This window comes from Equus asinus, chromosome 30 (genome assembly GCF_041296235.1).
Source record: "Equus asinus isolate D_3611 breed Donkey chromosome 30, EquAss-T2T_v2, whole genome shotgun sequence".
Classification (NCBI taxonomy): domain Eukaryota; kingdom Metazoa; phylum Chordata; class Mammalia; order Perissodactyla; family Equidae; genus Equus; species Equus asinus.
In genome coordinates, this window is record NC_091819.1 from 25,003,922 (window position 1) to 25,541,615 (window position 537,694).

The window sequence follows — 537,694 nt, forward strand, 5'->3', positions numbered from 1 at the left end:
AAATTTAGACTTCGCTGCATAGTGCTTGGCTGGCATTTCCAACCATGATGTATAAATAAATTATAAAACACAAGCGACACTAGAAAACAACATCCTGAGTTGACAAATAAATGATAATTTCTTCATAAATTGAATATGACAGTGTGGGATGTTGGTTAGCAGGACGGGGAAGGAAGCAATGAGCCTTTCTAGTTTTGAAGGTAATTCTGATGTCTACATCAAATAGATGTGTGAGTGCCAGAATTCAGTCCTCACCCCTCACACATGTGGACACGGGGACAGCTATACTTAGGGAATGTTAATTATCTGCAGTGAAGGCTCCATACCACCTTGGGCACCACTCTATGTCCAATATCATGACAGCACCTCCGGTTCTGAGTAGGGCCACCCAAAAGCAGAATGTGTGTGTAAAGGGTAAACTAGCTTCTAAGAATTTTCAAAAGACTTTGAGAACATGAGTTTGAGTTACAAGAGCTTCTCCTGGATTGGAATTATGCTTTTATCTGGAAATAATGAACACTCTGTCATAAAAAATAATATGTATTTTTGTCAGAAAGATTACTAAGTGACACAATTTGTGAGTTTTTACCCACAAATGTTGGCAGATATTTGCTGGAGGAGGAGAAAGAGATCTTATCCAAAGGAACACTATATTTCTACCACTTGTCTGCCCTCCCCCCAAAAAATGGTACTGGCAGTGACATTTGGGCCAGAGAAGAGTGGGCTGCACTGGCCTTTCTCGGGGCAGTCAAGTCTCACGTGTGCAGCACTGAAGACAGTCCCTCTGTCGTGGACAGCTGGGCCGCACTGCCCAGGCCGCAGGGACCGAGGGAGCGGATGGTTTATTCAGCATCAGCTGGTCGTGCACAGGACTCTCAATGTGTTTCTGACAGGCGTGGTTTCAGGGTTTAAAATACATGCCCTGAAAAGTGAGGCAACCTTTCAGTCTATGCTCAAAGAGGGGACTAATGTTCCAGCAGGAAAGAACAAGGAGTAAATCTATGAATTCTGCCGGTTTCAATTTTGAAATCACCTCATCTTTTGTCATTTTATTACAGCCTGAAATCATTTTTTGGAATAAGGAACTTAAAAACATCCACTCCATTGTTAGTTTGGAAGCCTCAATTACAGATCAGTAGTGGCTGATGACTAGGCCAGTGTGTGTAGGACCAGGTGGACAAATGTGTGCGCTCTTGTCTTCAATCTCAAGAAGCCCAGGTCAGACAGCTGCTTTCATAGCCTAGCAACTGGGATAAAGGCTTATGGATTAACTAAAATGCAGCATCAGCATTAGAATCTAAAGCCCGAAGAAGGGCTTCTTGCTCAACACAAACGGAAATCCAAGAACCAGCACAAGAGGCATGTGTGTGCATCACTCTTTGAACCAACATCCTGGATGGTATTTGTGGCTACAGTGAAGTCATTGCCACCTTCCAGGAACACAGACTTCAAGCTTAAGGCTAATTTATGACAAAATGGACCGGATTCCTGCCTGCCGAGTTCCCCACTCTGAGCTGCATGACTGTTTATTCCAGCTTCTATCCCGTCCGCAGCCTGGGGTCCCTTGTCCGATCCCCAGCTGTGTCAACACGGAACCAACCTCTGGATTTGCATATCAAGTCCCCCATGTTCAGAATGGCAATTGGACATAAAACAACAGACGAGGTATGCTGACTTCAAATCTGGAAGAGATGAAAGTTAGTGACAGCTTCCCCAGGACGGAGAGGGGAATTCAAGGACAGGAAGATCAAAGGTGGCAGCTCTCAGGTGGGGATTGAAAGCCCAAGATAAAGCAAACTATTGCTCCGTCGCAGCAGGGAAACACCATCATGAAATGCAATATGGATGTGCTCCCGGGGAAACAATATCACTATTTCCCTTTTTTGGATCTGAGTTTTGTTCTGCGTTTGGAGAGGGAGCAGATTTCAGATGAGGAATTAAGGCTTCTATGTCTAAACGTTAATTTCAAATCAACATTCTTCTTGTCTTTTCATTTGTGGATAATAAAATGGAAATGGGTTCTTTGACATTTCCTTTACCTTCTTGGGTTATATCGCTAACACCAAAAGGAGACCTGGAACGACCTCCCATCTGGTCACTGAATGAGGCATTCTTCAGTTATGGAGCAGCTTCAGAACGGCTTACCAGACCTGCTTTCCTCTTTCCCTAAAGACCATCAACTGAGAGTCGACTCTTAGGTGGAACCAGGAACAAGCACATCATGGCATAAAATTCATGATTTCTCCAAATGGTTAATCAATACTAGGTACATTAAGATGTTGTCAGCTTTCTGAGGATAAAAAAAAAAATAGGAGAAGCCAGAATGGACAACCTCATGCAAAGTTGTTCTCTAACCCCATGGCGGAGAGGACCCTCTGAGATGTTCCAGGGTGTGGCATCTGGGGAAGCCAATCTGACTTGGTCAGATAGCTCTTGGTTTCATGTAACCCTTTTGCTATCTCATAAAGTTGCTACAAATGGATAAATGCAGGTTTAGGCAGGAGGCAAGCTGAAGGCAATGCCCCTAGGAAAGAGTCCACCATGGATGGAGCTGTCAAATCTCTGTAGATGTTTCCACTTGATGTCACTGCAGGAAAGGCACCGGGCCCCATCACTGGCCTGCTAGGGAAGTCAGCCCAGTGTGGTGACCTCGGGGCTGGGGAGGGTGTGTTAGGGGCAAAAGCTAAGTCCACTTCTTACTAGACAAGTGAATTTGTTCCAACAAAGACCAGAATACTCACCTTTGACAGTCCCCTTGAAGTGGTATATTTCAACCCAGCAACCAAAAGGGATCCCAAATGGAAAACTCAAACAAACTCAAAAGATTGGCATCCCTTGGGGTCCAAAAGCTTCCATAACGTTGCTATTAAACACACCCGTTCACACAAGCGCTGTGGGACCAGAGATGTGTTCAGGGCCCTGGACTGCCCTGAAGACTGAGGGCTGAGGAGCAGGGGGTGCCTGGCTTCCCCAGGTGATCACACGTGTTAAACCAGAGAGGGAAACGGTCCCTTCCAGAGTCCCCTCCGCCACGTCAGCCCGTTCAGGTCTCAGATTTGAGCATATCTTCTCTGAGCACCTCTGCAGAGGAGCAGACTCATAGGATGCAAAGCTGGGCTTGTCATCCACGGAGCCGGCTTCCAGTCTGCGGGGCTGACTTCCCAAACAGAGCAGGTGGGCCCACCTGTGCCCCCTTTGACCAGTAAAGGATTGGGTACTGTGACGCTCAGGTTCCCGTTTACTGAATTCGGCTGAGCGTCTTTGGCTGTTTGGCCATCTGTGCTGGGTTACATGGGCCAGAGGAGCACTGACAAAGAGATGCAAGGGTTCTTTTTCCTTGGGGAGCAGCTGGGGCTGAGCACTTGGTTAGTGGGGACTGCCTCACCTGGAAATAGGCTCATGAAGATATGCTGCATGTGAGGGCAAAAACGAACAGAACTCTGTAAAACCCTGAGCACCTCCCTCACTGGGCAGGCTGCAGGGGTCCTGGGAGAGGGCCCTGTGCCAGAAGGCAGAGGACGCCCCCGCTGCTCCACAGCTGTCCTCAGACAGTCCCTTGCCCGCTTTGGGCCTCGCGTTTCCATAACTACAGTGGGTCCCTACGGGAGTTGTAGCAGGGATGGACATCTTAATGTGAGAGTGAGGTCCGAAGGTCCTGGGAGCCAAGACCTGTACATCCACGTGCATGAGACTCTGTGCTCTGCCTCGCCAGGGGTGTGTGGTGTATGACTGGAAACCTCTCTCTGCCTTCAGGTGCCAAGGTTGAGGGGACAAGCCTGGTCCTTTGTTGGGATGGACGCTTTGGGACATGGGAGGACTGAAACTTCTGACATTTACGTAGCTGTCTGGACAGCAGAAGAGTTGTGCAATCCCAACATGCCTTCTTGGTCTAGAGCAATCCTATGGCAGTCTCAGCACCTACTAGCCTGAGAAGGTCTCTCAACCCGCAAAATCTCCTGCACTAGTCAACTCGCAAAACTAGAGAGCAAAAACATATGGCTCTGTCGAATGGATTCAAGCTTTCTATCCAGAGTCTTTGGAATAAAAAACAAATATGGAAAATGTTTTGAGGGTCATGAAAACCCTGGATTTGTGAGTAAAGGAACCAGTATGTGCGTCACGACTTGGAGGGGGAAGCCGTATCCAGAACATACATCCCAGCCAGAGGATGAGGCGGCCCAGGTCAGAGGGCTCCTGTCCCCTTCAAGAGGCAGCCCCTCCCCTCCGCTCTCTCGAGCTCAGATGCACCTGCTCCATGATCGACTTTCCCCGCCAATGGCATCTGGCGTCCCCTGCTGCCAACCTTCTTTGGAACACACTGGCTGTGCCCCTGAAGTCTCTGTGCTGTTTGAGTGGCGTCACCAGAAGAACCGTGAAAGACGGTTAACATTTATTCGTATGCAATACTGACCAGGAAAGAGCTCTACAAACACAACTTACTCAGAAACAGCAAGTCAGAAAGAGGCTAAAACACCGAGAGAAAACGAGCTGTAAATACATCTCAAAAATGGGTTTGATTTTCTTTTTTGTCGGTTTTGTTGTTTTCATCTTGACTAGCACCATCTGTACACAAGAAAGTATGAACATAAACGTTTGGATAATACTAAAGATTTGCAAGGCACTTAATCAGTCATTCTGGTAATTTTTTGTTGTTTCGTTTTCACTTTCAACAGCAACCCTGCGTCCGCCCTCGCCCTTTCTCACGAAACCAGGAGAGTGAGGGCTCTTTCGCCAGCAGTTCTTATGTACAAACAGTTCTTTAAAGTTCCTCAAAGTGCTTTTCCAGTCTCTCGGGGCTTCCACATCCCTTGGCTTCCCATCCTCTCCTCCTCCCATGCGTGTCTGGTGTTTGCACCTTTCCTACAGAAAACAAAAGAAAAATCGCCTTCCGCTCAACGCTCACTCCAGACTTGCCACCGACCTTCATCCTCATTCTGTCGTCTCTGAGCGCCGCCAGCACCGAGGGCCTGGGGAGTGCGACCGGCCGTGAGTCCCGGGGGCCAGGGGCCGGGCCGGCGTCTTCACCGGCACCTGGAGGTGATGTCAAAGCAGGTGATCATCATGAGGTGGGCCTTGCAGAAGTTGACACGGTTCTCTAGGCGCTCCGTCACACACTCCAGCGCTTCCAGATACTCCAGGGAGTCCAGCTCCAACACCTGCTCCAGGTCAACTGCGGAGAGGGAGAAGCGGATGGGGGAAGATGATCTGCCTGCTCAGTGCTGGGCGGCAGGGCTGGGCAGCGCTGCGTGCTCCTGCCGACACTGCCTCTCCCAGGCTGTGGACGGAACGCTGTTTACTACTTGAAATTATACCTGGGCCTTTCGTTCTAATTATAATTTTAGGTCCCTAACACTTTACTGAGACTATACTGAGGCATAAAGTGACATTCCAGCTCTACCCACCTCCGCCCATCTCCATCACAGGATTTGAGGAAGACTCTGCCAGCATCGTGATTCTTTATTAATGAAAAATAAAGCCTCAAGCTGAGATGGGGGGATCCCTTCCTTTCTGGGGTCTCACCTGAGCAACGTTTACCCCTCTGCTTACTTGTCTTAAGTGTGTCCCTCTCTGGTTCGTCCTTCCCACAGCTGTATGCAGCTGCCTCTCAAGCAGGCTGAGAGCTTGACCCTGTCTCCTGGCACTTCCTGTACAATTTCACATGCTCACTGGTCCTTCGAGAAATATGACGATGATGAAATAAATCTATATTAACAATTAAGATTCCTTGCACTCAGAAGACAAGCTGAGACTTAGGACCCAGATGCTGTCCCTAACATTCAGGCCTGCACGGAATGCAAAGCCTGGTGCCTTCAGTTCCTAAAGAGTAGTTATTGGGGGTCATCCCGTCCTGGCCCTGGGCCTCTACTCTGTCCCATAGTGACAAAGTGGCAGGGGGTGGGGCTGCCTGGCCCCAGCTCCAGGGCTACTGCAGGGGAGCCAGCGTGGGGAGGACAGGCGTGGACGGCAGCCATGGTGCAGGGATGGCCCTGGAACCCAAGGCAGGAGACTTGCATTTGACTCCTAGGTGGGCAACACTCAACCTCTGCTGGCCCAGGCTCCTTAAAAGGAAAATGAGAGCCTACCCTGCCTGACTGGAGTAGCCACAAAGGATGAAATGAAATGAGATGATGACGGTGAGCGTGGTCTGAGAACGATCACATGGTATGGAAACATAAGGGCTTGTGATGGAGGCCGACTGCTTTTGACATGTGAGTTAACTGAGGTCCAGGCAGTGGGGCTCCTTGCTCAGGGTTACACAGTCAACAGGGACCAGAGCTGGAAATGAGACTGAGGGCTCCTGAAGCCCAGTCTAATACTTAAAAACAAAAAACAAAAAACACGCCACCCATCACCACATCAGGCTACAGTACCAGACACCTCAAAAGTGCATCAGAATTAATAAATGTAGATAAAAATGGATCCAAGCACATAAATTTCTACACCAGTACCCCACCTCCTACCCACACCCAGGGAAAAGTGAGCGTGCGCCTCATTGGTTTTTTGGGTTCTTGTTTCAGTCTGTCTTAAAGAACCATCTGCACTTCTCCTTTCAGGGGGGCTTCTGTTCCTCCCTTTCTCAGCACCACAGACCACTGGCTCCTGACACGTACAAGGGCGAGAGGGGAGTGTGTTTCCTGGCGGCATCTACACATACGTACTCATGCTGAAGCTTGCTCCCATCCCGGGAGAAAATGTGACTTTGTACAATGATGGTAATTTTCAAGCCTGCCTTAGGCATAAACAGCTCTCCAAAAATAAAATTTTAATGAAAATAGTAAAAATGAAGGGCAGCTGCCTGAATGGTCACCCCTGGGATCTTGAAGTGCCTGGAGACTCATGAAGGACAGGAAAGGAGAGAAACGAGCGCTGGGCTTCCCGTGCATGCTGTCGGCAGACGTCAACCCCTGTCTGCCCCATTGGGGCCTCAGATGGAAACACCCTTGCGAGCAGGCGTTGACGTCCTTGTCCAGACAGCTGAGGAGGCCCAGCCCCAAGGCAGCGGGTGAGCAGGCTCTCAGGAAATGTCTCCTGTCAAGGACAACCACCTAGTTGAACTTTGGGGTAATAATAATGACTCCCAGCTACTGAGCCCTCATCATGGGCCGAGCAGTGTAATGAGCACTTGACTGACAGGACCTCGTCCACTTCTCACAACAGCTCTAGGAAGGAGGCACCATTATGTTTCCCATTTTACAGTTAAGGAAATCAAGGCTGAGAGAGGTTAAGCGTCTCACTCAAGGTCCCACAGCTAGTATGTGGGAAAGCCAGCATCCAAAATGGGTTTGCGCAACTGTGATCATCGCCACCAATGGCAGAACTTAGCACGGCGGGATGCTTCATAGATGGGTCACAGTGGGCTGTCCTCCAGTTATTTCATCTGTCCTCACAAGAACCCAGTGAGGTGCTCAGGGGAGATGTGATTACCTCATTCTCATGGAAAAGGATCCGCGAGCGGACACACTAGTCTAAGGGCAGGGCGCAGCTAGGAGGCTGGCAAATTCTGTCGCTTTCTTCTTCACCCAGTATCATTTCACCCAATATTTCTTAGACCTAAGCCTCCAGACTCTGCCTGCTATGCTCCCTTCACTGCCAGGGACCCTGGGGAGTGGGGGCGATGTGACACATGGGACAATCATGAGGAGAGGGAGGCACAGGGAGGCTGAGGGGCTGGAGGGAGGCCCGACGAGTGCCGGACAGGAATGGGAGGGAAAGGAATTTTAATGGCAGTAACACATTTTAGTTCACATACTACGTCTTCCAGCTCTGGGTCCCCTATCAGTGTAATAGTTGGAACTAGATCTGGGCTTTATTTGGTGGTCATTGGAATGATTAGGAACAAATAAATGAGACAATTGAATCGTCTTTCAAAGAGTGAAATTGTTCTGAATTGTTATGAACGGTTACTGTCATCCTGGAATTCTATTAAATGGAAATAACACTGTGAATGTTATTTTTTTCACTCAAAAGTGTTTTTCCTGCTGTCTGGGTCCTTTGTGAGGTTCTTCTAGGACTGTACATTCCAGCCTACTAAGAGCTCTATAAATTCCTGTCTATTTCAGGCTGGATGTGCAGTGTGAGTTTGTGGCCTGGGAGCAGATCTGTAATGCAGCCTTCATGTCTGGGCGATCTTCTGCCACAGGCAGGGGAAAAATCTCATTTTCAGGTGCTTTGGACTGAGACATGTGAGAAATAATCCTGCAAGAGCAATACTCACCTCCCCTCTGCTCCCCAACCCCCACCGTTTGACCCCCGAGAGAGGGACTGCACGCTCTGAGCGACCGTCTCCAGTCAAGGGGCACCGAAGGCCCTGGATCAGACTCCCGCCTGCGCGCACCTCGGCCCGCGATGTGGCCGGCCTGCTCGGCTGGGGAACCTGGTGGCTGCCAGGATGGCAGTGACCCACGGGCCTTACATTCGCTGAGCCATTTGTTGGGATCCAGCATCAGATACTGTTTGGTCATCTCCAGCTCCTTCATCAGCCACTCGTACTTGGCTCGGACCTCGGCGATTCTCTGCTGGCGGTGCTCCAGGATTTTCAGTTTCGCATTGAAGCACGTGACTTCCTAGTACACAGAGGAGAAGGAGCCGGGGTGGTGGAGAGAAGCAGAAAAGGCCCTTCCGCTCCGATGCAGCCCGCGCAACCTCCCCCAGAAGGGACCGCTTCTGTGCACAGTCATCAAAAAGGGCAAGCCTGGAGGGACCTGGCCATTCCAGCCGGACTCCTGCCTCCACAGTCAGCTCAGACAACCCAACTAGGGAGGGCTAGTGAAATGTAGAGGGCAGCTGGCGTTCCGGGCTGGAGCCAGACAGACCCCAAGAGCACCGGCTCCCCAGCCCTGGAGCCGCTCCAGCGCGTCAGGCAGGCAGGGCACACGGAGCTCGCCCGAGTCCTGGAGAAGGCCCTGCTGGGACAGAGCCATTGCCCCAACCCACCCTGGAAGCCTGGGCCCCTCCTCAGGACCCTGCCCCAGCGCCGTCCTCGGGACCTGCCCGGGGCTGCCACCGTGGGGGGAGGCGGGGGCTCACCTTGCTGCTGCCCCCTCGTCGCCGCTGCAGCCGCTCCACGTCATCGATTTCATAGACTTTAATCTCGAAAGGTTCCCCGAGGCCCCTCTGCGTGCTGCGCAAGGGGCCGTCCACCCAGCGGACCCCGGCGCCGCCGGCGGGTTTCCTCACGGGGGAGGGGGTGTCGAGGGACAGCGCCGGGATGAGCCTCCGTCTCTGAGAACCTAGCAGGGTATGAAGCCCAAAGTTCATCTTTCTGAATTTCTGGTTTGAAATACACTTTTTCGATGGGAGGCACGGGGCCCTACCAGGCCCCCCCAGGATCTGCGGCAGAGCTGGGTCTGAAACGCTCCAGCCTCCGCCAGCGCTCCACATTGCCTCCCTTCCCTGGCACCAAGGTTGTACCTCCAGAAGCTCAGGAAGTCCCTGCCTGACCTTCGGAGCCACCTGCAGTCTTCGCCTGTGAAACACACACACGCACACGCACATGCATGCACACGCACACACCAAAACACGGAGTCTAGAACTGTGAGCCCACTGGCCACAGCCTCAGCATGGATATGGGTTATGGTGAAATTAGAGAGATGTTCGCGTCAGGGAAAAAAGGTCCCAGCGATTGATGTAGTGATAGGAGTTGCAGAAAACACTGTTTATTTGCTTATAACAGCAATGCTACAGTAAGAGCCCATGAGGTACCAGGCCCCACTCAACATGCTTTCCTCAGGGTGGCAGACTGCTAGCTGCCCAGTTCCTGTTCTCTTCCTTCTCTGCAAAAGAGACCAGGATGAAGGCTGCGTCCCCATGTGGTACATGCGTAAGCTCCCCCCGTGCGATATAAGCAGAAATGCTGTGTGCAACTGCCAGAAAGTGTCCTTAAAGGCTGGGGGGGGGTGGGGGGGGGGGTCTGTCCTCCTCCTCCTGTCTCCTTTGTCCTGGATCAAGGATGGACTGATGCCTGGTCCATGAGAGGGAGACCAGAAACAGAAGAACAGGACAGAGGAACCTGGATTCCTGGTGCCCTGGACTCTCAGGTGACCCCCTACACAGGCTCTTTCTTTTTCTTAGACTTAAGTTTCCTAGAGCAGGTTTAGGTTCACAGCTAAACTGAGATGAAGGCACAGAGATTTCCACAGAGCCCCTGCCCGCCACAGCCTCCCCTACTGTCAGTCTCCCCCACCAGAGGGTACATTTGTCACAAGTGATGAACCCACGCTGACACATCTTCAGCACCCAGCGTCCGCAGCTGACATGAGGGTTCCCTCTTGGTGATGGACATTCTGTGGGTTTGGACAGAGGCATAATGACACGTACCCACCATTATACTGTCATGCAGAGTAGTGTCACTGCCTTATGAAGTCCCTACACAGACTTTTACATGAGAAAATTAGTCTCTATGTTCTGGGGGGTTTTCTCTCACAGACAAAGCTGGCATCTCATTTCATTCTCACAGAAGAGGAAACTAAGGTGCAAAGAACTCCAGTGACGTGCCCAAGGTCTCAGTATTTCCTTGCCGAAAAAAAGTCCATTGCCCACATTCTCTACCAAAATAAAAATTAAAATATTGGGGCCGGCCCGCTGGCGTAGTGGTTAAGTTGACGTGCTCCATTTAGGAGGCCCAGGGTTCACAGGTTCAGTCAGATCCCGGGCATGAACCTATACACCACTCATCAAGCCAGGCTGTGGTGGCATCCCAAGGACAAAAACAGAGGAAGACTGGCACAGATGTTAGCTCAGGGACAATCTTCCTCACCAAAATTTAAAAAAAAAAATCAGAAAATAAATGATTTCCCCAAAGGATGTGTTGGGATTAAATGCCACAGAACTTAGCCCATAGTAGGTGCTTACTGGACATTAATATCTTTTTGATAGCCTTTCTTCATAATCTACTTGGGGAGATGAAAGGCATACAGCAGTCACAGAGAGAGATGACATGCTGATTTGTGCCCTGAGAAGCAGAGGATTATGACAAGTGACCACCAGCAGGGCAGGGGCCCCACTGCACCAACCACCCCCTTTCTTGTGACCTGGGCGTGAGTGAGTGACACCACGACTGGCCTCTGAGCCCTGGGCCTGATCACTTCACCCACATCTGACATGGCACTAGCTCTGGCTGTGGGCGACCATTGTGTTTGTTCCACTCGGTCCGGCCCCTCTCCCAGTGGGAAGTCATGGGCTTTTCCAGACCTGGCCCCGTGGGAGGGAAGCTGGGCCTCTGAAAGATGGGGCGTGGTACCACCTCAAGCAGCGGCCACCTCCTGAGACACATGCTCCTGGCCACCCTCACCCTGCTCCGACGCCAATGGGCACTGGGGAGGAGGATGGGGGCCAGTGACGCCATCACAGTAGGTTTCTCCTGAAGCTGACGGGAGCCTGATGTCATTTGACTCAGAATTGCCACACGCTCCTCTCCTGAGTTTGAGGAAAGAAGGCGGAGGTGTCGGAAGCCTTGGCTAGCTGCACTTGGAGTCTGGGCTTTCTCTGACTCTGCCTTTAGGTGGAATGGCAGACTCCATCCAAAGTCAGAGCTGAGTGAGAATGACGGTGAGCAGGGGAGAGCTTGCGCCCCATGACAAGGCGCCCTGGGCATACGAAGGCCACACAGCCTGCTGTCCCTCCAGAGGACTGGGGGCACCTTGCACGGATGGGCTGATGTCGCTCATGGCCCCGTTCGCCTTGGTGGTCAGGGAATCTGTGTTAGTGCCTTCTCTGCTCACTCTCCCTCCCTCCATCCTCCTCCCCCTCCTCCCCCTAATTCCAGAGGGTTCTGCCTGCTGAGTGCTCAGCCGGTGTGGCCTGATGACCCTTCTAGAAAAAAAAAGACATTGTACTTTTCTCCAAATTCCATAGATCCACTGCCTGCTAAGGAGAGCTTACAGTAGCACAGGCTCAGGGAGAAAAAGAGCCAGAATCCTTCCATATCGAACAAGGGGGCTGCCTTCTCACTAACTATTCGAGGGAGTTAGGGATGTGAAAAGCCACCATCTTTCCGGAGGCGGTGGCAGTCGGGGCAGCGTGTGGCTGTTCAGGGCATGGGTGGTCTTTCCTCCAGGGGACAATGATGGACGCTAAGTGCAGAGTTAATTTTCCCTACAAAGCTTACTCTGTCCTCTAGGCCCCCCGGTCTCATATCAAATCTCATGTTTACAGCCCAGATCTTTATCTTGCGCGCACACACACACACACACACACACACACACAGAGTGAATCATGAAACCAGGAAACATCGACCACTGGAGCAAAGTAAATGTCTGTCTCTTTAGCGTCCAAGACATTTCCAATAGAAATGAAACAGCCAACAGTTTTGTTTTGTCTTAAATCGGTCTGATCAAGCTAGCCGACTCTGAGCAAACTGCCCTGGCTTTGTGGGCACAGCTCCAGCCTCTGTCAGATGGGGTTGCTACAGAGCTTCTAGGCAGGCCAAGTGACGGCGAGCATCAGAGAGTGTGTTCAGCTCTCTGGCTGGCAAAGGGGGTGCGGGAAGCAGAGAGAGTCTGCGCATCTCTCGGGTGAAGCTGGGGCCTTGGCCGCCAGGCAGCCCTCATTCTTCTTGGCTACAAACACTTGTGAGGTGGCTCCTGTTATGTCCTTTTCTCTCAGGTGGATAATGTGTACTCAGACCCTAGAGAGGGTGACTGGCCCTCCCCTTCACGTCCTCTGACCCCAAGGACAGGTCAGGAAGCAACCCTCTAAAAGTGCAGTCAGTAACGTAACGGGCATCTCCGTGTTTGAGCCCCACTGGGCGCACATGTTCAGGCATCTCTGAGATGAATCTTCTGGGGCTCTGCTTGCATGAGAAATAGGGGAGGAACGGAGGAGGGTCATGGGATGGGTGATGGATTGGTTATCTATTGTGCAACAGATTGCCCCCACACCTAGCAGCCAAACAAAAAATGTTGATTCTCTCACACATTCCTGTGGGTTGGGAATCTGGGAGTAGCTTAGCTGGGGGCTTCTGGTTCAGGGTCTGCCCTGAGCTGCAGTCAAGCTGTCAGATGGGGCTGCCATCATCTGAAGGCTTGACTGGGGCTGGAGCACCCAATTCTAAGCTAACTCACATGGCTGTTGGCAGGACGCTTCAGGTCATTTCCCCATGGGCCTCTCCTCAGGGCTATTTATGGCATGGCAGCTGGCTCCCCTGAGTGAGAGAGGACACCCCAAATAGAAGCTACAGTGACTTTTGTAACCTAATATTGAAAGTGACACACCATCACTTCTGCCTTATTCTACTGGACACAGAGACCAACCCTGGCGCTGTATGGGAGGGAACTCTACAAGGGTGTGGATACTAGGAGGCAGGGACCATTGGGGGCCACCTTGGAGTCTGGTTACCACAGATGGGATGTGATCAGATGGGAGAATATCTGGAACAAGGGCCACTCTCTCTCTGCCTCCAAAACCCACTCCAGGGCCTCATCTGAGATGGCATAGCCATCACCCTGATCAGGGAGAGAGAAAAGGAAACAAGCCCGACTGGAGAATATGACACTGGGCTACAACAGTTTAACAGAAATACTCCAAAGGCTACCTAAGCCCCGTTGCCTTCCTTCCATGCTATCTAGCAGCCTCCTCAACTTCCTCACCATGTCATCTCTGTCGGGGGGAAGCGAGCACCTAATCGACTGAGATGTCGTCTAGGGGCCAGGCCGGCTTCTCCCGCCTGCTAGTGAACGGGTATCGTGGATCTCCTGAGAGTTCTGAGTTTGGTTACCAGTAAATCAGTTCCATGGATGAACTGATATCATCCAGTTCTTGTGCCTACTCTCGCCAGAAGCACACCGTGAGCCTTATTTAGGGTATGGTGGGAAAAGGTGAGGGCTGGGGCGGGGGACTGGGATCAGACTGGAGGAGTGGAGTTTAATGCTGTGGAGGAAGATTCAGAGGCAGAGACGGTGCCCTCCGATTGCTCAAAAGGGCACAGGAAGCAATGGTGGTGACGAAGTGCGTGGGAGAGGACTGACCACCGGGCCTGGGTCTGGGTCCCCACGTGATATGATTTCCTAGTTTTTCTGCAGGCTCCGCCATCTCCACCTCTCAAGCACGTGCTTCCAGCTTTCTGCTGAGCCAGTCTCTGCAGTGACACTTCCTTCCAGGTTGCTGGAAGGCCAGGACAGCATCGGCTGGAAGGGAGCCGTGGGGGAAGCGCATCGGCTGGGCGATGCTGCCATGGGGCCCCGTTGGATGCGGCCTGTCTGCTTTGGGATCACACATCCTGAACCAGCCTCCTCCTAATGTCAGGGGGTCAGGATTCCTCCTCCATCACTCCCTGCCCATCAGCCTAGCACTCCGTCTGGGCACAGAGAAGTCAAGTGTGTTAAAAACCACTAAGCTGGTAACTGCCAACAGAGTTTTGCTGCAACGAAATGGCCTAGATTTGACCTGAAAAACTCAACCCTGGTATTTTAAGGAAAATTCCAACCAGGCCTCTCCCCCTCAACAGAGGCTGAGCCCACTTTCTCCCCTCCCCAGTCCAGGCTGGGCCACCAGCTGTGCGCATTAAGAGGGGCCATGGACCCGGCCTAGCCCGTCTCACTCCATCCTCTGCAGCACTGACAGCCCCAGTGAGAAGCTGACGCTGAACCTTCTGTTTTAACATCACTGAGTCCAGACAGAAGAGCCTACGCTGAGTCTGAAGATGCTGCTTCTTAGGTCAAATGTCGGAAAACATGGGGTTCTGAGTGCTGAGGACTCACAACATCCCTCAGGGAATGTGCTTCTGTCCATTCCCAAACTCCTGCCCCTAAGAACCCACCATCATTAGCTTTCCCTCCGTCCTCATTCTGACTCAAAGCATGGGTGCTGGGAAGACAAGGGTCAAAAGCATCAAGAGCTTATGTTGAAGAGAACCATAGACATCAGAGGTGAGGAGGGAGGGAGGGAACGTGGCAATGGGTGTGATTTTACTGACCAACAAGAGCAGCTCCATGGCCTCCTGGACGAATGAGGACGCTGGCTGTACGGCCTGCTGGAGAGTTAACTGAAGAGTGAACTCATCCCAAGCTGGAGGTGAGATGGGCAGCTGCCCCAGGGCCACAGAGCTCTCCTCGAGGCAGAGCGGGGCCCGTCCCACGCTCTGGGATTCCTAGGCACATACTCCCTCCTCTAAGGGGCTTCCTTGGTGTCTTAGGGAGTTGATTATGTTTCTATTTTTTTTTGCCAACTGTACAGTCAAAAAACCCTTTCTCATCTGTCTCTAGGTGGAGTCCCTTAGGAACACTCTGGAAATTTTACATCTGCCAGCAAGCTGCTTGCCTTCCTCCTGTTTTCGTTAAGCCAGTGCCCACCGTGTTACTTGAATTCATTAAAACAAAATGAGATCACCTGAGAATGAAATGAACAGCAGAGAGTGGGCAGAGCAAATCGTGGTGCTCTCAGATCCTTGTGAGGAGTAACTAGTTGCGATTTTTGTGCAGCAGCTCTTCGAACTGAACCTGCTACCCCATCAGTTAGTAACGTTTACTTAGCACCCAGAGAAGGGCAGGCACGGTGTTGCATGCTTAGAGTGGCAAGGGAAATGGAAGATGGGCTCAACATTGACAGCCCCATCACCAGCAGGGCGAGATATAAGAAGTACATAGAAAAGAACTCTGGGCTAATTTGTAGGACCACCCTGCCAGCCAACCAACCAGCCAACAAGCTAACCAACCAGCCAACCAACGAATCCATCAGTCCTGTCCAATTCATTCATGGTAACCTGCCCTGGCTCTGTGGTGGGTACCCAGCAGAGTCAAGTGCAGAACAGGCCTTGCAGGAACTCATGTCCAGGCAGGTCAAACACTGGGTACGTCCCAGAACCGACATGTTCCCTGGGTTGGCTTCTCTTCAAAGACCCTCCCTCTTTCCTAGGCTTTCTGGATGTGGGGTCACACTTCACCCGGGCCTGCTGCAGCGGGAACCAACTCATTCAGAGCAATGTGCTGATCTAACTTTCAGATTTCCCCAGCCAGTCCGAGAGAAGGAAAGAGAGAGAAAGAAGCCAAGGGGGTAACACACCAGGTGTGTGGCATGTCTGGGATTGAGGAAGAAGATAGAGTCTCCGGGGAGAGGTCACATGACAAGTGATTTGTGACGTGAGAGAGCTGTCGGTGTGAGGACTGGGGCTCGGGGCGGGGCCAGGCTGATGCAGCCACAGCATAAACTGCCTATCCCCGATTTACATCCTCTTAGCAATTTAATGCCCTCTGGCTGGGACAGACATGTGCTCTCCACCCGGGCTGGTTGTCATCACTCTAATTCATGGCTAATGAGTATATACAAGTTCCTGTCACTGACCGCAGAGGGGCAGGCAAGGAACTGTGTCTGGATCAATGAAAATCCATCGATAAAGAGAACACACAACTTCTCCTTATGACACTCCCGGTCAAGAACCTATGATGACTCTCCATTGCCAACTACAACAATTCTTATATAGTTGCCAGATATTCAAGGTATAATTTGATCTGGGCTTACATTTTTCCATCTGTCATTAAAAATATCCCATAATATATACAAATATCAAATCATTATGTCATACACTTGAATATAATGTCAATTATACCTCAATACAATTTTTAAAAAGTAATACATTTTTAAAAAAAACGAATATCCCCCTTGTTGAGTTAATCTTACTCTTGCCGTCCCACACTTGCGCTCCCATTACTGCCTCAGCCTACAACGCCCTCCAGCCTCTGCCTGAGCATCCTTCAAGGCCCAGCTCAACCCCCAGGTTCCAGGCAGCCTTCTTCTGTTGCTCCGAACCCTCCCTTCGTCTAGGTGCTCCCTACACCACTTGGACTCGGCAGAGCGCCTCAGATCACTGATCTCTGTTCCACACTTTTAGTCCTTTCTCTCCAGTTAGATCACAGACTTCTTACAGTGGCCTTGTCTTCTATGCTGCCTGCCCCTCCCCCACCACACTTGACACTTCCATGCCACCAAGCTCTAACAGCCCAGAGAGGCTTGATCAGTACTTAACAGCTGAAAATAAATCCCACTGACCATGGGTGGTCTAATGGAAAGGAAGTCATATTGCCACCTATATTCTTGATATTATTTGCATCGTCCCATACAATGTGAGCGTTGGAGAAACCATAGTGGTTCTCTACAAGTCCCGCAGTTTGCTTTTATGTGAGAAAATTGAAGCCCAGAGAGGACAGTTACTCCCTAAAGGTCACACAGCCTAAGACTTCAAGTCTCCTGCTTTCTAGCTCAGTCTTCTCCCTGCACCACGCTGTGGCCAACAGAACCAGCCCCATTCCGTGCACTCTCCGCCAACATGGATCTCCAGGATGGGACTGGAAAGTGGACCGTCATGATGTTTGGTTGTTTCTATAGCTACATCCACCACAAAGCGCTCAGAGAGCTTAGGTTATCTTCCCAGTAATATATTTCTCCATGTATTTCTAGTTCATTTTTACTGAGGAGATAATCAAAGCATTTAAATTTTCCAAATTCGAAACCATTTCTGATAAAAGATAACTGCCCGTCTCCTCTGTGGTTCAAACACCTCTAGTAGTTGTAAAATCCAGCCATCAAGCAGTTTCCTTTGAGGAGTTTTATGGCTTCTCTTAAAGAAGCTGCTTCTGATTTATGCTGATCGTGCCTGACAGCCAGCATTTCCCTTAATACTAATCATAAATAAGCGAGACAAGGTCACCTAACCTGAACGGAGCGCATCTCCACTGCCATCTCCGTTACAGAGCCCCGGATAGCCGGCAGCTGCTCACCGAGGTCCAGCGCCCTCGGCTCTCTACTAAATCCCTTCGCTGGCACCCAGCCTCGTGCATCGATTTTACGCCGTTTTCCTCCAAAAGCTCAACATGACCAGGGCCCCTCAGAGGACAGCATTTATGACAGGAGGCAGCACCAAGCGAGGGCACGTGCAGAGCCTGCTGGCCACTCTCCCAGCTGTTACTTCGCTTGGTTTTTCTTCTTCTTTACTCCAGTGTAACAGCCAAACCGAAAACCCGAGTCTTAAAGAAAGAGTAAAAGAGATTGAAAGAAGAAAATGGATTGGTAGACTGAAGGCGCTAAATTAGAGCATGTGAAAGCTCCATGACACTCAAATCCACGGGAGCACATGGCGAGTGCCACACAACCATCTGGACTTTGACGACTAACACTGGATAGCCTGGATTAATAAGGTTTATCAACCAAGGACTGGGAAGGCCAGCAGATTTTTTTTTCTGCAAAAAATTTTTTTCTGGCTTAGATAAACTTTCTTGTTATTTTTAATAACTAACATCAATACATTTTAATGTCCGTGACCCTGAAAATAGGACACAGCAGCTGTCGTGTTATACTGAGTGCTTTTTCTTTCTCCACTTGTCTTCTATGGGGTTCTGCTCCCAAGTCTGCTGCTGAGACTCTGAGGGCCGAGGGCCTGGAGTGGAGCATCGTCAAAGTGGGTCAAAGCCTGAAGTACGCACCACCTGGGAAATAAAGACGTCAAGGTTCTGACAGCCAGGATGACTCCTGAATGTGCTCAGAGTGTAACGTCCTCATAAGGTTCCGTGATCTGTGATGGGTGGGCGATGGGACAATCTACATCATAAGTTAGAATTATGACATGACATCACTGTCTAGAATGATGACATGAGATCACTGTCTAGAATTATGACATGATTGCATAGTCTCTTGAGGTTGGTTTCCTTGATTGAGGCATTGACCACAGCCCTTACATTTGGTTGGAATGTTCCAGAGCTTGTGCTGGCCTGTGGTGGGAGAACAGGAAAAAGCAACCCAGTGGTTGAGAGGAAAAGCCTGTGGCAGTTGCTGGAGCAGCTGCAGGAAGGTGGAGGCCCCACTTCTGGGCCTCACCCCATCTTCCCATTCAGTATATGCTGGTGGCACCAATACGGCAATGGCTCCTGAGAGCTCTCGGAGAACCTCGGCTTCCACAGAAGGAACACAGGACAGCAAAGGACAGGCAAGGAAGGCAGGACCCATGCCAACCTCACTTCGACCAGTTGCAGAGCTGCACGTGGGCTCTGCATAAGACTGCTTCCTTACAAATGAGTCCTCTGCTAAAGAAGGAGGCGGCGTAATTTCTTTGGAAGCCATTTAAAAGCAAAGATGAATCAGCAAAATTCTCAAGTAGCTTAAGTTGTCCCTCATTCCTTTTGCTTTCTGTCTCTCTGTCCGTCTCTCACTGACCTTTCACCTCCCAGTGCCACCAGCTCTGACCAGGTTCTCTTCTCCTTGCCCATCATTACTTACTGTCACATGTCACCCAAAACTCCAATTAACGAGGCAGTGGGAGTTTCACATTAGTTGCTCCTGAGTATTTGGATAGGAGATTCCTGGAGATGGCAAAGACTTCCTCAAAAAACATGCATTTCGGGCACCCTGGTGTGCGTGTGCTGTGCTGGTGCATTGCGTGTGTCTGGATGTGTATGGGGGCTGGGCACATTTCAGGCCCCATGGTGGGTGTGCATAGTGACTGTGCGTGAGTGTGTTTGGGGTGGAGGAAGGGCCTCTCCCACTGCACTTTCAATGAGTCAGAGAGGCTGCCATGGTCTTGGGGGCCACCACTCCCGCATTTGGGCTTCTGCGGCCACTAGGCCGGGAGGGTGTCTACCCTGACCAGATCCCTCAGTGGCCCTAAGCAGCAGTGTCCTTGGTCCTTGAGCACATAAACCCAGGCCTCCCAGCGTGGGGTGAGGGGAAACAACGGGAGGACCCTGCAGCTTCACCCCCACAGCTGGAGTGTGGAGCCGGTGCTCCTGGTGGCCCCCAGCGCTCCGCCTTTTCTCTGTGCTGAGGACCGAGGGGCATTCACAGCCTTAAGACGCAATGATGCCCAAACAGTAGGTCACTTTTTTACTGTGAAACCCACCGTGGCTATGTCCCAGCTGAGACCTGCAGGGCGACAGACTTGGGGGAAGGCGACACCGGGTGTCAAGTCCACGCGGCCTGGAGGCCCCCCACGATCCGCACACGACAGGGCAGCAGGGGGTTCGGGTGACTCGCCCTGCCCTCTGCCCCCCGTGCCCCCGCGCCCGGGTGCCCACCTGCGTTGGAGCGTTTCTTCGGGGTCTTGAGGCTCCGGCACCTGCCGCTGAGCGAGCTGCTGTTCTCGCTCATGGAGTCCTGGGCGGAGGACGCGCTGCCGGTGGCCTCGCTGTCCCTCATCATGCTCTCGTAGCCGCTGCTGCCGCCGCTGTGGTAGAAGAGCGCTGTCTTCCCCATGGCCGGCGGGAGCTCCCCGCTCAGCACGCTGCTGTTGTCGCTGCCGTGGCCGCTGCTGCAGCGGTGGGGCTTCCGCGGCGGGGTCACCTTGCTGTAGGGCGACGGCAGCAGGGGCGCGGCGGCCGGCTTGTCGTCGCCAGGCCCCGCACGCTCCTCGGCCTCGGGCCCAGCGCGCAGCGGGGAGCCCCGGCCCGCGCCGCCCTGCAGCAGCTCCGAGATGCGCCCGTTGACGGCGCGCAGCGGCAGCTTGGCGGCCAGGCCCGAGCCACGGCTCCTGCTGAGCGACTGCGTGGACCAGGACATGTGCTTCCCGCTCGGCGGCAGGCTGGCGCTCTGGCCCACCGCCTGCGGCAGGGACTTGGTGGAGAAGCTGAGGGTCTTGGTGGTGGAGGTGGCCAGGCTGCGCGCTTTGGGACTGGCCAGGAGCAGCTTGCTCACGGCCGAGATCTTGGACTGGCTGGCCTTGGGCGAGGCCCCCGCAGCCGCGCTGGGGCCCGGGGTGGTGGGCGAGGCCCCAGCGCTGCGGCCCGGGCTGCGCCCCGCGCGGGGCATGGTGCTGTCCTTGCCCGCGTGCATCCGAGAGCTCATGGAGGACAGGCTCTCGGCCCTCTCCAGTGAGAGGCATTCGTAGTGGCTGACTGTTGTCCTGCCGAGAGAGTTGGTCCTGCTGGCCAGCTGCTCCAGTTTGGCGCTGAAGAGCTTGCTGCTGCTGCTGGCGTCCTTCATTTTGCCGCTGGGCTCATCCGGGAAGCTGGCCAAGAAGGGTGCTGGCTGGTTCAGGGGGCTGCTGGTGGTGCTGCTGCAGGCACTGTGCTGGGGGCTGGCCCGGTTCTTCTGGTCCAAGCTGGACTTTCGGACAGGGGGCAGAGGGGGTGTCCCTTTGGGTCGAGCCAGGACACAATGCTTGGGTGACGCCACCTTTCTCTCCAGGGTGGCCTTGGAGGGCTGGGTGCCGGAAGCTGTGCCAATCCCGTTGGTCTCCGCGGCACAGTGGTAGAAGAGGCTGTCCAGCTCCTCCTGTCTGCTGGCTTTCTGAAAAGCCCTAGGAAGGCTGCTTGACTTCAGGCTTTTGTTGGGATGCACCGGGCTTTGGGCAGCCAAACTGGGCAGGGCCATCTCACAGCCATCCACAACCCTCCTGAAGTTGTCGGTCACGGGCGAGGCAGACACCTCACCGCTGCTGCCGCTCGGCCTGTCGCCGGGGCTGTCCGTCCTGTCCTGTTGCCGCTCTGCTCTGGCCTCAGACTTTGGAGGGCCCGTCGCAGTCTCAAGCCTAAGCCCTTCTTCGCTGGGATGAGCATTCTCCTTTTTTACCTCCTCTTCTCGTTTAAGCCAGGGGTCCTCAAATGTCATCTCTTTCTTTGCATTGGGTTCCCTGCTCTCCTGGGACTGGGCTGCTTTGGTGACTGAGCTGACAGCAGCAAGGGGTGTCTCAGGCTCTTGGACGTTCCGGGGGCTCATGGCAATGCAGGGGTAAACTGTGATGTTGGTCTTCATGGGGATGTACCCTTCACAGCTGCTCAGATTTGCCGTATTGGAGATGGTGACCATGGCCTTGCCCAGTGTGGATATCTTGCAGCCTTTGATGGGGGTTGCTTTGTTGAACGTGTCTTCCCCCATTTCAGACAAGATGAGCAAATTGTCGGGGCTGGCCTTGGGCTTCTCTCGGCACACCACAGCGGTGTTCTGGATGCTGCTGACAAACTCCGAGGCTGGAGGATCTGCCATTGCTTCCCCGTGCCCAAAACACGTCTGCGCTATGAAACTGTGGCACGACTGCTCACCGTCACTGCCCGTGCTCATCTCGCTCAGCCAGGAGCTGATGGAGGAACGCCTGCTCCCTGCCTCCCGGCCCTTCTCGTCCAGGCTCAGCTTCGGGAGGGGCAAGAACTGTGTGATGCTGACTTCAGAGACAGGAGCCACGCTGGAGTAGCATTCCAGGTCCTCGCTGACACTTCCGATGATGCTGACGGGCCGGGAGCCTGAGGCCAAGGCCTGCACGGAGCAGTCGCTGTTGAAGCTGATGATGCTGGTGGGGCGGCCACTGTCCAGGACCCCACTGATGGTCAACTCCTCCACCAGCGTGAACACCAGCTCGTCCTCACCGTTCAGCTCCAGGGGCTGCTGCACTGTCACCATCGTGGTGCTCACTATCTCCTTCTTGGTATCTGGAGAAGTTGCTGCCTGATGCTCGTCATCGATGGGGGTTTCGGGGAACCCTTCACTCCCAGCAGACATGGATTTCTTCAGAACCTGGGGGCTCATTCCAACCGGGGGTGTCCGAACCTCAGGCTGCAGCAGGGACTCGCTAGACGCCATGCCGGAATCCTTGCTCGAGGTTGGCAGCGGGGCGGGAGAAGGCAGGACACCCTTTTGAGTGTACACTTTGCATCTCTGTGAAGGAGAGCTGGCCGGCTTGTACTCTGAGGTCTTGGACAGGCTGGCGATGCCCAGCCGGGGGGAGCCCATCGGCCTGGGCTTGCCTTCCACAAAGCCACAGGAGTTCAGGCTTTCTCGGCTGCTCTGGAGGCTGGGGCTCTGCACCAGCTGGGAGGAACTGTGCTGGCCACTGCTGCCCGGGATGCTCCTGGGCGAGGCAGGGGCGGGGCTGTTGGTGAGCACTGCAACAGGGACAGGTGAGTGATTCCTCTGCATCTTGGAGGCCGGGGGGTCAGTGCCTTCCCTATCGGGCAGCTGGCCGTCTGACCCATTATCTTCCTTATCAGACTCACAGAACAGGCTCGCCCCAGCTGCTTGGCTTAATGGGGGACACTTGCTTGCCTGCTCTGCCCCAAACTGGGCAGGCAGCTCTTCGAAAGGAAACTTACTCGGCTCTTCACTGCCGTCGATGCAATCCAGCCTCTCCTGCAGCTCAGCAAACGTGTTGCATTTCAAGCAGTCCCTCTCTGATTTGCTGGCTGCAGCCTCTCCGGCCTCTGTGGGCCGGCTGTCGCCCCTGGTCTTCTGCAGGGCCGGCACGATAGGGACAAAGTCTGGGGGCCCCTCGTTGTCGGTGAGCTCCTTGTCGGAGAGGGCCGTGCCATTCGGCCCAATGTAGATGACCGTGTCGCAGGACTGCTCGCTGCTGGAGGAGTAGTCGGGGTCGCTGGGCAGGTGAGGGATCGGGAAGTCCGAGTCCCCTGCAGCCCTGGCGTGGAAGGGTCTCAGCTGGGTGGGCCTGCGCATTCTGCCTTCTTCACAGGAGCTCTCTCCCCCGGAGGAGCTTGACGTGTACTGGGAGTGAGAGGAGAACAGTTAGTGTGGGTGGCTCTTCCAAGACTGCCCTCCCAGCCAGCCCAATAGCCGGACAGCTGCTGACTTGATACAGGCTCTCCAGGCCGCCCTGCATACGGGCCTCCGCCTGGGGTGTGGCAGGCCAGTGCACCCCAGCTTTCCACATCCTGGCCTCACAGGTGAAGGATAACCCCTATATGACACACTGGGGAAACAGAGGCTGCCCATGAAAGGAGGTGACCAGCCCAGGCCCCGTCTGACTTCCTAAGGGCTGAGGGGTCACCAGTGTGGCACGCCCAAGCCATGTGTGACACCTTGGGCACAGAAGCACTGGTTGGAAAGACCTGTTTTCAACAGATGCAAAAAGGAGGGGAACAAAAGCCCCACGCATCACCAGCTGGCCCTAGATCAGAGTGACCACAATCACAGATTAATTTCTCAAATATTCTTGTCACCTACCACCTCCTGGCTTTGCCTCTGTGTGAGAAAACAAGCCCAGTGGTTTCTAGCAGACTGTTGGCATCAATCAGAAACCATTGAATTAACATGGCAAACCCAGCAGCCTGAAAATGCTTCCTGGAAATGCAGGGAAGTAGGACCACATGAGCAAGGGGTTAACAACCCTCTTTGGGGTCAACCAGTTGAAGGACAGGGTCCTGATCTACATAGGACCAAAGCAGATGAGAGAAACTGAATATTCCTGTCCCTCTAAAATTTTCCATCTCAAAGAAGCAATCATTTGAACTATCTAGAGTGGACCAGGCGTTCCCTGTGAGGGGTCCAGGCTGGATGAGTGGGGACAGCATCAGCTGTGGGGAGGAGAAGTGCTGTTCTTCTCTATTGGCCCAAAGGTCTTCCTGCCCCGAGGTGGACACGGAGCCACATGTTGGCAGCCACCCTCAACCACGCCCCTGGTGCTGGGCATTAGAAATACTGATTCAGCTCTTTCGGCTTCAGGTCCAGGGCAAGCCTCCGAAAGCTCCTTCATCCAGCGCGCCCCCTGCGAGCTCCTTACCTTTGTTTTCTTTTTCTTCATCCTCAAGACTCTCGAGGCGATCTGGATGGTGGACAGGGTCTCTGCGTAGCTCCCGGCCGCGGCCGAGATGTGAGCGATCATGGTGGTGCGACAGTTCACATTCCCCAGGGACTCCCGCAGCAGCATGGTGAGCTTGCTTTCTCTGCCAACAAAGTGAATTAGGGCTGCATTAGCAGGCCGTGCTTCGCTGGGGCTGTCAGGGTGGGACTTCGGGCCTCTACAGGGCTTTTTCGTTGTGGGCGGTGCGGGTTTTTTTTCCTTTTTTTTTTTTTAATGGCATACTAATTAACATCATTTTCTAGCACAGGGCTATTTGTAGTTGGCAGCTGAGCAAGTGCTTCTAACCCCAAGGATGGAATTCATGCAAAACACCTCCCTTGGCACTGCCGTCCTGGCTGTGATGGGGTATTCCTGTGTGTCTGTGTGTGTGCATGTGACACTGCACATAACGAGACCTGGGAATAGAAACGAGAGGAAGGGATCAAGAGCGTGGCTTTGTGACGGGTGATTCAACATGCAATCTGCCACATGGCCCTTCCCTGCGCGTTTCTGTAGTTCTGAGCCATGAGCCTGTACTGAAGATCTAGGTGTTTGTAATACATGCAAAGTTTCTTTTGCAAAAGAGTTGCAACCACTTCATTGCCGTTGTCTGTTAACTCTCACATTTGCACACTAGTAATGAAGGTATTCATATTCCTGATTATAAGTGCAGAACCACAGGCATACGCCCACACACTCACTCAGCAACAGAAAGCAGCACTTTCTAGAAAGACCTCCTCTGGGGACTCTGCAGGTGCTGTGAGGGGTCAGCACCCTGAGTGGTGATAAGGAGGCCCAGGAGTTTACAGACTGTGTTTCTAGACTCTTTAAAAGCTGACCTGGAGGAATGGCTCATGTTTTTCCATTCCCGTACTTGTCCCAACATTCTTCCTGCCTTGCTTTTAAGAGGCTCTGCTGACGTCACCATCAGCATGTGTCCTCTCAACTCCTGCCAAATGTCACTGCGTCTCTGGAGCCGGCCCTGATCCTGGCGGCTGAGGTAGCTGCTTTGTTTCCTGTGCCCCATGCTCCCATCTCTGTGTTGTGTTTATAACACCAGGTGAGAGGGTCTGTCCTCACGTCGGTGTCCCCACCAGGCTGTCAGTCAGCCACCCCCTGCAGAGCTCCCTGGAGGGGGACCGTCCAGCTCGGCAGATGTGGTGTGAGACCCAGGCTGCTGTCAGCAGAGAAGAGACCATGGAAAGGGGGAAACCATTTCACACGTGACCTGTATCAGCCCTTCAGGGAGCAAAGGCGGTGGTGTGAGACCAATTGTTTTTCCTTTCCATCTGGGACCAATTAAGGTGTCAGTTCAGGGACGCCGGGCCCACCATGGCTCGGTTCCAGGGCAATTTAAAAATATTTCAGGGTTTTTCTTCCAGCAAAACAATCAGTGATAGAAGTGATGGAAGGAGAGTGGTATGGACCGGATGTCTATGTCTTTCCCAAATTCATGTCAAAACCTAACGTCCAATGTGATGATATCAGGGGGTGGGGCCTTTGGGAGGTGATTGGGTCATGGGGGTGGAGCCCTTATGAAAGGGACCCCAGAGAGCTCCCTCGCCCCTCCCCCCATGTGAGTTTATATCAGCAAGATGGCGTCTGCGGACCAGGAAGTAGGTCCTCCCCAGACACAGAATCTGCCAGCGCCTTGATCCTGGACTTCCTGGACTGCAGAACGTGAGAAATCGATGTCTGTTGTTTAAGCCCCCCGGTCTGTGATGTTTTGTCACAGCAGCCCAAACTAAGACAGAAAGGTGGGGGCCATGGAAGAGGAGCGAGGCCTGGCTGTAAACATTTAACTCCGTTCAAAATGTATCCAGCAGGGATGTCCCAGATACCACTAGAGCTGGCAACCACACGGGAAGTCAAGTCCCATTCCTGGCAGACGATCTTAGTGGAGACAGTGCACCTGGATGAGTCTTGGGCTTTGTCTTCCACATGGGAAGTGGAAGATAGATGCCACTAGGGTTAAGCTGAGATCACACACAGTCACTTCTTATTATTTGTGGTGGTTACGTTCTATTAAATCTCCACGAACACTGAATTAGTGAATACTGAGCCACTGTCCCCAGGGGAAATAGAGGGTTAGGTTCCTGAGGGCTTCTGGTCACAACGTTTCGTCAGTTGATCAATATATAACCTTGTTTCATGTGTGTTTCAGTTTAAAGACACCTTATTTAATATATTTTTCTTACAAATGAGAATTATATGCACTATTTCGTTATAATAAAATACTAGCTTAGGAGGGTTTAACCTTCTCCTGACCCTGGATAACATGACCATCAATTCTTTGGCTCTCAGCTTCACAATACTGTCCACTACGCTTTTTTTTTTTTTAATCAGTCATCTCGTGAATCCACAAATATAGCCACTTGTCCCTGGCTTCATCATGCATTTTAGACATTACATTAGCCCTCTCCAGGGCAGCTTGATGTATAGATCAGTGAATTTCTTCCTCCTTTTTCTGGATGTATCATATTGTTGATTCATTAACATTGAACTCACGCCAACAGCACTATATTCACGCCTGAAGGGAGCTCATCTAACACACATTTCCTCCATAAGGCATATCCAGCCTTCTTGCAGGAAGGAACACCAGACGGCACTTCAGCGCTATGCTTGGGGAGCTAAATTTTAAACAGTGAAATCACCAACAAAAAGCATACAAATGCAAAAAATGCGGCACTAAATAGACTGTAAAAAGGACACTCGTTTACAGGAAGAGACGTGAAACAAGAAGGGAGAGCATGGTCCTGTTCAGCTTCAGCTGGGAACATGTGCATTGGGCCACTCCAAGTTTTCGCTACTGCGCATGTCTGTGAATGACGAACGTCAGTGAAAGCGCCATGGGTTTTGATTTGGGGGGTTACAAATAAATTTCAGCGAGTAGGCCAATTCACAAAATATGGAATCTGCAGACGATGAGGATTGACTGTACTATGAAGTTCTTAATGGGAAGGCTTGTTAATCAAGTGCACTCTGCTGAAGGCGCACCCCACTTATGTCTCCATGTGACCCCATGGAAGTCCCTATAAGGAGAAAAATAGTGAAGACAGAAAAAACGGATATAACATAGCTACATCAAACTGTTTGCCCTGTGTATTTCCACATGATTCCCCATTCATGAGTCAATAAGAGGACAAATTTCTTTTTAAGTCCACATTGTTGGAAGAAGCCAGGGCATGTGTGTTGCTTGGCAACCAGCATTTTAGCTCTCCTTATGGAAAGCCAGTAAAACTGCTAGCAAGACTCTTTCGCATGGGCCTTTCTAGACTCCAGAACACATCCTTATGGGAGAGAAAATTGGTGGCTTTGTTTTTTTCCACCTCATGATGATCCTTTAACTCAGAACAAAGACACTGAGGTTGGGGAGGGAAGGTGAAAGAAGGGCAGGGTCCTGAGGGCTGCAAACTGCACTTTAACTGTGGCTTTGGTGGGAAAATAGAAAAGTTCAAAGAGATGCGAGGGCAGCGGTCAGCGCAAACTCAGTCCGCACCTCTGCGTCAAGACTGAAGAGAAGAGCCAGGTGCAGAGCTGCCGGCCACCCGAGCCCCACGGCCAGGCTGGCCAGGGATTTAGAAGCTCCGGGGCTATGTGGGTGGGGCTGGACAGCTTGGGCAGGAGCAGGAGGGGCTGGTGACAGAGCAGAGCTGACTGGGGTCTGGGGGAGGACCGTGCCACCCTTTCAAGTAGCCATGTTTTGTTTTGTGTTTTTTCCAGTTTTACTAAAAAATAATCGACACATCACTGTATAATTTTAAGGCACACAGCTTGATGGCTTGGTTTACATATATTGTGAAATGATTACCACAATAGGTTCAGCTAACATCCATCTTCTCAAATAGATACAATGAAAAGAAAAGAAAGAAAAAAGAAAACAATCTCTCCTTGTGATGAGAACTCTTAGGATCTACTCTCTTAACAACTTTCCTATATAACATACAACAGTGTTAACTACAGTCACCATGCTGTACGTTACATCCCAGGACTTCCCTATCTTATAACTAGAAGTTCCTACCTTTTGACCCCCTTCCTCCAGTCCCCTCCCCCAACCCTCTGCCTCTGGTAACCACAGGCTGATCTCCTTTTCTATGAGTTTGTTTGTTTGTTTTAGATTCCACATATAAGTGAGATCATACAGTATTTGTCTTTCTCGTCTGACTTATTTGACAGCATAATGCCCTGAAGGTCCATCCATGTTGCCACAGATGGTAGAATTTCCTCATTCTACCATCTACCATCTACCTTATAGTAGCCATGTTTTATCCACACATATTCACCTCTCTCCCACCCCAACCACACACATCTTTTAAAGCGGTTTTTGGAAAAATGTCTTGCTTTTTAAGCAAGTCAGCTTTTTATTAGACATAACAGGAGAACACAAAAAGAACAGGATAATGAACAAATTTTAGTTAATAATAATTTTAAAAGAACATGAAAGACCAATTAGTACTTTCGAACAGGGGCTGACAAACTAGGGCCCACAGGCCAAATCCGGCCCACTGCCTGTTTTTGTTAATAAAGTTTTATTGGAACACAGCCACATCTATTTGTTAACGTATTGTCTCTGGTTGCTTTTGTACCACAACAGTGGAGCTGAGTAGTTGTGACAGAGCCCATATGACCTGCAAAGCCACAAATATTTCCTATCTGGTCCTTTACAGAAGAAGTTTGTTGACCCGTGCTCCAGAGTAATGACACCATGTGGTCTCATATCAGACACAGTGCCAAAGAACCACCAACCAGAGCATGAAGGTGTGTCTTAATTTCCTTCCTATACAGTGATCTCTTTCTGATTGGATGCTTGTTGCCTGTGTTGTCTCTCTCTCCGTTCAGATGTTTCATGGAGAGAGAGCTAAAGTCAGTACCATGGAAACAGGCAGAGGGACAAATGCTGGGCTTTAGAAATCACTCGAGCACCAGGAACAGCTATGGGCAACTGCCCAGATCATTTCCTAGTTCATGCAGAAGCAGAGCCTGTCCTTCCAAAGGGCTGCAAGGCAGTTCACACTCATTCACCTCATTAACTCATTCGTGTCTGCTACAGCTCGTTCAAGAAGCATTTGTGAGCACTGACCCTAAGTCAGGCCCCCGTGGGTGCTGAGAAAGTGCGGGAAAGATGGACTAGACCGGGCTCAAGGAGCCAGTGAAGGAGACACACCTGTAAACACACATTGTGACACCATTTGTTGAAGGTAATGACAGAAGAACAAATCTAAAACAGCACATGATCAGGAAAGACCCCCCCCGAGGCTGAGGGGTGTCCCCACTGTCACCATAACGTCCTGACTGCTAGAGAACACCCAGACCGCGAAAGTCACAGTATGGCTCTGTCTCCATGGCTGCAATTTTCCTACATGGAAGGTGTCCGAGGAGGTACAAAGAACACTTTATTTGCTTGGGGACCCCCAAACACCCAATGAAACTCTGAATTCCTTTCTGAAAGGACAGTCTGGAATCCACCCTCAGAAGAGGAAACTCTCCCCACCGGTAAGTTGGTACAGGGCTGCTGATGAAATAAGATGTCCAAAGTCACACTCTCATGTTGGCCAGGTATTGGCACAAGAAAAAGGCCATTCCTTTCATGACCAGTGTGAAATATGCTTCTTCTCCCAGAAAGGAGGTGAAGAACTCTGGTGGCAGAAAGAAGGGCATCTGCTGACCATGTTCTTCTGAAGGAGAAGAAAGTGATGAGCTCTGAATGGGCAACCCAACTACAGCAGCAGGGGCGGCCCTTCTTCCAAGTCCTGCTTCTGGGGAGAGAGCTGTGGATGTCCAATTATAATGGGCATGGCTCTACTTGCAAAAATGTGCTGCCTTCAATACAAACACAATAAGGGCACGAAAAAAGCAAGATGAGGCTGCACCGCTTCATTTATGTCAATTATTAAGAAAATGTTGAAAGAAAGGAGCTTAGTTAATCCAGAAAACTGATTAAGCTCCAGAATAATTTACAAGAGAAAGATTCCCGTGGGCAGCAAGAACCAAAGCAGACATATAAATCATCAACGTGCACACACATGCGCCAACCCCAGCACGCACACAGGAATGCTGTTTTCTAGCAAAGGGAGACACTGTGTGTTTCTTCTTTTAAGTAATACACCATCAGTATTCAAACCACACATACAGAATTCTTATAGGTGTCAGCTATTCAGAGAGAGATAACAACTAATATTTAAATGCCAACAAAATATTGGTATACCTTACATTCTTAAGGATGTCACCCTGGAACTACATTGCATTCAGAAATTATCCTATCTTCTACCCACTGTACCTGTAAATGCCAAAGTATGTTGTATGGCCCCAAACAGAGAGCCTGTGATGCTGGGCAGGAGTTGCCAGGTATCAAGCCAGCACCAAGGGTTCTGAGCTCCCTGCCCTAGCCCCCAAGCCCCAGGCCCCTGCATCCACCACTGAACACCAGGAGGAGAGAGGAGAGTGAAAAGGGAGAAGGAACGCAAAAGAAAAGAAGACAAGAGAAAGAATAAAATCATGAACTTGGCCTAGTTTTTGGCTACTCCACTGGTACCCTACACCATCTCTCCCACTGTCCTATTCGCATCCTAGCGGTTTGCGAAGATCCTTTTCTACTGTTGACTGAAGGGTCACCAGCGACATCCTGAGGTCAGCCCAAGATATCAGGGACCAGGGTTCTGAGACAGCAGCATCCAAGGTTCAATGCTTCTCGCCAAGGTGGGCAGCATTTGTGCAGCTGTTTATCCCTCATTAGAAAGACATTTGTGTAGAGGACAAATTGAGTCACCAGTCCCACTGGGTGACAGCAATTCTTGTGCCTCTGTCTGTCTTCCAGGTCCCAAGAAAGTGCCTTTATTTGTGACACTGTTGAGTTGGGACAGAATGAAATACATACGTCCACAGCGGAGAAAATCATTTCCCTTGAGTTTATTTATTTGTAAGGGACTTGATGATCCCCTGTTCGTGATTGCTTCTTGGATGTCATACCCTTGGGAGAAGACTTTATATGCCTTCCCCCTGGGGAAGCCATTTGAGATGCAGGAGTGGTCTTTTCTCAGCAAAGTACCCCTCAAGGAGGCCAACATTTTAGGGCATGAGTTACTTGGTTTCTGGTACTAGAGAAGTACCAAAAACTTGCCACAGGCCAAGCTATTCTAATGGCATTTGTAAAAGGAGCTACATGAAAGTGCTTGCTGCTCAGTTCAGATATTACTCCATTTGTACCACAGATGGCGGAGGCAGGTCTCTTCCATGGGATGCTGGGAAGGAGAGTGCCTCATATGGCAAGCTCGACAGAGAAACACAGTTCTCAGGTCTCCCAGTGAGAGTGGCTCTGGCTTGTATAATAAGGCATTGGCAAAAAGAGTGCCCTGTGTCCAGCATACGTGTTAGCAGTGTGGGAGGTGATGAGCGCTCTTATCAGGGGAGAGCTTAGAAGAGGATCCTGCAAGGAACCACCACTCCCAGCTGAAGAACCGGCCTTTGTGATCCAACAATATGCCACCTGGTATGAGTTCATGCCTTGCTTAACGTAAGACCACCTGTTGGTGGAGAGCCTGAAGCTAACCACTATGAGTAGACAAGGTTAATCTAATTGTGCTCTCATAGAGCTCTTTATTAAACCCCGTGGAACCCTGAGGCACAAGGAGCACCATGTTAGGATGCCTCTGACGCAGGGTAATATGCAGGAGAGATGCATTCTTCCCCACGCCATCCTGGCATCTAGGGCTGGCACCATGGTGGCTCTAGAACTCTGGTGGCAGTGCCCCGTGAGATGCAGGAGAAAAGAGATGGTGGCCAGCATGGGCCTGCTATTCTAGGCAAGCGGTAGTTGTCCTCAGCAGGACGAGGCCCGTGATGGGCATTCATGAGAGCTCCCGGAGGGACCTCGCATAGTATCTGGATGGGAAGACAGTTTACACAAGCCAGAGGTTTTGAGTGGAAGGTATGGGTTGGGGCCAATGAAATCTGAGTTATGACTTTAATCGTTTACCACTGAACACACAGGAAGATGCAGCCTAAGGAAATCTGGACTGCATGAATCCATTTGATCCTGGATATCAGTGTTTCATTTATCTGAATAAGATAAAATTCACATTAATTTATCCTCCTTCACGAGAAACACCAGCTGTAAACTGTGAATAGTCTCAATGGAACATTTTACGAGAACTATATGATGTAACTTGAATTTATAGCCAACAGAAGATTTCAAGTTAAAATCCTAACTACTCTGCTTGGATTTCATTTAACAAGACACACTTGCAATGACTCAAGTGGTTATAAAACACGGATTCACTTATACAAATTAAATGTGTTCCATGAAGCCATTTTTTACATTATTCATTTGCTTAACAGCTCATTCCTTCTTAGCTAGAGCAAGGCTGTTGACTACTCAGAATTAGTAGAATCTGAATCACTCTAGATATTCTAAAGCTAAGTTCTGCTCGGGGAAATGTATATGCCTCTGAAGACTGTAGCACCCAGGTAGGACATACGACATTTCAAAGGTAATTCATCTAATACGAATCACAATATAGAAAGTCCACTGATTCTAGGATACAATTCTTAGTCAAGGTTGAAAAGTAGGTAAAACTTCCAGTTATAGAATAAGTCCTGTGGGTGCAATGGACAGCATGGTGACCATAGTTAACAATACTCTCGTGCATATTTGAAAGTTTCTAAGAGAGTAGATCTTAAAAGTTCTCACACAAGAGAGAAAAGCATTTTGAAACTGTGATGGTGATAGATGTTAACTAGACTTACTGTGGTGATCATTTCGCCAACATATACAAATATCGAATCATGATGTTGTACACCTGAAACTAGTATAAAGTTATATGTCGATTATACCTCAATAAAAAATGCTTAATTGAGAATGAAAAAAATATATATATTTTTAATTCGTCTTTTTTTCTTTTCTTTTTTTTTTTTTGCTGAGGAAGGTTGGCTCTGAGCTAACACCTGTGGCCAATCTTCCCCCTTTTGCTTAAGGAAGAGTGGCCCTGAGCTAACGTCTGTGCCAATCTTTCTCTATTTTGTAGGTGGGATACCTCCACAGCATGGCTTGTTGAGTGGCGTGTAGGTCTGCACCCAAGATCCGAACCTGCAAACCCTGGGCTGCTGAAGTGGGGTGCATGAACTTAATCACTATGCCACCAGGCTGGCCCTAGAAAAATATTTTTTAAACCACAGAGTATTAGAGTCAAAAGGCTTCTTAGGGGTCATTGCATTTCCTATTAAAAGAACTGCCACCGTAACAGGTGAGTTGCTTTCTGCCAGAATATTTTTAATGACTGAGAACTCACCAACTCCCAAGGCAGCCTGTGTAATATTTTTGCATAGACTCAGTTATTAGAAAGCTCTTTCTTATATTGAACTTAAATCTTCTTTACATTTCTAACCCATGGGGGCTCATTCTGTTTTCTAGGGGCCCCCAGGGTAAGAATAATCCTTTTGCACACACTGGACCTTTGCATTTTAAAAGACATTTATCTGTCCTCCTTAAATGTTTTCTTGCTTAGGAATATGCCACGTTGTTTCTATTGCTCTTCAAATATCTGCTTGGTCATCCAAGCTCACTCTAAGCCCCCATCCACCTACCACATAATGTAGCACTTCCTCTCTGCTCAGATTTGTCTCGACTCTTGTGTAGTAAAGAATATGGCCTAGCTCAAAGAGAGGCCTAACCTTTGCCCTCAGCTTTTGGGAGCTAATCTGTGTTGTACCTGTTAGAAATGTCTTTGTTTAGGGTGGAGACTGGTTACACACCAGATCTTAGGGCCACACCTGATGGTCTGAGGGTGGGGGCTGGCCACACCAGAAAGACCAACGGTGTGATTTGGGGCAGGGGCTTTGGGTCATGCTGTATCAGTCAACCTGGAGACCAAGTTCAACCAGGTGGGAAATCAATCAATCCATTATGCCTATTTAATGAAGCCCCAATAACATCTCTGCACTGAAGCTCCGCATCGGTCCCTGGTTGGCAACGCTCAGTGCATGTTGTCACACACAGACGCAGGGAGGGGAACACATTCTGACTCCACAGGAGGGGAAAATGGAAGCTTTGTGTTGGAACCTCCTTGAGTCTACCCTCTGCATTCCTTCTTTTGGCCGACTTTAATCGGTATCCTTTCTCTGTAATAAACTGGAGCTGTGAGTCCTGCCAGGAAACTAACAAACCGGAGGGTGGTTTTGGGGATACTCCTAACTTGCAGTTGGTGCTGGAAGTGAGAGTAGTCTTGTGTGGACTCTTCCCTCTGATTCTGTAGTTGGACTCTAATTCCTTGCAGCTGGTGTCAGAAATCCCGAGCAGACGTGTCAGTCCGAGGCCTGTGCCCTCAAACCTCACAGTTTGGTTAATTCCAGGTAGCTCTTTTCCACAAGATCCTAAGAACCTTGAGGGCAGGAGCTGTGCTTTTATTTTGATCTTCCTTTGTCTTTTGACCTTTCTTATAGCAACTTGGATAATGTTTGGTTTATGATTTACTAGCTCTAAGACAGAAGGGAAAAGATCCTATATTTATTTTTACTTAGTTTAGCATAATCAGGAGCTAGGAATGTCATCACTTTGATGAAAAACAAAACAGAAAAACAAGAACAAAAACTTAGAAGGCAAATTAGTAGACCTTACAGACAAATAGAAAATAATAGGTCCACGGGTTTCCCCTGAATTAATAGACTGCCAAAAATTGCATATGCTAATGAAGCTTGAGATGCTAGAAAGGGGCGCCTAAAGATTCGATAACAAGACCCCGTGCACGCATGTACTGAACATGCAGACTCGTCGGTCACAGCTGCACGCTCGCTATTTGATCCACCTGCAGGGCCGGACTAGGAGTGAGAATAATGTTTACGTTGTTACTGCAGTTTAGAATATAAATACTGCTCTGACATTTTTCACATTATCTGAAGTTTCACTTCCTTTTTAAAATCTATTTGGCCCCAGCCATTATCATTAATAATTGGTGCTTTGCAGTAGAACTTTCTATAGCCCTGTCACTTTTTATAGAGCCTTTGCAGAGGCTTATGATGGCTTTACTGGGGAGGGATAAGGAAACATCTCAATTATGTTGCATTATAACCATTACACATCTTTTCAGTAAAGATGAGCTCATTGTCCTATTTAGAAACTTTGCAATTCTTCAACTTCAAATCATCCTCAGGTTTAGGAGCATGTGTTAATCCCAATGCCAGAGATCTCTGCAGTGATCCAAAAGGGAGTCAGGCACTGACAGGTGATAGAGATGAAGTCAAGAGTCATTTTGTCGGGGCCGACCATGTGGCCGAGTGGTTAAGTTCACGTTCTCCGCTTTGGTGGCCCAGGGTTTCACCACTTCAGATCCTGGGTGCAGACATGGCACTGCTCATCAAGCCATGCTGAGGCAGTGTCCCACATAGCACAACCAGAAGGACCTACAACTAGAATATACAACTATGTATTGGGGTCTTTGGGGAGAAGATGAAAGAAAGAGAAACAAAGATTGGCAACAGATGTTAGTTCAGGGCCAATCTTAGGAAAAGAAAAAAAACGAGATGTTGTCATGGTAACCAAGAGCCTCTCCCCCGATTTCTGTTCACCCTGTCCTTCTCTTTGATGTCAAAGAATTTTTAAAGAATTCTCAAGAAGAAAGGAAATGAGGGTTATAAGTGGAATTCTTTTTTTTTCCCGAAAGATTGGCACCTGAGCTAATATCTGTTGCCAATCTTTTTTTTTCTCCCCAAAGCCCCCCTGTACATAGTTGTACATTCGAGTGATACATCCTTCTGGTTGTGGCACGTGGGATGCTGCCTCAGCATGGCCTAACGAGCGCTGCCACATCTGTGCCCAGGATCCAAACTGGTGAAACCCTGGGCCGCTGAAGCGGAGTGTGCGAACTCAACCAGTGGGCCACAGTGCCAGCCCCTGGAATTCTTGATATAAGGAAATCCTATTCTTTCCTAGTGCCTTCTCTCAAATCTGTCCCACTGCCTTCCCACCATACCATCCTCCAACCTCTTATGTCACCTTAGTGATAAACTTACATGTTTTAGAACATTCCTATGCTTTTCCATGAGTTTTAATGTTTGTTTCAGGAAAGAAACACAAATGAAGCTTATGTTGGATGTGGCATTTTTATGGTGCCTCTTTCTATAGCTCAGTCTGTGATCGTCCTTTGTGGTTGACATTAAAACTGTGTAGAATCTGGGCTTTGAAAATCTGCAAGTGTATTTAGAATTCTTTCAAAAGAAATATGTTTACCAAAAAAAAGCAGGGAAACACCTGGAAGGGTCTCATCTACTGTTTCCCCTACTCTCTAAACCAAACTGTAATAGAGCAACGTGGTTACTGGGTGAATTACAGGGCTTTTATTTTCCAGTTCTGGAAACCCAGGTGAGTTCCACTTCCGCCACATTCCTCAGAAAGGCTAAAAAGAGGTTAAATAGCAGTCTAGACTTGATGATTACATCGGACTATAATCATGACTATTTTCAGTCTCCAGAGTTCAATCTATCAATTCCATGCTTTCTCTCTATCAAAATAAAATAAACAGAGAAAATGCAAATATGAGCCCTGAGTAGTCATTTCATTGCATTCACTTGACTGTGTTCTGATCTTGTGCCCACAAAGGACAGGGAAGTCTAATCTCCCTCTGCTCGATCACACTGCATATCAGTGGGCACCCCTTGTGTTGTCAGATAACCTTCCAAGAGAGATGACATAAGCTGGCTCATTATACAAGGCCGGTGGTACAGAATCTCACCTGTCAGGAAGGATTTGGACCAGTTCTTGGGAGGATGGATTAGATGATTAAATGTATTCCTTCCTGTGATCTCAAGCTTATATCTCTCTCTGTGCAATGATTGTTCTTTGAAGTCAGCAGCATGAAGCTTAAAACAGGATTCTGATTGTCAAGGTCAGGATGAGCCATTCGTGCCCTCTCCTTCCACTCTGGCCCCCTGCTCCTAACCAGTGGCTGTTCTAAGACTCACTTGGAGATACTGAAAGTGGTTCTAAGAGGAAGAGTGGAGCACCATTGCCATAAAGTCCATTATTCACTGAGATGGGGGCCTCAGGTGCTGGCCCAATGGGCTGCTGACCAGCATGGCCATAGTTCTGATCCACTGTTGCTTCCTTGACTGACAGTCTGGGAGGCCTCTTCCTTATCGTGTAAAGGGTGACAGCAAGATGATTTGGTGACTTTGGAGCTGGAGCTGAGCAGCCCAGTGAGGAGGAGGCTACAGAACATCCTAAGAGGGCTCCCCACACCATGGACTCTGGCTGTACTACTCTACTCACGACTGCTTGGGCAAGTGTGGACCCTCATGCCTCTCCTGCATCTGTGTTCGTCCCAGGTTTTCAGCCCAGAATGCCCTTTCCTTTAATCTCTGTCTACGGAAATTCTCCCATGTCCCACTCAAGCCACTAACCCACTAATTATTCAGAAAAAAAAAAGGAGAAGTCTAACAGTGCTAGCAACTCCCAGGGACTTGTATCCGTTGAAATCACCTGCCTTTCCTTTCCTTTTCCTGTTTTTAATGTGGTAAAATACACATAACATAAAACTTACTATTTTAACAATTTTTAAGTCTCTGGTTCAGTTGAACAATATTCCATTGTATGGCTAGACCACATTTTGTTTTCCACTCATTTACTGATGGACACTTGCACTGTTTTCACCTGTTGGCTACTGTGATGCTGTACAAGTATGTGTTCAAGCTGCTGCCTTCAGTTCTTTTGAGTATATACCTAGGAGTGGAATTGTTGGATAATATGGCAATTCTGTGTTTAACACTTTAAGGAACTGCCAAATATTTTACACAGCAGCTGTACTATTTTACATTCTCACTAGCAATGTGAAAGGGTTCCAATTTCTTCACATCCTTGCCAATACTTGTTTTTGGTAATACCCTTCCTAACAGATTCGAAGTAGTATCTCATTGTGGTTTTATTTGCACTTCTCTAATGACTAATGACGTAGAACACCTTTTTGTATACTTATTGGCCATTTGTATATCTTCTTTGGAGAAATGTCTATTCAAGTCCTTTGCTCATTTTTGAATTGAATTTAATTTTTGTTGCTGTTGAATTGTAGGAGCTCTTTATATATTCTGGATATTAATCCTATATTAGATATATGATTTGCAAATATTTTATTCCACTCTACGAGTTGTTTTTCAATCTCTTGATAGTGTCCTTTGATGCACAAAAGTGCCATTTCATTTTTTAGCAAGACTTTATCAGTCTTAGATTAAACTGACATTTTTTGGCATCTGTGGTTCAAAAGCCTTCCAATATTTGTTTTTCCCATGATAAGTCTGCCAGTAAGAGTGACCAAAGATTGCCTATCGTATTTTGTGCTGAAAATACTTGTCCAATATGGTCCTTGTTACTTGCAGACCACTAACCAGTCACCACCTGGGGAAAACTTGGAAGACTCTTGTTAAGCACATGTGCCATGGACTGCTCAGGGGTACTTTTCTTTTGAAACCAAGTATAACCAACTGTAAGTAGGGTGATGAGGGCAACTCTGTTTGAATGCCTTCTGGGTATCATGTGTTGTTTAAAAAAACATGATCCCGCAGTCTTCACAAAATGTACCAACTGGATTGGTTCTTGGCACAAAGACCAGTGCTTAGCAATTGGAAGGAATTAAAAGGAAATTAAGTTTAAGAATGGTTTCCATTACTGGTGCAAGTCTGAGAAAAGATGTTACACAGAGGCCACAATTCATACAGCTAATAACTTAAGAGAGAGTCCATAACAGTTTAAGGGGGAATGACATGAAGGAATTATATATTTCTTGAAAAAAAAAATTAAGAAAGATTAGAGTTTTCCAGTGATTGTTTGAAAAAAGATAGGCTATTGTTACACAGTTTTTGCACGTTTTAAGTTGAGAAGTTCGATCACAAAGAGCTATTCATTTTTACATGGGATAAATGTGGTTTGAGTTCACACACCGTTATCCCTGCAAGATCCTGAACGGGGCAGTTTCTGAAGGTCTGGCCTGTGCAAGAGGCTTGCAAATCAGGAATGAATCACATCTTCCTTATGCCACTGCTTTGGTGCCCTCCCCTCCCTTTTCAAAAATTTTCAAAACATCTCAGTGCTTTTCTAAAGTGCCATGAAAGGCTTTCAGTGGGTTAGATGGCTGGTCCAAGGACCACTAACGAGGCTTCCTTCTTGGAGAACTGCAAACCTCAGGCAGAGATCACTTCTTTCCCTTCTCTACTTCCAGGACCTAACACAGCGTCCAGCACAGAGCTGCCTTTCTACAAATATTTACATAAATATCTAATGGGTTCATCTCCATCAAAAGAAGTCTCCCCTCCAGTTTCCTAACCCCTTAACTTCTAAAGCATTCCCTTTTATTTTTTCTCATAGGAGCCTTGGTCAGAATAAAACCAAGGCAGATGCCATGGCCCGGGGCTAGAACGAGTGCCGAGTATAAGGCTCACAGTCTCACCTACGCTGTGGCAGAGACTCTTCCAGCCTCCCAAAGTGTTCTAGAGGACAAGCCATGGCCTACTGGGGTGTGCAGAGCTCACAGTCTGCAAGGAGCGATCGCAGGAGAGACATTTCCGCCCAGGTTCCTGTTAGGCCCCCTTGAGGAATGTGTGCAACACCGTTCCCCAAAGAGGTGCGCTCAGAACACCAATATGCCCTCCATTTGAGTCAAGACTCTGGCCAAGTCAAGTCAGGTCAGTCTGTCAACTGCATCTGTGTTACAAGCCCAGGGCTCTCCTTAGATTGATACTGCCCAGCACAAGGTTCTCAAGAGCAAAAACGTTGGGTCTCAGCAGGGTGTATGGGTCAAAACGGCTGATGAAGCCAATTTGTAGAGGCAAGTTTCATACCTTTGGCATGTAGAAAAGATGTTCCAAAATAGCAACAAGCGGTCATCTGCTTGCGGTTAAGTCTCAGTGGAGGAAGCAGCCCTCTACGTGGTGGATTTGGAGGGTCTTATTACGAAGCCTGAATGGCCCCATCCTCATTCCCTTGCGCTAACACAGAGAAAGTCTTATTCAAGCAAATACGCTATTTGGGGGGAGTTCACCCAACAAGCATGTACTAAGAACCTCAACTGTAGGCAGGCCCTCTGCGAGCCCTGGAACTGCAAATGCAGATGAGACAGGGGCCCTGCTCTGCAGGGCTTTAAGGAGGCTGAGGTCCTGGTTTGCCCAGAAAAGTCTCAGTTGAGGCCTATCATCCTGCATCCCGTCTGGTTTATTTGGTAGTGGATTTTTCATTTTTTCAAACAAAGTATTACTACTAAGACTTTAAAAAAAGAGATGGGAAGGGTTGGGCAGACCGTCACTCTCTACTTCCATGGTTTCATCTAGCAACATACGCAATATATGCAGAGGACAGAGCTCACACTTTTAGACATAATGTCCCTGCTACATGGAGACACTTGTGCTGAAATGCACTTGCCAGTGGTTATTGCACACACCTCATTCCTAACTGTGCTCAAACACAGTTCTACTTCCACCCAGGGAAATACATGGTGTAGTTGTCAAAATTTGCAAAATTTACTTATATAGAGTTAGAGTAACTGAACTACAAAAATTTTGTGATGAAGCTTATGTTAAATAAAAAACAATTTCCTCAGGACAGTGAGCTGTTCTCTCTCTGCTGCCCGTCATCAGTTGGATTAGAAAAATGTTTGTTTGAAACTTTAAAAGAACTAGCTTAAATGATATAAACTTGCTGACATTAGACAGGTTTTAACTTCAAAACATACCTTATGAATCTACCTAGCTGTTCTACAAGAAAATATTGGAGTTTTGGAAATAGGTCTTCTAAATTTTGATTGCACTTTATTCAAAATAAGGGGTAAGTCCGTAGTCAAGTGTTCAACAAATGAAACACAAAACCTCAGTCTCTGAAGCTTGTACTGAATTGCAATTATTAAGTAAAACAAAACTTGCAAAGAGGGAGGACCCTGAAATATATTTCTGCAGAAGCAAAGAAGGAACTAAGTGAATATTAGATGACAAGAGCTCAAACAGTATAAAAGGTTAAATTCTGAAATTCTAGGTTTTGGTTTTTTTTTTAGGAGGATTAGCCCTGAGCTAACTACTGCCAATCCTCCTCTTTTTGCTGAGGAAGACCGGCCCTGAGCTAACATCCGTGCCCATCTCCCTCTACTTTACACGTGGGACGCCTATCTCAGCATGGCATTTGCCAAGTGGTGCCATGTCTGCACCCGGGATCCTAACTGGCGAACCCGGGGCCACAGAGAAGTGGAACGTGCACACTTAACTGCTGCACCACTGGGCCGGCCCCCTGAAATTCTGTAATTGTTATCTGGAAATTAACTTGGGGGAAGATCTTCTGAAACTTTAACACACAAAATTCTTACTGCATTGAGAAACTCATTCCACCAAAATGAAGTTTGAGTTGTTGTGGCGCACACAAATTCATAGTTATTTTCAACCAGACTATGATATTCTACCAAGAGAAATAGAAGCTGTAGTTATTGAAATGTACAAATAGTTTTATATGTTAACACACATGCACACACGTGTACATAAAATATATAGGTAGAGGTTAGGTAACTAAAGAAGAAAAATGCTGTGGCTGTAAGATATCTTAGAAAAAAATGCAGTCTTAACAAAAATACCATTGACAAAGATATTAGACACAGACATATTCAAGATGATTAAAATATGTGAAGATGTATCAAGAATAATTATTCTGCTTATTTTATTTTAATATTCAGATGTTTAGATAAAAAAATAAAGAAATTTCTAATTTTTTTTTTTTTTGGTGAGGAAGATTTGGCATGAACTAACATCTGTGCCAATCTTCCTCTATTTTGTATGTGGGATGCCTCCACAGCATGGCTGATGAGTGGAGTAGGTCCACATCTGAGAGCCAAACTTGTGAACCTGGGCTGCCAAAGTGGAGTGCATGGTTAAAACCACTTGGTTGGGGGCCAGCCCCCAAATTTTTAATTTTTTACTTTGCTGTACATTATTTTTTTCTAAGAAAATATTTTTGAAAGTGTCTATTGAATAGAACTATTTTAAAGTTTCACCAATATAAATGGCTTTGTCAGAAAATATTTCAGAAAACTAATTAAGCACCCCTTTTCATTCCCAAAAGTGTCCCACTTTGGATAGTAAGTTATTGATTCTCTTACTTATAATTTAGAACAGTGAAAGATCTATAAAGAAAAGCACAGAAAAGCAGCAAAAGATCAATATAGTAGTCTAGTTACCTAAAAAGACCTTCTTATCAAGTACAATTAAACATTGTGGATAAGATATTTTCACAAATCTTATTAAATGCATCGCTGACCTTGTAAAAGAAAAGGGAATTTTTAGGCCAAAAAAAAAGTTGAGAACTCAAGAGAAGTAAGCAGAACACTGGCGCTTACTTTTACCCTGAAGACATTTGCCAAACCAGGTAATATTCAGCTTAGTTTATATGGCCTCAAAAGGCATGGAAAATTATTCCAGGGATGCAAGTATGCTTCAACATCTGCAAATCAATCAACATGATATGCTGTATTAACAAAATGAAGGATAAAAATAATATGACTATCTATCTCGACAGATACAGAAAAGCATTTGACAAAATTCAACATCCATTTATGATAAAAACTCTCAACAAAGTGGGTATAGAAGGAACATACCTCAACATAATAAAGGCCATGTATAACAAGCCCACAGCTAACATCATACTCAACAGTGAAAAGCTGAAAGCTTTTTCTCTAAGATTAGGAACAAGACAAGGATGCTTATTCTTGCCACTTTTATTCAACATAGTATTGGAAGTCCTAGTCACAGCAATTAGGCAAGAAAAAGAGATAAAAGTCATCCAAATTAGAAAGGAAGAAGTGAAACTGTCACTATTTGCATATGATGTGATGTATATAGAAAACTCTAAAGACTCCATCAAAAAACTATTAGAATTAATAAATGAATTCAGTAAAGTTGCAGGATACAAAATTAATATACAGAAATCAGTTGCATTCCTATGCACTAATAACAAGTAATCAGAAAGAGAAATTAAGAAAAAAAATTTTTAAATAGCATCAAAAGAATAAAATACCTAGGAGTAAATTTAACCAGGGAGGTGAAAGACCCATACTCTGAAAACTGTAAGACACTGATGAAAGAAATTAAAGGCAACAAAAATAAATGTAAAGATATACCATGCTCATAGATTGGAAGAATTAATAGTGTTAAAATGTCCATACTACACAAAGCAATCTACAGATTCAATGCAATACCCATCAAAATACCAATGGCATTTATCACAGAACTAGAACAAAGAACCTTATAATTTGTATGGAACCACAAAAGATCTCAAACAGCCAAAGCCATCTTGAAAAGAAGAACAAAGCTGGAGATATCATGCTCCCTGATTTCAAACTCTACTACGAGCTATACTAATCAAAACTGAATGGTACTGGTATGAAAACAGACATATAGATCAATGGAATAGAATAGAAATCCTAGAAATAAACCCACACATTTATGGTCAGTTAAACCATGACAAAGGAGGCAAGAATATAAAATGGGGGAAAAGACAGTCTCTTCAATAAATGGTGTTGGGAAAACTGGACAGCTACATGCAAAAGAATGAAACTTGACCACTATCTTACACCATACACAAAAATAAATTAAAAATGGATTAAAGACTTGAATGTAAGACCTGAAACCATAAAACCTCTAGAAGAAAGCATAGGCAGTCAGCTCTCTGACATCAGTCTTAGAGATATTTTTCTGGACCAGTCTCCTCAGGCAAGGGCCACAAAGCAAAAATAAACAAATAGGTTTACATCAAACTAAAAAGCTTTTGCACAGCGAAGGAAACCATCAACAAACGAAAAGGCAACCTACTGAATGGGACTTCTGATGTATGTATGGGACTTATCAGATGTATGATACTTCCAAATCATACATCTGATAAGGGGTTAATATCAAAGTATACATACTTTATAGAGAACTTACACAACTTAATATCCAGCAAAACAAACAACCCAATAAAAAAAATGGGCAGAGGAGCTGAATAGACATTTTTCCAAAGAAGACATACAGACAGCCAACAGGCACACAGAAAGATGCTCAACATCACTAATCATGAGCCCTCATACACTGTTAGTGGGAAGGTAAATTGGTGCAGCCACTATGGAAAATAGTAAGGAAGTTCACCAAAAAAATTAAAAATAGAACTGCTATACAATCCAGAAATTCCACTTCTGTGTATTTATCCAGAGAAAACGAAAACATTAATTTGAAGAGATATATGCACCCCCATGTTCATTGCAGCATTCTTTACAATAGCCAAGATATGGAAACAACCTAAGTGTCCATCAATAGATGAACGGATGAAGAAGATGTGGTATACTGATACAATGGAATGTTATTTAGCCATAAAAAAGAATGAAATCTTGCCATTTGCAACAACATGAATGGACCTAGAGGGTATTACGCTGAGTGAAATAAGTCAGACAGAGAAAGAGAAATGCTGTATGATTTCACTTACATGTGGAATCTAAAAAACAAAACAAATGAACAAATAAAACAAAACAGAAACAGACTAATAGATATAAGAAACAAACTGGTGGTTACCAGAGGGGGAGGAATTGGTAGGGTGGGTGAAATAGGTCAAGGGGATTCAGAGGTACAAACGTCCAGTTATAAAACAAATAAGTCATGGGGATGTCATGCACAGCATAGGGAATACAGTCAATAATACCGTAATAACTTTGTATGGTGACAGATGGTAACCAGACTTATTTTGGTGATCATTTCATAATGAATATAAATCTAGACTCACTATGATGTAGAATAAGATATCATATGTCAGTTATACTTCAAGAAAAATAAATATAGGCTGCAATTTCTGAAGAAAATTAAATAAATTATAATTTAGCAAAAAGAAAACAGAAGACAAAGCCCAAAGCCTGTCCGACACGGAGATCTTAATAGGAAAATCCCCCTCGACTACACCTGCCCCAGCATGTATACAAGAAATACAGTATTGAGCAGAGAAGAAACCGTCCTAGGAATTTGGAACCACAGGCTGGATTAACGCAGGTTTGCAGTGTTAATTCTCAATATCTGGGTGGTCTAAAATATTTCAAGCTGAGAATATAATATAGAGTACCCTCAGCCGGTAGTGATCCCAAGCACCAAGGAGCAGTAAATCCAAGTGCTAAACTAAACCATCTTTATCCCAGGGTCTCAAAGAATTCTCACAAATAAAATGCCAACGAAAATGAGTCGTCCCAGGCAGAAATAAACACGCAGAGAAACAAGGCACCATGAGAAAGCGCCAGCAGAAACAACAGATGGCAGGATGAGATGTTCAGACACAGATTACAAATAAACCACAAAAAGTTGATTAACGTGTTTACGGAAATTAAGATGGTTAAAGAAATAAACAAAAAAGTTATCAGGAATGACCAATTTCTGCTTTTGGCCATGTTGGATAAACAGGAACTGGATTTACCCCCAACCCTTAAACAACTAGAAAACCAAATAACATGATAGAAAAAATGGGTTTTTAACACTAGGCAACAGCAGCAGAGAAAAGCAGTGTTTGAGAGAAGAGAAGCAACAAGGTGAGCCCTACATGGGCCCCAGCTCACTGCTTAGAGAGGGCGTCCAGGCCACAGAACAGAGAGGGTCCCAAACCCAGCCAGGTGGGCACCTTGCTGAGATGAGGCGACAAAGTTCAGAATTTGGGGAGGCCAAGGCAGCTGAAATTTGCAGGGCAAAAATAGCGGAAAGGAAGAAAGGAGAAAACTGGAGAGAGGAAGGGAGCTGGAGAGAGAGAGAAGGAGGGAGGGAGAGAGATCCTCCCACGGGACTGGGAATAATTTGTGTTTAAGCAGACAGAGTGGAAAGACCTGCTGATACATGTGGCATTGGACAGAGTCCTCAAAAGGGGCTAATAATAATAATGCTAGCGTCCCCTAACAGTGGGGTTGAATTAGCCCTAGGTGCTGTCTATGCGCCTAGCACAGCTTACAAGCAAGCCTCAGACGGAGCAAACTGATCCCAAATAACCTAACTCTGGACATCAGCAAAGACTTCTAAATAACCCATGGATCAAAAACGTAATTATAATGGAAAATAGAAAATATTTTGAAGTAATGATAGTGAAAATGTCATTATCAAAACTTGAGGATATAGACAAAGCAGTGCTTAGCGGGTAATGCTTAGAATTAAGTGTTTATATGATAGAACAAGCAAGAATGAAAATTATTAAGCTAAGTAGCCATCTTTTTTTTTTGCTTGAGGAAGACTAGCCCTGAGCTAACATCTGTACCAATCTTCCTCTTTTTTGTATATGGGTCGCCACCCCAGCATGGCTGATGAGTGGTGTAGATCTATGCTCAGGGTTCTGAACCTGCAAACCCAGGTTGCTGAAGCTGAGCACACTGAATTTAACCACTATGGCCTGCGTAGCCATCTTAAGATGAAAGATAAAGAACAGCAAAGTAAACCAAAAGAAAGTAGAAGGAAAGAAATAGTAAACAGCAGAAATTAATACAATGGAAAACGAACATACAATAAGGAAAATTAACAAAGCCCAAAGTAATTAAAACAGTCCGGTACTGGCACAGGAATAGAGAGCCAGAGGTAGACCCATACACATATGAACATTTGTTATACGACCGAAGGAACACTGCAGATCAGTGGGGATGCGATAAATGATACTAGGAGAAAATACGTGGAAAAGAGTAGAATCCAGAGTTTACAAAGAATTCCTATGAGTCAATAAACAAAAAAAATAAGCAACTCTATAGAAAAATAGGTAAAAGATATGAATGGGAGCTATACAAAAAGAGAGTAATAACCAACAAACATGAGACAATATGGAACCTTATTAGTAATCACGGAGATGCAAATTAAAATTACAATAATATACCATTAAATACCTACTTGATGGCCAAAAATGATAAAAATCAGATAATATAAGTATTGACAAGGTTAGGAAGAATGGGAACTCTCACCTATTGTTAGACCTTTATTACATATTACCATTCTAATTGGATCTAAGAGAGCACATTATCCTACCACACAGCAGGCTGTGAGGGGAGAGGCCACAGGAAAGATGAGTTTTCACATAGGTATGCAGTTAAATGAGGCCTGGGCACCGGGGGCTCTCAACAGTGATACAACCAAGAAGATGGGGGTGGAGAGTGACAGGCGCTAGGCATTCTTGGACAGCACAAAGGTACAGGGTACGTGTGGAGTGGAGAGGGCCTCACTCATCGGGAGGAAGAGGCACCAGCATTGAGTAGAGAGGTGGTAGGGAGGCCCAGGAGTTGAACTTGGCTGGTTTATAATTTTGTCACTTCCTAGCTCCAATAACAGTGGTAAGTCAGGTGTGGCTACAGAGATCTCTGTTACCTGCTTCTGCATGCTCCAGAAATTAGGAACAAAGGAAATTAGGAATAAATCTCCATTGGCTGATTTCTAGTACTGACCCCATGGGGCTGTCATGGAGAGGAAATGAGTTTACATACATATATATATATCTAAAGAACTGAGTATAGGGAGTGGCACATAGGAAACAGGAGGCAGCATATGATGATGATGACGATGATGATGATGATGATGATGATGATGACGACCATGATGTAGTGAGTGGTTTCTGGGCATAGTTCGGTACTGAGCAGTAATGTAGATATGAAGGACTATGAGAAAAAAGAAAAATCCTTACAATAAGTGACACCACTACCACCAAAACCAAAAATATCCTGAAAGCATGAGAGTCTGACTTCTAGGCACCTGAACAAACACTATTGACAAGCTGGATTATTTGTCACAAAAAGCTCATCTCGCTGCCCTCACACCTGAGTGCTTGGGAAAAATGAACAAATCAGTCATATCAACACAACTGTGGAGGTTTCTAAGTTCTCTCTCTAAGGACTAAAACCTCAAAAATATAGATCCCTTTGGAGAACTGGTTGGGATAGGCATACTCGTTGCCTTCTTGGCCAACCAACATTATGTAGGAATTTATTTTCTGGATCCTATGCTTGGGAGCCTCTCTTTTGACTCATGTTCTACTCAATTCTGTATAGCAATAAGGTTTGGCATGATAGGATTCCGCTATATTCACTCAAAAATTTATACACTGAAATGTACTAGAAACCTCTTTCTTATTATGGATCATGGATGGCCACGTGCTTAATCATGTGTTTCCTCTGGATTCTACAGTGATACACTCGACCCTCTGTCTGGACTCAGGCTCTAGCACACTGAGAGATGTTTCACCAACATCTCTAATGGGTTTGCATCTGGAGGAACAAGACAGAGGACAGTGAGTTTAATGTGGGGATGGACCAAGAAACAAGTCCAGCTACCCGTGGATAGTGTACACACAGAATATATTTTCAGTGTATCAGAGGATGCGGGCTACAGTCATGAGAACCCAAGAAATAAGAGGCCAATAGGAAGTTCTGGCTCACACACTTGGATTCATTGGTACCATATTTTAAGCATCTGAGCTGTGAGGTCACAGTCAAATTCTAAATATGAATTCCTTATGTGTTGGGGTCTCTGCTAGACTACCAAAGACCATATAGATTCTGGAAGAGACTTGAGAGATCATTATCATCATCATTCTTGTAGCATGTCACTGAGCACCAAACGCCTTCCCACACCTTATTCCATTCATTCCTTATGATAGCCCTGCAACCTCTGCATTTTACATATGGAGCCTGAAGATTCTCAGGTCACAGGCAGCAAGAGAGGAGCTGGGGCTTGACCCCAGGTGCTCCTTGTCTGAGTCTATGCTTCCACGTCACTGCATCCCAGGGGATAACATGGCATTGAAAGGGCAGGTTCTGGAGCCCAACCATCTGAGGTCCACTCCTAGCTTACCAGTTACTGTACGTGTGACAGCAGGCGATTTGCTTGACCTTTCTTTCTCAGTATCCTCATCTATAAAATTGGGGGAAACAATAGCATCTACCTCTAAGGTTGCTGTGAAGATCAAAAGAGAATATTTGTATTGTATAGCCTGGGCTTGCATAGAAAACACTCAAAAAGTGGTAGCTTTGCTATTCTTATTGCTTTTGCACAATACCCACAGTTCCAAGACCATGTGAAATGGGTCCTTCAACGGGTCCTTGAGCAGAGGACTTAATGCCGAAAGGGTGATTCTGACTCCATCCAAAAGACTTTTAGGGGAATAATTACTTGGTTCTTTTCATTTACAAATTATAGGCTCAAATGAATGACTTTGGTGAGGAAAAGCCTTCGGCTTTTGGAAAGGTCAAATTATATGGTTTTTTTAAAGGTGGCTATTCTCCTTTGCCAAAGGCAATTGTCAAGCAGGAGCTGAGATGGGCCGAGATGAGTTTCATTATTCTAGCAAGAAATCAAGCGGGGGAGATTTGCTTTTTCAGAATTCATTGTCAAGAAGGCCACAGTAGGGAGGGCTCTGGGCTGTGGACGTGTTCATTTCCTAGAGTAGGTGGAGGCCGAATTAACCAGAAGGAGGAATGCTTGCAGGCATTTTCCTGGGCTTTCAACAGGAGAGACTATCACCTCACTTCTTGCAAAAAGTGAACGGCAAGAGCTGATGCAGCCGCGTGCACACGCAGCCTAACTCTCCTTCTTGGCACCAGGCTGCATGGTCTTCTAGATGTAGCTCAAAATTTATATTATTGTCAAAAGATGGGCTGCCGTCCCCAAATCTGGGGGCATTAACTAGTCATGACTTTCCTTAGAATTCTGCTGCAATCCTGGAACTTCTTCATGCTTAGATCCTTAGAGCACCAACTCAAAAGCCTTGCAATAAATGACTATCATAAAGAGGTAGTTTGAGTAACTAAACCTCTTGGATGAACTCTAAGACATATTTGCCTCCACCAAATTCTAGACATTTTGAGAGTTGTAGTAGTAAATAGGAATCTATAATGTATCTTATATTTACTACCGTTATTGTTATTTATTACTGCCATAGAAAACATATTCACAGACAACTTCCTGGAACTTCTTACCTCTCCCTTGAATCTACTTTATAATGAGACCTTTAATTGCTTTCATATGCCTTCCACTCTAATTTGTGTACTGTTTTCTTCTGTCCAACTGGTCTGTAAGCTCCGGGCATCAGCCCTAATGCTTAGTACAGTACTGTATACATCATAGATGCTTGACGAATTATCAGAATCACCTGGTAGCGTGAATACATTTTTGCTGTGTGTCTGATTCAGGAAGAAGGGCTATAGCTTCAGTGCCTCTCTGGTCCTAAACAGTGACATTACCGCAAAAAGATACACTTTGTACTATTTGTTGCACCATTTGTTGAGAATGGGGCTCTGATGGCCACAAAGCCAGTTTGTTGACCCAAAGGTGTCCTCCAGGTAGTGAGGCGGGCCACCAAAAAGTTGAAGGCTGATGTCTCACTCATACCTGCTACTAAAGAAGAAGGGTTTAGATCAGGTTGATTTAATTCAAATTAGTGAAAAAATAATAAAGAACCAGAAGAAAAAGACTCTATCATTATCTTGATGAGCTCATATGAAAGTACGGTTAAGTATGTGTAAAAGATGATGTTGAGTGGAGCCAGATCAAAATAGCGCCCGAGCAGCCATTTCAGAGGAATTGCCTTGCACGTCTTGTTTTCTTTATCTTCCAAACTGGACCAAACCACTGACATTCCAAGAAGTCAGTAAGGACAAGAATATCCTGTTTGTAAGGACTGAAGAAACTGGACTTCGCTGATGACCACATCACTAACCAATCAACGAAGTACAAGTCTAGCTTTTTGTGATGACCAAATCTCAAGCTAATCTATGAAGCACACAGCTAGCTTTACCTTATCTCGCACCAATGAACTCTTCCTTAATACAAGTCACCTCAACTTCCCTTTGTCCGATAAAAACCCTGAGCCCCTCTCCTATAATGGGGACACTATTTGAGTGTCTACCTCAACTGTGCTCCCCGAATTGCAAATCTTTGATCCCAAATAAACTGGTTTCTGTTTTTGTAGATTGACATATGTAAACAAATAATTAAAATATAACATCAGTGCCTACAGTGCAATTCCTACAGAACGCCATGATGGGTTGGGGAAGGAAACAACTTTCCTGGAGCAAAGAATTGAGAGGGAAGAAGAGAGATCCGAGAAGGCTTCAAAAAGGGGATAATATTTGAGATAAGCCTTGAAGAATAAGCAGAAAGGAATGCTAGGATTTTTAGTATTAGAAAATTGATTAATGTAATTTACCATATTACAGGATTAAAGGAGGAAAACCACATGATCATCTCATTAGATGTAGAAATGGGTTAGACAAAATTCAACAATCAATTTTTAAAAATCTCTTAGAAATCCATCAACAGAAGAACAAATACTCTGTGATATCCTCCTACAATGGGAAAATCATACATCAATGAAAATGAATAAGCTATAGCTATGACATCAATGTGGATGTCAAAAACGAAATAGTGATAGAAAAAAGCCAGTTATCAGAGGGCTGGGGAGAGAGTATGATTCCATTTATGTAAAGTTGAAAAACAGACAAAACTAAACAATATATTTTTTAGGGACACAAATTGAGGTGGTAAAATTGTAGGAAGCAAGGGGATTGTAAACACAAAATTCAGCCCAGCAGTGGCCTCTGGGCAAGGCAGGAGGACAGCCATCACAGAAGAACACACAGCGGTCTTCAGTGGCATAGAAATGTTCCAATTCCTAACCTGGGTGGTGGGCAGACGGGTATTTGATTTGTTATTTTATAGACTGGGCAGATGTGTTTCTACATCTGTATATATGACATATTTCACAATTAAAACATAAAAGAGAAATAAGCTGAAAGTCACTAAATGGAGGAGATTCAAGACCATCTTGGAATATAGCATGTTCTCGATAACTATTCATTGAATGAAGGAATGAATGAGGTCATTGTAAGCAGGAGAAATAGCATCTACAAAGCATGAGGGCATGAGAGGGCAGGGAGCATTCAGGAGACTGTACATAATTTCTAGAATCAGAAAGGTGGGTGTGGCCCAAATTATGAAGTGCTTCATAGGCCATAAAAGGATTTGAACTCTATCCCTAGCCACAAGAAGCCATTGAAGTATTTACAGAAGGGGGTGACACCAGATTTGCATTTTAAAAGGGCATTCTGGCAGCTGTGTGGAGCATAGATAACTAACATCTTCTCTGCTTTCACCAAAAAGAATCCTCAAAGGGAAACAGTATATGGCATTTTCCCTTAGGGAAGGGAGGGGTGTAGTGAAGTGTGTTCAGGAAACTACATAAAAATACTCTCGATACAAGCAACAATTGCAATTAGTCCTTAGTGTGAGATGTCATGCTGCCCCCAAATCTTTACTGGTTTCACTGGTGCAAAGTAGAATAAAAAAGAGTGGTAAGAGCAAACAAAAATAAATAGCAATTGCGGTTGTTGCCCCACAGGACTGAATATTGTAACATCTCTTAAAGTCTACTATTTTTCAAGCTAGTAACAAATTTACCATAACCATCTCTATTTCTTCAGTTTTCTCTTTATTATATCAAAATGAAATCCAGCTCCGTCTTAGTTAAAGAATTATTAGGTATATTAGACAATTTGGTACAACTTAACTGTTCCATGAATATAACTATTTGAAAATTATTCAATTACACATGAAATGAATTATCACCTCATTTGCATGAACAAAAAAAATCTATGAATGCTCAATTGAGCCTGAACCAGTTGTGAAACAGGTGAGAATTTATGGTTGGGTACTCTGATTGAAGCTCTATTAATGTGCAAGACAGTTTTTTAATGAATTAAGCCCCAACTCATTTGTACACTCCATCCCTTGGACAGCCTAATTGTGCCTAACTCACGATATCCCCGACTAATCATGGAGCCCTGTGGGGGCCCTAGGGCATCTTGGGCTCTCTGTGCGCTGGCCCCGAACTGACCCAAAGCCCTCCCCCCTTGGCTGTTTTCTTCTGGTAGCAACATGACTTGTGTGATGATGATTAGTTATCATTAAAGATAACAATTAGCTGTGGATTCAGAATCTTGCATTTGGCCCTGTAGTTTATCATGATTTGTGTCAGGCAATACCTACATCATTACAGCGAAAGACAGGACAGCTGTGAGTGGCTCCGGCGTTTAAATGATGGACTGTGGGAAGCTTTGGAAAACATAGACGAGCGAGGATAGAGAAAGGGTCAGAGTAGATGAGGAGAGGGCTTCAGAATCATCACCTCTGTCCAGACAGCCTTCACTGCGATCCTTTTGATTTCCCTCAACCTTACTTGGGCCCTTCTTCCCATGGTAGTGGTTAAGCACTGGGGTTCACATATTACGAGGTATTGGACTTGGTTGTGTATGTCTGTGTCTCCTCCAGACCGCAAATTGTCCAACAGCGGAGATCATCTGTGTTATTGTTATACCCCAGTGCCATGTATATCGTAGGGGTCTAATAAATATTTTTGAATGAATGAGTGAATGAATGACAATGGATGAAAGAACTTATCATAGATATTCTGTGATGTATTTCTCAAATTATTTCCTGTATATGTTTGGTAGCCTTCATCAGACTTGTAACAAAATCAGTCCCTCATACTCCTCAGCTCTGGGTCAGAATCCACCTTGCTGATTAGAACAGCACTGAACTCCATCACTAAGGGCATTAAACTCAAGGTATCACTCGGGATCTAAAGTGTAAGGTGAAATTTAAATCATCAAGGTCAGCCTTGAAAAGCTCTTTGGAAGAAAACCCTTCTTTCACAAAACCTAGCATAGTCAAGTTTCACTTCAGCTTTGGAACACATCACTGTCTCTGGCTGAGCACCACAAGTACTTGGCTTGTATTTAAAGGCCATATTATATGAAAAATGTGTATCTTTAAATATTTGAATTGCGCCCTAGTCAGTGAGATACACAGAAACAACTAAGGATGCAGCAGCATCTGACTGCCAAACTCTGCTGGCTCTCAGGCCCGGGGAACTCACTGAGGGAAGTGGGGGGTGGAGTCATTCGCTTCTTTAATCTGTTACTTCTCTCTCTGTGCAAAGTACTTAGAGTCAGATTCTCCTAAATTACATGTCTGTATCAGGCAGCAACCCTATATATATATTGGTCATAGAAACTCTTGTTGAATAAATGCATGAGGCTTCTATTTTAACAAACGGTAATTACAATCCACTTGGCCAAAAGAGGTACACAGTTTTTTTTTTGTTTTTTTTTTAAAGATTTTATTTTTTTCCTTTTTCTCCCCAAACCCCCCAGTACATAGTGGTATATTCTTTGTTGTGGGTCCTTCTAGTTGTGGCATGTGGGACGCCGCCTCAGCATGGTTTGATGAGCAGTGCCATGTCCGCGCCCAGGATTTGAACCAACAAAACACTGGGCCACCTGCAGCGGAGCGCGCGAACTTAACCACTCGGCCACAGGGCCAGCCCTGAGGTACACAGTTTTTAAATCAAGTAATGGATAAAAAGGTATGATAGTACCAAGTGTCCATCAGAATATGAATGGATAAAGAAAATGTGCTATATTTACATATATAATGGAATATTATTCAGCCACGAAAAAAGGACATCCTGCCATTTGCGACAACAATGGATGGAACTTGAAGGCATTATGCTAAGAGAAATAAGGCAGACAGAGAAAGACAAATACCATACGATCTTCCTTATATGTAGAATTTAAAAACCCAAACTCAGATACATAGAACAGATTGGTGGTTGCCAGAGGCGGGGGAGTGGTGGAGAAATGGGTGAAGCGGGTCAAAAGATACAAACTTCCAGTTATAAAATAATAAGCCGTGGGGATGTAATGTACAGCATGGCGATGACAGTTAACAATACTGTACTGTATATCTGAAAGTTGCTAAGAGAGCAGATCTTAGAAGTTCTCACCATAAGGAGAAAAATGTGCAACTATGAGGCGATGGATGTTAACTAGATTTCTTGTGGTAATCATTTTGCAATATATACATATATCAAATCATTATGCTGTATACCTTAAACGAATACAATGCTATATATCAAATTATATCTCAATAAAACCAGGGGGAAAAGATATCAGTGGCAGTTAATTTGGGTTATAAAATTTTGAAATATATTAAAACAATTATATTTTTGCCTTTGAAGCACTTTTTAAAGGGGCGATGACAGACATTGTCCTGATGGTACCTACAATGTTCCTCAGGCAGAGAAGAAGGAAGGATTCTTCTGACTTAGCAGAGTGAGAAATGAAAAGCTCAGGAAGAGGCTGAGCGGATGGAGGTCAGCAGTGGGACCTGCGTGAGGACCCACGCCTCCCTGGCCTCGGCTCAGCGTTAGCTCCCCGGGCCCAGGTTGCAATCCATCTCTGTCAGAAACCACAGGTCTTTGACTACACAGCCTTCTTTGGGATCCCAGCCTGAAGAAACTTCACAAATTCCAGTTGATAGACCGACTATCTTATCTGCCAATTGTGGAACTCCCAAAGCTTCTATTATCAGCCAGATGTTTGAGGAAGCTCATTATCTCACGCTGTGACAGCCCTGCCATCATTCTCACCTCTTGTCTATCCCTCCCTCACCTTTCCTGTACTTAGCAAAACTCCAAGACGCAGACTGGGTGATAACCTCTCCTCTCCTGACAGGACTCTCTCACTCAGGAATGTCTCGACACGCCCACTAGACACGGCCTCCAGGGAGGAGAGAGCCGTGACCTCTGTCTTATCGGACACTGTGCCCGACGTGCAGTCTTCCAGCGTGGGAAATGGTCACACTTCTCACGTCGAGCCCACCCCGGCAGGCAGGAGGGCTGCCTGGTGGCCCGCAGCCTGAGAAAGCATCGTGACATTTTGCAGTTTTCCCCTGAACGGGTGTGTAAAATGGCTCCACCAACTTTCAGGCTCTTACATGAGAAAGATTACAGAAACGAAGAAGGAAAAAAGACTCGTGAAACAGTCTGAGATTTGCTAAGATCATCCACTGAGGGTGCCCAGAAGATGGGATTCAGACTGTTGGGCTCCACCGGAGAGCCGTTTAGTGAGCTGCCCAGTCCTGCTTCCCAGCCTGCTCCCTCACGCCCTGCACACGGGTTCTGAGCGGAGAGTCTCAGTAATATTAACACTTATTTGGTATTTCTGATTCTGCCTCAGTAAGTGGCTTAGGTTCTGAAAGAGAGATTTCTTCCCCTTCTTCTTCCTTACCTCTCTTTCCTCACAGCCCAAGTCCAGCAGTCAGTTCTGGCTTAGCCATCACAGAACAGGTGGGACCAGGAGACTGACCCTGAATGGACAACTGGCCACAGCTGGTCCCACCCCCTGCACCTACTCTTCCACTTACAACCAATGACACATATTTAAGCTTTACAGGTACTTTTGACCCACTGTCTTACCTCACAGTTATTTCAACAAATATTGATTGAGCACCAAAGCATTCCAGACACTGTGTTAGGAAGTGGTGATATACTGGGAGGTAGTGAGGTGGCTCTGTCACCTACCAGCTGTATAAATGTGGACAAGTTACTCACTTCTTTTGTCTCAGTTTCTCCATCTGTAATATGAGTCTGACCATAATAGATCCTATGTCATAAGGCTGTTGGCAGAATTAAATACCCTAGACCATTTAGAACAGTTCCTGATGTGGAGTAAGAGACCAATGACTAGGAGTTATTGTTGTTACGCTCACATGGTGAAATAACCCTTATTCGGAGCCCAGTCATGCACCATGCTAACTACCTGGAAAGTAGCTGAAAAAACAAAATAAGTATTGGAAACAATTTTCTCCATCTCCCAATGACCCAGCGAGTCTGTAAACTGGGAACCTGTATCCCCTTGGAAAGATCCAGAAAAAACTTCCCACTTTTCCTTGTGCCCTTTTTTTTTTTACTTCTTCTCATAGCAGATAAAAGGTCTGACTGGTGTGGCTGGTAAATGTGACTCTGGGCACATACAATTCAACGCTGTCTGTCTGTCTGTCTCCCTTCAAGTCGCACACATTCTCTCCTCCACTGGAGCTACGTGGCTAATTGGGTAAGTGACTGCTCTGCTGACCTGATTCTGCCCATTCTTGAGTCCTGGGGTCTGTGTTTGTGGGGGGACAGGAGGAGACCTCCTTGCACTCTGCTAGGATTAAGCAGATGCAGGGTTTTAATTCCCAGTCACACTCTTATACCTATTTGCCAACGGGTTCAGAATCTGGAGAGAAGAGTGTTTCATCAGTAGTCTCAGAAATTGAGCATAAAGGAAGACACACCTCTCCAAAAGCCAAAAGAAAAATCAAGACGCTTCCCCTATTTCTACCCAGTCCTCAGACCACATGGCCCCTTATCTAGGAAGGACTAAGCATGGTGGACAAGGAAAAATAGATGCTGTGGCTTTGCTGCCAATAGATGACAATTGAGTTGGGGGCGCAACAATCTGCTCCCAATTCAGGGAGGCTCTGCTAGGAGACAGAGAAAGGTCCTTTTGAGAACAAAAAGGACAACGTGTGGAGTTCCTGGGTCAAACCAGTGGCAGAATGACCAGTGCTTGAACTCAGTGCTTGTGACTCCGACTGATTCCCAGATGCCTCATTTCTCCCTGAGGGACTGGCATGGTTCTGGGTAAAGCTGGCAGAGTTCATTTACTGGGAGCTGCTGCCTCATCTCTTAAGAAAATGATATCAATCTCTAGAAATTTCCATAATTAAATATGAAGATACCACTGGCCAGGGAAGCAAACAGGCCCAGGAGGGAGGAATAAAAGAAAGATGCTAAAATCTCATCAGAAAGGGACTTATATGTCCCAGTGATTTTCTGAACTCACTTTGCATCCTAACAGTCAATAAAATGTATGAAAATGAATATTTTTAAAACAGCAATACTAAGAATTATCATTGCTGTGGTTGCCTGGCAACCTGAGACTTTGGTTATTTTATTTCTAAACAGGGAATGCTACAAACTGGTATCCGGAGTTTGTGCAAATAGTTCTAAATTGATGTTCTCTCTGTAAATCAGGAGGAGATAATATAGCACGAATGTACATTTAAAGGTTGTTAAATATGCATACGTGTGTGCGTATGTCACACACACACACACATGAAGGTTCTTATACAGAGCTTTTTTCTATTATATGCTATCTCAAGTAAATCTTGAGAATTGATATTCCTTTGCATTTTTCCTGGAAAATATCTATTAAATTTCATTTTAAGTGTAAATAAGATATTCAAGTCCAGAGGAACAAATTTTCATCTCCTATGTGAACCAGAAAAACTGAATATCATAGCTCAGATCAATCATTAGCTCCTTTCTCGAGCTTCCCAGACAGTGAGTGGGTGTCCAGATCTGAAAAAGCAGACACTAACCAATATCCAAATGGCTACTAGACGAAACTATCTCTCAAAGCGAGGAGGACGAAGGCCTGCCTTCTTCAGAGATGCCAGTCCTGGAAGGGCCTTATGAATTTTGGGCCTGCTGTTACGGGTACCACCTGGGGGTACCGCCTGCAGGTCACAGCATCACACCCCCTCACGGATGAGAAGAGGTGTCAATATTTTTAAAACGCCGCCTCTATTTATAAAATGTCATTTCTCCACAAGTCACTGACTCGAATTGAGTTTCTAGTGCTGCTTGCTGGTGTGAATGAATGGCTGTGCTCTGATGCTGTTACGTTCTTAAAAATGACCTTGGTTCCTGACTCCTCGCCAGGGCCTTAGGAGGACAAGTGCGCCCATTGCAGACCCTTGTGGCCTGCTCCTTATCACTTTTGCGGAACGGGCTTCAGGAGAGGCTTCTGCAGTGGTGTTTGCTTGCAGTCAGAAGCTCTCCAGGACAGCCGGCCTCAGGCTCCACCTGCTTCTCCCGGGAGATTTAGCACGGAGAGGAGGGCCGATGAAGTCAGCCCGGCTGCCTGGGCCCCAGAGCACATCATGACTGATTCCAACAGGGACTAGGCCTTGACCACAGACCAACCCCCCTCCCCGCCCCCGCCAAGAAAGGCCCGGAGCCTCACTTCAGTCACAGGATTGTTACGCAGAACCAAGTTTCCAGCTAACTTGGGAAGAGTCTCAGACACAACATGAGGGGGTCACTGAATGATTTTCCATGACCTCCTGTTAAGTGGAAGCCGAGACACTATAAAATATCTGTTGTTTAGAAGCAGAGTACAACATCTTGTTGGCAAATAAGCAAATAGATCGTTTGACCTATTAAAGTAATTATTCCTCCCAACGGAGTAACAGTTGCAAAGGAAAGCAAATGCTTCGGGGGCCTGAAGCATCACCGCGTGAAGGGTGCACTTCCTGAGGGTTTGCACCCCTTATGAGACAATGTCTGAAAGGGGCCAACAATTCTATTTTGAGAGAACTGGGTGGCGGTTAGAATTTCCACGTGTCTGGAAAGACTGTAGGCCTGCAGATCAGCTGGGGCATGACAGCACTTCAGCTAAAGCTAAGTGCACACTGACAGGTCCTGTGGTGGCCCCTTTGGGGGCCAACTCCCGTGGTGTGTGCCTGCAACACTGATTTTTGGCATGGGAATTCACTTCAATGCCTCTGTCTATTTTTTCTTACCTATCAAATGGGAAGACTTCTTTTACCTTGGAGCCCAAGAAGTGGCAAGGAATAGCAAATGGCTATAATGAGCGACGGAAGAAAATTTGCAAATGCCCTGTCAAAATGCTCAGGAGGATGGCAGATTTCCCTAGACCAGAGGCTCCCCAAAGTTGGAGAGTAATTTGTGCAGCCTGTCAGTGCAGAATTGAGTAGGGGGGTGAAGCCCTTGGTGGTCTCCTTGCCTTCCCTGCATGCTTTTCTGAATGGTGTTGCCATTTAGGATGGATTGATGGCACCTGGATTGGCCGGCGAGCCTGCACTGTGTGATGGCTGAGGTTGGGAGCCCGTTCTGCGCCTGCGTCTGTCATCTACAGAGGCAATATCATTTGCAAAGTCAAAACCATTCCGGGCACACCTAGGGTGCCCATGGGAGCGCCTGGGATGGGTAATGAATCCATACTCACTTTCCAGCTCGCTCCCATGACAAATAGTCTGGAACAATGATGAAGAGAAATGAGGACGGGCTACATCCCCTCTGTGCACATTCCAGTTAATTTCCCAGAAGCCAATACGAGTAATGCAGGTTCCAAGCACACCATTGTCTAGGGTGACAAATGAAGAGGGAGTGGGTTTTTTTATGTTTTGGAGAGGTGGGGGAGGGTAACAAATGTGGAGTTTGATTTTCTATTTTTTCCTGTAAGTGAGCAGGAACAAGAGGAAAGTGTGAGGGCAGGAAACGTCCCGCTCTAAGGAAGGACTGCAAAGACCAGGTTTGACACTGTGAAAGGTGTTTAGTATGCTAACAAAATGCAGCATAATGTGGCTCTAAAGCGCTGACTGAATTGATAAAAGAAATCTGGGCTACCCCGCTGTGCTGAATACCCCATGCTGTGCAGAGCAAAGGCAGCCAATATACTGCGGAGCTTGATGAGGTGGGGGAGTGGATTGGCACCCTGGGCTCAGAACTGTCGAGGTCTCGGAGGCTGTGAAAGGGATGCAGTTTGATCCTGCCGCCAACTGGCTGGGTGACTTGAGCAAATCTCCGCCTTATCTCCCTGTACCTCGAAAAAGGATAGTTTCTAGTTGATTAATCACTTTGCAAATGTGATCTGCAGATACCACATATCGAATAGATGCTGCGGCTGAGAATCTGAGACCGTATTACAGCAAGTGTCGTTTAAAGCTTAGACACAATGACGGGGATCAAGGACTGAGGATGACAGAACTAGGCTGCACAAATGCCTTGGAAAATGAATATTTTGGGGAGGACAGAGCTGGCCGGAGGGGCAGGCCACCGTGTTTCCTGGCACTGAGGAATGGGTGGCCACACACGATCTCCAGGAGACACATTAGCGCAGAGCAGGGGCAGCTGATGGACGTCTGTACCCAAGCCTCCAGTGGCTAAACCAGGTCAGGGTCCTGATGGTGGGGGACAACTCTGTGCATTGCGCAGACAGAGCATTTACATTATGCCTACTTCAGACACAGAAACACTTCCTTCATCACACCCTCAGAGCCAGAACGGAAGGAAGGGAACGCAGACAGATGTCTGTAGGGAATGGGGACTGGAGGTTTCACACCTTGTCAGTCCCCTCAAGGGGGCAGAGGGCTGGTTGTTATGGCTCGCTGATACTAACTATGTTGAATTCAACAAGAGACCTTGAATTATTAATTTTAAAAAATCTTAACATTTCCTTATATGTTTATAATAAAACTCAACTCTAACGGAAAGGAAGTTACTTTATCCAAAGTAAAAGTAATTTCATACGCTTACATTCATCCATCCTTTCCATCATCAACTCCACAAATATTTATTAAAATCATAAAAGCATATCACTCTACAGAAACAAAGTGAGACATATGAAAGTAAAGTGTAAAATCAGTGACCTCATCAGGTGGCATTTTGAATTTTATGTGCAGCATAATCTAGTAAATTATCACATTAATAGACGCGATTCTCTTTTTACGGAAAGGGAAGCCCATCGTGCCAATAACTCTTCACTTTTTTTCTAAGGCCTCCATCCCTGACAGTACCACTCCAGAACTTTCTCCCTCTCTCCCTCTCTCCTTCCTTTCGTTTTTTTGTAATGACAAGTTGAATTTATTCAACTGCAGAAATGATACTGAATGAACCTTTATAAACTTTCAACTTAAAATTTTTTCTCGTAGAAAAGGGACCTCACAAGGGTTGGGAAAACCATTTCTGGGTTTATCCAACAAGGATTGCAAATTTCAAGAATTGAGACAAACAGGATTATAATCGCCATTTAAGCTCCTCAAGTCAGTCTGGTAATGAATGGCCCTCCTGGTGGAGAATAAAATCAGTGTTGGCATCAACTCAGGCCAGAGGCGAGGAGAACTCAAGGACTTGCCCTGAATCTTAGTTATTGTAGGACGAGCTGCCTGACTTATCTTTTTCCTCCCATACAATAGTAATTTACATTTTATAGGATTTTACATGTTAAAAAAAATGATTCCATGATATTTGCTTAATCCTCATGGCAACTCTGTAAGGTAGGTGTTATTTCCATTTACATAGATGAGGATAGGCTCAACCAGATTGTCTTTTTTGGTTGACTATAGCGTTCTAAATTTTATAGAAAACTTTGACACATATTATATCATCCTGAGTCTTATATCCCTGTGTTGTAGATAAGATATATGGCTATAGCTCTCAGTTCATGAGGAGTGAAGGCTCAGATTGTTAGCAAGAGGTGCAGCTGGATCTTGGCAGGGGCCTGAACAAGCAGAGGAGTACCCACCCCGCATCACCACCTTGTGCAATGTGAAGCTGAGTCAGTGTGATGGTGGTGAGGGGGCGCTCCAGGGCTGAGTCACTCGTGGGCATAGAGGATATGGCAAGTGTTTGGCTCTTCCAGACATAGGAGCAGCTCTAATTTCATCTTCTTGGAGCAGTAATGGAAAGAGGGAAAGGATCTTGGAAGTGGAATAAACATTTGCATGGAATGGTGAGTGGTAAGTCCTCAAGCTTCACAAGCTCTCCTAAGTGGGGTTGCCAGACAAACTAAGGATGCGCATAGATCCCATACAATTTTGGGGGCACACTTACACTAAAAAATTATTTGCTGTTTATCTGAAATTCAAATGTAACTGGGTATCCTGTTTTTTTATTGGTCAAATCTGGCAGCTCTACTCCTAAGGGAAGGGTAAGCCAATCTTCTGCCCCTTGCTCTCGTCACTATGAAGCATCTGTACAATGGTGACAATAATCTACCAATGGCAATTGTGGTTGAAGACCTCAACTGAGATAACTTCCTATTATTTTTGACTTGAGCAACCTAAGGTCAAAATTGGGCTAAATCTAAGTATTTCCATAGCTTTTGAATTTGGAAGATCAAGCTTTACACAATTGTTAGTGGAGGCTGTCTTCTGGCACTGAACTAACAATGTGGTCCAGACTGTCCCTCTGTAACACACCTCTCCTCAGACGTCACTGGACTGAGAGTCCCACACCCAGCCCTGGGTTCATGCCTCCCCATCCCATTCTTTGAATAGAAGAGCCACTTACTTGTATGGGATGTGCTTGCTGCCATTGACAAGAGCCAGGATGACATTGCCCAGAGCAGACAGGGAGAGGCACAGCCCTGAGCCTCCTTCCCGATTTTTGCTGAGAGCTTTCACACAACTGCCAAGATCAATGAGGTGCAGGCGGCTGCGGCCTCCAGACACTGCCACAGAGAAGACAAGAGGAGAGAGAAGTGGTCAAGTTCTGGCAAACACTAGTCTGTGCTTCATGTGGCTCCTAGGAAATCTGAAGGAAAAAAAGGGAGGAAGTAAAAGGTTAAAGTTCATGACCCAGTAGGAAACCCCAACAAAATCATGCTGGGGTGACAAATAGCATGGTCCTCTTAAATTCTGTCCACCACATACCACTGACCTTCTAAAACCTGCTGACATTCATCCTATAAATAAATGAATAATTCTTGTAGGTTAAATTGGATGAGATTTCAGAGAAGGTAAATGTCTAATAAAAGGAGGATAAGGTTTGTACCCACATGTCCTTTGGATAGCAGAATTCTGAAACTGCTCAGGTTAAATCTGAATGGCCTGTGAGTGATTATCTGCTTTGGTTGATCATCATAGAGACCCTGACCTAAAGATCAGCCAGGAATAAGGTTGATAACTCAATATAAAATCAGGAAGAAGTAACATCCAGGTGCAGAGAAAGGAAAAGACCCAAGTATTTGCTGAGTATCTGCCAAGTACCAGGTACTGCACAAACACCAGTCTCATTCACTTTCCACAGTAAAATCATAAGCTAAATACTCTTGTCCTTTTTTTATAGATAAGAAAATACAAGTTTGGAAAAGTTAAGAAACTTGCCCACGAGTACTTCTGCTTCTGACCTAGATGAAGTAAGAAACAGGGACTAGATCAATCCTCTTACAACCAAAAAATGAACAAAATGTATAAAACAACTGTTTGCAAGATACTAGGCATCAGGCAGTAAATGATAGTGATCCCTGAGAGGTGGAAAACAAGTAAGGTGAACACTACCTATATCCCAGTAAGTTTCCAGGCCATGGCTCAGGGAGGGGAATTCAGGTGGACTCTCTGAACTGAGGAGATAGAGCAGAGAGTCCAGGGAGACTAAGGTTGCAATGGTTCACAGAACAGAGTTCTGGAGATTTGCAGAAGGTCTCCTTGAGTATTCAACTGAGCACTGATCAACACAGACATGTGAGAAAACTACCCAAGGCTGGGGAATTAGACACCTGAAAAGATTAGGGCGAATAGTGCACAGCACTCACATAAGGCCAGGAATAGTGCTTCTTCCCAACAGCCAGACTGGAAAACTTCAAGATTCCGAGGGCACTGGTTAGGGTACCCAGAAGGGTGTTGCCCTGGACTGAACACTGACCAGGTCCCACCTACAAATCTGAAAGGCAAGACCAGAAGGGACCAAACTGTTTCCAAATAACTACATCCCCAAACAAAGCTTAAGAATATTTACAAAATACAAAAATGTCCAGCACCCAATCAAAAATAACCAGGCATGCAAAGAAGCAAGCAAGAAAATGAGACCCATAATGAAGAGATCGTTGAAACCCATGCAGAACTGACATAGATGTTAGAATTGACAGAGAAGGACATTAAAACAGTCATGACAGTATTTCAAGTGTTCAAAAAGTTAAGACATGGAATATATAAAAAAGACATAAATTGTATCTATACAGAGATGAAAACTACAATGTGTGAGTTGAAAAATACACTCGATGAGATTAATGGCAGATTAGATATTGCGGAAGAAAAGATTGGTGAATTTGAAGATATAGCAATTGAAACTATCCAAAATGAAATAAAGAAAGAAACTTTAAAAATAAAAAACAAAAAAGAAAAAAAGAACCGTAGGACAACTTCAAGTGTCCTAATATGTGTGTTGTTGGAATCCCTGAAGAAGATACATCGTGGTATAGATAAAATATTTGAAGAAATAATGGCCAAAACATTCCCAAATTTGATGAAAACTGTAACCCACAGATCCAAGAAGCTCAATGAGCCCCAAGTACAAGAAACGTGAAGAAAATTAGACTAAGGCACATCATAATCAAACTGCTTAAAACCAGGGATGATGAGGAAAATCTTAAAAATAGCCAGAGGAAGAAAACATGTTACATATAAAGAAAGAAAGATAAGGAGGATGGCAGATTTCTTGTTGGAAATAATACAAGTGAGAAAATAGTGGAGGGACATTTTTAAAGTACAGAACACTGTCAACCTAGAATTATACACCCAACTAAAGTATCATTCTCAGACAAAAGGGAAATAAAGACTCAGACTTACAAAAAGCTGAAAGAATTTAGCATAAGCAGATCCACAAAGGGATGAAGAACTTTGGAAATGATAACTAGGTCAACAATATGTTTTTCCCTATTATTTAAATCACTTTAAAAGATAACTGACTGTTAAAAATAATAACACTGAATATGTGGATTATAATATATGCAAAATTAAAATGTTTCACAACAATAGCACAAAGGTTAGGAGTGGAGAAATGGAAGTACTGTATTGTAAGGTTCTTCTTCTATACACAAAGTGATATAATATCACTTGAAAGTAGACTGTAATACCTCAGAGGGGTATACTAGAAATCCTAAAGCAATCACTATATAATATAATGAAAGGTTATAGCTAATAAGCCAACAAGGGATATAAAGTGGAATTTTTTAAATGTTCAATAAATCCAAAAGAAGGCAGATAAAAAAGAAAAGGAAAACAAAGAACAGATGGGTCAAATAAAAAACATATAGAAAAATAATAATTTAGACCAAATCATATCAATGATCACATTAAATATATATAGTTTGAATACCCTCATGTAAAAGGAAGAAATTGTCAGACTGGATAAAAAAGTGAGACCTTACCATATGCTCCCTATGAGAAACGCATTTGAAATATAAAGAAACAGTAGATTGAAAGTGTAAATGTGGAAAAGTCTATATTATACAAACGGTGGCCATAAGGGAGCTGGAATGGCTATATCAATATCAGACAAAAGAAATTTAAGACAAAAAATGTTAAGAGAGGCAAAGAGGGACATTTTATAATGATAAAGGGGATGATTCATCCAGAGGTCATAACAATCAAAAATGTTTACGCACCTAATAAAAGAAGTTCAAATACATGAAGCAAAATATGACAGAACTGCGTGAAGATATAGGCAAGTCCTTAATTATAATTGGGAATTTCAAATACCCCTTCTCAATAATTGCTATAACAAGTAGACAGAAAGCCAGTAAGGATGGAGAAGATTTGAGCAACACTATCAACCAGCTTGTGCTACTTGACATTTATACTTGACATTGCTGTTGACTCAAGCCAACAACAGTAGAATATACATTCTTTTGAAGTGCACACAAAACATTTACATGACAGACCCACATGTTGGCCCATAAAACAAGTCTAAATAAATTTTAAAGGATTTACATCATTCAAAGTATGTTCTCTGACACAATGGAATTAAATTAGAAGTCAATATAGAAAGATATCTGGACAATCCCTGAATATTTTGAAATTCAACAACACAGCTCCAAAGAACTTATGGTCAAAGAAGAAATCAAAATGGAAATTAGAAAGTGTTTTTAAGTGACTGAAAATGAAAACACAACACATCCAAATTTATGCAATGCCCCTAAAGAAGTACTTAGGAGGAAATTTACAGCATTAAATGTCTATATTAGGAAACAACAGAGATCTCAAATCAATGACCTTAGCTTCCACCTTAAGAAATTAGAAAAAGATGAGCCAATTAAAGACTAAATAGCAGGAAGGCAATAATTAACATAAAAGCAGAAATCAATGGAATAGAAAACTAAAATCTAAAATAGAGAAAATCAATGAAACCAAAAGCTGGTTCTTTGAGAAGATCAATAAAATTGATAAGTCTCTAGCACCGGTGATCAGGAAAGGAGAGAGGACAAAAATGATCAATGTCAGGGATGAGAGGAGTGGTTTCACTACAGTTTCTACAGATATCAAAAGGATAATAAGGAAACATTATACCAGTAAATTAGATCACTTGGAAGAATGGACAAATTTCTTGGAAGATATAAAGTGCTAAAGCTCATTCAAGAAGTAATAGATAGTGTGAATAGTTCTATATCCTTTAAAGAAATAGAATCTGTAGTTAACTACCTTTCCTCAGGGAAAGCTCCAGGGCCAGATGGCTGCACCAGTGAATTCTACCAAATGTTTAAGTAATGAATAATGCCAATTCTACACAAATTCTTTCTAAAAATTATTTGAGAGAATACTTTCCAATTCACTCTGTGAGGCCAAGATTACCCTGATACCAAAAACAGACAAAGAAATTACAAGAAAAGAAAACTAAAGACCAACATCCCTCATGAATACTGAGGCAAAGCTCCTAAACAAAATAATAGAGAACCATATTGGAAAACTGTATCCAGGAACATATAAAAAGGATTTTACACCATAAGAAAGTGGGGTTTATGCCAGGAATGCAAGGTTGGTTAACAAAAATTAATCAATATAATTTACCATATTAACAAACAAAAAAGAAAAACTATATGATTCTCTCAGGAGATGGAGACAAAGCATTGAACAAAATTCAACATCCATTTCTGATAAAAAATTCTCAGCAAAATATAAATAGAAGGCAATATCTTCAGTTTAATAAAAAGTGTCTATGAAAAACCTACTGCTAACATCATACTTAATGGGAAAAGACTAAACGTCTTCCCTCTAAGATCAGGAACAAGGCAAGGATGTTCACTCTCACTATTTGCATTCAACATTGTACTGAAGGTTGTAGCCAGTACAATAAGGCAAGAAAAAGAAATAAAAGGTATCTAGGTTGGAAAGAAAGAAGTCAAACTGTCTTTATTTGCAGACTATGTGATCATCTATGTAGAAAATCTAACAGAATCTACAAAAAAAACAAGTAGAGGGGTTGGCCCGATGTCCGAGTGGTTCAGCAGCCTGGGTTCATGGGTTCGGATCCTGGGTGTAGACATACACCATTTGTCAAGCCACGCTGTGGCAGCATCCTACATACAAAATAGAGGAAGACTGGCACAGATGTTAGCAAGGGGCTAACCTTCCTCAGCAAAACATTAAAAAAGCAGCTAGAACTAAGTGAGTTTAGTGAGGGTGCAGGATACAAGATCAACAGACAAAAGAGCGTGCCAAACTTAACCACCAGGCCATCAGGGCTGGCTCCAAATAATTTTTGACAAAGGTGCAAAGGTAATTTAGTAGAGAGAAGATAGTTTTTACAACAAACGATACTGGAACAATTACATATATATAATTGTTATATATACCTTTAATCCATATATACCCTTAATCCACACATTGCACAATTTATAAAAATTAATTAAAAGTGGATCAAAGACCTAAATATAAAGCCTAAAATTATAAAACTTCTACAAGAAAGTATACTATAAAACCTTTTTGATATTGAGTTAGGCAAAGATTTCTTAGACATGACACGAAAAACATGATTTATAAAAAAAGACATAGATAAAATAGACTTCATCAAAATTGAGTATTTCTGCTCTTCAAAATACATAGTTAAGAGAATAAAAAGGTAAGACACAGACTGGGAAAAAATATTTGCAAAACACATTTCTGATAAAGGACTTGTATCCAGATTATATAAAGAACTCTCAAAACTTAACTATAAGACAAAGACAATATTTAAAAGGGCAAAAGATACTTCACCAAAGAAGATGTATGGATGCCAAATGAGTACATGAAAAGATACTAAACATCACTTGTCACTAGTGAAATGCAAATTAAAATCACAGTGAGATATACTATGTATCTATTATATAAAAAGGCTAAAATTAAGAAGACTGACAATACCAAGTGTTGGTGAGGATGTGGAGGAGCTGAAATGCTCATATACTGCTGGTGGAGATATAAAATGGTACAATCACTTTGGGAAACAGTTGGCAGTTTCTTAAAAAATTATACAAACATCTATCATATGGTCCAGCCATTCCACTTCTAGGCATTTACCCAAAAGAAAAGGAAATGTATTTCCAAACAAAGATTTGTACACGAATGTTCACAGTACTTTTATTTGTGATAGCCCAAAACCAGAAACAACACAAATGTCCATCAGCTGGTGAATGGATAGGCATTTATTATTTAGAAATAAAAATAAATGCACTTTGTTGCATGTATCATGAATCTCAAAATAATTATGCTAAAGAAGCCACTCAAATGAGTACAGACTGTATGAAATGATTCCATTTATACAAAATTCTAGGAAATACAAACTAATGTATAGGAACTGAAGCCAATCAGTGTTTGCCTGGGTATAGGGAGGGGAAGGCAGAGGAGCTGGAGGGAGCGATTTCAAAGGGTTCCAGGGAAACCTTCTGGGGGTGATGGATATGTTTATCTTAATTGCAGTGATGTTTTCATGGGTATATATATATATATATATGACAAAACTTATCAAATTACATACTTTATGTGCAAATTATTATGTCTCAAGTATATCTCATTAAAGCATTTTTTTTTTTCAAAAAAGGAAACCTGCCTGTGCTCATGCTGTCAGTGGTCGAGGAGGATTCACACCTTCAAGACCTGTGCTCTTCATCCTACACCGCGTGGTCTCAGCCAGTTCCTGAGGCAGCAGGAGCTACAAGGCTGCCTTTCTCTCCCAGGCCCCACTCTCCCAGGTTAGTGTGGCCCTCAGCACAGCACCCCAGCTCCTGGGTCATCTCCCTTCGTCCCCCTCGCTCCCCAGGCAGCAGCAGACTCCTGCTCCTCAGGCCTCTGGATTCCTGCCTTTCCAGGGTGGCCCAGCTCACACCATCAGACCGGGCCCACCTCCTGTTGCTTCTAGGACAGCTGCTATTCCCTCTGCCTTCCCCTACTCTGGGTGGAAGGAGGGTCGCAAAGGTAGAAATGGAAACTTGCCGTTGTGGAACCTCAGTTCATTTGGGGCAAGTGGAAGAGCAGCGGGTTGAGAAAGTGGATGCAGGGTAGGATGTGGGTGTGTCTGGGTCCTGGTGGCTGTGTGAGGAGCATGTGGGCAGTGTCTGGGCGCCCACACATCTGCAGGCAGAGCCCACATGACAGCGCAGATGTGGGAGGGCGAGGTGCTGCTCACACTGTAGGATGAAAACATCCGGGAACCACTGTCCTAACCCGAATCTTGTCTCTACCCCATCCCACGGTCAATTTCGACATCTAGTGCTGAGAAAAATGGTGATGAATTTACAGAAAGCACAACAGCTCAAGTCAGGCTCTCCAGTTACTATGGCCAAGAACGTTTCACATCAAGGACATGATATTTTGTTTACCTTACACTATCCCCAGTAAAAACCCTTAAAAGGGAAGATATGTTATTTCTCTTCTATGCCATTTTCTATGGTGCAAGATCAGGTCATGGCAATGTGCTGCGGAAATAGTTATTTTTAAAGCAAAATATCATCTGTTTTGCAACCTAATTATATAGACAGGAGAAGCTCAGATATTCCACGTGCACCGCAGATTAAAGAGCAAAGGCAGGGACCAGTTTGGACTTTCAGACTCTAATAGTCCATTTGATGTAATGGAATAAAATGCATAATGTTCATGTAGTAAAACAGAGCACAGAGAACAAAAGGCGTAGTTTAGACTGTGCTGAAGAATAGCATTATAAAATACCTATAATTATAACTGCATGACTCAAAGTGAGAGTCACATTCAGACAATGGAAAATCAACTCTGCTCTACGCCCACTGGAGTGTCAGTCGTCAGAACTCTGAATTTCACCCATGGTGCTTACTCTAGAATGGTACAAGGGGAGTGAGCACAGCCCATTTGCTGTTACCAAGAATTTACATGGGGCCGGCCCTGTGGCCGAGTGGTTAAGATCTCGCACTCCACTGCGGCAGCCTAGGGTTTCGCTGGTTCGGATCCTGGGCGCAGACATGGCACTGCTTGTCGGGCCACGTTGAGGTGGCGTCCCACGTGCCACAGCTAGAAGGACCTGCAACTAGGATGTACAACTACGTACCGAGGGGGATTTGGGGAGAAAAAGCAGAAAAAGAAAAAAAAAAAGGTTGGCAGCAGTTGTTAGCTCAGGTGCCAATCTTAAAAAAAAAAGAATTTACATGACTACAGGTGGTCAGAAAGAAAGCAGTTCTATAATCAATTCAATGAATGAAACGTGATAATTAATAGCAGATAGGAACAGGCTCCTCACCGACATCTCAGATTTCTGAGATCACAGCTGCAGGGATAAAGGAACACAACTCAGTCTGCCTCGAGGAATCCTTTATTTATATTCTAATATGTATATTTTAAGTCTAGAGCTTGACCAAACCAAATTACCCACATGCCTTACTCTCCCTACAGGAAGCAATTTGCTAATTTTACCCCACTCCTGAGCCACTCTCCCAGCTCAGTTTATTGAGCACCTAGGAGGTGCCAGGAAATGCTAAATTCTTCTAATATCACTTAATTCCTACAATGATCCTGTATTGCAAGAATTGGCTCCATTTTATAGATGAGGGAAATGAGGTTCACAGATGTTAAATAAATTGCCCAAAACCTCATAGAAAATTAATGCTGAGTCTAAGATGAAAATCCAGAGCTAATTATAAAGCACATAGGCATTCTTTTAACTCACCTTTCCATAACTTCGTGGTTCCCAAACTCTGCTGCAAGGTGTCAGAATCACCTTGGAATCTAAAAAAAGATAGATGCCTGGCTCCCACTCTCAGGCTTTCTAATTTAATTGGCCTGGAGTGTGACATGGTCACTGAGATTCACTGAAAAGCTCTCTGGGTGACTCTAATGTGCAGCAAAGTGGAACCACTGCCTTGCCACCTGGCCAGTTAACCAATGCTCTCCATCCCCTGTGTGAGGCAGGCTGGCTGATGCCCACGGCTCACTGAACACTTGTGGCCAGTGCTGGCCGCCCGCTACTTTGTCTACACACTCTTATACTTGTCAGTATAGATAAAAACATAATTTAATATTATATACACCAATAAAACATGATTGTGTAAAGAAAGTTAATGTTTCTTTAAAAACTAAACCCAATGCTTTGGAAAGATGTGATAAAAATGAGTTGTTTTTTTTTTAAGATGCTGAATTAGGTGTGAATGAGAAATTATAAAGTGGAAAAAATGTTCACAGTCTAGAAAAGTCTATATCCAGTTGGCTGCACAAGTGTCTTTTAAGTTCTTGAATCACTTAGAAGAAATTTAAAGCAAAAACCAGACTATTAATCTGAGTGGCTTTTATAAAAACCAGAACCTTAAGTTGAAAACTCATCTCAAAGAGGAAGCCACGGCCCTGTTTGAGGAGATTGATGAATAAATACTCATTTGGATGTTTTAAGTTGAAATAAAATATTTATGGTGTGAATGTATCATTTTATATGAATCCTCTTTCCAACTCACTTTCTCAATTGACCAGCTCCTTCTGACTGTGTTACATAAGAGGGCTTCACTGAACTCACACCATCTGTTTACATGAAGGGTAACCGGATGGTCTTTCTCTTTCTGAAACACAGCTAAACTAGATAATAGAGAAATCATAAAACGACAGCACGCGTTCTATTTGATTGAACACATAGGGACCGAGCACTGATGTGCCAGGCACACTAGTAACACTGTGGAGGACAGACAGATGGATAATGGGCTTGTCCTCAGGGAACCTGAAGTCTAATGGGGTTAGACAAGCCCACAGATGATTGAAATATAAGGTGGAGTAAGGCAACGGCTTACCACTCCCCAAACTGTCATGGGTCTTAAAGGGGAAACATTACACAAAGGGAGAATCTGAAAGGCTTGATGGACGAGGCAGCTCAAGGGGGAAGTAGGGTCCAGATAAGGATTTTTTAAATTGTTGATGTCATTGCCCTCCTCTTCCCTTCCTTCCACCTAGCTCTGGCTTGGGTGGTAGGAGTGATTGAAAATAAAAGCATGAAAAGATGACTGACGGTCCCAATTGGTGAGGTCCCAGAAGAGACAGAAGGGGACGGGATAAAGAAGGCAAGGAGAAGGAGGAAGCACACCTGTGGGAGAGAAGCAGGGGGACCCAGGTGCAGGAACAAGGAGATTTTGAAGCTAAGAGGAGAGAGGCTGAGGCAATACACCAGGTTAACTCTATCTTCGCCTTAAATAGGCTGCTGATTATCTGCTGAGAGTGGCAGAGTGGGGATCAGGCTTCAGAGGTCTGGAAGTGCTGCTGAGACGGCGGTGACGGGAAGACCATGAGAGATTACTATGGGAATTCCAGACTGCGCTGTTTAGAATATTGTCTCCTGGCCAAAGATTTTAAAAATCATATTACAAAAATCGAGAAATAGAAAACTGTCACTTCATAATGACCAAGGGGGAGACGAGAGACCAGAAGTACCCCCCGGCCATGTGTGGCTGTCCTCCCTACACAGAGCTTTGTATGAAGGACAGCTGAGGCCCCTCTCTGCCTCCTTTAGAAACAATGTTCTTTCCTAGATCCCTTTTCCCCCATCTACCACCCAAATAATGGGCCTCTAGAGTCATATAGACCACACAGCCCTGGATAGGGCGTCAGGTGATTCAAGCTGTTCCAAGACACATAAAGAAAGAGTGGTTGGTTGTCAAAAGAAAACTGAGGTTAAGGAAACAGTCTGTTCAGACGTGTAAACAGATGAGTGCAGGCACAGCCAGATGCCCATAAGCATGCACACTCGTCCGTGTGCGCACACACAGCCAGCCCAGCCCACGCTTGGCCTCTAGGTTCCTCTAGTGGTAATAAAGTGAAAGAACAAATCAGAGACCCAGTGTCATTCTAGATCCTGGGCAACAGCTGTTTGAAAACTCAGGTTACTCATCAAAGTGATGCTTTTAAAAACCACCTTTATCAACAGGACTTGTAAAATGTCAGTATCATGAGTGTATTACCCTGGAGTATCACTAGTCTCATCCTGCTCTAGACACTCATCCGTGCAAGTACGAGGAGCAGCTCCTGACCATCGGGGCTTTAGGCTCTCTTCTCCAATGCTGGAATTCCCAAGGGGGTCCTCAAGCCTTTCCAGGTTTAGCCTAGAAAGCAGGAGAAGGCTCCGTGATGGGTGAAGGACGGGTCCCGCTGATGCTCCAAAAACTTTTGAAACCAGGGAAATACTTTCAGCTTAACCTAGTGTTATCTGAAAAACAGTGATACACCAGAAGTTTCTTTTCTATCTTGACGTGTTTAAAACATTTTTGCTGTCTACTTATATGTGCATATGTGCGTGTATAGGACGCATATATGTGTGTAAGATTCAGGTGCATATATACACACGGTGTGTTTAGTTCTTGCAGCAGAGGCCTCTTTGAATCCATCATCTAAGTATCTAATGGCCAGTTAAGAGCAGCACGCTCTGCTGTCTGCTTCCTGCAGGGTGACTAATTAATAAACTTTTCCTTAATTGAGTTCTGGCTGCCAGGCCCACAGGGATTATTACTTATATATAAGTAAACAAAATTTCCATTTTAAACAACACTCAAAATCTCCTAATTATATTTTAAACAGATATAAATTCACTGAAGTCAAGCAAGCTGTGAGCGGGAGCTGTGTGCATTCTGGCCTGGATTCCCTTCCTTGAGAGAAGCTGGGTGCTGTGGCTGGCAGGTGACATCTCCGGATCCTTGGGGGCTCACCCCCATATCAGCCCCTTCACTCCCGCCCCTTCTTTGTTCTCATCTACAGACACATGAGAAAGTACCTAAAGAAGTTCTGGAAGCCACTAATGGTATCTGCCTTTTCCTTTAACCTGAATTTATTATTTAAAAGCAATTCACTTTCAGAATTTATAAATAGGAAGAAGATGAGTTTGATGTTAAATATTTAATACATGTTCGGGATCCATTAAGTACTGACCTTGGGTGGATTATTGGGTTTAGGAATGTCCTAGTCTACACCTTCATGGAAGCTGAATTTTAAGTTCTTACAATTGAAGTAACTTAATTAACTGTTTGTTTTCAAGATTTCTCTCTACTTTCCGATTCCAAATTGAGAAAATCATGAAAAAAAGTGAAAAACCAAAACCAGAGTTGTAGCTTGTGTTGAAAGCTAGAAGGAGGAGGAGATGATCCCAACACTGAGTTTTTCTTCTCAGTGTCATTTGGAAACCCTTGGCTCAAGATTCAGACCTTTTGCGCGTCACCTTTTGCTAAAAGGACAAGAATCCACTGTAAGGTCCAATTATTATTATTATTGACAGCTTAAAAGAATAAGATAAACATGTTTTAGACTCTCACATTCACGCTGCTAAGATGTAACTGAGAAAAAACAGGGAGGGCAGGATTTAAAGCCAGCCCCCAGATTGTTAGGAGAAACATGGATAAAATTCTGTTACGGATTAAAGGTCTGGCTCTTCTCATCCCTCTCCTAATGCCTTCGTTTCTTCTTTAAGAAAGTTATTCCAAGTGGAAGTGCTATACATGGCGTGAGCCTTTCCTTGAGAAACAACCTCTTTTGAAAGATTCCCATTCAAGATATTTTGCTCATCCCCAGTCAGACCTTCAACACCATTGCTGGTTTCAATAGAGATCTAGCTGCTGATGGTACCTCTGCCTGGTCGCCCAGTGCCTTGCAAGTGAGGGCCGGTATCTCTAGATTCCTGGGCAGCAGCCAGGGCAGGGCGCCAAGGCTGATGGTCAGAGCCATGAAGGCTAGCCTGGATTAGTGGAACTCCAGCCCAAGTCCCGGGGTAGAGATAGGGGGCAAGTCTCTAGGCCCAGTCAAAACCAAAGGAGCAGGAGGCAAGAAAAATAAGTGAATGACTGGTATGCAACACATGGAGGAATCTCAAATGCATTATGCTAAATGAAAGAAGCCAGACACAAAGGGCCACATATGGATCATGTGATTCCATTTTTATGATCTTCTGGATAAAAGCAAAACTATAAGGACAAAAATCAGATCAGTGGTTGTCAGAGCTAGGGAGGGAACTGACTACTAGGGGCAAGAGAGACATTTCTGTGGCTATAGTTTTGTTCTATATCTTGATAGTGGTCGTAGTTATATGACTATAGATTTGTCAAAACGCATCTAATGACATATAAAAAGGGTAAGTTTTACTGAATGTAAATTATACCCCATTAAACCTGAGTTAAACAACAACAATTAAGGAGTAGGAATAATGGCAGGAAACTGGGCCAAGAGAGGCGATGAGATGGGAGAAAGAGAGAGCTTCCACTTGGGGCAACAGAAGCCCCCAAGAGCTATCTCCAGGAGTAGTGGTTTCCAAGTCTTTGGGCAACAAGGAGACCTGGGGAGAAACTGGGGAGCCCATCCACAGATCCCAGTTGGATGTCTTAATTCTAGGCTCCACCTAGAATTACGTTAGTTGATTGCCTCTGCATTAGCCAATTAGCTTCTCAGTTTCTAGGCACCAAGTTTAAGTCTCCTGACTCAGGACTTTTGTTTGTTTTTCTGGCATCCAGCATCCTCGAGACATCATTCAGAGAGCTCTGGGGGCCAACTGCCTGTTTTGAAAGCCCTGTAGAAGTGGACATCGAGAGATTATGGAAGCTGTAGCCTGGCCAGCCCAGCCCTGTGGCCTGCACTTGCCTTAGAAAGCCCAGTGAGGTCAAGGGACTACTCTGCCCACAGTGCAAGATCCCACCTGAGATACTGAGCTGAGCGCTGGTACTCAGCCACTGAGCATAGAGTCTACGCTACTCAGCAGACAAGGGATGAACATGCACCAACGTCAGTGCTGGCTTTGAAAAAACAGCCAAGAGAGAACTGTCTAACCATCGAGTTGGGTTCCTGGCAGTGTAACTCCCTCACAGAGCAGGGCATGGGCCAGGGTTTCTACAGGGAAATGTCACTGATGGGCATTACCTGAGGGAGGGAGGCAGCCAGAGTCTGCTTAGGTATTCAAGTCTGATTTATAGACTCTTTAAAAACATGACTTTGGTTCTTTTGGGTCCATATAGTGGACTCAAGGTCACGATGAATAACACTGGTGGGAGGGCTGGGGGATACAGATCCGTCTTTCATGATCAGCACCTTTAAGGTTTGTGAACAAAAAGATACTATGAAGCAGTTTTCTTAAGTTGGTTCTCTCACATTCCCAAGGCAATTACCTTCATAAATTATCTTTACCAAAGCAAAGCCTTTTCCCCTGGATGTTCAAAAGTAAACTGCAGCCCAGACCCTATCGTTATCTTGAGTTCCAAATCACGAACTCCATGCTGGTGAAATTGAACTACATTAAGAAAAGGTGATGGTTGCCCTCAACGAGGGGTTTCTCACTAGTCTGAGAGTAGAGACAGGTCAACTTACTTCCTCCTTTCCCGCTCTTCTCCATCCGGTACTGGTAGATGTGCAGGGTGAAGAGCATGTGGGAGTTGCGGTGGTCTTCTTCATCGCAGTCCTGCTGGTTGCCCCGGCGGGAGGCGATGGCGGCGTCCAGGAAGAAGGCAGCCTTCTCTGCGGTGGGCGCCCGCAGCTCGCTCTGGTTCTGCAGCTGGAAGACACAAGCTCAGAGCTGAAGCTGCAGGCTGAGGAGGGCTCGCCAGCCGCTCATGCCTGGCCATCCATTCTGCAGAGTAAAGCTACATGCCTCTCAAAGGCCAAAAGTCCTTCTGGAACAAGGTCCTGTTCTCATGTGCAATTCTCAGCTTAATTCACTTCTGAAAATCAATATTGAGCACACATTGGATGGAACATATTTTTACCCATTTTACAATATAAGTAGAATCTGTAAATAGCAGATGTGAAGAGCAAATGTATCCAAGTGATCAGGGGGAGCAGGGGCCCATTCTGCTCTCTGCAGAGGACACCAAACTGACATCCTGGGCCGTCCATTCACCTGAGAAAACATGAAGGACACGACCGCATCTTGATTTCAAAGATTAGACTGTTTGGAGACAGGTAGGTTGTAAAACATGATTTTAGTCCAGACAGCACTGATATTCCAAAGAAGTGAAAAGACTTGGTTGGCTTTAACTGAACTCAATTTATCCAGCTCTTTAACCAAAGCCAAATTTAGGCCACTTTTCCTAGTATAGTTATAAATAAGAAGTAAATGTAAAAGACACATGAAAACACCCAAGATGCCTGAGTGTCTCATCCGTATTATTTACAGGATATCAATTTTTATCTTCAGTTCCTAATTCATGTTCATGGCATACTCATTAACTGACTAAAGAAAGTGTCATGGGCAATGTGTCTGGATCCTATGAGACCCCTTGGCAATTACAGTCAAGCCTAATCAGACCAATGCTATCAGAGTCTGACCAGCACTCGTCTTTTTCGCGAGAAAAGGAAACTCATATTTCTGATTTATTCAAAGAAATGATTCAAATAGGGTCGGTATATATTCTGACAGTTTTCTACTCTAACTATACTTATAATTCTGAACTGTGAGAGCCAATATTTGGAACCCAAGACCATCAAAAGCCTCAAATTTCAAAGAGAGATTCTGTTGTGTTCACTGTTTTGTACTTACTATGGCAGAAAAATAAACCAAAGACTTTTTAAGATTTTTCAACAAGAAAAGTTAAAATAAAGACGATGTTGGTCTCTTCCTCTTCTTCTTAGCTTTCACTTAGCCAGATCTTTCACCTAAGTGGAACTTCATTAATGCAGCTACAAAAGTGAGTGGAGGTTCTAGCATATTTGAATGTCCAGGTGATGCTCAGAGTGGGAGCGGTGGGTAGGGTGACACTGATTTCCATCACAGGTGCTGTGTAGATACCGTCTGAGCAAGTCTTATGCTTCAGAACAGTGGTTCTCAAAGTGCGGCCCCCGGACCAGCAGCACCAGCATCACCTGGGAACAGACTAGAACTACACATCTTAGGGCTCTCTCCCAGGCCTACTGAATCAGAAATTCTAGATGGGGAGCCCAGCAACCTGTGTTTTAACAAGTCCTCCAAGTGAGTCTGATGAAGACTAACGCTTCAGAACCACCAGATTAAGGTTTTCATGACCAATTAGTTTGCATTCTAATTAGATTCCACATCCAAATAGTATCTAATGCATCTGTTAAAACTATGAGCAGCCAATTTTAATCAGACATGGTACCCACCCTTTGAGAGTTGCAGAGAACTAACTAGGCAATCACAACTGACAATCAGAAGAAACATCCAAGATGGCTTCCTGGAAGAAGTGACATCTAGCTGATACCCAAAGAACAAGGAGTTAGCCAGATGAAGAGCAAGAGGGAAGGGAAGTGTTCCATGCACAGAGAACAGAATGTGCAAAGGCCCAGAGGTAAGGCAGAGGATGGTGAGTGCCTTAGAGCCTTGCTACTATGTCAATCATTGGGAAGCTTGTTAGAAATGCACAATCAGGGGTTCCACCCCAGACCTACTGAACGAGAATCTGCATTTTAACAAGATCCCCAGTGATTCATACACACGCTGAAGTTGGAGGGGCACTGCTTTCTTTGGGGACCCAGATGCAATTGAAGGGGAGTGGGAAGTAGGCAGGGGACAGGTCACGCAGGGCCTTGCGATTGGTGAGGAGCTTTGGAACGGAGGATTCACAGTGGGAATGGAAGGATCAGAGATGCTGTGAGCAGGGAAGAGCATGGTAACAGAGGGGGTCCTCACCTATGAACACACTCACACTCGGGATGAGGCAGGTGCTTATCAAAATGAACACCCATCTAAAAAATAAAAGTAAAAATAAAGCCTCCTGCCAGAGACTGGAAGAATTAATTATTCTGGATTATTACCCAGAATATTATTATCCAGATTATTCTGGATATGAGCTCCCGAGTCAGCCCTCCATCTACTGTCAAAGAGCAAGGGAGAAACGCTCGTAACAGGCATGACATCCTGAAAATGCGAACTGGAGCTTCTCTTGGCTTCCATAGTTCTAGCAATTATATCATGGTTCTAATTAGAAAGTGGTTATTAGTTTTTTCCTACAGCACTACTAATCTGGCCGCAAGCCAGTGCCAGAAACACAGTTTATAGAGCCATAAACAGCCCCGAGAATGGCTGTAGCTATTTGTGCGGAGCAGTAAATATTTTGGCTTATTGTTAAACAAAAGAAAGGTTGTACTTTTTTTTGGAAAGGGGCATAAAGAAAGTGAATTCGATTTCCCCCAAATACTACAACAATTGTGGTTCCTGCTCATTGTCAATTAGAGTCAAGGTACAAATATTTAGGTTGGGTGAGCAGATGGCCCCACAGCTGCAGGCCATAAAGTTCCAGGTCACTTCAAAGTAAACACTTGTGAGCCTCCCCAGTTTACATGTGGAGTGAGTCACAGGGGGATGTGCCCCAGCCTCCGAGGTGGGGAAGAGCCACCTTGGAGCCAGCCAAGCTCCAGAACCAATCACCTGTGTGCCACAGATGGGGTCCTCGCACAGGTACACGCCGGGGGACTGGCCATCCTGCAGGCTGCCCGTGGCCACCTCGGACAGCAGGTCCCGCAGGTTCTCTTCCTTGCCCCACACTTCCACGGCTGAGATGCGCACTGAGAAACGGGCTCCGGTCTTCTCTTTCCGTTCATTTATGAGCTTGAAGAGCCAAGAGATAGCACAGGGGATGATGCCAAGGTTCTGCATGGAATCGTCCCTCCCGATCATGGTGTAGGATTTTCCTGCGGGGGCCAGGGAAGAAAGAAAAGTAGACTGAGTGTCGGGAATCATTCTCCAGTGTCTCAAGAACAGATGCCAAGGATGCAGAAGAAAGGAAATAAAAAGGTGAGAGAAATATTGAGAATTTGACAACAACAACAAGAAGCATTTCCGAGTCCTGCTGATTAAGCGGCTGTAATAAAGATGCAAGAGCACAGACTAATGACAAGATTAAACCACACTTTACCTGGAGGAGGATCCCAAGTACCACCAGCTCTCAGTTTCCTCGTCGTTTTACGTGTAGCAGAAGGCAGGGATCTTTCATCGCCATCACGGTTCTTTTTATCATCACCCCACAGATTAAGTGCACAGACTTACACTTTACAGCGCCTCTCAAGTTAAACGCTGTGTATATTTTTATAGTATGAGCGAATTCCATTAAAATCTGGATTACTGCTTTGATCAGAAATCAAGACGAGCGAAGCAGGAGCAAGATGAAATGGGCCTTCTGTCCTGGCACAGAATTGCCTCCATCATGTGTAAGGGGGCTCTGCTGGAATCTCTGCCAAGGGACACTCTTTGGAGCTCCCCAAATTACTAACTTATCAAGCACGGAAGGTAAGACCTGGTGAGCAGATGGCCACAGGTCAGGGTTAGGAAGGCACTTTAGGGGGGATTCGATCCTCCAAACCCTTGTCGGGGTGTTCTGCTGCCTCCCTTCCCAGGTGCTTAGGCACAGCATATTCCAGATAGCAGGATGTTGGGAAGCGCGGTGGTTGTCAGCCTGATTTCCCCAGACGCGTCCTAACAGGGTCCTGGGTTTGCCTGGGAGACCGCTCCTCTGGCTCTTACGTTGGCTCCATCCACCAACATGAGGCCTCTGGAGGGGTCCAGGGGCCCTCGCTGCTTCCCACAGCCCCTGCCAGGAAATGTACATTTTCATGCGGGCTTTCTGGGCGTGACCCTGACCAGGACCACAGGGTAACAACTCTGCTCCTCCTTTGTCCATCTCTTGGACTCCAGGGCTTTCCTGGATGATTGGGTATGCTCCCAGGATGAACATCTCCATTTCAAAAGCAGAAATAGTTATTCATGATTATTCAATTCAGCGCCTAAGGGAAACGACCTTTCCTTTCATCTGAGGACTCTGGGGCCAATACAGAAGATTGGAGAGGGTAAAATGAGAATCCAAAGAGGAGCAGGAAAAAATGAAGCTCTCACTGACCTAGCTTGGCGTGGCCGAAACAGAACACGCAGCCGTCTGCCCCGTTGACCACAGACTGGATCACCTCTGCCACGGTCCCAGCACACACTTCAGCCTGGCAGACACAAGAGGAGACACAAGCAGAGAGTGGACCATGAACAAGGGGAATTCCACCCTGCTTTCCTGGGGCTCAGATCCCAGAGTCATCGTATTCCCAGATGGGTCAGCCTCTAACCGAGTTCTGGGGGTGCTCAGAACCCTCCGGTATCCCCCACCCCTTGCAAGACTGAGTGCTACCGATGTTAACTGCAAACCAGCCTTCTGCTCATCTGTGGTCCACTTCAGCTGCTGTCTCTGCAGACCAGGCGGGAATAGGCTGGAACGGGAACACAGGGTGCTTCCATGGACCTCACGCCCTTCCCTGATCTGCCCTACTGGCCTCCCAGACAAGGCATTTAAACTTTCCACTTGCCCTCTGCTAACCAGATCCTTCCTTCACACACACACACACACACACACGTGCGTGCGCACACACATACATGCAGTGCTCATGAAATGAGCCAGGCTTAGTAGAGGGATAAAGATGATATGCCATTTCAGGAAATGACCTTGAGAAACATTGTAGTTCTAACATAAGCAGGAGGTTTGTGATCTATGTCTGCCTTCTCTCCCAGTTTCCTTCCTCCTTCTCAATCCACCTCTTTTCAAAACCAGCCTTTTCTTTCTTTCTCTGCAGATACATTCAACGTATACAGTATCAATCGCCATTTGTCACCATGTCATAATGGGTGGTCTTCAGCTTGTGTGTGTCTCCTCTCCAACTTGACTATTAAATCCTTAGACAGGGATCAGGTTCTTGATGGCTTTTGGTTTTTCCCCATCAACACCCAATAATGCAGCACTCTGCCAACAATAAGAACTCTGTAAATTTTGTGGACCAACTTGAAGATCTGGGAAATCTCTCTCTGGTTAGCATCTGAGATTTTCACAGCAGCGGGAGGACAAAATGATTCACTGTGTGCCGTTCCTGTCTCAGATCTCCTGGAAGCATCCAGAAGCCGTGCAAATGCTGCAGTTCTGCAGCTGTCAGAGCAACAGGCCTCCCGTGGGACTCCGCGACCCGCAGCCTCGGCAATGAGTGCCGTTATTCACTCCAGGCTGCAGCAGCACAACGAACCTAAGTATTCGGATATTTCTCTCCCAAACCAACACTGAAAAACCGCATCCCCAACAATTGTCAGTTGTTCCGGTGGTCACCTCAGCAACTCTACTAGGGGCTCCTCCTGGGAGAAGGGAATGGCAGGACAAGGCTGCTGTGGGGACCACAGATCTGTCGCACCCCCAGGGCCTAGGCAGTGAGAGCCTGGTGCTAAACCCTGAGACTGAGGCAGTACCGTGATGGCAAAGTCTTGATGGAATTTGCCAGAGGCACCTCTGCAGAGCGGAAGAAATTATTGCTCAATGAGCTCTGCCCTCTTTGGACATAAAGTGAGATGGGTTTGGGAGGCTGAGAGCCTGTCCTGAGCCATCCACAAAATAAATAGTGTTAGGTTCAAGATCAGCAGGGGGATAACTGGTTGTGTGTGGACCAACCTGCCATCACCAAATCGCCTGTGCAAAGGTCGGATGACAGAGGAGACACAGCAGAGGCCTCACAGGGCAGAGTGCCTGTTCAGTGTCCACGGAGAAGAGAGTGGTCAGCGGCCCGTCCATCTGCTGTTTGTCAGGAGCTGACAGTGGCCCCTTGCTGCCTTTCCCCTTGGACCTAGAGAAGCAGGCAGCGGCAGATCCCGTGGGCAGGGCTAGGTCGGCAGGAAGCCTCTGCTTACCCCCAGGTCTGAGTCTTCCCCACCACCCTTACTGGGAACAACTGAATGTTTGTGTCCCCCCCAAATTCATGTGTTGAAACCTAACATCCAAAGTCATGGGACTCGAGGTGGGGCCTTGGGAGGTGAGTAGGTCATGAGAGTGGAGCCTTCATGATGGGATTAGTGCTCATATAAAAGAGGCTCCAGAGGGGCCTGCCCGGTGGTGCAGCAATTAAGTGTGCACGTTTCGCTTCAGTGGCCTGGGGTTTGCTGGTTCAGATCCTGGGTGTGGACATGGCACTGCTTGGCACGCCATGCTGTGGTAGGTGTCCCACATATAAAGTAGAGGAAGATGGGCACGGATGTTAGCTCAGGGCCAGTCTTCCTCAGCAAAACGAGGAGGATTGGCAGCAGATGTTAGCTCAGGGCTAATCTTCCTCGAAAAAAAAAAGAGGCTCCAGAGAGTGCTCTTGCCCCTTTCACCAGATGAAGACACAGTGAGAAGACAGCTGTCTGTAACCAGCAGGAGGGCTCCCACCAGACACCAACTCTGCCAGCACCTTGATCTTGCACTTCCCAGCCTTCAACACTGTGAGAAATAAATTTCCGTTGTTTGTAAGCCATGCAGTCTGTGCTGTTTTGTTATGACAGTCCAATCGGACTAAGATACCTGCCCAAGGCCAGACTGAGAGGTCTGCTCCAGCAGCGGGCAGCTGATGACTGCCAAGGCCACTCAAAGCGACTGAGGATGGCTCACAGAGGCAGCGAGGAGCAGGGGCTGTTCCCGTCATTGCTTAGCTTCAGGAAGCTGATGTCCTTCGAGACTGAGAAAAAGCAAAATTTGTAACTGCCTGGGGTCCCTGTGGTGGCTGCTGCTCCACAGGCCACAGCAAGGCCCTGAGAGCAGAGGCCCACTCTGCACACTTTCCTGCTTTGGGGGCTCAAAGGGTACTTACCCCGTGGGCACTGAGGCTGTCCATGGCCAGCAGCATGATATTACTATCGACAATGATGATGCAATAGTAAAAACCACTCCCATTTATTGAGTGCTCACTATGCTCTGGCTCTATTCTAAGCACCTCACGCATATCATCAACTCAGTGAACCACAACAGCTGATAAGGTACATTTTGGTCCTGTCTTCGTTTTACAGATGAAGACACTGGGGCCCAGAGAGGTAGAGTGACTTGCCCAAGGACACATTGCTGGTAAACAATGGATAAAATGGCAAAAGGCCAAAGATGCAATACGACACTGAGCAGGACACAGGGAGGCAAGGGGAAGAACCCAGGAAGGATGTCTGCTCAGGAAAAGGACTATGAACAAAAGACTTAATCTCTGAGTCTCAGTTTCCTTGTCTGGAATGGGAAAATAGCAATACCTACCTTTCCTACACCACAGAATTCTAGGAAGAGTCATATGGGTTAATGTATATAAAATTTTTTGAAAACTACAAATTTATATAAAAACAATTTATTATAATATTGGGAGTTTTAACAAAAGAAAAGGACTCTGAAGCAAGTGCAACTGTAATACTAAGCATATGAGCTCTAGAACCTAGAGTGAAATGTAAGCAAAGACTAGCAATAAAAATAGCTCCTTTTTCTGGAATAAATCTAAAACTCATTAATACTCCATGCTTAATTTAGAGTTTGCTTTGGAATTCTCACAACTTAGGGAGATTTGCTTTTGAAAAGTTTTAACTGTGCTAATTAAGTTATTTGTAGGCAATTTATTAGACCCAATGTCAGGTTTAGATTTGTGAGCCCATTGGATGGTACAACACACAACGAATGAGAGAAACCATAGAACTTATTCATAAAGTACTTGGTCTTCCCATGGTAAGACTGTTTGGGGAAACCATAGGCTCAGGTTGTTAATGAATGGAGCCTATGTATATACGCTGTGCCTAGGGTGTAATACAGGAGCCTGAGTGACCATCACTGCTTCCTACACCCAGATGCAATGTGGAGGAAATTAACAGGAGCTACAAATTAGCTATCAGCACTCTTGTCCTCAGGTTCTGCCATAGGCTATCAGATAGCCCACACTGTTTTGTCTAAAACACTTATTAGGAGGTGCAGGAAATTAGTCAGGAAAGTGCAGATGTCTGATGCCAAAATGCAGGCAACTGTGTCCCTATAACCTGGATTATAGATGTCTCCTAGAAGACTCAGTTGCACCCATTCATTGCAGACTCTGCCAGATGCTGCAACTGAATCTTCTAGGAGACATCTGCTCTTACTGGGATTGACTCAGCAGCTTTGGTCCAGGAATCTTGGCAACATGGGCTCCCAAGAAGCCTCCAAATTATACTGATAGCCCCCCCACCCCCCACCGCCCTGTGTGCGTGCCCCTTGCAATGTGACTTTGCTGTTCCTCCAGTCAAGAGGCAGAGTCTCTTCCCACCCCTCAAGTCTGGGCCAACAGAACACAGCAGAAGGGATGTTGTGTCATTCCATGCCTAGGCCTCAAGAGGCTGCATGCTTGGGTGCTTACCACTGCGATGAAAGCAAGCCCAAGCCAGCCTGCTGGGCGATGAGAGACAGTGTGCAAGAGAAACCAGGTGACCCGGCCACGGCCACTCTACACTAGCTGGCCAACGCCTAAACATGTGACAGCATCCAGCCAAGATTGGCAGAGCTACCTGCCCAACCCAGAGCTGACCACAGAGACAGGAGTGAGCCAAGCTAGGAGCAGAAGTATGCTCAGCTGACCCATAGACTCGGGAGCAATAATAAATGCTTATTGGTTTAAGCCACTAAATTTTAGGATGGTTTGTAATGCAGCAACAGCTCCCTCTCTTCCTCCCCCCTCCACTCCACTGATCCAGGCCACAGGACTGCATGTCAGTTTCCCTGCCTAGCACTCCAGCTCCTCGCTAGGCCTACAGACCTGCCCTCCGGCTCAGTGTGCTTTTATAGGGCCCCAGGGTCTGGCCTAATTCTACTCCAGCTCCCTGAAACATCTCCCGTCTTACACACTCACATCCAGGAGCCCAGGCAGCAGTGGGGTCCTAATGGACCAGTCACCAGCACCTCGATGAGCAGTCCTGAAACTTCCAATTCTGCCTGCTATCTTCTTGTTTCTGTATGCCATCCCCTGACTGGCTTGCTCTTCTTTCTCCTAAGGACACATTTTCTTGAAATCCTGGCACAATGATCCTGCCCAGGGGATGGCACCAGTAACTCAAAAGGGCTGAACTATTTAATGGAGCTCAAATTGGCTTCTAAAAGTTGTGTAGGTGGAGGAACTGGTCCATCAGAGGGCTCTGGAAGACACCCGCCCAGCTCCTAGGTCCTGGTGAATGAGAAAAACTTCTCGAAACGAATCAGCACCATCTGGGCCCGAGGGGGGTTTCTACCCACCTGAGAAGCATCTTGGGGAAAAACTGCATCGAAGGCAAACATCTTAGGAGGCACCTGGTTGCCTCTCTTTTGGAAGGCATTTTGACCTCCACACGTAAGGGGGTCATACAAGGTGATCTGCTTCTTCCTGGGGTCCACCTTTAAGAAAGAGCTGGATTCCGATGTATCGCGAGCCAGCGTGGAACAAATGCGAAGCATGACTTTTACCTGTTAAGAAACAGAGGCAGGAAAGGACGTGGATTAAGACAGTCGGATACCCTATGATGGAGCACCCTCCTGCACTCTGGAGATCTAAGTGTACGTGGCAATCTGGAACCTTCTCTTGATAAATTAGGATGAAAAACACAATGAATGAGCAACATACTCCTCAATGGATCTTGGGAAAACTGATATATTTATAATTATCAGGTAGAATATTTTGATACGTTCATGACTTCATTACAGAAATGGCACATCATGTTCTTTGTCTTCCTATTAATATAAATTAAAAATTAATGGTACCCTGGTGGCCCAATTACACAGATGAAAAGGTAATCTGGACTGCCAAGCTTTTGGGGCTGGTGTAGTTCCCTTGAAGCTCACAGATCAATAAACCGTGGACATAAAAGTTAGCTCTGTAATTTACTCCTCGCTTCTGCTCATCAAGACTCTTGGAGACAAAAATCCACAGTTATTAGTGTCATCATTAAAGTCCTGCGAAGTGGTCTGTTTTTAATGGCCAGCATTTGAAGTGTGTTCCAAAGGGCAACAGTGATAAAAGATTTGTTTGAAACATGTTATTTGGGATCCCATTAAGTGAGTGCATAGAAGTTGTCGTTTCAGGGAATGAAAGCGCATCTCGGTGGGAAACAGGAGGCAGCGCCTCCCCAGTCCACCTCCTGAGTAATTGGACATGGACATTTCTAGTGCTCAGAGCCAGCCAAGCTCCACCCATATGGCTGAGTCGGGTACTTATGGAAACAGACTGTCTGCCCCGGGGTCCTAAGGTGAGAGGAAGTCAAGCTGAAGCCACACACAGCTCTGCAGACTCAAGTCCTGGGGAAATGGACAGCCTTTGCTCCCTTACCAGCTCTGTGTTAGTATGTTGCTAGTTCAGTCCAAGTGGACCAGGCACTGGGGATACAAAGATGGTACTACATAAAGTAGCAGGGAAGACAGACCCAGAGACATATAATTTTTGTAATATAATGTGGCAAATTCTGAAGCTATGCATAGGGTTATTTTTAAACTCTTTTCTGTGTCTTGCCCTCTTCATCTCATCAATTGTCAGGTCTGATGAAATCTCAGTCATGTAATTTTGGAGACAGGGGTTGTAAATTTTTAAATAAAATATTTCAAACCTACAGAAATGCTCAAAGAATCATCTACATTGTGCACCATGGAGTGAAGTCGTCCTCCTGCCTACCGGCCCTGTCTGCTGAGCGTGGAGGAACTAATTTGCAATGTACAGAGCTGAAATGTAAAGAATCCCTAGGGTGCTGTGCTCATCAGATGTCCTGTGCTGTGTCTGGCTGTGCTTGTTCTCATCACTTAAGAACGGTACTCAGGGGTGGAGCCAGAGGCTGGGGGCCACGGAGGGAGCATGAGGTTGGGATGAGGTGGACCACTCGGGGTCCAGATCTCATTCTCCCACTGTGAGGTCATACAACAGCACTTGCCATTTCCCAAGGGTCTATTGTGTGCTAGGGCTGTGCTGTTACCTACAGTATCTTATTTAATCCTCCCAAGAAGCCAGTGCATGGGCATACTCGTCCAGATTCTACAGATGAGAAAACAGATGTTACATAACTTGCCCCAAATTGCTGAAAGCTGTGGGTGGTAAGGCTGGTCTCTGATCCTACCTCTGTCTGACTTCAAAGGCCATGGTTTTTCCATTATGCCAACTGCTGCCTCCCATACGTAGTCGAAGTTCTCCAACTCCCAGTTTGCTACCCTGTATAAGATGAACAATGCCTATTTCATGGAACTGTGTGAGAATGAAATGAACTGACATGTGAAGTCCCGAGCACAGAGTTGGTGATGGATTCCTGTTTCTCGTCCTCCTTGTCCCCGGACTTGCCTCCCTCTGAATCATGATATCCTAGCATTTCCCAATCACAGTGTCAATGACAAGGTTTTAGAACCCCTTGTCCTGGACTTTGGGCACCATGGCTCACAAACAGGATGCCATAGGGGATCACTGAAGACAGAGCTGGGTATTAAGCACTGGGCCCTACAAGGCTCCTGTTAGTAAAACATCAAGTCCCACAGTCACTGCATACCTGACAATAACCACAATGTCTGTCTACATTCCACTGTGGCACTTTTGCTGTTCACTGTGAATTTCTCCAATCTTATTTCAGTTCCATCCATTTCTCTTGCCCCAGTTGCACGACAGGTATACTAGGAGCACATATTCAAATTGCAACTTTTGGTGGGTGTCTGGGGCCTCCGGGCTTTCTGTAGCAAAGCCTCTAGCCCAGCCTTGGAACAGTACAAGTCAAGGATGACGCAACGCCAGGCAGAACTGATGGAGCCACATGGCCCACTGCTTTCCTATTTCACAATTTCGCATGCAATTTCTGGGTAACTAGAGGTGCTGAATGTAAAATATGAGCTAAGCCAGGCGAGGGCCTGCAGGAGAAGCAGGAGGGGGCTGCCTTACTGAGTCATTCGTCTGGGAGATGCTCCTGCATCTTAATGAGGTTCCTAGCCTGCCGTGCGATTTCTGCGGATGGACTGAAGATCCCAGGCAATGGTCTGGCCCAGGAGATACACAGCCCTTTAAAAACCCATTGAACTCTAGGCCGGGGGAAATGCCACACTTCATTCTTTTTTTTTTTTTTTTTGCAATTCATTTAAATAAATGGATATTCTTTTCCTCTTAAAGGAAGGAAATTAAGTTTTTCTGCTTCACTTCCTTTGTGTCATTATTCCTTTAGTCCAGCACTCCACTTCCTGCTTAATTCTCTGTAATTAAAGCGCTCAGGAGATACCACTTGTGATCAAGAACGGCCCTCGGACCTCTTGCCAGAAGTTGCTTTAATGCAAACATGGGTAGGTTCTTGGCAACATCGACTTCAACCCTTCCTTTCTCTGCTGCTCTGGGTGGAGCAGAGGGTCCGCGGTGGTGCACACACACAGCCTTCTCCCAGCTTTCAGGGTCAAGGAGATAGTCACGACTTCACTCCCAACAGCAGAACTGGGGGGAAATGGACCTAAAAAGTTTAAAGGCACAGACAGAGTGGGGAAGGGGGCCTGACACCCCAGTTCTCCCGAGAGTAGATTAGCACTTCCTCTACCAAAGTTCTCCCTGGTGGAGACCCCACTTTGCCTCATGTATCTGATTACTTAGCGTGTGGTGCGAGACAGCTGTTGCTCTGGGCACCAGTTGTCTTTGTGTCCTGCTCATTAATCATTTCAACACTTCCTCCCGCCTGGCGTGATGAGATGGAGGCAGAAAGGATTTGTGAGACATGAGGGAGAGAGGCAGAGGCTTGTTGTGAACTGTACAGACGCTCCATCAACACAAAGGCGATGGCCAGCAGCCACACAGACTTACCGGGGGCTGCCAAGGAGTGGCCCCCATGAGTGCTCACCGTCCCACCACACGTGATCCCGTAGACAGATTTCCCGTCTGCCCTAGTCGCAGAGCATGGACCTGAGGAGGCTCTTCACTGCCTGTCTCTCGACCCACAAGCTGCCTCTCTTCAGACTATAAGGCTCAGGAGGGCTTGGGAAAAATCTGACCATTCGAAGGATCCCTCCCCAGTCAGAGAAAGATGACAGATGATGGTAAGGGGGTGGGAGAAAGAGAGCACCAGCAATCATTCCCATGCATGAGCTCTGTTTAAACTCCTCTGTGGATCCCCACAAGGAGGGCCCTCAACAGACACATGGGAAACACTGACTCTCCCCTGCCCGCGTCTCAGCCACAGTAAATGCTCAAGGGAAGCATGTTGGTGAGAATAAATAGCTTTTTCTCTACAAGTTTAGAGGCTGCAGAGTAAATTAACCAGTAATGCCTTTCAATTCCTTTATATTTGTATATTTTGACTCTCTTTAAACTGATGTCTAAGTTCACAAATTTTTAAGGATCTGCTCAGTAGAAACTCGTCAAGGTGAACCAGATCAACCTAACCAGAAATATCATTTACCATCATTTTTATCTCAATCCCAGCAATATTAGAATTATCTTTAAGCCTTCCACATCTATTCTTAGTTCCCAAAACATGCCTGGAAATTTTTCTCCGAGGTAAGTCAGAGGCAAATAAGTTCATCAAAATCCACTGAAAAGAAGAATGATGGGAAAAGTAGAACAAGCAAGACAGTCAGAAGGGACTCTACAGCCAAAGGAGTCGTCCACTGAGGCAGGGCAGGCAAGCCGCAGAGCCAAGCGGCAACTAAGAGCTGTGGTCCAGGATCCTTCCTCTCTCCCACTGAGGCGAGTGGCAGTGATGGGGATGCTGGGATTCCACACGGTGGATGGAAGCCACGGAAATTTCGATCATCCTGTCCCTCACAGGTGACTTTCTCTGACTCATATGAGAGAGAGCCAGAGTGTAGACAAAAAACTAGTTGGCATCCCAGCCCCGTCTGATGAGAGCCGAGGATGAAGGGAGAAGCAGCACAGTGCTGTCCTCAGTAGAGACCAGGTAGTCTTTCCTGGTTCCCATATATTTTTGGATCAGATTCAGGTCTTGAGAGAAAAACCTGGAGGGATAACAAGAGTCCACTGTATAGTCATTTATAATGAGCCTCTCTCCTTTCTTACAGGTTCCAGGTATAATGGGCGCCACAGTGAACTAGGAGCCAGGAGACTGGATTCTAATCCAAACGTCACTACCATTGAGCGGCCGTGTAATCTGAGGTGTGGGCCTTGGTTTCTTCATCCCCACAATGGCCCCATTGTGCCACCTTCCTTGAAGGACAGTTGTGAAGAAATAAAGACACACTGTAAAGCAGCGTGCAGATATAAAATATTATTCTAGAAAGAAAGAATTCCTATTCTTCAAGTCAACTACTAGAAAATAGACTTTCGACATCAAATTAATGACCATCAGAAGGCTTTCTCTTAGGCCTAATTTAAAAAATTAAAGCAAAAAATTGTTTCATGAACATATATATACACAGCGGTGAGAGACAGAGAACAAATTATTCTCCTCTTTCCCCCCAAAAAATTAAATTAAAGAATATATGGTTTGCTTACATCTTTTGTAAAGTAATCCACGTAAACTCAGTCTGAGCATCCAGAAGCTAACTGTGTTATTTCCCTTATGTTATCCCGTTCGTTTCTGTCTTGATCAGACATGATGTAGGTGCTCACACTGTCTACCCATGGTACATTAGTCCTGTCTGGAAAATTCTCCAACCGTTCTAAGTAAGATGACTGGAAAGACAGGAACCTTAAACAGTGCGTACTTCTCAATATATATTCTTCGCAACCCACTCACTTTTCTGATCTACCAAGAAATGCAGCAACACTCTACATCCTTCTATGCTTAGGGCGTTCTGACAAATCCATTCTAAAACATTTTGATGAAATGCCAATTTCTAAATCACACTGCAAGGGATGAGGGTGTACTTTTCCAGCCATTATTTAAACAGCACTTTCCTCTTTATAACATAATGTAAGATTCTATTGCTAACCCACCACTGACACACTGAAGCCCATAAATATGACTTCCCTCTCACCTTTTGACTTACTCAGTGTGCCGGCCTAACCTGATAGGAGAGATGGGCAAAGAGGGTTCATAAAAAAGAAAATTAAAATTGGATTTTATCAAAGGAGAAGCTTTAAACACTTTTCCAGTAAGATTTCTGGAAGTGATCTGAAATTACTTTTTCTGAAGGAAGATCTCGACGATTTCATGTGACTGAAAGTTTCCAGGAATCTTTTAGGAATTATCATATGCCCAATAATAATGATCTTGTAGGTCTCAAATAACTCCAGTACCAGGAATTACAGGGAGAAACAAGCAGTTTGCAATTGCTCAATTTACAGAGGGAGCTTTTAAACACAGCTTTCAAAGTCATTGTTCCATCAAAACATAAGTTACCCTTACAGAATCACAGATCCACACTGGAAGGGACCCCAGAGATTCTAAGCACAGTTCAGTTGTTTGTTACAGAACAAAATTGTATTGAATTCCTTTGCATAAAACCACAATAATGATCCTACATGGCCTAGTCAAAGATCATGGGGCTGTACGCACCTGGACAAAGTCCAGAGCAATGAGATCCAGGGCCAAGTTCGGGGCGGGTAGGGCAGACTCTGGGAGGCTGAGGCGCGCTCTGGGCCTATTTTTGAGCAGTGTCTGCTCTGGTTGACAAAATCAATCACCCATTCAGTCCATCAGCCATCCACACCACCGCCATAACTTTCTTACAAGTTTTACAAATTTTGTATTTACAAAGAATTTTCTCATATCTTATTTCCATTTGGGTCCCCACAACAGCTTTGTTAGGGAAATATTATTATAATTACTATTACCATCATCCCTACAGGCTACAGAGATTGAGGTTCAGAGTACTTAAGTGACTTGTCCAAAGCCAGTTGCCTGGCAAAGGTGAAACACAGTGACCTCTAACCCCTCTTCCTACAGGGAGGATCCTGGGTTGGAGCCAGAGAAGGAGTGCTGCCCTTCTGCCAAACCCAGCAGCGCTTGAACCTGTTCTCCCTGGGGCTGGGCCAGAACTGAAACACCTTTAAGGAGATGGGGGTGCTGTCCCTACACTGTAGGTGGCTGGCTTTTCAGAGGGGCCAGTGGGTGAGCGCATGTGGTGCCTGCCAGACAGCAAATAATGAGCAGCGATGCCATCAGAGAGGGAAGATTTACACTATTAAAAGCCAGGCGGGGAAAGGTGACAAGTGGATGCACAATAAAGCTAAGTGTGAGAGAACATGTGCAAGAGCAGAAAATGGAGCGCGGTAATGAGATGGATGCAATAAAGGAGCGCTTCAGGACCACAGGGAGGAGGAGGAAAATTCCCCAAAACTCTCCATCACCGCTTCTGTCACCAGGCGGGCCCAGCAGGGGACTGCAGAGCTGGAGGGAGTCAGTATGAAGCAAGGGGAAAAACCCTTCCCATGAGGCACTGCCCAGGGCTGGGCGGCCTTTGGGAGCAGGGTCCTTCATTCCAATTAGCAGGCTGGGGACAGAGCTGGCCAGGCTGTGAGGATGGAGACAGGCATATTTCAGAGCTGGTCTGTCAGCAAGAATTGGAAATCTGAGAGTGGCCTGTTCAGAAGGGGTCCCATCTCTTAGCTCATTGCATTAGGGAACTTATTTCAAATGGACGAGCTGGCTTAAAGACACATCCTAGGAGACAGGCATTCTCGGATCTGAAGGGAAGTGGGAAGTGGGATTCTGAGGAACCCCGGAGAAACCTCTCCAATGTTAGGAACGCTCGCTGCCAGCACATTCTCCCAATGACCGTGTGGATTATGGCCTGGAGCTTGGGAGCACATGCTCTGTGGACAGGCCGCCTGGGTTTGAGCTCTGTAGGTACCGTTGACTGATGTGTGTCTGTGAGCATCTGAGGGCATTTAACCTCCTGCATGCCACGTCTATAAACTAGTCCTGAGAACAGCACCTGCCCAGCAGGGTCGTTGTGATCATTAAAAGGGCAGATGCCTGTAACAGCCCTTACAAGAGTACCTGCTACACAATGAGTGCTCAATAAACATTAGCTATTATTACTTTATTGTGATAATAATAATTATTACATTTTATTATATAATTTCAAAATATTTTAAAAATTATAATATAAAATTTTGTTATTATCATCATTATTATCAGTGAGGGTATGAGTTTACTACTACAAAGATCATGAACTTTGAAGTCAGACAGGTCCCAGCTCTGACTAGCTGTGTGACCATGAACATATTGTTTTAACATAGTTCCTCATCAGTAAAGTGGGGATTAGAAGCCTAATCTTGATGGATTTACATGATTATTAAGCAAATAATCATGCTAAGCACTTGCCACAAAGTAGATTCTCAATAAATAATAGTTACTGTCTCATTGAACCCTCTCTCATGGTGCTGCTGTAAGAGCCAATGGCCCGGGATCTCACAGACCATCACTCCTCTCCCGGCTTTCCCTCAGCCGCCTTTGACCTAGGAGTTCAGGCCACCGAGTCACTGGATTCTTCGTCGTTTATGCCCATATGAGAGAGCTGGGGAGGCAAAGTGTCCTCCCACTACACAGAACAGGGCCGAGGCAGGCTCTGTGCTTGCCCAAGGTGCCCAATTTTTCTAGACGCAAGGTGAAGCTAAGATCTTCCAACTTCTGCCCACTCTCTCCTTTGCCTGATTTTTGGACAATTGGAGATTTTTCTGAATGCTGGGGAAAAGAACTACTGTGGTTAGTTTGAGGTTATTGTGATTGAAATTGTGGTTATTTCATCTTTTGTATTTCAAAAGATCTGGCAAAAGATGCTGTAAAATAGCATGGAAGGAATTTTTGAGAAAAGCAGCAGTGGGCACTCCTTAAATTAGAATTCTTTCAGATGCACCCAGTTTGGATTTGGGTGCTTATTGCTAATAAAGGGTCCATTTACGACTGAAGCTCAATCATGTGTTATGACTGCAGAGCTAAATAATAGATCTGTCGTTGAACGGCGAACACTCCAGAAATGCTGCATCTGCTGATGCAGACTCATCTGTCACCAAAGAGATGCTGTTTGGCCTGGAAAACAACAGGACCAAGGGAAAAGATGTTTTTCTTTTCTGCAGCCATTTTATTATAAATATGAAAACTTCAGCTTGTTATACTGACGTTTAGTGTCTTCTGGACCTCATTGCTGGGTTCTCTTTGGTCCCAGGAATTTCAATATCCCACTGCTTCTGACCTTTGACCTAGATAAATAATACCCAGAACTATGAAAATAAGTCAAATAACCCAGTCAGTGGACTATCTAGAAATACTAGCTCCCAGATCCACCCTAGAATTTGGTAAAGCACCATAATAAACAACCTAGTAATCTAAAACAAAAAGGCAACAGCCATCATCACCTAATAATTAGGTATATATCTTCCTGGCATTCCTTACTGAAGTCCATTTTCTTTATAAAACTGTCCTTTATGAACACTGTCTATGCTAGCTCCCAAGTTCTATTAAATATAGAGCATCTCCTAAAGGATAGTAATCTTGTTCCTGGTAGTACTACATATGGGTGAGACCGGAACAGAACCTGAGTCACCAGTATTAGCATGGGTTTCAGTGTTTCCTGGGGACAGATGTCAGATAAGCCAGTACAGAACCCCCTTGGTTCAGCAGTAAGGCCTTTCCAGGCCTACAGGACTGCATGCCTGGTGGTGGGAGAGAAGGTGCCCTTATCAGGGTCCACTGGGCAGGTTGGGTTCAATGCAGGGTTGGGGAGTCTCCTCCTAGGAAAGCCATGGGCATGCACCCTCCAAGACTGGGCTGTTTCTCTAGTCTGGAACCTGCAGCCTTAGTTGCAGGAAAGAGGAGAAGGAGGGAGTTATCCTAGCGAGAAAAAGCATCTGAGGGACCTTTGGGACCAAGAGGCTGGATCTGAAACAGTCTTAGGTAAAATTTAGGATGTTAGGTAAATTTAACTTTTACTGAAGCCTGACGTGTGCTCAATGGATCGCCATGCCGAACTGTACATTCTCATGACCGCCTCACACTAAAAGATGGGAGAGGAGAGAGGAAGCAAGAGGAAGAAAGACATTATCCCAGCATCTCAGTCCCAAATCCCTGGACCCTTGGTATATCCTAGAGAGTTTCATTCTCATTCAATAACAAAGAGTAAGAAAGTTCAATAACAGCAGCACTGGCTGCAATGACCCCAATTCTTTCTCTGCCAGTTCCTCCAGAAGGCCTCCATACCTCAGGAGGGCATCCGTCCAGTTTCACTAAACAAATATGAAACATACACCATGCATGAGGTCCAGGCCAGGGCTGCAAGGAAGAGAGGGACAAGGAAGATGGTGGGAGGATGGAGAAACAGTCAGGTCTACATATAAAACAAAAGGGAGATGCTGGCATTTCTGTTTCAGATTATTTTCAAGTTTCAGGCTTAGATCTAAAGCAATTTCAGCTTTTGGCTTTAGCTCCAAGACCCCCAAGCTTGCTGCTGCCGTCTTGTTGGAAGAACTGGGTGGGATCTGACAAACCTGAGCAGCGAAGGGAGGCGAACGACGTGCTCATAAGAAGAGGGGATGAGTGAAGCCCAGTTGAAGGTAAAGGAGAAAATGCAACGAGAAGCTCCTGCCACCTCTGGCCAGAGGCAAGCCACTGACCGCCTCTAACTCCCTCAACTGTCCCTCTGCCTTGGCAGAGAAGCCCTTGCTGGCAGCAGGACACAAGTTCAAAGCAGAACGGCAAATTCTAATTCGGAGGATTATTTGGGGGACCTGTTTTCTCTTTATTTTCTTCTTAAAATGTGTGTGTGGAGAATCAGATGGAGCTTAGGGAGAGAAGTACCGAGTAAATACGGCATTTACCTCACTGCAGTCTTCTCCAGTGTGCGTATGGTAAGGACCGAAAAAGAATTAAGGTCTACACCTGTTTTCCAACAACACGCATATTCTTTGCCTGAAAGGCTGGGACTGCAGAGGAGGCTTGGAAGGGGAGCACTCTCTCTGGGGCTGAGGGGCTTTGGCAACCTTTAATGAGAGGCACCTGATCAATAAGGCGGACTTCTGCACTGGAGAATTTAAAAGCTTTCCTAGCACTGCGTCTGAAGGAAACGTCAGGAGCATTTATCACGCGCTGGGATGGATGGTCTGCAGCTGCAGTTTGCAAAAGTATGAAGGCTACCTTTGTTTAGGTTCCACAAATACCCTCAACAGGCTCTTTTATATGGTATTCAATCAGCTTTCCTCCAAGATGAAATGCAGGTGGTGGCTTTATCATGGCTCCATGGAATGGACACCACCACCAGGCTCTATCACTGTGAGTGTCCCCATCATGGAGCTTGGTTCCTGGGTCCAGCTTACACAGGGCTGTTTCATCTTGCCTTCCAGGTGAACTGCCCTCTTTGTATTTACAAAGAGCTGAGCTGCTGTCCCCTAATCAGAGCAGGGTACATAGTTCATCGTGTTTGGACTTAGACACCTCAGCCTAGAAGAAACTTTGCCAAGGGACATGGACTGGACAGAGCAATGGCCAGTGGCTCTCCCAGACTCCTGGCCACCCTGCAAGCTAGTCTAGTGGATAAACATCCAGGTGAGGCACCAGGAAGCTCCCATCTATTCATTCCTTCACTCATTCAACATCTGCTGAGTACCTCTCAGTCTGGGCCGGGCACTGTGCAAGCCTCTGGGATTACAAAGAACATAAAAACCAGTTGTCTTCAAGGGGCTCACAGTGTGTCAGGTGAGACAAAAAAGTGTAACAGGGGTACAAAAGAGCTCTGTGCTGGAGTACAATGAGGTCCAAATGGGGAGGGGGGCATTTCCGCCAGGGGCAGCGGCCAGGAGCCAGGAAAGTCTTCATGAAGATGATGATCAATAAGACCTGGAGGAGTCAGTGTCAGCTAGGCACCCAAGGGACGTGCACACCAGGCAAAGTGAGTGTGTGGGCAAAGCCATGGGAGTGTGGGGCTGGCTAGTGTGCTGGAACCTGCAAGTAGCTATGGGGCCTTGGGTAAAGTTTCTTAGCTTCTCTGTGCCTCAGTTTCCTCATCTGTAAAGTGGAGATGGTAATAGAGCCTACACCTCATGGGAGTTGTTATGAGGATTGCATGAGATGATGCATGGGGAGCTCTTGGCACGTGGTCAGGGCCCAGTCAGTGTTATTTTATGATTTTCCTCTGCTGTAGTTTAGGGTGGCTGTGGTGAGGAGGTAAGAAATGTGGCTGGAAAAATAGGGGGATGACAGATTGTGGAGAGACTTCTTCTTCAAACTAAAAACTTTGCAATTAACCCAGACAATGGGGAGCCACTGAAGGACAGAGAGGGAAAGTAACTGGAGGTTCTCTTTGTTCTGAAACAGAACACAGCTCCAGGGGTCACAGTTCCTCATCTGTAAAACAGAGCTAACAACACTGCCAACATTCTTCCAATTTGAGCTGTTGCAAAATGAAGGACAAAAATGCTCGTGCAACTTGTACTTTTATAGCACAACATTTTAAAATGTGCTGACCACTTGTTCAACGAGTCCACTGTGGGAACTTGCAGAGGACACACAACTATGCAGAGTCAGGAATCTGCTGTTTGTGTGTGCACTTGGTGCTAGCAGCAGCCAAGTGACTTGACAAGGAGAATAATAAATCAGTCGACCAACAAATAAATATTTATTAAATGCCAATGAGCAAGGCACTCTCCTTACCTAGGAAGCAAAGTATGCCAAAATATTTGCATTCAACGAAAGCACCAAAGACAGATCTGCTTCAGAACTCTCAAGAAGAGAAAGCTTGTTTTACAAATTGTACATAAATCTTTAGGATGTAGTCAGCTCTGTTCTAGCCATGGAACAGACTATGTCGGAGGCAGCTAGGGAGCTGCCTGATAGAGGAATCATCTCCTTCTCTCTAGTGGAGGAGAAACAGCAGCACTGGCTCCTCCATCCTCAGGATCACAGATTAGCTCACCTATTGGGCATTTCCCTGTCCTGTATCTGATTCAGACTCTCAGTTAGTGACTGGGTTTCTATCACACAAGGGAAACAGCACAGATTCTTTACTTTGTCAACTTTAATGAGGCAATCGGCCACCTAACAGGGTCTCCCTAGGCACATATTTGTTTAAGTAACTAAAGGTTCCTGGGAATTGATTTCACATAAGCACGCAAGGCAAAGCTCATGTTTTCTTACTTAAGAACAGCAAGCTGCTCAAACTTAAACTACGTGTTGCAACACAGAGTGCTGGGCACTCCCCACCCCAGAGTTTCTGATTCAGGAGAATCTGCATTTCTAACAAGTTCCAGCTGAAGCTGCTGGTCTGGCCTGACGCTTGCAGAACCACTGTTCAGGAGGTACTTTGGCTTCATCCTCCTGGAAGGTTTCCCTCATCTCCATTGTGAATCAAAAACACAACTGATCTGAATGTTATATCCTGGGAAAATGACAGTCATTAATTTTAAATATTTTGGTAGCTCAAGAAAAGATGTTTTTGTGCTGACCAAATAGAAGTGGCCTCTGACTCTATTCCGTAGTTCCACTTGAGGAAAACTCTTGAGTTCTAAAGTGAAATAAGGGGCTGGCCCCGTGGCCGAGCGGTTAAGTTCACGCGCTCCGCTGCAGGTGGCCCAGTGTTTTGTTGGTTCGAATCCTGGGCGCGGACATGACACTGCTCATCAAACCACGCTGAGGCAGCGTCCCACATGCCACAACTAGAAGGACCCACAACAAAGAATATCCAACTATGTACTGGGGGGCTTTGGGGAGAAAAAGGAAAAAATAAAATCTTTAAAAAAAAAAAAAGAATAATATGATGACATTAGCAGAAATGGTAAAAAAAGGACCTCTGAAAATTCTACCTCCATAAAACAAAAGTAACAAAAATTATAAAAAAAAAAAATAAAGTGAAATAAGATAAGTATCAACCCTAGGAAGGATCAGTCTGTTAAAGAACTTTTCTCCTAAAAGTAGCCTGCATCCTGCAGCTTCACTTATTCAGTTCTGTAGCTTTTCCCCCATTGCTTTAATTACAATTGTGGAAGCATAAACTTCCCACAATAGAATCCAAACCAACTCTTCCCAAGGTTCTTTTCTTTCTCTCTTTCCTCAACGAAACAATTATTTAAAATTATTAAAATATTTAGCGGTCGGCCTGGTGGCATAGTGGTTAAGTTCACGCTCTCTGCTTCTGCAGCCTGGGGTTCGCGGGTTCAGATCCCAGGCATGGACCTACACATCACTCATCAAGCTATGCCGTGATGGCATCCCACATACAAAAAATAGAGGAAGATTGGCACAGATGTTAGCTCAGGGATAATCTTCCTCACCAAAAAATAATAATAATAATATTTTATTACATTTTATATTTTATTAAATTTTAGTTATTAAAATTATACTCATTAGGAAAGCAAAATTAAAGCAAATCAGCAATTGTTCCAAGACCATTTTTGCTCCTAGAGAATTAGTATTCTGGCTCTGCAGCCATGTGTTCACGCATATGTGTGTGTGTTTGAGGATAATGTTTAACATTTTCATTTGACAATTTCTAGAATCAATAAGCCTGTATGGTTGAGTAGGATGGTCAATATTTATCTCATCTGGAAAATAGTTATTAAAATCAGAAGACTTAGGATCATTTCACCAGGAAAGGATCCTCTGCTTCCAGGTCACAGCTCACCCAGGTCATATTTGGATTTGATGGAAGTATTCCAGAATAAACCAGTCACTAAAAACGTGTGACACTCACTGGGTGGGGTAGAGGAAATGCAAAATTTGCTTTGTTGGGTAGGTGAAAACTGGCAACTTTCCAGCCAGTTTTTCCAGCTTTGACACAATAAAAGTGAGGATGATGATGTAACCCAGATCCATCTCGAAGCCCATTTAGGTCCCAGAAGATCTTATTATGATACTCTCCACCTATTACACAGTCCAGATGGCACAGGGCCCTCGGGTAGCATCGGAGAGGGCTCTAGTGAACTCCCCTCATAACAAACTGATTTAATAAACTCTCATGCATGATAAGAAACATTCATCTATAAAAATGGAGTAAATGAATTTCCCCCAGAAGGTCGAGTTTAGCATAAAGGTGTCTGGGTAAGGACACGATGGTGGCAGCTGAGAGAAAGACTCTCAGCCAGGATGGCCAAGCCCAGGAGTAGGTACACAGATTTGGCAGTTACATATGACTGTTATGCTACAGGCAAAAACCTCATCTTCAGATCTGTAAGACTGAGTGCTTTGAAGGAGAGCCTGAATCTCATTTATCCTTACATCCCCAGTGTCACTGATAGTGACTTTCATTCAGGTGGAACTCAGTTCTACAGGACCGGCAAGTTTTCAATCTCGGAGTTAGAAAGTAGAGATGGAAATATTCAGAGATGGGATCTTTCCTAGGAAGGTCCTGAATGAGGGTACAAAAGGAAATGAAAGGAGATATCAAGGGAGAGTGCTCTATAAACAATGACAAATTAGATCAAGAGTTAGACATGTTTTAAAAGCAACCTGCCCAGATTCTAAACTCTTTCTTCTGCTATTTTTAGGGGATGGGTAGGAGGTGGTAGTTATGGTGACTAGTGGGGTAGGGGGTGTGTCTGAATTTACAAAAGAGATGGAGGTAAGTGTATTCTGACTGCTGGCTTCTCTGATGGGGGTGTGTAGGGGGTTTTTTTGGACGGGGTGGAGAATGCTGTTGACCTTTTTGCTCAGTGTCAGCTCTCACATGTGGTTCCAATTCAAGAAGCATCCCTTGATGGTTCACCTCTACCTCACTCTGTGCCAATCCTCCCAGCCACCCTATAAGGTAGGCCTTCTATTGTCATGTAAGAAACACGTTCAAAGAAGCAAAGCGGCTGCCCCAAGCTCTCACTGGAAGTGAGTAGCAAAAACAGGATTCAAACCCACCTCTGGCTGTATGTCCTGCACATTTTCCTCTCTACCACATTTGCCCACCTGGGGAGACAAGGCAAAGGACAAGTACGGACCCTTTAGATCGAGCCCAACCTACTGCCTATAAATTGTACACAAAACAGACCTCATGCTGGATATATTTATGGTTGCTTTGGCAAGTTTTATGGAGCTCACTAAAGTCATATTTTCCTTGTGCTGCTGTGGTTCAGCATGCTGAAACATATTTCAGCACTTTAAAAAAGCACAGGATATGATTAAGCATATTAAGGGACGTTTAAAACTTAGATTAATGGCCTGATAAGTTGTAAAACAACTCAAAATTGTGTAAATTTGTATTCAGGGATTTTCTAAAATTGTAATTTATTGACTTGATAGATTATAACAAGTCCATTGAAACTGTTCTGTTCTATTATTCAAATCTTTATCATGTAGTTTATTGACAGGTTGACGAACACAATGACCCCCTTGGTGGGCACATGGTAAATTTGAAGCTTGCATAGTCCTCCTTTAAGAGGACTTGCTAATCACTCAGCAGATACATCCTCCTTGGGCAGGACTAGGCATGGTACTGGGGCCACGAAGTTTAGCACCCCCCTTCCCTGCATGTCTGATAGATCTGACTTCCAAAGGCCATGAAGGTCTTTGCTCAAGTCTCAGCAGTTACATCTAACACTACTGAAATGGCTGTTACTCCACATTGCTCACTTAGAGAGTAACTGCCACTTCATCCTTACTGCATTTACAGATAAGATACCTGAGACCCAAAGACGTAAAGTGATGTGTGCAAGTTCAACAGTTAGATGCTGTGAAGCCAGTGTAGAATCCACGCCTCCTGCTCCTCATTTAATGGCTTTCTCCCAAGAAGCAAGGTATTCGTGCATCTGTGGTCCTGGACTCTTAGAGGAACTGAAGACCCCTTGGACTGAAGCTCCAGTCAGCCATCATGCCAACAGAAGCCATTCACTGAATGTAGGTCAAGGCAAGAGAATGGATGGCTCTAAGCAAATTGACCCGTCTTTAAAACAAACACACACACAAACCCACACACTCTTCTATCTCTCTCTATTTCTAGCTCTCTATTTATCTATCTTTAAGATTATGATGCTCAAGAATGTATTTACAACAAAACTCAATGCTATTCTGATCACGGGCAAAGTCTCATCAATAGCTCTTCGTTTGAACTTGGGAAAAAACTGGGGGTAGAATGCGTAGTGAATCCCCTTCTAGACAGCATCAACTCTTGTAGGTCTCTAGGGTATCAACAGGGTATCTAAATAAACAATTTTCTAAATGTTACTCAAGAGGACCAAAAGGATTGACATCCAAAGGGCACGCAGTTTGATATCACATCATGTGTGGAATCCACACGTGTGGAGTAGCGGCTGGTGAGTGGGCCAGAGCAATGGCTATGCCACTGGGTCCCACACAGCCAGAATTTGGGCAGGCAGAGGCTGCTGCTTAGTCTGTACTGAGGAAAATGAATGCAACGAGCTCAGAGTAAACTCCTTATCCTAGGTCTGTGTTGCTCTAATGGCAGAACAAACATCATGCTGCTGGCAGCAAGAGAGGATCTGAACCAGCCTTTAGTTTTTCCATTTTTACAGCATCAGGAGAAGATGGAGTGAGGGCAACAGACAGGCCAGAAAATGACAGGTGAGACAGGAGGTGGGAGGTGTTAAGCCGTATCCATCCAAGGACAACGAAAGGTGGCAGGAGTGAAAGCAAGGATGCCTTTTAGTCTCAGGGAGTGAGGAGGGCAATTTTGAAAGAATTATTCTGATCCATGCTGGGCCAATTTTCCTCCATGCCCTCCAGATGCACTCTCCACCCTTCTCCATCCTGCTCGTGCCCTGGGAGGTGGGCCTGCCAGGACCACATCGACAGACCCTCTCACACTCTGGAGGGAGGCAGGCAAGTCAGGAGGCCTCTCCACACTTCCTTTCATCTGGCTCAGAGAACTTCTCCCTCCCTCTGACCCTTCAGACCTAGGGGAAATTGGCACTCTGCTATTACTCACCCTGGGCTGCTGTATTAGCGCTTCTGGTTTTCTACACTCTATCCATACTTTTATAAACAATCCCTTTATTACAGTCTTCTCAAAATACCCAATTTGGGTGTGACACATTTTCTCCTGTCAGGACCCTGGCTGATAGACCTGCTTGCTCAGGGAGTGTCTTCTCCGGCGTTTCCTTCCTGCCTGGCTTGCAGGCAATGGCTGCTCTTGGGGAAGGGGACGGAGAGAGGTGACTGTGGTTTTGCCATCCCACTGGTGAAGGGAAGAATGTAAGTGGTGGAGTGGGGAGAGGCCATTTAATATTGAACGCTGCGTGGGCATGCTGGGGTTTTGGCCTGTTCTGAGATGACATTCTTTCATAAAAGTCAGAGTTCTTTCCCAACTGATACAGCAGTTGTGGCAAGAGCCTTGCTGCACTGACAGCTGTGGGGGAGCAGAATTTGCTGCCTCAAGATGTGTCTCTTTGGCATGAGGATTATTCTGGGCTTATTATTTTTAAGAAACTGCAGACATGGAAAAAGCTCTGAAAACCAAGTAGAAGTACCCTTTGTAAGAGACATTTACACCTGCAAGGGAAATGTCCATTTGTAAAAGTGTCTCCTCTGTACTAGGAAGAAGGGGGGATGACCTTATCTCTAGAAACTCTTATCAAGGGAAGGCAAGGACTCAACTCTGCATGATAACCTTACTATTGTTTACTGTGCTTTTTCTGGTCATCTCCCATAACTCACTTCTCCTACCCCCAACATCCTCCATTGTCTTTAGCTGAAGATGGCATTTAAGGTGGTGACCTCGGCCATTCTGGGGAGTTACTCAGTTTTTTTGGGTTTCTCCTATGTTTACAAGTTATTAAACTTTGATTCTTTTCCTGTAATTCTGTCTCATGTCAATTTAATTCTTGGACCACCCAGAAGGACCTAGAGGGTAGAGGAATTGTCTTCTCCTCCTCTACATAGCTGACACAGCTCTGTCCCCATTTTACAGCTGGAGGAATACGGCAGAGGGAGAGAGCTCCTTTCCTCAGTCATGCAGCCACACACTGAGCCAACAAGATGCCACAACTCTTCCTCAAAGAGGGAAATCTTCAGAAATAGAGACTGGCATTCATGAAAATTGAGGCTCCTTCTTACTTGATTTGCTTCTATTTTTCCCCCTAAGAAACTTCAACTGCAGAGATAAACACTAATTTTTCTTTGTGCAAGGTTTCCAGAATGTTCTTCCTTTATTTGGTGGAAAATGTAGCACTGTAGTCCACACGCGAGTGGCAATGAAATACTGCTCACAGAATCCATCTAGTTTGTTTTTCCCTTTGGATCATGACCAGGTGACTGGGAAGGAAATAACTCAGAAGCACAGAGAATACCTTACTGTTCATTCAAAGAATAAAAAAAGAAATACGACAGAAAAACTTCAGAGAGGACTTTTTCTCTAAAGCAATGATTTATTAGAATAAAACCACAATTTCGAGCAGCATAACCAGAACCTATTCTCCCTCATTTCATTAACTCTGTTCTTAGAGCCTATTTAACTACTCAAAGGTAATTTCATGCAAAAGTTCTGTATTTCAGTATTTCTAGCATCATTTAAACAAAAGACTCAGAGAGTGAAATTTTTGCTTTGTATGTAGGAGCAGCCACCTAAGGAAATCCTGTGTTTAGAGCAAAGGCACCTCAGACCATTCCATGGAGCCCCGTGAGCCAAAGACAGAGCTGAGTGAACAAATGTTAGAACGTCTCCCATCAGAGCCCTGACAGTGGAATTTTCTTACCTTTGTACAGTGGAAACCCAGGTTCATACCAGGCCCAGCATGAAAACTTCTCAACTCCCACCTACGAAATCCCTGGTAATTACACCTGCCCTCCTCCATCAGAAAGTGGCAATACCCTGAGGTATTCATTACCTGCCACACTCCCCACATTTAGTGCTCTACATGTCCTCTAAGCCTGTGGCCAGGAGAGAAAAGTGACATGGATTTAAAGGAAAAGACAGAATGGAGCCCTATACAAATTGGATGTTTGTCACAGCTCAGGAAAAAGAGCCAAGGAAACTGTGTGAATCAGGACTTCCACCAGAGGCTGGAGATCAGGCCCAAGCTGACGTCCACCTGGCTGAGAACAAGTCATGCTCACTGTATGAGGCTTGTGGAACGTCTGCCCTGCGGCTCGTCCCAGGTTCTGGGTGTGTGGATGGTCAACACACATGGAGAAAGAGTCCTCTGCCTCTTGTATTCTCTCCCCTAAGTCTGTCCACTCTGGACACACATCTTACGAATTTCTAAGACATGTTGTTTGGTAGAAGTTCTCTCATAGAAGTTGAGTCAATGAGCCACTGGGTCAGGTACTATTAGTAGATGGGAGATCGTGTAGAGAGAACGCCTGGGCCCAGAGTTCCACAAAGCTCTTCCTTGCTCTTGGTTCCTTAGCCTCCTGGGCCCTCTTATCTTCCCTGAGAGCTGTGGAAGTGTTCTTGACCATTACTTTGAGCTCTGCACATGTTGAGAGCTTAATTCTGTTGCCCAACCTAGAAAGAATGGATCTTGGAGTCAGGATACCTAGGTCCTACTCCTGACTTTGTCACAATTTAGCTGTATGCCTACCTCCAGACCAGGGGTTCTCAACCAGGGAACATTTGACAATGTCTGGAGATATTTTTCTTTGTCACAATTTGGGGGATACTCTTGGCATCTCAAGGGTAGAAGCTAGGGATGCAGCTAAACATCTTATGATGCACCAGACATCCCCCCACAACACAGAATTAGCTGACCCCAAATGTCAGTAGTGTTGCTGTTGAGAAATCCTGCTCTGAATTTCTGTTTTCCCCTCTGTAAAATGACAGGTTTGGATTAGATCATTTAAAAAACCATTTTTGAAGACAAAATTCCAAAATGTAGATGAAATATTTGGCAAGTATATAATTTCATATTAAATTTAGATATGAATCACATTGTAAATGATGCTGAGAAGCAAAAATTAATCCCCCAAAGTATATAAGTGTAAATACAGTAGCTCATATCAAGAATAATAAAAGACTGTGTCCTTGTGGCTAAGGCAGTCCTTTTTGCTATACAGATGTGAGAAACTGCACTGTGTCAACAACCCATTCAACAAGGCATTCATTTAGAAAGAGAAAAAATTCCTAAGTTCCAAATCCCAGGCCTCCACTTAGGAGAGTCTGGTGGGAAGTGATACATACAAACTCCTCTTTGTCTAAACAATGTGCCAAACAGAAAAAGGCCAGAGGGGATTCATGTGGAAATGGGTTTTTAGGGGAGCTGCCATAAAGTACCCCTTTCCCAAGCCGTAACGAAATGCTAGCTGTCTAATCAATGTAACAAGGCAGGAAAGGCCTGGGACGGCCCCAGGGAAACCTACTTGATGCCCAGACACTCAGAGGGCAGGTTCAGAGGCAGCGAGGAGGCTTTCTGGCCGTGACACATGACAACCAGCTCATGCTGTTAACTCAGGGCACTTCTCCATCAGGTTGTCACATAGACAAAGGCCGACATCACAGGTCTTGTTGGAGGGCCTCAGAGTTGGCATTCATCCCTAAAGAGTCTCTAAATCCCCACAAAGACAATTGATGGCAAATATAATTACTGAGAGTGTGGGGGAACTAAGGACCAAGGAAAAGTCTTATGACAAAAAAACCCCAGCAATGATGACACTCCTCACACAGATGGGTGCCAACTAGAAGAGAAAAGTGATGGCCTGCCATCTCTAGGCCTGTCTTCAAGGATGAAGGCATAGATTGCCTAGAAATGCCTGTCTGCCTCCTCATTGATAGCCCCTGCTTGTGAGTCTCTAAGGTTTAATTTTTCTAATTTTCTAATTTTCTTTCTTAATTTCTCTAATTTTCAGATTGGAGAAAAACGGAGCACACAATAGCCAGGTGGACTCTTGAAAGGTCAGGGCCTGAAGAGACTGACTCAGAAGGTGATGGCAATCCTGACTCTCCCAGATGTGTGCAGGTGGCAAGAAGTACAAGACAAGCCTCCCTCAGCTCCAGGTCTGAAATTCTGTCACCTGGGTGTCTTGGCATCTGCCGTGAGTCTCGAGGACATGCCAGTGGGGGAGGGTGCCATCTCTGCCAAGAGGCCCAGGCAAGGGTAAGGAAGAGGCAAGAGACCTGAGCCCCGAGACTCTCCACTGACAGTTGCCTTATTTGCATAATTCAACAAAAGTCATCAGGGAAAATGTCACACAAAAAGAAAATTGATAGAAAAGGCAGCCTCTGTCAATGACTGGTTTCCTCTTAGGAACGCTTATTAAATTACTGTATTGACGGTGCTAATAATGTTATAGATTTTAAATCATTTCCCCAACATCCTCTCAGACGTGACAAAGTCTCTGTGACTTGAACAAAGTCATTCTTGGAGGGGACAGATAGAGAAGGCAGAGGCCAGTGCAGCCAGCAAGTCCAGGAACCCAACACATCTGGTAGTTGGAGGTAGAAACAGTCCAAAAACAAATCAGTGAGAGAAATCTAACTTCCACCTAGCCGTGAATAGACTATTGCTTTCATTTTTATTTTAAATTTTGAAAATGATATAAGAACAAGAATTTTCCCAAAACATCACTATTCTCTTTTCGCCATTCGTTGACAAGGAGGGTGGCAGTGCGTGAGGAGGAGGGAAAGGCATGATCAGGGCACCAGAAAAGGCCCCTGCTTCTCACACCCACCACTAGGGAGTAGACAGCACCTCACCCGGCCTCTGCCACCACTGAAGCTAAGGCAAGAGATACCAATGGACCCCCACAAACAAGGGGGCAAAAAGTTGGCCACAAGGCAGCCCGACCTCCAGCACCTCAGTGGGGAGATACCAGCCCTGAGGTAGGGTGTCTGGACTGAGCCTGCCTGGGCTGCCCTGGTCACATCTCACTGTCCCTTGGCCACAGGCTCCTTGACCAGCTGCTCCAGGAGCATCCCACCGGCCTCAGCCCCTACTCGTTTGGATATTTATTCAAATTAAATGGCTTCTAAGAACTACTGAGGTTTGATCTAAAACTGGCTCCAAACCAACGCATGTCAATCTTCATTCTCAGAAAGAACTTAGAGAAGAAATTGATCTGTTTTCTTGTTTTCCTTTAGCCAATTTTCAATAAGCAAGAGCAAACCTCTGAATGCGGAGGGGTCAGTGAGATATCAAATACGTTAAAAGAAAAAATAAACAATAAGACTACACAGAAGGAACTTATTTCAGGGGAAAATAATTTTCATGTTTTTTTTTTAACAGATCAATTGATTTTTACTTATGTATATGCACACCTGCATATCACTCCCTAGTGGTAACCACCATTCTGATTTCTATTTTTTCTTTTCTTTTCTTTTTTTGGTGAGGAAGATTGGCCCTGAGCTAATGTCTATGCCAATCTTCCTCTGTTTTGCATATGGGATGCTGCCACAGCATGGCTTAATGAGCAGTGTGTAGCTCCATACCCAGGATCCAAACCTGTGAATCCCAGGCTGCCGAAGCAGAGCATGTGAACTTAACCACTATACCACAGGGCCAGCCCCTGATTTCTATTTTTTTAATTAATCAATTAATTAATTTTTTAATTGAGGTAACTGATTTATAACATTATATAGATTCAGGTGTACCTGATTATAATTCGACTTCTGTGTACACTACACGGTGTTTACCACCATCAGTCTAGTTTCCATCTATCACCATACAAACATCCCCCTTTACCCATTTTGCCCTCTCTGCCACCCCCTAATTTTCATTAATTTAAAAAGCATTGTGGCCTATGCAAACTTTGGGGCTTTAATGTGAAAAACAAGTATTTTAATTTAGATGCAATTTGCACCTATGAGTCCCACTTGTAATATCTCCGGGACAGCAGCAGAGCCTGGCCCTCTGCTCCTCATCCATGTTCTTGGGATTTCTTTTTTGTTTTTACATTTTATTTTGTGTGTGTTTCAGTTGCATCAGAAAGATTTCATTCCTCCTCAGGGACTGGGAAAATGTCAAGAGCTCTATCGATACGTATAATTTATAAAGAATTCTGCACCAAAGAACCAAAGAGCTCAGAGTGGGTGGCAGAAGAGTGCAGGATATGTTTCTCCACTTCCATCAGGCAGGCGCCCATCCAACAGAGAAGGCTGAACCACTTCCTTACAGCAGACACATCCGAGCCACAATACACACCTTATAGCACCATTACCATTTGGTCAGATGGGCATCTCACAGGGTCGCACTAAATAAAAACGTATAATACATGTATGTGACATTCTTGAAATGAATGTGGGTATTAGGATGGGACGAATGTGAGAAACAAGGAAAAGTATTGCTGGGATGGTTCCTTCCGGGAGATGAGGTTGAATATTTAGTTTTTCAAAATTTTTCGAGATAAAATTCACAGAACATAAAATTTCCCATTTTAACCATTTAATAAGGACACATCAGTGGGGTTTTTAAAAAATATATTTACAAAATTGCACAACCATCAGCACTATCTAATGCCACAATATTTCCATCACCCCAAAAGAAACCCCATACCTGTTAGTAGTGACTCCCAACTCCCCACCCCCAACCCTTTGGCAACCGCTAACTTACTTTCTGTCTCAGTGGTTGTGCCTGAGAATGAAGGTTTTGAGGGAATTCCAAACGGCTGCCACAGCAACATCCCTATGTGTCTTGGGAACAGGAATGGGTGCAAAGGAGCCAGGATGGCAGACCGTCCTTGAGAGTTTGGGCCAGAGGGCGGGTCCTCTGTGCAGTTAGTGATGGCTGCAGCGCCAGCATGAAAGAGTTCACGCCTGAAAACAGTCAGGAGACCGCAGAAGAGTGCCCAGCCTCCTTTTCAGGGCCACACCCTCAAGAACCAGCCATACCTGGTGAGACAGCACTTCTGCTCCATGAAGAGTCAGGAGCTAGGTGGTGAACCCCCAGAACCTCAACACCCTCAGTGTCTGAAACACGGAAACATCACCTGCCTTCTTCTGTCTCCAAAAGTGAGTACTGCCATGGGAGCCACAGCTAAGTATGAAAGGGCAATATGGAATGTTCCAGGCCGAATGACAAAAGGTAAATAAATCCTGCCTGCACAAGGGCAAGCGGCTCCTACAGAAACCGAGTGAGAGTCAGTGCTGTCTGTTGGAGCAGGGGCATGCAGACCTTCCAGAGAGAGGCCACGGGATCTGGCCCTTGTGTGCATGTGCCACACTTGTCATACCTAGCAGATAAAAGCCCTTGCCTGAGGACGTTGTTCCAGCAGAATTCCCATTGTGAAGGCCAGCAGCATGCTCGTCTTGTCTCAATCAAGGTGGCATAAAGCGGGAAGCCAGCCGTACGCATCTCCTACTTGGGCGATGAGCCCTTTAGACAGGAGATACCTCTTTGAAAGGCTGGCTCTTACCAGCACCTGATTTCTCGGCAGGAAATAAATTTCCAGTGTCTATCAAGGGCAGAGAAGGATGAATGTCCTCACAGGGTGTGAGCTGGAGGCTCACAAAGGAATCTGTGACAATACACTGAAGATACCCTAGTAACCTCACACCAAACGTAGAATTCAAGTCTTTGAGAGACAGAAGAGGCCACAATGTACTCCACTGTACACTCAGGGAGCATGTCAGAATGACTCCTCTCCTGAGTTTCCACTTGTCTTTCTAAAATCAAGAGAAAGGCTTCATTAATTCTGTCATTTAACATGTTTAGAGAGCCTAACAAAAGGAAGGGAAAGTTGGTGGACAAGTACCTCTCAAGAAACACCAATCAGGATGGAATTATGGAACCATTTACGCTGCATCATCTCTGACCACTTTCTTGTCTGTGAAGCAACAGTAGAGAAGGGATGACAAAGAGGCTTTCTCTGTCTGGACATCTGACTTATCTGCTCCTCAGTCTAGGAATCAAATAACTTTTCACAACCGGGTAGATCTCTCATGGTCAACAACGTTTATGTGGAAGCAATATGGTGTCATGGAATAAACACAGGTGGGAACTGGGAGTGGGAGCCCCATTCAGTGCCAACACCATTATCTCCCACCCTTGGGTACATCGCTAAAATCAGGCTACACAACTATATGACCGGGGTAAGTACAGGGCTTTCCACATAGTGGGTACTTATCCATGTCTTATGAGTAAATGAATACATGAACAAACATGGTTCTTTGGCACTGAGTGACTTACAGTCTTACTGGAGAAGAGGGCATGACAGAAACAAAATATGATATAATATATTTTTGCTATTTCATGCAATGAAAATGTGGATTATAAAGCAGGCAGTATTATCCTTCTACTTGATATATGTGAACTTATGATAGATTTTTAAATTTTAGATATACCTAAGAGAAGTGAAAAATTACTTGTAATGAGATTTGGTGACATCTGAAAAGTAAAGTGAACATGATATTACAAGTAGGAATATGCTGCTCCAATACTCAGTTTGCAACCAGACCAGCAAATTCTGCATAAATAAAACAAAACAATCTCAGTTTGAGCTTTCACTGATTTTTGTGACCTGATATTTAATGACCGTATAAACTGAGGGAGAAATGCAGATTCATACAACCACGTCTACCATAAACAGAGGTCCACAGTCCAAAAGCAAACATTGAGAGCTGTTATGAGTTAGAACTGAGGTTCAAGGGGCACAAGTATGTTAAGAAATCTCTGAAAAGCCTTTCCTGTCACAAGTATTTCAGTTCCTCCTTGGCTCTGTGCCCACAACCCATGAGGGTTGCCAAATAAGTAGAACAGATGTCAATTCATATTCCCAAGATCCCGCAAATCAGGGATGGCATCAAGGAAGAGGAAAGACAGCATCTGGAAGGCAATGTAGGAAACAAATCACCAGGCATGAGCTGATGAAGCCCCAAATTATGGCATGGATGTGGAGAGAAAGCAACAGATGCAGGTAACATTACAAGGAAAAAATTAACAGAATTTGGTGATGGATTGAATGTAGGATGAGCAGAAGAAACACAAAAATGTCACTGAAGTTTCAAATCTGGGTGGCCTTATCACTTGACATCCTTGAATTTCGGTTTTCTCATCTAGAAAGCAGAAATTAAAAACATCTGTTGCTATATAACTGATGGGTTTACCTCAAGGGAAAGATAACCGATCAGACGAAAGTGCTCAGAAAAAGACAAAAAGAACTCCTGACTATTCAAGAAGCCCCTAGCTGGATTCCTAAGTTCTGCTGTCTTTAAGGGGAACTTTTCCTTAAAGCCCAAGGGAATACTCTGGGAGGACAGTCCATACACAGTGGGGTAAATTACACAAAGAGAAAGAAAGAGAACTTAAGTGGTCATTTGCCTAATTCTCTAGCTCCAAAATCTAAACTTACTTTCTAATGATGAAGCTCTGCACCTCCCCCAGTGGCCCATCACAACATTCATTCACTGACCACAAGGAATATTCATCTTTACACCCAACCAAACTCTCTTGATGTACCTTAAACCAACTTCTTATCTTAGTCCAGTGAACATGGAGCAAAACCAATCAACTCCATCATTTCAAACCTGGCAATAGTTGTAACCTCCTCTTGCTCAGAGTAGAGGAATCACGGAACTCGATCTCCAGTTTTAAGATCATCTGTACTGTATTCCTCTAGTATCTGCTCTGGTTTCAGCTCAGTGCAAAAGCACAGCTTGGATGGATGGCTTTAAAACTCTGGGAGTTCATGAAACTCTCGAGATTATTTATTATTTCCCATGTCCTTGACCCTTGCTGTGACACTGAGTGATGAGTCCAAAAATGCAAAAGAAGACACAAAATAAACTAATACCCACTGACCTCTGTTTCTTTTGAGAACTCTCCCAAGGAAAACCATGAAACCCTGTGACCCCAAGGACCAGAATGTGATGGTGCTGGTTCGGACCAACAGCTCGTCAGTAAACACTCCCTCTAGCTGCCTGTTGCTCCTTATGCCTTTGCCTACAGCAGGGCAATGCATCCAGCTACGTGATGTTTCACATGCCTTTCAAGTCTTTTAAACAAGGCTTTGAGAGCCTTTTTCCCTTTTGAATTCTAACCCAAGACTGTTAATTTAGATGAAAAGTTTCAAACAGGGAATGAAGACAAAGAACAGAGACAACGACATGGTCCCCCACACTCTATCCTACTTGCACTCTTAGTATCTAAAGGAAGAGGATTTTGTCTTGAGATCCAGCTATACAACACCCCGAAAAGTTGCAGACGTCAGCTAATGGGAACCATTCAGCAAATAAGCTGGATTTTCAGAATTTTTCATGGTGGACCACTGAATTATCAGTATGGTTTGGTTTGAAGAATTCAAAGAAGCACTCCCGACCAAAACAGCTCTGTAAGTACAGCCTGTATTTCTGCCACTGGTCATCCCCGTATGCCATTAACAGACACGATAAAATGTCAAGGTTTGGCTGGGGGTGAGATAGGTCACTTGGAGCCATTGTCTGTCTCTCATCGAACCTACTCAGCAGGTCCAGGGGACGGTAGGGGAGAAGGCTGCTCCAAGTGGGGATGATGGCTGGAGAAGTCTGGTCTGCCACTTCACCGTTTGGGAAGGTGGGACTCTCGGACACAGCTCCGTCCACCACCAGACACTGAAAGGGCGGCCAGACAAGAAGCCTTGAAACAGCTCCCGAAAAACCAAAAGCGGTCACTTCTGTAGAAACTCCCCGTGTAAAGCTCGCTCTTCCACAATGGAATAAATCAGGAGCAGGAAGTGTGCTGCCATGCCACAGTCTACCCTGCAGCATCTGGAGTATCTCCAGGGAAATGCTAATTGTAAGCCTTTATGGGTCTGCTTATTCCTACAGTCCGGTCTGCAGAGACAATAAACGTTGACTATCCTAAGACAGGAGCCACCTGATTAATCACCAGTTGCTACTTCTGACCCTTCGCCCTGGCTGGGGGGTGGGCTGCCCACTCTGAGAACCCAGGATATCGGAGTGCACACTTCACCATTTTAAGTGTGACCCTGTGCTCTTGGTCTGCATGTGGTTAGAGGAGCGAGTTTTAGAAATCAATACGTTGCACTTGAAAGCTTTTGCTTTGGACGAAGAGGAGTAATAATAATTTTGCCCTTAATTTCTTTCTTTTTCCTTTTAAAAAAAATCTTAGCACAAGCAGTTGTATTTATTTGTTTGATATTTATTCATTCATTCACTCCTTCATTCATTCATATTTTATCTTGTCCCAGAAAAGATTCTGTACAGTGGGCACAATTAGCATCTAGTCTGCCATTAACTTGCAGGACCCTGAAAATTGATGGGTGGAAGCTGTGTCTCTTTCAGGCAGGAGTTAGTACCTGGAAGTGAGGGCAATGGAGTAAAGGCTGAACTGAGAAGAAGAGAGGCTCCACGACCAAACCTAACTCATTTCACGTGTGACGTGAAAAGGGTTCCCTGACTTCCTGCAAGAAATGCAACAATAATCTGCATGAGCAGTGAGTATCTTCAAAGCAGGGCCACAGAGACAAATGAAATAAACCCCTTTGTTCCATGGAGATATATTTCAGAGGCTGAATAATGTTTGGCAATACTGATGTCATGCTCTGAGTTTCTCACCTGAACAAGAACACACACATAAGTCACACTGTACAAATGACTAGCAAGAATATCTCAGAACCCTAGAATTAAATGTGCTCCAGGGGCCCACCAATAGCTAGAGCATTCCTGACAGTGACATCCAAATTAGTATAATATTTCATCACAGTGAACTCCAAAACACTGTGGGAACTCAAATTTTGTTCTTTATAATGTTATTCTGGGAAGAAGAGTGTTCCCAGGAGTCTGTGCCATTTGCTGCCATGGGAGGGAGTGTGTGTGTATCTTGAGGTCTGGTTTTCAGTGAAAAAGCCTTTGTTGATGCCTCATCTAAAGATGCACAGCTGAGGTGGTCCTTTTCCATCTTTCTGAGTTTCTGCAGATGGTACTTAACCCAAAGCTTTCAGATAGCTGATGCTGTCCCCTCCTCACAGCCAGGAACATCTAAAGGGGGGTGGGGCGGGGAAGCAACTCTGGCATCATGCTGGGAGCAGGAAACACAGACTTGACCATGACACAGCTTCTGCCCTGGAGGACGTCTCCATGTAGGTAGAGAGACTGAAGGCAGAAAGCAGACAGTCCTGGCAGATACTGGAAGAAAGGGCAAGCAGACTCTGCCCGGGGAGAACTGGCCCACAAGGATGAGCAGTCTGAGTGGCAGAGAACTGGGGGGTGGGGGGGGGGCTCATTCTAGCACAAGAACAGGTGCAAAGACTGAGTCATGAAAGGATCTGGCATGTTTAGGGGACACTGAGGCCTCCACGTGGCCGCCATGTCCGGGAGGTGGTATTGGGGGTCGGAGGGATGTCGGGAGCCTGACCTACTAGGGATTGGATTGTGCAGAGCCGAGCGTGACCTGCTTAGCTGTTGAATGTAATCCAGCTGTTCAGCGTAATGATCTCACTTGGATTTGAAGACTATAATTCTGGCATTTGGGAGGACACATTGAAGAGGGAGCAGAACAGGAGGATGCACTGACAAGGAGAGAAAACAGGAAGCTGTGGTCAAGTCCCCACGACGGGACGTCATGGTCTGACCAGGAGGAGGGAGCAAGGAGAGGTTGAACTTTGGACTCAGCGGCGTCTTCAGGAAGAGCCAGCAAGTAGCATTTAACCCAAGGCGTTCAAATTTTGCTGATTTCCACCTTGAATAGACTCCTTTCAGAGTCATTCACTGATGACCCCACATTCATTCATTGAACAAATGTGTATTAACTTCCGGTTCCTGTGCTGGGTGAGGGGAAGGTGGCAGACGCTAGGATTACAAGGCGATGATTTTTTCAAATTCTCCCAAGGAATTCACTGTCTGATGGGGAAGTTGGAGAAATAATGACAACACAACCTGATAGGTGCACATAAAGGGATATCGGGGCACAGACGAGGATGATTCACACTCTAGCCTCTTCCTGGGGGCTGTCAAGGACTTCTCCAAGGGCAGGGGGCTGGCCAGGCAGACAGCAGAGCTCGGGTAAGGGTGTCAGGCTCTCGGCCACGTGCAAACAGGTAGATTCAGTAACTGTGTTCACAGACGGGAAACTGACTGGTCATGAGAGACACTGGGGAATCGGTGTGCATAGAAATTGGGAACAGAGCCTCACATCCTGAGGCCTGGGCCTGGCTCTTATGGTGACAATGTGCCGACACAACAGAGCCAACCATGAGATTTTTAGCAAATTTCTCCCTGAAGACCCCTTTTAAGCAATGTGAGTCATCCTATTTTAAGGGCATAAGCTAAGAATTGCCATTTTTTGCCACCAGGTTGTGTTTTTTGAAGAGTATGTCATATTGAGTGAAAAAGGCAAGTCACAAACCAAACTGGTATTCCTGACCTTCTCCCCCAGCCTCCCAACCCCTGGCACTTCCCAGTCTCTGGGCTTTGTTCTTGGAGGTGGCCGCTAGCATGGCTAGGAGGTGATTTCACAGCCAAGTCCGGCAGAGGGGACAGAGAGCCTGGGGGACAGAGTAGAAAGTCTGATCCAGCCCCTCCTGAAGCTGGCCCGTCAGCCATCGTGGCGTGCGACGGTGATTGCAGCGGCCCTGGGGAGACAGCTCGAGGGGTGGCACCAAGCACGTGCAGCAGGAGGATGAGGTCGAGAAAGCTGGACCAGCCTCACGCCCCCAATGAATCCCTCCACTACCAGGAAAGCCCGGTTTCTGTCTCATCTGTAAAATGCTCTGTAGTAGGGCTGTTGGGAGGGTCAGGTGGGCTGAGGAAACTCCTGGTCAACGATAAGGCACCCTACACATGTGATAGTGGGTAAGACGTGCACAGACGCGCTTTTGATCCAGATCAAACCATCAGAGGCAGCACGAGCCACAGGCAGGGTGGTCAGGAGCTCACACTCTGGAGCCAGAGTTGACCTGTTTGACCTCAGGCATGTGACTCTCTGTGTCTGTTTTCTCATCAGTAAAACGGATGATTTAAATGAGTTAATGTGTATAAATGTACTATGTATGTAAACGAGTCAATGTTCGTGTTATAGACTGAATGTTTGTGTCCCCCCCAAATTTGTATGGTGAAACCTAAGCCCCAAGGTGATGGCATTAGGAAGTGGGACTTCTGGGAGATGATTAGGCCATGAGGGTAGAGCCCTCATGAGTGGGATCAGTGTCCTTCTAAAAGAGACCCCAGAGAGCACTCTCGCCCCTTCCCCACGTGAGGACACAGTGAGAAGAAAGCTTTCCACGAGCCAGGAAGCGGGCTGTCACCAGACACAGTATCTGCCAGCACCTTGATCTGGGACTTCAAGACTCCAGAACCGTGGGAAATAAATGTCTATTGTGTACACCCCCCAGTCTACAGTATTCTGTTATAGCAGCCCGAATGGACTAAGTGTGCAAATGTGTTACGTATGCAAATGAGTTAATGTACATAAAAGTATTATGTATGTACCATGTATGTAAATGAGTTAGTGTATGTAAATATATAGTGTGTATTATGAGTGTAAATGAGTTAATGCATGGAAATGTGCCATGTATGTAAATGAGCCTATGTATAATGTGTTGTGTATGTAAATGAGGTAATGTATAGAAAGCACTTGGATGAGCACTGGGCACAGTTAGCACTAGGTAGGTATTAGCTACTATTATTAGATCAGAAATAGGAATGCTATTTCCTTTTTAACTGGGATTCAAACATGAGTGCTGAGTCAGGATTCGAGAGGCTAGTTCACGTGGTTCTCTGCACAGCGTGCCCTCCCCACCCCGAGCCCTTATGATAAAGCAGTCCACGAGCCTGGTTTGCGTGTGCAGAGGATGCTGCCTCTCTCGTTTCTCCCAGGAAGAAGAGCGGTATACACACCAAATGGCTTCCTTCTGTATCTGCAGCTGCCCAGGCTGTTCCCCACATGTCCGACTCTCTTCCTCCACCACCTACGACTGTCAGTTTGTGCCTGCACCATGGCTGTTTCATTATCAAGAAGCCAAGATCCAGTTGGAAAATAGCCGTGTGCTGTTGGGCTGCAGCACTGCCTCCTGTCTGCCTAATGGCCCTCGTGATACACAGGTGCCTCTGAGCTGGAAAGAGTCCCAGCTCCGGAGGGCACCCAGGGACGCGGCTCTGGGGCAGCACCTGCCTGGCTCCAAGGCGCTGTAGTTTCTCGAAAGGGCTGGGGTCACCCTCTGTTTATCCCATCTGCGCAGGCTGCTATCAACCAGGCCTCCCCCTTCCCTTAGGGGCTGTGCTCTGGAAGGTGAGACCAAGAAGTCCAGAATCTACTCTCTCCAGAGCACAGGTGAGCCTGGGGGAGGCTACCTGGGTGGACACAGGGGCTGTGCATTGGTCACCGTTGTCTGAAGAACACCCTGTAAGGACAGGGAGTGAGGGGTGGCAGTGAGAGGGTGCTGCAGCTGGAGGGCAGGCTGTCTTCCGGGGAAGCAGCTCACCTGGCGGCAGGTTTGACAACCTGTCTTGGGAGGGGAGAGGCCCACAGGTCGACAGGTTTGCATTCCCTCCCTTTCCCAGAAACTTATGGGGTCCCCGGAACCTCCACGGAGTGAAGTGAGATGTTTTAAACCTCTGTACTCTGTGAAAGCAACGCAAAACCCTCTTTGTTCTTCTTCTAATATAATTAGGAAGAGAATATAATAAGAGGATTAACATCTGGTGATCTCTGAATTTTAAAACAAATATCACGGCGGAATTAAAATGAAGTAATACCATAAGCTACATTTTCATTTCATAGGAAAGAAATGAAATAGCCAGTTGTTGGGCATGGCACTGCACATGTAGCTCAACAAGCCTCTCTCCTCTCTAACAGAAGGAAAGCTCTTTAAAGGCGAGATCTTGGGGGTATCTGGGTCTCCTTCCAAGAGGGGAGATGGCAAATGGCGGATGCTCAATGAGTTGCAGCGAATGAGCAGCTGTGTATTCAAATGAATAAGGACTGAAAAGGTGAGTAAGATATAGCCCTTTCCCTCCACAATTCATGGTCTGTATGGGGGCACATGCACACCGCATGGAAGTGGGGTTAGAGGAACCAGCTGCAGGTGGCAGGTAATACGGGAGCTGGGCCTTGAGGGATGAGCAGCCCTTTTCAAGGCCAACCAATGATGGGGAGATGAGCATCTCTGGCAGAGACGAAGGCAGAACAACAGACAGGGAGACAGGAAAGGGCCTGGTACCTCAGTAGCATACGACATGGCATTAAAACCTCCTGTCTAGAGCCAAAATGTTGAAAATATTAACTGAAAAAAATAGACCAACCCAAGAACAAATCAAAAACCCTCGTCACTCACTGTCCATTTGGTAGTAAAAACAGAATTCCTTAAATTTTAATTTAAATACTGTGAGCCTGCATACACAAGGGCTTTGAGAAAGCACATAGTAACTTCCAGTGTGCGTAGTATAATGATGAGTTGCTTTTCTTACATAATCTGACAAGAATTCTGCCTTGATGCCTGTCAAAGATTTGAGAGCATCTTCTGTAATACTGAACCACCCAGACAGAAAATGCGTTAACTAACCCTCTCTCCTTATCTCCGCTTCCCAAGCCGGGGAAGTGAGACGCTGGGACTGAGGTCTTCTGAGTGACAACGTCAGGCATTTTGCCTTGCAAATAAACGTGTCTTTCCCAAGCATTATGTGGTTATTCAAGTCAACAGTGACTGAAATTATTCAAACTGAATGTTCTGAGAGGGCAGGCAGGATAATGACAGGAGGGGCGCCCTGGGCCTGCAACTTTCTCATCTCTGATCCCGCGCGAATAGACATTTATCCAGCACCTACCATGTGCTGTGAGGGACCCGGGATGCGGCATGGTCAGGCGCTGTCCCTACCCTCAGAGAGCTCTCAGAAGAGGGGAAGTAGTCCCAACTCAACGCAGTGCCATAAAGGCTGAGTTGGAGCCCCCACGTGTTCTGTGGGGGCAGCAGGAGCCTGAGGTGCTTGAGGAAACTTCCTGGAGGGAATAAGGCCTAAACTCAAGCCTGAAGAACAGTGAATTTCATGCTAAGGAGGAAGATGGGGGAGCACAGCCAAAGGCCTGGAAGTGGGAGGGAGCCCTTCTGGCAGCACAGCAAATCGTTCACTGCAGTCCCAGGGGGCGGGAGGGGGAGGGAAGAGCTGGAGGGCAGGGAGCAGCCTCCCGCAGCCGTGGGCTGAGTAATTCAGACTTTCAACTGAGGCAAGGGAGAGCCAGGAAGAAGCCATGTTATTAGCGGGACAGAAGAGGGGTGAAGAATTTGGGTTGGAATGGTGACAGGGCAGCCCTGGCATAATCCAGGCTCAGTCCTCTGTTGGGGCCGGGAATCACTCCTGTCCTTCAGAAGAGGCACCTGAGAGGCTGTAGGCGATTCCCCGCTGGCCCTGCATCTAGGCAGTCATCATTCCATGCTGCTCCGGCCCTGATCCTAGGACCTGAGCTGATCTAGTTTTCTAAGAATCAAGGGCCTTAGTACACAAGACGGATTTCTCATCCCTGAGTCCCAAGGTTGCCAGTGACTAGCCTCCTAGTAGAAGCTGCTGTTATCCCCTCAACGTCACCACTTGCCCCCTTGACCTTGCGACTGCTGACTAAATGTCTCACCTCTGGTTGGATGGACATTCTCTGAGATTGGCCTCAATTTGGACCTTTAGCCAAAACTAGCTGTAGCTCACCTGGGCTGCTTCTCCTCCTAGGCTTAAACCCCAGGTCAAGACCCACACGTAGACTCATGTCCCCTCGCATCCGTCTCTCCAACAGCCTCCTAGAGCTCCCACACCGCTGATGCTGGGGATCTCTGTCCCAGCCTTTCCTGGTCCGGAACAACCCACCAAGCCCTGAGCCCCACAGGACCACAGGAGAGGCTTTCCCACAGCCCAAAGCCGCCGCGTGCCTTGCTCGCCCCAGCACAGTCGTTGGAGCTTTGCAATTACCCAGAGGAAGTATGATTAGTTTCCCCATTTTGCAGATCAGGAACTTCAGGCCCAGAGAAATAAGTATCTTCTTGCTATGGTCTGAATGTTTGTGTCCCTCCAAGTTCATATGCTGAAATCTTAACCCCCAAAGGTGACAGTGTTAGGGGATGGGGCCTTTAGGCGGTGATTAAGTCACGAGAGTAGAGCCCTCATGAATGGAATTAATGTTCTTAGAAAAGAGACCCCGCTGAGCTCCCTAGTTTCCTCTGCCGTGTGAAGATACAAGAAGTCTGCAATCTGGAAGAGGGCCCTCACCAGACCATGCTCGAACCCTTATCTCAGACTTCCGGCCTCCAGAACCGTGAGAAATAAATTTCTGTTGTTTGTAAGCCACCAAATCCATGGTATTTTGTTATAGCAGCTGAACAGACTAAGACGCTTCCCTTGGGTCACACAGCAAATAAGTAGGAGAGCTGAGATTCTAATGGGTGTCCTCTAATTCCATGTTCTTCCCCCGACACTGTATTGAACTTCACAAACTCAACATGCTGCTGGTGGTGATGATAATGGTGAAAGCAAAGACGGCGAGAGCTTCCTTCTGGCTACCCCTCTGCAAGGAGATCTGGATTCTCTCTCAGACTTCCAGTCAAGTCCACTTAAAATCTCTGAACCCATTCAGATTTGCTGATAACTGAAGATTAATATATATAAGCACCAATTATTGATATTACCCAAGTTATTTGGAAAACTCTAGAAATCTAAAATTTAAAAAAATTGTATCTGTTTTTGGTTACATTGCATAGCTGGTGTCTCCCACACAATGCCTGGTACTTCTGAGTAGGCACTCAGAGTGTTTGCTGAATGAGTGTTTCTTGAGTAATACAGGGAGTTAGACCACGGCCTAGATTGAAACAGATGTCACTTACCATCTTGTTTCAATTGTATATTTCACAATGTAACTCTTAGATGGGATTAATTTGGGACATTGGGCCCTTCTGACCATGAGTTTCACATTGCTAGGGAAATGGTATGGCTGTGGGGAGCCAAGGTGGGAGTGGGATAAAGGGAGAAACAAAACATTTTCACAAAGATTACTGTGCTGAAATTTGGCATTTTTGTTCAACACTCATTCTACAGAGTAAGCAGGTGGTGGCCAGCATGAACTGGCAGATGTAAGACTATCCACCTGGAATCAATACCCCACAAGCCAGAGTAAGGATCAGGGCTGCAACTCCATCTCTGCAGAGAGAACCACAAGCCTGTCAGTGCTCACCTGCTGCAGGAAGGCCGAGGTCCTCCTCCGAGGTCTCCAAGGTCTTAGGTTTTCTTCCCAATGCACAGCTCCCCACTTCACTCCCTGGGCTAATCTCTGCATGGTCTCTTCTCTAAGCTCTCTTGAACACACATGTCATTCCTCTCCCCTAGAAACTGCTAAATGATTGTGAAATAAGTGGTCCATAAGATGAACTCCCAAAGACATCCTTATTTCAAAAGCTCATAGTAAATGCTCAGTAAATACTGATTGGGTTTGACCTGGGTCATGTCTGAATTTGAGGCCCATCATCCTCTGCATTGGTCTTTCCTCCTCAATGCTGCCTAATGCTTCCTGCAAATCATCTAAAAATGCAGCGATGACTTTTATTTGTCTGCTCTGTCTTCTCACAGGGCAGCATCTTCTTCTACTCGGACACACTCCTCCTCACTCCAACCCTGACATTCCAATGAGAGCAGCTGCTTTCTTACACCCCACACCCAATCTGGGCGAACCCCAGCCCTTCCCTGGAATTTTGAGCTTAAGTCCCGAGAGGACAGGAGTCTGTCCAGTCTGCTGGTAAGATATGACACTTGAGAGCTGTCAGCAGCTGTGTGAGGGGAAAAGCTGGTCTGAACTGAAGAAAAATGAAGCCAAAATATGGGAGGAAGCAGAAACAAGAGATAGAGAGAGTCCTGGAGCACACAGTAGATCCTGGTGCTGGGCTCCCTGACTTTGCATGGTCTGGTTATGAGACAGTAATCTCCCTCCAGGCATCTCCAGTTTATGACAGTTTGAGTTTCTGTTGCTTGAAGCTAAAAAGACTTCTAATTAATACAAAACCCCTTTCCTTCTCTTTCACAACCTCCTCCCATCCCCATTTCACATTTTATCACCTTCAAGTCCACATATTTTTCAAGATAACTTCAGACTCTCACCTATCATTGATGCCAGTCTCATATCTTAACAGGAGTACTCTCAAAGGAAACTAGGCAACACCGGGATTTTGAAAGGGAGGAAGTTTCTCCCTTGTTAGGAAAAGCAGAATGGAGAATGCACAGCTGGAAGATCATGACCCAGGATGGTAGACGGCTTTCTCCACGACCGTGAACAAAGCCCATCACTTCACCCCACCTAGGAGAGGAAAAGTACAACGTCCCTATCACACACTTTCAGGGAATTCTATCCACAAGCAAAGGATGTGTGAGCTCTCTTAAGAAAGAGTCTGTATGAATACAAACGTTTTGCGTGTCCCCGTGATTCATTCATAAGAACTAATTGCAGGAGATCTGCAGGTTAGTACATTAACGTGTTGAAAATGAAACAGAAGTACATCCTTCTCCGTCTGCTGCACTAGCAGTTGTCATCACAATGCAATATGAGCACTGTAGGAATATTATAGTGTACTCAGTAAAAAGGAATGAGGGAGAAAACTCACCGGGAAGCCAATTATCTTGCATGAATTTCAGCTTTATCTGCCATGAGAAGCCAGAGTGATGATAATAATAATAGGTATTTTTAGTTTGAGTTGTCTACCTAACGAATGATTTTTAACTCTTTTGGATAGCAATTTCTGAGTTTCTTAAGAGCAGAGACCATTTTGAACTCGTCTGTGTATCCCCAAGGTAACCAGCACATAGCAGGTACGTAACACGTGCCTTATGAACGAATTGGTGGACAGACACATGAGGGATGGATGACAGATAAATGAATGAGGGACAGAGTACGCAAAAGCAAGAGAAATAATCATAAAATGACTGTTATACTCTATACTTTAATGTCTTTCAATTCAGGGAGTTCTATCAGCCTGGCATGAGGCTGAGCATTTGGGTGGATATGAAAGCAGTAAAAACCAAGGTCCTCACCATGATGCAGACTAAGGACTCAGTGGACGAGATAAACTACACCCAGAAAACATGAGCACAATATAAAGCAGTAGTGGTTAATGAGAGGAACCTGTGCTGGGGTAGTCCATGGTACAAACATCAGAGAAGACAGGGAGCCGGCTTGGGGATAGATACGGGTGTTGATGAAAGTAGGAATTTAGCCAGATCTGGAAGAGCAGGTGGACGTAGACGCAGGGCTCATGATGAGAGAAAAGAATGAGCAGCGGCCAGCAGAGAGGGCAGGCATGACGTGCTCAGGGAGTGTGGCCTCTCCCAGCACTGTCTCCACAGCTCAATAAATACTCATAACACACATCTCCGTAAACAAAAGTTGAAATTCAAACATTTCTATTGTCACTGAGCTGGAGTTCTAGAGAATTCTCAGTGCAACTGAATCATCCAGACAGCTCAAAATGGCCTAGGATGGGACTAAAAATCAAGTCAGTTCCAGGGGGTCCCGTCTCCACCCTAGCTCTGGTCCTGAGTTTGCACTACTCTGGTGTAGGACTAAAGTACAATGGCCTTTTCTCTCATGGAATTTAGGACATTTCTTGGTTGGGTCTCTAAAAAATCATTTTGAATGTTAATTTACTTTCTCTGGTTTGCTTACTGCATGGAAACATGAGCCACAAAAGGCAATCCACACCATTCTAGCCTTCAATACAAGGGACAAAAGAACATGGTGACAATTTCAAAGCTCTCTGAGATGACGAGGGCGGAGGAGAGCCATGGGACTCTAGCAGAGGGACTCTAGAGGAGGACGGCCCAGTGCCCGCCTCAGCCCGCCTCCACCACCACACAAACGCAGCTGTGGGACTACAGCCAGGGACGTTTGCTTACTGGGCCTTTCTGACACCAAATAACTACATAGGAAGTGTGTAGAGAGACAGTCTCATGGAGCAGTTGGGAGCATGAGTTCTAGAACAGGGGTTCACAGCCCCGCTCCACCACGGACCAGGGATGTGACCTTGGGCAGACTCCTCAAATCTGTTTCAGCTTCCTTGGATGTAAAAGGAGGGTGATTATAACAGACCCTTCCCACAGAGCTGTAACGAGGATTTAACAAGTTAATAATACATGTGAAACATTGAGAACAGTGCCTCCCAGAAAGAAATGGCCAATATGTGATGTATGATCAGGAAGAAAATACTGGAAACAAAGATGTTGGGTCTCCCCATCAACTCTGAAAAGCTGGGTCACCTCTGGGAATTCTCTTGCCCTCTCTCTGTTTTTTTTCTGAGGAAGATTAACCCTGAGCTAAGATCTGTCAATCCTCCTCTTTTTTTCTGAGGAAGACTGGCCGTGAGCTAAGATCCATGCCCATCTTCCTCTACTGTATATGTGGGACGCCTTCCACAGCATGGCTTGCACGTGGTGCCATGTTCGCACCTGGGATCCGAACCAGCAAACCCTGGGCCACTGAAGTGGAACGTGCACACTTGCCTGCTGCGCCACTGGGCCGGCCCCATCTCTTGCCCTCTCTGAATCTCAGTATCCTCATCTATCAACAAGGCCTAACACTCCCCGCTGCCCCCTAGCCCACCTCTCAAGGCTGTAGGAAAGATCAAGGGAGACCACACAGGTGAAATGTGTGTGAGCTGTAAGGCCTGATACAGATGTGAAGGATCGTCGGAGCAGAATGGAGCCCCAGGTCGTGATTCTATCCATCCATTCATTCACCTAGTGTGATGGTTACTTTTGTGTCAATTTGGCTGGGCCATGGCACCCAGCCATTTGGGCAAACATTATTCCAGATGTTTCTGTGAAGGTGTATTTTAGTTGAGGTTAACATTTACATCAGTACATGTTGAATAAAGTAGATCAGCCTCCACAATGTGGGGGTTCATCCAATCAGTTGAAGCCTTAATAGAAAAAGACTGACCTCCCTGGAAGAACATGGAATTCTGCCAGCAGGTTGCCTTTGACTCGAACTGCTACTCTTTCCCGGCTCTCCAGCCTGCCAGCCTACCCTGTACATTCTGGACTTGTCAAGCCCTCTCTCTCTTTCTCTACACACAGACATCCTGTTGGTTCTGTTTCCCTGGAGAACCTTGAGTCCACCTAATACACCCACTATTCCTGAGCACTGTGTAGTGCTCTGGTCTCAAAGGCGGACAGAGAGACATGGCCCTGCCCTCACGAAGCTTACAGTCAAGAAAGAGATCCACTAAACACGGAATTATGGAGTTCAGCCATCTACAAGGTGATAAATGCAAGGAAGAGAAACTTAGGGTTTATGAAGGCCTTTAATGGGGCACCTAACCAGGGCAAGCTGCCCCAAGGAAGTGGCATTTCCGCAGATATCCACGCAATCCACGGGATGCACCTGGAACCAGAGCGGACAGCCTGATTTCAGGGCTGTGTGGCTGGTGGTAGTCTGAATGGTGTTTTATGAATCCCGGAGGACATCTGAGGCCCCTGCAGGTGCTACTTTTTCCACCTTTTACAGAAAGAGGGATGGAGAGGGGGGAAGGTAGACCAACAAAACCTGCTCTCAGTTCTTCCTGTTTCCTGTGATTAACTTTCCACTGCCCTACGTGAAAACATGACCCAGGGAGTATTTTACTGATTGGGTCTTAAAAATTTTGTCCATCACTGAAAACCTGCTGGTGTAAGTGTGGTGAAATACTTTCTCAAAATATTTAAGACAAGGGACAGCTCAAGTTCATGGCGACGGTTCATGAAACTGAGTCTGCCCTTCAGCTCATCCACAGGGAAAGGCATTCCCAAAGGCCCTTTGTCCTCCTTCCCAAACTCAAGGTGGGTGGTGCCTGGGGCCAAGTTGCTGAAGGAAACAACCCTTGGGAAAAAAGGGAGTCCCCTTTTTCTTGCCAAAACCCCGAAAGATCTCATAGAGTGAACCTCTTCTGGGCTTCCTGTTTTGAGGCTCAGAGAGAAAGAGCCAGTAGCAACTTGTTCAATGATGATGGTTGTAGGTGTGTTAGGAGTTTACAAACTGGTTGCTCACTGCCTGATCCCATTCTCCCTCACACTCCACGACACACACAAGGCTTTGCGAGAGCCATGCCTGGCCCCAGTGGCTTCTCCATCGGTACCTGCTAAGCAAACTGACTGCCTGGTCTCAGTCCTCTGCCCTTTGCCCCAAACTGGCCTGAGTGCCTCCAGCCTATCAGTCATGCCTGTGGATTTGCAGAGACAGATGGGGTCTTAAATGCAGAGCAGGTGGTGCTGCTCTGGGCGTGGTGGACCTGAGCATTTCTTGCAGGGCCCTGGTGGTAAGCCAGGCCACCTGCAAGCATCTGGGACAGAACAGGCAAGAACACTCCTTCCCGCGGCAGGCCACGGTGAACTCACACTCCCGTGACTAGAACTGAACTCACAAACCTAAGAAGCCAGCATTGGGAAACAGAACGATTTTACCATCACTGGTTTCAGCAAGGAAAAAACTCTGATTAGCTACAGCTGGCACAGTGCTTCACTAGCGAATCCACCAAATATGCATTGTTGGTAGTAAAGAGATCTCAACTGAGCTACAAGTGGACAAAACTTCAGCGTGAATAGGTGGCTGTAGCATGGAACAAAGAGCTGACCAAGGGAAGAGGAAAAGAAGAAGGAGTTTTGTCCCTCGCACTAAATGCTACTGTAACGGTTCTATTTCTGGTTGTTTCATCTAAGAAGTCAAGTACTCAAATCCAACGCTGGAATTTGGGGGTTAGCGTTGTGGACTGCACGATCGTGTCCCCCCTAAATTCAAATTGGAAATCCTAACCCCCAAGGTGATGGTATTAGCAGGTGGAGCCTTTGGGAGGTGATCAGGTCCTGAGGGTGCAGCCCTCATGAATGGGATGGTGTCTTTACAAAACAGACACGAGAGCTGCTCACTCTCTCTGCTATCTGTCCCACTGAGGTACATAAGAAGATGACTGCCTGTCAAACAGGAAGAGAGCTCTCACCAGACACCAGATCTGCGAGTACCTTGATCCTGGACTTGTCAGCCTCCAGAATTGTGAGAAGTAATTTTTTGTTGCTTCAACCACCCAATCTATGGTATTTTTGTTAAAGCAGCCCAAATGGGCTACGACAGCATTACAGAGCAGAACTTAGACGGACTCGTAAAGCAATATGAGAGAACATGGAGGGTCTTATGTTGTGGCTCTGAATAGCTAGAGGATTTTTATTTCAGAAGCTACTTAACAAGCTAAAGCAAAATACCTCTTGCTTTTAAGAATGTATCGGAATGATTTCCCCCTCCATAATGATACATTTTAGTTCAATGAAGCATTAGAAAGGAATTCAAATGTTTTGTTATGCAAGTCATTCAGCAGGCAAGAACAGCCTTTCCTACTCTGAGGCACAAAGGAAAACTTTCTAATTAACTCAGCAGTTTGGACTCACCATTTTTTATAAAACATTACTATCAATCTCATTTTAATGGGATAATTATAGCAAATCATGATTAACTTTCCTTTCAGCTATTAGCAAGAGAAAGACATAGAAAGATAAGATGCTAAAAATGTTAGCTTAAAATATACCTACTCTTCCCATTCTCTTGATATCAGTAATTGTCTAATTGTGCTGAGCCCGACTGAAATGTGGGTTTTGGACAAAGAATGATCAAAAGCCCTGTTCTGGCATTATAATCCATCTTATTGCCCTTTGGTTAATTGAGAAAGTGGCATTTATTCCAGAGACAATTCCCTCATTTTATCTTGTGTTTTCATTCCATAAGTCAGGATGCTAATTAGGGATTACATATATTCCAGGAGGCCCCAAACCTATCCCCCAAATATGGTAAAGGTTTCTAGCCTTTAAAAAGCTCCCTTAGAAATATCACCTTCCTCCTCCTCCTACACGAGTGTGTACACATGTGCACATCCACACACACACCCCTACCATCTCCACTTAATACCTAAAAAACTAGAACCAGTACAATTGAGGCTGAAAGTCACAGAATGGAGAGAAAAGATTAAGAACTGCTCATTCAAATTCTGCCTTAAAGTCTTCACGACTGATCAACTTTTACATTCAAAAGTTTAAGCTTTTGTCTTGTCCCACATAAATGGGTTGACAAGCTACTTCATCTTGTTGGGTCTCAGTTTCCTCATGTGCAAAACGGGAGGATTGGGCAAGATGGTCTTTTGCGAAAATTCCCCAACCAGGGAGGTCAACCACACTTGCTCTTTGCCGTGTACCGGCATGAGGCAGCATCTTCTCCCTGATGTCACTCTCCCAGGGCAACTCATGTGCTGAGGAGTAAGTGGGGCCAAGGACCACTAGGTTTTGTCGTTTAGATGTTCTTGGTGTTCCTACCTCATTGTCATAGCTCCATCATGCAGGATGGATCCTACACAGTGCCAAATGCCCAGTCAGGACGTCACAAGTACTAAATAAAATTACACAAAAATATTCAACATTTTTTGAGTATTCTTTTGTAAGCTGGCACTGAAGGGGTACAAAGATGAAAACAACACGATCCCTTTTCCTAACAGGTTTACAACATAGTGAGAGAAACTGAAAAGGGTATTTCGCTAGAAATGTAAGGAACTGAATGCTAGCTTGCCCACAGATACTGCTCGTGCAGGATGGTTCCAGACATCAGCGCCTGGAGGACTTCGTGGCCCTGGAACTTAAACCGGAAGGTTTTCAGAGGACCCCAGTTCCTCACCTGGAGCAGGCAGAGGACGTTCAGAGAAGTGAAAACATAGAATCTCCACGAAGGAAATGTAAGCGGAGTTCTCTTCCTCTTCCTGTGCTCTGAAAGCTACCGTAATGGACCTGAGATCTAGAACAGGTAGCTCTGGGCTGCAGGACCAAACCCTTCCTCCCTGCCTACCCAGAGTCCCTTCAGCCAGTTTGCTCCTTGTAGACACCTCAGGCAAAGGAAGCCCGAAAACGAGTATATTATGCGTAGTAACGCGCCATCCTATCAGAAATCTGATGCAATTATGCTGAAATGTGCTGCTTACCCTTCCTGGCCTCCATCTAAAAATGAAAACAGAAAATTACATCCATACAACTGGACCAGCGGGACTAAGGCAGTCAGCCCAATAAGGGAGAAGGAAAATGGCACAGCACTTTCCTAACACGTTTTCCCACAACCTTTCTGTCTAGCGGCCTTTAACGGAGAACCTCCTCCCAACACCTCCTTTTGTTTGCAAGAATGAAAATGGCTAAATTCAAAACTGCACGGCAGAGGGTGGAGAAGAAAGTCCCCGTGACTTAGATCAGTCCAGTTTGCTCCCGAAGCAGCCCGGCACTTCAGCAGCCACGCCTGCCTTTCCTGAGCCCTGGGACACTGGATGGCGCAGCTGCATACTGCGCATGTGCGGCCCAGAGGCGGGAGGGCGCTGGGGCTCCTGCGGAAACCTCTGCCTCCACGTAAAAAAGGAACGGCGAAGATTAATGAGTCAGAACATTTTCTCCAAGTCTCCTTTCTCTTGAGATACAGATTGGAGGAGGGGTCAAAACAAGAAAGAAAGGAAGGCGAAAAAAACCAAACTCCAACTCCATGAGCTTAACAGACTCAACCCAAACCAACTAAGCACAGAAAAGGAGGACTCTAATTAGGGAGTGGAAGGTCACACGACTTTCTTTCCCAGAAGAGCTGACAATTTAATTTACAAAGCGATCAGGCTGGCTGTCCTGATGAATGTGTATTATTTATGCAGAGTTCTTCTCCACTGCCCCTGCCCGCCTCCAGCACATCAAAATAGAGAACTCACAATTCACTGTGCCCATCTGCAGTGTTTAGGGATGGCATAGTGTGATCCAGAATCTTCCGTCACATTTTAATTCTTTATTTCATATATACTTGAAATGAATGTTAAAGGCTGGCTCAGATCTTTCCTCTTCTCTCTGACAAAGCTTCAGGATGAGGCATGGTAGAAATGATAATGAGGAATTTGACAATTTGCATACTGCGTGAATAACCTGGACTTTGGTGGGCTGGAAGGCATGAAATTCTCCTCCAGCTAACCCGGCATCACTTCCTGAACAAGGGAGAGCCATTTCTACTTGTTGAACAAGTGTATAAGAGCTACATTCGTACCTTTTTAAAATCTTACTTTAATTGAATTTTTCTATCTTATTGTTTTCCTGTTGTAATCAGAATGTCAACTGAACAGGAATCTTGGCTTCCTCTTCCATACAGTGTTGCAAGGGTTTAGTAATTGAATGACTTCTACCCTAAAAATGTTTATAAATCTGTGAAAGAGAATGAGTATCTACTAAAAAGCATACATGGTCTTTTATCTTTTCTATGCTATTAGTTTACACACCAAACAAGAGAAAGTTTATAATTAAACTAAATCCAGACAATATAGGACCTGATGACATGGGCCAGGTAGTGTGTGTGTGTGTGTGTGTGTCTGAGAGAGAGAGCTAGAGAGAGAGAGAGAGAGAAAGAGATTATTTAGAAAATAGACGTTTTAATAGAGGTCAAAAATATGCTGCTACTGGGTTTGAAAAATAGTGCTGAAATAAGACAGATGACTTAAAATGAGGATGGAGAAGAAGAAAGAATAACGGCTCCAGCCCTTATGGCATAAGAAAAATAATCTGTCCAGGCAAGCAGGTGTATTTCTAAATCGCCACTCTGAGGACTCCACCAACGCGCCTGCCTGTGGGCTGTGTTGCCCCCAGAAGAGAAATCTCAGTGAAGCGCTTCAGAAATGCACAGATGGATGGGCACGGGTGCTGATGGGGATCCACCATAGTGGACACCACACAGCCTTTCTTCTACCCAGACTAGGCTAAGTGGGGATCCCAGGGAGAAGGGAACAGCATTTGTAGCTCAGGAGTGGTGGCTGAGGCTGATGCCAGGCAAACATGTTGGTGAAAGTCTAGAGTGTATGAAGATCAGGATATACCCAACCCTTCCTTTGCAGGATGTGGCCCAGAGCAGCCAACCAGTTCCTGTGTACTGTCCCCTTCAGTGGCGCCTACTGCAGTGCCTAGAGCACAGTATGTCTATAGATATTCACTGAATAAATCAAGTATGACAAGCCCTCCCCAACCTGTCCCCAGCTTAATTTTCCATAGTTCCTCTTTATGTTTACACCATCCAGTTTTTTATGATCTTTCCAAATTCTATAGAGTCTGTTCTCTTGCTGCTAGCACTCCTCTATAAGAGTTTTCTTATATTCCCAAAACCTGATTGGGGAAAAAAAGCTGGGTATTGATCATGCCATCCTTCTGAGGCATCCCTGGAGATTATGAAGGAAAAAGAAGGCTCCTTTTCCCTTCATGCTTCATGTATTTCCCTGCAGGTATTCTTGTGGGAAGAGGAGAATTAACCAACATAAAGGTGGATTGTCATCATCACAGTTACGATTGTCGGCCATTACCATTCTCACCTGGAAAAGCGTTTCTGCACCCGGGGTATGGCGGCAGAGCCAGATACTTAGTGAGCTGAACAGATATCATGGTTTGCTCCAGAAGCTTGTAATCCAAGACAAAGAGCTCTGACTTAAGCTGTGACACACTAACAAATGAACCTTAAACATGGATGTTAATTAATTGAGCAAACAAAATTCATGAAGAGCATTGACTGACTTAGGAGAAGGAACCATTTTCAAACAGATTAGAAGTATCATTAACATATAAGCCAAATCAGTGAAATATAAATGTGGACTAAGCTGCTTTGATCTACTAATCATCTTTATCTATTCATTAAGAATGTCTCTACAAGACCTCTTAGTATAGTTTCTTTATATATCTTGAAGGTTAGACAGAATTATTTTAAGTCCGTAATTTCAACTTTTCCTTAAATCAGATTGTCCTTCATATTGGTCCAAATTGGTGAGATTGCTAAGACTGGAATAATGCACTAGATTATAAGTGCTGTAAGGACAGGCATTCTGGCTTGTCCATGATTGCGAGCCTGGGTGACACATAATGGGTGCTCAATAAATATTTGCCAGGTGCCAAGAACTTCTCCAGGTGCTGAGGATCCTGACATCTTTCCTGTGCTGTGTGCACTGTGCTTTTGCTCCAAGTATATTGAAGTCACCTCAAATTCTCCCATCACCACGGCCTCCAGAAGAGCTTCGGCCTCAAGAAGTGCTTGGCGGCCAGCAGTGACTGTGGGTGGAGGGTGGGGGGAGTTGCTGCTGGAATCAGCAGAGTGGGATGGAGAGCCTCTGCTCTCCCTGTGTGTCTGCTCCTGCCTGTTACGGCCCTTCCTCTCCCAACCATGACTCTGAAAAGGGAAGTGGGTCCTTCTCCACTGGATGAAGCCAACTGGTTCCCAAGGTCATTGTGCTACCACCATGGCTGCATTACACTCTTGTCTCTAGCCTAAAATTTTAAAGGTCATATATATCTAGTGGCAGCCCGGTGAGACAGTAGAAAATAAAATGACTTAAAGGTTCTGACTCGTAGGCTCGATCAAGAGGCACCTGAAAATCTCTTACCCTCTCGGGGCCTCAGTTTTCTTGTTCACTAAATGAGAAGGTTGCTCTAAAGAAACACCTAAAATCCCTTCCATACCTGTGAAAACCCCCCAGGTTCCCTGAGGAAGTCCTAGGGTGATGAGGCACGAGAGGTGGGGGTTGGGCTGGGCTTGCTCCCCACCCTCCTCAGGTTTAAATAATTAGGTTGTATTGTCGATTCCATCAGGTTTATCTACTTCAACCATACTAAGATATATATATATATATCTCACCATTTGTGTTCTCTATTAAACTCTACCGTATTTCTTTGAGATGTGAACATGTAAATTATGCACAGAGATGAACTGATGGAAGTTTTTCCATATGGGTAAGAACTGCAGTTCCTAATCATAGTGAGATAGGAGGGTGGGAAAAGCATGAGGCTGGACAAGGAGCCTCAGCTAAGGTCAGGCAGTTGGGCGTCTCGTCCCTGTGGCAGAGGAAAGGCCTCTGGCCTTAAGTGAAGCAGATACTCCTGGTGCAGGAGGAGGCAGGAAGGGAGGTGTGCTTAACGACTTCTTATTTCCATCACACACACATTTTCAAGTTACAAGTATCTGATTACTACTTCCAGAGAGCACACTCCCTCCCACTGTCACTTCCTCCCCGCCAATGCAAACACAGCCCCCATGCTCCACAGGACAGCTGCCATGTGGCATACCTTCCATCACCTTCTGTGATACCCCATCTGATGACCCCATCCATGACACACTTCCACGGACAAACTCAGGGCTTCCTGCCATTCCTAGCTGGTTAATGTCATCTCTTTCTCTCCCATTTAAAAAAAGCATATTGGATTGCAAGTGAGTGAGAAAAATACTATCTTCCATTAAAAAAAAGGTGTATGATTTGCAAGTTTTAGTTTACTAATGATTATAATATTAATTGTAGTGGTACCTGCTCTTATACCTGGCTGTGTTATTTATAATTACACTTATCTCTGGCCACTACATACAGTATGTCATGAAGTCAAGGTTGGACCAGCGCCCCCGAAACTTCTTTGGGGCCAGTGCTGACTCATCCTCCTGGCTGGTAACAGTCTTTCTGCTGGGTCCGTCCCTGGCCTTGGTGCCCTGATCCCCTCGTCCCAGAATTCAAGGGAAGCGGGTAGGGATGAGGGATGGGGGAAGGAGGAGACCGAGGCCTGGGTGCTAGGCCCACCTGAAGCTGCATCTACATTGACCCTTTTAGGAACTACAGCCAGGGCCACTATGATGGATACAGGAAGATGGTTTCTTATGTGGTTCATTTTGTGGTATCTTAGACAGGACCTTAGAGGGTGTATGAGAGCACCAGGCTGGCTAATAACCTGGTGCCTCTTCAACATGATAGTATTTAAATACTTGTTCACAGTTACAGAAGTGAAGTTGGATGTTGCTCTAAGAGGAGAAGGAGACTGCAATGGGAGCTCCATTTCATTCTGTCCAGGGCACTTCAGCTCTGGTGCTAAAGTTCCAAACTCCTCTCAGCAAAACAAAAGCCTACGTACGCTTCAAAAATGGTTCAGATGGTAAATTTCATGTTATGTGTAATTTGTCATAATTAAAAATAAAATTTTTTTTTAAAAAGGCCTGCAAGTTACATGTACCCACCCTCCTTAGAAGGCAGCATATCAACCTTCTATTGTGCTGCCCCCATGGGGGTGTCACTGCCCTTGCTCAGCAGCTCCCACCCACACGAGTCCTCTCCCAGAGAGGAGTCCTGGTCCGTATGGTTTTCTCCATCTCCTTCCATGGCCGGTGATGCTACAGCAGCCCTCCCAGGCTGAGTCCAGGCTGCTGCCCTGCTGCCATGTTTCTCACTTGACTTCTGGGCCAAGGAAAGCCATCAGGTGAAAACGACTTGCCCTGCCCAATGCCATGGAAAATTCCAGGACTGCATGCTTTCCGTTAAAGTAAGCATTGCTCTATTCAACATAATCTTAAAATTTAAACGCTGTTGGAAAGAGTAACATAGCAAGTTCATACCTTCCCAACAGGGTGGTGAAATTGGGGGTGGAGAGCACAGGAGGAGACAGGAGTAATGCAGAAAGGAGGAAAGCACAAGGGAAGAAGGGGAAAAGGGTGCCAATGTAAACTCCAGAAGGACTACTGAAGTAGGCTGGGGCCACCGAAGACCACGAACCTGGGAATAAGCATGTTTGGGAGTCAAGGGGAAAGGGAATCTGTGATCAAAATAAGTAAAATCCCAGTCCCCATAGTTTAGCAGCTGTTCCCTTCAGCAAGACCTACAATTTCCCAAAATGAAGCCTAGGGCTGGAGTCACATTAAGTCAGCAAGGGACCGGCGAGGTTGTATGCAGCATCCTACTTCTGATGAAAATAAAAGAAATAAAACAGCTACCCCTTTCTTTAGCTAAACCTTTTTATAAATCCCAGTTTATTTACCAATTGAAGAGCAAACCAAAAGTTACTTCACCCAGACGTTTATCTCAGAAGAGAGAGTTTAGAGATGACATTTAAAAACAAAGTCATCCCAAACGGAGCTGAGCAACATCTCGTAATAGCGTTCCCACATCTCTTTCTAAGTGTTTCTAACAATTCAAAATTGCGTTTCTTGGCTAGAATGGCACAGCTGAAAATGCTCCCTAGAGATCTCATCACTGGTCTGGTTCAAAAGCAGAAGTTGTGATTTCTCTCAAGAGGAGGAAAAACCGAAAGTGTCACAGGAAAATTACGAAGCATCTTTATGTCTTATTCTTGTACTGTGTCTTTTCTTGGTCTTCTCCCTCTGCCTTCTTCTGTCTTTTGCGTCTTTTCTTTAAATGGTTACAGTTCTATTAAACAATACTAGGCTGTTTTTCTCCTGCCAAAATCAAACCAGATCTTCAATAATTGGAATGTCTTAGTTTACTAATTTACTATTTAGTATACGTAACAAAAAAAAATGTGCCGTACTTCCAAACGAATTTCATTTTGTCTCCTTTTTTTCCCTGTCACCTTCTTGTTTTAACACACAAACAGGAGCCCTCATTTTCCTCTCATCCCTTGATACAGACCCCACACCCTGAGCCAGTGGTGGAGATGGCAGAGGGGCCTACCTTGCCCAGGCCTGGGTTGTCCTTCACCTTGTTGACAGCCCTCAGCAGACAGGGTGGGGCTGGGGGAGGGGATGTCTGCAGGATGCCGCTGAAGCTGGTGGCAAAGAGAGGTGGCTCGGCAACAGAAGAAGTAGAAGGTCGATGTTTCTTCTTTTTAGAAGACAGGTTTAACTTCTGGGCAGCTCTGGAGGGAAAAATGCAGAAAAGAGACAATAAGGGAAAAAGTATGGTACCATCAGAGATGCTACAGTTACTTCATTTTCCTTCTCTTAAAGAACCGCCTAGTTCTTCTTGAAGCTTCATAGTGCTCTCCTCGTCCTCTGAGTGTTCAGCAGTAGCCCCTGACTATGACTGAGGGAACTTAATGAGCTGCCCAACCATTTACACAGCAGAAACAGGCCGTAAAGTTGCATGGTTCTGCCATTGCCATTTACAAAGAGTTGTTTGTTATCCACAAACGCTCAGCTTAAGCAGAAATAAAGTTGGTCATCTTTAGGGATAAACGGCCCCTTATTACGTTAATCATTCCATAACTTCTCTGATATAAACTCAAGTGTGAGAGACCTTATGAGCTATTTAGAAACCCTAACACATTGTAAAATCCAAACCAGTCTGATGAAGAACCGCGTGGTGATTGATCAAGGCATGCTTGGTATATGGTCGTGGAAGAAAAACACACGCCCCAGTGCAACGGGAAGATGGAAATCTGGTTTTAGAAACATAGCACCGAATCAGAATAAGCTCCAGCCGGGGGCAGGGTGCTGACATGATGGGCTGCTCTTGTGCAAAACAGGCTTTTGTGCAGGGTGGTCTGAAACACAAAATGCAATTCATGGACAAGTGCAAGGAGGGGGGCGGTCAGAGTCACGGAGGTGGCACAGAGGGTGCAGACAGGGAAAGGCAGGAGGGAGGTTGCCGGCGTCAGTAATAACACGGGTTGTTCACATCACGTCTTCCATCATTCCAACGTTCTGTAACACCTAAAACACGATGGTCTTAGAGAAGAAGAGGAATCCAAGATAAGGGACGACATGAGGCATTTCACAGACCATAAGATACGCATTTCTGGATTAATTCTTGGTGTTTTCACACCATGTTTCTAAGAATTCCAATTTCCTTATCAAAAGTTATTAAACATCTGAGCTGCTGCTTAAAACAAATGGACTGACTTTATTCTATAGATCAAAACCTTATAGTCTCTCCAGTGTTCTTACCAATTACATGACAGGTCAGAAAAGAGGCTGGTCAAAAACACAAAATCAGCATTGTTTTGCATCCCTTCTCATCTTAATGATCTGGAATAGTTGGTTTTAATTTTGTATCGGTAATTACGATTTTGACAAATCCAAAATTTTGAGCCACAAAATTACCACTGCACAAATATAGCAAAGGGAATTACCATTTCAAAGCTTAATTTTTCTTAGCTGTAAAACTGGAAATCTATTTGAGAAGACTGAAACACAGAGGAATAGGATACAGGAGGAATAACAGATTTTGATGGAATGATACCCAACAGTCCCAATACCATGTGCCAAACTTTGGGAATTCTACAGTCACTCAACTGTAGGATGATGAAAAATGAGGGGCACCAGAAGCACATTTCCACAATGTTTCTTTTTCCAATCAGCGAAAAGAAAAATCGAGGAGTAATTTTTTTTTTTCATGATCTCATTGGCACTCTTCCTGCTGCTTTCTTTCTAAAATTAAAGGTGAAGTGGAAATGTTCAGTGACTAGTCCGGTGCCTCTCTTGGCAGTTTTCATTACTCTTTGAGATTCTCTCCCTAAATGAACAGTGACTCATCCAGAGGTGTGTGTCAGCATTGCATTCTTCTGACACCCACTCCTCCGCTCAGCGACCTCTCACTGTCTTCAAGCCAGGCTGCTATAGACGTAGGAGAGCTAGAAAGAAGGGGGAAGATGATGACCTGCTGGCAACTGAAAGGTGGTGTGTATCCATTCACATTAGGATTCTTTCGTATGGTGGCAAAAGGACTGGAGAGTTGCTATGTTTCCCATTCCCCCACCAGTTGGGGTTCCTAGTCCAAACGGGGAGACAGAGAAGGGAGTGAACAAAAAGGCAACTCAGAAGAGGTAGTGGCCTGCTGGCTTTTTCCTTTTCCTTATCTCTACCACCCATGCCACACACTCCTCAACACAGACCCTGCAGGGGAAGACAGTGAGGGTCCTTGAAACTAAAGCATATGAAGGACATCCCAAGGACATCACCCCACGGCTTCACTCCTCCCTTGCTCCCTCCCTCTCCTACAATATCAATTTTCACTCTATGCTGCATCATTCTCAATGGCATATAAACATTTTGTTATTTCTCCCATCTTAAAAAATAAAACACAAATCCTTCTATTGATTCTTCTTCCCCAGTCAGCTACTGTTCTGTTTCCTTGCTCATCTTTGCAGCAAAACTCATGGAAAGTGTTGTCTATACTTGCTTTCTCCAATTCCTCTCCTTCCATTCCCTATAAGCTCGTTCCAGTCAGGTGAGCATCCACTGTTCCTCTGAAACTGCTCTGGTCAAGGCTACCAGTGACCTCGATGGTTGCTCAATGTAATGGTTCTCAGCCCCAGCTTCCCTGACCTATCAGAGCACTGAGCGTATCCTTCCCCCTTATATACGTTATTCTTGAGGCGTCCAGGACATTCCTCGTCATTCCTTGCCAGCTTCCTTTGCTGGTTTCTTCTCTTCTCCCCAGCCTCTCAGTGGTGGGGTCCCTCAGGGTTCAGTCCTGGGTCCTCTTCACTTCTACACTCAATCTACTGCTGTTTTCTTCCAGGATCACAATTAAATAATACCATTATGCCTATGACTCCTAAATTTTTATTTCCAGCTTAGATCTCTCTCGGGAACTCTATATTTATTTATCCAACTACCTCTTCAAACAATTCCACTTGGATATCTAATAGATATCTCAAACTTGCATCTCTAAAATCGAATTTCTGGTCTTTTCCTGAAAGCTGTCTGCCCTCAGCCTTTTCTGTTTCAGAAGGTGGCAATTCCATCCCTGCAATGGCCCAGACATCTTTGACCCCTCTTTTTCTCACACCACAAATCTGACCCATCAGGAAATCTTGTTGCTTTAATTCAGAATAGATCTATGATCCAATCACTTCTCACCACCTTTACTGCTACCATCTTGGTCTGAGCCACTAACCTCTCTTGCCTGGATTAATGCAATAGTCTCCTAATTTGTCTTCCTTCTCCCGTTACCTCCCTCGCATCCCAGTCTATTCTCCACACGTTAGCCAGAGTGATTGTTCTAAAACATAACTGCTCAAGATCCTCCATTTTGCTTCTCATCTCGTGGTAAAAGCCAAAGTACTCACACTGGCCTATAAGGCCTTACATATATCCTCCTTCATATCTCTCAGAGCACCTTTCCTACTCTTCTCTTCTTTGATCACTGTGCTCCAGCCTACTAGCCTCCAAATTCTCCTGGCACCCTCCTGCCTCAGGGCCTTTGCACAGGCTCTTGCCTCAGCCTGGAATGCTCTGCCCCAGAGAGAGATAGGCAAACAGGTTGCTCCCTTACCTCCTTAAATCTTTGCTCAAATGTTACCTTATCAATGAACCTACCCTGCCCACCATGGCAGACTGTATTTTCCAAAGGGATGGGATATACCAATATGTATCCCATCCTACATGCTCTTCTTATGACATGATATGACACTTCTCCATTGAGAGGTAGGGTGCATTTTCCTTCTCTCCAAACCCAAGTGGAACTTTGAAATTGCCTTGATCAACAGAATATGGTGGGAATGAGGCTGTATGGCCTTCTAGGGTTAGGTCATAAAAGGTAATACGGCTTCTACCCAGCTCTCTCACCCTTGAAACCCAGCCTCCATGTTGTGAGAAGCCCAGGCCAGGTGGAAAAGGCCACATGGAGAAGAACTGAGGACTCCAGACGACAGCCAGGGTCAACCACCAGATGTGTGAGTAAGCGAGCTTTTAGATGATTCCAGGTGCCATTCTTCAAGTCTTCTGGCTGAGGCTCAAGGCATTGTGAAGCAGAGCCAACCCCACTATGTCTTGTCTGAATTTCTGAACTCAATAATAAATTATCATTGTTGCTTTAAGCCACTAAGTTTTGGGAGCAATTGGTTACACAGCCGTAGTAAATGATACACCACCCACTCCCAAACTCTGAATTTCTCTTCTCCTGCTTGCCTTACCCACCCGTCCTCGCCACCATGGCACTTCTTCTCTTCTAACACAGTAGATGATTCACTTGCCATCATGTTTCCAGTTTGTTATCTGTTTCCTCTCTAGAATGTCGGTTCCGATAGAGCAGACAGCGCATACAGATTTGGTGAATGAGTGAATGAATAAAGACTGAAGGAAATGGGGATATTTAGCCTGGAGAACATAAACCTGGAGAGAGAGGAAGGAAGAGTCTTCTAAAAAAACTGTCTTTAAAAAAAAGTGAATAAATGAAATGTGGCAGGAAGTATTTGTCAAGCAAGAATGCTGATAATTTCAAAGGCCATCTTTTTGAATCTCAGAAAGCCTCTGAGGAAGAGAACGGTACTCCCATTTACCAGACAAAGAAATGAAGCTTAAAGAGTTAAATCCAGAGTCCTTTTAACAAGTGACCTGAATGTGAACATTCTGCTTCTTCAGATACTAGGTAGAGAATAGGCAAGTTACTTAAATTCTGATAATGTTTATAATGTATATAAAAGGGCTCACACAGCACCTGGCATAGCTGGCATCCAATAATGCTATTATCATCATTATCATTACTACAAATATTATTATCCTCAGTTTCTGCATAGTAAGGTACAGCAAAAACAGTACCTACATTTATAGATTTTTTAATGAAAATTAAGTAAGAGCGCATGTCACGGGTTAATACACAGGACGTACTTAATAGATGGTACTCTGAAGGAAGATAATAACGAGTGCTGGAGCCAAGACTGAATTTAGGTCTCCATGCCCCATAGCACCTCTCAATAGGCAGCAAAACAAGTCAGTGGAATGTAAAGGCATGTTTGGGTTGATAAGTGTAAGGGACATCTTTCTAAAAATTGGATAAACCATTAGTGATGGGTCTGCTTTATGAAATAGTGAGCCTCTGTCCCCAGACATATCCAAGAAGTGGCTAGAAAATCACTGACAGGCAACATCGAGGAGAAGAATGCATGCATTTGAAAATCAGATGACTTCCAAAATCTCTTCCAATGCAGAGATGCTGAAATGACCCCGGAATCTCTGTTCCATCGAGGGAAGCCTCTGTTGGCTTCAATGAAGAAAAACAGTAATGGAGGGAATGATTTTGAGAACACACTTAAAAATTATTTTCTTCTTAAAATATGCATATAAAGTAAATGTATTAGAGAATTCCAGAATTTAGAAATTAATAGAAATCACATTTTATAGCTGTATATTCTATAAGAACGTTTTATTTTCGTTTCGACATAATTATAACCAGCTGTGTGTTCTCCATTTTATATGTCCCAGTTTCTTGGAAGTCAGCAGCTTCTGCTCCTCTTGGACAGCACTTCAATGACATGCAGATAAGAGAAGGTTAAGATATAGAAGTCACTCATGTATAATTGTATTATTCAGTGACATAAAGGAGAGGCAGTCATGAAAGTATCGAAAAGGTAAAGACATTTGGCTAGAAATATATTTTGTGTAATTAATGCTTTACAAGTTCTTTTTCCAGAGGGAGAAGAAAACAAATGAGGGGTTGTTTTATAAGATGTCAAACAACAAAAAAATTAATCCAAAAAGCTATTATAAGCGATTTTACTTGTCTCCTTCTTACCACAAATAGTATCAGATATTTCCTACAGCTATTCATCCCAGCACACATCTTTAAATATCCATGAGCTTCATTTAAATCTCTGTGCCTTATTTCAAGAAAAAGATCGTTTCTCTAGCAAGATGAAATTAATATTTACTGAACACCTATAAAGAAAGTGGTGCCAAACAAGGCACCATCTGGCTGTGAGGAGAAGAGCAATAGTGTAGACTTGGGGAGAATTTAAACCTGGTGAGCTCAATTCTTCCCTCTGGGTTTTATCCCTTTCTCTCCGTAGCCTTACTCATCTCACACCATCTTAACACATCAATATGGTGAATATCATATTCATCATATCATATTCAGGAATCAGTTTAGAATTAAGATGACTTTCACATGGGGTTCTCATTGGCCAGATCTACCCAGATCTAAAAAAACGAAGTAAATAATTATCTGGTAAGTTTAACTGGTTTAGGTAGAGAAAAGTCTTAGGTTTCAGTTATATAGAGTAGAGGGGGGAACTTATGGAGATTTTCTGATTTTTTTCTTTGCATTTGGGTGATAGACTATTTGGCCCTGGATTTTCAGAATTGTGGGGTGTTTAAATGGAAAGCCCCTTATTCTAAGTGCATCTCATGAGAATTAAATTGGGGTCTGCCACCCTTAGTGTCTAGGGATGACTAAGATATTAACCTAACAATCTTTTAAGAACTGTTAGCTTCATGAAGAATAGAACTTCCCTTAGGGAACAGCAGGAATATCAGGCAGTACAGTTGTTTTTTAAGGATTCTCTATCCTTTTTAAAATTCTACACACCATGTGTTGCTAACCACTTCCTGAGAGCATTTCATCTTGTCTGGGGGATACTCAAGTGTGGGATGCTCAGCGAGGTGGGTAAAAGGTTGATTAAAATTAAGAGGTCATTCAAGCTCTACTAAATTGGACCCAGGCAATTGATTGGTGAGATATCAACTGAAAAAGTGCTCAAGAGGAGGGCAGGGGGAGACCCTCAGAACTCCCACATCTGCTGCTCAGACAGGGTCCTGACCCGGGAGGGGGAGGAGAATGGCAAAATCTCCACAGTCAGCATGTAAAAGACAATCAAAGCTGCAATTTAATGTGACAATGGCTGGGGTGGCCATGGGCTACAGAGGCTTATGTGCCATTATAAAATATCTCAATGCTCTGAGGACTAAGACTATCTGATAATGAGCAATGACATGACAGATCACAGCAGCTCCCAGGAAATCCATGGGGTCAATGACACAGGGGTAGAAGAAAATAAAACAGATTATAAACAGGGAGGATACGTGACAAGAACCAGTGGTCTGAGGCAAAGCTTCTGGAAACAGTTAAGATATCCATCTACACGTAAAAAAACACCAGTCATACTTCATCTTGAAATAACACCTATTTAAAAGTATTCTGGCAGAGCCATGAAGCATGTTACTCATTTTGGAAACTCTCCAAACAGGGATAAGGGCATCCTCCTTCACCTTTCCATTTTCTAATTGGCTGTCACCGAGGTCATTTCCATGTCTCCAGAGGCTGAAAAGCATATGGGTCTTGGAGTTTTTCTGATTTTTATGTAAATGACCTATTTCGTTAGTGCAGGAAGATAATTCATGACGTGACTTCAAATAAAATGTTTCCTGCTAGGAGGCAAAATATGGCTGACCATTAACCTCAAACAATATTCTGTTAAAACACTATAGTCAGACATTGTTATAATTTGAAAATGGATTGATTTTTGCAACGTAATGCACAATATTAACCCACAGTGATAATCACCTTTGTTCTTCTCTTAAAAATTTACCCATTCTTCAAGGGCTCATACAAATTGCCCTCATCATCTACTCAGTGATCATCATCCTTTGCCCTGAAGTCTTACAGCAATCGGTCTTGAGAGTATATATCTTATGTTTTAATACTTAACGAGGTGCCGCTTTGTGGTATGGTCTTTTGCTCCAGGGTGTTATTAGTGTTGCCTCCATCCCTGCATTATTAACTTATTGAAGGTCAACACCATGTTTTTTTCTTTCTTCTGTAGCTCATTCCCTGCCCCATAGCTTTGTGTCTTGTTGAAGGGATGGTGTGTATTCACTCAATGCTTCTTAATTGATCCTGCCTTTGGAGTTACATCAACACCTGCAAAGTCCCAAGGTTGAGTAGCCTGTAATGTTTAACTCTTTCTAAAGCATTTACCACACATGGTCACATCCATCCTCACTCAGCCCTGTGTGGCAAGCTGAGAAGGTATTTGTCCCACAAATTACAGATTTGAAAAAATGAAGGGTCAGAAGTTACTTGATACTATCCACAGTCACAGGACTAGTGATGCTCATACTTGACATTAGGATTCAAGTTTTCTGTCTTCTAGACCCAGGATCTCTCCAATACATTGTGCTATTATGCCATTTGATAAATGAAAGCACTTATTTTATTTTATTTGGGCAAAGTAAAACCAAATGATAATCATTTGCCTAATAATGAAGAACAAAAAAAGGGAAGTTACATATTTTTGTATGTAACTCAAATCAAATCATATATAAGCATTTACCAATTACTGATCTAGTTGCTTAGCAACGTGCCTTCATATCACAGGGGGAAATGTCTCAAATGAGTGAGTTAGGTCATGCCCAGAATTAGGACATGAAAGGCAAATTATATGAAAATGGCTTCTCTTTTCCTACAGTCCCAACCCAGAGTGAGTCCTTGCATGAGAATAACAACAATACAACAACTACCACCACCACACAATATTATTACGTACCATCCTCCACTGCCTCATGCCTCTCCCTCTACAGACACAAAAAGATCACTAGAAGCTGCTTAGAATGCATCTCAGTGCTCTGGAAACTCAATCAATCAATCAATGTTGAAGGACAACCATGCCCAAAAGAACTACGTAATCAATAAGCTACACGTATGGCTAAAGTCAGATTTGAGTCACCCAGCAGCTGCTCTGTGTTCAAGAGTCTACGCCTAAATTGCACGGATGAGAAGAATCCACACCACCTAACATTACTGATAACTTTCTATTGGCTCCACAGCAGCAGAGATAAACAGAAGCTCATAGAAGCCTGAAGACACACAGCAGGTGAACCCACCACCCAGCCAAAGAGTGTCACCCTCAACTTGCAGCTGGAAACTTTTCCTGAACTGTGTTATCTGGGCAGCACACTATTCACTAACGGCCTGGAGGCACAAAAAGGGGAAAAAGCAGTATTTGAAAACCATACTCTTGGTGGATGTTGCTTGTCCTTTTGTGTCTGGATTTTTTTCATGGTCAGAGTAAGAATATTATGGGTAAATGAAAATATACCCATATTATGCAAAAATTATGGTCTCCCAAAAGAAGCCCATTCATAAACTAATTTTTTACAAAAGCTATTCAGAATAAATCTTCTCCTTCCCTTAAAGCCAGGTACCTATGAAAGTGTTTGCTGAGCCAGGCTCCTTGTGTGAAAACAGAAACGCTTTCATCTACCCAAAAGAAGCAGAAAATGTTTAATAAAAGAATTAGCCGTCGGCATGGGAGACTAAACAAAAATACAAAACATGAATTTGTTATTTCCTGGCTGTGGAAATTTGGATTTTAGAAAGACCAAATAAACACTCTCTCAGTGGCAGGATCTATGCCTTGCTCAGGCCCTTTGCCCGGAAGCTCCAAGGAAAGCGTCTCTGTCTCTACTTCTGACAGGCCCGTGTGCTGTTGTCTCTCTGATGCTGTGGTTTCTCATGGCTCAGGTAAGCTGCCCCCACGTCATTTTAAGAAAGACTTCTGCTCGTCTCGCTGGAGGTTAAGGCTTCTCAGCTCAGCTCAGCTGCTCTGTACCTTGCTGTCCCCCAAACCCTGCTCACCTCAGGCCACGTGGCAGCGGGTGATGAGACACTGCAGCTGATCTTGGCAGCTTTCTTTAATATTTTGTGTGATGGGGACTCTGATTAAGCGCCTTCACTAATGGCCGAGATGCCACCTGCAGGAGGCTGGGCCCAAGAGAAGGGCCCAAGAAAAGGTTGGGAACCTCTGCTCTGATGAACTTAATTTCATCCAGAACTTGACAAGTTGGTACCACACTCCAGCGGCAGCCTGAAGACATGTGGACTTTCCTACTGCACTTTTCTATTTCTGTATGTCCAGCAAACCTGGTAAGTCAGACCTGAATACTGCTGAGATAACAAGTTCCAGGTCAAGGCCTGGAGGAAAACACTCACTAGGAACAGGGGAGTTCTGTTTCTGAGACTGAATGACCTCAGGATGATGCCACTTGCTTCAAGCCTCAGCAATCTTTCATATTTTTAAGAGAGAGCACCCCACTCTTTCAAGGACGTTGGAAGATGGAGTAAACCAAAACTTCCTTTCAATTCACGTGTGATAGAAAAGTCTAAAGGAACATTCTAGCGATTTGTAAACTACCTTTGATGCCATGTGACACACACTTTAGCTTGTGACTCCATAGCTGTTAGCTTCTTTGTTATGCCCCATCACTATTTCTCTCCAGGCAGACTTACAAAGCCACACTTCTTTACTCCCTGCTGTCCTGGAGGGGTAGGCTCCCACCTGACAATACACACAAGACCTCCATCAGGGAGGAAAAAAGCATAATGAACACAGAAGTCGGGAGGTGCGCCATCAGGGCATTCTGCTTGAAGCCTGTTGACTATAGATGCCCTGGACAGTGCCAGGTGAGGAGAAAGCACGGGGCGGGCACACTGCCCCATATCTGTGGGACACAGGCTTGTCTGCTGTCTCACCTGGTGTTAGTGACAGTAGACCCGGGTTTGGTGACATAGCCACAGCTGTGCCCCCTCCTCCCCGTACTTGTTCCTGTTATGTAGCCTGTGCTAAGCCCTGGGTCTTGGTCTTGCCCGACTGCTAACCTGGCTTCCTGACCTCCTGCATCTTGGCTGCTGCTTGCTTGCCTGATTTCTGCTAACAGACCTTCTGCTCTAGCCTGGAATGATCTTGCTGGATTTCCTTCTCATCTGCACTTAGGTCCTCGCACACTCTTCTCTGTGCTAACTGACCTTCTGGTCATCAATCCCTTCTGACCAGATGCTCCCTGTCTGCAGACCTTTATGTCCCTGGCCTGATCTGCACAAGTCTGCTCAGTACCGGAGAAATTAGGTAGCTCAACTTCCTCCGGAGCCATACCTTTGCAATCTGGGCTCAATACATAGATTAAAAGAATTGTGAACACTTAGGACACCAGACTCAAGTAAATGCAAATGTAAGTTCCAAAACCCATCCCAAACTAGATATATATGATTTTAGTTAATTGCCTCTGCTGGTATCTTTCATAAACATGAATAATTGAAAAGTGGCTGGTCTTATTGAATGGAAATGATGAAACCACATAACTAAATCCAGCTATTTCAGTTGCCTATAAACATAGACAGAGAGAAAGACAATCATAGGCTAAGTAAAGCCCATTCCTTGTGGAATGCCAGTGCCTGATTTTTCTGCTGAGAAACACTTGTCCATAAAATATGTATATTTATCTTTTACAGTGCAAGGCCTATCCAACTAAAATTAAGATTCCTTCAAGGAATAAGCATATTCCAGATAATTTGATTTCAAGAATCTAATGACTCTAATGTTCTTTTCATTACATCATGCTGCCTTTAGATGCTAACTCCAGTAGTTTCTAGTTAAATCATTTATATATATGCTAATGTAATGTTAAAAGGAAGAAACTGCAGGATCTACCATAAACAGAGAGCCCATTCAAAAGCCAAGGGTGACCACTAATTCCCTGGGAGTTTTCCTTAAGATTTATCTTCCTTTGCTGTTTGGAAGAAAATTATTTTGAAAAGCCTAAGAGAATGAAAAGCAGTTGCGTTGTTCACTTTTAATGTCTTTATTTTAAAAGAAATAGTGCTTTATTCTCACTTTCCCATATTTTGATCATGTGAAATTCAAAACTGACATGAAATTACACACTTCAGATATAATTTGTTGCCTGAAGCAGCAAGCTGCTATCAAGGTGTGATAGCTAGAAATGGACAGCGTTTGCAGAGAAAATAAAGCCTTTAATCCATGAGTCTGTGCTCAATACCTGTAGCTCTTTCAGAGCAAAGCTAATTAATTGTCAATGCTGGGTGACATGCTTGGTGGTTTGGGGGCTTCTTCATTAATTAAATTAGAATATAACAGTTGGGTTCCTTTGCTAAAGGAAGTAATTTCTTTTTTCCCTTTAATATCAATATTTCTTTTTATTTAACAAATTATTTACTATAGTTGAAATCTGAAGAAATCATTAAGTAAGTTATTTCAAAGAACAATAGTTTGCATGGGGTCTCTGCATTACAAGAATATGAACAGGACACAGCAATGGTGGAGAATGTCTGCCCCAACTCTCTGCTGCAAGGCTGCACTGCCCTAGACCCCCGGCAGTCTGTTAGATGGCAGGTCCCTCAGCAGCCCTGCTAGAGGGAGAGAGGTAGAAACTCACATTTCCTTTCCTGTCTAGTCTACTGCCACATCACTTGGGATGGAGTCTATGCGGATAGCTGGAAACCATGGTAAATGCCCATGGCAATAAAGTGCACTTGTCACAGGCATTTTCAAAAGCTCAGAAGCAAAGGAAAGGAGGCAGCTCTCCTTTTCAATAAAGTAGAGATGCGATCTCCACGGAGCAGATGGTATAGCTGAGAGATGACTCCAGAGCAAAATAACTCATGAAAGGAGGAAGATTCTATAGTAATCATGGCCTATTGAGACTATAAGGGCAATTCCTTCTGCGACTCTGCATCTAACCGCTAACAAGCTGCTAACAAAGGCCTATAATTCACTTTTTGTTGTGCGTGCTCGCTTATTTGATTCCTTCTGCAGGTGCAGGGCAGCGATGCTATGAAATAGCATGGGGGGGCGGGGAACAGCAGGTAGGTCTGCAGTGCACATCTCCAATGACCGGACAGGGACTTGAGCACTACGAACAGATTCCCTCCATGCCTCTTTCTACTATTGCACTTATTCTCTCTGACGCCACGCCTGAAGTTGTTGAGGGCTGTGCACACGCACCTCTGTGCATGCATACGTGTGTGTGTGCTGAGTATGGGTGGGGAGGGAGAAGGCAGGAAGAATAATAAAGAAATTAAAAATAAGAAGATAACAGTGGATTCCTCTCAAGTGATTCATCTTTCTCAACTGAAGTCTTTATTACATTCTTCATAGTTATTTTCTGTCTTGTAGTTTATAAGTATTTTTGAAAAGAATTAACAAATGATTAAACCCTGCTGAAAAGAGAGAAAATTATTGTGAAATAGATTGTAGGCAATAGAGAAATTTATCAAAATAAAATGAAGATTTAGTTCAAACTTCCCCAGTTAATTCTGGAAAGAAACGTGAGCCACATTAAACTGCACATGTAACTAATGTTTGCTTTAAAGGGCATATTATTTTTAGGTGGGTAAAATCTACAATAGGTGAAATTAAATTTTTTATGCTGTGGCTACTCTTAGTTATTAGAATCCTAAGTTAACTGATTTCATTTTTGCAGACTTTGGAGCAGGATTACATTATTTAAGAAGCCATATAGGTTTAAAGTACTATTTCAACTTTACTAACACATTGTTAATTATAATTACAGTTTTCTGACTCTGAATCCTTGACCAAGAAAAAAATGTCTAGGTTTATATTATTATAAGGAAAATAATATTTATGTACTGATCAAGCTCCTAAGAACAGACTGTGAAAAGAAGAAAATACCTGTTCTCTAGAGCGGGATGCCATCCAGCTGTGTCTGCGACTATATTGATGCACAGTTGGACAGAATGTAATTCATGCTATATAATCAATCAAACAATCAATCATCTTCTCCTCGTATGGATTCCCAACAGATATGCTCCTACAAATTGCTTGTAATTTGAGTTTTTATAAGTTGAATCTTATTTCACATTGATTTCTATTAAAATTTCAGAGACATTTTATCTTTATGAATGATACTCAATTGAGAGTGGCTGCAAATATTTTCTTTACATTTCTGTGCTTTCTTTCTACTCTGTCAAACAAATCATTAATAACAACCACTGCAAAGAGCCATTCAGTGCTGTATTTAAGGAAGCACTTAAGTGACTCCTAATCAATGACCATTACCAAGAAATTCATAAGAAATATCTAAGATTTTTAGGGCTGGCCCAGTGGTGTAGTGGTTAAGTTTGCACACTCTGCTTGGGTGTCTGGGGTTCCTTCGTCTCCTGGTGTGGACCTACACACTGCTCATCAAGCCATGCTGTGGCGGCATCCCACATACAAAATAGAGGAAGATTGGCACAGATGTTAGCTCAGCGACAATCTTCCTCAAGTGAAAGTAAGAGGAAGATTGGCAACAGATGTTAGCTCAGGGCCAATCTTCCTCACCAAATAAACAAATACATAAATTAAAAAAAAAATTTTAACTTTTTGTAAAAAGGCTTTGACTCCATAGACAGAAACCATTTATTTTTAAGACCTAAAATCTTGGTTTAGAGCATCATTTCTAGTATTTGGATATAAAAAATACTTGGCTAGGTTTTCAGATTGGAGAGTCTTCAGCATAAAGATGGCAACTGAAGTTATGAGAATGGATGGGATGGCCCAGGGAGGTGCAAACTAGAATGAGAACAGAAAGTGGCCCATGATGGAACCATGAGAAACATCAACATGTAACAAGTGATGGAAAAAGAGGAGACAGCAAAGGAGATGGACAAGGAGCAGCCAGAGGCGAGAAGAAAAATGGAAAGAGACCACAAAAGACAGAGAATGAAGTGTCCACTGGATTTAGAATTAACACGTTCATCATCGACCTTGAACGGAATCAGAGAAGTGGAGGACATTCCAATGGGTTGAGAAGTAAATGGGGGCTGAAGAAGTAAAGAAAAGGAGACCTACACTATTGTCTTAAAAAATTAAACTGTAAAAGAAAAGAAAGGGCCCGGCTCCATGGCCGAGTGGTTAAGTTCCCGCGCTCCGCTGCGGCAGCCCAGGGTTCGGGTGCTGGGCACGGACATGGCACCGCTCGTCAGGCCACGGTGAGGTGGCGTCCCACATCCCACAACTAGAAGGACCTGCAGCTAAGATATACAACTATGTACAGGGGGGTTTGGGGAGACAAAGCAGAAAAAAAAAAAAAAGAAGATTGGCAACGGTTGTTAGCTCAGGTGCCAATCTAAAAAAAAAAAAAGGAAAAAAAAATATAAAACATGTATTTTTATGCCTTTACCTAAATGCCTTGTACTGAATTATGATGCTATGATATGGCTTTGTTTTTACAGAGGTTGATATAAAAGCATCTATAAAAAACATTTCTATAGCTTATAAAAATTAAAGAAGATATCTTTCATCTTATTATTCATGCATTTATTTATTCATGTTATTCTACAAATACTGATCAAGCACCTACTATTTATAGGTTACTATGTTATTACCCAATGTTCCCTACATAAGGATCCATTAAAAAAGAATTCTATGATTTCAACAGGCCTCAAGGAGTCTATGATAAAACGTGGGTGTAGAAAACAGTTATGTAAAGGAAAGCTTATGACTGAATATATGCTTCAGCAAACACTTATTTAGTGTTACAGTATTTTAGTATTTCAGAGTTCCCTCAAGAGGCAGAAAAGAGAAACAGTCAAGAGGACAGTCTGTGGAGCCAAATTGTCTGGGTTCAAATCCTTCTGCCACTCATGGCAATACTGCAATTGACTCGATGATTCTGACTCTGATGTGTTTCAGGTCCTGGGCATCTTGAAGATGAGTTTTGGTTGTGCTGTTGGCTGGAAGGGCCTTATTTAGAGCTAAGAAAGTTCAGAAAAGAGGACGCTCTCAATTTGAGCCAATGCATTGGGGTCTTCAACAGTCTTAAATCAGATGTCGGGGAAAGCTCCATTGCTACAGTTGCTTTGGTCTGAAAACCACCAGCTGAAACTGGAATCTTCTGTCAACCACGCGTCTGCAGCCTTTGTACGCTGGAGGTAATTCCTACTTGGTAGTCGCTCCTCTGACAGTGTGTCCTCATGCCAGGCTGACCAGGGCAGAACGACTGATTATCACCCTCACTGAGACACTTTAGACACTCAGAGAGCACGTGTGCAGAATCAGTACATGTGCACAACCAAATCCTGTGTGAAGCAAACTAACACAGTTAGTTTGGCCTGCAATTTATTTTGGGTGTAGACAGAATCATTTTCCTTACTGCACTGGAAATAAGTCATCTGTGCTGCACAAAGGCTAATGGAACCTGACTGCCATGTCCACACCAGCCAGGCATCTGCCAGTGTGGTCTCTGGTCAAGAGGAGCAGTGGGCCAAAAGTGTGACTTGCCACACTGCTTCTTACAATCGGCTATGATTACTTGTCTCTTCTTCACAGAACTGAAAGCTCCATCAAGTCAAGAACCAGGTCTGTCTTTCCTACAACTGTGTTCCCAGCATTGTCCATAGTGATGGTTGGATGGACGGATTGGCCCCAAATCACTGATACTGAAGAAGAAAGTCTGGCTGCATGTCTTCCTAATAGAATCAGTCTTATGGTCCTCACATGCTTCCAAAACATGGTTCCACCCTTCTTTGGTCTAGGTGGAGGTGACCTTTATTTAAGGATTCCTCCAGCCCAGAGTTCTGCAAGGCTATGCTTTGGGACATATTTGGATATATTTAAGTTTCTAAATATCTTCCAAACCAGTCTGTCAAGTTGTATTAACAGGTTCTTCATCATCTGTGGGAAAGGTGATTATTTTATATTTTTCAGGGAGGCTAAAATAAGATACTGTGTATTGCTTGTTAAAGGATGCAACACAGTCTATCCTTCTGAGAGTTCCACAGATTCACCAGTATCTGTGCTTCCCTGCCTCCATACCCACACCCTCACTCATCCTACAGTGTTCCCTGGGGAAGGCACAAGGTCAGAGCTGATACTTAATATCTCCTGCTCTCACGTAAGTTTCATGAGGGCAAGGGTTTTTGTTTGTTTTACTTCTTGCTAAGAATGGCACAGTAGGTGGTCAATAAACATTTGTAGAATGAGGGAATGAATGAATAGATTATTTTGTTTGTTTTTAAGGTTTGCTGGCTTCTTAAATGATGATAATCCATAAAATATTTTGTGGTATATTATTTTACAGGCTATTATGTTCATAAAAATATAATTATTGTGTTCATTCTAATTATTTTTCCACATCATTATTAGTCTGTGTCCAACATTTGTTTGATCAAGCCTTTGGGGGAGGGATGATTTTAAATTGCCTGTTGAAGCAAATACCCTCACTGAGCTCTCCATGAGTTAAAGGTTGTAGACTTCTGCTTCATAAGGTTAATTCCAAAAGTCAATTTGATTAGATGATTCTTTTTTCCACTTCTGACCTTTGGAAAAGAAACCATTTGCTGCCAAACCGGCAGGGGAGGGCTCTCTTTCTTTCCTCCAGAGGGGGCTCAAAGTCCACATTTCCTTGGCTTATCCCTGGGGTGGGTAGTGCTCAAGATGAGACAGATGCCTTTAGATACTGCTCACATTTATTGTTAACTGATGAATCTTTGATTTTTTTAAAAAAATAGATTTTTTTCAAAATTATATTTTCAAGGTAATTAAATCAATAATGTTCTTGTATTTGAACAATATCTTCCTATTAGGCTATCAACAAATGAAAATTTAACAAATCAATTCTAATTCTGCTCTGCACTTCCCCAGAATAAAAATATGGATTAAGCCAAACACTTAACTTTACCTAACTTTTTTCTCTTGTTGGATGCTCAAAACTTAGATAAAGCAAATGTGACTGTGTAAGTCTGAGTTAATATAACATATTCTCTATTTCAGGGCATAGTCATCCATTCACTTGGAAACAGTTTTCTATTTCTGGACTTTAATAGCTCTCTGTCATTGTATTTTAAAAATGACTTCCCATTTATAGTCTTTACATATATGCCTTACCTACTTATAAAACTGTAAGCTCCTGGAGGGCACAGCCAGTATTTTATTCAAATATTTATCTTACATGTTGCAAGGGCTTTATGAACATTTGTTGAATGAAAGAATGAATGCATAAATGGATCCAAGAATGAGTGTGTAAGAGTGTGGGAGTTCTCACTAACTTTGCTCCCAGACTCTTGGTATAGTTTCCTTACCCAGAATGCCATTCTTCAAAGATTTAAAAGTCAATGAAATACATGATCCCTAAGGACTCTCCCAGCTCTAAAATGCTCTTGCTTCTGTAACCACTGGGACGCTTTGACTTACCATTATAAGCATCCAAAACATGGTTCCACCCTTCTCTGATGTCTTAGAAGCCTCATTCGTATCTTTTCCCAGCGTTACGAATTTTGGGAGTACATCTTAACAAAGCAACCGGTTAACAGAATGCTGGCAGGCAGAGTGTTTACTATACCGTAATAAGACTTTGAACGACCTGAAAGGTGCTGTAAAATCTTGTGCTTTTACTATAGATAGTTTCCCAGTGACTTCTTCCGACTTTTCAAGTGAAATCAAGTTGTTTGGACTCAGTCTCCTGCTATCTTTCCTGAAGACCTCTTCCTGTTAGAGCAATGATTTTTAGAAATGCATATACAGATAGAATGAGTTAACAAGAGTCTAAGACTACCCACTCACTCAGGCACAGAACCGCGGTTCTAACCTCAGGGGTGGGTCCATTCCTCCTCCTCTCCCTTGCACTTCACACATGATCTACTGTTTTCAATCAGCTGTGAAAATGTGACAGGATATTGAATCTTATCCGATACACTTGTTTATTCATCATCATTATACCATCCTATTTAATGTGATCCATTACTAATCACTGCCTGTTTTGAGAATCTGAAAACAATTTACTTTTAATCATCATGCAATATGAATAGACGCGTACAACACCCCAGCACTTTCATGCTTCACTGCACAAACAGACTCAGACCAACTCCCCCGTCTAAAGTGCCCTCTCTTTCCAGGCACCTTCCTACTCACCCTTCTAGACGCATTTCTCATACATGTGTCTCCTTCCCACCACCAAAAGGAGATTTTATTCTTTTCTTCCATATGTTCTGATACTCTGTGGCTAATCATAGTGTATTAGATTAGAATTAATTTGTGTCTTCACCACTCCTCTCCTTAACTCACTTTTGAATCCCTAAATCCTTACAAAGCACCTGTAACATATTAGGTGCTCAATAAATGTTTGTGTACCAAATATCTGCTTCTGGACCTAATTTTGATCTTCGAGCCTATAGCTTAAAAATAGATCTATAGTAAACGGTTAATTTGATGTTTATTAAGCTCCTGATAGAGTTTTAAATATAATACAACAGAGATTGAAATTTGTACAGATTTAGTCACTGCTGACAAAAGCTAAATGCTGGCAACTATTTCGCCTGTCCCCATTTATATATTCATATTCAACCCTTTTCCCATCCCAAGCGCCACACTGCAAAATTTTTGCGTATACTTAGTAAGCAAAATATGGAGAGAAAGCCCCCCGATGGTGGGCTGGGGGCGAAGAGAGCAGCCATGGAGAACAGCCAGAGATCTTTACAGAGCTAACAGCCCAGCTCCCCTCCCCACTCCCCAGCTTTTAGTCCCTAGTATCCAGGGACAGTCTGGCAACTGGAACTTTGTGTTCAGCTGACAAGAATGTGCAAATGACAGTTGTGGCTGTCAAGGAGCTTATTACCTAAGCGAGGAGCTTACATATTTATGAGCTGACATCTCAGATTTGTGGCTTTGCAGTATTCCTCAATTTCCCTTTAGAGCAACCAATAGGCTCAGAAAGGCCTCACCGGCTCATTACTTCACCCCACATCTCCACCCCCACACCAGATACAGCAGGTGGCTCATTTGTGGAGACATCTGAGGGTCAAAGGAAAGTGAAAAATGAGCCTACACAACTCCTGGGCTGGACCTGACGAGGTGAATAATAGACCCACAGGGTATTCACTCTAATGGCAAAGGCAGCCGCAGTGGGCTTTTCCATAGATACGTGTAGGATTAATACATACATCCCTACACAGTTGTCTATTAACAAAGCACGCTCATGAACATGATTTCACGTCACCCTCTGGGCCATCTTGTGGCTCCTCATCAGGACTGGCCTTCGGGAATGACTATTCTTGTTAAACACGCTTTTTCTTTTTCCCTGCAAAGAACATTACTTGAGGGAAAAACAGACCTAATAACAAGGAAGAGCTTGTTCATCAGGGACCACAGTTCAAGCATTTGCTATGGAAAACCACAACCTGAAGGCAGCAAAGACCCAAATACGAGGCTGGAATCCAAACCCAGGTTTGTTAGACTCAAAAGTCCTTGCTCTTTCTTCCACTGTGCTGCCTCCACGATGAAGCCGAGGAAGTGGGCAGTGTGTATTCTCTGTGCCTCAGGACGCCTTTTCTTCCTCTCTCCCCACCTCTGCTTTTAGAAACCCCTTTCCCTTCTCCATCCTCTCATGCAGGGATCTGAAAGCATCCGCTTATCCTCGGGGCAAAGTTAACTTGCAGAGTGACCCCTCCCGGGACCACTGGCTTTCAGAGTCTTATCTCTCATTTTGGAATGAAAAGTTTTGTTGCTCAGAGATTCAGACATCAGAGCCCTGGTCCTGCTTTTATGACAAAGAATGGACCTGTATTGCAAGAACAGGACCAAAAAAGAATATTGTTTTATTTCACTAAAATTTATGTATCTTAGTATCTGAAAAACCAACTAAACTAGTGGTTGAAAGTACACTGTGCCTCATACGAACTTAAAACTGGAGGCTTAAACGACATAGCACTCTCTACTCCTCGAAGCCTTTCACAGACAGTCTTTCTTTTTATCTTCACTCAAACCCATGATGGAGGCAGGGCTGAGGTGCTGCCTTCCGTCTTTCTTTCATTCATGCATCCATTCAGCAAATATTTACTGAGCAAGGTCCTGATCTTGACACCAAACGCAGAACTTCAAGACAGAGGGGTCATTCTCAACGTGATTACAGTCCAGCGAGAGAGGCAGACGTGCACACAGTGGTGTCTACACGGTGGAGCCTGGGACGGAGAGAGGCAGGTGGCACAGAACTGCACAGCAGGGGCCCTGACCCAGGCCCAGGGGATCGGGGGAGGTTTCACAGAAGAAGAGAAGAAAGGAACTAGCCAAGAGCAGGAGGGAAGGAGACATGCTGGGTTGAGGGACTGGCAGGACGCTTGTTGGAGTCACCTGTTTAGGGAAATGGAAGTATTTCCATTTCCAGAGCACAGGGAAGGGGTGGTAATTTTCTCAAAGTCACAGCAGTGGTTACTAACAAAGCTGGAACTGAAACACCCAGCCTTGACTTCTACTCCAGTACACCTTCCGTCCTATCACATTGCCTGCCCCAGGGTCCCCATCACTTAGGACCCGGGGCCTCTGTTGAAAGTGTCTGACAGACAGGCCCACTGCTGACAGAGGAACATAAGGACAGCATCAAAAACAAGGAGGTGACTATGCACTGTGCTCAGCACCACGTTTTATCATTTAATTCTCGCAAAACCTGATGAGGTAAGGTTTGCATGTCTTTTATCGATGCAAAGAATGGAAGCTTAGAAAAGCTAAGTAATTTACTGCTCAGTAGCTCAAATATGCGTAGTAACTGTCGGTTCTGCTGAATTCAGATGTCATCTAAGAGCAGTTCTTCCATGGACTCCTAGAGGAAGACAAGGAGAGAAAGTGTCCAGGAGAGAAGGCCAGTCCTTCCTCCCATCAGGAAGACCTGCAGGGGTATTTTTCATAGGTCAGCTTTCTTCGCCAAATTGATTGAAGACATGTTCTCTCCTGCAGTCTCCCCAAGGAAAGAGGTGGGCAGATAAGGTTCAGGATGGGCACGCTGCATAGACATGTTATGGCTCTGCAGCCAAACTCACCAGGAACTTGAGTGCTCCCTGCAGGATAGATGAAACTAGGGAGGAATGGCAAGAAGAATCTCGACAGATGTAAAGATGAGGCCCCTTAGTTCAGACATAGGGTGAAAATTAGAATTAGGGCAACCCGTCTAATGAGAAAAGTGAGGATGAGTCTGATGGAAGCACTTTTCCTCAGAGTTAAAGATCCGAGGACCACACTTGGTTTTAGAACTTTTCTCAAGCTCCCAACTTTCAGAAGCAAAGCAGTTGCTAAGAAAGACAGAATCCAGAGAGAGAAAACACACTATCACAGAACGGATTGCTGAGCAAAGTGAGAGAACTGGCAGTTGACCTTGAGCAAAGCCTTTCAGCAGAACATTAGGCCAAAGTGAAAGCTCCATTCCATCGGTCAGGTATTGATCAGTTTAAGATTATCCTAACCATCTGGCATTAGCAACTTAGACCTTCTGGGCATTTAACAGAACTTTGCTTGAAACTCCTCAGAGACAGCCCGCTTCCTTCTCTTTCTCTTCTTTCTCTCACCTTGACTCCAGGATTTTTTTTTAATTGCTCAGCAGTTTTATTGATGCCAATCAGCTGCCTCTTTCAAAGACGGTTTGCAAGTATCAGCATCTCTGCCCCCTTTGCTCATTCACCACCAAAAAGCACTCTGCCTGAAAAGCCTGCCCTTGGCAGCTCACCTTCTTGCCTGGGACACACACGAGATTCCTGAGGGATTTGGAGCTGTTCCCCAGGGGGCACTCAGAGGCACAGAGAGGCATGGGCTGGGTGCTGAGGAGGAAAAACAGTACAGGGTGGGAACAAGGGACGGGAGTTGCTTGCTCTGTTAAAGTGAGCACGAACTGGAAAGATTGGTTCTTATTGGCTTTTCTCCATATTTCTGGAGAAATCTCCCTCCTTTGCTCAAGATCCAAAAGCAGTATGAAAGAATCTCCATCACCATGAAGCCAGGAAGGCTACATTCAGGATCTGCATAAATGAGAACCAAAACCAAGGGTAGGAACTGGGATGTAAGAGAATTATTCCATTTCTAGTCTGACTTTGTTTTTGAATGATTTTCCTGTTCCCTGCATATTTTGCTTTAGGTTTTTCACTCCCCTCCAAACCTCTTCCAGATGCATGAGTCTGACAGGATCCATGTAAACAAGAAACCAAAACAAAACAGCGAAAGACGAAAGCATTTCCTCTTGTGATACAACCATTGCGTGTGCAGAGAGGCACTCACGTGACGCTGCCAACATGTGTTTTCTGTCTCAGATTTCCCTTGATAACAAAGGACATATTTTAAAAGGCGTGGCCCTAAGTATATTTGGTGAGCAGGAATCCAAGGAGAGTTTGGGGATTTAGTTTGGTTTTAAGCTGGTCCCCTCAGGTGCTCAGTGTTACAGCCCTTGATGATGTTAAATGCCAATCAATGAAGTTAGGAACACTTTGGGTCAGGTTGGTAAGATGTGATCTCATTCAATTGCTCACAGAATTGATTTAATATTCAAGAATCAACTGAGCTCATTCAATTCCAAATTTGGCAGCTCTGTGTGTTGCATTACAGTACTCCCTCTGTCCAGAGCTGGGCAGGGAAGGCTGAAGGGAATCTTCAGAAGGGTCTTTCATGATGTTCCAAGACTCAGAGGGAAGGATGGGGGCTGGGAGACAGGCAGGGGGATGGGCAGGTGGGGGAGGCAGTAGCCCTGCCCACGGTGAGGATGTGATGGAGAGAGAAAGGCAAAGACCACTCGGAAAAGCTCATTACAGTGTCCTTGTTAGGAATACCACTTCTAAATCTAAGCAAGTTTTAAGACGCCAAATATATTTGTATGAACACTATTGTATAGACTCTAAACGAAAAAGTTGCCACTGGTCATAAAAAATATCAGCAATCTATTTCGATGTCCCTACCTAAGCGGTTTATGGTCTTAAAAGTCTCCTTTAAAATTTTGTTTTTTAATCAAGAAAGCTTAAGTTACTCCTTTTATACAAAATTAACCTCATTTTAAATTTTGAAGAAAAGGCAAATCACATTTTTTTTATTTCAATTTCTAATCTTTTAGATAGCTGTCCCTTTTCCTGTGAAATAAACTGATTTCGGTCTTCAAGTTACTTGTTGTTGTTTTTCTCCCTGGACACTGGGGAATTTAAGTACTTAAACCAAGCCTTGGCAGAGAAAGATGGAAAACCCTCTGACTGGCATAAACTGGCAATGACTAGCTTCCAAGTTGCCAGTGTCCTACCACCCCAGGGTGACCAGACATTACATTCTAGGATGGGGAGGTGTTCTGTCTCAATGAAAGCTGAAATACAGTCAACATTTAACATTAGGAAAAGAAATGAATCTCATATTTATGTAGCCAGAAACAACCTGTTCCGAAAGCCATAGGCTAACTTCATTTTTATGATCCTATGAAGAGAACATATTTCAATTCCGTCTTTGATGCTAAAATGAGTCAATGTCAAATATTTTAGCAACTCTGAATAAGTCTGATTATAGCAATGATTGTCAGTTCAAAAACCTGGTTCATTTATTTTCCGTTTTAGTCTCATCCTCGGGGGATGTTTGCAGATTCTCTGCCAGGAGTTTGCGTGTCTCATCTGAAAGAGCTGCATGTATTCTGTAAATCAATTGAACAAGAAGAAAGCTCATAGAATCTGAACCCTCCTAACTTCTTTGGAATACTTTATACATTTTATTTTCACTTTTCTCAAAAGGAAATTCACTGAAAAAGTTAAAGTTAAAAAAAAAAGCAACTAAGATCATCTAACTACAGGAACATATATAACTGTTACTTACACTGCTTTCCAATCCATCATCATTGACAAATCATGGCTAAATAATCAAGTGCAGAATCCATTTCTTCACATCTGTTAATAAATAGCTTCTCTCAAATGTCTCTTGCAGATCTGGGGCCATCTCAGGAGGAAGTAAGAGAGTGCGAAGATGAAGGAGAAAAGGCTGGGAAATTCTAAAATCCATGGGGGTCTGGGGATTTGCAGAGCAGACCCTGATGAAACATTCCTGTGATTCCAGCCTTTGGCCAAACCATGATCCTGGCCTCCCTGAGCTCCCAGCCACCTCCCCAGTCCAGCTCAGCCCCTGCCCCACCATTGCATTTCCCTCCAAGAACACTGCATCGATGGAAGAGGAACTCACGGGATCCTGCCAATCCGTGCAGGCAAGCCCTCTTCTCAGAGGAAGCCGCACCAGTTTCTCTCTCTTGTCTGCTATCTCAGAGAGAGGGAGGGAGGGAAGAGCAGAGGCAGGCAGGGCGGGAGGGGGAGAGAGAGAGAAAGAGCGAGAGAGAGGGAGAGAAGAGAGGAGCTTTACTAACAGAGACCAGCAGAGAGAGAAACACTTGCTAGAACTCCCATTAACCCACAGTAGCTTAGGAATTTTCTGAGCACAGCAGCTGCACACAGACTATCAAAATCAAGTGTTTAAAATCTTTAATTATACATCCACATACACATTTGGTGCAGACAAAGCCGACAGAACCAAGGTTCTGGGTATGTGTGTGACTCTGCAAGCAAACACTTGTAGACAAACAGATGCAGGCATATGCCCCCACGAGAATAATATCTACATGCATATATTTCAGTGAAACTGTCTAGTCTCACAGTTTGCATGTCTTAAAACTATTCAAATGCTCTCAGTAACGGAAGTGCAAATCAGACAAACAGCACCCTTTGCCTCTGATGCCATCTCCTATCATGCCTTCCCCAGCTTTTTGGGGGGAAAGAAGCCCCCAAAAGGAAAAGGGTAGAGAGGTAAGGCGGGGGCTGTCAATGTGACTGTCAACTTTGTATTCTATACTCCATTGTTTGTGGTGTTGCAGCCTGGGATGCTCCACAGACAGAGCCAAGGCACAGACTATGCCTGAGGGAGGGAGTGGCATGGAGCAGGGACAGGAGACACACCAATGGGGCTCTGCGACAGCAAAAGAACAGGTGGAGGCATGTAAGGAGAAATAACAGCAAAAGAGGAACTGAAGCAGGAAGGAGGAGCGAGAAATGCACAGACAAGGCACGTGAGAAGGGGTACCCACGATGGCAGACAGCACAAGACCATCTCCCACGATTCAGAAGGTTCTCCAACCCTTCCCTCTGTGTTTCTCCAAGTTTGGCCCCAGTCACTGGCACTAGAAATACCTGGTGACGGCGTGTTAAAAATGCAGATCCAAAGATTCTGATTGAGGGGGTTGGGACCAGAACATGCATTTTAACAAGCCCCATGAATGACTCTGATGCAAGCTGAAGTTTCTGGAGACTCATCTCTTCTTCAGTGTTGAGCGAGTGGATGAATGAATGAAGAACTGAATGAAGTGTGAAGAGATCCTAAAGGAACACCTGTGAGAACACCGACATTTGTGGAGGGTGGGGGAACAGAGCAAAATTCAAATGAGTGGTCAGAGTGGTGACAGGGAACCAGGAGAGAGGGAGGTCACAGAAACAAAAGGGAAGTGATGAGAAGAAGTGACCTCCCACTTTCCAAACAAGCCATCTTTCCATGGCTCTGAGACTACCTCTGCTGTTCCCTTTCCTTAGAATGTGCTCTTCCCCAGGCAAACCATCCCTGCAAACCCAGTCCAAAAGTCTCATCCTCTTGGAATCCTTCCTAACTCTCCTAGGTGTACGAACTGGTCCCAATCACATCTTGTTTGTATTTCTCATTGCAAGTACCTTTATGCATTGTAATTATTTATTGGCCAGTCTCTTTCTTCTCTATTAGATGATGCTGAGCAGTTTTATGTAGACTAGATGATCTCTCAATAATCATTAAATCTCCCCAAATTCCGGATACAATGTAGAACTCAATAAATGTGCATTAATTAAATGGCTAAATACATCATGAGTATTTCTTAACTGGGATGGTTGGTACATAGATGTTTGCTCTATTATTGGTCTTTAAACTGAGCATCTGTCTACATTTCATATACTATTTTGTATGCATGATACACTTACCAATAAAGAAAAATTTTTAAATAAGTCACAACATCTGGGATTTGGTCTAGAGAGTTAGGATGTAGTAGAGAATGAAGAGAAAAAAATGCAAAGAGTAAACTAAAAAGGAAGTTAATAAGACAAAAAGCAAAGAAAGTGCTAGCGTGAGGTGAGCCCAGTGGGATGGGCAATATCGCAAAGGTAGTTTTTGATAAACTGATGTGTCTGGGACTCAGGAAGTTATCACATTTGCAATCAATGGCAGCAATGAGACATCCTAAACAGAGGTGGGCTGCATGAAGTGGGAGCAGAGCTTGCACTAAGTCTCCTGGAGAAGTACCCCCAAAGTCAGCAGAAAATAAAAACTCCTATTTACTTGGCTTAAAAAGTTTGATGGAATTATAAATTAAAAGTCAGGAATCACTCACACTTATAACTGAATGGATGGAGGGATGGATGGATAGATGGATGGAGGGAGGAATGGACGGATGGATGGATGGATGGAGAGAGGAATGGACAGACGGATGGACGGATGGATGGATGGGGTGCGATGGATAGATGGATGGAGGGAGGAATGGACGGATGGATGGATGGACAGATGGATGGATGGGGTGCTAAAGCAAGATGGTCCAGAACAACCCTGGGATACACCACTATCTAAAGGCATTTTTAAATACTGTTGTTTTAAAGTGTTTCATTTGGTATCAAGTCCCCCATGGACAATTTAGTAATTATAGCTTGGAAAAGTTAAATGACTTGCTTTTGGCCACCAGCTAATAACTTCCAGAATGAGATCCAGAATCCAAATCCTCCCACACATAGTCTGCTGCATTTTCCACTGTACCAAATTAATCCCCAACAGATTAAAACAGTCATTAAACTTGGTGAAACAGAGGTGGAAATGAAAAACACCCACAGGTTCCACCTTGAAACACAAAGGAGAAGCTGTCTTGAGAACTGGTCTGTTTGTCAAAAAATTTGTTTAGCAAGTGTCATACTCAGCACTATGGAGTTGGGAATCCCTAATCAGAAGTTTGGGGTGGCCTGGCAGATGGCTGGGAAAGCTGCCACTACCACCGTTCTCTCCACTGCCTATCGTGTTCACCAGAACTCCTAGTGGCCATGTGTAGTAGACATAGAAATATGCCTTCTAGATCTTTCTTCAAGAAAGAACTTGCTGCCCCAGCTGTGGGCAGTCAGCTTCTAGCTGTTGGTTCTTCTAGGATTTGCTTCAACTGCAGAAAGCCACTTTACACAAAAGCATGACCTTCCCAGGGTGGCCCACATCCAATGACTGATGGAGCTGAGGGTATAAGGGCCCAGCCCTTAAGGCCAATGCAGGTCACTACGATGGGCCAATTATGCTCAAGAGTTTCCCTGTGGGGTTGGCTGAGGCTTTGTTGGGCATCTTTGACAGTCTGACATTTTCCTCTCTACAATCCTGCATCCTCCTCCTCCTCTCTACAGGTGATAATCTCTAATAAGCATCCTGCATGGCCACTCCCTCTCAGTGTTGGCTTCCGGAGAACCCAAGCTGAGACCCCATGGAGTAAAGCACTGGTGTCCTTGTGTTCTGTATGAGCTTTACTACCAGCAGTCTCCACACACATGTACCTCTAGGGATGTCAAAGCTTCCAGGCAACGAAAATTGATTCTTCCTCCCTCACCAAAATGTTGGACAACCGATTCTACCTCCAGGTCTCAGTTCTCTCATCTAGAGGAAACCAGAAGCTGAGGACCCCTGGGACCTCCTGAGCCATGTGAGGAAGTCAGAGGCCCCCTTCACCACAGTAGCTCTGCTTTTATCTGTTTTATGTGTTGAGGATTTCACTTGAAATTGGGGCATTACAGTTAAATATTTTTTTGAAAAACACTGGTTCAGATGATCCCATAGACACTTCCCATTTGTAACATTCTATGATACTCTGTCCTCAGAGGACACAAAAAAGAAGAACAACAACAAGGTACCTAAGGCCATCCACTGATTTGGAAAAACAAATTAACTCGCATATAAAGACAAGATCATAATATAGATTAAGCGACAGATGCCTTTAAGGCTAAATTCTGGTTTATTGGACAGATAGGGAACTATATAAATGATGATGGAACTAAGAATAATTCCCCGGAGGATTTGGACAATTTATGATTTTACAGGGCTATTAGAAGGATTTAAGATGCTAAAGTAGAGAAAAGAGCTCTCGCTTAAATGAACCAAATTCCTCAGCTGTAGTTTGGAGTTATTTTCCCCTTCCTAGCCCCAAACACAGCAGTGTGTGTGACTAGGGCTATCTTGGGCAGACATAAGAAATTAGGCCCCACTCTCTCTGTGTATGCCTAAGAGAGAGTTGTTTCCTTATTCCCTCTTATAGGAAAATACTATTCCAAGTAATGATTCAAAAGAAATGAAAATCTAAGCAGCTAAGGCTCTAGTGATACATTTTATATAAAAATATACGTATTCATATGCAAGGGAGAAGATACCAAATAGTTATAAATCATGAAAAAAACTCTAAAAGAATCATACCTAAATTACCTGTAAATTTCCCTGTGAGAAATACCAAATGTTTGACAATCCTTAATCACTTAAAGACACCAAGATTGAAATGAATCATGCGTTTTCAGAAAACACAACACAGAGATTGTTAAAAAGTAATTGCTCCTTGACGTGCTGTGCCACCTAATCCACACATTTTATGAATGTTTGCATTTGGTAATTATTTTCAAGATTCCTGTTATTCAGAAGCGAAAGTTGGACAGAAGGAATGAAGGGACACCAGAGTGTATAATGACAGTGGTACACAGTGCCTTGCATATAATCCTTTATATCTTCAGAACTTCAAGCGTCCTCAAATATGGATCCCAAGTCTGCTCACAAGAAAACGGTCCCTCTGTCATGATTTGGAGCCATCAAGCATCGTGCAAGCCTAGCATAGCCTTTTTTTTTTTAATGTTGTGTAATAATGATTAATTTTCCAAGGTTAAATCATCATGCAATTTATCTTTCAGTAGAAAATTAAGGATTTGTTTGTGTAAGATATTGACATTTTATAATTTCTTTTGTAGTCCTACTGTAGTCTTGTGTACTTTCGTTTTCCAAGCCTCATTAGGAGATGGGGATAACCCTGACTACAGCTACAATTTTAACTGAAGAGAGAAGAAAAGGAAAGAGCAGAGAGAGAGAAAGGAGGAGAGAGGAAAAAGTGTACAGGGAGGAAGGTAGGAAGGGGTTGGAGTAAGCCCTGGAACAGAGCATCTGTGCCCAGTGGAGGGGAGTGAGCCACGGGTGGGAGTAGGCTACAGGACAAAACTGGGCCCTGGATCTCCGCTCTTCCCACAGCTGAAGCACCGGCTTCCTGGCTCTGCCCTCACCTGCCCGGCTCAAACAGTGTGCAGAGAAGACATGACAGCTCTGAAAGCTTGGGAATTGCTATTTTATTAAATAACCCCTAGAGTTATACGAAAATGAGCAAAGCAGGACCAGATTCCTTTCCTTGGCGAGCCCTTGCACTGACTGCAGCAGGCCACTCAGTTAGGAGAGGGGCGTTGGCCATCTTCTCCAGAAAGCCTTTGGAAAATGCCTCTGGCTAACACCTAGGGTGGGCTCCCGTGAAGCCACGTGACAGCAAATCCACAGCACAGCTTGGTTAGCCTTGGAAAAGTAGTAGAGTCCCACAGAAGAGAGTGAGATTCAAACCTTCACAAGGCAAGACAGCCACCCCGCGGCAAAGCCAAGAGAAAAGCTCCCAAGTTCCACCTCCAAATCCATCCATCTAACCAGGAGTTGAAACGTCCCCATCACCACCAAGCTTTCTTTCATAGACAATGCTCTCTCTTCACATCTATGGTGCCATAATGCCCTTGATCTTCAGTCTGGCCGACTTAAGAGAGGATTTTTATCCCTCTCCAAAGAACTGAGGAATTGTCTCCATAGACTGCAGTTGAGAACAGAGATCTTTTGTTGAAAATAGTTGAAACATCAAACATTATTTTTTTAAATGAAAGGTCAAATACCTCTAATATTTAGTTAGATCTGGGTGGGAAAAAGGAAGCGCTTTCAAGAACGAAATGCTGAATTTGGGAAAAGCCAATATCTTAAAAACTCATTCGACATGCGGCATATGTGGGACAGTTGGCACCACCCAAAAGGAGCACGAAAATCTTGGCAATTTATATAAATTAGAAATTTAGCTCATATCATAAACAGGCAAATAGAGACAAAATCTACATGTTAATTAGGTATGCCCACAGGAAAAATGAGACATGAAAACTAGATGTAATTTTTTTTCTGGTGAGGAAGATCAGCCCTGAGCTAACATCTGTGCCAGTCTGCCTCCACTTTGTATCTGGGACACCGTCACAGAATGGCTTGTTGAGTGTGTAGGTCCACGCCCAGGATCTGAACCCATGGACCCCGGGCGGCCAACGCGGAGCGCATGAACTTAACCACTATGCCACGGGCCGGCCCCCTAGATGTAATTTTTAAAAGGCAAATTAGGAAAATGTATGTGTAGTTTAAAAAAGAGTTCACTATAAGGGTCTTTTCCAATTAATATAGGCAACTTTTCAGGGAGATCTGCCTTACGACAAGGAAGGATTTGGTACCCGCTGATGTCCTGGGTTCTTTAATCTCCGGCCATTTGACATCTCTTTCTTTATCGAGAGGCATTTCTTCATACTCAGATAATGTCCATAATCATAACTATTATTTCCATTCATTCACTCAAAGAAATAGAGAGAGTTCCTGGAACAAGGTCAATGGAGTTTTGATCTTCATTGAGTTTGCAGTCTAATGTAAACTAGTCATGGTTTTCAGTGTAATTGTTGCTCTTCTTTATAACATCCCCTCACTCCCCCTTGTTCTTGAAAAGATATAAGAAAGTATATATGTTTTAGCTAGTTTTTCATTAAATTTTAAATCTCTAGTTGGAAGAAGTCATCTTATAATGACCTTTCATATCAAGTAGTCATAAAACAATAGACAAAACGACATTCTTATCAGAAAAGCAGAGTCTAGTTATTTGTCTGGAGCCTGGTGTTTGCCTCATCTGAAGTGCGTGCTACGTTAGTTGGTTTATGTCAACTTTGGATAGTCAGTGGCCAGATTCTCAGAGACTTATATAGACGTTCAGCTGGCATCCTGTGAATGTGCAGCAGTTACCAAAATATGAGGGTAGCACAATGTGTGCATGATGAAGCGATTGCCTAGTTCTAAAGACAGAAGTGTAGCTGAGCCAAATTTAGCAAAAGGCTCCACAATCCTCCGTCTGTGTGTTGATAGAGGAATAGGATTATTTCAGACTGCTATATGCCTCTAAATATCTGGCTAGTCTTAGCCAAAATGCAGTTGTTTATACGTCAGGTCACAAAGTCTAATTTTGACATGAATTCTAACTACTAGCCGAGTCCAGAAATTATCCTCCATTTAAAAAGTGCTCTGTAGACAACAACGAATCTCCCTGATGCCTTTGTCTGCTAAGGCAGAATTATCATCTCCTTTTAGATGTAAAAGAAAGAAGAAATTTACTCCACTTGCTTTGTGTTGTCATATAACAACAGGTGACAAAGGACTCCAGCTTCAAATGATCCAGGTTCAACTCTCTCTGCACAGCTAAAAATAACCACCCACCACCACAACTACCTAACTAGAACCTTCCATATGCCAGGCCCAGTTCTAAGGGCTTTACAATTACCAACTGATTTAATCCTCATTACAACTCTGTGAAGTACATAATATTATTATTCTTATTCTATAGATAATGGAAATTGAAACACAAAGAAGTTAAAAGCTTTTCTCAAGGTCACATAGCTACTAAGTGGCACAGCAAGATTTGGGCCCACTCAGTCTGGTTTTAGAGTCCCCTCTCTCAGACATTACACTAGAGTGCCTTGTGTAAATTATTGAAGTTCTCTAAGCTACTGCTTTTCTGTGAAATGGAGATAATGAGACTGACCTCAAGGACTGCCAGGATGTCTAAGATAAAGCATCTGAAAGTGCTTGGCAGGCATATCACACGTGCTTAGTCTCTGTTTTAATTAGACAGGGCCCAATCTCTCCCCAGTACCTCGCCTCCATGGGGCTAAGCAGTTCATTATTCCTCTAAGAATATCGGTAAATGACCTGGCATCGCCTGCCTTCCTTTCTGGTCTCTGAGATGTGACATCACTAAGTCCTAGGCTGGATTTAAAGATTCCTCTTTGGTTGTCATGGGATGTAGGCAGCATTTCAGCTCCAGAAAGAAAGGAGCCAGAGCTGTTGAAGGAAATGAATTTCACCTTTATCCTCACCCTGACTGTTGTGTAAGATACAAGTCAATTAATTCATCACAGTCCTATTCAGCATCTTGCCATCCCAGGGCCCCTTCCCAACTCTTTGGAATTCCTCCTCTAATTCAGTGTGACTTCGCAGGTTGGCCAGGAGCCAGCCCTTGCCCTGGTGAAGTTTGAGGGCTACATAAGACACTTTGTCTTGGATGTTCTTCTGAGAGTTTTTAAGGAACTCTAAGTCAGTTTTTGACAAGTTATTGGCAAAAGTAGAAGAAGCACTTGCCAATTTGCTTCAGGCACTGAGCATGTTAACAGATATTGTGCCAGGTGTTATTAATATGTTACTTACAACAAACCCAGTTGTCAACCTTTTGTGTGGGTTATATAGTGTTACAGGTTTTGTACTTTACAAAGTAATGTATTTTTTCTAACTCAGAAAACTTAGAATCTGTGTTGAAGAACTTGGTCCTCAAATGTGACATATATTTATTGCAAATGAGTCTTATTTAGGAATCAGGATATAGGCTAAATGATCAATACTGTTTCTCCAAATCACATAATCACTTTCTAAAGCTGAAGATTAGGACAGATGTCACTCTCAGGACTCAGCCTGTCAAGCTCACAGGTGTGAGGTCAGTGCCCTGGCGAATGTCCTACTGTTTTAGTTCAAGGTAAGTCAACAACTTCATCCTAAGGAATTTCAGAACTAGAAGGAATGCCTCTGAATGCTCCGCTCCAGGGCTTCGAGAATGAATGTCTAAGACAGGATCATCCTAAAAACTCCAATGTTCTTAGCAAGTGGTGGGGCCATCGACATTCTAATTGATGACATGCAGCTACTCAGCCCAAAACAAAGTGTGCATTGGAAAGTCAGAGAACAGAGGGGAAAGTAATGCTCCAACCCGGGCAAGCCTCAGCAGAATCTAGAAGGAGGGACAATTTTCCCCTTAGGAGAATGACCTCTTCATACATTCCACACAGTCTACCTTGCATCCGTTATTGCTTTGGCACTTTACTGGGCCAAAGTATTTTAAATTTATTTAGAAATATCCTGATTTCTAAATAAGACTCATTTGCAATAAATATATCTCACATTTGAGGACCAAGTTCTTCAACACATATTCTAAGCTTTCTGAGTTTGAAAAAATACATTACTTTGTAAAGTACAGATCCACTAGCCTGAATACCACAAGCAAAACCCCAACAAAACGCGGCTTCTGTCCAGTTTTCCATCTCTTTGGGCCCAGGACATCAGTTGATTAATCTGAAAGCCACGTGTACTAATAAGCTATTTCCAAGAAACATGTGATTTCTGAAGTAATGCTGCTAATTTTGACTCTCTGGCTCCCTTAATTTACTTGTAAGTGGAGATACAGAAAATCTGTGAGTGGAAACTTTTTGGGTCACTAAAATTATATTACATAAACAAGTTACCTACTTATCAGTGGGTCAGCTCTGTGACCCCAGCAATTAAGCCAGGTTTACCTGGAAACATAAAATCAGATCATAATCTCTACCTTCCTTCCCATGGAATATGGCAGGAAAAATGCAGTATGAAGTGGGGACTCTATCTGACTTCTAAATTCACCATGGAGCCTTGGCTATGATGCTTAGTCTATCTGGGCTGATTGATTTAACCTCTTCATACTCTGATGATGTTGCATTAGTCTAGATGATATTTGTAAAGTGTCGTGACCCTCTCTAGGAAGTAACACCACACACACACCCACATGCTGCTATTATTCTTAGTGCTGTCTTACATTTTTCATGTGGGTCACTGCCAAGGACACAGACTGAGAATTGTCTCAAGTTTGGAGCTCCCACACATCTTTCTCTCTGAGCAAAGGTAACACGAGCCACTCGATAGCATCAATAAAAGATACTTGGTACAGATAAAAACTGGTACCAAAATGCAATCAAAGTTATTTTTTGCAGTAGTCATACTAGTTTGGCAACCTGCAGCCTCATGAATGTGATGGAGTCTGCTTTTCTTAAAGAACACCTGCTAATTTTCCTCTCTTCTCACACATGCAAACAAAACTTCAACTGCATTTACTATCTGATGCAAGGGGAAGAACATAAGCCAATACAGGAAATGCAGGTAGGCAAGAGAGAGGGGTAGGGAGGCTAGCCTTGCCCCTGCCTCATCTGCCCTGTGCTCTCAGATTCTGCACTGTGGAAGGACAGAACCGAGAGGCAACGGACAAGACTGGCCTTTCTCCCAGGCAACTCGTAAGGGCAGCCATTAAATTAGTGGAAATTCCAGGTGAAAAGAAAGTCAAATGTTAATGACTATATTATTGAGAGGAAGGAAACTTGACAATCCACACCGACTTAAACTATCTTTCAGGAAGAAAGCTCAGCATACATGACTGAGTGCCATCAGATATAGCTTCAAAGAAATTACCCCCTTGCCTACACACACACTCTGTGAGAAGACTGCCAACTGCTGTGCTTTCTCCCACCCCTCACTTTTGCTGGTGGTTGCTGTGGAAAAACAGTTTTCAGTTATGGTTCACTAATTCTGTTTTCAGCATGTTCTTCCTTAACCCAGTTGCCTCTCAAGTGAAGATTTTTGCTGGTAGAGTCAATGATAACATTCCACTAGCTTCTAATTAAGCACATGAAGCCAACAGTGATAACCTTCACATCCAGGCTGACTCATCATTTGGGTTGCCCCTGAGGTCTCTGATTCAATTTCCAGCTTCTCTGATCACACTAAAGTAATTGGGTTGAAAACATTAGAATATAAAGTGTGGCAGACCAGGTTCTCATCCCCCCTACCTCCCTCTGGGAAAGAGATACACAGGGAAATGGAAGAAGAAGGCAATTTGATGGATAATAAATGATGTCTGAATGTTGAGAAATCACCTGAAAATTACATATGCAGTTACATTATTTTTTTAGATGGATGAATATAATATGATAGAATAAGTGTGTTTTTAAAGTAGCTTCATCTAAGCTTTGCTTTTTATTTAATAATTGGAGATCTCATCTACAGCACTGGCATTGCTATAATTATCTCCATTCTTGTTACGCTGTTGGCGATTTACTTATAATCCAGTCCTTCAGCAGACACAGTGTGATATATAGGTAGGTTTGTATTAATTTGCACCATATAGATAGACAACATTTTAAATGCCTTAATCAATAATACACACAGGGATGCTTGGTTAGTTAACACTTGATATGTTGAATTTTCATCATCATTTAATTTCAAAATACAGTCCACCTTCCATGTCCATGGGTTCTGGATCTGTGGATTCAACCAACCATAGATTGAAAGGCCCACGATGGTTGCATCTATACTGAACCTGTACAGACTTTTTTCTTGTCACTATTCCCTAAACAATACAGTATAACAACTATTTACATAGCATTTACATTGTATTAGGTATTATTAGCAATCTAGAGATGATTGAAAGTATAAGAGAGGTTGCGTGTCGGTTACACACAAATACTATGCCATTTTATATAAGGGACTTGAGCATCCTTGGATTTTGGTATCCGCAGAGGGTCCTGGAACCAATGCCCCACAGACACTGAGGGACAACTGTATTGTCTAATTTCCACTGAAATTTCTTCTTCAACCCATGAGTTATTTATAAGTAGATTGCTTGATTTCCAAACATTTGAGGATTCTCTTTTTTATTTGTTATTGATTTCGAGCTTAATGTCTCTTTGGTCTAAAAAAATAACTCTGAATGAACTTAGGCCTTTGAAATTTGAGACTTGCTTTGTTGAGCCAGCATATGGTCAATTTTGGTAACCTGGAAAGAATGGTACTGTGTCATTGCTAAGTGGTCTATGTACATCAAGCAGGTAAAATTAATTAATAGTGTTGTTCAGATCTTCTATATCCTTATTGATTTTTTTGTCTGCCTGTTCTATCAGTTCTTGAGAGAAGGGTGTCAAATCCACTATGATTATGGATTTGTTTATTTCTCCTTTTAATTCTGCTAAATTTTGCTTTTTACGTTTGGAGCTATATTATTAGATATATACAAATTTAGAATTGTTATACCTTCCTTGTGGATTGATCTTTTTATTATTACAAAATGTCCCTATTTATCTTTAATGATGACTCTTCCCTTAAAGTCTACTCTCTCTGATATTAGTAGAGCTACACCAGCTTATTTTGGTTGGTATTTACAAGGTATATCTTTTTCTATTCTATTTTCAACGTCTCTGTGTCCTTATATTTAAGAAGCATCTCTTATAAGTAGTAAGTAGTTATATACTTTTTTAATACAGTAAGACAATAGTTATCTTTTAATTGGAGTTTTTAGTCAATTTTCATTTAATTAAATTACTGATGTATTTGGGATTATAGCTAACGTCTTAGAATTGTTTTCTATTAGTCTTCCTGTTTTTATGTTTCCTTTTCTCTGCTTTCTTGCTTTCTTTTAGATTAATCAAGTATATTTCATTCTATTTCTCCTTCTTTGTTTTATTTTACTAGTTACTCTAAAGATCACAATATTGTCTTTGACGTACTATAGTATGGTAGAATTACAACTTTTAATACTCCTAGATGTTTCTATGACCTTATAATACTTTAACTCCATTTACCCCACGTCCACTTTTTCTATTATTTTGGTCATATATTTAATTCTATGTATATTTTAGATCCCACAAGACCTCAGTTTTGTTTTTTTATGTGATCAATATTCATTTATATTTGCCATATATTTTTCTGAATATTCCATTCTGAAATTAAATTTTTCAAAAATAAAATTGGAAGAATTTGTACATTGACTACCTATATATCCATATTCTATAATTAACATTTTTCTATATTTGCTTTATCACGTATCTATCCATCTCTCTATCCAGCCATCAATCAATTATATATTTTTAATGTATTTCATCTCAGCCACATATTTACCCTTTCCATCATTCTCCATTCCTTCCTGCATTTCTGGGATCATTTCCTTTCTACTTGTATACTTTTAGTATTTCTTTTAATGTTAGTCTACTGATGATGAATTCTTTCAAATTTCGCCTTAAAATGTTTTTATTTTGCTTCAACTTTTGATGAATATTTTTTCTGGATTTATGAAATTTTAGGTTAGCACTTACATTCTTTCAACTTGGCAATATGACATTCTGGCATCCATTGTTTCTGTTGAGAAGTGAGCTATGTGTCTTATTGTTTCTGCTTTGAAAATAATGAATTTCTTTTTTTTTCTGCCTGCTTTCACAATTTTTCTCTTTGGTTTTATTTTCAGCAGTTTTACTACCTTGGGCCTAGTTGTGATTTCCTCTGTATGCACCCTGTTGGGGCATGCAAGGCATCCTGAATCCATGTTTTGATTTCTTTGATCATTTTCAGAAAATACTGCTCCTGCCTCATTCCTTCTTCTCCTCTTCTGAAACTCCCCTCACATGCTTTTTATATAGAGTAACAAGTATCACATACGTCTCTTATGCTCTTTTCTATATTTTCATCTTTTTTGCTCTCCATGCATCCACTTGGGTATTTTCTACTGATCTGTCTTCCATTTTCATTAATTCTTTCTTATAATGCATCTAATCTGCAGTTAAATACATCTATTGAGTTCTTAATATCCATTATTTCATGTTTTTAAGTTCCAGAATTTCTAATTTGTTTTTTATGGATTTCAGCGTTCTGGTGAAATTCTTTATCATGTCATCTATTTTCTTGAACACGTTAATCACAGTTATTTCAAAGTCTGTCTGACAACACCAATAAGTGGGTCATTTATGGATCTTTTTCCATTGCCTATTTTTGGCTCTTGGACCTATTTCCTGGTATGCTTGGTAATTTTTGATTGAAAAAAAATTTATGAAAAATTTAGATTCTTGAAAATACTCTCTTCCTTCCTTATCCTCTGGTCGGCAACCTGAATGGAGGTGATCATTGTAACCCAGTCGAAGACTTGCTGAGTTCCTGTATAGCTTGGTCTACTTTGGGTTTACCTCTATTCAGGGTGTAGCTCTCTGTGGATCCCAGTGGGGTATCTACTAGTGCCTTTTCTCCCTGGTGGGCTTTGAACACCAATATTTTTTAATCAGCACTGTGATATGGAGAACTCTACACTTCTTTTAGTGGTTTTTTACTTAACTCTGTAGCGTCTTGTTCTGTACAGTAAAACTTGGCAAATGTTTCAAAGGGGAAAATACTGGCGCACCCAGCTCACTTTTCTGTGCCTTCTTTCTCTCCAGGATCTTGACCTCTCAGGTCCTGCCTACCTGAACTCAAAGTTTTGCCTCTTTAGCCCCATGATACTGCCAAAAGGTCTTCTGCATTCTCAGCAGATGACCTAAGAGAGAAAAGCATCTTCTCAACTCTCTGTAGTTCCCTTCTCTCTCAGATCTTAGCTACTCAAGTCCTATTGCCTTGGCAGCTCTCTGAGACAACTTGGGCTAGTAGGGGTCTTCCACAATCTATCATCAGCTGAGGCAAGAATCTGTTCTGATTGGTCAGTGCCTATGCCAGTCCAAGCTATTATCTGAAAGACTCTAATTGGAAGGTAACACTCCAGAGGTAGTTACTACAATTGTTTTGGCTATCTTTATCACCGGTCAACAGCAGAGGCATTGTTAACTAGAACAATACAAGTTAGAAATGATTTTCTCTGGTGTGAATGGTTGTTTTCAAGATATGTAGATTGGCTAGAAATATCCAGTAGGCACTCTTGCTCTTGTACAAACAGTATATAAGAATCCAGCAATCCCAATTAGCCTCTGGATTAGAACTCTGATTGGTCCATTGTTCATATCCTTACAGGAGGATTTTTTCTGCCTGACTTTAAATACATGATTATCTGAATCATGCCATTAGCACATAACCACACCTGCCTCTAGTGTATCCTTCATGCAAGGTGTTGTCAGAGTGTGTGCCTGAAAGGATAGTGATATGGTTCTTCATCAAGTTTGTGAAACAGACCGTATAACTTTTTCTGCCAGCTTGCTAACACATGGTTCTAACTGTGGCAGAATTTGGCTAAAGATCCATTTTCTTTATAACAACATCTGGGAATGTTTTGTGGAAGGAAACCTATAGTCCCACTTACCTTGAACTACGGGAGGCTAACAATATCTACCAAAGACAACTACAGATAACCAAATTGGCTGAGGTGAGTTGAAAAATATCCTTTGCTCCACAAGTCAGTGCAAAACTTTAGTGGCCATGATGCAGCCTTATAATTTGGTCTGGCTTTCTGTCTTTTTAAAAAACATATTACGTGAACTATTGTAAGCTTGGCTTTTTCTTGGCCCAATTTAGCCATGTTCTCTTATTAATTCTAGTTGCACATAAAGAGGAATCGAGGCCACTGAAAGGTCTTCCTAAAGTTGACAGTTGAATACTGTCTTCGAGAGAACTAAGCTCTTGCCTCTCTCCATCAGAAGAAGGCTTACAAAGCTTGTAGATATCATCTTAAGCAAGAGAACGTTAGAGAACCTGAATCCTGCCTAGTGAAACACATGGAGAACCTAGAGATGCCACCAAAGTGGCATTTCTGACAATTCTGCAGGATTTAAACTGCTTCCTGGAAAAGAGCTGACAGTGCTCAGCCCTCATCTTCAGGGGTCTCAGTGGGAATGGCCCGGAAGATGGAGAGAGAGAAAACATTGCTGCTCACCCTCCCGGGAAAGCAGACATCAGGAAGGTCCTGGGCCCAGAGTATCATGGAATCCCTGAACTCTTAAACTTGGCAGGAACTTAGATTTTCTGGTCTATTATCTCTATTTGATAGTTAGGGAAACTGAAGTCAAGAGATGTTTGGTAATAGCCACAGTTATGCAGGAGATAAGGCCTGACCCAGAGTTCAGTTTACCAGATTTTTAATCCACTGTCCTATATGGGGCTTCTTGTTTTCCGTCCTCCATAAGAAGATCCTAGAGGTCAGTGGCTCCTGTTCAGCTACGGTAACATTCCTCGGACTTGCTTTTCTGACCTAGTCCAAGTTAGGCCACAATATGCTGAATCTGGCACAGGACTTTCAGGTTACCTGAAAAGTCTTTCAGTCTATCCGTCTGTCTCGAATATGAACAGAATGCCTTAGACAAAGAAAACAGAAGCGAGTGACAGTAAACAACGGCAGTCAGTAATGTGGGTTACGTTTAATTCTGAAATATCAATATACAGTTATTTTCTTTCCAGAAGAGAAATATGAAAAGACTGATGTCAGCAAGACGAAGCCACTTATATGTTAGCTTTGACCTAAATTTTTTAGGTCCTTACATCTCTGGTTGAAATTCATTTCATTCTTTGATAATTTTGGCAGAGAATAAATATGCTGTCTCGAAAGAAAGAATAAACAAAATTAAATCTGTTGCATGATTTCTCATGGGACAAATGCCAATCTAAACAACAAAATGAAAGAGGAAAAAATTCTTCCTTACTGATGAGGTGGATACGTGTTTGTATTTTCTGTAAAAAGTGAAGAATTAGGAGGATCTGATATACTTGCCAATATTATAGATATTTTAAAACACCATTTACTTGCTCTGTTTTTATTTCTCCAGCCACAGTTAGAGTTAACAATGTATTTCCCAAACAGGGACATCACAAAGGACTTGGGATTCTTGATAGAAAGGTTCACATACAGCAACAAAGATGACAGGAGATGATTGTCAGGTATCCTCAAATATTTTCCAACATTACACTATTTTCCAAAGATTCAGTACTGAGGAAGAAAACAAATCCAAAAGTAGGATTTATGGAAAATGGGGAATTTTTTTATAAGATACCCATATAAAACTGCCTACTTTTTATTAATAAGCAGCCCATTGACAGGCTAGAAATACAAATATGAACAGTGTAAGAAAAATGTGTTCTACAGCCCAAATGGCATGTGGTCCACACGGAAGTCCCTCATGGATGGTTTCAGCACGATCTAATATGGGAAAGGCAACTCAAGTTCCATCTTTCCTCTGTCCTGGATCTACCCATTGCAGATATCACAGAACAATCACAGACACCACTGTTTCCTGCCAAGCTCAGAACTCAAGGTTGAGGTCAACACTGGATTATCGTGGGCAAATAAGGTGAAACCGACTTCCTATTCCAGGGGGGTCAAACAACTCTGCATACAGTAGTACAGCTGTTACAAGTATGAGCGGTGGACACAGAAAGAACTACGTTTACACACAGCTCATCGCTTATTAGTGAGCTGTTCTGGCCATGTTAATTAACCTCACAAATCCTCTGTCTCTGCCTTCTGTAAAACTGGGATATTCACAGTATCAACTTCAAAATGTTTCTGCAAAAGTTAAATAAGATAACTGGTTACAAATTTCTTAGCAAAGTGCCAGGCACATTGTAAGGACTCAACGAATGTTAGCAGTTTTTGGCAGCAATAGAATAATATGAATGTCATGAGCGGTGTCTAAAGAGACAGAGACTCATCCTGAGCAGCAAGTTTTCTTCTTCCTTCTGATAACCCTGAACGTCGCACACACACATCCCAAAGAAGAATCAGAAATGGAAAAGAAGTCAGTTTTCGTGCTTTAAAAAATTGCAAACTTAGCAAGCACGAAAACTAAATCTTTCAAGAGAGATGCAATGCTGTGTTTATAGTGGACTGGATCTGACTCTTGGAAAATGACCGGCTGAGATAATACCTGCAGGCTATCCTAAAGTCACTCAGCCTATCCTGTGGCTTGACATCTCTTAGATTTCTACCCTGGGACTTGATCATACATTGTATAATTTCAAAAGAAAATGAGCCATCAGATTTATTTCCATGAGATACAAACATCTTTCTTATATTTGCATCATGAGTCTAGTCCACATTTATTCATAATTGACATGCAACTGCAATTTAACAAAGGATGCCAGATTCTCTCGTCTGCTCTTGAGGGTTGAAAGGGATGCATTAGCCCCTCCTTAGGCTGTGTTTCAATAAGTTTGTCTAAAATGCCTGAAATTTGGAAGGGCTGCTTTAGGATGGAAGTATTTATAACGATCAATAAATGGTCTTTACTTAGATCCTCAGCGAAGAGGTCTAGCCGGCTGCCAGAATGTGGAAGCTGCATTAGCTGTTGTATGACTTGTAGTCACCTGTAGGAGATAAGAATCTGTTTTCCTGTCCACACAAATCCACAGGAGCCACTGCAAGGGATCCTAGGTGCTGGAGCCCAGCGTCTTCTGAGATGGAGGGTAGAGGTCATTTGCAAATAAAAGAGCATGAGGCTTCCTTAAGAGTCACGAGAGCAGCTTTAATCTTATCAGCATATTCTGCATCTTCCAACTGCAAACCCAGCCTAAGGCATAAAGAATCTGGTCTTGGTGCCTCTGTTATTAAGGACTCACTCACAAAATTAACCTCTTATTGATCCGCCCTCTGATTTTAGTGTCTGAAATGCAAATGGAGCACCACTTCAGTGCCTCCGGATAATTATAATAATCTTCTTAAAGCTAAAATGCTTCACTCTCCTGTGAGTCTCCATTACAGCCCAGACCCAAGGCTTCAGCTCATCAAAAGCCAGACAGAGGAGGATGGGGCCACAGCCCCATGGAGTGATATGATCTGTGGTTCAGATCTAATCCCAGGAATGGACAGACCAGGAGGCGCCGTGCTCTCCCAGGCTGTGAGGGGGACTCATTCCCTAGAGGCTGTGCATTCGGGACCTGGGCTGTATGGTCCTGCTCAGACTGAGATGTGACAGATGCCACAGCCAGGTCCTTCTCTCCTCATATCCTCCGACACAATCCTCCGCTGTGAGGAGGGGTGTTTATTTGGTTAGCGTTTTCAGGGAGTATACCCACTGTTGGGATCTATAGGCAAAATTGTGGCCAAATGTCAGGTGGCTGCGAAGCCTTTGTTCATTATTTTTCATATGGTTAGAGGATTTTTTTTTAAAGCTAAGTGAACCTAAAAGTTGCCACCAAAGCAATGAAGAGAGAAGGCACTGTGCCAATGGGAAGTTTCCATGCTTTGAGGAGACAAAATAAACAAACAACGTCCAATTAAAAAATATGGGTTAGAGGGCGGGCCCCGTGGCTGAGTGGTTAAGTTCATATGCTCTGCTTCCACGGCCCAGGGTTTCGCTGGTTCAGATCCGGGCGCGGACGTGGCACTGCTCATTAGGCCATGCTGAGGCGGCGACCCACATAGCACAGCCAGAGGCACTCATAACCAGAATCTACAACTACATACTGGGGGGCTTTGGGGAGAAGAAAAAAAGATTGGCAACAGATGTTAGCTCACGTGCCAATCTTAAAACAGAAAAAAGGGTTAGAGAAGAGAGTTCAGGCCTCAGGACTACTTACTACCTATTCCTTTAACTCGTCACCTTTTCTTACGTCAAGAAGAAAGGTATGGAACCAGGCTCTGCATAAAAGAGTGTAAGGAAGGGCACAAACTTTCAGCAATCAGATGAGTAAGGTCTGAGGATCTAAGGTACAGCAGGGGCACTAGAGTTGATAACACTCTATGGTATCATCAAAATTTGCTAAGAGAGTAGAACTTATAAGTCCTCACTAAAAAGATAAAGTAAAATAATTATGCGAGGTGATAGATGTGACCGTTAATTAGACGGGGAATTCTTTCACAATGTATACATATATCATATCATCATGATGTGTACTTTAAATATCTGACATTTTTAATCATTTTTGACAAAGGGCTTGACATCTCATTTTGCACGAGGCCCCACAAATTATATAGACGGTCCTGGCAGTGGCACTTTTCTCTTTTAGATAGGTGGGAGCCATCTGTCTGTTTAAATCTGTTCAACTGAAAATCTCAAATTCAGGTGTGAAAGACCATTTCAGAAATATACACGGTGATCATATTTACAAGTACACAGACAAAGAGGGGGCACGATGTGAACTGCATTCGTGAAATACTTCAAGGGAATCTGACCACTTCTGTTCTCAATTTTCCACAGTTAGAGATTCATTCACATATATGTGGAACCATGGAAGTGAACTATGGGGAGCCAGCCCCATGAAACAAACCCGGGCCTCGGGCCTGGGACCTCAGACTTTGGGACAACATGGTACTGCGGACAGGAACGCAGGCTCTGCTAGAGTTTGGTTTTCTTCCAATGGCCTGTGTAACCTTGGGAGAGCCATTCATAAAAGCTGAACCTTCAATGCTTCACCTGTAAAATAACGACAACGATTTTGCTGGGCTGTTCTGAGCATTAAATGAGATGCCATGAATGAAATTACTTTACGTATTGAAAAGGTCTACATAAAAACGATTTTTATAGTACTATATGTAATTTTCTCCTTTTCTCTCTCTCTTTTTCTTCTTGAATTGCCTGCTCAATCTTATACTTTACTGAAACCTCTTCTTTCCTGGAAATGGACAGATGCTTTTTTTTTCCTTCTTCTGCTCCAAATAGGACCCTCATAAAAACAGGTAGGGACCTTTTTCTGGAGTTTCTCAGTGATTTTATAAAATTCTCGATGAAGCAGTGTTACAGCCCAAATGGATGGAGAAGGTAAAACAGGAGTGTGCTACAAACGGAGCCTTAAAAACTATGTGCTTAAATTACAACCAACATTTTTTTGCTTTGCCCACGTTAACCCTTGAGAAATCATACAGTCTTCTGTTTTTAATTGGGGTATATGGATTTCTTTAATGCTCCTTTAGGAAAGGTCAAGTCTAAGTAAAGGCCAGTATATTTAAGAATAACAGCTGAGAGGAGGTTGCGACAAAGAAAAATGCTCATATTTAACCAGAAGATAGAATGACTGTTGATCAAGATGCAAAGCACTATGGAATCTTAACTCCTCCCTTCATTTATTTATTCATCATAGCGATGGAGAAAATGTCAGCACCACTCAAGTGAAAGGGCCACGATATGCCCTCTTCAAAGCATCTGTGATCACGGAAAATGGCTACATACACTCATCGACTTACAAGAAGCTGCAGAGTTTTCTTCTAAGGCTACCTCCCCATGTAGCAGTTTTTAAAATAAATGTTTTTATTGTGGTAATATATTTATGTAACATACAATTTGCCATTTTAAGTGTATGTTTCAGTGACATTAAATATTAACAATGTTGAGCAACCATCACAACTATCTACTTCCAAAACCTTTTCATCTTCCCAAACTGAAACTGTGCTCATCAAACACTTACTCCCCTCCCACCTCCCCCAGCCCTTGGTAACCACTGCTGTACCTTCTGTCTTTACGAATTTGCCTCTTATAGATCCTCTTATAAGTGGAATCACACAATATTTGTCCTTTTGTGGCAGGCTTATTTTACTTAGCATAACGTCTTCAAGTTTCATCCATGGTGTGGCATATGTCAGAATTTCATTCCTTTTTATGAACAAATAATACGTGTCATCGTATGGGTATACCGTATTTTGTTTATCCACTCATCTGTTGACCGACACTTGGCCAGCATTGTTTTTATTTCTCAGCTTCCATTTGGAAAACAGACTTAAAATACCAAGGTGTCTGCTTGTCTTTTGTCAGTCCACTTAATCCAGAGAGAAAAAGCAACTCTCAGGGCCCCCTGTCACCAAGTCCTCTCACACAAATCTACTGTGCTGGAAGCTTCTCCTTTGGAGAAAGAAAAAAGTTAATGGCCCAGAGTAAAAAAAAAAAAAAGCTCAAATTACTGGAACAACTTCCAAATCTGTGATTTGGAGCAAAGTCCCCATCTACATCTCCCATCTTTGAACAATGCTCCAAAATCTGTTTCATTGTGCTGCAAAATTTCTTTTCCATCAGTCTAATTTGTGAGCCAAATATTCTACAGAGAAATCCAGCCCAGAAACAACAGGGAATAGCAGAGAGATGGTCATTTAACACAGCTCAGAGAAGTTACACAGTGTCTAGTTACAGGGTCATGAAATACATGTGATGGATGACCAAGGAGATTTGGGACAGTTCTGTCCCTTCATCACTGCTTACGGAATTTCTGTGACAGGCAGTTATGTGGCTCCATTAGGGGCTGGGAGCTCACCTGCGTGTGTAAGAGATCGTGGAAGCATAATGTGGGACATCTCATTAGCGCTTTCTTTAGTAAGGTAAGATTCAGAATGTTGCCCAGGATGGGTAAAAATACAACCCAGAACGATCAACATTTAACAAGGGAGGAAAGGCAGAAAGGTCAGAGGTAAAAGGAAAGAGAGAAAAGATAGGAAGGCGAGAATCTCTGGAGTGGAAGTAGTAATAAAATCGAGAGAAATAAAAAGCAGCTTAGTATAAGGTCACCCTTCACAAAGCATCAGTAAAGTAAAGAGTTTCAGTTCAAAGAACGGTATTAGAATGAAGAAAAGACACAAGGAAAACTATAAAAGTGGAATGAGGAAACTAACTTACAGATTTTGATAACCACATTTTACTAATATGTTACTGAGTCGAAAAGGAAGAGGAAATCATTTGACAGACCAAGATAAAAAGAAATATTCCTTCTGATTGAATCCAAGGTAGTTGATCCTGAGTAATTCGAATTTGGGATTTCCACACCAAACCTGGCAAAATTAGCAAGATGAGTGTTCTAGCACTGAGATTTACCTTCTCTTTTGTTTTTTCTGAGGAAGATTCACCCTGAGCTAACATCCACTGCCAATCTTCCTCTTTTTTTTTTCTATTTGAGCTGCAGCCACAGCATGGCCACTGACAGATGAGTAATGTAGGTCTGCACCCAGGAACTGAACCCAGGCTGCAGAAGTAGAGTGCCCCAAACTTAACCAGCAGGCCACTGGGGCTGGGCCTCACCTTCTCCTTTTTGACCTTCTGGTCGCCTCACTGTTAAAGTCACCGCACTCGCCCTTCCTCATGTGCATGAACATTATCTGCCCATCTGCGATGGGACCTGTGGCAGTATGCACTGGGCAGGCTTGTTCAACACATCCTCCCATAATTAATTAGCAAAATTTCCTCTTAACAATTTAAACTTCATTCCTGCTCCTCCCCACTCTCCTAAACCAGGTGTAAGTGGCTGCGGTAAAAGGAGCGTGGGAGACCCTGTGACGTTCACAAGGCACTTAAGCCGGGTCTGAGAGGCAGAGTGGTTCAGGGCTTGGGCTCCACGGTCAGGCAGACCTGGACTTGTATCCCAGCTGGGGACCTTGGACAACTCTCTTGGCCCCTCTAGGCTTCATTCTCCTCATCTGTAAATGGGGACACTGATAGAACCTGTGAGGACTAAAAGGAATGATGCACTTAGCACACTGCTTGAGACAAAGTGTTCTATACATGTTAACTATTTATTATTACTTTTATTATGATTGGATCCAAGACAGCTTCTCTCACCAGGCTTTTGGATTCTACACGAAGCGTCAGACCCCGGGCACTCATGAAACCCCCTGAGATCTGGAGGGGATGCAAAAGGAGATGACCCAGAGCTTTGGCCAGCACCTCCTTCCCCACCTTCCAGAGGAAACTATGCCTAGGAGTAACCACACTTGCGCCTTCTCACGCTCAAAGGGGAAGCTTGCTCCAATCACTTGAACTCACTTGAATTGATGAAGTGTCATATTCCCAGAAACTATGCACTTGTTACTGTGATTCATCACCCCATACTCTCAGACTCCAAGGCCCCAACATCAGAGGCTATTTGTGCTTTCACTAGTTTGTTAGAATTGGACACTCATGGCACAGCCCTTCCTCCAAAATCCACATTTGCTTCTGGGTGAACCACTCATTGATGGGAACACCGGTAGTAATCACAGCCTCCACCTCAGTAGAGGCACGTGAGGAATGTATTTAATTGAGACTCCATAACCCATCAGTGAAGTGAGTTCTCCACTGGCCCCTTTCCCATCCCACCCCACCCAGTAGCATCTTCTCTTCTCATTCCAAAGGAAGACTTCAGGAAGACGGAATATATCATGTGTGTGCGTGGAAAGCAGGATGCCTTCAGGCAGTTTCTCAGAAAAGCCCGGTTAATGATGTTTATATTCAGCCCTCTGGATTTTCACATAAAAAAATATGAGTCTCTGAATATACACATCCACCCGGCGAGACTTCTAGTTCTAACGTTGGCTATAAAGGATTACTCACTGGAAGCTCTTACTGAAAAATAAATGCCTTTCCCCATTGAACTGCTTACTTGACAGTATCCACCCTTGGTTTGTACCTACTCCCAGCATCAAATGCGGTGCCCCATTTGTTATTTCTCTCTTCCTTCGCTATGGGCCTCATTAGTGAGGAGAGTAAAAATACACACGGTTCTGAGAGGAGTGCAATTTGGTTAGATGCTGCTGTGTGCTGGTAAGAGAGAAGGCTGCAATACGCTGTCACATCAAACTAGAAACTGCTCAAAGTGGCAGAAGACGTTTATCAAGGTCTGTGGGCGAGATTCCCAGCCTAGAGGCTCCGGGGGAATTCTGAAGAAATAAACAAAGCTTAGCACTCCGTAATGATAACATTTGTATTCATCTCTTACAATAATAATCAACCCTTGGACACATCTGTCCTCACTTGTTGAAAAAGGAAATCTCTTCCTTGTCTTTATGGTGAGTCGACAGGAGGCCTGACACTCCAGGGAAAGAATGAATTCTCAAATATTAGCTTCCTGTAAAGAGATCAAAGATCCGGGACTAGGAATAAGTGTTACAGCTCTCTACAGTACGTAGACCAGAGCACTAAGAGATGCTGGAGTACACATCCAGTTTCCTTGTTTAATGACGAGTTCCCAGCCACCACACCAGTTTCCCTGGGGGAGTAATTTAAACACATAAGCCTGAAATTTTATTTTGTCCTTTTTACATTCCATTTGAGCATTCGAATGTTTCAGGAGTTCCACTGTTCCCTAGACAGATTGACTGAAACATGGGAACAGGACCTGAAACAGTTTGCATGCCAGGAGAGCTGATGGCTATGGGCATTCTCCAAGCCCAGGGAAGGCCACAGAGCTGTTAAGAAGGCCTATGCCAGTTATCATTTACGGAGAAATCACACTGTAGAAAAGATAAGAGCAAAGCCATTTGGTCCACCATTGATTCTAAGCAGATGCTTCTTTCTAAAGCATAAATATTCCAAAGATAGCATTTATAGAGGATATTTTACATAAGAAAACGTATGTGCAATGCATGGCCGGCACAATGCCTGGCCCATTATAAGTACTTCTCATATGCTAGTTGTTGCTAAATCTTAAACATACCGTAATTGTGGAGAAAGTACTGTAGAGGGAAGATGAGGAGAGGATTTGAATCAATTAACTGCTCTTGGATGAACTGCTATCTGCATCTTCCATTCTCCTTTTCTATAAAATGAGAAGATTGGAGCAGACCATCTCTGTGGTCTCTTTAACTGAGAACACTTAATGATTCCAAGAGTTTGTATTCAAACTTTACACATTTCTTTTTTCAACCCTCTAAAGGTGTTAGGATTAAACCCCATTAGCACTTGGAACACATAAGACAAATAAAATAAAAAATCCCAAGATCTCTACAGAATGAAGGACAATTCAGGTACAGAAGTGCAGAGTTATTTCTAAAACATCCACCCAAACTCAGTCTGAACACCAGCTCTAAGTCTTGGAAGGCATCGTTGCAACCCAACCATTCATTTCAACCCTAGATTTGCTGGTTAAATGACACCAAGCTGGACCATAACCCTTTGAAGAATGAGGGCCTGTTTGTATCACAGAAATGTAGAAACTCTCACATGCCCTCCAAAATCCATCCCATCTTTTTAAAGACATGCTAACTGAGAACCACGGAATTCATAAGTTGGCAGAGCACTCAGAGGTCCTAGCCCCATATCAAAGTCCCTCCTGGTTGTGGCCCCAAATGATGAGCACCCAGCTTATGCATGCTATGTCAACAGGATGATCAGTGCATTGCAGCCAAAGCTGCCCTGGACATAGTTTTGCAGCTTTAATTATTTGAAAGTTCTTTCTTATCAAATGGAAATTTGTCCATTGCAATCTTTGCCCATGAATCCTAGTTCTATCTACAGCAACATAAAACAAGTCTGTGCCCTTTCAAACATTTGAATATAACCTCTCCACTTCCTCCTCTCGGTCGTCTCCAGGCTCAGTCCCCTCTATCTACTATTATTCCTCCCTGACATGGTTCTGGACCAGTCAGCATCCCATGTGCCTCTTGTGGGAGTACTTGATATTCCGTCAGTGATCTAACAATGTCAAGGGTTGCTTTTCACCTTTCTCTGTCCTCTCCTCTCAAACTACTTTCTCTACATGCAAACAGTGCAAATTAGTCAAGCTAGGTAAGGTTATCACCCACGTTTTACAGACCTCTCAACCACACAACTATTCCTACTCCTTTACACACTGATCACGAGCTGAGGTATGTAGGAGAACAGAAAAATAACCAAAAAATAGCAAGCATAATTAGAATAAAAGAGACCACACCATACTGATGTAGATGCCCCTCAGCTGTTAAAGAATGACTTCTGTGTATATACCCTGGGTGCCTGTAGCTCAACTGTGTTAAATATGCATTTCTAGAAAAGCTTATCTGTGATGTGTGTTTTCAGTCATAACATGAGCTCATTGTTGGAACTCAATCAACAGAAAATATTCACATTCTCTATCTACATTTATGTTATTTTATCCTTAAAATAAATGGGAACCTTGGTGATGTAGTTCAATTTCGTGGTTCTAAATACCAGCTATATGCCAACGACTTCCAAATTTATATCTCTAGCCCAGACTGTTTCCTGAACTTCAGACTCATTTATCCAACTGCCTGCTTGACCACTCCTCTTGGATGTCTAATGGACATCTCAACCTCAGGACATCCAGAGTTCAGCCTGGATCTTCCTTCTCATGCCTTTTCCATCTCACTTAATGGCAGCTCCATCCTTCAAGTTGATCAAGCCAAAGATCTTTGGATTTATCTTTATATCCTCGCTTTCTCTCACACTAAGCAGAAACTCTGTTGGCTAGCTTCTAAAAACATCCAGAATCTGACTGCTTCTCCACCTTCACTGTTCCCACCCTGGTCTGAGCCACGATGGTCTCTCAGCAAAATCACTGTAATAATCTTCTGACTAATCTCCCTACTTCTACTGTGTTCACCCTACAGTCTGTTCCCAACAGGCAGCCAGAGTGATCCTTTTAACGTGCAAGTTGGATCATATTGAAAACCCTGCTACACTCCCCATTTCACCCAGAAAAAAATAACAAACCAAAGTCCTTCCACTCGTAGGCATATATCCAAGAAATAAAAACATACACCCACACCAAGATGTGGTACACAAATGTTCACAGCAGCATTATTTATAAGAGCCAAACGTGTTAACAACCCAAATGTCCATCAGCTAATGAATGGATAAACAAAATGTGGTATATCCATACAATGGAATGTTAGTCAGCCATAAAAAGGAATGAAGCACTGACACACGCTGCAAGTGGATAAACCTTGAAAACACTATGATGAGTGAACGAAGCCAGATACAGAAGCTGAAATACTGTGTGATGGCATTAATATGAAATGTCCAGAATAAGGCAAAGCCGTGGAGCCAGAGTGTGCATTAGTGGTTGCCAGGGGCTGGGAGGAGGGGAGAATTGGGCTTCTTTTTGGGGGCAATGGAAATGTTCTAGAATTAGATAGTGGTGACAATTGCACAACTCTGTGAATATACTAAAAACCAATGAATTGTATACTTTAAAGGGGTGAATATTATGGTATATGAATCATATTTCAATTAAAAAAAAAAAGGCCAAGTCCTCACAATTGCCTTCTGAGTAGACTCTACACAATCTGCCTGTCCTGAGACCACTCTGACTTCATCTCCCTCCATTCTCCCCTCAGTCTCTTTTCCAGTCAACCTGGACTCCTTGCCGTTCCTTGAACATGCCAGGCCTGTTCTCACCCTGGAGCCTTTGATCTTGTTGCTCCCTCTGCTGGGAATGCTTTTCCCTCAGAGATCTCCAGACACCTGCTTGGTTCACTCCTCACTTCCTTTACGTCTTTGCTCAAGTCTCACCTTTCCATGGGTGCTGGCCACTTTATTTAACACTACAACTCACATCATCCCACTTCTAACGCCTGCTCTCCTTTTCCCTTTGCTCCATAGCACATATCACCTTCTAATTGACTGCCTGATTGACTTACTTCTGTGTGTGGTTTATGGTCTGTCTCCACCCCCCACAGCCATACACACCCTCTAGAATCCAAGCTCTGCGAGGGTACAAATCTTTGCCTTTGCTCACTGGTGTGTCCCAGGTGCCTGGAACAGTGCCCCTCACACAACAGGTGCTTGAAAAGTACTTGTTGAGTGAATGAACTTTGTATCTTGAGCTTCAAAAACGAGCCCTCTAAGTCAAGATTTAGAACAAGGTATTTTTGATCTAGAAAAAAAAAATGAGGGGCTGGCTCCGTGTCCGAGTGGTTAAGTTTGTGCACTCCGCTGTGGCGGCCCAGGGTTCGGATCCTGGGCACGGACATGGCACCACTTGTCAGGCCACGTTGAGGCGGCGTCCCACATCCCACAACTAGCAGGACCTGCAACTAAGATATACAACTGTGTACGGGGGTGGTGTTTGGGGAGATAAAGCAGGAAGAAAAAAAAAAAAGATTGGCAACAGTTGTTAGCCCAGGTGCCAATCTTAAAAAAAAAGAAAAAAAATGAGACTGAACTCATTTCAACTCAGAAAGCATCTATGCAAGTTACTAATCCTACATGATTGGAAAACAATCAATGCTAAAAATCAGCTCCAGTTTGGCAGTTGAATTATACAAACTAGTAGCCTGATAAACTCCTTATTTTGACCAAAACACACTGGCTCACTCTTAGGAATATCTCCCATACCCATGTGAGACTTCCACTCTTTCTCTCTCTCCTATGAAGGGGCAATCATCCTTCCAGCTATTCCAGGGCAAGAGTATTTTTTTCTGTTTTTCCAGACACCTCAAAACATACATCCCATTTTTCCTTTGACCTATGGGATGTATATATTGTTTACACTCTGGCTGCTGACTGTTTATTTACTTTTCCATTAACAAAGTATAAGAGGGCCTTTCAAGTCAGTTTCTTAGGAGCCAAAAACAACAGAGAGTTGCCCTTCACTGATTTTTAAATTATTATTGAGATAAAATTCACATAACATAAAGTTCACCATTTGAAAGTACACGCGTTAGTAGTTTTTAGTATATTTACAGAGTTGTGCAACCATCACCACAGTCGATTACAGATCATTTTCATCACCCCCAAAAGAAACCCAAACCCTCAAATAGTCACTCCCCATCTTCCCACCGTCTCCACCACCTCATTCTAGGCACCACTAATCTACTTTCTGTTTCTATAGATTTGCATGCTTTGGATATTTTATATAAATGGAATCATACAACATGTAGCCTTTTGTGTCTGGCTTCTTTCACTTGCTATAATGTTTGCAAGGTTCCTCCACCTGTAGCCTGTATCAGTACTTCATTCTTTTTCATGGTTGAATAAAATTCATTGTATGGATAGATCACATTTCGTTTACCCATTCATCAGTTGATGGACAGTTGGCTCGTTCCCACATTTTGACTCTTATGAATAATGCTGCTATGAGCACTTGTGTACAAGTTTTTGTATGGATGTATGTTCTCATTTCTCATGGGTATACACCTGAAAGTGGAATTGCTGGGTCAAATGGTAACTCTATGTTTAATCTTTTGAGGAACTGCCAGCCTGTTTTCTACAGCTGCCACATTGTTTTACATTCCCATCAGCAATGTGTGAGGGCTCCAATTTCTCCATGTCCTTGTCAACACTTAAAATGCCTCAAAAACACTATCTGTCTTTTTGATTATAGGCATCCTAGTGGGTGTGAAGTGTTAACTCACTGGGGTTTTGATTTGCATTTCCCTAATGACTAATGATGGTGGGCATCTTTTCATGTGCTTATTGGCTATTTGTATATCTTTGGAGAAATGTCTATTCAAGTCCTTTGCCCATTTTTAAATTGGGTTTTTGTTGTTGAGTTGTAAGAGTTCCTTTTTATATTCTGGATACTAGATCCTTATTATACATATGATTTGTAAATATTTTCTTCCATTCCTCTCACTGATTTTTATTCCTCCATCCAATGACCCAGTGACCCCCAACCAGGGCCCACCTCCGGATGTCTAGTGGTGCCACTAGCTGCCCCCACTCAACTGCAGCAAGGGTACACAAGGGCACCTTGCAATTTCTTCCTCAGTTGTTAGTCAACCAAGGCTTCCTCAGCAGAGCTGGGGTCAGAATTGACCCCGCCATAAAAATGCACAAGTATGATCTGATTCCCATTCATCAGTAATGGGGCCACCAGTGTTAGGTCAATTGTCTGCACAGCTCAGTCTAAGAGGCAGAGATTGCCAGTCTTCCAGGACCCAGCAGATAGCTGCTCCAGTGCCAATCAAAAGACCATCATTGATTTCACTCATATGTGGAAGATAAACAAACACATAGATAAGGAGAGCAGATTGGTGGTTACCAGAGGGAAAGAGGGTGGGGGGAGGGCGAAAGGGTAAAGGGGCACATGTGTAAGGCGACAGATAAAAATTAGACTATTGGTAGTGAACACGATGTAGTCTACACAGAAGCTGAAATATCATAACGTACGCCTGAAATTTACACAATGTTGTAAACCAGTATGACCTCAATAAAATAATTAAAAACAAAAACAAAACAAAAGACCATCATTGAGGGAGGATACATGGACACAGGTGTTTATCAGAGTTTTTAACTTTGAACGAGCATATAATACTCTATTCAATGGAAATATGACTAAGAACATTACGACTTGTTATTTATATGAGCAGTGAAACCCTTTTACGAGAAAAAATTTTTCTTTTTACAAAATATGTTCCAGTAAGAGTGGAACTACACTGAAGAGGGGCCCCTTGTCCTTTGCAGGTTCCCTGTTCTCTTCAGTTGGGCAACTCCTGCCACTCCTTGGAACATAGTCTGAAAGCCATTTATTGACCTGGAAAATCTCCGTTATTGAGAAAATTGGTATTATAAGCCTATGTGTTGTAAAATTTAAGGAAGAAATAACTTGCAGAGTATTTAGAGCTATGCACCAAGATGTTAATAGTAGCTGTTGGAATTATGAGTGTTTAACTTTTTGTGTTTTATTGTAATTTCTTTCCCCCTTTTTTTCCATACTCTTCCATTAAGAATAGATTAATTATATAAATGAAAAAGCAAGTGAATGAGAGAAACAGTCTTCACAGTGCACATTTAGGAAAAGCTCCTCCATTGACAAGGCACACTCACCGAGATTGAGGATAAAGACCAGATAACTGATCCTTTTGGTCAAACAGTCCTTATTGAGCAAGTCAAGGAGAACAAGGTGAGCCACGCCTGCTCACTAAGCTGATTCTCTTACTGTCCTCCCCTCTACAAGTCTCCATAGGTCTTTACCATATTCGTTTGCAAATGTTCTCTTGTTATTTACAGTTTATTCATTTTCCCTAAATGAAGGGTAAGTTGCACGAGGGCAGGGAGCAGAGGCCTAAGGGAACCAGGCAGTGCTATCTACACAAAGGCAAATGGCCAGGCTTGGTGACGCTTAGCTCAGCAGGAGATCACCGCTAGGTTGCATTAGGGAAATGACTGTCTGTGCCCAACCTGGAGGAGCCAATTTAGAGAATGAGACAGGCACACAAACTATAATTTCAGTTGCACGTGGCGGGTCCATGGGGCTCCGGAAGGTTCCCCAGAGGAAGTGTGGCCTTGAAAGGTAAGGAGGAGTTGACTTGTTTGAATTATCTGAGGGCAAGAGGGTGAAGTGAGCCCAGAGAAGGAGGGCTAACTAAGGCAGCCATTTGCTTCTCCATCAAGTCTCTCTGGAGGGAAAATATTACAGAAGATCACTTTGATTAGCATAATAAAGTTCTAAGAGCCAACAGGCTAATGGTGAAGGTTTTATGAGCAAGAAAATAAATGCATCCACTCATTCATTTGCTCATTCCATAAATGTACCATGAGTACTTCCCATGTGCAAGGCACTGTGTATTTACATACATCGTACAGGAGTAGAGATGTGTCTGGAAAGCTCTCCCCCTAGATCTTTGCCTGGCTAATTTCATCATAGCTTTTTGACTGTCAGACATTTACTGGTTTATTTATTATCTGTCTCTCCCAATCAGAATGTAAAATCTATGAGAGCAAGAAGCTTGTCTTAATTGTACTCAAGCACCTAGAACCATGCCAGGCACAGAGGCACAGGCTCAATAAATGTTTGTGGAATTAACAAGTTAATTCAAGAACGTGAATATTATATATCCCGATAGAAAATGCCTACATACAGCTCTAAGAGATACAGAGGTTTCTATGACAAGAAGTCACTAATGAGTATGCACTTTTATTTACAGAGATAACATTTTAATGCAGTAAAATAAAATTTTTCTTGTAAGTAAACAGATACTGAAAGCAATATAATGGTATTTATTTATAATGGTGACTTTTGTCTTAATTCTGTATCTTCATAGGTGCCATCAAGAGTTGAAAAAACGACCATCAAAAGCTGAATAATAGGTTCAACTTTAGTTATTTTTACACTGTCCTACTTGAGTATATAAACAATAAATTAGGAGGCCAGTATAAGAATGGGCTTTGGCTCTCTTGAAAATGCTTCCAGCTAAATAGGAAAAGAATCTATCTTGAAATTCTTGAGCTAGTTATCAAGTGAAATACATATTATATATCTATATGAGAGAGAGAAATAAAGAAAGGAAGGGAGAAAGAGAGGAACAGAGAGACAGAGACAGAAAGACAGAGACTGGGAGGAACAGGGGAGAGACACCCCATATGAAATTGTGCTGGGGAGGGAATCCAGAAGGAAATGAGCATCTGAAAGATAGATAGAGATGGTTTCAAATTTTGTACCAATAGGCAGGAAATTATTAAATGCAGCAGGAAGGCCATTCTGTCCATCAGGAGATGGAGAAGGAAGACTGTGGAGTCAAAGTGGCACTACGCTTCCGACCACACTGGTGTCCTGAGCATTAAGTTTTGCTAACCCTTGCCAACTCTTGCTCTGTAACTTGAATGCATTGCTTTCTTTTCATGTCCACCTGATCCAGATGCTCAGTAACCCCAATCTTGACTATTGCAAAAGCCTAGTTTACGTCCCTTCTGTCTAATCGATTAGCACTGCCAGGCTCTCAGTTCTTAAAATCCTTCAGGGAACTGCCCCAGCCCACAAGATCTAGGCTGGATGTCAAGGTCCCCTCCGATCAGATCCACCTTCCCAAAACAGACCCCTGAGCTGAGCAACCCAAACACTGAATAATCAGAATGCGTGGCCTGGAACACTCTCCAGCTCCTCTGGTTCATCTGACTCCTATTGGTTACTTAAACGCCTAAGTCAAACCCCATTTCTTCCCTGAAGACTCTCCCTTGACTGTAGCCCACTGTGACCTCCAGTTCCTTTGAGCTCCTATAGAAGTCCCTTCCGGTACTACTCACTTGGCGTATATCCATAGCCTACCTTTTGCATCTATTTAATTGGACACATTTTATTCTTTCCAACGAGATCTTGAATCCCTAACAAACAGGGACTAGATTATATCCCCCTCACACAGGGTAGCACAGTGCTACACACATTGTAGGTAGGCAGTAAAAAAGTTTTAATTAATTGTTTAAGTCAACTGGGTTGGGATGTGCTGTAACAGGGCTCTAGGTTGTCCATTTCATTAAAATAAACATGCATGGAGACAATGCCAATCAATCAAGGATAAAGAGAAGTATACATTTTCACAAGTCTGTGTGGCAGTTTTTAAAAGGCTTGGCTACCACAAAAGCATCACTTGACGATGCCACCAGATACTCTTAGCTGTGCCCAGCCCCACCTGGAGTTCAGGTAACCATAAAAAATATGGTTTGATTCCAGAGTAAAGAATAACCCTGATTAAGCCATGACAGCTCTTGCTACAGGTAGGAAATGTTAATAATACATTCTAAATATTAATAATACATACTAAATGCCTCAAGACTATGCCAATCAATTCTGCTACCCACCCTCCCTTCCTTCTTTAATGGAAACCACCAAGGAAAATTGAACCACAAAATCTCCACATTAAAGCCAAGTTAATGGCTTGATTTTAATTGAGATGAGAGGCAAGGCAAATTCAAGTCAAGGCAGATCGTGCCTTCTTGACATTCTCCCCTGAGGAACGTTGTTTCTCCAAATGCCACAACACAGGAGCACAGCAGAACAGCTAAAGGTAATATTTCTACCTTGGAAACTGGTGTTGGTGCTAAAGTAGGGGGCCATGCTGGTGTTAGTAGAAGGGAGGTCACGTAAGTTGCAGCCAGAGTCCCTTCTTTATGACCCAGTTGGGGAAAGATCTTATAACATAGACACCGTCTCTTTCCACCCCAGCTGATTTTATAAAACAAAACAATATACACACACATTATATATATGGCATATACATATATATATATACATGTATTTAAATATCTATATTTAAAAATAACTACTTTAGCAACTAGTTTCACTTGCTAAAGGAATAAGAAGCATTTCCCCTGTAAGAACCCTTAATTTAACAGTCCAGATGCAAACAGCTAAAAAAGCATAGCTAGCAAAAAAACAAACCAAACCACAGTGTATAACTGAGCTTTGATCGGCAGTTCTACTGCCAGACTTCATAACTTTTTAATAAAGAGAAATGTCATTCAACTCAGTAACAAGGGCCTCTCTCTCTCTCTCTTTCTTTAAGATATAAGTATTTCAAACAGTAACTTTCTAAGCCCGAATTCCCCCTTTTGGCAAACAGCTTCCTCCTTTTCAGCAAGAGCCTCCTTATTTTCTCATTCTTTTCTCTAACCTCTTCAGGTTTTCATAAAAATGGCATATGACTCCTGGGACATTTTGCAATGAGGTTCCACTTTCGGGAGAATGAAATACGGCCACCCCGATAGGGTGCCACCTGCTCTATAAAAAGGATGCCCTGAAATAAGGTGATTGCTTCCTTTGTGACAACAGTGCAGGGAAGCTGGTCCTCAGAAGCAATGAGCTATCTGGTAAGGAGACAGAGCCCATGTGGACATCCGCCCCCCCCCCCCCCCCAGACCAATGACCTCTTCTGCTTGGGTGGCCGTCAGTAACCAAGGAAAGGTGGTTTATGTTAACTCCCCAGTGCTCTGTTTTCTCTCCAACAGTCCTTAGAGAAGAGGTCTTTGTGGAAGATAAAAATACCCTCACGATGGAAGGACGAGGGAAGGTAAAAGGCAGAAATGAAGTTGCCTTGGAAGTTCCGATAATTCCAAATCATTAGAAAGGAATTTAAAGAATTCTAGGTTGGTGCCACCCACTCCCACCCTCCATCTCTCTTCCTGGGAAAGTTCAAAGGTATAGGTGACTCTGTAGGTCAAAGGACAAAGGCTCCAGGGGTGTTCAACTTGGTTCTCACTTACATTTCACAAAGGTCCTGGATCTAAAACATGATTTAAGCCATAATTAAAGGCAGGGGCCACTGGTGGGAGAGCCACTGTCAACCAACTTTAGGTCAGACTGATTAAAATATCAGCCTGTGGGACCTCTTAGGAATTCAGACCCAGTGGTTTCTGTCTTAGAACCAACAGAAGGAGAGAGAACTGGGAAATAGAGGCCTCTTTTCATTTGCAAACACTCAAGTACCAAACACTGATGCATTCCAGGAATAGAGGAAAACACTGTTCTCAAAGAACCAGGTTTTCATCTCAAACTCTCACAGCAACCAAAACCAGTATTTTAAGAAATGATGCATACCAGGCATTAATGCCTGCACAAAATACTCCACAAAGTACCATCCTAGTGATTAAACTGAAAACACAAAATAAACAGCTTGTATCATCTTTTAAAAGTTTTTCAATTGAGGTATAATGGACATACATTAGTTTCAGGCATACAACATGATGTAATACTTGTATACCTTGCAAAATGATCACCACAGTAAGTCTAGAGAATACCCAGCATCATACGCAGTTACAAATTTTTTCTCTTGTGATGAGAACTTTTAAAATTAACTCTGTTAGAAACTTTCAAATATGCAGTATAGTATTATTAACTAAAATACACTATGCTGTGTATTACATCACCAGGAATGATTTATGTTATAACTGAAGTTTGTACTTTTTGACCCCCTTCACCCATTTTGCCCATCCCTCACTGCCTGCCTCTGGCAACCACCAATCTATTCTCTGTATCTATGAGTTTGTTTATTTGCGTATTTTTTTGTTTTTAGACTCCGCATACGTGAGATCATATAGTATTTGTCTTTCTTTGTCTGACTTATTTCACTTAGCATAATGCCTTCAAGGTCCACCCATGTTGTCACAAATGGCAAGATTTTCTTCCTTTTTATGGCTGAATAATATTCCATTGTCTATACATTCCACATCTTCTTTATCCATTCACCCATTAATGGAAACTTAGGTTGTTTCCATGTCTTGGCTATTGTAAATAATGCTGCAATCAACATGGAGGTGCATATATCTCTTCAAATTAGTGTTTTTGTTTTCTTCAGTAAGTACCCAGAAGTGGAATTGCTGGATCATATGGTAGTTCTGTTTTTAATTTTTTGAGAAACTTTCATACTGTTTTCCATAGTGACTGCACCAATTTACACTCCCACCAACAGTGCACAAGGGTTCCCTTTTCTCCATATCCTCACCAACACTTATTATTTCTTGTCTTTTTGATAATAGTCATTCTATATCATGGTATAGAATGTGAGGTGATATCTCATTGTGGTTTTGATTTATATTTCCCTGATGATTAGTGCTGTTGAACATCTTTTCATGTACTTATCGGCCATCTGTATGTCTTCTTTGAAAAAATGTCTATTTAGATCTTCTACTCATTTTTTAATCAGATTATTTTTTTGCTGTTGCATGAGTTCTTTATATATTTTGGATATTAATCCCTTATCAGCTATATCATGTGCAAACATTTTCTCCCCTTCAGTAGGTTGCCTTTTCATTTTGCTGATGGTTTCCTTTGCTGTGCAGCTTACATCATCTTGATCACCATTTTTTCCTTCATTCTTTTCTATCACCTATTAGGTGGTATAAATATTCAATATTTAATGGAATTTATTTTATTTTGGAATGCTCAAAATATTGGTGTCTAGGTGAATTCTCAGATAATTACAACTGTCCAAGGTCCAAAGGTTCATAACTTCCAGTCTTAAATCTTTTGAGCCAAAATAGCCATTTTCACCATTTTAAGCAGAATGGTCCATTGTTGGGTTCGAGACCGCAAGTGATTTTCTTCTCTAGATGAATGAAAGCTAAAGCTAAGGGTTAGCTAGGGCTTCTTCTTCTTCTTGAAGTCAATACCAGTAATTTAAGGAGCCAGAGAATTTTTAAAGCATTTATGAGAAAAGGCAACGAAGGCAAGTCAAGATCCTCACAACTGTCTACCCACACATTTGCCTTTCATTCAGATTTTGGTTTAAATTTTTTCTTTTCCTTCCTATGGTTGATTTTATTTACCTTGTAAATCCTAGCCACAAATTTTTCTTTAATTAGCCATCATTTTAAACACTCCCTGAAAATAACTTAGGGTTATATTATTCTGCTTCACCTGATCCTTCCTCTTCTGGGCTTATTTATCCTTTTGTTATGTGGACACAAGGAAAGAAACGTCTGCTGGCTGTACTTCTGACCTGTCTTCCAGTGCGCAGGCCATTGGTTCACTCAACTGTTACGGACTTCAAGGAGAGCACACACCCAAGGCTTTTTATCTAGGAAAAAACGCTTTCCATCAATCTCAATCAGGATCTCTGACCCTGAGCTCTGGACAGGCTGAGAGGGGTGCATAAACTCCCTGAAAACATATGCAACGTTTTGCATTTGGGGGCACCTTCCTGATGAACAGGCCTATTGTTTTCCTTAGATGCTTGGGCTGGGAATCTTCCATTTGCCCTCTAGGCCCACTCCCCCCTATCTCCACCCCGGTCTGTGCCAGGAAGCAGACTAATGCAGGCTGCATGGACCCATGGATAGATTTCCTTCTGGTCTCAAGATGGTCTCAGCTGATGGAGCACTCAGAAGGAGGTGGGACAGGCAGGGCATTGTGCCCCATTTCTGCCCTGTGGGGCTGCTGGAGGCTGATGTGTCTCTCAGCTGATGGTCCCAGCTCTTGACAGTGGTCCTCCCTCTCTGGGTTGTGGTGATGTGGCTTCCTCTCCTTGCCTCTCCGGCCTGCAGGTGGTAGGAGCGCTTCCATTCCTGACTCCAGGAGATCCCTCTTGGCTTCTCTACATCTGCCACAGCTTTGTAAACAGCCCTTGTTAAAACTGTTTATTACACAGACTATGCTATCTGTTTTCTGCTAGGACCCCAAGAACGTTTAAGATATTGAGGACCCCAAAGGGTTACGAATATTTACATGTTAAAGGAATCTGTAAAAATCTGAAGGGAATTGAATATAGAGAAAACTAGAAAGTCTTCAGGTAACTGGGCAGAAAACCCAAAATACATTTGCTCTGTCGTCCTTATCCTTTGGTTGATACAGTCTCTCTGCCTGTGCATCCACGCTGCCTTCCCCTCCCATGTGGTCATGAGGTTGGGCTAAGGAGTAACAGCCACGCACTGGCAGTTTCCTCCTGTGTCACCTGGGAAACTGCGACAGGAACAGTCCCCACCTCATAGGATGCTGGAGGGAGGGATGAGCTCATGCAGGTAAGGTGCAGCCTGGTCCCTGAGGCAGGCTGCACCAGTGTGCATTCACACTGCAGCTCTTATCAGTGCATCCTGGCCGGTGCTCTGCGCCCTGGCTGCTGCCCTCTGCTCGCCTGGCTCCCCCTTGAGCAGTGACCTGCTTTGGATTTGATTTGCTAGATGTGATATTGGTGCCCCCTCTAGGATACGACTTAGGGTGCTTGTCTTCTGGATACTGGCTCCACAACCTCAGTCCGGGAAGAAAAACCCTGGGCTGGGTCCATGCACACTCAGATGTACACACATGCACACACACACCAGGTCAGGAGAACTGGACACACTTTACTCTGGCCCACAATCTCCTGAGGCTTTGACTCACTCCCCACTGCTTCTTCAACAACCCCGAGCCATCTCCCATGCATCAGCAGCAGCATCTTTGGACCAGCATGTTTTTTGAATATGCATTTTAGCTCTTGATATTTATTTCCTAGAGTGAATTGTGCTCCTCTCATCTTAGAGATACAGCAACTGGCAGACGTTTGAGGAAAGACTGGAAAGGGTGGGGATGACACAATTAAATGTGGGTAGAGGCCGTGTATGTTTTCTAGAGGAGGAAGAGACAATGATTTTGAAAGCTCTGTGGCAAAGCAGCAATAAAACATCACTAATGAGGAATGAATTATTTACAAAAATCATTATAGGGAAGCCTTAGACAAGAAACCTCATGGCACAATATCCCCAAGTATAAAATGAGTCAAATGGATTCGCCTCTGAGGTGTCCGCTCACAGTGGAATCCCACACTCGCCCACCTCCGGTTTCCTGTAACAGAGTCACACCACACTCACAGAACACAGAACAGTCCTGTTTCCACTTCCTCTTCTCCCTTTAGTCACAATCCGGGCAGGCTGTTGGTCCCCAGAGGTGGGCAAACAGTAGCTGTACCACAGGGGCGTGGGGACTATGCCTGACTCCCAGGTCTCTGGATGAGCCGATCTACAGTAGTTTCGGTAACCACTGACTGCAGAGTCCCAGCAAGTCCTCGAGGAACTGACCTGTGAACTTCCTCGTGGTCCACATACCTTCAGGTCCTTGACTTCCCTTCTGTCACCCTCCTGAGCATTCTAGCCCCCAGCTGCCCTTTCCAGCCAGGAAGAAATAAAATCCCCCACGGTATTGATGTCTATCCAAGGGAGACACAGATATCAAGGGAATCTTGAGGCTTTTCTGGTCTGCCACACCATTGCATGAATCCCGACTCCACCGCTTCTCATCTGTGAGATCTGGCAAGTTGCTTAACCTCTCTGAGCCTCAGCTGTCTCTCCTATAGAGTGGGAATAACAATCCCTACCTCATGGGATCGATGTGAGGCCTGGATACGCTAATACCTGTAACGGGTCAAGCACAAGGAATAAATAGGAGCTGCTATCACTCTTATTGACCTACACTGGCATGCAGATGCAGTGGGTGCTTCAGACAAGGGCGCCATTGGGAAAGCACAGGTGAAGGAGAGACGGAATTTCCTCAGCGGTCATTCGACCTATCTCATAGTGCTTGTTATCCATTTCTCCATTCTGTCCATTTATTTGTATGTGTGTTTTGTATCAAGCTTTGTCTCCCAAACCTGGTCATAAACTTTGGGCAGAAGTTGTCTCTGTGCCCCTAGAGCCTGCCTCCCTTAGCAGGTATGACTCATTAATTCATTCGCATTGATTCCTTCAGAGGAGGCAGCAGGGTAAAGATTGAGTGCGCAGCCGCTAAAGTCAGTCCACCCGGAGCTCAAATCCCAGCCCGAACGGACTTGGGCACCTAACCTCACTTCCTATGCCTCAGTTTCCTCATATGGATATTGTGAACACAAAACAAGATGGCATCTGTAAAGTGCTATTTAGAAGGGAGACAGACACTTGAAAGCCACCTAGTAAATGTTGACAGTAGCAACACCGTGGGTACACAGCGAATGCACAGTGAAGACGCTGCTGAAGGAATGCCCTGCCGTGACCATCACTTCCTCCCATGCCTTCAAAGCAGGAGTCTATTTCTGGCTTTGATTTGCTGGCTGAAATACTCAATAATGTAAAATATGCCTAGTCTATACTTTTAAGAAGTTATCACAAAACTAACCTTAAAACATTTTGGAGATTAACCTTTAAAAAATATTATCTAGGGAAAAGCCTAAGCGTCCATGTAACAGCATTCTTTCCGTGTGTCTCGAAGCCATTTCATCTGATCACATTTTGATATGGCTCACTCCATTCTCAATGGTATTCCTGAGGAATAAGGGAGATTCATAGAGTTTCACAAGATTCTTTCACCATTACCAGTCAAAATCTCCCGTCTTCAAGACACTTAAAATGAAATTCCTGAGGCAATAGTGAAATCATATGAATATCTGCATTCCAGCTCCATTAAGACATCATCCTTGGGACCGGCTCCGTGGCTGAGTGGTTAAGTTCGCGCGCTTCGCTGCCGCGGCTCAGGGTTCGGATCCTGGGCGCGGATGGCACCGCTCATCAGGCCACGTTGAGGTGGTGTCCCATATCCCACAACTAGAAGGACCTGCAACTAAGATATACAACTGTGTACAGGGGGGGTTGGGAAAATAAAGCAGAAAAAAAAAAAAAAGATTGGCAACAGTTGTTAGCCCAGGTGCCAATCTAAAAAATAAAAAGACATCGTCCTTGTCTGGAGAGAGTGCTACTTAGTGCACCATTCTCACAACCAACACCTCTGAGACCACGGATGCAACTGGAAGATGGAGCACAGAGCTCTCAGTTTCTCTGAGAACCACGGGGCAGCGTCCCTGACGAGGCTCTGATCAGTCCTAGCCAAGGCTTAGGCAGCTCGAGGTAATTGGAACGAAAGATGGACATGAATTTCTTTCCTCCTCAGTGAGTTTCTCTCCATAAATTACCACTGACCATTGTTGGCTGAGCACTCTAGTCACTGCATGCTTGCTGAACACATTATTAGCTGATCTGATTGGTTATAAGACTGGGAAAACCGAGCTGAGTTTCTGAGAAAGCAGAGCAAAAGATTCTGTCCAGATTTTAAGACATCACCCCTAGGAATCCAGGCTTCTAACTTGGGTCCCCACAAGTTGTTTGAGAATTGAGGTGAGAATACTTTTTCCGGAATGTCTGCTTAGTCATGACAAGGAAGACAGCTATCGGACACTTCATGTCCTCAGTGAGTGGACAGGCTCTTTGTTTCCATTCAGATTCTCTCGCGACAATGAAAGGAACCATACCCTAGAATTGCAGTGCGGGGTCTTCTCCAACTCTCCCAGGCAGAGTGAGCTGCTTCCTTAGGATCCCACTGACCTTGCTCTATCGCTAGGGTTCTTACTGGGATATGTGATTTTGGTACCTTTTGTTTTCAGGAAATTTTGCATGTCTGACTCCCCCACTTCTCAGAAGAAGGGGCTTGCTTCCGTCATCTCCATCTTTGTATTTCTTGTTCTGAGTACAGAAGTTTTCAAGAACAGCCTGTTGAATAGATTTGGGCCTTGATGGCTAAAATAACTCTAGAGAGGGTGGCATCACTTGGGAGCTGTGTATGTGCTCCCACATAGACACCACGGCTCCATGCTCCCTGCCGCCGGAAGCCACAGGCTGGCAGCTGTCCATATTGTCTGCATTTCTTTTACCAAATATATACCTTTTTCTCACACTTCGCTTTACCAAAGGACTTTTCAAGAACCTTCCCACACTGGAATTCCCTGAAGTCTTTTTTTTTCTACTCTAAGGGGTGGGCAAACTGTGTGAAAAAGCTAAGCGGTAAATATTTTAAGCTATATGGTCTCCTTCCAGCTTCTCAACTCCAGTGTTGTAGCGCAAAATCAGCCACAGACAACTGTAAACAAATGGGGCTGGCTGTGTTACAACAAAACTTTACTTACAAAAGCAGGCGGCTTTGGGCCAGATTTGGCCCTTGGGCCATACTCTGTTAACTCCTGATCTAAAAGAAAAATGATCCGGAGAGAACATGATAAACTAACTCTGCTATAAGGAAATTCTGGAGATAATGAATCTAGGGCCTTTCTTGACTTCCTCATTCTACAACAGGTCACAGGCAAAAAAAAAAAAAAAAAAAAAATCAGGAAGATGGGGAGAGACCTTGAATCACAGATTTTATATTAGGCTGCAACCTGAAACTCAAATCCACATTTCGGAGACTTCCATCCTTTTCCGTGCTGTAACAGAGAAAAGGAACATAGCCCCAGATCTGCAGTATCGGGGTTTTATCTCATTCTTGCAGCTTTTTCTGTTTTTGCTGCTTTCTTTAGTACTTAGTTCTTTTTCCAGTTCAGGTGACCCCAAAGTATCCATTCATTCTTTTATTGACTCAGTCCATCCTAAGGTCCTTTATGGCAAGGTCATACTCACTTCTATATTTTACCCCATCCTCCTAGTGACTAGCAGCGCCTTGCACACAGAAGATGCGCAACGTCTGCAGTGCAATCGATGCCGCTGTTTTCTTAAGGAAGGCATAAGCTTTTGGCTTTGTTGACTCTGTTTCTCAGTACATTCCAAAGTAGATAAGGTTGAACACAGATCAGATATCATAAACCTGGGACTCCAACCACTGGTCTGAAGGCAGCTTAGAAAGATTAAAAAAACAGCTCGGTGGGGATGGAAGAGGAATTAGAAACCCAACCTGGAAAAAATAAAACCAAAAGAAGGGAGATAAGTGGACAGCTGGACTTAAGTAGAAACATAACTGACGAACCCACTTTGTTTGGTGTTTTTCCAGCACGCAGGATGGAAATAATTGGCTGTTTGCAAACAAAATGCAGAAAGAGGAAATGCTCAACCTAAAGCTATAATTAGTTTGTCAATGCTGTGCATCTATGATGTGCATACAAAGAGAAATGCATTCCTGCTGAAGTGGCTTCCTCTTCTGCCTCTGCCTCCTCTTTCTAAAATGGGCTTGAAGAATAAAAGGCAAATGGCAGGCAGGCTTCAACAGCCATTTTGTAAGCCTGACTCATGACATGGTCCCATCGACTGGGCCGTAAGGCCACAGATAGTTTCATTGTCAACCGTTCCAAACACTGATGGAAGTAATAATCCTAGGAAAATCATAGTGGAGGGAGATTTCATTCCATGCCCTTATTTGCAGGCTAAGGACGCTCACATCTCTCCTAACTGGGCTCACGTCATATTTGATGAATGTTCAAACATGATTGTACCAGTAGCAGTTTCTCTGAAAATTGCAGCGATTACTCATTAGTAAATGAGGGCCCTCGGGCAAGGAATCTGGTCAGGAGACCGAGGACCGTGTTACCAACAGATGCAACAAATTAATCCTGAAAGTTTGGCACTTAGAATGGGGATTAAAGTGCTGCAATTAAAATTTACATGTACAAGATTATATCTATTACCACTCCTAAAAAATTTATTTGACCTTTCCATTGTGAGCTGTCTACCCTAGACTAAAAGAAATTAAAAGCACGTGAAGATGTAGCTACATGCCTTCACGAACACACAGGTGGAGAGAGAGACTGGAAAGAAATTGTAGCAGGCATGCCGCCTCTGAGCCGGGGACTCAGGTGCGGATCAGCAATTGATCGGCGGACCTTGGGCAAATGAAGCACCCGTCTGGTTCTTCTTCCTAATCTGAAGAGCAGTAATACCCTAGTGAGGCTGCTTCCTTCTACAGAGGTTTCCTGTGGGCTAAAGAGCTGGTGTCTTTGCATCACTATAAACATGGCATGGGTGGTGTCTTTCTATGACTTGGGGCAGCGCCTGGTGTTAAGACATAGGGCTTGGGAAGGACACTGCCTGGCTTTGAATGGACTCTGTCACTCGCTGTATGACCGTAGGCAAGAGCTGCAATTTCTTTGTATCTCAGTTTCATCATTTGTAAAATTAATAGGTGAGGATTAAATGTGTTGAATCATGTAAAAACCCTTAGAACATTTCCTGGCCCAAAGTAAGCACTCAAAAAATATTAACTGGCATTACTTATGTAAATGTCCATGGGGAAAATGCAGGTATTTATATACCTTAAAAACAGGAAAACAAATTTGGCACTTTCAAGAAAAGGAGGGGGGCGGCCCGGTGGTGCGGCGGTTAAGTTCGCATGTTCCACTTCTCAGCTCCCGGGGTTCGCTGGTTTGGATTCCGGGTGCAGACATGGCACCGCTTGGCAAAAGCCATGCTGTGGTAGGCGTCCCACGTATAAAGCAGAGGAAGATGGGCACGGATGTTAGCTCAGGGCCAGTCTTCCTCAGCAAAAAGAGGAGGATTGGCAGTAGTTAGCTCAGGGCTAATCTTCCTCAAAAAAAAAAAAAAAAGGAAAGGAGGAGATGAGCATACCTATATGACTTAATTCCATTGCTACCCTGGAGAAACTCACATATGTGAACAGGGGACAGGATCAACAATGTTCATTGCAGCAGTGTTTGCAAGAGCAAAATACTGGAATGACCACCAGTGGGAGAGTAGATAAATAAGTTGTGAAATTTCCATATGACAGAATACTGTTAAAATGGATCAGTCCCCAAAACATAATACTGAATGAGAAAAGAAATGTTGCAATAGGAAACTTATAGTATGATACCATTTATAAAGGTTTAAAAATGGGAAACAGTACTCCATATTGCTTACAGACACGTGCCCATGTCATAAAAGTATGAAAGCACTGCACTCAGTAAGTATCATATTCAGGATAATAGCTACGTCTGGAGAGGAAGAGGGGAGTGCAGGGGGCTTCAACAATCCTGTGATGTTTTATTTCCTTAAAAAAGGATCAGAAAAAAAGACAAAATACTAAGATTTAATAAAAGTCTTTCTTATATCACACTACATTTTGCATGCCTAAAATATTGCTTAATTTTAAAAAATTCTGATTTGTACTTTTGTTTTGATTTTTAATGTTTGTCCTTTGTGATGTGCCATGAGCATAAGGTCACAAATATGAATATAGTTTATTTTTTCTCCTCTATCTTCCATTTCTGAGACAATTCATTATAAAAAGCTTTCCTTATTATAACTCCAAACGGACTAAAAATTCTCATTTTAGCGTTACTAACCAATGTTGTACATCAATGATGTGTGTAGATGATGGATCATTCTCTCATTAAAAAGCATTTATGTAGCCCCTTGAGTCTGCGTAGCTCTGTTCCAGGCATAAGAGTTGGGAAATGATAACAGGGATACATTTAAAAGGAGACCAGCTATTGTAGCTTCATTAATATTTAAAGTATTTTGGTAACAGTTCATATTTTATGATAATACAATTTTAGATTTTTTAAAAATCACTAAGTAAAATCCAAATACTCCAATCGGAAGGATAAATGAAAGACACAGAAAAATTGTAGCAGAAGAATTTAAATGGTTGATGAACACATGATAGTCAACCAAATGAGCAATAAAATGGACAAAATTTAAAATAAGATATCATTTTAAACTATCAAATTGGCAAAGATAATATTCAGTATTGGCATAGGTTCAGGAAATTGGGCACTCACATTCTGCTGGTGGGTAATGTGGCATTATGTATCAAGTGCCTTTAAAATACCAAGATACTTTGACCCAATGATTCTTCTTTGAGGATTATATACTAAGGAAATAACCTGAGATGGGCACAAAGATTTGTGTGCAAAGGTATTCACTGCAGCATCATTTATCCCAGCAAAACACCTAAATATACAATAGGGTATTCATTAAATAAAATATCCACACAATTTAATCATCTGCAGTCTTCATATATATTTATTTTTCAATTTACGTTAAATGACATGGACAAATAGTCAAGAGATAATGTTAGTGGAGAAAACAGGATACAACACTACATATACATAGGAATCCAATTCTATAAAATAACTATATATGCATTGGAAAAAGATTGGAAGGGAACACACTAAAAAGCTACTAGTAATTATCTCTTACTTCTGAAATCACGAGTGTCTTCTTTCTTTATACCTTTATATATTTTTAAAATATTTTTCAATGGCACTGTTTTATAATTAGAATAAAACATAAGTTATCAGGTAATTACAGAAATCGAGATCAAGAAGGACCTCTTCATTTTTATAGAGGAGCAGAGGTTAAGTGAGGCTGCACCACTACTGAGTGGCTGCATCCCCTTCCTGGCCTGGGCAGCCATGTCCTGAGGGGGACCCAGAGAAGGCCCATAAAGCCTCGGCCGGGCCAGTGGTGCTGGCAGAACAGAACTGCCTGATTCCGTGAACAAGCGCTTAGGGCACTGTTCACACCCTCTCACTTCTTGAAAACTCATCCATCTGTATCCAATCGGGTTCATCTCAATGATTGGGAGAAGAAGGCAGCTACATAGAGACTTCATTTCTCTTGGAATAACCACCTTAAGTATTTGCTTATAATGTAAGCTGCAACTGTAAGTAGAAAATAACGTAGTATAGTTCTTAAAAAGTGACAGACGTTCAGGGGTTCAGAAATACTTAAATTCAATTCAAATCACGCAAGGAGCATTGGCGAGAGATGGGATACCAACGCAAATATGATGTAGAGCCAGCCTCGGGCAGACATGCAAACAGACCAGTGAGGAGGGGGCACGGGGCTCCCTAGCAGTCGGTTGATGAGCAAGTATTTGATTTTTAGGTGCTTTAAAAAACCATACACACAACCCAGAGTGCTTATTTCTCCTTGGACTCAAACGTTCGTCCCAAATAAGTTTGTTATCATCTAAAGTTGAGACGCTAGTTTTACAGAGTGGATATGAGATATAGATATCTAGGCATTTATCCATGTTGGAAAACAAAGCCCAGCTTGAGAGTTCTTTTCATTTAAAGAGAGTTCCCACAATTCTTACAATGGAAAGGAGAGAAAAAAGGAGAAAGGAAAAAAGACTGTTGGGGGTGGGGCAACCTTCTCTGCTGCTGCTGGGGCTCTCCTGATAGAGAACTGGGGCAGTTTCCAGGGCAGATCAGATCCTTTCCATTGAGGCCTCCTCAATAGTTTTCTCAATGTTCGCCTGAAGCAGGAGCTGGCTGACAAAGTGCATTGTATGAAGCCTCCCAGTGGAAGGTATCAAAGGAAAATACTACGTTTTGTTCAGCCAGGGTTTTCCTGCTCTGTTATTGATGCCTTTGAGCACCTCAGAAGGAGACAAAGGGAAGAAAACCTGCTGGACCAAAATATGCTTTTTTCCCTTTCCATTCATGTAATGAGATGTGCAGAGAGAAAGCATGAATGCATTTGGAAGGGGCTGGTAAGGACAAAATTGAGCCATATTTTATTTCCACCCTTCTTCAGGATTTACCTCCTCAGATACTCAGAAACAGACTCATAACTACTTAGAAGGAAAGTAAGACGACAGTCTCGAATGTGGCTGAACCTCTTGAATGAAGCCAGGCTAATTTATGTAGAGGCTGTAAGGTTATGGCAAGAAATACAAAAGAGAAAGACAAGGAGACTCTACTTTGTAAAGTGCAGCGAAGCCACTCCCTTCTTCACTCATAAAACTTCTAGTAGCTCGAAAAGGAGGCCCAGGATCTTGCTGTGGCCCGTGCAATGCTTGTACATGATGAGGATGTTCACTGTAATTTTTATTCGTACAATTTCAGAATGATACCATTCCCACATTGAAATATACTAGGGCTGTTACTACATCAGTATTTAGAAGGAAAGCCATCAACATTTTTGACTTAATGAAATAATTATTTCAACTTCTTCCAAAGTCCTTAGGCCTCAGTTTCATCGTTTGTAAATTGACGATTTGTTTGAATCTCAAGTTGTCCCCTATAGCTTGTGATTCTGATGGCAGACAAGGTAGAATCCAGGTTAAAAGGCCCTAAACAAGACAAAGGACATGGTGACACTAAAAGCCACAACTCATAGCAAAAGCATAACATTTATGAATATTTCTGCACCAAACACCCAGCAACCACTTGAAAAAAAACAAAACTGCATGAGCTGCAAGGAGAAATAGACAGAACACGCTAATAATGCAGACTTTACCCCAAGGCTCAGAGTAGGGTAAGATTTCTGAGGCACTTTTCAGACACATAATTTAAGGGACTGCCAAAAACTCAGGAACCAAAATAAATAATATGCTAATACAATATTTTTTTAAAAAAATAAATAAAAATTAATGCAAACAATCCATGATGAATAAAATATGAAAATTTCAAATAAAAACAGGATCTGTACTACTGATTTTTCGTTTTGCCTCAGGCTCTGACATAGCACAGCATGCACTGGCACTGCCGTAACCTGCCACTCTCAGTCCAAGACAATCCAAGAAGACAAAATAATAAGTAAGGCTATAGATCTAAACTACATGATCAATAAGATAGAGCTTCTGGTATGCTGGGAAAACTGGATATCCACATGCAAAAGAATGTAGTTTGTCCTCTACTTTCACACTATACACAAAAATTAACCAAAAATGGATAACCAGCCTAAAGATAAGAATTAAATCCATAAAACTCTAAGGAGAAAACATAGGGGTAAATCTTCATGCTCTAGGATTTGGCAGTGGATTCTTAGATATGACGCTAAAGGCACGAGCAACAAAAACAAGAGAAATAATAAACTGTACTTTATCTAAATTAAAGCTTTTGCATCATAGACATCATCAAGAAAATGAAAACACAACATACACAATGGGAGAAAATATTTACAAATCATATATCTGATAATATCCAGATGCTATCTTTATACTCAACAACAAAAAGACAATTAAAAAATGAGGAGAGAATTTGAATAGATGTTTCTCCAAAGAAGATACGCAAATGGCCAATAAGGACATGAAGAGATGCTCAACATCATTAGTCATTAGGAAAACACAAATCAAAACCATAATGAGATACCACTTCATACCTATGAGGATGGCTATAATTTAAAAAGCAAACAAACCAACAAAACCAGAAAATAACAAGTGTTGGTGAAGATGTAGAGAAATTGGAATATGCTTTCCTGGTGGGAATTTGAAATGATGCAGCCTCCACAGAAAACATTTGGACAGTTCCTCAAAAAGCTAAACATAGAATTACCATTTGACCCAGCAATTCCACTCCTAGGTAAATACCCCAAAGAACTGAAAACCAGGAACTCAATATATACATAATGGAATATTATTCAGCCATAAAGAGGAATGAAGTTCTGATACATGTTACAACTTAGATGGGCCTTGAAAACATCATGTTAAGTGAAAGAAACCAGATACAAAACGACAAATATTGAATGATTCCATCTATGTGAAGTATCTAGAATAGGCAAATTCATAGAGACAGAAAGTAGAACAGTGGTACTAGGAGCTGGGTAGAGTGGGGGATGCACAGTTATTGCTTAATGGTTACAGAGTTTCTGTTTGAGGTGATGAAAAAGTTTTGGAAACAGATATTGGCGACATTGCACAACATTGTGTATGTAATTAATGCCACTGAAATATAAAAATCGTTAAAATGGCAGATTTTATATTATATATATTTTATCACAATAATTTTTTAAAAAAACAGATAGATCTTCTGGATACATATCATACTTTGCACCCAGAAAACAGAGAATAAACCTTCATCTCAAACGCATTTCATAAAAATTGACTGTACATTAAATCATAAAGAAAACCTCATAAATTTCACAAAATAGAAATAATAAAAATATTATCTGATCATAATGCAATATAACCATCAATAAATAACAAAATAATAAAACCAAAAGGCTCTTCCAGTATTTCCCCTGGAAGTTTAAAAATTCTATATTAAATAATTAATTCTCAAGTAAAAGGGGAAATACTAAGCAAAACTGCAGAATTTCTAAAACAAAATGTTGACAAAAACATTACATAGCAGAATCTAAAAAATACAATTAAAGCAGTGATCAGTGGAAAATTCATAACCTAAATATTTATATCAATAAAAATAAATGTGATTCACATCCCGGTAAGGATGGAGCGAGATGGGATGAGATTTCATTGGCTACTCAGAATGGCACACAATTTAAAATTTATGAATTGTTTATTTCTGGAATTTTCCATTCAATATTTTTGGTTGACCACAGGTAACTGAACCTGCCAAAAGCAAAACCGTGGATAAGGCAGGGACTACTGTAATCTTGATTATAGAACTCCATAATCCAGTCTAAAATGGAACAGTCATTATAATTTCTGTCCCCCATTTTGTCAAGTGTAAAGAGCTTGAGGCTAGCCAGGTGCTTACTGAATGTGCTTCCCAGCTTGTAGTGACTTATCTGATTAACAGTACAAAGCAGAAATGTATGTCAGTCATAGAGAGGGCGATAAAAACGGAGCTCTTAGGGCACATTGAATCATGGGAATCAGGTGTGAGAAGAAAACCTAGCCCCTCCTGGTCCCGCTACAATGGAAGTGATTACAAGATACTTCATAAACAAATGCAATTCAAAGGCAAGTTATCTAAAGCTTCCTCCAAAAACAGTTATTGGGAAAATGCATTTTCTTTGTGGTGTGTCCAGCTTGTTTCTTGACTCAGGCTTGCAAATTGCTCTCACTGAGTTTGAGAAACATCTTGGTTCTTTTCACCCAATCACTTCCATATGACAAAGGTCCACGGGCATACAGAGCTCAGGGAAAGCAAGATCTTTGATGAGGATGGCAGCTGCAGGCTCTGGCCTCTTTCTGTTACTGTGATGGACTGTCTGTCGCTGTTTTCATTTTGGTTCAAAATTCACATGATGTTATTGTGAACTGGCAGGCCAAAAACAGCAACCTAGGATCAATCCTCAAGTACAGATGTGCTCAACTGAACGGTCTCTTCGTTTCAGGCAGAGGAGTGTCTGGACTCTGAGAAGGCTATGGCGGCGAATAGCTTGTATTGCTTTAAGGATTTAATAGCTGCTGGGTGCCTCTGGTTTTAAACATCACATGGATGTTCAATAAATATATTTTTGAATGAATGGATAGCATGAAGCTATTAAAATTCAAAGTAGCTCTGTGTAAACAAGAGAGGATTCAACACTTCACAGCCTGTAGTGTCAATTCTGACTCTAAACAACGGCTATCACACTGCAGACCAACCGGAGAAGAGCCCTGGGGCGCTCTACAGCGCTCCACACGGAGAGGACCGCAGGGCCTCCTCCAGGCTGCCGGGCACCAGCCACACCTCGAGAAGATCTATATGTGTATATTTTTTAATTGAAGCGTTAGTTTTATTTTAAGCCATTTTTCTCCTATGCACTTTAAGTTTTGAAAATCTAAATATGTTTTTATTTTTTAATTTTTAAAAAATTTTTATTGAGGTATAATTGACATTATACTATATGTCAAACGAATAACATTATATTAGTTTCAGGGGTACAACATAATGATTCGATATTTGCATACATTGCAAAATGATTGCCCCAACAAGTCTAGTTAACATCTGTCAACTTACATAGTTACAAAACAATTTTTTTTCTTGTGATAACTTTTAAGACCTCCTCTCTTAGCAACTTCCAAATATGCAATACAGTATTATTAACTATAGTCACCATGCTGTACACTACTTTCCTGGGACTTATTTATTTATAACTGGAAGTTTGTACCTTTTGACCACCTTCACTCATTTTGCCCACCCCTCCCCCACCTCCGGCAACCACCAATCTGTTCTCTGTATCTATGAGCTTGGTTTTTTTTGTTTGGTTTGGCTTTTTAGATTGTACATATAAGTGAAATCATTCAGTATTTGTCTTTCTCTGTCTGACTTATTTCACTTCGCATAATGCCCTCAAGGTCCATCCATGTTGTCACAAATGGCAAGATTTCATTCTTTTTTATGGCTGAGTAGTATTTCATATTTTATACATATATATATATATACATACATATATATCTCCCATATTTTCTTTATCTATTCATCTGTCAGTGGACACATAGGTTGTTTCCATCTCTTGGCTATTGTAAAGAGAAGATCTAAGTTGATTCCTTCTTTCTAAGCTTAGTTCTTATTAAGAATTATGCTTTACCCTCCCAGTACTAAGCATATTCCTGTTCACTTAGTAGATACTCAGAACAAAAGACAACCTGGGCAGAAGTGAATTGAAACATCAAGGCTAGAACATTACCTATGAGCTCTCTGCACCATCACTATCAAGTGACCTTGAGCAGAAAAGATCAAAGCACCTTGTGAGCTGTTAAATCCAGTGGGCAAGAGCATGGCGGCGTCGAGTACACCAGCAATGCACCAGCTGGAGAAGAGCCAGCTGATCCACCACATGTGCTGTGAGGTGAGAAGGCCAAGCTAAAACGGAACCGAGAGTGCAATTGCAGAGCAGATGACCATTCAATGAATCAATCAATGAATCAGATTACATCCTGAGAGTCTATGGTGTTCACAGCACACACATCTTTATGGGAAAAAACCATTGTCTGTAGTCAGAAACCGTATCTCCGAATATGAAAGAAAATGAAATTTACTTCCCAAATAATGAAACTCCTTTTCTCCTCCAGAACCCACGTCAATGTCTGTGGGAACTCCCTAGTGATGGCAATAAAGATCTATCTTTGTATAAACTGGGAGGGGCTCAGGTCACTCTGCTGCTTTGTGAAAGGGGAGAGGGCAGGGTTTGCAGATGCACCAGCATCTCCTCCGTGAGATAAACAGCTTACGTAAGAGGTAACTGCTTTGAAAAAGGTTTTTTTGGTTATCTAAGGCTGTTACTGTTAAATCTTAAGGTTACTCATTAATTAGATTCCTCTTAATTAAGCTCTAGAACCTCCAGATTTACCAAGAGGAGGTGACCCTGGGAAGTAGAAACCCAACTGGGGATCAATAGGCTAGGATCCCAGACCCGACTGTTTCCTGAGCTTGCTGTAGGCCTGGTCGCCTACAAGCCCACTCTGTTTCCAAGGTCACAGATGTCTGGGACTAACTCACAGCTTCTTATACGTTTCTTAACTAGCTCTATAAAATTTAGCCGGCTCCTTTTGTAGAAGCAATCAAACCCAGCGTGTACCTTAATGTCTTCATCTGAGAAAAGGGAATGCGATGAAGGCAAATGAAATAGTCATAGATGGTGCGCTCAAAGGAACTCAGTCCCTGGAACTCACAGTAAGAATAATTTTGTAAGAAATAAGGGAGGAGGCCCTAATCGAACTGTAATGCTGGGGGCCTTGTAACTGGAGGAACGGGATTCTGGGAGGAGAGTGGTGGTGGCAACAGTGGTGGCCACGAGACTGAGAGCCAGGGGTCCTCACCAGTCCTCCAGCAGGGGTGTTAAGGTCACCAGGGAGAAAGTGAGGGATACCCTGGGACCAGCAGGGCTGGGCTTCCAGAGAGTCTTCTGGAGGGATCTTTAAGTAGAACCTAGGTTCACGACCTTTTTTACATTGTATTATGGAAAATTCAAATATATACATCAATAGACAGACTAGTCTATGTACCTACCACCCAGCTTTAACAACGATCAATTCATAGCCCGTCTTATTCCATGTATACCTCTCCCACCCCTCATTTCTCTTTTTGTACTATATTATCGTGACGAGAATGCCATAACCATAACATTTCATCTGTAAATATTTCTGTATATATCTCTAAAGGATAAGTACACTTAAAAAACTATAATTCCATTATCCTCGTAAAAACATTTTAATTCATTACTTTTTAAATTGTCACCCACACCCCTTTGATGGTGTTCCTCATGCTGGGGTTGCCTGGAAGACTAGGGTTAGGTCAGACAAGCGTGATTCCACTGAAATTCCTGATTACCACATCTTGGATTTCACTCTATACATCTCTAAACAGCCCAGAAAGGAGGAGGAACATTCATTCTTGTCTCTACTCAGTCACATTAAAACCATAATGTACTTGGCGTCCAGTGCTCAATGATGATGGCTGTGACAGATACAAAATGAGCTAAGGACAGAACCAGACTCTGCTATAAATCACATAGGAATTTGGTGTTCATATGCAGCTGGGACACATGTGAGGGACTCTCATACCTCAAACAAAGAGTTGACATTTCTTTAAAATGGAAGAAATCTGTTTTCACTTAAAATACTGTTGCTATGGGTTCATATACTATATAATTATTATTCTTTCACATGCAGCTCTTGGTTTTGAAGAAAGACACACATGGGTTTGGAATCTATGGCACTTCGAGTCACAGTATGGTTTCAGATGAGGGCTCCCTGTCTTGGGAATCGCCCCCCCTTTCATTTTCCCTTTCTATTTTCCCACTTTGTACGAGAACATGGATGTTTACTGAGGAACAACTTCCCTTCACTCCCAAGAGACATTCGTCTGCCTTGTCCCATTATACCACTCAACATGAAATATCCCAACGTTCTGTTCCACACTGACTTGCTTTGAAAGTGAATTTAGTGATGAAAAACACCACTCCCAGAATTCAGGAAAACAGACATATCTCATGGAGATACAGCTGATGGTGCAGCTTGAAGACATCAGGGGTACCTGGTTAATCTCACTGCTGCTCTCATGTCTCATTAGCTTCCTCTTCTGCTGCCAGGTGGGATGAAGGGCAGGTGCAGCTCATAACGCTGGTGCTGAACCCAGGTCCCCGTAGCACGCTTTCTGCATTTTGTGTCTCTCCTTCAGGGTGCTTTTGCTTCTAACAGTCAGCACCTGCTGCTCTTTTTCAAAGGCTGCCCTGGGGCTGCTGGAGCTTGCTTTGCCTGCAGGCGTGGAGAGCTGGCTGGAAGTCTCTGGGATTTACTGCTCTCCTGCAACCCTAAGAGGTCATCAGGGTGTGACAGCTCCAGCTCTGCCGCCCAGCTCAGGACAACTCGGAGGCATAACTCACACCCCTAAGTTCCCAAGCAGGATCAGGCTGACGCTGAAAGTCACCCTCTGCCGGAGGAAGGGTAGGAGATGTACCCATCTTTGTCTTCTTCTTCTCCTTGCCTCTCCCTCACTCCCTTACCAGTTCTCTGGGACTACCTTCTTAATAAATCACTTGCACAGGAATCCTCACTTCAGTATTTGCTTCTGAGGAACTCAGACACCTAGTCCTCCCATGGTTTATTTCGAGTATTCTGGAAAGTATCGTTCCTTCCCAACACACACGTGCACAGACACCCAGGGAGCACACGCACATGGAGAGGGATCTCACATGCCTGGGGCACAGACAGGAAGCCACCCTCACCTCTTCTTCAATCTTTGCAGCAATGTGGCACAGAGCAAAGGCCACTGGGCTGGGGAATCTTGGCCTGTCACTTGCAGCAGTGGGACCTGGATATGTTCCTCAAATAGTCCAGGGCTCTGTTTTCCATAATAGTCTTTTTGTTCCCCCCTGAGGAAGATTCGCCTTGAGCTAACATCTGTGCCAATCTTCCTCTGTTTTGTATGTGGGCCACCACCACAGCATGGCTTGATGAGCAGTGTGTAGGTCTGTGCCAGGGTACCAAACCTGGGCCATTGAAGCAGAGCTTGCCAAACTTAAGCACTAGGCCATGGGGCTGGCCTCCATGATATTCTTTTTAAAATGGTGATAGTACCTATCTTGCAGATGTGACAATGAAATGAGATAACCGAACCCAGTGTGTGGCATAGCGGGTGCTCATGGCTGCCTGCCAAATCTGACTCTGCATTTTGATGGTGCCTGTTAGGTCAGAAGTGACCCCAAACCCATCACGGAGCCAGATGCCTCTGCACTCAGGCACTTCCCAGCAGCTGTCTGCCTGTGCCTGTGGATTCTTTGTACTTCCAGGGACAGGAACCAGATGCTATCATAACTGCATGGAAAAAAATGGTTCCTCACCAAGAAAAAAAGGCCCTTGACGGACATTACGGAGGCTTTATGAGCCATCCAGTGCAACAGCTGGACGGTTCCAGGGAACACTTCCACCCGGCGATTGTTAAGCAGCAGGCAGTATTTTATTATCTTTTCCCCTCTGTTTAATGTGTTGTTCACCTTCTGCGGGGATTGTTAGCCTTGATTATCAATCTTCACATAAAAATATAGGAACGTCCTATTCTTGCTCCTCTGGTGGGGTCTCTCCGTGTCACTCGTTACCGTTGGAATCGCACACTCGTTAGCCAAGCAGACTGGTACCTCCACTCACTCCCAGGAACCAACAGATGAAACGGGGGGCAGGACGAGGAAGCCGAAGGAAGCACTGATGTCATGGAGCATCAGAAAATTCTACAATTTCCTGCAAACAAGAAGCCAGCAACAGCGAAAGACTCTCTCATTCAGTTGTGGCCCAGGTATAGACACCTTGGGAAAAAGTCAGCGTTTTTCCTAAACTGCACCCTTCCTTTTACAAAGGAAACCTGGTGTACTTTGGGAACCAGCAGGCTTCCCTGAGCCTTCACTTTCAAATGCAGACCCCTTCGTTTCCCACACTCAGCTCCTTCCTGGTGATTAACACTGGCCAGCAATGCCCACATGCTCTGCACCCCTCTTAATTATGGCGGGGGATACCAGCTGGATTGCTCTCCAGGTTCCAAGTAAGCAGATGGCGGGAGTTCACAATCCCAAAGCTGCACTTTGTAATTCTACACGAAGCCAAGGAAAGAACGCCAGGCCATCACCTGTCCTCTTTCTGAGTGACTGCACTGATTTGGATTTTTATTCCTTCCTGTCTTGCCTCCTTTTGGGCATAAACAATCCAGGTGCTGGGGGGAGCTGCCTAGCATCTGCTATGCTAACATTCATATCCGAAACATCAGATACCAGAGGTCACGCTACACCAGCCTGCCCACGCGTCTTCCTCCCAAGGGAGAGGTCCTGGGACGTGTGTCCAACCTGGACTTGCTGAAGGGACTTATAAATCCTGGCCTGCTTTCAGCTGTTTCAAGCATTTACATTAGCTGATTTGTTACTTGATAAAAACGCTGTAGAAAAGACAATTTCAGAAGCAGATGAGAACAGCCATTATATGGGATGGAATCCTGATGCACCGAGCTGAGAATTCCATCTCTGCCTGTGCAAGAGAGGCATGTTGTTACCCTCCACGGCGTCAGAAGTTGGGGATTTGCTCCCGAACCTCCCTAACTGTGTCGAATACCTTCCAACCAGCCTTCCATCTGTGAATGGATCTGGACCCGCAGGTTTACGTGCCTAGTCGGTACTGTCTTAGGATGTTAAGTCCAGCTTGATTCATTTTTCTCTAATGCTGCTTCTTCTCAGTCTTAAGTGAGAACTCCAAGATGTAATGAATAATCGATCCACAAGTCAATGAGCTACTCAAATTCCCTCCTGGATCTTGTCTTCCAGACTGAAGAGTTCTTCCGATGGCCTCTTCACAAATGGAAGTTCCTCCACCTCCCTCAATGAATTTTTCTTCCCTTTTATATTTTAAAGTGTACTTTTCAAAACTTCATCAGAACAACTAGGTTCAAACAAATTTTTATGTTGTCCAAAGACATGATACCTTTCACTTGGTTTCCAATATCCTTTCTGATAATGTCCAACAAATTCCGTTATTGTCGGTTTCCCTGGTCATAATCTTAAACTGCATCTTCAGGCAACTAAGTCCTTAGGGTCTCTTCCTCAGTTATAAGCAGTTTCACGGAGGCTACCATCTCGTAAGAATACTTTGAATTATTTTACCCAAAATGTTCCTCCTTGCTCTCCTTAAAGCTCCTCTGCTTGTTCCTCCTCGTGTTCATTCCACCTTGATGATATTTTATACCTGGAAGAACTTTGCTTTGTGCACAAATTTGGAGATTTCCCATGGTCCTTTCTTATCTTGATCCCTCAAAAAAAATGTTACATAAGGCCAATTCAATATGCTTTCCTAGGGCTTTCTATTACTAACACTTTTCCTTCCAGAGAAAATGGTCATTTATCCCAACTCTCTAAGACAATTCTCTCTCCATCTCAAAACATTCTCTCTAGTCCCAAGAAAACTCATTTATCTAGCTTTAGTGAGCTATAATTGATATATAATAAACTGTGCATATTTAAAGTATACAATTTGGTGAGTTTTGTCATACGTATACATCCATGAAACCATCACAAGATAATGGACATACACATTATCCCCAAAAGTGTCCTCATGCCCATTTGTGATCTCTCTCCCTCCTACCTCCATTCCCAGTCAACCACTGATATGCTTGCTGTCACTACAGATCAGTTTGTATTGTCTATAATTTTATATAAATGACATCATACCATATGCAGACTTCTGTTTTTGGTGGGGAGTCTGGCTTCTTTCACTCACCATAATTATTTTGAGATTCATCCATGCTGTTGCATATACCAAAAGTTTGAATATTCTGAATAGTATTCCATTGTGTGGATATATCACATTTTGCTTATCCATTTATCAGTTGGTGAACACTTGGATTGTTTCCAGTTTTGGGTTATTATGAATAATATTGTTATGAACATTCACGTACAAATCTTTGTGTGAACATATGCCTTAATTTCTCTTCAGTAAATGCCAAGAGTGAAGGGCTGGGGGTATGGTAGTGAAAACTCATTTCTACTGCTTCCCATATGACATATTTTTAAAGGCTTTCTAAAAATCTAAATAAATACCCTCTCTTTCTTCTTTATTTATGCATGTACTCAAAGAACATAATGATGAAGTAAAAGCATCTGGGGCCTCGAAGTCGTACCTGTTCTTCTTTAGGACTTTCTCCACCAGGCTGCTCAATCTTAACCTCTGTAAAGCGGCATCGAGCAGCGGCATGGCTCAGGCAACAAGCAATCCCTTAGGGATCGGAGGAAAAATAATTTCCCCATTCTTGGAAGCTCTGTGGTCTGCAGGTGCCAAAACATTTAAGAGGCTCATGACACTCATCCCACCAGCCCTCCGAGGTGTGTTATTTGAGTGTGTGGAGGACTTTATGGCTCAGAACTGAGTGAAAAATAAAGGAGAATTGCCTGTGTTTCTCATGCCATTAGACTTATTTGAAATTTATATAAAATGAAAAAGCAAAACTAAAGACAGAGAGGGAGAGAGTGAAGAGATTAATAAGAGAGGAAAGTTAGAAGAAAGGATAATGGGGCCAAATTCTGAGATTCTATCTTCAGGGAAATAACTTCCTTCATCCTGAAATATTTTTGTAAGCACCGTCAACAACATGCGTGAACCACTGCTCGGATTTCAAGGCCACGATGGGAGATGCTGTTTGAGTCATCACCCTCCATGCCTCTACTGTGAAGCGGCTATCTCAGAATCAACAGGTTGTAATTTTGAAGTTCCAGGTGTATAGGAAACAGTCTTCTTATTTTTAATTTATGGGCTCCTGTAGCAAGAGATGTAAGTTAGGATTTTTTTCCTGAACGTGTAAAGAAATACTACAGATGTTTAAATTTACTGCAGCTTGAACAACATTTTGCTTCCCTCTCCCTCAGCTAAGCAGGATCTAGGCCTCATGAATCAATTTTCCTCACATGCTCAGCTTTATAGGAAATAAAGAACATGCAAAGCAGTAAATCTAGCACAAGTCTTTGAGGCTGTGGTTGGCAATCAGGACCACAGGAGAAGCCTAAAGATTAATGATATCTATTTTTATTTTCTCTATCTTCAGTGTGAGAGCTAAAAGGAAATGCTTAGCATCTTAAGTTATAAATGATGTGGGATTCTCCAACTTGTCCAAAAGACATGAGGATTAGGTTAAACATGTCGACAGGTAGGGACACTGAGGAACAAAGGATAAAGACTGGGGGTCAGCAGAGGAGAGAATGAATGCACACCATCTGAGGACCAGCAGGTACACCCCCTTAGCAGGTTGAACACTAAGAAACAAGCGCCAGGAGCAACTTCGGCCGGTCTCAATAGATGGTTGATGAATTGCATGGAAAGAAAATATTTTCAAGTTACACTTAGTACTGATTCTAGGTGAGAGGGTCAACTTGGCTAGGCTATGGCGCCCAGTTGTTTGGTCAAACACCAGCCTACCTGTTGCTGTGAAGGCATTTTTTAGATGCAATTAACATTTAAATCAGCAGATCTGGAATAAAGCAGATTACTCTCCATTATGTTAGAGGAAAGCGCTCACCTGGGGTACACGGTGGGACAAAGTACTTAGTTCCCAAGGAGCGGTGACTAGAAAGAAGTCCCCACTCTCAGGGCACGGTGACGGAGGGCAGGGTGGAGGACTCAGTCGTTCTCTCCTGCCCTGAGCAGAACCTCACGGTGTGCTGGCGACACTACTTCCACAGTGAACTTAGCTACACTGCAGTGCACACAGACGAGCTCTCCCGGAGGGACAGGAGGAGGCTGACAGAAACTCCCCACGGCAGGCAAGCAGACTCCCAACGCTTCTGAGAGGCGCTCACCAAAGAGTTCCTGCACGTCAGCCCGTTCTCAGAGCTGGGGATGCAACGATGGAACAAGACAGACAAGGGCCTCCTTCCAGGGATCTTACATTCTAGAAGGGAGACAGGCAATAAACCAGGGAGCAAATGAATAGATAAGATAAGTTCTATTAATAATAGGTGCTCTGAAGTCACCATTAACTTCCAAACAACCTGAAGACTCAGGGTGAGTGATACTGGGGTTCTCGTGGATGTCTCTGTCCTGAACTTCCATGCTGTTTATAACCGTCCAGTAATGGGACTGACTACCCGCTCTGGACTGGGAGATCCCTGATGGCAGTAGCTGCTCTTTTGCTACCTTTAGTGCTGAATACAATGCCTGGCATATAGTATGGGCTTACCAAACGCTTGATGAATGAATGAATGAAAGAGGATGCACTCCTTATATCTTGTACTGAGTGTCCTTAGAAGCATCCTTGGACAAGGATGAGAGTGCTGGTAGGTTTAAGTGGGAGGTGATTCCAGGGAGCAGCAGTAGGGGAAAGGGAAAGTAAGACAAGGTGGGAAGGAAGCCACCAGAGGGTGCAGCATCAAGCAGGTTGGTGGTGTGGGCAACTGAGCTCAGTCCTACCTAGGAAATCTGAGAGACAAGGTGGACCGTGCCTCAGCGTTATCCCAAGCAAGGGGCAAGGGAGCAGGGGCATTTCCCCACCAACTCCTGTCCACCTTATTTGGGAGCTGCTCCCAGGGGACTACCTCCCTGGAACTCTGGCCTGTCCCACGCTTGAGTGCAGTGGGCTCTAGCAGCCAGAGCAGACCCTCGGGCAGAGTAACAAGCGCTGGACCTTGGAGCCATAACGTTCTGTTCAGAGAATGATGAGTGGAAGGTCACGGGGACCAGGGGGCCAACAGCACCTGCTGCAGCCAGCCACATGCATCTCTCGAATTCCCGAGGGACCTGGAGCCAGCAGTGATGGGGGCAGGTGGGGGGAGGAAGAAGGTTTCTGCCAGGTCAGACTTTATGACACACTGGTTGGCCATCCTTGGCTCGCTTTCACCACCTCTCTCAGTCTTAATCTGACACTTGGAGCTCCTCAAAGGTGGAAACAAGCACTTATTTTGATTTTTAAACACTTGTAGGTGGTGAGAGTGTGTATAGGAACTCAAGACTGCTTAGTGTTTTTTTCATCCCTAGAAAGTGCCTCTAAAATTCTGGTTAGCCCAGTTCAGAAATATTTCGCTTTCCCACAAACGCCACCTTGCCACTTTAGATTGAGCACCAAAGGGACAGATATGATAATAAACGAAAATTTATTTGAGAAAAATGAACCACATTTATTTTCTGAAGCGCCTGAAAGACTGGAAATAAATTGTGAGTGACGGTTTATATTTGTTCGTTTTTTATTCACTGTGGCTGGCCTGGTGCTGATTACATCCTTTTCCACTCCAGGCCCCCGAGAGAATGTCTCTTTCTTTGTCACTGCCAGGGCCCTTTCTTCCCTTTGCTAGGGTTGAAAAGGACAAACTGTGGGATCTTAAGGTTTCGGCTTTGGAGGATGCCCAGAAAATGACACAGGCCATTATTTCAGGCTCGTGAAATTCTGTTTCCCAAATTTCAGTGCACTTCATGAATACGCATATCAGGTGCCAGGAAAAGCATCTAATTACAGTGTGATGCTAAAATCATTTTTGCATGAGCTAAATAAAAAGATGATTATAGAAATAGTGTACTGCTGAATCTAACTGTTGAAATCAATAATGAAAAATATTCTATTTACTTTTTCTCTAACAGAATTATTTTTATCATTAACACTAGTACTTGGGATGATGATAACTGTGCCTACACAACAAATTTTGCTCTTTTCAAGTACAATCCCACAGATTCTTTTCAGCATTTTACTCTTTTGAGAAGGAAGGCAGACCTAAGTTTTCAAGCATAGTTGACTCATGCTTTCAACATGCATTTATTAAGCTCCTACTATGTCCCAGGCATGATGCTAAGTGCAGTGGGGGCGATTAGACACAGTTTCTGTTCTCATGAAATCTATCCCTTAGTAATCAGATAGAAGAAAAAGAAAAATTCATTATTTCCATTTCAGAGGCAGGAAAATAAAAATCCCACCTTCAGGGACATTTCTCAGTACAAAAAGCAGAGACTCCATGGGGCCGGCCCGGTGGCGCAGCAAGTAAGCACGCACGTTCTGCGTCAGTAGCCCAGGGTTCGCCGGTTCCGATCCCAGGTGCGGACATGGCACCACTTGGCAAGCCATGCTGTGGTAGGCATCCCATGTATAAAGTAGAGGAAGATGGGCACGGATGTTAGCTCAGGGCCAGCCTTCCTCAGCAAGAAGAGGAGGACTGGCAGCAGTTAGCTCAGGGCTAATCTTCCTCAAAAAAGAAAAGCAGAGACACCAACTAGGTCTCTTTATGCTTCGGTTCTACCTATTTCTCACCAAATTTTCCAAACAATACTCCTTAAATTCCTCCTTCCTATACCCTCAATGAGGAGCCAATTTCTTATTCAGTCGATAGACAATGCCATGGCCAGACTTGTGTTTTCATCAACAATCTGATTCACCAGCAAACTGAACCTCTCCCCACCACCACATAATATAATACATCTTTAGTTTCTATAATGTCTTCCACATGATTTTATTCCCAAATGTTTTACATACTTCACTAAGACAGCTATAGAATTAAAATAATAAATCAAAGCAGAGGACAGAAGGCAAAAAGGTTTATTCAAGGGAGGAAAAGACAGGTTTTCAATGAGACAGGAAAAAAGATGGAGAGCCCTACTTCATCTGTGCTAGTCCTGTAACTCATAACTCTCTTCTCTGTTTTAACTCTTTCTTTGGCTTATTGTCCCAGGCAGAGCCACTTGTCCCATCTCTTACAAACCCTCCTCTTGAAAAGGCAGCTAAGTACTTACACTTCAATAAGAATTTCAATTTCCCAATGATGCCTTTTTCCATGCTGTGTTGTGATGCAATCTCCCCAAAATATCCTAAAGTAAAAGAATAATTTAATTCCTGAGCATGTAGTTTGAACTGAGCGGCAAAGGAGGCGAACTTCTCAGAGAACTCCAGCGGAGGACAATCTGGAGACTCAGCTGTCCGTCTCCCTTTGAGTCTGAGACTGAGTCATTCATTCATGCATCAACAAGTATTCATAAGACAGTAGGTATAACATGGGAGGAGGGATGTGGAGACAGAATCGTTGTGCTATTAAATAGGGAGATGAGGGGAGGCCTTGCCAATAAGTGGCATTTGAGCGAAGATCTGAAGGAGGGGAGGGCTGAGCCAAGTAGATATCTGGGGAAAGAGCAGAGGGAATAGAAAAAACAAAGCCTGTGAGGAGGGAACAGTCTTGGCACTTTTTGAGGAAGAGCAAGGAGTTTGGTGACTAGAGCAGAGTAGGAAGAGGGAGAGCTGTCGAGGACGGGGGAGAACAGATTGTAGAGAGAGCCTTGTAAGTCCCTGAAAAACCTTTAGCTTTTACTCTGAGTGAGATGGGAAGCAATATTTAGTAACTAACAAAATTAGAAGAATTAGAAGAGCAGTTGGTCAAAATGTGTCTTCCCTGAGCGTCTGTGGGGAGCTCTGCGTCCGTTCTACTCAGTCTCATTTGTCGTCCTCAAGTTGAGACTTCATGATTGCCTGCCCATCACAACCCATCTTGAGTTTGGAGGCTGGAGAGCACAGCGTCTAAGAGCATTTGTTTATTCATTCAACAAACATTTCTTAAGTGCTCTTTTAGGCACGAGGGCTTCACCCAAGGACAAAGAGACAAATGTCCCTTGTCTTAGGGAGCTTACAGTCTGGTTCATGGGCTCTGGAATCAGATAGCCTGGCTCAAGTACCTACTCATCTCCTACTAGCTGTCTGCCCTCGACCAAGTTACTTCACCAATCTGTGCTTCAGTTTCCACATCTAAATAAAGGGATCAGGGGCCGACCCAGTGGCCAAGTGGTTAAGTTCGCACACTCCGGTTCGGTGGCCCAGGGTTTCTCTGGTTCGGATCCTGGGTGTGGACATAGCACCACTTATCAAGCCACACTGAGGTGGCGTCCCAGGTGCCACAACTGGAAGGACCCACAGCTAAAAATATACAACTATGTACCAGGTGGCTTTGGGGAGAAAAAGGAAAAATAAAATCTTTAAATAAGGGGATCATAGGAGGGCCAATTCATAGGGGCTTTTGAAGTTTAAACTTGTGTAAAGAACTCAGATTATTGCATGGCATATAGGAAACGCTCAATAAATATAGGCTATTATTTTTAAATGACTATGAAGAAGGGAAACAAGTTATAGAGGTATTGCAATAGAGTGGCGGTAGAGTGTGGACTAGGAAACAAATTAAAAATACACACAGTAGAGAAAATTGTGTCCTCTCCCCATCCATCCCTTCCTTCAGTACACAGGTCACTCCTCTGCTCTTTCTGAATCAACTCCACACCACCTCATCCCCCCTCCTCAGCCCCCGGTTCAAACCATGAGAGTATTAACAAAGAAAGTATTCCCTCCGATTACTTCTATTTTATTTACTGTTTTGGTTAATTTCACTGTCAGTGTCATGGCGGAATTCCCCTCCCTGCGCTTGGACACCACCAAGCTATGTGGTTATAGAATTCTTAATTGCTCCTCCCTTCCTTCCTTTCTTCCCTTTGTTTTCTTTCTTATTGTTTGAGAGTTTTTGAGGGCCGTAAAACTACAAAATGGAACCCTTCAAAAGACTTGAAGTGTGTAGCCAGCTAACTGGGGCCCCACTCGAGAGGGCAGTTTCTCTCTGTGTCGGTCACTGATGTTTTCAATCAGCAACGGCGCCTGGGTTTTTCTAGGTGAGGCTTAAAGGGCAAACTGTGGTCTTTGGCTCCTGTGTAGGCAGTTTTGCTCTCTGAGGCTTGATGCCCCACCCTTACAATTGCTGTAGAGGTCCTAGGTGGTCCTTAGGCCAGATTACAAAGTGCCATGTAAACACTCTCTAAAGGCAGGCATGACAAAAGTTGTCCACTCAAAAGAGAACATCGAGAATTCATTGGATTTCCCATTGAGGGTAGAATTCCATCCCTTTCATAGCAAGTGCCATCTTAACATCATCTCTAGGATTCAGATGAAGTTTATAAAGTACAATCACATTTTCAGTTAATCCTCACCATAATCCTATAAAGTAGATATGAGGATCTCCATTTAACAGAAGAAATTGACGCTTCGAGAGGTGACGTTACTCGCCTAATGTCAGAATGTCAGTGGCGGGCGGTGGATTTAACCACCGGCTTCTCCATCTTTCTCTTTGCTTTATCCAACACTTCTTCCCTTCCCCCTCACATGGGTAAAAAAACATTCAAAACATACAATAGGAACTAGAAAAAGGGCACATGTGTACAGTGACAGACGGCAACTAGACTTTCGGTGGTGAACACAATGTAATCTACACAGAAGTCAAAATATAATGAGGTACACCTGAAATTTATATGTTATCAACCAATGTTACCTCAATAAAAAATTAATTAAAAAAAAGAACTAGATTGCCTACCCCTGAGAATATTTGACAAGCATCACTGGGATCCTTCAGGCTCACTGAAACTGCTTTGCCTTCACACATCCACACCAAGGCAGGAATTAGGTTTTCAACCTAGGCGAAGCTGTGCAAATGATTCCCAGATGTTGTGAGCTGATTGCCAACACCCCAACCAGCCGTCAGTCAGACAAAGGACTTGTTTAATCGGGAAAGGCCCTATTTTACACATTCCCTGCAGCAGCAGACGGGAGGGGGCTGCGAACACTGGCCATTTTCTTTAGTTTAGATCACTAGCTCAGAATGGTGCGGGCCAAGCCATGAATGCCATTTCTGTTATAGTCTGCACACCCCAAAACAGAACAGTCCCAGAGGTTGCTGGGGTTGGGTATTGGATGTTAGGATTATCTATTTAAAGCGTTTTAGGACTGTTTTTAAAAGACAAGGACTAATAGTGTAGACATTGAATTATGGCCACTTTTTCTTCAGTGCTTTCACTGTCTCTCATAAGAAATCAAGGATTTAATTCTTTATGCAGCAAACATCTGAAACTGTTTCCTGGGGCTCTTGAAATCTGAGGGCAGTAAATATCCATTTGGCTCCTTCTTAATGTTTTCCTTTCGTACTGCAACTGCTGTGCATTCGAGAGAAAGTATAATCACATAACTACAATTCCTAAAAATTCGCTCCATCAATTTACACACGTAAGAGTCCCTTCTTTTCTGAGAAGGAGATTTTTTCTAAGAAAAGTAAAGCTATGGCCTTCCAGAAACAAATAAACAAGAAACCCAGAGGGTGGGGGTTGACTTCCAATTCAGGCCTTGAGACATGGCTGTCCTGACACTGCTTAGCGCCCAGGAAGGAGGCAGGAACAGCTGGTGCAACACAGGCCCAGACTGCACCTTTGTGCAGTTGAGGAAAAGACGCCCTGCTGGATAGATGCCCAGCCCGAGGCGCCTCAGCTCGGCCAGCAGAGTGGCGGCTGGATTTAAGCCCCACTTTCCCCTTCAATTGTTACCCTTGTCCAATGAGGAAATGGCATCATTACACATGTCAGCCCTGACCACAGGTGTCCCATAGGAAGCTTGACAGTAGCCCCACTTCCATGGGAGCCATGGAACAGGCAGGCAGGGAGCTGGAGTCGGGGAGGGAGGAGATTAAGGCAGGGAGAGGATAGAATGAGACCCTGAGTAGGTACAGTATGATTCGATGAAAACAAAACAAGGACAGGAAAAACAATAATAATAATACAGAGAGTTCCACAAGATGAGCTCCTCAAAACTCTTAGGTTTTTTGAGAGGTTTCATTCTATCGTGATGGACATGGTGCTGGAAATGAAATTCCCATCTGCAAAACTGGAGACGGAAGCTCTGCTCGGTCTCTCCGTAGTGAGCTGGTAGGTAAGAGGCGGACCTTGGGCCCCCAGCTCCATTGCTCTCCTCCTAGATCACCTGAGACCAACTGCAGTGTGCTGAGGATCGTTTTTCTCTGGCACTAACTGCTGATGTGTTTCTAATGGGAGAGGTGAGCATCCTTAAAGGGAACTTAATCCGATGTAAGAACAAAAGAACCCTGAGCAGGTTCACACTCCTTCTCATCCTTCTTCGACTTAATAGACTCCTCGCACATCACCCAGTACTACTGTGGGGTGTTAGGAAAGCCTTTGCCTCAGAGCCAGGGGTTGGCCCTCTCAGCTCAGCTCAGCCCCTGACCCCAGAACCTGAGCTGGTTTGGGTCTAATGCCACAGCAGCCTCGGCCTCCAGGGGACCCGGGTCCAGTGAGCCCTGCACAGTCAGTGCTCGAGGGGCTTGGAGGAGACTGTTAGGTAAGACAAGGTGCGGTCTGAAAACAACAGTTGGAGATCGCATGAGAAAGCGAGATGGACAGAAATAGAATAACATCTCTAAAAAAGAATGTGCTCAGGCCAAAGGCAAAGAGTTGGCGGCGCTGGTAAAGGAAATGAGGGACAGCTTGGCAAGCGAGAAAGAGAAAGAGAGCAAATGGGCCCACAAAATGAATCCGAGGGCAACCCGATACGGAGGTGAACTCCAAAATTTACCCAGAAAATTCCAAACCCAGGACAGACGCATCTTTAATCAACAGTGAAAAATTGGGTAAAGGTCAAAATCTTTGAGAAGAGAGTTGATAAATACAAAATAACCCTGTTACTGGAAAAACAGTGGAAGAGAGAGAGAGGGAGAGAAGCTCTCACTAATGTGATTTGCCCAGTAATGAGCAAATGGACGGAGAATAAAGGAATTGGAGACAGTGAGTCATCTGAAGTAATCAAAACCTGTGAAAATAGATTTAAAGGCATTTATTGACATAAAGAAAATAAGGAAATTACAAAAAAATCAATGATAATCAGAAATGCCCTTTATAAAATTTTACTTGAAAACTTGATTTCAATTTGGTAAAAAATGATCATCTCACAAAGGTTGTGAACTAAACATAAGAGCTGCGAACAAAAAATATTACAATAAGAAGCGGTGTCTGAAGACAGAACCAAAAACGCACGTGCTTAGCAACCGCACAGAGACGGCAGCACGAGTCCTGCCAAACCTGAACCTGCCTTTGAAAAGCTCACGCGTTAGCTGGCAATTTTCACTACTTTTCAAACATTTGCTCTGAAGGTAGATTAAAATCGTCCAGAGGCTTATTTTCTGCATGAATTAAACCAACAACAACACGATTTTAAATGGTTATTCAGGCTATTTGGGAAAGAACATCGATGTGAAATGAGGTCGTCTGAGAGATGCGTTTTCTTTTACCAGGTTCAAGGCAATTCCATGCATAATGTAGAATCTGTCCACTCCTCTTCAAATAAAAATGAGGAATGCTGAGGATTCACCCAAGAGTTTTTATTGGGTTTTATGCACTTCATACTTTAAAACACAAAGCCCATAATTAAGTCAATCTTAACTATAGTCATCATTTTGTACATTACATCCTGGTACTCATTTCTCTTACAGCTGGAAGTTTGCATCTCTTAACCATCTTCCTCCAATTCCCCTACAGTTAACACTGCCGTATGGTACATTTAAAAGTTGTTAAGAGAGTAGATCCTAAGAGTTCTCATCAAAAGGAAAAAAATCCTTTCTTTTCTTTTTCTGTTTTTTGCTATCTGTATGAGATAGATGATGGATGCTAACTAAAATTACTGTGGTAATCATTTCACTGTATATGTAAGTCAAATCATTATGCTGTACACCTTAAACACACAGTGCTTTAATAAAATGAGAAGAAAAGATCATGACAAATTTAAAAACAAGCAACTCTTTACCCAAAGTGAACAGTCCATACATGGGAAAACCTAATTACACCTACTTTGCCGCTTCATATTAACATGGGAATCCTGCAAAGGAGAGTCTTCATTTGAAAAGTTCAAAGCTGACACACAATCGTTAACCAACTTGGTGATCAATTATGCCAATCTCTGTTTTGGGTTATGATTTCTATTAATATTTTTAGTATTACTCTTACCATTTCACTGTTACTATTTTTTCTACACCAAAAAAAGTATTTTTCAAAAAACAGGGTACTGAAATTGGGAAGCAAAGGCAGTCTACCAAGACGCTGATATTTACAGAAATAAAGACATTCTGGCAAGAAGACAGAAAAGGACAAGTGTTTTGGGCTTCATGCCTCCCAAAGCAGCACTTCTCAAACTGTCTGTGGTGAGGGAGTCACTTTTTCTCTTATTTCTAATTATATTCAAAATACAAGCCCCATTTCTTTATTCATAGATAGAACAGACATAAAATTACTCTGTTAACTAGCCACAGAAGTTTCTCAAAGCTTCCTCTGAATTTCCACGCGTATCACAGCCCAGTGAGAGTGCGGGGCCAGCAGTCGTCACGAGCACACTGGGAGAGCCCTGGGCAAAAGCATCGCTGCTTACTCAGAACCAGAATTCTTATTTTATAGACGTCGAATCTGAAATGCAACAAGGTCCACCCAGACCTCTCCCCACAGCTCTGAAAAGTAAACATTTTAAAAGAAAGGCTCATATCAGAGAGACAAGTGGACATCTGCAACACTCAACAAATTGCAGGGCCCACTTATTTCAAACGTTGTTTTATAAGCATTGATCATCAGTTCACGATTATGGTGAAAAACGTCTGTAATAAAGAATCTTACTGTGCCTGTTTAGCATAGAGAAAAGCAACAAGAGTTCTCAAGTGAGAGGAAATGAGGATCCACTCCCCACTCGGCCCCTTCCTGGCTGTGCAGCTTTGGGTCAGTAACTTAACCTTAGGACACCTCTTTGTTGATCTATAAAACAGAGGAAATGACAGGATGGACCCCACAGGGTTACTCTGAGGATGAAGGGAGATTTTGCAAATTAAGAACTTGGTACAGTGAGTGATGGATACTGAGTGTTCAGTAAACATCAGCCATGTTGGCCACAGATTTGGCAAGTGGCGCCCCTCCCACGTGAAATGAATTGATGCCCAGCACAGACTCCTGAGAGCAGGCACCCTTGTGTCCTCACTCGGAGCTGCAGGGGATTCCAGTCCTGCAGACTCGGAGTGTGGCGTTTCCACCGCACAGTCAAGCAGAAAAAGGAGAAAAGAAGTGAGCACAGATTTGAGGCGTAGGAGCTGACTCTGCCCCCAAATCGCTATGTGCAAACACACTCCTGTTTTCGATATAAAACCGTAACCACTAAAGAGTTTCCAGTTTTAGGACCAGCCACGGGTCTGGATTTCACCCCTATCAAAAGCCGCTGTCCCCTCACCTTCCATAGCTGTGCTTCAGCTGAAATGGAAAACCCCTGGACCCTGAACTCAGTTACTGTCTGACAACATAAGCTGGGCTGGTTTTCACTTATCACGTGGACTTTGGGGATCCAAAGAGGTGAGATACATCCCTGGTTCTGTCTCTTACCGTTGTGGACCTTGAGCAAGTCCCTCAGTCTTCTGCTTTAGCTTCCCATCTGTGACAGGAAGGGGGTTAATACGCTGCCCCCCTCTTTGGGAGGTGTGGAAGCCCAAGCACTATTGACAAGAGCAACGGGGCAAATAGAGTAATGGGAGTGGGGGGGATAGATAGATAGATAGATAGATATAGATATAGATGCAGATATAAAGAATCATTCGTTTTCACGTGGTACTTTTCCCCACACTGTACACTGTAAACCCTTTAAACACAAACCATGTACTTTTAATGCCTTCAACCCTTAAGCTCCAAGTGCTATCAGCATTCACCACCAAGAGGGTCACAAGAAGGGCTTAGGCTGCCCTTTGGATCCTTTCCAGCTGTTGGAAAGCTCGCACCACAAGCCCTTGCAGTTCTGAACTCATGAGTTCCAGCCTCTGTTTGTCGCTAACATCATGTGCAGGGCCTCCCCCAACCAACATCATTGGCCCATCCATTTTGGGTTCACCTCAGTGTTTCCATCCTATCTCTTGGCTGTATGAGCAAGAGTCTCGAAGGCCATCTTTGCAGCCTTTGGCCATTTCTTGCCCTGATGTTCGTTTGCTCATTAGCAATTCCTCCTCTGAGTGATGGGAGAGCTGGCCCCAGCACACCGTTTGTCCAGCACTTGGGCCTCCCCAGCCTCTCTTGTGCTTTTCCTGCCTCTGAAACGCTGCTGGTTTCCTTGCAGCAGGAAACACTTGTTCTCCCTAAACACGGTCCATCAGGAGCCCTCACCTCCTATTTCTTCCTGCTTCCAATCCTTCTTCTGGAGGTTTTTGTGAGTCAGTCGATCTGTAAAAATCTCTGGATGGACTCTGAACGGAAGGCTTTTCACATTCAAAGTGTGTCAGGTCAGGAAGGTGCACTGAGGACTCCCCTCTGAGCACTGCAGGCTCTCTGCAGCATCGAGGCCGGCAGCCCTCCAGTGTGAGCTTGATCTCCTCTGTGACGGGGACCTCACTCTCTCCCGAGCAGTTTGGATTGTGAGCAAGTTCTCCTTCATTCTGAGCTTCCATCAGTAGGTTTTATTCAGCCTTTGCCCACATACTCGGGTGTTCTATAGAACCAACCAAATCCCTCTTCTACACGATGGCCCAAGGGGCAGAGAAGGGCTCTCTTCTCCAGAGTAAACCCGCCATGTCATGGCTTCCTAGCTCCTCGATGCTTTGGTCACCCTCCTCTGGACACGCTCTAATAACTACCTGGGTCCTGGATATTCCGTGCCTGTGGCATTTCCTCATGTTCTGTTTCATCTCTTTATCCCCTCCCTGAACGGCATGCACATGATCTCCCAGTGAGCTTGCTCAATGGTCCCGGCAACACAGAAATTCACGTACAGACAGAGCTAACGTGACAGCCCTCACTGTCGGGTGGCCAGCACACCCACATTTCCTGTTACTTCCCATATATCCAAATTGAGCCTGTTGTTCATAGGACAATACACACGGCACGAAGGTCCAATCAGAACCTCAGGGTCAGTCTTGCTAGAAGCCCCATGTGCTGCCTTTGCTGTGTCTCAGTCCAGAATATTAGCCCTCTGCTCCTCCTCTGACTGGCTCCCTTCCTAATCAGAGCCCCTTCCCCACATCTGTGCTTTGGATGTTACCATTCCTGAGGATGACAAGAAGGGCCATGCAATATTCCTTCTTGCTGACATCCTAGCTAAGCCCACATGGAATTACATTTGTACAGGCCTTATCATTTCCAGTCATCTTATCATAATCTTCAGAGCAGCCCTGAGGACCGGGCGTCATCCTCACTTGACAGAGGGGGAGACTGAGGCAGACCCAGAACCTGAACCCAAGGGGGTCGTCCGATATCGTATCTGGTGTTACTCATTCCACGGCCTGCTTACTCGGGAGCCTGTGAGTCTTGGGTAGAAACATTTCCTAAGGTTGAGTTCCAAGTATCAAATACAGAATGAGTGACAGAGCAAAAAGCAGAGGAATCTGGTTTCTATTCCCGGCTTTGCTATAAACTAACTCAGAGCTGAACTCGCCTGGTCCTCAGCTTCCTCGTTCACAAAATGAGGAGAGCAAACGAGACGACCCGTGAAGCGCCTTCCTGCCCAGCTGTCCTTTGTGTCTGCCCTGTCTCTGCCGTGTGGCTAAAATTACACAGAAAACATTACTGAAATACCTTTCTTTTTTGTTTCTCATGTTTTTAAAGTGTCTAAGATTAGCTGAATAGTATTTATTAATGATGCAGCTAGTCTGTCAGGAAGGAACAAATTGCCATCTCTGCAATAGTTAATTTTTAAGCAGCTCATTTTCGGTAATGGAAAGATAAATCTGGAAATACCAGCCATAGGCTCTGCCCACAAAAGTCCTCACCCCATGGAGGACCAGCTTTAGAGCCCCGTATCCTTAGAGCAGCGGTTCTCCTCTCAGGCGACATTTGGCAATGTCTGGAGACGTTTTTGGTTGTCACACCTGGGGAAGGTGCCATGGGATCTAGTGGGTAGAGGCCAGGGATGCTGCTAAACATACCATAATGGTCAGGACAGTCCCCACAACAAAGAGTTATCTGGCCCAAGATGTCAGCAGTCGGAGTTTAAGAAACCCTGTCTTAAAGAGTGAAGTCAAAGGATGGCCCCAAACCCTTCCTAGAGTTTTCGCTAAGCTGGTCCACGTGAGAGGCTGACCAGATGGGCTCACCTGAAAGGACTGCGGGTCTGGACCCCGCTCTTACCTTGCGAAGAAGGAAGCGGCCACCGAGGGGCCTGTGGAAGTCTCGCTGGCGGCACAGGAGCCCTGGGAGGCGGGGACACCGCAGGCCGAAGGCTTGTCCGCATTGTAGCGATTCAGCGCTGCTTCTGTCAGGCCTTCCCGGCCAGACTCCATCATCAGCTGGGAGATCTGACAAGGAAAATGGATACTGAGCTCATTACCTGTGGTTCCCTGCATTTCCTGATCACCACTGACAGCATCTCGCTCTTGGGGTGAGGGGGCCAGAGAGGGGAGACAGGGAGGGAGGCTGAGAGGGAACACGTCCCCCACGTGCGTTCAGTTACATGTCACGTGTACACAGCACATGTGGGTGCTTAGGGCTTCTCTAAGGCTATTTTCCAGCATTTTAGCTAGGAGACCTCCTCATTTTCATTAAAAATAATGGAATAAAATTACCCCCTGACATTGTAAGTTTCAATTACATCTGTGTCTCCCCTCTCTTTGGCGAGGAAAAACATGGGTCATTATACACAGTTTGCAGCCCAAGACCAGACCAATAACATCAACTGGTGCTGCTTTCTTACCAGGAATGGTCCCGAACGCTCTCAAGTAGACAAGTAAGGCAAAGGTATCACTTTATGAAGGCGAAGGGAACCTCTGAGGAAGAACATAGGGAATTAGCCACGACACTGTCTGTCGTAGTGGTTTGCTGTGGGCAGTCAGCACACAGATGACTTAGAGACGCTCACAAAGTACATGCAGCCACCATGAGTTACCAACGGCTTGGTTTCTTTTTTTTGAGGGTTTACGTCATTTCAACAGACTTAACTTTCCCAGTGGTTCTTTAAGATAAATGGCTCCCATTTTATTTGCAAAGATTGCCTTTATAATGGAAGTTCCAGCGCATGGGGCTGGATCCATTTTGCCTAAATCCACATAACACAATGTGAAAAACAGCACTTCTGGGCAAAAGAAGAATCTCGCGTACAAATATACTTTCGGAAAGTGCTAATCCTGTGACAAATGCAATAATTTGCAGACAAGTCTGAGTGTGCTATTTTGAAAGCCTGTTACTTTAAAACTTCAGTTTCCTTGCAAAAAGAAAAAACTATTTAAAAAAAAAAGGAAACTTTTTTTTTTAAAAAAAGGAGTCTCCAGCCAGCTCAGATCCCTTAAATGCTGAGTGGGAAATATATGTAATTGCCTAGAAAACACAGTGCTGTAAAGCAAAGATCAAGAAGAGTTTCCACTTTGTACTGGATCAGGCCGCTCTGCAGTGAAAGAGCCCCATTTGTTAACCTTTGAACATCAAAACATTTGTACTTTTCATTATTAGCAGAACAGCCATTTCTCTGAGCCCGGCTTACTTGAAACTTTGCTTAAATTCATGCTCTTACTTGGAAAGATTTGGTATTATTCAGCTGAAATTCCACCAACACGTAATTTCTTATTCTCATTCACTCAACGCATGGTAAGGAAACTCCACCCTCATAAGAGAAACAGGAGAAGAGGCAGCAAAAGCAGCCATTGGCCTGGAGCACGACATTCCCTGCCCTCAGCCAGGGCTGCTGGCCACGCAAAGGTCCCGGTCACCTCTCCTTGGGCCTCCTCTGCTGCCTGTGGGGTGTGGGCTCCCCTCAACCAGCTGCCTGTCTCCCAGAGGAATGAGGCAGGCTGGAGGGGGCTGCTCAAACAACTGAGGACGGAGGGTATGGCCATGCACACTGCTGTCAGCACTAAACAGCATTTATGAAGGCCCCGTGGTACACGATGCCGTCCTGGATCACATCCACAACAAAACCCCAAAACTCATAGCAGCATTTCTTTCATCAAGTAGCTCAATGTAAGACACGCACTGATTTTAGCACAGAAGAACGTCTGAAGAAAGTCAGCAAACCAGGAGGTGTGTCGTGCAATGTGTTACAACTTATACACAGGCAGGTCCACTAATGCGGCTACCGTCTGATCTGTTTGTGTAGCTTCCCTTCCATTACTGTATTTCTAATGCAAAGTTTGGAGGGAAGGGAATGCAATTCTTTTGCCTCACCGTGGATGAACTGTCATTGCAGGTGCCCTGAAAACCCAGAGAAACCCCTGAGACATGTGGCAAATGGCAAGATGCCTTACACAGAGGCACAGGTTTCTGATGGCTCCAGGTTCCCCAGTCTGGCCCAGGTGAACACGAGCATCCTGTGGGCTCAGGGCTTTCAAAAATGTCACTTAGCAAATGAATGGCAATACATTGGCCTCCTTAAAAGAGAGCTATTGGCCATCTTGTGCCCAGCAAGACTGGATCTCTTACTTTTAAACGATTGGGGATTACTGGACATGGGACACTTGATTCCCAAGCCTACACATAGAATTACTCGATCCTCAATTGTTTTTAGGAATTTGAATCACAGAACGTCTTAAGAGCCAGAAGGGATCATCAAAATTATCCTCTTCAGGGCCGGCCCAGTGGGGCAGCGGTTAAGTGCGCATGTTCTGCTTCTCAGCAGCCCTGGGTTTGCCAGTTTGGATCTTGGTGTGGACATGGCACCACTTGGCAAGCCATGATGTGGTAGGCGTCCCACATAGAAAGTAGAGGAAGATGGGGACGGATGTTAGCTCAGGGCCAGTCTTCCTCAGCAAAAAGAGGAGGATTGGCAGCAGTTAGCTCAGGGCTAATCTTCCTCAAAAAATAAAAAATAAAAGATTATCCTCTTCAAAACTCTTTTTCTTAAATAAGGAAACTGAGGAGAGAGAAGTGATCAGCCCATCGGCCAGGGCCAGCCCCTCCTCCTTCCTGCTACCCCTTCTTCTTCCCTCCCTTCCTCCTAATTAAAAAATATTATAACCATATGGGGAAAAAATCAAATAATAATAAAAACATAGGTGCATCTACTACCATAATCCACAAATGTTAATGTTTTATTTCTTTTAGAAGATATTATTTACAAGAAACCAAACATTATATAAAATTGAAATTGCCTGTATTGCATGTCCTCCTCCCAGTCCCCTCCCGGGCACAGCCAGTGTCATGATTCTGACGGAGCCGGTCCGTGTTCTTGCTCTTCACGCTGTGCCTTCCATCATACGCACGCCTTCCTAACAGCCTGGCTGAGCTTGCTCTTCTTTTGAGAATTTGTTTCTTTTGAGAATTCTCTAGGTTTTGTTCTGCTTGTTCCACAATGGGAAGAGGGCGTCCCCCCAAATACCCACTCCTGTAGGCTCTGACCACCTGAAAGTTTATGTTCTCATTTGTATTTACACCCAGCAGCCTCTTCAGGGATTACAAACTTTTAGAAATAATATACAAATAGCTGTAGCAACTGCTAATTTACTTCAGCCTCACTCACTGCACTCCAGGGCTCTAGCCCTGCTCAAGTCCCTCAAACACACCTCCTGCTCCTCCTGCCACAGGGCCTTTGCACACGCCTTCACTCTCTATCAGGAATGCTTCTACTTTTCCTTCAGATCCAAGCTCAAGAATCACTTCCTCAGAAAAGCCTTCTTCCAGCCTCTGCTGGATGCTTTCGCAGAACTGCAGGCTTCTCCTTCAGTATCTTTACCTTGGTTCATATTATACATTTAATGGTAGGTCATCATCTCTTACTACACAAAACCTCCAGGACAGCAGGTCTAGCACTACCATTGTATCCCCAGAGATCAACACAATGCCCGGCACGCAGAGATGTTCAAAACATGTTTGTGGAATAAATCTGGGCTCTTTTTATTTTCTACCGCTCACATTTATCTAACTAAATCTTCTTTTCTCAAGTCCTTTATGTAAGAAGACTTAGTTCTTTTAAAATCTCATCATATTTCCATTTTGTTGGACTATTGGGGTATAAAGTATTCCCCTCGCCCCATCACCACCAAAGTGTAGTGTTTTGGCTCCACTGTGTGCTAGTGTAGGGATGAGGAGCTACCTCTTTTTCAGACCCCTAATTCACTTGTGCACTTATTTGTATGCACAACCGTGTATCGGGTACTTAGTACGAGCTGGCACTGTGGAGGCATACGCACAAACATTTCTTACAGTCTCCTGCATCTTCAACATTTACTTTTCTCCCTTGCAAGTTGCCTACAACTTGCTGGCAGTCAGTATCCTGTACAAAGATAATCTACAAGATAGTTGACCTAAAGCAACTTCTATCTGTTGTGTCTGTTCAGGCAACTAGGCTTGCTCTCAGTAGAAGCCGCCACAGCTGCTCTAATTGAACAAGTAGAATCGTTGCCATCCTAGACCATTCTGAGAGAGAGGGAGCCGCCTTGTCAGATCAGCTATTATTTCTCATACATACCCCAGGGCGCAGCCTGCAGGATGCTGGGTGTGGATGGACCTCTTCTTACCAAGGTACCATCGTTTGTTACCAAGAATTTACTCTCCTCAACCCTGCCAACTACCCATAAGACAATACCGTAGGACGCAACTGAATTGTTCCACCGTACAGGAAACAAAATAATTGCCTACTGGAGGAAATTTGGCTATGAAAGCACTGCTTCCATCCAAATGCTCTCTGTGGCTCTCTGAAACTGTGATAGCTTGTCACTGAATTGGTTATATATTAAGCAGAGAAGGCTAAAGATCTATACCTATGATAATTACTTCATCGTTAACAGAATGAAGGATGCCTTCATCTCTGTCTAACTCTTTGCTGTTAATAAACCTCCTCTTCCTCAGACCAGCCTCATCTGAAGCAATCAACACTAAGTTCAATAGATAGAGGGGCTCTTATGCCCATTTCACAGATGAGCAAACGCAGGCTCAGAGGAGTCAGGTGACTTGTCCAAGGCCATTCAGCCATGATGTAGGGAAGTTCAGATGGAAATATTGGCCAGTGACTCCATTCTTCATTCTTTTCTTCCCCTTCTTACATGATCTCTCCTCATTTACTGAGGCTTACTGAATAACCTGAGCACCAGACTTGGGATTCTAGAAAGGAAACTTTGCTTAGTCACTGACCTCAAGAGATCTGAAAGAAAACCAGACAGAAAAACTTGTAGTCAGCTAAAGACACATGTTCTCTCTCCCTCTCCAAAATAAAGGGAGTATGTGTGCAGAGAAACACTATTCTGTGATTTGGTAATGGGGAGCTTCCAGAATGGGGTTTTGCCAAGTCTTTAGCTCAAAGAGGCCCTCGGGGGACTAGAAGGAAGGAGGGTGTCCGTGTTCACCCGCTCAGTTTCATGGGATGAGCAGCACAGGCCCTGGGTGTGGAGGCCGGAGGGGGAGGTGGTGCCAAACCTGGGTCACTTCCAACAAGCCTCTCAAGGAAAGAGACCCGGACCCACCAGCTGCAGCCCTTGGTCACATCAACACGAATGACAGAGGGCGCTGCCTCACACGCCTTGGCCTCGCTGTGAATTTCCTCCTTCCTCAGCCTTCCTGTGTCAGAGCTGTCTCAGGAGTGACCCAGGGCAGACGCCACACTCCTTTAGGGATCTGAGGGTTTTCGTCCTATGATTGTTCTTGTGATGAAACTAACACCTGCCCCCACCCCACCTTCTCTAGTTGCCCCCAATGCGTGGTGGCATACCACCCACTCAGTAGCACTCATTCTTCCCTTGAGGTCTGAATTTTATCTCAGGGCAGCGGCCTTTCCTACCAGTGGGTGGCCCCGCCACACTTCAAAAGCAAGTGTGCCCCTCACATTTCAAAAGCAAGTCTCTCTCGTTGGGTCAGCCTTTTGCTCCTATTAGGCTCTGTTCTGAATGTTAAATCTGCCTGAAGCCTTGGCTGATCCAAAAGGGGAGGAGACGAGACCCCAGCCCCTTCTCCAGCCTCTCAGTAGCCCCCACCTCTGGTTCCCAGGCCAGGCGAGCAGCACCTGAGATGAGGCTAGTGGACGGGCTGTAGTGGGTTCCCACAGAGCCCTCACCGCATTCCTGCAGATAGTCCCTGCAGACACTGGATTCTCAGATAATTTACCCCTTTTCCCCATGAGGAAACTGATGGTTAGAAAGACTGGGCTACTTGCCCAAGGGAAAGCAGCTAGCGAGTGGAGGAGCCGCGGCTGGAACCCCTATTTGTTGACTCTGAGCCGTCTTCATTCTGCACTCCACCCCTCAGGTCCACCCCCTCCCATGAACGCTCCCCTCAGGACCACTTCCTGTCTCGAGGCTGCTCTCATGGTCGGCCCCATGTCGGCAGCAGGCCACTATCAGAGAAAATGCCCAAGATGGCAGGAGTCCCCGGAAACTTCAGCTTCACTGTGTAATTCTGAACCAAGAGCCGTAGTTTAAAAGGACTATGGTTTAGCCCTGCTTTTCACTGTCCTGAGTTAATTTTTTCTCACAGGATCCTGTGAAAGGTACACAATTCTTCCTGAGAAAACTCAGATTCAAAAATCTCAAACTATCCATCTAACACATCTGAAAAACTTAAAGTTCTGGAGGAGAGGATTCATTATCTTGCTTACGTGTATGTGCCATTCTAATAGTCTAGAAGCAGCAGCTGAAAATTTCCTAGGGGTCCTCATGACAAACTTTGGGGAGACGAGATTTTCACCACAGGATTTTGTTTGGTTTAGTCCTGATTAAAACCTGCTTGGAGCTCTCCATCTCAGCTACATGGGACCGTCTCACTCAAGTAACAGTATCTGTTACTTTGAAAACACCACACAACATCATTCGGGTGGTGGTAAATTAAACACGGGCGGCAGTAAAGGGAACCAGGCTGCAGGGAGAGGCTGCACGGGTGTGTTCGCACACGTGTGTGCTCGTACATGTAGGGTCCCCAGTGTGTGTGAGGATCTCAGCTATCATTCATGTGCACGGGGAGCTGCTTTTCTCAGACTCATACGTAAAGCTGCTCTCTATATTTTAACCTTGGGCAAGATTCATGTCTTTCAACCACATTTAAATTTTTGCATTGATGCCTTAGTATAGGGAGTGCTATACTTTTCCCGAAAGAAATAGTGAATCTTAAATTTGGTTAGGATCTTCACCACAAAATCAAGACAAAAGATGTCTGGCTCTTAGAAACCAAGGTTGCTTCCACATCACAAATGGAAATCTGTAAGTCGTTGACCTTTAACTTCTCCACTGACAGGAACGACTGAGAGCTTCCAGTGTGTCAGCATGGGGTTCATCTCAGGCGGCATTATTGACCCGGGGAGCCACCTGCCCTGACTCTGCCGAGACAGCAGGAACACCAACAGTATCCATTTCCTGCGTCGAGACATCCACGGACAGCAAATGCATCCTACTCAGTCTTTAACTACATTAAATGACATTATGACCCCAAATCCCAGAAAACAACATTTAATAGCATTTTCTCTTAGGCAATTAATATCTCACTGTTTGGAGACGTCTCTTTTATTGTTATTTATTACTTACACTGTAACTTAATGTTTTTATGGCTTTGCAAACAGTGGGTCCTCAATAAATATTTTTGATCCGTGTTAGCACAAATTAACTCACAATTATCTTGAAAAAGATCAGGCACAGCTAATGTTTAACTCTTGGTATTGTCTTAGGATGCTTCTATGCTGCTATGTTGTACTCCTAGGGAATTAGGACACCAGAATACACTTTCAAAAAGCCTATGCAAAATATAAGTTAGGAAACCAAACCTAGAAAGGAAAAGATCAAAAAATGCATCCCCAAACCAAACATAACCAAGTTTAGCTGATCATGCAGATGCTCCATTTCAGCCATTGGGAAACAGAAAGCTGATGGTGGTGCCCAGAAAGGCGTCCTCCTCCAGCCGTCACAATGCAGTGACACAGGCCCAGAGTAACTTGGGTGGTTTTTGCTCATATCAGAGAAAGAGGGGGAGAGAAAAATGTACATCCCTTTGTATATGAATCTTAGCCTTTGCTGTAGGAATCTGTGTCAGTCCCCACTTCGAGTCACTTCTGGGGCTGACTATATAACAGCATCCGGCAGAGGGACCCCCAGAACAGGCTCCCCCAGGGAGCGGCTGCACTTTGTAACCCCAAGGACAGAGCAGTGCGGAGGACTCATGCCTTTCTTCGGTACCACTCCTTCTGGGGACCGCAATGCTTTGTTGTATGAGTTATGTTCATTTTACCCTGGCAGCCAGGGAAACAGAAGAAACGCCCCACCGCAGAGGGAAGCACTGATGTCTCGGAAGCCAGAACAACCTGCTTCTGCAGTGTCTGCATGTCAGCATCGCCTGGACCAGATGCCCTCACCCTAAGTTGTTCCACTGGCTCTTTTCTCACCGTGCTTTCTGCCCTCAAGGGATCGGGCAAACAACTCCATTTCAACTTTAATTTCACCCTGCAGGTCTCTTCTGTACCCAGAAACCAGAGCTATCCAGAACCGGAGTGATGCTTTTCAAAGGCGAGCTCTGCACTCTGTGCATGGAGGCACCACCTTTCTAAGCAGGATTGAGACGGGGAAAAGCTGACAGTGGCTAGACAAGTTTTTGTTCAGAAATCTCAGTAGACACTGCAGCAAGTTAACTGTGGCTGGGCTCTTTTTGCAAAAATAAAATCTACTGAAAACTAGGGCCATAAAATGATTTTCCCCTACCTGATCAAAAGAGTTTTTATTAAAAAAACACACACACACAACACAGAAGGACAAATACTGTATGATTCTGCTTATACGAGGCTCCTAGACTAGTCAAATTCATAGAGACAGAATGGTGTAGCATGGTGGGTGCTGGGGCTGGGGGAGGGGATTGCAGAGTTGTTTCAGGGGTGCAGAGCTTCAGTTTGGGAAGATGAGAAACATCTGGAGAGGGATGGTGGCGATGGCTGCACAACATGTGAATGCAATTAATGCCACCGAACCGCACACTTAAAAATGGTTAAAATGATAAATCTTATTTTACATGTATTTTGCCACAATTAGAAAAGAAAAAACTCAGAACAAAGACCACTAAGAGGCTGCTGACTAAAGAGACAGCTCAAGAACCGCATCACTGCGAGGACTAAGAACACAGCACTTGAACAGAAACCGAAGCCTTAAGGACGGCGCTCCTCTCATTTTAAGATGCAGCTCCAAACCCGTGACAACAACTCCAAGGTCAAATGCAGTTATATGGAGGCTTCTAGAAGTTCTGAGCTCTTGATGCAATGCCCGGCACATAGTAGGAACTCTAGATATTTCCTGAATGTTCTAGATATCACTTGAATAAACAGCTCAAGGCTTAGGAATCCTGATGTGCAGGCCTTTCTCCTGGAGTAGAGCAGTGGTGGTGACACCTGCCCTCTGTGGGGTGCTCTCCTGAGGCACGAAATATTCTCTGCCCAGAAACATCAGGTGGTAAATTTCAGGTTATATTTTCCTACAATTAAAAAAAAAAAAGGAACAAAACAAAACCCCTAACAATACCAAAGAATTAATTCCCCCTAGTTTGCCCCAGTGGCCATGCCCCTGCCTTGTCATTTTAGAGAGGGTGGTCATATGGACTGTCAACGCCAGGGCCCGAGTCAGAGAACTGGCCAAGAACGGGGCGTTTCTGTCTCCAGGGACTCCGATGGCGTGTTTTGCAGACTGGTCTCAGTGACAAGACCCCCCAGCCTATGCTGGCCACCTGCAGATGGGGGTCAGCCTGCACCCCCAACTGAGGGAGGAACGGGGTGGGGGAAGGACACAAGGAGAGCAGCAAAGTCGGGCGGGAGACGGGGCTGAGGAAAGCCCCACCTGAACTCAGATCTCCGATCACACCTCATCTGGTCTCTTTCCGCTTGCCCAAGTAAAACACCATCCTTATCTTCCCTCCTGCCTGCCGAGTCACACCCGAACAGTCGGTTAACCTTCTTCCCACAGTGTGGAGTTCCAGAACTGCCTGGGTTCAGATCCTTTCTTACGCTGTTTACTTTTAAGCATTTAAACATGACAATTATTTTCCTAGGGCTCTTGGCATGCTGTCCCCAGGGCACAGGCAGTTCCCACCTAATTGCAAGCTGCCCCCAGGCCTGGCCAGTCCTTACAGCTCACATGGGCACAAATCACTGGTGCCACTGGCCTTGAGTCAGACAGATAAACTCTTCCCTGTGCTGTCTGCCCCCGCCCCCGACCCCCCAGTCAGCACCAAGGGGCCAAGATGGGATGCTTATGTCCCAGGGCTGGATGTTTGATTACCTTTATTATCTGAGCTTGCTTTGGCTATAAATTTTATTAGTGGCCATAAAATTATCCATCCACAGCATTTGACTCAGTGACCTCTTGCAAAAGAAAATTCCACACACTGGTGCTCCACAGGGCCTAGGAGAGCTGCCTTTCATTCACCCTCGATTTACAGCCTCACCTTCATCCAGGGTTCTGTCTTGTGTGATGAGACTGAGCAAATAGAACAGGCTGCTCATCTTTCACGATACCCGTTATCAGGGCTTCAATCTGGCCCCTCAGCACCTGGTGACTGTTTTCCTTTATTCTTTGTGTTGCTAGAAGGTAAAGGGGCAGGGCCGCCCACATGCTTTAGAAAAGACTGAGGCAGAGGATGAAGCAACAACCTATGAAGAAGGCACAACTATCATCAAATAATAGCTTAAACTCTGACAGCCGCATAGCAACACCCTGGGGCAGGTAATGCCACTGGGCTTGGTTTCTTTCTATCCTTGAGTTTTATCTTGCACTAGTCCCATCACCCAGAGAATCTACAGCTTTTCAGCTATGGCTGCCCTGTTTAGAAAATGGGGTAACAGCAAAGGATTTGATACAGAGCAAAGAACCATTTGAATAATTTCTCAGTATGCACAAAAGCCTTGTTCTAGCTAGTGTTTGCAGTTTTTATGATCAAATGAAAGTAAAATCAAATGATCTGAATCTTGATGTAATTGATTCCATTTTCAATTTGCAACTAAGCAAATTCAGACTGAGTAGAGGAGTCAAGAGGAAATCACCACCCTAATCAACCCAACGCTGACATCAGGGTAGGCCCGAGGCTGCTTGTACGTGAGCTCCCAAGACCTGGGCAGACCAACCCCTTTCTTCAGATGCTGAATCACCCGGGGCTGCTCTTCTGTTGGGGGAAGGTTACCATTGCTTCCCACCCCCAAATACTCAACCAGGAGCCAGTGCCCAAGAAGGCACACCCTGAGCTCCCTTCCCACAGTGAACGATCAGGGCCGCCCCCGCCATGCGTTCCCCCAAGCCTGTCCTTAGAAAATCAGAGCATTTGTTTGTTTTGTAACTGCTTGTCACTGGTCTCTCTCCCCACCTAGATGTCAGCCCTGAGAGGACTGGGTCCTGCTCACCTCAGTATGAGCAGCATAGCATACTGTTTGGCTATGGAATATATCTAATAAATACATCAATTAATACATTAATATAACATGCAAATAAAAACAAAATTTAGTTGGGTTGGGATTGCTGGAAATTTGTTTGTTTTTGAAGGATAAAGATTATTTTCACCTGATTAAAAAAATTATGACTAGGGTACATAAAGCTTTATTGGATAAAAATAAGCTATTTCAGCATAGACTTCATTCATTATAGTGGTGAGACAAATGATTGGAGTAGGGGAAAGACCAGCGAGGAACAAAGAGACCAAGGAAAAAGAGAGAAATAGGAGAAAGAGGAAGAAAGAGAAAAGAGAAAAACAAAAAGAAATTTACATGAAAAGATGAAAAAAGGGAGAGGAGACCAGGAATTGTTCCTCTCTGCCAGCTTGAATGTGAGCATGTGACGGCCGCAGCTGGGGAGCTGGAATTCTCTGGAATATTCAGTAGGTGATCCTAGGAACACGGCTTCCAGCAGAGGAGAAGTCAAGCCCAGAGGGGGAAGTCCCACCAGCCTGCCCCTCCTGGACCCACACAAGAGACTCAGCTATGCTCAGCATCCGGAGACGCTAGAAGATAAAATGTACTAACTGAGCAATTTAAAGATCATGTCACAAAATTGAGCCATTCTCTTTCCCTGTTGCATTAAAAAAAAAAAAATAGCTCTAACCTTTGAAGAAAAGGGCTTGGAGTTTTTATCAGAATACCTGCTTTATGTAATTTTGCAGAACGGCATCGTTTATTAGCTACGCTTCCAAGGGTAAACGCAATAAGATTACGGGACTGAACATTAGATTACCTGGAACTGATGCAGCATTGAATTCTAACACAGATCATGGCCTTTTCCACCCCTGTGTAAGCTGCTGGGTTTTGTCTGCAGAAGACATCACTGTGCATCTTTAAGAAGCAGTACCCTCCCAGGGTGTGTGTCATTCTCTACCTAAGTTTTGGCTAATGCGTGGAAAACTTTCAAGAAAACCCAGCAGCGCATTCTGGCCTGGAATTTAAAATGTGCATTCCTTGGAGGCATCTTACTTCCTCATATTTTCCTTGAGCTCTTGTGAGAAAAAGTCAAGAGGGACCTGTAGACAGTCCTTGGCTGTGACCCACCTACGTCTGCAGAATGGCCAGTTTGCTCAGTGCAAAAGCAACCTTGCATCCTGGGCAAAACTGAGAAAAGAATATTGGGAACTTACCATACAAAGGCAAGTGCACACACACACACACACACACACACACACCCCTCAGGGTGCCAGGGAAGGTAGAAGGGAGAGCCCACACAAGGCAGGGGAGGTCTGCAGCTGCTGGGGCCCCGATCTCAGGAACCGCATGAGCACAGGTCTACAGGGCTCAAATGAGCCGGGTAGGGCTTTTCCTTGTTTGGAGTCCTTCAAGGAAGCTGGCAGCAGTGGGGCTGCCTCTAGATTGTAAGATTTACCCTGCTTTACCCTGGTCAGCTCCAATCTATAGCCACAAAGGAGAGATGCCCAGACCAGAGACTGGCTGGGCCAAATGGAATTGCCAGTGTAATCCCAGTGCCTAGCAAAGGGTGTGTCATGCCTCAGGCCCTGGGTAAAGGTTGCACTGAATGCTAAGAACTCATTCGGGGCCTGGCTTGGTTGGTAACAACATGAGGCATTTTAGCAAGTCATCTCCCCTCTCTCAGCCCCAACTCCCCCGGCTGGGGGAACTCATAAGTCGGTGTCTGGGATGAAATAAGATAAGGCAGCCTAATGTGCTTTGTGGTTCCTAAAGTCATAATCAAATATAAAGCAAGGATATTTAGAAATACTCCTGTTTCATCTTTAAAGTATGTCCCCAACTTAACATTTACATGCCTTTAGGCAAAAATATACAAATACATCAATGCCAACAACAACAACGACAAACATTGCCCAGCACTGTCTCAAACCATCCACGGTGAACACGGATCAGATTTTGTTTAAGAGCCAGCTGGTTGCTCCAAAGCGATGCACAGGTTTTCATGGTTCCAGCTTTGACCTGACCTCACACATTCTACTTACCAGCTGCAGAAATGCCAAATGCTACACCATCCAAAAACCAATTTTCAAAAAAAAAATTAAAAGTAGAGCTGGAAAAGTCCTTAGGTATATCTAGGGCAACCTTCACGTGTAAACATGAAGAGACGTGGCCTGAACTGGTGAGATGAGTTGTCCAGAACCACACATCTAGTTCGCGGCACAGCAATAAACTGCAGTACTCCCCTCATGCTTATCAAAACTCCAACAACAGCACAACAGAACTCTAAAATATTTGAAAATCCCTGAAATACACAGAGGGAAGGAGTTAGTCTCTGTGGTTAGCAATAAGTCAGGGGCTCAGTTCTAGCCAAATGGCCGGATGTGGGACATTAATAACGTCAATTAACCTCTTTGTAACATAGCTTCCAAAATCAGAGATCTGCCATAAAGAATATTAAACAAAAACACTCTCAAGCGTCCTTCTCCTCAAATAACAATGGCTTAAGACTCAAAACCAATGCTGTCAAGCCTCTCATTGAAACCCTGCACAAGAGTGGGCAAACACTTGTGGGCTGACCCAAAGTAACCTTGTGAAGAAGTCTAGGATTGTTCCTCTGTCTCGTTGTTCTCAGTCTAGGATCACTTACTCTGTAAAGCTGGTAATTTAAATGCTCACGCATTCCTACACGCCCAGAATCCAGAGAATAGCTCAGCAGGATTGCTTACTGGGAATCTCTGGATCCTTAATCCTAATCAGGACTGATCCTAATCCCACCACCAGACCCATGACAGGCTTTGCATTCAATGGCTTTCTAATAAATCAGTTCACTCAGAGGATTTTGATTATTAAGAAAATATACTTATTTACACATGCATGTTTTAATTGTATATTTCGCTAGTAAAAATAACATTAAGAATGCTTTAGAAGCTTAGTAATCTTTGAGTATTCCTTAAATCCTTCCTTAACCCTGAATTCTCAAATTTACAGATATTTAAAAATCCTGGGGGGGGCCAGCCCGGTGGCGCAGCGGTTAAGTGTGTATGTTCTGCTACGGCGGCCCAGGGTTCGCCGGTTCAGATCCCCGGTGCAGACATGGCACCGCTTGGCAAGCCATGCTGTGGCAGGCGACCCACATATAAAGTAGAGGAAGATGGGCATGGATGTGAGCTCAGGGCTGGCCTTCCTCAGCAGAAAGAGGAGGATTGGCAGCGGATGTTAGCTCTGGGCTAATCTGCCTAAAAAAAAAAAATCCTGGGGCTCACAAGTTGTAAAGCTAAATTCCAAAATTAAATTTGCTGTTGTCAGGTTTCTTCAAGTCCATACCATTTTTTCTGCACCCCTTTAGCAAAGAGACAAAGATTTTCTGTGTGAGTTGACACCAGAGAATTGTGTAATCTCATTATGTCTTCACTAAATAAATATTCTACCTTTTTTCTGTTGAGGCAGTAACATTCCATCCAGTGTCCTAATTTCTTCACTTGATGGTTCTGCTCAAATTTCTTCTGTGTTCATTTAAGATGTTGGTTTTCTCTTCTATTGTACATGCTATGGCTTTTCCCAAAGCTCGGCTATACTTTCCACTTGTTGGAACTTTATAATATGGGTCAGGCCCAGCAAAGTCAATACCAACTAAGTTATTGTGAGCCTATCTAACTAGATTCCTCAGCTAACAAACCAGAGCCAGCAAGATTGGCAGACCCCGACACCTCAGGGATCTCAGCCAGGATGCTTTATTCTCAGAGCTGGACCCGGGAGTTCATCTCTTCCATATCTGCCCTTTTGTTACAAACCTTGAGTCCCTGGAGTCTGCTATTTAAAATAGAGCCAATCTTTTGGGACTCTTGTCTTTCATACAAACTTGAAAAGCTATTCATCCAATGCTGAGTTAAAAGACTCTAAACTGCATTAAAAAATCAGTCTCATGCAATTCCACCCAAAGTGAATTATTCTCAAACAACCTCTTGAAAGAAAGCAACAGGACCATCTCAGCTAAGTCTGTCTGTCATCTCTCAACTCCCCCAAACCATGGTTCTATCCTTAATAGGCAGGAACTTGGAAGTCTGAAGGGCTTCCACACGTTGGGCAATCATACAAACAGACGCAGCTTCTCAGATCCAGAGTGTGGAATCAACCAGGCTACCTGGAAAGAAGCTGATAGCCAAAAACTACAATTTCCAATTGAGTGCAAACTGAGAACACATAGAACTTGTAGTAAGCCCTTGTTAGAAGGGACAGCAACACATTCATTTTGGAGGGTCGGTTCCATGAAGGCAGGAAATAAATCTTGCCTTTGGAGTAAACTTTACTACTCTGAGTAACTCTCTTGGAGTGCGTATTGAAAACCCTGCTATTTGGATTTCTACATGACTTACCAACCAGCAGGTTCGTAAGACATTGGCAAGAGCAAAGCAAAATGTATGCATTTTATAGTTAGCTTAAGATTTAGTAGATTTTTTTCCCCAGAGCCTAAGATGAGGCCAAAGTAAACAAACACACACCCATGTGCGTCCACACTCACACACACCCCAGAAGTGCTCTTCCAAGAGAGGTTCAAGCAGCGTCTTTGAGAAAGAATGACTAAGCCTCCTCTGTGGGAAAGAATGCTAAGAAACAATTTATGAAATACACAAAGACACACTGGAGAATCAGTAACCCGTCTACTGAGGAAGTACTTGGAATAAAGAACCTCAAATTAGATTGGTCCTAAAAGGAACACATTCTAAAAGTGAGGTTCCCAAAACTTATGGAAGTTCCTTCCTTCCATAGGGACCTTTAAGAACCTTCAAAGTATCTAGAATGACTCCAGTGTGGATCTCCTGTGAGGCAGAGATGTACCAGACGCCTGGAGGAAAACCCTTCTCAAGCATGAGTTTTCTGATGTGTCAACACTTCCAATGTCTAGAATCTAAACCACTGCACCCTCTAACCATTAAATTGTAATTTCATTAATGTCCCAGACAGACCTTAGCCTAGGGTGAACCTAACACGGACCATGCTCATCCATTGTCTCAGCTGATTGCTAAGAAAGTCTTCAGTGTTACATATCTATGACAATCATATGTCTTCCATTTTTCAGCCTCATTCAATTTAAAATATTTCATGCTTTTGTCTCCCTAAGGTGATTTATATGTGTCAAATACTATCTCCTGAATTTTGGTTCAGGAGTCACGCTCACTCTAGATTACAGGCTTACTATCAATTTTTAACTAGTCATTGGGAAGGAAAAGTCAGTATTTATGAAAGATGCTTTATCTTCAAATTCTAAACCCCCCCTCCCTGCAATCCAGGTCACCATGGGGATCATTTGCTAGACTCAGGGTCAAACATAAAAAGGCAGGAGCGGGAACGAGAGGCGTGGGCTCCTTCTCTCTCCGGTCTGCCTGCCAAACCACAGACCGGAGGGACTCAGATGAAGGCACCCTGTTTAAAGGAACTTTGTTCTGTTGGTGCTTTGTTTAAATCCCAGAGTGGGAGATGACCCACAATAAGCCACTTGAACCTTTTTTCTCTGTAAGTCTCCAGTTGAAATACAGTATGTGGGAGTCCTTTCAATAGTAGTTATGCGGGCCTTTTCAGAAACTAAATTTGAATACTCTGTAGTTAACAATTGGGAGTATAACTGCTCAACAACAGGCTTGAAAGCTAATGGCAGCCCCTACCAGCCTCGCCCTACCACGTTCTGGCCAGGCCCTCTGGGGCTCCCCAACAGGCGGCCCTGTTTCAACCTTCCTAGTCATGAGCCAGGAGCCCCAGCCCTGGGAGACCCAACCCTCTTCCCTGTTGACTGCTGTTATTTGCACTGTTGCTTATCTATTCGAAGCTGGAGTAATAAGAACAAACTCAGCTAAACTAAATTGCTCCTTTGTTTGCCATTATCATAAAAATTTTATGTAGGAACTAATAAAAACATGCTTTACATGCACAGTTACATGGGTTTACACAGGCAATAATATCCAGCAAGTTCTATCCATAAATTCAGTTATAGACACTTAGGAATAAATATTTTATCTTTCCCAATGTTTTCACTTATTGGAGGGAAGGTGTGAACACAGAGGCATATGGCTGATCTGCGGCTTCTAAGGGCCCTAAAGTCCTCTGGATGCCTCTCTGTGAGACCAGAAAGGTCTTTTCAGAAATTTCTGGATAGTTTTCACAATTCTTGAGCCTCTTAAGAACTCAATATTGATCATAGCTTCAATCTCAGTAAATGGGAAGCTTTTTAGAAAGCATTTAAAAAATAAATCACTTTTGAAATGAGTTCAGGATTTTCTTAGAATTTTTTTAAGCAAACAAAAAGATCCAATTCTCTTCCCAAGGGGGACCCTGGAGCAGATTTACAACAGATTTAATTAAAGAAGCTTTACTGAAATCCAAACCTAACAAAAAACATTGGGATCATTAGATATTCAGCTTTCCTTCTTGGATGCAGTCTCAAGTGCACTGAATGAGTTGGGTTTTTTGCTTTATATTTTCCTTCCTTCTAGATCCGCACTGTCCAATAGAAATATAATGAACGGGAGCCACAATTGTAAGCCACATGTATAATTTTCAATTTTCTAGTAGCCACATTAAAAAAGAAACAGGTGAAATTAATTTAAATAATATATTTTATTTAACCCAATGTATCCAAAATATTATCATTTCAACATGTAATTAACCTAAAAAATCTTCCTAATGAGATATTTTACATTCTTTTTTCATGTACTAAGTCTTGGAAATCTAATGTGTATTTTACTTACAGCACAATTCAATTCAGACTAGCCACATCTCGAATGCTCAGTAGCTACAAATGGCCAGTGGCTACCATATTGATGTAGAGGGTCCTTGACTGCCAAGAAAAGATAACCTCAAAGAAATTTCATTAGTCATATGATTGCTTTGTACCCTGTAGGCACACTTCCGCCAGGTTATAATTATGAATCTAGAATACTATAAACTCAGAAAATATTAAAATTTTATGTGATTTTTAAAAGGCCAATTTTTTTCCATCTGTAACTCATAGTAAATTAGGCAAAGGTCAAGTAAACTAGGTGAAAAGGAGAAATACTTAGGGCAGCCCCCCAAAATGCCTATGTCAACAGTTATGAAAGGGAAGCCAGAAAGTGTTACCAATCTAACCCCCTAGCAGCCTTCAGAGGCCCCTGCAGCCACTTAAATACAGTCGGCCCTCTGCTTTCGCACGCTCCACGTCTGCAGTTAACCAACCACAGATAGAAAGACCTAGGATGGTTGTGTCAGTACTGAACACACACACTTTTTTTTTCTTGTCGTTATTCCCTAAACAACACAGTATAGCAACTATTTACATAGCATTTGCATGGTATTAGGTATTATAAGTAACCTAGAGATGATTTAAACGGTACAGGAGGAAGCGTGTAAGTTATATGAAAATGCTACGCCATTTGATATAAGGAACTTGAGCATCTGCATCCGTGGATTTAAAATGGGGGGTGGGGAGGCTGGAACCAATCCATCGACGGGTAACGAGGGACGATTATATAGACCACAGTGAAGTCTCTTCTATATAAAACTGCACCCTTGAAAAATGAAAAGCCAAATTTTTTCCATCTAACATTTCTTTTTCACAGAAGCTATGCACCAAATTTCTGTAACCTTTTTAAAAAAAATGTCTTCTATTACTCTTCCACCATCGCTCTGTTTCTTAGAATAGATACTAAAGAAGATGTTCATATTTTTGAAAGTGAGGGATTAAACTGAAAAGCTGGTATTGCAGCTCCGATTTTTTACAGTAATCTTTGGCAAATTATTCAGCTTCTCTGTGATTAAATGTTGCCATCTGAAAAAATCACCCCAATAACTCTAAATCTGTGTTATGTCTTGCAAGTGTTGGGTATATTTCTGACTTGATGTGTTATTATATTTAATAATGCACATTGATGCATGTTAAGCAAGTTGTTCTGGAGGACAGGGGACAGAATTGCTGAGTATACCCTTTACTGAGCTAACCAAAGCCCTGCATGCATAGAAATGCTTAATTATCACATGCGTTGCTGCCGTCAACCCATAAAATGCATGAAAGTGCTGAGATAAGGGCTCTGAGTAAATGCAAAGGTATTTTTTATCTGTTTCTAGATTAAGAAGAGTGTGATGTCTCAAGATAAAACAAAGAATCTCAAAATGATCTTTTTTTCTTCTTAAGGACAAAGGAAAGACTTTCTTGGCAATAAGCTGGATTGATAACAGGGGAATGCGAGAATGATCTCCAAGGCTCTGATCTGTTTTTGCACATTTTACATCAAATAAAGAAAAGTCAGCCACATATAAAATGCACATTTAAAGGTCCTTACCCCCCTCCCTTCCACTCCACATGTGAAAATATCTTTCACAGAATGGGAGTGGGTTTGGATTCCAGAGCATCTAGCCTTGGTCTTCCAGTGAACGAAAGGATGGTGTAAATGAAATATACCCTCAGAGCAGAAGTGTTTTAATCTGAACATTTAGAATAAGCCACTAAGACAACCAATTAACTGTAATAATGTTACTGCTAAAAGATCTTCAAAAAGAGACAAGACAACTAAATGCAACCAACCTAATCCTAGATTGAACCCTGTACTGGAGGGGAAACAACGTTACAGAGGACATTATTGGGTCAGTTGAAAAAAAAATTGGAATATAAATGGTAGATTAGATAAAAGTACTCATCAATGTCAATTTTTACTGAAGTTGATAACTGTACTCCGGCTACACAAAAGACTATCTCATTTCCTAGGAAATACACATTGAAGTACTTAGGCATAAAGGTCCCTTATTAAAGGTATGCATCTTATTCTCAAATGGTTCTGAAAAAAAAAAGTAGTGAATAGTTAATTTGGGAATATGGGTGTCCTTTGCACAATTTTTATTCTTGCAACTTTTTTGTAAATTAAAAATTATTTCAAAAAATTTCCAATTCCCTTAAGACTGAATATACATGGTGGGGAAAAAATTCTTCTGAGTTGACTTTTTCTTTTAGGAATTTATATTGGGCAATAATCTCTTGTCTTCCTTACCTAATTTGCACAGCAAGCCTCTGGACTTTGTAAACGATGTAAAGCGATGACCTGGCTCACATCTGGTAAAGGGCTCGCCCCTCCTCACCCCACCCCTGGCTCTAGCTATGAGCTTGAGCCTGTCTTCTTGACTTCTCCATAGAAAGAAGTGTGGGCTTTGGGCCTTGGGCCTTGGGCCTCAGTATTGACCCAGGCGTCAGTCTATGGCTCTCATTTCTGTGGAAAGAGATCCAGGAGGCCTCTGTTGATGGTTCAAGCAATCCTCACAGTGGCTCTCAAAGCTGATGAGACTCTCAGGAAGGAGATAACCACAGGCTCCTTGGAAGCCTGGCTGCCAAGACTGCCGCCACCGGCAGCCAGGGTTATGGAGGGCCCAGGTACCTGTGGGAACCGCCTGGGTCACGGAGCAGAGAAACTGGCCTGTGAGGGCATTTTTACTGCCTTCCTCTTCCCCATGCCCAGGAAGCTCACTTACATCGAAACAACCTAATCCTTTAGTTTAACACCAAAACCTGCAAGTAAAAGAGAATCATGGAAGCAGAACAGAGCCAAACCTTAGAGTCAGCAAATCCACCCTCTCTCCTGATGCAGGAGTTCTTTTCAGGGTACTTGGTCATGCAGCCCCTTTTTGGGGATCCCTCAGAGACAAGAAGTTCCCTACTTTGAAGGCAATACATCCCACCGTTGGATAACTCTTGTTAGAAAGTTCTCCTTTGCGGTCAGCCCGAAACTGCTTCCCTAAAATGGAAGAAATCTGAGAGCAGGAACTTGTCTTCATCGGGGCCTCCTCCACAGAGCCTTGACAGCAGGCACACAAGAAATAACCTCGGCGTGAATAAATCAATTAACAGACAGGCTGCGCATTGGCTCTTCTTCCATCCTCAGGAGCAATAAAAATTATCCCGTCTCTTCCAAGATACAGTATCTCAAACACTTGAAGACACTTTCACGTTTCCCTTCTGTCTTCTCTTGTCCAGCCTAACATCTCCCAATTCCCATAACCTCATACTACACAATTCATGAAACATGGCCAGTTATTGTCACTGATCTTCCTTCACTTATTCACAAATCATTCATTTACTTATTTGTTTATTTCCAAAACGAATTTGTCATTAAAAAAAGGCAAATACAACAAAATTAATAACATAGAAATGAGCATGTGGAAAACAGGGTCAAGAGAAGAGATCTAACACGACAAAGAAAAAGGTTACACAGTTCTTATGACTGATTTTACAACCTGATTCTAACGTGTCTGGCACAAAGGTGACTGGGAAACATTACGAGTTTCATAACTCCTAATTAGGAGGATGAAACAGACCAGTTCCTCAGGAGGGACAAGGTCATTCCCTGTATCAAGGACAGATGTCTTGTGTGGGGCACTAAGCCATGTAACGGATAGTCAGTGTCTTGACTTGAAATTCACAGCAAATGCTGAAGCAAAATTACAATAGTTGTTTCTTACAGTAATTTTTGATGAAAGCTTGAAGGTAGAAGATCAAGACACAAGTCAGAGTGGGCAATTATAAAAAGGTTAAGTGGATTTGGTCCAAAGATGTAAATATATCCTTCAATATTTTCACTTTCCTCCAGGATGTAACTTAGAATAGCTGGATAATTTGTTAGTCGTGCTTTAAATGACTGACCCTTAACAAAACTGCTCCTCCCATGGAATTTTGAGCACCAGAGAGAAGAAAGTTTGAGGTTACCCTCTCTTGTAGAATCCGAAGTACACTGATCCTACATTCTTGATGAAGTGTCCTCATAAATTTTGGAGACCAGATAAACAAGGGTAAAGTTAGTATTTCGTTATAAAAATAAGGATCCTAACCAAGATGTCAGAACCCTATTTCTGCAATACAGAAAGAGGCCACAGAGGCACCTACTCATAAAGCCAGGGCTTTCTGCAGGGCATAGTTTTGGGAGGGTAGACTGCCACAGCTATTAATTTTTACAACAATCCTGCTAGGGAGAAATTTTTCCCCCAGTTCTACAGATTCAGAAACTGAAGCTGAGGCTCAGAGAAGTTTCCCAGAGGTCACAGAGCTAGAAGCAGCCACGGAAGGATCTTCAGACTGATCTAGACAGTCAGGCTGTCTGGCTCCAAGTTTTGTACTTTGCCCATTTTATGACCTGGCCTCCCTGGGTCACAGTATGGTGAGTAAATACAATGTCTTATAATGTACATATCATGACATAATTATGACGCTTTAGGGCTTCATCAGGATGCCCTGAGAGTCAAGTCAGGTCTAGGTATGGTGTGTTGGTAAAGATTTAAAAACCAACTTTCCAGGAAAAAAATACCATGATGTGTAGCCTTGCCAATTTCCAAGGCGTAAATATTCCCACCATGGCACAGGCATAGGTCCAGCACACCACTGGGTCTGGAGGACTTGCCCCAGGTTGTGGTATCCAAGAAAGTCTACTTGCACCTGGTTTATTCCTCAGTGAACAGGGAAGTTCCATATTTTCCTTATGTTGTATCCCCTCCACCGCCAGTTAACTTATCTTTTATTTCATAATTTGAGCCATTTCTGGAAAAGGAAAGGGGACAGACAGAATGGACCACATATGGACCAAGGCAAGTAAAACAAGATCATATGTTGTTGAAAGACCAGGGCATCCTTAAAGCACCCTAATAGTGACTTTATCTTCCATACACACATGTGCCCAGGACTACTAGAGTTTGAACCTGATTTTACACTCTCATTGCTCAATGTTGGAACCAAAATCAAACTGCTTACCATTCTATTAGGTCTATAATACTACAGATATGGGTAAATTAAAAAAAAAAACAACCGCAAAACTTTGTTCAAGAAGCACATAGTAGGGCATAAATAAATGCTTCTTACATTTAGCAATTTTATGTACTAAGAAGATACCTTAAAGGTATTTCTTATGCTTTTTAATTATTAAAAAAAACCTCCTGGTTAAAGACGGTGGGTTAAATCTACTCATTTAGCATTGCTCTTTCCTGAAATCCTATTAAAATGACAATAAACGACTTTTAAGAGGGCATAAACTCCCAAGGCCAAAGAAAATGGGAGAGGAAGCAAATGCAACACAATTTTGGAAGCTGGAAGCCAAATGGGTGAGTGGCAACTCACTTAGCAGACCCAAGAAAGGTGAGTCTCAAGATGGCCATGGGCGAAGCTGCGAACAACCAGGTTTACACCTTAAAACCCTTACTAAAAGGCTCAAGAACTGACAGCACCAGATACCACTGGAAGTAGGGGTGATGGCGGAGCGAAACCAAGGAGACTGGCTGACACCGTTTAAGAAGCAGTTAGAGCTGTGGCTCCTTCCTCCACTCTAGGTGATTGCACGTCTCCATCCCGGCAGAACCTGAATGTATTGTTATTTTAAAATAACAGGAAGTCCATTATATGTTGGCATAAATAATATATTTTATGAAATATATTTTCCCAAATAAAAAGGTTTTCTGAGAAGACTGACATTGTTTTATACTTTCACAAATTTCTTTACGGCCTGCCTTAGTTGTTTCAGCTACGTGGCTTATGTCTGCATATGTTCTCTCAGTTAAATACATGGAGAAAATCCAGCCTCAGACAGATATGTAGTTGGTAAATAGAGGACTATTTTAATAGCCTTTTCAGATAATTGTGGACATTCTTCTTTGATACTATAATAAAAATTGACAAATAGTGGTTTCTTAAAGTTTCATTAAAATGAGCAATCCGAAACTACATTAATAAACGCTTAGTACTCCATTGTACTAAAATCCATTAGGCTACCTTGCACCTTGAATGGATATTATGTTACAAGATTTTGTAACATAATGCATAAGTCACTTGGAAAATATTGGTTTATTGAGTATCCATATCTTCCAGATGTTGATACATCCATTATACAATATCAAAAAATCACATTTCTTAACATCACCACTCATCTTATCAGGCAAGTCTTTAAGTATTGGGAAGTTTTCAGGCTCATGGTGGCAGAATCAAGTTTTCTAAACTTTGAACCTTTAGGTGAAAGCTCAAACTTCACCATTGGTAAACCAACCCTGTCCGTTTTCCTCTAAGTGGCAAGCTCTTGCATTCATTTTTGAGAAAATATCTGCAAAATACTTAAGTCTGAACAACCACGGTTTGTCTGTCAGTTATTCTTTCAAATAAAAATGTATTTCATGGAGCTTGGGAAAAAAAGCCAGTAGTTTGCAACTCAGACAATTGCACAAGAGCTTTTCCTTGGGACAACCATCGTAGCCACCTAAGTACTTCACACTTCATCACACACTTCTAGATTTAATGAAATTAATAATTTTTATTGCTTTATCAAGGACATTCTGAAGTGGAAATGCACTTTTCAAAAGAACTCCAAACGTGTAATGACTAACATAGTTTGGTGCCACAGCCTTGATTCATGCAGACATGCCAGCAGTGGCAGCATTGTTGCCTTTGCACCATCAAAGCAAATGTCAACACAGAAAAAAGACAATAATGGCTGAGAATTATAAGAAAATAGTTGTGATCTCATGGACCCACTGAAAGGGTCTTGGGGACTCAAATGGTCCATGGAATACACTTTGAGAACTACTGGAACAGGTCATCTAAAACTAAATGAATCAAGTAGTAGCAACATAACAGGGTATGACATGGAGACAAATATTAAAGAAGCTCTGGAAAGCAGGAAATGTCCACCAGATTCCCAATGGTGGATTAGTGTCTTTCATATCAAGTCTTGTCAAATGTTTTAACTCTTAAACTTACGTGCATGTATTAACTTTGATTCAAAAAACTAATAGGCAAAAAATATTTTTAAATTTAAATATCATAAGTAACTTAAGCATTTTTCCAAAACATAATTCACTACTTCACATACTCCAGGGATCAGAATACCCCTTCAAAGCATAAATATGGCTACATACCATGAACTTGAAACATAATCTCCTTTTTCATGTTGATGTAATATAAACTATAGCCCCTCGTCAGCCAATTCCAGTAATAAAGGTAGATAAAGTACAACTTATTCCAGCTCTGCCAGGAGAGGCGTGTGCTTGTGTGCACGTGTAAATGCGTGTACACGAAGATGAGCTTTCTTTGAGAGGGGACACAGTGTGAACCCTTGAGTTTTTAAGCACCAGATGCAAGAGGGAATGACATCCCTTGGAATAAGCCTTCTGGCTGACTGGAGCCTGACTTCAGGGGCAGCCCTACCAGCCCCACGGCCACTGCCTGTCTTCTCTGATGCTCGCTGTTCCAGAGTCGCCTTACAGGAGATGCGCATATAGGGGACGCATGCACACTTCAAACCCCACAGTGGCATTTCTGTGGGAAGGTCCAAGGTTCCCCATCGAGTGGAGAGCGGCCCTCCTAGAACATACACAGACTTAGAGCAGCATTCCTAATTGAAATACAATTCTAGACACATTGAATCTAAGGGCCAGGGAAGAAAGGCATTGAGAGTAGCACTGATATCTCTTCCCCCAGGAAGTGCAGTTGAGGCACCGTCTTTCCATGATGACTTAGGTTCACTTCTCTCCAGGGAAGGCGGGAGACAGATGTGGAAGGAACCAGGGACCTACTCAGTCACGCTCCTGTTTATGGTGAAAATACATTGGACCAGATTAATTAACATAGTCATTATCTTGGCAGTTTTCAAACATGTGACAAATGTGAACAGCATCACATGTGCAAGGCAGGAGAGAAAAGAACAAATCTGGGCAAATCAGGACTGTGACATTTATGTGACGAGGCATTTCAAGTAGCCATTTTTTTCTTCAGTAATTAAAAGTGCATAATTCTAATAGTCACTTCAGTCTCATTTTTCAAGGAAAACTATTTTCAATCTGAGCTACTTTATATACGTTTCTAATCCTTCAAAAAGTATCGATCCAGAAAGAAAGTTACCATGTAAGACTTCATAGAGAGTAGGTTTGTTGATATTATAACAAAAACACGAAAATGTCCAAGTCATGGGCCTTTCTCTTGCAAGATTAATTCTCTTCAAATACTAAATGTGAACCTTATGTGCCAGAACATCTCAGTCACAATAGTTTCCATGTCAGTCCTGGAAACACCTCCAGTCTCCTAGGGATGAGCACCAGAGAATCACCAGGCAGAGGGGTACCAGGTCTGCTCTTCAGTTTCTGAAGGGGAAGGCATGGACCGGGAGGACCTTTTAACTCAAGGTCTCAAAATGGCCTATTCTGGCCTGAATAGTTTAAGTACATATTAGGCCAAAGTTGGAAACGGTGGCCCAGGACCCTTGACATTTCCTGTGTGAATGACTAGAGGTTGGGGGAAGCACATAAGGGAGACAAGTGGGACCTGTACCTCATCTTTGATGCCTTCTCATGCTGCCCAGCCTGCACAGTCCACACCAACGCCCGGGCGGGTCGTGTCAGGGCAGCCCTGCCTGCTGCCATATCACGCACACAAGGAGGCAGGAAGATATTCATAAAGGTGGAATCAAGAGCTAGAATAGATAATATAGCCTCCACTTCATCCAATAACAAATTTTCTATTTATTTCTGGATTACTCCTCATTTAAACAGTCCATCTAATTCACAGCTACATAAATAACCAATATTAAGATGCATTTTTCCAGACACCTGGATGGAATTCATATCTGGCTTCCAGCCCATTTTCCCACAGCATGGCGTCTTGCTTCTGCCCTGGCACTGACCCCTGTCTGACCTAAATCGGAGAGCTGTGCTCCAGGAGATCCCTGAAGAGAGGGACTAAGCCTTCCTCATCTTTATTCCCCAGCTCCTGACACCTGGCATATTGCAGATGTCTTAAAACACTGAATGAATGACAACACTGACTTGAATATATTCTTCAACTGAATTGTTTTTCTCCTCCCAGGATCAGTGAGTGACAAAGCGAGTAGTGACATTTGTCACGGGTTAAGCTGATGAAGTTATTCATCACTTATCTTATCAATGGATAGCTTTAAAAAGGAGGTTGTTTACAGGAGGAAACAATGCTAACGCGGGTCCTGAAGCCAGGTTAGTGGGATCCCTCTGACCCCTGCAGTGATTATGGACACGAAGACTAAGGGGTTTAGGGGGAGGGCAAGATTCTTCTGTGTTGTGGGTGGTCAGAGTCTAGTTCTCCATAGCTGCAACCCAGCTGGGCAGCAGGAGCCCCCTGAGCTCACCACCCAACAGTCTAGGTCATAGGTGCCCACCATTGAGGGCACAGAAGTCACTCTGTGCTACTCCTTAAAGAACACCACTGGCTGCCCTCCCCCCTACACACACATACACATTAATGCAGGTAAAGGAGAGACAATTAGAACAGCCCATCACCCCTCACTGACTTCCTACACCAAGAAACACTGAAAATAGGCAGAGCCCCACCTCCAGCATCTAAAGCACTGAGCTTTCTACTCCCGGGAACTAGCACAGTGCCTGGCTCAAAAAATGTCTGCTGAGTGGATGAAGAAATGGATGACCTTACACAGTGTGGTTATAACAGTGACACTGCGTTTCACGTCTAGCTATTGGCAAGACAGAGGGATATGGTGGAGAAGACACTGAACGAGAGCCAGAAGACATGGATTCTGGAAGAATTAGCTGCATAACCTTCTCCTGCTTCTCTTACCTACCCAGTCTCATCTGTACCCACCTCCCATACGCAGTGCAGCCTCGCCTCCAACCCTCAAGACCCTCATTCACCTGTCTCTGGACCACAGGGCCCCACAGATCTCCCGGAGCCTGTGTGTTCCAATACTGAACTGTCCCCCGCTCTCTTCCCTCAGTCTCACCCCTTCAGTCTTCCCTGAACTAGTTGTGGCACCCAACACAGAAACTGGGGTGTCATCCTCAACTATCCTCTTCTTTGTCCTCAAAGCCACCAATCACGGCCTTTGGGCTTTATTCTAAATATCCATGAAGTCTGTCATCTGTCACCCCAGCCTTCTGCTGTGTCGTCCTCTAGACCTCATCACCTCCCACATGAGCGCCCTGCCCACATCCCTTTCTCGCTCTGTCGGCAGCAGCATGCTCCCCACTGCCCACCTGAGTCACATCTATATTGGTTTCTCATCGCCTAATGACCAGGGGCCTTGTGTGCAGCTAAGGGATAAAGTCCATGCTCTGCCTGCTTTCAATGCTCCACCTCCATCCCCTGCCTCTTCTCCAGCTCTCCAACAAGCCACTCTCACGACATCTTCATGCTTTCACATATCTATTCTTCTTTCCATCTTCTTGTAACCCTTTCCCCAGATCACCTCTCTCATCATAACAAGAGGGTATGGAGATTCAGGGTGCTATGATGCAACAGTGCTCTAGAGAGGGTTTAAGTACTTGGTTCTAACAGACATTATATGTTACAATATACGTGCATTCAGTGGATGATGTTTACACAGATATTATGCTAGTAACATACATACCTTAGAAAACATTTAACGAATACTTACTGTAATTAATACACTTACACCAATTAACCCCAAATGCTACATTGGCTCTTTCTCCACTTAGCCTATTATATAGTTAGATGTTAGCAGCTACTTAGAAAAGGTTGAAGGTTTACAACGTTTAAATAAGTGACTTTCTTTTTAATTACTCTATTTTAGTTCTCATTGCCTTTTCTGCCAAATCTTTTCCATAAATTGCTAACAAATGATAGAATTAACTGATTTTCATTGCAAGTCCTTTTATTTCCTTTGCCCGCCCGTCCTCAGAGATGCAAATAAAGTGTGATCAATTCAAAACATAGGGGTGGGGTGAGGGAAAAAGTATGAATAATTTACAAGCTAAATAATTAGGTCTTTGAACTCTCAAGAGGTGATGTTGCAATTTAAAATAAAAAAGGAAGAAAGAAAAAGAAAGAAGACGGTGTGGGAGAGATGGGGAGAGTGAAAACTGGGGTCTCCTTAATTAAATATGAACAATCATAAGGATAGGACTTACTTAATATTTAAAGTCAGATAAAACCAGAAGTTCCTCGTCAAGTTCACTATTAACCTAAAACTTATATTATTATGAACCTATAGAAATGCTACCTATCAAACTCCTTAATTCCAACAAACAACTAAGTAAATGCTCAATAAAACATTTGTTGGCTAAATTTTTCAGAGTCCAGAATGGTGGAATTCCTCTGTGCAGGTGGTGTCTATTTACATTCATTGGACCTCAGTTTCCTCATCTTTAAGATGAGAATAATGATCTGCTTCCTTCATAGGATGGTTATGAAGCTCAGCTGAGTGAAAACCCACACAGCACTAAGCATAGAGCCTGGCATATGGTGAGTATGCAGTCAGTGTTAGCTATAATTCTTTTTCTTTTTTAAAGATTTTATTTTTTTCTTCCCAAAGCCCCCTGGTACATAGCTGTATATTTTAGTTGTGGGTCCTTCTAGTTGTGGCATGTGGGACGCTGCCTCAACGTGGTGCCACGTCCACGCCCAGGATCCGAACCGGCAAAACCCTGCGCCGCTGAAGCAGAGCGTGCCAACTTAACCACTCGGCCACGGGGCCGGCCCCCTTATTTTTATTGTTAGGAAACTAAACTAATGATATTCACATATGGCTCCCAAAGTTGAGAGATAGTGAACTGGGTCACTTTGGAGAGAAACAGAACCAGGTAAGGATGAGCACTCTGAAAGGGAACGAGAAATGTGGAAAGCTCACAGGTGTCTGCTCACAGGCTCACGAGGCTGAGAGCAGAAGGGCACTTCAGCTTTCCTCTTGTAGATGGAGAACCTGCCGGAGGTCATGCCGTAAGTGGTAGAAGTGGGAACGGAATTAAGAGTTTTAGTTCTTTGCATTCTATTGCCTTCATGGTCTTCCTAAAATAAAGGCCATTTCCATGGCTGAAACACTTTCCGCAAGATTTAGCAATCCAGGCTCACATTCAGCAAGGAGCCAGGGCCTCAGCTCCTCAGCAGGTGGATTTATGGCCTTTTCCTAGAATCCCAAGGTTCTAAACTACACTTATTAGAGGACAGCACATTCTGCTCTCACTTTTTCCAGAAAGCATCAGCTGCCACATTCATCTTTTCTACTCATTATTTGTGGACAAGAATTTTCATTTCTCTGTTACCTGTGCCTCCTTTCCCTCCTAATGGACTCAACAAATGGCCAGTTCCATAAACTATGACTAAGCTCTGGTTTTTCGAACAGAGTGTGTTTGGAACACATGGGCAACCTAGCCTGACAGCAGCAGTTAAACCTCAGAAGCACCTGCGTTCCATCAAAAAGGCTATTTAGACGAGAAAGTACAGTCTGCCCTCAGAGGAAAACAAAATGCTGTTGTCTTCAACAAAAACTCCAACACAGAAGCTCGGCTGAAACGGGCTCTGAACGAATCTTGAGGCTACAGAGTGGGCCCTGCAAAATGGCTGTGTTCAGGATATTCATCATGAGATGCCTGCCAAAAACTGAGCTACGCCATGCTCAGATGCAAGGGAGGCCTCAGCGTGCTGAATTCACCAGCTCCACCCCTGATTTTCAGGGGTGCGTGCGTTGTTCCAGGTATGCATACCTCACCTTTAAATGTGTTGTTAGGTTGCAGGAAGGCAGAACCATGCTCTACGAGTCGTCCATGTGAGTCGATTATGTAGAATTTCTCAGTACGAGATCTCGTTTTGCAACTGTGTGTGTGTATAAAATATTATTTAAATCTAGTGCTTAGAACTCAAAAGACTATTTCAGAATGAATGACCTTAATCCTCACAACAATCTTAGGAGACAGATACTATGGAAGAGGACACTGAGGTTCCCATAGTCGAGTAATTTACCAAATGTCACTCAGCTAAGAAGCAGCAGACGCAGAAGTCACACGCAGGCCTGGCTGCTCTTCCCTCCAGGCCAAAACTGAGTTCCACCGTCACTGAAGACGTTCAGGCCACAAGGTCCTTTCCAAAGGACATGTGTGAGGACATTGACCTTAACCACATTCCTCTGTGAAATTAAGACAACATTATTGACGAGGGAATGGCCCTGTTTCCTTTTATTAATCTTAAGAACTTAATATACTTTACGATGAGATTCTAAATATTAGGCCTGTCATAAGTCTCCCTCTGAGGCAAGCTAAAGGAGGCCTCACTAGATGGCAGTATTGCTTACACAGCCTTTTTCATTTGTTTTTTTTGGCCCATCTGTGTCTCAAGCTTTGACCCGACCGGCCTCCCCACCTCCCAGTGAGAACACATAACACAGGGCATTTATTTCTACACTACAGAGCAATACAACATGAAACCTCACTTGGAAATCCTAGGGACACAGAATTGCCCAAAAGAAACGTTAGTAGAGTGGCTGTGGGTGGCTCCCCCCAGGAAGGCTGCCGTCTGACCAATCTGAGGAGCTGGCCCCCTTCCCTCAGGAGGGCGGAGCGGGACAAGGGCAAGTGCACAGGAAACCATGTTTGAATCCCAGCTCTGGCATTTCCTAGCTGCGTGACCTTGGGCAGGTCACTTGACATTTCTGGCCCTCGGTTTGTCATCTGTAATTCACAAGGGCAGCCTTCCCTTTGGCTCCCATTGGCGTCTCTGAGGTATGCTTGCTTCAACAGAAAGGGAGCATGTCACGAACAGGCTAATGAGTTCAACCTTCCCACTGATACTGTTCCTCACACCTAATCCACAGGGGCCGAGGGAAGCCAGCCTTGCTAAGGTGATGGACACTGTCAGATGGGCTCAGATTAGTGACGTAGTTAGAACACTCCTGGTCAGAGCCTTGTACACGTGGCTGCTGTTCCCTCTGCTTTTCATCCGGCACCTTCTTGCTCCCCAGGTTCTCAGTCCTTCTCAGACACTCAGATCACTGCTGAAGGGTTACATTAACCCTTTGAGGCCGCTGGCGCAGCAGTAACACACTAAATGGTCCCCAGAGTCCTAAAATTATGACTAATATGCTTCCCAAACACTCAATTACTCCCTGGGAATGACTTAGGCACATGAAAAATATGACTCATTAACTGAGCCTCACAGATACCTCTGTAAGATAGAGGTCCGCTAATTTGTCATGCTGAAGACTCTTAGCACAGGGAAATCTCAATCCAAAATCAATTCGGTGTCTGCCTGCAGTGGGGCAGGCGAGGAGGGGGCTTCAATGTTCCAATTTACTGAAGATGCCAAATTACATAACAATGTTAAAAGAAAGCTTTACATTTTACAAATAAATATATGTGATAATAAAGCAAATATATTACAATTCTATGTCATCATAGGCATATAAATAAGGAAAGCGCAAAGTGTTCATTCAATAAGGATCACAGTCGAGGCCTGAATTACTTGATGTTTCAAATTAACTCCAAAATAACGAGGTTTTACTCTTTCGGATTATTTTAAATGCCACCTCTCTACTATTCTGTAGAATTTTAAATGATTCAGGTCTATACGTTCCTTCCCCTCCTCTCTTAAAAAGGTCTTCAAATATGGAGAAAAACTGGGCCATGGGCCTTTCAATATTTTATCAATTTATTCACTAATGATGGAATGAGATCATTCTACTTAGAATCTGGCCTTCTCAGGTAAGACAGAGGGCACATGGGAAACGCTGGTTTCTGGTAATATGCAGAGGTGGCTGATGTGTTCTGAGTTGCTGGGTGACATCTATTTCACATGCTTGATATTCATTTTATGGTTTTGGTCTTATTTTTTCATCTACCACTGGTTTTTATATTGGAAAAGAGGGTCCTGATTCCATTCCATCCTGAGTCATGCAAACCTGAGTTGACTAAGAGAAGATGACACTCAAGTTTCAAGTCACTTAACTGAGGGGTTACCACGTGCCAGACATGGTGCTAAGTATTCCACATACGTTATCTCGTATGCTCCCCATAACAGCTTTGCAACTGTCCACTTTGCAGAGGACAAAATACAGACACATAACAGTTAAGAAGCCTGTCGAGGTCACACAGAAGGAAAGAAGTTGGGCTTTTATTCCTGTTGCATGAGCAGCAAATCCAGCATGATGCAACCCCGAGTCCCTCATTGTTTGAGACTTGGATAAAACCACTGATTACTATCAGCCTCAGACTTTCGAAAAAAATCTGTTTACTTTGTCATTAAAAAAAAAAAAGCAATAGCTGTTGTTACCCCTTTAGCCAGCTCACTGTGGACAGTAGGTATTCCTTAGTTCCTTTCCTCAACTCTATGAAGAAAGCAAATATTTTGCCTGAGGAAACCAGCACTGGGGAGGATGGCTCAAATGAGACAGGATGTGGGAAGCTATCTAAAACAAAAGATAACTGTGAAAAAGAGTCCACAGCTCTCTCTGACCATGATTTCACCTCTCCCACCCCCTCCCGCTGCAGCAGTCCTCAGCTCCACCTCCGCCCCGGCCTAGCCCTAGGGAGCTGGAGGGAGAGGTCAGCCAGTCCCCTGAGCCTGGGGGATGACAGCCACATTCCCACCACCTCTCTCCATCCACCCCACTCATCACACACACAAGGGCAGGGAACCAGCACTTTACCCACTATTTCTAGCCTCTCCCTGAGGTCTAGAAATATTTCTAAAGAAGAAAAACAAAAATAATGACTACTCCACCAATTTAACCCAAATTATCAGCTTGGTCATTAGAAAAGGAATGGAACCCCTCCAGCACTGGTCAGAATAGGCCCTCAGCTCACTGACCTACCCCAGGTAGCGTTCCAAGAAGTGCCATTTACATTTACACCTGTGGTTGTGAAAGCACAAACTCATTTTCAAGGTATTTTATAAGTTCAGAAGACGAGGCTCTTTTTTCACAAAAAGACTCCTTGTACTTAAGTTAATCGTTCCCCCTTGTCTCTGTGAACTTTTTGTTCGTTTTGTCGGCTCTTCCAGTGTTCTCCTCCATCCGTAGAAGGACATCTGTGGATACGACGCTTTCTTCACTGTCTTTGCTTTACCTTTCCTTTTCAAAAAATCTTTTCCCCTTCCCTTTATTTCTCTTCAATCAGAGAACACGAATGGGAATTCTCCACTGCTGACCAGCTGTAAACATCTACACCTGCTCTTTTTCCAGAAGCAGTTCAGCAAGAAAGGAGCAGCATGGGTATGCCTCACCTCCTCAATTCGACTTTCACCTTTCATCCACCTGTCTATCATCCATCCATCCATCAACCTATATCTATCTATCTGTCATCTATCTGCAGTGGGTTAAATAGTGTCCCCCCAAAATTCACATCCACCCAGAACCTCACGACCTGTGACCTTATTTGGAAATAAGGTCTTTGTAGATGTAATTAATTAAAGATTGAGATGAAATCATGCTCGATTGGGGTGGACCCTAAACCCAATGATCAGTGTCCTTATAATAAGAGGAGAGGACACAGAGAGAAGAGACACAGAGAGGAGAGGCCCACATGAAGACAGGGGCAGAGATTGAAGTGAAGCAGGCAGAAGCCACAGAACGTGAGGCCACCAGAAGCTGGGAGAGGCATGGGGGGATTCCTCCCCAGGGTTTTCAGAGGGAGCATGGCCCTGCCAATACCTTGAGTTTGGACTTCTCACCTCCAGAACTATGAGGGAATAAGTTTTTGTTTGAAGACACCTAGTTTGTGGTAATTTGTTACAGCAGCCCTGGGAAAGTGAAATACTATCTGTCTATTATCTACCAATTTACCTATCTATCTGTCTATCATCTATTGATCTGTCTATCTTCACTGTTCCCTTCCCTGTACTTATTACACCACTGAGAGAGAAACTGTTCTTTAAAGCTGTGGTTCTTGGCCCCGGAAGTTCAAACCAAGGCCTGGGTCCCACCTCCTGATATTCTGATTAATTGGTCTGGGGTGTGGCTTAGGCACTGGTATTTTTTTTAAAGCTCATAAGTAATTCTAGTGTGCAGCCAAGGTTGAGAATTACTGCTGTCAAGCAAGGCAATTTTTCCATTTCCCTGCTTCAAAATCTCCAATGGCTATCTTCTGCCTCCCAAATTAAAAAGTGATACCAACTAACATTTACATGCTGCTCTGTAATTTTCAGAGTGCCTCCAAATGTATTTGGTCCTCAAAACACCAGATGAGGTAAGAATTCTTGCTGAGGCAGTTCTGTGAAACCCCATTTCACCCGTTCAAAAGGCCCTGTAGAGAAGATGAGCTTCCTTCTGCACACACTCGCTCCAGTCACGGCTCTCCATCCCTCCCACTCCAGCTTGGAATGTTTTCTGCAGTTTCAACAGTATGAGAGGCTTACATAATGGTAATTACTAGCTACCAATGGAGAGTGGCTGCGGTGTGCTTGTTATTATGATGCTATAACAATAGGGAAATCTGAGACAATTGAAAACCAACTGTGCAGTATGAGAAACTTCTCATTCTGTGGAGGCACCCAAATAAAATAATCTGACTTGCTAATATAGTGTCTGATCCACAGGGCAATGTAGTTTGTTGTGCGGGACGAAAAGCCCACGTTCTTGGCTAAGTTGCAGGTTTCTACGGCAACTCCTCCATCTGTATACCTCCTCTAGCTTCTCCTACCAAGCCTTTCTGCTACCAGCGCTTACCAGGTATACTAGCTTCCTACTTGTTAAAGCAAATTACTACAAATTTAGCAGCTTAAAACAACACAGATGTGTTCTCTGAGTTTCTGGGGATCAGAGGTCCAGAACCGGTCTGCAGGGCTGGCTCTTCCTGGAGGTTCTGACAGAGACTCTGATGCCTTGACTTTTCCAGCTTCCCGAGGCTGCCTTCACTCCCTGGCTCATGGCTCCTTCCTCCATCTTCAAAGACAGCGGCATAACATCTTCTCTCCTCTCTGATCTCTGCTTCCATCCCTACATTGCCTCTCTCTGACTCTGATCTTCCTGCCTCCCTTTTAGAAGGACCTTTGTGATTACGTTGGACCCACCAAGATAATCCAGGATGATCTCCCCATCTCAAAATCCTTAAGTTAATCACATCTGCCCATCCCCTTTTACTATGTAAGGTGACATATCCACAGGTTCCACAGTTATGACATGAACAACTCCGGGGCGGGGGTGGGAGGAGCCTTATTCAGCCTACCACACCGAGTAAATCGTCAGACAAAAACTATTTTTAAAATTTCCTGATGAAGTTTGGGTGTTCCCTTCAGACCATGACCTTTCCCATACTCATAAAACGTGATGACCCTTTTGAAATTTCACCTTAAGCACCATATGCTTAAGAAATGCTCTGTCCGTGACTGAATATACAAAGTTTTCTTGTATTCATGGTTTGTCAAAAATCATAAAGTAATACTCCTTTGATCACCTAAAGACAGGAGAGAAGAAAAACTCATGAAGTTAAAAAGGCCTTTTGACGTCATAATTTGTCAGACTGTGACATCTTATGCCATTGCCCTGGCTGGGCAGAAGCAGCAGCCAATGGGCAGCAAACTGACACCAGGGCTGGCCCAAGAAGGGCACTCTGCACAGAGCAGGGGACAAGTGGTTGAGCAAAGAACAGGACGGGAATCCTCCACTCCCGACTGGCTGTGAACACCTGCTCTTGCTCCTTCTTGAAAAGTAGTTGAACGAGGAAGGAGGACAGATAAACCTCATTCCCCAGACGTCAGCTACACAGAACACGTGCTCTAGTTTCCAGGAATCCATCATAAACAAAGCCTCTGAGTACTGGAGCACCAGCGAGCCTCAGAGGCTGCCTTCCTCTTACAGGGGCGCTGGGAAGTCCTCCATAAACAGGGCCAGCACCAAGTCCTCCCAAGGCTTCTGATCTCTGCAGATCAGGGTTTACGCTACAGCACCCCTCTTGCCCATATCTTAAAATGGAAACTCTAATAATGCCTGAGCTCACTAGGCACAATTAATTTCTAAAGATATAATACAGACAATACCACACTGGCTTCAGCCAGAGTTCAGTCTACATTATGTCTGACACTGATTCCAATAAACGCTTTTGGAGAAAGCAGGATAATTTTTATCAAAGACATTTTCCTTTAAGTCAAGGAATGCACATTGAATACTTCATCACATTAGGGATCCATTATGGATTTATTACTTCTGTATTAATCCAGCATCTTCTTGCATTTTCTTGACAAGCTCAATGTATCAAAGTCCTATGAAATAAAGTTCTTCTACCCTTTCAAAATGCCCCTGTATTGAGTGTGACATCAAAATGCCACCTGGATTCTTTTCACCGCATCCGAGGGTTTATTGAGTATTATTGATACTTCAGGTCAAAGATTAGCTTGGAGCAAATTAACTGATGGTTTCCACCAAAAATCTTGGGGTCTGGATCGGTCCTTCAGCCTGGAACTTTTTCCTAAATGTAGGGCCTGTTATGAGAAACACCTTTAGTGTTTTCCTGAGATTGAAGCTTTCTGTAATGAGCAGCCCCTTTGGCATGTGTTAGCTGCTGTGAGGGACATGAGAACAAAATGGATCCATGTTCTCAATGAGTCTGTAATTTAGCAAAAGAGATCAAACCAAGATTCAGGAAACTCCGAACAAGAGAAACTTCATATCTCTCAGCTTCGGGTTTCTTCTCTGGCAAATGAGGGGGTTGGAATAGACAATATTGGTATCCCTGCCTTATCATTATAAAGTGTTTCCATTTTTTTCTTAGCTGTTCTCCACAATGATATTCCAAGGTAGGGATTTCATAGGTAAGGAAATAGAGTAAGATGTTAAGCTACTAAACTGAGGTTCAACAACTGACGGAGCCATGCACTGGAACCAGGTAGGACTGTTGCCAAATCGTCCAGCATAACGCAAAAGACAGTGACCAGTCTACAGAACTGGATTCTGTGACTCTGGACTGGAATCGTAACAGTCTATGATTCCGAGTGTTGTGTGTACACTCTGTCCTATAGTTCTTTACCAAAATGAATGTAAATCAGGCAAAAACAGCTGCCATTCGAAAAGAGGTCATTAATCTATGGTTAACTACAAGGAACTAATCCAGACATGTCTTTTCCAAGTCAAAACTCATGTGGTCAAATGAAGGTTCTGGAGCATTTTCTGCTTTCCATGTATGTGTATAGATAATGTTAAATGTCTGCAAGCTAATAGAAGAGTCTTTATCTGAAAGACAATCGAGGATTGTTACACAGTGGTGTGGGTAAAGGGGGCTTGAGGAATTTGAGGGGCCTTTCTGTCACCCATGCGAAAGTTTCACCCTGCTCCCTTTTGGAAAGCCTGTCCTCATCTTTGTTACCCTCTCTGTGCTCAAATGGCAGAAGGACAGTGTCCTCTTCTCCCTCATTTCTACAGGCTCCTGGTCTGTGACTGTGGAGCTGAACCCTCAGTAGCGACAAAGTCTAGATGCTTCTATGCCCAGGGAATAGCTCTGGCACTAATCCAGAGGGCCATCTGCTCTGCAGGGAGAGAAGTGGGAGTACGGGTGAGCAGGAAAAGTGAGGTCAGCTTTCAGAGCAGTCAGCCATCTCTGCCACGCTGGCTAGACTGTGAACTGCAGAATATTTACTGCAGGGAGATGTTCGTAACAGGAGACACGCAGTCTGGCCAGACCCAGAGCCTCCATCCCAGGGCATCAGGATGACACAGTCATGACACGGGGACCCTGATTCACAGCCAGGCACCAAATCTCTTTATCCCAGAGAGATTTCCTCTGATCCTTTTAATGCATGAATTAGTCTGTTCTGGAGGTGGAAAGAAGCAATCACATTTACCCAGGACAATCTGCATGAATCATCTTTGCATCTGGCTTTAGGCCACATCAACCCACCGTTGCCCCACAGGCTGGATTGCGAGCCCTTCTGCATGCCCTCAGAGCAGTCTGGGCATCTTTCTACCTTCCTACTCGTCTCCCTGGCTCATAACAGGCAGCTCACCTGCTTCCTTCCCTACACACAGCAGGACAGGAACCTGGGCTTCCAACCCAAGGCAGGCGCCCCATCCAACACCTAGCATAGTGTCTGGCACTTGGTTAGAGCTTAATAAACATTTGATATTGTATAAGAGATTCTTTTTCATCTGAGGCAGGAGAAAAGAGGAGCAGAAAGAATTACTGCATGAATAAAAAAATGCACGAATAATACCTAATCTTCCGTTTAACCAGCATCTTCAGCTTTTCCCTTTCTCACACACTTTCCCAATATTTCGAATATTTTAAATGAAAGCACCAGTTCCAAGTTCTTCTGTCTGCTCATCAGCACTGTGCAGCAGCTGGGTCTTCTAACTAGCACCTGATACATTTACAAGTGCTTTGGGGCCCTGGAAGGTGAAATGTGAGTTGTCTGTGTAACATGAGAATGTGGCAAGCACATCCCGGGACGTGTTCAAAATGTGACCTGGGTAGAAGGATGTGCACCAGAGCATTTTATTTATAGTAGCAAAAACCCAAACTCTAATAATTGATCCTTGGCTATATGAATTAGGACATACTCATATAATGTATAAAGTATTTACATAATGGAATATTATGCTACCATTAAAGATCATATTTTAGAAAAATATATAATGGCTCAGGAAAATGTACTCAGTACATTAAGCAAAAAGCAGGTCACAGAATTGAAAATGATCACAATTTTACAAATTGTGTGTGTGTGTGAATACTGGGAGGAAACATACCCAAACGTTACATGGTCTATTTCTGGGTGATGTTGATTTTTGAAGTCTTACTTAAACATTTTTGTATATTTTTTAGTTTCTTTTACAGTAGATACATCTTACTTTGTATAATTTTCAAAAATAGCATATTTTAAAATTGTGAACCAAAAAAGCCTGTTATTCAACAATGGAAAGAAGCTCTTCTGTTCCTGCCCCAGATGGTTATGTTTAAGCAGTAGACTATGAAATCCCACCCAGGATGCCACTGATTCCTCATTATATTTATGTCCATAACCCAGAAAATTCCACCCAAATGTAAAGTGGCAGCTAGGACCCTGCAGGTCAAAATAGGAGTCCTTTTCTTTGGTGTGCCATGTCTGAAAAGGAGCCATATCTGGAAAAGATGTCGATAGGAGATTGCTCTGGAGTAAGCTGGGAAAGGTGGAAGCAGCTGTGGTAGAGGAAACCGACAGGTCCTTCAGTTTCTCTAAGCATTGTATTCCCCATCTGTAAAAGGACAATTTAACATCTGCCCAGCCTATTCCACAGGCCTATTGTGGAGTTAAATAAAATGATGCGTGCACTATATTTTATAAACTACAAAGCACTCAGTCAATGAGAAGTTTGGCAGTCCAAAATGCTAACTTCCTTAGATAATGATCCATGCTCCCCATTTTCTTTCAAGATATCAAGAGAAACAATCTTATACTCTAGAAAAGTCACCAGGAATTTTATCAGCCACATTTAATTCATTTGATGTTTGAGTCATGTAACAGAAACTATGCTATGTGTTCATGCAACATTTTTCTTTTTCCTCCTGGACACATGGACAGACTGGCTTTCCCCAGGAGACTGGATTCTTACTACTGGAATGTAGATAGAAGTTATGTATGCCCCTTCCCGGCTGGGCCCCCCAAATCCTCCTGTGAGATCCTCCACACTCTTTCTCTTCTTTCATTTCCTGGCTGGTGCGCAAGGCCCGGCGGAAGACTCTGAGGCCCCTGGAAAATGGTGCATGCTAGACAGAGGAGCCTGAGGTCCCTACCTCATAGTGGAAGGCCACCCACCAAACACCCAATACAACAGGGACACAAGTAAGAAATAACCTGACATCATTTGTTATACCAGTTATCTTCCCAGGCTATTACACTCTATTACCACAGCCACCTCTCCACTCCATAGGGATGGTCAACGCCTTCTGCTGCTTCCTGCATGACTGATGCAGGGGACACAGAGAACACACATGGTAAACTCAACTTTCATCCAACAGAAAACTCACCCAAGAAAAATTCAGACAATTTTTTTAGACTCCTTGGCAGATGTAACACCTGCTTTCTTATTTCTATAGGGAAACTTGGGAGTATGTGCAAATTTAAATAACTGAAAAGAGAAAATAAGAAAAGGGGAAAATACATTTGGTAACCTAATCCCAACAGTATTTAGGTGAGTTGCAAATAGAAAAAGATTACAGTTCGGCAAGGTGGGAGAGGTTAGGAAGGGAGTCTACACCTCTTTTAGATGGTGTAGACCATGAAAGCAGACAGCTATAGTGGATCACTGTCCCTCATATTTTATCTTTATTTAACAACATCCACAGGGCCACATGGAAAAATTAGGTTCTGAGTTGGGGAGTTCCCAGAAGGACAAGAGTGGAGAAAGAAAGTGTTGCCCACTTCTCTGCTTTGACTCTAGCCAACCCTGTTCTTCTTTCTCAGAGGCTACTTACCTGATAGGGGTAGAGGGTGACCCCATTGGTTCTCGACAGGGACCAGGTGCCATCCAGGTATTGGTGAGCCTGGATGGCTACTGAGTTGAGGATGTTCCCATTGCTGGGACTGGTGGCCATCTGGAGGCTGACCTTGGCCTGGTGTGTTGGAGACCCACTCTTCTTCTCTGCCCCATTGCTGACCCCGAGGCTGTTGGGTTTGCTGCTATGCTTGTTAGTGACGAAGGCGGTGTAGTTGGAGGAGGCATAGGGAGCGGGCACAAAGGCCCAATCCCTGGGCTGCTGGAGCCCACCCACGTGCCGGGACCCCACCAGCGTGGGGAGGTTGGAGAGGGGTGGAGGCGAGCCAGGTGAGCCATCGTAGTGCTCACTGCCAGCTGCCTGTTCCAAGGTCAGCACCATCTGGATGGCCTCCTGCTTCAGCTGGTTCAGGTGTGTGGCACAAATGTCACAGCGATTGTCCCTGTCATTCCATGCCTTCCGGATGGTGTTGGGGACCTGGAGCTTGTCGTGAATCACAGCCGAGAAAGCAGGATCCTGGAGAACACACAAGCAGAGAAAAAGGAGAGCGTATAACTCAAGGCTGTAAACAATTCAGATGCCTGGCTTATGAGTTAAGCCCTAGATGTATCCAAAGAATTTGACTGTTTGATTGACATCCAACAGAAATGAGCAGCCAGACTGGCAGAAGAGCCTCTGGTTAACAAACACATTTGACAAATGTAAGATTTTTATAGTGGAGATTTTAAAGAATTAAAAAACAAGATTTCTAAGCATCCTCCTCACCAGACCAGTCAAATAAGAACATTCCACATTCTTCTCCCACTAAAGAATTATTGCCATACCTGGATCCTCCCAAGGTGTTCATTAAGTAGACACAGACGTTTGTCCAGGCATGACAGGAGGAGTGGGGTGCAGTCATTCTGGACCATTGCATGTGGCCCCTAGCCCCCTGTGACCAACGGAAAGTTGGTAACAGATGGAGGAACCACTTGTGACCCAGAACAGAGATTCTATTCTAAGAAAATCCTGGCCTCACTAGCACTGTGTGCAAAGTGCCATTGGAAGAAAACCAAACTAAACAGATTCTGGACCAGAGAGCCAGCCTGCTCCAGCCACTCAGCAAAGCCCTGCGGATTCACTCTGTTTACCATTTGCCCTGTGGTGAGCTGGCCGTGCCTGCATCCATGTATCCAATATCCCAATTGATTAAAAGAGAAATATCTCCTTGGCAAACAGTCCAAGATACTTTTCCCTACAACTTCATCTAAAACTACTATTAAAAATTCTTTAGCTGAGAAGCCCATATCTATAAGAAATCAGAAAATGAATTTAATGAGGATGATTTCTTTCATTTACTTTAATTTTTATAGGAAAGCAGGATTGCACAGGGAAATAAGCACTAGGTGTGTTAACTGGGTGTCAAGATATCTGGGTTCTAATTCCAGTTCTGCTCCTAATAGCTGTGTGACCTTGCACAACTTACTTAGCCTTGCTGAACCTCTCATGTGTCACATAGGCCATGGCCTATCTTTGTTGTATGGTCCTTCCAGCTCCATGACTCTGTTTGTAGGGAAATTGGGACAGGAGAACACAGTATCTGCAAATATGGACAGAGCCACTATGCCATTTTTGGGGCCTGTTGGAACTTTTGAGATTCAACAATTGTTGCAAGTAACTGATGAGGCTTATCTCAAGGCTTATTTTCCTCTTGGACACTAGCAGAAAATCTGCCCCTCTGAAATTTGCTGTCAACTTTCATGGGGCAGAAGTTCCATCAGGGCTGAGCGGGTTTGATGAACTGTGGGTGAGGGAGGCCGGGTGGGGGCAGCCAGGGTGGGCAGGAAGATCGGCAGGGGAGAGGGTCGTTCTTAATTACGATCCATCTTGATTATGGCTCCAGTATTTTGTTTTCCTTGTTTAACTACCCTGAACAGCCCCTCAGCATGCACTGATTAATTGATTAATAAATCAAGAGGCCTCTTTCCACAGCAGCAGCAGCAAGGAGTGGCTCAGGAGGTAGAAACTCAACACAGTCATACGAAATGATGGGAAACACTAGGAGGTCAAGGTTGCTGAAGTCACGCTGATGAAGTGATGCGAACCACATGAGACCGGCCTTGTGGTGTCCTCAACCACAGCAGCCTTGCCCAGAGACTCTAATCACAACCCAGAGCATGTGGGACCCAAAAGCGCCCCTTAGGGACCATTTTGGAGCAGCCTGTCACCTCAGTTTTCAGATAAGGAAACTGAGCTCCAAAAGAGTTAAAAGCTTGGACTACACCCAGACTTCTTGACCACCAGTCCATCATTTTTCACTTAAGAGGTGAAGAGCCATATTCATCAGTGGACTCATATTTTTTGCACACACATACAAGGTTTTCACCTCATTCATCGAGGAAATGTTCATTTATTCAAAAGGAATTTATTTGGGCCCCTACATGTGCCAAGATATAGTGTCTTGCTTTTTCACATAACATTACATAATGAGGATTTTCCCTTATCCATAAATGTCACTTGAAAATGTGATTTTTAATGACCACATGGTATTTTATCCTTTCAGTGTTTCATAATTCATTTATGTATTCCCACGTTCTACTACATAATTGGAGACAGTGCGAGAAATCAGAGGCTGGCATTCAAAAGCAATTCTCCACCCATGGCTTCTGCTTTCAAGGCACCAAACTATTTGGTTTCAAGAAGCCTCCAACTAATTGCTTATTTAGAATATTTGTGTTAGCCCAGTCACCTGGAAGACGTGTCACAGTAAGGAGGCAGATACAAGAGCAGTCCCATGCACATGTCACAGTTTATTTTCGATCCCTGCAGACTCTGGATTTGACCCTGAGAGCTGCAGCTGAGCAAGAGAGACACACCTAGTCCACAGAAATGGCATGAGCCTGGTTCGCAGACTCCTCTGCTCTTTTCTTCCTGGTTTTTGCTTCTCTCCTTTGAAGCAGTACCTTCTTTCCTCAGCCTAATGCTCTGTGCTGCTCCACTTGTGACATTTAAGAGCTAGCGGATGATGGCCAGGCCCTGCACCAGGCTAAGGATCTGAGGGTGCCTGAGAACAATTCCCGTCTTTTGTGAGGTCACCATCCAGGGACAGTTCTTGGTTCCTGGACTACCAAATGCCATGTCCCCTTGCTGCCACCTCTAGTCCAGGACCAATCAACACACACTTAGACACAAGGAGCTCAGGACTCCCCGCCTGGTTCCCGAGGCATCAACAAAACCATCCATGAGGACGGCAGCTGAGGCCACTACCAATATGATCAACACGCCGCAGACAGCCAGGAAGCAGCAAAGATGCACTGCTGTCTCACCCGGAGGAAGGCTGAGATGGATTCTCTAATGAGTATGCAACTGCTGACTGATGTCCAAGAGGTGTTCCCTAAATTAAGCAACCCTTGATCTGAAACCTTATGTGAGTTCACATCATCAAAAGGCCTCAGGAAGTCAGGAGACACATCTTATGGAAACGAAAATCCCTTTCAAGTGCTTGTCCACATATTATAAATATTTCAGTGCAACTCAAAACTTCAAAGAGGAATGGTCAACAGACACAGTTTTCTGTAAGTGCTGGAATAAAGAGAATACTGCTTCAAGGCAGAGGGGTAGTAAAGAGGAAGAAAGAAAAAAGGAAGCTGCAGACCACGGATGGCTCACGCATACTAAGCTTTCCTGACATGGACACAAAAATGACGGTAGGGGCCCCAGAAGATGGACCAGGGCACCCCCCCCCCACACTGGTTTAGCTGGTACCAAAAGAAAGCTGGACCCGGAGAGGGAATGAATTAAGCATCCAGTCTTGCATGCTACCTAGCTCATGGGCTCTAGGACATTCGTATGGTCACATCTTGTGACCTCAAGAAATAGTCAAATGGGAACAGCGGGAACCCATGCACAGGCTGAATCTCTATTTTTAAAGTCCTCATTTTTATTTAAGCACAGATGAACATGGGCTATTGGTTCATGGGCAACATTTTCATCCTAAACTTTTAAGTTTCAGAGTTCAGTGCTAAAACATGCTCATCTTTCAAAAATAATACAAAATTATTTTGACTCCACATCTGCCGTGAAGAAGAATTCAAAAAAACACTTAGGAAATTAGGAAAGGTCCTTAGAAGGAAAGTTAGGGACAAATTAATGTTTAGACACCGAAATCTGCCCAATTAGTGACAGTTACAAAAGAACAAAGAAAACTCCATAAAATGGTTTTGCAGTCCTTTTATAACTCTTCTACTTCTTCTAGGGGCCTTTCAGGAAAATGGGTGTCCTGCCATATCCCCTGAGGGTTTCTCGCAGTCTAATGACTCTCAGACTGACTCACATGTCTTCCAGCAGACTGATCTAAGAGGTTATGACTAAATCTCTCTGCCCTTAGGCAACGATATCCAAGCCCATGGCTTCGACAGCCATCTACATCCTGGTCACCGGGAACCATCTCCGCCTCTGCCTGACCTTCCTCCTGAACGCTGAGCCTTTCATCCACAGGTCTCCTGGAAAACATCACCCAGATATATACTCCTCCAAATGACAGTTTGAAATTAATTTTATTTGCCCCCAAACCTATTCTTATTCCAATAGTCACTATTACAGGTCCATCTTTCATTTATTTTGTCTAAATGGGCTAGCTGCTTATTATACCAATATCATGACACAAACTTTCAAATCTAAGGTTAATATAGTTTTCCAACTATATCTGTTCTATCTGGCTAAAGAGTCTAATGTGGGTCAACCATAATCTGGGTATCCTTTTACCAGACTCTTCCTTAAACTATTGGAATAGATTCTCTAATCTCTTACCTGAACACAAAACCTATTACTCTTGTTCTTAAGTTCCCAAGAAAGTAATGTTTATAGGCAAAGAATTTTTTTTTTTATTGCCAGGCCAGCTTATCAGCAAGAAAACAAGAGAAACCTACCTGAAGGAAAACTCTAGATGGGTACTACACACCTGATCCAGCAGTGTTAGAGGTTAGAGGTTAGACCCCCAGCAAGCAGGTGGTGTGCTTATTTTCGAAGAGCTGGCAGCCAGCTTTCAATGCATGAGGAGGGGCTTCGAATGAGGGTGTAGGGTCTGTGAAACTTGAGCAAGAAAACAAGAACCACTGCCAGGCGAACCAAGCCATTTCCCAACGTTCCTCATTGCTTTCTGTCCCATTTCATCCTCTGAGGGATAGGCTGCTCAGCAATAAATGCTGATGCCATTTTTGAGGACAGGGTGATGTTCCACATCATTTTAGCCAAAAGAGTTCTCTGAGTGTGTTCCTCCAAAGCCTGTGAGGAAGGCAACAGCTGGAGTCAGCGTCGAGTGTGTGCTGTACAAATTCTGGTTGATGTTTGCTTCTGGTTTATTATTCTAGAGGCCTCTAGTGACAAGCTCAACAAGATTTAAGCTGTTCTTCAAAGGCAGTTTCTTTCCACTTTGTTCCTAAACTTTCTTCCTCCATAAATGCTGTCCCATGAGGCCCGGAATGGCGGATAGCACTCTGAGAACACAATGTTTTGTTCCCCACAGCGGGCAGCCTCCCAGGAGATCAATGGAATTCACCTTCACACTCCTCATAATCTTTCCACACTGGGGTTTGCATTCCCGCCCCCTGCCCACCTCCTGCCACATTCCTCATCCATGTCCTTTCTTTCTCAAGAATCTCAATGTTCTTCACAGCAGTTCTCTCCCCAAAGGCAGGTGTTAATATTAATGATTCTCTTTTTTGAATAGAAACAGCAAAATTGAAAGTTTACAAAACAATAGATAGCAAACCTCAGTTGAATCTGATCCAAGAATACAAATACTTTCATTCTTAGTTAAACATTCAAATATTTGGACTCAAACGTCTCTCAAGGAAGCGGTATTTTTTTCACCTGAGTAATTTCAGAAGAAGAAAGAGCCAAATAATTTGGCCAAATCTTAATTAGCCATTGGCAGAAAGGAGAATTTAAACATATGAAATCTGAGAATGGACCCAAAATGCCAACTAGCGGAAGTAACTTCTTCCTCAGGAAGATCTGGTTCCTCCATGCTCCTCAGCCCCTCAGCCTTTACATCTCATTGCCACACCTGCTTGACTGACGGGATGTGGAGGATCAAGGGGACTTGAAGGGCACGATAACCCAGAGTCTTCCTCATGTGAGACTCTGCTCACCCAGCTGTCATGTGGACTCCACCCAGAAGAACTGACACTTAAACATCATTATCCTTCACTCCTGTGGTTCATAGAGTTCCCAGAAGCACAAAAGGGCATCTGATTACCTTGGAGGGAAGCCAGGGAACAAATCAGTCTGTTTGACAAGTAATGACGTCCCACTGCTCTTTGTGGGCAACAGTGACCACCCTCTTGGGCTCCACCATTCTCACTAACATGCTCTGTAAACTGAGGAAAGTCCCTGAGCAGTTCACTCTGTTGGGCAAAGAGGACACACGCATGGCTGATTCTCCAAAGTGAGGTAGTTGTGATTGAGAGAAAAAGGGGCATGAAAGAGGATACAAGGTGTGTTATAATTAGAGTTTGCTCCAAGTGGGGCCTGAGACAGCCAAAATAACAACCACAGCAGTGACAGCAACTCGACCAGGCCCTGAAGTCACAGGTGGCCACCAGACCCACTACGTTGATGTAAAACTTGCACAGAAACTTCCTTCTGGCCAACCAGGCCACATCTGAACCCAAGGCTTGTCACCGTTATTAGACATGAACACTGATCCTAGCATGTGAAAAAGAATGAGTATAAAGGCATGCTGGTAATGAGCTCAGAAAGACCAAAAAAAAAAAAAAAAATGCCAAAGGAAGAAATGTTAAATGTCAGACCAAAGTTGTTCTACATAAGAAACCAAATTAACCTGGAATGTAGTGACTGTGCTCAGCCCAAGCAATGCCGCCCTGGATTACAGCAGAGAGAAGTGCTCCCATTACAGACGGCATGTCGGCCCCAGTGTGAATGATTGTGCTCCACACGTGAGGCTGCTGGAAGCACCAAATGCAGGCGGGATGCAATTAACAGGGCTGCTTGCCGCCACGTGTGAAAAAGTGTTGCAGATGCTAAGACTTATCTGCTTCAAAAGAAAAGGGAGGTTTTTAATTAGAACTTTATACGATTAAGAAAAGTTCATGAGGGGCTGACCCAGTGGCATAGTACTTAAGTTCAGTGTGCTCTGCTTCTGCGATCTGAGTTCATAGATCAGATCCTGAATGCAGACCTACACCACTTGTCAGCCATGCTGTGGGGGTGACCCACATATAAAAAAAGCGGAGGAAGATTGGCACAGATGTTAGTTCAGGGCTAATCTACCTCAAGAGAAAAAGAGAGGAAGATTGGCAACAGATGTTAGCTCAGGGCTAATCTTCCCAGGGGAAAAGAAAAACTGTTGATGAAATAGAAGAATAGGTGAGGTATTTCTCATCATGACCACAGAAATTTTTTTTATGTCATGTCTCATCTTTTCCAACTAGATGGCATGGACAGGGTCTCTTGATTGTTTTCAAAATGTTTCGTTAAGAGTATGGAAGTTTCGAGTCTTGGCTCTATCACTTATTAGCTGTGTGATTGGGAGGCATTTTTTTTTTTTTTAAAGATTTTATTTTTTTCCTTTTTCTCCCCAACGCCCCCCGGTACATAGTTGTGTATTCTTCGTTGTGGGTTCTTCTAGTTGTGGCATGTGGGACGCTGCCTCAGCGTGGTCTGATGAGCAGTGCCACATCCGCGCCCAGGATTCGAACCAACGAAACACTGGGCCGCCTGCAGCGGAGCGCGCGAACTTAACCACTTGGCCACGGGGCCAGCCCCTGGGAGGCATTTTTTTAAAAAATGCTATCCAAGCTTCAGCCTCCTTCAATGTGAAAACAGAAGTTGATAATAGTCTCCACTTTGTTGAGTTAAGTAAGGATTAAGTTTGATAATATGTGCAACATGTTTATCACAGACTTAGTCCTTGGTAAATGCTAAGTAAATGGTAGTGATTATGTTACACTTCTCAGTATCTAATACAGTACCTTGTATACGTAAATTTAGTACTTCAGATGATGATGACAATGACAACAATGATGATCTTAGGGCTTACTTTTATCCTGGGGGATTTAGCAAACACTTTCAGAATTAAGAGAGGAGGGGATATTAAAGAAGAAAACATGATCTTCAGTTAACCATCTCTTACATTTAGGGTAAGTCAAGCTTGTCTTAAAAGAGACCAAAACAACAATGGGTCCCTGGAATTCCTGAGCTGAGATCCCTGAGCATGGACTGGATGGCTCCCAGCCTTCTCTATTTTAAGAGGTGAAATAATCCAAAAGTCATTCATTTCCATGAATTGAGAATATGATGCTTCTCAACTGAAAAGTCTTCCTTACTTCTCCCTCTGGAGTGGGTAATGCTCCAAAGGGGCCTTGGTGGATGTTCAATTAGGATCACACAACCATCAATGGCCAGTGTCTCCTAGGACTCGCCAATCTCTACTTAGGAGATGGAGAAAGAGAGAGAGGATTGCACATTAGCACAACTACCTTCAAACCTGAAAACCTTGCTCTCCAGTCTATCCTTGGCCCTAGGGAAACAGGATTCATTCACAAATAGATTAACAGCTTAGGGTGGGAGAGTAGACTCCTGATACCAATTTACAATGTTTCCCTGAACTTTTAAGTTCATGTTCAACATGACACAAAAATAAAGTGCTAGACTTTACAAATAGAAAGCACTAATCAAGATTCTAGTACGACACTAAAATTTTTTTTTTTTAAAGTTGTTTATAAAATCCTTTTATTATCTTTTTTAATGCTTTTTTTTTTTTTTCCTTTTTCTCCCCAAAGCCCCCCTGTACATAGTTGTGTATTCTTCGTTGTGGGTTCTTCTAGTTGTGGCATGTGGGATGCTGCCTCAGCGTGGTCTGATGAGCAGTGCCATGTCCGCGCCCAGGATTCGAACCGACGAAACACTGGGCCGCCTGCAGCGGAGCGCGCGAACTTAACCACTCGGCCACGGGGCCAGCCCCACGACACTAAAATTTTACCTTTGAATTATTAAAGGCTATCTAGACTAGACGTATTTTTTATGTGTAGGCTATAATATACCATCAGTGGCAAATGGATTCATTTTCAATCTGTAAGGAGTTGTATTAGTATAAGACTATTAAAAGAGTCTGTTAATTATCTAATTATGAAATTGCCTGGGGCCGGCTCCGTGGCCGAGTGGTTAAGTTCGCGCGCTCCCCTGCGGCGGCCCAGGGTTCAGATCCTGGGCGGGGACATGGCACCGCTCGTCAGGCTACGTTGAGGTGGCGTCCCACATCCCACAACTAGAAGGACCTGCAACTAAGATATACAGCTGTGTACAGGGGGGGTTTTGGGGAGATAAAGCAGAAAAAAAAAAAAAAAAGATTGGCATCAGTTGTTAGCCCAGGTGCCAATCCTTAAAAAAAAAAAGAAAAGAAATTGCCTAATGTTTCTTTTTCCTTTGATTGATCTTGTCTGCATGAAATACTGCAGAATGTATTTGGCTCTTTTTTCTTGAACTCACTACAAAAAGATAAAGTACCTAAAATTTGATGTTGTTGCTGTTGTTTTTACAAGATGAAATTTTAACAGATGAACTCTGTTTTGACCATATCCTGCAACAAACTTAAACATTTCCCCTGGTTCCCCTGTGACATAATCCTTGCAACCCAGTGTTTCGGGCCTCATGTAATTTTGCTTCAAGCTGTCTTGCAGACATCTCACTCAGGGGTCCCCATGTGACCCTCCAGTACAGTCAGAGCGGGCTTCTCTCTGTCCCATAGAAGCCCCTGCATTTCCCTGCCCCTGGGCCTTTGCTCACATTTCTGCCCTAATGATAATTCCCACCCTGCCTCGTAAACCACCAGAAAACTTTTGGGGAGATGAGTATGTTCGCTATTGTGGCAATGATTTCATGGGTGTATACCTACGTCCAAATGTATCAGATTGTACACTTTAGCTGTGTACAGTTTACTGAACGTCAATTATATACCCATTAAGCTAAAAGAAAATCTTGTTCATCCATCGTAAGGCCCAACTTGTCCATGAAGGCTGACTCTCAGAAGAGATTCCCTCCACCGGACCACCATTGCACTTCTCTGGTCTGAGTTACTTCTATCACGTAGCAAACACTTCCTTGTTAGAGTTGTACGTGCTTTATCTCTACAATCATGGCAAATTCCTAGGAGGCAGAAACCATGCCATAATTTTAATAGTAATGATAACGTCTACTCTTGGCCCCCTGGAGTCTACTCAAGACAGCAGCCAGGGTGATTCTTTTAACTCTTAGATCTGATCCTGGCAGTCCTGGGCTTCAAATCCTCCCCAGGCTCCCACCCGACTTCCCTCAGAGTCAAATCAAAGTCTTTGCACTGGACCTTGCAGCCTCCTGCTCCTCTCTGACCTCCACTCCTGCTACTTGCTCCCTGACTCACTCTGCTCCAGCCACAAGAGCCTTCTGCTGTTCCTCGATCTCACCAGGAATGTCCACTCCCACCTCAGCGACTCTGCACTTACTCTTCCTTCTGCAGGGAAAATTGCCCCTACGGATATCTGCCTGGCTGTCTTTCACCACCTTCAAGGTACTCAAGTATCACCTTGTAAAGGAGGCCTTCCCTGACCACTGCATTATAATTGCCAACTCCCCCCAGCGCTGCCCTAAGCCCCTTCTCTGCTCTCTTTCTCTCTACAGCAACGTCACCTTCTGCCATGCTCTATAGTTACGGAGTCTATTCACTGTCTGTCTCCTCCTGCAAAATACAAACTGGATGAGAGCAGGACTTTGGTCTGTTTTGTTCACTGCTGATCCTTAGTGCCTAGAACAAGGCCTGAAGTGTAGTGGGCACTCAGGAAATATTTGTTGAATGAATGAATGAAGAAGTGAGTGAGTAAATCCACTTTCAGGGTAAGGGGTCCCCACAGCTACTAGCTTCATCTTTCTTATGGATTCTTATCACTTTTTGCTTTGTACGAAAGTTGTCTTTTTCTTTTCTTTTTTTCTTCAATGCCAAGTTTTAGCATCCTCAGAGGACTGGGAGAGCTTGTTTGTTCTGACATCCCTCCAGGCCTTGTTTCTCACGGTGTCGCCTCCAGACCATCCCCTGCAGCAGAATCACTTGGGAAGCTCATAACAAGGCAGATCCCGGGCCCTCTCTCAGATCCTCGGTATCAGCATCTCTGGGGAGTGTGGCTCTGGAATCGGCATTTTAACAAGCATCCCAGATGATTCCGTGATACACTGTCACAGAGGAAGGGGTGGGAAAGGAGACAGAGATGGGAAAGGGAGAGAAAGAAAGAGGTAGAAAGATACCTAACCCTAGCGGTGGCCTTCAGAGAGGAGCTGACCGTTTCATGCAGAGCTCCTCCTGCACCCAATGAACCGCAACTCCTCTGAAGGCTCAGGGCCGAGGACTGATGCTTTTTCTAGACAATAGTTCAAGACAAGGATAAATGGCTCTTGGGACATAGCCCAGAGTCTGCACGTACAAAGCAAATGCATTTCCAGCAAATTCTCTCCCTACTCCAATGGTTCTCAACCTCTGGTGATTTCAAGCCCCAGGGGACATTTGGTAATATCTGCAGACATTTTTGGTTGTCACAACTGGGAGGGGGCTGCTGACATCTAGTGGGTAGAGGCCACGGATGCTGCTAAATATCTTACAATGCACAGGACAAAAACCCCTTAACAAAGAATGGTCTTGTCCCAAATATCAGTTGTGAGCCCCTTCCCCCGATTCCTTTTCATCCATTCTCATGGGACTCTGGACAGGACAAAGAGGTGGGTGTTCTAAATCCAGAAGCTAATGCAGGCACTTATGTACCTCAGTTTCACTTAAGTGTGAAAATACTAAACTCTCAAAAGCACAGTCTCTTAATATGTTTACTCTTCAGTTGTGGCTGACAATTGGTCTGGGCATAGTGGACGTGTATAAGGATGCCATGGGTGGGCACAAACCCCATGACTATTAAAGGCTCACACGCTGGTGGAGTTAAGATCCTGGACCCCATTCCCCAGCCTCCAGCCTCCCTTCTATCTGGACACACATGCCATTGCCCTTCCTGGTGAGACAGGCACTGCTGAGCACACTAGCTGTTTACAAGAGTGTGGTGGGAAAGGCTGATGTGGGACCCAAGGTCTTGTCCACATGAAACTGCTAATCTGGCTCGTGGCTCAGGCAGCTGCTGGCAGAGCCCATCACATGCATCTCTGCCTCTTGGCCTGGGTTTGCAGGCATGCTGAGGTTGCTGTTACTATGAAATCACTTCAAGCCTCTGGCCAGATTTCACATCATGGTAACTTGGCAGTTTCCCTCTTGGAGAAGGAAAAGCAATACCACAATAAGAAGAAGTCATCTCTAAGATGTAATTTCTTACAATTATAGAGAAGACCAGAGATTTCTTTGTTCCTGCAAAAGCCACATTTATGTCACACAGACTAAGTGCCAGGCTCCGTGCTGGTTAGGTTTGGGGAGGGAAGTCACAAAGGCTTTGGGCATAAGTGCCCCAGCTGGAGTAGACTCTTAGAGGATGAGGACCTGAGTGGTACATTTTTGTTTCCACTCATAACACATTAGAGATGACGTAACACGCTCTTGGGCAGAGGAAGTCCCAGCAACATCTGACAAGTAACAGCACTAAGACCTAGTTATGAGACATTAGTTCAGAGGACCAGAATTTAACCATCCATCATTAGACATGTGTTTGCTTATTTGAGGAGGATGGATTAATCATGGAAGTGTCAGCAATACTTCCCAGCCTTCTTCCTTCCATAATGATCTTAAGCGAAAAAGGTCTGAACTGAAAAGTCACTGGGATGAGCAGAGCATGACTGAAGCAGCTCTGAATATGGCAGGATGGCTGGCGGGGGCATGAGGGGGAAGAAGCCTTTATTCAGCGACTTGACCATCCCTCTCTGTCTGCTTCCATTGATAACGATCATCCCTGAGAAGCCGGTTGCTACAAGCTGTTTACATACCCACAAAGTCGGAGAGTCAGCCTCAATTCAGATTCCTACCTCACTCAATAATCCTGGCCACGAGTTACTACTGGGCAGGCGAAGGTTTCCGGACATGACCATGGGTGTGTACGATGACCTAGCATCTTCCTCAGTGACAGTCACCCCTACCAACCCCACCAAGAGAAGCTGAACCTCTTTAAGGGCTCCGGTCTTCACAGAGGGCCCTCATGGCAGGGAGAGCTGGCAGAGCATCTTGAGGATCTGAGCCAAGCTGAAGCTGTTTTGAATGATCCCTTCTAGATGCTTCTACATAGGTTCAACCACAACAAGCCCAAGTTAGCATTTGAAAGAGAGGTGAGAAGTCCAGGACAGCTGCTTCTAGCCATCCTAACATATGGGAGCCGAGAATTTGACCGGGCACAGCTGTATTTACGTGCTATACCATTAAATTAGTAATTTATCTTGATGTTCTTAAATAAGGCTTTTTGACTGTCTTTAACAAGAGACAGATTTGAATCAGTCCATTCATGTACACTATCTACCTATGTAAACTAATTCCATAAGAAACTTAAAACAACAGCAACCCCACAACCACAATCTCTGACGTGTTATGGCCCTGGGGGTGGGGCTCTGGAGGAAGCAGCAGAGATACGCTTAACAGGCTCAGGAGTTGAGATTTCCAAACATGGGAAGAAGACTCATCCATTCCCTCCACCTGCCTCCACCAGTTCTCCTAAGGAGCGAGTCTAAAGAAGTCAGACATGGACATGTCCACTCAGTGATCCGTGCAGTCCAACAAGGGCTAAGACTGCAAAACTGCAGCCCAGGTATTCCCTACGTTTAAAGGTAACTTTAAAGGGGAAGTAGGAATGGGAGGATAAGAGCATAGGACATACTTAAAAATAGATTTTAATTTTGATTTTGTTTACAGATTTCAATACAATTTGAGAAATGTTTAAGAAATGTCGTGTGAACTGGATTCGGATCTTCCATATTGATAGGTAGTCAGAAGAAATGGAAGATTTAGGGCATATCTCCCACACACACATGGCCACATTTTAAAACGCTTTAACCTGTAGTATAGATTTTTGTGCAGTGCATCCATTCATCAATATATTCACTCATTTGCCTCTTTATTCACTAATTTCATTCATCAAACACTTACTAAGTACCTAATTGCGACAGGTTCTTTCATAGGTGTTAGAAAACAAACATGGCCCAACCTGTACAGAATATTACAAAATACACTATAATCAAAGATTCAAAACATAAAATAGTCCTTCCTCTTCATCTGGGGAGCTGATGAAGGAGTTAATGGGATGAACAGAGCCCTGAACTTGAATTATGAATATCTGAGTTGTAGTCCAAGCTTTGTCATTTTCTAGTTTCACAGCCTTCGCCAAATCACTCGATCTTCTTGAGCCTTAGTCTCCTGATCAGTAAGACAGGGATAAGACTTATCCCCTGGTATTGATGTAAGGATTAAATAGAATCACAGACACAAAAGTGCTTTGAGAAGAGCTCTACAGATGGGACGTGTTATTGTTACAAACAATGAGTCTTTCCCATGTTAACACGTGAAGTTTCAAATATAGATATGTTCAATTTTAACTCCACTGTGTTTGGGAGCTGAAAATAGAGCCCAGCTGTGGATGGTGGTAACTAATACCAGATCTTTCCACATGATTATTTACAAGCAGAGTTTTAGTTGCTTTTTCTGCAAATAATATAACCTGATTTATTGTTAACTTAGCCTGGCTACTTTTCTTAGAACCTAACTCATTAAGCCAATATTATTGAGGCATTATTAAAAACCTTTAAACCCTAGGCAGTTAGTATCAGGGTTGGTTTTTTGGGGGTTGGGAGGTGGCTTTCTAGTAAATAATTCAACGTTAATGAGAACTGTGTATTTCAAAGGTTTAGGGAAGTAGTAAAATTGGATTATTGAAGTTTCCCTTTTAAAAATACTGTGGTCCTCTAGCAAAACCCTAACCTGTTAATGTTGTTATTTAAACTCTTTCTGGCTATTACCATCAACTGAAAACATGCTGTGAAACCCTCAGGGATCTTTTATTATAATTTCAGGCACATTCATAAATGTCTTAAAACTTAAGGTAAGAGGAAAGAAGACTCATTTATACATTTATTATTTTATGCACTTTGTAAATGTGGATCAATCTACAATCTGAGAAATTTACTTCTAAACAAGCAAACATGTGGTATGTCCTGAGGTGACATACAGAGAACAAGAAAGCAGGACAGGTAAAAGGGGACTTTTGGACTTGGAGTGAGGGACGCTTTGTCACCGGATGGTCAGAGATGGCCTATGAGGGGACACTAGAACAGAGACATGAAGGAAGCAAGGTTGTAAGGCCCAGTAGGCATCTGGGGAAAGCATCTCAGGCAGGCGACAGGTCCACACATGAGGCCCCCAGGTGGGAGCGTGACACAGCAAGGAGGCCAGCATGGTGGGAGCAGGATGAGCGAAGAGGGGAAATGGCTGAGATGAGGTCAGGGAGCATATCAGGTCTAGAGCTCAGGGACGAAGCCCAGGCTAGAGAGACCATTTCACAGGCCAACGATGTACAGATGGTATTTAAAGTCATGGGACTGGGAGAGAGAGAGAGAAAAGGCATGATGACTGAGCTCTCCAGGATTTATTTAGGGGCGATGAGAAGGAGGAGACAATGAGGTAAGAGGAGAAACCAGAGAGCGAGGTTCAGGAAACAAGATGAAGAAAGTATTTCAAGGAGAGAATGATCCAAAGGTAAACACTACAGATAGGTCAAGTAAAATGAGGATTGAAAATGCATCACTGTATACTATGTAGGGGGTATAGAGCAAATTCTTTAATCTCTCTGTTTCTCAGTTTCCTCATTCACATAATAGGGATAATAACAATATTTGTAAAATATCTAGAACAGTGTCTGGCACATAGTAGGTGGTCAACAAGAACTCACTGAAGGAATGAATGTAGAATAATTATCGTATCACAATTATTGTCTATCATAAAAATTAATCATATCACAAATATTATCTATCTACCATTTTTATCTTGATGACATATACAAGAGCTTTTGGTTGAGTGATGGCAACTCAAAGCTGAATGGAGTGAGTTCAAGAAAGGGTGGAGATGAGAAATTAGAGACAGAGTACAAACAAGTCTTTTTTTAAAAAATAAATTTGCTGCAAAGACAATCAAAGAAATGGGACATTAGTTAGTAGGGGATATAAGGTCAAGAGAGCTCTTCATTTTTTCTGAAGTGGGGAGCTGTAATAGCATTTTTATATTCTAAAAGGAATGACCCAATAGAGAAGGAAGAAATGATACAGAAACAAAGGGAAACTGCTGGGGTGTATCACTGGAGAAGACAGAAGGGGTGGTATCTAGGAATGACTGGCCTTCGACAGCGACAAGCAGTTCATCCAGAGTATCAGGTGAGAAGGTGAGAAGACAGGCAGATGGTGGAGACTGTGGAAATTCAGCTGAGAGCGAAGATGGAAAAGGAGGCATCAGAGATTGTATGGAAAGACGAAGATGTACAAGAGTTGACCAGGAGAAAGAGCGGAGATTGAATAGTACAATTGCCAGCCAGGCCTAAGAGTCACTTGAGGTTAACGGTAGGAAACTGAAAATAGTCACCACGGTTTCGTGCTTCACTCTACCCAGGTGCACTGGGTGTATACTGAGGCAAAGCAGATGGAGAACTGGATTTTACCAGGGCTGCAGTCTTGTATAAGAGAGGATAAAGGGATGAAGAGAGAGAGACAGGTAAAGGAGTTCACATTATATGGTATTAAAGCAAGGGAATAATTATAATGCATGATCAAGGACTCTAGACCAGATAAGGAGGGGAGTAAAGACTAAGGTAGGTAAGAAAGAGGGGGATGGTAGGATGGATTGATTTTAGGCCTCAGAGGCGTGGAAGAATATTCGCAGTCAAGATTTTAGGAGTGAGCAAGGAAGAGGTAGTGGCCAAAGAATAGGATGATTGAAATGAGATTATGGGCAGTTATGGATAATGACTGCATTATCAGTAAGGTCTAGGGCATAGTTGTGGATGCTGGCCCTGGTGGTCCAGTGGTTAAGATTCGGCCGTCTCACTGATGCAGCCTGGGTTCATTTCCCGGTCAGGGAACCACACCACCCATCTGTCAGTTGTCATACTGCGGCAGCTGTGTGTTGCTGTTATGCTGAAAGCTGCGCCACCGGGATTTCAAACACCAGCAGGGTCATCCATGGTGGACAGGTGTCAGCAGAGCTTCCAGGCTAGACAGACTAAGAAGGAGGACCTGGCCACCCACTTCCAGAACAATTGGTCATCAAAACCCTATGAATAGCAGTGAAGCACTGAGTGAGAGAGGCAAAAGGATGGTGCAAAAAGACCTGGTAAAGTTCTGCTGTGCTGTACACAGGGTCACTAGGAGTTGGAATCAACTCTGTGGCATTAACAACAAATAGTGATAGAAATGGTGGCTGAGGTAGAGTGGAGAACAAGGTCATTGGAGTAGGGACAACAAGGGCCTGAGAGGCAAGGGTGTTGGAAGGATCATCTAGAAGAACGCTGAAATCACAAAGCACCATCAGACAAGCAGGGTTAGTATGGCGGTAGTACTCCAGAAGCTGAAATCCCCATGGAACCAGGTGACGTGAACCAGAGATGGGTAGATGACCACGACAATGATCTGATGACGTGAGGTGCGAAAGCTGGGGATTTCAGAGAGGAGGAAGGATGATGGTGTGGAAGCAGCAATGAGGAGCTAGCATCAAGTCGAGTGGTCAGGGGGGTGGAAGGTAAAGCAGACGGACTTGAGAGAATCGCAGAGAACAGTTGGGAAAAGAAGGTAAGGCGACCTTTCAGAAAGGAGGCTGAAGGTGTGGGGCACCTTCTGATAATGGACTTGGAGTTCCATTGAAAAAGTGTTGCGAGGAGGGGAAGTGTGTGGAGGGAGATGAGGGTTTACCCAGGCCCTGGCTTCCTGTGATGAGAGGTGTAAACGGGGATAAAGAGCTTGCTGTGCTGACTTCTGATGTTTCCCAGGCAGTGGTGGGTGAGGCTATGAGGTAGAGAGAGGGAGGAATGGGGTTCCTGCCAGGAGCGAGCTTGGGGCTCCACCTTCACTCCAGCTGATGAAGGATGGAGGCAAGTTGAGGACTTATGGGCTCTGAGGCGCCCTCTTTATCATGAAAATTGAAAAGCATAATCGTTCTGGTTAAGCAGCACAGGGCCAGAGCCCCACCAGCACGCCAAGGCAGCCTGGAGACTCCGCCAAGGAACCCCTTGGCCTTTGCTGTAATCCTGCGACAGAGGACTGGACGCCTAGGAAGATTCTGGATTTTTTTGGAACACTTCCCTTCAGGAGCTGTGATAGCAGACAGAGGTTTTCTTGTTTGTTTTCTAACTTTCACCACATAAATCAAAACCACACCTCTGCCAATCCCTCTCCTTTGCAGGTGGAAGGCTGTAGCTTCAGGAATTCTAAGTCAACATCTTATGCCCAAATACGTCTATTTTACCTCAGATTTTGTGGCCTGTCAAAAACGTCAAGCACTGACAAGAATAATAAACTGGATGTTGCAGCTGCCATGAATGAGGTCCTTATCAATTAGGAGAAAAGAACTTGTGTTTAAATGTCAATTACAAAGATGACTTCTCTCCTACCTATAACCTAACGTTAAAAGCAAAAAATTAAAGTTTAAGAACTTTGTGCAAATTATGTATTTATATCCACACTGGCCTTCATCATGCTGATTTGGACACAGACCCTAATGTATATAGGACAATAATTACCCCACAGGGCAGAGGCAAAGTGGAAACTATTTCTCGTGAATACATATATCATGATAGAAAAAAAGATTTTATGGAAGTTTCTAAATATCTAACAGTTTTTATATATTAAAGTCAGTAGCCAGCTCCAATCTTAAATCTCAAATGATCCCCCTGTGAAACACATGAACGATCTTCTCCCAATGCATCACACCCAAGCAACTCATTTACTAAAGATACCAAAGGAATTCATTTTTCAGATTCAGCCATAAGCAAACTAACAGTGAAGGCAGACACCAGGAATATATATTTATGGTTGTTTCTTTCCAAAATAAACATGAATCTAAACTCTAAATCTCTGACTCTTCTCCAAATCCCACTTTAAGTTGGCGCCTCCTCTCCCTTCCCTTCATCTCTCCCTTACTCCTTGTATCGAAGCCTCCTTCGGCTGGATCACCCCCTCCCAGGGAGGCACTGAGTTCTAATCCTGGTAAACTGGCCTAGATGGCTGGGAAATTGTGCAATGGTCCCTTTAGCCTCCTTGGGCCCCAAGTCCTTGGGAAAAATAGGAAAAAACAGGAGCGACTTCAGAAGAAACGTAGGAAGCAAAATGACTAAAGACCACAGGCTGAGGAGCTCCCTCTGTGGAAAGAGCTATCCTTTCACATCTACACTGTCCTCTCTGCTTAATCCACATCATCAAGACTCTCAATTAAATGACAACATATTTTTTTGAAAGAGCAATTTTATATAAAAACACTGAAGACCACTACCTCTGTACTTTTTGGGCCCCTGCATACAGAAAACCATCTGATGGACTCTAATGCCTTTAACTCTTTTAATTTCTTCGACTTGTAATGGTTGTTAGTCTTGAAATAAAAACTCACTGAAGGCAAGAAGCTGTTTGCTTGGTTAAATGTGTGAAGCTGTGCTCTGCTACTGAGGCACACACAATCCATACGCCGTCCACCAGGGGCTCAGAGGCAATTAAATGCACACAGCCAAGGTGTACTGGGGTCTGGGGATGTTTTCTACTTAGTCACCTGGTGTGGTCTCCTAAGCACAAATTCTTATTCATCACTTAAGAGGAAACAAAGGATTTCCAACTTTCTGTAGTCTTAAGAATTTGAAAATCCAAAATTGAAGTGAAAACAAAATCAGTATCTACGTAGTAAAATGTCATGCTAACCCTGAAGGAAGGGAAATGGTGCTGTGGATGCCAAGTTATGGAAAGTGCAGGAGCTCCAACAGCTCTGTGGCCTCCCTCTCGGCTCTCCCCTAGCGAGTCAGCCAACCAGGAAGTGAGACACATAGCACTGGGATGCTTTGAAACAGATGGAGATATGGAGAATATAGCCGGCTGTGTTGAAGCAAGTGTATGAATGAGTCTTAGCCCTGTTGTGACGTTCTCTAGGTCCCCAGAGATTCTGCTTTCTCTGAAGCCCTCAGCTTCTCCAGTGACAGCTCCTGGGAACAATCTCAGGAAATGATCTGGAGAAACCCTCCCTTCACCTTTCATGGATCTCTAACATTATAGATCAAGCTCTGAAGCTCCCCTAAGATGATTCCCACTTGTCTCCAGGACACTGAATGACTTTTCATGTATACTCAGCCAAAAGAAAAATGAGAACATCTAAGGAGCTAGGATTGGGAAAGAAGGATGGATTCTAACTGTAGAAATGAAAAAAAAAATAATAAATGAGATGCAGTAGGTCCTATCAATTCCATCTCCTAAATATATCTCAGATCCACTTTCCACATCCGCTGCTGTCCCCCACCCCAGTCAGTGAGGCCACCATCACCTCTCAGTAGGATGACTAAACTAAGTCTCTCTGTTCCACACTAGCTCCCTTCTGGCCATTCAACACATGCAGTTAGAGTGGTTTTTTGGAACTTTGGGAATTTCCACAACTTAGTCCATAATCCTTTGCCTTTGTAATGTAGTTCCTGCCTCCCTCTCTCCTCCTCACCTCGCCATATTTATCCCTCAGATCTTGGCTAAAATATCAGCCCCTCCGAGATGCTTCCCTGCCTGCACACAAAGTGTATGTTGCGCTCTTCTATCACAAAACCCTGTACATTTCTTTTGGTTGCATAATTAGTTGGGTAATTAGTCATTCAATTTCTCTTATCTTCATTGGAATATAACTTCATGAGAGTAGAAGCCTGTCTATCTTACCTCTGTATTCTCAGGGTCTACTGTGTGGTGCCTTACAGATAGTAGGACCTCAACAAGGACTTATGAATGAATGAATAAATACATGAACAAATGAATGATCACTTTGCACAGGACCATCCAGGATAAGGAGTCAGGGATGAGGGCTAGAGAAAGGCAGGACAGGTGCCATTTACATTTCAACACAGACTGCAGTGAGAACTCGAGCTCAGCTAGAGCAGCATGTCACTTTGGGAGTGCTCTCCCTATTTCACCATAAGGCAGGGAAAAAGAATTGCACAGGTAGGGAGGTTGGTCATACTCTTGAGATCCGAGGTTATGATAAAGGCCTGGAACAGAGGACCTAGTGTTCCCTGCCACTGGCCAATCGGGATGAGCAATTAGATGCATCAGATAAACTCAGGGGACCCAGGACTGTCAGAATCCATGCTCAGCAAACCCCATGGCACTCAGGTCATTTGGCAAATCTCAACAGAGCTTAAATGTGTGGGTTTCAGTACAATTCTAATAGCCTCTATTGTATGGATTACCCAGAGTTCCTAAAAAATGAACCAAACTTCTTGTATATTTAAAAAAAAGAGAGATGGTTGTATGACTGTGTAAATACACTAAAAACTACTGAATTGTATATTTAAAAAGGGCCAATTTTATGGCATATGAATTATATCTCAATAAAAAAGGCAATTCCTCTTCCACTCCAAATCTAAACTATTTTAATGCTTATTTTAATGATATATATACATATTTATCTCAGAAGCCAAGCCTATATAATGAATTTTGGCCCTTGGTACTTCAAAATTAGTAGAATAATGTGAAGTATATTAGCTAGTCTGGGCAAGGAGTATATCAAAGTCAGATGTAGTAAAAGCTGACACTAATATGGTAGAGCCACATCCACACAGAATAATCAATCAACACGGCTGCCTTAGCTGGAGAAACTTTCTCCATGAAGCCAGTGGCAAAGGCCACAAGAATAATTTGAAAGCAAAATTCTACCTAGAATATATTCTATATTCTATGGAGCATGTAATATTTCTTGCCATTGCACCTGACTTCCAGTACCATTTAAATATCTCACAAGACCCTATGTAGTCTAAGATACGTAAGTATTGAATCCTTCACATTGCAAGGACATCTACCTTATGTAAGCTTTGAGTGCGATCAATATGCCTGCACTTAAGGAGCTATTGAGAGGACAGTGAAAGTGCAGTGAGGTTTCCGGTGGTGTTATAGTTCTCTAGAATGTCTTTGCCCTTTGAGTCAGAGGTCACAACATACCATGGGTTGAGTGAAGCAGGAAGAGTAATGGCTAATTTGATCTAAACTCTTTTATAGAGCTATGTTTGAGAAGTAAAGGAAATACAGTGCTTAATATTTAATTGTGTTTATCATCACACAGAAATGTGTATGTGTACGCACTCATGCATACGAACCACTTGGTAATGCACGAATCAGATGTACACATAAGCAGAAACCGACATCCAGGAAGAATCCAACATCTAGATCAGAGATCAGTCAACTTTTCATATAAAGAACCAGACAATAAATATTTTTGGCTTTGCAGGCCATATGGTCTCTGTTACAACTACTCAATTCTGCTGTAATAGTGCAAAAGTTGTCATAGACAATATGTAAATGAATGAGCATAGCTCTTTCCAATAAAACTTTATTTATAAAAACAAGTGGCAAGCTGGATTTGGCTTGCAGGCCATCATTTTCTGCCTCCTGGTATAGATGATGGAAGCATATACTCTTTAAGAAACATTTATCTAAACTACTCCAAAGGATTCTTTCTAAAGAATTGGAGGCAATCTTGTCTTTTTATAAAGTTAGGAGACATAATTTAAGCTTTTGATGACTCAGTGTCTACCATGAACATTAATTAATTTTATACCGTGCCATATGATGTCATGTCCGAAGGGACAGTAAAGTGTAAAAGGCTCTGTGCCCCTAAGCCAACTGGTCCCAGAGGCTGCACTTGAGTACTCGGCTCTGCTTTTTGTCTCCTTTCCTCCTGTCAAGCTGTTAGCTGTCACTTTGCTGGTTTTGTCTTTCTGATTATCTCTATCTTCAATTTGCCATTTCTGATCTGCTCCAGGCCACGAACAGTATCTAAAGTAGGCCTGGCGGAGAAGGACGATAAGTCTCTCTTATGAGTGAAGAAGCATGAGCATGAGCTTTGTCTCCTCTATATGGCTACACTACGGCCCTTTGGACTCTGTTTTAATTCTTCACTATTTTACATACCGAAAGTTGTTGAATTAACAAATTGTGGGTGAGATATTACTCTTGTCTGTGTGTATATGTGCACCTACCTACACACTTCCATAGTCATTTATTTACTCATTCAACAAATATTATCAATTAGAAAACTAAAGTAAACACACATGCAAACAACAAAAACAGCCATCTAGGAGCTTACATAGCAGTGGGAGACAGATCCTTAAACAAACCTCCAAATCATCCTGGCCCTAAAGTAGAAATGGATCTAATTCACATGGCTCTACACACACACACACACACACACGCGCTTCCTAAGTACTTCTAGGTCACCAGGTTAAATGACTAAATCTTTAGTTACAAAACTTCTGAATGCCCTCCACCCCCACACTCACACAGTTCAAGTTACTTCTACTTGATGAACCAGAATGCCCACTCACTCCAATTTTCTCTTTGCCTCTCATTTCCTGGCTCCTTTCCCCCCATGGTGACCCCTTGTAAGCACAGGTAAGTCACAAATGAGCTAAAAGACAGGAGGCCTGGCTGACTACCTGGGATTGTCGGCCTGTTCTTGGATTATTTGACTGTTAATGAGGCAATAAATTCCTGTCATCTGGGAGGTGAACCAAACATCCTAGCCTGGGCTTCAGTTTCATTTAAAATGGACTAATTAGCAAAGCCCCAGTCCTTCCAGGTTGATAAAGTTGGCTTTGTGGTTCCTGAACACTTTGGGAAAGAAAGGATAAGAACTCACAGGGTGTCAGGTGAGTAAAGTCTGAAGACACGCTGTTGATCCAGAAGGTGAAGAGGAAGAAAGAGGAAATGACTAAACCCCAACGACCTCTCAGGAGCTCTCCCTGAGCCAGTGTTCACAGACTGGCTCGTGTACCTACAGAGAAGCAATCATTATGATGGAGAACATTTACCTGCCAGTCCATCTGGTCATGATTCCACGTTCATGGAGAAGGTCACTACGGCCATCACCAAGTGGCCAGATCAACCCAGGATGAGCTGTGACTTGCTGCCTCACCAGATGCCCCTAAGTACCACACACTGATCTACTTGGTCCTTTCTGCGGTCCTTCTTTTCATGGGCCTTGCTGGTCTCCTTATCCTCTCTTCTCCCTGGGACCGGGGGTGGTGCTTCTTCTGGAGACCATTCTTGCAGCACAAAGGCTAGAGCCACACAGAATGGGGCCATAATCACTATGGAGTATTTTTATTTCTCTTTAGGAAATGGTGAGCAGGGAATTCCAGCTCTGACTCACTTCCCAAGCCACCTCACTCACTGTGCAGCCCCTTCTAGATTCTTCTACCCTATCCAGTCAAAAGATGCCAATGCTTCAGGTTAACAAAATCAACCTCCTGGTTTATCATCATATTGACACTGGAATATTTGTGTGTGTGCGTGCACACACACGGGTGCACATGCACCTGGGCAACTGGTAAACCAGATGCAGGAGTCTGGGATGCCAGACCTGGGAATGCCAAGGCAAAGCCATAAAGGGGAAGGGCAATTCAAGGTTGGGTTAGAGGAGTCCCAAGGAGGTCAACCCAACTGTGCTCTGCGCAGCAAGGCCAAGCTGTGGCCTGGGATGGCCCAACTATGCCTTTGTTGAGCATAGAAGGGCCAGCTGGGCAGCAGAATCCAGAGATCAGATGGACACTCAGAGTGCCTGTAAGCAGGCAGGGCTGGGCAGGACATGAGGAGGGTAAGGGCAGGGGCAGGGCAGGAGGAGGGCAGGAGCAGGAAGAGGGTAGGGGCAGGAGGAGGGTAGAAGCAGGGCAGGAGGAGGGCAGGGGCATGGCAGGAAGAGGGCAGGGCAGGAGGAGGGCAGGGCAAGAGGAGGGCACACACTCCATTGGCCCTGGGCCCAATTGCTCTAATCTGCCTCCTACTTTGATCAGGATAACTGAAAATCTTTGTTCACTGGAACAGGCCAGGGACTCCAAATTACATCCGGTTCTTAGCCTTTTAGGCGCACGAGCTTTGATAGCAAACATCTGGGTTTAAGCCCCAGCTCTGATGGAATACACCTGTGGCCTTGGTCCAGTTCCTTCCCTTGTCTGCACTTTGGTTTCCTCATCTACAGAAATGGGGTGGCAGGAAAACGCACCTCACAGGGTTACCATGAGGCTGCCCTGAGGTTGATTAGGGGAAGAGCTTGGCAGAAGCAGACACATAGTGAATGCTGACAAACGTCACCCTCGGTAGACCACAGACCCGTGGCCACACACTACAAACTGTGCTGTAAACTCAGTCCTCATTCCAGGGGTTGTTTCTGTTCCTCTGCCTGCCTGGCATCCGTATTCCTCTCCAAAGATGCAGCTGCTCCTCTGCCGATCCTCCTGGGAGTACTGGCCCAGCCCGGTCAGTGATAATTAACCAGGGAGAAGCCGGGGCCCCTCTCCCGCCGCCCCGCAGCGCTGCTTGCTCTGGCGCCCTTCCTGTGCACCCCAGGGGCTTCTCACCTCCGCGTCTAGGAGGAGGGGCGGAGCTGGGAGGAATTTCGCTCTTTGCAGAAGACATCTGCTCTGAGGGCAGTAAAGACCCAGGTGGCAGTGTTTTGAAGGCAAAGAAATGAAGGGCAATTACCCTGCCATTAATCAACCAGGCTACAAGGACTGAACAGGGTTAGTTAAGACGAGGAAAGAACATTTTATAACATTCCTGGGTATTAGGATGAACAAAACGCAAATGAAGGTAGTAGCTGGCTATAGGATTGCTTGAAATATGTCAGTGTACATTCCAGTGCGGCCTTGCAGAATGCAAGGTGCATTAAAAGAGCAATCATTGCTTCCTCTGCAAAATAAAAACAGGAGAGGCCACCACCGACTCCCACACACACTGCTTCCTGTGCCTTACAGTATGGGTAACAGGAGACCACCAAATGTTCCTTTCCTGCTTCCTCTGAGTCCCAAATAAATCCACCCCCCGACCTCCACACACACTCGTAGGGGAGATATTTAAGTTAAAGATCTGGAGAGGTTAAGAGTTACAGATCTAAGAATAGAAGATAGACAGTTGCAATCTTTTTTTAAATTGTGAGACAACAGACATAACGTCTACCATTTTAACCCTTTTTAAGTGTACAATTCAGTGACATTAAGCACGTTCACATTGCCGTGCAACCATCACCGCCACCCATCTCCAGAACTTTCTCATCTTCCCGAACTGAAACTCTGTACCCATTAAACCATAACTCCTCCACTCTCGCTCTCCTCCCAGCCCCTGACAGCCAGCCACCATGTTGCTTTCTGCCTCCATGAAACGGACGACTCTAGGAATCTCCAAAAGTGGATTCATAGAGTATTTGCCCTTTCATGTCTCGCTCATTTCACTTAGCATAAAATCTTCAAGGTTCATCCATGTGGAGCATGTGTCAGAATTTCCTTCCTTTTGAAAGCCGAATAATATTCTTTTGTATGGATATACCACATTTTATTTATTCATTCATCCATCAACGGACATTTGTGTTGTTTCTGCCTTTTGGCTATCCTGAATAATGTTGTTCTGACCATGTGTGTACAAATAGCTGTTGGGAATTCCAACCTTACAGGAAATCGTCCTTTGTGTCTCTGTCCTGCTTTCCTCTTGCATGCTGACTCTCCTTTCTTATTTCCCACCAGTGCTCTGATTATTGCTGCCCAATGTATCCTTTCACACCACCATGATGCCTTCATGTTGGCACCCCTAGCCTATATTTTGCCCTCATTCTGTGGATTTCGTTTGTATAGACCCACATTGAAAATACACAGTCTCTCCAGGAGATGTTCCACAGCAGTCCACTCCTACTTCTGAACTTGCCTCTCACCTGGGCCATTGCCAACAAAGCCAGCTCCTACGCAGAGGAGAGGCGGTGTGATGAAATGAAAGCCGCAGATGCCCTCCCAAAGACCAGCAAATGATGAGCCATACACAGAAGCCAATTACAGTGCTGGAAGCTAGCAAACCAGCCAGGACTCCTCGCTGCCTTGTGCAGAGCAAGGACCAGCATTCACAGACTGTGAGGACCCCATAACCCTCTGTAAAACCTAAAGGGGCTGTGGCTTCCTGGAAACCACTAATGTGATGTGCACAGTGGGGACAGGGGTAGATGCAGGGGGAGAAAGGTGGAAGGGACTGAAACAAACCGGAGAAGGAAGGTTAGACCAGACAAAAGCTCCTTCCGTAAAGAATCTTCCAGGGAAAAATAAAAATAAAAAGCAAGTGCTTACTTCTGCCATTCAGAGGCTAAGGAAAGAACATATTTCAAACTGCAAATCTAGATCTACGCAGTGAAAACTCTTTAATAGTGAGAACCCCTGTTCTAGTCTGAAATGTTACACCCACCTCTCACCTGACCCTTGGGAGACTGGTAGGGCTTATGTCATTTTTAGTCATCTGCCTGAATGAATTTACAACGGTTCAAAGAAAGGTTTCCACACACACTCTTCTAACCACCAATACCCGAGTATCCTCAGAAGATTCTGCAGCAGCTTAATCCAGCTCATAATCAAACACCTACTGCATTTCCTAATGTGCACTTCTGTCTAAAGACAAAATCTCAATCTAAACGTCCTCGAATTTCCTGCATATGTAAAAATTATACATCACATTTATGCATTATTTTATTACTGTACATTATATAATAGTATATGGTGAACATTCTATCATGGATATCTATCCAATTATCATCCATATCCTGTTATTGATCTAAAATATCATAGCTAGCCGGGGCTCCATGGAAAATAAAGCTCTTCTGCTGGAGCCATCAATCAAGCAACAGTCCCCAGCCCAGGCTCAGGCTCCCCGGAAACCCTGTTTCACAGACGGAGTGTCATATCAGTGTCTGCCATGGACAACACCTTATTTCAGGATGGAGGCAATGTTTTGGCAAATTTGGTTTCCTCAAATTTCCTTCATCAGATCTCAAATCTGTATTTTCAGTTAAAGTCTTGGATGATAGAGTGCTTTCGTTAAGAGCATCTTGAGTTATTTGTTCTTTCGTTTTAAATATAAAAGTCAAGGACTGTAATTTTTCTCAACTTGGGCCTGCCGCTCTTCCAAGCTGGCTTGTAAGATACTCCTCAATGCATCTTTCAGGACCCCAGCGACTTGGCATGGTGCTTCTCGGAAAGCTTTGGTTTCTGTGAGCACGTTCCGGGGCCTGGACTTCTCTGCAAGGACAGGATTCCAGCTCTTTGTTACCCACAGCAGAACGAGAAGCCATCTCAGAGCAGCAGGCGCTGCTCCCCCACTGGAGGGGCCCAGGCTCCTTCCTCCCTAGATCATATCACAGGCTCCCACCGGCCCTGAAGCACTCTGCATCCCAGCTCTGAGGCTTCTCCCGCTGGGTACCAGCATTTCAAGATGGTGGTTTCAAGTCACCCTGGGGTGCATTTTTCCAGCCTGCTTCTCTGGACTCTAATCCTTCCCATTTCTTACTCGAGTCTTCTGTCTTTGTTGGGGTTTCCCCCACCCGTTTGTGAGCATGTCTTTTCTTTTCTTTTTTTTTTTTTCTGCTTTATCTCCCCAAATCCCCCCCAGTACATAGTTGTATATCTTGGTTGCAGGTCCTTCTAGTTGTGGCAGAGCATGTCTTTTCTATCACTTAATTTGAAATCATCAAGAGAATGAGTGAATAAATCAGACCTCATCTGACACCCTCGTCCCCTCCTCCCCCCAGTGCCGGTTGTCCCTGCTGCTCATCTTCACATGTGCTGTGTGGCAGTCTGCCACCGGCCTCGTGCCAGCTTGTCTGTCCAAAGCCGTCTGCCTGGGATTCTTTGTGGGGAATTTCACGTGGAGCTATGCTATTGCTCAGCATCCACCCGACCTGAGGGGTCTCAGCCCACACCTCTCTGCTAGGAGCAGACAGCACCCCCACTCCTGACTTCTCTCCTCAGGCCAGCCCAGGTAAGCTCTGTACTCTAAGAGGGGACAGTTCACCACATGGAGCCTTGGGACCAGAGGGGGGACCCTGTCCTTTCAGAAAACTCAGACTTCTAATATTAAAATCCCTTTTTGGTTTATTGATTGTATACATATCACTCCATTGTTTATTTGACAAATATTTAGTGTCTGCTATGATATCATCTAATAAACCTCTAGGTCATACATGAGAGAGAGGGTTGGGAGACTATGGAGGGGCCTGATGGGTAAGTGAAACGAACGATGGGTGAATGAATGTGTACGATGGACATCCTCATGGCCTCCAACCATTCAGCCGTTGGATAGAAGGAGGGGAGGAGACTGATACCCCACCTAGATGCTCTGGACTTCCAGACTCTCCCAGGGGCTGCTCCCAGCAGCCCACAGCTCACTCTGGGTACCTCACCTGTCTGTGGCCCAAATCCCCAGAGAGCCAGTAGGGGTGAGTATGGAGCTTCACGACCACAGTCAAGGATGACAGGGTACTTAATGTAAGTTGACTCTGCCTTCTAATTCAGAGCTCTGGTGCTGACTGACTGCTTCCCTCTCTGCTGGTGTTAGTGACAGGTGGTGGGCTGACAGCCCCAAACATCAGACGCTTCTCTGAGGCCTGGCAATCCTGGAGTTAGAATGAAGCCCAATCCTGAGACGAAGTCACTGCAAACACTTCCGTCTCCACTGAGTGACATGCCATTGGAGATATTCTCTAGGGACTAGTAGCCACCCCTCTCGGGTCCCCACCACCACAAAAGGGAAAATCACAGAAATGGCTGAAGCTTTTCAAACATGCTGCTGCTCTGAGAGCCTATGAATTTGCCGTTTTTTTCCAGTGATATCCACATGCCTGCACTTTAATCCACAATTGAATGGCTTTTGCAAGGAACTGCAAAATGACAGAAAATTAGAGAAAATTACCCTCTAATAGATCACAGTATATTAATAATAACACACAATGCATCATAGGAGGTGCACGGACACAATGAGCTGCCGTGGGGGCATGGCTCCCACTGCAAGGATGAGGGAAATATCCTGGTAAATGCCCAGGCATTGCTGGCCTTCCTGTCTTCAGAAGCTCCCCAGGAGAGACAATGGGGGTATCTGAACCCCGGTGCCCATCCTTGGAATGACAAAGGTCCTGCCAGTGCAGGGGCCGGGCAGAGGGTGATCACAGCGCCACAGGTAACATGGCCTTGCACTCTCGTGGGAGCTGGGCCTCTATAAACCAGCTAAGGACACTGCCACATCCCTGGTCTTTGGTAGAAGGAGCCTTGTGTCAGGTGACAGAGCACAGCTGGCCACTCCTGGAATCGTATGAACCATATCATTAACACAGCACGATTAATGCCAGATGCTCATGGCTTATACTCAGGCGTTCGATGTGGCTGCACATTTAACACAGCCAGGTGATTAACAAATAAAATGAATATACAACACCCCAAAGAGAAAGTTTTACAAAGTAAAATTATAACTACTCTTTCATTATCTTGGCCTACTTTAGAGATATATTTATGAAAAAGAATAAACAGACTGAAAAACAAGGCAGGGCTATAAGCAAGACTTAGTTCTAGTATAATCCCTTATTTTTACACATTAGGCCTGAGACCCTCCCCCACAAAAAAATCAATGATTCCCCCATTAGGATGCACTCAAAGTGGCACCGGAGTGAGTAAAACCCCGTCTGGGCCGCTCCCCTCGGCACCCGCTCAGCTGAGCACGGCCCGTCAGCTGAGCCTGACTCGGGCCTCCCTGCCCTTCCTCTCCTCTCACTGCCTGACGGCTCAGACAGGATAGCCCGCTCACCGCCACTCTCTGCGTCCACTTGGCTAAGGGTTTATTCTTGAGTCTAGGACAGACATGCCTTCATCCCACGTTAGACCATTATAGTTTCCTGGGAGTCACAAGTTCTGGAGGTCTGATAAACCCCATTTTACCAGTGGAAATATTACCTTCATAAAACTACAAAATGCTCATTTTTCCCCTCATTGTTCTAGTGTCCGAAGGCACTGGAAAGTCCATTTAATAGGAAAAATAGCTAAAAATATGTCGATATTTTGCAGTCATGTTAGAAGAAAAGATGTCAGAGGCTAGACTCCTTCACAGTAAATGCTATGAAAGAGTGGTTCTCGACTCTTCGAGGCTCACAGAGCCCTCTGAGCTCCTGGGCAGGCGCAGTCACGCAGCACCTGGTATACAGGAAGCGTTCAGTACATGGGAATTGTCCATATTATGAAAACAACGAGACCCTTCTCTGCCTACAGCATCAAGGGAGCCGGGACTCATGGGTCCCAGTCAAGAGCCCTGCCATATCTTCCGGCAAATGTGGACTTCTGGAGATATCTCAGAGTGAAGTGGTGGGAGAAGGGAGAGACCAGAACGCAAGGCAGGAAAGTAAGTAAGAAAGGAGAAACAACTGAAACAACTCATGTGACAACCCAACGGAGTAACACAGGCTCACTTACATGTACCCTGCATCTCTGACCACCTAAAATGATGCCCGTCTATAAAGGAGGGTTTCTTGGTAGACTTTTTCATTCAAACCCTCAAAACTGGTCCATTTGACATAGGGCATGAGTGGGGGCACAAATAAAGAGAGAAATCTTAATGGCCTGAACCAGAGACAGAATCACCGTAAAGCTAAAGAAAGCTTATGCTTTGGGGGCCTCAGCTACAGGAGTCCCTTCTAAGACCCTGCAAGGAACCCTGGCAATGTATGCACACAGTCATCTGCATTCTTTTCCTTTTCCTTTTTTTCTAGCTTTACTGAGATATAATTGACATATAACATTGTGTATGTTCGGGGGCTGGCCCACTGGTGCAGCGGTTAAGTGCACACGTTCTGCTTCAGTGGCCTGGGGTTCACTGGTTCAGATCCCGAGTGCGGACCTATACACCACGTGTCAATCCATGCTGTGGCAGGAGTCCCACTTATAAAGTAGAGGAAGATGGGCATGGTTGTTAGCTCAGGGCCAGTCTTCCTCAGCAAAAGGAGGAGGGTTGGTGACAGATGTTAGATCAGGACTAATCTTCCTCAAAAAAAAAAAAAAGTAAAGGATATGTGTAAATTAACTGTCAGATGGAACAAAGTAAACACTTTATAAAAAAAGAAAACAAAAAAAACCATTGTGTATGTTCAAAGTGTACAACGTGATGATTTGATACACATATATTTTGGGAAGTGCTTACCACAATGAGGTTAGTTAACACTGTATTCTTGTTCTGAAGAGGGTCCCCCAAATTGCATAAGGCTTAAGATCTCACAAAACTTGGTTTAGCCCCTGGCCCCAACGTCTTTGTGACCCTAACAGTTTTTTTACTGCTTCAGACTGTAAAGAGGGCAAAAGATAGGAGAGAAATGAAGGAAAGCTGTAAGAGAGAGGAGGAATGGAGACTGAGAGACGATTGTGAAGGTAAGGAGAAGAGGCTCACTCACTAAGCTCCTGGCCTCTGGGGCCCGATCCTTGATCGGCTAAAGGGGGACCTGGACTGGAATCTGGCCAAGAGATGACTTTTAGGTTACCTTCCAGTTCTAGGATAGTTCCCAATTATTGATCAATATATGGGCTCTTCAAATCCTGAATATAACTCTTAGGGAAAGAGAAATGCCTGCTAAATCTATGTAAACCCAAACATGGCCCCGAAGTAGTTGCTGTGCGAATCGGTGCCCTGGAAGCCCGGGCCGCTCTCTGCCTCTCCTCGTGCCAAACCCACAGGCAAAGTCTTGGCACACGTGTGGACTTTTCTTGGCCTCTTCACAAAAGTCAACATTTCTGGGCATTATGAGGCCATGGGAATTGAAAAAGAAAATGGCCCAGAACCTGTGCTTGGCTTCTCCGGAATAAATCTGACAGCCGTTGGAATTTGCATCTCTGGGCTGCAGACAGGATAACTACCTTGGTGGGAAGGAAAAAAAAAGGCCACTTCACTGAATTTGTGAGGAGCTGAACAAATTTACCACTGTCCAGAAATGCTGTTTCTTCGGAAAGTAACCCTAAATAACCCACCTACTAAATCATGTCACTGATATTTCCGTTGGAATATTCAAACAGCTTGTTTTCTTTCTAAACAGAACACCTTTGTGGCAACAAAAAGGAAGTCAGGAGGTAAACTGTTGCTGCTGCTGACTTTTGCTTACATTTGCAACACATCAGTTAGATTTACTGCAACTGTTGGAAATGTGCACCCTGCATAGAACACACCACACTTTTAGAGGGTTCACACACTCTCATATCTTGTTAAGTATTTCTCATCTTTACGGTGACACAACAACTCTTCTGAGTGGGGGAGAGGTGGTCTGTGTTCCTGCCCATCTCTGCATCCAATCCAGTGCACAATGTAATTTCCTTTCATTTTCACAATCTCCTCCCTCACGTCTCTTTCCATTTAACAATAAGTGAGGGGCTGGCCCCATGGCCGAGTGGTTAAGTTCACTCGCACCACTTTGGTGGCCAAGGATTCCGCCAGTTCAGATCCTGGATACGGACATGGCACCGCTCATCAGGCCATGCTGAGGTGGCGTCCCACATAGTACAACCATGAAGGACCTATAACTATAATATGCAACTATGGAGGGCTTTGGGGAAAAAAGACAACAATAACTGAGGGAGGAACAAGAGGGACAGAGGTTTCCAAGTAGCCCTCAGAGACGTAGGAGGTCACGGTCAAGCCTGCAACAGCAGTTCTGGTAGGAAAATCTCTATCACGACCTACATCCTACAGCGAGCACTGTCCCTGACAAGTGGAAAGCTGTTCAAATATTCATCATGCTCAATTGAAGCTCATATTCCTAGACTCAGAAAGTTGGCGAAACGGACTCTTCATCTTGTCTTTATGATTTCCTGGGCTGAGGGCAGGGTTGCATCCAGTGGAACAGGCTCAGTTTGATGCTCACATCAACCAACGAGCTTGCTCATAGTGAAAACAATACTTATCCTTCACTGGACTTCTGGTTCCTCCCCACAAAGTGGAATGACTTCCAATAAGACTCGTGATTTTGTCACAAGGAAGGACCTCTACCAAGTACTTAAAAAACAAAAATTCAGAAATCTATGCATATACCATGGCTATACCTATACAGTGCAGAGATGTATAAACTTGCAGACGAATGTGATTAATTTATGTTATTCTGATTTTTTTTAAATGTCCTTTTCCTTAGCTGGATAATCAGCCCAATCAAACATTTTGTCATTTAGTCAAAAGAACATATAGGAGAAGTTTTAGCATCTTTTCAACTTTTAATATACTGTTGTTTTTTTTTTAAGATTTTTATTTTTTTCCTTTTTCTCCCCAAAGCCCCCCAGTACATAGTTGTATATTCTTCGTTGTGGGTCCTTCTAGTTGCGGCATGTGGGACGCTGCCTCAGCGTGGTTTGATGAGCAGTGCCATGTCCGCACCCAGGATTCGAACCAACGAAACACTGGGCCGCCTGCAGCGGAGCGCGAGAACTTAACCACTCGGCCACGGGGTCAGCCCCCTTTAATATACTTTTTATTAAACATCTATTATGAGTCAGGTACTAAGAGACATGGACTCAAAGATAAGTGATGAAATGGTCCCATTCCATTGTATACAGAAACATATAAACAATCTAAATACCACAAACAGTAGGTTGAACTGTATGAAACTGCCATTTTCGTAGGTCCAAACAGTGAGCAATGGCAATTTCATGTGGTTCAACCTAATACATGCAAAAGTTGCTATGGATGCACCAAAAAGGAAATGATTAATTCTACCTTGGGTATGTGTGTGAGGAGGTGGCAATAGATATCAACATTCTTTAGGAACATGGTACCTTGGATCCTCCTGTTGTGTTAACAAGACTACAAGATCACAGCAGCAATGTGCCTGAGGCATGGCTGGCCATGTCCCTTGCCTGGCCCTGTGAGAGGCATCTCAGGATACTGCACGTTCCAAAGGCTGTGCAGGGCACCAAAGCAGGAGATATGCAAGTGATTGGGCACTAAGCTAACAGAAAATGATCAAAGACAGAAAAGAATAAATCCCAACCAAAGGCATTCAGCATCATTTTATCATCCACAGCCTCTGTAATCTTACAGTACTGAGAATGTCTCTGTCTACAGAGATTTCCCCAGCCCCTCGCAGAGGAATTTTTCTAGACCCTAGTAAACTTTGTATGAAACACTATCACTGTTTATTGCTTCCACTGAAAAAATTCTTTTTCCACCCAGCTAGTAGTACACCTCAAAGTTCTATAAGAAGAGCAGTCTACATCTTGAAGATCAGACGTTTTAAACAATATATTCTGATTTTACTTTTTTCAGAAACTCTGGCGACCATATGGGGCCTATCCTGGGTCTGAAAATGTACTTCCTTCTTAGTCTGGAGTGTGCAGAATCCAGACCAACTCCGTCTGCACTGTCTGCTTCCCCTCACCCACCGCAGTGGGGTACTCCTTGAGGGCACACAGTAGGAGCTTAGTAAATGGACAGATGGATTGATTAATTAACCAATTAACTACTACATGAACAGGAGCTACCTTAGAGAGCAGGGCCTTTTAGAGCCTCTCTTAAGGAACAAATTCAGGTTGATTGAAGGACACTGTCCTGAAAAGAACCTTTCTGGGAAATCTAATCCAACATGCAAATTTATAGTTCAGTGAAAGATGCTGCTTGGTCTTTCCAGCAAGAGAGACCTTTTTCCAAAGGCTGATCTTCTTGATTTGGGTTAATGAATTTCTTGCAACTTTTCCAAACTTGTTCACAATTTCGTTACAAAAGCACTTGAAATTGTGACCTTTGTCTACAATGAAGTTCTTTTTCCTATACTTCAAAATCACAGTAATCATATCAAGTTTCAGGAACCAGAACCTCTCTCTACCACATTTATAAAATGAATGCAGAACATCCCCCTTCAGAGAGATTGTTGGAAGAATGAAATGAGGGAACGCCTGCAAAAGAACTGCGTAAAACAGTAAAGCACAAAACATACATAAGATATATATATATATACATACATAAGATATATATATACACATGGATATGCAATGAACATTAATAAGATATATACACAGAGTAAGATATATATGTAAGATATATACACAGAGTGTATATATAAGAGTATATAAAAAGAGTGTATATATATATATATATATATATATATGCCATGTAAAACAAATATTAACGGTAAGAAACTTTTAGTGTGGACACCTGCATAATAGCTTAAAGTTGTATGCTGACAGCACAAAATTCTCAGTGTGGATTACTTCGTTTGTCCTAAGTCAGGGCCAAGTATCACTATGACTGGCCCCATTTTACAGACATAGCAAGAGAGATCAAAAGAAATCAAGTGACTTGCCCAGGGTCAACCAAATATGATATCAATAAGTGACTTACGAGCAAATTGGAGGGATTTTGACCCACAAGCTAGAGCTGTTTTCTAGTAGACTATGCTGCCACCTAACTGACAAGGTTAAAAACACCCATATTTATTACACCAGCACTAGAAGAGCAAGCATTAGCCATCGCTGAATCCTCGGTTATCTGATCTCTGGCTACCTTTTTAATAAGGTACTCTGTCCTTGTTAAAAAGCAAGAAGGTTTTAAAAATGTTTGTGATCCTTTGTCTTTTTTCACTCTGGGCATCTCTAATAATTGTAAGTAATTACCACCCAAGCAACAGAAGACCCACAATAATTAAGTATGCCAAGCAAATGCATAAGTTACAAGATGCATTCTTTGTTCCCCTGTCCACTATAAAATGACTTCAGAATGCAGTCTTTTCCACCAACCAAAGCAGGTATTCAATTCCCTCAACCAAAAAAGAACCACGCATTTAACGTGCCTCTGGGAGGACAAGTGTATGACTCATTTTCTTTCTGGGCTCGGGGTGAGAGGGAGATGAGATCTAAAGTCACCGTCTTGGTTCCCCCCTATAACCCAGTGCTACCACAGGGCTCCCCTACCTTCCAGGAGCTAAAGGTGAGTTCCAAGGTAACTCACTAACTTGTATGAGGATCAAATCCAAGGCCTTGGCCACAATAGTCAGCACTTCTGTGTTGAACGGCTGAGCTACTGGCATGGTCTGTCCTTTCGAGGTCTTTCTTTTGGGGCACTGGCCAACCATGGCTAAATTCAGCAGCATCTCAGATGGGAATAAGGAGGAGCTGGCTTTTAGTCTCTGTTCTCCTAATGTCTTTACTTGGGTAAGCCTTTTCCTCTTTCAACACCTCAGTTTTCTCAACTGCAACAGGGAAACTTCTCTTGTAAAACAGGTTTACAAGAGCATAGATCATGGTCAGGCTACAGAAAGAGATTTCTGCCGATTTCCCTCAGAGGAGCAAGATCTTGATATACGCCAACAGTTAGGTTTCTTCTATTAAGCAAGGACATCTTCACCAAGGGATAAATCTATTGCCCATATCCAACCAATTATAAGAACAGGCATAAGAGATGGTGGTGGAAAAAAAGAGTCGTTTTTATGCATGTACTTTCATGAAAAATTTTTAACTCAAATAGAAGGAAATAGTAAATTTTTCTTGTTGATATAAACAATGAAGGGAAAATATTGGAGTTTAAAAAGATAACAGAAGGCTACTCTATGATTCCAACAATGTAACATTCTAGAAAGGACAAAACTATGGAGACAGTAAAAGGATCAGTGGCTTTGGGGTTAGGGAGGGTGGAGCAATGAATAAGAGAAGCACAGGGAATTCTTAGGGCAGTGAAACTATTATTCTGTCTGGAGCTGAGGCGGTGGAAACGTTACACATTTGTCGGAACTCATAGAATGTATAACACAAAGAGTGAACCCCAGTGTAAACTATGGACTTTGGCTGACAATAGCGTATCAATATTGCTTCACCAATTATAACAAATAAACCACACTAATGCAAGATGTTAACAATAGAAGAAGCTGGAGGTGGAGTGAGGAGGCATATATGGGAACTCTCTGTACTTTTTGCTCATTTTTTTTTATAAACATAAAACTGCTTTAAAAAAATCTATTAATTAAAAAAAAAAAGAAAAAGGTGGGCGAGAGACTTTGAAGCAGCAGCTGTGGGGTCCAGCCTGCACCTCTGGCCCTAAGCACTAACTACATGGCAGCGCACTCGTCACCTCGCTGCTCTGAGCCTCCAGTCTGTCATCTGGAAGAAATAATAACAACAGTTGATATACGTCCCAGGGCTGACCATCACAATCCTCAAACTCAATGATATTCATAAGAGCGCTTCATGAACAGTAACATCCTAAATAAATTTAGGTTACAGTTACTTCTAAAGACTCAATGAGCATTTATTATTATGGAAAGTTCCTACAGGTTAGTAGAAACAAAGATATTTTCTGAAGTAAGTGTAAATAGTAGATGAAATGATAACACTGAACCAGTCTTTTCACACTCCGAAATCATTCCCACTTGAGGGCTCCACACCTTAGTGGCAATAGAAAAATATCATGGACTCATAAATCTAAGCCTCAGAATGCTCCCAGCTCACACGTTCTCAAAACCACAGGGCTGCATGTTCATGTATAATCTTTTCTTCTCCAACCTGACTTCAGAAATGGACCAGAGACCCCATAAGTAGTCATGGTATTAAAGGTATTCACAGAAATTCTGGAAGATGACCTGCAACTCTAAACAGGGTTCATCCCCAGTAAATTGTGGATACATTTGTTTAGGAAAGACAGAGATGGCTTGAGACACACACACAAAAGAAGACAAAGCTCAGAGATCATTGAATATTCTGTAATCCAGATAAAGGAAAACATTTTATCAATGTTTTCTTTTGATTTAAAAAATAAAAAGCATAGAATTATTTTGCCAAGCATGAAAGATGTAATAATGAAGTAAACTCAATAATAATTTTTAAAAATTGCTTTATGCCAAGTGATTTTCACGGCTGTTTGTCAGGCCTGGCACACGGCCAGTGGTAGGAAACTTCACGAGGATTGCTGAGCAAGAAGTGGCCCAGCAAAATGCCACATTGTCACCCACTCTTCAGCAGGCTGTTATTTATACTAAATGATGACAGCTGTGAAAAGTCTCAAAGTCAGAAAGTCCGGCAGATGAATGCACAAAGACAGAGGTCCTAGGAGTCTGAGTAAATAAGTGAATTGGATCTGGACATGTTATCATATAGCTGTGTGACATTTGTTCCGCTTGTGTTTTGCTTTCTGTTGTTTACATCCTGGAAGTTCTGACTTAAAGGAGAAGAATACCCACAGCTAAACTGAATTTGTCTCCTTGGGTCCACTTTTCTTAGCAGCAGAGTGCCTGTATCAAACTCAAAACCGTAGGCATCAAAAAATCTGGCCGGTTTGGGCCATCCTAGGGAAGTGCCATTACAGTCTACACAGCCAGCCACCACCTTCAGCTCCTCCTGGTTGCCTGCCCTTCCACGCCCATCTCTTTCAATAGCCTGTTTGTAGACCTCTGCGTAGCTCTTATCTCTTGCAGAGAAGAGTGTGGTTCTGCCAGATCTTCTAACTTCTAAGGAAAACCTTCATCTTCTCCTTGAAACTCCTGGCAGTGGCATTTATCCTATAATGCATTTTTCCTATAAAAGAATTACTGTAGACTCAATTTTGTACTGGGTCTCTCCCCACCACTGCCAAAATCCCCAAGCTTTTTCTTCCAGTGTTTGATACTACTTCGTGAATCTTAGATTTTTCCTCTAAGCTGAAGATGCTTCTTAACAGGAGGAGAGGGCTACGTAAGAGTGGATATAAATCCCCAAAAGAACCATGATCCAAATATTCATATATTCTTCCTATTTACAAAAGCATCCTTTTTTCTAGGAATAAAACGCAATAGTTTTTTTTTTTTTTTTTTTTTTAACCTGGTCATTCTTGGTTTAGGCTGATCTCAAATAGTAAAAGCTGCCCTTGTCATTGAGAAACCCTTTGCCCTTTACCTTGTTTGGTGGCTCTTCTCTCACTAGCCCATGTTGACTTACCTGACCATGTTAAATCCCAGGGTTGAGAGACACACCCACAGACAGGGGAACTGAGTGATGCATAGTTCACCAAGTGTCCAGAACCACTCTCACCCTGAAACTCTAACGCATATGCCAGGGTCTCCCAAACTCATGCTTGGTGCTTTCTGACTTAGCCCTATGACCTTAAGGAGTGACAGCAGAGTCCCAGCTGTGAAAGGTCAGCAACGGGAAATGATAATCCTTGGCTCTGGGACAATTCCAGCACCGGTCCATCAACCACAGATCAGGAGTCAGACAGATACTAGTGGGCAAATGGTTCTATCAGGTGGTGCACCTCCCAGGGTAAAGAGAACCCCCTGGAGAAGCAAAAGGGATACTTAGCCAAGCCTCTGAGGGATACTCAGATTGGTTCTAGCAGAATTCTCCCTTTCCAGAAGCTTCCTCTCCCTCCATCTTGCTGAGACTAAGTGGAATTCACACCTGTATTTGCCAGCCATTCATTGCATTGCCTTTTTTCCCAAACAGTGACAAGTGTTGATACTGATTAACTGATGCCTTATAATGCACTGCCTTTTGTGTGTACTTAATAAATATTTGCTGATTTGACCCAGAGTTCAATCCTAATATGCTTAAACATCTCCTAGATCTCGTCTCAGAGTTCTTAGTCCTCATGACAGAAGCAATACGAACTAAGAAGAAAAACAACAGATCTGCCTCCTCTATAATTCTAAATGAGTCTGCCTTTGGAGAGAGTGCTGGCGCTGTTCTAACCCGGAAATCGGGTGGAGTGGAACCTGTAATCATAGAGACAGTAGCTTGCTTAAAAGTTTCAAATTCCCATGTGTGCCCTGTGGTTTTCAGGGCCCCTGAAGATAGAAAGATCAAGCCCTGTGGCCATTCTACTTTAGCAAAGTTTTCTTGCTTTAGGTCTTAACTCCATTCATCTGGAAATCTTCCAGTTGCTGGCGAGAAAGGTAACATTCTAAGGCTCTAGAGCTGTACTCTTCCCCCCAGCGCACTGCCCCTGAGCAGCCAGGGGCTGGAGGAGCACCAGGAAAGGGCCCAGAAACGCGCAGAGAGGAGTCAGCCTCTGGAATGGGGGTCCCACTCCGGGACGGTTAAGGAAAGCAATTCCCTTTGGCTGCCCAGCCAGAGGCACACAGGAGCTTTCTGTTTCTCATCCTCACTCCAGCGCAGGCTACAGCTTTCCAGGTCTCCCTGGGCCTCCTGCATTCCCTCATCTTCCTCCTTCCAAACCAAAGCACAGGCCCCACTCAGTTTCTTCTAAGAGTTATTTCATTCCCCAAGGTGATATTTAGGTGATTAGGCTGTTTTTCTCAGCAGTGGCCAAACAAACAGCCTCCCTTCTAGCTCTGGCCTCAAGCTTAGAATAAACAGATCAATCAACCCTGAGAGAGAGCAACCACCCCAGAAAACCCGAGGACAATGAGCCCTCTGGGCCCGCCAGATGGGAAAAAGGTAAGGACTATTAGGCCCCCTTAATATTGCTATTTGTTAGGGAGAATTTTACAATTTCTAGGGCTGGAAGGGACCTTAGTTCAACTTCTTCCTTCTGAAGCTAAGAACATTAAGACCTAGCCTTTAAGATGTTTTAATAACATAGAACTGAATATGGTGTGTCCATTTTTAAGCGGGTTTCTAGATTTATTTTCCTCTTGTTTAACAGGAAAGCACAAAATAATATGGCAGCGAAATTCCAGTCAGGCAGCACAGAAAATCCAAACCAGCCTTGAAAGCTGAAATCGTATATCACGGCCACGTAACAGATCCAATATGCAGTCCTGACCAGGGCATCCATCACCAGCCTCCGGGAGCCCCTCCGCCAGCCGACAAGCCTGGCGCCACGACTCTTAAAGGCAGCCCGCCAGGAGCAAGTGAAATGCAGATCCCCCGGTTTCCTTGAAGATGATAATGGGGGCCCTGGAGCTAGTCTGGGTAGGTCAAAAGCCCCATGGAAATCACACTTTTGTTCACACTTAAGCATTATACCAAATGCAGCAATTATATCAAATCAGTGTGGAGAGAGCGGCTGTGCGAGCCAGTCAGCATCACTGCTGGGTGGTTATCATGTCTGGACATACTGGGGGCAGGGCGGGGGGCGGTGTTGAACAAATGAATTGCTACTTAATAAATGCAGAAGTAGGAAATAGTTTAAAACTGTCTCTTCAAGCTACTTCTATCAGAGAAAAAAATAACAAAAGAGGTTGATGGTGGTTCAGACAAGATTTGGAAATCACTGAGCTGGGAAAAATGATCTTGGGGAAAAGAGGTGGAGAATTTTTCTCTTGAGCCAAAATGAATCTCATTTGGGGAATAACTCTCCTAAATAAGAGGAAGCCAGGGAATCAAAACGTCCTCAGTCTCATCAACCTTCCTTGCACTGTAATCACACACTAGCCTGGTCACGTGACACTGGCTGGGCTCTAGTTCAATGACACTACCCTGTATAATCTATACTCATGTTTGGAGTACTTACTTTGATTGATATTCTGTTTAAATTTGTGGAGTTAATGATACACATTATAATGGGAATCGAATTTTTATTATGGTAAAAATATACATAAAATTTACCATTTCGACCCTTTTTAAGTGTACAGTTCAGTGGATTAAGTGTATTCGCAACTGTTGGACAACCATCATCACTATCCATCTCCAGAACTCTTCATCTTCCCCAAATGAAACTCTGCACCCATTAAACAATAACGCTAACGGGGATTAGAGTTGAATAATTCAGGTAACTAAGGACACCTTACCATATGTATTATCACGTGACTCTAAACCTTGCTAGAGAAATAGAAAATGACTTCATAGTAAAATAAAAGATATCTCTACCACTTTTAAGGAAGGGTGGTGGATATAAGCCAACTGACAAAACGAGGGTACCATACAAATGTGCACTGACACCAAGAGCAAGAGAAACAGAAGTCAAAGCTCAAAAGAACCATCTTGACTGGCTTACCGCACAGCTGATGGAGAAGAACATAAGAATACGGAGAGACGCCAGCTCCCCCAGCTTAGTCAGGCCTCCTCGGTCCATTTATAGATCCATTCATGTGCTTATTTAACAAACATGTATTCAATTGCTTCTGTGTAGCAGCTAAGCCCTGTGCTGAGGATAAACTCTTAAGGGCAAGTGCTGCCATCAGTCCCTCTCGCTGACCCCAAGGAGTTTGCCAACCAGTTGGGAATTCAGATAAATGAAGAGGACAGTACATTACAGAGATGCACCAGCTGATAAAGCTAAACAGCAGGGCTGACAGAGCACAAGGGAAGAGGTTTAACCCAGGCAGGAAACGCCTACTCTGAGAAAGGATACTTGAGCTGAGACCTGGATACAGGGCAGGAGCAGCCAGGAGGAAGTGAGTGGGGAGGAAGAGACGACAAGGTCGAGGGAATAGCTTGTGTCAAGGCCGGGAGGTACGAGAGTGAGCTCACTCGGGAGAACTGAAAGAAGGTCCATAACCCCGAACAGCCTGAGGAGAGGTGAAAGATGAGACTGGGGAAGATGTCAGGGGCCAAATCGGGATGGGCTTTAGTTACGTCAAGCGTTGTTAACCGTTTCCTCAGGATGAGAGGGGATCATTGAAGGTTTAATCAGGAAAATAGTATCCATAAAACAAGAATCACAATCCTTGCACCGGAACACACAGACATTTAGGAGAGGCCACATGGTTTCCATCTGTTAAATATCTGTCCGATACTTAGATGTTCCTCTGTAGTAATTTCTGGTGTAGACATGCTTTCCTCAGGGTCTGTGACACAGGTGTTTGTCCGAAGGGGGCCTGCGCTACAGGACAGACCTTTTGGCCTGTGGGTGGTGTGGCAGTCGTTGCTGGTGGTCACCCGTATTGTTGGCTTTCCTCCTCTTCCAGGACACACAGAAAACAAGGTTTCCCAACCCTCCATGCAGTTGGGCAGTGCCATGCGCCTGGCATTGTGTTTTGTTGCTTCTGGGCTGCAGCATGTAAAAGCCAACGTGCAAGTCTTCGGTCCCCCTTTCCCCGCCTCAGCGCAGCTGGAAGCTTCACGCGGACTCAGGGAGTCATGCGATCAGAGCAGTTTGGAGGCGTGGAAGGCAACCGCCCTGGAGAGTCACCTGGACTCACAGGGGCCGCGCCTGAACCAGTTAACCCGCGGCAATCCGCATTACCACAACCTAACCCAGCTTACCCTGACTTGTGCAGGTGGAGGACAAGGTAAACCCATCTTCGTCCTGAACTCGATTCTCTTTTAAATACTTTACTACTGTTACCACCATGAGGCAGCCTGACAGGCGAAAGAACATTGAACTTGTTGCCGAAAGACGTAGATTCTAGTCCCAACCCTGCAACCTATCAGCCATGTGAATTTGGGCAAATCTCATAATCTCTCAGAGGCCCAGTTATTGCTATAAAAAGGGGAAGCAATACTGGCCACCAGTCCCCAACCTTAGGAGTTGGTATAAAGTCTAAAATAAAAAAGAGAAAATGTTCTGTAAGGTACTACTAGTATGATCATTTTCTTACAACTGCTAATGATAGTGTCCTGGGGGAGAAGGCGAGGAATGAATTAATGAATTAGAATTTTTTTAATCTCTCCTCCTCTCAAAAAAAAAAAAAAGTGGAGGGAGAAAAGACTTCCGTATTTATGTAGATTAAAAATCTCATTTTGTGGCTCGAATAATTTCAGGTTTTTTCAAAGCTCATGTGAAACTTGATTATCATAGACAGGCTCAGATAATTTCCCCGGAGAGCTAAACAAATTAAAATATATTTTTTAACTCCAACAAGCTGACACGGGCCATCAGTTTCATCCTTGGTACATGTTCCATCATGTAGCTTTAATCAGAAGCTGGTGTCTAAGCAATATTTACCTGGCGGGAAGGGAGGTGGCAGAAGGGACAGGTCAGGAAGTGGTTCCTCAGCATCCTCCGATCCTGGGCCCACTGTCCCCAGGCAGCCACCTTCATACTGGAGCTGGACCTCGCTGTGCAGTCAGAGGCTGGGCTCTTTACAGCTTCAACAAGTTGTCTCCCCACCCACCACCCCAGGAGGCCGTCAATCTGGTCGACCGATAACCTCGCCCCAATCCAGCCTGGCTGATTCTGACCCAGGGGTGACTTTCAGAGGGAGCAGGCAAGGCTGACGCCCCCAAAAAGCAGGCTGAAACCTGTTTCAGAGGAGGAGACAGCAACACAGGGGGACCAGCGTAAGCTTCAGCCGCAGCCTCTTAAGCGCAGATCTGTCCACTGACGGCTGCAGGGCCAGTGCAGACCCGGCCACCCTCCACAATGATGAGATTCTCTGACCTCACACAGAGCACTGCTCCAAGGTCACATGCGCTCTTCCTGAGCTGAGGTTAGGATAAGGGAAGTGGATAATCAAAAAGGAAAAGTCAGGCAGTAAGAAAGACTCCCAAATAGAGAGAAGGTCATTTGGCTTTTCTCTTGCTTCTGGTTTTTGAGAAGCTCCGAGCGTGCTCTATGAATCACCTCCTTCTCTTACCTCCTTCTATTACCTCCTTCATTTGCTCCTTCTGCAGCTTCCTGCTGATATGCAGACAGAGCTCCCAGGAGAAATTCTGGGGGTACAGATGGAACTGGTGATGGAGCGAGGGGTAGTGAAGAAAGTGTAGAATTTAGTGTCCAACAACTTCGGTCCCAGTCCCTGCTCTGACGCCTGGGCCTCCGCTCAGCTCCAGGAAGTGCTGTCTAAACTGCAGGCAGCTATGGGAAGATCGGTGGTGGTGGTGAGGCTTCTCCGTGCGTGCGGCTGCTCCACAGTGCCCCTCTCCACACAGCTCAGCGGGGCTGCCCCCCGACCCCAGCAGCGCCGGCAGGCGACTCCTTCCCAGGAGCCCCCTCACCAGCTTCCCAGGGTGCTGCCGCCACCGCCACTGCCACAGAAACAGACAGCCCATGCTGCCCACGTGCCTGTCCCTTCCTCCCCAGAGAGGGAGAGGAGCCTCAGAGAGCCAGAGGCAGTATCTGAGTTGTCTTCTCTAACAGAGCCCTCTCCTGTTTCCACCACGAAGAGCAAAGGGAAGATTGGCTCTCTTCAGATTAGGCCCTGAAAACAGGACATCACTTCCTAGTTCTGCAAACTTGGACAAGTTCTCTGACCTCTGAGTGCCTCAGTTTCCTTAGAATATAATGACGTTTAAGTGAGCTAACGTACGTAAGGTGCTTAGAAGTACGCAATAACATTAATACCGATGTTGTTACTATTATGAGATACTTAAGATTAATAGATAAGAGAGTATGACGTTCTCCTGCCATTCAAGGATATCACTTAGAAAGCCTAGGAACCCAAAGACATTTTACAACTAGTGCCTAAGGCCCCTGCTCACTCTGTCTGCATACAGAATATTTGTATTAGGGTTCTACAGAGAAAAAGAACCAACAGGATGTAGGGGGGTGTGTGTACATATATATAGTTACATGTACATACACACGAGATTTCATACTCTCTTATAAAAGAGGTTTATTATAAGGAGTTGGCTTATTGATTATGGAGGCTGACAAGTCCCAAGATCTGCAGGGTGGATCTTGGCAAGCTGGAGACCCAGAAGAGCCGATGGTGTAGTTCTAGTCGGAAGCCAGGGAAAAAACGATGTCCCAGATCAAAGGCAGCTGAGCAGGGGGAGTTCCTTCTTACTCTCGGGAGGGTCAGCCTTTTTATACTATTCAGGGCTTCAACTGATTGGATGAGGCCCACCTACACTGGGGACTGTAATCTGCTTTCCTCAGTCTGCTGATTCAGTGGTAATCTCATCCAAAAACACCCTCACAGACACATCCAGAATAATGTTTGGCCAAATCTCCAGGCACCTGTGGCCTGTCAAGTTGATACATAAAATTAACCATCACAATGCCACTGGCAACATTATTAGCACGATAACCCTTGATTACCAGGCATTCCCGACCACATTAACCTTCTGTCCCTCAGCTGCGCTCCCTGCACTTCGGACACACCACTCCAGAGCATCACACACTTTGCTAGAATGTTCTGTTTGGTCCCCCTCCCCACCCCATCGAGGGTGAGGACCACATGAAATGGCTCTCGGGCATCTATGCCAAGAAAGAGCCATTCTTTCCTGGACAGCTGGTTTGCTTTTGTCTTAAGGGCCCTAAATGGTGCCACTGAGCCTTTACCTTCTTCCACTGTCTACCAGGAAGCTCATGACCAAATCTGTGGGCCACTTCCAGAGGGAGCTTCACACCTAATAGCCTGTATTCCGTGTGCTGACCTTCGATTTGAACTTATTACCCCAATCCTCATCTCCCTATATCCCCATTTCCTCACCTCGTCCTTCTTTTTTTGTTCTACTGCATGTGTTTTACAAAGACATTTCAAGTTTATTTTTGAATGAGGCAGGTATATATGTAAATAAGACATATGTGCATACACACACATATATCCCCACATCGGTTATTCCATTTTCTTCTCTCTGGTACCGACCACCTTGTCATTTTCCCAAAAACTGCTATTGAATTGGACTGATGTGCATTTTGATCGTCTCTTAAAGTGCACCATACCTGCCGAGTCTAAAATGTCCTAGTGGTCACCAGATTCAACCAACTGTCTTTGAAAAGTTTTTTATCAAAAAATCCCCAAACCCACAGCAGATACGGCAAGTAACTAGCATTTGTTAAACATGGGTGGTAGGTATGTTTGTGACATCATTCTCTGTGCATGTCTATTTGAAATATTTTTAGTTTGATAAATATATTTACTTAAGGAATTCTGTTCTTAAACAAAGATCCCTAGAGGAAAGGAGCTTTCAACTGACCTCGAATGGATCTCAGGGGCTTATCGCCCAGGAGCACGGGTCCCTGGGGCCCCCTCATTAGCAGAGGAGCTGAGGAAGAGGGCAGAACACTAATTTATTCACCAGATCACAATTCCTTCTTGCTGAAATGGATGTAAGTGTTTTCACAGAGCTTCTGGCATCCCATCCCCTCTTTGTCATGGTCCCGCACACGAGACAGTTTTGTTCACAACGATGAAACGCTGCCAATCTCTCCAGTGACAACTGCACCCAGAAAAAGTGCATTACCTCATCCGACAAACTCATGTCGCCGATAAGGAATCTCAAGAGTGCCGCCAAAAGTTAATTGACACTAATTTGCATAGTTACCAGGGTTACAGACAGTAATAATACCCTGCACAGTTAGAGTTTTAAGAGTTTCCAAAAATGTCTTCAGACTTCAGCTTGCATTGTTCTTGAAAGACCTTGCGAAAGAGGTGGGTAAAGGCAGTGTCACACCCAGGGTCACTTCTAATAATTCCACAATCCATTCATTCTGTCAAGCGATAAAAATCTGTGTGTACCGGGGCTGGCCCCGTGGCCGAGTGGTTAAGTTTGCGTGCTCCGCTGCAGGCGGCCCAGTGTTTCGTCAGTTCGAATCCTGGGTGCAGACACGGCACTGCTCATCGAACCACGCTGAGGCAGCGTCCCACATGCCACAGCTAGAAGGACCCACAACTAAGAATATAGAACTACGTACCGGGGGGCTTTGGGGAGAAAAAGGAAAAAAAATAAAATCTTTAAAAAAAAAAAAATCTATGTGTACCAGCCAGATAAGATTAGGGGCCAGTTGCTCTGAGGGATGCTAACATGAGGAAGCACACACCCCGGCCTTGAAGAGCTCTCAATCAGATGTAGATAATACAACAAATACAGAAATAAATACGACACAAGGCAGACTATGCTAAAGGCTGTAGGAGAGGGATGAGGGGAGTATCTATCTGGAAGAAGACGTATCCGGTTTGACGAATTATGGCATTTGAATAATGTGTAAGGTTTACAGATACACATGAAGGGAGAAAAATATTCCATATCAATAAAAGGCCTGGAAAGCCAAGCTATGGACCATGCACTTTATTTAGAAGGCAATAGATAAATTTTAGAGTACAGAAACACCTCTACGAGACTTTTTTCCTACATTTTTTTTTTTGAGGAAGATTAGCCCTGAGCTAACATCTGCTGCCAATCCTACTTTTTTCTTTCTTTTTTTTTTTTTGCTGAGGAAGACTGGCCCTAAGCTAACATCTGTGCCCATCTTCCTCTACTTTATGTGGAACACCTGCCACAGCGTGGCTTGACAAGCAGTGCATAGGTCTGCACTGGGGATCCGAACCGGTGAACCCCAGGCTGCCGAAGCAGAACGTGTGAACTCAACCACTGTGCCACCAGGCCAGCCCCTTTTCCTACATTTTTAAAACAGCTTTATTGAGATACAATTCACATACTGTACAATTCACCAATTTAAAGTGTACAATTCTATGTTTTTTAGTACAGTTACTGGATTGTACAATTACCAATTTTAGAACATTTTCATCCCCCTTAAAAGAAACTCCATACACATTAGTTGTCACTCCCCTCCTCAGGCCCTGGTAACCATCTAATCTACTTACTGTCACTACAGATTTGCCTATTCTGACCATTTCATAAAATTGGATTTATATAACATATGGTCTTTTGTGTCTGGCTTCTTTCACTTAGCACCTTCTCAAGGTTCATCCATGAGCTAGCATATATCACTACTTCATTCCTTTCTATTGCCAAATAATATTGCATTGGATGCACAGACCACATTTTGTTTATCCATTCATCAGTTGATGGACATTTGGGTTGTTTCTACTTTTTGGCTGTTATGAATAACGCTACTGTAAACACCGGTGTACAAGTTTTTATGTGGACATACTTTTTCATTTCTCTTGGGTATATACCAAGATGTGGAATTTTGGGGTCATGTCATATGAAACTCTATGTTTGACTGTTTGAGGAAATGTCAAGCTGTTTTCCACAGCAGCTGCACCATGTTACATCCCCACCAGCAGGGTAGGAGGATTCAAATCTCCGCACCCTCACCAACATTTCATTGCCGTTGTCAGTGCCTTTGAGTCAATTCCGGCTCCTAACGACCCTGTGTCCAGCAGAGCAGAACCTGCCTGGTCTTTTTGCACCATCCTCTCACCTTCTAGCAGTATATCAGACAATGCTCTGCTGCTTTTCATGGGGGTTTTCTGGCCAATTTCTTGGGAAGTGGGTGGCCAGGTCCTTCTTCCTAGTCTGTCTCAGTCCGGAAGCTCTGAGGAAACCTGTCCACCATGGGTGACCCTGCTGGTATTGGAGATACTGGTGGCACAGCTTTCAGCATCAGAGCAACTTGCAGCCACCATAGTATGACAACCAAAAGGCAGGTGGTGTGGTTCCCAGATCGGGAAACGAGCCCCAGGCCAAGGCGGTGAGGGCGCCATACCGTAACCACTAGACCACGAGGGCTGGAAACATCTCGTATTGTCTGTCTTTTTTATTCTAGTCATCCTAGTGGGTATAAATGGTATCACATTGTAGCATTGATTTGCATTTCCCTAATGGCTGATAATGTTGAGTATCTTTTCATATATTTATAGGCCATTTATCTATCTTCCTTGGAGAACTTTCTATTGAAATCCTTTATTCATTTTTTAATTGGATTGCTTTTTATTATTGAGTTATAAGAGTTCTTTATATATTCTGGATACTAGTCCCTTATAAGAGAAATGATTTGCAAAATTTCCTCGCATTCTGTGGGTTGTTTTTTGACTTTCTTGACGATATTATTTGAAGCAAAAAAAACTTTTTAAATTTTCACGTAATCCAATTTATCCGTTTTTTCTTCTGTCACTTGTGCATTCAGTTTTCCTACATAGTTTATCAGTACATTTATGATTTTCTCCTCACATGACAACAATTTGGTAACATCAGTTTTCACAGAGAGAGTAGAAACATGATTCAGTCTTTTTTCAGCATGGTAGTGATTCTTTAAATTGACAGTTTAGAAAAGTTTCCACAGTCTAGCTTCTGGCTCTGTACCTTTCTCCTCCACTATGCTCAAACTTCTGGCGCCAGACACCAGACAACACAGTTATATCGTGATGCCACCTCTGGGCCTAGGTGAGCTGGCACAGTGGGCAGAAAGGAGCTGTTTCTACACAGGGACACCCAGCAATAATTTAACTAAACCTAGAAGTGACTGAGGATCACATAAATATAACTCACAAAATGAAAACTAAATGTATGGCTTGCTCAATCTCTGCTCAACAGGATGCTAAAAATGGGTACAGCTATGCCAACACCACTGGGCAGGAGAAATGTGGGGGAGGGCCAAGGAGGGTGTAAAGAGGAGTAGTCTTAACCAGCTGCAGTTAAATAACTGTTTTTGAAAATCTAAGAGAAACATATGGTCATGGGAACACCTAGCAAGGATCCTACCCAGCTTGGAAGTGGCCTTGCAAGTGAGAAGCACTGAAACCTGGATGTCATCAATTTAATAGTAAGTCCACTCTGGGCACATTTTAAGAGAGGAGAGGTCTAAGGACAGAAGCACAAGGACATTCTGTACTTAAGCAGCAGACAGAATAAATAAAACCAACAGAAAAGAAAGAGACAGGCAGCATAAAGACTAGAACACACAGTGTCCCAGATTAACAGCAGCAGCTCTTAATATTTATGGAGTCCATGTGAGCAAGGGCTTTATACACATCGCTTGACTTAAGACTCATCATAACCCTAAGACACAAAGCCAAAGAAGGAAAATTTTTTTCCAGAATGGAAATATAGTCAATAATATTAGATGCTATAAAATAAATAAATAAATAAAAAATATGGGGCCGGCCCGGTGGCGCAGCGGTTAAGTGTGCACGTTCTGCTTTGGCAGCCCGGGGTTCGCCAGTCCGGATCCCGGGTGTGGACATGGCACCTTTTGGCAAGCCATGCTGTGGTAGGCATCCCACATATAAAGTAGAGGAACATGGGCACGGATGTCAGCTCAGGGCCAGTCTTCCTCAGCAAAAAGAGGAGGATTGGCAGCAGTTAGCTCAAGGCTAATCTCCCTCAAAAAAATAAATAAAATAAAATGAAATGAAATAAAATAAAATAAAACAGTCAAAAACAATGAGGGCTCACAAAATAGCTTAGGAATTAGGTTTGGTAGCCAGAATGTTGTTGGCCACATGTCACTGAGCAGTTTCAGGACAGGGTAAGGAATTTACAACCAATTGCAAAAGAGTGAGAAGTAAATTAGTTGTGAGGTAGTGGATGTGGCAGGCATAGACTTTCTTTCGAAAAGTTAGACAGTGGATGGAGAATTAGAACAACACTAAGGGAGGCTTGCTGAATCAGGGGATATTTGATTTTCCCTTCAACTTGGGTTTGTCTGTAAACTGAGGAAGAATCAGATGCGGCAAATTCCCAGAGAAAGTTGGAGAAAAGGGCATCCAGAAGCAAAGAGAAGGGTGAAGGAGAGAAGGGATGAGTCTTCCTCAGAGTCAGTGAAGGCAAATATTTCTGAGGATTCAAGAGCAGAATCTAAAATGATACCAACTCTATTTTGTAGCGTTAATCCGATATACCTTCCTGAATAAAAATACTCTCCTGATTTCTGTCATTTTTGCCATCAACTATTGAGCCTTTTTCTGGTCTTGTTAGGGCCCAGATTGATCAGACAGGAGAGTGAGTACTGTGACAACTCTGGGCCTCCATGTTTAGAACCATCCCTAGAGGGACTAAATCAAAACTTAGCTCTGTGGTATCAGGAAAGTACAAGACTGAAATCCATCTGAAATCCCACCAGACTTATTTGTTATTAGTGCTTTTCCTTTCTACAAAAGGACAGGGCAAAATTTGCCCCCCTGAGTACGTAGCTGGTTTGTACTCCTGAAACTGGAAAGCTTTTTTATTTTTCTTTAGTGTAAGGTGATCTGCTACTCTGTGAGCTTCCCCAGGGCTCCTCATTTGAAGTAGGGAAGATGGTGGAATTGGAAAACTTTCTGACAAAGTCATTAACTCGAGAAGCATCGCATTTGCTCTGCGGTGAAGCCAGCGCCTACAGGAGTGTCTTCACAGTCTCACACGCCCTCCTCCCTTTCCATGTTGTCACTCACCCAAACAGGACATCATTTCACGGTACAAGGGCCAGTGATAACTCTGACACCGCAGGACTTGCTGAAGGGGGCAGAGGGCCCAGCATGGCTAGAGCGCCTTTATGTCTATCTTATCAGCGCTTGCTCTAAAAGAGAAGTGTCTTCTAGTTTTGCTTTCCTGGGGATTCCATGTTTCCTCTACAGCACCTTCAGTTAATATAAGAAACCACCACTAATAGATATTCTTCAGGAGTGCCAACAATAATTACCCAGATGCAACAATTAACAAATCCAAATTAATTCTGCTAAGAGAGCATAAATATGTCAAGTAAGTTGAGGTACGGAGTTCAATGTCAGAACTGGAAAGGATCTTCAAGAACTGACATTTAGTCTGACAATTTGTTTTTATGGACAAGGAAATTCTGGTCCAGTGAGGAAAAGAAACTCGCTCAAGGTCACTAGCATATTAGAAGCAGAACTGAGAATAGAACTCGAATCTCTTGGTTTATTCTATTTTTCTTAATCACCATATAGATGGCCATTGCTCATCTCTACCACTACATACCTCTTGGTGTTCTGGAAGAAATAACCACAATTCCCTGAGATATTGGGAAAATCCTCAATGTTTCTTACTGCTCCCATGTCACATAAAAGGGGTGAGGGGTACAGCAATGAGCTGAAGTTACGGAACTACCCTCCTTCAATTCTTTATCCAAATAATGCAATGTCCAGTTTACGCTGAGTAAAACTCGATACTTTCACATAACTCAATTTATTTGGACATGTTTGTGTACTATCAACCATGTTTTAGAAATAATTCTAAAACAAGTCCTTTGATACCTTTACCACATCAACAAATTCCTTTCCCAATAAAAGACAATTTAGGCACAAAGGGCTAGCACTCTTCATGGCATTACAGTAAATTTATATTGGATTTTTCTGACTACTACTGATAATAGGATGCTGACAGATATAATCCTGTTGCTATGATTACACATCAACAGATAGGGCCTTGACTGTGAAGTAGCAAAGGGATTGATATCGTACACTAAGCACAGATACAAGAAATAGGATGGAAAATGATTGCTTGAAGACGCACTGATATAAGTCACAACAACATAAAACAAAATTCCTCATCTTTGGTAAACTTAATAAAATGATAGTTTATTGACATTGCTATTGCACTTGATTGAAACATCCTAGAACACCTGTGGAGCCCATGGGAATGAGACAGAGCAACTAACACAAAGTAGACACCAAGGACATAGAAAGTGAAACAGCTGAGTTGATTTTATGTAGCATCCTAATGTGCTAAGGATTCTGTGTTCACACATCACGACAATTGTTGAATAATCCAGAGGTTGCAATCTTAACATTTATTGGTAAATAATCAGGCACTGGAAGGCAGAGGGCTTGCCCAGGGATTTCTTTGAGATCCGATTCAGCTTTGCGGTTCACCAACAGGCTGTTAAGCCTTGAGCCAGTAAACATTTGAAGTGATAACAGCAATATAATATTTCATCTCTTCTGAAGAGCCCTCTGATGCAGCCTTCAGAGAATAAAGACTAACTGACATATGAAGAAGTGCCCACAAGTTAAGATACAGGGCAAGTGACAGGACGACCTGGAACTCCAGCCCAAGTCCCGCAACCCTACTGAGTCCGACCCTGGGAGGACCACCAGGCCGTACAGCCAGAGTTTGGCTGAGCAGCCACATTATTGTGCTGCCTGGCTGTCCATTTATATAAACACACAGCCGAAGAGAATCCAGGAATATCTCCAAAGGAGAAAGCCCTGCTTTTGTCTGACAAAGCTGCTCTGACCCCAAAGGAATGTGCAATAGGAAATGAAAGTTGGACAGAAAATCAATTCCAACGGAAACAGGATGATCCCTGCTCAAGCTCGGTTCCAAGATATATCACTGTAATAACCCAGAGCACCGCAGCCAGGGAGCCCAGCCTCACCTCTTGCACACTGCAGGAAGCAGGGAGAAGGGAGTAGCCCAGAGAAACCACGGTGGAGGGCCCACGGTATAGCCATCACAGTTCATGGTCATTTCAATGAGATTTTAATTCATTGGTGCCCCTAACAATGAAAGGATGATGACTGTTTTAAGAGAAACTTGAACTAAAGTCATGAATTAAAAGCGATAGAAGAAGTAATGAATGGGTCATGTCTGAAATCTTAATAAAACGAATTTCCACTGAGCAAATCAATCTATTATAACGCCCCACAAGAAGAAACTACGTCTTCAGAGGTTCCACTCAACACATAGTCACGGAGTTCCTGTTACATCAAGCACTGGGCAAAGTACCAGAAATACAAAGATGAAGACGATACCCTCACTTCTCGAGCCACAGCAGAATTTCAGCTGGGCGGCAGGATATTGTATTTTCACCAGAACTACTAGAACTTTCCAGAAGGCTTCACAAGTGGATCTTGCAAGTCCAATATCCTCAGTTTCCCTGCTGGGGCAATGAGAGCTCAGTTCGAGAGGCCCAAGCAGGTCCTCTATCCTGAGCCCAGCTTCTGTCTCAGGGGCTCTCCTCTCTACTGCTTACTCGCTGACACACATTGCCAGTTTATTAAATGGGTCAAATGTAGACCCTCGTCACAAAAGTTACTGAAGAACGAAAGGTAGGAAAGAGGATTTTGCAAAGTTCAAATGGTCACTATGACTTATTTAAGAAAGGACAACAATGACCTGGGTCGTAGCTCCAAATGGTGGATAAAGCTGAAATCATTTACACTAAATTGGATTTTCTTTTCCAGTTGCAATAGTGGGATGGTGAAAAGAATTCTGGATGTAGACCCAAAAGATATAATCTCCAGATCCGGCTCTAACCAATGCTAGCTGGGCAACCCTGGGCACACCATTTAACTTGTCTGTGCCTCAGTGTCCTCATATGAAGTGGGGATATCAGCTTAACTCCTTCTCAGGACTGTTGTAAGGATTAAAAGAGATTATTTTTGTGAAAAGTGTTTTGAAAACTCTAAAATTTTGCAAATATTAATTTTTATTATTTTATTATGTTTTTCTCACATTATATATAAAATTAATTTGCCTTTCCTATGAAAACACCATCTGATGATGGAAGGTCAGCCGGGAAAGGAAAAGTCAACATGGGATCAGAACTTGTCCTCTCAAAACCCATCAAGCGGGTGATCCAAACTTGAAAAAAATAAATCCAGAATTGAATATAAATGCCATGAAAAGTGAAAGTCATTCATTTGATCAGGCCTGGTGGAAGAAGGATTTTCTTTTCTATGCTAGACTCTGGGCAGACAAATAGGTCTAAGGTAGCAGAGGCTGGCACTGATGCAATAATAAGGAAAAGAAAAAGCAATGCCACTGTTCAAGCCCAGCTCTGGGAATGAGCGTTAACCTAAAAGGCAGGCGGGGGGCAGGGAGCTGGGTTAGGAACACAAACAGGTTTAGTAATCAATCCAAAATCACAGTTGTGAAAACCACATAAAATGCCATCTGGCCTCCTGGATCGTGTGGAACATTAAGCAAAGGCAGCCTTCCAATACACATGTTCTCATTTCTCTGAGAACAGCTCTTCTCATTACCCAATCAACTGTGAAAGAGTTACCCAGATCCTGGTCCAGCTTTTCCACCCTTGCCAGAACTGCTCTGCACACTGGTGAAGCAGCTCACGTAGCATGGGGGGCATCCATCCGGATGCTTTCTGCATTCTGAAAACCAGATGGGGACATGTGGGGTCTCTTCTGCTTTCCCAAGACTGTTTGCTATGACCGTTTCCATCTTCTTCTTGCCTTAAACATGTTTATAAGTATAGCTGACAATACCCTGGAAAATAATTTTCGTGTGAGTGGTAAAATATACATAACATGAAATTTACCGATTTAACCATTTTTAGGCGTACAAATCAATGGTACTTAAGTACATTCATATTGTTTCACAATCATCACCATGTCCACATCCAGAATATCTTCATCATCCCAAACAGAGACTCTGCACCCAGCAAACAATAACGCCCCATTCCCCCCCACCCCCCACACCCCCAGCCCCTGGTAGCCTCTATTCTACCTTCTATCTCTACAAATTTGCCTATCATATAAGTGGAGTCACACAACATTTGCCCTTTTGCATCTGGCTTATTTCATTTAGCATAATGTCTTCAAGGTTCATGCTACGTGCTGTAGCATCTATCAGAATTTCATTCTTTTTTTAACCCTGAATAATATTCTATTGTATGTATTTGTTTATCCATTCAGCCACCAAAGCACTCTGGAAAATAGGTTTTATATACTTTAAGCTCACTCATAGTGAACGAAGGTCAAATCTGCCTATCAGTTGGAACACTGGGCATCAGTCTTCTAGATTCAGGAGCACAGCAGAAATTTGTCACCATGATGTCCCACCTCCCAGCCACTAGGCTGCGTGCTCGGGAAGGGCAGGAGCCATGTCTTCATCGGACACTGTTCCCATTCCCTTCAACCAGCACAGTACTTGGAACATGGTAGGCACTTGATAAATGCTCCTTAAAGGAATAAGTAAACCTGGAGAACACCTTTTTCTGAAGGCTGAGCCTACTCCTTTACTCTAAGTCAAACTATTTTTTAGAAAAAAAATACTGTTCAGAAAGATATTTCCTGCTACCTTAGGTTTCCATTTTTTTTTTATTGTGAGTCTAATTTTTGGAAAGCAGAATTTATTTGATCAGCCAAGCTAAGAGGCAGTGTGTGGTCATGGAAACAACATTGGACATGAAGTCAGATGAAAAGGATTCAAATCCCGCCTCTGCCCCTCACCTGGCTGTGTGACCTTGGCCCTGTCATTGGACCTCTCTGAACTTCAGTTTCATCATCCATTAAATGGAAATAATAATAATTTCCCTTACAGAGTTATTTTGAGAATCAAATAAAACCCCCACAACTAAAACTCAATATGGTGTTGTTCATACAATTTAGTTTGAGTAGTTCAGTTCTGCTTGCCTCAGCATACAAATACTCTCAATGGCGCCATCTAAGAAATCAGAACATAAATGAAATCACCAAAGAGCACTTACAAGTTATGTGTGGAATATGTAAAAAAAATTATATGGTACTGAAGCGAGGCCATAAACAGAATTTTGGAAGAGCTGAGTTTTGACTGGGCCCTTTAGGAAAGCAATGGGCATGAATTAACAGGGAAGAGAGGGATGGAATTCTGGGCAAGTGTCATGAAGTTAATACAGATGAGGAAGTGAAAACCAGTAGCTAGATAGAGAAAAGTAAGATCAACTTTGCTAAGCAAGGGTTTTGTTCCTGATCTACCATTCTGGGCATTCCCTGAAGACTTGTGATGCCCACAGAGGATCCGGAGTCTAAGGGATATGGGGAAGATCCTTCTGTCAGACGTCCCCTGTGTGCACTGCACAGATGTATCCTGACTGCACCTTTGTTTGGACCCCTATCATCCCCATTCAGATTACTACCCACACCTCTGACCGGTCTGCTTGCCTCAGGTATTAGATGGTGCTATCCTATAATCATGGAGATTCAGAACTTTTTATCAAGGGATCTCAACTACAAAGATGGTTCCTCAACACAGAGCCTGAGAGAAGAGGCTTGAGTTAGCAGCATGGAGGCCAGTCTCTTGCCCCTGAATGGGGAACACCACATTCAATACTCACTCATCTTTTTCTCTGACCTTATAGTAAATTTCCCTGCCCATATGAAAAAAAATGACAACACATCAAAACTTCCAGGACCCTAAAGCTTCCTTCCCGAAAGCCATAGGTCTTAGCAACAAATAGAGCTGAATTCAATGAACAAACGCAAGCGCCAAAGGCTGGCAAACAACCCAACTCTGAAGATCTGTTGAACACCTACCTTGTGCTCAACACCAGGCTCATCATGCAGGGCTACAATGATGAACAGTGGAGAGGAAGGGAAGTCTCCTCACAAGTTCAAGTCTGAACCAGAGCTGTCTTAGGCACACCTCAATTCCCAAAACACCTCACACTCATTCACACCTCCTTACATCCCAAAGCCATCAAGTCAAAGCACATCCATTCAAGCCATTCTCAGAATGAAGTCCAAAAAAGTCTCTCAGGCAAAACTAGATGGAAGAATTTTTCTAAAGATACCTAATGGATATCTTTCTTTCAATTAGTTCAAGTCCTTGAAAAGTTATGTTTCCAAAAAAGACTTAAGAAAACACTGAATGGAATCATCATCTCTAATGTCCAAATTGCCTCTGGAAAGTCCACCTCCTCACGGCCCACCATGTACCCAAATGGGTCAACAACTTTTCATGTGCTTTTCAACCTGGATTGAAAATATCACTTAATGTGAAATCAGATGAGACCTCGAGGGTGGGGATTCTGATTTCACTCTATTATTTCAGGAGATGTTGCTGTGGCTCCATGGTTAGAGTTCTCTGTATCTTCCTTAAGTTTGACCATAGCCATCTAACACTGATCAGTTTAACCTCATTACTCTAGGACTGTGTCCATATTACACAAATGACCAGTTGGTTCAAGAAGTTGACTGGTTCAGTTTGGTTAAAAACCAATAGAAGCTGACTGAAATGACCATTTGTTGAACTGCAGTGTCTAATTAATTCAGTTATAATGTTAAACCAATGGTGTGTGTAAACACTTCCTTAGAATATATGGAGTTGTACCTAATGTTTGAAAAGGGATCATTTCTCTGCATTCCAAATAAAGGTTTCTAACACATCTATGCTTCGTTATTCATGTGTTGATTGATGTGAACACACTACTTGGGGCTCTAACTCTGCGATTTTCCCCATGAGTTGGAGGAGACCAGGATATCTTTAAGAAAATATCAGAGTTGTCAAAAACTGGAGTACCCATGGAACTCACACCTGGCCTTCTAAAGAACTTTTCCTTTAAGAACTGGTCTGAACCCTTTTCCTTACGTCTACTGCTAGCAATTCTCCTCTCCCATTCCCCACATAAGTAGACTTGAAGGAGAAATCCAGTCATTTAGATGAAAGAGCAAATGCATAATATGCACCTCATTCAGTTTCATGCTGTTCAAGGGAAGTCTTGTTAAATTTGACTCCTTAAGAAGACAAGTCAGCTCATTATTTATAAAGCAATTCAGAAAAAGGAAAAAGAAAAATTGTAAAATTTGGGGGAGCTACCCTAGCGCTTCAAAGACATAACATGGAGACACGAGGATTAATTGTTGAAAGGATTCTCATGTATGGTTAGACTCTGATCGTTGGTTATTTCCTTGAGAATCGAGCAAGAGGAGAGGGGAGAGCAGGGAGGGAAAACCTGTTACAGACCCTCTCCCTTTACGACTTGGAGTGAAAGGAGAGCCTGGAGGCTCTGTGGGAGGTTTCCAACCCAACCGCCCTCCCCTGCATTTCTATGGCTCCTTTCTCTGCAAAAGCTCTAAGTGTTTTATGAACCTTGCCATAGACTTCCTGTCCACAGCCCCTCAAGATAGAAAACAGGGCCAGCATTACGGTCTACAGCCCTTAAAGGAAGAACTCAGAACAGTCTGCCTCATTTCTCAAGGGGACTCTGCCCCTGGGAAAGCAGAGTTTTAACTTGCAAATTCAAAGACTATTCATAGCGGGATGCTTCTTCCAAGAAGAGGGATCAGAATGACCAAATTCAATTTTATGCATGTTTCTAAACAGAAAAACAAAAAGAGAGAAAGAAATCTTCCTTCTTTATTGCCAGGCTCTTAGCCCCAATCTCTTCATTGCCAAGTGCCATCCAGTAAGGCTAAATTCTATCTCGAAAGCCCCTAAAGCCCCCAAGCTTGGGGGAATCAGAAAATCACGCAGAAGACCGGGGCACATTGTTCGTCTGCAGGAAGAGCGGAGTCCAGCCCCACACCACTCCACGTCCGCCATCAAGCCCCACTCCTGCAGCGCAGACCCGCGTCACGGTGTCCTCGGTCCCCAATGTCACCTCTATTCCCAGCTCCCCACACTGAAGCACCGCTGGCACATATCAGTCGGGACATTGCCAAGCAAAAACAACAAAATAAAAGGGACAACCCAAGCAAAAGACAGAGAGAACAAGATTTTTCTTAGCCCTGGGGATAAGATTATGAAAGATTAAAAACACACACACACATAAGGCTTGAAATAAAAGCCGTTCTAAATTACATTTCTCGGATTTTATTATATTATCTTTGTGGCACAGTTATTAAACATTAAAGATAATGACTCCATTCTGCAAGTAACCCAATATTGAACATGACTGATAAGCAGAACCTTAAAGAAAACTCTGAATGTGGAAATTCAGGAGTTGGGGCAAGGCAAGGTGGCTCTCCGGCCACCTGATGAATGAGCAGTTGGCCAGACAGGGGCTGTCAATGTCTCATTAGGAAGAAGCTGGCAGTCACCACATGGCTTCGGTGACCCCTCGAGAACCGAGGGGAACTGGAGAGGGAAGTCTGTCTGCAGACACACACTTGGTTTACCCCGTCGTCGACAAAGATCTGTCAGTTATTTCCACAACACGGTGAAGCTTGTGCAGCGGTACTTAAAGACGCTCCGAGGAGGCAACGCCAGAAATAAGACCTCTGCTCCACCCTGAAAACCAGGCACCCTGAGGCAGTAAAAGGTTCCGACCAGTTGAGAAGTTTTAAAAATGATGCCCAATGAAAGGGTAAAAAAATGTGGACGACCTTCACGGGCAAGGGAGAAGTTGCCCCAGGAAAGCAGGCTCCGGTCGGTCGGTCGGTGGCCATCCCCACCGAGGCCAGCCACTTCCAGACCTGTGTGAGGAGCCCCTCGGCCCCACCCCTGCAGGGCAGCCAAGGTAAAAGGGATGAGGGGGCTCCGTGCACAAGTAGTGACAGCTCCCTCCCCTCCCCTTCCCTGTCCCCGAGGCTTCCAAGTACCACTGTGTGCGCCCACAGGCTGAGAAGTCACTGCCGAACACTGGGTTCAGAAGGACTCTGAAAGTGAGCAATAAAGATTTATTCGAACAAATACTACTGACAAGGTTATTGATAACTTGAGAGTGTGAATTCAGTTTGGTCAGATGGCTTTCTTCCTAACACCTTGCTGGGCGTGGGGGGCGGTTGATGGTGGAGAATGGAATGGATTTCGTATCTAGTCTTGCACACCTCTAATCTGTTCTCTCTGCAACACAGGAAGATTTTTAACACCCCCCCCTACCCACCCCTGCCAGGCTCCAGCCATTCTGTCCTTCTCCCAGTTCCTCAAACAGCGTGCTCCTCTCCTCCCCGTGCCTGGCCCCACGTTCTCCGTCCCTGGAAAGCGCTCCACATCGCCTTCTCTGTCTCACAGCCTCACGCTGCCTCCTCTGCGGAGATAAACGCTCGCTCCTGGGTTGGCCATCTCCCATCCCTCCCTTCAGTCTCAGCTTAAACATCATATCCTCCACAGGTCAGTGTCACCTGTTCTCCTCAATCCTACATGTCTTCATAACTAGTCACACTTATAATTTCTCCTCAACTAAATATCGTTACCATTACAGGACAAGAATTAGGGTTTACCTAGTAGAGTGTGGCTTACACTAGATGCTCAATAACACAGCACGTGCCCAACAGTCGTCAACTGGCACTGACAGAGCAACACAATGGGGCAGAGAGATCAAGAAGTGGGAGAAGGATGATGAAATGGATGTGGGATGCAACCAAAGAGAAACTTCCTCATCTCTGAAACACTTTCCCAGATTTTGGTTAAATCTAATACTTCTCATATTCAATTCAATTCAAGCATTTTTTTGAGCACTTACCATCTGCCAAGTGTGATAGATTGTTCACAAAAATGTCCTCAATTACTCTCTTCCTGGCATTCCTGCTCTGCAATGTGACTTTGCAGCTCCTCCCATTAAAAGGTGAAGTCTATTCCCCCTCCCTGTAAATGCAGACTGGCCCTGGGATTTCTTTAGTTATAAAATACAGTAGAAGTGGTGCTGTGACAGCTTTGAGTTTAGGCCTCAAGAGACCACACACACTTCTGCTCACTCTCTCGGAACCCTGCCCAGTGGCCTCTTGAACAAGCCCAGGCTATCCTTCTGGAAGATGAAAGGTCACAAGTCCCCAACTGACCCCGAAACTGACCGCAGACACATGAGGAAGCCCAGCTGAAACCAGAAGAACTGCCGAGCTGAGCCCAGCCTAAGTTGCCAGTCTGCAGAATCATGGCTAAAGAAGTGACTAGTATTTTAAGTCACTAAGATTTGGAGTGGTTTGTCATATAGCAATATAGAACTGATACACCAAGTAGGCACTGGGGGTGCAGAAATGAATGAGGTATGGAAAGGCCCACCATCTCAGTGAGATAGACACTACTTCCATTCATTCATTCATCTATTCATTCATTCAGTACAAGTTTTATTGAGGACCTGCTGAGTGGCAGGCTCTGTATTAGACGCTGGAGATATAAAGGTGACAAGACACAGTCCCTGATCACAAGTAAAAGAGAATATAGACAATAAATAGGCAATTCCCAAACAGAGTGTATTAAGTACTAAGATAGATGTAAGGAAGCCTAACCGAGTTGGAAGTAGGATCGAGGGTGGAGGGGGGCAATTTGGTGAGGCTTCCCAGAGAAGGTGATGTCTAAGCAGAGACCTAAAGGATGAGTAAATTTAGCTAGCAAAAATGGAAAACATCTTTCCAGGCAGAGGGTTGCTACTTATATTTCCAATCTGTACTGCTTGTTGTCAAAGGAGGATAACATGTATTGCATTGTTTCCATTACATCTCCTCGTGTTGTTCCTTTCTTTTTTGGTCTTTTGAATGAACTAAGAAAACTCGGGGAATAAACTCCCAACTCTCCTGTGAATAATTGGCAATTTGGAACTATCACTCCACAAAAAGAGTTTTAATTAAACATCCTCCCATCCTCCAAAAAAAGGGAAAAAACATTTCAGATAGATGGGAAAGGGAAACACAGAAGCTCTAAATATGTAGCTGTTCAAGGGGGGAAAAAAGACTTCAAGATTGCAAAAACTCATTTGAGACACAAAGCCACAATTTAAGTTAACAATTTTCACCCTTGATGTTGCATACCACTCCTGATTACACCAATTAATTAAAGTGGGTGCATCTGGTTCCTTCTAATTTGCTGCTATCAGGGATAGAGCTGCTACTAATAAATGTTTATTAGATGATTTTTTCAAGTCTATACACTTGCCGAGTAGAAAAATCACAATAATAATAATTGAATGGGTAATTGAAGGGTTCTACAGTGTGTAGATTCCTATAACTTGTCAGTAATTTCTTCAATTAAAGTCTTCTATTCAAGGGACAGAAGACACTTTCAAAACCCATCCTGCAACCACAGCTATGATTAAACCAAATTCAATTTCATTGCACTTTATGAAGAAGGTTGTCTGACTTGATCCATCAGTTGTGGTGAAGATTCCAACATTCCTGGTGATTCAGAGGGAAACATTGTATTTTTGAGCAACTTTTAGTCATCAATTCTAACAGCTTTCTTTTATACATAAGTCATGTAAAAAAGGTAGCACAGAGGGCTCGCCCTGTGGCCAAGTGGTTAAGTTCACATGTTCTGCTTTGGCGGCGGCCTGGGGTTCACCAGTTCAGATCCTGGGCACAGACCTAGCACCACTCATCAAGCCATGCTGTGGCGGCATCCCATATAGAAGAACTAGAATGACCCACAACTAGAATATACAGCTATGTAGTGGGGCTTTGGGGAGAAAAAAAATGAGGAAGATTGGCAATGGATGTCAGGGCCATTCTTCAACAACAACGAAAAATTGCTTAAAAAAAAAAGTAGCACAAATCTCAGACGTAATCAAATACAGTGGAGCCCATTATGTTAGTTGCCTGTGTCATTTATACAGCAGGTATGAAAAAAATAGTTGAACTATTTGGATTGACTCTCCTCTTGTTGATAAAAACTCCCTTCCTTGAAATAGCAACAGTAAACTGAAAACAGGATATTCAATTGTCATGGAGGTTATAGGTCTTTGGGCAAGAAATCAAGACTTTTGGGTTGTTCTTGTTGCTGTTAATTATAGGGAGATCATATGTTAATTCATGGATCTAGTTCTACGTATTGTATAGCTCTTCTTCTTCAAAACACAAGGACATCAGACATAAATTAGAATCAACTCATTTAGACAATCTATTCAGAACCCTGTCATCCATCTTGGGATGCTGTCTCTCTAGGAGTCCCACTGGCCCAGTGGTCCACCACTGTAGGACAAGACTTCATCTCCAATGGACCCAATCCTCATTTTTATGGTACACATTCCTATGTCCTTCCTCCATATGAGTGTCACCTTTTCCATGGAAATTTGCTCAATACTCTTTGGTGTCAGCTATAATTTCTGGTGGAGATTATGTTCTGGAGGCATTTAGAACAGATTATTAAATTGGATGTTACATTATCCTCAATCCACTTATGCTATCCATTTTCCTGTCTTATGTTGGTTGCTAAGGAGATTAGAGTGAAATGGGGTCCCTGTCCCAAGGGATTAATAATTTTACACTGCTCACTCTCCATAGAAGTCATAATCTGCTGTGTGTGAAATCACATTTAGTTGCTATGAAAATGATTATGATGCTCAGAATGGAACGTTATGGCTTCAGGTGAGAGATAAGTAGTAAGAGCAGACAGGCTCCCAGGAAATACAAAAGTTCTTCCCAGGAATAATACTCAGTACTGAAACAGTGGGAGGAAGGGATGGTGCAGTGAAAGAAAATAATTTGGGACGTGGAAATTGACTCTGTCAGTGGATTTTCTAGCTGTTTCCTTCTTGTTCCTTTTATTTTTAAAAAAAACCTATCATAGTGTGATTGGGATGCTCAAAAGATACTTGTCAAAACCCAGAAGCTAGTGGGGAAAAATGAAGATGGAGAGATGGAAAAGAGCCCCTACTTTTCAGTGGAATTCCTAAGTTACCACTGAAGTTAGGAATTCCTTCCTCTTCCTTGGGTATGTCTCAGTAAAGAGAGGCACTCAGAGATGCTCAGAGCAGAGGCTCTTAATAATAACATCACCTTTGTAATGTGCTGAAAGTAACATTCCACCAAAAAGCAGGTAAAATAACCTCTTAATCAGGCTTGAAAATAGAGCCAAATCCCAATAATTTGGAAGGAAAAAACACGTTTATACAGATAATGAAAAACCAGAGATAATTAAAGCAATAGGCAAACACAGGTCAATTTTAAGACACTTAAATTCTGCTTAATGTGAAAATTTAATGACTTGAAGTAACATAAATTTACGTGTGTGAAATGAACCACATACAAATGTTTAAACATTTTTAAAAATAAAATGAAATAGTTAAAAATATATAATGATGGTCAAAGAGGAAAAACGGTTCCAGACCTGCAAAGATTTTCCTTTATATGTGATAAAAAAAAAAACAAAAACCCTGAAAAGTTGTAAGAAAATCAAAAGTTTTTAATTGAAATTTTAAATGTTTTGGAAAAATTTGCTACTTGAATTTACCTTGCACCATCTCCTTTTATAAAGTGAAGAATCTCTAATTTATGAATAGCCATCACCTAATTTATCTTTTTTATAAATATGCCAAATATCTAGATATCTTGAAAATGGGACAAATTTGTAGCCCAGTAATCTTCTGCAGAATTATGCTATTGTTCACCATTGGCTTAAGAGGCAATATCCAAAATGTGTGAGTCTGAGTTTCATTTTACCTTCTCCTACCCATCTCAGCCTAAGAAGCCCCAGGTAATCCACAGGTACTCCACAGACCAGGTGACACCCTTGACCTGCAAGGAGCAAGTTTTAACAGATGAGGCTGCTATATGAATTCCTGTTCTCAGGAGCCCCAGCCTTAGTAAGCAGTAAAGCAGAAGGAAGCAGTGGCCCATCTGACTTAGCATTCCTCTGATTTTCTTTTCTTTTCTTTTTTCTAATTTTAGGAAACATCACATCTGGAATATCCCACCTGAGAGATTTTTTAACCTCAAGGGTAATATAAACATACTTGAGTAATAAATCCAGCCCTCAAGAGATTTAAACTTTGATAATGAAACTCAGTGAGCACAGATGCACTCGCACTGACAGATAAAGAAGAGCAATATCTCTGGTAAATTGAATTATTATTCCAAATTCTTTACCTGTATGTACCACATGACTTTGCCCTTCCTTCTGCCCGAGGCAGAATGTATTTCCCACCCCACTGCGGGCCATGTAAGTTGCTCTGATGAATGGAACGTGGACAGAAATGAAGTGTGCACGGCCGAGACCCTAAGATAAGAGGCAAGGCATCTTTCTCCTCAGCAGTCTAGCACTTCTGCCACTGCCAAGAGAGGAAGACGCTCTCCGGATCCAAGGAGGATGAGGGACACGTGGAGTGGACTGAACCCAACCCCTGGTTGAGCACCAAGCTGAGCTGAGCCCAGCCTGGATCAGCAGACCCCACCTGACTTCCCACACACAGGAGCAAGACTAAATGATTATTTTAAGCCACTGACTTTGGTGGTGGCTTGTCATGTGGCACTATTGTGATAACAGATAACCAATACCTGTTTTACTGTTTTATTGCTGTACACTAGGCCTGATATTTTTAGAAGTGTAAGAATCTAAATGAGAGAACTCCACAGAAAACTAAATTTCCCAAAGGTTGACACCCTGGGTGGATGAACTACAACAAAACCTGCCCCACAGAAGAAACTAGGAATATACACACCTTCCTCAGACTCGGCTCCAGGTGGAATGGATGAGATGAAGAATGTCTCACCTAAATTTGGGGTTGGAATCAGAATTTACACTACCTGTGTGTTCTAAAAAAAACCAAAATTTAGTTGATGTATCATACCCCAAGTACATGGAAAAATAAAACACAAATACGTTCTGGAAGAAGGTCATTTAAACCCAACACTCAGAAACTCCCCAGTGGTGCTGGTCCAGTGGCACATCGGTTAAGGTCACATGTTCCGCTTCAGTGGCCTGGAGTTTGCTGGTTCAGATCCCGGGTGCAGACCTATGCATTGCTCGTCAAGCCATGCTGTCGCAGGCATCCCACATATAAAATAGAGGAAGATGGGCACAGATGTTAGTTCAGGGCCAGTCTTCCTCAGCAAAAAGAAGAGGATTGGTGACAGATGCTAATTCAGGGCTAATGTTCCCCCCCCAAAAAAAATTCCTGAGAGATAAAATTATAAGGAACGTGAATCCCAATAAAAAATTACTGTAGCTAAATCAAGACAAATTTTTAAAACAGAAAATGAGCAAGTTTTAGAAAATGCCTGCTGTACAATTCCATTTATATAAAGCTCAAAAGGAGCCAAAATTAAACAATGTGTTATTTAGATATCTAATATGTGGTAAAAGCTCTGTTAATATGGAAGAGTCGATTAGCACTAAATTCAGGATAGAGGTTACCTCTGTAGGGGCAGAAAGGGGAAAGTACAATGAGGGAGCATTGTATATGGGGCTTCAAGAGTACTGTAATATTCTATTTCTTATGCTTGGCGGAAAGGACATGGGTGATCCTTTCACTATTCTTCTTTAAGCTCTATATTTCCACTATATGCAGATTTTTGCACACATATTTTACAATAAAAATAAAAGCAAAGCGAGAGAGAGGTTGCCCAGGCCCCAGACTGCCTATAGCCCAAATCTGGACGCTCTCACAGCAGTAACTCACCATGGCCAGCAAGGTTCTCAGTGGGCCCTCAGGTCGCCTTCCTCTTTCCCAAGGGGGTGAAGGGAAAAAGCAGATGGTCTAAGGACTTGCCATCGATGGTTTGGGGAGCATCTCTAACAAGAAAGCATATGCAATGTTGAGAACTGACTACTTGGGAGGAATGAGAACTATCAGCTTTTGAGGAAGCTCCATGTTGCCACTGGTTCACACAGATAGAAGAAAAGCATCAGGCACCAACCCCTAAATGCCTTAGCCTCGATGTGTAATCAGGAAAGTCCACGCGCTCTCCTCTGACGAGCATGAGTGCTGAGACAATGGGGAAGAGGGAAGAAGACCCCTTGTCTTCCCGGCTCCAGCTAACCATGAGTTCTTTTCAGACACATACAGCTAATTATGAGTGTATGACATACACTCAGAGACTACCTGGGACATCTTATTTCCCAGAACGGTCCCATTAATGGGATCAGAGATAACAGTGCATGCTCTCCTCCATCTCCTTCAAGAGGGGCCACCTACTCCATAAGCATGGCAGAAGCCCCACATGGAAGCAGCTGTCAGACATGTTGAGAGAAAGCTGGGTTCTAAACAGGAGGAATCAGAGGAGAGCCTGAGCTGCGGGCTTAACGAGCAACTGGTTTGAGAGTCATTCATCATCCATGCATGGGGGTGCTTCTCATGATGGTAACGTGGCACTTCATCAATCACAGCACTCCCCAAAGAGTCAGTGTGTCTCCACTTTATGGGAGAGAAAACGGAAAGGTGGGCTAACGCTAAGAGCTGAACAGCCCAGTGCACTGGTCCCCTGTGCAGCCGCCCTTCTCTGGAGGCGAGGAGCAGAATGCAAGAAAGATGGGAAACAGAGTGGAAAGGCCTGTGGGTAGAAGCAGATAGAGTTCTTTTATAGGGAATTCCCGTCACCAATTTTTATTTTCATCTTTCCCCCTAACAAATTAAGACTTACTAAGTATGCTATTTTCCACACTGGACTTCTGGAGAGAAAAAGAAATTTCTGACTCAGGAAAGGAATTGCAAATGGCAAACAGAGAAAGCAGGATCCCTTTATGTCAAGGCTATGGATCGAGGCCTGAAATCCTGAATGCAGAGTAATGGAATAAAGGAGCTCTGGAAACGATAAGCGACGTAAAATAAAAAGTAGGCTTAATGATGTCCGTGACTTGAAAAGAGGACGTTTTGGCAGCAAAATCAGTGCAAAGACACGAATGCACCGCAGCCTCAGATGATAATGTGTGAGATGAGTCCTGCTGGCTGATACATGAGAAGGAGGGTGCTGATGATGCAGAGTGAACAATGCAGGTAAATTGTTCTTCTCAAATGTGTGCCCGACGTAGTCTGAAGTGGGCTTTCTATGCAGTACTTGGGGAAATTATAACACTGATGGAGGCACAGTTTTTCCTTTTGTTATTATCCCACCTCCCTTTTCCCCTAACCCTTTTAAAATAATTTTCCTGCCTGCCCACTTTCCCCAACCCCAGGATTTCATGAGCACACCCCACCCCCTTCCTGCTCTCTTCCCTCCAAGCTTTGCTGAGGGCCATCAGTAGACATAGACGCCAGCCTAGGATGGGAGTATGTGCAGGCCGTTGGTCACCAGAGGAGACAAGAATCTACAATAGAGATCCATGAGCGGACGGGAGGGGTTTTATCTGATTGGGTCTTCAAACGCCCATCTTCCCGGAGATTCTTCTCCCAGCCCTCTCCCCATTCTGGCTCAAGCCACACGGAGTCCTGGGGACTGCAGACGTGCTGCCCCCTAAAGGCAGCTGCCAGGAAAGGGGCCGAGAATGGCAGGGCAGGGAGTGGCGGTAGGAGAGAAAGGAGAGAGGGAACGCAACCTGTATAGATTCCCTTTTCCTGTATTTTCTTTCTTAAGTGGTAGAGTCCCCTCCTCCAAGCAAAATCTTAAATTAAATCCCCGAAAAATAATTTGTGAAAGCCGGAGTTGTCTGGGCTGAGGCAGGTCAGGGATCTGCAGGACGCGGGCTCTCAGGTTTTGCCTGGCACTCCCTACCATGCAGTCTCTAGGGCACCTCCAGGGAGCCCTCGGAGCTCAGGAACGCAGGTGGGCCCTACTAAATAGAAGCCCCCTGCCAAACAGCCATGCGGACAACAGCCACAGAGAGGCTGGCTCACTTTGAGCAAAGAGCTGGGCTGGGCCGCCAGCTGCAAAGCAGTCAAAGTCCTCCTCCCACAACCTGCGGTCAAAGTCCCAAAGTCACCTTTATTAGTTTGCTAGGAAAGCCGTAACAAATGCTCACAGACCTACTAGCTTAAAACAAGAGAAACGTATTCTCTCACAGTTCCGGGGTCCCGAAGTCTGACATCAAGAGGTCTGCAATGTTTGCTCCCTCTGAGGGCTCTGTTCCGGGACTCTCTTCCTAGCTTCTGGTGGTTGCTGACAATCCTTGGGCACCTTGGCTTACATCACCCCAATGTCTGCCTCCAGCACATGGCCTTCTCCTCTGTGTCTCCATGTCTTCTCCTTGTCCTCTCTTATAAATGACATTCATCACTGACTGGATTTAGGGCCCACTCTAATCCAGATGACCTCACCTCGAGATCCTTACCTCAATTACATCTGTAAAGACCCTTATTCCAAATAAGGTCACCTCCTGAGGCTCCATGCACACGCAGCCGCAGCTCACCTGCGCCAGGTATACGAGGCGAGTGTTGCCTAGGGTGAACCACAGTCCCAGTTTGCTTGAGACTATCCCAGTTTCAGCACTGCAAGTCCTGTGTTCCAGGACACCCCTCAGTCCCAGGCAAACTGGATGCCTGGTTGTCCTATTGTTGGCTCAGAAAGACGTGGATTATAAAATGGTGTTTACAAAAGAGAAATAAAAATGTCAGATCAGGGGAGGCTGGAGGCTAGAGGAGATACTTGGAGAGAAGGCCCAGACTGGTTTAAAGGTCAGATCTAATCTTCTTGGGCTCTGATTTCCGTGTGCTGAGTTGTACATGGAAACAAACAGTGGTCCAAATGGCACACCTGGAGACACAGCTTCATGGATGGCCAGAGGTGGGAGTGGCCCAACTTGAGAGAGAGGAAGGATGTTCAAAGGACCATGCTCTGTTCTCCCTCTCACTGCCTTTATTGTCACTCTTTAAGGATCTTCATAGTGATAAGGATGAGCTCTCAAATCTTTGCTGAGTTATAAAAAGCTTAGATATAAGAAAGGCCCCCAAATGCACAACCAGCATCAGGCCCCAGGTCTCCTGACTTCTTTCTTTAAGTTCCCTAAAGATATCTCTTGTAACTCATAAATATCTGTCACTCCAAAACATGTACGTGGTCAAAATATTTATTCTTACTTGAAAGCCTCAATTTAAGAATTCCTCAGAATTTGCCAAGTTCTTGGAGTTTGAAACTCGCTTGGAATTATTGCCTCTTTATCATGTTTTCCCATTTGTACGGTACTTAGCTGCCACCAATAGTATCTCTTCCCAGCTGATTCTGATATATGGCTGAGCACGACAATCACATGTGCCCACATTTGCAGGTAGCTATCGTTGAGCTTTCTGCAGACACCAAGGTAACGAAGGAGATTTCAGGAAAGAGTAACTTTCTTTCTGAGACTGCATTGAGAGAGGGACCCTGGGAGCAACTCAGCTCCATCCTTACATCAGCCCTCTGCTCTCCAGTGGTCTCTACAGTGCCGAGCTGGTAACTTTCAAGAAGCATTAAAGGCACCCCCGTAACAAGGAAACAACACATCCTCCCAGCATAATAACCTTTTGTGTTCTGACTATATACACCGCTGGCTAAAGGTTGATGCCATGGTTGACTCTAGCAGAGAAGATGGCCACAGTGAGGTAGAAACAGTGGGCAGGGAATTTCACAGGGGAAGAACATTTTGTATCATGTGTGGAGGTGGCAGGGGGCAGGGAGTTGGCTGTAGAATTAAATGCATGTCATAGGAGCTGGGCATTGAGTGGAGATCCTGCAAACCAAAATCAAACCTACCTTTATTGCCCCCTCACCATATGTACTGTGGGCAGTACCAGGAGGGTAAGACGAGTTACTCAGGAGCTTGCTCTTTAGTCAGATAGGAGTGAAAACGGCTGCCATTTAGTGGACTTTACTCTGCGCCATGAACTTTCAGTCACTATACACAACTTTCTAGTTACTCTCATACTGCAGCGAAAGGAACTCAGAGAGTCATCTGCTCAAGGTCATACAACCAGGAGAGAGTAAAACTAGGGTTCCAATCCTGGTCTGACTCCAAAGCTCCTTCTCTTCCCATTAGAGTCTATGCCAGGGCATGAAATGACAGGACGTGAGCCCACTACTTGGCTAATACGGGTAAAAACAGATGGCTATCCAAAGCTCTCGCGCCAAGTTACAGCCCTACCAGAAGCATATGAGAACGCCCACCAGCCCACATCCCTCGTCAACACTTGATAATGGCACTCATATTTTTGCCAATCTGCCTAATATAAAATGGTATCACACTATGGTTTTAATTTGGAGTTCCTAAATTCTGATGGTTAGGCACCTTTTTGTATGTTTATTAACTACTCCTGTTTTCTTTTCTCTGAGATGCCTGTTCAAGTCCTTTGCTCATTTTCTTTTGAATTATCTGTCTTTTTCTTACTTATTTGCAATATTTCCTTACATATTCTGGGTACTAATCTTTTTTCAGTTGTATATATCACAAATAATTTCTCTGCGACTGTAGACTTTCTTTTTAACTTTCCCTATGTTGTCTTTTGATGAACGGATGTTATTAAACATTGCCAAACTTATCAATCTTTAAGTTCATGGTTTATACTTTTTGTGTCTACTTCAAAACGTCATTCGCTACCCCTGAGGTCATAAAATTACTTTCGCATATTCTTTCCTAAACTGTTTAGAGTTTGCGTCTCACATTTCAGTCTTTAATACACTTGGAATACATTTTTTTGTATATGGTGAAGGCAGGGACGTGACTTCATTGCTACGCTCTTATATGATTTTCAAGTTGTCTCCATACCATTTATTGAATAATCCTTCCTTCTCCCACTTGACCCCGGTGCTATCTGTCATAAGCCGTATGTCCCTATGTACAGGTCTGTTTCTAGCTCTTTTCTGTTCCACTGGTCTATTTGTTTCTCCCTATGCTGGTACCACACTATCTTAACCATTTATAGCTTTATAATGTCTCCCTTTCTCTCTCAAATCTTCCATATAAATATAAGAATCAGTGTATCACATCCTCCTGCCCAAAAAGCCTGTTGTGATTCTATTTGGAATCGCACTGAATCTTTAGACCATTTTGGGGAGAACCGACATTTTACAACATCAAGTCATTTTATCATGAACGTGGTATTAGCTCTCCATTTATTTAAAATTCTTAATGTCTTTTGAAAAAAATTTATAATTTTTTCCATGGAGGTTTTAGGCATCATTTGTTACACCTATTCCTGGGTACCTTTCCATTATCAAACTATTTTTGTATATTAGTTTTGAATCCAGAAATCTTGATAAACTCTTTGATTAAATTAATAATTTATTTGCAAATTGGAGGGGGGACTTTGCATACAAAACCATATCTGTGAATAATGATAATGTTTATATTTTTTAACAACAATAATTTGAAACCAGCTGGCATGAGACCAAGACCAGTCATTTCCATTTTGTTTGAATAAAACTTTAGCAGGTCACAAGGAAGAGATGGCAATGAACTCCAGCTCTCTACTTGCCCCAAAAGAAAAAAAGATGCAGTGACGTGGGGCAAGGACCAGGCATGTTTAACCACTAACATGGGTCAGATTACTGATAAAGACAATAATCAGAATTAGTGAGCACCCTGTATGCAAGGCAGTGCTTAACATACATTATCACTTCTAAGTACGCTGGAGAGGATGGAAGAAGGGAAAAGAAAAAACTGGAAAGACCAAGCATCTTTTTAAAACTGCGGTCAAGAGCTTAGAATTCTTTGGAGACTGACACCATAATATAAATGCCAGGCACTGCTGTTTTATAACCCAAGGATATAATGAAATACATCTTGAAGAGAGAAACAATGCACTATTGTGTCTAGCAAAGTTTGGGCCAAAATCTCAGTTTTGCATGTGTTTGTATTTAGAGAAACAAATCTGCCTTAACAATTCTTTAATCAGTGGCATAATAACTTAGAAGCTGCCATCTGTGAGTTTCATCATCTAAATACTGGAAAAAACTGATGATGATCCTGAGGGAAAAGCCTGAGTATAAGAAAGCTAAGCAGACCCACGCAGACTGCGGCTACAGGACGACAAGAGAACTAGACAGCGCGTTCAAGCAGGCCAAACCAGTTAGCCAGCATTATGGCATCTGTTAACTAACTGCATCTCTTTTTTCCTAATGAATTCTTTGGTATCACTCAGACTGGTTAAATGACTGATGCTTGACTCTAGGAAGAGACCCCTCCACAACAATTATCATGTGTTTTTAGGAAAAGGGTCTCACAAGTCACATGTCTCCCAAGGGGTCTGAGAAGCCTAATCGTCTGGACCGGTTAGCCCGAGCCCCTGAGGGCAGGATGCCATGAAATCACAGCAGGGGCCGCCTCTCAGCTTCCTCTCCTCAGGGCCCAGCTCAGCACCCAGCACATATTAAGCATTCAGTGTTTGTGAGACTGTCTGCGTATCTCTTTGGAAAGTTCTGGATTTGTACTGGGAACCGGTCACTAGAGCATGTCAATTCATCAAACCTGCTAACCTGCCTGGAGAGTGAGGAGGGAACACTAAAATGCCAAGAAACCACAGCTAGAGCCAGATAGAGCCTATATGACAGAGGCACACCTTCAGATTATGCCTCCACCTTCCCTCCAGATTGCAGCGAGCAATCGGACATGTGAGCCCGTGGGGAAAGGACCACGGTGTTTCTGGGGAAGTAACAGGTCAGAAGAAGCAGGACATCACAGCGGGCACAGGCAATACACTCATCACTACTAATGAGGGGTCCACCTGCCCATCAACAACTCTCCTGCTGTCCTGGAGCCACAAAAGCAGGGGCTTGTGAGTCTGGGGCAGGCTTCTGCTGTTCCCCTGTCTTGACACTCCTGTTTGCAGCCCACCGTGGAACACTGACTAAAAGTAAGAGATGATAATAAGAAGAAGAAGAACAACGAATACTGACAGTTTTTATTTTGCGTCAGCTATGGTTCTCAGGGCTTCAACATACTTGTAGATATGTATGTATGGACTAATGAAGATGAAGTTCTCTTCCTCACTAAACCTTAAACACCGGGAGAAACGTCACTGTTGATGCTGCATGTGCATGTGATATGAACATCTGTCTTCCATCCTTCTAAAAATTCCAGTCTACTTTCCGAGTGAGACTCCTGAGAGGTCCCGTTAGGAAATCATCCCCTCACAGGAGACTCTACCTGGAAAAGAAATTAAAAAGTAAAGCAAGACAGATGTTTAAGAGACCTTCCCTATGGCTCCCTACGTCTCTTAAGAGTCAACAAGGAAGTAAGGAAGTAGCTCTCACCAAGGAAATAAAATCCTATACAAGGCAAAATTACAACAGGTAATCAAACTGAGCAGCCCCTGGTCTCATCTTCAGTCACTCTGATAGGTGCCTGTCTGCTACACTCTTTACAACGTTGATCCCCGTGCGTTTCAGTGTGGATATGACATAGGAGGAAGATAAGGCTCTCCAAAGGCAAATATCAAGACCTGGCCAATCTGCTGTCAGCATGGGAAGCAGCAGGAATAATGTGCGCTCCCCTGGAGTATTTCATGCCCCAATTCAGGCAGGACATTTGGAGAATGCTGACCACACTTATGAGTGACCAAAAGAGCAGAAGGTGAGCTGCTGTGGAGAGAGATGGTTTTAATGTTAGATTCAGAGATGACTGGTGGCTCCCAGATTTCAGACTTTGCACGAAAGAACCATCAAGAAATTCAAGGGTTAACAGCTCAGACTGCATCAGTTAGCCAATCAGCTATCGGTAGATGAAAGCATCTACAGAGAGCTGCATTCACAGCGCCAGGGAGAATACGAGAAAGGAGAAGAGGGGACCAGACAGCTGTTGAGCTAATAATCCAATAGCAAAAATGTTGCATCTGAAGTCCACCGACTAAATGATGTACAGCCACAGTCAGGAGCTTGGGGCTGTGTGTGTCTAGGTTGAGCACCTGTCCCACCAGGCCCAGCACAGATGCCAGCATGACACTTACAGTTGGCAGAAGGTAACAGACATGTGAGAAGAACTTCCCCCTTCCTGCCATTCAAAGGAAGGAAATTCCACCAGGTAGTGTGACAGCAAAGCACTACACAAGCCTCAAAAGCTGTTAATCCTATAGGCCTGTTGAAAGTCTTATGAGGCCTGTAAGATCATGTTCGTAAAGCATCAAAGCATTGTTATTGGTTATTCCTTCCAGGTCCCCAGGGAGAATCTAACACTCTCATTTCCTTTTTTACAGGTACCTGAATCCCAGAGAAGTTAAGTGACAGCCTTCGCCACATGGTAAGTTGGCAGAAAAGCTGAGACAGAGCTCCAGGCATCTGCTATGGTCCCAGCACGCTGCACATCACAACACTGACTGGCTACATTACATTCTCCAGTGACAGAAAGGACCAAGAACACGGCACACTTACGGGGCCACTAGCATGGCTTCCTGGTTCTGCAGGCTAAGCTTGTACTGAACTCCATGGGAAATTCAGGCGGGGGAGGAGGCAAGCAGCCTCCGGGAGAGTCCAACTTCCTGCAAGTCAACTCGATCAATGCTCTTCTGTTTCATCTTTTTGCCTGGTTCATCAGGCCCTCCCCGCCCCTCACCCCACCGAAAAAGTAGCAGGAGCTATGCCCTTCACCCCTCAGATAGCAAATACACAGCATCCTCTCCCACCAGGCTCTACCCGACCTGTGCTGCGCTTCAAGAAACTCAACAGAGAACATGCATCCTTTTGAAACAGAACTTTTTTCAGTTATTATCAACGTTGCAAGAAGCTTCTTCACACTATGGGCGGTGTATTACCAGGTTCCCAGGAAGTGACAGAGGCTTTTCTTGATCAGGTACAACCAAAGCCCAGGGCATTTCTAGCCCCGTCTACAGTCTCAGTGTGCTCCCTCCCTAGGCATTATGCTCCAGAATCCAGACAGCGAATCTGATGAGAGCATGTACATTCATGGGAACCGACCCTAACTCCCCTTCCCAGAAACACCTGTGCCTTCTAGCAACAAGGCCCAGTCCTTGTCCAACAGGGAATGACCCAGTGGGAGCCCAGCGGGGCCAGGGAGAGAAGAGATTGGAGGACATGTGTCATCTTTCCTACTCCTCAAGTCCCATCACCTAGGCAGCACTGAGCAGGGCTACACAACAGTAAGTTGGAAACATGCAGAGAACTAAGCTGGGAGAGACCCTAAGAAATCATCCAATCCAACACCTTTTCTGTTAGTGATACACAAAGTGAGGCCCAGGACAGCTGTGTAACTTCCCCACACTCACCTGGCTGGTGGCAGAGCTTCAGGTCTAATATCTCCTGATCCCTTACCATGTCTATCACCCAACAATGCCCCCACCTGCTGGGGCTGCTTAGATTTGGCAACTGGAGGACTAGTGCAGAAATTTGATTGACACCTAGCTGCGGCATAAAACAAGGGGCGCCTGTGACTTCAATGCAGAAAGCTTTTTACCTTTTATGCCAATGGGCCCATCAACATGCCATATGCCAACTTGGGTTCACAAATGGGGAAACCGGAGCAGAGACAGGTTGAGAACCCTCCCAGACACGGGGTGAGTCAGCAGCCGTCACGGCAGACTCTGCCTCAGCCTCTGGTTCTCGCCCCTACCTGCGGGTCCTGCTCATTCTGATGTCATGCTGCCCCTCACGTCTTGCTCCTGTGGCTGCTCTGCCATTATTATGCTTGGCAAACACCAGCGTGTTGCTACCCAAGGCCCTGGGTCAGACGCTGTGAGAAAACTCTTGGAATGAGACACTGCAGCTCCACACGGAGCAGGTGGAATTTGGAAAGGGGCCAGCTGTTAATCACAGTGAGACAAACTCTCAGTGCAGTCTCTCTGTGTTCTATGGTTCCCGCTTGTTTACCTGCCCATTTCGGCATGTTAGTGAGGAATGAGCTTTGATCCTGCTCCAACACCAACACCGCTGTTTGCTGGTGGCGTAGAGCAAAGGAAGTGTGGTGAGTTGTGCAGGTCGGCAGGGAGCCCCGGCTTTGGTTCCCCAGGGACCCCGAGATCCTCCCCCACGCACTCTGGCACCTACGGTTCACCTTTCACTTGGCCCAGGCCCCCCGTGTGGTTGTTTATCTTTTACATGTTGGTCCTGCCTCCCAGTGGGATGGACATCAACCTCCTAGAAGACAAGGCTCCATCTCACAGCTTTGGATACTGTCAAGGCTTTGTGCATCGTTACTCAGTGAACACCGGTGGGTGACAACAATGATGGGGAGACGACAATGAAAACAAGGAGATGAAAACTAGCAGAGTCTAGGAGAGCAGCCACATCAAGGTTCCCAGGACCCCAGACTTGGGTGGCTCTCACCTCACCTCCAGAGAATGTGTCAAGGATGAGAACCCTCTGACCAACAGCCTTGACAGCAAATACCAAGTCCTGTCCAGTGCCCTGTGAGCCACGGCCATGGTGGTGTTTCCAGGCCTCCTCCAAGCTGCTGTGGAGCCAGGCCTTTCAAACAGGGGGCCCCTGAAGAGCAATTTGCTAATGACAAGAACTAGGGGACAAAGAAAGTTCGTCAGTCTCTTCCCACTAGTTGAGAGGTGAGCTGAAATGATAGGTCAGAGACTCACACCACGTACTGACTGGATGCGGGGCATGTAATGTGTGTCCACACCTGAGCAACCTCACCAGAGGCTCATAAAGTAGGAGGGGCTGAGACGCGCTGGTGAGGAGCCGCACTACTCACCTCGGCACTGCAGCCCTCAAGGGCAAAGCCCGGGCCTCAGCTTCCTCGTCCGGAAAATGGGACTGTTGGACTGGCTGAAGGCGAAGGTTTCTTCCACATTAACACTGACATCTGACTCCAAGTGTCACGAGAATGTGTCTGTTAGTTTCATGTTTGCGGTTAACCAATGTCATCCAGGGCACTTGTGGACACAGGGTACGTTAAGTCAAAGCAGGATTTTATGTCAAATCCCAAAATGTTGGTAATATTCCTGGCCTATAGCAGTGGTGACCTGGGGGTCCAAATTTGTCATAAATTCATTGGCCATTAGAGGAGAAGGGATCTTAGATTTTATAAATGAGAAAACTGAGACTTTGAGAGGTCAAACAGCCTGCTCAGGGTCACACAGCTGGTAAGGGGCACACCCAAGTCCAGGGGACTTTCCAGTATGCGGGGGATGGGGGGTGTTAAGCAGCAGGGGGCCAAGAGCACAAAAAAAGACAAAAATGTCGATTTAGAATGACTTTAAGTGGCTCATTTAATCTCCTTATGATTCTCTATTTCTACTTCTCAAGGAAATCTTTCAGCCATTCAGTAAGTTTGAGCACCACGAAGAAATGGGTGATATGAAACCAAAGAAGCACCACGTCTGACAATTTAGAAATCGCTACTCTGTGGGCAGAAAAAAGGAGAATAAAACATCGGAGGAACCATCTTGTTAAAAGGAAAAAAATTTTTCCATATGCTCAGATATTTAAAAAAAATGGTTTGCTACAGGAGATTTTTACATATACAATCTGCAGCTGCCTTAAAGAATTAATTTTTTCAACTAATCAGAACAAGAGTCTCAAAAGAAGACAAATTGATTTTCACAAGAGAGCTTGGCAGCACCATCTTCTGTGCTCCTTGTGCAGCACCAAGCCGCTGGGTCAGCTCACATGTGGGCGGTGGGTTGTAAAAAGCTGCATAATTGCACAAAGCAGAAAACATACAGACGTCACGGGTGTGCAAAGTGCTTCTGAGACAGAGTATGTGAGGATCAGTGAGGGCTCCTGGAAAGAACGCACCAGCCTGACCGTGCTTCTGATGTCACTCTAAATGGGTTTCACACAACTTCAATCAGGAAACTCAGCGTGAGTTTTCAGACTTCTCCTCCGAGGGACAGTGGCTGCAGTGACCCTGGACTCTTAACTGATTTTGGTGGGTGGGGGGAGGGTTGGAGGGAAAGCTTTTAGACCTTTAAAAATGGGAAGAGTATTGTTTTTGTTGAGAAACATAATTGGTATGTCATAAGCCAAGCACCCATAGCGTCCAACAGTTCCAAACCTGAACCAGGCATAAACCCACCAAAGGACAGGCGCCCTTGAGCTCAGGGTACAGCACCTCTTAATGCATTTGCAGCAAAGGGTATTAGCCCCATATGGGCACAAGAACAACTCCATGAAAAACCATATGCTAGGACACATGAAATGAGATCAATAAAAGGGAAAAAACATTTCCTCCCCAGGGTTACTCCTCCTCCAGCACTAAGAACCTGCCATCTTTATATGCACTTCTGGAAATCTCAACAAATGTCTTTCAACAGAAATTGCTCAGGCCTAGAAATCTGAGCTCATCAGTTTAGGCAGGATGCGTTTCAAAAATAAGTCATCATTCAAAAAGAATGTGTTATTTTTCCTTTAGCAAAAAGGAAAGCCCTCCCCTCACCCTTTGTTAATTTTCATAGAATTGCCTTTACCTTCACCCCATAAAGCATGAGGAAATTCCAACATTTTGCTCTGGAAAGTTATAATACCTGGTTACTTCTGGGTCAATGTCCAGCAGCAAGTGGTGTATCTCCTTATGTGCCCAGCACTGGTAGTTAAGCTGCCTTATGCGTGGTACATATGTAACCTTATGAAGCTCTAGAAATAAAGTTAATCATAAATAAAAACCATTGCTAAAGTAAATGCTTTGAAAGTCTTTTTCTTAATGAATAGTTAATGATGTAGGAAAGGCCCAAAGTGTTAAAGGAAAAAAGCAAGACTTAAAATTCTATCTACAGTATAATCAAAATTTTTTAAAAATCTGTGTATGATTTAAGAATAAGTAGAAAAACTGAACTGTCCTGTCACATAATCATTTTGAAAAAATGAATTAGTGGTTAACAACTGACAATCAGTCCAATCTTATGCAAACTCTTCCAAAGAATATGAAAAGAGTCAACATTCCTCAACTCATTCAACAAAGCTACTATAGCTTTGAAACCAAACCAGAAATGGAGAGTACGAGAAAAGAAAATTACAGGCTACATTCACTCACAAACAGAGATGTAAAATTCCTAAACAAAATTTTAGCATGTCAATTCCAGCAATGTATTTAGTAATAACAACCAAAGCACCTTTAATGAAAATAATATGAGAATAGTTTAACATTAGAAAGTATCTTAATGTAGCTTCCCCATCAACATATTAACGACAAAAATTATAATCACCTCAAAAAACGTAGAAAAAGCACTCGATAAAATTCAATTACGATTCATAAAATTCCCTACTTTGATAAACAAAAGCTACCACATACCACACAGCAAACATCATATTTAGCAGTTAAAATGATAGACACATTCCCTTAAAAACTTCAGAACTGAGAAGGATGCCCACTATCACTATTACCATTCAACATGGTACTAGAGAACCCAACCGGAGGAGTATGACAAGAAAAATCAGTAAGTAGGATTAACAAGACAGAGACAGATGGTCATAATTGCAGATAATATCATAATCTACACAGAAAATTCAAGAGAATCCACAAAGGATTAGACTTAATATTAAGAGTTCAGCCAGATCATTGCATATCACATTAATATATAAAAATCTACTAGAGAAAAAGATAAGGAGCTCTTTCATGAATGGGGCAGGCAAGAAAGTTTTTTTGGGGGCATGACATTAAAATTATGAAGCATGGAAGAAAAAATAGACTCTATTATTTTACAACAAATGACAATATAAACACAGATTAGGAGAAGATATTTGAAATGAATATAATTGTGTTGAAAAAAGTTTACATAGCTGACCGGAGACTGCTGTGGTTAGGAAGGTCTTCTTTCGAGGTCAACCCTTGGCTGGCAGCTGGGAACCTGGATCTCAGGAGGGCCCCACCATTCCCAGAACTGATAAGAGTGGCTCACCATGCCTAATCTGTTCATGAAAACATTGTGGTTTATGCCGAACATCCGCTTTCCCTCTGGGAGTCTGGAATTCCCATATGTGCTAGGCAGTGGGTGTGTTTGTGACCAGCCTCCGATAAAAACCTTGGGCATGGAGTCTCTAATAAGCTTCCCTGGTAGACAACATTTCACATTTGTTGCCACAATTTGACGCTGGAGGAATTAAGTGCATTGCCCTATGTGACTCCGCTGGAAGAGGACTCTTGGAAGCTTGCATGTGGTTTCCTCTGGACTTCACCCCAAGCATCTTTTCCCTTCACCAATCTTGTTTTGTATCCTCTTGCTGTAATGATTCTTTGCTGTGGGTATGGCTATATGCTGAGTCCTGTGAGCCCCCTAGGGGATCCCTGAACCTAGGAGAGGTCTCGGGGACCCCTGACACAATAACCAACAAAGATTTATATTAGAACCTCCTAAAATTCAATACAATAATGGATATGAAAAAGACAAGCAATACAATGAGAAAAATGGACAAAAGAAACGAGCAAAACTATTTTAGAAGAGAAAAATCCCATGGCTAATAAAACTATGAAAAGACGCTCACTCTCACTAGTAATCAGGGAAATGCAAATTAAAACAATGAAACACCCTTTCATCCTCATTTGATTGACAAGATTTTCAAGTCTGAATATATAAAGTGATGGTACAATTGTAGAGAAACCATTTGGTAGAACAATCTGGCAACATCTAGTAAAACTGAAGTCACATGTATCCTGTGAGCCAGCGCACTACATGAGCAAGATATGTGTGAAGTATTACATGCACGTCTCGTACAAGGATGCTTATTGTAGCACTGCTTGTAACAGTGAAAAGTTGGAAACAACCTCAGTGTCCATCAAAAGAGGAAAGGCTAAGTAAATCACACTATGTCATTCATTAGAAAGTTATACAGCAGTTAAAGTAAAGAAATTAAATCGGCAGGTAAATCTTGAAACTATCGTAGACTGAAAATAAGAAAGTTCTCAAAGGATATGAAGAGTATGCTACCATTGTGAATAGTTTTAAAACACACAAAACATAGTATTATACTTTGCTCTTACATAATCCTCCTACAAACAACACTACATAGGTACCCATGAAAGCACAGAGGAGGCTGATTTCCATTATCTCCAGGGAAGAAGAATGGTCAATGGAAAGGGAAGAAGGAGGGAGGCTAGAAGCCTTCAACATTAATGTTTTCCTACATTAAAAAATGCATCTGAAGCAAATATGGAAATATGCTAAATGTGGATGAAGGCTACATGGACCATGCTACATTATTTCTTGTAGATTTAAACATTTGAAATATTTCATGATTTTAAAAAATCAGTAGACTTTGGAGGATAATGTTCAACGCAGATAGTTATCAGATTTTCTACTAGATAGGAAAACAGGATTTCTCCAGTTTCTCAGTATATCAATGTATAGATACACGTAGTTAAGATTGCCTTCAGACCAAATGTTAGCATTATTCTAACGTGTCCTGTACAAACTCCAAAACGAAATGATCCTTCCCAGATCAGTTCTGTGGATTCAGTACCTAAATTAGATTGTATTAACCCATGTCCACGAGCTGGGAGCTGACATATGTCATTGTTACAAGACAAGAATTCTGTCTGGCCATTAAAACTCGTCTTGCTCTACCCATGTGACAGATGTCCCTTCCCTTCTTCCTTCACCCTGCTTTCCTTCCCACCTCACTAAGCTAAAGCAAAATCACCTTTTCTGTTCTAATTTCAAACATCTCTCTCCACAGTAACCTGCAGGAGTTTCTCCAGAGATATAAAATTTCCACAAAGCCTTCTTCAATAAAAAAAGAATAGAATGTGTTAAATCTATTCACGTCCCAACAATTGATTTCTACTTGGAATACAGAGTGATTTACACATGATTTCCTGGAAGTTATCACTTAGTTTTCATTTCCATAGGAGATGATATGTCAGAGACGTTGACAAATATCTCAAACAGAAAAGAGAAAATAAGCAAATTCACAAATCAAATTCAGTTTAAACTACTGTGGGGGATAATCATGTATTAGCTGTAAGAGGGATTTCATGAGAGGGTTAAACCATCAAAACGACAAAGTGTTATCTAAGCCTAGATCCCTGCTGCGAAGTGCACATGAGCGTTTCAAGCTGATTACAACTTAGTTCTTGGCACTAACAGCTTTCACCACGGTGGAGCATGCAAAAGCAAGCATGTTTCTTTGATAATTATTAAAAATGAGTGAATTTGGTAAGTATTGTTCCCAAGTCCAGAAAACAGCCTGAGTTCAGTCTTTGGCCAAACATATGTACAGTTATGCGTCACTTAACATTGGGAATACATCTGAGAAATGCATCATTAGATGATTTCATCATTGTTCAAACATCACAGAGAGCACTTACATAAACCTAGATGGGATAGCCTAGTGCACACCTAGGCTAGATGGTACTAATCTTATGGGACCACCGTCGTTATGCAGCTCATGACTGCATCTTCATATGTGAAAAGCTGTTCTAAAACAGTCATGGAAACACCACGAGAATCTAGAGGAATCTGAGAAACCTAGGAAATAATTCTGCCCTCTTGCAGGCAGGCAGAAGAGTGCCAATGCCTTCAGTGACTGAGTGATCATACTGGCTCTCAGACAAGGGTCCTTCCACTACCAAGACAGCACTCCTGAGTAATACTGCTGAAGTTCCCCAGTAGGTCAGTGTCTCTGTCAATGTGCTCAGTTATCTTGGTGTATAAAAGTATACTACCAGTCGTTTTATCACAGGGAGAAAAAAGCAGCATATCTGAGCTGTAAGCCTCAGACTCACCCAGGATGTTAAGAGCATAATGAAGCCATTTGAATGCACACGGCAGTGCTTGCACTGTTGGTGGTGTGACTAATAGAATAGTTTTCCCTTATCTTCCACCCCTGAGGGAGACTGAGCATCGGAACCAGGGCTAATGTGGGCTCTGGTGAGCTGTGGACATCTGCTGTGAGATCTCTGTGCAGAGAAGTTCAGAAAGGTACACAGAGCAAAAGGGAAAGGGCCAAGCTTTCTGCAGGATACGGTAATAAAATATGTGGTCGAGGCAGGGGCTGCTCCCTCTGTCCCCCTCTCTCTTCCAAAAAGGGGAGTTTTAACTGTTCTGGGGCAAGGAGCCTGTCCTCTATCTTAAGGGATGGCTGATATTTCTTCACCGTGGCCTTCTTATTGATACTCATATTAAATCCAAAACCCAATGTCCAGTCTTCAGGGTCCTGCCAGGCCCCCTCCACATCCCTCAGGGCCATTGACCATTACTTCCGTTGACAACCCGCCTCCCAGCACAGCTCACCCGTGACGGCCCATTGCTCCACCCCCTGCCCATGCCCTTCTCCTCATCCGCAATGTCCACTTCTCTTCTCTCTCCATTGACTCGTCCTCCCTTAAAAACTCACCCACTTGATATCCCCCCAATCAATTACATTTTTAAATATTTACCCAAATCCTCTGCAGCCATGGTGGCAGGCAGTATAAGGACTACAGAAAGAAAATAGTTTATATCTGAAGCAATCCGGCTCAGCACCTGTGTTCTACATCAGCATCAACGCTGTGCGCACTGCTTTTTTAAGTTGTGTGTGTGTATGTGTCAAACTTGTTCTGCCCTGACAAGCAAGCTTTTCATGCACCATCTATTATTATGTCTCCAAAGAACCCAGCACGTAGCTCTGCGTACAATGGAATTCCTTCATCCTCTAACCATAGAAAAAGGCCCCAGTTTTTGTTTTATGATGTTTTGATAGTCATGATATGTAACAACATTTGAGGCGTGGACATCTATAAATCAAAGCGGATTCCTCAATGGCCACATTTAGGGTGTGGGAGCGTGTAGGGGGTGTGTCTGTCTGCCTGTCTGTCTGTCTCCCCACTAGAATATAAACCAGCCAGAGTCCTGAGCAGGGTCCCAGAGAGCCCCTGCTGGTTCTGGTTCTAACCCTCTAGATGCTGATTGGTGGGGGGCGGGGGGGGGGTGTCCCAGAGATCCTAGAGGAGTGGCTTGGGTCATGGTGGGGGCTCAGACTCAGGACAGCAGTTACTAACCAACACGTGTGTGGTGGTGTTTCAGTATTTTAACAACAGTGTGGCCATACCCATGCATACCAGTGAATGACAGCCCTACTCCTGATGCCATTGAAGACAAGGGTGATGAGGACCAGGGCATCACCCATCCCTGGAAGGACTGACGATTCTGAACAGCAAAGCCTTGAATCAGGTGGCATCTAAGTGGCCTGGACTAAAAGGTGGAACTTCACCAGGAGGAGTCTTTGCAAAAGTGACATCCGAAGAACAAAAATTCCAAGGCTGCATCTTTAAGTACTTTATCCTACTGTACATCCTAAATCCACGCACAACTGATCCAGAAAACTACAGAAAGTTACTCTGCAAACCTTTCCAAGGTCTGGAGTCTGCAGTCTGAACTGAGGAGCGTGAAGGAAGAATTTCCCAAAGCCCGATCCTCTGCTGAGAACCAGCAGCATGTGTGCTAGGAAACCGGGCTCTGACCTCGCATCGCCCTATCAGGAAAGAGCTACAGCAAGGCCCAGTGTTCCAAAACTCCCCGTCTTGGACACAAACATGGGGTGACAGCAGTACACACAGTCGAGGGCGTTGGTCCTCAGCAGACAGTCCACGTGATATCTCAGGGACACAAACCATGATGGACAGACAGATAGGCAGTGAAGAAGAAAGGCCAGACAGCTCAGCAGACCCCAGATGAAGCTGTGGACACAGCTCTGGCTTCTGCAGACTTGCAGTTGTTCCATTCAGACCCCACCTGCTGAAGAGTCAACTCTCCACCCCAAGGTAATTTCTATTCTTAGTCTTTCATCAACCGGCTACTCCTCCCTTCCGATCATTCTGAGGTTCACGTGCTCCCTGTGTGGAATTCCACACCTGACCGATGTAAAAAGGAACGATGAAACTCAGGCCTGTGGTGACTGAAAACTCTTGAGAGTTAAAAATTTCATCCTGATTTTACCCCCTCATGAGAGACGTGGATCAGTAACCCTCATCCTGAGCCCCTCTCTGGTCCAAGTAGTGGAAGGGGCTGGAGAAAACAGAAGAGGTCACGGGTAGTAATAACAAAAGGACTAGAAGCATCCAAGTCCAAGGCGAATCATGCTGTAGTGGGGTGTGTGTGGGTGTGTGTCCTCTCACAAACTTCTATGCAGCTGGAATCTAAGACAGCAGTATGAGAAGAGAGGTCAGAGAAGATGGGAGTTATCCTGGAAGTCAGAGGAGAGGCAGCCTCTTGCCATGTCCATGTCCTCCTTTGCGCTCTATGACATAAACGTCCCCTCGCTCTGTGTCTGCCTCCCTCTGTGACTCAGTCAAGCACAATAGGATGGGTCCAGATGAGGCCAGCAGCCTGCAGCAAGTCTTCCCCAACTGCAGCTGAAGCCCGTGGAGCCATTTCCATAGTCACAGAACTTTAAAAGCATAATGCTCATCCTTTCACGGGTTTTACAGATTCTGATGTAGTAGGACTAGATATCATGACAATATTTATGATGCAATTCCACATTTCTCAAGAAGACACTCTGAAATCCCCTGGATTGTCTTTCTCAGAATAATGAAACAAACAGACTTTTAGAAGGAAACATAGGATGATATTTATGGAAGTATTTCTTAGATAAGACACTCAAAAAGCATAAACAAGACAGAGAAATAGGGGTAAATTTGACTATACTGAAGTTCAAAACTTCTGTACAACAAAAGACTCTAAACACAGTAGAAAGACCAACCACAGACTGGGAATAGACACATGCCACATACATAAACCAAAAAAAGATTGCATAGAATTTATAAAGAGTCCCTAAATCAAAGACAAAACAAACAGCTAATAGAAAAATGGGCAAGAGATATGAACGGGCAGTTTATAGAAGAGGAAACCCGAAATGGCTAATAAGTACATGCAAAGCATATGCAAAAACAAATCCCACTAGGAATCAGGGAAACGCTAATTAAAACAACAATGACATAGCACTTCTCACTCTTGTGATTGGTAAAAATTTAAATTTTGATAAAAGCAAGTGTAAGCAAGGGAGAAACAGGATGGGAATGTCCACTGGGACAATCATTTTGGAGACAACTTGACAATAATGAGTAACGTTGGAAATATGCACTCTGTGACTTGACGATTTCTCTCTTTCTCTCTCAATTTACCAAGAGAAACATCCATGTAGGCACAAAAGAGGACACACAAGAATGCACACAGCAGCATGGTAGGTAACAGAGAAAAAAAACCCTAAATCACAGAAGTTGGAGAAGTAAATAAGCCATATATTTTCAAAATGGAATACTATAAAGCAGCTAATAATACACATATATCAACTTGGATAAATCTCAAAAACAAAATATTGAGTGAAAAAACAAATTGCAGAATATCATGCACAATATGATACCATTTATATACAACTTTTTAATGGCTCAACCAATATATACGTTGATATTTGTTATAGAAATACGCAATTAGAATATGAACACTGTACATAAACACAAGCTACTTGATAAGTTACATCTTCTAAGGAAGAACAGGAGTGGGAGAGAGCATACTGAGAACCTCAGCTAATTCTTTATCGCTTCTATTCTTTAAAGTAAAATGGAATCTGGAGCAAATAGGGCACAGTGTTAAGATCTAATAAACTGATGATGGACATTCAACATGGTGTTCTCCATTCTTATCTATATGTTTGAACTATTTAAAAACAACCACGAGCTTCAAGATGCTATTTTAAATCTAACAGGCATTTTTCTCTTTTGTTTCCCAGGCAAGGAAAGACATTGCAGGCAGAGGGAAAGGCACGATGAAAAGCACAGAGGTTCTAGAACACAAGGAAAAGTCAAGGAACAGCAATTAACCCCCTGCATCTCAAGCGGCAGATGAGGCTGGCAAGTCAGGAATGAGCCCTGAAGGCCGCCTGAGGAATGTGGCCTGAGGTCATGCCACAGGCAAAGGGGAAGCCACCAGGGCTGACTCTCCAAAGTGAGTGCCTGCCAGACAGGACAGAAAAGCAACCAAGAGCCTACCAGGGCCCTAGACAGCGTCTGCTGCAGCTGCTGTCCCCACGGACCTGCGGCAGTCTCCAGGACGGCATAGGAGGACACAGAGTGAGTCACTGTCTCCTGAGGCCAGCAAGGTGAGGGAGGGCTGGGCACAGCTTTTATTAAGGATCTAGACTGTGACCCTATAAGGGACCTGGGAGGGAGCCCTTCTCCCGCTGGAGGGTCCTGGGAATCTGCCGCTCCTGCTTCCTCCCAGCCCCTCTGAGTGGAGCAGTGGCAGCTTGTCCCCAGTCCCTGTTCCACCTCTTCGTCTGCTTAGAACCAAATAGCCACGGATCGCAGACCCGGAGCCAGCCCAGGCTCTGCAGAACAGCTGGTCCGGCTGGCTCCCTTCCACCAAATGCATGCCGAAAACCTGTGGGCTGCCTCCCCTCCATCTGGGCGTCCCCAGGCTTTGTCATCGTCCCCAGGGTCACCCTTCTAGGCCACCACGGTCACTCCGCCTCCTGACTCCCTGCTTTTCTCTGTGGCAGTTACACCCCCAAATCCTTCAGAGCCACTCAGGAAATGCTGACACTAATTGGTAACAAGGGAAGACATTCTTCACTACTGATGATTATTTTCCTGACAGGAGTATTCTGACACCAGGAAGAGCTGCTTTGTAAGGTTAAGCCATATTCTGCTGCCCAATCTGGGTGCCCGGTAGGACCCAAGAACAGGAAAAGGTGGAGATCCAGGATCCACGGAAGGTGAATTTGGGGCAGGTGCCTTGGGGCAGGTGCCTCGGGCCAGGCCAGAGTTCTCTAGCTCCATCAGGGCACAGAGGAAGTAGGTTCCTCTCCTTCTGGTTCTCTGAGGCACCCGGGGTTCCCTCCCAGCCAGCTTCTGACTCACCTCTGCCCTCTCTGTGCCACCTGGCCCCAGCCTCCATCCTCCCGCTGGCAGCTCCTGGGAGCTTTCTGGCTTCTTCCCCAGACAGTCTTCTGCATCCTCCTAGCTTCTCTAAGCACATTCCTGGTTTCCACAGACGGGCCTTCCTGATAGGCTGACCACTCAGACTGCCCTCACTGCCCTTTGTCCCCACTCCCTGCCCACTCACCGCCAGCCCTAAAGGAGCTATTGGTAGAAAAGCTAATATAGTGGGATCCCATTTTACCTTTTGAAAATTCCCCCTAGAAAGGAAGACTAAAGACAAACACGAGAGTCTGCGGAGAGTGGTATTTCTCCACAGTAATTTTATGCACATACATGTTTATGTATCTGTGTGCATATATGTATATACACACCTTATTCCAAACACACTCAAAACGCAGGATTTCAAAATGCCAGGATTTATGAAATAGAAAACTAATTCCACCAACCCAAAGTTACAACTTTCAAGAATTTCCACGTTAAAGCACAGACAAGTAAGGTACCACGTTGCAACTCCACTCTGCAAGTTGCTGTGATGACGTCCTGCCTTCCCCTGCCCAAGAAAAGAAAAATAAAGAAAATGTGGTCACGGAAACAGCAAAAGTGGACACAGGAAGTCGGCAGGCATCGGAATAATTCCTGGGGATAGAGGAGGATGGTGTGGTTTTGACAGAAAGCGACTCTTTTTGAGGCAAAGGAAAAATACGCTGTCAGGAAAGACAACTTTTGGATGGAAAAACATGAAAACATTCAGAAGATCATTGTACTAACCACAATCCTAATCAACGGATCAAAAATGTGTTCTAGTCACCTAGTATGGCATTTCCTCTGAGTTTCTGATAGAAGTCAATGAGTCAAAGAAAGAATTCACCTTCTAGTAAATCACTGCAACGCAGCTCTTCTGGAAACAGAATCAGATGATCATTTTCACTAGCCCATGTTCTTTTTATAGGCCTCATGTCGATAGCTGTTTTTTTGCAATGTGCAATATCATTATTTTCTGTGGGATTTCAGCTAAATATTTGCTTAGAGGAGGGAAGAACAGGGATTTATTCTCAGTGGAAACATCCCAACTGCAGCAGGAAGCAACAGCATTTCCTCCTGCGCCACCTCCATCCTCCAGCAAGCGTCACGGGCTTCCCAGTTACATGGGTCATTCTAGATTAGGAAAGCAAAATCAGTGGATTGGGAGGCGGGGAGAAGTGAAGCAGAAAACAAAACCCTTTTAGTACCTAGTGGAAAACAAACTGTGAGATAAGAAGCCATACCTGCATATTAATAACTGCTCACAATTTCTGCAGTTTACTGATACTCCAGAGACAAATCTAGAAATTAAGAGAAAGCATTTAGAATCTTTTGCAGCAATTTGAATACTTTTATATCTGCTGTTCCTAATAATAAAAAAATGAGGGGGCTTATATTTTATATGTTATTAGGTTTTCAATTTTTTTAGTAATTCATTTTTTTAAAGACTGGCACCTGTGCCAACATGGTGCCAATCTTTTTTTTTACCCTTCTTCTTCTCCCCAAAGCCCCCCAGTAGATAGCTGTATATTGTAGTTGTGAGCGCCTCTGGTTGTGCCATGTGGGATGCAGCCTCAGCATGGCCCAATGAGCAGCGACAGGTCTGCTCCCAGGATCTGAACCAGCGAAACCCTGGGCCACCGAAGCGGAGCGCGTAAACCCAACCACTCAGCCACAGGGCCGGCCCCTCTAGTAATTTATTTTTACTGTGTTTTACAAATGTACCAATGACGACATTCCGGAAATTGTAAAAACTGGTCCTTCATCACAGGCAGTTTGAGAAGCACTGCTCTCTAGGACTCCTTAATATGTAAAAAGACAAGTGTTTGGTGGCTTCCAAATAATGATTTTCCTGTTTGCACAGAAATTTGCAGATTCCCTGGAATAATCCAAAGTAAAGCTCTGCTCAAAAGATAGATTTGCCAGTAAAGAAGGAGGGAAAATGTGTTTGTTTCCAAAAAGGTGAAATGCGTACACTGGGAAGCCCCAGGAAGGCTTTTTGGCCTTGATGTTTACGAGCCCCTGGGCCAGCTTCAGCATCACAACTCACCAGGGCACAGCTTCCCAAAGCCAGGGAAACAGGCTTCCGCACGGGCCAGCGTGCACTGGCACCATCACCCACCCAAGGCTCCCTGGCTGCTGGAGAAGCACCTTCCCTGTCACGAAAACTCCAACCAGTTGGCCTCCAGGAACCAACAGCACCTTGAAATTGGTGGCAGGAGAGCAAACTTGCTAACAGAGAACAGGAATGTGCCATCTGTGCATAAAGAAGGGAAGTTAAACACACTTCAGTGACAGGCGCAGCCCAAGGATGGACTTGAGAGGTACATGGCATGAGACAGATCCTAGGTCATATCTGTCTTTGTTAAAGCCCTGGTGTTGGCAAGGACACAGCACCCGGGCAATGGCATGGGAGGAAGAAAGGAGGGAAAGAAGAAGGAAGGAGGGAGGGAGGGAGACAAGCACCGGGATGTGTTACTTAAGACATCATGACCTTCATTTCAGAGGAATTCTGCAGCTTTGTGAGCCACAGAAGCATTTGTGATCATCAGCCCTGACTAGTCCAACTCTCCCTTAAGTAATATTGGGCAAGTCGCTTCACTGCTCTGCACCCCATTCTTCCATCTGCAAAATCAGAGTGTTGAGCTACGTGATCTCACACATTTATTCAAGTATCACACAGTTATAGGCACCTCCCATGTGCTCTGAGCAAAGCAGAAGGGTCTTCCCTCAGGGGCTCACAGTCAAGCCCACTCGGGGTTCCTCCCCCGACTCTCGCTTTCTATGACTCTGCTGTGTGTACTTTTATTTCTATCCTCTAGTGTTTTTAGGTTTAGATTTTCTTACCAAAATTAAGAAAGTACAAGGAAAAACCAAGTATCATGCATTATACAAAGCAAGACAGATATTTTTTTAAGAAAACTCACTATACTAAACCTCCAATTTACAAAACAAACAATTCAGAGCTGATTGTTAACATTATAGATTTATAAAGGAATTCATTTCAAGGTTCTTTCAAATGACAAATCTTACAGTTCATATACTAACAATTATAATATGTATCGAGTATCAATGCTATCTCAGGCACTGTGGTAAGCAATTTCACATGTAATACCCTTTCATTTCAACAACAAGCCTAAGATGTAGGTACAGTCTCACTCCTATTTTATAGTTGGAGAAAGTTGAGGCTGAATGAGGTTAAGATTAATTTGCTCAAAGACCCACAGGTGGTAAACGATGGAACCAAGATATGAAGTGAGCAGTTACATGCCTAACCTTCTTACCTATACACACCTTGTCCACCAAAACAGAAATTCTAGAATGTGTATGAGCAGCTTGTAGTGGTGGTGGTGTTTTGGGAATGTGATAAGCATTTTCTTACTCTAACTACTCAAAAACCTACCCAGTGACAAACCCTGTATTTCACTGACATGCCTTAAAATTGCACACATGGTTCCCAGTTAGCATAGTGACAACTTGAGGATCTTTATACCATACTGCAGTGGTCTTTATTTAAAATATCACCATACAAAGCCATTCAATACTCTGTGGACCCTTCCTTTCTACCCCCTACTTACTGGAAATGAAAAAGCGAAGCTTATTTAACTGATAGAAATTTTCACTCTGAATGACAAAGGACACCTACCTCTAATTAACCGTGGCCTTTAAAGTAGAACCTTAAAGTAAGGCAGTAATGATCCAACTTACAAAACTCCAACATACACAAATATTTTCCTGAACACATCAACGCTGCAAAGAGGTACAGTGGTGCCCCTCCACAGGCAACTGAGAGCAGTGCAGAGGAGCAGAGAAGGGAGACCACAAGACAGCCAAGTGACACCTGGCAGCTTCACCAGACACAAGTGTGGTGAAGCGGATCTATCTTTTCAGGAAGACTCTGCCTTCTGAAAGACAGGGAGGCCACAGCCACCTCCCGCAGGGTGGGCCTGAGTGCCACCCGGTGTCCCACAGATTGGCGATGGCCACCACGGCTGGTGGAGGGCATGGCACTCTAACACAACAGGCTTTTATTTTTAGAAACACTTAATAGCAGGCTGGTGTTGCAAAGGCCTGGAAAAGGAGCTCCCCTGCTGAGCTCATGCAAGTCAAAAGCTTTCAGTCAAATGCAAGGAATTCACAGCTGAGTGACTCAGTGCCCTACCCCTCACTTGCCTTTGCATAGCAAGCCCCTGGGAAGAGGACCTTCAACCCACCAAGCTAAGCACCAAAGCACTGAATTGTTCCCAACCCAGTCCTGCCCACACGTGGCCCGGGAAATGGCTGTCTCACCAGAAACCCTCGCCATGCTGGGAAAACTCCCTGCCTGGTTGTCTAGCTCCCAGAAACAAGCGGGTGCAGCCAGGTAGCCCTGGGATCTGGGAGATCTCCACAGAGCGCCCAACAAGGCAGAGCTTCCCACACAAGCTCATCCAGGGCTGGGGCTGGTCTCCCTGGGCACACGAGTGAGGTGTGTGCATGTTGTGTGTGTGTGTGTGTGTGTGTGTGTGTGTGTGTGAATGTGAGTGCAAGTGTGGGTACCGCCCAGCCCTACAGGGGGGCCTTATGTACCTTATTGTTGGGTGTTTACTTAAAAGCATCAGATGAGAGTCCAACAACTAGAAGATTCCAAAGTTTCTCCACTCAGGAACAAGTTAGGGTATAGAAAGGCGATTTTTAAGTCCCCAATTTTCCATTAAATTAATATAATTTATGTCATTCACAAACTAACATTGATTTATTGGGCCAGGCTATACTAAACACCACACACACATTATGATGTCAGTAAATCCTCACGGCCCTCCCACGAGGCTGACACTGATAGGATGGAGATTTTATAATACTATCTCCATTTTACAAGCAAGAAAACTACAGCAAAGAGAGAAACTAATATTTGGAGTACGTATCTGTGGTTGGTTAGAAGGAGATTTTTTTTTTAAATGTGGTTGAGGAGAAAGAAAATTGGCAAGTGGCAAATGACGGATATTCGCTCCAGTTGAACACCCTCCGCAGGGCTTCTCAAACTTTAATGTATATATGAATCACCTGGTATCTTAATAAAATGCAAATTGTTTCAGTAGGTCTGGTGTAGGGCCTGGGCCTCTGCACTCTGCATTGTTAATCCCCTGGATGATGTCATGCTACTGGTCCTCAGACCACACTCTGAGTAACAAGGTTTCATAGAAGGAGGGCAAGGAAACTCACTTTATTTTAGAAATTGTGCATAATGTTTTGCCATGCCTAAAACTTGATGTCTGACTACATGAATTTTCTACGAAATATTTTATGACCACTGCAGGGCTGGATATAACTGAAGAAAAATACATTTATAAGGCAAATCCTACAGAATCATTCATTTCCTTCTGGTCTCTGGGAACCTCTTAGAGGATGGAAACCTGTCCTAACCATTTCATTACGTCCAGTGCCTAAAAGGTGTTTGACGTTTACCAAGCAACTAATAAACGCTTGCTGAGCGAGTGTGTCTGTAATCCCATTCGGGTCCACAAACGAGAGGAAGATGCCAAGTAATGGAACCACAGACCCTACCATTAGGGTGGGGATAGCAAATACATCTCAACTTAAAACAAATGCAGACAGGATGGTGATGGCTGCCTGGCATGCTAGGTTGAGGAGAATTCTAAGGCTTCCTCGAGGCTCAGTGCACAAGAGAAGGACTGCCAAGATCAATTATTATTAATGTCCCACGTGACTTGGGAGACAAGGAGTGCAAGCACCCGTGCCATGAACTGGCACCATCTCTGGGTCAGGATCTTCCCAAGTCTAGATAACAATAGGAGGCAGTAGTTCACATAGATTTTCTCTATAACATAAACAATTAAATTATATTTCAGGAGTATTATCTCTCTAATATCATAAAATGATTTTGATATTTGTAAGAACTATAAACTCAAATGTACTTGGGTGCCTTCTCTCAATAAAATTTACCAAATTCAAAACTTCTACTTCTCTTCCTAGAAAACTCTCTCATCTATTCCCACCTATAGAGCCTCAGGTCCTTCCAAAGCGCCATCACTCCCCCTTTCTCGCTGCTTCTTGTGCACCCAGAGCTCCAAAGCCACATCCTAATCTCTCTTCAGAAAGTCTGGATTTGGTGAAAACATTACAACCTGGCTCCATTATTTTATGATTCAAATGTTCTTAGCAAGGATCTTTTGGATGAATACATCCAATTCATCTCAGAAATTTGAAGTCCTCTTTCCAAGTAGCTTTGTAACTTGTTTAGTGCAAATCACCAGCTGTTCTGCCAAATTTCTCCAGTTATGTCTTAGCTGGATGACCCCAATCCTCTAGTACATTCTTCAGGGAGGAGTTGTTAGGACAGTACTCCCTGAGTTGTTGTATGATTAAAACCTTTTTTCTATAACCTTGATACTTGAAGGACAGATTTGCTGGATATAAAATCCTTGGCTCACACTTTCCTTTAGTTTCTTGAAACTATCATCTCCTACTCTCTTGCTTTGCATGTAGCAGCTGACAAATGTGATAACAACCTAATGTTCTTCCTTTTTTAAGTGACTTGCTGTTTCTTCCTGGAGGCTCAGAGGACTGTTTCATCCTCCTCCTTCTCTTCCTCCTCCTCCCCTTCCTCCTCCTCTTCCTTCCCCTTCTCTTCCTCCTCCTTATCTTCTCATTCTTTATCATCTTTAACCTCTTAAGTTTATTAGGATATGTCTAGAATTTAAGCATTCTGGGTCAATTTTCCCAGATACATGTAGGAACTTTCAATCTTCAGATTCTCATCTTTTTTCTGGAAAGCATTCTTGGATTGTAATTTTAAAGGTTAGTTTTATTTCACTGGTCTGCATTTTCTTCTTCAGTTGTTTGTGTGTTGGATCTTTATTGCCTATCTGCTATATATCACTTTCTCTCTGGCTCTTTTCACCTCTTCATCTCATTGTTGTTGTCTTGACTGGTTGTTCCTCTTCTCAATATCCCTTATTGTATTTTCAGTAGAATCTGGACACCTTGTAATTTTGTCTGCATTTCTGAGATGATTTTGTCTTTAATTCCTCTCTTGCATGTCACAATCTCTCATTTTACACCTTCCACTTTTTTGTTCCTATTCTGAGATTTTCTAATTTCTGATTTGACATTTTCTTCCATTTCTTGAAATGTTTGTTCAACGATATTCAGTCCATGTTGGAGGTAGTCTTACAGTTTTCATTTGCTTTGTGGTTGTTTTAAAGGGGAATATTTTCTTCCTTCCACTGAAAAGTTTTTATCCTCATTTTCTGTTTTCTTTTTAGCAACCTTTAATGGATGTTACTTATCATTTTCTGGTCATTCTTAAATAACTTGGATGTTCCTAAACCAGTAGGAACAGGTGTTTCTAAAATCCTTTGGAAGCTCACTACTTTACTTAATTCAAGAGTGGCCCTCTTTTGTTGTTACAGTAAAGTGTGGTATCTTCACAAACGGCCCTTTTTTCAGTGGGGGCTGGAGAGTTGGATCTACTCCCTCGGATGTTTATTTCCCCACTTGTATGTAACTGAAGTTTACAGTATTCTCTGTCTCCTAGTTACACTTCAGGTGTGGGTTATGAATGCTTTTATTTGCTCTCCTTGTTGATCTTTATACAGACCAACAGGAGAATGAATAAATACATTTGGGAAATAATAGAATTTCAGATTTAGGCAACAGTTCTTTGTTTTAAGTCCAAAGTAACACTTTAATTACAGAATAATCAAACATTTCCTTTAACAACCATTTTCAACAGTCACAGCGCCCATCACTTACAGGCTATGATGAAGCTAAAAATGTTAGTAAAATATACACAAACACAATAAGTGTACATCAGATTAATGGACAATAGGATGGCCAAGACAAAGGTACTGGGCACCATTAATGAATAGATTGGATTTGCTCTAGTGTATAGCTTTGTTCTTACCTATGAAAGTTTACAAGTTGAATGTTAATAAGTAGTGAGCTCCCAAATTTTGGAATTTGACAATATATCCAGTCAGAGAGGTATGGGTAAAACAAATCCCTAGAGCTGGAATGTACCCTGATGTTCTTTTGTTAAAACCTTCAGGTTGGGGCTGGCCCAGTGGCGCAGCAGGTAAGTGTGCACATTCCATTTTGGAGGCCCAGGGTTTGCCGGTTCGGATCCCGGGTGTGGACACTGCACCGCTTGGCAGGCCATGCTGTGGTAGGCGTCCCACATAGAAAGTAGAAGAAGATGGGCACGGATGTTAGTTGAGGGCTAGTCTTCCCCAGCAAAAAGAGGAGGATTGGCAGCAGTTAGCTCAGGGCTAATCTTCCTCAAAAAAAAAAAAAAAAAACACAAAAAACCTTCAGGCTACTATTAGGAGACAGTATCATGTGTTGGTTGGAGAATAAGTTCTAGAGTTAGACGAACTGGAGTTTCTGTCCCTGTTTCACTAGGTGTGCGACCTCCTGGGGTAAAGCAACCTTGCTAAGTCCCAGATGTAAAATGAGAGTGATATTATCTCCTAGGATTATTGTGAGAATTAAGTGAGATAATAGATGTAAATCATTAAGTACTATTTCCTGCACACAGTAAGCACTCAACCACTGTGGGTGTTTGTTGCTATCATTAATATCACTATTACTCATTCCTCTAGTCCTAATTATAACTAAAGGAAACTTTACGATTAAAAAGAGGAAATTCGCCTTTGTTTCTCAATTCAGAACACATGAGAAGACGTGGACCTAGAGACAGCTCGTACTTACAAACATCTAGATGCAAAGATGACTTCAGTTATGGAAATATACAGGTGTAGAGAAATAACAAAGCTCTGAAAGAGGGCACCCTAAGGGGCTGCTAGGATAGAGAGGCACAATGATGAGTAAAGAGAGATGTCCTCCTGGTGTCCTGATCGGCCGTAGAATCTATGTTTTAAGTGGTAGGTGCACTTTATACGACCCTACTAGTACATGTGGCTTTTGAAGGCAGGTCTAAGAATTTCATGTCATTGTTTCCATGGATAAATACAGTCAGAGTACCAAAAAAACTACAAAAGGATTTTTGGAAAATAATCCAAATCTAACAAAGTCTGCTACACTTAGTGGCTCAGGAAACAATGGGTCTAAAATTTTAGCTTTTGCATCTCTGGATGCAAAGATGCAGCTGGGTTGTCCCATCATATTGGCTCACCCTGTTGCTCTGGGCCATTGTCATATGGGAGGTTTTGTTACGCTGTCGACTTTAGCAACATTCTGGTTTTCAGAAGACTTGAAATCCTCTGGCTGTGGAATAAAGAGGTTCTGGGGTTTTTTCTTTACCATGCAGGCAAATAAATGGTGACTTATCCCATCACAGGGACATCTGTCCTTCCTTTCTGACCTGTCCACGGCTCAGCTCAACTGGAAATGCCTGCCCCTCAGAGACTGGATCCTGAGAATAATGTCATCTGGCACTGAAAAGGCCATTTCCCTAGAATATGTTAAAAAATGACATAGGACTGGCCCACCCTAGGGGTTGACTGAGTTCAGAGCCTGCCATTCTCTACAGTTCATTCAGAGCAAGCCGCCTGTTTTTCAAGAATCTGAAAAGTGCCACCTGACAAACAAGTGATCAGAGGTGGATGTCTGTGGGGGTCCCCAAAGGAGAGCAGAACAAACAAACTGATTTACTTTGGCCACCTTGATGGCAGAGGGCGGGTACGCTGGGCTTCCTTCTGGCAAATTAGAAGCTTGGACCCATGAATGAGCATTACATCATCATGATCATTGCGGGCAGCACGTGACTCTACAATGTTCTTTTCTTTCCAAAACTCAAAGAGATGCACACCCTCCAGGAACACATGAATACAGGGGGCGGAGATTCCCAGACCAGCGTGACCACGAGAGAGAACCTGCCCCAGACCGTCAGGAAGACCTTGCTTTCAATCTCTGCTGTGACGAGCTTGTTAAAGAGAATCAGTGTGCAGTTGGCTCTCTGCAATCTGAGAAGACTAGCTAATCTGCAGGCCCCAAGTTCATGTCCCCATCTTCAATTTCATCTCTTTCACTGGTGGGGAATTTTAGGAGGAAAAGCTGTCACTGTTGGACAAAGCCTGGATTCCAGATCTTCCTCATTTTGCCCCATGTTCCTACAGGTAAGCCCTGGGCTCAGTGTTCTTGCCCTTGTGGGGAACGCACCAACGGTGGGGATTGTTGAGGACGAAGTGAGAGAATGGATATAAATTACTAAGCACGATTTCCCACACACAGTAAGCACTCAACGATTGTGAGACCACTGAGCACCGTTGTTCTCTTTCTTTTAACACAAGATGTTCAGTGAAACACAGAACAAATTTGCCAAGTGCCTGTTCCCTGAATCCTGAACCCCTTGTGCGTTTTCAGGGAAACCAGACCATATGGTTCCGATTTCACTCACAAATAAATCAGCATAATGTTTGTTCAGTAAAAGCTGTTTTATGCTCTCGTTTTTATGGGCCTTTTTATCCCAAGTCCTAAAATAATAATCATAATAAAAGTTAGTTGTGTTTTGCTAAGGGTAAATAAACTCAAGCTTACATCCTTCCATCCCCTATGGACTGGGGGTGGGGTGGCTCTGCTCAGAGCCACATGAGTCCTCTCTCTGGCCTCAAGCCACTTCCACAGGACTTGGAAGCAAGGCAGAGAATCCACAGCAAGGAAAGCCAGTGTGGAGCTGGGTGAGGGAAGCCCACAGAAAAGCAGTTGTTGATTCCCCATAGGAGTTATTCAACGGCGGGAGCAACAGGCTCGTTCATCTTCCCTGGTGCAGCCCGTGTAAGCAACGGAAGCGTGTTCTGTCATCAGTCCTCCTGCAGAGGTCACAGACTGCTCTTTGTAGAAACCTGGAGCCTCCAAAACCTTAGATACACAGAGAGTTGACAGTTACAGACAGCCCCTGGCCATGCTGATGCTGACGTTCTTGAAAGCGCTTTTCTATTGGAAAGATTCCCCCACCCGGTGTCCCTCTCCTTGTTGCATGAAACAGTGCTTCAACTGGGCTTTCCACCGCCTTACATCCAGCTATGGAGTGCCCCCATCCCATTGCCCTGCCTCCTCCACCAAGGTCACTGCCATCTCGAATCCTGCACTCATCACTCCTTTGCTCTCCCTGTTTTCTAAATTAATTTATTTTATTGAAGTCACAGGTGGACATCATTATATTTCGACTTCTGTAGAGACTGCATTGTGTTCACCACCAAAAGTCTAGTTGCTGTCTGTCACTGTGCACCTGTGGCCCTTCACCCCTTTCGCCCTGCCCCCACCCCCTTCCCCTCCGGTAAGCACCAATCTGATCTCCGTATCTATACATTTGTTTGTTTATCTTCTACATATGAGTGAAGTCATACGGAATGGTCTTTCTCCATCTGACCTATTTCACCTCCTTGCTTTCCCTTTTATATAGTATGATTTCATCTAGATGAATTCTGAAATTTTGTGTGTGTGATTTGCTATTTTTAACCTTATAAAAAGGCTATTAAACTCTCATGCATTGTGGTGGGGATGTAAAATGGTAAACTACTTTAGAAAACCATCGGGAAGGTGCTTATACACTAAATATATACACCTACTCTGTGACTAATCCAATTCAATACCTAGGTATTTACCTCAGAGAAATAAAAACATGTCCACAAAAAGATTTGTACAAGAATGTACATAACCGTTCTCTTCATAATAGCCAAAATCTGGAAACAGCCAGATGTCTATCAAGAGGAGAATGAACTCATGGTGTGTTCGTACGATGGAATAAAACCCACAGTAAAAAGGAATAAACTACTGGAACATCAACATGGACACATCTTCAACGCATTCTGAAAGTCAGCAGAGCTCAAGTTTTTTGATGTTCAGACCGCTTTATACTCTAAAGTTGCGAGGACTCCCCAAACCTTTTGTTTATGTGGGTTATATTTTATAGTAATAGAAATTAAAATGAGGAAATTACAAAGCATATATTAATTTATTTAAAAATAATACATCTATTACAAATTAACAACATATCTTTGAGAAAAATAACTGTATTTTCCCAAACAAAAAAATAGAGGGTTTTTTTTGTACATTTTTGCAAATCTCTTAATGTTTGGCTTAATAGAATGTAGGTTGGATCTCATATCTGCTTCTGCATTCAATCTGTTGTGGTAAGTTTTTGTGGTTAGACCACATAAAGAAAATCCAGCCTCACACAGATATGCAGCTGGGAAATGGAGGAGTATTTTAATCGCCTTTTCAGATAATTATGGTTATTTATCTTTGATACAAACCAAAAACCTCACAAGTGGTAGTTTCTTAAAGGTTAGTTGTGCTATGGAATCTGAAACCATATCAATAAATTTTTCATACTCTGTTACGTGAAAATCCATTGGTCTATTTACACTGGGAATGGAACGTTTACCCATGCATGATCATGTAACATCAGACGCAAGTCTTTTGGGAAATAATGATTCACTGAGCTATGCAGAACTTCCAAATGTTGACGAATGTCATTATACAATATTTTAAAAATCACATTGGTTAAAATCACCACCAATCTCAACAGAAAAGTCTTTAGGTAATAGAAAACTATCAAGTTCACGATGACAAATATGTTTTGAAAATTCTAATTTTCCCTTAAAAGTTCAGGTTTTATCACTAGCAACAAACACTGTTAGTTGTTTCCTTTGAAGTAACAGGTTCACACCATCTGCCACCTACGCAAGGCTAAACAACCATAATTTGTCTGTTTGTTCTTCCAGGTAAAAATGATGTTCTATGAAAAAAGCAGCTGGTCCAGCTTGCAACTCAAACAACCGTGTATGTGCTTTTCCTGGAGACAATCATGGTTCTGTGGCATGTAGCTGAAGTGCTTTATGTACATTTCCCACTTCATCACACAGATTATTAAAAGGACACACACTCGGGGGGGGGCAAGATTTAACGAAATAAATCATTTTTACAGCTTCATCAGGGACATTCTTAAATGGTACTGGCTTTTTTCTACAGGTGCAAGGTGAAGAACACAATGACTAAGTATGGTTTGGGGCCCCTCCGTCTACTCGTGCTCAGGCACCAGCCGTTTCCCCTCTCACTCTCTTTGCACCATCAATGTAAATGTCAACACCATGTAAAAGGCGAAGAAAGGTCTCAGTATTATTAGGAAATAATTGTGACATCCGGGCGCCTTGGAAGGATTTGGGATGCTCCCAGAGGTCCTCAAAACACACTTGAGGACTGCTGTGCTACGGACCTGAAGGAAGTCTCACACAGAGGGTATATATTGTATGATTCCATTTACATGCAGTTCTATGGTGGAAAAAATCAGAACAGTGGTTGACTTGGCCGGAGTCTGCGGGGCTTGACTGGGGAGGGACCACAAGAGGACGTTCTGAGGCAATGAAAATGTTTTGTTGGGTGTCTCCAACCTTCTTTGAAATGCATTGAAAAATAAAATAAATTGATGCGGGGTTCCTCAATCGCAGCACTACTGAACTTTGGGGCCGGCTAATTCTGTGTTGTGGGGCTGTCCTGTGCAATGTAGGATGTTGAGCAGTATTCCTGGCCTCTACCCACTCGACGCCAGTAGCACTTTTCCTCCAGTTGTGACAACCAGAAATGTCTCCAGACATTGCCAAATGTTCCCTGAAGGGCAAAATCACCCCCATTTGAGAACCACTGGATTAAAGGGAGGGAGGGATGGATATGTGATAAAGCAAATATAGTAAAATGTTAATGGTATAACCTAGATGGCAGGTGTACAGGTGTTCACTGTAAAATTCTTTCAACTTTAGTCAATGTTTGCAAATTTTCATATTAAAATGTTGAGTAACAAAATGTTGTGTTGTAAGTCAACTTTTTGCCCTTAATATTATACTGTTAACATTTATCCATCTTATTGCATTGTATATTATCACTGTCGTTATTAATTTTGGCTGTTGTTCAAAAAAATTCCACTGTGGGGGCTGGCCCAGTGGCATAATGGTTAAGGTTGTGCACTCCGCTTTGGCAGCCTGGGGTTCATGGGTTCGGATCCTGGGCTTGGACCTGCACACTGCTCATCAAGCTATGCTGTGGCAGCATCCCATGTACAAAAAATGGAGGAAGACTGGCATGGATGTTAGCTCAGGGACAATCTTCCTTGGGCAAAAGTAGGAAGATTGGCAACAGATGTTAGCTCAGGGACAATCTTCCTCACCAAAAAAAAAAAAAAAGAAAGTAAACAAAATTCCACTATCTGAAAAATTTTATAGTTTATCCATTCTCCTCTCAATTGACATTTGGGTTGTTTCAAGGTTCTGCTGTTGTGCTGCTAGGAATATGCTTGTATATGTAATTTGTAACTCAATCTACCAGTCTTGTTCTTTTGATTTTTCATTGCTTTTTCTTCCCTTGCCATCATATTTAGATAAAGCTTCCCTGCTTTGAGAGCAGAGAAAAATTCAACTATATTCTCTTCTAGTCCTTTCGGAGTTTCATTTTCTGAACAATTAATCATTTAGTCTCTCTGGAGTCTATGTTGGTGTCTGGCGTTGTTCATTCCAGAGCCATTTGTTAAGAGATTCTTTCTCCCCTCACTAAATTGGCACGTAATATTTCTTAACCATTATAACACACATCTTCCTATACAGATAAAGAACCGAGAATATTCTCTAGAATTATGCTCTCCACAAGTTGGAAGAATTACTGTTCACCTTCTTTGTGCTCCCTCACCTCTCCCCATTCTGCCTTGCACCAAAGCTCTTCCTGTACATAGTCTGACTATACTGATAGATTATAAACCCCAATTAGCTCATAGAACAGCCAGACCTAGAACCCAGGGTTCCTGACTTCCCTGTGCTCCAAAGGATAAAAAAGGCACTTGTAAGATTTGGCTTCAAAACTCAGAATTCACTCACATCTACTGAGCTATTTAGTAAGGTTGCCTGAGCTTGTCATGTGAAAAGTTGAGGACAAAATGCAAAGTAGAAAGCAGCAGGAGGAAGAGCAGAAGCAGAACAAGAAAAAGTTGTTTCCCTTCCCTTCAGACTTCAGAGCAAGTCAGGCCACCTCTGACCCCAGGGCCAACAGGCTTCTTCCAAATTTTGCCGAGTTCTTTCAGGAATGTGGAAACTGTTTCCGAAGAAAGCTGCGGCTGGTTTTGCTCGTTTATTCCTTTTCTTTCTTGGGTTTGACCCAACAAGTCTTGCTGGCGACATTAGCTCCCCTGTTTGCTGTTACGGTTGCTGCTATTTTGAAAATATTTGAGTACAGACTGCACATTTTTTAAGATTGGAGAGGAAAAAAGTTAATTTCCCATTAACACACTTATTTATACAAATGTCACTTTGGAGCTTAACTGACACCATGTGCCTCCTCAGACACCAGCTGATGGAAGGCAGTCATCAGAGGTCACGCCAAATGGGGCTGTCCTGGGCTGACGTATGGTTTTTATGGCCACTGCCGATCCCTGGGGCCTGCCCCCTCCCGATCCCACTCTTTCCCAGGCTTAAACTTGAGCATCCTGCAGACAAAATTGAGGAGAGTGGAGCTGTGTGAAATTCATTACCCAGGAAGGACAAAATGGCTCAGGCTGTGGTCCTTCCTCCCCAAGCCTGTCCACACCCACCCCAGGCCCCAAAACCCACAGCCTACACTCCTGGAATTTCCATTGTGTTTGGAAATTCTGTGGCTTTCTGAAACAATGCTGGTGTTGCTGGTAGTTAAAGAAAACCAGCTGCAAAATCTCAATGTCTTTTTGCAAGAGACAGTATTGTATGCCTCGAAGGACATATCTCAACCTCGCTCACAGCCCATAGCGTGCACACGCACACACACACACACACTTTATGGGAATAGCACTCCCTCGCACATCTGATTCCTCTGGGATGCCTGACCCGTGAGGGACACTCGCCATCTCGGCCAGCTCCTCAGTTGGGAATCCTCATCCCCCTGCTGCCCTCACAGATGACCAATTGCTCTGGAACGTCCACCCGGTTCCTAACCACCCGCCACTCTCCACTCTAAAACAACACAATTACCTGTCAAGCTGGGGATGAGCCTTCCCAAACCCAAAGCTAGGGGAGAAGTGGAAGGAGCAGAGGATGTGAAGACAGTGGACCTGCATTCCAATCCTCTGGTCACTTAACCCCACTGAGCCTCGGTTCCTGCATCTGCGAAACATGGAACTGGTCATAATAATCCTCACCCTAAAACCTCACAGGGTTACGGTGAGAAGTGACCGTGAACGCATGTGAAAGACTTCAGAAACTGGTCAAGATGACTTAGCATTGGTGGTTATTACCACCATTCATCTCGACTGTCAAAGGGAAGACAAATAATTCTCCAGGAGGAAGACACTGGCCTGGTCCTCTATTTTCTGTTCCCACACCCCCCAAATTACCCACCGGTCTGTAATGCAAACTGGATAACACGCTGCTGACAGAGATGCCAGAGGCTCCAGGGGAAGAACTGGCAGGGGTTGCCCTGAGGCCCAGCTGTCCTGCTGCTTCTGAGCCCCCATCACGCCCCCTACAAGGGCAGATGAAGGAGACAGCAGTTTGGGCTGTTCCGAGCTGTTTAGGGGAGTAAAATAAGGCGGAATCTGTCCCAGCCCAAAAAGCCTTTTGAGACGCAGACCGACCGGGGAGTGCCAGCAGCAGGGTGGGGAGCCGCTGCTCCCTCCTCCCCACAACCAACTCTGCCTGGAAAGGAGAGAGCTGACAGGAAAAGAAACAGCCTGGGCGAAAACTGGGGAGACCCACCAGTGCTCGGGTTTCTAACAGAAGTCAATGCTTCCACCTCTCAGACAGACACAGAGGAGAAACCCAAGGTCGGAATGAGACTGTCAGGAAAGGGCTCCTCCCGGAAAACAGCGAGGGTGCAGAATGCTCCCGCCTGGCACAGGCCATCTCAGCAGGATGGTGCAAACCCAGACGGCAAAGTCAGAAACGCCCACCGGACCCAGGAAAGGGGCTTCAGGTCTGCCCCAGAGGAGCTGGTCAAGATGTGCAAAAAGGCAATAACTTTCTAGCGTTCATTCTGCCCCAAGCTCCCTTTAAGAAAAGGTCCATCCTGTTTATTGCTTCATAGCTTTGGAAATCTAAAGCCCCCGATGGCGAGGTACGACACGTTATTTCTTTAGTAAAGTTCTCAGCCAGAGTGCAGGTGTGAAACAGACAGCGAGCCTGTCCTCTCTAGGCGGCCCCATCTTTGGGGATTCCACTGCAGAGCTCCTGGGCTCACCCCAGGCCGGAAATGGGGCAGAAGGAGAAACCTGATTCTTGTTCTTCCATCCATAGTCAACACGCAGATCTCCTGACTGCCTGGGTGAAAACCAACAGGCCCACGTCCAACACCCTCCTGCATTTTCTGACTGATCCTCTTCTTTTCTCCTTCTGTCTCTCAGACGGGCAGAAGGGAAAGCAGGGAGGAGAAAGAGAAACACAGAGTTTCCTTCTGTTTTCACCTGAGCTCCCGAGAGTGACAGCTGCTGATCCTGTGCCTGTTCATCTTACACAAAGAGGACAAGGGGGAGGCAACCCCATCAGCTGAGGTGGCGGTAATGCAGCCCACTGAGCAGCCACAGGCACGGTCTGCCCCCATGGCTTGATTTCACTGCTCAGGTGCCACAAACACACAGGCAGAAAGCTGGACCCCCAGAGGGACTCAGCCTCAGAGTTCTGGGGATCCCAGCCGTGGCCTCTGCCCTCTGCCCACTGCACAGGATATATGGGTACTGAACTGTAGGTGGGTTCTCTTCAGGGTCACTATGCAAAAAGGACAAACCAAAATGGTCAAATATTGTGTTGCCAAATCGAGATTTTGGAAAAAATGCCGGACTGAGTCCCAGTTCTGCCACCGGTTGGTTAATCTCAAGCAGCTCATTTATTCTCCCTGCGCCTCTGGTGCCCATTTGTAAAACTAGAAGGATATTAAAACCTAATTGGCAGGGTGGTGATGACCAAATGAGATATGCGGAAGTGCAATTAGCAGGAGCTGCTACTACTCACAAACGAGCGAGCGAGCGACATGGAAGAACACGGGGAGGGGCGCGGTTCCTTGGGGCTATGGTCACCATTCACCCTGTGCCCTTGGGCAAGTCACAAGGCCACTCTGAGCCTCAGTTTCCTCATCTGAAAAATAGCTGATAATCTTTAGTAGGCAACCACTCCAGATTCTTGGGGGGCCAAGAGGTGTCATGAGATGACATATGAGAAATAATACATGTGTTGCAATTTTAAAATAAAATAATCCCAAGAGAAAAAGAGGGTAAGAATCATTCATTGTCCAAATTGTAAAGGGAAAAATTTTTAGAACTAAAAACATCTCAGCACAAAGTTTCCTCTGTTTCACTACTAAATTGGATCCAGGCTTCTGTTGTTTTTTTAACCATTTACACCTTTTTCTCCTTTCACGTTCCATCCATTTGGAGCAAATGGGGCCTCCATCAGAGGGGAATCAGACATCACATCTCTGTCACTGAGGAGCAGACAGCAGCAAGGGACTCTCCCTGAGACAAGCATCCTTCTCCACGGACGGGCATGCCTCCGGGCTGGGTCGGGAGACCACAGAACCCCAGCACACTCAGAACCAAGGGACAGAGGGATAGAAGGGTCGCACGTGGGAAAAAAGGCTAAAGTGAAATATTTTCCCATTAAACAGTTCAAAAAAACCCTGTAGTCACAGCTGAGGCAGGAATAGAGGCTTCCCTGAAGAAGCCTAAACCCAGCTAAATCTTTCCGCCCCACCTTAGTCTGAAAGAACCAACAGCAGAAGAACAGAGGTCAACGGCAACCTTACACACTGCAGGGCCAACTCAGCTTATTTCCAGGCGGAGCGGCTCCCCATCCGACGAAACGAGTTCTTCTTCATTTAAAATCCACATACCATTCTGGAGAACATAAAGCACCCTTTCCGAAAGGCTACAATAAATCAATTTTTCTTGCCTGCGTACAAGCTAGATTTAGCCACTTAGTTCATCTTAATAAACAAGTTACTCATTCAAAGGAAAATAAATGAAATGTTTCGCCTTGAGGGATAGTTTTATTTTTAATAGTTTGGTGCTACGGTGGCAAAAGTAATATTCTGCGACGTGAATTGCCTTTTGTTCTTCGGGAGCTCTGGAGGATGGCATGGGGGGCAGGGGGGGCGCTGTCAGTCCCTTTCGGAGTCTGCCCCGCTGGGAACCTTAAGTGCAAGCTCTTTCTCCCGTTCTGCTTTTTCTGACAGACACAGCTGCTCCTGCAAGGAGCTTCCTTGACAGAAATGGTGGTTTATCTTCATGACGTATCGATGCAATGCGGGGTGGTTTAGAGTTTTATTTTATTTATTTTTTTAAGCAAAGTCATGCCAATAAAAATGGAACTCAAGGAGAAGGGATTTCTCTTAAAGAAATAACAAGTAATTCAACTATGACATTGGGGTCTGACTTCTTTTAATAAGAAGTCTTAAAAGGAAGATGAGGCCATGCCAAAATTATACCATTCTAAATGATGAAAGCAGAGGGCACATTCCAAATTATCTAAGGAATTAACATCATTACTTCAAAAAAACCCTGATCATGGCAGTCTCTAAAGAAACCGAAAATACAGAGATGATACACAGAGACCCAATTTCTACTGTCCCAGCTTCCCACGTCCAAAATACATCCTTAAAGGTCTGTAAGACTCTCAGGCATAGAAACAGGCCCAGTCCCCTTTGTATCCCGTAAGCTCAGCTTGATGCCTGGCACGGAGCAGACACTGAATGAGTATGTTTTGAAGGAATGAATGAGTGAGAGCGTGAATGATTGGCCTGACACATGAAATGAATCCTCAGCAGAGGAAAAGCCTCTACTGGCTCTCAGAAAGGGAAGGAACAAAGTTCTGTCTCTGCGTGCCCTGAGGACAGGCATCTCCTTTGTGACTCAGCACCATTGCCTCCCCAGTCTCTGAGAGCTTGTTCCATATCGGGGAGCTCTGTTCTTGTCAGGAACTGAATCCCCTTCACAGGGGATCCAAAGATCCTCACAACATTCCAGTGAAGCGTGGAACCTCGAACCAGCACCTAGCTGGTCCTGGAGGAGCCGGGTCCTTGAAGGACTCGGCCATCACTCCTTCCACTGGTGCCGCCATCTACCGCCATCTTTCATCATAGCCTGAGACAGCTACACTCAGCAGGTAAAGAGTTTTAAGAGAAACTTAAGGTAAGGACTAAGGAAAAAGATTCAAGCAGAAAAGAAACGATAATTCCACCAGCTCTCAGTGCAACCTAACTTCAGTGTCACCTCCTTCATGAGCCTTTCCTTTTCAGCCCATCAGACATGATGCCTCCCTCTTCTGAACTCCCAACTACTCTCATTTTTGTTGCTCAGCATTTCTCTTTGAGCACCTACCCTATTCTGTCTTGTATTATAGTTATTTATGTGCTTGCTTTCTTCTCCCTTATTCTCAAATAGACCATAAGCTTCCTAGGGACGAGACTACATCTTACTCATCTTCATATTTTTTAGAGCTCCCAATCTAGTGCAGGAATACGACTGGCACTTGGAAAATATTTACAGACTTAAATTGAAACTGAGAGGCAAAGAAGGACAGAAGCAAGTTACAAACTCTGAGGGAGCCTGGAAAATTCTAGGAAAATAGGACTAAAGCCATATGTCAATAATTTAAGAAAAGAATAAAAGGAAGATGGAGCAACGAAAACAAAACATCAAGGTAATATCCACCAAAAGAAGAAGAGAAGGATAAAACAAAAACCAAACCAGAAAGTGGAGGAAATAAAAATGCTAATTTTCTTTATTAATTTTCATGTCAGAATATTATAGTAAACCCATATGTACCAATATCAAAGATTTCTATTCCACATGGCCTCAGTGGCTAGAGAAGAGAGATTTAAAGTAACATCTGACAACAAGGAGCAGAGCAGCATTCACCAATTCAGTAAAACAGAGTCATTTTGGTACCATAAGGGCAACATCCATTCGTGGATGGGAAAAGGCTCGTCTCTTAAAAGTTCTTTTTAGTTGTTGGCCAACTCTATTCAAATACAACTTGTTTTCAGAGTTCTACCAGACAGGAAAAGCATATTATACTTTGCTTAGAATTAAATGACAGATACTCATTGGTGTGAAGGCAAAAAGGTTTTGTGAGCACTTGTGTTTTATGTTCTTTAAGCTCCTTCACTTTACAGATAGGGTTAAAGAGGCAGCCTTCGATGGGCATTCTCTTTCCTTAATACAGGACATTAGCGGCTGGGTGAGGCATGGACAATGGTAAAGCAACCCCCTGGAAACCGAGACATTGAAATGGAAGTTGTGATCCTAAATACGAAGGCTGGCTTCTAACTTAGGCCTGAGTTTTGGAACTGTGTCAGGAGTGTAGGCAGAAGATGCACCAATCTCCAGAAAGAAAAAACCCAGACCCTCTGGAGACTACAGATTGAATGCAAAGAGAAGTGTTTTCTGAGTCTGGGCACCTGTGGTCTGGATACTACAGAGATGAGAACACGAGGATCTATCTGAGCGCTGGAGACACGGGGCTGTACACTGGGCAGTGTGAAACCCAGGTGTACCTGGGACCCTCAGCCACCGAACATCTGTCTCAAAAGGGCCTCCCACTTATCAGGTTTCCACCAAGTTATAAACTCAGTTGTGTAGGTACCATCTAACCATCTACAAGTCTTTCCTTCCTCCAAAACAGATTTCCCTGCTTACGAAATTTCAGCTTGTGGTCCCTTTGAAGAAAAAACAATGTCATGGGAAGGAGCACGAAAGGACCAAGAGAGTCTTACTGTATGGAAAGAAGTAAACTGCATTTTAGATTTCAAATTTTAGCAAACTTTGCATTCCAGGTATAATGATGATACCTTAAGTAGCTCATGGTAGCCCCAGGCTCCATCCTCAATCAGGAAATTCCGCCGCCAAGTGGAACTTAAAATTGAGGCACCACATCTCTCATTAGCTAAATAAGGAGTGAGGAATGGTGGATCAAAAGGTCCAGCTAGGGGCCATGCAGGCATCCACACTGTGGAAACGCTTCTTAATGATGATGAACAGCTACAAGGACTTCGCGCATGATTTATGGCCCAGGGTCCAGGGAATGACGGCCCTGCTCCTAACACAGAAGGCAGCCTGGCTCTGTCCCCTCTCCTTTCCCCTAGTCCTCCCATCCCTTCCCCTCGGCCCCTGCTTTAGGTCTGCCTGGGGCAGTCTCTTCCATCCTTGAACCCCACCAGGGGCCCCAGAAGTAAAGAGTTTGCTGACCCGGTCTACTCTAAAAGACAGAAGGAATGCAAGAAACGGGAAACCTCCCCTTGGCAGGCGCTGTAGCATGCAATGTTTATTTAAAACCAGGCAGCAAATAAGAAAAGAGGACACTCCCACCAGGGTCTCCACATGAGGAGATGGCCGGAAGCAGTCACGTGGCCCCTCTCCAGGCCCCCCATCAGCCTGAGAATCTGTCCTTTAGGGTTAATTGTGGTAACTGAGCCCTCTTAGGGCCTAGTTAATTTCCTTTCCCTCCAGAGGTTCATTCTTAAAAATCTGAGATTGACCTAAATTGTCGTGAACCAAAAGGACATCAAGACTGAACTAGGTTAATTTAAAAAAATAATGCTCTGGTTACATTAGGGGTCTCCCCACCCTGGCCCTTGGAAAACCACACTTATTTAAAGGATTTCAGTCAATAGACCTAAAGATGTGTTAATGTTGTTTATTAACTTGAGCTTTAAACTAACTAGGTCAACTTCTCGCTTGGTGTTAGCTCCAGGGAGAAAACCCATAAATGATGACTGGAATCCTTTTGTAATTATAGTCATGGAAAATGCCAGTTGTAGAATAATTTTATTCATTTCATGGGTATTAAGTACTCATTAAGCGGCTGGTACTCCACTAAAGAGCAACCCATGACGAATAGTAACAGGGGGAGAGCAGGTCGGTGCAAGCACAGGCAGCTTGATCCCACTACAGTGACACCTCGCAGGGGGACTTCATGCAAAGTCATACCAAGTGTACAGACTTTGACTCCAAAACCAGGAGCAATCTCTGAATTCACGCCAGCAGGAAAGCTGAACACAGCCAGCTGGGCTGCTGCTCTCCAATGGTACTGCAAGAGAAAGGCAAACCCAGCTGACCCAGTAGGATTTGGGGCAATGCTGCATCCCATAGGAAGAGGGCAGAGAACGTTAGTATTAGTTACTCACCTAAACTCACTCTAGCATCACAACCTATTTGTCCAGAATAACACAACAGAATTGTAGCAGAAGATAAACAGGAACCTCACGGGTTTGTATCCATCACAAGACAAGCAGGGCTGGAGAGGCAGCAGCAGGCCCTGCAGGGACCTGGAATTTCAAGTCCAAGCTCCACCACTTTCTATTTTATCATGAACAGGCCACATAAACCCTCTAGACCTCCAGCTCCCAACCTTTAAGATGGGGATGAACAAAATACTTCTTTCCTAAATGGGACTGTGAGAAAGTGCTTCTGCAATGGAAGGCTCCAGATATAATTTTCCCGAGCACTGCCTTGGAGGCCAGTCCCATCTCCCACTGCCACCCGTAGCATCCAGACAGTCTTCTCTGGGAGGGGCTAGGAGCCGCAGTGTCCTTGGGCCCGGCTGAGGGGCACTCCCTTCCTCTAGGATCCAAAGTGCTATGCTGTAGGGAGCACCCACAGGCACTGATCCCCAGGCCCCAAGCGCTCTCCCAGGTGCCCCCCCACCGCGAGGAGCATCCTGAGCAGACCACTTCCTTGGGCGTGGGCCGAACGGAAAATAAGTGTTTGATATGGTCTGGTGCCAGTAAGAAGTCAGCCTGCATTTTCTAAGAAACAGAGAAGAAAAGACTGCTCCCAAGAGAGAACTACACGGCTCCTGATAGAAAGTTCTTTCATTGTTTGTGGGTAAAGTAAGGGAAGCAGAGAAGAGAAAGAAAAGAGGATGTTATTCTCTATAAAAAATTATCATGAACTCTTTCAGAAATACAAAGGAGCATAAAGAATATAATGAACATCACATTCCACAATCGAGCCTAAGAACGAAAACATTACATCCATTTGAAGGTTTTTTCCAGAGGGTCCCTGAGCAAGCCCCATCCCCTCCCCAACCCAGGCAGGTACACCAAGAGGCCCCCAAGCTCAGACCTAAAATGAGATTCAACAGGACACGAAGACACCCACGCTCTCCTCCTACGATGAGTATGCCTTTCGGTTGCCTTGGGTTTTCAAAGCTGGCCTGCAAAGCCAGATCGTTATTGGTACCATCAAGAGGCAGAAAGCTAGACAGTTGCGGAGGGGATGGGGATGACTTCAACCTTTTGGATGGTGAATCTTTCACTTGCCTCCAGCAGAGAGAGATTTTCTATGGCATTACTAACTAGGAGAGCCTCAGGCCGCACAGGGGCTCAGACAGATCTCTGGGATCCCGTGGTAACTGCTCCCATCCCACGCCTGGCCAAGCCAGAGCCCAATGTGGCTGGAAGCTGGGCCCTTCTGTTCATAAGGGAACACTGCATTTAGCACCAGTTGGCTAGTCTTTCTCTTCCAGGCCCATCGCTGGCAAACATCACAACAAGAAAACACAAAGGCCATGAAAACATTCCCTTGGTGTGAGCTTTAGAGCTGCCATACTTCCTCGGGATATATTTTTGGTCTTAATAAACAAATAAGGCTGTGGTATCCCCAGGGGAACTGAACATCACCAGTGGTGAAGAACAGAGGGTGGAGCTGTGGGGAGGCCAATGTGTCTTATGAAAGGACTGCCTCTGTCTGGGAGGTTTCTCTGCGGAAGAAAAAAGCTGCAGACCTGGATGCTGCAAACACCTCTTGAGGAACAGCCGAGTTCCTGCAGTAAGCAGAAGCATGTGACAATGGGTTTGGGAATCACCCTTGGGCCCTGCTCTGCAGTCTGCTGAGTTCCCCATGGAGGGAGGAAGATGACCAATGATCTGCCATGCACACCGGGGGAGGCTCTCGGGCTCCCGGGCTCCCAGCTCCTCCTCCCTTGGTGATCACTTCCTCTGGAAATGATTTATCCTCCAGCTTCATTTCTGACCTGACCATTAACAATACAAACTCCGGGCCCTCAGAACCGAAATGAGATCATGCTGAACTCTGCTGAGGAAGAAAGTAAAATGCCCCAGACAGAGAATATTGATCGTCATTCAAGATATTACTCTAAGGGTCCCTTACCCCTGCCTTGCCTAAAAATGATCTTCCCTCCTGTGGCTCCTAGCATATCCTGAAAGCCATCCCAGGGCCTGAGGGAGCAACCAGACCTCTACTCTCCTTCCACCTCCCACAAAGCCACCAGCTCCACATCACTGTGTGAATATTCACAGGAGCTGGCAGTCAAACACCTTTAAAACCTCATGCCAGTGAATCAAGTCCCATCCTTAGCCTGGCATTCATGACCCCCATGACCTACCTCCAACCTGCATTTTCCCTTTGACCTCCAACTGCTTCCTTGCACATATCTAATTCTCAAGTCAAAGCCACAGTGGCACCTTGCATTATTTCTACATGTACACACGTGTTCTCTGAATCCACCCCTGTAACACCCAGCCGCTGCTGTCCACCTATGAGAATCTCACCCATCCTCCAGACCGGCCTCTCCATGAAGCGTTCCCGGCTCACCCCAGGCAAAAGTGGCACCTTCTTTGTCTAAATCCTACAGCCCCTTTTATAAACTTTTAGGGGTCTCATTATGTTCTTTCTTTTCCAGTTCTACTTGTCTTCTCTCCTCCATTAGATTAATCCATTTGTCAATGTTCTCTAAGCGTCTACTGTGTTCCAGTTTCTATAGAGGACCCAAAGACAGGACAGGGAAGATAAGGTCCTTGCCCTCAAGGGGCTTACAATCTGGTGGGGAATTAAATAACAATGGTAGGATCTAATAAATACCCAAAGGGCAGGAATTTTGGTTTCATCTTCATATTCTCTGAGTGCCCAGCACAGAGCAGATGGCCACAAGAATGTTAAACAAACACATGAAAGCAGTCACAGGTTTCAGTTGTAAACATATTAGGAAGGTAGGAGTTGGGCGCACAGTGATTTGTGGTGGTGACTCATCATATTTGAGATGTGACACTGAGGGAAACGGTAGCCAACAGCCAGTCCAGCAAACCCTCTCCCACCTTACCTCTGCCCATACCCCAGAAACCCTGCTATGTATCCTAAAAATTGGCTCAACCTGGAGATTTTGGACCCTGGGTGGGAGGAAGCAAATGAAAGGAAAAGAAGCATCATTTTGCAAATAGAGATACTCTCTTGCCTCCTCTGGCCTCTTCCTCAATTTTGCTAACCTGAGGACTTTCTGTGCCTGTGTCACCTCTCCTCAGGAAACAAAATAAGCTCCAGCAGAAGCAGCCAATTGGCCCTCTAGATGAGCCAAAATCAATGCAGCTCTCCAACAAGTCTGTTTATTTTATATCCTTAGAGACAGAACCACCCCTGAAAATGACCAACTTGTGTCAATTACAGAACACAAGCCCTGCTGCTGTCAATGGGGAAGAAAAATGTAAATACCAGGACACTGAACTCCAGTGAATTGGCTGTTAAGTGGGACAATGGGCTAAAAGATGTTGTTTAGAGCACCTCATTAATAAAATTCAAAATTGTTTTCTGCAATTATGTGCAATCATTGGTTATTTTACCCCTAGCCAAGTAGAGTCCCACTGCCAATCTATTGCTTTGGTTTCATTGCCAAGAAAATGTCCCTGGCACAGAGGTGAGAATAGAAGAGGGAGCTCCGATTTGAGGAGCCCTGGATTAGCAAACAGGGAATTGTCTGTTGAGAAAAGAAATCTGCTGAAAAGGGAGCAGCGTGGGCCTGGCCCAGGCGGAGCATAGCCGCAGCTCATCATAGCAGACCCAACGGCGTTGGTGCCGGGTGTGGGACCAAGGAAGGCACGGCAGAAATTACACTTTTCTTTACCAAAAAGAATGATGGTGTGAAAAACGGATGTGAATGTGTGTTTGGGAGGAACTGTGGGAAGGTGGGCAGTGGGAAGTGGGAAGTACTAACTCAGCACAGAGGAGACAAAAGCTCCCAAACCCTGTAGAATGTAGCCCATTCTACGACTTCATCCAACATGAACGCCCCAGGAAGTCTACCATGCTTCCTATAACAAGTCCTGCCTTAATTCCATGCATTCTAGTTGCTTCACTCATTCACTCAGCAACGCTCTCCTCTCCTCTTCTCTCCTCTGGGCTTGCACTGGGCTAGGCTTCAGGACCACGGACCTACTTCTGACGAGCTGGGTTGAGACCTTCCAAGCAAAACACACCCTATTTAAATGTCATCATGCTGACTGATTCGATCGTTCCAGCCGGTCAAAACCACCTGGACTCTTAATTCTGTGGTCTCTGTACGGTAGTATTATAGATGATTTTATATTCTTGGTTTCTTCCTATATTTTCCACATTCTCTATAATGGGCATGTATCACTTTTATAAACAGAAAGATATTTCAATTTCCTATTTAAAAATACAGTAGTCCCCCTTATCTGCAAAAGATATGTTCCAAGACGCCCAATGGATGCCTGAAACCATGGATAGTACCAAACCCTGAATGTTTTTTCCTATATGTACATAGTTGAGGTGCGACAGTAAAACTAGCATGAATTTCTTTTTCCCTCTCCACAATTTCACAGATACAAATTCATTCTCACCATAGATCTTAGCCACCTCAGCTACAATTTTTTTTCTTTCCTTATTAAGTCGAGAACTTTCACTTTTTCACTTAAAGGAAGCACTTTACAGCTTCTCTTTGGCATATCCAAATTGCCAGCATTACTACTCTTGAGTTTTGGGGCCATTATTAAGTAAAATAAGGGCTACCTGAACACAAGCACTGCAACACCACGACAGTCAATCTGATAACCGAGAGGGCTACTAGGTAACTAACAGGTGGGTAGCGTACACTGGACAAAGGGATAATTCACGTCCCAGGCAGGACAGAGCCAGACAGCGAGAGATGTCATCACACCAGACAGAACAGCATGCAATTTAGAACTGAAAAATTGTTTATTTCTGGAATTTTCCATTTAATATTTTTGGACCGCGGTTGACCACGGGTAACTGAAACCAGAGAAAGCAAAACCACGGCTAAGGGGAGACTACTGTATAACTTTTTATAAACTAATTTAAGATATTTAATTTTTAAAGAGCAAGCAAGAGGGAGCAGAAGTGGCCTGCGGTCAGAGGGTTCATGGGAATGCGCCTGACCTGAGGCACGACACATCCGCACAGCTGCAGTACACGGCAGCATCGCAGTCCTGTGTCCAGACACACCCTCCAGGACTCTCTCCGCCGCCTTCCATAGAGGTGCGCCTTATTCCTTGAGGCAGCCATTGAGGTTAATTCTTGAGATCAATAACTGCCTCCATGGAGATGTACAACTGTGCCTTAGGCTACACCACAGCCTCAAGTTGTTCCTTTAACATCAAGAACACGTTATCGCATGAAAAAAACACATTATTGATTTAACAATTGTCTTCTATTCCCACTCCTCTTCACCACTCACCAGGAAAACCAATTTAAGACATACCGCATGAAATGCATTATGTTTTGTGCAAAGATAATGGGGGGTGCCTAGGACAGGTGCAAACAGATAGGAAAAGTGGGACCACGCTAGGTGTAGGTACAATGAAGTTTCCAGGCTTCACATTCCGTTTCTGGACCCAATAACCTCATTTCTCCCATATGAGCAAAAGATGTTCCCCAAGTTACACCTTCCGCCTTTACAGGGAGCTGGAGAACAAGAAGGGGCTCCTGATCCTTCAGGACACTGAGTCCGAACAGGTATGAGAGAGCCCACAGCAGGACTCAGTGAAGAAGAACTCTGGACGCCCCGCCCGGGCCTCTGAGCACAGCGAAGTCTCCTTGGGAAGGCTGCTCTGTTCCGCTGCCCAGAATGAGAGCCTGTGGTAGAGCCATCCTGGAACTGGTGTCACGGGAAGACTGGGGGGCTGGTACACCCACAATGTCAACTGGCTGTTTTGCTTTCCCAGTTGAAGGCAGCAGTTGTGCAATGATTGTGGAAACGCAGTTTGCAACCACATCACTCTTCTGGTCATTGGTGATGCTGTTTGAGCGTATTATTGTTATTATTATTGTGTACTTTGACCACTATTTTCCCTACATTCTTATGAGAAGATTCAATAAGGCAGGATTATTTCTGTGCCTCCGCTGTTTTATCCTATAGGAACAGGAATTAGAGTACTTTCCCACACCTTAGTGGTAATACCACTATGAATTATACAAACAATTCTGGCATAGTCTGCTTAGAATACACTGCATTTACAAAAACAATAAACCATAGTGATGGTCCTTTTAATAGAATCTGGCATGCTGGCAGGCAGAAAATCCAATGTATTAAGGAGATTCTGTGCTGGAAGGTACTCTAGGGGCCTGACTTTACAGAGGATGCTAAGCAAAGAAATCAACTCCCTTTTACAGCCCCAATCAGGGCTGCTAATGAGCACTTAAGAAATATCTCACAAAATAAAGCCCTATACAAGATAAAGCTAAAAACCTAAAATTTTAAGGGAAGTTATTGCTTTGAGGTTGAGACAGAGCCGTAGGAGGAATCTAAGAGATCCCTACAGCACATGAGATGCATTTCACGACGATTTCAGATTAGGGTGATGTTCCAAATAGTATTTATACATAGTGCTCGAGCTGGAATATTTCACATGTGAATTATTTTCATCCATTAAGCTCCTGTGTGGTTTTTTCTGTTCCTTCTTCCTAGGCCTAATACATCTTCCAGACCCCTCAGGAGATCCCTGTCCATGTCCCCACCCACTATTGCCCTGCTTCACCACCACCCGAGCCTGGCGTGACAACGGCAGCAAAAGGATATATGAAATAAACCTAAAACATCCCTGTGTAAAGATGTAAGCTAATTACTGGCTCCCTGTAAGCTATTCGTGCGTTGGCATAAACAGCTTGGGGATTTATACTCCTCTGGGGAATTGGACCCAGTTCTTAAGTACATTCAAGAAGCTCTGGTTGACATCAGTTCCCATGAAAGCTTTATCTGGAAGCTCTTTTACCACCTACGTTCACGTTGGAAGCACCAACCCTCCTCTGCTTCTTTTGGGCTCTAGCCACTGGAATGTGGATATGGCTACAAAACATTCAGCACATCTTCAGATTCACAGGAATAAATGACACGAGCAGAGACGCCAAGACATGGGATGCCCGACAGTCAGGACGGAGAGGGAGCTGGACCCTCTGGGAAAGGCGCCTTCACGCTGCACCTCCAGGAGGCAGGCGGGAGGAGGCGCATCACCGAACTGCAGACTTGACATAAAGAGTCCACTTCCCGATTCACTATGAAATACAGGGAAGAAAATCTTTAAAATCTTTCAAAGTGGACAAATGCTAGTTGCGTGGTAATTGGGAGTCCCAGTAACACATTCTATACACAACCATAAGTATCAGCCCCATGGTCTGTTGTGACAGCTTGAAAACCTAACGGGCATTTTCCCAGTTAAAAATCAAAGATACACACCTTGAAACACCACGGGATGATCAATAAATGTTTGCTAGGTGAAAATCTATGAGGAAACTAGGGGGAGGGGAAAATAAACTATATGTATTAAACATCTACCATGTCAGAAACCATCTTCACGGCAGTCCACACACGGAGCAACTACCATTTTGCCCATCTTTTATGGCACCAAAATCAGCTTCCTTGTAACTTCAACCCACTTTCAAATGGAGAAATTGAGGTTCAGAAAAGTTAAGGAGGGACTGGTCCCGTGGTCGAGTGGTTAAGCTCGCACGCTCCGCTTCGATGGCCCAGGGTTTCACCAGTTCAGATCCTGGGCACGGATATGGCACCACTCATCAGGCCATGTTGAAGTGGCATCCCACACAGCACAACCAGAGAGATCTAAACTAGAATATACAACTATGTACTGGGGGGCTTTGGGGAGAAGACAAAGGAAAAAAAAAATGATTGGCAACAGATGTTAGCTCAGGTGCCAATCTTTAAAAAAAAAAAAAAAAAACAGCTCTCTCTAAAAAAATTAAAATAAGATTGATTTAACAAAAAAGAAAAGTTAAGTAACTTTTCCAAAGTCAGACAGCTAGATTCGGATTTGGACCTAGACCTGCGAGATTTCAAAGCCCATGCTCTTCCCACTAAATCCTATAGGCTGTGTACTCCAGTGTAAATGTACGCTTCAATCATTTTCTTAGAGCAAATTTATTTAAGGTAGAGGTGTACAAGAAGTTGCGTTCTGCAGTGACGATGGTGGGCAGTGTTGTGAAGGACCAGTGATATAAATTTGGGCTTTCCCTGCCAACAACAGTTTCCAGGTCTTACTGAATGTGCGTAACAACAGAGAGGTGGCCTGCGCGGAAGGGCCTGGGGGGAGATGTGGTACAAAGGACAAGTCATTCAAAATGGGATAATTGAGTACATATGGCCTGCTCAGCAATTCTAATGCCCCAAGGCCAGCATAACACAGACCAACAGGCCTCCTGCCTTTCAAGATCTAGCCAGACTTATAAAACAGCAACAACGTAAACAAGAGCAACTGTACAACCCCAAGAGGAAACACGAGGCTCCTCCCTGCAGCAGAAACCAAGCTGCGTCCTCAGGAACAGTCGTAACCCTGTGGTGAGAAGTAGCTGGGGGTAAAAAGTTGCCCCTATTAAACAGATCCCTGCAGAAGCATGGCAAAATCAGAAATGGCTCCCCTTACCCGCCTCGCCCCTAGAAAGGAGGCTTGTTTCCACTTACGAACATGCTTTAAATAGCAGATAATGACTTCTGGTCATGTTTAGCTTTGATTTCTTCAGCTTGTGAATCTAAGGAAGTGGAAAGTGGTTTTATGTTCAAGCAAAGATCTGAGACCTAGAATTACAAGTCATTTATTGTAGTTATCCTCTGCCTCTAGGTGGTTGTCTTACAAGCTATAAAGGTGCAATTATCCAGGTGGCCCATAAGCTTTCTGAACTCAGAATTCCGGTGGTCACGGGAGAAACCATGGGCAGGGCTGAAGGTCAAAAGGTGAATGGGATGAATCTGAAGACACCAAGAATTCAGAGCCTGGTGACAACCCCTTACTGGCATTAAAAAGAGCTCTGCATCCTCTCTGCTAACAAATCCTAAGGCAGGTAACTGTGCTTGCTCTGTTGTCAGGATTATTTTATTTCAGGCATGTTATCTACATTATAACTGCTGTGCTATTTCAAATGGAACTGACCTGGCCTATTTGCATGTTGAACTGGTAATGTCTTGAAAACCAGGAGGTAAGGCAGTGGTGGCATTGAGACTGCCTCACTCAGGCAGGTGACCCAGACCCAAGAGCGCAGGTCTCAAGCTCAACCCCAAGTCTCAGCCATGTGGCCCTGAGCACGTCCCTTCACTGCTGCAACCTCGAGCTGCCTCCTGTGTAAGATGAAAGTAACAGTGCCTTCTTCTCAGGGTGGGCATAGGGACCATACTGGGCACAGGGCGTGGGATTCATAAACGTTTTTAAATCTCTGTTACTTTTCCCATAAAATAAGAATAAAGAGGCATCAACTGAATGCCTCAAAGAAATATGTTTCTTAAATAAGGAGGCAACAGCACAACGGCCTTCACCCTATTTGAAAAATGCCCAGCACAACAGCCTCACCAATGTGGCCAGTATTACGCCTATACATACACATTCTGAGTTCAAAAATGCTTGGGAAATCCTATTACCCCAAAATCAGCCCTGCCCACGTCTGAAATTCAACAATTAGAGAGGCATTCCTTAGGATTAAAGCTTGGATTTCTATGAAAAAGCAAGTTCCCCTGGAAGAGATCACAGTAACAATTTAAGCCTCTGGCAGTCATTCACAGTGACAATTTTTCATCCTTTTCTGAAAGCAAAGAGAAAAATGTATACTAAGGTAACTAGGGACTGGAGGAGGAAAGTAGGGGGTAGCCCCAAACAGGAAAGTAATACAGAATTAGGAGGCTGGAAAAATTTGAGTCTATATGTACATTTCCATATACAAAGATATTGACACATTCTCTTGGGATAGAGATTGTGCTGAACAGCATCTGCTATGTAACACTTGCATTAATTATATTCCAAAATATTTAGGATTTCAGCCACAATATTCCTTCCTCAAAGTCCCTAGAGCTGCAGAAGATTTAAATATTTTGTCTCGGAGATTATCAGGGCTCTAGACAAGATCAACCAGACTCAAGAGACCAGAAGGGAAATAAAAAAACGGTTCATGAAATTCTGTTCCTCACTGAACGCCATGTGCTTCTGCAATAGTCTCCAGTCCTTCACTGAGCATCTGTGAACACGAGGTTCAGGAGAGAAATGAGATTTGGGACTATCACTGCCCTTATCTCGGAAATTAAAAATAAATAAGCCAGTAAAGAAACAGCCTGGTGGGAGCAACAGGACTGCACATTCCTCGTGGGGCTTAGGACCATCTCACATCCTTTTTTGAATCCCACAGCACACTGATGGCAATACCAAGTGTAGTCACATGATATTTTGCTGTTGATTTTATTACTGGTAGACTGTAAACTATATGAGGGAAGAAACTGGGTTTGTTTGGTTGACTACCAAAAATAACTTGTACAAATGCTTGACTCATAGCTGCCCTTCAAAAAATATTTGTGGATTGCATGAATAAATGAACGAACAAGTAGATGGATAGATAGGTGGATGGATAGATGAATAGAATGACAGATACAGAGAGAGACACATGGGTCAGATAACTTAAATCTGGAAACAAAGGAGCAGCCTGAATTCCCCCCTATTCAGCTCCCCAATACTGTCCAACGTACACCCCTGAGCCCTACCACCCCTCAAGGAAGGAAGGATGGAGGGAGGAGGAGGGAGGGAGGAAAGCATCAAGTGCATGCATGTGGGGGGTATATTACATTCACTAATACTCTGCCCTGTTTGGGTATCAGGACCTGCCACCCTAACAGGCACAAGTTTAAGGACATTTAGATTTGCATCTGATAAGAATGAACGTGATAAAAGTTTGAGGGTAAAGGGTTTTCTAGGAGTGAGGAGATCTGTGTCTTGCCTTAGTTATGTCACTAGCCTTGTGACCTTGGAAAAGCAATCTTCTTTCTGGGCCTTCGTTTCCTCATCTCTAACATGAATGAAGTGAACTAGGTGGCCTTGGGCCCCACATGCGCCATCCCTGCTTGGGACCGCAGCCTCAGCTCACATACTCCTCCTTCTTACTCCTCCCCACCCCCTGAGCCTCCTTCCCACCACCAGCTGCTCATGATGCTTCCTTGACCTTCCATTCTAAATTAGAACCCCTGTTATACTCTCTCAGAGCATCCTTCATCTTTCCTTTATAGAATTATCTCTGCTTACAACTTCATATTTATTTATTATTATTTGTTTACTGTCTGCTCTTACACCACTTGTACGTAACTAGCCTTTATTGAGCACTTACCAAATACAAGGCTCTGCTCTAATCATTTTACATATGTTATTTGTTTTAATCCCTGCAATAACCTTTCATTAGGTATTTTTATCGTTCCCAGTTTGCAAAGGAGGAAATTGAGGCCCAGAGATACAAGTAACTGGCCTGAGGGCACAGAGTTTAGTAAGTGCCAGATCTGGGATTTGCCCTCAGGCCCTCTGACCCAGAGACAGCACTGCCTCTGCCATCCTGATGTGAACCTCCCCAAAGGCAGGGCCTGGGTCTGTGCTGCTCACACAGTGTCCCCGCTGCCTGGCAGAGTGCCTGAGCGAGGCAGCGAGGAGTAAGCACTCAGTGAGCATCTGCAGAAGAAGGAAGGAAAGAAGAAGGGGAGGGAGAGAGGGAAAAATCACAAAACAGGATCTCTTTCCTGGGCTTTTTCTTCCCACAGCTTGATTAAGGGCAGCTGAAGAGATGCTGGCTGAGGCTGGAAACCACTGGGAAGTACTCACATGTGGAACCGAAACACACTTGCGAAATGCAGCTATGTATAGGAGTGCTAATAATGTAGGAAACATCAGAAAAATAACACGGTGACTATCCTGGATAACAAAATTGTACCTAATTGTTTTCCATATTGTGAACATCGCTTACTTTACTTTTAAGGCATTAAAATATCAATATCTCTCTATATATCACTTTAAATTATAAAAATATGCTTCCCCAGGGGAACTTTAACTTTTGGCTCTAACTATCTCTGTACTGTTTTTATTGTTTACAATGAGCACGGATTACTTTTATAAATTTTTAAAATCACATACTGAAAATAAATCCTTAAAAACATATACCTCATTTCCCGTGCTTGTCCCTGCATCTCCAGTCTTCCCAACGGGTAGGCACACGGCCACCACCACTGTCCATCAGCAACTTCGGAAGAGTGTGTGTGTTTGGAAAACAAGGTGGTTATAATTATACCGAGCTAAGATAAAAGATGAGTCTTCACTGCCCTCTTCAAAGAGCTCTCCGCTGGAAAAGTAACGACCTGGGGATGAAGCGCGCCCCGCCCCTCCTCAGATCTTCCCCGCTCATGGTTACCATTCAAGGCTAAGTGTTGAAGGATAATAAATAGGTTTAAACTCTGCCACACACCAGTTCATTAAAAATAATAAGTGTTCTCCTGGAAGGCCCACAGTTTGTAAGAGGATTACAGGCACAGAAGCAAGAAGGCTATGCAGAGTTTCCTCCTTGTTTCTCAGGCCTGCAACATCTTGAGTATTTAAGCTTGTTATTCATTCAACAAATATTTATTATGGGCCTACTATGGGCAAGGAATTAGGCAGGTGCTGCAGAGGAGTCCACTAGGAATAAGATATCCCCGCCCTTTAAGTCTCACTTGCCAGAATTTTTAAATGCAGAACAGAATCGACGAGAAGCAGGGTTTCTTATCTCAAAAATTGTTTTTCCACCAAACAGTGGAGTCATATTTTGTTCCTCTCCATGAGTTTACCATCAAGAAGGGGGAAACAAGATGGAAAATAAATAACTACAGCACATGGCAGCTCTGATGAAAGAGGTCACAGGAAAGTGGCCAGGGAAAGGAGGGCGTGCTCAGAGTCATTTGGAGGGATTGGCAGTCACTTTCTTAAAAGGGTGGCATTGGGAAAAGCTCTGCTGGACATGGAGTATTTGATGGGCAGAACGAGCCAAGGAGAGTATTCAAGGTGAAGGAAAAGGCTCTAAAAAGAAAGTCACGGAGAATTTTGAAGTCTGTTAGACTACCACTGGCTAATTTGGCTAGAGCAGTTCCCAAGCATCACCTGGGAACCTGTTAGAAATGCAAGTTCTCAGGCCCACCCCTAGACCTGCTCTGGGCGCGAGGCCCAGCAATCTCTGCTTTAATAAATCTTCCAAGTAATTCTGGAGCAAGCAGAAGTTTAAAACGACTGGCTTACAGCACAGCACACATGTAGGGGACAGACCTTGGGAAGGTGGGTAGCAGAGTTGGAGGTCTAAGGAGTCTACAGTAACTTTACCACTCAGTGGAGAGCCAGTGCAGGTTTTTGAGCAGATCAGTGATATTATAAGAGCTATGCCTGAAAACGTACTTTAAAACAGAGTGAATGTTGTATTTACAACCATTAGGAACGGAAAGAAAACACACTTAGAGAGACCAAGTAGAAGGCTGGGGTACCAGGCGGGTCCTGACACCCTGATCACTGCAAAGTGGGAAAGTACAAGATTCGTAACAGAGTAGCTGCTGGAGTGGAGACAAAAAGATCATTCTATTTTAAATCTCATTGGCCAGGAGAACAGCGGTTTTGTTAAATGGGGTCTTGCCATAGGGACAGCATCTAATCCTTGTGTCCTATATGTAACCCTATGTATTACATAAGGTCTTAAAACCTGACATAAGAACACTAGAAGCAAATCGTTCCAGAATCCTCCTTCCACAGAAAGACATCTTGAAGGACCTAGAAGATGACCTCGGGTCCCAGGCAAGGGCTCCAGTCCCCCCAGTTTCCCACAAAGGAGCGCAACAAGCCTATGACTCTTCCCCAGGATGCTCTACCGGCCTGCCTGCTTCTGTGAGCATCGAAGAGGAGCCCAATGGGCAAAGATCTGCCTGAGAAGATCAAAGGCAAGGACTTCAGTGGAAATGCAGGTATCCAATCCTAAAAAAATCACAGGTTCCTATCCATGTGACCCATTTCTCCTAAGAAATTCAAGCAACGTGCAGCTCAAAGACTGGAACCCACCCAGGGCATCCCCGAGCATCAGGTGGGAACAAGGCTGTTCATCACGCAACACACCCCCCGTCTACACAATCGTAAAACAGAGGCGAAGCGAAAGAATAAGGTTATTCCCACCTCAGAAAGAGGAAGATTCGACAAACTGGGAACCAAATAAGCAGTAGGAAAACACAGGCAGGCCCAATGTGAAGGCACTGCTGGCACAAGCTTTGTCCACTGGAGTAAAAGTGATATGCAATGGATTCTCTGCCCAGATTGTGGGGGGAGAAAGGAAACTTAGGGAGACAGACAAATGCAACTATACAGGAACGCCGTGGTGCCTTTTTGAAGGTGGCCTGTAAACAAGCCTCCCAGGTCACAGTGGTTCCTACGTAACATCCTAGCGGAACCCATAAAAAGCAACAATTATGGAGGCCTCCGAAGCAATTGCCTTTAATAATTAGTCCCTTCTTAAAGTTTCCCCATATGCTAAATGCCTTAGAGCCTTATATATATTATGTTTGGACTATATAATAACTGTAGTCAAAAAAGTATTAAAAACTACAACCTTCTCCCAACACACACGCACCACAGAGTGAGGAAATTGCCGATATTTCTACTACAGGCAGATTTTGGCTCTTCAAGAAAACACCAACACTTGATTACAGGCATCTTTATTTTCCCAGCTATACAAGTACCCAGGCCACTGTTTTTCATCTGAGTCAATTAAACCTTGTTAACACTCTTAGGCTAAAATGTCAGATTCAAACGCGAAAAACAAAATATTCTGTTGTTTCGCTACACTGAGTTCACAGTGTCACTATTTTTCCGAAGTTTACATGATTCAAATCCATGCAAAGTGCTCAGAGATGGCCTCCCTTTCCATAAGTGTCTCCTGCATCAAGCGATCTGTGCAAAATGAAACTCCAAATCAATTCTGAAACAAGGGGTGAATTTTAAAAATGCATTTGCCACAATGATGAGGAATGAGGCCTTCTCCAAAGCTAAACTGAGGCAGAAACGAGGCGAGAAGGGGAGATCAAAACTTTATACAGAAGGAACTACCATATCCCTCTTCCCGCAAAAATCAAGTTACCCAGCATGTGGCATGGAATGCTTTAACAACTGCATTAGTATTATTTGGGTATTCTTCTCAAAAATCCAAGGAAAACTCATAAATGCTCACTTAAAAGCAAGAAGAAACTTTCCAGTGCAGATGTAATTCCTAGCTTCACAGAGCGCAGTTCCTCAGATGATGAAGGAGCACAGCTGCATCTCTGTTCCAAATCTCTCTGCCGCTGATTCGCCAGCTGCTTCATCGGACGCCAGCCTTGGCCTATCTATGCCCGAGCTGATTGCTCCACAAAGCATGTAAATTCTCAATGAACTTGGCACGTGGTGGAGAGACTCCAGAGTCAGGTGACCTGGGTTTGAATGTGGGTTTGAAGACGGAATTTAGAAAAAAAGTGATTTGAAAATTTAAGCATAAACTCTCCTCTTTACAAAACCAGTGGAAATAGAGCACATCGTCCCTGAGTGTGGGCGTAGAGAACACAGTGCACTCCCAGCCACTCTCACATTCTGGAGGGAACCGTCCATAGACTCATGCCTGCTCGCCTATCGTTTCCCTCCCCTTCCCCAGAAGGGAGGAGTGACTGCAGGCTGTGCAGGGACTGAAATCAACACGTTCTCCCCCTCTTCTGGAAGATCGTATTCTTTTGAAAAACCATCAGCATAGATGATCATTTGGCAAGACGTACAGTTTGAAAACTGTGTAACTTCTCATAGGATGGTTTATACAATAGAGAAATTCCTGAAAAAGGTTATGTGAGAATCAGATTTTTACAAAGAACCAAAATTTTAAATATTTTAAACATAATATATGCCCCTTGTGAAAAATTTAGAAAACGCAGGTGACTGGAGATTAGCAGTCGTCCATATTGCTCTCTGTTAGTGTTTCAGCAAACATTCAATCACTTGTTTTTCCTGTGTAGTTTGTAATTGTCTAGACCAGGACATACCCCACATGCAATGTCACATCCTGCTTTTTGTTCACTTAGCATTAATTATATCGTGAACATTAATTACATCATTTTCCCTGAAACACTGGAAACTTTTTATAAACATTTTAAATAACCACTTGGTATTTGATCAGATTAACTGATCATAATTTTTTTAACCATCTGCCTAATGCTAAACGTATAGCTTCTTTTCGATTCCTTATAATCATAAGTAATGTTTTAGGAACTTTGTGTATTAATCTTTGTAGTTATGATTATTGCCTTAAGATAGATTCTTAGAAGTGAAACTACTAGGTCAAAGGGTAAGACTAATTTTACAGCTCATTATACTGCTTTCCAAAATAATTCATTAATTTATCCTTTGTATATGAAAGAATACCACATTTTTAAAAAATCATTGCTAAAGTGGATCAAAGTATCTCAATGTTGTTTTAATTTGCATTTATTTCATTACTATGGAGGTTGAACAATTTCTCTTATATTTGTTAGCCATTTGTGTTTCCCCGTTTGCAAAGTCTGGTCATAAATTTTGTCCATCTATCTATTAGGCTCTTACTGTTTACATCAACAATTTGTATAAAAAATTATATACTAAGGATATTACACTTTGTTGTAATTTTTTATATCCTCTGCAGATTGATATTTATTTATCAAATGTCCAGATGTTTTCTGATATACAGGGTTTAATTTTTATGTAGTCAAACCTGTGCCCATTTTTCTTTTCTGATATCTTCCATTCTTTTTTTTGTCTTTCTGTGTTTTTTAAAAAATATGTTTGACATATAACATTGTGTATGTTTAAGGTGCAGCTTTCCCTTCTTTTAAGCTTAGAAACTTCTCCATCCATTGATTAATCACCTATTTTTTCTATATTTTTAATTTTTTTCTTACAGTTAATTCTCTAATCTATTTAGAACTTATTTTAGTATATAGTATTTTAATTTTATTTTGAGGACAACAATAAGCTCACAATTTAACAGAATCTTAAGAATAATTATTAAGGTGATTAGGTTAATAGTCATTTTGTAAAATTAATTAATAGTGTTTTCAAAAGGACAAATATTGTATGATTCCACTTATGTGAAATACCTAGAACAGGCAAATCCACAGAGACAGACGGTTACCAGGGGATGAGAGGCAGGGGGATGGGCAGTCACTGTTTAAGAGCGCAGAGCTTCAGTTTGGGACGATGAAAAAGTTTTGGAGACGGTGGGGATTCACAGCATTGTGGATGTCGCTTAGCCGTACACTTAAAGATGGTTAAAAAGGTTAAATTTTATACTATGTATATTTTATCACAATAAAAAATTAATCAACGGTGTTTTATTTAATCTTGGTATAAAGAGTTAGAAGTTCTTAAAAAGGCTGGTGAATTGTACCTCCAGCAGGAGTGATCAGTCAAAACGCTTAACATGGTGTGACCTAGGCTCTGACTAATTATAATTAGAAGAGATGCCCAACCCATCAAAAAGATGCCCAATAGATCAAGAAGGACCACAGCCAAAAACAAGAGGTAAGCCATACTGGGACATGGCAGCTGGGCACCTGCCCCACTTCTGGGGAAAATTTTATTCATATAGCCAATGTTCAAGTACCCTCACCTCGGAAGTTTTTAAGGCACACTGACAAATATCACCTGATTCTCCTTTTCCTTGGTAGCCATAGCACCGCCAAGTCATGGCCACATATTATAAAACAATTGAGTTGATGACAAATTTCTCCTCACAGTAATGATAGAGTGGTACCTTCCAGAGAGCACATCCTGGAGGTGAAACTAATCCCTGATCAATTATTTCTTAGGATGGGTTTGTTGGAAGGTTTTCTACACATGGATAACATCCTCTATTAGGTGTTGATTTAACTAGTTTCCAAGTTGGAAGGTAGCCTCTTCCCAACTTTCTTCCCAAATCTTGCTGGCATCTTATCACAGGAAAAGCCAGGATCACAAACAAACAATTGTTTATATTTATACATATTTGGTACTTATCTTTCATAGGGAGACAGAGGCATCATGAAACTAGGGGAAATGGTCACTTCCTCAAATCAAAGAACGCTTTACAAAGCTCTAGAGTTTTAGTGATGTCTGGAAAAAATGTAAAAAAAATTTGGGGAAACTTACAGGAAAAGACATCTTACATATAAAAGGAAAATGGATCCTGGCACAGGAATTAGGAACTGGTGTTTTCAAATTCAGCAGAAGGGACATGAGAGACTGTTTCCAGTATAGCCACGGTGCCTGGGACTGATTATGGGATGTGCCAATGGGCAGCTGAGAGGCTGCTGCCCTGCATCCCGATTCAGAATCCAGACCACACACCAAGAAATTCCAAGCAAAAGATCCAGAAGACAGTCTTAAATGGACAGATTCCCAACCCAGTGACTTGGTTCTGATAATGCCTGGCACAAGAGAGGAAGGGTTCCTGACAAGTGAGTCCTAGCAATCTGAGCAGCTGGTGAGGCCCTCTGTGGAGTGTTCCCTCAGACTGCCTGTCACCATTCCTTCACGCTCTTGCAACTCTAGAAAGGATGATCCTCTTCCTGGCTGCAAAGAGAAGACACAAAGTCCTAAATTCCAGGGCATCACACAGGAGGGCTGAGGTTCACCTTCAATTTAGGAGCTCCTTGGGAAAGAAAACTCTCTGTAGACATCTAGAATCAGAATAGTTCCACAGCCTTACGGCCACAAAACCCTAAGTGCACCCCAAACATACATTTAAACACAGTGCAATTGTGCAGCATTATTCACAATAACCAAGACTTGGAAGCGACCCAAGTGCCCATCAACAGATGAATGGATAAAGAAACTGTGGTATATATATACAATGGAATACTACTCAGCCATAAAAAAGAGGAAATAGTGCCATTTGCAACAACGTGGATGAACTTTGACAGTATTATGCTAAGTGAAGTGGAAGATAAACAAACACTTAGGTATGGGGAACAGGTTGGCAGTTACCAGAGGGGAAGGGGCTGGAGAGATGGCAAAAGGCAAAAGGGGTACATATGTACAGTGATGGATAAAAACTAGACTATTGGTGGTGAATTCAATGCAGTATGTATGTATGTACGTATTTATAAATAAATAAAACCTGATATAAACGTTGCTTCTTTGTGGCTTAACAATATAACAGAATGAGATAAACTTTAAATTCCTGTTTGCTGTTTTGTTATGGAAATGTTAACAAGCTGTGCTTGGCCTAGGAAACATCAATATCTTTTGTTTTCTTAGAGCAAATGACATTGAAAAGAAAAGAACAACCACAGTTAACTTCCTAGAACTGAAATACCATAAGAAGAGAATTTTACCATCTATATTTTCCAGGACTTGAAAGAAAAAAAATCACCAATGCAACATAACAGTTCACAACTTTTTTATTGTGGTAAAATATACATAACATAAATTTTACGATTTTAACCATTTTTAAATGTACAGTTCAGTGGCATCAAGTACATTCACACTGTTGTGCTACCTCCAGCACCATTCCTCTCCAGAACTTATTCATCCTCACAAACTGAAACTCTGTGCTCATTAAACACTAACTCTCCATTTCCTTCCTCCCAGTCCCTGGCAACCACCACTCTACTTTCTGCCTCTGAGTTTGACTGCTCTAAGTACCTCACGTAAGTGGAATCATACAATGTCTCTCCCTTTGTGACTGGCTTATTTTACCTAGCAAAATGTCCTCAAGGTTCACCCATGTTGAAACATTTCAGAAATGTCTTCCTTTTTAAGGCTGAATTATATATATATATATATATATATATATATATATATATATATAGTTTATCCATTCATCCATCAATGGACACTTGGGTTGCTTTCATCTTTGCCTATAGTGAATAATGCTGCTATGATCACAGGTGTACAAATATGTGTTTGAGTCCCTCCTTTCAATTCTTTTGGATACATATCCAGAAGTGGAATTGCTGGATCATATGGTAATTCTATGTTAATTTTTGAAGAACAGTCATACCATTTTGCATAGTGGCTGCACCATTTGACATTCCCACCAGCAATGCACAACAGCTCACAATTTTTAAATTTAAACACTTTTGTAAGTAGAATTTACTTGGGAGCTAGTTTCTAAAAATTTAGCTTGTTGTTAGCTTGCAATCATAAAAGGAATGTTAAAATGTCTCTCCTAAATTGAGCTATTAAATCAAACCCAAACATGACAGTATAAAAACATGATCCTGGTGGGGCTGGCCCCGTGGCCGAGTGGTTAAGTTCGCGCGCTCCATGCAGGCGGCCCAGTGTTTCGTTAGTTCGAATCCTGGGCGCGGACATGGCACTGCTCATCAGACCATGCTGAGGCAGCGTCCCACATGCCACAACTAGAAGAACCCACAACGAAGAATACACAACTATGTACCGGGGGGCTTTGTGGAGAAAAAGGAAAAAATAAAATCTTTTAAAAAAAAAAAAAAAAACATGATCCTGGAAAAAATAGAGGCTATCAGAAAGAGAGGTGAGTTTTGCTTATTCCTGTAGTGGCCTCACTTCCCACCCACTCACCCAGCTCACCAGCCACACCTGTTCTACAGTGTCAAAATCTGCCCCTTGATTCCTGTTTCAATGTTTGTCATCATCATTCAGATTCTCATCGTTCAAACTTGAATTTCTCCCAGATCAGAAAAGTAACCCTCAATTACAGTTTTCATTATATCTTTCTTGAGCTCAAGAACATAAATTAACTCCACATCCTCTGCCTGTTCTTCAAGGCCCTTAACCAACTTACCCTATCATGTGACTAAAAAGTGTTCTAATAACTGTTTTATGTTATCTTGTAAGCAATGAAAACCGAGTTACCATCTCATCACCTCCTAACATTCCTACTTACAAAACTGAAATGCCAAGAGCCTTCCAATCCACATTCTCCTACAGCTCACTGGATGTGCTGAGCATTTGGTCAAGACAGGAACCTGAATCATCTCTTTTACTGCCTCTCAGGCTGGTCAAAAGCAAGTGACCATAGAAACACTCCTCTTCATTAGCTAAACCACCAGTTATCCACAGGTCTTATTACTTTTTATTCTGGAGAATTAAATGCTTAGAAAAGTACTGGACCTTTTGTGCAACACTATCATAGTTCTTTGGTGATGATAATAATAATGATGTCACTTTAATTTAGTAGATACTTCCGCTATCTCATTTGATTCTTGTCTAAAAGATAAGCAGGTATTAAATCTTCTACTTGACAGAAGACCAAATTGGAGGTAAGTTACTCACCACACGGCTCTCAGAGCAGAAAGTGGCACAAGAACCCCCAGGTGTTCTAACTCCTGACCTTGTGACCTCCCACCCCCGACTCCTACCGCCTTTCAGGGTCACTCTCTAAAAACCACTCCTGTCAACAACAAAGTTATTGAAATTCCTTTTACCTCATAGACCTGGTGAGCCTGTTTTATCCCCAGGGATAACATACTAAGGCTGTTTAGCTGGTTTTAGTTGCACCCAAATAAAGCAGAAAATGAAGAAATTCAATAAGGTGCTAGTGGGATGACATTTAACCCAAGGTTAAGGCAGCAGGGTCCATTCTTTGCTGAAGCAGCTTTCCCACAACTCTCAGAGGATGCTGCCAGCATCTCCAGAACCCAACTCAGTCTGTGACTTGCTGACAGGGGAATTTTGTCATTGTTATTGTTATTTAGAAAACTAGCACACGAGGGAGGGGGGGCCCCTTTTGAGAAAATATAAACATTAGAAATATAAGTAAATGGTGGCAAACGGAATTCTTGATGTTGGTCATTAAACTACCAGATGACTGCTCATTCTGGTGACATCAAGACTTGCAATGTGCCACGCCTCAGGCTTTGCAAAGAGAAAAGAGACCACAGTGCTCGTTAATTGAGAACAAAGCTGACTTTCTGAGTAATGAGACAACGTAAGAAAGGATGTTTAGATTCACTCAGTCCCAACACAACTCATATCTCTGGACTTTGTCCAGACTCTCCCCTCATTATACTCTTCTTGAAGCCTGGAACCACGTTTTATTAAGTATCTCCACTGCCTTAGCACACAGCAAGCTCTCAAAAATATGGGTTGAACTGAATTTGAATTGGATGATTATCATAATCCCAGAGAAGAAAAGCAAAAAATTTGGCTCTGAAAATTAACCATGGATTTGAGTGTCTTGGATTCCAATCTAGAATCATATGGTTTCCCATTGTACTGGGATGGGAATACCCAGAGAAATGTTTAAATAAGTGCTCTGGACAGACTTTTTTCAGGTCAAACAAGAGTTATGTTCAATAACACATCTCTCTCTGCTGCAGCAGTAATAAATTTATATCAATCCTCTTGGGTTTAGGAAGAAGAAACCCAGCAGCTACATTTATAAAACCATCCGCCCCTCCTTACACAGCCTCTGCTCCCTGGAGATGAAAGGTGCAGGTGCACCTCCACATACAACGTCCACTTCAGCTACACCAAGGAGAAAGTGCTCTCTGAAGGCAAACCTGGGACAAATCATTCTGTGATGAGAGCTGATGCTCCATATTTCATGCGTTGCCTAAACTCAGAGTTTTAAATATTGGCTCTTTTTCTTATTTTTATGCAGCAGAGATGAGTACGTTTGATTTTCAATACTTTCCCCCAAGATTTTAAAGTCAAATGGCAGATGGAAGAACAATAAACATGAACCAGCATCCCCAGACAGTATGTGCGCCCAGTGTGACTTGTGTGTGGAGATGCTGATGGGCGTATGTGTACAAACACCAAGATCAGTGCCTAAGGCCGCCCCAACGTCACTCTCCGTTATCACTCAATTTGCTGCAGAGTTCAGCTATTTCTGGCAATATGCCCAAAGGGTTTTGAGATCTGGCCTGCAGCCCCAGCTACAGAACATTAAAGCCCGTCTTGACAGGTTACCACTCAATTTGCTTTTGCGATTCCTGCCTCAAGAGGGACCATCCTATGAGGTCAGTGCATCTACTGACTTCTATCTTGTGTCACTAGTCTTGGTTTTTGGTAAAAACAAGCCCAGCATCTCACTTCCCCCTACTTCCCCAACAGTTATATCTGATCCTTGGGGAACTTGGGAGGAAAACCAGAGGTGTGCTTAAGAATGCTTCTGTGCCTTTTCATGAGGGTGAGGGGTACGGTGTAAAAACAACCCACTGAAAGCAGAATGGAGAGATAATTTTATCAAATAACCACATGACAGCACCCCAGCAAAAAACTTGATCACTGTCTGCCCTTCTGACAGCTCGCTTGGCAGACTGCCCTGGTGCCACAATGACTCAGTTGTGACATGACACCAGGCCTCCCTCTGATGGCTTGTTTGCTTTGTCACCTCTGATGCTGGTCAAGAGGTCAAGCACTCTTCTGCTTAGTGCCAAGGTCCTGGAGTCCGTCTCCTGCCTGCAAGTTGCTCTGTGCCAATTCTCCCACCTCTCCGAAGATGGCCTAGAGATTCTGGCAGGATCTCTAGTCCCTGCCTGTTCATGCTCCAACTCTCACGTCAGTCTCTGCCATCTTGACTCTCTCCAGCATGTGATGGCCACTATGTATGCTTTGTTAAAAAATAAAGAGCAGAAAGGAAAATCCACAATGGTCATTCTCAACCTATCTTGTTGAAACATGAATGAGTCTGGGGAAATTTTTCACTGTAGTACAAGTGAATGATCTTAATTCAAAATAGATCATAGACCTAAATGTTGGAGCTAAGACAATAAAACTTTTAGTAGAACACATGGGAATAAAACCTCTTAACTTTGGGTTAGACGATGATTTCTTAGATATGACACCGAAAGCACAGCAATGAAAGAAAAATTGATCAATTGAACTTCAAAAATAAAACTTTTGTGTTTCAAACAACATCATCAAGAAAGTGAAAAGGTAACTCAGATCAGGAGAAAATATTGGCCAATCATATATCTGATAAGGCACTTATATCCAGAGTATACACAGGACTCTTACAACCCAGTAACAACAACAACAAAAGCCCAATTAAAAAATGGACAAAAGATTTGATTAGACGTTTCTCCAAAGGAAATATATGAATGGTCAATAAGCACATGAAAAGATGCTCAACCTCCTTAGTCATCAGTGAAATGCAAATCAAACCACAATGCGATAATACTTCACACCCACTAGAATCAAAAACACAAACAACAACTATTAGCAAGCATGTGGAGAAAGGAATCCTCATCGGTTGCTGGTGGGCATGTACGTGGTGCAGCCACTTTGGAAAACAGTTTGGAAGTTTCTCAAAATGTTAAACACAAAGTTACCATAAGAACTAGCAAGTTCACTCCTAAGGTATCTACCCCAAGAAAAGAAAACATGTCCACACAAAGATGGACACACAAATGTTCATAACAGCACTTTGCATAATAGCAAAAAACTGGAAATAACCCACATATCTATCAATTGCCCAGTGGATATATAACATAGGTATATCCACACAATGGGATACTATCTGGCAATACAAAGGAATGAAGTTCTGATGCACGCTCCAACATGGTGAACCTTGAAACACTGTGCTCGAAAGAAGCCAGTCACAAAAGACCACACATTGTATGATTCCATGTATATGAAATGTCCAGAACAGGCAAATCTACAGAAATATAAAGTAGTTCACTGGTTTCCTATGGCTGGGGCCTGGGGAGGAAGTAAGAGTGACTGATAATAGGCACAACATTTCTTTTTGGAGTGAGAAAAAGGTTCTAAAATTAGACGGTGATATGCCTGCAAAATTCTGGAATATATGAAAACCTACTGAACTGTACATTTAAAACAGGTGAATTTCACAGCATGTCAACTGTATCTCAATGAAGCTATTCAGAAAAACAAAAAAGAATGATCTCACATTCCTACCTGTCCTAGAGTTTGGCCCATACACAAACTGTCTGCCTAAAAACCAGCATGAGCCAGTCCCCGGTGGCCAGCATCTCCTCCTCTCCCACCTCAGGGTCCCTCGCTCCCTTGTCTGTCTCACAAAGCTGAGACTAGAAGGATCTTGCCATAGCAATTACACCCAACAGTCTCATCTTGTCCCTAAAATCATGATTTCCCAAGATAACCAATCCCAAAAGGAATCAAAAGAAGAGACCAAAAATTTAAAAACTTTAAAATCTGTAGCCAGGTGTTCCTATGCCTTATGACCAACCACCTCCACACACACACACTTCAGTTCCTTTCAGAACACAGCCAGCAGGAGCCATGTTTATTTTTACCTGAGTTATAATATAGTGAAAAGAAGATTCATTTTCTTGTGACTTTTTTATTTTTACTTTACTACTCCATTTTTCTCTCCTGAATTCTTATGAGCTAATGTGATACAATCTTGAAAATTTACGCTATAATGAGATCAAGAGGGGTTGGCAAGAGCCGGGGCAGTAAATTGGCATCCGTGCTAATCGATAACCTTCTTTCAAATGAAAGGAATCAGGCGCGATCCATCCTTGCACCCGGCCGCCAGCCACAGAGAGGCCCGCCTGCTCAGGGGGGCGCTAACTGCCCCTCACAGAGCCGGAGCCGGCCACCCCCTCCAGGTGACCCATTAGAGAGAAACACCTCTAAAAGGAGCAAGAAAGGAGGCGGAAATCAGGGTAAAGAGGTTAAACAGCATAAAAGTGATTTCAAGGGAAAAAGGGCTTGAATTTGTGTAAGAGATAAAGAGAAGAAACTAATACACAAGGGTCGCTGAGAGCTCTGGCAAATTCCTCCCCCCATGGTAACTGCTGCAGCTCAGACTCTCCGTGTCTGACAGGCTGGGATAGGGGAGGGGAGGGCAGACGACCCCCGCTCCATCTCACCCACAACAGAGAACAAGAATCTGCTCCGTGTCTCCAGAAGGACCCCAAGTGCTGCTCTGGTCATGAACACGTGGGTGACTATTTCTGTGGTTTGGTTCTTTCTGTTTCCTCTTTCACCATTTCCGGGGTGACCATCGGCCCACGAACTACACACCTACCTCAGGCGGAAAAATTAACACGGGACTCCGGACGGCATGGACAGATTTGAACATTTTTACAAGTGACTACAAATCCCCGCTCTTAGCCCCTCTTCTCTACAAGCTCCAGCATCTAAAGCTGAATGTTCAAACCAAGGAGAGAGACGTGAGTCCCTCCTACGCTTAGAAATGGGGAGGATCTGACATCCTCAAAATATTTCGTAGGAAAACAAGAGTTCTAGTGAAACCAAATGTTTCAAAGGCAAGACATTCTTTTGTAAGTATCACAATTGTCTCTTGCCTGCCTCGGCCAGGTCTTGCATGCCTCCCATTCTTCTCCTTGCTGCGACCAGCGATTATCCAAGAGCACAGATCCGGTGCCTGCTTACAATTCATTAGAATGCAGTGGGTCCTGGGCCAGCCCCACAAGCCCTGCCCCTTGTGCCCTGCTCTGTCTTGCCACCCGCCCCCCCGGCCATGGCTCACATGCGCCATGCTGCAGGTGTGCATGGCATCTGCACCCGCAGGTGCAGCTGGCCGGAATGCCCTCCCTGCCCTCTGCTGTCCAGGCAAACATCTGCTTGCCGGTCAAGGCTCCACCCCTGGTGTTTCTGGCATACCTCGACGGCCCCCACGCTGCCCTCCAACTTGCCCTGCAGCCTTTGTAACAGGTTGGGGACTTGTTGGTTTACATCTTGTCTCCCCTACGCGTTGGTAAACCTCCTGAGACCAAAGTCTGGATCTCATTTGTTTTTGAATCTGTAGCATGTAACACAGAATGGCACACAGTAGGAGCTTAATAGATGTTTGAGGAATGAATAAGTGAATGAATGACTTCATGAAATCATTTGAGTCTTTCTCTTTAGAGCACTCTCTGGAGTGTTTCAAAGGCTATTTCATTTCAAAATAACAGAGCAGGATAGGAGAATGGGGAGTTGTTTCAGGGGCGCAGAGTTTCAGTTTGGGAAGATGAGAAAGTTCTGGAGATGGATGGTGGTGAAGGTTGACAACATGTGAATGTATTTAATGTCACAGCACTGTATACTTAAAAATGGTTAAGGTGGTAAATTTGATGTTATGTACATTTTACCACAATTAAAAAAGAAAAAGCTCAGAACAAAGACCACTAAGAGACTGCTGACTAAAGGACAGCCCGAGAACCGCATCACTGCAAGGACTAAGAGCACAGCACTTGAACAGAAATCGAAGCCTTAAGGACGGCGCTCCTCTCATTTTAAGATGCAGCCCCAAACCCGTGTTAACAACTCCAAGGTCAAACGCAGTTATGTGGAGGCTTCTGGAAGTTCTGAGTCTGATGCAATGCCCGGCACATAGTAGGTACTCTAGATATTTCCTGAATGTTCTAGAATCACTTGAATAAATAGCTCAAGGCTTAGGAATCCTTCTGATGTGCAGGCCTTTCTCCCATAACAGAGCAGGGGTGGTGAGACCCAGCCTCCATGGGGTGCTCTCCTGAGGGACAAAATATTCTCTGCCCAGAAACTTCAGAAAGTGCCTGGCCGATGCCACCACAGAGGGCTCCTTGCTGCACACCGGCCCCCTCTCCACACAGGCTTCTCCTTCCTGGGTGGGAGCCATCCCCCTACCAACTCCTAATGTATCCCTTCCACCTTCTCTCTAAACAAAAAGCTGTAATACCCCACACCAAGTCCTTCCTTTTCTCAGCGGAAAACACAGGACCTGAGGCCATTAAACTCGCCATAGGACAAACCAGGGTTCCGGGGGTTCTGGAGAGCGTTTCCCTCTTAGTCTCATTGGAAGGGTCACTTGACGAATCAGAAACAGGCCCAAACTGCAATTGCCATCATCCATCACCAGAAGGCAAGGGGGAAACAAACACAGCAAGACAAGTAAAATCTAAACCAAAAGGCAATGAATCCTACCCCTTCATTTCACGGAGAGTGAGGGAAACAATGGCTCCACAAAGACCGCATTCCCAGGGAGGCCAAGGACTCCGGGAAACCGCCCAATCGCCCTCTGCAATGTTCTCTGCTAGCTGCTCAGATGCACCATTTATCAGCGTCAGCCCTTTGCACGGTCGTGCTGAAATGCACCCACAATAGCCCAGGTTCTTCATAAGTTTGACCCTCCACAGTCCACTCTCCAAAAAAGCTCTAAATAGGGTAACTTGGCACTAGTCTTATTAAGAGATAGTGTGATCTTGGAGGGAATTAGGGATCAATAGAGACAGGATTGTCTTTCTTTTAAAAATAGCAGAATGAGGGGCTGGCCGGTGGTGTAATGGTTGAGTTTGCACAATCCAGTCTGGCGGCCTCAGGTTCACAGGTTTGGATGTAGGGCAGAGACCTACTCACCACTCATCAAGCCATGTTGTGATGGCATCCCACATACAAAATAGAGGAAGATCGGCACAGATGTGAGTTCAGGGCCAATCTTCCTCACCAAAAAAACAAAAAAGGTGGGGGAATGGCCACACTCCTGTGTGTCTCTGCAAAAGTGATCACAAATGGCCTGCAGAGGCTACTGCAGTGCTCTCTGCAAACCACCTATTCACAAAAGTAACCAAGAGTGTTAAACGCTTCATACTCGGTTCTATCCAGGAGGAAACATTACCTACGAAAGTCGCAGCAAGAATTATCTGAAATTCAGAGGACCCGTCACCTGTCAGCCCATCCTGTCTGCCATAGTCCTTCCACTGCAGCTGAAGGCCCAGTTAAAAGGAGGAAGTGACCCACCAGGTGTCCGTGAAGCCCTTCTACTGGGCATGAAAGGGCTGAAGTTGATTCCCATGCCTGTCTGGCGTCTTAGGAGAGTGGCTAGCATATGGCCTATGACACCACACCTGTCAGAACCTTCAGTGCCTTTTATGCCTTCAGCTGCCAGGCTCGCTAGCCGGGGTGTGCAGCTTAATCAGAGCATTAACAGGGGAAGTGGCAGACTACACCAGGCCCAGGGCTTTTGGCCCCTGGGGGCAGGCCCAGCTACAGCAACCACACAGGGAAATGAGGGGGCTACCCAGATGCCAGCTGGGATGCAGAAAGAGAAGAAAATAAAATCCCATGAGGGATCCAAAGGATCCATCTTTCCTGAACCTCTCTGGTCCCCTTCCACAGAATATGACTTTCTACTTACTAGAAAATTCTACTACAACCTTCATAGATCTGAAACTATTTCTTCCCCAAGAAATATCCTTTGAAAAATAATGCCCGTGTCTCCCAGGGAATAAACACTGAGGTAAAATTTCTCAGAATAAAATGTCACCACTTTCCATAAAGCAGCGTTTCCACGCTTGCTGCTCTTCCCTTTCAACTCCACTTGAGACAAGAGGAGAAAACAATTAGAAATGGAACAACAGAAGGAAGCTTTTGAGGAGACATTAACACAATAAAAGAGACCTTGGAACTCGGATTATGGCCTTGTTGCTATTTTTAAAGCATGGCTGGACTGGGGGACTTTCTACACCTTGCCACAAAATTAGATCTTCTCATTTTTTTGTACCTGCCTTTTTTTTTTTCCCCCCACAAATCTTTATTTGACAGAATCTCAAAGGATTTCAGCTGATAGAAAGTCGCCCTTGACTGGCATTTGTAGGGCGAGCTGCCTGGTCCCTCCGAATAAACAGGAGCCCCGCCTCCCCCTCACTGTCCTTCTCCCACCTTCCCCGTCTAAGGCCTCTGAGTTCATGTCACCACTTCAGCTGAGTCATCCAACATAACCATGCTCACAGCACAGCTGACCCTCTGGCCACCCAAACTGAACGAGGCTGAACAACACTGGGCCCCCAGATCTGGAAAGGAAGTGACTTTTAACCTTTTACGATTCCTGTTTCAGACCTGCACCCATTTTTGGTGGAGCTAAACTATGTAACTAAGGTTTTATCCTTTGTCAAAACTAGAGCAGGAAAAGAAAACTGGATCTGAACCTGGTACTCTGTAACTCATAGATATCCACTATACGTGTTCACATATAATAGACCTAGGTTTTAGCCATATGCAGCCTATATTCCAGCATCCTCAGATTACAGCATTGGTATTTTTGTATGAACATTAACACAGGTAATGCCTTTTACAAAAACATCTCTAGAAATGGAAGCCCCACTCTTGGACTTTGCCATTCTTATTTCTCGCTGCAATCTAGTGTCTAAGTCACTCTGTCCTTCCTTCTCCACAGAAACTCACTGGAGACTGGAGGCTGAATGGCTCCGAGTTGTAATGGAATACATAGCCTTTCACCTCTGGGTCACAATCCTGAATCTGGGCCACACGGGCAGCATCTGAAAGCAGTTACTGTACCATCGATGGCCTTGCTTAAGATAAAAGCCACTGTGCCAGCTTTTCACCTTTGTGGGAAGTCTCAACCAGAGAAGTCAGCAAGGAACAAGCAATGGACCCCCAGAAAAAAGTCCCAATTATCCTGAGTCCAGGAGAATGGCTGGAAGGAAGCCTTTGCAAGGAAAGCTTGGCAGCTTTACAGTCTGATGGCTGGGGCACCGCATCTGAGAGCAGAGTCCTCAGGTCTGTCACACTCTGGTAAAATTCTCTTTCCTCAACCTGGGAGGTGTCAGACACCTATAAAAAGGCAGACATTTCAATAACCCCTGAAGTCCCACAAGCTCAGAGGGGCACTGCTCCAGAAAATGGCCGGCAGGAGTCTTAAGCTCTGACCTCACTCACTGGTGACATAGATCAAGGGTCCGGGAGCTAGAACAGTGACCTGCACAGAGCAGATGCTGTGAAACAGTTGTTGAATGGACGGAGAAAAGTTTCTTGGCCTCTCTATATCCTTCTTTCTTTCTTCTGCCTGTCAATGAAAATAATCCATAACCAATCTGTAAATGAAAATTTCGGTGAGTTTATTCTGAGCTGAAATCTGAGGACCATGGCCCGGGGCCTTTCTTCCCGAAGGAAGAAAGGGCACCAAAGAAATGAGGTGTACAGAATGGTTATATACCCCCAAAGAGGGTGCTTTACATATGATTGAAATGTCCCTCCCACAATAGTCACAAGATTGCCCTGTTGGCACAGCACTTGATGGACACAGCAGGTAGTGGGTCTGCTATCTTCGTGGTGTAGCAGGAGGCAAGTCTATTGTCTCGAGCTGGGCGGTCACAGGTGAGAGCAGCAATCAGTTTCTAGCCTAAGGAAAGATGCTTAATCCTTAAGGAGATGCCAACGTTGGGAGGGGGAGGGAAGTTGCACCTTTATCTCAAGGGCCTTTTGCTCTTGCCATAGGGAATCTCTAAAGCAGATATACAATGCATGCTCAACGGCCTCGGTCAGGCCCTTTTGGAAAGACAAGGTCAGGCCGAATTAGGTTTACACCAAAATGGCTTCCTCATATATTCCAATATATCCTATTACTTGCCATTTTTATTTGACATGCCTATTAAACGAAGCTAAGACAGACCACTCCATATCCAGCCATGACATTCCTTAGAGGGATGCTGTGAAAGACAGAAAACAGGTGGCAAAGGGCCAGTGCAGTGACGTTTAGAAAGCAGCTATATAAATACAAGGGTGTAGTAGCTTATCTGATCTTTAAAAGGGTCCATTTGGTCTAACTCCAAAAAACCAATGCACACAAAGTGTGTTGGCAAATTTGGAAGAGTTTTGCCGCTATTGAACATATTGCTGCCAAGGACCCAAGAGCGAATAAATCATTTTTTGGAGTTTACTGCAAAATGTGCAATGTAATTTTAGTAACGTATTAATACGTATTATGCAGGGAACCCTTTAATGTGCTGCCCTCACAAAGATTTATTTGCCAGTTTAATGTGTTTACTCAGTGATGATGACTGCCTGTTTAAAACTTTTCCAACTATTACAACACAAATAAAACAGCTGCTCTGCACCGGTCCTGCAGAACAGAGTATCGTGGGTCCTGCCCGGACACACGCCGTCCCACAGCAAAGCAGAGGAGGAGCTGACGGGCTTCTGCCTGGTCACGGCTGGTCATCCTCTCGGACGGTAAGTGGAAGTAAGAGAAAAGAGAGCATAGTTGGGGACACTGCCTGCATCCCTCCACAGCCACATGCTCGGCCCATTTCAGAACATCTTGCCCTCTCCCTCCTGAGGGGCTTTAGTGAGGCTCACAGAGAGGCAGCACACAGAGGGGTAAGAAGGACTGAGCAGCAGTGAGCACAGGGCAAAGTGCTACCCCCGCCCCACATCTCGCTGCAGGATGCAAGTCCAGGTGCCTCACCTTGCTGAGTGTCTGCACCCGTAAAGTGGGGACAGCCACTGTACCCACGTCACATGGCAGTTGTGAGGATTAAACATACTACACACAGCGTGCTTGGACGCATCATGTGGTTCGATCAACAAATGTTATCACGATTACCCTTCATGAGCCGTTACTGGATGAAGTCTTCCCTGCTCAGGCACGCCACAGGCTATCTCTTCCCTTAGAACACATTTGGTGACAGTTTGTACTGCTGTCTGTGTGTGTGTGTGCGCGCGCGTGTGTGTGTGGTAAAATACACATAATATAAAATTTACCATTTTAACCATTTTTAAGTGTACAGTTCAGTGGCATTAAGTACTTTCCCATGGTTGTACAGTTATATCACCATCCATCTCTAGAACTTTTTCATCTTCCCAAACTGAAACTCCTCACTCATTACACAACAACCCTCCATTCCCCTCCCCCAGCCCCTGGCAACCACCATCCTACACCATTCTGTCTCTGTGAATTCGACTAGTCTTGGTATCTCACATAAGTGGAATATGATAGTAACTGTTCTTTTGCAACTAGCTTATTTCACTTAGCATAATGTCCATGTTGTAGCATGTGCCAGAATGTCCTTCCTTTTTAAGGCTGAATAATATTCCATTGTATGGATACAGCACATTTTGTTTATCCATTCATCCACTGATGGACACTTGAGTTGCTTCCACCTTTTGGCTACTGTGGATAATGCCATCATGAACATGGGTGGTGTACTGCTACCTTGATGTATTACACGGTAGCATCATTTGTCAACACTGGTGCATAAATCTTACACTGACTCTAATTTCTTGTGAAGACGATGTGGTGGGCTACCCTCTTTGGACACTTTATGTCTGGTAATACTGAATTTCTCAGGGCTCATGCAGACTCTCAGGCTGTTTCTATTCTCTGTTCCTGAGATTCCCTGGAATGCCTCATCTTCTTCAGGCTTTGCTCACTTAATTCCTACTTGTCTCGTTAGCCTCAACTCAGCTGTCACCTCTTCTAGGAAACCATCTCATCCCACTCCATATCCAGCCATGACACTCCTTAAAGGGCTGCTGTGAAAAAGAAGTGGCAATGGCCCAATGCAGTGGCCTGAAGTAGTGGAGGCTGCTCCCCTGTGTGCCCATAACTCCACACTCTGCACATCCCTTCCATACCCACCCTCCCACCAGGCTGTGAGGGACTCAAGAACAGGGTTGTATCTTAGCCATCTCTCTATCCCCAGCACCAAGTCCAGCGGCCACATACCTATACGGTAAAGGCCAAAGAGGTGTTGGACAGAGAGATGAACAGACAGATGGATAAAGAGACGGATGATGAGAGAATGAGAAAGGAATAAACTGAATGTTAATTGTGTAGAGTAGATCCTAGAGTTAGGAGGTCACCATCTAGATATGTAAGTTCTACTTTTCTATAAGAGGCGGTTTGTATACTAACATTCCATGAACGCCTACTATGTGCCAGAAAAAACTTGCCTGTGAAGCAATTATTATTATTAACAGCATTACACAAGGAAGAAACCGAGGCACAAAGTCAGTCCTTCTCTAAGTTTACAGAGCTGGTAAATAACAGAGCAAGGATTCGAACCCAAGTGGTCTGGCTTCAGGCACCATGCTCCTAATCACAAAAGTAATGCAACATCGCATAACCTCTAAGGTTCCTTCTATGCTACTCTTCTTTGATTATAAAATGCTAACAACTAACAAGGATATTCTGAGGTCTCCAGGAGTAAAGGTGATGTACAATGTTAAAAATTAATGGCATTCATTTACATTGACACGTTATATTGAATTTTGCCCTATGTAAGAATCATAAAGAGGGTCTTGAAAGTCCGTGATCCTACTAAAAAGATCATAATGGGTGCTCTTAAATAGAGTGATGAACACTACTCCATTTCTTTTCAAACCAACACGACCCCATTAATGTCTATAGGAAAAACTATCCTGCTTCCTTGTTACTCAGCATTGAATGACTGGAAACCAGCCCGCTGCATTTCTCCTCTCACTTCAAACTCTGAGGAGCACCAAGCCTTTGCAGGCAGAGGGATTCTTTATGATGCTACACCCTCCTCCCTCCTGGACGTGATCATGGGTCACCATCTCACCAAATAACAGAGGCAGAGCAGTATCACCTGGGCACTATCAATTATTGGCTGAAGGAAGAAATTAAATCCGAGGTGCCAGTGTCTGGGTAACTGGCCTCAAGCTTGTCCCCTCAGCTTAGTTCTGACCAAAGATAATATGTTTCCTCCCCGGAATACCTGGGACCCCATTCTAAGCATCCAGTGAGCATCCCCACATTCTGTTATTCTGCAAGACTAGAAGTAAATATAACCACGTTACACTGCACAAACACAAGGACACATCAACTAACAACTCAAGGACCTCCAAACCAGCCAAGCCATAAATACCTAGACCAAGATCCACTGCGGGAAGGAGCCACTCTCACTCTTTCATCTCCGTGGATTTCAGTATTCTAGAGAACAGGAGGCTGTGTCAGTGGGATGGCTTCATGCCACTTCCTGGACTAACCCAGGCATCGCCTCTGACCCCTCCACACCCCGCCAGCATCCCATCCTCTATCATCCTCTTCCCTCATCCCCAGTGACGTTTTCATTAACACAGCAGTGGAAAGGAGATGTTACTTCTCAAAAGGCCAGAAATCTTTGGTGAATTCACGTATTCAAAAAACAATGGCTGTCTACTGGGTGCACAGGCACCAAACAAAACATAAAATGAGTAAGCTATGATGACTCTGCTCCCAGGTTCAAAGTCAAGGAGATCCACATGGGCGGAACAACTTGGGCATCAATAAATCCTATTAGAACCTGATGGACAGCCAGGCGCCAGAGGTTTTCTGGGTGACCTTGGGCAAGCCTCCTAAACCCCTCCATCATTGTTACGTCCTTCCTGAGCATCATAAAGGGGCATTATGGAGAATCACTAATGACGACGAATACTCCATAAAAAAAGTAAATTAGCACAAGCTACCACCACAAAAAAGCCCATAGCCAGCAACTTCCTTCCGCAAGGGGACGCCTCACACAGGAAGCAGAGAGCCTGATTAGGTATATGAAAACCATGCCTCGGATCACTTTACCACCCTAGCTGCAAACAATGCTGGTAAAGCCATCATTAGCAGACTTGCAGCTGTCAACCCCTCCTCCACCCTCGGCCTGCCCAGACAGTTTGCCACCCTTTGCTGCCGAATGCCCTTTTAATGGCACAGCCCACTTCATGAGCTGCCTTGACCTCCAATAAAAGCTTCAGCCTAACAATGTCTGAAACCTGAGACAGGATGTCTACCATGTTACCAACTTGTATGCTTCCTCAGGGCTCCTGCAAAGTGTGCACGCACACACAGACACACACACGCACACACACATAAGAGCTCGCACATGCGCGCACACACAAACCTTGTTAGACTTCTCCTTAGCAATTTCACAAATAATTACTTGAGCAAATTTAAGGGAAAAGAACAAGAAAAGCAATAAAGGATACACTATCTGAGAACATAATCAAGAAACACATGGAAGGTTTGTTATGCTCAAGGCAGACCACTGAGCTGAGGGTGCCTGGCTGCAGGATGCTCCATGAATGCTCCCTACGAGTAAGTGCAGAGAACGTGGAAGAACGTGGAGGAAGGAGGAGGGACAAGTGGTATTGCTGCTGCTCCCACTGCTCTGTGCCTGTTCTCAGCTGTGTTGTTCCGAAGTCCTAATGTGCTCCCGGGCCGGTAAAGGCCAAAGGAAGTTCTGTGTTTAATATCTGTGCTCCTTGAGTTGTGTTTAGACTAAAATACAAATAGAAAGTATTAGGGTTGAAATAAGAGTTAGGGAAACATTGCACAGGGAGGAGATATTTTAAAGAGGCAACCTGGGCTAGTGTTGAAGAAGAAAAATAAAATCGATCAGAACTGGATGGACCTTGTTGACTCAGCAGTCAGCTACCTGCTCTCCCCTTCGCAGGACAAGCATCAAAACTAGAGGATCGGTACACTCAAGTCACGGGCGTGGGATATGCAAATACTGGTCTAAACGCTGATGCCCTGTCTAGATATTTGAAAAAGCTGAAAAAAGGAGAAATCAAAAGGGACAAAGAGGCTTGGGAAAAAAATCTAGATGGGGAATTTTCTTAAGAATGATGAATAAAATGTTTGGAGTTCTGGTATTCCTATACTGCTACTTAGGATGAACTCCCCACAAATTACTTCTAAGCAGTATGGCAGATTTTTTTTTTTAACGTAAAACTAACTATAAGCAGTCTTTATGTCTAAGGCAATACTTTTTCTCAAATATTCCTTACCAAATTGCTCCTATCAAATCAATTGTCCTTTTGTTTGTCCAAGTTTACTTTTGCTTACAAACACAGAAGACGGTAAAGTAAACAGCTCTATTAAGAAACAGGAAGAATCTTGTCAGTCAATTTATGATCCAAATTCCAAAAGCAGAAACATGAGCGATGACAGTATTACCAGAATCTTTGTTTGAATGGGCAAAGAAGGGGGACACACGCTGGCTGGCTGAAGAGCGGGAAGTCCCACAAATGTGGTAACCCATGCAGCAGCTTCAGGCTCTTAGTTCAGCCAGAAATCCATCAAGGACTTTGTCAACCACAATCCTCTGGAATTTGGGGCAAGGACTTGGGGCTTCTCTCCAGCTTCACAGAGACCCGCAGGCTTGGAAGGAGTTTAGAGACCACCAACTCCCCCCACTCTTGGTTTACAGAAGAGGAATAAAGCACAAGCCAGCAAGGTGACTTGCCAGAGACCACATGCTAATTGGTGCTGGAGGCATGACTGTACCTCTGCCTGTCTTCTAAGGACAGTCCTTTTTCACCTAAACATCTGGGAATGTAGACAACCTGATGCCTACCACCCACCCCTTTATTTTCTGTTTCTCTCACCCTCTCTCTTGTCGTTCCTCCTTCTCCTCCCCTCTATCTTATGCCTCTCCTTTCTGTCCTTCTCCATCCTTCCCTCCGCCCCCACCACCATGCTGCCTGGTTTGGTGGAGGACAAGTGATGCTCCAATTCACAGCTATGGGACCACTGGGAAGCCATTGAAGGCCACTTCTGCAGCTGCCATGCTCAGGACCGAGACATCCTTCCACAGAAAGACACAACGGAACCAGGAGGCTGATTATTTTTCTTAAACAACAGCGATTGCTAGTTGTTTGCCTCGACTGTTTATTTTCTGTGTAACCATTTGGTTAGATAGTTCAACAGGTTTTGCTTGTTGGTGGTGGTTTCTAATCAGTTAATAAGTAAGTCTCCTACTGCTGCATGAAGACGCCAGTTCGACAAGCCGGGAAAAGGGAGGCAGGGACTACAACTCTCAGGAAAGCAACCCCTATAAATAGGATGCTAGCCTTTCAGAGGAAAGCGTAGCTGCTCATCACTGCTAATGAAGAGATGGAATTACACCACCGACAAATCTCAAGCTCTATCAACTCCTACGTTATCTTAGGAAAAAAATCCTGAATTAGCAATTACAAATCTCAGACGCCACTCAGATTAAAGAATTATTAAAAGTTTATCTTTGTCTCCCTGTGGTGGCAAAGTAGATTTTAACTTATTATTTGCCTTTCATGCTTTAAAAATAAAGACATTCCATGCGTAAGAACCATCAAAGATTTTAAAACCATGCTGAGTAGACAGCTCAAATCTTTTCCAAGAACTTTTCATGATCAGCAACAATATTGAGCTTAAACCCCATTAACTAGAAAAGATGAATAAAAATAGCCCCTCAACTGTAACCTAGTACATAAAACTTAAGATATATTTAGATGTAGTGCTGCTTCTCAAAAGAATTTACTCTGCCCCAGAGCCTCCTGATAGGTTAACCCATATAGCAGCAAAAGAGTACTGGCTCTTTCTATATCAGAGTTTACAAGAACCCTCTCTGCCCAGGTCAGCTCCAGCTCTGAGAGCTGAGACATGTGCAGGAAATACTGCTTGCTGGGGGAGGTGTCTTTATTTCTAGACTTCTCCACAGGGTCTGGTCAGAATCGATGTGATAGGATCAGCAAAGTATAACTGCAAAGAAAACTGTCTGAGAAAGATAAAACTGGATTGGAAGGCAGATAAGCCCAAATTACTGGTGCTGCTTGGATCTGCACATTGCATGCACAGTCACTGGGGGAAGTCAGCTCTCCCACACTCACCAGAGCCGAAACGCCAAATGCCGTGTCTGCAGGCCTCCCTGGAGGGCCTCTGAGAGGGGCAGAGCTTAAAGAAGGGATTTCCATCTGTGACAAAGAATCTCAATCCATATTCATGGCATCTCAACTAAAAGGAGTAGCTATTTTTGTCAACTGAGCCCCCCTAAATTTTCTGTGGAGCCACCCTACAAAAGAATAAATAAGTATGAAATGCTTTATCCACTTGGAGGTGAAGAAATGGGAACAGAGATGAGCTGAATGGCTCCATTTTCTCTGACTGCGGCTTTTCCATTTTGGTGTCAGACCACTGGCGAAAGGAAAAAGAAAGAGAGAGAGACCGGGGGGGGGGGGGGGGGGGGGGGGGGGAAGGAAGGAAGGAAGAAAGGAAAGAAGGAAGGAGGGAGGAAGGGAGGGAAGGAAGGAAGGAGGGAAGGAAGAAAAAAAAGAAGGAAGGGGCCTTTCATAAAATTCATCTTCCTGTGGAGAGTCATTGGAATAAAAACAGGAAGTGATGGCTGAGTATCATCTCCCAATTTCACTTGATCCTCCCAAGAACCCTGGTGAGGTCCTATCACGGCCCGCATTTTAGAGATGAGAATAACCAGGTTCAGGAAGGCTAAGTGGCTTGCCCAAGGTCTCACACTTAGTGATGGAGCCTGGTTTTGCACTCCTTTATTGACCCCAGATCTTCATTTTTAAGGTCATAAGAGCCTCAGTAAATGGATCTCTCTTAACCCCTTAGTGCCCTCAACAACTCAAATGCTTCCTCAGACGTCCTCACCTCTCCATCCACTCCTGGACCCACTGTCATTGCCTGCCTTTCTCCAGGGCACCAGAGACTCTTCTGACAAAGATCCCCAATGACCTCCTATTTGCTGACTCAATGGAAGCCTCAGTCCGACCCTTGACCTCGCCGAGGTATCTGACCTTTATCACCCCTACCTGCTGAAGCTCGCTCCTCCATCAGTTTCCATGACACTACTTTCTCCTATTTCCCTCCCCCTTTTCTGGCCTCTCCTGCTCGATTTATCTTCCTGGCTCCTCAGGCTCCCTGTCCCTTCAACGTCAGTGGGTCCCAGAGCTCCACACCCAGCTGTCTATTGTCTCACTCTACACATCCTCCCTGGAGAGCTCACGTCACCTGTGGATTCCACCACCTTCTCCACACTGACATCTCCACGTCTCCAGCTCTAAACCCACTGGAGAGCCCCAACTGGACCCCACTGGAACATTCTACCTCAAGGTCTACAGAGCCCAAACCAACATTATTATCCACAACCATACTCAAAACTCAGATCCACAGTAACAATCAGTCTCTCTTTGCCTTATTCTCTGTCTCAGTTAATGGCAGCACTGTCTATACACTTGTCCTAGCCAGAAATCTGGGAGAACACCTCATCTTCCTCCTCTCCCTCCCACCCCATATCTCAGCTGCCACCCCTCATAGGTTTCCTATGTACAAGATCTGTCAGGTACAAGCTGCCTCTGGATTCCCACCACTACTGCCTTAGTTCAGATCTGAATCATCCTTCACTCAAGCCACAGAAAGGGGACTCTTGACGTGACTCCATGACACCAGTCTTCCACTCCATCTTCTCTCTCTCTATCAGAGCAGTCTTTCTAAATGAATGTCTGATCCCTTCATCCGCTTCCTGAAAGCCCTTCAATGGCTGCCATGGCCTACAGGGTAATATTCGGACTCTTTAGCCTGCAAGGCCCTTCACTCTCTCCCTGCCAGCCTCCCAGCCTGTCACTGACCCATGCACACACAGTGCTATGGTGACAACGCACCACCGCAGTTCCCCAAGTGTACTGAGCCTGCACAACCTCTTTGTGCCCAATGTGCACACTCTCTCTGCCTGGAATGTCCATCCTTCACCGTAGTCACACGCTGAACTCCTACTCACCCTTCCAAAGCCAGCTTAGCCTCACCTCTCCGTGCTTCCTAGCAGCCTGCACAGCCCGTAGCAGCACTTAATACATTGCACTCTCACTCTTGGGTTCCTTGTCTGCCTCTAATACTAGACTGGGAGTTGCAGGGCAGGAATTCTAGTCTTTTGCATATCTTGGTTAAAATGCGGCACAGTACTGTAGCTGGTATATGAGCCGGAATCAAAAATGCCTACTGGCATATGAATATGAAGGAAAAACAATAAATAAAATATTAGCAAACTGAATCGAGTAGCATATTTAAAAAAAATACATTGTGACTCAGTGGGGTTTATTATGGGAATGCAAGGATCGTTCATTATTAGGAAACCAAAGATAATAATTCAAAATATTAATAGACCTAATGAGAAAAGTCATATGATCATCTCCTTAAATAATGAAAAGACATTTGCCAAAATATAACACCCATTCCTGATTAAAAATACTAAATATAATAGGAATTGATGGATACTTCCTTAAATTTTAAAAATAAATATAGACCTCAGTCCAAAAGCCAACTTCTTAATGTGAAAAACTATACACATGTCCCCATTATCACTACTATTTAACATTGTATTGGAGGCATTAATCAATGTAACAAACAATTAGAAAACCATTAGAGAAATAAAAATAGCAAAGGAAAAGAGTAATGATATCTTTATTTGTAGATGATTAAATTTTTTGAAAATCCAAGAGTACTAATTTTAAAAATGAATGGATACAGTCATAGAACTTAATAAGGTAATGGGATATAAATAAATATATAAATCAAAACTCTTCTTATACATAAATCATTACCAACTAGAAGAGATAATAGAAGTGAAGAGTTCATTTATAATAGCAACAAAAGATATAATATCTAAGAATAAATGTAACAAGAAATGTGCAAAGCCTGTATGAGAAAAACTTTTAAAATTGCTGAAACGTAGACTTGTTCAGATGGAAAGATATTCCATGTTCTTGGGAAAGATTCAACATCATAAAGATGCCAAATATCCCCAAGGTTAATACAGAAATTTAACATGGTTCCAATTAAAAAAATTTTTTTCTGGAGTTAGGCAAGTTGATTCTAGAGTTCACATGGGAAAATAGTCAAGAAGAATAACCAGGAAACTCCTAGAAAAGAAATTGGGAGAGAGGGCTAGTCCTACCAAATACTAAAACACACTACAAAGATTCCAAAATTAAAATAGTATGGAATTGGTATATGAAGAGACAGGTAAATAGAACATAAGAGAAGTCCAGAAATGAACCCAAGTACAACCAAAAATTTGGTTTATGATAATAGTGATATCACAAATCACTGGGGGAAACATGGATGTTTTAATAAAGGGTTTGGGGACTACTGGATAGACATTTAGAAAAAGATAAAATTGGTCTATACCTTTCCTTACACCCTAAAATAATCTCCCAATGGAGCAGAGATCTAAACATTAAAAAGAAAACTATATAAATATTCCAAGAAAACCCAGGTGAATTCCTCTAAAACCTGGAAGTGGTAGACACACATCTTTCTAACCATGACTCAAAATCCAATTTTCTTAGATGGGTTCTGGAGCACCCAGAGGCCATGGTAAGCAGGACGATGGATACGAACTGATTTACGATTTTGATAAATATTTCAAAAGTAATTTAGGAATAAAAGTGTAACTCTCAGTCCTTTTGCACCTATACAAATGTATCTTAAGATATTTCTGATGGGCACATACAAGCATGAAACGTCAACGGGAGCCCATTCTAAACAGTGCTTCTTTGCCACAATATGACCATATACGAGATTGAAAAAAAAAAAAAAGTAAAGAAAAGTTGCTTATGATCAGCCTGTAACTCAAGAGAGTGATGAAAAAGAAATTCATTTTGTATTCCTGAAAACCTCCCGTGAACCCTCACAGACACCAGCCAGTTTGCAACCTTTGCCAGGACGAAGCAGAGCGGAAGCCTGCAGCCCGGCTGACGTGGCACTGAAACGCCCAGCGGAGGGACGACTCCTCTCTGAAGGTCAGCACAGGGCCCTCCGCAGGGTTTCTCAGAAAGGGCTGACAACAGAGTCCCAACCCAGGGAATATAAACCTGAGGAAGTTCCTTCTGCCCTTGCATACATTCCAGCCAGGAACACTACTCAGCTCAGAATCTGGGCAACTTCCCATGTTTTTCCCACCACTCCCCATCCCCCACCCCAAAAGTGAACTTGCCACCTGTGAGCCCTGGAAAAACCATCATAACGTTCTCTCTAAGCAGGGGTCTCCCACTCAGGCATTCTCACTAACAGTGACCATCAACAGCTTTTGCAGAGAAGCATCCTTGGATTTCTCTGCTCCTTGCATCTTTACTCATGCTTCCTTTGTGACCTGAACCACATCAATCACCTGGAATTCCACGGTAAAAGAAGACAAATCAGGTTCCTCTTCATTTTGCTATACGAGATTTTATGTATGTATGCATAGATGTGTATACGTGTGTGTATGTGTGTGTATCTTAGTACAATGCCTACACATAATGAGGACAATAATTGTTAGCCATTTATAATCATCATCATTTTCACCATCACCGCTACTGTTAGCTGATGAATGTAAGATCTGTGATGCAATGCCAAAGAGCAACTGATGTTGCCTAAATTTTATTGACTTAATCCTTCCAAATGCTGACAAATTACTAGCCTCAGCCATTTAAAAATCACATTTCTAATGCAATAATCCTATCTGCAATGAGAGTGGAAGAAATTACTACAGGCCAGGGATTTTTACAAAGTGAATTAAGTCGCTATAAAAACTGACCATGTTGGTTCACAATTAAAAGTCTGGTAGAATGAAATGCCATTATTCCATAGCTTGCTAAGCCTTAAAGAAGAGATTACTGCTCACATGTCTCTACTGGGAATGTTTTTATAATCCCTAAAATGTCTCAAAAATTTTTAATGATAAATGCTACAGAACATTTTCATTACTGATATTATCTACTGGCTGATCCTTTATCTAAAACACTTCTGAAATGGGAAAGATTCAAATGAAGCTTTCTGAAAATAGCCATGTGTTCTCAGAAGATTTCAGATAGAATTTCCTCACAATTAGTAAGTATTTAAAATGCACTGTCTGCTTTATCTATTTATAAAGTGTCTTACAGTGGCTTATAGGGAACCTTTTAAATAGAGCTATTTTTTCATATCCCTGTTTTGGAGCTGGGAAAATACAGAAATACACCACACACACACAAATACACGCCCCCTCCCCCAAGTCTAGACTTCCTTGGGGTCTGGATATTTAGAGTCTACGTTTGGTGTTTTACACCCCTGGACACATGCCTTTCATTCTTCTCTGTGATTCCTGGCCATGCTTCTCAGTATGTCTGGCTAATCGTCCTGATATTTCTGGGCCATAAATGGACCTAGGATATATGACTGAGAAAAAAATCTGATAGGAATATAGTTCTGGACCTTTTTTTACATAAGAGAAGATTTTCTTTTATTGATATGGAAATGAACAGATGTCTGATAACCTTCTGCCAACCTGGAACATTTCTGCTTACTCCAGGGAATTCCTTTGGGCTGATGTTTCATTGGGCTTACACTGTCAATTCAAAAGCTCTATCACAGATATGAGAATGATCTAGGATAGCCCCAAAATGGGACACTTGGCTCCTTGGCTCCTATTTCTGGCTTTGTGCCTCAACTGTGTATGAAACAGGAAAGACACTCTTGCCAGTGGATATGAAATGATTTTATACTGACAGACTGGAACACTACAATGGGTAAAAGGACTGTTTTCACTGAAAATCCCAACACTTTACAAATCCATATTCTTTTGTTTTATCTGACCACTTCCATTTACCAGCCCTAGAAAAGAAATCATACAAACCCAATAAGGACTTTTTTACTCACTGAGGTACCAAAAGTTAATCCGAATGTTTTACCATCTGCCACCACGCACTGATCTTTACTCACCCAGGTGAGCTGCTATTGGAAAGGATGGATCCAAAGCATCAATAGGAGTTATGTGAGCTCACAGCTGCCACGTCTTCATTCAGAGTCTGTTTTACTCCTAAATCTGTCTCTTCTTCATCTCTTTCCAGAAGCCTCAAACTCAACGCATAGAAAACCAAACCCATTATCATCCTTCTCTGTGAGCTCCATCCCCATCTGTATCTCCTCCCATTTCCTGTCTCCCTTTACACTATCCCTACTCACCCAGTTACCCAAGCTAGAAACCTCCAAGTCATGTCTCCTTCTGCCGTGAAGCCTTTCTCCAGTGGCCACATGACTACTGAGAGTGCTCAGAACAGGTCATCTTCAGGCCACCAAAGCCACTCTCTAATTCCTGGGACCAGCCAGACACCTCTGCACGGGCTCACCAGCACTTCACCTCCCCTCCTTAACCAACTGTCCCAGCGACAAACTGGGAACATTCACTGGGGCTTGTGACCTACCAGTGGGCATAGTGTGGGAACTCGTGGCAGTATCATATCTGGGAAATGTACTGACAAAACTAGAAACTGAAAGTGGATAATGTTTTGTAAGAAAACCCCTAAATTCTGTAAAACATAAATCTAACAGAATCTTGGCTAATTAATAATCATCAACTCTCACGTCTTTCTCTAAAGAATGGAAGCACTTTTCAAACCTTATCCAAAATAATTTGTATGACATTCTAACAGTCTGAATCATTTTTTTTCTTAGTATATTAATGGGAAAGCTAAAAATAAAGAGGAAACTGATTTACTCAATGTCACAAAATAAATCAGTGGTGGAGAAAGAACTAAAACCAAATCCATCCTAAAATAATAAGGTTCCTATTCTGCCTTTGACTTTTAAATGCCTCTGTAGGAGACTTTTAACACCACCCAGTAGAATTTAATACTCTATTTAAGGAAATATTCCCCAAATATAGCTAAGCATCTTAAGCGAATTACAAAGATGATTTTTATTAATTGCTCCTCAAAAACATGCCTTTATCTTCCAGACTCTTACTCTCCATGGTGAACTACATGTTGGAGTCACAATGACATCTCTTGTTCCAATGAAACTTAACTCCTTCCATGCCTGAGGGCTACAGAGGTCCACAGTTGGCTCATAATCCAGTTCTGGGAAGAAGAAAAGCCTTGTCTCCGAGTTACATGGGCCTCCAACCATGGTGCAGGAGAGAACACCAGGTTTGTTCGGTTAAAATGTTGCAGACTTTAGAGGTGTAATGGAAATTGTACCTAATCTGAGGGTACCGATGCTTAAAAAAGAAAAAAAAAAACCTAAAATTATTATTCCCAGAGACAAGCAGAAGATTTGTAGTTAAAATTGAGGCCCCATACCTCATTCCCACCCACGAGGTAATTCAAATCACCCTTGTTTCGGGCTAAGCCTGGCACACACTCCAGTAACAAATGTCATGTTCCACTGTGCTTCGTCTCATGTAAACTCCACGGAACTGAGGCACTGGGTGATATTCCCGTGTGCACGTAAATTGATCCCAGTGACTGTCCCACGACGCACAGCTCTCCTCGAGACCAGCCTGGATCACTGGGAGGCAGTGCCAAGCACTGCGGTTCAGCAGATGCCATGCTTCTTCTGGAACCATCACTCTCCCCTTATGATCAGTTTCCCAACATCACTATTATCAGGACGTAAATAAAGTCAGCAAATACACTGTGCAGCCTCCTGTAACACTGTGAATGAATTTTCCAGGCTACTTCAACAAAAATAAAAACCTGCTTTGTCATATGACTCCACAAAACGTGATGAATGCCTTTCAGTCTCAACATTTGTTTCTTCTTCCTTTCTTCCCTTTCCTTCCCTTCCTTCCCTTTCTCCATTTTTATGAAAACGGTATATTTTGATTTACCTTAGCACACAAGGAGCACTCGAACAGCAACACAAAGCAGCTATTGTAAGAAAGCGTCCTCAAGAATGTTCTAGAATAATTTGGTAGGCTGCAACTTATTAGGATTGCCAAATATCACGTGTTATATCCTTAAGAACCAAAGTTCTTCTAAATTTATCAGAGGCTCCTGTGTGATTATGCAATTTCACAGAACCCCACACTCTTCCACTGTACCACTCACCACAAATGGGAGTAAACAACGAATTGTGCATTTTGTGGTCAATGTCTGTATCCTCCATTAGAATATAAGCTCCATGTGGACAAGGACTGTATGCACTTATTTCATTACTGTGCCTCACACAGTGCCTTGAATGTGGTAGGAAATCAAAGAATATTGATAAATGACCAAAACAGCAAATAAATTTGAGTGAAGAAATTGTTAAATCAGAGCATAGAGCACGCAAGAGTGGTGTGAGCTTCTAGAGTCCCAGAAACTGATTCTTGGGGTGTCCTAACCCATTTAGTATCAAACCACAGAAATGGCATACTGACAACAATCCGCAAGTCAACTATTCTTAAGATAAATTCTGGATTCATAAAACCAATTCTCTTGGTGGTACTTTTCCACATTTACAATTTTACAACATCTGTGGGTATTTGTTTACTTTAACCCTTGCCTATGAAAACATCAATGTGCGTGTATTTGGAGAAGCAGGGGGGCAACCAGATGTAGTTATTCCTAAACTCCACTACTCAAAATCACAATATTTCAGTTCAAAAGTCACAGGAATATAAATCAGAAAATGCCATTGAACAAAGAGTGTTGGAAATCTCCACAGCAATTTACTCTGTTTTCTCGGTGTTTCTCTCCAACCACTGATAAAAATTCTCAAGTGGAAGAGTAAATATTATCATTTGATAGTACTTGGACCCAGTGGTGCAGATACAATCGCACTGTGTTGTTACCCTCTGGGGCTCCGCGCACACCACCGCGCAGCGTTGCTATGGAGGAAGCGCCGTGCTCGCGGCTGGAGCAGGCCAGGAGGTAGCCGCGCTCCGAGGAGCTCTCCGCCCCTTAATCTTCCTCAGACACTCGGAAAGTTAGGGGGGAAATGCTGGCTTTCCAATATGTGTGTTTCTGTTTCCGTAATCCTGGGAAGGAAGGACCACAAATAGGTAATGGGAAAGGCCGACTCCTACATTATCAGGTTGCTTTTACTACTCACACCGACGTTTTTGGAAAGGGTAGGAGTGGGGAGAAAAACCTGAAGAGCGGCCAGCAGTCCGGGCGGGCGGCAGAAAGGACAGAATCCCAGGAGCTGGCGTCAGTGCGTTCGCCCGCCTGCCGCACGGCCAAGGTTAGCGGCCGCGCGGAAAGAGGGTCTGGGGGACCGCAGCGCCGCGCGGGGCCAGGGGATGGGCGGGCGCGCGCACAGGCAGCGCAGACAGAGAACTTTAAGGAGAGGAGAGCTGCAGGACAAATGGCTTGGGCCATCCCCAGGGGACAGGGAGACCTGAAGCCGCGGGCGCACCGTGCCCGCTCTGCGCCCCAGGCGGCTTGGCGAGGGAGACGCGCGGGGTGGCCCCCTGGCCCGGGGTGGCCGAGCCGTGCCAGCGCCCCCCAGGGTGTGGAGCAGTCCCCAGCGCCGCCAGGGCCCCGCAGCCCTCCCTCCCGGCCCGCGGCGCGCTCACCTTGCCGGGGAAGGGCCCCGGGAGCAGCAGCTTCAGAGCCTGCCTCTTCAGCTCCACCAGGCGGGCGTTGCAGTTCTCGCACCAGACGCCGCGGTCCGAGCCGGGGGAGGAGCCGCCGCCGCTCCCGGAGCCCGGGGAGCCGGTGCCGAAGCCCGGCGAGCCGCCCAGGGAGCCCGGCGAGCTGGTGCCGATGCCCGGGGAGGCGGGGCCCGGGGAGCCCGTGAAGGAGCTCGGGGACGAGGTGCCCGAGCCGGGGGACGGGGTCCCCGATGAGCCCAGCGCCGAGCCCGCGCCCTCGGGGGTGGGCCGGCTCCCGGCACGCGACTCCTCGTAGGCTTTCCGGTACCAGCTCTCGGGGGAGAAGGGCGCAGCCGGCTTGGTGGGCGAGCAGACTTCATTCACCTGCGGGGGGGACACGCCGCTGTCAGGGGCCTCACGGCGGCGGGCTCCCGCGCCCCGGAGCCGCGCCGGGCTGGGGGCGCCCTCCCGCCCGCCTTCCCGGGGACCTGCGCGCCACCGGGAGCGCGTTCGGGACCGCTCTGAGCACTCCGGCCAAATCTGCCTCCATCTGTCTCGTTAATTGTCCTTAAGTGAGTCCCCACTGGCCGGGTGCCCCCCCGCGCCGGGTCCGTAGCGCGGGCGGACGGCTCCTCCGGTCAGGCGGAGAGGGCTCGCTCAGGGGGGTTCAACGGTTTCTGCAGGGGGAACCCACAGACTCAGCGCCCTGCGCTTTTGAAACGGCACCCATGCCAGCCAGAGCCCAGGTTCAGGATCCTGGAAGATGCTCTTGGGGGGCGGGGGGGTTGGAGCGGCTGTGACTTTTGGATTTTTATTCGTTCGGGGTACAGCCCTCCGGATCCGGAAGGTAAATGAAAGGCTCTCCCGCCCCAGGGAAATGATCCCGAGGAACAGCCGAGAATTCCTGGAAAACCCTCCCATTCGGCTTAATTCTGCCTAGAAGTGCAGGAATGCTGCAAAAGTTAGGGGTGCGGGGAAGGGACGGAATGAGAGGACTGAAGCATTCCGAGGGCCCGGCGAGTGTGCGGCGTCCTCGCCGGCAGACCCGCCTCTGCGCGCGCAAGCCCGCCCGGCCGCCCGGCGGAGGCGCCTCTGCAGCGGGAGGAGAGCTCGGAGCCGCCCTGCCAGGGCGCACGGTACCCGGAGAGGGGTGACCCCAGCCGAGATGGCTGTGGTAACGCGTCTCCGCATTGTACCCGTCACAACTTACCCCGTATTTCTTGCCCCTGGTGGAGACCGCCAGCCTCTCTTTATTCCCAGCTACCGAATTCATGGTGGCTTTTGCAAAGGAGAGTGTAAATGTTCCACCAATGCTACATCCAAAAGGTGCTCCAACCCAGAAGGTCCGCCGCTTATAGGGGGCTGTCTCTTGGCCCTCAAGTCAAGGTTTCTTAATGTGGGGTGGGGGGAGAATAAAAGCAAATGGACCCCAGAAGTAATAGCACCAATTTGCAGAAAGGGTTGGAGAGGCTGATTTATTCTTCTCTTCAAATAATGCTTTCCCTCGTCCTCTTCTGCCTCCTCCAGCCACACGTTCTCTTCTCACGGCCACATCCAGATAACTGGCGTTTTCCTCAGCAAGTCAGTCCGTTTTCCTCCACGAGGGAAGAGAGGAATACAATCGGGGCGCCCGGCAGCTGCAGAGAAGGTGGGCGAGCCCTCGCCTCGCCTCCGCCGGCGATCGGGCTGTGGGAACTTGTCTCCTTCACGGAGCTGGGTAACTGAGTTCAAAGAAATTCTCCCAAAATATAAAGATCCAGACTGGGGAGGAGCCTCGGCGTGTCGCGGAGCCAATATCCGCCGGTCCGTCTTGCCTGTCAGATGTGCGAGGGCAGCGCGAGGGGCGGCTCGGGGCGCCGGGAGCCGGCCGCGTTCAGGGCGCGCGTGTGCGCCCGGGCGCAGCGCGGAGCCTCGGGGAGAGCGGCCCCGCCGCCCGGGAGCCCGCCGCCTGGCTGCCGCCGCGCCGGCCGGGCTCCATTTTATGTTGCGGCGCTCCTGCCTGACATTGAGAGGCCGAGCGCCGGGGGAGGGGATCGTAAATCTCGCTCCTTGCGAGGAAGTTCCTGGTGAGTGGCCCGTGTCCAGGGCTCTAATGAAACACCAGTGCGCGCGCCTGGAGCCGAGGGGCAGCGCCGAGCGAGCGGGGCTGGACAGAAACGCTGCGCCCGAGCCTCCCCCGCCCCCAAGTTCTTTCTCTTCCTGGCAAGGCTTGCAGGTCTGCCTTTGAAACGCCGTATAAAAGGATTGAGTCACAAACAAGTCCACAAACATGCCGGGTCCTCCCCCCGCCCTTTGTTCTCCTAGACCTGCCCTGCAAACCTTTTCTGGAATTGCCCTACCAACCCCCAGCCGGCCGGGGGCCCCCCCTCCCAACCACAGCCCGAGCACTGGGGGCTTTCGCCCCCCACCCGCCCAAGCCCCAGTCTGCGAGGTGCCTGCCGCCCAGGGCTGGGACAGGTGACCCTGGGGGTCCAGCGGGCCGCCGCTGGGCTGGGGAAACTGAGGGATTGCACACGCGAGAGCGGACGGCGAGGGCCTGGATGGGGGGGTGTGTGCGAGCTGGCTTTGGCCTCGTCCTGTCCGGGTCAGCCCCCTCAGCACCCCTCCTTCCTTTTCTTCCCTCGCTGGGGACCCGCGGAGTCCCGGGAGCACCCAGTCATCGCCCCTCTCCGATCCCCCCTCCCGCCCCCGGCGCAGCGCCCAGGAGCGCAGGAAGCCGGCATATGCCAGGCTCCACACGTGGCTGCTCCGGGGTGTCATTTTTCATTTCCCAGGAGGACATTTCTTCTGGTGAGCCGGCAGGTCTGTTTTGTTGTGACCTTTAATTAACACCCCACGAGACGCCTCTCGAAGGACCGGCCCTGTGCGGGGATCACGTGAGGTGTAATGGCATCTCCGCTCCCGGGAGAGACCCAGCCTGGGGGTAGGCGAAGGCGCGAAGGACGTCTGGGGCTTTCCAGTCGCTAGATTCCTTCTCAGATATGGAAGGGGCAGGAAGACAATATTCTCGGGTGCTGGAACCCTGGGGCGTCGCCCTACCCACCCTGCCTTCCTCAGGGAAAATTCCTTCCGCGCCGCCCTCGCGCTGCCATCCACCCACTCCCCGCTCCCGCCGCAGCCCTTGCGTGGGAATATGTCACAGCCACCAAAGCGAGGTAAGAAGGTCAAAATGAAGATGTCGAGAACACTGTGGAAGTTTCCATTACGTGCCCACTTCCAATTTAAAAGCGATCCCATCAAGAGAAGACAGGGGTCAGGTATGCCTCCAGGCAGCACGCGCCAGCTCCCAGGCACATCTGTATTCCGCGGAGGTGCCGCGGCAAATAGAATCCCCATTAGCTGCGCCCTACTTATCAGCCGAAAGGCAGAGTGTGGCCAGGTGAATAGACGAGCCGGTGAAACCGCGGGCGGGGAAGGTGGGGTGTCGAGGGAGAGCTATCGGGGAGCTGCGAGATTCACCTTGGAGACAGAGGGGACTCTAGCTGGTCTGATTTGCATCCCCAAGTAGCTGGGTCCCCAAAGCGTGTTTGGTGAGCTCGGAGCGCCCTCTGCTGATCAAAGTGAACAACCGGAGGCCCCGCGAGAGAGTTTGATTTGGGGCTTCAAAAAACGTGTGTAAAATTTATGCACAGTGAAATCCACAAATTTTAAGTGTACAATCCTATGAATTTTGATAAATGTATACTCCCAAGTAAGGCTCCACCTCAATAAAGATATAAATTTCCATCTTTCCAGAAAGATCCTTTCTGCCTCTTCCCGGTGGATCCCCACCCCTCATGCACAACCACTGCTCTGGTTTCTATCATGGATTAGTTTTGCCTAATCTTGAACTTTTTACTCATAGAATCCATGCAGTATGTATTCTTTTGTGTTTGGCTTTTTTCGCTTAACGTAAGGTTTTTTGGGTTTTGTCTTTTTGAGGAAGATTAGCCCTGAGCTAACTGTTGCCAATCCTCCTCTTTTTGCTGAGGAAGACTGGCCTTGAGCTAACATCCGTGCTCATCTTCCTCTACTTTGTATGTGGGACACCTACCACAGCATGGCTTGCCAAGTGGTGCCATGTCCCCACCCGGATCCCAACCAGCAAACCCCGGGTCACTGAAGCAGAACACGCGAACTCAACCACTGTGCCACCAGACCGGCCCCAACATAAGGTTTTTGAGCTTCGTGTTGTCGCTAGTATCGTGGGTTTTCTATTTGTACTCTTTCATTCCTGACTCTCCTTTCTTTTTGTCATTAATTGAATACTTTTTAATGTTCCTCTGTCGTCGCTCTATTGGCCTTTTGGCTCTAATGATTATAATATGCATCTTTCACTTATCGTGGGCTAGAGGTAACATTGTGCCACTTCACACCTAAACTGTAAGAAACTTGCAACAGTATAATTCCATTTTACCTCCCTCCTTTGTGCTACTAGTTTTCTGTATTTTATATCTATATACATTATAAAACCCACAATACAATCTTATCAGTTTTACTTTAAACAATCTGTTGTCTTTTAGTAAAGTTTAGAAAATTTTAAATATATAGCTTTTTTATATTTATCCAGTTTTATCATTTCTGGGGCTCACCATTTTTTTCCTATAAAGCCAACTTTCCAGCTGGGTCATTTCCCTTCAGACTGAAGAACTTCCTTTAGCATTTCTTGTACTGACAGTCTCCTGGCAACAAATTCTCTCAGCTTCTGCTTATCTGAAATGTCTTTGTTTCACTTTTGTGTTTGAAGAATAGTTTAACTGGATGTAGAATTCTTGGTTGACAGTTATTTTTCTTTCAGTCCTTTAAAGATGTCATTCATGCCTTCCTGGCCTCTGAATAGAGGTCAGCAGTGATTCCTATGGAGTTCCTCTGTATGTAATGTGTCCTTTTTCTCTGGATGCTTTGAAGATTTTCTCTTTACTGTTGGTTGTCAGTAGTTTGTCTATGGTGCTCCTGGATGTGGTTATCTCTGGATTTATCCTGCTTAGGTTTGGCTGAATTTCTAGAACCTATAAGTTGATCTGGATGTTTTTCAGCAAATTTGGGGGAATTTCAGTCATTATTCAAATTTTTTTCTGCCCCATTCTCTCTTTCCTCTCTTTCTAGGACTCCAATTAAATGTATATTATTATACTACTTGACATTGTCCCATAGGTTATTAGGCTCTGTTCATTAATTCAATCCTTGCCCTCTATTCTTCAGATTGGGTAATTTCTCTTGATCCTTTATTAAGCTTGCCCACCCTTGCTTCTGCTCTCTCCAGTCTCTGTTAAGCCTATCAAGTGAATTCTTCATTTCAGATATTGTACTTTTCAATACATACACACATAGTTTCCATTTCTCTGCTTCTTTTTCCTTGAAATCCTAGAACATATTCACAATAGCAGCTTTAAATTTCTTGTCTGTTAATTCCAACATCTGGCTCATTTTGGGGTCACTTTCTATTAACTGATTTTTCTCTTGACTCTGAATCACATCTTCCTATTTCTTTTCATATCCAGCAAATTTTAACTGTATGCTGAATATTGTAGATATTGCATCACAGAGATGCTAGATTCTGTTATCTATTATCCTCTGAAGAGTACTGATTTTGCTCTAGTGGGCAGTTAAGTTAGTGGTGGATCACTCACAGAGGCTCAGCTTTATGCTTTGTTAGAGCGATTCTATTTAGGTTTTGTACTTACATCTAAGAAAAATCCCTTAGTCCCAGGACTTGTTCTTCACCCCTAAAGGATGGCCCTTCTGGAGTTTCAATGGAAAGCCTAAAGTGTTTGTCAGCCCCTCTAACTTGGGACTTAAACCCAAGCCCTGCTCCCGGCAGAGACAGCAGCTGCTCTGCTCTGTCAGCTTCTAGATGCTGCTTTCCCCTGAGCTTCTGTAACTCTTCCATGTGTGCAAAATTCAAAACTGTCAGCCAAGGATTTGAGGGGAATTTGGTGGGGCTTTTAGGGCTGCCTCACTTTGGCTCTCTCCTTCCAAGGACTTTCCTTCTTGCTTCCCAGCTACAGCCGTCAGCTCCACCACGTAGCACCTCAGACCAAGAAGACTGGCTTTCTCCTCGACTTTTAGCCACCATGCCCAGCAGACTGGAAAAAACCCACATACTCCTTCTTTCCAGTCTCTGCTGGCTTTTGGCCACTGTCCAGTGCCTTTAAATAGGTTTTTTGTTGTTGTTATCCAGTTTGTAATTGTTTTCTTTGGGAAACTCAATTGTACATGAAGTACTCCCTAATATGTTTTAATTGTGGCTTTTTCAAGTCTACCTTCAGTTTTTAGAATTCTTATGGTTTTAAGTGTTTTTATTCTGTGAGTTAGCAACCTAAATAATTAGTCTTTAAAGAGACTAGCTATAGTTTTACTTTCTGTTAGACTGAAGGAGTCTAATGATGCAACCAAACCCTGAACTGATAGATGGATGATGGATAGAAATCTACATATCTGTATAATTTCTCACATCTACACATTCAAGGATGTTAACAGCATTAATTCAAAATTTAGGTTAAAAAAATCATTCATTTTATAAATGAAAAAATTACATACTGGCTTCTAAAAGCCCAGAGCTTCTATAAACACCAATTTATTTATTCCATTGACACTGCTGAGTGAAAAACAGTGTCTCCCTGTTATATCCATAAGTACAAAGTGCCAAAAAAGTTTAAGTCCATTATCTGGCTAAGAATGCAATTCTTATTCCACATTCCTTGTTGCTTAATTATTAAATGGACATAATTTCTATGGGAATGCTTCATGGAACTTTTATATTTTCAGAAAATGCAATTTAGCTTTCTCATTATTTATACCTCAGGAGTGAGTAGCTTATAAATTTTATGGCTAAAATATATTATGTCACTGTGTTTTTGAATGTCTAAAAGCATAACTCAGAAATAAAAAAACAAAATCAGGCCGGCAACTTCTAATTGCTAAGCAGAAGGCAGAATATAACAGATCCCACTCCTCTTTAATATTTTTATTTTGAAATCATTTCCAAATTGGTTTAGGCACCGACATGCCTGCGTATTCCAGAGGTGGCTGTGTTTCTCCTTGAAAGACAATTAAAGCTGCTCACCCTGTCCATGTGGCATCTTGATGAATATGCAAACAATATTTGCATATGATCTACTGGTGTTCTGGGCACCATATGATCATGTGTGCACTGCCAAAGAGTCATCAGCAAGCTTTAATATGTGTCCTTGGTCACTATTGCAATGTAAGAGGAAGGTTGTTATCGTGCAAGCTGAAGAAGGCTTTCCACTGGTGGACTATCATTGCAATCATTAGTCATTTTATCCTCATCAATTCCTTTCATGCTAAATTCCAAGTTTGATTTCATCTAAAGTTGACAGTTCCTAAGGTAACGGTATAGAAAGAGAGAGCGTGAAGCAAATTTCTGTGGCTACAATGATAAATTGGGGGGAGCTGTTGTTATTTTTATTTTGCTTTGATGTTAAGGGAAAAAAGACCAATTATTAAAGACAGAGAGGAAGATCAGACAATAAGTGTTCATCCCACTGACATTGGGCACTAGATGTGACAGCCATAGACTGCGCTGCCACTTATCACAAGAAGTAGGCTGCTTTAAAAAGGGATCAGGGCATCCTCTGTACCACTGTTTACAATAGTGAAGGAAGAGAAACAACCTATATGTGCATCCGTAGGGGATGGGTTTAATAACTTACAGTGTAGTCAGACCATGGAATACCATGCAGCCGCTAAAAATGTTGCATAAAAGAATAATTTTATGGAAATAATGGAAAGACGTTGATGATATATTAGTGTTAAGCATAAAAAATTTAAGTATGTACAGTATGATGATAATTTGGTGAAACCAAAAGAAAATTATGTATGCATCAGAAAGAAAAGACTAGAATCTAACATGAAAATATTGAGTATAACAGCTCTCTGGGAGTTTCCAATTCTATGTTTTCTGAGACAAATTTAACATTATTATAAGAAAAATGTTACTAAAATAAAGAAATAAATTAAAGCAAGTTTCAATTTTTAGGAAAGGGACCGCAGGAGCCAGAGGGTAAAGGATATGGGTGCCCCACAAACATCCATGATCACACGTGTCCACAAACACCCACACATGCACACACCTGCATGCCTGACCAAAGCCAGCATACAAAAAAACAAAGCTGGAGAGAGAGATGTGTAGAGAATATTGATTAAAAATAAGTATCTTACAGTAGGACCCGACCCCGTGGCTGAGTAGTTAAATTCCCCGTGCTCCACTTCCACAGCCCACGTTTACAGGTTCAGATCCTGGGTACGGACCTAGTCCACTTACTAGCCATGTTGTGGAGGTGTCCCACAGACAAAATAGAGGAAGATTGGCACTGATGTTAGCTCAGGGCTGGTCTTCCTCAAGTAAAAAAAAAAGGAGGATTGGCAATGGATGTTAGCTCAGCGTGAATTTTCTTTGGCAAATAAATAGATAAATACCTTACAATAAAATAGGATTTCAAAGCACTTTACCAAAAAAGAAATAAACTAATAATACATGTCATTTATCTTTACAACCTCCTAAATTTGGAGTTAGAAATGTAAGAGAGAGGCCCCAGAGCTCTTTAGAGGTGAAGTGACTTGCCCACAGACACAGATCCAGCCAGAGAGAATGTCAGGGAAAAAACACAGACCCTTCTTTGGTCCCCAACCAGGAGCCACACAACGTCTCAGGATCAGAGGGGCAGCACATGTTGGCAACAGGTGGGACCTAAGAAGGCTGTGAAAGTCCGGGACATAAAGTAAAAGAAAAACCACTACATATCCAGTTGATGACCGCTCTAATGAACTTGTAAGAGGACTGGAGCAGAATATCATTGTGAGGGGGTGCCGGGAAACATTTTTATTTAAAATTTCTAAAACAGTACTCAACTTATTGGCAGGTCAAGTAAACAGGTCATTGGGACCAAGGAAACAGACAAAGAGTTTGGGGAGGTCAGAGAGAGTTGACATCCCCACTGGAAGAGCCAGCAAGGGACCCCTGGGGAAAGTGCCTTTGACTGGGCCTTGCAGGATGGATCAGAGATTAGGAAAGGGTAGGAAAGACATCAGACGAGAGACAGACACTCAGAAGAAAAGGACAGGGAGGTCACAAGTGAGCCATTTTCCCAGAACTCAGAGTACCTGTGAGAATAGGGAGGGATGGAACCATATCATGTAATAGTTTTGATGTCTAGTTGTTTGAACTGTAGGCAGTGAAGAACACTGAGTAGTTTTGAGTAAGTTAGGGACAGCACCAAGGCCACGTGGTAACAGTAATCTGGTAGTGCTTTGTGAAAAAGGTTAAGCAGAAGTACATGGAAGCAGGCACACCAGTTAGGTGGTAAAAAGTGATGGAAGGTCTTACAATAAGAAATTAGAAAATAAACAACCTAATCCAAAGCAAAGGTGTGAACAAGTATTTCATCAAAGAAACTATACGAATGGCTAAGAAGCTCATGAAACAATGCTTAACATCATTAGTCTTTATTAAAATGAAAATTAAAAACCACAATGAGATACTGCTTCGTACCCACTGAAATGGCGATAATCAAAAAGACAGACAATAAGAACTATTGTTGAGGATGTGGCGAAATGGGAACCCTCATACGTGGCTGATCGGAATGTAAGATGGTGTGGCCACTGTGGAAAACAGCTTGGCAATTTCTCAAAAAGCTCAACATAAAATGACTGTCCTACCCATCAGTTCCACTCCTAAAGATCTACCTGCCAAAAAAGAAAACATCCACACAAAGACTTGCACACAAAAGTTCATAGAAGCATTATTCATGGTAGCCAAAAAGTGGAGACAACTTACATGTCCGTCAGCTGGTGAGGGATAGACAAAATGTGGAGCATCTATACAATGGAATATTACTTAGCAATAAAAAGGAAGTGTCGATACTTGCTACAGTGTGGATGAAGCTCAAAAACAATAGGGTAAGTGAAAGAAACCAGACCTGAGAGACCACATCTGTTAGGATTCCATCTATGTGAAATGTCCAGAAAAGGCAAATCTACAGAGACAGAGAGCAGAGTAGTGGTTGCCTGGGGTTGGGGACAGGAACAGGGATTAACCGTGAACATGAGAGATCTCATTGGAGTGGTGGAAATGTTCTGAAATTGTTCTGTGGTGATGGCTGCACCACTCAGAAAATTGACTAAAAAGCAAAAACTGTGCACTTGAGTAGGGTGAATTTTAGTATACGTAAAATATATCTCAATAAAGTTGTTTTTCAAAGGTGACGGGAGAGATAAAAGAGGGGATGGAAATGACGGACCAATCTCAGAACCATCAGCACTCAGGCAGGTGGCCTTGGAGCTTAAACAAACGTGGTGAGGAAGAAACTGGAGGAGGCAAGGACGATTTTCAGGCATGTGAGCTGGACAAGGAAAAAATAGAGAAAGAATTTTCAACACGGAAAATGAGAGGCACACAATGTGTTTGACTTAGAAAAGCTAGAGTCACAACAATCCAATTGTCTTTTCCCTCTGAAGCAAAATTCCCAGAGAGAGGGTTAACCTGCGTGCCTGTTTGCAGAATTCTGGCACATCCAGCTGGAATCCCAATTGATCTATCCTCACCTCGACCAGAGTGAACTCCAACACCGGGAAGAGCATCAAGAGACACTGGCTGATTGCTGGTGGGAATAAAAGAGTCATTAAAAAAAACACCAGAGAACACGTGCTTAAGAAAAAAGTTGTGCTATTAGGATCTCTGTAGGAATCTGCTGGAGCAAGTTCTCCTTGGCTAGGAGAGGGAGTCGGCCATCTCCACTAAGTGATATGAGTTTCAGCGGGTACAGGAGTGGCTGGGAGCTGGGAGGAATGAGAACCAGCAGTCAATCACAGGGGAGAGGGCAGAGAGGCACACCAGCCCAGGGAAGAGCTTCAGAGCCCACGGGAAAGGACAGGTAGCCGCATGAGGACCCTGCTTGAGGGAGACAGAAACTTTCAGGAGCTGTGAAATTCCAGGAGTTCCTCCAATGAGAGCTTAGAATTGAGACCAATTCTTCTAACCAGTGCTGCTGTTGTGCACACCCTTGGTGGTCGTCTCCCAGCTGTGTGCTGCCTGAGCCAGGGGGACCAGCACGAGGAGCCTCTGGTCCTCCTCTGAGTTACTGAAGCCTCCACTGTCACTACAGTGACAATTCCCTTTCAGCTCCCCCTTGATCTCACCAGCTACACAAGATCTGCCATCATATATCTCCATCACCCAAGGACATCCACCTTCACTGAAAATCAATAGTCCTGATCTACTCGCATTTGGCCTATTTAACTCATGAGTTGGAAGTGCAGTGTGGATGGATGGATGGATGGATGGATGGATGGATGGATGGATAGATGGGAGACATGACCTTGGAAAAAAAAATGGATCAGGTGAGAGTAACTGGACAACAGAAGCTCATGGATGGGGGAACAGCTCACAGTGTGTCTTATGAAAAGGTTGTGATGGAGATCAGGCTGTGATCCTTCCTGCTACTTTTCTAATATAAAACAAATCACAGAATTTAAATTTAAAGCCTCATTGAAAAACAACAACATAGATAAGTGTCAGGGAATTCAGGAGTTATGGTTTCCACAGCAACATTCACGTGGCCACCCAACTACTATTAAATAAATGGAATTAAGCATTTATATTGCCCTTGACATTCAGCCATATGCCAAGCAATCTCTTTATTGGTTTATAATTCCTTGCAGCCACCTGTGAGGGGGCAGCTTTCTCACTCCCACATTAAGGATGAGGAACCAAGTCCCAGGGGAATAATGATGTGCCCAGAGAAACCTCAACCGTGCGACTAGCCAGCTAATCTGACTCCGCATACAGCAGGCAGCAGGGTGGAATGTGGATCGCACGGTTGCACAGAGTACACAAAGAAAGCTAATCAAAAATGCCCACTGTACACCAGGTCATGCTGGCGGGCTTTCCCAAACCCCTGCCAGGGAGGACTGTCACAGGTAACTGAAGGAGCAGTAATAAAATCAGTGTCCCAGTGGAAGAGAACCGGCGAAGAGGGAATTCAAAGAAAGGCTGGGCAGCCTCTGTTCCACTGGTCTCACACGACCAACTTATTACGTGCCCAGAGCTGCGAACACAGGCTGAGAGACAGAAAAACCCCTCCAGGGGTTCAGAAGAATGAGCAGCAATATGTTTAGCTGACAGAACAGAAGCCGTGCCTAGAATGCAAGATCAGCGCTGGAGGCTCGCTCTCATTGACAGGTAAAGAGACCCACCAGAGGTGATAGATCGCTGTTTTGGTAAAGGTTTTACGGTAGTAAGTCTTAGCAAATCTTGTCTCCGGGATGAACACAGGCACAAGGATTGAAAGCACAACCCTGGGCCCTGAGCCACGAACTGTGACATGTGGCCCCTGGTCCCAAGGCAGGCAGGCCTGGCAGTGTTGTCTCTGGCCTTAGTTGTCATCTTAACAAATGATGGATCATTAAGGAGGAGTAAACAGCAATAAATGAAATGCTGAGGCGAGCTAAATTGAGAGGTGTTGCCAACATTCCTGAAGAATGAGAAAAAAAAGTGTGAAAATGCAGAGTCTTAAAAGTATGATAAAATGAAAGTTACAAGGCAAGCCAAAAACATCAAATGTCCTACGTCAAGGAGGTGGATTTTGAACCCCGGTCATTTAGAAAGCAGTTTTCCCTGAAAGACAAGGAGCAATAAGCTCAAAATTAATCTACACTTTTGCTGCGTTAAAGCAGGCCTGCTTCCTGCAGCAAGATCTTCCCAATTAGTCCAGCTCACCTGCAGCATTCTCTACAGCCCCTCTGGGACCTCAACCTCACCTGCCCAATATCCCTCGTTACTGTCACAGCAGAGCTATGCAGGAGCTGTCCGTGTGTCCATTTTCAGTGGCCCTCTTTCCCTATTAAATTGATTGCTCCTAGGAGTTCTAAAGCCACTGTGCTATGCTAAGGAGCGAAATGATTATGAAGATCATTCAACTTAAGATTTGAGCCTCCCATTTAAAGGTTCAAAATTCTGTGCACGGTGCCCCTTAGACTATGAGCTCCTTGAGGCCAGTGGCCGTGGCCCTAACACTCAGCACAGGGCTGTGAGGCTCTTCCTCCAGGTTTGTGGTGTGAACAGTGTGGATCCTTATTTGAGTGCTTTCCTTCTCATGTGAAATAGCTCACTTGAAACTGCATTCTGCTCCGAACATCTTAGAGCCCGAAAGACAAATGGAGTGAATGATCACAGATAATTAGAGAACCTAGGAGATACGGCTTCAAGTGAAGATTGAAGCAACTAGAATATGTATAAAGTCTAAAAAGAACTATGGTAAAAGACCATTTTCAGTAAGTCCACTTCTAGGGTGAGAACAAAGACAGGAATACATCCAATTCTTGGAGATTACAATTAGGAGTGAGGGATTTAAAGTTAAGAAAGTGGAAGCAAGATTTCAAGGTAAAAATAATGACTACAAAATCTAGCAGACTGTTATCGTCTTCCTTAGCTGCTGGAGGCAAGCCCATCACAGTTGAATTTTAAATGACATCTGGATGATTCTGTAGCCCAGAATTCAATTCTGTGCCAGCAAGAGAACATTACTCTTTAGCAGCTGGATTTTCAGAATAATTTATGCTAAGCGATTAGAATCCCACTCCCCTTATTCTTCTCTGGGGGTTGGCATAGTTATTTCTTTTACCCTGATGAGGTGCCCCCAAACCCAAGAAGCCTAAATGGTATGCCCAACATCACAAAAGAAGTTCAAATGGCAAGGAAAGGATTAGAATTCCAAATCACAACCGTGCTTCTCTCCTTGCCTCTCTCTTTGCTACAGAGAGCAAATGCTGCTGCTCTCCCAGGCTCCCTGACCAGAGGAGCATGCTTCCTGAGCCCTGCTCCTGGCTTGTGTTTTGAACCCCAAGCATGACACTCAGGGAGTCTTTACTTTGCGTTATTGACACATTTACCTAGACTTACAAAACCCTCCCCTCCTTGTGCACCTTCATGTCGCTGAAACCCTGGAACTGCTGTTCACACTCTGTGGAGGGCAGGGTCATCTAATGGTTAAGAACCTGGCTCCCAAGTCAGCTGACTCGGGTCAGATGCTGCTCCCACTGCTTTCTAGCTGTGCAACCCCAGGCAGGTGACTCAGCCTCCATTTCCTCTTTCCTTATCTATAAAATGAGGATGAACAATGATGCTTACCTCTTGAGGGCTAAATTGGGGCTAAATTAGGTAATTTGCATGTAGTTTAGTACAGTGCTAAATTAGGTAATTTCCACGTAATTTAGTACAGAGCTTGACACAGATAGCTCTATGAATTTGAGCTTATAATTGTTACCTTTTTTTTTTTGAGGAAGATTAGCCCTGAGCTAACATCAGCCACCAATCCTCCTCTTTTTGCTGAGGAAGACTGGCCCTGAGCTAACATCCGTGCCCATCTTCCTCTACTTTATATGTGGGACGCCTGCCACAGCATGGCTTGACAAGTGGTGCATAGGTCCACACCCGGGATCCAAACTGGTGAACCCCAGGCCGCAGAACATGTGAACTTAACCGCTGCACCACCAGGCCGGCCCCTATAATTATTCCCTTTTGATAAATTGAGGCAGAACATTCCTACCACAGGGGACAACAAAGCCTGACAGACCTCAATCATCGAAATCACTCCGTTTGCATCACTGGTCTCTTTCTTGGGGAAGTTCTGTCGTCCACCAAGAGTATAAAGCAAGAGAAAAGAGGGTGGGCATTTCCTGTCTTTGATGCACTTTCAGCCCCATTCCCTCCTCTTGTATGCGCCCCGTTAACGGCAGGGGGTGGAAGCCTGGAAACTACATTTCCCAGTATACCAACCAGGAGGATTCCCTGTTAGATTGTGCCAATGAGAGGCACTCTAGGGACATTAGGAGGATGGAGGAGCTCCAGGCTACCCTGTTGCTCCCCCTTCAGCAGCAGGCAAATGTGGCCAGCATGGGTTTTGAGGCAGCCTCAGATCATTTCCCCTGTGAATGCCCGCCTTGGTGCTGCAGGCAAATGTGACGTTGCCAAGGGTTCCCGCAGCTGCTGAAGCTTCCTGAGAGCTGGTAATGACGGCTGCAAGCCCCTAGTTCCTCACAGTAAATCTCTTCTTGCTTGAAATACTTCGAGTGGTGTCTGTTTTCCCAAATGGTTCATTGCCTAAGGAGAGAGAAGTCTCAACAGACCCCTTCGTTCAACAATGACTTACTGAGTGCCTAAGGCCAGCCAGGCACTGTCCTTGTGGGCATTAGGAATGCAGCAGCAACCCAGAGAGGAGAAGATCTGCCCTCCTGGAACTTACATTTTAGTAGGGGCGACACACTGGAAATAAAGGAAAAGACAGACAGACCAATATGGCAGCAGTTGATAAGTGCAGGGCAAGGGGTGTTATTATCTTCTAGGGTAGCCAGGAAGTCTCCTTGCTCATGTGAAATTTCAGTGAGACCTGAAGGAAGTGAGGAAGCAAGGCATGCAGCTCTCTGGGCAAGAGAACTTCAGGCAGAGGAAACGGCAGGTACAAAGGGCCTGAGGCAGGGATGTGCTTGGCCTGTTTGGGGAACAGCAAAGTCAAGAGGTCACTGTGGCTGCCGAATCAGAGAGGAGAACAGTAGGAGATGACTACAGAGGGATTGGGGAGGCAGCCCCAGCAGGACCATGCGGGCTATTGTCAAGGCTTTGGTTATTACTCCAGGTGAGATGAGGAGCCACTTGAAGGTTTTTGAGCAGAGGAGTGACACGATCTGATTTATGTTTTCTTCCAATCACTCTGACTGCCATGTTGGGAATAGAGAGACGGGGCCAAGGCAGAAGCAGAGACCAGGGGGGATGCTGGTGCGATAATCCAGGTGATAGATAAATGCAGCCTGGACCCGGCTGGTCGCCATGAGGTGGTCAGTGCCAGCCATGTTTTGTGTTTTTTTGTACTCTACATGTAGGTGTATTTTTTTATTGTCGTAAAATATAGAAAATATAAAATTTACCATTTTAACCATTTTTAAGTGTACAGTTCAATGGCATTAAGTACATTCACATTGTTGTGCAACCATCACCACCATCCATCTCCATAACCTTATCATCTTCCCAAACTGAAACTCTGTACCCATTAAACACTACCTCCCGTTCCCCATCTGCCCAGCCCCGGCAACTACCATTCTACCTTCTGTCTCTCTGAGTCTCACTACTCTAGTTTCTTCCTGTGAGTAGTAGTTGTCCTTTTGTGACTGCTTATTTCACTTAGCGTAATGTCCTCAAGGGTCATCCATGTTGGCTGCTCATATTTTGAAGGTAGCATTTGGCATATTGGATGAGGAGCGAGAGAGAGAAAGAGGGGAGGCAAGGATCTTTCCAAGATTTTTGGCCAGAGCTGGATGAATGGAATGCTTAGTGGAAAGCTGAGCTAATTCATCAGTCCATGGGAGCATCTAGCTTCCAGCATGTTCTCTCATCCCCTCCGCCTCACCCACCCCTGCCCCAGCACTTGGTGGGCAGAGGAGTCTGGGCTTTCCGGCTGCTGGTGTGTCAATAAAGGCCTGGGAAACATTTAAATCTTTCCATCTTCCCAGTGAAAGAAATAAAGGGGATTGGATATTCATGCAGCCCTCCCCCAATGTCGGTGAAGCAGAAACAACTCTGAGGGAAGATATATCAGAAAACAAATGAGCATTTCAATCACACGCCCTCAGCATCAGCAGTTCATCCTCTGAAACGCTACGGGATAAGAGGATGAGCGAATCAGGTACACGTTGTCTTAAGTAGACAAGGAGTGACCATCCCCCAAGAAAAGCTTTCCCGCTGAGTCCAGACGGTTCAGTCCATGCCTCACAAATAAGATCCCAGAGCCAGCTGCTTTCCTCTTTTCCCTCCCTGCGGCCGCTCCCCTTGATCAACACCCGTTTCCTCATAACTGGGGTGATGGCAGTTACCTCTCGCCCCACCCCAGTGACTCCTCCAAGTAGCTGCAGATGAATCACCCCCCTGCTCAGAGCTTTAAGGGCTCCTTTGTCTAGGGCATCGGCCCTGGGGAGGAGGATGCCCCAGGGGACGCGTTAGACCCTTTGGAGGAGATTTTCCAACTGTATCCACCCCTGGAGACCCTCCCCACCTGAGAGTGATGGGTCTGTGCAATAAACTCCTTAGCGTGGCCTTCAAGGCCCTCCATGAGCCGGCCCCAACCTAATCTCTCCACGCTTAGTCCCCACTACATTATTCCACAGACTCTAATGTCCACCCAAACAGAAGCACTCACTATTCCCCCCATTCACTGTGAGCTCTTTCACCCACCCATCAGTTTTTGCCTTTGCAAAATGGCCTCCCTCCTGTCACCACATATTCAGTGCTCCCTCCTACAAGCCCAGCTTCAGTGCCAGCTCCTCCAGGAAGCCCTTCTCTGATGCCTCCCGCTGGATGCACTATCTTCTTCCGTGAATCCCCACGGCTGTCTCAAGGGGGCTCCTTTCTTATTGTGGTCCTTTTCTCCTATCATCAGACCTTGAACTCTCTAAGGGCTCCATTCAGCCACATTCCTGTTAGTTCCCCTCCCAGGGCCTGACACTTGTCTTTTGTTAAATCAGTGAACAATGAGACCATCATTTATGTGAATCAAATATGTAGCTAGAAAAGCACCCAGCACAGGGATTCCTGCAAATGTCAGTGTCATGTTTGTTTCCTTGCTTTATGCCTACTGCTGATCATTTATATTATCACGTGCAAGACCCAATGAGACAACAGAAAACACACCCTTACTTCTACCATCGGCTTATAATTACTCTCAGGTTCTCCATTGTCCTGTTTCTTCTCAGTCATGTTCCAGATTTTTAATATCTTCTTATTGACCCATTCATTTTCCTTTTTTTTTTTTTACAAAACAAAATCAAATTGAATTGTTTCCAATACTTCCAAGAAATTCTCCCTCTAAAGAATGCCATTTAAGTCAAAACAAGGTCAGTAACTGTAGTGGGTTGAATAGTGGCACTGAGAGAGAGAAGCCCGATGCCCCCGCACCTGTGACTGTGATCTTAAGTGGAAATAGGGTTTTTGCAGATAAGTAAGGACCTCAAGATGAGATCATCCCAGACTTGGAGTGAGCCCCAAATCCAATGACTGGCGTCCTTATAAGAGAACAGAGGGGGCGATCTGAGACTCACACACACAGAGCAGAGGCCATGTGAAGGTGAGGCAGAGATTGGAGGGATGCCACAAGCCAAAGAACTCCTGGAGCCTCCAGAAGCTGGAAGAGGCGAGGCAGGATCCTCCCTGGAGCCTTTGGAGGGAGCATGGCCCTGTGGACACCTTGATTTTGGATTTATGGCAGAACCGTGGGAGGATAAGTTTCTGCTGGTTTTGAGCCATCAAGTTTGTGGCAATTGTTATGGTAGCCAAGGACATTAATACATAAACCCATTGTATCCGTCCACACATAACACCCAAACTCCCTTCTTCAGCCAGCCTCTTCTCTTCCTATTATGTGCTCTCTTTCTTTTTAAATTTCCTTTTCCCTCATCTTACTTTCTTCTCTCCTGCCTCCTCCTTTTTGGTCCCTATCTCACTTCAGGCTGCCATAACAAATTACCAAAGACTAAGTGGCTTAAACAACAAACATTTATTTCTTGCAGTTCTGGAAGCTGGATTTCTAAGATCAGGGTGCCAGCATGGTTGTGTTCTGGTGAGATCTCTCTTCCAGTTGCAGACTGCCGACTTCTCCTTGTTCCCTCACATGGCAGGAAGAGGGCGAGATAGCTCTTGTAAGGACACTGATCCCATTCACAAGGGCTCCACTCTCATGACCTAATCACCTCCCAAAGGCCCCATCTTCTAACACCATCCCTTTGGGGATTAAATTTAAACATATGAATGAAACGACGCAAACATTCTGTCCATAACAGTCCCCTTTCTGTTTTCTTTTGCTTCTTTCCATTTCTTTCCGGTTTGGGTGCTGCTATTTCCAACCTCTTTTCATCATGCTAGCAGCACCTCTGGACCACGCCCCGCAGGAGTCCCCGTCATGAACACCGGGTGTATACTTCACACCTCACCGTTTGAGAGCCGAAACCTCTCATTTGGAGCAAAAGCCACAGAAAAGAAGCAAATAGCTATACATCATGTCATTACAGAATTTTAGCCCACTTCCACCCTATCCACTCACCCGCCCCACCTCTTCTTCTCTTTCAGGTCAGCATCTCTCCTGACACCCAGTAATTTCAGTCATTTTCTACGTGCCTTTCTATCAGTCTCCCGAGAATTCTCATTTTCCAAAGTAGAAAGGCCACGTGGCGTTCCATGAGCCTGGATGGTGCAGGGAGTTGATGTGCTGGGGAGATGGCAGTGTGGTAGGGTTGGGGATGGGGAAGTGTCACCCAATTTTCTACTGACCCTCAACAGAAGGGAGTAACCAGAGGAGATGGAAGCTGAGAAAGAGGAGATTTCTAATCACTTCCTCCGGGCTCCCCTCTTCCTCAGAGCCTATGTTATTCCTACCCTTCCTGGACCTCTGGGTTTTCTCTCACTGAACCAGAAAAGGGCTTAGTGAAAGAAGAGTAAAATGTCCTAGCAGTGCATGTCAGATGTCATTAAATGAGGGGTCCTCGGGCAGGTGGCAGATGATGCCCCTGCCGGCCCCACAGCCACAGCAGGGTTCTGCAATCAGCCCCACCAAACACTATTCATAAATCACATTGTGTGTGTGTGTGCACAAAAGTCCTCTTTTTGTGACCTTTAAATTTTCTTTCTCAAAGAAATACATGCACAATTGTTTAAAAATTGAATAATATCAAAGGCTTATTTTTAAAAACCCTCTGCCCTGCTCCTCCACTCCCCACCTGTGCCCCTCTCCTCTGGGGCAACCATTTGGAACTTCTTGAGGTATTTCCCTTCATTTCTCTAAATGTGCTTACACTGCTGTTTCTGCCATTCCTTGATTTATCCATTTCAGACATCAGCTCTTTACTCTGTGTTGTGATGCATGAAGTTTTAGCTTATTCACCACACTCTCTGCTCTCTCACCCCTCACAACAATATTAATAAAAGCAAGAATGGGCTACTATTTATGGGGCTCTCACTTGGTGCCGGGCACTGTTGTATTTTGGCACCCTGGTCACCCTTTCCTCCCTGACACGAGTTCTTCACGTGGCTCCCAGGATCCCACGCTCTCTCCAGCTCCTTCCACCTCACCCGTCACTCTCTCAGTGGTCCCTTCCCTTCTCTCAGCCCTCTTAAAGATGGAGCACCCAGGCTCCATCCCCAGTCCTCTCCTCTTCTCCATCTACTCTCCCCCACTTGGTGGTCTCATCTAGGCCCATGGCTCTGAATAACGTCCATTTCCTGATGACCCCCAGATTCATAACTCCAGCCCTCACCTCTTCCCTGACCCCGGACCCGTATGTCCAACTCTTTTCTTGACTTCCCCGCTTAGATGTCCAATAGACATCTCAAACTTACATCCTACACCAAACTCCGGCTGATCGTCCCAAACGCTCCTCCCCCTGCAATCTTTGTCCTCTCTGCTGATGGCTGTTCTAGCAGTACAGCCACACAGGTGTGAAACCTGGGGGGATGCTGGGGGACAAAGAGAAGACAGAGCTAGTGAGAAATTCCCCACAGCAGGTGTGGGGAAGACCCTTTTTAAATCAGCCAATATCACCAGTGTTCACAGCAGTATTATTCCTAGTAGCCAAAAGGTGAGTACTACATAAATGTCCATCAACTGATGAAAGAAGAAACAAAGTGTAGTCTATCTACACAATAGAATATTATTCAGCCATAAAAGGGATGAAGCTGACACCTGCTACAACATGGTAAACCTTGAAAACGTTATGCTAAGTGAAAGGAGTCGGACACAAAAGGCCACTTATTGTATGATTCCATTTATATGAAATGTCCAGAATAGGCAAATCCATAGAGGCAGAAAGCAGATTATTGGTTGCCAGAGGGTGGGGGAGGGGAAAGTGGAGAGGAACACTAATGGGTACAGCGTTTCCTTCTGGGATGATGAAAATGGTACTCAAGTAGATAGTGCTGATGGTCAAACAACTCTGTGAAATACTAAAAGCCATTGAATTGTATGCTTTATAAGGGTGAATCTTATGGTATGTGAACAACATCTATAAAACTGGGTTTTTTGAATGGGCTTATATTAAATTGTGCTGTAACGTGCTACTAAGCAACTTGCTCATTGCTCCAGCCTTCATTAAGGACTGCCACATACACTACCTCTGTAAGAGTACTTTGAAGCAAATTGAGGATAAAGGGTGAATATGGAGAGAAGTGAACACCACACAAGGTAAGATGCAGAGAGGAGATCAATAACTAAGGAAGCAAAACATTAGGTCAAGAAGTACTGAGGAAGGGCCCAAGACCTGCGAGGCTCCTGGAGGCATTGTGGTAGGGATGCTGGAACGCAGGACTTGCTGGTCCGCCTCCTGTTAAAGTCGTGGGGGCTGGAGAGAGATTTTTCTCATTCCTTCCCTGCCTCCAGTCCCTCACTTCGTTCAGATGTGTACCTCTCCCCCACCCACCACCCCAGCTCATACACTTCATGGAAAGTGGGCTCCACCCTCGGTTATAGGGTTGGGGCCTCACCTCAGGCCAGAGCTAATCAGTGGTGGTTCCAAGATGCACTTTGTTTGTCAAGTCAGAATAAAGTCCAAGACTGTTGTTCCATGACTGGGAATAGAAACAGTGTCCTGGTGATCTGTCTCTGCAAGGGAAAGGCCCGGAACCGCCTTCTTAAGAATATGGCAAAAGGGGTTGTCCAAAAATGAAGACAACCTAAAGAAACAGAACCAAGTCTTAGATACTAGTAATGACATATGAGCCCTGGATCAGGCCGCATCCAAAGCTATGGCTGCTGTTGGACGGTTCTGTTCTATGAGCCAATTAATTGCTTTTCATGGGTTGAGCTTTCTGTCACTTGGAACAACACAGATCACATCTAGAGCCAGGTGATATGTTTGAGAGCATATACACTGTGCAAATACACCTCACTCTTTCCCTAGTGTGGTACTTTTTTTCTTTGTTATAGGTCTATAAAAAGAGGCATGAAATTTCCTGAAAATTCTACTTATGAAATATTTGTGAGGGTTTTATGATAATTTATAAAAATCTACGAATGTGTCAAAACTAAAGAAAAATGTAGTTGACAAAATTCATTTTAATTGGCATTTACCCTACATATTTTGAAAATAGAAGTCTATGCTTGACAAATCCAGATTGGAGTGGAGTTAACACCATACCGATCAACACGTCCACCATTTGGGTTTTGTAGCAGGCTGGCTGCCATACTATTTTTGAGTTTGGTGGACTGCAAGTCAAAGTGGGCCAAGCCTAACATTGTCCTTAACTTGCAATCCACCCAAACTGCTTTATTCCACATTACTCATGTATCAACCACTAGGTACCTTCCCATCTCAGAAACTAGCTGAGAGGCTTGTCATGTAATGTACTAAGTGACAGGTGTCTTTATATCTAAAATGAAAATTAGAGCAATTGCTGGAAGTGTCACAGTCAGTGCTTGAGTAGACAAGAGACATAACCAAAACCAAACGCTTGAAAAATGTTGAAAATAAAAGGATGAGCAAAAACCTACCAGGCAAATGGACATAAGGAAAAAGCTGGGATCTAGTTAGATACGGACCAGAATACCCACTGCAATATAAGTCAGGATTACTGAAAGATTGAAAACAACCTCAATGTTCCTTAAAAGGGAATTGGTTAAATAAAATATGATACATTCATGCAGTAGAATACTATGCAGACATTGAAATGAATGAGGTAGATATTTATGATATTTATGAGCTGAACGTACAAGATCTGTTACTCAGTGAAAAAAGTGTGATGCATAAAGTACACTACTCACCCACATGCTTCCACAGAGCTGGTGCACTCAGGAGAGAGGGCATTGAGCAGTTGAGGGACGAGTTTACAAGAAAGATACATTTGTATTCTATGAGCCTTCACACCTTTTGAGTTTTGTACCAAGTACATTTTTATTCATTCAGAAAATAAATTAGATAATTTATTATTTTTACATTCATCAGGGTGTAGTCATTCAGATTTCTTTAAATGGCCATCAGCCTTTCTCTGAGTCCCCAGTACACACGCTGGCATCAGTTCCTTACTCATAATGGTGACTTTTATGGAGAAGAAATCAACTCTTCAATTTCCTTTCCTTTTTTTGGGGAAGATTAGCCCTGAGCTAACATCCTCCGCCAACCCCCCTCTTTTTGCTAAGGAAGACTGACCCTGAGCTAATGTATGTGCCCATATCTTCCTCTATTTTGTTTGTGGTATGCCTGCCACAGCATGGCTTGATAAGAGGTGTGTAGGTCCACGCTCAGGATCCAAACCAGTGAGCCCTGGGCCGTCAAAGCTGAGCATGTGAACTTAACCCACTACACCACCAGGCCACTGCCAACTCTTCAATTTCTTGTATGTTGCTTTCTAGTGGAGGAAATTTGGGTTAATAAGCCCTCAGTGTTACATTTAAATCTGTGGTTGGTTATTTTATTAAAGTCATCAGAAGTGAGAAATTATTTTACCTAAAAATAGTGACAGTGCTTTGGTCAAGAATTCACATTATTTATTTACTCATTCATTTATTCATTCACTTTTCCTATTTTTTGATTAGAAGTATTTACTGTAATACATTGTAAACCTACTCATAATTTTACTCTTGTTACCAATAGGTCACTGGAATATTAATGGTTCTAGCAAGCTGGAATTCTCCCACCCTACCCCACACAACAGCCAGAGGCACGTGTTGTGCTCTACCAACCTCGCACAGCCAACAGGCAATGGAGAACACCCAGTTCTCTACCACTTTGGCCCAGCTCCTCATCCATGAGTGAATCACGTCCCTCTCCCGAGCTGAGGAGCTTGTCAGCTCTCCCTATGCAGGCACGATTTTCTCTTTACATAATATCTTCTAGAAATTAAAGCACTCCACCAGCTATTATTATCATTATTTTACAGCATGTAGCATCTTCCAGCCAAAGGTTTCCCGTTACTTCCTTAAAAGCCCTTGAAGGTGATGAGTAGGGTTCTCCCAGTTCCCCAGAGGAAGCTGCAAGGTGACCCTAAGGGCATTCAGGAAACCTCACTCCTCACCTGGCTTGCTCACCAGTCCAGCCCAGCCCACTTGCCCCTACATAGTTCTCGAGCCCTTTTCTCTCCTTCAGGATTTACTAATGGCTTCCTGGAAGAGACTGATCTGCACTTTCAATTTCAAAGAATGCACATAGGTGCCATAGTTCATTCTAATTCCCTTTCATCTATTTCTCATGGCAGATCTTGGATATTTTTGACTCTAAGATCTTTCAGTTGCCAAAATATGTAAAAATGGAGCAGGGAAGGCCCATCCCATAGGTTCAAAATTGTTCAAGTTTTGGTAATTCTCCTGTACCATAACTGCAGCTTTTGCTTGAGTTACCATCCTCCTGCCTGGCAATCATTATTTCCCATTTGAGGCATATTTAAAACTAAGTGGATGTGCTTATTTTGCTGTTATCATTTACCAATAGAAGGAAGCCACATTCAGGAACAGCAAGCTGAATGCGAATTGCTGAACACTGGATGTCTTTGGGAGCTTCTCAATATTGGTGAAAAGAATGAAGAAAAACAGCAATTTTCTTCACAGGGCTTAAAGGCTTTTACACTGATGTTTCTGAATGTCAGATAAAATCATTGCTGGCTTTATCAGTATTAGCCGCGAGAAGAGAGAGAAAAACGAAATACTTTGTACCACACAGCACACAATAAAGAGCTAAAGAGCCAGGCTTTCATTATACAATTCTTCCAAGTATTTAGTTGATAAAACATTTCTATAAAGACCAGCTTTTATGCAACTTTGACAACATTAATCTTCGTGTCTATAGTTTAAGACAGAGAAAGGTTTTAGGCAGATACTCAGGGTGGCCGAAAGCTTTAGAAAAATATAAATAAAGATTTTATATTTATGGTACAAAACAGAAACAAGAAAGCCAGGCACTTTCATCTTGCCCCCAGAGGATTTCTCGTTTTTGACACCCGCGTCTGTTAGATGAGACCGAAGCTGGCTCTGGAGGGTTTGTGCCCATGTGGATGCAATCTCTACCTGAAACGACCTTCTCCCCCCACCTCTAGTCTGGAAACTTCTTCTTCATCCTTTGTCTCAGCTCAGATGTCACCTCCCGATTTCTAGATTCCCCAGGCCAGGGTTGTTGCTGTCTTCTCTGCTCCTGCAGCATGTTGGCCATTGGTGTTGTGACTTACCCGTTGGGGCTATGTTGTCTTTCTCCCTCACTAGACACAAGTCCCATGAGGACAGGGCTGTGGATTAGTCCTCGAGCCCTGCTACGTGGTTTGGTGTGCCTCATTCAAGGAAGAACTCACTGTGAATAAATGAGTGAGTGAATGAAAGAATGAGATACACATGTCAGAGTTGGCAAACAGCTGACTGGGGAAAAGATGAATCAGCTCTCACCAGGTCCTGCCAATTGCACTTGTCAACTGAAGAGCACGCTCCTGGCATCCCTGATGAGAACTGCCTTCCCAGGTGTGACAGCCACACTGCGGCCCCATCATGTAACTCTCCTTCCTAATTGCTCAAGAGTGGGCAATATTTTTTTAAATAATAATTTAAATCTGTTGATTGTAGCATCTCCCTTTAATATATCTTTAAGAAATAAAAACTTGACCATATTTTATCAAATTATCAGGTAAGCTCCTAAAGCATCACTGAATTTCCTCTTGAACAAGTGTCAGCCTGACGTGAAGAATGGTGGAAACAGGCCTCTGGACAACCTCTGAGCTTTGCATGGTGGTTTCCACAGGGAAGGCATACATGATGGGATCTAGAGACAGCCTGGGAAGACAGTTTTAAAACAGAACCCTGGCATGCGTACCAATGAAGGATGTGTTAGGAGAGACGAATCATTATAAAACCCCTAAATGCTCTTCTAATAAATTGCTCCCTTTTCATTTTCACTTCAATGAAAACTAAAATATAACAGTGCAAAGTCAACTCTCTTTTATTTCTGGACCAGACATCCTGAATGATGTAATGGTGTGCCAATAGTTGTCCTGACCATGACGGCGAACACCAAGCCCGGACTCTGGAGTCAGGGATATCTGGGTTGGGATCCCCGTGTCAACACTTCTTAGTACCAAGCCCTTAATCTCTTTGTGTGTCAGCTTTTCCACTGTAAAATGGGGATGATAAGAGCAACTAGTTGTAGGTTTTTGTGAGGATTCAATGAGATAACGTGAGTGAAGCCCCAGTGTGGTGTTTGGCACATGGTGAACGCTTAATGACTGTTAGGTGTTACTATCATCGTTATTATTTTTACTCAGCTATATTTCCAGAATTCAGTTCTGTTTTCATATTTGAAAGTGTTAATCTTCATACTGTATAATCATAAGTGGTATATGAATTTTAGACTGGAAATGACCGTATTTTCTGTAGCCCGCTCAAAATGGAGGGGCTGGAATATCATCCTTCTATGCATTTTTCTCTAGAAACTGCATTATTGTTCCAAGCAATAATCACATTTTCAACTTTTATATTTTTCATGGTGCTTGGTATAGTGCTGAGCAAACAGTGGGCCTTATGAGATGGTACTGAATGGGATATAAGAAGGTAGAAAGACAACAGAGTAATGCAAGGCTATAGTCTGTACGGTGGACACAATCTGTAGTTAACAACTTCTGCGTTAATTAAGATCACTGAAAGGAAATCTAGATCAATTCTTAGTAGCTTTCCAGAATCTTTATGGAGGAGTACCTGGAAACCTCATAAAACTGGCACGTCAATTGTGTCTCATTTGGCTGACTCACGTGTGAAACACTGTGATGGGCTTTTTGGGGAAAAAACTTCCTCACAGAAAAAATAACCTTGGAAGCAGAGCAGAAAGAGTAAACATTAAGGATCGAGGTAAAGTGTATCCTGTTTTTCAAAATATAAGCTTTTATTATAAAAATCACACTCAAAAAAGTATGCAGAGGGAACAGGGAGCTACTCTTAATGGACACAGAGCTTCTGTTTGGAACGATAAGCTTCTGGAGATGGATGGTGGTGATGGCTGCGCAGCAGTGTGCACCTTAATGCCACTGAAGTGTATGCATAAACTGGTTAAAATGGTAAGTTATGTGTTCTGTATATGTTACTACAGTAAAAAAAGTTTAAAGAAGTTTAAAAATCATATGCTTTCACATATCTCTCTCAACACATGAACACACACATATAGTAAAATTTTCAGTAGCCTTCTCTCACTTAGCTGTACAAATCTCTTTTAAACTTCAATAATCTTACAGATGAACTTCAGTGAAATAATTAAAGAAATAAGGATAACTCATATAAAACAATTGTCATAACGTCTTTCAGATTGGCTGATGTTGACCAGAGGGCTTTCAAGAAGTCGCCAGTCCTCGTGCTGTGTTCCCATAGATGGGCTCAGGTACAAAAGGTAGAATGTTGTTTATACAGGAAATTTCAAAGTTAGAAGGAAAAAGCTGTCTTTTATGAAAGCAGAGAAAAGAGACAAAGAAAGAAGAAAGTAGGCAGTGGGAATATTTTCAAGAGGTAAGAAAGAGCTAAAATCTGTAGATACCATTAAACTAAACAATATTCATGTAGCCTCCATTAGTCTATCAGTTTCGCAGGCCTAGAAAAGTTCAAGCACACTGTAAAGCAATTGTTCTCAGCTCCATCCTTTCTGCGAATGGCTTGTGGGAGATTGAAGGGTGAGGGAGCCGCACTTCTCTTTTGTGGTAAAGACTTTGCCCTGCAGCCAGCGGGCAGACAGAGGCTTGGGCACCACTCTCCTCTGCAGGCCGCCCTTGGTTCCTGGCACCAACCGGTCCACATGCCCTTGGTGGTCTCAACTCAGTGCACAGGGACACTAGACAAACCTCCACCTGGGGTGAAGAGACAAGGGGAAGACTGTGTCCCGGCTGCCTTTTTTATGTCTTTACTGCTCTTTCTCATTATCCCCTACTGCCCCAAAGCAAACTATAAAGTGAATTTTTAGCAGCAAAGTGTGCATTTTTTGGTCTTGGCTTTCCTAGGATATATTTATTGGCGGGTGCAGTACTTTGACTGTGTAGTCAGGTTTTTACAAGTTTGCACACGCAATTATTTTCTGCTGTTTCTATTCAGGAGGAAAAGTATCCTTTTCTCAACACTGTAAGCTGGTCTATTACAGAGGACCTGAGTGGAAGTTTCTTCCCAGTAAGAAACTTTTTCCTTTCTGTTTTAGGTGGATAAGTACATACTAAAACCTAGCAAGCTCCTTTGGCTGTGTCAATTCAATAGCCTTTTAAGAAACAAAGATGGTGGGGGCTCCAGAGGGTGATTGTCCACTGACATTTCCTCTTCTTGCTCTTCTGTGGCCACGAGCCACTGACCAGTGTGACTCAAACATGTCCTGTAAACAAGCCCGGCACAGGCAACAAAAGCAAAAATAGACAGTAGGACTACATCAAACTTAAAAACGTTTCTGCATCAAAATCAACAGAGTGAAAACACAACCCGTGAAACAGGAGGAAATATTTACAAATCTTATATCTGATCAGGAGTCAATATCCAGACTATATGAAGAACTCGTACAACTCAACAACAACAAAAAATCAAAAACCCAATTTAAAAATGGACAAAGGACTTGAATAGACGTTTCTCCAAAAGATGATATACAGATGGCCAACAAGCATATGAAAAGATGGCCGACACCACTAATCACCAGAGAAATGAAAATCAAAACACCCATTAGGATGGCTGCTATCAGAAAAACCTAGAAAATAACAAGTGTTGGCAAGGTTGTGGAAAAATTGGGACCCTTGTGCACTGTCGGTGGGACTGTAAAATGATGTGACCACTGTGGAAAACAGTACTACAGTTCCTCAAGAAAATTACAAATATAAGTACTACATGATCCAGTAGTCCCACTTCTGGGTACACATCCAAAAGAACTGAAAGTAGGATCTTGAAGAAACATTTACACTCCCATGGTCACAGAAGAATTGTCATAATAGACAAGTAGTGGAAGCAACCAAGTGTCCACTGGCGGATGAATGGATAAACAAAATGTGGCATATACATACAATGGAATATTATTCAACCTTAAAAAGGAAGGAAATCCTGTCATGTGCTACAACATGGACGAACCTCAAGAAAATTATTCTAAGTGAAATAAGAATAACAAAAAGCCAAATACGGTATGATTCCATGTATATGAGTTACCCGGAGTAGCCAAATTTATAGAAACAGAAAGAAGAATGGTGGTTACCAGGGGCTGGAGGCAGGGGAAAAGGGAATTGTTGTTGAGAGGGTATCGAATTTCAGTTTGCAAGATGAAAAAGTTCTGGAGATCTGTTTCACAACAAAGTCAATATACTTAACACTACTGAGCTTTACACTTTAAAATGGCTAAGATGGTAAACATTATGATATGAGTTTTTTACCATAATTTTTAAAAACATGCCCAAATCACAGAGCCGTCAGAGCTTGTGAGGAATTTTCTTTTATGTTTTGGTCTTCTGTGCGTAAACTGAGAAGAAACAACAGATGGTCTATACGTGTCTTGAGGAAGGGTCTTGCTTCTGTTTGCTGGGAAACACTGTCTAGATGGAAAACTACTTAATATTTCAGGTGGGCTCTCAAGAGGATGCCAACCGTGCACTGTTAGAGTTAATGTGTCTGTATATTTCCCGCCCAGCAAAACATGTCCGGAAAAGTGAAAACTGGCTCCTGTCTTATTTAGGAAGTTTCATTCCTCAGTGTTTGTGTGCATATTAAAACAAAAGTCTAATTATAATATTAATTCAACTTCATTTTAATTTCAAAAGTTAATGAAGGCCTCAGTCCAGGTTAGGCAATGGTCCAGGCATTCAAGATGAAACAGGAGGGGCTCATAGTTTAAAGGCAAAGTTAGATGAATAAATAAATAATTGTGTTACAAAATGGCACATGCTGGAAAAAGGCATCCCTATAAAAAGGTGCCACATGCTGTGGGAAGATGAGGAGAGAACGTTGGGTTAGAAGGAGCGAGGACAGCTCGCTGCTCAGCTGAGTCCGGAAGCATGAGACACTTCATCTTACGGTTAACCCATGACACAGGCTTTGGAGCAGAGGGAACTGGATGTCTAAACACGGCCCTGCACTTGCTAGATTTGTGCCAGACGCATATGAATAAAAGTCTCTGGACCTCGATTTCCTTACCTATAGAACAGACACAACAAATTTTTTTAAGTGAACTTATTAGGGTTACTGTAAGGATTACATTAAATAAACTAACATAAATATGACCCTGCTTGGAGCAGGTGCCCAATACACATAACCAGTGTTATCAGTTAACCTAAAAGAGAAGGGTGATGAGAAGGCAAGAACACACGTACACAGGCACAGAGGCTCGAGAGCGCTTGTCTGCTTCAGGAAAAGCCTGAGAGCTCGATGTGTGCGGAGGGAAAGGTGTACAGGGACGGGTGCAGGGGAGGAGGCGGGAAAGGCAGGCTGCGGGCAGTGGGGATGTGTGGAGGATTCTAAGCCGGAGAGTGAGGAGGCAAACACAGCCTCTGGGCCTTCCCATTTTAACAGCACCCTGACTGCCATGTCTGAGGCCTCCACAGGCTCCCTGCCTCCAAGCACTGCAGGAGGGGCATGAACTTCTGCAGAACTGACACCCCACCCCTACCCCAACCAATGCCTGAGGAGAGCCACAGTATAAATACCCCAGCTCCCTCACCCGTCAGGTGGGATAAATGTGAGGCGTATTCCACAATGACTCTGCTACTTCCCCAAAGGGATCCAGCTCCAGTTACCCACATTGGGAAGTGGCTTGATAGCACACCCCATACTAGCCAGCTTCCCTTCCCCATCTCACTTCCCTACTCCCATAGTATTGTTTCCTGGGATCACCTCCCAAATCAACACCACCAGAATCCTCGTCTCAGGGTCTGCTTTTGGCAAAACCCATACCAAGACACAAGCCATGACCAGATCTACCTAGAAAGATACTTCTAGAAGCAGATAAAGAATGGACTGGACTGGATAGAGCCTAGAGTTAGGAGACTACTGCAATTGTCAAGGAAGGGGCTGATGAGGGCTGGAACCGTGTTGTTTATAGGAGTGGAAGGGATGGACTCCAGAGACACTGAGGCAGGTCCTCAGTGACTGAAGCACGTGGTCTAGGTTGGGCAAACAAGAGAGTGGAAGGAGAGGAGGAGTAGATTTTCCAGGACAAGGAATAGGGCCCTGCAGGACATTCAGCTGGCAGATGTCTCAGAGAAAGGTTGGATCCCGAGTTTAGATCTGGGCATGCTCGGCTTGTAAGGGGTAGTGGGATTATAGGGATGAATGAGGCCAAGTGGAGAGAGGAGTCAAGGAAAAGAGCCAAGGCTAGAATCCTGGGGGTGCTCATATTGAAGGTGGAAATAGAGAGAGCTGCCAGTCAGAGGTAAGAAGCTGTCATCAAAAAGAAAGGGGAGAATCTGGAAAGAGTGTGTCTTTGAGTCCCATGAAGAATTTCAGCGAGGAAGGGTAACCAACAAGGTCGGATTCTGCAGTGAATTCAAGTAGGTTAAGGACTGGAAAGAAGCTACCGGAACTGGCAGCTAGGACACCTGTGGTGACCTCTCAGCAATTTCAGTGGAAGGGTGAAGGCAAAGGGCAGACTGCAGGAACCTGAGAGAGGAGGGCAGGTGCAGATGGGAGCTCAGAGTGCAGAACTCTCCCCAGATGCTGGGGTTGGGATGGAGAGAGAGCCCGCAGATGAAGGGGGAAACATCTAAGGAAAGGGAGGTGTTTTTTAAAGAGGGGTAGACCTGAATAAGATTAGGGTCTGAGTGAGATAAACTCATGGGTAAAGATGGAGATAAAGGGACAAAGGGAATACTTGATAGAGGAAGATCAGTCATGAGGCAGCCAGGAGTGGGAGCAACAGCACAGCAGGCGAGTGGCTTTGAAGGGGGTGTAGGGACTTCCAGAGGGTGGAGGTTGGGAGGGAAGGATGGGTAAACACACAGGGAAGTCTGGAGATTAAGAGGACTGCATGCCGTACAACTGCACAGAGGGATCTGGGCTGGCCTGGGGCTGGTGATGGAGAGTGCCATGAACTCCAGTGTAGCTTGACAATGGCTGCATTAGGAGCCCCAGCCTGAAGGGGTGCAGTCAGAACTCCAGAGGCCTGGGCACTGAGGGGACTGAGCCCCAGGAGAGGGCAGTGTGGAGGCAGGAGCCGGTGCCAAATCCAAGGAGCAGACGCTCCATGGGGGTCACAGTCCCTGGTCTGTCAGGGCCCTGCAGCTGTACCTCCTGACCCCAGATCTTCAAGGTACCATTTGGCCTCTGACAAGGGAGACTGGAGAGCGTGCAAGCCTGCAGGTGTCTGTGTTCTCTGTCAAATGAGAGGCCAGGTCCTCCAATCAGGACAGAAGGCCCAGGGGTAGGGTAGGAACTTGAAGAAGAATTATAAAGATCTGGAGCAGCCTTTACGAAAGGAGGTCGGAGACGGGGTGCGGTGGCAGTCTCAGAGTGCCTGGGCCAGGGAGCAGCCTGGCCCCCACTTGGCACTGTAAAGTCTGTTACCCAAGTGCACACACACCTCTTTTTCCACATCTTGACTCTTGGCTCACCTCCACTTTTGCAATATGCAAGCACATAAAGCCAATGAAACTCCCTATGCTGCCCTTCCTCGGCATGGCACCCCATAGGTTTCACACTTCCGTATCCAGTTGGAACAACTCCCTGGTCACCTTTCTCCCGGCATGGTTTGCATCCATTATTGATTGCACCTAGTGTCTATCTTTTGGGCCCCTGGTTTTCACTTCTCTCTGTGGTTGGCGCTGATGCCGACTCACTCAACCTCGCTATTGCTCCTGGGCTCTCAGGACCCAGCCCGTGATGTCAGCCATGTTAGATAATGTCCATCGGGGATTTAGAAATGCAACCTTTCTTTGGAGTTAGATTACAACTGTTTGAAAATAGTTCTATTTCCTATATCATATGAATTCCCAATCCCTGGATTAAGAGAATTTTGAAATTATCTGGTTAATCTTGACTATTGCAGAAATTAACTAAATTTCTACCAGGCTTACAACTCCAAAATCAGTGATAATGAATGTGTCATTGATGACCAAATTTAAAAAGGGAAGAAACATAGAAATAACACGTTGCAAATCTGAGTTGTAAGAGTGGTTTTCTTATTTTAAAATGTACATTACTTTAACTATATAATTTAAGTATATTAAAAATCAAAATATATTAAAATATGTGTATATTAGTTGATTGTTTAATGTGTTTAGTTAGAGAAGAATTATATTCAGAATTACTATTAATTCTTGCTGTACTATCATCTACATAGTTATTCTAAAGCATCTTTTTCCTTATAACCCTATGATGTTTGAAACTATCAATCTGCAACAGCTATTAAATCAAGTCCAAACACTTCACTTCCACCCACATGAAAAAAGATGGATTCACCGTGACAGAAATAGCAGTGTCACTGCTGATGTGAACACCGTGAGTCGCCAGAAAATAACAAGGTAAGAAGAATCATACCCAGCACAGATGTGGTCGCTCGCGGGCCACACGGGGGCTTCTACTTCCCAGAAGGGCACAGGCAATGGAAAGCCTTGCCTGTAACATACACGACTATAAAAATAAAACGCACGTTTTTAAAAGAAATTGGGAAACATTTCTTTTGAAAAATTTTTTTAAAAAGAACCAAGCAAACTGCTGTACCTTTGCTGTACAAACTGTGTTTCAAAGAAACCAAATAGTCCATGGCGGGAAATTATCCTTAATAGAGGAATTCCAGCACATAAATGCAGAAGGAATGATGGAATTTTTTCGAGTCACCTTTTTGCAACTCCTGATAAAACAATGTTTGTAGGCAAGTATTAGGGAAAGGTTGATGGAGACTATACTTCCCGCATTAGGCTCACAGCAACTGAACCCGAGCAAGTGATGAACAGGAGACAGCTCAGACATTATGTGTCTTCTGAGGGAAGGCAATGAAAATACACCATCTCCAATGAAGGTGATTTGCACAAAAGCAAAAACAAACACAAAACACCTTGAATTTGCTCCAGCCTCTAGAGAGAACCATTGGTCTACAGGAAATACACGGAATAGAGGAACACGTCAAACATCACCACAGGAATGCGACTAGACAAATCCAAAATGTGGAAAATTCTACAGAATCAAGGCTTTTTGACAAATAAATGGCAAGAACGAAAGGGGAGGGATTGTTAGAGATTATAAGACTCATCAACCAAATGCAATGTATGGACCTTGTTTAGATCCTGATTGGAATAAACCAGTAGTAAAAAGACATTTAGGAGACAATCATGGAAATTTGAACAATGATTGTGTATCAGATGATATTAAAGAATCATTGTTAATATTAGGATAATGGTTTCATGGTTGTGTGGAAGAAAGGGAAGGGGGTCCTTATCTGCAAGAGATAATATCAAAGCCCTTGCAGACAAAACAATATGATGTCTGAAATTTGTTTTGAAATAATTCAGTAGGGGTGAGGTGGAGGGGAGGGGAAGCATTTGCGGAGGAGGGATAGGTAAAGCCAGGTTGGCCAGATGCTAATGGATAATACATACACAGGGGTCCGTTTCTTGTATTCTTTTTTTCGTTAAATTTCTTAATAGAAAATCCCTTTTAAAAATCGCCTAAACTGGTGATCAGCGCCTTGAAAAGGCAGTTCCAGAGTAACTTAAGCCTGGCTGTCCTCCATCCACAGGCTCTTCTCCTGTGTCCCAACCTTCTCCATCAAAGCAACCACTCCTTTTATTTCCAGTGTCCCCAAAAGACACTTTGAGTCAATTGGCCATCGTCTTTGTCTCTGTATACTCAGTCTCCTGCCTCTCCTGCCTCTTTTTACTCTGTCCTAGCCCTAACCCACCCTCCCTCATTAGGTCCATATTTACAGATTTTAGGCCAAGAACGTGACTTCATTGGCAATCACCTTCTTGCCAGCCTCAGTGGCAGCCCACTCCACACACAGCCACTCTTCCTGTCCCCACTTTTTCTTGGGTGGGACCAGGGAGTTCCAGGCCAAGCAGTGGTTCACAGGGCTCCTCACTCTGGTCTCCCCTCCTAACTGTAGAGAGGAACACCTGTGACCCTCCCCTCCATTACACGGTGGAGGACTGGAATAAGCAATCCGCGCTCTCTCCAGTGGCTTACTTGGTCCTTCCCTCAGAGGAAGACGAAGCGGATTGGGCAGGGACAAGGATGCGTGTTGAGCTTTCCCTTCACTACTTTTACCACTTTTCCAAAAAGTCCATACTGGACCTGCCTTTCCTGCATTTTTTTTGTTCTACCAACAAATGGGAAATTGTGGCAACCAAGAAATCCTCCTGCTACTGGGTTTTAAAAGTCACTTATTGCACTGATTATAACAATGGACTAAAACATTCCGCATACACTGCTTTCCCCACAGACGAATCCTGTCTGGATTTGAGAGATAGAAGGCCCATGCTACGGCCTCAGGTGAGTTTTGTGTCTGTGCACTGTTGCGTAGAACTGTGGTAGAAAAGCGGGTAACAGGACCTGAAAATCTCTAATATAAACCAAACTTTTCTTCTGCTTCTTGCCTAATAACCCGTCTTTAGGAAAGGCCCACTGCTGGCCCTGATTTCAGGTCACCAAAGATTGACAACATGTCATTAGAAACTAAATATTGTACACGATGAACCTAAACCATCTTATACCACATACCCAGGAAGCTCTCAGAAGCCAACCAGAAGAGGTTTCCACCAACCAAAGACAGGAGGCTGTGAGCTGCATAAGAATAATAACTACCAGGGATTGAAACATACCGAATAGTCATAAGTTTATAATGATACTAACACACAAACAAAAACTAACTAATTACTCACTGTTAGAGAATGCTAAGAAACCAAATCATTATTTTGAAAATTGATAAATAAAGAAAATGCTTGAACATTTATGCCCTCCACCACACTCTCCATGTCACCTGAAATCTTCTCTTAACTAATGGCACCTTGTCACTTGGGCCAAAACCTTATGATTTTCCTTGATGCTTCTTTTTCTCCATTCATGTCTAGTCGATCAGGAAATCCTTTTGGTTCTACCTTCCAAATGGATCCCAAATCCAACCACTTCTCACCACATCCACAATGATCACCCTGGTCTGAGAGGTCATCTCCCATGAGACAGCCCACTAACTGGTTCCACACCATTCAAAGGCTACTCTTCACATTTAGCAAATACCCAAAGTCCTTTTCCCAGCCTACACCGCCCTTCATGTTCTGGGCCCTGCCTGCCTCTCCACCCCCAACTCCTGCTTCTCTCTCTTCACTCAAGCCACCACAGTCTCGGCGGCCTCCTTGCTGTTCCCTCGGGTGCCAAGGCTTGGCACTTGATGTCCTCTCTGCAGGGCACGCTCTTCCTCAATGCTCCCTCACTTCTTTTAGGTCACTGTTGAAATGTCACCCCTGAGAGAGGACTTCCCATTTCACTCCCGGTAGCACGGCACCGATCAGCCTCTCACCCCTCATGCTGCTTTGTTTGTCTTCACAGAGCTTTTTGCTACATGACGTATATATCTATTGATTTGTTGCCTGTCTCCCCAACTAGAATTCAAGTTCCATAAGGGCAGGGGCTTTCCTTTGTTTACTAGAGCAGTTCCTAGCACAGAGTATGACGAAGTAAAGGTTTACTGAATGAATGAAGTTAAAATGACATGTACACTCTTTCCATGAAGTCCTGGAGGTCACTAGTTTGGGAAAACAGGCGTCCTTATTCCCAGAAACCCAACAAGTACCTGGACTCAACCTCATTATGCAATTTTAAAAGATTTACTATATAGAGAAAATATTTATATTCATCATTCAGCAGATATTTACTGAGTGCTTTGTCCTGGGCAGGTGTCCTTAATGCTATGAACGCTACAAGGTAGGTATGATTCCTGCCATTTCAGAGCTGGCAACAGAGGCACCGACACATTGGATGACTTTTCTCAGGTCACATATCCTGTACCTGGAACTGCTAGAATCCAAAAGCAGGTCCATTCTTTCTCCTAAGCCATGCTATAAAGCTATTTTAGCATGAGCCTCAAGCCATCTCATTCTGGAATGTTCCCTGCCACCCAGTAATGGCAGCCATACTGCCAGTGTGAGCACAAAATTCATTTGTGGTTCATCCTGTCACTGGCTCTATGAAATGCCATGGACAGAGCTGGCTGTTCTCTGCAATGATCCCAAGGCACTTTGCTTCCCTTGCTGAACAGCTATCACTTGGTGTAATGGTCTCCTTGTCTTTCATGCTATTCGACTAAAATTTCTCAAGGACAAGGACTGTGTCTCATATTCATTTTGGCATCTCCAGTGCCCAGAACAGTGTCTGGCACATAGTGGGAATTCAATAAACGTTGACTGAATGAGCAAATGAACTGCATTAGGAAACACATTCATATCCCAAGAGGCTGGTAGTGGAACAGATGGTCAGTTGGCGTCTTTTTCTGGCTTTAGCGAGCATTCTTCACTTCTAATTTACATGTTTATTTCCCCAGTTCCTACTTCTTTGCTGGAATATTTGTGACATTTCCTGCTAACTGTTCTGTGGGACAGTGGCTCATTCTCACTCATCACCTTCTTCCAAGTGAGAATTGTTCAGAATGAAAGTGCACCTCTTGAATTTAGACTCTGTCCATCGTGTGCTTTGTGGGCTCCATTTCAGAGCAGCCAGAGGGTTCTCATTTCTGTTTGACAGGAAATAATCTCTGAGGCTCAAATTTGGCGCCTCCTGGAGCTAATCCAATTGAATACCTCAGTACACTGTCATGGGCCTTTAGAAAGCTCAAGTAATCAATGGAATGCAAATTTTAAAAAATCAATGGAGTATTATTTTTTGCCTATCAAACTGGCAAAATCAAAGACAAATCTATGCTGATGTGGGTTTGGGATATGAGAACAAACTTTCTCTGCGATAGCTTAAAAACACATTAACAATGAGCTGAAAAATAGGTCCACAGCTCTTCAAAGTTGACCCAACAGTTCCACTTCTAGGAATGTATTCTAAGCAAAGAATTAAATTAAGACGCAACCACCTGGATGTTCGTCACATTTTATTATAATAGAGAACAACTGAAAATTATTTACTTGACCAGGAATAAGGAATTAATTAAATCAATTAAGGTACAGCCCAACAATTAGATACTATTCAGTGGTTTAAATTTGTATTTTTGGTGAAATACAATAACTCGGAAAGAGTGTTTGTGATGGATTAAAGTGCATGCTACGTAACAGCATGTGTCATATGAGCCTCCATCTGATAAATATTTGTTGTGGTTCTTTCTCTCCTCCCCAGCAGCACCTGACTCCTTCCTGGAGCATGTTCTCTCCTGAGTTGGGTGTAGGGGAGGGTGCAGCTGGTTGGATGATTCCCGCCTTCCAGGCAGATGCCTCGGAGGCAGGCCTCCCCAGCTCCCACTGTCTCTCCCAGGACTCTGCCCCAAGCAGTGCGAGGCAGCCCGTGCAGCCACACCCTTGACAGGCTGGGCCAGCCATGAGATGGCTGCTCTGTCCTGCTCCCTGCTTCTGTGCCCTGGGAGCCTGCTTGGCTCCTGTCTGCCCCAAGCCTGGCCGCTGGCTCCTGTGGGCTCTGTGCATAGCCTGTCCTCAGACGAGGTGGCTTCCAGTGACTCCCCTTCTGCTTCAGTTAAACGGGCTGTGTGTGTCCTTACGGTCAAGAATCCCAACTGATGGATTCCATAGTGATATTCTGAAGAAGTTACATAGAGGTACATATTCTTGGGCTTTCTCTCCTTTTTTTGCTTACTGGTATTTTCCAATTTCTCTTTGGTAGCTGTGTATTACTTTAAAAATACTGTAATGATTCTTAGACTATTTTACATTTCACATTGTTTTTCCAAAAGACGCTTTCTCTGGAGATTCTCTAAAACAGTCCTCTTGAAAGTGAGATGTGTGCCCTGCAGGTGCACAAAATCATTCCTCAGGGTGCAGGAAGAAAATTAGAATTTCTATTCTGATTTATATGTTATCTTCAAAATTAGAATTAGATCTTACCAAAATGTAATACGGATGGACACTAGCATCTTCACTGGCTCCGTGTGTCACACAGTCCTGTGTCAGGAGGGCAGGCAGGTGTGCCAAGGGCTGCATGGGGGCCTTCACTCCCATGCACACTTTCCCCTCACTTAGTGCAGGGTCATTACTAAATTTACGGGGCCCAGTGAAGTGGACGATTCACAGATGTTACCCAGTTCTAACAAAACTAGCCCTCATAAACTGATAAGAGGCTTAGAAAGTTTCCTACAAAGTAACCTGGAATTGCAGACAGTACTAATACTGTAAGCAGACGTGAACATAATACCCTTAAAAAAATGATGGAGCTAACGATTCTACTCCTACTGTGAGCTCTTTGTCAGCCATGTTACAAGGTAAAAACAAGGACAGTCTCATCTGATTTGACGAGAAGTAACTAAAAAATATTGTAAATGATCAAGAAGAGTAGTTGGAAAATAGATTTACCTTTACTATCATTGACAATGAACTTTGCCTAAGTGAATATCACGCCTTGGGCTGGTAACCAGGCTTAGAATGGAGCCAGCACAGCCAGCAAGACATTTAAAAACTAAGCATCAGAACACTAAAACAAACCTGGACTTTTTTAAGCTATACTTAAAGTCAGGGGATACTCAATCCATACTTTAATAAATGTCATAAACTTAGTGATAAACGGTTAGAAGCCCCTTTCACAATTTCTTCCTAAGTAGCTGAAGACGTAAGAGGGAAGTGCAAGAGATACGTGGCACTTTCTGCAGCCAACACAAACAACTATGTCCTGAATTTCAGCATGTGCTATTGTATCTTACCTCCTTCTCCAAAGAACAGGAGATGGCGCCACATTTTCAACTTTGTGATTTTTTTTTTTAGAAAAATAAAACACCATTTCCTCAAATAAATAAGAGAGTTTTCTCCAGTAGCTGAGACGAATAATTCATACCGCTCTAAAAGCACCATGACTGATAGCAAATTTTAAAACAGAAGAAGGGCCCAGCTATCCCACTTTTGGGTGTATAACTGGAAGCAGGGTCTCAAAGAGATATTGCACACCCATGTTCACAGCAGCATTGTTCACAATAGCCAAGAGGGGTAAGTAACTCAAATATCTACCGATGGATGAATGGATAAATAAAATCTGGTATGTCCATACAATGGAGTATTATTCAGGCTTTAGAAGCAAGGAAATCCTCTCACATGCTACAACATGGGTGAACCTTGAGGACATTATGCTAAGTGAAATAAGCCAGTCACAAAAAGATAAATACTGCATGATTCCACTTGTTTAAGGTATCTAACGTAGTCAGACTCATAGAAGCAGAAGAATGGTGGTTGCTAGGGGCTGCGGGAAAGAGGAGTTGTTTAATGGGTATAGCATTTCAGAATAGCAAAGTGAAAACGTTCTGCAGATCCATTTCACAACCATGTGAACATACTAACACTATTGAACTGCACACTTAAAAATGCTTGAGATGGTAAATTTCATGCTGTTTTTTACTGCAATTTTTTTTAAAAAGACAGATGGGGCCAACCTGGTGGTACAGCGGTTTCGCATGTTCCGCTTCTCGGCAGCCCGGGGTTCGCTGGTTTGGATCCTGGGTGTGGACATGGCACCGCTTGGCAAAAGCCATGCTGTGGTAGGCGTCCCATGTATAAAGTAGAGGAAGATGGACATGGATGTTAGCTCAGGGCCAGTCTTCCTCAGCAAAAAGAGGAGGATTGGCAGTAGTTAGCTCAGGGCTAATCTTCCTTAAAAATAAATAAATAAATAAATAAAAATAAAAAATAAATAAGGAAGACAAAACACCTACTAAAACCTCCTAATTTCACATTCTAGAAATAAAACTAATTGTTTATAATTAATAGCACCAGGATAGCAAATCTCCTGGTATCCAGCACCTCACGTGGCTCAGCAGCCTCATCCCATAGATTAATTAAATTATTACCTGCCTACTTTTCCACACTCCAATTGTCCATACCCGGACAGAGGCGCTCTCTCTCCTTTCCACTTTCCCTCCTGCTCCCCCTTCTACCATCCCACCCTAGCTGGTTTCCTATAAATAATAATTGATATCATACCTTATAACCTTTAAAGATTATTCATTTTTAAAATTTTATTGAGGTCATAATAGTTTATAACACGGAAATTTCAGTTGCACATTATTTGTCAGTCACCATATAAATGTGCCCCTTTACCCCTTATGTCCAACCCCCAACCCCTTTCCCCTCTGGTAACCACTAGTCTGTTCTCTTTGTCCATGTGTTTATCTTCCACATGAGTGAAATCATACGGTGTTTGTCTTTCTTTGTCTTGCTAATTTTGCTTGCCATAATACCCTCAAGGTCCATCCACATTGTTGCAGATGGGACGATTTTGTCTTTTTTATGGCTGAGTAGTATTCCATTGTATATATACCACATCTTCTTTATCCATTCATCAGTCGATGGGCACTTGGGTTGCTTCCACATCTTGGTGATTGTGAATAATGCTGCAATGAACATAGGGGTGTGTAAGTCTCTTTGAATTGTTGATTTCAAGTTTTTTTGGATAAATACCCAGTAGTGGGATAGCTGGATTGTATATTTCTATTTTTGACTTTTTGAGAAATCTCCATACTGTTTTCCATAGAGGCTGCACCAGTTTGCATTCCCACCAGAAGTGCATGAGGGTTCTCTTTTCTCCACATCCTCTCCTACATTTGTTATTTTTTCTCTTGGTAATTATAGCCATTCTAACAGGCATAAGGTGATATCTTAGTGTAGTTTTGATTTGCATTTCCCTAATGATTAGTGATGTTGAACATCTTTTCCTATGCCTGTTGGCCATCTGTATATCTTCTTTGGAAAAATGCCTGTTCATATCCTCTGCCCATTTTTTAATTCGGTTGTTTGTTTTTTTGTTGTTGAGTTGTACGAGTTCTTTATATATTTTGGAGATTAACCCCTTGTCAGATATATGATTTGCAAATATTTCCTCCCAGTTGGTGGGTTGCCTTTCCATTTTGTTCATGGTTTCCTTTGCCTTGCAGAAGCTCTTTAGTCTGATGAAGTTCCATTTGTTCATTTTGTCTTTTGTTTCCCTTGTCTGAGTAGACATGGTATTCAAAAAGATCCTTCCAAGACCAATGTCAAAGAGTGTACTGCCTATATTTTCTTCTAGGAGTTATATGGTTTCAGATCTTACACTCAAGTCTTTAATCCATTTTGAGTTAATTTTTGTGTATGGCGAAAGATAATGGTCTACCTTCATTCTTTTGCATGTGGCTGCCCAGTTTTCCCAACACCATTTATTAAAGAGATTTTCCTTTCTCCATTGTATGTTCTTGGCTCCTTTGCTGAAGATTAGCTGTCCGTGGATGTGTGGTTTTATTTCTAGGCTTTCAATTGTGTTCCATTGATCTGTGTGTCTGTTTTAGTACCAGTACCATGCTGTTTTGATTACTCTAGCTTTGTACTATATTATAAAGTCAGGGATGGTGATGCCTGCAGCTTTGTTCTTTTTTCTCAGGATTGCTTTAGCTATCTGGGGTCTTTTGTTGCCCCACATGAATTTTAGAATTCTTTGTTCTATTTCTGTGAAGAATGTCATTGCTATTTTGATTGGGATTGCACTGAATCTGTAGATTGCTTTAGGTAGTACAGACATTTTAACTATGTTTATTCTTTCAATCCATGTGCATGGAATGTCTTTCCATTTCTTTATGTCATCATTGATTTCTTTTAATAATGTCTTATACTTTTCATTGCATAAGTCTTTCACCTCCTTGGTTAAATTTATTCCTAGATATTTTATTCTTTTGTTGCGAGTGTAAATGGGATTGTATTCTTGAGTTCTTTCTGTTAGCTTGTTATTAGAGTATAGAAATACAACTGATTTTTGTAAGTTTATTTTGTACCCTGCAACTTTGCTGTAGTTGTTGATTATTTCTAATAGTTTTTTGATGGATTCTTTATTGTATTCTCTCTATAAAATCATGTCATCTGCAAACAGCAAGAGTTTCATTTCCTCATTGCTAATTTGGATACCTTTTATTTCTTTTTATTGCCTAATTGCTCTAACCAAAATCTCCATTACTATGGTGAATAAGAGTGGTGAGAGTGGACACCCTTGTCTTATTCCTGTTCTCAGAGGGATGGCTTTCAGTTTCTCCCTGTTGAGTATGATGTTGGCCATGGTTTTGCCATATATGGCCTTTATTATGCTGAGGTACTTTCCTTCTATACCCATTTTATTGAGTTTTTATCATAAATGGATGTTGGATCTTAAATGCTTTCTCTGCATGTATTGATTTTTATTCCTCATTTTGTTAATGTGGTATATTACATTGATTGATTTGCAGATGTTGAACCATTCCTGTGTCCTTGGTATATATCCCACTTGATCATGGTGTATGATCCTTTTAATCTATAGCTGTATTCAGTTTGCCAATATTTTTTTGAGGATTTTTGCATCCATGTTCATCAGTGATATTAGCCTGTAATTTTCCTTCTTTGTGTTGTCCTTGTCTGGCTTTGGGATAAGGGTGATGTTGGCATCATAGAATGTGTTAGGAAGTGTTCTGTCTTCTTCAATTTTTTGGAATAGTTTGAGAAGGATAGGTATTAAATTTTCTTTGAATGTTTGATAGAACTCTCCAGGGAAGCCATCTCATCCTGGACTTTTATTTTCTGGGAGGTTTTGATTACTGTTTCAATCTCTTGTAATTGGTCTATTCAGATTCTCTATTTCTTCTTGAATCAGTTTTGGGAAGTTGTATGAGTCTAAGAATTTATCCGTTTCTTCCAGATTGTCCAATTTGTTGGCATATAGTTTTTCATAGTATTCTCTTATAATCCTTTCTATGTCTGTGGTATCCATTGTAGTTTCTCCTCTTTCATTTCTAATTTTATGTATTTTAACCTTCTCTCTTTTTTTGTTAGTGAGTCTGGCTAACGGTTTGTCAATTTTGTTTATCTTCTCAACCAACTAGCTCTTAGTTTCATTGATCCTTTCTACTTTCTTTTTTTTTGGTTTCAATTTCATTTATTTTTGCTCTAATTTTTATTATTTCCCTCCTTCTGCTGACTTTGGGCTGCTTGTTCTTCTTTTTCTAGTTCTGTTAGGTGTAGTTTAAGATTGCTTATTTGAGATTTTTCTTGTTTGTTAAAGTGGGCCTGTATTGCTATGAATTTCCCTCTTAGGATCACTTTTGCTGTATCCCATACGAGTTGCTATGGTGTATTTTCATTTTCATTTGTCTCCAGCTATTTTTTGATTTCTCTTTTAATTTCTTCAATGATCCATTGGTTGTTCAGTAGCATGTTATTTAGTCTCCACATATTTGTCACTTTCCCAGCTTTTCTCTTGTAGTTGATTTCTAGTCATATCTTTTTGGTTGAAAAAGATACTTGATATGATTTCAATCTTAAATTTATTGAGGCTTGCCTTGTTTGCCAACTTATGGTCTATCTTTAAGAATGTTCCATGTGCACTTGAGAAGAATGTGTATACTGCAGTTTTTGGATGAAATGTTCTATATATGTCTATTAAGTCCGTGTGGTCTACTCTTTCATTTAATTCCACTATATCTTTGTTGATTTTCTGTCTGGATGATCTATCCATTGATGTAAGTGGGATGTTAAAGTCCCCTACAATTATTATGTTGCTGTTAATATCTCCTTTTAGGTCTGTTAATAGTTGCTTTATGTACTTTGGTGCTCCTGTGTTAGCTGAATATATATTTGTAAGTGTTATGTCCTCTTGGTGGAGTGTCCCTTTTATCATTATATACTGCCCTTCTTTGTCACTCATTGCCTTTTTTATCTTGAAGTCTACCTTGTCTGCTATAAGTATGGTAATACCTGCTTTCTTTTGTTTGCAATTAGCTTGGAGTATTGTCTTCCATCCCTTCACTCTGAGCCTGTGTTTGTTTTAGAGCTGAGATGTGTTTCCTAGAGGCAGCATATTGTTGGGTCTTGTTTTTGAATCCATCCAGCCACTCTGTGTCTTTTGATTGGAGAATTAAATTCACTTACATTTAGGGTGATTATTGATACATGAGGGCTTAATGCTTCCATTTTATCACTTGTTTTCAGATTGTTCTGTATTTACCTTGTTTCTTGTCTCATGTATTTCGGACTGCCAATTCAGTTTGTTGGTTCTCTATGATGGTTTTCTCAGTTTTCTCTTTATCATTGGTGTCTCTGCTCTGATTTTTTTTGCTTAGTCATTAGTTATTGTCATGTTTGTATAAAATATCTCATAGATGAGATAGTCCATTTTCTTTTCTTTTCTTTCTTTTTTTTTTTTTTAAAGATTGGCACCTGACCTAACAATTGTTGCCAATCTTCTTTTTTTTCCTGCTTTATCTCCCCAAACCCCGCCCCTGTACATAGTTGTATATATCTTAGTTGCAGGTCCTTCTAATTGTGGCATGTGGGACACTGCCTCAGCATGGCCTGACGAGCAGTGCCATGTCCATGCCCAGGATCCAAACCAGTGAAACCCTGGGCCACCACAGTGGAGTGCACGAACTTAACCACTCGGCCATGGGGGCCGGCCCCAAGACAGTCCATTTTCTGATAGCCTCATCTCTCTAGTCTAAGCAGATTCCATCCCTTTCCTCATCCCTAAGTTATTGTTGTCACAACTTATTCTGTTTTGTGTTGTGAGCTTGTGGTTAAAATGAAGTGATTATAGGTTTTTTTTTTTTTCATGTTTTCCTTCCCTTTATCTTTAATGTTATAATCGTTAGCTAACCTTTTCTGATAGAGAGCTGCAATTTTCTGATTTTGTCTGCCTACTTATCTCCTTGATCCTTTCTCGTTTTTGTTTTTTTTTTTCAGGTATGAGGGCCTTCTTGATCATTTCTTGTAGTGGGTGTCTTGTGGCGATGAACTCCCTCAGCTTTTGTTTATCTGGGATGTTTTTATTTCTCCATCATATCTGAAGGATATTTTTGCTGGATGGAGTATTCTTGGCATATTTGAAAGTTTTTGTCTTTCAGAATTTTGAATATATCATTCTATTCTCTCCTAGCCTGTCAGGTTTCTGCTGAGAAATCTGCTGAGAGCCTGATGGGGTTCCTTTGTAGGTTATTTTCTTCTGCCTTGTTGCCCTTAATATTTTTTGTCATTGACTTTTGCCAGTTTTACTAATATATGCATTGGAAAAGGTCTTCTTACACTGATGTAATTGGGAGTTCTATTAATTTTTTTACATGTAATTCCAACTCCTTCCCCAGGTTTGGGGAGTTATCAGCTATTATTTATTTGAACAAACTCTCGGTTCCTTTCTTCCTCTCTTCTCCATCTGGAATACCTATAATCCTTATGTTGCATTTCCTAATTGAGTCCGATATTTCTCAGAGAATTTCTTCATTTCTGTTTAGTCTTAGTTCTTTCTCCTCCTCCACCTGAAGCATTTCTATATTTCTGTCCTCTAAATTCCTAATTCTGTCCTCCATAGTACCAGCTCTGTTATTTAAGGACTCCAGATTTTTCTTTATCTCATTCATTGTATTTTTCATCTCCAACATTTCTGATTTTTTTTATGGTTTCAATTTCTTTTGTGATTACTTTCATCTGTTTATTAATTTTATTCCTGACTTCATTGAAATTTCTGAGTTTTCTTGTAACTTGTTGAGTTTTTTAATGATGGCTATTTTGAATTCTCTGTCATTTAGATTGTAAATTTCTGTGCCTTCAGGACCGATTTCTGGGTACTTGTCATTTCCTTCTGGTCTAGGGTGTTAATATACCTCTTCATACTATTTGATGCAGTGGATTTGTGCCTTCACATAGTGGTAGTATCTGGTTGCAGATTCCACCTACTGCCACTGGTGGGGAGGGGCATGCAGGAGCTGTGTATTCTGAGCCTGCCACGATCCCTGCTAGCTGTGCCTGTCCTTTGGAAGCTATGCTGATGGAGCCCATCTGTGTTTGCCCACTCACCACTGCCACTTTACACACGTATGCACAGGTCCTCTGGCGAGGGTCCCTTGCTCTGGCCAACCAGCCAAGCTGGTGCACCAGGCAGGGGAAGGGGTGCTTTCTTTTGCTCTCCTGCTCTGCACTCACTGTCTGCCCTCCTGGGCTGCTCAGCTTGGTGAAGACACCCCCGCAACTGCTTACCTTCCTCAGAGTGGGGTTTTTTTCCTGGGAGGAAACTCCGAGAGTGAAAGCATTCCTGTGGAGGGCTGCCTCCTCACCCGCTCCTCTGAGACGCATGTGGTACTGTGTGCTAGGTCATTGCCATTCAGGGAGTGAGAGGAGATCCCCTTATCTCCTTCCATTTCCTCTTTATGGGGGGGTGGGTCCAGCACCTCCACCTTCAGACACATGGCTGCATGGATCTCTCAGATGTCTGTTGTGTTGTGTGGATATCTTCTGTTGGTTTATGAGTGTCCTTTTCATTGTTTCTTAGGGGGTGGAGTCTAAGGAAAGAGCTTACTCCACCATGATGCTGAAATCACTCCTGGATTTTCACTTTTATGATCTCATTTAGTTTTCACACCAGCCCTGTAAGATAGGTGTTCTTTCCACTTTACAAACTAAGACACGGGAACTCAGCAATATTAAATGTCTGTCCTAATCACCAAATCAGTAGGTGGCAGAGCCCAGCTCCAAATCCCACTTCCACAATATAATACTGCTTCTTACACTGTAGTGTGCATAAGACTCCCCTGACAATGTGGGTTAAAATGTGGGTTCCTGGGCCCCTCCTCCAGAAGCCCAGGGGTCTTAGGGGTCTGGAATGAACCCAGGTGTCTGCATTTCTAACAAGTAGTGACATTGATCTTCCACAAGGAATTGGCTATATACACAGGGACTTTCTTCTCTGGAAGCAGTTAGAAAGGGCAAGGAAGAAAATCAGGAAGGAGAGAAAGACCTAAACGCATCCCATTTCAGAGACAGTAATTCTGCCAGTGAACATCTTAACTAGCCTGCTGGCTTGGACATTCTTTTTTGTCTCTCAGCATTTGGCACATAGACATTTGGTGCATGCAAAGGGGACTAAATATGCACTGCTTCTGGAAGGTGGAAGGACTAGAATGGGGCTCTCTATTTCCAGACAGAGGTACACAGGAGGGATGCACCTGGCCCAGAGTGAGTCACAGATAAGGCTGGGTTCAGAGCTACAGGGTCTCTGGATTCCAAGGCCTGTGCTCTTGGCCCTGTAACATGTTGCTTCCCCAGGCGAGAGTGAGCACGAGCTGCCTTTCACAGGGCTCAGCAGAGCTGGTGGGTACAGCAGGCTCTGCAGAAGCCAGAGTCCTAAGAATAAGCAGACTTTCTGCACAAGAGAGCAAGCCTTCCTCTCGCCAGGAAAATGCCACTGTGATTTAAATTGCATGTTGAGGGCTAAGCAGGTGAGTGAGAGAGGGAAAATATGAATTGAAATGGTTTGAGTATAAAGAAAAATGTTCCCTTTGCAAATATGATACATTTACTCTGCACCTAGGAGACAAATGACAGTTCTATGGGAAGACTCTGCTGCACTTTTTGGTGGCCTTAAAAAAAAAAAGATGGGATTTGTGCTAAAGACAAAAAACAAATCATATTCCATAAAGCTAACTCTTATGACCACTAAAGAGATAGGACTTCCTTGAGACAGGGTGTGAAGTCTGACATCAGTCAGAACTTTTGAAAGAATTCTAGGTGAGACTTGGGGTTGCTCAACCCTGAGGCATCCTTCTGTGAGGGGAGCCTCTTCTCGGAAAGAGAACATGACATCACCATTCGATTCTGAAGAGACTGGGGCTAATTCACAGACCACATTTCTGTCGCATGACCAGGGTTATGCAGGGTAACGGGCTTCTAGAAGGTCACTCAGAGCTGTCTTGTGTGCTCCCAACAAGCCTGTGCCTGGGTTTATGCATTAGGCACCAGCATACACTCTAACGCTGCATGTTGGTGCCAGCTGCTGCTGCGAATGATATGCCCTTGGGTGTGCTTCCATCTTCAAGGGTATTTCATGTCTCTGCCACCCTCCTTCCCAGCTGCAGTGTGCTGCTTGTCTGTGAAGGCTCTGACGGTCACCATGCCTCCTTTCTGAGACTTCTCTGCACTGGCCTAAGGGCACGTGGCTCATACTCATCTCTGGCTGTTGATTCTAACATGCGATGCTATGTGAGCAGCATTTCAGTTCTCCACTTGGATTTGACCTTGGCATAACCTTGGGAAACTACTGAAGGGAGAAATGCCTTCCATTACTAAGCTTCTGTGGTTATTCATAAAACGTTCCATAAGTGATGATTCCTCACCATCATTTTCATTCATTATTTTTTAAATGGACGACCATATATTAATAATTATCTAAACTGGGACACTTCTGAAAGGGAGATCTATTAATAGTTATGCTGGGACAACAAGTGCAGGCTGGGACTGCCCTATGTAAACCGGGACATGTGGTCACCCTACTTATGATATAGGTGAGTTGAACGAAGAAGACACATGAAGCAGAGGCCAAGCTGACCCCAGGTGATGTAAAACACGCACAAAAAAAATAACTTTCATTGTAGTATGCCACTGAGGTTCGGGGTTGTTTGTTATCACAACATAACCTAGCAAAAATTGACAAATACAACCCATTATAGCTGTGTAACTTCTTTGTTACCACTTCTGTGAAATGGGGGTAACATAACAGTACCACATCATTGGGCGGTTGTGAGGATTAAATGAGCTAATATATGTAAAGCACTTAGTGCCTGGCACAGAGTGAACACTCTGCAAATGTTAGCTATTGTTACTAATTATAATAATAACATAGGAGAATAAAAGGACACTCTTAGAATAGAATAAAGTCAAATTTCAAGCAGAACATATTATTACTCAGGGGTGGCAGGAAAGAATCATCCCTTGCTTCCACTACACAAGTTGTTCGCCCTTTCAGAGGTCCAGAGACCCTGCCCGCTTTCTCTCAATCTGTTAGCCCCTCCTACCTGTATCCATCCTATAGGCTAGACTTGGACACCACGGACCATCATTACAGCTGCTTTCTTGTGGATTCCTCAACTCCCTTAACCTTTGTTCCTTCCATCTCACTGGATGACAAAGCCTTAACACCGAATCAAGACAACAACCCACCATTTTTGCTCCTGAGCCTAGGTTACTGAAGAAAATCCTCCAGGATTTCTTGAAAATCCTTACATAGGCTCTTCCTGACCTTTCTCCCATGTCCCAGAAGCATTTCCAAATTTTACCATGCTCCTCAAGCTCTGTCACCTGCTATCTTCCTCCTCACTCAAAAGGGAAAGAGAGGCCATTAGGTAGGGAGGACATACGCTGGTTCATTGTTCCACCCCACCCCAAAGCCAACCTCCTTTTTGCTCTAGAACCTGGCCCCTCCTACCTCCTTAGGGCCTTCAGCTTCTTCTCTGCTGGCTCTCAGCCCTTCGAATATAAACGTGCTTGCATGGTCCCATCTTCCAAAAGTAACTCCCTCAACCTGCTGTCTCTCTCCATTGCCATAACCAGTCCTCCGTGCTCTACTTTCTCACATCTATCCCTTCTTCAGTGCTCCGAACGCTGACCTTGTCACTTCCCCAAATCTGCTTCTACAGAGATCATCAATGAACTCTTTGTTGCTAAAACTAATGGAATTTTCTCTGACTTGACTTTACTTCACCTCTCTCTGATGTATGACATGGCTGCCTACTGCCTCCTTCTTGTGCTTTTCTACTATGGCTTCCAAGATGCTTCTCTCCTGCTTTCCCTCCTCTCAGGCTTCTCCTTCCCAGTCTCTTGTGGGCTCCTCTTCCTCTGCTCTCCCTTAAATGCTGATGTTCCCATGGTTCTGTTGACTCTCCTCTCTTTTCTTTCCAAGGCATAACTACTACTTACATGCTGAGAACACCAAAATCTGTCTCTAGCCAGATCTTCCTCCTATTGAGTCAAATGATTATTGGATGTCTCTCCCTGGGTGTCCCACCAGCTCCTCAATTCCAACATGTCCACAGCCAAACTCATCGTTTTCCCTACCTACTCCTACTTGCTTCTTGGACTTTCTTATCTGAATGAATGGCACTATAATTCATCCATTGTTCAAGCCAGAAACCTGGGACCCATGCTTGACTTTTCCCAATTCATCTTCTCCCGCCAACCAAATGGCCTACCGCCTGGTCTCCCTCCTTCTAGTCTTGACTCTTCCAGTCTATTTTCTGCGCTATTTACAAATGACCTTTCCTTCTCTATGAGCTTCAGAAGCCCAAACCCTAACATTAAAACCTGAACTGTACATCTAGCCCAACATCCTTAACAACACGGCTCCTATCTGCCACTCCAATTCCATCTCTCACCATGTCCCCCAAATCTCCTAAACACCAAACATCTTGAACTACTCTAAATTCCTGGATTGCTCCATGTTTCATGACACCTCTGGGCTTTTTGTATTTACTGCTCCCCTGCTGAAATACCCTGTCTCCTGCTGCCCACTTAGTAAACCACTCGTCTTTAAGTCAGGCGTCATCTGTTCTGGGAAGCCTTCTCTACTCACTAGAATCTTCATCTCTCAGAAAGCTCCTCCCAGGCTGAGGCAGCTGCCCCTCTTATGCACTTCCATAGTACCCAGATGTGCCCCTGCCTGAACTGCAGCTGCTGACTGATCACAGGTCTCCCTCACTGAACTGTGACCTCGATTAGTTAAGACGGAGTCACCTCGCAACTCCAGTTCCTCGCACATTATCTAATGATACTCAGTACATGTTTCAAGAAGGAATGAACAGTGACAGTCTCTTGAGGAACAGCTTCCTCTCTTGGGGGTCAAGACTGCATGCCTAGGAGAAAGACTCACAAGCAACATGAAATGTTTGTATTTATGTACACACATGTAGTGGGGAAGCATCTTTAAATAAAGATCACTGTGTGTGCACGTGTGTGTGTGCACGTGCATGTGTATGGAAGAACACCCAGGTGATGGAAGGGTCTTCGTTCCTTTACCTTATTTTCCCCTTTGCTTATAAGTCCCCATGTCTTTTTCCATTGGGATTCCTTGTGCTCAGATAACTATTCGGCACTTTCAACAGCTGTAACTCCTGCATACCATGACATTTCTTGAAATTCTTACTCAGTATTCAGGACAATGTTCCCATGACAGGTATTCTGAAAAGGTAAGAATTCTAAAGACCAGAAGACAATGCCACTTCCTCACATTATCAGTTTCCATTCAGTCTTCTCTTCTCCAGATTCAATCATCTCAACTCCTTTAGCTACTTCAGCAAGGTAACATGCTGGGCCAGCACATTCAAATGTTTACAGTATGTTAATATCAAAGGAGATTTGTTACTGGCACTCATAAGGAATTAATTATTAATATTCATTTCAATAACTCTCCTTCAATGTTCAGATTGCTGAAGAGTCTGTTGTTGTTTAAAAAAGAAGCTTTCATCACTTTGCTACTCATTTTCAATCTGTGGTCATTCTGCCCCCTCCCAAGATCTTCATATGTCAAACTTGGGTCATTCTAATCATTCTTCATTTTGTCAGCTTAATTAATTTGCAGGTAATCTGAGTTTTATTATAGAAAATTAACAACAATAGATAAATAATGTTAAAATGTTTTAAGAATAGTTTCAAAAAAATTAGCAATTTGTCATTCCATGAGGCTAGACAAATAAATTTTTATTTGTTGTTTTAAACAGCTCAAATAGTTTTAAATCTTTATATATTAAATAGTTAAAATGTTAAATAGTTTAAATATTTAAAGAGTTTTAAATTATTATGATCATCTTTAAAAAACAAAATATATTGAAATAGCTGTCACAAAGCATTAGTTATCATATGTAGAAATTATAAGATAAAATGTGAAATTAACAAGGACAATTTTTTAAATTATCCTTTCAATTGGAAATTAAGTCTTTAAAGTGGTTAAGTCTCATCTGTCACCATCATTGTTATGTAGTCCTTGTAATGAACTGAATTCGATTCTGGATCAACTGCAGCAGACAACATTTCTTCCATTTCCGCCTGAGAAAAAGGCTCCCCTGGGAGGGACAAGAAGGGAAATTCATCATTTGCGATCTTCTGATGTTTCCCTTTCTCCTTCCACTAGCCTGCTTAATCGCCGTGGAGCCCCACACGCCCCCACTGTGTTGCCAGTTACTCTCCCTGGGCTGCAGAGCCAGCACGTCCTGACCGTCCGGAGGGTCACAGAGCATGCGCTGCTGTGCCCTGGCAGATCCTGCACTTATTCTACTTGCACATATCGTAGCCCAAGCAACCTACAGAATCGATTATTTCAGCCCAAACGCTAGAAGACAAAGACATCACGAATAAGGTTGTTTATTTATTTAAATTAAAACCATTGAAGTTGTCAAAGAATTAACCTGAGGTCCTAGTTTTATAGGGAGTCTCATCATTATATTTCATAAGGGTATGAAGACAGGATTAAATGGTTGCTGTGCAAAATCGCTGAAGAGCAGATCACAGAGACTTGAAACTATAATGATTACATCTCTGAATATTGCCTAACCAGGTCTGGCCAGCTTAGTGATGCCAGCTGAACCCAGTGACAGATGCCATTCATCAACCGTTTCAAAACAGTCCTCTTTGTTATAGTTTGGCCCAGTGTTCCTGTCAAATGCAACCAAAAGTTGGGCAGAAAATCTGTGGGCTTCAGTCTGATTCAGGTAACAGCTGAGGGCCATCTTGGATACTGGTTTTACCAAGATGAGAAGCAAACTCAGGAAGAATATTGCAAAGACGTTGACCACTGAAGTAAATCTTTGTCCTGCTATTAAAAATACAGACACAGGGGGGCCGGCTCCGTGGCCGAGTGGTTAAGTTTGTGCGCTCCGCTGCGGCAGCCCAGGGTTCAGATCCTGGGCGCGGACATGGCACCGCTCGTCAGGCTATGTTGAGGTGGCGTCCCACATCCCACAACTAGAAGGACCTGCAACTAAGATATACAACTGTGTATCGGGGGTTTGGGGAGATAAAGCAGAAAAAAAAAAGATTGGCATCAGTTGTTAGCCCAGGTACCAATCCTTAAAAAAAAAAAAAGATTGGCAACAGTTGTTAGCCCAGGTGCCAATCTAAAAAAAAAAAAAAATACAGACACAGGGGCTGGCCCCGTGGCCGAGTGGTTAAGTTCGCGCGCTCCACTGCAGGCGGCCCAGTGTTTCGTTGGTTCGTGTCCTGGGCACGGACATGGCACTGCTCATCAAACCACGCTGAGGCAGCGTCCCACATGCCACAACTAGAAGGACCCACAACGAAGAATATACAACTATGTATTGGGGGGCTTTGGGGAGAAAAAGGAAAAAAATAAAACTGTTAAAAAATATTTTTTAAAAAATACAGAAACATCCAAATCACCATCTTCCCCCTAAAGAGTCTTACCCCAGCAGGTGAGCTATCAAGGACTGATATCCCCCATACGAGCTGAAGCCACTTGCCTCTACAAACAAGACACTCTAAGTTAGAATTCAGTTAATAATACAGAAATCATTCAAGTGGGGATTTTGATGACAATCATGATAGTATTATCAAACTAGGGCAATGTGCCACGTTCTTCTGCAATCATGCTTACATCCTAATAAAAGAAAGACTGCCAAAATACCCAGACAGACAAATTCTGAATCTTTCCTATACCTGATGGTTAAACACTAAAACCTCTGCTGATGAACTCTGACGGGCACCATGGAAGTCCTTCAAAGAACACTGATAACAAACACTGACGAGAACTACTGTGTGCCAGGCACTGATCCAAGTGCTTCACACATGTTAACTAAGGTAACCTCCCAACCACCTTGAGAGGGGTAAGCACTGCCACCCCCACTTACAGCTGAGGACACCAGCACACGAAGAGACAAGGCAGCCTGCCCCAGCCAGGAGTGGAAGAGCTGGATCTGAACGCCAGCATCCAGCTCAAGGTCCACAAACTCAACGACCACACTACTGCTCAGAACAAGGCCTTGCTCACCGTACAATGCAGGAGGTGGTCCCACTGCTTCCTTGGGCAAGGAAGAGACATGCAGTGTTCGATTAAGGACGGGAGGAAAACAGCTTAATGATTAAAGCACAAGCTTGGGAGTCAGACTCCCTGGGTTCCAACGCTAAGGTGTCTCATTAGCTTTAAGATCCTGGGCAAGTCACTAACCCCTCTGTGCCTCAGTTTCCCTGTCTGTAAAATGGAGATTATAATAATACTACCTGTCTCATAGGGTTGTTATGAGGATTAAAGTGTCACTATTTAAACAGCACTTAGAACATTACCTGGCACACTGGGAGCAACATGTGTTTAAAAACATGTTTTGAGATCTTCCCTGTTGCAAAATGCTGTCTGACGCAACACACAGGGCTGGACACACGTGGACTCCATCACGTAGGAACATGACTTCGTGTGGTGTATTATGTCCATCATACGACATCCTGGGCATTTAGAATGCATGGTCTCAAACTGATGAACACTCTGGGGATGGTGTGAAAAGCTGCACAGTCTCTGTATCCACTGCAGCCCATCCCCAATTTCCCTATTTCAGTTAGTAGCATTACCGTCACACCCATCACCCCAGTGAAAGCCTGCTGACTGGACTCAGCTCCCATCCCTGTCCCCTGCTCTCTGTTACTCATCGTGACCCAAGGATCCTGCTGTACACAGTCCTGTTGGATCAAGCTCTTCTCTCATTCCCATTGCCACTGCCAGATCAGGCCCTTATTAGGGGACCTCAAAATGCTGACACAGCCTCTCAACTGGTCTCCCTGGTCTAACCTCTTTCTCACTCATCTAACAAACCTACCAGCACCACACCAACCTTCCCACAATCCCTCTTGCACCAGGTGACTCATCTGCTCAAAACCCTACCATGCTTCTCCACTGCCCGCCGGATGAATTCGGAACTCCTGAGCCCAGGCCTCCACGATCTCGTCCCAGGCCCTCTATCTAGAGTCACTTCCTACTGCTTGCCAGCAAGACCCTCTTGGCCCCACCTTCTCACAGGCTCCCGAAATGGTATGCTCCCTCCTACCTCCTAGTTTTTGTTCACAACGTTTTATCAATCTGCGTCTCCCTCTCATTGGCCCTTCCCCACTCTTCATTCATCTGCTCATTCATTCCTTAATTCAACAAACATCTGTTGAGACTTACCATGTGTGGGGGTGCTACAGTGCCTAAGATCTTACCCCTGCTCTCAACAGCTCATCCACAGAAGTTCCACCTTCTTAACAAACTGATTCTCTCCTTAAGTCTTCCCAGACCATCTTTCCATGCTGGTCTGGCCCACACTGATCTTCCGAAACTCACTTTCTTCTGTTGTCTTATATCTTGAACTGTTTTATAAGTCAGTTTTTTTCCCCCCAATAAGACTATAACATCCTTGAGAAAGGGAGAGTTTCGTACCATTACCTCTCCCTGCACTTAGCACCCCTCGCCTACACACAGTAGGCACACCATATTAATGATATTGAACTATTTTGCACATTTTGACTAAATTCATATTGCCTAATATGATCTAGGATTTACTTCCCTGAAATTAACCCTTAGGACTAAGAAGGTAATGCTCTGAAAGCCCTAACATTTCCATCAAGGTTAATCGTAAGAGAATTTAACAATATCATAAGAGTTCTTGGGTGGCAGCTGTGACTGTCATGTCATCTTATTCTCATTTCCTGTATTCTCACCCAATGGTGGATCAGTCCAAATGGTCAAACCAGTTGTGCATGGAAATGCAGGGTTAGTCTTCCCTACTCAAAATTACTTGTACTTTGACTCTACCTCAAGTGATGAGCAACTCTGAATCATTCAGGACTCAATCTGTGAACCAGCAAAGTGAACAAAGGAGAGAGAACTCTAACTTTCTGTGGGAGGAGTGGAGGTGACCAGTAAGAGAATGGTTTCAAGAGAACGTCCATCAGGCTCCTGACATTCAGGGAAAACAAAAGTACACATCGGCCTAAGCAGAGAGAATTCCTAAAGGAAATATGTTGGCATATGTAGGTGTGCAGGTATTATGTACAAGTGTGTGTGTGTGTGTGTGTAGCTCAAGTTCAGAGCAAATACCTATGGTTCCATTAGCATAAAAAACTAAAAATTCTTGCATGAATTCATATTCAGTTGAGGCTGTATTATCTGTAACTTCACCAACTGAAGAGCTCTTTAGAAAGGAATTTTTATACAGTTCAGATCTTCAGTCTAGTAACAGGCATTGACTTACAGTGATTGACAGCTCATGTTTTCCAGGTGGCATACTTTTTATTCTGGAAATATTCTAAGTGAATGGGATGACTTCAGTTTACAGAAGTACCATTACACTTTACAAAATCCTATAAGGCAACATCCATCTCCTCTTAACCTACCCTTTGTCCTCTTACCCCCGACAAAACAGAAACCACCCCAAAACCAAAACAGGAACAGTAAATAAGTTTTTTTTTAACCAGAATGATTGACTTTAAAGTATCCCCAAGAATTTTTGCATAATTGTTGTTAAATTGTTAATCACTTAAGTCACTGTCATAAGTAATAAATTGCTCTCACCTTCTTCAGTCATATCTTGATCAGTTCTTCCTTAGAAAGGACCATGTTTAGCTGGATCTAAGACTTAGATCTAAGACTTAGAAAAGATAGATGTATTTTTTGTTTGATGAAAAAATCCTACATGATGAATTTTTCGTATAAATATAAATATGTATAAAATCAGGAGATTATACACCTCAAAAGATCAAAGAAGAGTATCTTCTGGAATTGGTCTCTACCTAATTATGCAATAAGAGGAGCAAAGACCACAGTATTCAGCTCAGTCTCCACGTAATAAATGATCACATAAAATGAAACAAAAGCTGCTAACACATCAAGATAATAATATTTCCCTCACTGAAATATTTTTGGATTTCTAGATATGAAAGTTGAAAGCACTCCACACCCACAGGAAGTATGTAGTTTAAAACCACTGGCATATCTGATGTTATTTATTAGCTTTTCTCAGCATTATGGAAATGAATTTTTCTGGGAACAAAATGCCTCCAATAAACCAAATATCTTAAGTTAACGCTACACTTTCTCTAGAAAAATAATTAGGGATGATTCTTATTTATCAGTGGTAATTCCAAACAGAGTAAGAATGTTGTTATTTATGCTTTTCTGTAGCTTATTTTGCCCTTTAATTACACTTTGCTTATTAGATTAGCACTAAAGTGGTTGATATTTCTCAGTGCCTACCAACTGGTAGTTCAGAAGTGTAGTGAGAAGTTAGAGGAAGCTGTCCTAGGATAAATATTGGGTGAGTATAATACACAAAATGAAAAAGCCAAGTGTTTGAAATTAATTTAATTCTACTCATTACTTTACCTTAACAATTGCACTGACTTTCTTACCTTCTTTCCAGCAGTACTTCGGTCATCACTGGGAGAAATTTTTCAATCAAATGTATCCAGTGGGGTCTTCTTCCTCTACCTAAACGTTCAATAAAAAATAGCCACTTAGTCATTCAACAAATGTTTTGAGCAGCTATGCTTTCCAAGCACTGTGCTGAGTGCTGGGGAGGTGACAATGAGCATATGTGGGCAGGGTCCCTGCTCACAGCATTTATATTCTGTAGTGGACACATATACCGATCAAAAAACAACAAAGCCAAGTGTCTATGATGTCTATGAAAGCATAAAGAAGGAGCGGAGCGTGGGTCTACACAGCAGAGAAGAAAGGAGATTTATCTAGGCCAGGAGATCAGGAAAGGCAGTCATGAGGACATCACGCTGAGCTGATGTATAAAGGATGAAGAGAAGATAATTAGAAAAAGCAGGGGAGAGACTCTCAGGGAGAGGAAATTACAGGCACTAAGACCCTGCGTCATGCAGTGAAGGCCAGGAGGCTGGAACACGTGGAACAGGGAGGAGAATGTCTCCAGATGAGACTGGAGAGAGAGACGGGGACCAGACAATGCAGGGACTTACCGTCCATGAAATTGCCTTTGGTCGATATCCTAACACCAGCGGCAGATCACTGGAGGTCTCATAGATGTGTGTCTGAAAGATCACACTGGCTGTAGAGAGGTGGCTTCTGCAGTGGTCTAAGCACATATGATAAGGGCTTGGGATAGAGTGGTGGCCATGCAGAGAAGTGGATGGTTTCAAGAAACATTTAAGAAGTAAAATCATTAGGACCCAGTGCTGCATCTAGTATGGACAAGGATGAGGAAAAAGAGAGGAGTCCAGGACAACTGCCAGGATTGTGACTTGCACAAATGGGATGGAGTGATGCTTCTCCCTGAGATCAGAGCCACTGGATAAAGGACCAGGTTAGGGGACCAACCATTCTATCAAGGATCAAAGAACATATCAAATCATTGTAATACTTACTAAATACCTGGATGGTCCATGGAACTGTGTTATACCACCACTGATTAAGAGAATACTACACCTGAGAAAGAGAATTTTTGGTTCCTAGCACTATTTGATGAGAATGAGAAAGACTCCTGCCCGTAGGTTCAACTTTGATGGTGTGGCTGAAGAAAATACTATTAATCTTAACTTCATGTCAGGCTATTTACCAGGAGCTGTAAATTTTCCACTCCCTTTCAAAAATCCTATTAAAAGGCTCATAGATCCCAATTCAACAGAGGAGCTTTTAACAGATTTATTCTTTGAGCAAAAAAACAAGAAATCTTAGGTTGCTGCTAAGTGGAGCACACTGTCATCCAAATGACAACTATTTTTTAATGGTTATATGAGATTCTCACCTAGAATGAGTAGAGCCCTTGGACTCCACTATCAGGAGCAAAGTCATCCATCTGATGACAGAATGATGTGTTTCAGAATTTCTGAGCCCATCAATACTTGAACAATTGTCTTCAGCTGCCTCTAGGTCCAAGGCGAGCATTTTGCAAATTAATGTTCATACGGCTCTGGTGTGCTTGGGTAGCACTCTGTAACTCCCAACCCCCAGGAGCCTCTTAAAAACAAAATGTCAATCTCAGGAGACTACCTTTGGAGGGATAATTTCTAAATTAAAGTGTTGAGCTTCTATTCTGATTACTCCAGAAATTTGCTCCAGAAGCTAGAACAAGGGTTTGCGTCTCTTTCTCCCCACCCCCAATAAACCACTATAGAGCAAAGAGTCTCAATCCTGAAAGATCAAAACCCCTCTTTATTTCATGAGCACCCTCATTGATCTACAAACTATTTTTACTTTTCCACAGGGAGTTCAACTCTACAGCACTCTCTCCATCACATGAGAATTCGCAAACACAGAATATGTGCCCCATGATGCTCCCCCGGCTCCTGCACAACTCCCGTGAGCCCTCAGTGCTCTGAACAGTAGGGTGAAAACTGCAGATCATTCTGGCCTGTTAGATCTGTGTGGAGCGCAAACTGCACAGAAATAGTGACTTAAAGCAGATCTCCAACTAATCAGGATAGCAGAAGAGGCATAAATTTTTATTTTATTTTTCAAAGAGGGATGATGAATAAGCAGAGGCCTTTGTCATTTAAAAGTAAGAGGAAAAATAGGTAAGTCCATCTCCAACTTGGGCAGATTGTGAAAATCTTTCTATGACCCAACACTGTCCTCTAGAGGCCACATCTAATCCGTTCTTCTGCAGAAAAAGATGTCTAAGCAATGGCATAAAAACAGTACGATTATAACATTGAGGAACTGGTTAATTACACCAAACACTATTTTTTATTACAAAGGTTTTATTACTATTTAAATAATCTTTTTATTTTAGAATAGTTTGTGATTTACGGAAAAGTTGCAAAGACAGTACAGAGTTCCCATACACCCCCACCAGTTTCCCCCTGTTGCTTACATGATGATGGTCCAACTAAAGTTGGTTCATTGTCACAACTAGTGAGCAATATCGATACATTATTATTCACTGAACTTCAAGCTTTATTTGGATTCCGCTAAAAAGAGAAACAAGAAGAGTAGGGGAGAATTCCACTTCTGGGAATCTGGGAACAGGAGTTGGAAGAGGGGATGATAAAAGGTGGTTCTATTATTTCTGGTGCAGGACAAGCTAGTTACCTTTTTGAGGCAAGAATTAAGACAGGATGAAGAAACTACTTTCTAGAAATGTTATGCAATGGTGGCTCAATGATTATTTAAATCCACATATTAAAATGCCTTTAAGATATAACAGAAATATATCAAATACTGAATCACACTCTAGACTATGTATATATAATGTGTATATATACAGAGAGAGAGAGAGTCATGGGTTAAGTTGTGTCTTCCCAAAATTCATATGTTGGAGTCCTAGCCTCAGTACCTCAGATGTGACCTACTTGGAGAGAGGGTATTTACAGAGGTAATCAAGTTAAAATGAAGTCATTAGGGTGGACCCTAATCCAATATGACTGGTGTCCTTATAAAAGGGGAAATTTGGACACAGAGACATGCACACAGGGACAACACCATGAACATGAAGACAATCATCTACAAACCAAGGAGAAAGGCCTGGAACAGATCCTTCCCTCACAGCCACCAGAAGGAAGCAGCACTGCCAACACCTTGACTTTGTACTTTTAATCTCTAGAACTGTGAGATGATACATTTCTGCCGTTTCAGCCACTGTTTGCGGTATTTTGCTACAGCAGGTCTAGCAAACTTTCACAGACACGGCACATATGAATCCAAAGACGCTGAAACACCACCATCAAGCATAAGTCCCTTCACTTCTCAGCTGGAGATCAGCAAAGTAGATATTCACAATCCAGAAATGATTTTACCGAGTTGATACAGAGAAAATGGAGCAGCTCAGACCCACTTTCTTGAGGAGGAAACTCAAGTAACCAACTTATAATAAAATGAATTCAAGACAGTTTCCCTAAATTGCAGTAGACTTGTTTGAAAAGACTAAGAACTCATTGCTATTTCTTCACTTACACCAAAGTCATACTGGGAGATTCACCTGACCTCTGTGTTGATCAAGTTTTTAAAAAAATTAGACATTGCCTTTCTCATAGAAAAATAACACAATATATTCACCATGTTAGACCAAGGATAGTTCAAAATATTCTGATTAAAATCACCCCCTAGAGTCCTCACTTGCAATACAGGGAGAACAGTCGTATCTTCCTCACATGGTTGTTGTGAAGGTTACATGAGACATGTCAAGAAGGTACTCTGTGAACCTTGAGAGTCTGTTATTACTATTATAATTATTATTATTATTTCTATCAACAGTGTAAACACTTCTGGTTCTATATTGTGCAATGACACCTCCTCCTAAAAGAATCACTCTCTGGTGCTGAGATTTCCAATACATCCTCCTTGACCCAGCATACGATCTAACTGTTTAAACAGAAGTTTGGTCCTGCCTCCTCTCTGTAAAATGCAGCATGAAATGTGGGGAGAATGTATTAAATTGCCAGGCATATCCAATACCTTGTCCCTCGCCCCAGGACCCTGCCTGAGGACAGGCTCTGCGGATTGTCAGCGAGGGCTCCACCTCTGCTGTCTCCCTACGTGCCTCTATGGACTGACAGGAGAGCATGACAGACAGCAACAAAATGCATCCTTCCTCCTCAAAAGACGAAAACAAACGAAACAAACCTATCTTGTTCCTGCAAACATGAATGAGGCAAAGTAAGTTATCATCCAGTTTGTTCCATCCAAGAGGGCTCACGTGCTGAACAGGAGGAAAGTAACCCAGGCGGCACTTCTGGGCACAAAGGGAATGAAACCTCTCTGCAGGAAGAGCCCCCGCTTAGCCTCACGGACCACTTGTGGTGAGTGTGCCTGTACAGTGTGCCAGTGGACGTGTACCTAGGAGACCAAGGCCCAGACCGCAGCTCCTCCTCCTGCCAAGGACTGGTGGACCAGGTGACCGTGGAAAACACACTGCTTCCACTGCCACACAGGGCCACCTCTGCGAGGCCACCCTGAGCCTTCCGACATCCACAGTGTCTAATCCTCCTCCCCAACACGAAGAAGTCTCAAAAAATACAAAAATACTGTGGGATTTTTAATATATCAGCATTTACCTAAGTCTCAAAGCAGGAGGCAATGCTGTTTCTCACTCTACTTTGGTTAAAGTCACTCTCTTGATCTATTTGCGTGTGAGGAAATTCAGGCGCAGGGAGGTGAAGAGTCTATCCTGGTCCTCAGAGCCAGTCCGGTGTTTGGATGGGATCACAGCCCAGAGTTCTTTACTCTCATTCCCACAGGGGAAGCATCAGGCCATCTCTTTTCTCATTAAAGCATTATTTAGTTTATTGCTGAGCTCACTGACTAGATGCAATAAAACACACAGTGAGACTTCATTTCTCCCCAGTGACATAACAATCAGTCAGTAAACTGAACTATTTCATGCTTCGCAAAAGCAAGACATCAGTAGTTAAGATGGTTTATGGAGCACCTATAATGTCAACTAGTTCCAGGTCACCAAATAAGATATACGTAGGGATTTTTATACTATTTGTAGTAAAAATTATAAAAATCATGAGATATTTCAAGTTACACTCTAAATACCACACGCAAGTTTTGACATAAATCATGTTTCAAACCAAAACATAAATAGAATTTAGAAAATATTTCTCGACCTTAGATAGAATAAAATAATAACAAAATCTCACCGGCATTTTCCAAAAATATTATCTTTACAAATGAAAACTCTTAAAGTCACCTACTGTAGAAAAATTATTTACTCCAAACATTCCAGAGACTGTTGTGCAAAAATTGGGATACGTGACTTTTTTGTGTCAAAGTCTCTTTCTTATTACTGGAACTATCAAAAAAGCATGAATCACCTCTTGGCTGGACCATCAGAGATGTTAAGAATCCACAGGTGGCTAAAGCAGGTGATCGATAAGGCCCCTTCCCACTGAGCGTTTCTACAGTTGGAAGCGATGGGAAATCAGTGGCTGTCAAGCCATCCATTTCCCCCATTTTATCCTCTGGGTGGGGGGCTCATGGGGCTCCAGCTACACGAACTGTTTCCCACCCTCAGTTTCGCTTTCTCTCCACCTGGGCACAAATGCCACCCCAGCACAGTCCTCTCCTGCTGATAGAGGCAGTGAGTTTTGGAACGACTGTCCCCAATAAGGTGCTCTTCTAATCATTTCCACCAAAGCAACTGTTGGAAATGGTGTTGCACTCAAGACTTGAGGAAAACCTCTATCCTGGGTTGACATTTGGTTTCAGCAAAACGCAGTGGTTAACACAATAAACATCTGAATATAGTGACGAATAAAAGTGATCCTCTTTCTCCTTAAGGAGAAAATTCCCTAAAAGAAGTTTGGTCAAGTTGAATATATAAACTTTATTAGGTCCACAGATATATATAACAACAGATTAATTTTAAAATATCACTATTTTTACATTTTATATATTTTTAAGAAAATTTTATTCAAACTCTCAAGGCATCTTCAACAACAGAACTTTCTGTTTCTAAGAGTTTGACAATTGTAGACTCCTCACATAAGTGGAATCATGAAGTACTTCTTTTTTGTGTCTAGCATATTTCACACAGTATATTATCTTTAAGGTTCATCCACACTGTAGTACATGACAGGATTTCCTTCTTAAAATGTTAATTTTTAAAGATATAACAGCATGGAAGAATTGTCTTGATGTGACATTGAGTCAAAAAGGTAAAATATTCGGGCTGTGTTTGAGTGATGGATACCAGAGAGATCATTCCTCTACATTTTCTTGTCCAATTTTATTTAATCAGCACATCTGTTTTTTAATAATGACAACTTTATAATAATATGGGAAATGGTTGTAAAATAATTAGGTGAAGAAAGCAAGTTTCACAATTGTAGGTACTGATTCGTACTATAAGGTTACAGCCATGTTAAAACATATGCAGGAAAATAACAAGGAAGGAAGTGCACTAAAATCCCAACAATGATTATAATTAAGGTGATGTACTGGTTAGCTCATCTTTGACAAAAGAGCCAAGAACATACAACGGGGAAAGCAAAGTCTTCAATAAATGGTGCTGGGAAAACTAGACAGCCACACGCAAAAGAATGAAAGTAGACCGCTATCTTACACCACACACAAGAATTAACTCAAAATGGATTGAAGACTTGAATGTAAGACCTGAAACCATAAAACTCCTAGAAGAAAATACACTACATAGTACGCTCTTCGACATCCATCTCAGCAGTATCTTTTTGAATATGTCTCCTCAGTCAAGAGAAACAAAAGAAAAAATAAACAAGTGGTACTACATCAAACTGAAAAGTTTTTGCACAGCAAAGGATACCATCAACAAATGAAAAGACAACCCAACAACTGGGAGAAGATATTTGCAAATCATATATCTGATACGGGATTAATTTCTAAAATATATAAAAAACATATAATTCAACAACAAAAGACAAACAACCTAGTTAAAAAATGGGTAGAAGATCTGAACATTTTTCCAACAAAGATATACGGATGGCCAATAGGCACATGAAAAGATGTTCAACATCACTAATTATTAGGGAGATGCAAATCAAAACCCTAAAGAGATATCACCTCACACTCATCAGAATGGCTATAATTAAAAAACACAAGAAATAAGTATTGGAGAAGATGTGGAGAAAAGGGAACCCTTGTATCCTGCTGGTGGGAATGTAAATTGGTGCAGCCACTATGGAAAACATTACGGAGATTCCTCAAAAAATTAAAAATAGAACTACCATATGATCCAGCTATTTGACTTCTGGGTATCTATCCAGAGAACACTAAAACACTAATTTGAAGAGATATATGCACCCCTATTTTCATCACAACATTATTCACAATAGCCAAGACTTGGACACAACCTAAGTGCTCACAGATGGATGACTAGCTAAATTATGATATGGGATATGTATACAGCAGAATACTACTCAGCCATAAAAAAGGTGAAATCTTGTCATTTGCAACAATACGGATGGACCTTGAGGGTATGATACTAAAGAAAATAAGTCCAGAGGGGAAGGGAGTAGGGGGATGCCTGGTTCTGCTGCCTGCAAGGTCCCGGGCAAGTTGCTTGGTCCCTCTGAGCCAATTTTCCCATCTGTACAGTGGGACTAATGAGATGACAGCTGGACTCAAAGTGTGGTCCATGGACTGGTAGCCTCAGCATCTCCTGAGAGCCTGTTAGAAATGCCGAGTCCCAGGCCCCGCCCCAGACCTCTGCATTTTAACAAGATCCCCAGGTTGCTTTAGAAGCATTCTCTGAAGGAGGAAAAGTGTGGCCCCAGGTCTCCATAATGAGAAGTGGCTTGAGGCTAGAGGGTGGCCAGGCTGTGCAGGGCGCATCTCACACCTCATCTCATCTAATGACTGGCCTGAAAGCCCAGAAGTCTCAATTACAGCTCGCTGGACGCAGGGTGATTATCAAATTGAAGAGAACATGGCAAATTAGTTAAGCTCATGCTTGGGCCTCATCGGCACCTCTGAGTACCAGCGCCTGCCTAGAGCCTCTCCTCCCGCCTCCATGGGGAATGAACACTAACACTTGACTTGTTTCGGAGTTGGGCTGCTTGGCCTGTGTGGCCTTGTTTTGGCAAGAACTTGGGAAAGGGCCTTGATTCACACACACACACAGATAACTGTTTTAAGACGCATATGCTTCCAATCAAGATGCCACCCAGCTCCCTGCCATTCCTGCTGCTGAGCTGTGTGCAAGCTCAGGGTTCCCATAGGGAGGGACCCGGGGCGCCTGGAGTAGGAGTACTGGGTGGTGCTAGGGTGGGTGGACTGGGGATCCAGGGGTCACCTGCTGAGGGACCAGGTAGAAGTGCTCATCAAAATCTTATCAGCTGCAAGGGGCGCTGGCCATGAACGGCGGTGCAGCCATCTGGGTGCAGCTCTGCCTTCTGGGGGTGTTTGCCCTGGAGAGGGGAGGTCAGACCTGAGCCCCAACTGCTCTCTTTGAAGATAGGAAGTCTTTCTTGATGAGAAAAGGGCTTCCTCTGAGGCTCTAGGAGGGTGAAAATGGAGGGAAGGAGGTGGACCTCAGGGGTTTCAGCTGGTACTCAACAAAATGTTCCAACCAGAATGCCTTCTCAAAATGGACCAGGAAGTCCAGTGGGACCATAGCAGAGAAGGTAAGCCAGGGCACCCCTGCCTCGGAGGCTTGGTTCAGATCTGGTGGCAAATCCTAGTGCCTATGGGGGCCTGGCAGGTCCTAGAGATGCATGAAACCAGATGGGTGGGGACTAATGGGGCAACACCTCCTCACCAACTGTCACCATGTGTAGGAGGTGGGCCCAGGGCTGCAGGACCTCCTGATCTTCCAGAAGGCAGTGTGTCCCAGTGACCAAGGATGTGGGCTCTGAGCTTGGCGGCCAGGGTTTAAATGTCACTCTGCAAATACTTAGCTGTGTGATCTGGGTAAGTCACTTTGCCTCTCCACACCTCAGCTTCCTCATATGTGAAATGCAGATAATAATGAAACCTCAGAGGATTTTTAGTTAGGAACAAATTAATCTGCATGAAGCTCCTAGAATAGTATCTGGCACAAAGAACATGCATAATGAATGTCAGCTATTTCTATTTTTAAGAAATCAGAAATCCAGATTTATATGAAATATTTAGCTTTTAAAGCACTGGCAACAAATTAAAAAAGAAAAAAACCAAAACACCGTGTAGACTAAAAATCCTGAACACACGGGTAGGCTGAACTTGCCTGTGGGCGCCAGTCTGCAGTTTCTGGTTTGAATGGCACTGCGGTTCTCTTGCCCTCGCAACAAGTAGGAAACAAGTAGGTTTCCCCTGGTTTTCTTGGGGCGAGTCAGGCTCCCCTGCTTCAAGTCTGGCAAGCTGCAAACACAAACCATGTTCTCTCCCTCCACAACCCCCACGAGGTGGCCCACACTGCCGGTCAGGACCCGGCCACTGGGCAGATCCCCAGTACCTTCTGAGACGTCTGCCTCTTCTGGACTCTAACAAGGCAGAACCAGTGGGGTCAACTATGGGGTCTTATAAGGCTGGGTTCCCATGCTGAGGTCTGCTGGGGACTAAAGGGGGCAATTGTGAGAGGAAGTGTTTGCATGACTTCCTCTGGGTCGGGGGGCATGCACGGGAGTGACAGTGGAGAGGTGCCTCTGGGGTCTTACTGAGGCTGCCTGGTGTTGAGGAGAGCTCTCAGCTGTGAGTCTCATGGCCTGGGTTCCCGTCCTGCCTCTGTCGACTGCCTCCTCTCCTCGAGTCTCATTTTTCTCATCTATACAATGCAGCTGAAGCCCCCTACTGCACAAGGACAACCAGAAGAAATGGCTTGACAAGGTGCTGTTCAGGAGTAACAAGCTGTCAGTTCTGTGTTTGGAGCTGAGGTGGGAGATGGCATGCCCTGGCGGCCGTGGGACAGGAGGTAGACACTGCCAACACTGGGCTGTCGTAGGAGGCTCTCTCAAGAGGGCTGGGAAGGGACATTTGTGCCAGTCAGAGGAATGGTGCAGATCTTCTTAATTTTCTTGATGTCACTGTCTTTGTCGTCGGAGGTGACAGTCTGTGTGGACTGGATGCGCTCATTGTCCTTGAGTAGGGATGTGTCTGCAAGAGAGACACAGGTCAGCTGCTGAGAGGGTCACTGGCTGGCCAGACAGCAGGCACGGCATGGTGAGCGAGTGCTCTGCCACTTCCTCCCTGAGGGTCAGGGGAACTGCAGCTCATGTCCCTTGCTCCACGTGAGGTCGTTGAGCTATGAGTGAGCACTGGCCTGGGAACCCGTCCACCTGGGTTCTGGGCAGCTGGGCTCCTACTCCAAGTGACCTTGGGCAAGGTCCTTCTACTCTCCGGACTCCCTGGGCTACATTCACTCCTCCTGTATCTGGGAGCTTTGGCCTAAATCTATGATTCTCCTCCCTACTCCCCAAACCATCAGTCCCTTTATTTCTGAATTTTTATTGTAAAATATACATAACAAAATTTATGTTAACCAGTTTTAAGTGTATAGTTGAGTGGCATTAAGTATATTCCCATTGTTGTGCAACCATCACCACCAACCAGCATCCATCTCCAGAACTTTCTCATCTTCTCAAACAGAAACTCTACCCAGTAAACAATAACACCCCATCTCCCCCTCCACAGCCCCTGGCAGCCGCCCTTCTCCTATCTGTCTATGGATCTGACTACTTGAGGCACCTTATCTAAATAGAATCCTGCAGGATTTCTCCTCTTGTGACTGGCTTACTTCACTGGCATAATCATCCGGATTGCGGCCTATGTTAGAATTTCCTTCCTTTTTCAGGCTGAGTAATATTCCACCATATGTATACACCATATTTTGCTATCCATTCAACCACTGACAGACACTTGGGTAGTCCCTTTATTTCTTCAAACAAAACCGTGCTGGAACCCCCGTATACAATCAGATAAAAGCAGATGGCTGGGGTGAAGCCCTGCTGGCTTGGCTGCCCCTCCCTGGGCTGCCCCGAAGCTCTTCTCTGATCTGGAGCCCTCTTGGGAGTACAACCTGGAAAGTGCTGGCCTAGAAAATGGGACCGCCTTTGGAACGAACATTTGAGCTGCTCTAAAAAATCTCCATTTACCTGATCTGAGGATCAGAGAGGTTGGCACAGTTGCAAGAACAAAACCAAGGGGAAGGCCCAGGAGGAGGGGTACCTAAGCCACACTGTGGCCAGGGTCTCCTCAAGTGGACAAATGGGGTGCATCCTCCGTGTAGGGCTCCTTCCCACCACCCCCGAGTCTGCTTGGCACCCTTGCCCAGGGCTCCCACTGCACTGGGACTTTCCTGTTAAGCTGCTGGTGTGTCCTATCCACTCTCCCACCTTTGCTGTGGGCTCCGTGGGGGAAGGACTGCAGCTGTCTCATTCATTAATGTCCTCCAGGGCATAGTGTGGGCCGGGCGCTCAACACATACTTGCTGGCTCCATATCTAAGTGAATTCAAAAGGACTCAGAGCAAGAGCAGCTACAAAAGCCTCAAGTGCAGGAAAACACTGCAGCCACTAAGCCCCACACATCTAAAGACTGTAGCTCAGGAAATCTAGAAACATGCCACAGAGTCAGCACTGCGCCCTCTTTAGAGCATGTCACTTTGTCCCCTCAAGGCCACTTGCCAACCTGCAAAATGAATGGGCTCTCACAATTGAGTGAATGGAGCACTTTGAAAGCAAAATGGGACAGTTATGGGCTCTGCACTCCCGGGTTGTTAAAATTTCCCTAGCCTATCCTTGAAGAGTGGCTGGAAATACCTAGTGGAGAAATATTCAGGGCCCGTGCAGGCTTTTCTTTTTTTTGATTCTCTGAGAATCTCTGCACATGAAATAAGGGTGGATTCTTTGATCTGAACTCTAAAGGGCTAAGGGCTGGACACAGACACACACACATGCAGGCTCGTGGAGAGCTCAGAGACACCCAGATGCCCAGTCAGCACCCTCACTGTCCTGATCCTATCACCTCCATGCCAGTCTGCTTTCTCTGCCAGTTCTGGGATTTGCATGTGGTCCCCTCTTCTCTTTAGGATGGTGGGCTGTGTGTGTGTGTAAGTAGTCTATATGTAAAACTCATGGCACTCTTCTCAGAGAGAGGCATTCCAGGACATTACTCCCCAGGGACCAGGGCAAAAAGCAGGCACAGTCAGGTCGGGGGCTCTGCTCCATGCACAGCCAACACCGCCAGTCCTGGAGTCTTTATTTAAGGGTCAGGCCAGGTGGACAAAGCTCTGGAGAGCTGTGAGCCTGGGGACCCTGTAGAAGTCTTAGGCCATGGCCCATCCCTACTACAAGCCAGTGTTGGGATGGCGGCAGGAGCCCCAGCCCCAGAGAGCTCACAAAGGCAGCCTTTCTCCAATCCTGCAGGTCCCTTCTGGGGATGCAGTTGCTTTGGATCCTGGTTGGCTTGGCTGACGTCCAGGGCCTGCTCAGTTGAGCCTTGTCGGCGATGGCCATGGCGAATTGGGACTTAGGCTCATACCCCCACTTGCCAGCTAAAGTACATCTCTGGCTGCCCACCCTGGCTCAAGGCCTGGCATCTTGGCTGGGCCCTGCCACTCGCTACCCAACAGGCTGGCTTTCTTGGCCCATCAGCGGCAAATGCTCGTTTGTCACACCCCTTAGGGGCACTGCTCATTGGCTCCTGCCCCACCCCACTCCCCGCTCTGGAGACAGTTCTTTTAATCCAGAATGCATTTAGTCAGTGCAGTAATTGACGGAGGAAAGAATCCAGGTTTTGTTCTTTTTTGTTAGCAGCCAACATTTTGATAAAGATCTCTATACTTCTTGCTTTTCAAACAGCTGCCCCACAGCTCAGTTCTCTCTCCTTCCTTCTCGATTCCCTCTGGCCTCATCCAAGCATGACAGGTGCCCACCTCTGTCCCCCTTTGTGCCAACCCTGTGAGCATGTCCTGACGGGGCCTCTGTGGGTGGCACCATGCTGGGCACGGGTGAGACACAGCTGGCGGTGGATAAGAACCTTTCCCTGGAGGAGCTTCCAGCCTCAGAAGGGGTCAGATACCCCAGAGGTACCTTACGCTCTAACAAGGCAAGGCCAGAACAGAGGTATGCACCTATTGCAGTAGGAGGGTCTCACTATGGAAGCGACAAGGGCTACCCAGAAGGGGTTTTGAAGGACAAATACGATTCCAACAGGTGGGCTATAGGACAGAGGGAATTGGAGCAGAGGGGATGGTGTGAAAAAAGGCACAGGGTAGGACAGGGTGTTGAGTGCAGGGCAGCAGGGGTGGGTGTGGCAGGAAGAGACATGGGAAGCAGGACTCAAGGCGTGGAGGCTGGGCCATGAGGAGGGGCTGTGTGGGGAGGGTTCAAGGTCACCCTCTCCTACTTCCCCCAGAGCAGTCTCCTTGCTGACCTATTCTATAGAGTGGGGTTCCATGTCAAAGCTGGTTTGCAAACCTGATTCCACGGCTACAGTTTTACTTTCCACCCTGAACTAAAGATCTCTGCAGGTTCTTGCAGTCAACCTTCCAGGGTTCTGAGTGCTCCCAGCCAGTGAAACAACTCAACCACCTCTAAACTCCCACCCTGACCTTTAGGGCTGCCTGAGCTCTCCCAACTCACTTCCAATCATAAATGGGGAAAATATGGCTACTGAAACAATGAAATGGTGCCAAACTGATCATTCTAGAGGAGGGGAGGACTCTTCTCAGAGGAAGATGCTCCCTTTCTTTTAGACGGTCCTTGGAGCTTTTTGATTATGACAGATGAGGCCCAACAGGGCTGTTTAGATGGAAGAGAAGAGACCAAGACAGAGCTGGATAGTTTTGCTTAACAAGTTTTGTGCTGACTTTTGTTGGGGCATGATCTCCTGTTACCTCTAGGGAGAGATGGCTGGAGATGAGGGCTCCAAGCGTGGAGATATAAAAGGAGTAGACAGGGCTGGTGTCCTGGATGTGTGAGCTGTGCACAGCCCCACACTTCGAAGGGCCCAACACTGGGTTTAAGGCTCTGTGGTCACTGCCTTGAAATTCTGAAGAGCCCTGCATTTTCATTTTGCACTGGGCCCAGCAAAGTATGTAGCTGGTCCTGAAAAAAGGTGTAGACAAGGGTATATTGGTAAATGAATAACAACTAGCTCTCTGAAAGAAAAACTCTGAGCGGTAGCACTTGTCTATTTCAATGGTGTAAACATTCCCATTTTAAGCTACCAAAGATTGAATAACAAGCTTGCAAAACTCTTGAAAATCTAACAACTGGCTCTTGCAATCTGGTATGATCCGGCTCCAGCACATCACTGGATGCAGGGTGAGGGTCTTGGTAGATAGAGATTATGAATGGCAGCACCAGCAAGATGGCATTTTGGAGTGTGCAGAGAGAGGTCAGTGTGAGGAGAGTAGGTCAATGAGAAATCCTCACAGCATGAAAGGCTGAGTGACAGGAGGGCAGGGATGTCTTCTATTCATCTTTAAGCTGTTTTCTGTTTCAGTAGTAGGGAGGAAACCCCCTCTATTATATCCAAACCTTTTGGAAAGGCTGGTCCATCCAACAGCCTGTGCTGAGAACTTGGGGACTGAAGGAGGAGCCACAGCTGGGTGTTAGTAGGGCTTTCACAGACACTCTGGTTCTCCTCCTGGGACATGGCAGGGCTGCATTTCCCAGTCCCCTGAAGTTGGGCATGGTCAAGTGACTTGCTTTGTTCAACGAAATGTGGGCAGAGGAGTTGCATCACTTGCCATGCTCCCTCCCTGCCATGGGACTGGCAAATTTCCTGACAATGGGAGCCCTATCAGCCTGTGTCCCTGACTCTTACTGAGAATGCTGTGGAGCAGAACCCACAATTGACACACAGAGTGAGGGAGAAAGCAATCTTTCTTATTTTAAGCCAGGGCTTAAAATTTGAGGGCTGTTTGTAATTGCAGCATAATCTAGCTCATACTGACAGATACATGCAGTGACCACCTGGGGGTAAAAAGCAGTCAAGACTGAGTAAAGACAGCTGATGTGGGAAGTGATGCAAGAAGCCAGAAGAGCAGAATTTGGAAGCCAGAGGTGGCCAGGAGAATGAAAGCCCCCTGGAAATCCTCAGGAATATGTGGGACGGGGCTTGAGGGATTTTATTTGGCCATCAGAGGAAAGGTGGACCATGAGAGCTTGAGGCCATCCGGCTGACAGAGCAGTTGCCCAACATGCACCCTTTTATCAGGCCCATGTCTTCAGCAGAGAAGGAGTAAGTTGTGGGGCAGGCACAGGCTAAGGATCTGGAGCCAGGAGACCTAAGTTTCAACCTGGATTCAAGCGCTGGACTGACCTTGGAGTGACCTTGGACAAGTCCCTTCCTCCTCTATGGACCTCAGTGTCTTCAGATCCCTCCCAGCTTTAATGTTCTAAGACCCTCTGTCTTTGTCACAGGGGTCACTCATCAGTTACTTGGCTCCTCAGTGCCACCTGCCTACCTGATAGCTTACTTCCAGGGAAGCAGGCTCTGTTTCCACCTTCCTGGAGCCCATCCAGAACAAACAGGTGCCCTCTGCCCTGCAGGATGTGTAGGTATGTGTCAGACACAGAAAGAGACTATAGCCAGAAAGCTTTACCAAGCCAAACTTTCTTTCAAAGTCTTTAAAAAATTTGTGGGGAATAAGGTCAGCATCATGGCAAAGTGAGTTGTTCCCTTTATCTCTCCCCTTTAAGTTACAACTAAATGGATGTTCATTAGCCAACAGAAGATTCCCACAGCACAACAGGATGCCTGAGAGATCCAGGGAGCCGTACATCTGAAGGTGTGTGGACTGGATCCTGGGAAGCAGTGGCACTGGGTAAGCAGACCCCTCCCCCTCCCTGGCAGCAGGAATCCAGGTGATGGGTCCTCACACAGCAGCTGGTGTGACTGTAAGAGGACACAAGGGTAGTCTGGCCTACGCAACCACTTCCGGAGTGATGGCTGAACTCATGGGAGCATGTGCCATGCCAAGACAGCAGCTCTGCCCGTGGGAACACTCCCTGCGGAGTGGCGGCAGCTCAGCCCACCTGAGGGAGCCCCGCCCATGAAGTGCAGGGGCTCAGCCTAGCCTCCCACGAGTGCAGAGCTGGCCTGCGTATGAAAGAAAGTGCCCCTCCCCTCTGGCTGAGTGCAGCAGCTCAGCTGGTCCCCTGCCAGGTGCAGTGGTCCCACCTGCACAGGCGTGCAGGACCCGCCAAGCAGCTGCGGCCACCTGGCGCAAACAACAAGCAGCCCTACTGGCACAACTTCCAGCAGATGGGGCAGGATCAGAAAATAAAGCTCCCACCCTGACCCCCAGCAGTGGCAGGTGGAATCTGTGATCTCATACTACCACAAATGCACCATCAAAGGATCAAGTCATCAAACACCATGAAGAACAACAGTAACACTTTAGAGCAGAAGGAAAATGACAAGTCTCCAGAAACTAATCTTGAAGGCACAGATATTTACAATCTAAAAGAGAAAGAATTCAAAATAGTCATAAAGAAATTCAACAAGTTATGAGAAAACTAAGAAAGACAGTACAATGAGCTCAGGAATAAAATTAATGAGCAGAAAGAATACTTCACCAAAGAGACTGAAGCTCCAAAAAAATACCAACCAGAAATTCCGGATACAAAGAACACAATTAATGAGATGAAAAATAATCTAGAAACCTTAAAACATAGAGCTGACATGAGGAAGGAAATAATTAGTGATTTAGAGGATAGAAATCTAGAAATGCTTCAGGTGGAGCAGGAGAGAGAACTAAGATTTTAAAAAAATGAAGAAATTCTTCAAGAAATATCCAACTCAATTAAGAAAAGTAACTTAAGGATTATAGGTATTCCAGAGAGAAAGGAGAGGGAGAAAGGAGCTTCTTCTAACAAATAATAGCAGAGAGCTTCCCAAACCTGGGGAAGGAACTGGACTTACAAGTACAGCAAGTAAATAGAACTCCTAATTACATCAACACAAAAAGACCTTTTCCAAGGCGTAAAATAGTATACCGGCAAAAGTCAACAACAAAGAAAAAATATTAAGGGCAGCAAGGCAGAAGAAAATAATTTACAAAGAAACCCCTATCAGGTTTTCAGTAGATTTCTCAGCAGATACCTCACAGGCTAGGAGAGAATGAAATGGTACATTCAAAATACTGAAAGACAAAAACTTTCAGCCAAGAATACTCTATCCAGCAAAACTATCCTTCAGATATGATGGAGAAACAAAAGCTTTCATAGATAAACAAAAGCTGAGGGAGTTCATCCCCACTAGGCCTGCCTTACAAGAAATGTGGAAAGGAGCCCTCCCATCTGAAACTAAAAAGCAAAGGTTTACAAAACCTTGAGCGAGGATATAAATAGACAGAATCAGAAAATTGAAGCTCTACATTAGAGTAGGTTAGCAAATACTTATAAAAGATAAAGGGAATGAAAGCATCAAAAATAAGGATAAACACTTCAACATAATCACAAACTCACAACACAAAAAAGAATATCTTGTGACAACAATTACTCAGACGGGGAAGAGTAAAGGAATGGAATCTACTTAGGCTAATGGAGATAAGAGGCTATCAGAAAATAGACTATCTCATCTACGAGATCTTTTACACAAACCTCATGGTAACCACTAAACAAAAAATCAGAGCAGAGCCACAAATAAATGAAGAGAAAACAGAAAACCATCACAGAAAACCACCAAACTGAAATGGCACTCAGAAATACAAGGGAAAAGAAACAACAGAAATACAGAACAACCATAAAACAAGACATAAAATAACAATATTAAGCCCTCATAAATCAATAACCACTCTAAATGTAAATGGATTGAATTATCCAATCAAAAGATACAGAGTGGCTGGATGGGTTAAAAAATAAGACACAAGAGTATGCTGCCTCCAGGAAACACATCTCAGCACTAAAGACAAATATAGGCTCAAAGTGTAGGGATGGAAGACAATATTCTAAGAAAATGGAAAGCAAAAGAAAGTTGGTGTTGTCATACTTATACTAGACAGAGTAGACTTCAAGATAAAAAAGACAATGAGTGACAAAGAGTGGCAGTATATAATGATAAAAGGGAAATTGCACCAAGAGGACATAACACTTATAAGTATATACGCACCTAATTCAGGAGCACCAAGTATATGAAGCAACTATTCACAGACCTAAAGGGAGAAATTGACAGCAACACAGTAGTAATAGGGGACCTCAACACCCCACTTACATCAAAGGATAGATCATCCAGATGGAATGTCAACAAGGAAACAGTGGCCTTAAAGGAAATACTAGACCAGAAGGACTAATAGATATATATAGTACACTCCATTCCAAAACAGTAGAATACACATTCTTCTCAAGTGCACATGGAACATTCTCAAAGATAAATCACATGTTGGGAAACAAGGCAAGCCTCAATACATTTAAGAAGATTGAAATCATATCAAGCATCTTTTCTGACCACACTGCTGTGAAACTAGAAACCAATTACAAGAAAAAAGCTGGGAAAGTCACAAATATGTGGAGACTAAATATAGAATGCTACTGAATAACCAATAGATCAATGAAGAAATCAAAGGAGAAATCAAAAAATACCTGGAGACAAATGAAAATGAAAACACAAAATACCAAGTCTTCTGGGATGCAGCAAAAGTGGTCCTAAGGGGGATTTCATAGCAATACAGGTCCACCTCAACAAACAAGAAAAGTCTCAAATAAGTAATCTTGAACTGCAGGTAACAGAACTAGAACAACAAACGAAGCCCAAAGTGAGCAGGCAGACGGAAATAATAAAAATGAGAGCAGAAATCAATGAAGTAAAGACTCAAGAAACAACAGAAAGGACCAATGAAACTAAGACCCGGATCTTTGAGAAGATAAACAAAATTGACAAACTCGTAGCCAGACCCATTCAGAGATGAAGATAGAAGGTGCAAATAAAGAAAATGTAAAATGAAAGAGGAGAAATTACAGTGGACACCACAGAAACACAAAGGATTATGTGAAAGACTATATGCCAACAAATTGGATAACCTAGAAGAACTGGTAAATTCTCAGACTCACACAACCTCCCAAAACTGAATCAAGAAGAAACAGAGAATCTGAACAACCCAATCACAAGTAAAGAGATTGAAACAATATTAAAAAATCTCCCAAAAACAAAAGTCCAGGACTAGATAGCTTCTCTGGAGAATTCTACTAAACACTCAACAAAGATTTAATACTTACCTTTCTCAAACTATTCCAAAAAATTGAAGAAGATAGAATACTTCCTAACTCATTCTATGAAGCCAACATTATCCCAATACCAAAACCAGACAAAGACAACACAAAGAAGGAAAATAACAGGCCAATATTGATGATGAACATAGATGCAATAATATTCAACGAAATATTGGCAAACCAAATGCAGCAATACATTAAAAAGATCATACATCATGATCAAGTGGGATTTATATCAGGGACACAGGGGTGTTTAACATCCGCAAATCAATGTGATACATCACATTAACAAAATGAGGACTAAAAAATCACACAATCATTTCAATAGACGCAGAGAAAACATGTGACAAGATCCAACATCCATTTATGATAAAAAAAAAACTCTCAATAAAATGAGTATAGAAGTACCTGAACATAATAAAGGCCATATGTGACAAACCCACAGCCAACATCATACTCAATGGTGAAAAACTGTAAGCCATCCCTGTGAGTACAGGAAGAAGACAAGGGTGCCCACTCTTGCCACTCCTATTCAATATAGTACTGAAGGTGGTTGTTTTTGGTGAGGAAGACTGGCCCTGAGCTAACATCTGTTGCCAACCTTCTCTTTTTGCTTGAGGAAGATTGGCCCTGAGCTAACATCTATGCCAATCTTCCTCTATTTTGTATGTGGGATGCCACCACAGTATGGTTTGGTGAGTGGTGTGTGTAGGTCTGGGCCCAGGATCCAAATCCATGAACACCGGTCCACCAAAGTGGAGTGCATGAACTCAATCACTACACCACCAGGCCGGGTCCTGGAGGTTTTAGTAAGAGCAATTAAGCAAGAAAAAGAAATATTGGGGATCCAAACTGGAAAGGAAAAAGTAAAACTCTGTTTGTGGACATGATTCTATAATAGAAAACCCTAAAGAATCCACCAGAAAACTATTAGAAATAATCAACAACTACAATAAAGTTGCAGGGTACAAATTCAACTTACAAAAATCAGTTGCATTTCTATACACTAATAATGAACTAGCAGAAAGAGAAGTCAAGAATACAATCCCTTTTACAACTGCCACAGAAAGAATAAAATGTCTAGGAATAAACTTAACCAAGGAGGTGAAAGACCTATGCACTGAAAACTATAAGACATTATTGAAAGAAATGGAAGAAGACGTAAAGAAATGGAAGGATATTCCATGCTCATGGATTGGAAGAATAAACATAGTTAAAATGTCCATATTACCTAAAGCAATTTACAGATTCAATGCAATCCCAATCAGAATCCCAATGACATTCTTCACAGAAATAGAACAAAGAATCCTAAAATTTATATGGAACAACAAAAGACCCCCAAAAGCCAGAGGAATCCTGAGAAAAAAAGAACAAAGCTGGAGGCATCACAATCCCAGACTTCAAAATATACTACAAAGCTATAGTAATCAAAACAGCATGGTACCAGCACAAAAACAGACACACAGATCAATGGAACAGAATTGAAAGCCCAGAAATAAACCCACACATCTATGAACAGCTAATCTTTGAGCCAAGAACATACAATGGAGAAAGGAAAGTCTCTTCAATAAATGGTGTCTGGAAAACTGGACAGCCACATGCAAAAGAATGAAAGTAGACCATTATCTTACACCATACACAAAACTTAACTCAAAATGGATTGAAGACTTGAAAGTAAGACCTGAAGGCATAAAACTCCTGGAAGAAAACATGGCCAATACACTCTTTGACATCAGTCTTAGCATCTTTTCAAATACCATGTCTACTCAGGCAAGGGAAACAAAAGAAAAAATAAACAAATGGGACTACCTCAGACCAAAAAGCTTCTGCAAGGCAAAGGAAACCATGAACCAAACAAAAAGACAACCCACCCACTGTGAGTCACTCTCCCCACTCTGCAGGGGCCTGGGTGTAGGTGCACAGAGGCTGGGTCAGGGCACACCCTGAGGCGTCTCAGGGCAGGGCGAGAAGACAGCGTCTGGGCACAAGGTGGGTGATGTGGCAGGGGCCTCGTGCCCACCCCTCAAGTAGGTACCGAGTATATCACAGCACAGAGGTTAGAGGAGGCTGGAGGTTGAAGCTGGGGGTGGCCTGTCTGCCATGGGTAGGGTGGTGGGCCATTGGAAGGAAAGACTGACTTCCCCGACTCCACCCAGGACCTTACATTTTCTCCTTGCATCACGCCCTACAAATTATGTAGCCGACTCTGATTGCAGGAATGTGTGTTTTCCATTTTCCCCTCCTCAGCTTAGAGTCCATGGTGCTTGTGTGATGTGGCCAGATGGTTCCAAGTACACTGGTGAGGGAACAGGGATGGAAGGGAAAGGCAATCAGATCATTCAGTGGTGGGGTGGAGAGCTGGTGACAGGCATCTAAAGGGCTGAGAGCCAGCGCTTCCCAAGGTTTCATGTAAATGGGAATCACCTGGAATGTTGTTAAAGCGCAGCTTCTGATTTCGGACGTCTGTGGGGGCTGAGATTCCGCATTTTTAATGAGCTGCTGCTTCATGGACCACACTTTGGGTACTGAGGTTCTAGATGGCTTAACCTGGCAATAACCTGGCCTCCAGAATGATGCCTGGTGAGCCCCTGTAGGAGCTCTTACAACAGGCAGAGGGCGGGGACTGCGTGAAGCTGAGCCAGGAGCCCACACTCTAGTGACCCACCAGGGACCCTCTGCCTCTAGAGTCCTGGGCTGACAATGGGGAAATGCCTAGTCACTGCTCATCAGCAAAGTAACTAGGAACTTGCCCAGAAATAATCTCAATCCTCACAACCTTGTCAGGTAAATATAAAAAGTCTGTTTTACAAAGAAACGGAGGCACAGAGGTTGGGGGGATGTACTCCAGATTGCAACTGTTAAGTGGCAGAGGTAGGATTTGAACCCACATCTGACTACAAGGCTTCCCACTCTGCCAGCATCACTGAAATTATGTTTGGAGGCTGGCACAGCTGTGACTGGCAGCTGGCCTGCTCTGTCCGTCATGTGCCCCCCTGATCCTGCAGGAGCCTGGGGCTTGAGGCTTGGGCCTGGGCCGTGGGCCCCCCAGCCAGCCTCCTCCACACCCTTGGCCAGCTGTCACCTCTGCCTTCAGCTGCTTGATATCCATATCCTCACCCTTGATCTGCTGCTGCAGCTGCGTGACCACTGTCTTCTTGTCTCCACGATCAGCAGCAGGTGCAGGTAATTCTGCACCAGCGCTTCATACTCCCTGGCCAGGGTCTGGTAGCTGTGGACAGACAGACATGGCAGGTAAGACACTGCATCCTTGTCCCCCAGAGACCCAACCAGAGACGGGGCTCACCCACTGACTATACTTAGGAGAAGGTCCTGACGCCTAGACATGGTGCCTTGGACCTTGACCTGCTGTGCTGTTACTGACTACTCTGGCCCTTTCCCCAACTCCTGTCTCACAGTCTGTCCTTTGGTTCCTCTAACTGGTCCTGTTCTCTCTCCCCTACCCTAATCCACCCCCTAGCCTTTGCACAGGCTGACTCTCTTGTTAGGTGCTAATGCAGCTGGTGATTTTAAGTTGAAGCCAATACTCATTTACCGTTCTGAAAATCCTAGGGCCCTGAAAAATTAGAATTTACTCTGACTCTGATCTGTAAATGGAAGAACAAAGCCTGGGTGACAGCACATCTGTTTACAACATGGTTTACTGAATATTTTAAGCCTACTGTTCAGACCTACTGCTCAGAAAAAAACATTACTTTCAAAATACTGCTGCTCACTGACAAATACTGTGCTTCTCACGTAGAGACTGATACTGGTGTCCTGCGCCCCCCACCCCGCAGAAGGTAGGAAAAGTCTTATGACTCATATAATAGAGGTCTCCGGGGACAGAAGGGCTGGCATCTCAAGCAGCTCTGAAAAATGGCTAGAGAGAGCAAGAAAAAGAGGCTGGCCTGGGATTTTACTGTTGCTGGGGGTTTTAAAGAACAAATATTCAATGACATTTGTCAAAGAGGGTAAGGCATATTTTATTTAAGACCACTGCAATAGGTAGGGACCACTGTAATGGGATTTTACAGTGGAGAAGAAAGGAGATTGGGTTCAACTCTGAATACGGCATGGGCAAGTGGGATTACACAGCCAGACAGCAAGGGTGGCGGGGGTGCTGGCCAGTGGATGGAAAATTACTAAGAGAAAAATTAAGGGTTAGGGGGTTCTGGCTAAACCCACCTAATAGGATTCTCAGTGAAGACAGGCTCAGATGATTACACATTACCTGAGGGATAGTGGATGAGGAGGAGGAGCCTGAGCAGAAACAGAGAGTGATACGATAGGGGCGGGGGCTGGAGGGGGGGAGGTTCTTGCTAAAACTGGATTGAACAAGGAAGTGCACAGACCGGCCTAGCAGAGGGCTCAGGACTCTGACTAAAGTTTGGTCGAAGAAAAACTCTTTGCGAGGGGTGGGGCCAGGGCAAGAGTTCTCCACACAGACAGGGGCTTGTACGGTTGGTTGGATGCGAAGCTGATGCCAGAGCAGGGAGCCTCCAGACTTCCTCCTCAGCGGGTCCAGGTGTGGACACGAGGGGATGAGAGAGAGGAAGGTGTAAGCTGTGAGCACACATCAAAAAGTGGGGAGTCTGACCGCTCCTTACAAGGGCAAACATGGCTAAGAAAAATATGCATTGGCAATGGCTTGTCTTTATATAAAGAAACACCAACAGGAAGCTCAAGAATGATCAAAACTGTTTACTGGAGGTGGCTGGAATAAGACTACTGGAGGGGACCCAGAATGTTGGCAGTGAGTCTCCTGAAGTTAGCCTTTTCTATTTTACAGACTTATTTAAAACCAACAGAGAAATTTATATACATCATTTTCCTATTTCATAGCTTTTGAAATTTAACTTTTGTACATAGAAAACCATTCTAAGATTTAATTCCTTTAACATGCTAACAGTTACAAAATAGTAAATCATACAAAATGAAAATTTCAAAGCTCTTGTTAACTAAAAGGACAAATCGCATCCTAGTTTGTCCTTCCACTCTATCTCACACAGGGGAATTTTCAGGAATGAGTAGCATATTATAATGCAACAGGGGTTTGGGTTTAGCTCCTTAAATGTAGTAGGATTTTCAAGACTTACATATGCTCAGATTACTTTTCTTCACATCAATTAAAATAGGAATTCTATTGCTTTACCCTTTAAACTTCAATGTTCTTTAGGGACATGCACACACAAACACTGATGTAAAGATGAAAAATGTACCTGAAAACTTAAACACACTCATCTCACATCTTGAGATTCTCTTGCCTGAAAGGAACAAAAATTCTATTTAATTCTAGTTTTCTTACTGACATTCTCTCTCTCAATCAACTTACATTTTTAAGCCTAGCAAACTCAAAGTGCTATTTCTCACACAGGGGATAAAATTACAAAGTGCTAAGGGAAACTGGAGCCACAGAGCTGCACTGTTCAGTTGATACAGGAATCCAAAGGACAAACACTGGAGTCAGCGCAGATATGCAGCCTGCTTCCCACAGGACAGAAGGAAAGGCACATTTAGAAAGTGAGACACATTCTAGGCTCTCCCGGTGGAGACAGAAGCCCTGGAGTGGGTCGGTCCCTGGCGCAGGAGGGCTGGGGGACAGCTGAGCAGCCACAGGAAAGAACCCAGGGAGCTCACACACCCTCCTCTCCCCGGGGAGTAAGAGAAGGGCTCCCTCTCTCAGCTTCCACCCTCACGAAGGAGGAATCTCTCAGCAGGATGCAGGTTAAGGTTGTGACCCAAATGAACCCCCAAATGTGTAAACCCTAATCCAGACACAGAACTCCTGACTTTCACAGACTTTCTTAATGTGCACAAATTACACTCTGAGTGCACCTACACTGAGATGCAAAACTCCAACCTCTGTCTACACAAAGGCCCAGAGGAAGCACAGGGACCATCTCAGAAAGGGCAGCAAGTCCCGCCCCTGTGCAGGTGCCTCCCCACTTCCCAGGGCTCTGCAGCTTCTCTCAGGTAAAGGCTCCTTCTGTGCTGGGTGCCAGGACGACGACAGTGGCAGAGGGAGGCGTCCCAGGAAGCATGTGGGCCTTTAAGCACTTCCCTGTGCAGGCTCAAGGGGGCCTTAGCTTAGAGACCCAGACCCCAGGCCTCTGCTGCTGGCCGCATGGCTTTGGACCACAGTGATCTTGTAAATGACACAACCCAGTGTTTGAACAATCCAGCAAATTCACACAAACCCACTGTTTGTGTGGAAAGGAGTAAAAAAAATTGTAAGGCATTTTTCTCCTTTAACAAAAAAACCCACATGAACTTGCTACTTCCAGAAATTAATGATATTAATTAATTATGATTTCCATGGCAAGAAATTGTTTTATAAACAAGTAATCACACTTAACACTTCTGCTGTTCAAGTCTAAACCCTGGAATTCCATTTGTAAACACCTTACCCCAAAGAAAAGAACAAATCTCAGAATATTACTATACACGCTCAGGGGAGAAAAAAAAGGGAAACAAGGATTTTTAACACATTCAACATAATACTGGAATGTTTTCTCTTTTCTGAAATTCACCTATTTCTTACCTCTTTGGAAATATTTTACACTGTCTTTCAAGCTCTAATGAGTACATAAATTTTTTTTTTTAAGATTTTATTTTTTCCTTCTTCTCCCCAAAGCTCCCACCCTACCCTTGGTACATAGTTGTGTATTTTAGTTGTGGGTCCTTCTAGTTGTGACATGTGGGATGCCACCTCAGCACGGCCTGATGAGCGGTGCCTTGTCCGGGCCCAAGATCCAAACTGGCGAAACCCTGGGCTGCGAAGCCAAGCTCTCGAACTTAACCACTGAGCCACAGGGCCCGCCCTGATTACATAAATTTTAATCTTAAAAAAACTGAGGCTCAACTAAGTGAGTAAATCTTTTCCAGGTGACAAACCCAGGGAGGGGCAGTGCTGACAGGTTAGAACACCCAAGAAGGTTTGCAGAGAGGAATCTCCACCCAGAGGACTTTCCGTGGGATGTCTGTGCCCAGGAAAAGCCCGGGAGTGGGACAGAGGGATTTCATACAATGTATTCCAGGTGCTCATTCTCTGCTTTCCTTAGACAAAAAGTAAACCTCACAGCCAACTCAGAGAAACCAAACTCCCAACAGCTCCCCACCAAGCAGGACCTCCACAAGTCCTCCCCAGCTGAGTTTCTGAGCTCAGGCCATAGACTCAGCACTGTCTTCGACCCCTCCCTCCCAACCCCACCCCTCACCACCTCCAATCTGTACCCGGTCCTCCTGTCTCGACCTTCAAACACACCCAGAATTCAACCTCCTCTCCGCACCCTGACCTAAGCCTCCCAGGCCTCTGGCCCGGCGTATTCCAGCAGCCTCCTAACTGGGCTCCTGGCCTCTGCCCTGGCTCCTCTGCAGTATATTCTCAACAGAGCAGCCAGAGCAAGTCGGCCAAACATACGTCTGGGCACGTTACTCCTCCTCTCAAAACCTTCCAAAGGGTCACCGTCTCATTCAGAATAAATAAATGCCCAAGTCCTCACTATTACCAACAAGGCCCCATCACTGGGCCCAAGCCACCTGCCTTCAGCTCCTGCTGCCCTCACCCCCACCTGCTGTACCCTTGCCACACTGGACTACTTGCTGCTCCCAGACCAGGCCGCTTGCCCTTCCTCCTGCAATGCTTTTGATCCTGTTCAAAACTTACCTCTGCAGTGAGCCCTTTCCTGGCCATCCTGGCTACAACTCCACCCCACTCTGGCTTGACCCACATCACTCTCCACATGAGCCACACCACTGGTGTCATGTCTACAGTGTCAGTCGGGGCATGGCTTTTGTCTATTTTGTTCACTTCTCTAGCCCCAGGGTCTAGAACAATGTGCAACACAAACCTTGCACTCAATAAGAAATGTAGCTTACTGAGTGGATGACTATAAAAACAACGAGGACAATCGCTGACTTCAAAACATATTACAAAGCTACAGTAATCAAAACAGCATGGTACTGGTACAAAAACAGGTGCACAGATCAATGGAACAGAATTGAAAGCCCAGAAATAAAACCACACATCTATGGACGGCTAATCTTTGACAAAGGAGGTGAGTGCATACAATGGAGAAAAGAAAGTCTCTTCAACAAATGGTGCTGGGAAAACTGGAAAGCCACATGTAAAAGAATGAAAATTGACCATTCTTTCTCACCATTCACCAAAATAAACTCAAAATGGATCAAAGACCTAAAGGTGAGACCTGAAACCATAAGGTTTCTAGAAGAAAATGTAGGCAGTACACTCTTTGACATCAGTATTAAAAGGATCTTTTCAGACACCATGTCCTCTCAGAACAGGGAAACAATAGAATAAACAAATGGGACTTCATCAGACTAAAGAGCTTCTTCAAGGCAAATGAAAACAGGATTGAAACAAAAAAACAACCCACTAACTGGGAAAAATATTTGCAAGTCATACATCCAACAAAGGCTTAACATCCATAATATATAAAGAACTCACACAACTCAACAACAAAAAATCAAACAACCCAAGCAAAAAATGGGCAGGAGACATGAACCGACATTTCTCCAAAGAAGATATACAGATGGCCAATAGGCACATGAAAAGATGTTCATCATTGCTGATCATCAGGGAAGTGCAAATCAAAACTACACTAAGATATCACCTTACAACCATTAGAATGACAAAAATAACTAAAACTAATAGTAACAAATGTTGGAGAGGTTGTGGAGAAAAAGGAACCCTCACATACGGCTGGTGGGAATGCAAACTGGTGCAGCCACTATGGAAAATAGTATGGAGACGCCTCAAAAAATTAAAAATAGAACTACCATACTATCCAGCCATCCCACTACTGGGTATCTATCCAAAGAGCTTGAAGTCAGCAATTCCAAAAGTCCCACACACCCCAATGCTCATTGCAGCATTATTTACAATAGCCAAGACATGGAAGCAACCTAAGTGCCCATCAACAGACGAATGGATAAAGAAGATGTGGTACATATATACAATGGAATACTACTCAGCTGCAAAACAGAACAAAATCATTCCATTTGCAATAACATGGATGGACCTTGAGAGAATTATGTTAAGTGAAATAAGCCCAATAGAGAAGGACAATCTGTGTATGACTCCACTCATATGAGGAATTTAAAAATGTAGACAAAGTGAATAGATTAGTGGCTACCAGGGGAAAGGTGGGGTGGGGGGTGGGCACAAAGGGTGAAGGGGTGCACCTACAACTTGACTGACAAACAATAACGTACAACTGAAATTTCACAAGATTGTAACCTATCATTAACTCAATAAAAATTAAAAAAAAAAACAACGACAACCAGGAACTGCCTAAAACTTGGGCAAAGAAGGCCAAATCTGTAAGAACTCCAGGGATCAGGGGAGGCTGGTCCGTTAACCATTCCTAAAAGGACATACAGCATCACGTCAGGAAGAAAACTCCCCAGCACACTGTACAAATATCATATATATTTTTATCAGCATCAACAGAGGCCTTCAAATGCAAACACCTTTTCTACTTTGAATCAGCCTCCAGGGTCCCATTATGGACCACCATGTGGCTACTCCTAACTTTAACACGATGACTTTCACATCTAAGCTAACATGACCGACACTAAACTGTGTTTTCTGCCTTAACCAAGTCTCTCCTATGAATGGTCTCAGGTATGTGAGCAGTAATAACCTGAGAAAAAATCGAAAAGTAAATCATTCTATTCCTTCCCCCACCTTGTGCCCCCCAAAACACTACAACACTGTCTGACACTCCTTCTTTTTTAAACAAACTTAACAAAAAATACATCTGCTGAACATGCTCCTTTGGGAGTCAGGGCTACCTAACACATTTAAATGACCAGATGCCACAAATCATTGAATTATTGGCCCTACGTGTCTACCTTACAGTTACCAAACTGAGATTCCAGTAAACTTACGTTGCAGCTGCCGGGAAAAGAAAAAGCAAGCAAAAGCAAAGCCATCCAGCGTGACAGGTGGAATTAAACCAGATGAAAGCTCCCTTCACAGACGCGGGGGTACTGGAAGGCAAGCCACTCCTTACCAGGAATGAAAGACCCAAAACTGCCGCGGAAGAAAACGAGAGCCAGGGTACAAATGCTTTCAGGGCTACTGACAAAGATCCAAAATAACTGCCAGCAAAAATTAAGGAACCGTCGCCCCTAGACTGGCCAAAACACCAAAGCCCCGCCCTCAACACACACACTTTGTATTAGGACCCCAAGAAGTTAAGACACGACGAGAGACATTCAGTTTCTATTTTCAATCATAGAAAAAGAATCTTGAATGACCCTTCGGTCACTGAAATAAAAATTAAAAAGGGGTTGTGTGCTGTGGGTGTTGGAGCACGTTTCTCCCCTTCAGCCCAAAATGCGACTTCGTAAGAGTTAAAGGGTTTCCGCTCAACTCCTAGCAGGGGGTGGCAGGAGGGGGGCAAAGGCGGTTTCCAGAACCAGCTCCGCCCAGCGGCCCTCCCCCCGCCCGCTGCCCGTCCCCCTGCTCGTCCCAGCGGCCCTCCGCTTTGGTGGCCCAGGGTTTCCATGGTTCGAATCCTGGGCACGGACACGGCACCGATCATCAGGCCATGCTGAGGCGGCATCCCACATGCCACAACTAGAAGGACCCACAACTAAAATACACAACTATGTACCAAGGGTGGGGGGGAGCTTTGGGGAGAAGGAAAAAATAAAATCTTAAAAAAAAAATTATGTACTCATTAGAGCTTGAAAGATAGTGTAAAATATTTCCAAAGAGGTAAGAAATAGGTGAATTTCCAGAAAAGAGAAAATATTCTAGTATTACATTGAATGTGTTAAAAATCCTTGTTTCCCTTTTTTTCTCCCTGGAGCGTGTGTAGTAATATTCTGAGATTTGTTCTTTTCTTTGGGTTAAGGTGTTCACAAATGGAATTCCAGGGTTTAGACTTGAACAGCAGAAGTATGATTACTTGTTTATAAAACAATTTCTTGCCATGGAAATCATAATTAATTAATATCATTATTTTCTGGACGTATTAAATTCATGTGGGTTTTTCTGTTAAAGGAGAAAAATGCCTTACAATTTTTTTTTGCTCCTTTCCACACAAACAGTGGGTTTGTGTGAAGTTGCTGGATTGTTCAAACACTGGGTTGTGTCATTTACAAGAGCACTGTGGTCCAAAGCCATGTAGCCCAGAGCAGAAGCCTGGGGGATGCTGTCACACCCGCGCCGGCCTCCCGCGCACGCCGCCCCGCCCGCTCCGCCAGAGGGCCCGGCTCCGCCCCAGGCCCCGCGGCCGGGCCACGCCAGGGGAGTCGCCGGCCGCCGAGGGACGAGACGAGCGCAGCCTCTGGGGTCGGCCCGCGCCTGTGAAACCCTCACCTGCGTCCACCCTCCCGCTCTGCCCGCGACTGAGCGCGCCGTCGCCCTGACGGTCCTCCAGCGCGACGCGCCGCGCCGCCTCCGGGCGGATCCGACGGAGCAAAGATGCGGGGCGGGCAGTGCGCCGGAAGTGCGCCGGTCGCCATCTTGGCGTACGGCGGGGCGCAGCGCGGAGAACACGCCTGCGCTGTCTGTTCCCGGGCGGCCTGAGTCGTTCGCTCCGAGGGCTGCAGCAGACCGTCGGGGCAGCGGAAGCAAACCCAGGGGCAGGCTCCTCAGCTTGCTTTTTGCCCATGGCCACGGGCGAGGCCATCTTGCTTTACGGACCGATTTGGTGCGCCACGACCCTGCACCGAGCCGCGGGCACCCGAGCCCATCTGCGCTGCTGCGACCCCCAGGCTACGCCCCACTGGGTGCCGGGGACTTGGTGAGTGCCGAAGTCCGAGGGTTGACCCGGCGGGCGGGCGCCGCGGGGACCCGCTCCCACGTCCCGCAGCCGTGTCGCCGCGTGTCCTCCCTTCGGGGCGGTCCCGCTCGGGGCTTGGGGCGGCCATGCGAGTGGCGGAGCTTGGTGGCTGTGCGACAGCTCGAGGCCGGGGATCGTGATCCGCCGCCGGCCGCAAAGTCCTCCCACCGGCCGGGCAAGGGGGAGAAGTCGCCGTCTCCATCCACAGGTAACGGGGCCCCTCCCGCCGCCGCCGGGTCAGCGCCCCGCACGGTCCAGCCCGAGGCGGGTGGCACTCTATACGCAGGGCCTTGGGGTCGGTCCAGGGAGTGAGTCAGCGCCGGGTGCTGTGTGACCTTGGCCCGCACCGCCGTCTCTGGGCCGGGCGCCTCGGGCCACCGCAGCCCTTTCGCGGCCGCCTGGCGCCCACCTTACGGACTCTACGACCCTCTCATCCCCGCCCCGCGGCCACTCTGCCCCGCATTCATTTAGGTTGGAGTAGACAATGCCCGGAAACAGTGTATTCCTTAGGTCAGTGTCCTCTTGGGTTTGCCGTGACTTTTCTGCTCCTCGTTGCGGGGAGCTTGCCTTGATCTCTGCCATCAGCAATGCAGCTGAGCAAATGCAGCTCGTCCCTCCTATATGGACACGCCTCCCAGGCGCTCTGTTACTAGAAGGGCCCCGGCACTCCAGGGAAAGGCGGCTCTGCGGGTGGAGGTGAGTCCCGGAGAGGCTGGGTGGAGCGGGGCGCACTCCTCACCGGGAGGCCGACCCCGCGGACTTGCAGAAGGGGCTCCTCTGGCCACTTCTTCCATGGGCTCCGGCCGCAGAGTGAGGGATGTGTTTTCCCAGTGGCCTGGCTCCCTTCATGAGGGCTTCTGGAATTGAGCTATTTCAGCGAGTCCTTTCCTGCAGTCCGCACCGGACGTCCCAGAACAGTGAAAGGAAGAAATGCTGCTTTAAAAACCTCCTGGCAGATCCTTCTGTTTCATGTTTCAGGGTGTTATTGAAGTTTGAAAGACCTGAACGACCCTTGTTACCTATAGTCTTATTGGAAGTTTACAGTGGTTTTCTCTAAGGCTTAAGTTGTTACACTCTATCCAAAGAGCTGGTAACATGAGCTTATTTCAGAGGTCAGCCACCGAGCTTCCTTGACAGTTTTTCAGAGCGTGTCTCCCCCAATTTTTTCACTCTTTTTGAAAATGAGGCAGAGCCCTGCCGGGAAGGCTGCTCTTGGTCTACCTCATGGTCTAAAGTGCTGTGGGGGCAAAGGAGACGGGGTCTTTGGGAAATAGGCTCACAGAGCTTTGGAAGTTTAGAAGGTCGTGTGGCTTAGAACTTCCTGAGGAGCTAGTATCCACCCTGGTCCAGAGCGGCCTCAGATGGATCAGAAAGCCCTCTGGAATGACCACCCCCACCTCGCCATGTGCACAGTTTGGTCTCAGCAGAGAGCTTACCTTTATGAGAAGAGGTGATTATTGCGTATCTTAGTCAGTATCTTCCAGGGGCTGGTTGCTTTTTAAAGGGAGCAGGAACACAGAACCACAGCTCTTGAGTCTGACCTCCTCATAGAGGTGGTCTCACTTCCTCAGCTGCTTGAGCCACGGCTGGGGCCAGGCACCCTGATGAGTGTCTGGGATGCTCTACTGGCCAACACCTGGCCTAGCTTTGAAATAGGGGGACCAGCCCCCCTCGTTTTAGCACCCAAAGTCCTGCATCCCAGGCAGAGGAGAAGGATTGGGCAGCCGTGAGCTTCCAGGAACTATTTCTGGGGCTTCCTGAAGCCCTTCCTATTGTCTTGATGCCCTCCTGTGCCGTCTCTCTGAGCGTGCGTGTCCTTCAGGGCATTTACCACAGCCTGGGAGGAGCTCCCCACCTTCCTTCCTTACTTCTCCTACAGACTGTGAGCTCCTTAAGGTAGACAGTGGGGCTTTCATCTTTCCATTCCAGTAATAACTTGCAAGTAGGTATTCCTTAACTCTTTACTGAATGTTTAAGTGGGTGAAGTAGATACAGGTGTTTGCAAAAACACTTGCTTTGCTTTTATAGTTGGTCATTTTAGGGGGAGACATTTAATTCTTTCTTTCTAATTATTTTGTCATTTGTCCTGCAGGTTCCCCCTCAAAGACTCAAAATATCTGATCCAGTGGTTAAAAGCTGTTCAGAGGGGTAATTGCACCCCCACTAAGTATTCTTGCCTCTGTAGTGAACATTTCACCGGAAACAGCTTCTCCAAAAGGCTCAGGGTCAGTCCTGCATGCTGAAACCACAGCCCTGCCCTTCGTCTTTAACCTGACTGGGAAGATGGGGCCTGGAAGCCATGGCCACCCCAAGAGAAAGGACACCAGGAAGGCCACGGGGGGCCCGAGGGAACATGCGAGTGAAGCAGAAAAGAAATGAGCTGCAGGTTCACTGTCGTCCTTGAGTGAAAACCTGAGGGCTGGCCGAGCCCAAGTCCTGCAGGTTGAGGGAGCCGCTCTGCAGGGGGAAACCGCACCCGGGGCTGCCTAGGAAGCCACCCGTCAGGAGTGGGTGTGCAGGCTCTGGAAGGAACTCCAGGAGACGGTGTGGCCGCCACAGTGTCAGGCAGCCGGGCAGAAGCAAACACGTCTGCTGTAGATGCTGGCGATGAGACCCACTTCCCCCGCTGGGGGCCTGCTAGGTAGAAGTGGCATTTCCGTGGGGGACTTTACCCCCAGGATTGGGGCGTGCAGATTTATTGGGTCATTTCATTCTCAGAGGTTCTCCCCTAAGCACACTCGAGAGGGGCCATCTGTTCACTGAGAGCCTGTCTAGCAAAGGACCTGCAGGGAGACGTGAAGCCCGGCTGCAGCAGGACCAGCCTGGACTCAACAAGGGCTTGGTCTGGAGCCCCCAAGTTCTCATTCACGGCGATGCCTCAGAAGCTGTCCCAGAGCCCCTCCGCCCCTCCAACAGGTGTCACCCCAAAGCCAGCGGTGGAAGCTGTGAGAGTGAGCACAGTGACACCAGCCACATGTCCCTCAACAGGGTCATCCCGTCAGCATCAGGGGCCCGAGGACTCCTCGACCTGCTGCTTTGCCTCCCGGCAGAACAAGAGCAGGGGTGCTGCCTGCAGGAGCAGGTAGAGAAGAACGGCGAGCTGGAGACCCTGCAGCAGAGGGGCAGCCATCCCGACAGCCAGGCACACACGCTGCAGAAGCTGGATGAGCTGAGGAGAGTGGGCTTCCCCTCCCTGAGCAGCCTGCTGGCCCCCAACCCAGGTCAGTACCCGGGCCTCGGGCTTCCCCACTGCGTGCTCATTACTGGGGGGTGTCCTGCTCTGCAGCGGACGGCCCCTGAGCACTTTTGTGTGCAGCATGCCCCCTGCCGCCTCAGGAGAAGTCGCTGCTGGTGGCCGTCCCTCGCGGGCAGGGAGCCCAGGTTGGAGAACTTACCCACTCGCTCCAGGGTGCTCGAGAGGCATCTGTGGCTGTGGGGGTTCAGCTAGTGGGAAAGGAGGCAGTTCAGCAGCTGGGAAAGCCAGAACTGCTCAGTGAACGGCGCCTGGACAGTTGGTTTTCCACCTGAACGGGGGCAGTCAGCTTCTAGTGCATCCCTTACACAAATGAAAATTCCAGGTGAGTTGGGATCTAAGTGTAAAATAAAATAGACATAGTAAAGTATTAGAAAAGTTATAGGAGACTCTTAAAGTCATGGGGAGGTTCTTTCCATTCATGCTTTAATGAGTATTCTTGAAGTGAAGTCATTTTGAACATTTTAATAATTTCTTTAAAATTTTAAACATCTGTTTGAGTAGAATACATTCTCTTTTGTAAAAATTAAAACACTACAGGAACATATAAGCCAAGAAGTGGTGAAAATTCCCATTTCTCACCCGCCTTCCAACTTTTATTCCTTGTCACTAGTAAAATTTGCTGTGTAATCTCCTAGACTGTTTTCTGTGCTTTACATACATATTTCTCTACCCATACAAATAGGTTGGATATATTTTTTATATGTTTATTGGCTATGTTTCTGATTTTCCTCCTCATTTACAGTTTAGTACTTGTAAACATTGCTTTCTTGATGTTCTTTACATGTTGAGGATATCATCTTTTGTCTGTTATATATCCATAGAAAACATTTCCCTACCATATTGTTCATTTAATCTGGATCAGTGCTTGTCTTCCAGGATGTAAGTAACACTTCAGGTCGGAAACGGCTCTATATGACAGGCTGTTCAGGACCTCCTGGACCCCCAGGGCAACAATCATTAGCAGAATCCAAAACAAGAAACAAAACCCATCCTGTGTGTTTCCAGATGCATCCTAGGGAAGAACAGCTCTAGTTGCAGACTGCTGATGTCCTGGTCAGAGTTATCCACTTTGTCCTAGCATGGCGAAGCTGTTTTTATAGTTTCTCATACCTTATGGTACTGTTCGGTGCCTTTGTCTATTCCTCTTGGTCAGACTCCACAAGGTTTGTCACTACTACAGGTCTGTGCAGACAACCAACCCTTAACTCAGGTCAACGCTGTTGTTTCTGCCTCATGAATCCTCACCTCTTTCTACTGTCTTCAGTTTTATTGTGTCATTGTTCGGGCTCCTGGAGGGAAGAGCTCAGCTTCTTCGTGTACAGTTGACACTTCCTGATATCTGCAGGGGAGGCCGTGTCCCTTCTTTCCCTTTGTCCCCACGCCATGGATTTGCCTCATGCTGCTCTCATTGCTGTTCATTTCTAAAGAGTTTGTCCTTTCAGTCTGGATTCCCTCCTTAAACCGGAGGGATTTAGAAGGGTGTAGACAGTTTTTCAAGTGGATAGATGGGGGAAGGGAAGCCAGTTTGTTTGTAATTATTTTTTAATTTTGTTGCTTTAAGGTCCAGTAATGTGATCACTGAAAGATATCTGCTTTCTGGAATCTTTAGAGCTTTCATTGTGGCTTAGCACACAGTCCATTGTGATGGCTGTTTCACTGTGGTCTGAGGACAGAACATCCTCTCCACTAGTTGCTTGCATTGCTCCCCCTCAGGCTAGGCTGGATCCAGCTCATTTGTGTTATCAGCAGATCTGTTTCCTAACTTACTGTACCACCTGACTGTGGGTTTCTAGGAGAGGGGAGGTCAGTCTCTCCCTGTGATTCTCGAGGTCCCCGTTTCTTCTTGTCTGTCCAGTTTTGCTTTATTTGTCAAGAACATGTTGTTAGGAACATAAGTGTTCCTGACTGCTATCAACTCAGAAAACCACTTTTGTCCCATTTAAAGTCTTATTTCCTTATCTCCTTATTTTCAACCTTATTATACCCCTTTATTTTATAGCTGTATTTTAACTTAATCTGAGAGTCTTTGTCTTTTTATAGAGTAATTTAATCCATTTACAATTGTGATTATTCATAAGTTGGGATTTGGGCCTGGCATTTTATTTAGTTTTTCATTTGTTAGGCTTTCTCACTGTTTTTTTTTTCTGTTTGTCTAGTGCGTGTCTTTCAGCTTTCAGGAACAACCATTTCAGCCTCTCTTCCTGTAAGTGCTCAAAGGGGACCAGTTCCTGTGTCCTACATCCCAGCTCCTCACCTTGCGCTCCCCAGCTCAAGACGGTCTGATCTTAGTTCTGTCTTCTTACTTTCCCCATCAGGCAACTATGATTAGATGTAAGTATACATTTTATGGGTTACTTTATTCACTGCTATTTATCATAGCCAAATTTTTCCTCCTTTTTAGAAATATTTAATGATCTTTTTGGAACTCGTATGACAGTAAAATTTTGAGAGAACTCGAGTTTGAGATACTCGTTGGGTACTGATGCTGGGAGCCAGCACCCAACCTATTAAAGCCACGTCTGTGTGTCTGCAGTGTCTGGGGAGGTCAGAGATGTTTGAAACCATGGAATAGAAGGAACTTTCTTGGAGAAACCGTGTAGCTATAGAAGGGACCCGGGCCCAGCCTAGGAGCAGGCAGTGTTTGTGGAGGTGCAGCTGAAGAGGGTCCAGGAAAGGAGGCTGAAACGGTGGAACATGGAGTCCCAGGAGCCAGGAGGGGACAAAGGTGTGGCAGAAAGGAGGGGTGCTCAGCTGGCTGGGATACAGCTCTGATCAGAATGGAGGAGAGATGCTGGACTTGGTCACATGGGATCACTGGTGAGCACCGTCTCCTTGGAGTGGTGAGAATGGAGCTGGGCCTAAAGTGCGTGAAGGAGGGCAGTGGAGGGCAGTAGGGGTGAAGCACTTTGCTTAAGAGGTTTAGCCATGAAGGGGAGTCGGGAAAGTGGACAGTAACCAAAAAGGAGTCTGGGTCCAAGGGAGAGTTTTGTTTGTAAGGTGGAGACAAGCGAACAGGTGTCTGTGCTGCAGGTGGCACCGGATGGAGAGGAGGAGCCTGAGGGCCAGGGAGGAGTGAGATGGGCCCTGAGGAGGTGTGGGGCTGGGCTCCTGGGCTCCGCCGCCCGGGGAGGGACAGAGAGCAAGGGGACAGATGCTGCGCTGGTGGAAAGGGCGCCCTGCGCCTCTGCTCCTTGTTCCTGGAGTGTGAGGGGGTGCTGGTTGGGAGTGGAGGGGGGATGCAGGAGGCGTTAGGGGAGCAGCAGAGGGAGGGCGGGAGGGAGAGAGGGCGCACTGGCTTGGTCTCCAAGGCCCACCTGGAGCCCCCACTGAGATCCTTGGTCACCACCTGCTGTCTCTCTCTGATGTTTTCCTCAAAAATGTCTGCTTTCTTGATGGTTCCCAGGGCTGTTAATGAATTTGTTTGTCAGTGAGGAATCTTTGGGTCATTTTTGAGGGATTTTATGTTGAAGGGGCTCTACCATGTTTATTCAGTTCATCATCTTTAGCCAATCCCTTTGTTTTGAGACAGATTCCCTGTAACAGAACACCTGGGCCAGTGGCTGGCGGGTCACAGGGTTCAGGAAGTTTGCCCTCTGGAAAGCCGGTGCTGACGGGCATTTTCACAGGATGCGGGGCTGCGTCCCTGAGCCCACTCCAACCCCGAGTGTCTTGGCATTGTAAATTCTGGGGCAGTTCTGTCAGAGTCCATCGTTGGCATTTCTGTGACCAGTGAGGGCGAACATTTTTCCAGGTTCAGTATCTCTGTTACTCCCCTACCATGCCGTCGCCCGCCTTGCTTCCTGAGCTCCCAACCTTCCCGATGTAGCCAGGACGTTCACATCTATCGGGTGTGATGGCACTTTTCCTCTGTGTGCCCCCTGAGTGCATGTTTCAAAAATGGCTGTTTCCCTCTTGTTCCTGGATTCACTGTACATGTAATCTAGAATTAATGTGGAATTTTAAAAAGGTTTTATTTGGGAAAATCCTGAACACATACAAATTAAACCAAAAAGTATGATAACCCCCCCATGTCCCAGCTTCAACATTTACCAATATACTTATATTCTTGTTTCATCTGTATTTCTACCCACTCTGTAACTTCTGTTGATTATTTTTAATTAATTGATTGTTTTTAGGAAAGTTTTAGATGGACGGAGAAATTCAGCAGGTAGTACAGAGCATTTCTCCCTCCTTCCCTACAGTTTCCCCTACTGTCAACATCTTGCGTGACCACTCATGTTGGTGCATTCATTCCTTACAAGTGATGAACCGATATTGATACAGCGTTAATACCTAAGCCCATCAATTACAGTAAACTTCTCTGTCTTGTACTTGGATTTTGACAAATGTATAATCTTGTGCATCCACCGTGACAGCACCCTACATAAGAGTTGGATTCCCCTAAGTAGCCCTGCCCTCCGCCTGTTCATCCCTTGCCTCCCAGCCCATGGCAACCACTGATGTTCGCAGTCATGACTTTTCTAGAATGTCATGTAATTGAAATAGATGGATACTATGGAATAGAGTATGTTGCCTTTTCCAGTTGGCTGCTTTCACTTAGCAATACGTATTTAAGGGTCCTCTATGTCTCTTTGTGGCTATTTCTTTTTTTGTTTTCCTTTTTTTATATTGAGTCAAAATCCACATAACAAAAACTGTACCATCTTAACCATTTTCAGTGCTGTTACATCCATCCATGTTGTTGTGCAGCCATCACTGCCATTTATCCCTGTAACTCTTGTAAATCTGAAACTCGGTCCCTATGAAAAAATAATTCTTCCTTCTCTCCTACCCCCAGCCCTTGGCAGCCACCATTCCACTTTCTGTCTCTATGATTTTGACTACTCTAAGTCCTCATATAAGTGGAATCAGACAGTATTTATCTTGTTGTCGCTGGCCTATTTCACTTAGCATAGTGTCCTCAAGTTTCATCCATGTTGTAGCATTTTGCAGAATTTGTTTCCTTTTTAAGGCTGAATAATATTGCATTGTTTGTATTTACCACATTTTGTTTCTCCATTCCTGGGTCAGTGGATACTTGGATTGCTTCCGCATTTTAGCTGTTGTGAATAATGCTGCTGTGAACATGGGTGTACAGTATCTCTTCAAGACCCTGCTTTCAGTTCTTTTGGGTATATACCCAGAAGTGGAATTGCTGGGTCATATGGTAAGTCTATGTTCAATTTTTTGAGGAACTTCCATACTGTTTTCCATAGCAGTTGCCCCATTTTATATTCCTATCAACAGTGTACAAGGGTTCCACTTTGTCCGCATCCTCGCCAACACTCACTGTTTTCTGTTTTTTTGACAGCAGCTGTCTTAATGGGTGTGAGGTGGTATCTCAAGCACCTCTTCATGTACTTATAGGCCATTTGTAAATCTTCTTTGGAGAAATGTCTTTTCAAGTCCTTTGCCCATTTTTGAATCAGCTTGTTTCCTTGTTGTTTACTTTTAGGAGTTCTCTATATTTTCTGGATATCAATCTCTTGTCAGAAATATGACTTGCAAATATTTTCTCCCATTCTATGGGTTGCCTTTTTACTGTATGGATAGCTCCTTTTGACGTACCAATTTAAAAAATTTTCCTTAAGTCCAGTTGTCTATTTGTTTTCTTTTTGTTACCTGTGTCTTTGGTGTTGCATTCAGGAAATCATTGCCAAGTCCAGTGTTGGGAAGCTTTTGTCTTATGTTTTCTTCTAAGAGTTTTATTGTTTAGATCTTACGTGTAGGTCCTTGATCCATTTTGAGTTAGGTTTTGTACGTGGTGTTGAATGAGAGTCCAATTTCTTTCTTTCTTTCTTTCTTTTTTTTTGGTGAGGAAGATTGGCCCTGAGCTAACACCTATTGCCAATCTTCCTCTTTTTGCTCGAGGAAGAGTGGCCCTGAGCTAACATCTGTGCCCATCTTCCTCTAATTTTATGTGGGTCACCACCACAGTATGGCTTGATGAGTGGTGTAGGTCTGCACCCAGGATCCAAAAACCGTGAACCCAGGCCACTGAAGCAGAGTGTGCCAAACTTAACCACTATGCCACTGGGATAGTCCCCCAACCTCATTCTTTTGCATGTAGATATCCAGTTTTCCCAATGCCATTTGTGCAGAGACTGTCC

The 537,694-nt window shown here is 44.2% G+C and overlaps 1 protein-coding gene across 4 annotated transcripts; it reads right to left on the minus strand.

Moving 5' to 3' along the window:
* Nucleotides 1-4,369: 4,369 nt before the first annotated feature.
* Nucleotides 4,370-441,267, minus strand: KIF26B (kinesin family member 26B). Of its 4 annotated transcripts, XM_044762759.2 has the most exons (15): nt 440,296-441,267; nt 439,068-439,469; nt 277,958-278,494; nt 236,686-236,852; nt 138,162-138,345; nt 87,289-87,495; nt 82,135-82,228; nt 80,670-80,932; nt 77,657-77,840; nt 63,426-63,585; nt 24,422-24,584; nt 19,995-23,406; nt 9,028-9,230; nt 8,414-8,564; nt 4,370-5,170 (listed from the first exon to the last, which is right to left on the minus strand). In XM_044762759.2, the coding sequence occupies exons 1-15, from the start codon at nt 440,356-440,358 to the stop codon at nt 5,022-5,024; spliced, it is 6,339 nt and encodes a 2,112-aa protein (XP_044618694.1). In that variant the 5' UTR covers nt 440,359-441,267; the 3' UTR covers nt 4,370-5,021. The 4 variants fall into 4 exon arrangements, with proteins under 4 accessions (XP_044618694.1, XP_070357809.1, XP_070357808.1 ...); XM_070501708.1 differs by lacking the exons at nt 439,068-439,469; nt 440,296-441,267 and adding an exon at nt 435,509-435,944; XM_070501707.1 differs by lacking the exons at nt 439,068-439,469; nt 440,296-441,267 and adding an exon at nt 278,803-278,951.
* Nucleotides 441,268-537,694: the final 96,427 nt, after the last annotated feature.

What these genes read in the sequence shown, in the direction of transcription:
- KIF26B (XM_044762759.2), bottom strand. Translation starts at nt 440,358, where the DNA reads ATGAATTCGGTAGCTGGGAATAAAGAGAGGCTGGCGGTCTCCACCAGG. An exon ending in CGGGGCCCTTCCCCGGCAAG is followed by an intron (nt 278,495 to 439,067) that starts GTGAGCGCGCCG and finishes TGTGTTCTCCAG; the next exon opens with GATCCTGCTTTCTCGGCTGT. An exon ending in ACCCCATCTGTGGCACACAG is followed by an intron (nt 77,841 to 80,669) that starts GTGATTGGTTCT and finishes TGTGTCTTCCAG; the next exon opens with CTGCAGAACCAGAGCGAGCT.